The 547,633-nt window shown below is 38.5% G+C and overlaps 34 protein-coding genes, 1 long non-coding RNA gene and 1 other non-coding gene across 56 annotated transcripts; 13 read left to right on the forward strand and 23 right to left on the reverse strand.

Moving 5' to 3' along the window:
* Positions 1-36,812: 36,812 nt before the first annotated feature.
* Positions 36,813-68,589, reverse strand: LOC119546478 (protein numb). 3 transcript variants are annotated; one of them, XM_037852767.1, is made up of 4 exons: positions 68,168-68,589; positions 54,674-54,703; positions 39,500-39,748; positions 36,813-39,182 (listed from the first exon to the last, which is right to left on the reverse strand). In XM_037852767.1, exons 3-4 carry the CDS (start codon positions 39,704-39,706, stop codon positions 37,839-37,841), a joined length of 1,551 nt encoding a protein of 516 aa, XP_037708695.1. In that variant the 5' UTR covers positions 39,707-39,748; positions 54,674-54,703; positions 68,168-68,589; the 3' UTR covers positions 36,813-37,838. The 3 variants fall into 3 exon arrangements, with proteins under 3 accessions (XP_037708695.1, XP_037708692.1, XP_037708693.1); XM_037852764.1 differs by lacking the exons at positions 54,674-54,703; positions 68,168-68,589 and adding exons at positions 39,926-40,240; positions 50,354-50,897; XM_037852765.1 differs by lacking the exons at positions 54,674-54,703; positions 68,168-68,589 and adding exons at positions 39,926-40,240; positions 40,472-40,489.
* Positions 60,735-64,526, forward strand: LOC119546175. The gene is made up of 5 exons (XM_037852297.1): positions 60,735-60,908; positions 63,787-63,873; positions 63,926-64,081; positions 64,143-64,310; positions 64,371-64,526. Exons 1-5 carry the CDS (start codon positions 60,735-60,737, stop codon positions 64,524-64,526), a joined length of 741 nt encoding a protein of 246 aa, XP_037708225.1.
* Positions 68,590-68,951: 362 nt separating the features above from the next.
* LOC119548065 (40S ribosomal protein S28) lies at positions 68,952-69,423 on the reverse strand. The gene has a single exon (XM_037855151.1). The coding sequence runs from the start codon at positions 69,347-69,349 to the stop codon at positions 69,119-69,121; it is 231 nt and encodes a 76-aa protein (XP_037711079.1). The 5' UTR covers positions 69,350-69,423; the 3' UTR covers positions 68,952-69,118.
* A 147-nt stretch (positions 69,424-69,570) lies between these two features.
* On the reverse strand, positions 69,571-70,987 carry LOC119546176 (cytoplasmic dynein 2 light intermediate chain 1). The gene is made up of 2 exons (XM_037852298.1): positions 70,784-70,987; positions 69,571-70,467 (listed from the first exon to the last, which is right to left on the reverse strand). The coding sequence occupies exons 1-2, from the start codon at positions 70,985-70,987 to the stop codon at positions 69,571-69,573; spliced, it is 1,101 nt and encodes a 366-aa protein (XP_037708226.1).
* Positions 70,988-71,193: 206 nt separating this feature from the next.
* LOC119547437 (vacuolar protein sorting-associated protein 54) lies at positions 71,194-75,293 on the reverse strand. The gene is made up of 2 exons (XM_037854298.1): positions 74,835-75,293; positions 71,194-74,115 (listed from the first exon to the last, which is right to left on the reverse strand). The coding sequence occupies exons 1-2, from the start codon at positions 75,020-75,022 to the stop codon at positions 71,481-71,483; spliced, it is 2,823 nt and encodes a 940-aa protein (XP_037710226.1). The 5' UTR covers positions 75,023-75,293; the 3' UTR covers positions 71,194-71,480.
* Positions 75,294-76,098: 805 nt separating this feature from the next.
* Positions 76,099-78,784, forward strand: LOC119547523 (alpha-(1,3)-fucosyltransferase B). The gene is made up of 4 exons (XM_037854417.1): positions 76,099-76,434; positions 77,067-77,473; positions 77,964-78,141; positions 78,202-78,784. Exons 1-4 carry the CDS (start codon positions 76,213-76,215, stop codon positions 78,700-78,702), a joined length of 1,308 nt encoding a protein of 435 aa, XP_037710345.1. The 5' UTR covers positions 76,099-76,212; the 3' UTR covers positions 78,703-78,784.
* A 126-nt stretch (positions 78,785-78,910) lies between these two features.
* On the reverse strand, positions 78,911-79,974 carry LOC119547524. Its single transcript, XM_037854418.1, has 2 exons — positions 79,317-79,974; positions 78,911-79,261 (listed from the first exon to the last, which is right to left on the reverse strand). Exons 1-2 carry the CDS (start codon positions 79,817-79,819, stop codon positions 78,943-78,945), a joined length of 822 nt encoding a protein of 273 aa, XP_037710346.1. The 5' UTR covers positions 79,820-79,974; the 3' UTR covers positions 78,911-78,942.
* A 109-nt stretch (positions 79,975-80,083) lies between these two features.
* LOC119547526 (fat body protein 2) lies at positions 80,084-81,044 on the reverse strand. The gene is made up of 2 exons (XM_037854419.1): positions 80,649-81,044; positions 80,084-80,588 (listed from the first exon to the last, which is right to left on the reverse strand). Exons 1-2 carry the CDS (start codon positions 80,970-80,972, stop codon positions 80,142-80,144), a joined length of 771 nt encoding a protein of 256 aa, XP_037710347.1. The 5' UTR covers positions 80,973-81,044; the 3' UTR covers positions 80,084-80,141.
* Positions 81,045-81,539: 495 nt separating this feature from the next.
* On the reverse strand, positions 81,540-92,205 carry LOC119548753 (L-ascorbate oxidase). The gene is made up of 5 exons (XM_037856271.1): positions 92,085-92,205; positions 87,114-87,451; positions 84,395-84,576; positions 82,245-84,329; positions 81,540-82,178 (listed from the first exon to the last, which is right to left on the reverse strand). The coding sequence occupies exons 2-5, from the start codon at positions 87,274-87,276 to the stop codon at positions 81,780-81,782; spliced, it is 2,829 nt and encodes a 942-aa protein (XP_037712199.1). The 5' UTR covers positions 87,277-87,451; positions 92,085-92,205; the 3' UTR covers positions 81,540-81,779.
* Positions 92,206-93,832: 1,627 nt separating this feature from the next.
* On the forward strand, positions 93,833-142,563 carry LOC119548754 (potassium voltage-gated channel protein Shaw). Of its 4 annotated transcripts, XM_037856275.1 has the most exons (12): positions 93,833-94,223; positions 104,218-104,675; positions 126,757-126,906; positions 129,958-130,090; positions 130,150-130,329; positions 130,629-131,126; positions 131,343-131,639; positions 132,084-132,293; positions 132,360-132,615; positions 134,254-134,568; positions 137,973-138,077; positions 139,242-142,563. In XM_037856275.1, the coding sequence occupies exons 2-12, from the start codon at positions 104,632-104,634 to the stop codon at positions 139,865-139,867; spliced, it is 2,814 nt and encodes a 937-aa protein (XP_037712203.1). In that variant the 5' UTR covers positions 93,833-94,223; positions 104,218-104,631; the 3' UTR covers positions 139,868-142,563. The 4 variants fall into 4 exon arrangements, with proteins under 4 accessions (XP_037712203.1, XP_037712204.1, XP_037712205.1 ...); XM_037856276.1 differs by lacking the exon at positions 134,254-134,568; XM_037856277.1 differs by lacking the exons at positions 134,254-134,568; positions 137,973-138,077.
* On the reverse strand, positions 118,138-122,734 carry LOC119548755 (aldehyde dehydrogenase, mitochondrial). Its single transcript, XM_037856279.1, has 4 exons — positions 122,509-122,734; positions 120,225-120,373; positions 120,067-120,163; positions 118,138-119,573 (listed from the first exon to the last, which is right to left on the reverse strand). Exons 1-4 carry the CDS (start codon positions 122,629-122,631, stop codon positions 118,380-118,382), a joined length of 1,563 nt encoding a protein of 520 aa, XP_037712207.1. The 5' UTR covers positions 122,632-122,734; the 3' UTR covers positions 118,138-118,379.
* Positions 142,564-145,344: 2,781 nt separating the features above from the next.
* On the reverse strand, positions 145,345-146,083 carry LOC119547794. The gene has a single exon (XM_037854807.1). It carries the CDS (start codon positions 146,006-146,008, stop codon positions 145,397-145,399), a length of 612 nt encoding a protein of 203 aa, XP_037710735.1. The 5' UTR covers positions 146,009-146,083; the 3' UTR covers positions 145,345-145,396.
* Positions 146,084-165,584: 19,501 nt separating this feature from the next.
* On the forward strand, positions 165,585-166,709 carry LOC119547491. Its single transcript, XR_005219231.1, has 3 exons — positions 165,585-165,849; positions 165,909-166,439; positions 166,494-166,709. It is a non-coding gene; the product is annotated as an uncharacterized LOC119547491 (long non-coding RNA).
* Positions 166,710-167,875: 1,166 nt separating this feature from the next.
* On the forward strand, positions 167,876-168,735 carry LOC119548047 (PI-actitoxin-Aeq3c). 2 transcript variants are annotated; one of them, XM_037855128.1, is made up of 3 exons: positions 167,876-167,989; positions 168,047-168,380; positions 168,442-168,735. In XM_037855128.1, exons 2-3 carry the CDS (start codon positions 168,311-168,313, stop codon positions 168,609-168,611), a joined length of 240 nt encoding a protein of 79 aa, XP_037711056.1. In that variant the 5' UTR covers positions 167,876-167,989; positions 168,047-168,310; the 3' UTR covers positions 168,612-168,735. The 2 variants fall into 2 exon arrangements, with proteins under 2 accessions (XP_037711056.1, XP_037711055.1); XM_037855127.1 differs by lacking the exon at positions 168,442-168,735 and having other exon boundaries at positions 168,047-168,304.
* An 863-nt stretch (positions 168,736-169,598) lies between these two features.
* Positions 169,599-170,046, forward strand: LOC119548158 (kunitz-type protease inhibitor 2-like). Its single transcript, XM_037855261.1, has 2 exons — positions 169,599-169,749; positions 169,804-170,046. The coding sequence occupies exons 1-2, from the start codon at positions 169,665-169,667 to the stop codon at positions 169,983-169,985; spliced, it is 267 nt and encodes an 88-aa protein (XP_037711189.1). The 5' UTR covers positions 169,599-169,664; the 3' UTR covers positions 169,986-170,046.
* Positions 170,047-170,868: 822 nt separating this feature from the next.
* On the forward strand, positions 170,869-171,334 carry LOC119547536 (PI-actitoxin-Aeq3c-like). The gene is made up of 2 exons (XM_037854432.1): positions 170,869-171,019; positions 171,074-171,334. The coding sequence occupies exons 1-2, from the start codon at positions 170,935-170,937 to the stop codon at positions 171,247-171,249; spliced, it is 261 nt and encodes an 86-aa protein (XP_037710360.1). The 5' UTR covers positions 170,869-170,934; the 3' UTR covers positions 171,250-171,334.
* Positions 171,335-172,936: 1,602 nt separating this feature from the next.
* On the reverse strand, positions 172,937-173,522 carry LOC119547885. Its single transcript, XM_037854923.1, has one exon. It carries the CDS (start codon positions 173,414-173,416, stop codon positions 173,015-173,017), a length of 402 nt encoding a protein of 133 aa, XP_037710851.1. The 5' UTR covers positions 173,417-173,522; the 3' UTR covers positions 172,937-173,014.
* Positions 173,523-180,334: 6,812 nt separating this feature from the next.
* On the reverse strand, positions 180,335-182,130 carry LOC119547227. The gene has a single exon (XM_037853988.1). It carries the CDS (start codon positions 181,971-181,973, stop codon positions 180,555-180,557), a length of 1,419 nt encoding a protein of 472 aa, XP_037709916.1. The 5' UTR covers positions 181,974-182,130; the 3' UTR covers positions 180,335-180,554.
* Positions 182,131-183,683: 1,553 nt separating this feature from the next.
* LOC119547070 (excitatory amino acid transporter 1) lies at positions 183,684-192,203 on the reverse strand. The gene is made up of 11 exons (XM_037853755.1): positions 191,956-192,203; positions 187,282-187,604; positions 187,039-187,134; positions 186,805-186,972; positions 186,701-186,743; positions 185,906-185,948; positions 185,666-185,849; positions 185,481-185,611; positions 184,974-185,403; positions 184,821-184,917; positions 183,684-184,759 (listed from the first exon to the last, which is right to left on the reverse strand). The coding sequence occupies exons 2-11, from the start codon at positions 187,464-187,466 to the stop codon at positions 184,697-184,699; spliced, it is 1,440 nt and encodes a 479-aa protein (XP_037709683.1). The 5' UTR covers positions 187,467-187,604; positions 191,956-192,203; the 3' UTR covers positions 183,684-184,696.
* Positions 192,204-193,974: 1,771 nt separating this feature from the next.
* LOC119546640 (cyclin-dependent kinases regulatory subunit) lies at positions 193,975-195,127 on the reverse strand. Its single transcript, XM_037853084.1, has 2 exons — positions 194,793-195,127; positions 193,975-194,721 (listed from the first exon to the last, which is right to left on the reverse strand). The coding sequence occupies exons 1-2, from the start codon at positions 194,846-194,848 to the stop codon at positions 194,553-194,555; spliced, it is 225 nt and encodes a 74-aa protein (XP_037709012.1). The 5' UTR covers positions 194,849-195,127; the 3' UTR covers positions 193,975-194,552.
* A 2,059-nt stretch (positions 195,128-197,186) lies between these two features.
* LOC119546639 lies at positions 197,187-199,826 on the reverse strand. Its single transcript, XM_037853083.1, has 6 exons — positions 199,578-199,826; positions 199,174-199,515; positions 198,817-199,099; positions 198,516-198,754; positions 197,762-198,460; positions 197,187-197,367 (listed from the first exon to the last, which is right to left on the reverse strand). Exons 1-6 carry the CDS (start codon positions 199,736-199,738, stop codon positions 197,265-197,267), a joined length of 1,827 nt encoding a protein of 608 aa, XP_037709011.1. The 5' UTR covers positions 199,739-199,826; the 3' UTR covers positions 197,187-197,264.
* A 37,754-nt stretch (positions 199,827-237,580) lies between these two features.
* On the reverse strand, positions 237,581-241,772 carry LOC119546115. The gene has a single exon (XM_037852204.1). It carries the CDS (start codon positions 241,734-241,736, stop codon positions 241,482-241,484), a length of 255 nt encoding a protein of 84 aa, XP_037708132.1. The 5' UTR covers positions 241,737-241,772; the 3' UTR covers positions 237,581-241,481.
* Positions 241,773-241,936: 164 nt separating this feature from the next.
* Positions 241,937-284,011, reverse strand: LOC119546116 (guanine nucleotide-binding protein subunit gamma-e). Of its 2 annotated transcripts, none has more exons than XM_037852207.1 (3): positions 283,878-284,011; positions 263,955-264,096; positions 241,937-242,076 (listed from the first exon to the last, which is right to left on the reverse strand). In XM_037852207.1, exons 2-3 carry the CDS (start codon positions 264,065-264,067, stop codon positions 241,971-241,973), a joined length of 219 nt encoding a protein of 72 aa, XP_037708135.1. In that variant the 5' UTR covers positions 264,068-264,096; positions 283,878-284,011; the 3' UTR covers positions 241,937-241,970. The 2 variants fall into 2 exon arrangements, with proteins under 2 accessions (XP_037708135.1, XP_037708133.1); XM_037852205.1 differs by lacking the exon at positions 283,878-284,011 and adding an exon at positions 283,391-283,687.
* Positions 284,012-286,653: 2,642 nt separating this feature from the next.
* On the forward strand, positions 286,654-287,740 carry LOC119546177 (accessory gland protein Acp29AB). Its single transcript, XM_037852300.1, has 2 exons — positions 286,654-287,253; positions 287,723-287,740. Exons 1-2 carry the CDS (start codon positions 286,654-286,656, stop codon positions 287,738-287,740), a joined length of 618 nt encoding a protein of 205 aa, XP_037708228.1.
* Positions 287,741-289,646: 1,906 nt separating this feature from the next.
* Positions 289,647-291,793, forward strand: LOC119548442 (borealin). The gene is made up of 3 exons (XM_037855701.1): positions 289,647-290,151; positions 290,942-291,356; positions 291,418-291,793. Exons 1-3 carry the CDS (start codon positions 289,800-289,802, stop codon positions 291,614-291,616), a joined length of 966 nt encoding a protein of 321 aa, XP_037711629.1. The 5' UTR covers positions 289,647-289,799; the 3' UTR covers positions 291,617-291,793.
* A 146-nt stretch (positions 291,794-291,939) lies between these two features.
* LOC119548443 (borealin) lies at positions 291,940-294,678 on the forward strand. Of its 3 annotated transcripts, none has more exons than XM_037855703.1 (3): positions 291,940-292,077; positions 292,896-293,155; positions 294,105-294,678. In XM_037855703.1, the coding sequence occupies exons 2-3, from the start codon at positions 292,900-292,902 to the stop codon at positions 294,506-294,508; spliced, it is 660 nt and encodes a 219-aa protein (XP_037711631.1). In that variant the 5' UTR covers positions 291,940-292,077; positions 292,896-292,899; the 3' UTR covers positions 294,509-294,678. The 3 variants fall into 3 exon arrangements, with proteins under 3 accessions (XP_037711631.1, XP_037711633.1, XP_037711630.1); XM_037855705.1 differs by lacking the exon at positions 291,940-292,077 and adding an exon at positions 293,248-293,393 and having other exon boundaries at positions 292,686-293,155; positions 294,105-294,208; XM_037855702.1 differs by lacking the exon at positions 291,940-292,077 and having other exon boundaries at positions 292,733-293,155; positions 294,105-294,676.
* LOC119548440 (homeotic protein female sterile) lies at positions 294,540-389,800 on the reverse strand. Of its 3 annotated transcripts, none has more exons than XM_037855699.1 (14): positions 389,184-389,800; positions 359,359-359,547; positions 311,940-312,573; positions 311,124-311,285; positions 305,115-305,964; positions 303,610-305,057; positions 303,379-303,552; positions 301,962-303,324; positions 301,423-301,608; positions 301,040-301,365; positions 300,694-300,973; positions 300,052-300,372; positions 298,994-299,320; positions 294,540-298,923 (listed from the first exon to the last, which is right to left on the reverse strand). In XM_037855699.1, exons 2-14 carry the CDS (start codon positions 359,385-359,387, stop codon positions 298,892-298,894), a joined length of 6,132 nt encoding a protein of 2,043 aa, XP_037711627.1. In that variant the 5' UTR covers positions 359,388-359,547; positions 389,184-389,800; the 3' UTR covers positions 294,540-298,891. The 3 variants fall into 3 exon arrangements, with proteins under 3 accessions (XP_037711627.1, XP_037711626.1, XP_037711628.1); XM_037855698.1 differs by lacking the exon at positions 389,184-389,800 and adding an exon at positions 375,893-377,190; XM_037855700.1 differs by lacking the exons at positions 300,052-300,372; positions 389,184-389,800 and adding an exon at positions 375,893-377,190.
* Positions 309,445-309,518, forward strand: Trnat-agu. The gene has a single exon. It is a non-coding gene; the product is annotated as a tRNA-Thr (tRNA).
* A 310-nt stretch (positions 389,801-390,110) lies between the features above and the next one.
* LOC119548399 (coiled-coil domain-containing protein 43) lies at positions 390,111-391,815 on the forward strand. The gene is made up of 3 exons (XM_037855627.1): positions 390,111-390,389; positions 390,449-390,670; positions 391,424-391,815. The coding sequence occupies exons 1-3, from the start codon at positions 390,228-390,230 to the stop codon at positions 391,664-391,666; spliced, it is 627 nt and encodes a 208-aa protein (XP_037711555.1). The 5' UTR covers positions 390,111-390,227; the 3' UTR covers positions 391,667-391,815.
* A 14-nt stretch (positions 391,816-391,829) lies between these two features.
* On the reverse strand, positions 391,830-393,171 carry LOC119548398. The gene is made up of 2 exons (XM_037855626.1): positions 392,557-393,171; positions 391,830-392,255 (listed from the first exon to the last, which is right to left on the reverse strand). Exons 1-2 carry the CDS (start codon positions 393,058-393,060, stop codon positions 392,043-392,045), a joined length of 717 nt encoding a protein of 238 aa, XP_037711554.1. The 5' UTR covers positions 393,061-393,171; the 3' UTR covers positions 391,830-392,042.
* A 909-nt stretch (positions 393,172-394,080) lies between these two features.
* LOC119547215 lies at positions 394,081-438,462 on the reverse strand. 8 transcript variants are annotated; one of them, XM_037853965.1, is made up of 10 exons: positions 438,270-438,462; positions 436,567-437,172; positions 427,501-427,752; positions 413,046-413,090; positions 406,034-406,140; positions 403,561-403,657; positions 397,500-397,637; positions 395,925-396,552; positions 395,168-395,800; positions 394,081-394,478 (listed from the first exon to the last, which is right to left on the reverse strand). In XM_037853965.1, the coding sequence occupies exons 2-10, from the start codon at positions 437,014-437,016 to the stop codon at positions 394,324-394,326; spliced, it is 2,505 nt and encodes an 834-aa protein (XP_037709893.1). In that variant the 5' UTR covers positions 437,017-437,172; positions 438,270-438,462; the 3' UTR covers positions 394,081-394,323. The 8 variants fall into 8 exon arrangements, with proteins under 8 accessions (XP_037709893.1, XP_037709894.1, XP_037709899.1 ...); XM_037853969.1 differs by having other exon boundaries at positions 394,336-394,626; XM_037853968.1 differs by lacking the exon at positions 394,081-394,478 and adding an exon at positions 394,600-394,629.
* Positions 438,463-452,309: 13,847 nt separating this feature from the next.
* On the reverse strand, positions 452,310-453,824 carry LOC119547824 (odorant receptor 30a). Its single transcript, XM_037854846.1, has 7 exons — positions 453,513-453,824; positions 453,318-453,456; positions 452,995-453,265; positions 452,836-452,935; positions 452,676-452,777; positions 452,510-452,617; positions 452,310-452,447 (listed from the first exon to the last, which is right to left on the reverse strand). The coding sequence occupies exons 1-7, from the start codon at positions 453,822-453,824 to the stop codon at positions 452,346-452,348; spliced, it is 1,134 nt and encodes a 377-aa protein (XP_037710774.1). The 3' UTR covers positions 452,310-452,345.
* Positions 453,825-469,756: 15,932 nt separating this feature from the next.
* LOC119548242 (kunitz-type serine protease inhibitor textilinin-5) lies at positions 469,757-470,412 on the reverse strand. Its single transcript, XM_037855382.1, has 2 exons — positions 470,303-470,412; positions 469,757-470,245 (listed from the first exon to the last, which is right to left on the reverse strand). Exons 1-2 carry the CDS (start codon positions 470,385-470,387, stop codon positions 469,947-469,949), a joined length of 384 nt encoding a protein of 127 aa, XP_037711310.1. The 5' UTR covers positions 470,388-470,412; the 3' UTR covers positions 469,757-469,946.
* A 9,099-nt stretch (positions 470,413-479,511) lies between these two features.
* On the reverse strand, positions 479,512-486,826 carry LOC119546188. Its single transcript, XM_037852314.1, is given in 5 exon segments — positions 479,512-481,984; positions 482,051-482,750; positions 485,452-485,526; positions 486,711-486,733; positions 486,735-486,826. Coding segments are annotated over 5 exon segments (3,363 nt in total).
* Positions 486,827-494,404: 7,578 nt separating this feature from the next.
* Positions 494,405-495,340, reverse strand: LOC119547738. 2 transcript variants are annotated; one of them, XM_037854725.1, is made up of 2 exons: positions 495,278-495,340; positions 494,405-495,197 (listed from the first exon to the last, which is right to left on the reverse strand). In XM_037854725.1, the coding sequence occupies exons 1-2, from the start codon at positions 495,301-495,303 to the stop codon at positions 494,477-494,479; spliced, it is 747 nt and encodes a 248-aa protein (XP_037710653.1). In that variant the 5' UTR covers positions 495,304-495,340; the 3' UTR covers positions 494,405-494,476. The 2 variants fall into 2 exon arrangements, with proteins under 2 accessions (XP_037710653.1, XP_037710654.1); XM_037854726.1 differs by lacking the exon at positions 495,278-495,340 and adding an exon at positions 495,254-495,265.
* An 8,115-nt stretch (positions 495,341-503,455) lies between these two features.
* Positions 503,456-527,638, forward strand: LOC119546756 (lachesin). Of its 2 annotated transcripts, none has more exons than XM_037853287.1 (10): positions 503,456-503,678; positions 509,264-509,938; positions 514,427-514,533; positions 516,665-516,881; positions 517,758-517,916; positions 518,002-518,130; positions 523,503-523,653; positions 523,753-523,895; positions 525,616-525,747; positions 525,905-527,638. In XM_037853287.1, the coding sequence occupies exons 2-10, from the start codon at positions 509,608-509,610 to the stop codon at positions 526,141-526,143; spliced, it is 1,608 nt and encodes a 535-aa protein (XP_037709215.1). In that variant the 5' UTR covers positions 503,456-503,678; positions 509,264-509,607; the 3' UTR covers positions 526,144-527,638. The 2 variants fall into 2 exon arrangements, with proteins under 2 accessions (XP_037709215.1, XP_037709216.1); XM_037853288.1 differs by having other exon boundaries at positions 525,965-527,584.
* Positions 527,639-547,633: the final 19,995 nt, after the last annotated feature.

The following is a 547,633-nucleotide window of genomic DNA, read 5'->3' on the forward strand; positions in this document are numbered from 1 at the left end:
ATGCTTATAACTTACATTTGAAGAGAAATTCATGTTTAATTGTAACATAACAGTGAGGATAACAGGATAACGCTTACATTTTAAGAGAAATCAATGTAAAATAGTAACACGTGTTCCCGACAGTAAGGAAACCGACATTGAAAAAGACGACAGCTGACTGTTACAACTTAACATTGGCTAGATGCTCACTGCTAGTGCTAGCTTATCACTTTGGAGCTATCTGAAAGTTTCCTTTAATCGTAAAATGTGGGAGCATCTTGCGTGATTTTTATGGGCCAATTAGTGCACAAGTTTATTTATTACTGGATAATAATAGGCTACATAACCTGTGAACAAATTGCCCTATCAAGTGCATTTTGTCCCACATGTAAGCCAAGAATCACTGGCGCCTGATGTATGCAGCCATTTCGCCCTTAGCCATTTGTTAGCAATTAAATGTATTCACTTGACGAAGCAATTTTCCATTCACAGTTTCAAAAGCCGGTGCTTGCAAAGGTTTCCTTTAACAATAAAAAGACTTGGCCAAGTTTTTATATGACCAACAATGCCACCAACTAAAAGTCAGCGGCTTCAATGAGAAAGGCGCTTAAAATTCTAAAGAAAAGAAATTTATAGCCTTGGAATTTTAAAAGTTTTCAAAGAGTATAAAAATTACGCTCTTTTTTTGAATTTCTAAAATAATGTCAATTAATAGAATCGCTTGAAAAAATGTCTTTAAGTTATTAAATGAACTTGAATTTCTCGCTAACACTTTGGAGGTTCACGAAGGGCGTCTTCTTCGGCAGTTTATTTACGAAAGCACCCGAACTGTCATCCTCACTCTAATAATGTGGCTCCTGAACTCTCAGGAAAGAACTGTAGCTAATCGATATAGATACGGATTAACAGACAGGTAGGAAGCTGGTTATAGAAAGAAAGTCGCCTTTTAAAGCTAAGAAGTAGTAGGAATGGATTAAGAGGCAGATGATTATATATACCATTTTGCAAAGTCAGCTTGTTTTAAATGTTTCGTTATAAAGCTAACAAGTACTAGAAATTTACTAGATATTTAATATTTCAAGTAACCTGTTCAACCCTTTCATATCTGTTTGCAAATGTAAATAGGGATGAATCAAAGACCAAGGAGTCCTTTCCAAAGCTCATAATTGATTGGAACTGGCTAGAAATGTAATATCAAAGTAAATGTAATATCAAATGTTATATCAAAAATACTATGTCCGTATAAGCCAAAGACCTTAAAGACCTAAATCAAATTTAATATTGCAAAGGAAATCGTTCCTCGCTTGCTTTCCTTCATCCAACTGATTCCTGTGGCAACCGACACTTTATGAAGTATTTATCTTACTTTACCCAATGCCCAATGTGTTTGTTCTCATTCATGTTTCCCAGCTTGTTTACACTTTTCTCCCCGCTCAACTGTCACCCAAGCTGGAGCTGAAACTCAAACTCAAACATAAGCCAACACCTCACCACCTTGGACTCGACTTGCCATTTAAGTGCCATATAAATTCATTTTCCCCGCACACAGAGAGTCGTCGTGTCTTTGCACCTAGTTTTTATGCATTTTCCCTGGCATTTCCGCTGCGAATGCATTTTAAAGGACCTGCACGCATCCCCTCGTGGTCCTCGTTGGCCCCCATAAGTATGCAATAATTTCGACTTGGCTTAGGCAGGCGACTCCTGGCAATTGTTGCTCCTTTCTGGCCCTGAGTTATGTGGCCACGACGGACGGACTCTGCGACACTCTGTAAATTATCCTGAAGCTGGAGTCCTGGGAGCGGCGCAAGATGCAATGGCCGCTTAATTGCTGTCCCGATGCCATTAGACCGATAAGACACAAAAATGACCGGAAAAACGATGTCCGGAAGCGATCGATGCCAAGTAGGTTGGCTAAGAATGCGGCTCAAAGGAGGACACTGTTTTCAGTCAGCCACTTGAAATATAGATTGCTTGTCCGCCATTGGGAAAAAATAAGGTAATTTAGTCTGGCTATTAAAAGATTTTTAGGATTATTCCTGCAAACATCTTTTTTTATACAGCTTATTAAATTTTTTCTTGTTTATTAATGCCATAAGATCGTATTGTTAGATTGTAAATCTGCCAATCTAAAATCGATCCCATAAAGTAGCAGATTTTTGCCCCCTGCCGAGATATCCTTTTGTTTAGTGAGAGCTCTTCAATGGCCCCTGGCTTGCCTCCTTCCTGTTGCCAAACTGCAGCTGTGTTTACCTTGAAATTTTGGTTTTCAATAATATTTGGCTTCAGCTTTTGTGTGTGCGTGTGTGTGTGTGTGCTAGTCTACATGTCTTTTGCAAAAATAGCAAATGCATAAATGTGGTTACGCAGCGGAAAAGGGAAAAGCCAAGCAGGAGAAAGGAAAAGAAAAGCGAGGCCCTGCGGAAAATCGGGTGGGGGTGGGGCAGGTTCGGCGGTGTTAGCGTTATCTGTGCAGCGACAGCCATATTTACCTGCCAACCTAAAAAAAAATATATATATGTGGGCATGATAGCTACTTGAGTTCAACGGCAGAATTTCTTGCATTTATTTTGTCTGTGTTTGTCTGTGCTTAGGGAACTGGCTCGTGTGTGCGGGTTCCGCAACCAAATTCACCTTTATGCCACTTCAAAAATGCGGGGTAATCGAAAAAAGGGAAGCGAACGGAAAATGCTCTAATATAGTAGAAAATTGCAGGAACCACACGGGCCCGGCTTGAAAGCATATAAAGTTACCGCTTAAAAATAAACTAAAAATGTATCCAGTTATTAAATCCGCGCATTAAACTTCTATGATTTAACTCTACCGAAATTCTCATTTATTTCCCACCGCAACAAATGTTTTTGTAGCCTTTCATGCAGACCATAACAACCCCTATACCAACTGCCAAAACAATTTATTATATTTGCCTTTCCTCTTTTTTGGCAGGAAACTTAATGTTTAATGTGCCAAAGGACTTAAAGTAAGTGGAAGTAGAGAAAGTAAACAAAGTTATGCCTTTAAAGAGACACTTTAAACGCTCATGGAAACCGGACTTCTTCCAGAATCAGTTTACCAAGTTTAACTAACACCAATTTTGATCTCTCTTTTCCCGAGGTCCTTCTGTAAGCCAAATTGAATGGTCTTCCAATTATCGGCTTTTGCTTACAGATTGGAGCTGTTTACTTTCCCCACCCATATGCGACACCTTTTTCCCTTGGCCCCCCCGGTTCCCTTGGAGCTCCATTAGTTGAGCCTGTTGGCTGTTTTGGCTGCATTCGGCGCTTCCTGCCGAAATGCCACATTAGCTGATGTTGTTGCGATTCGTATCCTTGTCCCGGTTGGTCTACTCAACCCAATTCCACTCTATTTTGGGTACACTGTTGCAAAACGTTTTAGGATCTTAGGAATAAAGCATAAAATTATTTTATTGAAATATGATAAATATAAGTCAAATTTTTTGTGATAACGTTTTAATACCCATTACTTAAAAAGGGTATTTTCTATTTGTGGGAAGTATGTAAAAGGATGAATTAAGAATTTCCGACCCTATAAGGTATAGATATTCTTAAGCAGAATTACTTGTGCAGTCGATCTAGCCTTGTCAGTATGTCCGTCTGTCCGTATAAACGATGTTATCTCGGAAACTAAATTACACAGTTGGGATTATGCATGCAGATTCTAGAGATTCATCCGCAGCGCATTTAATTTCGGATGTCAATACGTACCGGATCGCCAAAAGTTGTTAAGATCGGATCATTAGTAAATAAGTTATGACCTTTTGTCCGTATCTAGCAAAAGCATGTTCAGTGACGCCACATCCAGTAGATGTCTTTTTTTAAGTCTGATTTCCAGCGATCCTCAATAACGATTTTATTATTTTTTTTTAAAACCTAAGTTTTATTTAGCCTAAGAAATAATATAGTTTAAAAAACAAATTGTGACTAATCAAATGTATTTTAAGTATACTATTTCACATAAAATTTTATAAGTAATGATAAAGATTTGCGGATTTATTTATAAACAAATAAGTCATTTATCTTGGCACCCCCATTTATGATTATTATAAGGGGAAAACAGCTCAAAGTATATAGCTTATCTGTTATTTTCACGGGTTCGCTTTGATGCTGGGAAACTTTTTGTGGTGTACTCTTCTCACTTTTGCCCCCGTCTTCACTTTTCTGGAGCATTTGGAGTTTTAAGCGTTTGTCTGCGTGTCTGTTTCAGCTATTTTTATACGATTTGCTATTTTTTCCGGACTTTTGTTTGCCATTGTTGCTGCCCCCCATCAAGATCTAACCCCATACCGACCTCTCCGTTCCGCCGAGAGCATCACCTTATTTTTTGCCCCTCACTTCGCATAAAACTGACGCCAAATTTCTTTGGCGTCAACCAATGCACAGGACTCTCCGCACACCCATAGTAGTGGGTGTAGTTGTAGTGGTGGTGGTAGTAACCAGGAATCAGAAAAATGCAAAAAAATAAAGAAAATTGTTGGTTTAGTTGGTGGCTCTGACTTTTCGCGTTGTGTCTCTAACATTTTTTTTTCCATAGTTCGATTTTTCAGGTTTCATGGTGTGTGTGTGTGTGTGTGTGAAGGGTAAAAAAAATATCCAAAAATAATAAATGCGTTTCCCCATATGTGTGTGCTGTGTGCAGTTTGTCAGTTTTACTGGAACTTCTTTGCCTTATAAATATACGTATGCATGTGCATTTGTCCCTTTTCCACCTGCGTGTGGTGGCAACAAAAGTTTTGCCTTGCATATTGGTAATTTATTAGCATAAAATGGCAGCAACGCGTAAATAATGCACAAACATTTTGTTGTTTTTCTAACATTTAGCTAGCATTTTGGTAACCTCGAGGTAGCTCCGGCCCTCAATAACATTTGATTGCATACGCAAAAACTATGTATGCACATACATATTTTTGTTTATAGATGGATTTTATTGGTTTTGCCGGCTCTGGCTCCCAACTGAGCATAAAATTCATTTCCGCCACATTTCCACGTCGCTCACTTGTCAACGGACCTGTACGAACCTGATTCTGGATGGTTATTCTTTTGGGTCTCCGATTTTTAACACAACTTCATTACAACCACAACGCCACGCCACGTCACGCCCACTCCGCCCGAGCATTGCCGCCCACATTGCCCATTGTGAAGTTCAATATTTCCGCTTAAAGTGTGACATTTTATTCGACTTTCGGGCTGAAGACTCTTTCCGGGTCGGGTTTTCGACACTGGGTTCGGTCGAGTGATTTCCCCTCGCCATTTCGCCATTGACATATGACAAGTTTGTTTTGCTCCAGCCAGTTGCACCATGGCTTAAAGTTAGTTATGACTTCCTGGGGCAGTAGGTAAATATTTGTATTTTCATAGGATTCGAATCAGATTCCTAAAATTACTCTGTCGAGAGACCAGTTTAAATCAGTGAGGATTTTTGTGTGTGTTCACATATACTGGTGCATATTTGTTCAGATGTGCAAAAAATACAGAGAACGCCTGGTTTTAATAAATATTAAATTTGTCACGAAGTGCCTAGTGGATGAATTAGGAATAAAAGGAAGCTCTGCCAAAAATATATAGTTTTACGACTCCAAAAAGTAAACAAGTTGTTTGCTTGCCTAATTTTATAAAACTAGAAATATGAAACGGAAAAATTATCCCAACAAACTGGACAAATCAGCAATTTACATGTTTATACTCATATAAATGGTTTAAAGGGTGGCTGGTAATGTGTATTATTGCTTTGTTGATTTCTAAATTTGTTTGTATGCTTTTTAGGTGGTTTTATTTAGCAAAGAAGATCGAATATCAATTATACGGAGCTGCTATGTTATTAAAATAATTTAACCTCAAAGCACACAAATTCCTGAATTTAATATTACATTTTTAAACAATCTTTACAAAGCAACCAAAGTAAGTTACCATCCCTGCGCTGCTGCAGGGTTTTCTTTGCTTTTTTTTGGCCAGAAGGTTCTCTTGTGACACCCCCACATCACAGGCATTATGCAATGAAAATATAAAATGCATAAATATCCTTGGGCGGCTAAAAAAAATCTTAAAAAATGTTTGCCATAAAGTGGGTCGCATGTCATTCACTTGCAGTTGGTGCCTTCTGGCCCAAAGACACTTTGACATGCATGATAAGGCCAATAGTGGTGGGAACTCCAGGCTCGTTGCAAGGAGAGACAATGATGCTAGTGCCTCTAGAATCCCAGAAATGAAATTCAACAAAATCAGCGAACCGAATCGAAAGCCGAATTTGTTGTTAATCAGACAAATGACTGGGAGACAAACGGCGGCTAGGAGCGACGACCTTAATTTGGTGGCTCTGCATACCTTTTGGCCATAAATAATTAGTCATTTGGGCTGCGGCACACTTAACAGGCCATTTGCATGCAGCGAAAAAAGGGGAAGCACACAAAGCACACACACACACACAGGCACACAGACTGGAGAGCATACACACTCCATACACACACAATGTCACTCAGGATATGGGAGCAAACATGTAGCCTACTTAATGGCGCCAAATGTTCGTTAAATGGTTCGCCGTTGCGGTAGGCGAATTGTTTTAATTGAAATGGAAAACGCGTAAATTTAAGTGAAATGCTTATGTGCCCATCCTCTGTTTGCAACAATGTTTGTTTTTCTATTTGCATTCAAATTCACTTTGCAACAAACACACCCAAACACAGACACTCCAAATTGCCATGGACACTAAAAATGGACAAAAGAGCTGGGTTCTGGGCTAAAAAAGGGGTGGCAAAGGGGGGCAAGTGTTTATTAACTTTGGCTGTTTGATCCACTTTGCTGCCTGGCAGTTGTTCTCTGTTGTCTGTTGTCTGTTCCCGGCTCCCAAGGATGATGCCCATGTGGCGGGACAGGATACTCGTGATGGTGTTGGCCATACACAAAAAGTGCTCCTCCATACAAACGGTCCTACAAACGCACCAAATGAACGAGCCAGCAGCGAGTAAATGAATGAATGCAGTGCAGGGGCGGCTAAAAAGGGGTTACCAAGGGGGTCACACAGAAAGCGGATAATTCAAATGTAATTTACAAAAGCACTCGTTTGATTTGTTACTTGTGCCCGTCCTCAACCGAACCCATCCTCATCACCCATCGCCTTTTCCAGCTGCATCTGCATCCGACTGGGCTTGGGTTTGGGATCCACATCCACTGACTACTGGCAAAAGGAGCAGTTGTTGCCTGGTGGTTCAGTAAATTAGTTGGTCCTGGCTTTTGGCTGTGGGGTGAAGCCAAAGAAATGAGGGAGAGATCTGGCTAACAAGCACAAAAACACCAAACCCGAATGCCCAAATAAAAACAAAAAGCACTAAAAACCAAAGGAAATACTGCCCTCTGGCTGGTTGAAACTTGGATACCCATGCCTTCAGCATTAAACGGGTAATTGTTAGCCAGTTTGGAAAGAAGTCGAGCTGCAAAACTGTTTATTCTATTTAAATGATTCGAATAGTTTTCAACTTCTTTTATTTGAAAACATACAAAAGTTGTAAAGTGATTGAAAGTGCAATGATACCCCAGTTGAGCTCTATCTTTTTGAAGGTAAAAAAGGCGCTTCATCACTCCCCTTTTATTTAATTTTAACCCCTCCGTTCGGTTGCAATGGATAAACAAATACTTGACCAGAGCATTCAATCTTTGTTTGGCATTCTATTATTTGAATTAAATTATCTAACTAATTGGATCCGGTCGTCCAACGGTGAAATTCAACTAATTAGCCGCACACGAATTATAACAACATTTATGCCAGATATATTCCCGCTGATATATCCACGGATCCCCAAAGTCAGAGCCATCGCAGAGCTGACACGCTCGCCTTTAATTGCTGTCAGATTAAATTAATGCAAAGACAAATGGAGATAGTATATCAATGGACGGTATAACTGGCTGTAGATGGAACTTTAGTTGGGTTCCCAGGCGGAGCCCCGCGACCTTTAGCTCCAGCATACCCCTAATATGCCCCCCAACGATTCGGGACCAAAGTTGGGTAAACCTTTTGGCCAAGTGACACGTACAACAAATTAACTAAGTTAATGCAATTTGTTATTCCCAATAGAAACGAAATGAAAGATAACTACATCCAGACTGAGATTAATGCGGCTGGGAATGAGCAGCTAGAGTGTTAAAGGATGATGTTGCATAAATACAAAATTAAATGGTTGTCATGTGAGCATTTAAAAAATATTCGTAAGCGAAAGTTTAATTTCGATCTATGTATAAGCGAATGGAAATTGTGATTAATGAAAGATAATCGCTAGGAAGAAATAGCAATTTAAGCTATTCATTTAATGTTTATTATTTTTTATAATTTCTTTGTTGGCAAACTTTTTGTTAAATGTTGGTTATGCATATATTTTATCTTTTTCACACTTGTAGAGTAAAGCTCTTTTGAACAGCTAAAAAGTTGGTATAAAGCATGCAGATTCTAGAGATTCTTGCGTAGCACATATTTGTTTCAGCAAAGTGTCACGCCACCTCTAAAGTTTATTAATACTTACCAACAAATTATACAAATTCATTAAGAAGCTATGACCAAATATTGTTATCGCCGCTAGGTGGCGCTCTTTACTTGAGTAACGGGTATCTGATAGTTGAGTCATTCTACTTTAGCGTTCTTCCTTGTTTAATAATAATAATATTTGATATATTTATTATTTAATAAGCCCAACCAACACATATAGTGCGAAATTAAATGAACACCCAATAAAGTTCAATGTTAATTGAGTCTCGGAATCTTTAAAATGCAGAATAGTCAAAATTTAAGAAATCCACTTCATTAAAGATAATGTTCATTTTATAATTTCTTCCCTTCCCAAAGTTTTAAAGATTCCTTTAACTCGGCAATTTAACTTTCTCTGCTTAGTATTTACCTGTGGACGAAGGGGTCCCTTTTGATTAGTATGCGTCAAACCACTTTTCCCATCGCCAAGTCTAGTGACTTTGAAATTAATTGAATATTTACTCACAAAATTGGTTTTGGCTCTCAGGGGGAACCATAAAGGTTTTTTATTTCAGCAAATACTCTGGCGCTGGCATCTTAAAACTTGGCCAAAACCTCAGCACGTAATTCAAGTTGAAATTTGATCCATGGCCGGATGCTGAAACTCGGCAAGGACTTAACCTGAATGAAATTTGATTTGTGCAAGATTCCCCAATTACACAACTCGCTGGGGAATTGTCTGAAACATTGTTAACCGGCAATTTGGGGGCCATAAATGTGACAAGTTGCTATATATTTGTAGACACAAAATCAAGTGCCAAATTGGGGAATTTGATTCATTTGTCATTTATTTAAATTCTCCACAATTTGCCAGCTAATTTTATTGTCACACACGAATGTGGGCCATTCCGGTTGCTATTGGCATTGGGTCGATTGTTATGTCTGACAGCGACAAATGTCAGAATGCCAAATCACGGAGCATATACCGAAAAATAAGGGAAAAAAATGCTGGAGGCAAACAATTTGTTTTATTTGCATTTCACACATTCCCATGCGATACCGGCCGAGAGTCTAAAAATATGCTTTCCCATAAACGCCTGTTGTGGCTGTTGGCCGACAAAAGGAAAAGTGCCGCGTACGCAAACACACATATGTTTGGAAAACAAAAGAGCAGAGGCAAAGGAAAATGTTGAAAAATACTTTTTTGCCTAGCCATTTTAATCCACTTTTCAAAATTTATTATGCAGAAACGTTCAAAAATTTCCCGCCAAACTTTTCCACTAAAAAAGGACCGAGAATCGTCTCTTTTGGGTTTTTCCGATTTCTTTTTTTTTATTTTTAGGGTGCAGCGGCGGCAGTCTAGAGAGCTGTCCACATGTTTTGGGGGTCATAAATCTGCAATTACCAGTCATGCCGGTCCAGCACCATTGTCCTGCAATGGCCAACGCATTTCGCTGGACGCCGCCAACTTGCCGGGCCGAAAAGTTGAAATATTCGCTTGATGAATCGCTTTTTGCCATCGGTATGATTTTCGAATTAAATCCGCAACTTAAAGCGGCACCGATGTGACATCTAAATTATGCTTAGAGTCTCTGTTTGCCTGCAATTTGATTGGAGGGTCCCGGTTCCCTCCGGGAAAGTTACCCAGTTAGTTTGCCGGCCGGGGCCGAAAAATAAATAAACAAAACAAAACAGTTGAAAAGAAGAAACTTGAAGTTGACTAGTTTCCCTGGCCTCTCGGGCACTTTTCCCCTGCTGCCCTCCTGTCTTTATTTCGTCATGGGTTTTCTTTCTCTCTCTCTCACGGTCTCCTTCTCTGTCTCTGTTTTTTTTATATTTTTTTAGCCGGTAATTTTTGCCATTTTCTTGGCCGAGTCCTGGCTGCTCGACTAACTTGTATGCGTTCATGCTTGGCAGCCAATTCAAGTCGTGTCATTTTGTTGAGTTTGTGTTGAGAGTTCGTTGAGATACCCATACCCCGTATATCTGGCATTTTCATACCCACCTCCTCATTTCCACAGCTTTCACCGCTTGTAATTCAAATGTCAGTCAGTCAGTCGGTTCTTCGTTGGCTCAGTCGGCACGTCAATGTGGGCCAAAGTTGCTGCCAACAGCTCCCCCAACCACTTGAGCCTTGGCAACACAGAGTCTCTGGTTGCCTTCCCCTTACCCTTTACCTTTTACCTTTGCCATCTTTACCATCTCCACATTCAGGATCTGGATCTCCCAGACAGGTGTTGTCTCATTTGTACCATTGCATGTGCGTGTGCGGTCTCCTAGTTTTTCCTCGACTTTTCCGTCTATCCAGTTTGCGGCTAGCAGGTTGAAACCGTATGCTGTTCGGAGCTCTCTTACGTTTGCCTTGCCTGGGAAAAATAAATTATTTATTGAACTCGGTTCGTCAGGCACACGAAAATACCAAACACAATAAACTACATACATGGATAAATTGATTCTTGTTTAGTTTCTGGGTAATCAACTGAAATCTTTTGCAGCCATCGATCAAAGAGCAGAAAGCACTTTGCAAAAGTTGCATTTAAGCTCTATGGAAAATACTTTTGGCCAGTTATTTAAATTATTTGTTTATCTAAAATACTATATATATTTTAAAGCATTATTGAAACGAAAGTGTCATTAAATGTTATTTTATATCGACTGAACAACAACTTAAAGATTTTCAAACTCATTTATTCTTTCTTTCTTCTTTTTGCAGGTGAAAAACTTTAGCAGACCACGAAAAAATCAGACAGCTAATAGTTTTATATCACGGTTTGTTTGAAAGAATCAGGGACCGTAAATAAAAGTTGTTTGTGGTTTTTATTTGGTATGACTGCGATTTCTATCTTTAAACGTCAGACATAACGCTCTATTTACTCTTGTCCACAGCGAATAAATAAATCAGCAAATTTGGAAAACAAATACACGTTTGATTACTCTTGTATACAAAAATTTGGTAATTGGTTAAAAAGACAAAAAAAATAATCCTACAGTCCTTTAAAAATAAAAACAAAAGATTTTACCGTCGTTTTAACGATTCGACTATACATTTAAAACAAAAACTATAACAACCAGAAATATTCACTATACCAGTTACTCGCAGACTAAAAGGGTATATTAGATTCTCGGAAAGTATGTAACAGGAAGAAGGAAACGGTTCTTACCCCATAAAATATATATGCTCCTGATCGGGATTACTAGACGAGTAGATCTAGCCATGTCTGTCTGAATGCTTAGATCTCGGAAATTAAAAGAGTTAGAATGTTGGGACTAAGCTTGCAGATTCTTGGGCTTCCTGCGCAGCGGAGGTTTTTATACCCGTTACTCGTAGAGTAAAAGGGTATACTAGATTCGTCGGAAAGTATGTAACAGGCAGAAGGAAGCGTTTCCGACCCCATAAAGTATATATATTCTTGATCAGGATCACTAGCCGAGTCGATCTAGCCATGTCCGTCTGTCCGGATGAACGCTGAGATCTTGGAACCTATGAGAGCTACGCTATTGAGATTTGGCGTGCAGATTCCTGAGCTTCTTACGCAGCGCAAGTTTGTTTCAGTAGAGTGCCACGCCCACTTTTACGCCCACAAACCGCCCAAAACTGTGGCTCCTACAGTTTTGATGCTAGAATAAAAATTTTAACTGAAATGTATTGTTCTCATCAATACCTATCAATTGACCCAAAAAAAAGTTTGCCACGCCCACTTTATCGCCCACAAACCGCCCCCAAACTTCAAAAAATCGTAAATATGAACGTGGATATCTCGGAAACTATAAAAGATAGAGAATCGGGATCTCAGACTTAGATTCCGTAGCTTTGTACGCAGCGCAATTTTGTCACGCGAATATGCCACGCCCACTATAACGCCTACAAACCGCCCAAGCCTGTGGCGCCCACAATTTTCATGCTAGATAAAAATTTTTAACTGAAATGAATTGGTCTCGTCAATACCTATCGATTGATACAAAAAAAATTTGCCACGCCTACCCTAACGCCCACAACGCTTAAATCTGTCTTCCGCCGGTAGGTGGCGCATTTAAATCTCGCTTTGCTGCTTGCATATCTCCATTTCCCTTTGGTCCCTTAAGCTGAGTAACGGGTATCTGATAGTCGAGGTACTCGACTATAGCGTTCTCCCTTGTTTTGTCATCGGAATGTCACGACGTCCATAACGCTAAATCCGTCTGTCTGGCGGGACACTTTTTAAAAGTGTAAATGGGATTTTGTTTCTTTTATCAATACTTACCTACTTGGTTTAAATTTGACGATTCATTAAAAAGTTATAACCAAGTAAAGGAACAGACGCTAGGTGGCGTGTTGGTGTGGTATGGTCTTGGAAACAGTCGATTTGCTGCATGCATATCTCCATCTTTTTCGCACTTCCTTTAGCTGAGTAACGGTTATCTCACAGCTCACTATACCGTTTTCTCTTGTTTATAGTTTGTGCTAATGTCCTTGTAAATATTATGTAAAATAAATGCCTGGCATACTGTTTAATTTATATTTTCTTATTTTCTTGGACTGTCATAGTGTTAAATATTTCAAAGGCTTTAAGGCATATTAATTTGGACAGCTTTAAGGCTGTAAACACAGCCGCATGGAAAATGAAAAATTCTCACTTTTATTTTGTGCTTTATGTTTTTCTAAATATGATTGTAGAAACGACTGGCTTAAACTTTATCGCCCATTTATGTATTTTTTGGCACAGGGTTAATTCAGGGTAAATATTTCAAAGGTTTTGGGGCATGTTAACTTAATAGAGCGGCTTTGAGGCTGCAAACTCAGCCGCATGAAAACACTCTTAAATATTTACCGCACTGCTTTTTGACTTTCCATCACGAGTGAATTCATGGCGTTGTCAACTGGCTAAAATATTCGCCGGCATTGTGGCGCCCTGCCATTGTTCGTCCGATTCGTCCTTGCGTATTTGCACGCCGCCGGCTGAAGTTCGCACTCCGCACGCAGGACTCTTGGACTAAAGGACTCCAGGACTTGGGGACTCCACAACTCACGGCTTATGAATTTCGGGCCTTAGGAGCATCAGCTTCTGTTCCAACTTGGCGCGAATAAATTTCATGAGCTGGCCAAAACAGACTGGAGAAGGGTGAGGGGTGGGAAGGTCGTGGTATCTCGGTGCCATAAAACGCTGGCTAAGTGTAGCTCAAAACGGGTTAAATTGCAATTACGTGCCGGCCACTTGCCCCAGAGCATTACTGGGCCGCAACATGTTGATTGTCTAGGCGCCGGAAGGGTTGAGCCGAGGTCGCCTGGTGGTTGACTGGGTGGTCCTGGTCCTGGCCTGGCTGCACCTAACTACGTGTTTTCTACCTTGGACTCTGACTGGGCATAAATTCAGCTGGAACCAGAGGAGCAGGATGGCCGGAGACGTGCCGGTTATCTACGACCCTGCTGCGTCTGCGGGTCTACAAAGTTTTTAATTAAAAAATGCAGCCAAGTATTTTTTGTAATTTTTTGTATTTCTGTTTTGCCTGCGACGGCAAATTGAAAGGAAGCGTAAATAGGCGTATATACATATTCGTAAAATCGATTCCTATTGCCAAATCAATCTGCATATTAACAAAAGTGCACATCCCATTCCTATTTTCCCGATCCTGATAAATATGTACATAACTTAGGAGGAGCCTGCCCAGCCTGTTCCTGTCGTTTCTCTGTGCGAAAGTTTTTGGTCACGGCTCTTGCACTTTGGCAGCTTTTTTAGGCAGCCTTCGACTTGCCGTCCCCCAAAGGGAAAATTGAAAAACTAATTTTCAACAACAAAATCAAAGCAAAAAGCATCTGTGAAAGGAAAAATTCGGTTTGCATAAAATTACCATAATACAATTTCGATAATTTCCACAAACTACGCAGTTGACAGGGAGAGGCGGATGCGGATGAAGCGGGGCAGAACTTGAGTCGAGTTGAGCTGCAACTTGACTCGACTTGACTACTGCCTGACATTTCCTCCGAGGAGTCATGAAGGTCCTGCTGCCGCCGGGAAAACAGTGTGAGTAGAGCAACAACGTGTTAACAAGTATTTGCCCTGGCTTGACAATTTTTGGCACCTAGTGGAAGTCAGTGTGACAGCGGCAGCAACGGTGACAGCGTGAGGGGCCATCAATCATGGTCCACCATCGTGGGGCCTGACATGCGGGTTAAGACCACGATAAACCGTAGTGGGTTCAAGGCTGACGACGTGACGTGAAGGTCAAACTGAGATTTATGAGGGGACTTACTGCAGCCAGGAATAAGTTTAAATTACCGTATTCATCTAAAGAGATTTATAGGTAATTTAAAAACAATATATTCTTTCAGTTATGTTAAAATATGTACAAGAATCCCACAGGCAAGAGGGGGAAGCGTCTCTGATATTACCCTACACTCAGAAAAATTGAGATCGGAAAAAGTCAAGATCAAACCTTCTCTGCAATTTGACTTCGAACTTTTTCGAGAAGAAGAGTTCTTGATATTAAGACGAGCATGGTTTCTGAGATGCAGCGATCTTTAAATAGAGATCGAGAGAACAGTTTTGAGATCGTTCTTTTTCTAAGTATAAATGAAGGGGTTTGGCATAGGTTCAACGTGTACACCGAAAATGTAATAAGCTTAAAGAAATAATTTCCTAAAATTATTATCTAGAAAAAATCAAATGTTTGAAAAATATTTAATCATAAAATATGTTTATAAAACTAGGCTAAATAAGAAGCACATAATAATTTATTAACGATATAATTTATCTTTCAAAATTAAAACACATCTACACACTGAGAATAAGAAGATAAATTAAAAACAAATAAAATAAACAGATTTCGAAAAAAAAAAATTCCTTTTTTTTCTCCAAACATGTTTTTACACAAAAAAATCATAGGAACTACACTTATGTTACATGAACTCTTAGCTATTGAAAATTAAATTTCCCCGAATAAGATGAGTATTCATTCAGAGATCTTAAAGTATGCCTAATCTTTTTCCTTGACTGTCAGTCTCAGCTCAAATCGGGGATACATTTTCAAGCTCAGTCTCTGGTTGCCCAAGGACACTTTTTGTTGTTTAACTAGTGTTGGGTGTTTATATCAGAATCGCATTAAAGTGTCCCAAAATAACAGTTTTGACCGGTGTCAAAACAGCTTACGAACAGTATGTGAGCAATGTTTTTTGGCTGGTACGAGTATATTTCTAGAAACTCTAATTTTGTTACATCGCTTTAAAATTTTAAAAATCTTAACGAAAAGTGTATATAATTACAATTAAAATTGTGTGGCCAAAAGAGCTGTGCAAGATCACTTTTAGGAAATACATTTTGCTTCGTGATACTATTTATGATTAACACTGTTTTTAGCTAAACATCCATTAGGAAGGGAATTATCCTCTTGTTATAAAGATTACTTTACACCAAAAAGTGTTCTCACAAACAAAGTCGTCCTCTAAAAAATCCGCGGTTGATTTAGTTGTGATCCTTCTGTCGAATTTGCCTAAATTGTCTTTTGAAAGTTAGGATATGACAACACGGCTTCTTGGTAAATGGGGAAAGTATAAATTTAAAATGTTAGTTAAAATTAATTTGAAACTATTTAAATTTGAGAATATTTATACCAGTACGAGTACAGTAAAAAGGTACATTGGATTCGTCGGAAAGTATGTAACAGCTAAAGGGAGTGTTTCCAATCCAAAAAAATAGATATATTCTGGATCAGGATCACTAGCCGAGTCAAAATAGCCATGTCCGTCTGTCCGTCCATCCGTCCGTATAAATGCAAAGACCGCGAAAACTTTTAAAGATAAAAGGTTGAGATTAGAAATGCAGATCCTGCCCAGAGAAAAAACGGAACTATACCATTTTAATATTGTCTCCTTAATTTTTACATATCACTTTTTATACTCGTTACTCGTAGAATAAAAGGGCAAACTAGATTCGTCGAAAAGTATGTAACAGGCAGAAGGAAGCGTTTCCGACACCATAAAGTGTGTAAATTCTTGATCAGGATCACTAGCCGAGTCAATCTAGCCATGCTCGTCTGTTACTCTGTCCGTCTGTCTGTTCCTATAAACGCTGAGATCTCGGAAACTATAAAAGCTAGGCTATTGGGATTTGGCATGCAGATTCATGAGCTTCTTGCGCTGCGCAGGTTTGTTTCAGCAATCTAACGCCCACTCTAACGCCCATAAGCCGCCCAAAACTCTGGCTCCTACAGTTTGTTCTTATCAATACCTATTGATTGACCCAAAAAAGTTTCCCACGCCCACTCTAACGCCCTTAACGCTTAAAAATGTCTACCACCCACATAACCATATATTGAGATCGCGGGTAGGTGGCGCATTTCAATCTCGCTTTGCTGCTTGAATATCTCCATTTCCCTTTGGTCCCTTAAGCTGAGTAACGGGTACCTGATAGTCGAGGTACTCGACAGTAGCGTTCTCCCTTGTCTCATGTTAAATTGATACGAATTTATATCAATGAATGAATCAGATCGAAACGTCTTTCAAGAAAAGTATAACTGTGAATTCTTTATACCCTTGCAGAGGGTATATTGATTTCAGTCAGAAGTTTGCAACGCAGTGAAGGAGACGTTTCCGACCCCATAAAGTATATATATTCTTGATCAGCATGACTAGACGAGTCGATCTAGCCATGTCCGTCAGTCCGTTTCTACGCAAACTAGTCTCTCAGTTTTAAAGCTATCGGGCTGAAACTTTCCCAAAAGTCTTATATCTTTTGCAGATAGTATATAAGCAGTGGCGGATCCAGAGACGATTCTTGGGGGGGGGGGAAATTGAACCTATTCTTCGATTTGGGGTTCAAACTTATTATTGCGAGAGAAATACAGTACAAATTATAAAACAAAAATTATCCATCCCAATTTTTAGGTAAACAAAGTGGTTATATTTGAAAAGTCAAAAGAATATTTTTCTAGCAAACAAGTAAAATTTTCAGGTTCTGTGGTTCCAAGGGGGGGGAAATTTCCCTAATATTCCCCCCCGTGGATCCGCCACTGATATAAGTCGGAATCAGCCGAATATAGTTATACCCGTTACTCGTAGAGTAAAAGGGTATACTAGATTCGTCGGAAAGTATGTAACAGGCAGAAGGAAGCGTTTCCGACCCCATAAAGTATATATATTCTTGATCAGGATCACTAGCCGAGTCGATCTAGCCATGTCCGTCTGTCCGTCTGTCCGTCTGTCCGTATGAACGCCGAGATCTCGGAAACTATAAGAGCTACAATACTGGGATTTGGCATGCAGATTCCTGAGATTCCTGCGCAGCGCAAGTTTATTCCAAAAGAGTGCCACGCCCACTCTAACGCCCACAAACCGCCCAAAACTGTGGATACTACAGTTTTGATGCTAGAATAAAAATTTTAACTGAAATGTATTGTTCTCATCAATACCTACCGATTGACCCAAAAGTTTGCCACGGCCACTATAACGCCCACAAACCGCCCACAAACTTCAAAAAATCGTAAATATGAACGCGGATATCTCGGAAAATATCAAAGATAGAGAAACGGGATTTCAGATTTAGATTCCGTAGGCTTGAGCGCAGCGCAAGTTTGTTACGCGAATATGCCACGCCCAATCTAACGCCCACAAACCGCCCAAATCTGTGGTGCCCACAATTTTTATGCTAGATAAAAAATGTTAACTGAAATGTATTGGTCTCGTCAATACTTATCGATTGATCTAAAAAAAGTTTGCCACGCCCACTCTAACGCCCACAAACCGCCCAAGCCTGTGGTTCCCACAATTTTCGTGCTAGATAAAAAATTTAAACTGAAATGTATTGGTCTCGTCAATACCTATCGATTGATTAAAAAAAATTTTGCCACGCCCACTCTAACACCCACAATATGAATGAATATCTTTATAGTGAACTCGAAATCTATTTACAACATGTAAATGCACTGCAGGTCAGAATGGACAAATTTTCTTCTTTGAAGGTTTGTGGGTGTTAGAGTGGGAGTGGAAAATTGATTTTTACGTCAATCTTTAGGTATTGACGAGACCAATACATTTTAGTTAAATTGGTTTTTCTAGCATCAAAACTGTGGGAGCCACAAATTTTCGCGGTTTGTGGGCGTTACAGTGGGCGGGGCACATTGCTGAAAGCTCTAGAATCTGAATGCCTAATATTAACGGTCTACATAATAGTAGTGCAAACGCCCTTCATATTTAAAAGATAGTTTTATTATATTTTCTCACGTTGATTATAATCATACTATTGGACGAATTTTATAAGATAAAGTACAACAAGCTACTTTTTAATATAATGGACCGACGCACTACTATTATTTCGACCGCAGCTTTATGTCTACGACTTCGTCTTCTATCTTTCTCCCTTAAAATGCTTGTCTGCAATTGCGGTCCAAAACCCGCAAAACAACATTTTTTCCCCCATTTGCTCATTCTCATTCTTGCGTAGGTACATTTTATGGCGAACACATTTCAAAATTGGGATTAATATTTTCTAGCAGCCATCGATATAATAAATGTCAAATTTTGTAACACAGTCTATCAGTTTAATATGAAACAAGAGAGAACGCTATAGTCGACGACTTCGGATATCAGAAATTAGTTACTCACCAAAGGGGAGTGCGGGGGAAATGGAGATATGCAATCAGTAAGCCGCAACAGCGCCACCTAGCGTAGAATTCTTTATATACTTATAACATTTTAATGGATGGTCTGATTTGGACAATTTTGGGCATGAAGATATTAATAACAAAACAAACAAGAAAGGAAGTTAACTTCGGCAAGCCGAAGTTTGTATACCCTTGCAGCTATAATTATTAAATTTAAAAATACAAAATATGATATTCCCAATAGTATAAGATAATATGTCAAAAAACACCGAAGCTTTAATTTGTTTCATATTATTTTCCCACCAACTTTCCGATCGTTCCTATGGCAGCTATATGATATAGTCGTCTGATTTTGATAAAATTAAATTCGAAATTCAGAACTAATTAAAAAATGTTATTTCCAAGCGTAGGATGTTATATGTTAAAAACAACGAAGCTATAATTTGTTTAATGTTATTTTCCCCCCAATTTCCGATCGTTCCTATGGCAGCTAGATAATATAGTCGTCCGATTTAGATAAAATTTAATTCGAAGTTCAAAACTAATTTAAAAATGTAATATCTAAGCTTAGAAGGTTATATGTTAAAAAACACCAAATATATATATTTTTTAAATTTTTTTTTACGATTATTCCTATGGGAGCTATAATAGTTGTCCGATCCAGCTGGTTCCGACTTATATACTACCTGCAAAAGATATATTTCAGCCCGATAGCTTTAAAACTGAGACACTAGTTTGCGTAGAAACGGACGGACAGACGGATATGGCTAGATCGACTCGTCTAGTCATGCTGATCAAGAATATATATACTTTAAGGGGTCGGAAAGGTCTCCTTCACTGCGTTGCAAACTTCTGACTGAAATCAATATACCCTCTGCAAGGGTATACAAATTTACACTTCTACAAAATCTTCAAAAATGTGAGAGATAGACACGTTTTTGCGTGGGCGTATATGCCTTTGTGGGCGTGGCACCCTGCTAAAAAAAATTTTCCGCTGTTCCAGCTCATGGATCTGCGTGCCAATTCCAACTTTCTAGCTTTTATAGTTTCCGAGATCTCAGCGTTTATACGGATGGACCGACAGGCGGGCTCAGCTTGTGATCCTGATAAAGAATATATATACTTTATTATAAAGTCTTTATAAAGTCGGAAACGCTTCCTTCTACCTGTTAAATACTTTACGACGAATCTAGAATACGTTTTTAACCCAATGAGCAACGGGTTTAAAAATACCATACTGATATTACAAATACCATACTTTTGGCGCAAAATATCAATCTGGAAAAAAAAAATCACAATTGATGTTTGAAAATATCAATTTGATACGTTCAATAATATCAACATAATATAGAATCGTAAAGGACCAAAATTGATATGAAAAACAAGGAAGAACGCTTTAGTCGAGTATCTCGACTATCAGATACCCGTTACTCAGCTAAAGGGACAAAAGGGAAATAGAGATACGCAAGCAGCAAAGCGAGACTGAAATGCGTCACCCCTGATCAAATATATGGTTATGTGGGCGGTAGACAGATTTCAGCGTTATGGGTGTGGCAAACTTTTTGGGTCAATCAATACGTATTGACGAGAACAATACCTTTCAGTTAAAATTTTTTATCTAGCATGGAAATTGTGCATGCCACAGGTTTGGGAGGTTTGTGGCGTTAGAGTGGGCGTGGCATATTCACTGCTTACAAGGCTACGGAATCTAAGTCTGAAGTCCCAATTCTCTATCTTTGATAGTTTACGAGATATCCGCGTTTACACTTACGATTTTTTGAAGCTTGTGCGCGGTGGGCATTTTGGGTCAATCGATAGGTATTGATGAGAACAATTCATTTCACTAAAAGTTTTTATTTTAGCATTAAAACTGTAGGGGCCACAGTTTTGGGCGGTTTGTGGGCGTTAGAGTGGGCATGGAAGCCTGCTGAAACCAACTTGCGCTGCGCAAGAAGCTCAGGAATCTACATACCAAATCCCACCTTTCTAGCTTTTGTAATGTTCGAGGTCGCAGCATTCATCCGGTCGGACAGACAGACGGTCATGGCTAGATCGACTCGGCTAGTAATCCTGTTCAAGAATATATATACTTTATGGGATCGGAAACGCTTCCTTCTACTTGTTACATACTTTCCGACGAATCCAGTATACCCATTTACTCTACGAGAAACGGGTATAACTAGATTCCTTTTTGAACTTTGGGCTATATAGACCCTGAGGTTCTTAAGCTTTTGATATATTATTCAAGAATATCTCTTTTGACTTTAAAAGATAGTGCCGATCGCACCTTAAGCGCACAAAAGTTTTAAAATCAACTTTTGTGACACAATAATAAATACAGTATCTTAAGTTTATTTATCCCTCTCGCTAAAAAAGAATACAAGAAGAAACGCTATAGTCGAGTGCCTCGACCATCACAACCCGTTACTCTGTTTAAAAAAAAATTATTATTATATATTTAACTTAGTTAGTCATAACTTTTAAAATAACAGTGAGATGTGTACGATTCTCAGCATTTAGATAGGTATGATCAATAAATCAATTTCAATTTGCACTGAAAGAACATCTACAAAATTTTGGGCGCCAAATATACCTTAGCTGCCTAATCCGTATGCTTAGTTCCAACATTCTTGATTTAATAGTCTCCGAGATCTTAGCGTTCATACGGACACATAGACAGAAAGTCAGACGGACCTAGATCAAAAATATATAAATACATTATAGGGTTGGAAACGCTTTCTTCTATCTGTTAAATACTTTCCGATGAATACAACATACCCATTTGACTCTACGAGTAACGGGTATATAAACGACGCATATTTGTTTTGCTCAGTTTAGATCATCCTTTAAAGTGTTTTTACAATGTGAAGCAAAGCTTGCGGAAAAAGATTTAGGAAAACTAAAAGAAAAACAAGAAAAATGAACTGTCGTGCAGGACAGGACACTAATCACAAACTTTTAGAAAATAAACATTGTTATTACACATCGTTCCTATATATTTTGTGGCAGCCATCCGCCCGTGCAGGGAGTCACAATCTAACGGATTTATTCGCTTTATCTCGGGTATCATCACACCTCACTGATATGTCATACCATATCACATTATATCGTGGGCGTATCTGCAGCCCAAGTGTTTATCCAAGATGTCGTTGTGTTTTTTGTGCGAAGAGCGACGCCGAAGACTGAAAACCACAGGGCTGACAAACTTTAGCTTATGCCACGCCCACTCTAACGCCCACAAACCGCCCAAGCCTGTGGTTCCCACAATTTTCGTGCTAGATAAAAAATTTAAACTGAAATGTATTGGTCTCGTCAATACCTATCGATTGATTAAAAAAAATTTTGCCACGCCCACTCTAACACCCACAATATGAATGAATATCTTTATAGTGAACTCGAAATCTATTTACAACATGTAAATGCACTGCAGGTCAGAATGGACAAATTTTCTTCTTTGAAGGTTTGTGGGTGTTAGAGTGGGAGTGGAAAATTGATTTTTACGTCAATCTTTAGGTATTGACGAGACCAATACATTTTAGTTAAATTGGTTTTTCTAGCATCAAAACTGTGGGAGCCACAAATTTTCGCGGTTTGTGGGCGTTACAGTGGGCGGGGCACATTGCTGAAAGCTCTAGAATCTGAATGCCTAATATTAACGGTCTACATAATAGTAGTGCAAACGCCCTTCATATTTAAAAGATAGTTTTATTATATTTTCTCACGTTGATTATAATCATACTATTGGACGAATTTTATAAGATAAAGTACAACAAGCTACTTTTTAATATAATGGACCGACGCACTACTATTATTTCGACCGCAGCTTTATGTCTACGACTTCGTCTTCTATCTTTCTCCCTTAAAATGCTTGTCTGCAATTGCGGTCCAAAACCCGCAAAACAACATTTTTTCCCCCATTTGCTCATTCTCATTCTTGCGTAGGTACATTTTATGGCGAACACATTTCAAAATTGGGATTAATATTTTCTAGCAGCCATCGATATAATAAATGTCAAATTTTGTAACACAGTCTATCAGTTTAATATGAAACAAGAGAGAACGCTATAGTCGACGACTTCGGATATCAGAAATTAGTTACTCACCAAAGGGGAGTGCGGGGGAAATGGAGATATGCAATCAGTAAGCCGCAACAGCGCCACCTAGCGTAGAATTCTTTATATACTTATAACATTTTAATGGATGGTCTGATTTGGACAATTTTGGGCATGAAGATATTAATAACAAAACAAACAAGAAAGGAAGTTAACTTCGGCAAGCCGAAGTTTGTATACCCTTGCAGCTATAATTATTAAATTTAAAAATACAAAATATGATATTCCCAATAGTATAAGATAATATGTCAAAAAACACCGAAGCTTTAATTTGTTTCATATTATTTTCCCACCAACTTTCCGATCGTTCCTATGGCAGCTATATGATATAGTCGTCTGATTTTGATAAAATTAAATTCGAAATTCAGAACTAATTAAAAAATGTTATTTCCAAGCGTAGGATGTTATATGTTAAAAACAACGAAGCTATAATTTGTTTAATGTTATTTTCCCCCCAATTTCCGATCGTTCCTATGGCAGCTAGATAATATAGTCGTCCGATTTAGATAAAATTTAATTCGAAGTTCAAAACTAATTTAAAAATGTAATATCTAAGCTTAGAAGGTTATATGTTAAAAAACACCAAATATATATATTTTTTAAATTTTTTTTTACGATTATTCCTATGGGAGCTATAATAGTTGTCCGATCCAGCTGGTTCCGACTTATATACTACCTGCAAAAGATATATTTCAGCCCGATAGCTTTAAAACTGAGACACTAGTTTGCGTAGAAACGGACGGACAGACGGATATGGCTAGATCGACTCGTCTAGTCATGCTGATCAAGAATATATATACTTTAAGGGGTCGGAAAGGTCTCCTTCACTGCGTTGCAAACTTCTGACTGAAATCAATATACCCTCTGCAAGGGTATACAAATTTACACTTCTACAAAATCTTCAAAAATGTGAGAGATAGACACGTTTTTGCGTGGGCGTATATGCCTTTGTGGGCGTGGCACCCTGCTAAAAAAAATTTTCCGCTGTTCCAGCTCATGGATCTGCGTGCCAATTCCAACTTTCTAGCTTTTATAGTTTCCGAGATCTCAGCGTTTATACGGATGGACCGACAGGCGGGCTCAGCTTGTGATCCTGATAAAGAATATATATACTTTATTATAAAGTCTTTATAAAGTCGGAAACGCTTCCTTCTACCTGTTAAATACTTTACGACGAATCTAGAATACGTTTTTAACCCAATGAGCAACGGGTTTAAAAATACCATACTGATATTACAAATACCATACTTTTGGCGCAAAATATCAATCTGGAAAAAAAAAATCACAATTGATGTTTGAAAATATCAATTTGATACGTTCAATAATATCAACATAATATAGAATCGTAAAGGACCAAAATTGATATGAAAAACAAGGAAGAACGCTTTAGTCGAGTATCTCGACTATCAGATACCCGTTACTCAGCTAAAGGGACAAAAGGGAAATAGAGATACGCAAGCAGCAAAGCGAGACTGAAATGCGTCACCCCTGATCAAATATATGGTTATGTGGGCGGTAGACAGATTTCAGCGTTATGGGTGTGGCAAACTTTTTGGGTCAATCAATACGTATTGACGAGAACAATACCTTTCAGTTAAAATTTTTTATCTAGCATGGAAATTGTGCATGCCACAGGTTTGGGAGGTTTGTGGCGTTAGAGTGGGCGTGGCATATTCACTGCTTACAAGGCTACGGAATCTAAGTCTGAAGTCCCAATTCTCTATCTTTGATAGTTTACGAGATATCCGCGTTTACACTTACGATTTTTTGAAGCTTGTGCGCGGTGGGCATTTTGGGTCAATCGATAGGTATTGATGAGAACAATTCATTTCACTAAAAGTTTTTATTTTAGCATTAAAACTGTAGGGGCCACAGTTTTGGGCGGTTTGTGGGCGTTAGAGTGGGCATGGAAGCCTGCTGAAACCAACTTGCGCTGCGCAAGAAGCTCAGGAATCTACATACCAAATCCCACCTTTCTAGCTTTTGTAATGTTCGAGGTCGCAGCATTCATCCGGTCGGACAGACAGACGGTCATGGCTAGATCGACTCGGCTAGTAATCCTGTTCAAGAATATATATACTTTATGGGATCGGAAACGCTTCCTTCTACTTGTTACATACTTTCCGACGAATCCAGTATACCCATTTACTCTACGAGAAACGGGTATAACTAGATTCCTTTTTGAACTTTGGGCTATATAGACCCTGAGGTTCTTAAGCTTTTGATATATTATTCAAGAATATCTCTTTTGACTTTAAAAGATAGTGCCGATCGCACCTTAAGCGCACAAAAGTTTTAAAATCAACTTTTGTGACACAATAATAAATACAGTATCTTAAGTTTATTTATCCCTCTCGCTAAAAAAGAATACAAGAAGAAACGCTATAGTCGAGTGCCTCGACCATCACAACCCGTTACTCTGTTTAAAAAAAAATTATTATTATATATTTAACTTAGTTAGTCATAACTTTTAAAATAACAGTGAGATGTGTACGATTCTCAGCATTTAGATAGGTATGATCAATAAATCAATTTCAATTTGCACTGAAAGAACATCTACAAAATTTTGGGCGCCAAATATACCTTAGCTGCCTAATCCGTATGCTTAGTTCCAACATTCTTGATTTAATAGTCTCCGAGATCTTAGCGTTCATACGGACACATAGACAGAAAGTCAGACGGACCTAGATCAAAAATATATAAATACATTATAGGGTTGGAAACGCTTTCTTCTATCTGTTAAATACTTTCCGATGAATACAACATACCCATTTGACTCTACGAGTAACGGGTATATAAACGACGCATATTTGTTTTGCTCAGTTTAGATCATCCTTTAAAGTGTTTTTACAATGTGAAGCAAAGCTTGCGGAAAAAGATTTAGGAAAACTAAAAGAAAAACAAGAAAAATGAACTGTCGTGCAGGACAGGACACTAATCACAAACTTTTAGAAAATAAACATTGTTATTACACATCGTTCCTATATATTTTGTGGCAGCCATCCGCCCGTGCAGGGAGTCACAATCTAACGGATTTATTCGCTTTATCTCGGGTATCATCACACCTCACTGATATGTCATACCATATCACATTATATCGTGGGCGTATCTGCAGCCCAAGTGTTTATCCAAGATGTCGTTGTGTTTTTTGTGCGAAGAGCGACGCCGAAGACTGAAAACCACAGGGCTGACAAACTTTAGCTTATGCACAATTCAGATTGCATTGTCAGCAATTTTTCCATTTTTGACTTTTTCCACATGCCAACTTTTCTACGAGCTATTGTTTTTCAACCATTCTTTCTGTTTTTTCTGCCTTACGCGTTTCTCCCGCACCACGCAGACATGACAAATGATGTCAGCGCTCGTGCATAGTTTTCCGGAAAGGAAAGCAGGAACTGGAGAAAGGGGTAGGGGGGGGGGGGATTTCGAGTACGGCGGAAAGGGGTCCTGACAGTGTTGAAAAATGTACGCTACAAAATCAACACAAACATTTGCAGCGGCACCAAGTTGGCCGCACTCGGGCGTGACATGTCTCGCTAAAAGTTTTTCCAATGCAAAGAATCCCAGTGGAAAAGTCCGGACTTAAGGGTGAAACTTTGGAATCCATATGAGAGGGCATTGATTATCATAATTGAAATAAGCTGAGCTCAGAAAGTCAAATACCAACTAATGTGGGAAGTCAAAGGCATCAGTATGAATGGGCAAACATTGGGGGAAACACTTAATCCTTAAAGGCTGTTGGGCGAAGAGCATTTTAATATTTTTTTGTGTTCTAACAAATATTTGGGCTTTAATAATAAAGAGTGCTTTGCTTAATTTTAAAGTGACGTTACAATTTGTGAAACTTATTTATCATGGGTGAAGGCTTTAAGGCCTATATTTTTTTCTAACTAAAAAAAGCCTAACCAAAACTAATGAATTTTATATATAAAATAATTTTTAGATTTCCATAACTTCTAAATTAAATCCTGCCAGTCAAAAATCAAGCAAGTGTCATGAGGCTATTAATACTGTTTTGACTTCTTATGAATCCTAGCATTTTATGGCAATGTAGGTTGAGGGGACCTCCGGCAAGGAACTCCTACCGAATTTTAATGAACTTTCGGTTGGAAGTCATTGCCGTTGCCATCAATTTCGGCAAATAACTTAAGATAAGTGGAAAGGTGCTTTTAGTTTAACCTGGCAAAATACACGAATTTTCATTTTATAAATATTTTTGTTCAAACACACAAGCCGAAACGAGCTTTCTAAGACAACACAAATGAATTCAAAATATCCCTGAGACATATCCATCGCCCAGGACTGCGAGAAATCTCGGTGGCTCAAGCAATCGTAGTTGCTCTTTGCCGTTGCGCATCTTAAATGTAATTTGCATTTGAGGCAGGGCAGGACTAGGGAAGGCAAGGCAAAGCGAGGACACCCGAACCCTTCGGATTAAGGACTCAAACTCAATGCTCTCCCCTGGCTAATTATATTTGTCTGTCTGCCGGGGACGTCGTCCAAAATCTGAGTGTTGTGGCCTGCTGCGCTTAATTTGAGTAGCCGCAAAACGATTTCGAAAGCGCTTAAATTGTAATTAAGTTTTGACATCATTGACCAGAACTCCGATTAACAACCATGACGGGTGCCGTGCAGCGGAGGACCTGTGAATGATTATCTGGTTTGGAAGTCTGGCTGCCGGTCTATAAGGAGATTTTAACAAGCATAAAGTTTCGCCGGGAAAAGCCTTTTCCCACACAGTTTGTCTTCACTTTGTTCAACTATTTACGCTCCGCGGCAGATGTGTGTCAATAAGCCGCGCTCAATGCTGGCCCAGGCGTTTTAAAACTTTCATCTCGAGTGGCACTCATCTCCATTTGAGCCATAAAGCTAAGTAACTTAGGCACAATGCAGTTGCAATGTGGCCCCGGTGCACGCGGGGAAAGTTGCGATAAAGGCAAGTCAGAGCGTCTGATGCGGGCAATTGGCCAAGTTATCATAGAAATGAGTTATTTGTTAGATCCATCATCCTGAATGCATAAAGGAGAAAACACAGACATACCATCCACTTCCACAAAGAAGCGACGACTGACCGCGTCCACATAATCAAAAAGCAAATTGCATGGCACGAAAAAATAAACATAAATTTCATCTGCAGACTATAAAGCAGCTAAAAAGCGAGGAGAACAAATACCGAGATGGTCCAGTTGAGAAGCGTTTGGGCGGAAACCAGAAAACTTGTTAACAAAATTGCTCCGAGTTCATTGACAGTTGATTGCGATGCAAGTGCAAGTTTCGGCATTCAGACTGCACTGTACAAATTGGGTTTACATTCTCAAAGACTAAGTAAAAAATCGAATAACTTAAATGGTTACTCGCGCTTCATATTCAGCTTTTGTGCTCTCGAGCATTTTTCTTTTATTTCTTTAGCGATGGTAAAACCTTTTAGCTCAACACATTGACTTTTCTTTATTTTCAAAGTTTTCGCCAGCTCTTTTCAATCGGCTTCTAAAATATTTATGGGAGCCTTTGACATTTTTTTGGTAATAGAGAAATGTCGAAAGTTGTGCGCCATTCTTTTTGTTACGTGTGCGAGTGTTTTTCTCGATCATATGGCTGGAAGCCACATAACATTTTCGTCCTGCCTTCCGGTTTGTTTAAAAACCGTAGTCTACTTAAAAGGGCACCGGTCGCGCCAGCCAAACGAAATTCATTATCAAAAATGGCTCGAGGCAGCTGGTCAACAAACGACGGGGTTTCTAGGGTCGAGGAGGGTCTACTGCCCACCTTTAAGTTGAGACCCTCGGCTAATGAATGTGTAAGGGGCGGTGCGGCGGAAGAAGTGACGCGGGTCGCCACCGAAATGTCAACTGGCGCATGCCTTTTGGCCAAGTAATTATGTTTGATGACCCGACGGTCGCTTGCCAGTCTCCATCTCCTGCTCTATCCATTCATCCCCCTCTAACTCACTTATCCCCACTTTTCTAGCCGGGCGATGGAGCATAAAGAAAGTCACCAGAAGCAGCAGCGGCAGCGGCAAGATTATAATGCAAATGTTGAATAGCTTGGCCATCTATTTTGGCCAAAGTAATAGGACGAACTTTGCAATCAGTTCATAGTTTGGATTGCTTAATTTGTTGGCTTATCGTTTTGCCATCGAAATAAAGTTAATGCTGAATCTTATTGTTTGTTTAATTTGGCATTTAATTACAACCATCTGTCATTTTCTGCACAGGTTTCGTAATTAGCTTTTTAGGGAAATTATTAAATAGTCTTGGAAAAGATAAAAAATTTGGGGATGTCACAGATATTATCGATGGGTTGGCTTGGCCAGCACAATTGATTGTTTTTGGCAGGGCCAAAAAATGTCTTTTTGCTTTTTTTTAGTATTCGTATTTAAGAAGCTCTTTACAGTTCAAATGGAATGTGACAGGAATGAAATTTTTTATAAAGAATTTCAGTTTGAGACCGAAAATTAATTTTTTTCTTTAGGCATTCTCTTTCTGTCACATTTAATGTGCACTGTATTTAGGCCTCTACTGTGCTTAGAGTTCTTAGAGTTGACTTGTTTGATAGAATATGAGAAATTAAAGAAGTAAGATTATAAAAAAAGTTAAAATAAAAGTAATAGCAAAATTGTTCATATTCATATATTCACATATGATTCCCCGCTTATAAATCAACAATTATAGTGAATATCAAAAAAGTGTCAGATGACGAGAACCAAGTAATTTTTCTTATCGCAAATAATATTTTACAAGTTGAGCTGATTTACATGGAACAGTTCGAGAATATCCATATGAATTTATCAAAATATTTAATCAGGCCAATGAAACCCCCAATGGAATGTAGCGTTTCTAAGCTGTAAATTTAAACTAACCTGACTGGGAATTATAATTATAAAAAGTTTATAGCTGGATCCATTAAACCTGTGAAAAGCCATTTAAGAGGCTGTTTCTGCAAATTGAGGTCGTGTGTCCGGATGTGCTGTCCCCGACAGAATATGTTGGCCAATAAAAGGTGTAATTATAATTTGATGAGGGGATTAGTCTAATCTAACCTTAACGGAAGCCAATATAAGGATTCTAACTAAGTCTTTAAAAAAAGATCAATACTGCATCTATCCCCAGTTTCATTCGGACTTCTTAAAGTCCATATGGGTTGTAGGCAAAAATGCGAGAGAAAGTAACGGCCAGCGAAATTCGAAAGTATAGTAAGTCCTTCTCTTCATTGATAACTTTCCTTTTCGTTTCTTTATCTTCACTCTCTGTTTTTATACTTCCAGTTTGGGTGATAACACTTACATATAATATAATTTCACAACTTCTGTGTGTCTGTTAAAAACTCAGCAATGTCATGGGCCAAGTCGTTATCTACTGTTTATTCAGTATTTTTGTTTATAAAGGTCTAGTTTAGTCAACACATAATAAAGAAATATATTTAAAAAATAAACTAAAAAAATATATAAGTTTAAAAAACCCTTTTTCGGCACAAAAGTAACCGGTTGCTTAGATTACATGTTAATGTTAACGTGGATACTGTTTGGTATATTTTAAAAAATCAAAATTAAAATAGAGGGAATTTTTCAGTGTTGGTGTGTTTTATAAATAAATGTATTAAACATAGAGACTTATAAAAATTCACAATAAATCCCAAAAACCATAGAGAAATCATAGAAAACTCAGCGACATAGAGGAAATCGTAGAGAGCTCTTCGGCATAGTAAAAACTCAAAAACGTAGAAAAATTCTACATAGAAATTTCATCGACTGGCAAACATCGCAGAAAATATAGACGCATTATCGAATCAGAAAATAAATAGAAATAATATTGATGTCAACGGAAAACATAGAGTGGGTAAGGTAAATTTACATTAGGGCGAATTCCGGTGTAAAAAAGAACGAGGCGAAGCGAATTCGAACGAGACGAGACTGAGTTCGGGGCGAATTGAAGGACGGCGGCCCTGGCTGCGAACTCAATATATGTTTATGTGGGGGGTAGACAGATTTAAGCGTTATGGGCGTTAGAGTGGGCATGGCATATTTTTTTTTGGGTCAATCGATAGGTACTGACGAGACTAATACATTTCAGCTAAAATTTTTTTCTAGCATGAAAATTGTAGGCGCCACAGGTTTGAGCGGTTTGTGGGCCTTTGTGGGCGTGGCATATTCGCGTAACAAACTTGCGCTGCGCTCAAGCCTACAGAATCTAAATGTGAAATCCCAATTCTCTATCTTTGATATTTTCCGAGATATCCGCGTTCATACTTACGATTTTTTGAAGTTTGTGGGAGGTTTGTGGGCGTGGGTTTCGGGTTAATCGATAGGTATTAATGAGAACAATACATTTAAGGTAAAATTTGTATTCTAGCATCAAAACTGCAGGAGCCTCAGTTTTGGGCGGTTTGTGGGCGTTAGAGTGGGCGAGGCACATTGCTGAAACAAACTTGCGATGCGTAAGAAGCTCAGAAATCTGCATGCCAAATCTCAATAGCCTAGCTCATAGTTTCCGAGATCTCAGCGTTCATCCGGACAGACGGACATGGCTAGATCGACTCGGCTACTGATCCTGATCAAGAATATATATACTTTATGGGGTCGGAAACGCTTCCTTCTGCCTGTTACATACTTTCCGACGAATCGAGCATACCCTTTTACTCTACGAGTAACGGGTATACAAATTACTTCCATATAAAATTTATTTTTTAGGGGCGGTTTTCCATCAGAGAAATTGTGAAAAACTAAGAAAATTTAACTTTGCCGTCAGATTTTAAAGACATGGTAAATGGTCCAAGATAGGGACTACTTTTTTGCAATGCCGTTATGTATTGATAAGATAAGATAAGTCGAATTATGTAGGCTACATATGTAATTCAATATGTCGGCAAACGTCGGTTTTTTGTGTTCTTAGCTATATTGCGGATCCGGTAGGTAATGGCACAAAATACCTTTACTCAGCAGAATCCAATTATCATGGAAAAGTAGGAATGGCTTCTGAAAATTTCACTAAGTGGTGGTGTGTTATTTGAGAATTCAACCACAAACTCAAACCACTTCCAAAACAGGTTCAAATAACTCAAGGTATAAAATTTAACCCTAGGTTAAAAAAAAGTTTTAATGTAGGTTTATAGAGAATTTTGATTACAAACTCATAGAGGTATCCCACGCTTAAATCAGGGTCCAATAACTCTAGTTATGGAATCTTGAATTCCAGTTTTGGGTTCTTATTCTAAAAGCCATTGGAATTACGGAGAAATCGATCATGGAAATGAGAGAATTCATGGAAATAAGTTTAAATTTGTCCCTTGTTTAAAAAAAAATTGAATGTACAATATTAGAGAATTCAACTACAAACTCATAGAAGTATTCCACTATCAAATAGGGATCCAATAACTGAAGTTATGAAATCGAGAAATCCTGTTTTGGCTTTGCATTCCCATTTGAGTTTCGGCAAAAATGAAAATGTGTAAAATTACGAAAAAAAAAAACGGAAATATATAACAAGACAGGAAGATTACTTAGGCTAGCCGAAGTTTCCATACCTTTGCAAGTCGTATTCATGTTATCCTTCTACAAACAGAGATTACGTGATATCGTAATATTCGTAATTCTGAAATATTAAAAAAATTTGTATACCAGAGTAGAGGAGAATATGATGAAAAATAAGAATAATAATTTAGTTTCTATAAATTTCATATTAATTATCCGATAGTTCCTATGGCAGCTACGTATATAATATAGTCGTCCGATTTGTTTTAATTTTTATTTGAAATTCGGAAATAATTAAAGAAGGATGTTTCCAAAAGAAGAAATTAACAAGTCAAGAAACACTCAAGTTATAATTCATTTACATTTTAATTAAATTTTTTTTTTAAATCAAACAAATTTGCCCCTTAACGGGGTAAAACAAGAAGAAACGCTTTAGTCGAATGCCGCGACTATCAGATACCCGTTACTCTGTTTCAAAAACACCGATGCCAGCGCACTAAGGGGACTAAAAACTAAAAAAAAATAACCTCTGTTTAAACGTTTATGTATGTCTTTAGCTGTAGCAATAGAATCGTTCTTTTTTATTTATTTATCTAAAGCCTCTTTTTTCAAAATAAAATATTTGAAAGACACTATTTTCTTAATTTCTTAAAAAAAACAAACGCTTTTTTATACGCGTTACACCAGTTTACAAAAAAAAATTGATGAAATACGCACTTCAGGAAACCTTTGTTTTCCGGTAAGATACATCTCCCTGATTAAGAAAAGGGCATTTAAAATTTTTTCTATGATACCAATTTTTTTTTTAAGTGTAAAAAACGTTTTTCGCACTTTTTTATTTTCTAACTCGAGTTGTGATAAACCGAATTCGGTCATTAAAGACTCATTTTACAGGTAATGGAATGCCCTTTAACTTTCTTATACACATCATTGAGTTCCATTCATTAGTTTAGAAGCTACACTTCGTCAAAGTTGAAAAAGTTGGAAAAAATGCAAAAACGCTGGCATAAATTGCTTCTTTAAAAATACACGCCTAAAAACCGAAATTAGTTTTATGTTGTTTTCTTAAAGGCTGAACTTTAACGGAGAATATAAGCCATTGATCACGACAATCCGTTGGTAAATCGATTTTTTACAGATTTTTAAACGTATATACCCAAGTTCAGTGCTCGGGAGCAGCGGCCGTTAAACATTATTTTAAATTTTCAGTGTTGAGGAACGTAAGATTTTGGTGAAAGTAGTTATGCATAACGTCAGTTTCTTTGCTATTAGTGCTTGGCAAGCTGAAAAGTATGCGATTGCAGTTACAAGGAAATCATTTTCATATATTTTTAGCAAGGAAATACCAAGGAAACTGACGTTATGCACTACAACTTGCACCAAATTCTTACGTTCCCCAACACTGAAAATTTAAAATAATGTTTAACGGCTGCTGCACCCGAATACTAAACTTGGGTATATACGCTTAAAAATCTGTAAAAAATCGATTTACCAACGGATTGTCGTGATCAATGGCTTATATTCTCCGTTAAAGTTTAGCCTTTAAGAAAACAACATAAAACTAATTTCGGTTTTTAGGCGTGTATTTTTAAAGATGCAATTTATGCCAGCGTTATTGCATTTTTTCCAACTTTTTCAACTTTGACGAAGTGTAGCTTCTAAACTATTGAATGGAACTCAATGATGTGTATAAGAAAGTTAAAGGGCATTCCATTACCTGTAAAATGAGTCTTTAATGACCGAATTCGGTTTATCACAACTCGAGTTAGAAAATAAAAAAGTGCGAAAAACGTTTTTTACACTTAAAAATAATATTAAATAAATAAATAAGTGTATAAGAAAGTTAAAGGGGATTCTATTACCTGTAAAATGAGTCTTTGATGACCGAATTCGGTTTATCACAACTCGAGTTAGAAAATAAAAAAGTGCGAAAAACGTTTTTTACACTTTAAAAAAAATTGGTACCATAGAAAAAATTTTAAATGCCCTTTTCTTAATCAGGGAGATGTATCTTACCGGAAAACAAAGGTTTCCTGAAGTGCGTATTTCATCAATTTTTTTTTGTAAACTGGTGTTACTTGTACAGTAAAGGGTATATTAGATTTGTCGGAAGCCTTTCCGATCCTATAAAGTATAAGTAAATTTAAGATAGTGCATTTAATTTGTAGAATGTAAATTATATATTTCGTTACAAAAGTTGATGTAAGAACTTTTGTATGTTTACGATAGCACCGTCACTATTTTTCAACTCCAAAAGGGGTGTCTTTGCTTAGTCTCAGAAGTTTTTAAAGAGACAAATGATTTCTTGACAAATTTCTTTTCTTTTGATCAGATTAGGATTGGTGCAATTCGTCACTACGTGGACTATTAAAATAAATTAATGGCATCGTCAACAGGGGCCGCTTTTGGTACTCGACATGTCGAGTGTAAGGAAGCGCCCTCTGTTGGCGATACATTGTCATTTCGCCCAAAATCCAAGCCTGGACACAAACCATATTTGCCACTGAAATGTTAAGATGTATCAAAATCTAACAGCACTGTTAAGATATATCAAAATCTAACAGAAAAGTTAGAAAAATCTTTACATTTCTGTTAGAAAACGTTGCATCTCAACATTTCATGGAAGAGGAAGAACACATGGCGCCTTGATTCAAAAATTTTGACTTGTTTTAGCTTTGTAAAAGTGACAGAACAGAGGACGAAAAGGGATAATAAATAATAGTAAAAAATAGTCATTTTTTTTAAGTATTGTACAGGTAGCCGATTGCATTTCTACATTTTTGGTATTATCTTGACACCCATTTCCCATTGCATCCAAATCTAAAGAAAAGGTTATAAATAGTTATAAATATTATTTTTAACCAGCAATATTAGAAATATCCCAAAACACAAATCAAGATTCCCAACCAAAAAGAAAACCAGATATCCAACTATGTAGGAGGTTTTCATATTGCTTGGTTTTCTTTGGATTTTCTAGGCTTAAATGTTTTTGGAATTATTTCTGTTGTTGCAGTTGTCGTCGTGATGTCGCTATCTTAATGTGTCACAATTAAATTTTTGTGAAATTAATGGAAGTCCTTCAAAATCTTCTGTAAATTCTATTTTTTTCTTAAGCAACTTTTTTGTTAGAAATTCCCACAAAAGACTATTGTTAAAAAAAGTTTAAAAAAGTCCTTTCGTGAATAAAACTGCTATAGTCAACACCATTGTGACTACTTGTGTTTATTTTCATAGCGTTTATTTAACTTTCAACTGAATGACCGATCAATACTTCACAATATTTTAATATCCATTTACGACCTTTTGATCGACATTTTTGTCTCATAAATAAACATAATATCTCAGATAATAGGTGGCATCTCTTAATATGTCATTCTAAATTTACTCCCAAATATATGCTAAAATAATAGGGTAGTTAAAAACAAAGCTACGGAGTTTTTTAATTGGAATATCAACGTCATATTAAATAAGTGCAAGCCTTTGCGAAACAATTTAAAAAGGTCATATTAATACAAAGAAATTTAGGTTAAATTAAGGGTTAAGCTGATACTAATGCATATATATTTGATACCTCCGTAGCTTTTATTTCTTACTATCTTATTATTAAAGGATTTTCTTTTCGGTGTAGGTATATGTGTGCATGTCAATTTTACTAAACGTCAAACGAAACGATATGCATTTACTATTTAACTATGATAATAAATATGTATATTCCGATTTTTCGATTTAGTGTATATGAGCTTAAGTAAATATATATATTTTGCCTTTATGGTTGCATACCGATTTTATTTTCAATTTAGGGACAAAATTTGTCACGAATCAATCAGATCCATATAAATTAATATTTTTTTTAGAGTAGTCCTTATGTTACTTTAGTGCCCTTGTAAATATATAGAAAAGTTCTGGGTTTTATCTTAAAAGCAGTAACATGTCAAAATGAAGCCAGGTGACATTTTGCAAGGCAAATTAATTCATAAATAATTCAACGACTTGTTTTTATATACACAAAACTGTGAAATAGGTCTGAGGGAGTATTTATACATGCGTGATGTAAATACTGAATTCCGTATGTGTCTTAGGAACAATGACTTTGTTTTCTTTTGTAGTTCATTCTATCTAGGGATTGATTAATGGGCTTATCAACATTAAGTAACATTGGTGCATTGGTAAGGTGGCCTTTTATTCATTTAAACATTCCGCAAAATAAAACAAATAAATCGTATAAGCACACAAATCGAATGTATTTCTCATCTTTGCCGAATTGGGCTGTGTCTTTTACAATATATGTATGTAATAGGTTTCAATATAACTTTATTTATTTCAGTATTTCTATATCGTCTTCATTAGTTGCATTGTATTTAGCTGCTTTATTTGTAGGTTTAAATAACTTGAAGTTTATTTATGTTTTTGTTTCATTTTCTTTTTGTTTATTTTTAAATTATATTTTTAATTTAAGTATAATACATTTTGTACACATTTAAAAATTAAATTAAATAATAAAAGATTTTATATAAAACGGTGTACCGCACACTGACACTGACAAAATAATAATTGGATCTAAGACATAGTGTTTCCTACATATCAACATTCATAAATCTGAATTTAATCATTATTCTTAGTGGGATCAATCAACAAGTAGTGGAAGGGGCATTACCAAAGTATAATACAGATGATGCATTTAAGATTAAAGGGTGCCATTTGCTTTTTGTTTAATGGTGGACTTTCGTGGGTAACTTGGTAGCTTGGTCAATTCTTGGGTGACTAAGGGATCTTAACCTGTATCAGTCTAGACACTAAAAACGGCCTTTAAATTTACGGAAAATGATTGAAATAGTATCAAGTCTTTTGAAAGTTACACGTCGTGGAATGTTAATTCCTTAATTTCAATTTTGACAAGACCCCCTCTAAGACTGATATTCGGTATAAGATCTCTTACGATCTAATGATATCTGTTACTCGAAGCAATTTAAGTTTTGGCCTAGTGCTAAGCGCCATTAATGGATTTCTTTACTGTACTTGATGCGTTTTGCGTGTAAGTAACTGTATTTCAGGTTTCCTATATGCATATTTCAACATTAGTTATGTTTGCGTTAAGTATCTCCGTCAACCTCCATCCCATCCAGCCATCCATCCATCTTAGTTCCAATTTCTGTGTTTGGCATGATCCTGCCCCTGAACTTTAAACTAAGTTACGTTTTTTTCAAGCGAACCACACTTTGTCCCCCTGGTGACCCCGGATTCGCTGCCTAGAGCTGCACCTGGAATGTCTGCGCCGGCGCCTTGGGCGGTGAGATGAACGGATTGGTGCTGTGTCTGGCAAGAGGCGATCGGGCGGTGCTTGAGACCGGCAAATCCGGCGACAATTGCTTGGCCGCCGCCACATTGGCCACCCACTCAGCGTCGAATGGATCGTCTGGGCCACCTCCTGCAGCCACGGCTCCGGCTCCACTGGCCATCGTCTGAGCTCGTCCAACATTGGCCAGATAAGTGGGCCGCTTGGGAGCAGCCGGTGAGGTACTGCGCACCACATGACCCAACCACTGCTCGGCATTTGGCAGCTCCGTTGAGGTTTCGATGCTCTGTTCCGATCGCGTGGGCGACTGCGAGTGGAGTGTCTGATAAGTGGGCGTGGTGCTGGCCACCCGCGGCGTCACCTGCGCCGTTGGCGTGGCGCTGTACGAGATTACATGCTGCACCTGCTTCTCGGCGGCAATGATGTTCTGATTAATGCTGCGATTGTTGTTGAAGTTCAGATCCTCGCCGGCTGCCAACAGGGCGTCCGTTTGGGTCAACAGAGAGAGACCCTGGCTGAGCTCCTGGCACAGTTGGCTCACGGAATCGGCGGCATTAGCGGCTGCCGACGACGGATCCGCTCCAGCTGACTTGGCCGGCGAGACCTCGGCAATGGGCGAAACACTTCGTAGAGGCGTCTGCAGCGGATTTCCAGCGGCGGCGGCCAGGAATGCCCTCTGTCGGTCGGCGTTGGACGGAAGATCGTTGACACGCAGTGACATCTGGCGCTTGAACGGCGACTGGCTGCCAATCGTGCTCAAGCGGAAGGAGCTCTGGCGCTCGAGCATGTTGGGCGTGGCATGGGGCCGTTCGATGGCGAAGGGATTGTAAGGCTTGACGGTGGCTGCCGGAGGACCCGGCATTGCTGATCCCGGCCCATCCACGCTCCGCTCATTTGTGCCCACCGTGGCCATGGCCAGACGCTCTGTCAGCGTCTGCTGGCGGAAGGATCCGGTCCTCGTAAACGTCGAGTTCTTCGTGTCGAAGGTCATCGTCACGCCGCACTCCTTGTCGCGTCGCTGCTTCCGCTCCAGACAAACGGCAAAGGCACAGCCCACGGCATGGGACAACCGCTCGCCGGAGTCCTTGCACGCCAGGAAGCCGTGGCACATCCAGCGCCGAGTGGTTCCATCGCGGCAAATGTAGCTGAAGCCACGCTCGTGGTTGCGATCCGGTGCACAGAAGCTGACCTTCTCGATGGTCTGGTCCACAATCAGGCCCTTGGTCTCGTCATCCACGACTCGCAGGCCGTCTCCACTGACATGGAGCAATCCGCGGACAGGACGACGACGGGATTGCTAAATATGAGAGTTAATTATTAGTAAATGATTTCATTTAAATGAGTATTTTAAAGGACTTGGAGACACAGAATGGCACGGATTATTTTTTTTTTCAAGGGTAAGGAATTAAAATTTCATATATCTAATATATAAAATATTATATGGAACTACTAAAGATCATCGTAAAATATTCTAAATTTTAAGTTTTAATTTGTACTATTGGTTTTTTGTAAAAATGGAATAGGTAAGGTTCTAGGACTTGAAGTTATAAATTTCTATTACCCTTCTGTATCTCCATGAACTCCTTTACTACATATATGATTTTGAATACTTACCCTCAGGACCTTTAGGGCCTCCTCGCAGACCTGCATGCCGCGCGACTCGAAGACCTCGACACATCCCAGATACTTAACGGAGAAGGAGCAGGTGGCCGATCTCACGGCCTCCTCATCCGCCTGCCACTGATGCGGCTTCGAAGACTCGGGAACGCGATCCTTGCGACGCCTGAAGGAATCGCGAAAAGATCGACGCAGACGGTCCATTTTCTTCGGCGATTTCTTGCTAAACCGGAAGGAAGCGGATTTCTATGGGAAACAGGATAGGTTAACATTATCAGAAATTAGTTATGTAAGCTATATTTAATAAAATTCAGAGAGATAGACAGAGAGAGAGATCGAAACAAGTGCGAGTTCTAGCAGTTCAACCCTCTGTGGATGTGGAACTGGGGATCGTATCGAACTGGAGTTTAGAAAGAAACCTACCCCATTTTTAACGTCACCGAATTTTCCGCGTGTGAAGCCGCGCTCGAGTGGTTCGTGCGTGTGTGACGAGGAGTTTCCCATGCCTGTTCGCTAGCCTCTCCTCTCGCTCGCACTCACTGTACTCCTTCCTTTCGGGGCGTGAGTAAATTGTCGTGAATAACCGTTACAAGCAGTCGCCTAAAAGCGTTGCCAGATGTCTGAGGGCTTTTCTAATTTCAATTTATTGATCCGTTTATTGGCTCGTTGGACTGCGCAAATTCATTTGTTCATTGAATTTGAGTTACTGATTTTGATTAAATTAAATTGATGGGCGATCTGGAAAATGTTTAGAGAGTGTTGGGGTTATAGTTTTGGGGGGGTACGGGGCGTTATCAGTGGCTGACGTCTCCAATATGCATGACTCACACACCCTCTTTATCTCTATCGACACATTAAAGCACTTTGGTTTATCGGCTTTTGAGTTTGATTCAACGCCCCCTTTCGTTTGTCATTGAGTGGAGATCAAATGTGTTTTTCGGATAGATGGTACATGATTTTTCCCCCTACCAGCTATGATCCGCTAAAAGCTTTTCTGTACGAGAGATACCGATACCAAACCTCCTCTGCTTGGCCCGAACTAGAACTGAAGTCAAGAGGAGCAATTAATGCCAACGGCCTCCAGTCGCTTATCGCCCTCGTGGGCGGTGGGTTTGTGGGCGTGGCGTCCAGTCGGGTGTCTCACGTAATTGTTTACACACATTTAATATTTCATTCTCATCTTTTTTTATTTTTTAGCATTTATTTGCTTTGACTTCACCCGAGGCTTTTGTTTTCCCAGCGCTGCGGCGACAAGGACTGACATTTTTGTGACTTTATCACATGCCTCGTATTGCGGTAAACTGTTGATAAACTAAGCGTCCGTAATTATCGCAAAATCATAACAAAACTTTGTATATTTTCTTTGGTTTTCACAAAAAAACAATGTGTCCGATTTGCGGTCATTTGACTCGCCCTGAGATCCACAAACATACATTGTACGGTGTTATTTTTGGGCCTCTAACAGTTTTATTTTATTTTTAATAAATATACTCAAGTGGGCACAAGATAAGCCCACTCATATATCAAAACCCAGCGTGTTTTTTTTTCAAATATTATCTAATATTTATGTGAATTAAATAATGGTAATCTGTTCGCTGTCCCCTGACTGTTTGCATGTCTAGGTCTCTGAGAACCTAAAAGCCAAAGTCGTCATATGAAAAGGCCTCCACCTCAGTCTTCCCACCACTGCATTTTCCCAAAGGTTTTCCACGATTCAACACAGATATCTCACGTTCTTCGACCATTAGCCTTTCCATGTTAATTGACCAGCCCCAGCTAATTGGGCTTATTTGTCCAACTCGTTTCGAGCAATAAATGTTGAACACAGAAATTTGAAGTTCCATTCTTAAATCCATTGCAACTTGGGGACGAGACTTTCTTTCTGGGCACTTAAGCCGTTAACTGTAAATGTTACGAAACCAGTTTTTAAACATTTGATTTACTCCCGAAGGCCAAAAGTTGGGTTCTTGGTTACTTTACTGACCAAAAAAGCAGGCAAGGGCGATCCCACAACTTGTAGCTTTGCTTTGACTTTGGTTTGAGATTTGCCTTTTGGTTTTCTGGCTTTATTAGAAGGCGTTTGAAGAAGGGCGTTGACTCTACTGGGATGCTGTTTGACTGCATTTTTCCCATCCCAGCTAATCGAATTGTTAGCAAGAAAAGCTTGGAAACAATTTTTAAAGTGGGTCAGGGGTTTATTAGAAAATCCAATGGTGGGGGGTGAAGAATGAGATACACAAGCTCTTGGCTTATGGTTTAAAAGTTTTCAAAGTGCGTGCACTTGCTAAGAGGGCAACCAATAATAATAAAATAGATAAATAAATTCAAAAACCAGAGGGCGACATCTTGGCGACTGGTCTGAAGGACATTTATTTAAATGGGCTCAAATTGGCAATGGATAATATTCTTTTAGTAAGTCCAAGTCAAAGAACACATTAGTTATAAGCAATGACTATTATAGTAAATATTAGCCCATAAATTCCACCATATGCCTCTTGAAAATATTTAACCAACCATTTTAAAGACGCCATAAAAAAGAACTTAGCTTTGGCGAAAGTTTTATATCTATGATTCATGACTTAAGCATGCCATAGACAGAAGGGCTGAAATAACCAAAATAAAAACCAAATCACGCACTAAAAGTAAACATGATTTCAGAAATGACAACAATCGGTTATAGCTGGTCATAGCATTATTGAAGAAGGGTTTCGAGATCGGGGTGTGGGGCCACCAACCGGAAGGGTTCATTCAACCAATATCGCAGACACGAAACAGGTTCCAGCCGTAAAATCTGTGTACGTGTGTTTGCCAGAGAATCAGATCCGACTGCAGTTTGCTTTGATAAAAATGAAAAAATAATATAAAATATGGGGAGCGAGAGATATTTCCTCTTTATCAATGTTTGCCTGATACGAACATATTTATTTTCTCTTTTGTGATATGGTAATTAATATGGGGCGCTAGATCGGGGTATTTTCCATGACTAAAGCAAACAAAAAATCACTGGCTGGTGGGTAAGTAATTTCAAACAAATCATATAGATGGAAGATTACTTCTTTGAAAAGTAACCGACTTGGCTGAGGGCCTAATACAAATAGTTGATGAATAATTACACCCGCCGCAAATTAAATTTCGTCTGCCACTTCGTTGACCCTTGACCATTCTTGTGGGTCTGGTTCAACATGATCCACCCTAATTAATTCATTAAACTCTTTCACAGCTGCCCAGTGGACCACAGACACCATTATAAATCATACGCCACATGGCCGTCGCTCCACTGGGTGACGAAATGCCGTGCTAGAACATGGCGATTTTTTCCAGTTCGTTTTTAATTTAGCATTAAACAATTAACCCTGGCATGACAAAACAAGCGCAGTCAATGACACTTTTATACATCGGATCGGTGTATATCTGTATGGGCCGAGAGCATATAGAAATTTGTATTGCATAACCACAATCAAGCCTCGATGTAGAGTGGGAGCACATTCAGTGTAATTAAATTTTTACAGTGCCCTCAAAAGGCCATCGACACTTGTTGCATTCTGTTCGAAATGCCGATGACTTCTCCAACAGTCTAGCCTTTCCGTGTGTATGACACCTCGGAAATCCCATTACGAAAGTTTCAGCCTTTCATCCAACAGAAAGAACACCCTCAATACCCCCAATCCCATTATTCACCATCGATAGTTCCATATTTCTATGCCAAAATGTAGGCTAGACTTGCATTGCCATCACTCTTATGGATTGTGCTTTCAGGATATGGATGGTGGCAGTCATTTGTGGGATATGGTTGATGGGGGAGTCGTTATGACGAGAGATTGCATCGAAATGACGGCGAGGGACGAGTTTGCCTTAAAATAATAATTGGATTTTTCATTCGTAGTTGGCTTTCCGGGGAAAAATTGCACACTGTGGGTAGACCTCGAAAAAATCCATTAAAATGTTGGCTTATTCCAACTTCCGTTGCAATTGGTTATGCTTTACTAGTAGAATTTAAATATATTTTTATTTTCACCTCCCACTGCAGTAAATTCTAAACTGTTTCTCATCAGTTAACCTCACTTTTAGGTATTCATTGAATGGTTTCCCTTAGTTGAGAACTCCAATGTGAAAACTAGCATTACAAAATGCATTTTATAAGAGTTCACACGCTGCAGTAATGGTCAGAAAAGGATACACGTTTTATGGCTTCCTTCTTTTTTTTTTGCTAGTACTTGATATAAAGTTATAATTATTCCCGCCATACGCTTCTGTCTGTCTGCTGTCCTTCTTTTTTTTTTTTGGCTGGGCTAGGGGTCTTATCAACCACCACACCACCGCCATCGAGTTCCTCTGCCCCTTGATCCTCTCCGCATCCTCGTCCTTCGAGGGTTGCCCTCCACTGCTGGAATTTATAATTTTTAATGCTCTTCCTTGTGTCGGTGGTCGTGGGAACTCTTCGCTTTTTGTAAAATAAATTTGAAATATATCAGCCAACGTTTTGTGTTAATATTTAGTGAAGCAATTAAACGTTGAGTGCCTGTGTTTGGGTATTTTACATTTTTTATGGCTAGTGGGAGCCCAACGATAATGACTCCAATTAGGCAGCATAATAAGGTGCAATGAAGCATGACTTTAAGGATTTTTTAACCGGAAATGAGGTATAATGTTTATCGAGAGAGATTTTTGAAGGATTTTGGTAATATGTATGAGTCTAATAGGTTGAAAAATATATGATTAAACTGGGAAAAAGTATAAAATATGTATATATTAATTTTAAACATTTATGGTACTTGTTTAGCTGAACTTGTTTTTCCAAAGAATGTTCATACTGAACTCTATTATTATTATTATTATTATTTTGGAAATATTTATTAGTCTATTGGGTTGTAAAATGTATGATTAACCTGGAATATATTTAAAAATATGAATATGTTAATTTTAAATATCTATATTACTAGTTTAGCTGAATTTGTATATTAATACTGATCTCTTTTCCTGGCAATAAAATTTGTCGCATCAAGGCCCATAAATAACAGGCTAACCTCTGTGGAGCCACCTAAGCTAATTCCACATGAGTTAATTCTAAATAGTATCCAAAGACCCCAGCTAACCAACGGAGGAGAAAAGTGCAGAGGTATTAAGTCAGGCCAACATCTGGGCAAACCAAAAAGTTCACTGGATAATAAATCTTCAGAGAAAACAGCTAACACCCGCTACGCTTTGCTTTTCCCTCTTTCAGTGTTGGTTACTTTAAAGGAAGTGCGCAAAGAATTCGCAACCAAAAAGCCAAAAAAAAAAAGATTTAACGTAAGTAATGAGACAGCAACAAAAGATCTCACAGCATCTGGCAAAGACTTGTGGAATTTTAAGGGAAGCATGCGATTTTTTTTCCGATGACGCAATTTAACTGTTCAAACACAGCTACTTCTACTTATAGAAAAATCCAAAACAATGACAATGGGAATAGAAGCCGAGAAAGGGTAGAAAATACTGGCTAAGAAAAAAGAGTTTCTTGAACTCCGTGGGATTTCGCATAAAGAATCCTTCAATCTTTAGAATCCTGAATCGCTCGCTTGGGTTACTTCATGCACGGATGCTTAGGAATTTCACACGCTGACCCAAATGCACCCCTAAAACGGCTAAATACCAGAATTGGGGGGAGGGAATACCTATGCACCCATGTCCTATGCAGGCTGGGTCCTAATTGCACAGGGGTGTCGGGCGCAGGGGTTTTGTCACTGAGGGAATGCATTATACGAGTGGGTATTGTTGAAACTGCGCATAATTATTAGCTGTCAATTGGGCGTTGATCTGACCATTATGTGCATGCCATGTATGGTATACCTGGTTCTATTTGGGAATACACGAGGAATGGACAGGGGGTGTGGGAAAAGCTATGTGTGAGAAGTAAAATAGATGACTAGGGATGCTGGGAAGATGGGAAAATAAGGAAAAGTGCAACATTCTGAAACCCATCTTATAAAAATACCTTAAGAAATATTTAGGGGTTAGAAAATATAAATCGAGAGAATTAGGAACGGATCGTCAATAAAGAAGAAAGTCCTTTTTCTTAAACTTATTCAATTATTAAAAAATTTCAATCGAGGTCCCAATGCTATACTAATAAACATTTTCACTACTTGAATAGTTTGAATAGTTTGTTTAAATGTTGTAATATTACCATGTTATTTGTTTTTATTTATGCAGATGTATCTTTAAGCCCAAGCCATCGTGTAATATATCCCCAGTATACATACAGATCCTAACTGTCCCACCACATCCTTTAACAAAACAAACTCCAATACGTGTATTTCCAGCAGAAAACACTTGAGAGAAACCTCAAAAACCCGACGAACGGAAGTAGAAATGCAGGCACAGAAAAATAAAAACAATAGGCACGCCTGCGAGCCATACACATGTGAATGTTGTGAGTGCGGAGGTATATGGATGGTACATATACCACATATACCTTATAAGAAGTGTTCTGTCCTGGCGAACACGAGACATGCAAACGGGGAAAACGTTTTCAGCGGGTCACAATACGAAAAACTTCGGAATTGTTTGCATCTGTCGTTTGAAACGAATGCAGCCGCTGCCAGCAGTTGTTGTTCGGCTTCCTGTCTCTTTTCCTCTTTCTTCCACCAGGATCCTGCCATATGTTCGGTGCACGTGGCTAAGGATTCTCGAAGGATTCTCCCGAGTCCTGCGCAGTTAAGTGGGGAATCGCTCTCACACATGCCGCCTTCTGTTCTCGACATAGTGACTTCGATTTGCCACGATTTTCAGGTAGACGGATTCTTTTGGTTCGTGTCTCAACAGGATGATCACAGAACCTTGTTATCCTTTGTTTGTTTGCCAGCTTTGCATCTGCCTGCTAATTACGTTCAATCTCGCTCATTTTCGTATCTGTAAGATATTTTTTCTGCGAACTTCACTTACGAGTCTTGTTTACACTCATTATGCAAATGAATATTGCGATGACTCAACTTGCTTTGGCATACTTAACACAAGTTTTACCGAATTTTTGGAGAACCTGTTTCTGAGCCGAGCAGCACGTTAATGCCATTAAAATATGCCATTGAATAGAGCCGGGAAAAACAAAAAGAAATGTTCAACAACCAATCATTTATCCAAAGCACATTTACTATTATGCATTCATAACTCATAAAGCGAGGGAAAACAAGAGAGGAAAAATCACTGGGGATTTCTAAGAACTACTTTGATATGCACAAGAATTTGTAATGCGTTGAAAACAAATTCCACAGGCAACTTCCACTTGAAATTTCATTTGAATTTATTCAATGCTCATACTGAATTTATAATGACCTTTGAAACTGGATACAAACGCTTAAATATGGAAGAAAAATATTAAGTTACGAAACAAGCGTCAGAGGCTTGTTTTTTGAGGCACCCATCCTACTGCTGATCTCCAGAAAACCTCGTGTAATCAAGGTACACAAGATGTAATATTTCTCCTGCTCAGACAGAAGCAAACGAAAGACTGGCTAAAGAGCTCTTTTATCTGACAGTTTTAATATGGGAAAGGGATTTTTCAAAATGTGACTTTGCGATAAGACAGAATTTGTTTGCTTATAAGTTTCGTGGAAAGCTACGTGACATCACCAGCAACTATGTTTAGATAACTGCCAGGTTTAGATGATTATCCAACCGATTTATGGCGCTAAAGGTCGTCGAAGAACGACTTTTTGGTATTAAAAAGTCAACCAAGCATGGCGATTTTCCAAACTACTATCTACTACTACTATTTTCCCATGTCATTCTCTGCTCTGATTGCGATTGTTGGTTGGTTGTTAGGAGGCAAATCAATTTTATGGCCCACAGTAGTGTGTAACCACGTTAGTTTTCCCTGTTCCATTTGTCAACGCTTTGCTGTTGATTCCCGGTAAATAGACATCATAACAGCTGTTGGCCAATTGCTTTAGCAATTTCCGGGTGCCAGCGCCCAAAAGTAGGCAGTGCAAACACCCAGTGAGAATAATCGATAAGAAACTAAACAAACAACCCACATACTCTCGCCAAAAGAAGCCATCCTAGTGTTGTGTGGGCGAAGTAACATCGGGGCAAATATTCCCCTATTTCCTCATTAAGCCAGCTGAACAGGTGTGCCAACTGTATTCGGGGACATCAAAGAATTTGGCGTAGGTAAATAAACATTCTATTTAGGTATTGCGATGACACGATAGAGGGGTATAAAAAGCTAAAGTAATTACATTTGCGAGAGCTAAACTGACCTAAAATAAGATGGCTTTTCCGGAAAATCAATAGACTATATTTGGACTATCTGAAAGTCAGTGATTTCTAATCACTTAAGAGTTATATTTATAAGTTCCCTAAAGCTTACCTACTTGTAAAAGTTTTGCAAATTAGTTATAACATCACTTACAGCTATTAATTAACTTTGATCAAGGGTTAACAAAATGTTTATTAATTTAATGGCATACTGAAACTGATAAATAAGTTTAATCCCCCGACAAAGCTTAGCCAACTGACAGAACGGAAATTGAACTTATTCCTCGGTGGCTATAAAAAAAAGGAGACAAGGAGTATGAAATCTCGTAATCATATTCAGCCATGCCCTTTGACATTCCAAAGGCCCTGCGGTTTTGGCCAACTAACCGAACCAAAAGCCAAGGCCAAGTTATTACCAACTTGGCGTGTCGATTTAGTCCGGACTCTCGAGAGGCGAGAAAACTTTTTGGCATTAATGCGAAATGTTTGCTGTTCAGGTTCACGGCTAGTTAGCTATTGGCAGGCCAAGAAAATGTCAAGAATGAATACTAAAAGTTGGCAAACTTCCAATACCCTTTGAAGTTCATAATCGCAATTTGTTGCCTACTTTCAGGGCAATTGCAAATGGTCCTCGAGAAAGAAAGATAGAATCCCCCCGTGTCTGCCGAAGCACATTAATTGCGAAATTTCGCTATAAAAATGTGCCTGGTAATCTCAGCCGCATTTAAGTATCAACTTAATGACAAAACGTTTACATGCATAATTATCCAATTTTTTGCATTTTTAATTTCCTGCCTTAGATGCAAAGTGCCTGGGCCCCCAATGGAGGATAGAAAGGAGGAGGGTCCCCCAGTCCCGGGCCAAGTTAATGGCCCAGAAGTTGCAACTAGCTGGCAACCATGACTTGGACTTGCTCTTGGACTTGTTCCCGTGTTCTTGACTTCTCTTTGTTGGCTAGCTGCCTGCCTGCCCGCTGCTGTTGTTAATCATCTGCGTGGCTGCATAAAAATAGAAAGGAAATTCCATGAAATTAAAGTTTTATGCAGCCGCAGCAGCAGATCAAGTTGAAGTTGAAGTTGAGGTCTCTCTTCGGAGCTGGGTCTTTGGGATGGAGCTTGGAACTTGGAGCTTGGAGAGCTGGCTGGGGTCTTAGCCAAACGTTTAGCGAAAGCCGCGTCTCGAAGAATGCAGTCCGCTTGGCATAATCGAAAGGCATGTGAGAAAAGTTGGACTCGGCTGGCAGCCAGCCACCAAACCGGTTCAGCTCGACTCCATCCCAAAGTTGGCTTAACTCAGGTCCAACTGCACCCAGGTAGCATTATGTTCTTACTTTTTGCCTTGGCTTGTTACCAGTTTTTTTTGTTGTGCTGGCTTTTCTTGGAATGTTTCTGAATGGTTTTTGCTGGAGCTTTTGCTCGAAGTTTTTATGAACTGCTGAGATTTATAATCTGCTCAGGCTGAGGCGGCTGAGGTAGCAAAAATGCAGCATAAATCAGGAAGCCCTTTTCGTAGTCGAAACCTCAAGATCTCGAAGAACATTCCATGTAAATCAACTCCCTCTGCATAATTATGCAAAGCAAAAGTATCTCATAGTTTGCGGCTGAAAAAAAAACTCTCTTCTGGCGAAAGCCGGGGCCAAGTTGGCATTTAATTACATTGTAATTATAATATATTTTCACCCACTCTCAGTTGGTTCCGTTCTCACCCGCCCCCAAAACCAATTCATTACTCATTTCAATGGAAAATTTTCCCCATTTTCCATTTTCCACTTTTCTTTTTTTTTTGTTATCATAGTAATTTATGCAGTTGACAGTCAAATAATTTGGCACACAGCATACATTAAAATAAATTACCTTTACAAAAGGGCTGTGGAAACGTTTGTGGTGACAATTTAACTTCGGAAAGTCATTGGTTTTTCAAAAGTATTTCAAACTTTGGGGTGTTATTCCAAATATATATTCCCAAAAAAATCGAAATGAGCAATAATTTAACACTATCAGTTTTAAATTTGTATTCACTTTTAGTCATGCCAAATGATTCATCGTCACAGACGTGAGAGACTGGAGACGAGTAGAATCCAGTCAATCGTAACTTTTTGTATGCAATATACTATATGCGTTCATGTGATGTAGCCAAAAGCAGCTAATTGCAAATTGTATCTATTTATTTCCTTTGTTAACCCTCTCAAGTGCAAAATGCAAAGATTTATTGACTTTTTAGCTGAGTAAATTATTCTAAATTGCTGGTAACTCCATGATTATTATCTCTAAATGCTGTGAGAGGTTTTTTAGTACATGTTTGCTCATTACAAAAAAAAAAACAAAATAACTTTTATGGAATTTGAGTTATCTATGTCGGTTTGAACAGCTGTAATCCATTTTCTGTACAATGGTGTTAAACTAATGCATATTGAGGACGTCAGAAACTGAAAGTTTTACAAAAAGTGTATTTAATGTTTTTACAAATGTCAAAGCAGCAACAACAACACAGCCATGAAAGAACTATATGCAAATCTGATTTTGCACAACAAAAAACTCGTTTTGACTTGGCCTAAGCTTCGAAGCTTAAGTCAAGCTCAACTTGGGCTGTTGTTACTGGTTTTTGTGTTTAAACATTTACCATTTATCGGGATCGGATTGTATTGAGTGGTTTTCGGGTATATCCCAAAGCGGAGATTTGTTGTCAGTCTGTTTTTGTTTTGGTCACATTTGTATGTATAATTAATAAATAAATCCGGTTCGGGCCTTATATAATTTTCTTGCTCATTCAGTGGATTTTTGCCAACGTTTCGGTTTTAACGATTTCTTGATTCCAAGAACACCGCACAAGAACAGCACACAGCACACACGGAATTTGGGGAAAATCGCGAAAAAACCGAAAAAAGTGACAGCGGCGGTATACCGATAAAAACGATCCCCCAAAAAGACCCCGGTAAATGGTGGATGGACGTATGGATAGTGGTTGGGATCGGTGCGGCCCAAAGAACTAATTAAGTTAACGTTACTACTATTGTAACCCCCCCGGTATTGGAAAAGGTTTCTCTGTCTTCACGCGGACATTGGGACAACCGACGACGACAGTGGCCAAAATCGAATGGAAGCGGAGGGAAAACGGAACGCGTTTGTCCGGCAAGCGGTAAGCGGTTAGCTCGATTCGACGACTCAAATTGCTCTACTGTACTGGGTTGACTGGCGGCTCACCCGCTCGGCGATGTTCGAGTGAGCAGAGTGAGCGTGCGAAGAGCGGAAGAGAGCGACAGCTGTTACAGGGGTGTTAGGCTGTGTGTGTGTGCACTGAGAAAAAATCTTCACAAAAGTAACAGTTGAATTGGTTGCCCTATAAACAGATGCGATGAGCTCCGATTCACAGCTCCCCGTTGGACCTACAGTGATCCTCGTATAATCCAATATTCCAATTATGATTATGTTAATCAGTGCATGAGGTCTTAAAATCCTTTCTTGGTTGTAACTATAGTTAGTTTTAGATATATCTAAAAGTAAAATCAATCTAACCTATACACAACAAAGTACCCTGATCTTAGCAACCCATGTATCAGAATCAAACAAGGATCATAAAAGTAACAGTGAACCGATATTTTCAGCTTGAACCACACAATTTAAAAAAAAAACATAACTTCAAAAACGGTTTTATTTTTGGGGTCACGATATTTTTATATTTTTAGGAAATATTCTGAAAATAACAAAATTTATTTATTTATTTGGGGGATACATTTTTCCACTAATGGGAAAAGTAATCGAAAATGAGGTATTCAAAAAGAATGCAACAAAAAATTTGTTTTGAAAATCCCCACAACTAAATCCTTTATCCGCCAAAGGCATCTATTTATCAAATTTTTACTTGGGAGTTGCATTGCCAAAAAAATACCTATTTTAAACTTTTGAAAAGGTTTTTTTTTCAAAAGATTTATATATCAACTAAGTTTCTACATTGAATTTATTTTGTTCTGAGTTCTGGAATCATCCATTTTAAAATAATTAATAATCAAAAATTTTTTTTTTTTAATATTTTTCATATATCAATAGAGTTAATATAATTAACTTAACATTCTACTTTGAAATTTTTTGTTCTAAGTCCTGAAATCATTCATTTTAAAATAATTAATTATCTATAAACTCTTAGATTTTTTTCCAGTGTAAGAGTACGTTTGTGGATTTGCTCAGTTCCATTGTGCTTATTTATTACCAACAACGACGTCGACCGTTCTGCTTCTTCCATCTCACCTCCGCTCTGCTGTATTTGTATTTGTTGTGATAATGATAAAACGTAGCTTGTAGGTTTTCTAGAGTGGGAGGGAGACAGCTAGAGTTGAAAGAGCGAGAGAGGGTTAAAATGTATCTAGGCTAGGTACAATCTCAGATGCGCTGCATTTTGAAGATCGCGATTTACTGGGCATGGCTTAAAAGATATGCGGTCAGGCTTAGTAATGGAAATAGTAATGGAAAGTTCTAGGAAACACGAGCCTACTTCCATTCATTAAGCCTGGGAATTCCCCGAACAGGAAAACGGTTTCGAATGGATTATTAATTATGTTCTAAAGGCTTAACCAAACGGATTTATCCCAAGAAGATGCCCAGATGTACCGCCTTCACAGTAATGCAACAAAAATCTCGGAAAACATTATTCAATTGCATAAATTGTGCAGGTTTCCAAAAATGTTTAGTGGAAAATATTCAATTTATTTTCAGATTTGCGAAGAAAATGGTATTTGAAAAAAATTATATATTAAAAGAACCAAATTATATATTGAAATGAATACATAAATACACTATTCATGACCATTTACAATTTTGTACAAAAATAGTTTCGAGATTTTTTTAGATTTTAGTTTTTTTTACAAGTAAGATTATTAAAATACTTTTATAATTGCCTCACAAATATTTGGGCCTTTATAATGTTTGATTCTCTAAAACAAAGTTTCAAATCAAACATATGGATTTAAAAACATATTTTTTGCAAAATCTAAACTTCAGATACCCCATTTAAAAGATAGAAGGGCACTCAAAACCAGTTGTTGGATTCGTTGGTTCTGCAGCTGCCAGTTTTTTCACATGGAGAATGGAGAGCGAGTGGCCGTTGAGAAGTGATTATGGCGCTCAAGAGAGTCATTAAAGAGAGTTACCACCAAATAACCGAAGTTGAACTCAACGCAAATGATGGCCAAGTGGTTATGAAATGCCAACGGACAAATAGAAAATAACTGAAAAGAATAAAAAACTGATTAACCGAACAGTAATCAAGGCTCGGTAATCAATGTATTGAACTTATCGATTTGAATTAGTTGCCCAACCTAAATTCCGTGACAACAATGGCAAAATGATCGATCGAAATGCGAGAGCGGCAACCGGAGAACTGAAGAGCAAGAGGCAAGGTCGTTGTTTGCTCACTAAGAGAAAAAATCCGGCCTAAGAGAAGTTTAGATAAATCCAAATGACAGATAAATTTTCATATGTGTGTGCGTGAGAGCGAAGTAAATAGAAAATAAGACAGTTTTCAGTACTGAAACGTGCGAAAAATGGCAATGCAGCAGCGGCTTTAATCCAGGTAGCACATAAAATCAGGTAGTAAAAAAAATGCTATCAAGACTATTGGGAGCAAACCATTGCTACCCACACATGCCACCCAATCACGCCAACATTATCGCTTAAATGCAGAAAAAAAAACAAATTGGTGCAATCGGTGCAAGTAACAGAAATACACTGGGGAAAAAGGGTTAAACATAGGTTGCATATTGAAATATTGTTATTATTATACCTAAAAAAAATGTCTATACAAAATCTGCTAACAAAAGTCCTATAGGTCCATTATAACGAACCATTTCTTATATGGAGATTTTTATTTTGAAGGCTTTCTGATTAATGAAATACACTGGGGAAAACGGGGTCAGTATAAATATAGAAATATTGTAACTATTTTACCTTAAAAAATATCTATAGAAAATCTGCTAACAAAAAACCTATTTGTCATTATAACGAACCATATCTTATATGTATATTTTTATTTCGAAGCCTTTCTAATTAATGTAAGTACTACAGTTAGGGCAGAGAAATATTTTATAAAAATAAGTATGTTTTTTGGAAAACTATTAAAAGTATTTAGTCAAAACAAATAGATGTTATTTAATATAATATAAATGTGTAGATTTTCCTTCGTGTAAAATGTGTTTGAGCCATTACTGCAAATGCTAGACACTTTTAGATAAAGCATAATAAAAACAGCTAGCCCTGAATGGTGTATACCCCGGATCCCAGACACGCCCACCCACCTTCCGCCGCCCACCGCTAACGAAGAACTCCAGACAAAAGATAATGCCAGACAATGGGTAAGGTGAAAACGGAAGAGGGAGCTACGGGATATAGTGAAATGGCCACAAGCTGAGAAATCAATGTCAGTCAATGGGGTTGAGGGGCAGACAAAAGCCACATGTGCAACCTAATCAAAATTTCAATCAAAATGCGCAAAATGCTGCATTGAAAGGCTCAGACAAATGGCAACAAATGCCGCTCAAACACACACTAAAAGGTTGGCATGAGTAATCCAAACCAATACAATCCAATTCATCCAAGTTAAATTGTAATTGCGATTAGGAAGCCAATTACCGATATAAATTGTTGGGTCAATTGTTTTGGATTTCCATTTCGAGACAAGAAGATTAACAAATCAATTGTTAGGCAATAATTGAAATAATTTGGCGACATTTCGATTAGGGTGATAAATAATGGAGTATTGAGCGAGGCTTGCGTTTCGATCATCATTGTTTTACAATTTCCCAACTCTAGTTTCTTTTTCAATTAGGGTGGTGTCTTTATAATTTAATTATTAAATTTTTTGCTGAAAAGGTTATTCTTGGGAAATTAGAAATGGCACTTGTTTCTTTTACTCTCTCTCTTAGTGAAAATATGATGTTAAGAAATCACTTACCCTTTAATTATAGAAATGAGGTTCCAAAAGCTGAAAAAAGAAAAAAAATCGAGTTAAAACCAAATCTTTCAACTGTATTCAACGGTTATAAATCTTAATATCATAAATATGTGAAATAACATGTGTATTAATCTGTAGTATGCTCTAATTTGTTCAATCTTATAATCATCCTCAAAGTTCAGTTACCGTTAAACATTTTTCAAAATTATTTTTAAGTTGGCAATGCTTGAACTGAAGCCTCTCTTAAAAGGAACTTAAGAGCTTGCTCAGAAGAACGCACATTCACATATGGGCACTCAGCTGACAATGTCAGTGACGTTTGCAAAAAGTTCCCACGGTCATTAGGGTCAAGATGTCTCTAACATGCTTGGTCTCGTGTTCACAATTTGTTTTTAATTTAAAACTGCATGTGCAGGAACGTACTCTTGTGTGTACATTGTAAGTTTGTATAAGGCCATCAGATTTACGAGTCGTTACATTTGGCCAAGTAAATGTTGGCATGTGTGTTTTAGCTCTGGCCTTATGAGAATTTCTTGAGTGGGTTCTTGAGACGTCGGCGAGCTCAGCCGCAAAGCTTGAGTGGCTCGAGGGCTTAAAAGCTTTGTCGGGCAGGTGAAAGAGCTTTCTAAGTATAAGCTTGGCTTGTGGTTGAATGAACTCAAGCTTAAAGTGGCTTAAAGTTAAGGTAAGAAAAGAAGAAGAAAATCAAGAACACGATTAGAACGTAAATTAAGAATAGTTTGCATTAAAATGTGCAGATACTATATTTGAAATATTTAAAATCCGTACTTTATAACGTTATCTTACGTTAAGATATTCAAGAAAATAAGGAACCTTAGATTCTGTCAATCTTATTCATGGTGATGTAGAGAGTCCCGAGTTACTGGGTCGCCTGCATTTTAATGTGCCAAATAGATTCACTAGAAACTATATTCCTTTAGTATTAAATCACTGTATCTCTAATTACGCAATGCATGAACCTTTTAGAGTACTTTGCAATGATTATAATAGACTATATCATCTAATATCTACTACTGACTCACTTCCTATCTTTAAATCAATAATACTATCCTCCCTAGTAACTAATTAGTTTTACTTGATGTATTTTGTCTATTCGTATATTGACCTGTATTTTTAATTGCCTATTGTTACATTGTCCTTTTCTTTGTCCGCGATTATGTTTACTCGCCCAAAACGGTGATGGGCTCCGCGCGTAACAAGCTTTGCTTGGTGTCGTAGGGCCACTTGTTTGTACTGACCATAGTGCATCAACGTCCAAGAAAAAAAGATCATCTCTAAAGATCTATATTTTGATAGGGTTATTAAGCCCAAACTGTAAGAGCAAGAGCATCCAAATTTTTACTCAACAATTCAAAGGGGTTGCCTAAGTGCCCACTAAGATTTAATAATAGTTTATGATATGAAGAAATCATTATCAAAAAAAATGTTTAAGCCCCCATAATTTAATTTTACTAAAAAAAAAAGGAAAAACGTTTTTCCAACCAAGATGATTTTTTGATCACGGCTATATGTATGGCCCTCATGCTGAAGTTTTTTTTTTCAAATCCTAACATTAAAGTATTTTAAAAGATGTGTTTAAATTTTTTGAGTTATTGCAATTAGAACAAAACATGATGGATTTGCCTTCGTCTTTCGCCGAAGTAATGACAGACAGGCAAAAAAAAAATGTAATATTTTGGACCCTTAATAGTTATAATTTTGAAGTACATTAAATTAAGTTAAAGTTTTAATGACCTGAAAATTTGGGTACAAGATATAAGTATTTTAAATTATTTCGACATTACTTCCTATCAAAACAAAAATCTAAATAAATTTCTAAAAACGCAAGTGATACAAGCCACTTATCTAGCTAAAAAAAATTCTGACTCAGATCATTACTTAAATGTATTATTTTAGGCTTATGCATTAATGGCTAGTTTATCTTATTAATAGGTTTCCCTTTCAATGTTAGCTTTACCAGATTTGTAACCAATGTTATTTTAATCCGATAAAAAGTGGTTTGCTTTGGCCGATTGCATCTCCATTCTTTACTAATTTCGTCTCCCACAGTGTTTCAATTGTAGGGGTCCTTTGCGTTAAGGGTTGACAACTTTTCCGAGTTCTAAAAAATAAAACGCACACATTTCACGCCCAACCAATTAGCCTGGGGTCGCTCACGCCTTTCCAACCCTCCTGCCACCCCCTTTGCAAGTATATTTTTTCAGCCTCCTAACTCACTCACTTCCCTTGCGATGCCAACAGAATTTTCAAGTGTCCCTGGTATAAGGTTGCAGATGCAATTAAAAAGCATTTAACGGATTAGAGGCAATAAAAAGAAGATTGCCGTAGAATATAAAATAAATACCAGCATTAGAGGACACCGAAACCTTGAAGGGGTGAGGTGAGTATCGTGTGAACCAAACACGATTTTATTGGAATTTAATTTAATAACGCTTGTGCAACTAGGGCAAAGTCAGTTGGGAATGCCAGTGAAAATATTTCAGGCTAAACTGGGGCTGAAATAAATTGCGAACAATTTTCCCGGATACTTCCATGGCCTGTAATTAAATTGCCTCAATAAATTGTTTAACCATCGAAGGTCTCAGTTTGCCCTATCAGGTGATTAAGACCTTATAATATTTTAGTTTCAAGTCCAGTGAACATTTTGGAGCTTAGCTTAATGCCTTTGAAAACTGACTAACTTTCGCCCATTACGTTGGTAGTGAAATTTCATCTTAGGGTTCCGCCAAGTCTCTATTGGCCATAACTATAAATATCTCAATTGTGGCCCGGCTCTCGCGTAACCATTACGCATCCAATTTGTTGGCGCATCATCAACTTCATGGCTTTGCCTCCAGGTTTTCCCACTTCCCCTCCAAAACACAAATGGCACCTAAAGTGTGTGTAATGCAATTCCATTTTACAGCGTTTCTTCATCAGATACTTTTCTCGTTTTTTTTCTTTATTTTCTACAATAGCCGGAGTCATGCGCCGGCAATTTGGAACGATTCCAGTGGACTCCGGGCTCCCATGTCTGGTGTCCATTTGTCCTCCTTTCCACTGCCATTCGAGGGGCCCTGAGCTCGCTGGATCCAGATGCAGATCCAGATGCAGACACAGAACGCTGACAACGACCGCGGACACCAATTGGAACGTGCCCGTTTAGTTTTTCCTCAGCACGGTTTCAGATGCTAAAATTGCATTAATGCAATTCGTTTTTCTGTCTAGCACTCCCCTTCATGACGACCATTTCCCTTTTGGAGGAAGGGAAAAAAGTGCAAAGTGAATGTCAAATTGTGTGCATTTTCAGACAGGAGACTTGAGTTCTAGGGAACTTTGCGCACTTATGCTTTAAGGGGAATTATATAAAATGTAAAATTGTTTTAAAGTCTTATGACACTTAATTGTTGTTAGAATAATTAAAGGCAACATAAAGACAAAATTATATCTATATAACATTTTTAAATAAATCAAATCAAGTTAGTCGATAGTGCCATATGGTCATAAAAATAAAATTCTGAGATACGCACTGCAAAACTTATTATAATTATATTAAAGTCACGAATCTATTACTGTGTTTATGCTATGCCTATTTCATGAAATCAATTCATGAGATGAGCAAATTCGTGTGTGCATAAACACCGTTTCATGAATTCGATAACACGAAAGTTGACTATGAATTCAGTCCCAATTTACGAAATGCTGAGGCACAGCCTACTTCACAACCTACGACTCTATAGAGCTCTATATAAAATTCAAAAAATTTCACAGCTTACTAATATCATTTCATGAATTTGTCTGTGTTGTATAAACAGGGGCTATTATAATTTCATGTATTGGATAATGCATGAAATTCATAGCACAAACATAGTATATGTAATTTATAGGCAATTCATGCTTTAAGTCAAAGTATTTTTGTTTTTATTTAGAACGATATGCGTATCTAAGGAAGATATTCACCGATCCTAGCGAAATATACCTAATTTATTTTGGCTTTTAATAAGCTAATACAAATTTGGTCCGGAGATTTTTAGACAATTTGAAAGGACTTAAAAATCGGGATCTTCCAAAAATGTCATGCAAGGTGGATCTATTGACCTTGCTCTACGTATTTATGTATTTAGAATCTTCGTATCTTCAATTTTAACCTTATTAAGGTTAACTAATTAGAATAAAAATTCGAAGAAAATCATCAGAAGGGTGAGAAAAGTATTTATGTGCTAAAATGTGCTATTTTATAGACTAGTTCGCGTAGAAACGGACAGAAGGCCTAACCATGGCCATCGAGTCGTCTAGTGATGCTGATCAAAATTATTTGTGTATACTTTGAAGCATGCGGGAATCCAAGCAGGGGGATAAATACCGCCCACTCGGATTAGAAAGTAAAGGGTATTAAAAAGCGTTTGCGAAGAGAAAAGAAAGATAGTTCTTAGCATATCTTAGGTTATTGGAATTGGAATTCTTCTTCTTTAGTTCTTCAGTTCCATTTCCTGTGCTGCACCTATTGCCGTTTAATTGCCGCTAAAATTAATCAGCTTATCACCTATCCCGATTAACGGCGGAAACATGTATCCGCTAAATTTACACTCGACAGTTGTACAATGGATGGTGGTAGATTTCGAGCCCCCGCAAGTGAATCAATAAAGAAAATGGTATCCAAGTGGGGCGCCTCAAGGCGTGGCTCTGTTGATTGGTGTTCTATGTTTTCGTGGGGCATGCCACAAGATTAATGATGGCCGTAAAGGCGCCTAAACTTGTTTAGACCACGCCAAAATCGACACCCCCGCAAAAGTGCCAGAGACACCAGCATAGTACCATAGTATACGCGTATAGTTGTGCAATTGCTAATCCTCCATCTAGTTGGAGACCATAAACCAAAGGCCGTCAGACACTTAATGAGGCAGAGTGCCCGACACACTCGCCTTCCCTCCATCCCTCCTTGAAGCCCCATCCCATTCTAAGAACCATATCTACTGTCTTCTGGATTTTCCTTCTCGACCACGCCAAAGACGACGACGTTTCCTTTGCCAACGCAAATATCAACATCGTACATTCGCAGTGGCTGTTGTTGGTTTTAATGCTTTTATTATTGTTGTTTCTTGTGGTTTTGGCTTTTTCAATTGCACTTGAGGTGCTTCTTCCTCTTCGTCATCAGCACACACCTTCAAGGTGGAAAACAATAATAATAAGACTAAGCATAATAAAAGCCGGATGTCCATTAAACTTCTTCTCTGCTGAAATTCTATATTTTTTTTCATATTGCCTGTGGGTTGATTGGGGCCGATGTGTATTTTGTTTTCATACATATGGTGTGTGGGTGTTGGCCTTTAAATTTGTGCTTCCTCTCATCTGTGGAATTGGTTTCTGTGGTATGAACAACTCAAGGTTCGGGTCAGGAGTTCAATTCCGCCCAAGGACTGAAGGTAAGGAATAAGATGAAATTGATTGCCCGGATAAAGTTGAGAAAAGTTTCGTTATTCAGGGGGCTAAACAAATCAAAAAGGAGGTATCTAGGAAGGGGATTTGTTTGATTTGCTAGATATTAAGGTGGTTTATGGTTGAATATTCGAAATTGATGTTTACTTAAAAACTCTGTAGCATTATGATTTTATTTAAATCAATTATTTTTGTTACTTAGTTACGAAACATGTATATAACCAATTGATTTTGTTTGTTTTTTTTAGTACTGATTAAAAATAGTCTTATTTATGGGTGTGTCAGGACTTGTTGCCAATCCCAGTTCTCTAACTCTTAATTCCAATTACAAGCTGTTGCAATGCACAAAGGCAAAATAGCTTCGGATTAAATCAACCCCATTAAACCCGGTTGACATTTACCAAAGGAGTCAGGCCACAGGAAATGAGTACAGAAATTTGTTCGCACGCCCACGATATGAGATTCTTGGGAATTCCCACGGGAACTGTGGGCGAACACGCGCCGCTTTCTTTACTCTTTCTACAGAGAAACGACAGTGGCGGAGAAAAAGCTGTTCTCAGCATTTTGCACTTGTAGCTTGGGACGGTATAAAGACAAGCGCCTGCCGCGGCGACGCTTAAGGATAATGTGCCACACGCTCGAGGCGGCCTACAAATGCCAGGGAGTGTCCTTGTTACCCCTGCCGCAGTCCAGTCAGTCAGGGAAAATCGGCGAGGGTGCGCCGGAAATCATGCAAAAACGTGCCGAACACGAGCCGTTGAGGCAGGAAAATGAAGGAAAACTTTCCAAGTTACTGGCAGTTCGTGCCTGCCGTTGACAGTTCCCCATCTAATTGCTCTGGTTTGCTTTCGTTTTCGGCTGGAATCGGCTTGGACCGAGGCAACAACCCCATCAATCTGTCCAAGCCACTAACTGACATATTAATTGCTCATAAAGCATAAGCAGTCACCACCAAAAATTTAATCCCCCTGATTGGGCGCCAGGGGTTGCTCGAAATTGTGCAAAACATGCAAATTTCCCAGGCTGGGGTAACATTTTCTCCGTCTCCGTATGGAGTGACTGGCTTTTGACCTAAGCACATCCCAGCTCAAGTGTCTGTGGCATTATCCTTGCCCGCCAGACAGTCTAGCTTAACGCTTCGCTGCCTTTTTGGGAGCGAAAGGATGGCGGTCGAGGATGTGAGAGCTCCTGCTAAATAGCTCATTAGCTGGATCATGAACTAGAGAGAAGTGGGAAAATAGGAAAGGAAGTTCAGTTCGAGTTCCCAGGACGTGAGAACCGAGGAAACAGTTTTGACTTCGAGGCTAAACTTCTCAGGTAGGTCAGTTCCATAAAAAGTTAGGCTAGGTTAATACACAGAGAAAATTCCGACGTTCTCATATGAGTTGAAAATGTTCTCAAAAATAGAACGGCATTTTTCATTTTACTCAAATTGAATTGGCGGTAATTACATTGTTTATCTCAATAAATAAACTATAAGTCCAGTCAATAGTGTATACTTATCCAAAGTTGTTAAATAAACACAATTTAACTTTTCTCTTATCACCATTTTGTTCTATTATTGAGAACATAGATTCCAAAATGTACCTTCACGGTTTTAAGAACGAATGTTCTCAATTCAAGAACAATGTACTTGAATATTTCTCTCAGTGTACATGAAAATTGTATTATTATTATACTTTATAAAAAGAAAACAGCTTTTTACTTGTATAAGTAACTGAACATAAACAATATTTAAAACAAAAGGCCTATAACAATAAAATACAATTCATAAACAAGAGGCCTTAGTAATATTTAACATTTAAAAAACAAACAAGACTCTTATAAGTTTAATTATGTTTATTACGATATTTTACATTTATAATGCATACGTCAAAAACATGAAATATCAAAAGGATTTAGTACCTTTATAAATGTTAGCAAAAGGAATAAGACCCCTCCCTATATAGTAATCTTCATTACTCAATCTCCCAATTTATCCTGAACATCTCCACCCACAACCGCAGATCTCTTCATGCCCATCATCATCACCAGGCACTACGCTTTGCAGCTTTAATTAGTAAATTGTTCAGCTGATATCACAATTTAATTATCACACATTAATTGGCCGGCGAACGAAACTGCACCCAGGCACTCCGTCACCGGCAGAAGAAGTAATGGACGAAGAGCCATCTGGGAACTGCCTACAATCGAATTAAAGTTAATTTTTCATGCTCTACTAAAAGTTATGCACACTTTGCGTTTGTCAACCGACGTTAAATATCGGCTCTGTATCCGTGGGTGATATTTAACGGGGGCAAGAAGTGCTGGGGATGCAGTTTACGGGTGGAGCACATCCCATCTCTAAGTGGGATGTCAGTCGATGCCGCGCTGCTGTCGTGCTTGGTCGCTCATTTATGACCATGGAGCTCTGGGGTCTGGCAGTATCTACCAGATACTACGGCACGCACACAGAATGCAATTGCGGGATGGCGTAGAATGGTGTTGTATGGTGTGGAGTGGATTCGGAAGTTGTTGATTCAAGGCTCCCGGGTAGCAGCTTTAAGTCACCTTCTGGTCGTTTGATGCTTCAGTGAGCTGCGACTGCAGTCGCTTCCCATTTCCTCCACTCGCGGCGATTGCAGTTCATTGTGCCCCATGCAACTGGGTTACCTTTTCACTGGGACAGAGGGCACTGATTTTATTTGGTTCTGTACCCTGAACATGGTTAAGGAAGGGTCAGTCCGGTCATGCTTGGGGAGCAGGTAATTAATGTAAAGCTAACTTTAAGTTTCCGCTTTATAAAGTTGATGCAATCGTACATTCGAAAACTTTTGCCCTAAGTGGAGGGTACTACTCCGTTGTTTTTATAGTTATAAAATGTTTCTAATTAGATTTATAACACTCAATATTCTTAAAAGTCCTATAAAAAAGTATAAATATAAATACAACTCAGAAAATTTTATGATTGACTTTATGGCATTCTGTTATCCCAAGCTCCCGCTGGTTAACGAGATAAAATATATGCATATGGATCAGCCGATTGTATAATGTAACATTATCCTTCGTTGACATTTGCCTCATGGCTTTTCTGCATTCCCAATGACAGATGACATTTGGATGGTGGCGCAAGAAGCATCTGTAATATTTATGCACATTATGCGCGCACTGCGAATGTATCTTTGTATCTCATAGATGCCATTAGATTTACGAGCGTGCCGCATGACAAAGAAGCTTGTTCCTGCCTGCCTTTCTATCTGTATACTATGTGTTTGCTTGTACTTCCGATGGCAGCCACGTCGTCGAAATCTTGATAAATTTCTAGACAAACAGTCGCAGCTTAGGAGCCAAGAGTGGGGGTTCGGTCAACCACTATATGATGTATTCTTTGGCGATAATAAATCAAAGACACATCCTCAACTTTTTCCTTAATTCTCTGAAGTGTTTTGGCTTCCCCTTCCTAGATGGGTAACAAATGCATTTCCATATTTCCTTGCTTAATACTTTTAAAACGAATTCCCAATCACAACAAAATTGTTACCATTGTGATATTTGATTGATTCTAATGTTAATATACACATCCATTTGTGACCCAGTGCACTTCGATCCGCCCCAAAACTGCAATTATTTATCAATTAAGCCCAAATTCAAAATTATATTAAATAATAAATGTGATTAAGCCCGTAAATGCAATTTAGTTTCCCGAAGACCATCAATACAAGGTGATGTACGTCAAGCCGACTTTTTTCTTTCGCTTACTAGTGCTATCTTTAATAATGGAAGAGGTTAGGGACTCAAAAATATCTAATCATATTTTAAAAACCAACGCTTTAATAGATCACTTCGCGAGTGGAGTTCACTAACCTCAAGTGTATGCCTGTGGATAAGGACATTGCCGAATTTGATTATTGCACTCTAAAGGCCATAAATCGTACCTACAAATACGTTTCGGGAAAGCTTAAGCTGTATAAAATTCCAATTACGAAAGTCAAGGTACATACGTATGTCCTTAACCCTAAAACTTCACATAATTCGGAAAAAATTGTAATTTCAGGTTAATTTTGGACTGTTCAAGCGGTTTAATGGTTACAAACCTTTCCTATACAATCAAACCATAGATGCTTGTTATTTCTTAAACCACCAAAAGTCCAATCCTGTCGCTAAGTATTTTTACGACATTATTAGGGGGATTACGAACGTAAATCATTCCTGTCCTTATAATGTATGTATAGAAATGGATTAAGTGGAAATATCTAGCATATTAATTGTTCTGCGCTTTTAGCACGATATTGTTGTGGATAGACTTTCCACCGAGATAGTTAACCATCATCTTACGAAAGTGCTTGCCTACCCGGATGGAGATTACATGTTGGAGTCACGATGGATACTCAATGACATACCATCCGCAGTTATCCAAGTCTATGTGTCTCTTTCCTAATAAGCTATCAAACGAAAGCCCTTCACGAGTTGAGAAAGCCGCGACGCATATAACATTTCTGATATCAAATTTTAATGCAACAAATTATAATACATTCGAAATTATCCAACAATTTCTCTTTTTCCCGCTGTAGAACCCCATTTTTTCTATTTAGAAAAAAAACATAGCTTTAATAATTCCAGTACTCTTAAACTAACTAATGACTAAAATAATTAATTTATTAAACATCTATATCAGAATTCTCTTAATACTTTTTTAATTGTCATGAACAAACAGTTTAAATAAACAATCAGTGGGTTTCAGCCAATAAAAATAGTTATAAAGTAGGCTAACTGGACTACTTTGTATAACATTTGGCATTTACTAAAAATGAGTCTCCAAATCTGTTAGATCAGATAGATAAGCAAATCACTTACAGGGCTGATAAACTGATAATCATCAAATGATATCAGACCTAATTTCATTAAATTTGATAAGGAAATTATGCGGAAATTAAATGTTATCAGTTAAACATATTGGCATTAAGATAATATATTTACTTATATACGATAGCTTTATTGTTTTTTGATTTTGACAAAAGTAAAAAAAATTGTTATGTTTGCTACGTTGTCAATGGGTATGATTATTACCAGTTAATCTTTATATACCCTGTTAAATTGTTTAATCTTTCCTGGGTCTCAATTGGAATCATGAGATAAACTGTTATGCAAATTGTATCTTTCACTTTGCAAGATCTTTTTCGCTTCCCACCCTACCCTACCCCAATCGCATCTCAGTTGCCAGGCAGGCAAAAAGGGAAGTAATTCGTTCCGCGACAAATTGCCATCTTAAATTATATTTGACATTTAATAATAAATGTTGATTGCGCTCTGAACTGATCGCACCCCCACTTGTTTTTTTCTTACTCCGACTGCTTCATAAAATTTGATTGCCTGATCTTCACTTCACACTTTTTTTGGGTGCCATATGTCATCCAGTGTTTATTATATTTTTTTGCTTGAAATTCCAGTTTTGCTGCTTTAATTAGCAGATTTCTTTTTATCGTCGATTTCGTGTGGATGTGCCAAGTTCTAATTTACACGCTCTTTCATGGTTCAATTAACATTTTCGAGTGCAAGTCATTGGCCATGCTTTATCTGTACTAATGAATATGTATATTTATATGAAGTAAGGTCGTTGTGTTTGCCGAAAGGCTTTTCGAAAGTAACCAATGCCAAAATGAACATAAGCCAAGTTACTGAAGGGAGCTTTACTGTTACCAACCGCCAGTGCCGACAGCGTGGTTTAAGGGGTCTTAATACAAATTATTATGATTAATCATCGCACACAAATACAGGCAGGCGACTAAGGTACATTTATAAATACATATATCTATAGAGATACGCTTTGGTTTCCACGCCCTGGGGTCAAAGGTATAAAAAATTGAACATTTTCAAGTATTTTATTTGCTTTGTTCTTTTCAGCCAAAAATATAACGCTTCGGGGCAATCCAATTGAGTATTCCCCTGATTCAAATTCTAAGCGTGGGCATAGCCAAATAAGGCAAATTAAGACGGGTTTCTGAAGTCATAACTTCAATAATTTATTAACGAACCAGGCTGATGTGTTGAAATGAATGTTCGTTATGGAGAATCCAACACATATTTTGTTGTTTGGGGATCAAAACAAGGCGAAATTGGATTGGGGTCAAAGGATGTAATAAAGAACGAAGAAACAGAAAAGCGTGCCAGTAATGAAAACACCAAACAAGGGAACAACAATAAACAGAGTGGCAGCAAAGAAATCCCAATAATGCAAGCGTCGCAAGTCCAACGTACATAAACATCAAGAAAGAAAATAAAACAGACTAAAAGAAACCACAAACATAAGAAGGCAACAAACAAATACCCTTTCGATTTGATTAAAACATCGATTCTGAAAAGATTCGTTTGGAAATTATTAATTTAATAATGATTGTTATATTTTGAAATCATACAAATTGCGGATAATGTTTTTAATCTAAAATGTTTTCAATTTACTATACGCCTCTGATTCTTGAGGATCTTGAAAGCCGAATTCTTTTGTACAGCATAGTAAGTAATATTTAAAAGTTGTATAAGAAAAATAAAAAGTTAACATTTCTAAGATAATACAAAACACGTAAAAAATCCAGATTCTAGAGGATCTGCCGAATTTGTTGTTATATTATTTACAACCTCGAATTGATTAGATGTTCCGTTTATTAAGAAAAATAATAATTGAATCTAGGAATAAGTAAAATAATTTTATTAGCTAAAATGTACTATAAAGCGATGATTGTACATCTTTGAGATCTCTTGAGATCGCCTGAGGAAGTAGTTAAAAACCCTTGATAAGGAGGTCGCCAAGTTTATGGAACTGTGGTATAAGCAAATCGGGATAGGGTTACGTAAGAGAATTATTATATTTAGAAAAAATTAAAGAAAGTTGATAACCTAAGATTTACTACAAAGATTTTTTAAAGAAAATAATTTTTGAATCTTGGAATAAATAACAGAATTCGAATATCTAAAATGTACTATAAAGAGATGATTGTAAATCTTTAGTGCCCCCAAACTGGCAAAAAGCTGACCCAACCAGGTTTTGATACTATTAATTACTTTCTTTATGCGATTTCTTGAGATCGCCTTAGGAAGTAGTAAAAAAAAGCCTTGACAAAAAGGTCGTCAAGTCCATGGGACTGTGGTAAAGCCTCTAGTAGAAACAAATGGGGATAGGGTTCCGTTGCGTAAGAAAGAAATTTACAATATTTTCAAGAAATTAAAAAAATTTGATTAGCTTAAATGTATTATAAAGAGATGACTGTAAATCTTTAGTGCCCCCAAACTGGCAAAAATATGACCCAACCAGATTTTAATACTGTTAATTGCTCTCGTTACACATTTAATTTCTTGAGATCGCCTGAGGAAGTAATAAAAAAACCCTCGATAAGAAGGTCGCCAAGTTTATGGGACTGTGGTAACGCCTCAAGTATAAGCAAATCGGGGTAGGGTTCCGTTGCTTAAGAAAGAAATTTACAATATTTTGAAAAAATTACAGAAATTTGATTAGCTAATATGTACTATAAATAGATGAGTGTAAATCTTCAGAGCCCCAAAACTGGCAAATAGCTAATCATTGCTGTCGTTGTACATTCGATCTCTTGCGATCGCCTGAGGAAGTAATAAAAACCCTCGATAAGGAAGTCGCCAAGCCCACGGGACTGTGGTGAAGCCCCGAGAATAGCAAATCGGGATAGGGTATCAGATCGCGACCATATGGCGCTTGGGTCGCGTTGCCTTGGCAATGTGACAAAATGCAAATGCGGCTGCTTTGCTCGGCTAACGGTAAGCTGCAGGAAAATAACAGTTTCTGTTCTTGATTAAATACACACACAACCGCACAAACACGCACACTCTCGTAAAGGAATAAAATCGCAGGAAAATATATGTACATATGTATATAAAAAAGAGCGCCAGAAATGGAGCTGTAAAAGAAAATCGATAATTTGGTGTTTTGGGGTTTGCTAGTTGATTTTTTTATACCGTGACCTACCAAAAAAAAAATGGAGCACAGCAGTTTTGCTCGGCTTTCGTTTGCGCGTGTGTGTGTGAGTGACTGTGAAATGTATTATTCCAACTCACCTGTGATGATTTATTTGTCAAGTTTTGAAGTTTCCCAGAGCTTTTGCCCCAAAATTCCGCAAGCTTAAAGCAATTTAAAAATGATATTTGTTGTTGCCGAAAATAAAGCCGAGAAAAACAAACAAAGCGAGAAACTCCGTTTCGGACTGATTACACAACGCAGCAACTTTACGGTGCGAAGTTGGGGGCTTTTTCCTTTCTGGCGGGGTTTTAATTACAGTGTTTCAGGGCCGCAGAGCTTCTCATGTTTCTTGGTTTGGCCACTATTCATAATTTTCCGTAGAACTCGCAGCGGAGTTTATATTTTGCCAAAAAACCCGAACCAAACAATTTCGCACACACACCCGCGCGTGCACGCACACACACGACAGCCGAGGAAAGAGCGCGGAGAGAGCTCCGCCACGCGAGAGCAGTTGACAGCGACTGAGCGACTGAGCTGGAAAGCCAACTGAAACCCCAAGCGAATCCAAACCGAAACGCCGGCGGCGCAGTCGGCGTCGCTGCCAGCGTCCGCTTGGAGCCCGAGCTCCCCAAAAGTGCGAGCGAGATGGAGAGAGAGCGGAGAGCGAGAGTGGTGCGCTCCTTTATAACGGTATTTCAAGCCGACACGTGATTGGCAAGTTCCCTTTTCGCATCCCTGGAATGGCGTTGCCATACTTATGAAATTATCCTATATATAACAAATTGTCTTCTCAATTCATAACTTTCACGTATTCTAGAAACACGAAAATTGTTTTTAATAATTAAATGAACTGGAAAATATTTTTGAATAAAACTTATTTAATTAGTTTTTTAAAACTGTTAGGAATGTCATTAACAATTTTATTAGTTTTGCAAGGGAACAAGTAAAAGATTTTGTGTAGTGGACCTTTAGGGTAATTTTAAGTTCATTTTAGTTGTAACTTTTTTGATTCTTTATTCCGTTGCACTACCAACGATCTTTTGATATGCCTAGCAAATATCACCGAAGTTGCTGTTGCTCCTGCTTGAAGCTTGCCAAGTTATTTCGGTGTCCTCAAAATCCACAATGTCTCCAAGACGCACAGGACCCTTAACAGTCCTCATAAATTGCATCCTGGGTTGATCAACCAACTGCACTCGGACTTCAGTTAGTATGCCACGGGCTCCAATGCGGTTGAGGATCTTAATGACACGAGCCTTCGACGCGACAGGTTGAGACATTTTTCAGATTTAAACAAATCAATCGAAGTTTAGATACTGTTTATAAATTCTTGATTTTGAACCCTCGAAGCGAAATCAACACTGACAATTTATGCTACGCTTCCTAAACAAATTCTTTGCTCATTTAAAAAATTAAGATATGTTCCTTATTACTATAGTTTTATTTTGATACTCTTTAATACTTTGAGGTACACATCATTGATTAATCCCAGTATTTTTTGCTAATTTTGAACACTCTCGAACTTTCCGCGGAGCAAGGCATCTCTCATTAAACCAGCGAGCTCCTCGTTCTTCTGCGATCGCATCTCATCGATGAGGGATTCTTTGAAACCAGGATCCTTGGCTGGATCTGGTGTTTCCTGTAGCTTCTGCTTTTCCAGCTGCAACTGCGGCACTTCCACACCGAACGTGGCTCCAATGCGCTCCACACTCTGGACACCAGTATCTCCAATTTTTGACCAACTGTCTGTTCCGAACCAAATGCAAAGTGGTTCATTGAAATCCTCAACATGGGAGCGGAATGGATGTGCAGGACTTCCGAATCCCATGTGGCTAATGGTGTCTCTCAGGACCTTGGCCAGTTTGGGCATCCGGTGGGAGTAGAATAGCAGTGCGCCTCCGATTAGATGAGCCATAGAACGCAGGCAGCGACAGGTGTGTTTTCTGATAACTGGGTCGAAACCAGAAAAAATATCATACTTTCCACCCACAATTACAACTGGAAAGGGAAGCGGCTCGAGGTTCTCCTTGCTCTGCTGACCCACTCGCTCTATTGTTCGTTGCTCAAGGATTTCCCTGAGATCTGGTGTCAGTTTCTGCATCATCTTCTGCGCCGTATCCCTCAATCCCTTGTAGGCACACTCCAAATCCGTCCAAAATCGTTGTGGTTGGGAGAGATCTAACATTATGAAGACGGCTAGTTGCTGCAGACCATGTGTTTTAATGGGAACCTCCAGCAGTTGTTCGGCATTGTCCAGGGATCCCAGTTCCCAAACATTCATCACTTGGGGTGCCTTTCCACTACCGATTCTGCGACCGAAGCTATATTCCAGTGCCAAAGTTGGACGCGTGGCGTGCTCCTCGCGATCGAAGAACTTATTTATAGCAGTCGTCTTTCCCTGGTGAAGTTATACAGATTCATTTAAATGTAATTGAGTATATTATTATAAAAGTTAATATATTATTTCAAATTAATATTTATCGTTTTTATCGATGTACAGTTCTTTTTTTTAAATTAAATGTTCCCTCTGATGGCATCATATGTGCACGCCTTAGAGCATTTAATTACGCGTTCCAAAATTATCATTAATCACTCGCATATATTTTTATCGACTTTTCTGATAGTTAAAATTATAAACAATAATTAAGAATCATTTTTAATGCGACTCGCATAAACACTCTAACATTTCTTTACAATAGCTTTTAATAGCTTACCACACACTTGCTACCCAGGACCAAAAGTGTCCGTTCCTTGGGCATTGTGGTGGCCTCCAGTTGGCGAAGACGCTGCTGCTCCTCCGCCAGTCGACCGGCGATATCCTGAATACTGGGCGTGGCACTCTCGCCGCCCTCGCTGTTCTTTTCAAACATTCTTTGGAGACGCTTGTGCAAAGTGTGAAAGATTTGCGGCAAGCGCATCGCATTGAAAGTGAAAATAAATTAAGTTGCTGCGTATTGTTTGTCATTTTTAACGGTTGCCACTGGCAACTGCGGCAGTCTGGCAACGATGGAAACAAAAAACCGTTACATTCACTGTGAATGCCAAATTTAAAAAGGAATTTGTTTAACAAACATGTTAAAACAATTTATTTATAGATTCAATAAAATACATCTCCCGCCATTGATTTATTCTCATTTATACGATTTTTATTATTTACTATTCTTTAATCATAAGCCTTTTCAGTGACTTTAAGCTTAAATGTTATAAAAAGTGCGCAACAAAAGAGATAAATTTCCTATTTCCTTTTGTTATAGGGCGGAACATAAAAGTACAAGCAATGTACAGGGGCAAACAAATTAGACGCGTCGATCGAAATGGAATAAATAAAACAAGGATAACAAACAATGAAGACGAACTCGGCTGGGCGGTCGGAGGATTTCCGCGTCAACCTTTTGGAATACTTCGAAATGCTCAGTAAAGCCAGATCTCCTCCAGAATACCGTTGTCCAGCTGATCGGCGGGCAGGGCTTTCAGTGTGCGCAGCGTCTCCATGTAGAAGGTCAACTCCGAAGTCACCACTCCATGCTGCGGACCCCCATTGTTGTTCACATTCAACTTGAGCAGTTGTTCCCGCATCTTGTCCTTGAAGTTTCGATGCACCACGCCGTAGATCTCGTGGATCTGTGCCTCCGGCAGCACTCCGGCGATGGCCTCGTGGAGTTTCACCAGATGACGGGAGATGTGACGGAAGGTCTGAGAAGGTATTGGTGGTCGGGCATCCCAGGCTTCCAGCTGAGCTGCTAACCTCTCGGATACTATCCCGTGTATCTTGTTTTCGATCTCTTTGATGTGACCATGGTAGTCCCGCTCGATGGCCTCGTATCCACTCATCGCCTGGAAGTGCTCCCTCAGCTTGGGCAGCAGCCAAAGAACTAGTTGGAGTGCTCGGGAAACGAGTGCCAGGTTGGTGCTAGTAATGGTCTTTAGGCCAGCCACCCGCATGGCGCCTGCTCCGATGATGAGTTGGCAGCTTCGTGAGTTGAAACACCGCAGTAGGTCCACCACATTCCGGGCATGATAGCTGGCTAGCAATGGCAACCTATGGGCACTACCTCCGTATTCATACAGCATTCGGATGAGCATCAGCGAAGCGCTGACCAAAGTGTACGGCTGTTTACCTTCCACCAGAAGCACGGGATTGCCTGCGCCATTGCTTATCAGATTACTCATCTCCGGTTTTGCATAATCCCCGGCGGCCATTCGTTCTATTATCCTCTGAAACTCTTGCGGAATATCCACCTGGCGCCAGCGCTCCTGATCCAGAAGTAAAGACAACTTCTGTTTCCGTTCTGAATGGAATCTTTGAGCGTATCGCGAGGCCTGGACTTTTAAGGCTAACTGAAGAGGCACACTGGCCACTCCACAAATGCTCCTCGTGGTCTCGCCAAACTGTTCCACAATCTCAGAGAGTTGGGAGAGCTCCTGCTCACTCGCCGAACTCTTTTCCAGGCTCTGAGGGGAAACAATATTGGCACAACGCTCATGGCAGTAATGGCAGACGGCCTGTTGGAGGTGCTGCAGCTGGGACTTTAATTGCTCGTGGTGTCCAGGACTCAGAAAGGCTTCCGAATCTATCAGATTCACCGCATCCTGGGCTCCCACAGCTGCGTCCGCTGTTTGCTGCATTATACCCACTACAGTTTTAATGCGTTCGAGAATAGAAACCAAGGCCTGACTGGAGCGTTGCAGGAGGGCAATCCACTCGGGCAGGGTGAGCTCCAAGGCCTGCTCCCCGTGACCCGTTAAGCTGATTTCTTGATCGCTGTCACTGCGCGCCAAAACCTCAATCAACAGTTGTTTTATGATGGCTCGAATGGTGGCAATGGCTTCTTGCTGGTAGGCCTGGACAAAGGAAAAGTTCTGCTTCCGCAGCAGACCCATCACGATGGCAACCAGTTTATCCTCCTCGGCGCAAACGCTGTCCGTCTCACGGAGGGCATCCGTCAGCGGTCGATTGAGATCCGCGGCAGCATAGCGTTCAAATTCCGTGGTTAGCATCTTGTCGATAAGCTTCTCCATCTCGCTTAGCTGCATGGGCAGGTGCTTGAAGCAGTGAATGCCAAGGAGTTCGGCGGAAAGGATCTCCTGAGTGGTTCCTATCAAATCCAGGGCAGCCACATAGTCCTGTGTGCCCAGGAGAAGCTGTAGCATCGGTTGGGTCTTGTGCACGGTGGCCATCAGTCGGAGCTTGTCTAGTGTAAGGTTGTAGTGCTGTCTTCGTTGGGCAAAACGCAGCACTTTGAAGCTGTCCACAACCGAGTGGCTGTGGAGTTGGGCCAGGGCTGCCCTTAACTGACGCACTTGATCCGCTGCCTGCTCCATCTCAGCCAAAATAGCATGCTGTGTGGTCATGGCGTGAAAGAATGCAGCTGATTTCTGCGAAACCTGCTGTGCAATTTTCACCTCCACCATGTCCAGGTACTGACTCAGCTGTTCCTGCAGCTGGCGCCCAGTTTGCTGGTGGGTTTCCGGACTGGAAGCAGAGGTTTGCATGTAATTGGGAAACACCTGCTTGAAGGTGGCCGGGTTATGTAGCTGAAGCTGTGATTTAAGAAAGATCTCGGGCACCGAACTGAAGTGCGTGGGTGTCTGACCACCACTTCCCGGTCCAGGTGTTCCTTGTGCTCCATTCTCCAGCGGTTTATCGCGCTCCAGTTGCTGCTGACGGCGCTCGTGCCAGCGATATCGCTTCCCGATGCTGCCCAGATATACGGAAAAGTCCGCATGGGTTATATCCGGCAAACGGGGCGATGGTGGGACATGACTGCGCTCCACAAAGTGCTCGCCCCACTTTTTGGTGAACAGGTTGCTCTGCTTGCCGCGCGAGGGATCATTGAGCACTGCTGGCAGGTTCTGGGCGGCCGAGTAGACTCCCCATTCGGGAGGCATCTCGCGGGTGTGCTGGTTGACATGGTACTTGGCCACATGGGCGTCGTAGTCGCGGTCCGAGACTCCGTCCAGTGGCAGGGAGGCGCATACTCCATTGAAGCCATAGCGACACACGAAGGAGCCGCCCTCGCGGGTGCAGTGACGATTGCGTAGGTGACTGAAATGGGCAATGGGAGAGTTTGTTTTAGATTTTATCTATTAAGCTTATAGTTCTAATGATTCATTATTTAATTAGTAATTACGAAGTACTTTAAAATGTGTCACTTTCTATTTTAAATATTTCTAAGTAAGATTCGAAGTGATTAAACTTTTTTTTCGAACTACAGTAAAAATGAAGTTCAACTTATCTAAATTCATTTATCATAAATGTATGATGTCTATTGTATGTTGACATAAAATATTTGGAATCAATATTTTTAAACCAGGTGGTTTGTAAAACAGTCGAGCCAGCAGGTTTTAAATAACTATCTAGACAGAACAAAAATCGAGGTATGAAGTTTCATAGTTTTATACTCTATTGCAATCCAAAAAACTGATATTCTGTTGGTTTTGCTGTGCTAAGGAATGAATTTGCCAGCAATGTTTATTATCTTTTCTCAAAAAATAAACCGAGGCTTGGCTTCCGCTTGATATGTGGACGAAATATATTTTTGGGATGGCTCTATAGACCTCGAGTAATGAGAGATCGACTGTAGTTACCCAAATAAAGTTGCTTTTACCTGCTGCCTGTTCAGTTTTAGCTGCTGTTTATCATTGAACTCATACAAGTGAATGTACTTTATCGTACAGTTAAGATAAAATCGGTTTAAGGTATATAAAATGAGTTATAAAATACGTGTACGGAGTGAAGGCAATGACTTCGCGGACGCCACTCACTTGACAAAGTCGCTGATGGTCTTGAAGTGCTCCCTGGTGCAGTAGTAGCAGCTTTGCCAGCTGGGCGCCGCTCCTCCGGCGATTCCACCGCCACTGGCCGTGGACAGCTTCCTGAAGCCGGCGCTCCCCGGTCCCGATCCGGACTCAACGGACGTGGCGGCATCTCCGGCGGACCTTGTCGTGGCCATAACACATGCTCTGCGATTAGAGTGCCGCGCCGTATGGTTTCCCCGGTGGTTCGACTGCTGCTCCCAACCGTTGACGTGTTATGTCAATGTTTGTTTTCTACCTTCGCTCGACGCTCTTTTCGGCCAGATGTTGCATGTTGCTTGCCCCGCGATGACTCCACTCTCGTTGGACGTTCACTAAAGGCGGAACGGGTGCATTTCGTCCGATTTATGGGTGTTTCTGTCGCTCTGCGGTCGCTTAATTGAGCAATTGTAAGTGGAACAATATTATGACGAACTGCAGTGTTGCAAAGCGACGACGCACTGAATGACAGCTGGCGACGGATGGAAACGGTCAAGCATGCATGACGAAATCTGCATGATGAAGGTACAACAAAAATAATAATAATAACTCTTTAAGTTATTTAAAATCTTCTTCAAGGATTTATGTGACTTGTTAAGATTTTTCATAAAAAGACATAATATAAAATAGTAAAATTATACAAATGTCGATTATAAGAATACATTTCGTAGGCATTGGTAGGTAGGTTGTTCAATTCAGCAAAATGAAAAAAATTCGTTAATTGTTTTGGTTGCTTTAAATTATTTTTTTTATTTTAAAGGGAGACTCTTTCGCAATAATAAAATATTTTTGAATGTTGTAATCCAGGGTTCTAAATGCTATGCTATAATTGTAGTTTCTACTATTTGCTATTTCTACGGTAGTAACTTTTTTGAAGCCTGGAATAACGCATTTTTAAATTACTACAAACAGAATGCTATAGGGAGCCGTAGCCATATTTAAAACTACAGTTTTTTAATGTACCAGAACATATTATAAAGTACAAGTTATTCCACAATGACTACGCATACTGGTCTCACCAGTGCTTTAGTAAATATGCTATAACTTAATAATATAATATAATCTTTTTATAGGTAAAAATACAACCCAAAGTAATTTTCGAAATTTACCAAAACCCATATAAATATTTTTGAACACATCATGCAATCCATTACAGGTCGTATCGTGCAGAGTGGGATTTAAACGGATAGGCGTTTCCCAACACTTTGTCTGGCAAAAATCAGCTGACGGCTGGCAGTCGAAATTCAGCCGCTTTAGCGAAACTGCGGCGCACCGGCTTTTTGAATCGAAACCAAAGGTGCACGGAATAACTCTTACCATCCTGTAAGGAAGGACTTTAAGGACAGCCATGCGGCTGGCACGACGCTACCTGGCAGTAGCGCTCGGCATTTGGCTGACCATTCTGTTCTTCTGCTACGACAAAATCAACCTCGACAATTCCAAGCACGACAGTCCTGTGGAGCTGGTTTGGTGGTCCAGGGACATGACCTGGAGCCACGACGAGGTGCGCCAGTGCGGCATCCACACTTGCCGCATCTCCAACAAGCGCAGCCGCCTTCCGATGTCCCGGGTTTGTGAACATTGCTAAGAGTCTTAAATTTCTACTCCACATCCGGCTCGCTCTTGATAAGAATAATACAAAAAGATTCTTTGAAACCCTGTTCCACACCATTAAGATATAGCTAGAATCTTAATGGTGTGGAACAGGGTTTCAAAGAATCTTTTTGTATAATAATAATAATGTATATATATATATTCTTTTCTAAAAATCCAGAAGAATTTAATTGAATATAGTTTTATATTTCTCCTCTAGGTTTTTAATATCTTCGATACATCAGCGATAGAAGTGTATTTTCTCAAAGATTTCAAAAAGTTTTTAAGAAATGGTGCTAGAAAGATCTGACCTTATAGATTAGTTAGGTATAGTTTTAACACATATCATATTTAGATATCATATATGATATTAAGATATCATATACCATCTTTAGATTATTTCTAATATATTTAGTATAACTAGCTAATACTATATTAGAAATTGATGTAAAAAGTACCTCATCGGAACATTCTTAAAGGAAACTTTAATTATTAATTATTGTCTTCCTTTATAGACAATGTAGAATCGCAGGATTTCTAAGCCTCAAGGATTGAAATAACTTTTAAAATATAAAACAAAACCATATTAATTTTATACTATCTTAACAGGGCGTTCTGTTCTACGGCTCCAATGTGAAGACGGGGGACTTCCCGCTTCCGCGTAACAAGCATCAAGTATGGGCCCTACTCCATGAAGAATCTCCTAGAAATGCTCCGTTTGTGTCCAATGTAGAGTTCCTGCGGCACTTTCACTTCACCTCCACCTTCAGCCGCTTCAGCAACTTTCCACTGACCACGCAGTACTTGCCCAGTGGCCAGGCACTCACCTCGAAGGACTACTATGTTCCGTTTGCTGGAAAGTCCAAATATGCCTATCGTCCGTCTCCATCGGTGGTGTTCCTCCAAAGCGACTGCGATACGATGTCTGGAAGGGAGGATTACGTGAAGGAGCTAATGAAGCACCTCTCGATTGATTCATACGGCAGCTGCCTGCGAAACAAAGATCTGCCTGAAAGGCGAGTAGGCTAATCTTTTTGTGACCCATTCAAACTCGTCTATATCTCACTCACCAATAATTGCCACACGGTCTACATCACATATATACAACAACTTAATATAGAAAACCCTAGACATAAACAATCATGACTTCGCCAGGATCGGCCGAGCTACCTAAGATCTGCTGCTCGGAGTGCTGGGTGCAGTTGTTCGGATCGTTGCCGTGTCACCATTGCCGTACTCAGATGGGCAACGTTTCGAAAACCTATTGCACTTGTCAACAGGACCCTCGTTTATTGCAGGATGGGGTCTTAAATGAGGCATCTATGTTGCCCGACAATAATGCGATCATGGAGCTAGAACAACAGAGAAACGAAGATAATGAGACGCCTTTCAATGGGCGAAATACTTCTGGAAGAGCAGCCAAAGAATAATTACAATTTTAGTTCACAGAAGAAAACGTTCTACAAAAATCAAAATCAATATAAGATGTTTGTTCGTTTGTTGCAGCCTGCAGAAGGACTACTTGAATAATCTTTATTCACCGGAGTTGCTGCGTTTCCTGTCCGAGTACAAGTTTATGATTGCCTTCGAAAATGCTGCCTGTCCAGACTACATTACCGAAAAGTTCTGGCGTCCTTTGATCATGGGAGTGATTCCCATTTACTTTGGCTCGCCCACAATTAAAGTAAGCGCATTTTTAAAACAAATTTCCACAGACTTTAATTATTTACCACAAATATTATAGGACTGGCAGCCGAATAAGAAGTCTGCTGTTTATGTAAACGACTTTCCCAACCCGCGGGAGTTGGCCAAGTTTTTGACTGAATTGGGGGAAAATCATATTAAGTACGATTCGTATCGCCAGCATAAACTGAATTGGCGCAACCCCATCTCCAACAAGAATCTGCTCCACAACCTTATCACGCGTCGTTACCACATTGGCGATTCGTCTCCGGGAGCATCACTCTTTGAAAAGTTTGAGTGTGCGGTCTGTTACCATGTGATCAACACCGCCAGGGACGTAATGGCCGACTCTCGTCACTACAACTGCCCCCTGGAACCGGAATATGCTCATCTGGAGGATGGAAAGATGCCACAGAATGTCGCCGACTGGCGATCCATGATGGAGGTGGGCCAGTGTCAAGCAAAGATACTCGACGAGTTGATCCGCCGAAACCACAGCTTCAATGAAGCTGACTTTGAGGCTGAACTTAACCGGAGGATGGAGAGTAATCAATGCAAATAATCTAAAATGTAAAAGCTTACATCAAGAACTCTCTGGCTGTAATTAGATTTTACCCTGTGATAATACATTTACATATTTAAAATAATCTTTCACTTTTGGAATTCAAAATCTGAATTAAAATAAATATACCTCGTTTAGGTATAAAGTATCCAAAGAACTGTTTATATTGGTATACATTTTATTTTATGAATAAGTGACTTAGATATGATAAGATTAATTATTTATTGATATAATCAATGCTTATGTAGAAATGTTATGTTGACTACTCATGGTAGATTTGAGTTCGCTGGAATTATTGTCTGATGCTGAATCTGGTTCTTCCAAAATATAGTGTGGTGCTGTCCAAGCCGACTCCTCGTCTAAATCCATCAAAGACGACTCAAATTCAGTATTTGCTGAGCCTAAGTTTTCCATTTGTTGCGGATAGTCTTGGTTATGCACCTGGACCTCGTGCTCGAAAGAAGGTGTCCTTGGCACCTCATTTGTGATTAATGATGATAATGATTCGAATTCTACGGCATTTTCAATTGCATTTTCCTGAGCTCCAAACAGCATTTCCCTAGAAGGATTTAATGTTGGTTAAGGGAAGATAGTTATTATTTTCTTTTACTTACATTAGATTCGCAGGATTCTCTGACAGATTCTCAGCTTTACACGATCTTTTTGGGGCGCATTTTCTACTAGACCGAGCGCTCTTTGCAGCCTTTCCAAATGTTGATTTTGGTTGTCTTCCAAGCCTGATCATCTCTCGCAAAATAACAGCTTTAAAAAGAGGCTCTGGGGAACAACTCTCCGATTCTTTGTTAAGCTTTCTTTTCTGCTGCAAGGCTTTTGTAACAGCCGGATTTGGTCGTTGTTTTTGACATTTCGCAGGCTTCTTAAAGGAAGAACATTTAAGAGTACTTTTGGACTTCTTCGATTGACGTGACCTTTGACTAGGACAAGCCCTTTTTGAGGAGGCGTTTTCAGTACCCGAATCTTCGGAACTGCAAGAGTTCGACCTGGCCAATGACTTGTCTACAGGAATTCTGGACCGATATCCCAGGAAAGAGCATACCGACACTTCATCGCTACAGTAAATGCAACTACTTTTGTATGGACTTATATAACTCGACATTGCCAAAACAGTTTTAAAACAAAACTTTGAAAATTTAAAAAAAAAAATGGTTGATGTAGACGACAATTTTGTAAAATTCTAGTTATTTTTTCTGGACTTTGTGTGTAGTCGTGTGTGTAGCTAAACGTACAAGACTGACTGATGAGAAATGTTTCTGAATGGTTGCTAAGTCCTATGTTTTGAAAGGTACGATCTCAAAATTGGGAAAAGGTTATGTGATTTAATGTTTCCAGCCAAGCCCCAATAATTTTTTTCGTAAGCACATATTTTATAATCTCTCAAACGTGGCACTCTTTTTGCCACTCTTTATTAGCTAAGCCATTTACATCTGCCAGTGCATCGTGGGCATGACCTCCTTGAGCTGACCCATGTTGACAAGCCACATGCTGCCGTTCTTCATCATCTCCATCGCGTGGATCATCTGCAGGGCAGCCTCTTCCGGCATTTGGCGCTTGGCGCTCTCAATGGCCTCCACCATGGACTCGGAATGGTGCCAGGTGACGTTGTCGCGCAGGTTCATCATCATCTCGCTGTTGGTGAGGCCCGGGCACATGGCCATGAACATGACACCGGTCTTCTGGTAGATCATCTTATCGCCCATGGAGCGGGTGAATCCCAGGATGCCGTGCATGGCGGCAGCATAAACGGCAAAGGCGGGAGAGGGTTCCAATCCATAAACGGAGGACATCATGACCACCATGCCGCCCATGCCCATCTGAGTCTTGTCCATGTAGGGCATCGCCATCATCGTCGAGTGGATCATGCCAGTCTGAGGGAGAAGAATGAAAATTCAATTGGAAATTCTTAAAGAAACCTAAGCACTCCTTACCAGGTTCATGCCCATCGTCGTTTCCACATCCTTGTCGAGCAGCACACTCTCGCCATTGATCATCACATCGATGTGGCCCATCAGCTGGCCCATTTTCTTCATCGCCTGATCGATCGACATCTTCTCCATGAGGTTCATTTGCATGAAGACCACCTTAACGGAGGGGTTCATGGCCTGCAGCTTCTTCATCATCTCGACGTTCTCCATGCGATGCATGATGCCCATCATCTTGATGTCCTTCTGCATCAGCTGCATCATCATCTGCCAGCCTATGCCGCTGAAGCTGCCAACGTAGACAACATTCTTACCGGTCCAGTCGAACATTTTTGCTTGAGGTTAGGTGCTTTTTGGGATTAACTAAAGCTGGATTGTGATGGGATGAGTGACTGACTCTGACTGATTTAGCCTGAGTAGGTGACTGCTCTTATATAAGACCCCAGATGCACCGAGACCAGATGTTCAGTCCAGCTTTTCTGATAACTTTGTTCCACAATGCAATAACATCGCCATAATTTCAGCTATCTTCGTGGGGTCAAGGGGTGGAAGATCAGGTCCCTGCCCATTGCTGATACTTTCGGCTGGAAAAGACGACAACAAGCCCGTCGCCAGCTGTTGCCAGTGGGGACCAGATAAGACCGCTATCGACATCGAGGGCGTTGGCTGGTCTTGCCGATCTCCCAACACCACCTGACAACATATCAATTCCTCATTATAAACTTTCAGAATTTGCTGAAGACAATGTTGCAATGATTATAAAAATTTGCGTCAGAAATTTTCTAAGAAATAAGGTATTCACTTGTATATATTATAAGATTAACCTTCTGATACAAGACAACATATCCGGAATTCTAATAATTATAATAAACTTGCTTCCCATTACAAACATTAAGATTTCTTATAAAAACATTAATTTATATTTATTACAATTTCTTAGACAATCACAGATGTTTAGGCTACAACGATGCGGGCTATGGAATATATACAAATGCTAGATAACAAATATTTTCTATATCATTCAAAATCAAAATCAACTTGATCTCCACGTACTTCCCTCGTCGTCAATAAATAATCTCTGAATTCCGCTTGGCAAGTTTGGGTTGTGCTCTCCTTCTCCAAAGCATTTTCTTATCGTTAGAGTTTCACCAGCATAAAGCTAATCATCAGAGTAATCAAAGTGGGTGCCAGGCCTGACACTCCGCCTCCAGCATTTGGGGGAGTTCCTGTTGTTGGCTTGCTAGTTCCCAAATCTTCTGTACTGTCTCCATCAGACCTTAAGTCGGGATTATAATCACCGCAGGTGGGGAAGTTCTCTGGCACTGGGACCATCTGATCGTCGTTACCCACTTTGAAGACCAGGGCCATGCCAATCTCCGCATGAAACTCGATGTGGCAGTGGAAGAGCCAATAGCCGGGATTGGAGGCCTCGAATCTTATGATGGTATAGCCACCATCTGGAACAGTGACTGTGTCCTTAACGGGTGGATTGTCCAGATTCCGTTTGAGTAAATTGAATTGATCCAGTTGTTTGATCTAAATGGGAAAGAATATATAAGAGGTTATCAAATATTAAATATCGAACCGTTTTGAACTACTCACCATTTCAATGGTAACATTCTCCCCCAATCGCTCCAATCCCATTACTCTGAAGGCGTTTCCGTGCAAATGGAAGGGATGGTTGGCGTAGTACTGGAATCCCTCATCCACGATTATCATCTCGACAACAGCGCCCAACGGAACCTGGAGAACATGGTGGCATTTGCAGAACTCCTTCCGACAATCGATACCTTGTTCCATCAAACTTGTTTCGTTACAAAAGTCCGAATCCTTGAGCTGACTCCTTGAGGGAAGAAGTGCCATCGAAGGAAAGTCCAGGGTGATGTGATTCAATTGGGGTGTGTAAAGTCGGTTCTGTTGGGTCATCTCCATTTCCATGGCATAGAGATCCTTGTCGTGGAAGTCGGGATTGTTCTTGGTATAAAAGTCATAGTAGATAAAGAACTTGTAGTCTGCCTCCGGTTTGAGGGTGTCGTGATCGATGCCCGACACATGATCATAGATGGGCAGAGCCCTCATTTCTGCCACAGTTTTGGTGTCCGGATATCCAGGACCGCGATTCATTACATTCAACTCGATACCCTCTGCTTTGTGGCCATAGCTCAACTCCGCAGTGGGCTCCTCATCCGGGGCTCCCTCATAGCGCAGGATGGCCACTTGAAAGGCGGAGGTAAAGACTTCACTGCAGTCCATCAGACCCTTTAGTCGAATCCAATAATTTCCCACCTCAAGATTGGCATTTAGCACAAAATCGAATCGTTCGCCGGAATAGGTAACAATTGAGCCCACATCCATTGCCTCGATATCGTATCCATCTGAGTTAATTGCTGTTAGGTTATGACCATCTACAGAAACCACAATGGGGCAGTTAAGGTACTCTGCATTTATAATCCTGAAGCGATAACGGAAGCCTCTTCTAACTGTGTAGACCTGATGGGGTACTAGTTCCAGGGGTATCTCATTGAGATTACCCCTCTTTTGCCTCGAATTTACCGGAAAGAGTTTTGTGGTATTGGCTTTGGCAAGGCGAGCTTGTCTTGGTAGAGTTTGAACAAAATCCACCTGCGATTTGGGCAGTGGCTCCAGGGGCTGCGTGGTCCTCTCCTCAGCTCTGCGATGAGTTTGCTTGGCTTCCGCCCAAATGCGGTTGTAATACCGACCTCTGCCATTTATAAGCAGATTGTGGGGTTTGTTATCACCCCTCGAGTGATGATGATAGGAAAAGATACTGGCACCCGTATCGTGTATCCAATCCTGGACCACCATCACGTGTTCGCTGAGGTCAAAGTCATAGAGTCCTCCATGGGGTTCGGCAGTCTTGGGTTTTCGGATTATCAGTGCCCCGAAAACACCATCTCCTCTCTGCATTCCAGTGTGCGAGTGCCAGAAATGAGTGCCCGATAGATCAGCGGGAAAGGAATATCTAAAGGTGGCATGGGGTGTGATCGGACACTGGGTGATGTGCGGAACACCATCCATATAGGGTGTCTTCTTCTGGTGCAGACCATGCCAGTGTATGGAGGTGCTCTCCCCCAGCAGGTGATTCTTCACATCCACCACAATCTGATCACCCTCGCAGACTTCAATCGATGGTCCAGGCATCATGCGATTGACCACAGTGATACTTCGTTCTAGACCATCACCCATGACGCAATGGGGTCGTGAGCAATCCGTAAGATTCCGTGGGCAATCGTAACAGGCCTTCGAAAAGGTCTGATACCATTCCACCACAAAGTTATAACGACATGTCATGGGCTCGGCTCCCACCTGACAATCCCGGTTGCAGGGATGATTTTGATACCATTCAGCGGTCCAAATATCATCTGTGGTCTCCTCTCCGATATCCTGGAGTTCCTCAATCCTGGCAGTTTTGAGAGGTCTGCAGTAGGGGCAACAGTTTCGCTCCTCTAATCTCGAAGGTGGACATTCTTCAGTTAGTTCTGGACAATTTCTTTGGTATGTATTCATGACAATCTGTCCATTATCGAGACGTCCGCATTCGATAAGAGTGCAATCGGCGTCATTATGCCAGGACTCACCCACTGCATATAGGGTGTGGTTGTGCTGACAGTGGGTCCTCACACACTCCCCACAACAGCTGCCCTCGACAATACGCAGCTCCGAGCCCTGTAATATAATAAAACATTGATTAGAAAGAAATATTTTGGAGATAGGGTTTATTGCCTACTAACCACTTCGCAGTAGAACTCATTGCAATCGACCTGAGTCGCGACAATATGAGCCTGAGGATCCTTGGCCACGCCAGCTGCACAGGAATAGACCACACAAGGATCATTGGAGGCAAACCACACAGCTCCGATCTCCTTGCGGTGAGTGGTATTGTGTTCTTGGTACAGACAGATGGTGTTATCAACTACAAAAAAATTAAATAAAATTTATAAAAATATTAGAAAACTATTTATTAAAAACCACGAAAGTTCCAGAGGGTAAAAACTCCACCTTAATAAATATAATCTACTTATTAATAATAACAAACACCTTAAGGAAAATTTTCTTCAAGCAATTACTGGCTTTGTTCTTATTTAGCCTTATAAACAATCGCTTAAAGACCCAAAACCTCTGGCAAATATGTATAACTCTCTGGGTCGTAAACAAAAAGACCGAAAAGAAAAGACAAATACAAACAATTTGAGACCAAAACACTCTTTGTTGTATTTTTGGCGGCATATCACGCGCCTGAGATTCGCAATTTATGGCTCATTTAATTGAATGCATGGCTTAGTTTCACACTTGGGAATTCTTATAAATTTCAGAGTGCTATTATTAGTTCATAAATGTTCCTTCCACGTGCTAATTGTTTGGTCCCAGGTGCCTTGAACTCTGAGTCACAGATTGATAGACATGTGTGAACTATTATGAAAGTGAGAATAACTAAGGGTACAATTACTTTGTTCTCACTATATAAATGAAAACCAGTTCTGCATATAATATTTGCGTTTAAAAAGGAATAATGTTCTTTGCGAGCTATAAAATTCTAAATTACAAATTTCAATCTATTAAATGGCAGTAATTGCATTTTGAAATCTGATCCAATCACCAATAAGTCTCTTTTTCAACAGTTTAGTATGAAATTGGATCCACATTCTTTGGTAATTTTATCTGGATAGGCGATTTGCTCACGTATAAGGCGACAAGTGTCGACACTCGTATGTTAATTACTGCCCACATTCAAAAAGGCGATAAAATGCAAATTAAAATCCCATCAAGATCCGGATCAACTGGGCTAACCCGAACCGCGAAACGTTCATATATCATTTAAACGGATAATTCAAGTTCAGTGTTTGCCCTTTGCCAATGTGGAATGAGTAAGCATGAGATTGCCTTCGGAAATTGCCGGCGGATCTATGGGAAAATTCAAGTGCTTTACTAATCTTCATAGACCCTACCATAAACCCGGCCTATAAACATTTGTGGTCATGAAAACAGCTTAGTAAAGCCAAACAGAAGTATTATATTTCGCAATTTTAATCAACACCACGTGAAAATAGAAACAATAACCACTGGCGTTCGGAAAATCACTGTTAAAAATACTCTCTCATTAAGAAACAATTAACTTTACGATAGAATGAAATTGTGAGTAAGAATTCGATAAGCTGTTAACAAGTTGTTGTTTAGCTTCCAAGAAAAAGATTAAAATTGGAAAAATCCACCATTCCTAAGCGTTATAAAATCCATACAAACAGTCCAATTATATTAAAAAAAAAATCCCAATATCTTGTTCCCAAAAAAATTTATTTTTTAATATATTACATTCTGAAGTACGGAAGCTATCAATGTAACGCAATAAATCATAGCCAAAATTGCATATTTGACTGCCCATTTTTAACAGTTTTGTTTAATGATTTACAGCTTTAGTTTAAAAGATATACATATAAGTCATTTTTGACACAGCTAAGCTAAGACCAGAAGTTTTTGGAATTTCTTTCAAGATCCTGAAGACAGACTTTAAAATCCTCTTCAATATCAAAACACATTATTCATGAATGAATCAACAGTTTTGTCGTGGAGTGAAATATAGGCTCGAGGCATATGGGACTCAACCTCATCCTGGTTGGGTTTTCTTTTATTCTTCCTTTTTTTAAGGGAGACTGGGCGATGTCAGCAGCTGTTTGGCATATAAATTATACTATATGCGAGTGCTGCACGTACATCGCTCATACATATAGCATACTCCGTTAGGCGGATATCTGTGAGTTGAGCGTTAAGGCCGCGTTTATTGACTGTTTTTCGGTGAGAGTGTGAGTGCGAGTGGGTCGGGGGCTTTCAGCGCTGGGCTGCATCGTTTATTGGCTCGTTATGGCCATTATTATGATTGCCTGTCCGCCGACTACCGACGTTTGTTTTAACCATCAAGCACTTGCTTGATTATTTGCCGGACTTACGCAAATTCACATGCCAGGTGGGCAGATACTTATTTTTTCGCATGTGAGTGCCAATCGCTGTTTACATTGTCCAAAGAAAATATATATGTAAGTGTTTTTTTTTTTACGCGATGCTAATGTTTATGCCGGCATTAATTTGGCCAAGGTCGCTGGGCGTTAATTGCCACGTGAAGCTTCTGACGGATTACACGGGTCTTGTGTTTAATGGCCACATCAAAATAGTATATGCACATGGGCATTTTAGTATTAAAGTCGTGAGAAACCATTACAACTTATTTAAAAAACATGTTAGTGTCACTTCTGTTTAAAATTTACACCAAGAATGGTTTCAAAAACATTGTTTTTGTTTCAAGTTTGCCTTACTTACTTGAGTTAAATAGGTTTTGAGTGTCTGGTCTGAAGAATTATTTTAATATTTAATTAAGTCTATTATGCTTAAGGAAAAAAAGTTTAATTTAAAATTTTACTGCTTTCTTATATTCCTATTAATTGTTTTCAATGCACTCACCTGCTGATTCGCTTACAGTTTGCAAGCCATTGGCGTGACTCACAAACTGCAGCAGAGCTGTTAGGACGACTGTTAGCCGAGATAATTCTGTTAATCTGCTGTTGTCAACCCTCATTTTGTTGTTGGTTTTGCTTGTTGTTGTTGTTATTGTGGGCCGGCTCATTTGGTCATAATTATGGCTTACGCTTATTCAATTTGAGGTTATTGTTTTGGTTTGTATCCCAATTGTTGCTGGGTGGCTGATTTTTTTTGGCAATGATTGTCTCTTTCTGAATAAATTTTGGGAGTTATTTTATATGGTTATGCGGAAGTTGCTGTTGATTTTAGCCACAAATTGCCTGCAAAGGGGATACATAAAATGAACATCGACTATTATTAATACAAGTTGGGGGTTCAATTACACTTAATATTGTTATAATATGTATTTATTCAACTGCTGATTGCAGCATTTAATTTCGAATTTTATTGGAATATTTTTCTTATTGCACCAATTATATTTGACTTGCTTGGCAGATGGTCTTGTTGATTGTTAATAAAACGAGTTGCTCGTGCCTTAATGAAGTTATATTATTTTTTATTGGAGACCATTTTGATGTATATCGCGATAGGAAAGTCGTTGCCCTAACTCACGGTCAGGTAAAATTCTAAGATTTCACAAATGTTGTAGATACAACTTTAAAATTGATTAAAGTATTTGTATATATATATACTTAGAAAGATTTATCAACAATGCTTTTTAAGCTATCTTTGAATGCATATGTACTTTTTGAATGGTTTGTGGTTTATGTGGTTATTTTGGTAAAAACGTGTTTTTCTCTTAGTAATCAATTTATGTATATTGTAGCGCTACTTCTGTTCAATCCCTTTTTATACTGTTCCCCACGCCAAACTCTTTTGCCTAATCGAGTTTCATCCAATAAACAATAACAATTACACAAATTGTTCTTCTCTCTTGTTATTAACAAGCTCAATCAATGGGAATATCCCCTAACCCTATAACCACATTATCCCAGCATTCCGTATTGACCTCGTAGGGAGCACGCACATGGCCGAAAAGGGCCAACATATGAGGGTATATATTGTATATTAAGTTAAGTATGATTTACGGCCCGGCTGTAAATATCACTCATACGCTCCGTGGTGTTGGGCTTCAGAGTGTTCGTGTGCGACTGTGTGCCTTTGCTTTTGGTCCTATCAGCACATGGCCAGCAAGTTGATTCGCCGGCTCAACTCAAGACAGCCGCACACCCATACACACACTCGCCCACTCACACTCACACAGAAGGCACGTACGAATTTAATTAATTAGCACGCTGTTCCTTAAACACACACGCACACACAGACACCAGCTCACGTCTACTGTCCATAAGCCAAAGTCCGATGGAGGTCCCCACATAAAGAAAACTGCGCATAAATTATGAAAAAAGCTGGGAGGAAAATACGAAAGAAATGGCCCAAGACATTTTTCATATACATCAAGTTGTGTTTATGCTCCCATTTTCTTGGCAGCCTGCTCAACGTTAAATTATCCTTCAAAATAGGGTTTATTACAACGGTCAACAGGTTTGACTTAAGCTAGGAATGATGGTCTTTTAAAAACTGTTTGATTCGCATTTAAAAGGCATAGAAAAATAGATCTTAAAATAGCATAAAAAATATATTCTTAAATTATTTAATATTTAATAAAAAATATTATTTATGTTGTAGAAAATTTTGCCATCGCTCAAGATATTTTATTCTAATTTAAAAGCTATAGAAAATATTTCTTATTTGTTTAAATATTTAATAACAAATATTATTTATGTTAAAGAGTATTTCGACATCGCCCATAATTTATTTGTAATTTTTAGCAGACAGCTTCCTTTGTCTATCCCCCTGATTTCGACTTTTATTTGGCATAAGTGTTGCATCTTAAAGATTTATGTACTGCAAGTACCTCAAGAACCACCCGGACCCGGAAAAATATTTTATTCTTATTTAAAATCTATAAAAAAAATAGATAATAAAAATAGATAAAATCTCATGAAACTAATTTTTAATTTGTTTAAATATTTAATAACAAGTAATTAATATTAAAGAGTATTCCGCCATCGCTCAAAATTTGTTTTTAATTTCTAGCAGACAGCTTCCTTTGTCTATTCCCCTGATTTCGACTTTCATTTGGCAACACTTAAAGCATCTTAAAGATTTATGTACTGCGAGTACCTCAAGGGTCAGCCGGACCTAACGCACTTCCGTTAATTAGAAACGAAGTACCCGGCTACGTGGCACTTCATTTGAGCACAAAAATACCCGAAATTGAAAACCTGTTAATAGGATCTAATCACTTAATGAGAAATATAATTTGTTTATACTCTGAGCTGCAAGCCGGAACTAAAAATGAGTTAATGATATAGCGTTGGCTCAGCCAAAATGATTAATCAATCAGAGTTCAAATATTTGTTCAATGATTGATGCTACCCTTAGGTGACTTTTAGCTCAATTAATTCTGTCCGTCTTTCACATAAGTCGTTCTGACCGGTATTTTTTGCCGGCATGAGTAAACGCTTTGGATACTTGTCTAACACTTTTTGACATACAATCACTTTAATTAACATGCCTCTTGGATTCTGAACTGCAAAAGTCACGTGGACTGACCGCTTACTCATTGCCTATATGGGCTAAGAGGTGAGATTTGATTGCAGCTGTCACTGGAATCCCACCAGGGAATTCCCTGAAAATTACCACCTAGAAACGTAGTTTTGTGATTTCCTTTTGCGGTGACCTAATGAATATGTATTTATACCTTCTTTAAATTTTATTTAAGCCTAGGTAAGGTTTCTGTTCCCCTTGAATGACTACAGTAGCTGGAGATACCTACTTAATTTACATACCAAATCTTGAGAATCTAGAACAATGGAAAAATTTGATGATCGAACTAAAACAAAGAATTCCCCTGAACTTTATAGTTAGGGTTTTTTTTTTAAATTTAATATCATACATATTTCTCTAAGGGCTAACTATTTCTTGATGTGTAATTTTAAGCCCGCTTGATACAATTTCGAGTTAAAAATCATACTCAAAAGTGGAATTCAAAGTGAGCACTTGACAAATTTCCACAGTTTGTACCAATAAACAATCGAGCACGATATTATTCAATCATGCTTTTTATTTTTAAAAGCATTCTGGAGAGCCCTTTTCACCTTTCATCGATGGAACTTAATCAGATTACATTTCATAGTTGATTCGTTTGTTGGCCAATTTCTTTCTGCCAGCACTAAATTTCTCTGACAAACAATCAGCTGTTATGCAAAGTTGGCTTTTATAATATTTTTTTTCTCGGAATTTTGTGTATTTTTTTTCGTATGTAGGTACTACCAAAACACACGTTCGTAAAAAGTTGCATAATGCCCAAAGTGTTTTCCGGTTCACGTTTTTACATATAATTATCGGGCTTGTTTGTTATAATTTGATTTATTTAAGACCTTTTTTATACGAGCATCTTCTTCGCCTGTCCACTTATTTTGACAACAATTAGCCGATGCTGTGGCTAATGCTTGACCGCATTTTTGATCTTTTTGATGGCTCGGCCATATAAACAGCATGTTGAGGTAGGCGGTGGAAGAGTGAAATGCGATACAAAAAACATGGCAAAAGCGGAGATGGAGTGGAAGGTTTTTAAGCGGCTTATCGCAGGTCCGGCGTTACGATGGCCAATTGGGGTTCCCGTTTTCTCCCTGGGAAATCCCTGCCACATCACGCATCCCGCACTTTGAGCCAGGTTCTGGCCAATACACCCATTCGATAGCCATGGTCAGCCGGTTTTCTCACCGAACCAGTCTTCGCAGAGTTATTTTTACAAGCCGCTACCAAAACAAAAAATCCAAAATCAAAACAAAGTTTGGGTCATGCTTGAATTGAGTTACGTGCCGAAGTGAAAAAACCAACAAATTGAAGAGAACAAAAACCCAAACATTTTCGCATTTGCTTAGGATTATTCAAAAAAATTCGACAGTAATTTATGAATTGTGAATCATGTATTTCAAAGATTAATCTTGAGGGCCTTTTCTTGTTGCAGATTAGAATCTCTGGGGGTAAATGAATGGAGCAATTATTTTTCGTGTCGCCGTGCTTGGCCAGTCAAGAAACAATTTATGGGATTTTTCTCAATGTCAAGGCCTTTTGTAAGTGGTCAAGAGGTGGGTCGAAGTGGAACTGCCGAAGCGTCGAGTGGAAGATTCCCATCATGGGTATTAATTTATTCACATTTGTGGCTAAAAATATATTTCATAATTTATTTATGAATATATTTGTCTCCATTTTTAATAATTCAAGGTCCAAAGGCAAATCCGATTACCACAAATTTTGGACTACGAAGTATTTGATATTTTACCAAAACTGTAAAAGACATTTACTTAAATGTAACATTTTACGATTTTTTAACTCAATGATTTATACTAAAACAAATTTCTAAGCAAAGCCTTAATGTTAACTATAAGGAGAAATATTTTCTGAAAATATTTTGAAGACATTGGAGTAAAATGCTATTATTTCTTATCATTAATATTATTTTGAAGGACTTGTTGTTTCTACAAATGTGTTCCTTAAAATGCAATTATTTAATATTCCAAAAGTCAGATTTCGCCACAATTATCATCGCAATGGCGGTAGTGTTATATCAAAGTTCCTGTTCATGAATGTTTATGGAACACAGCAGTTAAAGCATTTATGGCCTACGTGAATTGTGTGATTCGGTGTGCGAAGAAATTCGCGCTCTCCTGGCTTTTTATCCCAGCGAGTTAATTCACTTATCGCACGACTCTGGGCATTATGATATCACAAAATACTATTTGCTTAGCACAGACGCGACCGAATTTTATTGCCTTCAGATTAAGATGTGGTTTGAAATTCGTTCGGAACCCAATCACTTAAAGGGGAACCGGGTTCAAAGTCCTTAAAACTAAGGAATATCTTAATGGACCGTTTACTAACTATTATAATACTCGTATAGTATAGATGCGCACCGTTCGCCGCTTAAACCGCTACTAACTCGCGTCGAATGCAACTTAGGCGCTTTTGAAGATAGCCAACGGAACGGCTCGCCGAAGAAAACGCGCTAAAACTGAGTGTGATTTCAGCCCAGTTCATGAACGACCCTTTTGGCCCGCTCGTTTCGACTGCTTCGGCAGGTGATAACGGCCCGAAACGATCGGCTAAGAGAGAGGTGATCGCAAGAGAGAGAGAGAGAAAGAGTGCTCGTAATTAACCCGCACTTGTTGGCCATGTTAACATCGGTACACGGTTAACAGAGATCTCGTGCGGTTATCTCCGTTGATTGGTCGAATGTTAAGAGCTCCCCTCAGAAGCTGCCGACGTCTTGCTTCCGTCTTCTGATTAGAACTCCCCGTCTTTCTACAGCTGCTGTGTCACTCTGTGCTACTCCCCATCCATAATAATAATGCCGATCTCCCGATCTTTGCATTTATTAAAAGCTGTCCCAGCATATTTGCATTGATATTTTAATTTTAACCAAGGCGCGACTCGGCTGCTCTGTGCTTGTTCGTTTTGATTGGTTTTTTCTTATTTTTCAATAAGAGCCTCAACTATTATTGGAATGTAGTTGCCATGATGAGGAAACTGGATTTTTTTTCCAGATTGCTACTTGAATTCGACTTGATTGCTACTTGATATTGCCACCGCCGTTAAATAGAATATTAATTAATCGATTGGTGTCAACGATATTTTCAGCACTATTACGCACAGTTTAATGAACTAGGTATTTACATTTAAAAGCTAGTATGTATGGATTACAATTTACATACCTTATAAGATTTTAAAATGTATATTTTTTTGGTAAAAAAAAATTACTGTAAACGTCAGAGGGAACCCATAATAATAAACTTACAAATTAGAGCTCGTGACTATTAATTCTTTTTTACTTACTATATACTTACTTATATAGGTAATGAAAGCAAGAGTGATATTAAATATATATAATAGATTCTGAGCTTATAAATGGGACTTTCTAAACATTTCGTAGAATATAGATAATGCGAGAAAGAGTGACATACAATATAAATCAAAGAATCCGAGCTCCCAATTTTCTTTATAACATTTATTTTTTATAACCGGTTCTAGGGTTGTCTTGTTTTGAGTTCCAACATGAATTCTTAAAAATTGTGTTGTATAACATGATTTAGGGGTTGTTCCAGTAAAAGCAATAACCTAAATGTTTAATGTTAAAACATGTGATACTTCACAATTTTTTATAAGACATTTTGGAACTCAAAATCTTAAAATTATATTGCTTTAGATTAAAATTAATTTAGATTTCGGTGGTACATTAAAAAAATACGATATCAATATAATGCACTAAATAATGTTTTTAATATTTTCAAGATAGCTTTTTTAAAGGAGACAATTATATAAAAATTTCAATATATCAAAAATTTTATTGCAAACCAAGTATCGTTGATAAATTATGCTCAGTGTAGCACCAAACTTTATTCACCACGCATGGCCCACAGATTGAGAGGTAAAAGCTCCGCTCTCTGAGATTCGGCAACTTCATCCGGCAGCATCCTGTTAATGGTCCTCTTCGCGCGAAGGCTCCCCGAACTCGTAGAACCCGAGGGCCCGAAGGCAAGGAGCCCACGCGGCGTACTACGGATAGTAGTACGGCATGTCCTTTTGGCAGGCTGCGCGCTGCGTTCAATTTTCCGTATTGGTTTCGGTTTTAGTTCGCTTGTGGACGTGCGTGCGGCAAGAACCTGCTGGAAAAGCCTCGGATCGGACCTGGTTAATGGTTAATGGCCAATGGTCACTGGTTAGTGTGGCACCAATCGAACGGCTATCGCCCGGATGGGCAAACGGATAGACGGAAGGATCTGTGGAATGCTGAGAATGTGCCAATATGTTAGTGCCGCGTCTGTGGGTGTGGGAGTGTGAGTGAGTGGCTGTGAGACAGGGTCCTTGGAAGGACTAACAGGTTCCCCGTCTTGCCAAGTGTTAAAGTGCGGCCAAAAGTATTTCCGAAAGAATACGATAAAAAGTCACCAATCTGCTGTCGCCTCTGATTTAAGTCGAAAGTTTGCCTAAAGGATTAAAAAAACGGACACAGACTTGTTATAGGTAAGTTTTCAAGTTTGTTTTGGGTTTTTTACAGGGCTTCAAATCTTTTTTGTGTACTGTCGCCTTTGTTTTCCGGCTCCGACCTTTAATGTCATCCCTTGGAATTCTTTTAGTGGCTGCTGTTTGTGTTTTTCCCACTACCCTGGGAGCCATAAAATAAATCAGCCAAAATGTAGGTGGCCCTTTGTGCCGACTTCAATTTATTTTGGTCTCCGATGAGCCCAACTTTCCATGCGGAGATAATCTATAGTAATGGCATCTGTGGTGCGCTAGTTATGGCAGGTTGAAATTGGCACAACATTTATGAAACTACAACATGTTTGCTGGTACGAATTAAGAGATTAAATAAATTTATGGGTATTGATACAAAAATGGAAAGTGATTTACATATTTGGAATAAAAAAGCATAAGGAAGGGGTAATATGTTTGGAGATACATACAGCAAACAAATTTAATGATTTTATTTTACACATCGTTTGAAAAGAGCCTATTTTATTTGGCCCACCTAAATTTAAAATATTTTTTTTGGCTTTAGGTCTCTGTTGGGGAATTCGCCCTTTCTCTGTTCAGTTTTATTTTCACTTTTTATTGTAGTTTTTCGGTGTTGGCCAGCGGCAAAAAGGTTTAATTTATGGTCTTTTCAGATTGGCCCAATGCCCACGATACATTTGCGAGACACTTTTGCAGAGCCGAAAACTTTTTTGTTTACTGTCAACTTTGGTGACATTTTATGTGGCCCATGCCGGCAGACACCAAGACCAATAAACATAAACACAAAATAGTAGTAGCAAGTGTCGGCGAAGAAAGCTGTAAAAAGCCGCCAAGAATTGCCAGTTAACTTTCCTCACATTCATCAAGGTTTTCGTCTTTATGCGAGATGCGTGCGAGCAATGAAAATCCTTTATGCTTTGTAATTGAGTTATGAGGCGCTGCCAAGAACAGAGATGAAAAGCATTCACTACTTAACTACCAGTTTACCCACACTCGCAGATAAACAAACACGCATAGTATTGGTTGCAATTATACACGTTAAAAAACTAATGATATTTTAGGAAATATAAACTTTCTTGGTTGAAACGAATGTTTTTTATAAAGTTTGATGGAATAGTTATAAATCTGATTTCCAATAAATATGTGCTGTGCTTACAGATATGAAATTGATAAACTCTTATTTAATTAATACGATTTAAATATATTTATTTTTTATGGAAAACCTTATTAAATGTATTATTTTGAAAACGGCTAAGAATTTATAATACAAATCAAGCGTTGACCTGCTCAGAAAATAATATCTTATCCAAGGCTTGGTACAAAAATAATTTTAATTCCAAAAGACTGACGGATTTCACTTTCGAGTGTTTTACTTAAATTCATTTTGAACAAATGTTTATACCTAGTCGGCTTAAAAGTAATTTGTTTAGAGCTAAATATTTAAATAAATAAATTATATTTATAACAGTTCAGATAATATACCAAATTGCCTAAAAGTTGCAAAAAAAATTATATAAATTCAAGTCGAGTTGGACAATATTTCTCAAAAGTATAACTTTAAACTGGCCCAAATATTTTACTCTAATCTGAGATACCAAAACAATATTTAGATACAATTTTATAGAATAACCTACTTCTTGCTGTGTAAAACAGACGTCACTGGCATCCAAACGGGTAGAGTAAATTACTGAAAAAGGATATAAAACAAAGCAGGAGACAGCCACGAGAGAGTGGAGCAGACACGAGAAAAGTAATTAAGGCGACAGAGGGGGGTGGCGAAATGCGGGGACGAGCCGGATGGGATTTGGCCATAAAACATGTACGCAAACAAAAATTAAGGCATAAACTACAATTGTTCAGATTATAGCACGTCGTGAGCTTAATGCAGCGGACAATGGGGATTTGAGGACTCGTTTCGCCAACGACTGGGAATGCGATGTCCTTTAATGGCTTTTCGCCTGCTTTATAATTTCGCAATTGTCATTGTCGTCACTGGCGTGTAATTTTGCTTTATCGAACTGCCATTTGCCTTTTCTTTCGCCCTTTCTCTTTTTCGCCTCTGGTGTGCCAGCTGAAGTGTTGGTCTACGGCAAACGGGGCGTATACACAATATGAATTATTTATGTTTAAATTGGAAAATGACTCGCAAACAAATGAAATTCTAATTGCAGGGAAAGCTGAAAAGGGGTTGCATTGCTTTTGAGTTCATGCAAAGTGCTAACTGAGGTTTTTGACCCAAAAATAGATCTAGAAATCCAATATTTAATCGATAGTATATGAAATATTTTACTCTTTAATTTTTAAAATCCCCAACCTTTGGTGTTCCATTTTGATTTCCAATTTTTCAGATTTCACTGCGAATATTAATTTAATGATTATTGACAAACTCCATTAACTTTTCAACTCACGTCGTGCTCGATGTCACTCACTCTATCCATTAAGTTTTGCTCTTATTTTATTCACAGCATGAAATAATGGCAATGCAAACATTTGCTTTGATGGAAAAATGCAAAAATCATTCGCTACCTTAATTAAAACTGATAATATTATGCTTACCTCGATTATACTTTTTGCCTTTGCCAAACAGTCTGTAATTCTTAATTTTTATTAAAATATAAACTTTTAACCTTAGCTTTGTTTTTTTATATTCACTTTTTAATTTATTACCTAATTGGAAAGTAACTTTGGCTCAAAAAAGTAAGTTTTGCCAATTAATGTATGCCAAAATAAAATTTTGAAGTATGGTCCAAGCCGCAAAAACTTTCAATCCCTTTATTGATAAAAACGGGATAAAGTTGCCTAAATGAAAAAGTTCGGTGCGCCTTGATTTTAGCTGACGGCATAAACTCAAGATATTGGACAACAGGTTTTTGAAAAATGCCACTAAAGGTAAAGTTTTTCCATCGAAAGTGGTTGAGAAAATGCGCCCAAAAGCATTTGCAGTGAAATTCCGAGAAAATGCCTGGGAAGAGTGGCTAGAAAAATGTTTCCTTTGGCTGCCTGCGGGGACTGGCGGCCGTCAACTGGGGGACTCCCCTTTTCATGTGGGTGGGGAATGGGAATGGGAACTAGGACCTCGACCCCTCGGGCATCGAAAAAGGAGCTGGGGGCCTGTCATCGACAACAGCTGGTGCTTTCATGTCTGTGACCTACTGACTTGTGTAGCCTACTTTCCGGGGCTCAACCCACTCCTTTTCCCACGTTCCTGCGGAAGCTGCGCTTAATGACATCGCCGGCCTTGCTGCATTTTTCCCACTCACCCCTCCCTCGGATTCCCTGGCACTGACGTTGACACAATTAAGAGCATGAAAAATACTTTGAAAATTTAATTAAACAGCCCGCCATTGACGTCACCACATAACCGAGTTCTTCTTAAGTATGTGGACTCCTTGTCGCCCCGAGAGAAATGCGTTTTCACGCATCCAACTTCGACTCCATTTGTCATGTGCTCGTGATCTCATCGGTGTCTTTGGCGGTCTGATTGCCATTCCGCATGACTTAATGTCGTCTCGATAAGAATTCTTAGGTTTCGAATGCTATTTGCACGAGTAGTTATAGAAAATATGTCGGGAAATGATAGGGCTGATAGCAATTGACAAGCAGCAATCATTTCGCAGATCATTTCTGGGGGAGTTACGTAAAAATCGTAAAAATCGTTTCATGCAGGTGACTAAGAAATATGACTAATTAACTATTACTCTAAGCCATAACTTTTCTTGCACAATTAAACAGGAATTGAAATTGGCATAATTGTGCTCTGCTAATTGCTCTAACAATCAATTGAGCCTTGACATGGAATTACCCCAGTTTCAATCAAGCTCTGTGGTTTATTCCGAATTTCAATGTTTGTCTAAGCCATAAAACGTGTGTTTTACATGAAACACACTAGCAAAACAAGGCTTTTTGTGTAAACAATTTAACAAAATCCAATACATGAGTTTCGACAGAAAGCAAATAATTTAACCTGAAATCTGAACACGTGATGCAAACACACGTGGCTCCATCAGGTGGAGAAATGGTCTGGGAAAGTCCCTGCCAAAATGTAATTTAAGTCTGTAAAACATTTACTTTATGGCAAATAAAATGTACTGCCATGGGTGGGTGGGTGTGTTTGCCTTGGGTTTGCAGGCAAACATGTTTGCTTTTAATTAAAGGCCAGCAGGGACATTCGCCGCACCAGAAACAGAGGCGAAAACTAAGCAAAGCAAAGCTTTTGCCAGCCGAGCAAATTGCGATATCCGATGGGAATGTAATGAAATATTTTTCAATATTCCAGTGGCACATACTTGCCATACATAAACAGGGCGGTTGAAGTGGACGCGTATCTGTGCATATTGCAACATTCACATTATTTATGTGCAGGTCCGTGCTCTATTATATATCATAAGTGCTGTGCCGGCAACGGAGAATGAAAAGAAAATAGTCCCTCAGACAGCGCCCTTCCACTTTGGCTGGCTTAGTTCAAATATTTCTGCATGTCAAACATCAAAAAAGGGAAAATTTTCTAGTTCTACGTTTGCATTCAAACTAGGAATCACTGAGGAGAGGATTTTCCGGGAAAAGCGTGCACTAAAATAAGTTATTCGTGTATAGTATGTAGGTGCATGTTGAAGAACTCCCAGGCAGTTGAAGAGATATTCAAAAGTTGTGCAAAAATGAAAACAGTGCCAAGTGGAGACGGGGCATAACTGCCAATGAGAGTTGACTGATGCGATGGTTTTCCACAGAAAAATAGCAACGTAACGCTGGGCAACGGGAGGGAAATCAAAAGGAAAACATAAATCCCACTCTGTGCTGACAGCTGCTGCGGATGTCGATAATAAATCTTAATGCTATGATTTCGTTTTCCTAGTTTTTTTTCAAAGTATTTTTCGATGAGTGGCCTGGGCAAAAATGTTTTACAACTGAATTTTCATGAGAGAAATTGCTACGAAAAGTGTTCTTCAATTCAAACATTTGTCATTGTGAGTAGCTTAAAGAGGGTTTGTATATTTTTGATAAATGATTTTTGCATTTTTTGTTTAAATAAGTTATTAATTATGATTGTTGGTTCTCAAGAATCGTATTTATTGAAAAAATATTTTTTATTTTAGTATGTATTTTTTTTTTTATTTATTATTGCAAATATTTGCAAAAAATCTGCTTTATTTTTTGATTTGTTGAAGCAATCATTGGGATAATTTTGAAAAATGATGTATAGCTGTCCAACATAAAAAATGTCCATTGGTTATAGCTATTAAATATGAACAATCACCTCAAAAAATGTATTATTATTTCTTTTTATTCAATTTTAATGGACCTTTATGCACATATATATACATTTTCATAAAAACTTTGGTTATACAAATGTTTTTTGTTATATAAAAAGAATGGAATCTCTAAATATATCAGAAGACTTCTTTCATTGCTTTGCTGCTGTAATTATTTATGCATCTGTCAACCGTATTTCATATGCATAAGAAACGGCTTGCCTGGGGGCAAAAATAAATGGCATAAATTACAATTCAATTTCTTATGGTCTATTATTTAACGCCTGACAGGGGGAGGGGATTCCCAGGAAGTCGCCACGCCCACGCCCCTCTTCCCGTTCGGGGGCGTGGTCTTGGAGGAGCCATAAAGTGGGAGCTGCTGCCAAATAGTAATCATATTTTCGGGCTAAAAGCAAGCAGCACAACAAAACATACTAAGGATAATCCCATTCGGCACAGGCCAATGATTTCGAATGCGCTGCATGACGTTGCCACCCCCTTTTCGCCGCCCCTGTCTCGGCGTATTCATAATTCGATTTTTCACGATTTTCCCCGTACATCTACTTAGGCGCCCCATTTGCTGAGTTGCTTTTTGCCTCGGCCAATGATTTTGCGATTACGTTGGGTCCTTCCCTTTGTCCTTTCCAGGATGTTGTGGAGTTGGTCAGACAAACGAATTATGGATTCCTGGCTTTTATCATGGGCCAATGCTCTTTTTGCTCCCACATCGGATTACTGAGGCTGTCTTTTATTGTTCTCAGCCAGTCCTTGAACCGATTTTATGTACACAGAAAAATGCGACTATTTGGAAAGAAGTCTTATGTACAAATTTTCAGTAAGTTGTGTGATTTTCCTATCTATCGATTAAATACTGTATTTATTGGATACCTTTTTATTGAAAGATAGATTAAATAGTAAAGTGCATTTTTTGCCTTGAGCTCAATTGTCTTCTTTGATTTTCTTGCTTGTCTATTTTTGCTGGCAAACTTTTTCAAAATATTTTTACTTGAGGAACTTTTGTTTGAAACTGATAAATAATGCATTTCAAGGCAGACAGTCACAAACAATAAACTGAAGCTGGATGGTTTGTCATTTGGCAGAATTTTGCCTGTGAGCAAACAAGTCAGATAGAGTTTTTCCTCTCATTTACTACGAGTCGAGCAATAAGTTTGCATTGTATACACTGAAATGGGAATTTTTGTTAGAAACTAACTTAACTGTGTAATAAAATATTTATTTACATTGACTACAAGATATTGAAATTGTGACTTACATTACATTACTTGTTCCCTTGCAAGGGTATTTAAGTTCTTATCCCGATATAATACTGTGAAATGGGTCCCCTGTCCTTCGCAGAACTTTACACCCTTCAACTTCCCTTCAGATTTACCCCATTTTTGGCTCTTGGCTCTGCTTGTTTCCGCTCTGGACAATTGGACAATGGCCGGGCTGACCTTGTCCGCAGTGGTTTTCCCGCGACGCCCAAGGAGCCCGCTTCCTGGCCATTGATTTTCGCCATCATCGTCGGCCCCTTGCAGTCCTAATTTGCAAGGAAAACGCAACTCGATTTATGGGTCTGTGTGTTGCCATTTGCTCGACTCTTCATTTGCACATATTCCGCTGCAGCGAAAGGGAAACGTTTTGTTTGACCCGAAACTTTTTCTATTTAGTTTCGCCGTAGTTTTGTTTTCAGCCAAACTTTTTCCTTTTGCCTCGGTATGACTTTTCTGCTCTTTTTTTCGATAGCCCTGTGGGCTGCATTGTTTCGGATTTTCCTTTTTTTTGCCCCCGGTGGCACTAACCCACACCGGGAATCTGATTCGAATTTCAACTCGAAGTCAGCGTTATCTGTGTCCGTTTCCATTGCTCCATTTTAGTTGGTCTTTTATTGTTATTTTTTTTATTTTTCGATGGTTCTGCTTTAACCAGTGGGGTTAATGTGGCGTATGAGTGACGTGGCGTTTATGCAATTAAAATTGGTATTTCGTGTAATGCAGACTTTCAATTTATTCAGGCCATTTATTTATACTTGCGGGATAAACATTGATTGCAAGAGCCAAAATGCATTTTTCACAGATAATTAAAATTATTTAAGACTTTGGGGTATTGTTCGGATGTGTGCAATTTATTATATTTTTTTATAATGTAACAAAACACTCTAACAAAATAATGGTTATAGAGCCAATCTTTGGGTAAATATTTTTTCAAATATAATATTTTAAGAAGACGAGATAAGATAGCAGATTACTTAGTTGCCAAAATATTCGCATTCTAAGATGAGCTATGGTTCGTATTTAAACACTCCAAGCCAATAACAAACTATTTGGGGTATGCCCTAAACTGTAGAAATCCTGAATTGTTGAATTTGGACAGCTGTTTCTCAGCTGCTCCATACAAGCTTCATTTTCAGAGTTGTCTTCCACGCGGATCCACGGGGTATAGACCCTCCCCCACTCGGCTTAACAATTATATGTAATATGTTTTTCGTTCCAAATTTTTCGTTTCTACTTAACAAATCTTTTTTCTAACCCCTTCCCCCTACAACCGAATTCTGGCCATTATTCATTTTAAAATCAAAGTAGGAAGCATATTTTTAGTTCTTCTTAGTTTGTTAATAATTTTTGACTTGACCTTAAAGGTCAAGAACAAAATATTTTATGTTTTTACTTTCGAAAAATTTGACAACTGGTCAACAGTTTGGGAATACCCAAATTATATATTAAAGAAATGTAAATACTTTTGGAAAGGCATTTAAAGTTATTCTTTAAAATTAAAAGCTGATTATTTAACCAGGAAATCCTTTAGCTTTGTCGATTGTTTGCCAATACCCAGGCAGGCAAACAACATTTGACATCCCCGAAGGCAGTTGAACAAATCGCTTCCATCACAACACAAAATTGGCCAAAACTTATTATTCAGTTTAACACACATTGGCGCATGAGACTCCAAGGGAAACGAGCAAAGGACTTGATAGGAGCCATCCTCGAACATGCTGGGCCTCACTGAGCAAGTGATTGATTTCGGGGTAGTCGGCGGATCCTTGGTCCTTAGAGGCGGAGACTGGGGACTGAGAAGTGCCACTAACAGGCGGTGCAGTCGTGAAGTGGGGGGATTTAAGGATGGAAGGGTAGGGGTTTGGGGATGGCTGATGGAGCAGGAGGAGGCCAAAGCCCAAAGACAAAGCGCGAACTGAAAGCACTTAACGATGAGGACCTGCTCCTGTCAATCCTCGGCGGCGGCAGCCACTTAATGAATGGAAAGTCTCTCTAAACGCCGCCGAGATTGATGACGCACTTGATGCTGGCCCAGCTGCTCACTCGGAATTTCATTCCGACTGCAGGCGAAGGACTGTCGAGAGTCCTTTTTATATAGTCAGACAGTCAGTCAGTCAGTCAGCTGATCGGTGGAGTGGTCTTGTCGCTACCTCTTCTCAGTTTTCCCTTCCCATCTTTTCTGGCCTTACTTAACCAACATTTTGTCATTTTGACAGCGAACACATGGCCCCGCCTCACTCCCCCCGAGTCCTGGTCCTTTCCCAAATGCTGCTAAAGTGCGGCCAAGTAAAAAATTTGCATACTCAGCCAAAGCGACCGAAAAAAGGAAAACCTTATATATAATATATAGGAAATGCCAATGCAAGTCTCCTCCATATCTGGCCACATCATTGGGCCATAAAACTGCCGCAGTGATGAGGCACAGCGATTTTCTCTGCTTCCTTGAACGTTAACTTTCACTTTCACTTTTCTTTTTGTATTGTGTTTTCGCTTCATTCGTAATTTTGAAAATTTCCTGGGGCTTTTTCGTGGCGTATACGTTATTTATTTCGGGCTTTTTAGCTGCCTCAACTCGCAATTTGATTTGACAAAGTGAAACGATGAGTTGCTTCTTTCAATGTTATATGTATTTTATTCAAGGTCTTAAATTTAGAGATTTTGTTTTCGTATTTTCTTCACTGATTAATGGAAAGTAAAAATGTTTTGACTTAAACAAGTCCAAATTTTATTTTACGGTTTAAAGAAATCATGAAACCCAAGCATAAACATAGTAAAAAAGGGAGAAGATGAGCCTTGTCTTTTAATATAATATGTGTATTTGTTTATTATTTTTCCGTTCCAGATTTTAAATTTGGATTTTTTGTTATCGTATTTCTTTAAGGATAAATGTGAAGTTAAAAATGTTCTGATTTGAACATCGTAATAAGCCTAATTAAATTAATAATAGGTAAGCATTTTTATTTGAGCTTTTAACATTATACATACTTTTATCATTTAAATATTAAAAAAAAAATTTGTTGGAGAGTAATTGACTCAAGCTTGGACAGTTTTGCAATTTAATTATGTTAAACTTACTAACCGACAGGTTGATAAAAATTTTTAGTCAAGAGATTTGAAAATATCTTTCTAGCCAAAACTTTTTAAAATGACAAGAATGTCAACCACTTGCCAACTAAAATTCCAATTAAAGTTTAACTAAGATCTTGGCTTGGCGAAGTACTTGAGAAATTCCTTCCGCTAAAAATCTCTAATTAAATTTGCGTTTGTCAAAGGAAAATAGTTTCGACGCTGGCGCACTTTTGCGCAACTGGGATTATGCCCCAAGCATTTGCATACTCATATAATGTACTTTATATATAAGCATGAGCGTGTGTCTTCAGGGCACATAACGCATTACTGCACAGATATTAACCCAATCTCGGTGTGCATATAACTCTACTAAAATCCTTGGAATCCATTTTGTTTCCATTTTATTTTCAGTCAAAGGACAAACGAGACGCCGAGGGCCAAAAGTGAAAAAGAAGGATGGCAGGGGAAGAAATGCAGAGCTAAAACCATAAACCCAAAGCCACCAAATGCGTGTGCAGAGCCAACTCAGCTGCGAGTTCTAAGGAACCAAGGACCAAGAGCAGGAGGAAGTGCATCCTGCGCCCAAGTCTAATTAGAAAGAAAGATTGCTCATACGCCGCGTGGAACGCGAGTGCCAGAGTGTCCGTATATATGTGGATAGTATCTAGTAGAAACATATGTGTGCGGCAGCTTTTGGTCAAATTTAAAGGTTACAGCCCGTGAAAGCCAATCAAGGGGTGTCGAAGTTTATGTTCGATTTGCTGGCGGGCCATCAGAGAATTAGTTTGGCATGCGGCTGCTGTTGCCACAACTGTTGCATGCAACATGGATGGCGAAAATCGGATTATACTCAATGTGGGCGGAATAAGGTGAGTTTAATAACAAAACAATTGTTTAAACTTAAATCGAAATATATGTAGGTAATTAGAAAAGATTTGAGCTTCATTAATTTGTGTGTTAATTTAATTTTATCTATCTAAATATCATTTATAACAAATTAAAAACAAGTTTAAAAAGGAAGAAAAATCTGATCTTGGCTTAAAAATGAAAGGACTGGTTTTATTACCTTCCTTGAATAAAAAAATCATTAAAAATTTATTTCGTTTCATTTTATTGCTATCCCAATGATATTTATTTCAAGTTTTCATGTTTATGCGGCAATATATGGGCCCTTGTTTGTATTTATCTTCGGCACTGCCAAATCACGTAGCACATCCTGTTGATTTGATATGTTCGCCATATTTGTGTAGCCATAGAAACACTCACTTGGGCTATCGACACTGTGTTTTTGTTGGACAGGATATTGGCACAGGATAGTTCCCATGTATTTCCGCCATTATTTGGGCATTGTTGTGATTACGCCTGGCAAAACAATGGAAACGATACGGAGTCAGCTGTCCTTGCCAACAATATGAAAAGAAGCAAAAAATAAGAAAAACAAAATAGAACTAGTGAAATTGTTACAACAGGATGTGCTGACTGTATGTGAGATTCTGTATGTACTTTCATGTAAATAACTGTGCCCTGGCTTTGAGTTGTAAGCTCCATTATCAGCATCGTCATCGGGCCCATCATCATCATCAACATCATGGGTCGTATGTGGCTGTGCTTTTTTTTGGGGATATATGGTGATATATGTATAATATTCATTGTATGTACAGATGAAAGCCTCCCTCGACTTGGGGCCCTTGTCTGCTTGAGCGCACTTTTCTGGCTGAGAGCATTTATCCAGCTGCAGATTTTCGGGCCTAGTTAATAATTTATGATTCCGTTAATGGGCAATGTGAGAGGGTCGATTAAGAGAAAAGTCCCACGATATTTTTCGGTTGCCCTTCCCGGTACTTGTATTTTTTCAGCTCATTGTATACAAATTAACAGCGTAAGTCCCCCTCAATGTAGGGAATTTTTTCAGATTTTCAATTACATTTAAAATAAATTTTTAAACCACTTTTTGTCAGTCACCGAACACCAGTCTTCGGGTCCACTTTGACCCTTACAAAGCGGGTTAATTTTATTGCTGCCAACATATTTTGTCCGCTCGGTTAACCGCACTTTGCAAAATTAACAATGCAATTGCAATTGCATCATCATAGTACAAATGCTATTTTACTGTGTTTTTTATCTACCGCAGCAATGACCACAAAAAAGAGAATGAAATATCAACAAAATGTAGAAAACTGTGGTAAAATGCATTCTTGCGTGGGCCGACAACCACCCATTTTCAAATCCACCAAGCCCATAAAGCAAAGCCATTAAATTGACACATTTCTTTAAAATAAAAATAAAATATTGTGGCATTCAAAGAATCACTTGAATGTGGCGTCATCAGGCGGTTTTGAGGGTGGAACACTGAAATGCTGCAAATGGAAATAATATATGGAATATATAAAGATCTAGGGATAGAGGATGAGAAAGTGGACCATTTAATGGGAGAATATATATTCAGAATTGAAGCAAAGTTAATTTTAAATTAAAAGTGGAAATGCTTACCAACACAGAGAAAATTCTGAAGTTCTCATCTGAGTTGAAAATGTTCTTAAAAATATAAAAATATTTTTGATGTTGAAAATGTTTTCATTTTACTCGAATTAAGTTTAATTGGCGGTCCTTACATTGTATATCTCAACAAATAAACTATTTTTCCAGTCAGTAGTGGTTATTTATCAAAAAGTTGTGAAGTAAACTCAATTTAATTTTTCTGTTCTAACCATTTCTTCCTAATATTGAGAACATTGTTACCAAAATGTACTTACACGGCTTTTAAGAACCAATGTTCTCAATTCAAGAACAGTGTACTTGAATATATCTCTTTGTGAAGCTATTTTATTTTTTTTCCAGTGGGAAGCTACAAAAACCGCCCATTACTTTCCACAAAAATATATATATAAATCTCTCACCGACATTTGCCATCTAAATGGATGAAAGCTTCGGTTTCAGTTCCGCTTAAAGGTCTGTGGACTGCCATAGAGGGGAAATGGGTGGAGCAGGGGGCGTTGTAATATGTCGCACTACTCGAACGCTTGTTTAAGTCCTGTCTGTGCTGGGCTGCTAGTGTGTGTGCTCGCTGGCATATACTAAGGATATCCTTCCAGACTACACACACTTTTGTAGCATACTTATGCGGGCCATCGCTGGCTGACTGGCATCCCGCTGTCAGCCCGCCGACGTTTTTAGCACAAATAATACATGCACACAGTGTGAGCATTAAACAGAATACATTGCAGTGCGAGTATATTCTGCTGTTAGTTGTTTGCTATTTTCCCAAGCTCCCACACTCGAACCAAAAACCAAAAGTGTCGCCTTTAAGGGAACACCAAGAAAATGCGCTTAAAATACTTGCGGCCCAACGAAGCGGGTAAGCAGGTTAAGTTCTGTTGGGCTATACAAAACCAGTTGAGCTCGAAACATTGTTTAGAAACTTGCCAAGGGGTATGGCATATGCTCCCTATTATGCACTAGTTATCCACGGTCCATATTCGATGTTATGGGTGGGGAGTTCACATATGAGCGTGGAGGATTTCGAATCCAATTAGTGATTTCATTCAAATGAGCCTCCTCCTGTTTGATAACCAATGGATTAGCCAATATTATACATTCAGCATCACATGCTGCTCAATTGGATTCGGGCAGAGCAAAATGCACATGCTTTCATAAATTCAGTTATACTGCAACAGAAATTCAGTTTTAATCAGCATCCGAACTCGCCAAAGGCCATAGATTATGCCATTGATTGAAAAATAACAAAATAATAACATATGAAACTACTTTTGATTAAAATAATATAAAATGTTTTAGTTATAGTTAGGAACTTTCTCTACACCACATTTATCACATCTTTAGCTAAATAGATATATTTAACGAGGTGATGCGTAATTAATTTGCATCAGGGGGGGATTTATTTGAAATCTGCCTAAAATGAATTTCCTGAAACGGATGGCTAATTAGTTTTCCATTTTGACTGGGAATTTTCCTCAAAATTTGATTTTCACTGAATGTGTGCTTCTGACTTTGAGGCACATAAATGCAGAAATGCTGATATTTATTAAATGCTTTGCCTTTCTTCTGCTTTAAGTAAGACCTCAATCATGACGGGCATGAAAAGCTCTTTATTCAGCCCAATAATAATAGGAATTATATGTTTTTCGTCAAGTTTCTTTTGGTATTTGGGTGACGTGCGATGATTATCATTGTGATTACGGGGCATTTTTTGCCATAAAAAGAGCCAAGAGAAGAGCAGAGCAAATATTGTATGGGCAATGGCTTGGGAATTGGTCGGCTTGAGGATGGGCGACTCCCAGATCCTGCTGCTCATCAACGCAGACAATTGCGCACTGATTGTATCTTTGATTCACGCACACACGCACACTCTCACAGGCACTAATACCCATACGTCCACACACACACTGTGGCAATAAAGCTGCCACTGTGGTTGTCTTTCAGCACAAATACATTATACTTAGTGCCGCTGGTTGTTTGTTTGTGATGCTGCGTATTTCCGCTGCCATTTTCCCCTAGCCATTGTTGGTATTTTCCCCGCTTTCCCTATTTTCCCGCTTTCCTAGGGGCCACAGTGCCCCCTTCAATCTCACGCCATTGTGTGCGAATTAAACGAAATGGCTAATGAAAAGTTTAACAGTCAATAAATAAAGCGGGCTGCGACATCAACCATCAAAGGTTCTCCGCTCCTCCTCATAATAGAAGATGAATGCTAATTCCCCTTCATTCAATTTGATATCGAAAGCTTTAATTTGCTTATTGAGTTGATCTAAGTGGTTTGGCGTTGGTTTCTTTTATCACACTAATGGAAAATGTCGTAAACAAATCAGAAACGCTTAAATAAAATCTTAAATTTGATCTTAGGAAAATGCACATCTTTCTAAAATTATAATATCAAAAGAGTTTTTTTATTAAATATGTGACGAACTCTTATTTGGCACATTTATTTTCTGAAATATTTATTCATTTATCCATAGTTAAAAATTATATAAGAATAGCATTAGTCTTTTAAAAAATAATTATTTATATTATTTTGAAACTTACTCTTTGGAAAAGGTAATTTAAAGTAATACAAGTTTAGAAACATTGAAAATGGTAATTTAAACTGATTAAAAACAATACACCATGCGCAAAATCGTAATCAATTTATTATAAATAAACAAAATCATTTATGTTTTTAAGACAAGCGTTTAAACTTCAAAATGAGTTTCATCAAAATGATTTCAATGGACGTTATCAAATTAATTTCCCATAATTAACAAGTAAACTTGTTTATCGACTTGCTTGAACTGCTTTATAATTGCAATTCAACTTTGGGCCAGGACGCCAACCAAAATGGCTCATTGTCCTGCTGCTGCAAAGCGGAACGGAACAAATAAGTGGGAGGACTCCGTGGAGGATGACAAATTGCTGACAAGCATTCTGCGGCATTTGCTGCAGCACAAATAAAAAAGAAAGCCAACACCCGAACAAGAATAAAAAAAAAACACCGCGTTGAAAAGGAATAAGTGAAAGCAGAAGTAAAATGCAAATGCTCGTGCCGGTTTCACTGCTCAAGTAGCCGCTTAGAGGCAAGTGCCAAAGACAATGGCCCAAAGCGAGTCCTCCCGCCTCACACACACTCACTCATAGTCACACTCACACTCAGGAAAACAAAGGACTCTCCAACCGGCGGTGCGAGAAAAGCGGGAAAGCTGGGAAAGCTGACAAAACCACAGCCAACAAGGAGAACAACAATTTAAAATCAACAGCTGCGCGTGTCCTGACAGAAGGAGCACGAAAAAAGTTGAAGTAGCGACTTGAAACGCTTCTCGTTTTGTGGCCTGTGTTTCGCTTTTGTTTTTGTTTAAATAGCCAAGTTAGGGGACGTGGCTGGGCGGAAATAGCAAAGTAATAAATAAATTTCCTGCTCTTTTGCTGTTTTATGTTTGGACCGCTTTATTGCGGCTTCGTCTGCAGCGCCTAACGCTTCATTAACTTTTCGGCTTTTAATATACTCGGCCAGACCCGGAATTTTCACCCACCGCACCCTTAACCCCTATGCGGTCCCTTAACCCCCCCTTCGCTGTTGTTGTCATTCAGTCAGGCGTTCATCGAGGTCTCTCCTGTCTGCCAGAGCCACGAAATTGGAAAACATTTTCGGTTTCTTTTTTGCTTGTTTTAGGCATTTTCATTTTTTTTTTTTGAAACTTCAGCAGAAAAAAAGGGGCCATAAAATAAATAAACACTGAAAACGAAACGAAAACGAATACCGCCTATGGCTTAAAAAAAAAAGAAAAGAAAAACCTCCAAAAAAATTGGCCCGCTTTAACCCTTCTGGGTGTCGAGGTGTGAGATTTAGTGACACTTTAGCTGGCGGATATCTTTTGAGGCCCAGGCGCATTAGCAGAAGGCTAAAGGCATGCTGGGTCATAAAGCTTATATTTCCTGGTATTTTTTGCGGGCCGAAATGTTTGACATTGTTTCGATTTTGTTTTAGGCTTATGTTCAAAATGAGCTACTGGAAATTCCCTATAAAATCAAGTAAGAGCTTTTTTAAAGAACAAATAAGACAAAAGATAAATTTATTATAATATATTTAACGGGCATATTCCAATTGTAATACTTTTACTAATTACTTTCAATTTGCAGATAATAACAGCAACATTTATAACAGTTTTAATTCCCCAATAAAGGCATGCACTTTAACAAAGTTACAGTACACAATCCATTCAAATTTGAACCATCTGTTTCGTCAGTTTGTTATCTGAATAAAGATTTAAAACTCACTCCAACTACTCCCATTAATTTGCCTAACTTTCTGTGTGAGATTCAGCCGTCTCAAAGTTTTGAAAGTTGCGGATATGTATGTTTGTGCTGTAGTTAAGTAAACCCTATGAACTAACTGGATGGGACTGAATTCAGTGCCTCAATTCAAGAACTAACAAAGAGAAAAGAATCCAACTCAACTCATGGGTTAACTCCACTGCTCTAGAATTCGTATGCGTGTGGAGTGCGTTGAATAGTGTGTTTATATGCGGAGAACCATTTTTTTAAACCCAGAACAGAATACCAACAGCAACAAGCAAGACCAAGCTCAAAAAATGAACAGAACCACAAAATCATATTGTAAGCCTTGTCAGCTGGCACACACAGTCCTATACAGTGAACAAAATAAGACAAAATGAAATACAATTTAAACTTTTATTAATATTAGGTTTTTCTTTTTTTTTAATATCTGAAAATAGTAATAATAATAATAATAATAATAATAATAATAATAATAATAATAATAATAATAATAATAATAATAAAATTAATAATAATAACAATAATAATAATAATAATAATAATAATAATAATAATAATAATAATAATAATAATAATAATAATAATAATAATAATAATAATAATAATAATAATAATAATAATAATAATAATAATAATAATAATAATAATAATAATAATAATAATAATAATAATAATAATAATAATAATAATAATAATAATAATAATAATAATAATAATAATAATAATAATAATAATAATAATAGTAATAATAATAGTAATAATAATAATAATAATAATAATAATAATAACAACACAATTTTATATTTATTTTTATATAAATCTATAACATTCATTTTTCTAGTGTTAATTTGTTTAAGACAAGAAGACATTTAAAGGCGATTCAATATTTTTATATGTCACTTAGGAAATATTGGGAAATATTGCTTGATATGAAAATATTATCTTTGTTGGTTGTAATATTTTTTCTTCGTGTACACATGCGAGTATTTGTAGCTATTTCTATGCGTCCTTGTGCAGGGACTTCCGCTTCCTTTCCCCGCGTGTGCGTGTGTTATTTTAACAGCAATTTTAATGAAGCGCGAAACCGTTGAAATACAATTTGTAAAGCTGAGGGGCTGTGGATAAGGTTGAGGATGCGGGGTTCCGCCGGGGCGGCTCGGGAAAAACAAACTCAGAAATGTTTGGCAAAGTGAAGATCAGGGGAAGGGGCAGGGGCCCATGGAATATCTGTTCGAGCCAGGTCTTTTTCTGCCTCTGGTAACGCCAAATAAAAATGGCTTGCAAACGCGCTTTGGCTTGGGCGCTTGTGTTACTTTGTGACTCGCGAACGCGTTTTGTTCGCGAGTTTGTGCGAGTTAATTAAAAAGGGTTTTACAATCAGCGCACAAAGGTCTCCTCGGGGTAGGAGCCCCGTTGCCAAAGGAGAAAGTCTTCATATATTTCAATGTAATTTCGCCTAGGTCATGGGGCGCATTAGGAGTTATGGCTAAATTTGCTTTGTCGGGAGTCCCTCGTAAAGAACGCTTTAAGCTTTTTAAAAATATTTCTGTGTGTTTTATTAGGCAGAGGAAAATAAGACATTTTAATGCTATTTCGCTGTTGTGCTTAAACGAGCCTGGGCAATAGAATCCACATAAAATTGCCATATATTTATTTCCAGCAAGCTGGAGTTTAAATAGAACTAAATTCATCTTACTTCAAAACCCTTAGTAATTAAGTCATGTTGATTTTTTACTTCAAAACTTTTTTTAAAACCTACCAAAATTTAATTTAAAAATGGATTGTAATCAAGTCTTACTTAACATTTCTTTCTAGAATGTACCAATGAGTGTAAAAATGCAGGGAAGGGATTACTTTAAAGGGGATGAAATTGATTTAGAAGAACAAATAAAGATTTTACATTTTACAAACAAGTTCACCATAGTTTTTGCCCACAGTAGTATGTTCTAAATTCTATAATAAAGGATTCCCTAATTCCTAAGTTATATTTTGATGGCTAAATTATGAAACTAAACTGCAGAACTGTATAAAATAACATGCAAATTGTGCTCGGGTAATTTTAGTTAAACTTTAATGCTGGCCATAAACGCTTTTTCGGAATCTAAGTGGTTTCTGCTTGTATTCAGCAAACAAAAAAGTGTTGTCCTTTGAAGCTCAGCTGCTTGTTGTTGGGATACACCAGCTACAAAAGGACATTTTCCTACCACGTTATCGCTCATTTTGGCCTTCTTTTTAGAGACCCATAGTTGTTTGCTTTGTGTTGGCCATGTTTGCTGTTTTTAGCGTCTAGTGCATCGCGGCTGCCTGAGCAAATATTTGAGCAAGTTAATAGCCAAGAGCGATGGCGATGCAATGCCTGGCAACTCATCAACCTCGCCAGCGTCTGCGTCTGGCTTTTGTGGCGCCTCCGGCATGCCCAGAAGATTCCAAATGGAACTGGAATGGGGATGGCCCACATGGGCTACATTCACGTTCTAGGAGGCGGGATACCCATCCTCCCATCAATGGCTCTTCTCACGCCAATGCGCAATACACTTCCACTTTATGCACATTTCCGGACTAGCGCGGCAAACAAAAAATGGGTGACGGGGCCACAGGCAGAGCGAACCAGCCCCAAGGCATTAATCCAGTTCTCCGACACCCAGAGATACCTGGTATATATTTATGTCCCCTGATGTAATCTATATAAATACAAGAAATGTCTCAGAATTTATTGCGACCATTAAAGGAAAATTTCTTTAATCCATTAGCTTTAAATAGTATTAGCTTCATATGCCAGATACGTTCTAGATACATATATTTTCTCTAAGAACATATTGCCAATAACCTGAGATTATTTAAGAAAAATAATTAAGTTTAACATGCCAGATAAGCTTTTCCAAGAAAGCCGTTATTAAATGTACTTACACTGGTCGGCATATGTATTTTGACAAAATAAAAGTTAAGTATACTCATAACTTGAATTTACTTCTTGTAAACTATAGGCATCAATGGAAAGGTAATTTCAATGCCGTTTGAATGATACAATACATTTCTTTACCCATTCAGTACTTATTGAAAAGGACGAATTTGTGTAAATCAACTTTGAAATTTTTAAAAAAAACTTTTTTCCTCGTCTTGAAAACTTAAATTTTTTGATGCAAAAAGTTTCTTCAAACAAAAATAATAGTAACTGCAAAAAGAATTTTTCAAAAATCATTTTTCTTATATTTTTTATGAATTTTTGAAAATGCTTAAAAACAGGCATTTGAGCCATATTTTTGTCTTTTTCATACAAATTTTTTCCGACATTGTCACCTTCAAAAAATCATAAAAAATATAAGCAAAATGATATTTGAAAAATTCTTTTTGCAGTTACTATTATTTTTGTTTGAAGAAACTTTTTGCATCAAAAAATTTAAGTTTTCAAGACGAGGAAAAAAGTTTTTTTTAAAAATTTCAAAGTTGATTTACACAAATTCGTCCTTTTCAATAAGTACTGAATGGGTAAAGAAATGTATTGTATCATTCAAACGGCATTGAAATTACCTTTCCATTGATGCCTATAGTTTACAAGAAGTAAATTCAAGTTATGAGTATACTTAACTTTTATTTTGTCAAAATACATATGCCGACCACTGTATATTATCTTTCTAAGAATATTGCGATTAAGCTAGGCTCATTGAATACTCCAATTAAATGTATTGCCAAAAGCAAGCTTTAAGATAGGTAATAATGTTGAGATTATTTTTAAGTTTTCCACAGATTTTCCTAATATTTATAGAACTTGATGTATCTGGATTTATTTAAAAATTAAAAGAAATGTACATTGAATAATTAGAGGAGTCTTTACTATTTCAAAAATTACCTTGTTCAAGACCGCCATAGCTACCATGTCAATTTGCGATTACAGGGTACATTGATGTTGCCGCTTTCGTGTGCGACATGTGTAACTGGGGGCGTGGCCCAGGGGGACGGACTCGGAAATGCCATTGCATTCGGCAAACAACAAAAGGCCCGCAACAGTCGGCGGGTTCTTAGAGCCAGACGAGTTGTGGCATGATGTATGGGAACGTTTCCATTTGAAGTGGCACATCAAAACCATCATCGTTTTCACTATTGTTGCAGCAGAATGTTGCTGGTGTGGCAGGACTACAAAGTTCCACCTTATTGACTGCAACTGCATTTTTGCGCATTTTCACGCTGTTGACGTTGATGGCGTGAAAATCGATGGCATATGCGGTGACCAAATCCAGCGAATGCGGGTTATGTTGAAATTTTAATTACTGGCTTGATTTGGGCCAGTGGCTGCGGTCAATTAAGGAGCTTAAAATAAAATAATCCATCGATATTGAAGCAGGCGTGGCTTAGTTATTTTTTAATAGTTGTCACGCTTTGTTTCCCGGAATTCGAATTTGAAAGGTTAAAATTAGCATTTCATTTGTCTCGGTTATTCTATATATTTGTCAACAAAAACTTAATGGGTAAGGCAAATGTTTAAAGAGAAGTACAATAAAAAATCAAAATCCACAGGAATGGCATTTTATTTAAATTCAATGAAATAAATTTATATTTTTCAATAATACATTCCAAGTTTCTAAATGATATAGATTTTTATTGTAATTCTCAAATTCAGAATAAATATTATCACAAATTTATTGGGTTACATAAAAGTTCAGAGAACCGTACAGTATAAAAAAAAAATTAAAAGTCTATTGAATGAATTTTGTCTGTATCCCGGGAAATAAATAAATTGGCTTTTCAAACTGCATAATTTTTTCTATATGCCTTAAAGAATATAAATATCGCTAGCAGTTTGAATTCAATATTTGACTGGATAACCTATATTATGATCCCACGTATAAAACGTTCCTTCCATTTTTATCGGATTTTTCCTCTTGTTATCCCTTTGAACCCACTGTGCGTAAATCGCATTACGGCCATAAAACGACGATGTGTCTGTGTGAGAGCATTTAGCCTGCTTAACGGAGGTAATAGGCCAACAGCGAGGGGAAATCGAGGGACTTAACGAGGGGAGGACGAGGGGTAGGGCAATATGCTGACACATCTGGTCTGAAACTGGATCGTAGGCACTTTATTGGGTTAAGTGCGATGCAATTGCGTGGGTGAGTGTGTTGAACCCAATTTGATTTTTCACTTATGGGTACTTGCGTTTTCGCAGCGTTTCCCGCGCGGTTTTAAACGCGCCAAAAGACGCAATTATCGTTGCATAATTTTGGGCTGGGCGAAAATTTAAGTTGCTTCATCTGCCATTAGGAATTTTGTAATCTAGGTTACATTGCTAATCCTTGTTAAGCCTTTTGTTTACCCTCCTCTTGATTGTAGTCCCTCTTTTTTAGGGTAGCCCTGACTTGGGATTTTTTCTTTATTTGCCCCGTTGGCTTATCTGCGGCATGTCCATGGCCATTTTCCGGCTAATGATCAAAGTGCTGGGCATCCTGATGTCCCAATGGGAGTAGTTACTTTTCTTCAGGTCTTTTTTCATCCATTTTTGGCAGCCTTTGGTGGCTGAACATAACAATGTAATCGAGTGTAGACACTGCGATAAAGTTGAATTGCCGCTGTGGAAAAAAGAGTGACTGCAAATTGGCCAACGTTGCGGATACTTGCTTTTTTTGGTCCCGCTCTTTTGGACGCTTTTGCAGAGTGGAGTGGAAATGCTGAATTATAGTTTTGGTGTGGCAGGATAATTAAAGTATGGCCGGCAGTTAATAACATTTTCTGGCTGCACATTAAGTCCGGTGAAAAATGATTTTCAATTATGCCCCGCATTCGAGCCTGAACTAAGAACTACAACGCTCGAGCGCACCTGTGCACGCGCCTCAATGCGCACGGCTGCGCTTTTGGCAATCATCATTCCTTTCTCCATATCCCTCCAGTCCTCCATCCCTATGAATCCAACCCCCCCACCTCCTCCTAACTGAAGTCCTGTGCCCTGTTAGCCGCCTTTTTTCGAGTTGGCCACCTGCCATTTGGGGTATTAAAATTGCCCATGGATCATTTGCAATTTTAACAGTTTTTCCAGACTTTTGTTCGCATGCCATTTTCATTTTTCGCTGTATTCTTGAATATGTATGAATGGCTGCCATCAAGCGAAAATCAATTTAAAATAACTGGTCTCGAAAAAATAGAAATGGCTAAAATACTGAATACTGAATGGAAAATAAAATAATTGTGTGTACATCGCGGGGGGCTTAGTGAACTCTGCTTTTCCCTTTGTTCGAATGGAAAAGCTAGGAAAAATCGAATTAAGTGTATAGCGCGAAATTCATAAAAAATACCTTTTAGTTTCGGACAAGTGAGCACTGTGCGGGGTTTGATAAACTATTAATGGTCTTTTATACTCCTGCGGCGCATATTTCAAATTTAAGGTTAAAAGTTGACAAACAGCGTTAAAAAGATGGCCAAAAAATGTAGTTAATAATCTCTTAATTTAATTAACAGTAAAAAGCACGAAAAATAATATTAATATTTTAACAAGAGAGTTCTTTACGTTGACATACAAGTTGAAATATGTAAATTCATTAATTATATATTCATTTGAAATCTATTAAAAATATTCAGTGCAAAAATGTGTTTAGAATATTTAATTTCAGCACTTTTGCAGCAATGCATGTGACGTTTCCAATGCCAGGCAATAAATAAAACAAATAACCATTTGCACTTTGGCCTTCGGTCATCGTGAAAATTGAAATACAAATTTTAAATAAATTGCATACAAATGCGCTTATTCAATTTCGAAAACAACAAAGTGGAAAATAAGAGAAAAAGTTGTGCACTAACCGCAAAGCACTTGACACGCTCAGCTGCTGTCCAATCTAATGGACAACTTTCCTCTTTTTGCCATGATGTCGGATGAAAGACGACCTGCCGTGTCTGTGTGAGTGTCCTGTGCATGTCCTCGATATGTGTGTCTTAGTAGCCCAGATATGCACACACAGATACAAGCACACACACAGGCTAAAACAAAACGATGGAAAATGCCAATAAATGCAAATAAATGTAAGCTTATTTCTCCAAGATGGACGAGCAGCTAGTTCCCCGAGCTCCGTGCTGCTCACTTTTTCCGTTTGCTTTTGGCTCCATGCTAAGGCAATCAATGTTTCGTGCAGTGTAAGCTGCGGGGAAGTATCTGGGCGTCTGTTTGCTTTATCTCGGTGTTGTTGGATAAGTAAAATAATGACATTCAGTTCGGAGTGCGCCATAAACAAAGCCAGGAACCTATCGGCAAACACTGGGATCACACATAAAAACCTTGTAGTACAAGAGTGTATAAAGGGAATGAAGGAAAACCTGCATTCACTTGCCAAAGAAAATTCCTGAAATACTTTTTAGCTGACTTTTAATCAAAGATGGCCCTTCTGAGTATGCGTATCAGTATTTTCTTGAGAAAAACGTCCACATTTTTCTAGTCTAAATGTTAAATAAATAATGGTAAAGGTCTAAAAACGTATTTGCTTTTTATCCCTTATCCACATATTTTTACATTTAATTTGTAAACTGGTTTGTTATATAAACCATTTAATAAACATTTAAAGCCTTGCATTTAAAAACTACATATTTCTCAAAAACTTTATTTCAAAATGGACTTAAACAGAGTTAAACGAATGGAAAGAATACAGAAACTGGCCGTAGACAAGAACTATCCAACAGATGTATCTATACCTATGTGCATATAGAGATGTTGATCGCAGATCGTAAAGCAACAGTTTACCGCCGGAATTTAGTGAATCTAAATGGGGCGAACCACTTAAAGCTTCCCTCTTGGAGGAAATAGGGCCTCCTTCTTAGGAGTTCTTCTGGGGCACCTTGACGATGACGCTCTTGACCTCCGTGTAGTTGGACAGGGCGTACTCTCCATTCTCGCGTCCATGGCCGGACATCTTGTAGCCACCGAATGGAGCCTGGGCGGCGAGGGCATTGTAGGTGTTCACCCACACGGTTCCGGCGCGCAGACCACCAACAATGTAGTTGGCCTTGTCCAGATCCTTGGTGAAAACGGCGGCGGCCAGTCCGTAGTCCGAGTTGTTGGCCCGCTCGATGACCTCATCCAGCTTCTTGAAGCGGATCAGCTGCTGAACAGGTCCGAAGATCTCCTCCTTGGCAATGGTCATGTTGTCCTGGACATCGGCAAACACCGTTGGCTGGACAAAGTAGCCGGGCAGACCCTCTGGGCGACTGCCACCGGCGACCAGCTTGGCGCCCTGTTGCTTGCCCGTTTGGATCAGGCCGAGGATTTTCTCCATCTGCTCCTCGTTGACCTGGGGACCCTGCTCGGTGTTCAGATCGAAGGGATTGCCAATGGTGCGCTTCTTGGCCCGCTCCGCGCTGCGCTCCACGAACTCATCGTATATCTTGTCCTCCACAAAGGTACGGGATCCGGCACAGCAGCACTGACCCATGTTGAAGAACAGGCCAAAGTGAGCAGTCTCCACGGCATAATCCAGATCGGAATCGGCCAGGATAATGTTGGGCGACTTGCCACCCAACTCCAGGGTGACTCGCTTCAGGTTCGTGTTGCCCGAAGCCAGCTGGATGAGCTTGCCCACTTCGGTGGAGCCGGTGAAGGCCACCTTGTCCACATCACTGTGGTTGGCCAGTGCAGCGCCAGCTCCTCCGAATCCGGGCACCACGTTGACCACGCCCTCCGGGAAGCCAGCCTCCTTCACCAGCTGGGCAATGTACAGGGCAGTCAGACTGGTCTGCTCCGCGGGCTTCAGGACAATGGTGTTGCCGGTGGCCAGGGCGGGACCCAGTTTCCAGGCCATCATCAGGATGGGGAAGTTCCAGGGGATGATCTGGCCACACACGCCCACGGGCTCGTGACGGGTGTAGGTGAAGAAGTCGCCGTCCATGGGAATGGTCTTGCCGTGGTTCTTGTCCGCCCATCCGGCGAAGTAGCGCAGGTTCTTGATCGCGGTCGGGAGATCCACGTTGTAGGACATGCTGTAGGGCTTGCCATTGTCCAGGGTTTCCAAACTCTGTCGAAAATAGTTGAATTAATTCGGAACAAAAATAAATAAAATTTATATGCATCTAAGTACCAATGAGTTATTAGCAAAGTGTTTAAAAAGTATACAAGCTTTTAATAAATTCTTAACAATTTTTTAAAAGTGTCGACAAAAAAGCTTTTAAATCATTTTGACAATGATTTAATAGAAAAGTGCTCAAATACACAATCATTAAATAAATTTATAATAATACTTTATAATGCGCGTATAAAGTAATGCCCTTCTATAAAAGGTGATGGTTGAGTAATAATTATTAGATTAGATTACAATCTTGCATTTTAAATTTAGTTTAGCTTAGCAAATATGAATTAAAGTTGCGTTCCCTAGATCTTAAAATGGTATTTATAAATAAATTGGAAAAGAATGACTAAACAACAAAGCGTGTCAGCATGCAAAAGCTTTAAAAAAACTTCGCATATCTCTCTTCAAAATCTTAGTTACATATATAGCACTTAATACTTACGGCCAGGTAGACCTGATCGCGCTCCATGAGATCAGCCAGGCGGTAGAGCAGACGACCACGTTCGGAGGCATCCATACGGCGCCATGGGGATCCCAATCTAGCGGTTATGAAACGGTCATAAATAAACCACTCTATGGAAATCTGCGCTTCACACTCACTTGAATGCACTGCGGGCAGCTTGCACGGCAATATCGATATCTTCCTTATCGCCACCCTGGATTTCGGCGATGGTCTGCTCTGTGGTTGGGTTAATGGTGGCAAAGGTTTTCCCCGACTTGCTCTTGTGCCACTCGTTGTTGATAAACAGCTGCAATAAAGGGTTAATAGCTTCGTTTAGGACCATATCATTTCTATAATCCCACATATTGAGTTCCGTTTAATTTACAAAGTTTGGTTGGAGTGTCAAACAAGCCGCACCTGTATTTGATAAGCCGCTTGACTGCTGTTATCTGTTATTATTAGCTGCTGCTGCCTGAACGTGTTTTTTTCTATCGCGATCTCACTGGCTCATTTATCAGTTAGCATGTGTACCTGACAATCCCCCAACCCCTGTAATCTGAAACGTTTACCGGCTAACTGATTAGAATTGAAATGAAGTGAGCCCTCATCAACCCCTCACGTCATCCCAATTCAATTCTGTTTATATTCATGCTTTTGTACTTTTTTTATTTTTGCATACATCTACTTTTGAATTTCACAATGTGCTTGCGAATATAAAACTTTCCACCAGACACAGCCAAACATAAATACATACTATATAGCGAAGGAAGGCGCGTGTATAAAATTTCGGGGGTCTGGCCAGACGATTGAACTGGTTTGATGAAGGAGCTTGACTTTATAAAGTGTGCCATTCTATCTACCTAGCAGACCCCACAAAAATATTCAGGCTACTGGTGATAAGGAGTGGAAACTGCCAATAGCAACAAATACATTTTGATGAATGAAAAGATAAGACAGTTTATTAAAGTGTGAAATCATGGTTTGATATGCTGTGTTGGAAAAACTAATAATCGGATTCAAGATAGGGATATTGTACAACGTGTAATCCTTGAAAAAATGTAATTAATATTTTTTGTGTAAGATCATGGTTTGATATGCTGAGTTAGAAAAACTTATCGGATTCGTCAAGATAGGGAATATTTTACAACGTGTAATCTTTGAAAAAAAAAGTAATTGACATTTTTTTTTAGGTAAAAATGGTTAGTAAGTATGACATGCTTTTTAATGAATAGTCCGATTGGAATTTTTTATGGCGTATTGATGGGTAATGGTAATAAGGTAAAATCCCATTCAAATTTTTAAAAAATATTTTAGTGGGAACCCTGCTGAAATAATCTTGCGCTGCGCAAGAACCACAGGAATCTGCAAGCCAAAACCCAAATTTGTAGCTTTAATTGTTTCAGAGATCTTAGCGTTCACACGGACGGACAGACAGACGTCGTACACACGGACATGGCTAGTCCGCCTCGGCTTGTGATCCTGAACAAGGATATATATACTTTATAGGGTCGGAAACGCATCCTTCTACCTGTTACATACTTTCCGACGAACCTGGTGTTCCCTTTTCCCTGCTCTAGAAAGTATGAAGTATGTACATAGTATGTTTTCTGATGATATATATTATATATTATTCAATAGTTGATTCTCCCTAATATTTTTTCCAAAGTAAAAAAAGCTCCATCGCAAATGCTCAATTTTTTATGTGATCCCTTGGCACATCTGGCCACAAAAAACGCATTTCGCTAACCGCAAACCCCCTCAATTAAATCTAACGAATGCCAGTTCTAATTGGTGACACTAAAGATAACGAATAGAGATGGCAAGTTCGTCGAATTTATGCAAATTTCCCTGGGGTCAGAATGAAATCGCGAAGCGCAGAGAAGAACAGAGAAGAGAATTCGCAGCAAACAAATTTGTTTTTTCTCAAAATGCTCTGACGTAACATAGAAACCGGGAAAGACAAACAATGAAAATCAGAACCAAAAAATAACAACAAATATAGCCGGCGAACTTGTTTTTGTTTTTCTTTAGTTCTTTCGATATCGTTTTGTCTACTTTTTAGTCGCCGGTCTTTAGGTTCGCTTAGGCAGCCTAATCCCCTGCAATCCCCTACAGCTGCCGATAAATATTGGGTGTACGTGATCTGAATGTCGCGACGCTCGAATTTCGTTGTCTTGCCAATCTTTTTTCGTTAAAACCAAATGGGGGAACCTAAAACTAAACTGAAAGGACCTAAAAACTTGATTTCGCATATGTAGGGCATTTGAGGAGGGGCTCTGTGCGATAACAGCTGCAGTTGTATACCTCAAGGTCAGCTCAAAAACACGTTTAGTGCTTTCTTTCCTGTAGATTTTATTCTTTCGATTGCGATTGCGATAACTGCCACCAATTAATATTAATAGTTTTCACTTTTATTATGTCGAATTAAAGTTTTGAACTTACCCCGGTGTAGAGGACTTCGGGCGTGGTCTGGGGCTGTGGGAGGGCGGAATAGTTCGCAACGGCAGCTGCGAAATTCTTGGTCTGGGCCCGCAGCAGGGCGCCGGTCTTCAAAACGCGCAGCATTCTGATCAGATCTTACTTTCCGGGTAAAAATGAGGGGGAGAGTATCGAGTATCGCTGAACTAGAACTGCGTGTTAATTGCTCAGCGGTCGACGGGCAACTGAAACGCTGTCGTCGCGCTGCCGCTCGCGAAAACTACGGAGGAACTTTTCAAGAGTCTCGGGGGAACTCACGCCGCGCCACAAGTGCTGGCAGATGTGGGGCGCCAGCAACAGTCTAGCCAAAAGTAGCCGAAGATTACTCGTTGCTATCGGCCTTAAGATAAACAACTGGAATCAGGTACCCAAAATAATCATATTTCTGATTTTTATCTTTAACGGCCTACTACGAATTTATTGTATTTCCTGTTCCAATTATAAGAAGTAAAAAGTGTCGTTTTTTTGACGTATTATAATAGTAGTCTTCAAAAAAAAGTCTCCAAATTGAATATTTTCGGAATCTTAAAATTAATAATTTTAGTACTTGTACAATTTTGAATTTGTAAATGTAAAAGAGTATTCCCTTTGTTATATGCATATGTAATTTTATAAACCATTCTTTAAGCCACCCAAACAAAATAGGTGTGGTAATATCTGCTCAGATATGGGCCCATATTATGTGGTCTTATGATACTTGCCTAATATTCAATTGACTTACCGAATTTGTTTTAAAAAGTCAACATAGATAACCAACTTGTTGATAAAAAGTGGATGTTGGATAAAAAAATACCTTAGGTATGATTTATGCTCATGACTTAAAATAAACTTAATGACTTAAAAATAAAATAAAATAAATATTAATTAATAAAATTACAGAAATGTGACTTGTTTAAATAAATATTAATTAATATATATTTTCAAGCGCCGTAATTATGTTTTTAAAAAGCTAATTTGCCAACACCGAAAGCCGTTGATAATGTCTGAGCGAGACGGAACTACCGATAGCTGCTGAACAATCTCTTGATTAAGGAGAGTCAGAATGAGAAAGAAAACAAAAACAAAGAGTATAAAAACAAAAACTAAAAATACTTAAATGAAATTGCATTTGCGTGAAGCTTATTTTGTATGCGAAAGAGGGATTATTATAATATTGTTTATCAAACTGCCATGCTTCAAGTGAGCTATGGAGCTATAGATATGGATAGATTAACTTGGCAAGCCACCGCGGTATAAATTATCATGCGATTTCGCTTTAAAGAACAAACATTCTAGAATTTTATGCTTTTGGTCATAATGACTGGCTGTTTCTTAGTAGGTGTGTAGAATATGCTTAGAATTTCATGACAAAAGGAAATTAATTTAAAGCACAGTGAAATACGACTACATCTAAACGCTTATCAGCCTTCATCCACGCAAATCAATCAATCAATACATATATTTATGTACATTGTACACACAAGAATATATGTATGTAATAGATGTAAAAAGATTCTGAAGCTTGTTTACGGTAGGATTTTTATAAAAACAAAACAAACACCATTTACGATTTATTAGAACTAAATTACCTTTACAATGATGTATCATCAAATAATACAATTTGGAAAATATATTGCTATTATATTCCGAGAAGCAATAAATTTTCAGATATCTTATAATACGACTATTAACAATAGTGCTACAAACAAATCGCTCGATGCAGATACATTTATTTCTGCAACAGAACCTTTCAATTCGGTAAAATATTGAGTAGGAATTTAATTCCAAATGCTATTGAGTGAATCATAAAACATTAGTGAAATGCTCGATTTCAGCATGTGCGTTTTTATTGCTCATTACTTTGATGTTTATTTTGCTGTTCCACTTCATCAAACACTCTTCAAACATACAAGGGTGGTCAAAAGTATTTTCACAAAAAAAAAGTTAAATATATTCATAATTTGAACTTACATCTTGTTAACTTTGGCATCAATGGAAAGGTAATTTAAATGCCGTTTGAATGATACAATACATTTCTTAACACATTCAGTACTTATTGAAAAGGACGAATTTGTGTGAAAATGTCCTTTTTGAACTTTTTTCCTCGACTTGAAAACTTAAATTTTTTAATGCAAAAAGTTTCTTCAAACAAAAATAATAGTAACTGCAAAAAAAATTTTTCAAAAATCATTTTGATTATATTTTTTATGATTTTTTAAAGGTGACACTGTCGGAAAAAATTTGTATGAAAAAGAGAAAAATATGGCTAAAATGCATGTTTCTAAGCATTTTCAAAAAATCATAAAAAATATAAGCAAAATGATTTTTGAAAAACTCTTTTTGCAGTTACTATTATTTTTGTTTGAAGAAACTTTTTCCATCAAAAAATTTAAGTTTTCAAGTCGAGGAAAAAAGTTCAAAAAGGACATTTTCACACAAATTCGTCCTTTTCAATAAGTACTGAATGTGTTAAGAAATGTATTGTATCATTCAAACGGCATTTAAATTACCTTTCCATTGATGCAAAAGTTAACAAGATGTAAGTTCAAATTATGAATATATTTAACTTTTTTTTTGTGAAAATACTTTTGACCACCCTTGTATTTCATCCCTACTCTTACCACTCGTATTATACAAATTGTTTTAGCATACTTTTCGGCTGTCAGCCGGATTACGAAAACAAAATTGATGGGCGAAAAGAGGAAGAGATTTATTCCAACATAATTCATTAAATGCGATTTAGGCCAATTTGTCAAAATCTTTGGAAATTTATTCCAGTCGTAAATTGAAAGCTCAGCACAGCTGTCAAGTGAATCACGCATACGCATCGTTGGTCGAAATCAGGACGAAAAAACTAATTCAATTGCATGCAATTGAAACGGAGGCTGGGTATACATTTGTTCGACATCCATTTCCGTCCAATCCATGGGTCCACGTCCTCCGGCGGGGCCAATTACCATCGCCGAACCGCCCGAATAAACTTTAATGGCGATTGTTATGCGGCGGACCCTGTTATTGATGATTCGGCTGTCGACTGTCGGCTGTCGCTGCGGTTGCTGTCCTCAGCTGCATGAAATATTTAATATCCGAGAGCAAACAGTTTGGCGTAAAAAATAAATTGCATATGGACAGCTCAGCTCAGCTCCTCCATTTGGCCCCCCCCCTCCACCTCATTTTGGTCGCCAGGACACGCACTTAAATGCCATTGATTGCTGGGCCCGGGAATGTGCGGGTTATAAATGCGCAAAATGAAATTTACAACAATTTGCTGGAAATTACTTTCAATTGAATTTAATTACGCCTGGTGGGAGTCGTTGTCGCTCCATGTACTCGTATAATTTTATGGATGATTACGTAAATTAAGTTTGGTTTGCGTGTGGTGGTATGATACTCGTGTGTAGAGCAGTTCAGGTGAAGACAAGGTGGAAATATGATTAACAGGTGTAAACTTTGTGTTTCCTGCGAACTGAAATTGAATATCCCAATGGGAGAAGAATCAAGAGCTGTTTGGATTTATTTACTAACATTAATTGCTGCTTTGATTTTGTGTGATGACAAAGAAATATTTAAGGTATTTGCTAATAGCACAAGAAGAAGCCATTGAAATTCTATATTTAGAAGAAATCCTATACATTCCTCCACACTAACATATTAGCATATTAAAATCATTGGAATGTCACAGAACTCACTAAAATGACTTTTGTTTAGTCAGCAAATATCAACAAACGTCAAACAGGATAAATGGGAAATCCATCAATTTTGTGCGGCATTGATCTCTGTCAAAGGTCAAATCAAACAAAGGAAATTCTAGACCAAAATCTATGTGACCCACTTTGGACTTTGGCCAAAACCATAACCAAAAACCCTAATGCTTTATGCTTTTGGCACACAATAAAAAAAAGGGGGAATGGAGCGAAAAAAGGAAAAATCGCGTAGAGCTGTGGGAAAAAATACAGCGAAATATATGCAAATGGCTTATGGCTTGGTTTTGCTTACACTTGCTTGACCCGCCCTGTTATTTTTTCTCCACCTTTTTTTATTGCTCACTTTTTCAGGAACTCGGGTTTCATGGCTCGATATAATGGTATTTTGTCGCAAAAGGGTCAAGCGTTTGGGGGATAGTTATGGTAAAGGTAATTTGTTGGGTTACTAACCATTTCGGAAAGTAAAGTTGTCCTTGGATCGCATAGTGGCAACACTCAACTAACTAAGCCTCAATTATTACCATTGCAGATATGAAACCTACAAGGCCACGCTCAAGAAAATACCCGCAACACGTCTCTCCCGACTGACCGAAGCCCTGGCCAACTACGATCCGGTACTCAATGAATACTTTTTCGATCGCCATCCCGGGGTCTTCACCCAAATCCTCAACTATTACAGGTGAGTGTCCAAGTCCGCTGATGGGCTAATTAAGCTTCCGAAAGCTGTTTATACGTGCAATGACTGTGAATATTTGCTGAGAGCCTTGGGCTCGGTAATTACATCTTAGCTTAAGAAATGAAAATGGGTGGAAAAAGAGACAATTTTGTTGGAAAATTCCACTGGAGATGTTTTTCCTACTTTTGCCATTTCAATTTATCCTCTTTTCCGTAATGATTGCCCTGATTAATGGCGCCCAGGAAAACATATCAAGAGTCAGTTTTCGTTATAGATTGCTTGATGTATAAACAAACTAATATTTTAATTGCTGCCCCAGGAGCAGAACGAACTTGACTTGGCCATTAATCTAAAGTTTTTGAGCTGCGAAAGTTTATCCAGCGTTTTTCGGGGTCATTAGCGGGCTCATTTATCTTTGCCGTGAGCTGAGCTGCGCTGAGTTGAGGTGTTGTCTGCCCCGTTGCGATGACTTAACTTGTTTAAAATTAATGAAAGTTTGTATAGCTCATCACCCGTTTACTGTACCCACCTGAGGCAGCCACCCAAAGCTGCATCTGCAGATGGAGTTGTTTTCGGAGGAGGCAAGGCTGCCGGCATTTCACGCTCCTTCATCTTCATCGATTGGGCATGAGCATCCGTTACCGGATTGAACACCCACCCATGGCTCCAGGGACTTTGGCCAAACAGTTTTCCAACTCAATTAACCAGGCACCGATGGCCAGGAAAATGGTGTCAAAGAAGGGCAACAGCGGAAAAAATACTGCAACATCCCGCGTTGATTGGAAATGAAACGGAGACCCCTCGGGGGGTGTGGTTGAAACTAGGGGTCTGTCGGAAATCCTCCCTCCTCTGGGAATATTCATATAATCAAATTATGCACGCACCAAATGCCCCAGACAATTTGTGTGAAGAGATTTCATATAGATAAGCTGTAGGGGAAGCAAAAGTGCAGCAAAATAACAAAGAAAATGCGCGTTGGAATTGTTATTTATTGATTATTTACAGATTGGAATTTATGCAATTTCTATGGGAGATGCAATGTTTTTCTGAAAAAATAACCATGTATGGATTTACATATTTTTGTACATTTTATACATGTTTTGCCGAAGAAAGTTATTTAATTAAACTTTTATTGTGGCAAATACCTATACGTTTTAACGGAATGTAACTTTTATTCTTTTGTGATTTTCCCAAGAAAATAACTCATAAATATTCCATGGTTATTTTATAAGTAAAATTCATTAACGAAGACCGTTAAACCATAACGCCTTGAATCACATTTCCATATTAAATGTAAATACCTGAGGCCAAGTGTGTCAGAGCCAATCGATATAATTATTTATGCACATTTAAACGCAGAGACTCTTTATGCGCCTGATCGGCTCACGTGCTTGTTGAGGTCAGCTATAAATATTGATTGCATCGGTTGCACGCTGCGTATGAGTAATATTTGTTATGCACACTTTATGAAGGAAAAAGGCGAAGAAATGCAGGGGTTGAGGATTAAAAGAGAATCGAAGTGATTTCACCAAAATGTAATTTGGCGGACTCGGAAAATATTTAAATGTTGAGACAGGGGCACAAAAAGTTGGCCGAATTGCGGGTTTTATGGAGTAAACCAATTAACGATCCACGGGAATGTGTGCCGAGAGCAATATCGAAAAGCCATGACAATGACTGCAGAACGCTTAAAAGGATTAAAAATGGGGTGGATGTGACATAAAGTATATGATTGCAAAAGACGGATACCCTGGATTTCGATAAAAAAAAGTCATTGGAAAAAACAATTTTTTATTTTAAGAACATCAAACGGTCTTTTATTTCCATTAATAAACAACATTTTAATATTTTATATTTTTGAGATGTTTTGAACAACTTTAAAACTTTTCGCAATTTACATGGTATTTTAAAAAGAAAAACGATAAACTCTTAACAAATTTAAGACGGTCATGTTAATTGTGGAGATGAATCAGGATCGGAAAATGAAAGCGTCAATTTGCAAGTCCATAAAAAATTGTGAAGCACTGCGAAATTCACCTTTATTTTATTTAATTTCATAATATTTTTTCAAGAAATTTTTGGCATGAAATGATTTTTAAGCAGCACAAAAGTACGGTCAGCGCTATAGAGCGAAAAAGTTGCACCAAATATGTTGGGAACCGGCACAAAAAGGACATTCAGGATGTGCACACGTGTGTGTGGGGTGGAGTGGGGTGGGAATGGGTGGTAAGGGTGGTAAGTGAAGATATCATCCAAAAATAAAACCATGCAAGGCCTCACCCCTCCACTCGGCGACTGTCCGGCAGCTGATATGGCATTACAAGTTGGCCAACAACTGTGGACAAGGACGAGCCCACCCCTCCCCAATCCTTCATCCTTTTTTTGGAACTCCCCGCAGCCATTTACTGCAATTTGAGCTCACACACATATAGAGCAGTGAAAGCATCACAAATTGTTGTTGGCCAAGAGAATGGAACAATGGCCAAGGCAGCATTATGAATATGCCAAGTGTTGGAGAAGGGGGTCAAGAGGTGGGTGTGGAATGACCATGTCTGTTTTTTTTTTCGTTTTTTACCAGGTGCATGCAATGCATATATCCACATCCACACATTTGCCCACCATGCATATGCAAGTGATACCATCCCATCCTGCCAGACTTTCAGTTGCGCAATTTGCAGCCACAATTTCAGACGTGCCGTTTTGGCCATAACATTATTCGGTCTGATGTCTAAGCCCTCTGCATGCTTGGCCAAGTCCATGAATTTGTTTTGACCGGTTGAAAGGGTCGGAAAGGAGACTCGTTGATAGAGAGTGAGAGAGGGCATTTAGTCAAACCTTACTTATGCCATAATTGCTGGGTCTTAATGGGATGCTATGCATCTCCAGTTTGAATAATTTGGGAACAAAGACTTGTGGATCTTGGCTGAGCAGGGTGGTATTCAAATTTGTGAAGAAGTTTCTTAGAGAGGGCTAAGCAACTTATTCCACTTTGGTGGATAAAAGATATACCAAGGTGAAGCACCAGGTAATTTAGGAGCTTATTTTTATTTCCAGAACTGGAAAACTGCACTATCCAACCGACGTGTGTGGACCGCTCTTCGAGGAGGAGCTGGAATTCTGGGGACTGGACTCTAACCAGGTAGAACCTTGCTGTTGGTCAACCTATAGCATACATCGCGATACGCAAGTAAGTTATGCTTCCTTTTAGTCACATAACTTTTACATTAAATGTGGATCTTCCCATAGAACACCTTAGCCATATTAGATAAGCTAGATATTGAAAATGAGAAGCCCACGGAGGAGCAGATAGCTCGTCTATTTGGCTTTGAGGAGGCACTGAGCAACGGCGAGCTTAACTGCTGGCAACGTATAAAACCCAAGATCTGGGCCATGTTCGATGAGCCCTCCAGCTCTACGGGTGCCAAGGTGAGTAGTTAATTTTAAAAGATATCTTAAGATAACTTAAGTACAGATTTATTTGTACCTAGTTTGCCTTCTGTTGATATAAGCATACTTATTTTACCTTTTTTTAATCTGTTTATTTTATAATATTATTTTGGAGACCTTTGAATGATACAACTTGTATTTATTATGGTCTGTTAAATAGTCAAACTAATATTATTTTGGTAAATTTATATAGATTTCTTTTTTTTAAGTTTATTTTTTGGCTTATTACTAAAAAATAAAAATTGTACATTACAATACACAATATTTTTCTTCTGCAGATCGTTGCTGGCATGTCGGTTTTCTTTATATTTGTTTCTGTGATATCATTCTGCCTGAAGACCCACCCCGGCTTCCGCGTGGACCTGCCCTCTTCCCCCGACGATGGAACAGGGGCGGGCGGTCCTCCACACGGACACGATCCCTTGGGCGAACCGCCGCAGACCCATCAGTACCATCAGCACAGCATCACGCCGCCCAGCGGCAGCATCGGACCCACCTTTCGTGTCACGAACTACACGAGCTACAGCAGCGGCAACTTTACCGCTCCCGGCCAGGCCACGCCCATTGCCACCATCAAGGGCGGCCAGCGGCAGCGACTGAAACGGAATATCAACGGGAGCAGTCTGAACGAGTTCATCGAGCAGAAGATATTGGGCCAAAACGAGAGGAGAAAGCACGGATGGATCGAGACCTACGGCCAGCCCCACGAGGCCTTCTTCTACGTGGAGCTGGTGTGCAACGTCTGGTTCTTCATCGAAGTCCTCATCAGGCTGATAGTGAGTAATCGAACAATAAGACAAGCATTTACTCCAAGATAATCTTTATAGTTCATCCTATAGTACGATTTGATACAATTCCGTTTCGATTTTACATCATTTATCATTTCAAGTTGATTCTATAACTTTTTTTCTGCGCATAGGTTAATATTTTGAAAATTGGGATCTATTCATTGGAAACACTAAAACTGGGTTCTTAATTTATTTTTTTTCCAGGTCTCCCCCAATTTGTGGCAGTTCATCAAGTCACCGGTGAATATCATTGACTTTACGGCCACTTTGAGCTTCTATACGGACGTAATGCAGCGCATGGGGGAATATACGGGTCTCCTGGAGGCCTTCTCCATCGTGCGGATAATGCGGCTGTTTAAGCTGACACGCCATTCACCGGGCTTAAGGATCCTCATCCATACGTTCAAGGCCTCGGCCAAGGAGCTCACTCTGCTGGTATTCTTCCTTGTTCTGGGCATTGTCTTCTTCGCCAGTCTGGCTTATTATGCGGAGAAGTTGCAGGTGAGATTAAATCGAAAATTTAATTTTAATATTAAAATCTTCCTTAAAGAGTCTAACAATATAAAAGGATATTGGGTGCCAATTTAAATATCCTATTTTAAACTTATATATACGTATAAACCAATATTGAAAACGAACATTTTTACAATTATCTCTTGGAAAACAAAAAACATACCGAGATGACACGCATATCTCTATTGTTTGGAAATAAGTTTTAAGTGTAACTTTAGGTGTATATATATATACATATACATATATTTAAACTCAATAGTTCAATGAATTCGTTCGAATAGACGACTATCCTTTATTCCCTGCACACTTTAAGACACCTAAACGGATATTTAAAAATGATTTTAAAACCCTAGTGATTTGTGTAGCACCCATGGGGGGTTCATTTTAAATGGGAGTATTTGGGACTAAAAAGAGTTCTATTTTCCCCGGCAGGACAATCCGGACAACCAGTTCAAGAGCATCCCCCTGGGACTGTGGTGGGCGATTGTGACCATGACCACCGTGGGATACGGCGATGTGGCGCCCAAGACCTATCCGGGCATGTTCGTTGGTGCTCTGTGTGCTCTGGCCGGAGTGCTGACCATCGCACTGCCCGTTCCGGTCATCGTCAGTAACTTCTCCATGTTCTACTCCCATACTCAGGTTAGTTGGTGGTTCGGACGCTTTGTGTGTCCACGTTGTTTACCCGCTTTGCGTTTCCATTGCCAGGCTCGCTCCAAGCTGCCCAAGAAGCGACGACGTGTCCTGCCCGTGGAGCAGCCGCGTCGCAAGAGGGAGCCAACTGCTCCGCACCGCGGAAGGACGAATGCCATTAAACAGACGCCGCCCACTGGGCCGGGATTGGTGGCCGGGGGCGTGGGTCCAGCGGGAGCAGGGGGGCCAGGACTCGGTGGCCACGCAGTGGGTCACCCCGCCCATGCCGGGGCGCCCATGTTCAAGGATGCATTTGGCGGTGCCAAAATCGGTGAGTCTTGCAGCAGTCCTTTTGTGTACTCTGTACTCGGAAAAAACCTATCAGAAACAATTACAACTTATACCCAAAAATCTTTTTAAATAAATAGAGAACAAGTTTTTTAACAGACTTAGAAATTGTAAGTTAAATACAAAAAAATATTTTTTTTTATTTAGCAACTGTTTGTAGTACTATCTTTTCGAATTTTAAAATTGTCTGGTGTAGAAGCCAATAAAAGGACTTATATCAATCTAAAATGAGAAATCATTAATCCGTGGTTATAAAAAAATGTCTACACTTATTATTTGCGTATACACAATATTTTAAATATTATTAAGATCAAGGATACGAGTACAGGGTACCAAGAAAGTCGTGATTTTCGGCTTTACTTCACTTGTCTTTTTCCTTCTGTCACTTTGAAGTTGTATTGAATTTATTTTTCTTTTTTGTTGCTTTTTCGGCCTGCAGATATTTAGAGCAGACTCAGTGCTACAGACTAACACACTGACACATGCAGCATACATCACACACAGATACTCATACACACACACACACTGAGATACTCGCTCTTGCTTTTTCCTCGCTGTTGGGGCCTGAATTAATTTCATTCAATTTCTTGTTTAATTATTTTATTATTTATGCACCCTTCCCTGGGCAAGTCAGCTGTTATTTAGCATTTAGCATACCCTGGGGGGCTGCCGTCCCCCAGAGATTTGGCCCCTCCCACGCCACTGGGGGAGTTTCATGTGGTAAATTTCCATTTTACTGATTATTCAAAAGCATTGAAGGCAGGACTTTCACCACATGTGAGTGGCTTGGCTGCTGATGAGGCTGCAGACCCCGGGGGCCGAAGGACTTAAGTGGATATATGCACTCAACCGAGGACAGTATTGCCCACAATTCTCTGCCGCCCCCAGCAGCTGCAATTGCGGAGCGATTTCGCAATTTCACCAAGGGTTATAAATTTAGTGTCGTACGAGGATTTATAATCGCTTCGGTTTTGCTTAATGCTCCCAATTCCGGCTTGTGGACATCTTACCCATGCATTACTTGGCCGCACTGCCAAGTTCATTAATGTTGATTTGAGATAATCCCGATTATTTATGGTCTTAATAGGGAAAACACAAATAACAGTTAAGCATTTGACTAATGATGAAAGTATATTCTTTAGGACATTTTTAAGAAGAGATCACGAACATCTAAGAGAAATTCAATCGTTTCATTTAATTCAAACTATCAATGCTGCTTCTGAGTTTAAATGTTCTGCTGGCTTTATATTCTATTATTTTAGTTGACAAGTTGAAATTGATTTTACTGAAAATTATTACATTGTTCAATGAATATGTCTATATGTATTACCCCTTTACCGCTTACATTTTTTAGTGTTTTTGGGGTATTTTCAAAATTTTAAATGTAAAACATTTTCCCCTGCCTTTCACCCCTATAATCCGCTAAATTTGATGTTTCTGCATATTGTTCTTTAATTAAATTTATTTATATTTTTGTTCCTCAATGTTGGTCTATTGTATTTGTATTTGTACTTGTTACTTTTTGTGTGTGTTGGTGTAACGACATGTAAACGAATGCGTGTGTTGTATATGTGTATCCGAATGTAAACGCATCCGTCCGCCGCATCCGTCGGTAATCCAGGCACCGTGAACGTGAACGGCGTCAATGTCATTGGCCTGCATCCTGCGCAAAGGACGACGACGACCATGGCGAGTGCGGCTGATCCGACGCCGATGTCGGCAATGACCTACCAAGTGCCTATGCTCCAGCCACCGCCCGCCCACCACAGCCATGGCCACGCCCATGCCCATGCCCACGCCCACGCCCATGGCCTTGGCCCCGCGTCGTCGGCGGCGGCGGCGATGACGTCACCGGCATCGCTCACTGGCTCAGCCGCTTCGGCAGCCGTTGCCACAGCCGCCGCAGCCGCCCCCGCCGGTCCCTCCTTCATCAGTTGTAAGTGTTGTCTTGTCTTGTGCCTATCTGTGTTTCAGTCTCTCTTCATTCCTCTCTACTTTCTCCTTTCACCACCCCTTTTCTCTTCGCCCCTCCCCGTCTCTGTCTTGGCATGCTGCACGTGTACAAATGTTTATTAACCATTTACAGAAAAATTCCTTTTTATGCCTGGTAAAAGCACTGAGAAAAATAAGCACCGGTATATATATTTAAAATAAATATTTATGTTATAAGAAATAATATCAAATATCCAAGAAAAGAGCTGAGGGTTCATTACATCTTAGCTTGATAGGAATATTGGTTTATAATATAAACTTTATATATATATATGTCGCAAATAAGTTGAATTATGTTAAGTAAGTTAGGAAGGCTTGTTAAGACTTTGATGTTTTAGAATGTTGAATGGGTCAGGTTAGTAAATTATTCCGAGAGGTTTTGAATAACTGTCAGCTCTATGTTGAGTCCGAAAAAATTTTAATATCAGTTATTTTCTAAATTAAAACTGTTTGAATTTAGTGAAGAAAACGTGTAAAATAAATTCGTCCTAATTTGATAGGTACTTATAATAATTTAAATATTTAATATGGACGTATTTGTTAAATTTCTGTTAAAAAAAGCAAATTGGTGTGTGTAGATTACTGATTATAAAATAAGAATGATTTGTTTTATTTTTCAATGAAAAACCTTTTTGAATTAAATTGCTTTGTAAATCTTAATTAATTATAAATATGTCGATATCATCAATATTTGTTCACTATTTATATAACATTTAAATTAAAAATGATGCTTTTAAATTATATTTTCAAGCTTAGACCTAAGTGTACATTTTCTTTACTGCCATGGTAAAATCTTCTTAAGGGTTTCCGACAATTAGTCCTTTGGGTGGGGCAAGCCCCACTGTCATTGCCCCGAGCTTGTTAGGATTTATCGCATGCTATAAATTTCACCCGAATGCTATAACTTTGTCACTCAGTCAATAAAAGAGGTTGCAGCAAACACAAAGCGGCAAAAGGAAAACTTTTTATGTTTATTTGCATATTAAAAGCTTTTTGCAACTTCTTTTTTGTTTTCGGCATTTAACTTTAATTACAATTTTATTATGCTAGGTGAAAATCCTTTTTATGTCATATTTCAAAAAGGCCAAACCGGCGCAAACATTCTATATGCTGCCGCCCGCACTTAGCCACTCAAACATATATAAAAATAAAGTTCATTTATCGTCAAACAAATTGAAAAACTTTTTCCATTTGCCCGGCCGTCCAACAAAGCGCAGGAAAATAGCCCTGCTCAAAAAAAAAAATACAAAAAGTGTAAAAATATGGAGGAGGAAAACCTGTCGAAAAAAAATATATAATGCGAGGACCTGGTCAGGAAAATTTCTGCATGATGTGCATTTTAATTAAAGCCACAAAAGCTCAAGTGTGCAAGCTGAAATCTCTACGTTCCTTTTTTTTCTTTTGTCCAGGAAAAGTGAGGCGGTACTCAAATGGGGAAACGGAAGGCAGTTTGCGGCTCTCAAGGCGATTAATTTCTTGAGCCAGTTGTGAGCTGGTGAAAGGCAAAGAAAAAGGAAAGAAATTCAGTCAAAAGTTCAAAGTTGCTTAGCTGAACTTACTCGGATGTTGTATAGTGAGAAAGTGTTAAAAAGAAAAAAGACCATAAATGCTAATTCGAAAAGGCGATGAAAGTTTTGAGCTGTAGTTATACAAGGAAAGTGTCAGGGGTAAAAGTTTTATAAAAAACGATTTAATTGTAGGGCTTGTATAAAGTAACTACATGGAATATTAGTTGTGTTTGAGAAAAGAAAAAGTTTGGTTTTTTGATTTAATTGAATTTCAAGAAAATCTTTCAATAACTATAAATTTAGTTTTTTGTTCTAATGATCCTTATATATATTTATTAACTGAATCCTCCAGCCACCGTTTATAAATACCCTGAGAAATGTAATTACTAAATGTTTTCTTTTTGTCCGCATTGTTGTTATTTAAAGAACCGTTCACACGTAGCAAAAACTGTTTATAAGCTGCTTAGAAGACGCAGTTGGCCCCGTTTTCTGGCTAAAAAAGGGAACGAGAAAAGTGTTGCATACTTTGGCACGTTCTGAGCCGGGGCAAATGACATTTCTCTGTTCGCCGGAAATGCAGGAGCGGTGACATTTGGCACGGTTCCTGTTGGCCCCCCATCTTTTCCGTCTCTGAGCTGCTTTTGCATTATGGCAAAGTGTGGCAACTGGAGGGCAGAAGCTTTTGCTACCACTTTTGGATGCAAATTGCGGAGCACACAAAAATAGCAACTAAATCACTAGCAGGCCAAGTGGAGGAGCTACGGGTTTATTTGTGCGATCTTGTAGTGGTCATTTACCAAACGCACACCCATACATATACAGCGAGCAAGGGCCTGAACAATTTATGGCCACAGTGGGCCAAGAACGAATGCCAACGGCAGGCCGATGGTCAGGAATTTCAATTAAGGCAGATCCACCTAAGGGCATGTCTGTGAAAAAATCCCAACCCATTCTTCACCGTGTTTCACTTGCTGTTGATTTTTTCCCCTTTGCACCACCAAGGGTGCTGAGAATTCTCGGAAATTAATTTTAATATTTAAGTTGTTGCACTAGCGCAAATACAAACTGTAAAAGTAAACCAATTTTCACGGTAAAAACTTCTCAACAACTGTCAATTATAGTTAAAAGTTTGTCGGAAAAGAAGGTCCTCTGATGGATTGCCTTGTTAAGTAGAGGAACTACCATTGAGAACTTTCTAATGGTGAACTTAATGTTGACTTTGAATGAATATGTTTACTGAGAGCAGTGACAACTGTGATGGATTATAAACTATAGTTTGTAATATGTGTATGCCTATTTATTTACTTAATTATTCTGTCGAATGATTGTCTCTATTTGTATTATTTTTGTCTTTATGCATTTGCTTTCTAGTAAACTTTTCCAAATGCTACATCTTCAATTTATTCTGATACTTTATCCCATTTAAACTTTGAAAATTTAAATAGATTTTCCCCCACTTGCCATTATGGCAAGTTAAAAGTTTTTCACGTCTGCTCTTCAAGTTCCTGTTGATAAAGATGTATATTTTATGCGAGTGTATTAAGCTATATAAATATTAAAAATGATTTCGCAACTTTTCACTTTTTTTCCGTATGTCTTGCCGCCAACTTTTTATCAGAATGCTATGTAGAAGACATTTTTAGCTGCGTGCCTTTTTTAAAGTTTTGTAAACCATTCAACCACTCCCGCTTTTCTTTTTTCCCGCTTTCCGTGTTTGTTTTCTTTTTCGGTTGTTTTGGGGGAAACTTTTGCCTTGGCCCCGGCCACCGTTACATTGTTTGCTCCGACGCCACTAACGCATTTCCCTGGCTTTTCCGGGCCGCCTCCTCTGACTTTGCAGCGGACTACTTGAGCGTGCCGGCGGTGCAGAGCCTTCAGCCGCGGGCGGCGACGACTGGCCACGACTTCATGCTGCCGCTCCAGCCGAAACTTCTGGGCCCCCTGGGTGAGTTGATGATGGGCTTCCTCCTGCTGGTCCTCCTGGTCCTTCTACTCCTTTTCCTCCTCCTCTGCCAGCCAGGGATTTCCCCTTAAGTCCACGTTAGTTGAAAGTTTTGCGGACAGATAATTGTGTGGCGGGGGCGGGGGCGGCGGAAAAGGTGAGGCCACGCAGTTGAACCCACTTGTAACCACACACATAGTTTGAGAGCCATTGTACGGCCGGCACAATGGTTCTTGTCAGGTCGAGGGCACGGTGTCACCGGAAAGTTTTCACACCCCTGCAGAGCACTGCACTCCGAGAATATTCCCCAACCCATTGATTAATTTTAAGAAGCTTTAATTTTAGGCTTTATTTTCTAAGATTTCCCATACAATTTGCAAAAGAGACCACAATATTTTACGCTTTAAAGTCTGTGAGCCATTAGCAAAAAATAAATTTATTTTATACTTGGAAACGGAAAATGAATCAATTCCTTTTTATTTTGTTTGACTCTTTGTTGAAGGCCCAAGGCCATTAATGCAGAGCATTCTGATGAAATTCTTGAACCTATTAATTCATATTAGAAGAGAAAATTTTTTGTTAGCAAATAATTTACTTTCATTTTATTGAGGCCAGAAACTCAATCCTTTTCGATGAGTCTGTGAGCCATGAGCATAATATAAATTAAATTAATTTGAGAAAATTGAAACGAAAAAAATTCTTTCTATTTCTATTTCTTTTCGGAATAAGACTGTACTGATATACATTTTCTTAAGTTGATAGAATAACTTGCCTAAAAACCAATTAAATTAAAATTTATTAGAATGCACAAGCCGTAACCAAAAATTGTACCCATAAATACAGGGGATTTGCAGACCGACAAACATAACTTCAAGCCAAATTCCATCAGCTTTTATTTTAATTCAATTAATTTTGGGACAGGGTTCTGAGTGCTTCTACTCCCGCATATTTCTCACTCACAAAACACCGGAGCCGGAAGTGCTGGAGGACGCGAAGTGCTGGCCCATTCACTTGAGGCCCTCACAGATGCCTGCACAATGTGGTGGCGATAAACCAATCGCCGACATGTCCTCGAATGCACTTCCGCTTCCGCGTGCGCATCCTTCAGATACTTTGCAAGCCGAAGTGTTTATTGTTGCCATCTCTTCTGCTTTCTCCACTCGACAGAACGCAAGGATCAGCATCCGCTGCAGCTGACCGCCCACAATTTGGCCTCCGATACGCACCAGCTGATGTACTCGGGCCACGCCCATCCCCACGTCCACAAGGGGGCGGCGCCGGGGGGCGGTGGGCCGGCAGTGCTGAGCGTACCGCCCACATTGAGTATGTCGCACACCCAGATGCCACCCGGAATGGCCAGCATGGGTCAGCGAACCCCCAATCTGAGTTTCCGGGCCGCTCACGGAGTGGGTTCCTCCCAGGTGGCCACTATTCAGCAGCCCATCCCGCACGCCCACGCCTGCCACGCCTCCTCGAACTGCAACATCAAGATTTCGGTGGCCTCCGCCGGAGTCTCGGTGGGATGTCCGGATGAGTTTCGGGCTCCCAAGGTGACGCTGCTGGACGATCTCAGCGACGAGGTCAACTCCTCGACGGACGAGTGCGGGGACTGCTGTCTGGTGGAGGACAGCGATACCTACGAGGGGGCCAACGGAACGGATGCCATCGGAATGGATAATGGTCTTTTGGATAACGACGACGAGGAGGAGGATGAGGATGACGAGGACGGTGAGGGCAGTGGTGTGGGCGGGGACGATAGTCTCGGTGGGATCTACATAGGTCCCCGACATTGATTGCCAGACATAAACTGGGATTTTCCCTGCTAGAACGGACTTACCAACTTCTCAAAAGTACTGCCCAAAATTGCTCCAAACTGCAACTCGGTGAAAGTTTAAAAAGAGGTTACAATCTTTAAGAAACCAAGTGTATGTGTAATGTGAATAAGTCGTTGGTGTTATGTGCCACTTTATACGCGATGCTGAATGCAACTTTATCTGGTTAAGAAAGCGCACAAAGTCTTGGGAGTTGCCAAACCAAGGTCAATCATACTCAAACTTTTGCCCAGTTCAATTGCTATTGGCCAACTTTAGGTAGGTTCTAAGGTGAGTTTAAAATAGGGGAATGTCTTAATGATTTCTCAATGCTCAGCATATGCTTTAAATATAACTAAACTAACTAAAGTTTTAAATTTTACCAACTTTTAAAAATCTATTAAACATTTATGGTCTAGCAGAGACTTAGCTAAGTGTTCTTAAACTTCCACTAAATAGAAGCTGTAAAAACCGTCGTGTGCTCAATGGATAAACATAAACAGTGATTTTAATGTTTCCGAGATCGTTATGCTGCCTTGCCAGAGTGGTTATTTAATAGTTTCCGAAAAACTAACTAGATAGTGGTTAAAAAAATAGTAAGTCCCTGTATCACTGCCTCTCCATCTGTAAACTTTCCGAATTCAAGCTTAAAAGCATTGCGGTAGCTTTCCATTAATTTTAAGACGGGACATTTAACGTTTCCCAACCATTTATCAGCAGTTTTAATCAATCTTTGCACTCCACTCACGACCGGCGACAAACAGCATTTCTTGTCTGGCCAAGACAAACATCCGTAACATTTGTATCAGTGTCCTTATAACTGTCATGTTGACAACTGTCATTGGCAGCGTGCATGTGGGATTGTTTGCCTGTGTGGGTGGCCGAGCACGTCCTGGCCAAGTCCTGCAAACAAGGAGGGTCGGCGACGGCGGTCAAATAGGAAGCTGCCCGCATACAAGGCAAACATATCGTCCATATAAATGTGACCACTTGTGTGCAGCCAGCCAGCGATACGAGTATATGTATCCCCCACTTTCCGGCACGTCAAGGTGTTTATTGTGCAAATCTTCGGGACTAAAATTGCATGGCCAACTATAAATTCCCACACTTGACTCGCACGCTCCGTTTCCCGGATCACATACCCTGAATCATGGCCAAAAGTGTCACTGGGCTGGCTTGTTTATCTGACACATTGACTGCCACCATTTCAATGAACGGGCGAGCAAAAACTGTGTCGACAAGGGGCACACAAAGGGCCAAGACAGCCAAAAACTAAAACGGCGACGACATTCGTGTCCTTGGAGTCCTCGATTTCCCCTACCATCCCTCACATCCATTTCCACTCCCACAATTTTCCTTTTCGATGGCGGTTTGTGTGGTTGACCTTGTAAATAGTATCTCTTGGGGTCGCTGTGTTGGGTTTTCATTCTTCGACATTTATACCCATAAATGTTAATTGATTTATTCATAGAAGCTGGATGAAAGAGCAAAGCTAAACGCATGGAACTGTAAATATTTGAGTATGACGGTCAAGGACTAACCGAAAGAAAATGAAACTGAACATGAAAACAAAAAGAAGACAGTAGAAAACATATTTGACTTTACATAAGGTTCAATGGTAATTTTTGGTCCAATATTTATAGTTTTTGATGTGCTACAAAAGATTAACAAAAAGACGAACAATTTTGATTCCGAATCTTGTGTAAGGAAGAGTTTAAAAAGTCGACCGCTTTTTAAACCAAAGCTCGTTGTAAGTGTATGTGGAAATTAGTTGGACGTATAGATTTAAATTAGTCAGTATAATCAAATCCGTTGGTCTGAATGTGCGTCGTTCTAAATTTACTCTTTATTACTAATCTCTGATTAAAATGTTAAATATTTGCTAATTGTTGTGTAAGGATATTCCTCGTTTCGGCTTGCCGACTGCACTCCTTTTTTCTCGTTCAAATATAGATTCCTTACTTTAAAATGTACAAGGAAAATGTTGCTTTTAAAACTGTTCAATTTAAAACAAAAACACACACATGTTTTCCTATATTACCAAAAATTCAAAATTAGGAAAAATCTGAAAAGAACATAAATATTTATTGTTAATTCGTAAACAAACTTTTTAACTAAAGTTAAATTTAAATACTTTTACATAATACTAAAAGAAAACGGAAATGAGTCTTTTGATATAAGAGATGCTGCAGCGAACCAGTGCTAATTGAAATAAATATTGTTTCAATAGGAATATAGTTAGTTTAAAAAACACAAGTGAGATACTAAACTAATATTTAACTTTTGCCTAGCAAATAACTAAGTTTAGTCCGGTCGATGCAGAAAAGATCCATTGCATACAGAAATCAATTCAAAAATAAATCCTTTTGAAAGAAATCACCCACCACAGACAGGAAGCGAAAACCCGGCTGAACGTAAATTACGAGAATTTTGCAAGTATAATTCTGTGTGTACATAGATAATCTCAAGAACAACTGAAAATTCATTAGTTAAATGTCGAGAGTGGAAAAACATTTCTACAATATTTATTGTAAGTAAAGTGTCAAGAACAGGAGTACATAAAACCAAAACTGTTTACAAACAAAGCGAATTTTTAAATGTTGAAAAAAATGAGATCCGAAAAAGTAAATAATAAATAAAAAACAAAATGTGGTGTGCTAAAAAGACATTAAATTTTAACGGAAATAAAAATTCTTTGAAAAAGCATTCAATATTTCAATGATTTCTACACAAACCCATCATCACAACCTCACGTTTTTCAGCCAAACCAAGACACGTACCGCATTTTATGCTAATCAAAACGGGACGAGAGGAAATTCAATTTCAGGGCCGCCCAAACAGAAGCCACGGGCAGGATTTTTAATTTAAAAGGGCCAACACGAGGCACTTCCACACCTACGCGCGTTCAAAATGCGAATACGACTCCCACTCACATTTCATTTGGCCAGGCCATAAACAGAGGATCAGCTTCGAGGCCGCCCTCATAAGGCCATTTAGAGGGAAATTTATGCTTGCCACCTCTGCAGTAAAATGGACCAAAAAACAAGCCAAAAAAACACCATCGGGCCCTTGGAAATGGGAAACTGCAAGTGATGGCGTCTAATATAGACACTTAACCACTTACAACCAGGCCAGCACACACACACCGCCACATAGGCACTTCCCAGGACGATTTTGATACACGTACACGCAGTTGGCACATCAAAGCGCAAATCCATTAAGCATTAAGCGGAGTCAGGTGCGGAACTATGCGGGCTGACTCACAGATGCCGTGTTTATATAAGATATCTGGATACTCTGCTTTGTTTTTTGGATAAGAAATAAATATATGGATAGATTAGATGGATACATAGGTAGACAGAAAGATAGATAGATATATAGATAGATAGATAGATAGTTAGGTAGATAGATAGATACATAGATAGATAGATAGATAGATAGATAGATAGATAGATAGATAGATAGATAGATAGATAGATATATAGATAGATTGATAGATAGATAGATAGATAGATAGATAGATAGGTAGATAGGTAGATAGATAGATAGATAGATAAATAGATACATAGATACATAGATAGATAGATAGATAGACAGATAGATAAATAGATAGATAAATAGATGGATAGGGATAGGTATTTCTAGAAGCATCAGTTTTACTTTCATAGCTCCAAACACCATCTGCCAATCACCATTATTGAGTTACGAAGACTTCAATTAAAAGTAAATATTAATTTAAGAGTAACTTGAATGCTTTTATAGGTTTATAAATATTTTTGTTGTTTAAGCATAAAAATATTATAAAAATTTGACTTAAGGAAATTCCATTTAAAAAGAGAGTTGTATAAAATAGAGTTTTTTTGTGCTAAGAAAGTTCAAGCTATGGAAGTTTACCAGAATTTTAAACGTAACAAATTAATTAAAACCTTTTTATCAGGATTATTTTTAGACAGAGATTATCACTTAAAGTCACAAAACACTTCATCATCGCAGACAAAAATAAATAGAATACATCATTCTTTCAGAGCAGTAAGTTTTGTATATCTTAAGGTCGTGTCCATGAGCGTTATATTTCTTCCTTTGGTGTAGAATTGTTTTCCCCAGAAAGCCGCAGAACATTATTATAGTTTATTTCCTCCATCCAGAAAGGGTATCGTGGAAAATCCCCTGCCTGGCATTGAAGCGGGCAAAGGAAATCACAAAACCCGCTACGTGAGCCCGGCTGCAAAGGCGAGGAGCTTATCTGCGGCCCAGGATCCAGAATTCCAGGATCCCACGAGTGTGCTACAGAGGTACGGCAAGAAAAACGGACGGAGACAGGAGAGCCGCTCATAAGCGAGGTAAGATTAATGAGCACCACCTGCCTGCAGACAAATTAGATGGCATAATTCAGCGTGACCCGCACACGGAACATATTCCTCGCGCTTGTTCTTTGGCATGGGATAGGAATTCTCGTGCATGCATAGGTGTGGCGTAGATCCCCATCGTTAAGTGCTGGCAAATTTATGCAAAATAAATTATTTGCCAGCTTCAAACAGGCGGGAACAACGAAAGTAAGTGAAACCCGAGTTAAAGCGTGGGAATGGAACTCCCGCCATCCAACTCACCTCCCCGCAGGAATCCAGCATAAGCTGCTGATTTATGCCTGACTTGATAAAATGTCGCATATCCGGTTCCGTCTTTTTCAGGCCCAGGAAAATGAAATACAATTTCTTCGCCTTTCCCTGTCTGCTTCGCCTACATTTCTGGGAAATGGCAGGGAAGTTTGGGGATGGGTTGATGCGATAAAAGCCAGAAGAAGTAATCAAAGTTAGCATATGGCGGCTATGGCTGCCTAGAAATGCATGGCAATCTCAAAATGTGTTCTCTGATTGTCTGCAACTCGTCTGACACGCCCATTTTTATTCATTTTTAGCTGCCTTTTTCTGTGTGTACTTGAGCGTGTTTTTTCCTTCTGTGTGTGTTTGTTATGGCCACACTTCTAGAGGGTGTGGCTGACGGGGCGTATGAGTAATGCTCCTTTCGATGAATAATCGGGACATCTTATTCTGTTCTTTTTCGGGGGGTGTTCATGAACTTTTCATCAACACAATGTTCGTATTACAACTGTAATAACTTGAATTAAATGGATTCAATTTGTTATCACTTTGGAGGAAGATTTAAAACGACTTGTGACGTATTTATTTTAAAATATAAATGAATAAAGTGTCAGCATAATTACAATTTTATAAGCAAGTATTTGAATATAAGATTTCTTACTGGTTGTCGAAATCTTACATTTTCAGCTGGTCTTTATTACACTGCAGCCCTTAGAAATTGACAATCTGATGACCCACTTTTGGCTTCTTGAATGCCAACTGTGTGTGACTGTAAAAAAACCAAGGCACGGAACTTTCTTTTCCCTTTTGCATCCTTTCTCCCAAAAGAGTTATTGCTGTAGATTGCCAGATGAAAAATTATTTTTAAAGGGGAAACAGAACACATTTAATAGAAAAAATATATAGAAGCAGGTCAGTCACAGCTATCTCCTTCCGGTTGACAACATCTGCGAGTCGACGACCGGCGTTTGGTCATTTTTCTAGCCAATTGGCACACCTTCAGTGCCCGACGTCTATCCCGCATGCTCATATTGATATAGCAGCTCAGCATCCCCCAGATGTCCTTCGTGATGGTGCCCAACTCCCTGGCGAACTTCATTAGGTAGTACATCCCGTCGGTGGCTTCAAGGACGTACCACAACACCGCCGAAGCCACCAAGCTGGTAATTAGCCCCGACAGCCAATATGCATAGGGCGAGGACTGGCAGCCGTTGTGCGTCAAATTCAGGAGCAGATCCGTCAGGCTGTACAGGAACCTTTCCAGGCCGCACCAAATGATTATGGTGCCCACCTCGGCCAGGAAAATGCCAGCCACGATCTCGATTAGAACCCGCCAGAAGCGGGCCATGTGCATAAATCGACGGGGATAGATGGAGGTATCCCACAGGAAACACATGGTGGCCACCAGAAAGATCCAGCTGGCCAAGTCGGGAGCCTGCGAGCAGCGATCCTCGGGCTGGGCAAAGAAAAAGTAGCAGCCCATCAGTTGGAAAAAGGCCGCCAGGCCCACGGCCAGGTTTTCCATTTTAATAAAATACCCCCTTTTTCGATAATTTTAAAAATTTACCGAAAAGTGTACTTGTCAAATTTGAAAGATTTTATTGAAAACTAGATTTTATTTGCAGATAACTACTCAATTTCTTAAACATTATATAAAGAATTCGATTAAAACTTTGAAATACAGAACAAAGTCAGCATAACATATTATACATAGGTATGATTATTGAGTCCTACTTTATTATAATAATTTATTATTATAATTACCACATATTATGGAACACTTCACTTTACATAGAACCCAATAAAAAACCCTCAACTAATTAAAGCATCCTTTGAGCACACAAGGTATTCAATCACCTTTAAGTGCAGTTTCACCCACTTGCTTCGACGTGATTGACAGGCCCGGAATAATTAGCATGCTCCAATCAACAGCAGGAGCCGAAGCGTAGGAGGACACGCCCTTCAAAGTGGAGCTCATTGCAATTAATTAGTGTTTGTCAACCCATACAAATCGGCACACACGCACGAAGGAAGACTCAAACACAATGTGTGACAGGCTTTGGGAGTAAATTAGTTTACCGACCCGCCCACTAATAGTATCGCATTAGCCGCTTATCTAAAATCGGTCGACAGACAGCCGCCCAGGCAGCCATCCAAAAAAGTGGCAGCAAATTAACATAACATTTACCGCAATTAATCAAAATTAAATTGGGCCATCGCCCAGGTCCTTAGATGGTCATGTCAATGAACCGCATGAACAGCCCAGCTACACAGTTCCCCCCAAAAGTCAGCCAACAGCCTCTGTCGCCGTCTCCGACGTTTGTGGAGTGGTTCGGTGATGAGTGGGTGGCTGGGAGATGAATGGCTACCTGGTGGCCCACTGTGAACTTGAATCTATCAAAGCCATTGGCATCGGGCAAGTGAAAGTGCCTGGCTCTGACAGGGAGAAAGACCTTTTTGCCACGGGCTGGGGCACAGTGTTTCAACCAAAGTGGAAAACTTTTCCAGGAAATATTCTAGGGGTCCCATGATTGGCAACAAGCTGCGATTTTCTTTAAATCTTAAACTTTTTTTACGAATGTTTACTGTTTAACAGCAACGTTGAAAAATTAACTCATCAACTAATAAACATTAATTCTAAATAATATTCGAACTGTTTAAAAAATCCGACTTTCAAAAATAGTATTCGCCCTAAACTTAAGATATTTTCAGTCAATGTAAATTTGTTATTTAAATTATTGCTTAGAAAATGTTCTTCAAATAAAGTATACTACCGAATTTAAATATACAAAATTTAATACCAATTTCAAAAGTTTGGGGCGAATACTTTTTTATGTGTACAGGGTTTTTTTATGATAAGGCTCTAATTGAGATACAGGAATTTCATGCCCTGTTTAAAGTAAAAATCCTTTTTGTCTAAAATTTACTAAACTGTTTCCCACCACTGTTCAAAAACATTTTTACACACATTAGGCCTACTGATGAAGAGGGTTCATTGCTGTCAGGAGTTGGGTCCTGTATTTTTGTTTGTGCGTGTTCGGGTTCATCTTGTCTATTTAAAAATTGATTTGTTGTTATTTACATGCGACATTATTTATTTGGGATATCTTTTTAAGCGATTTTATGCCAGCACGCGATAATGGCGTGTCCTTCAGGCCTTGTTGCCGCTGTCGAAAATCCAATTTGTAAGTGTCACCGGCAGTTTTTGGCCATGGAAAGCGAGAGAAAGAGCGAGACAGAGGCCCTTCGAAATTTTTTTATTACTGATTTCTCCAGTGAAGCGGGAATCACAGTTGATTTCGGATGCAACAAGTTGGCGTGGGTCAGAATCGGGCATGACTGGAGGTGTCACAGCATGACTTTGGATATTGTATTCGGGGGTAGGACACAGAAGGATGTGTTCATTTGCAGGGATAGTGATGGAGATGGCAGTGGAGAAAGTCAGATAGGGGCCAGTAATTGAAAGCATTCGTGTAGAAAAATCAATCAAAATTGTGCGCTTGACATTTGAACGGGTTGGGTGTGGCGTCACTTTGGCGTTTGGGGAATTGTGCTTGAAAAAGTAAATATTTTTAATATCATCCATGCGAAGGGTGATTTGCATAAATATTTACACAGGTCATTAAAAATACAAAGCATTTCTCGCTGATGATTAAGACAAAATAATAATTACTTAATTTAAACTTCCGTTTACTGTGAAAGCACCTCCAAAAAAAAATGCACTCAACGGAAATACTTATTTTTCAGTTAAATAATAAATCACTTCAGGAAGAGGTAATGACTGCGATGGCGGCGGCAATTAAGCGTAAACAACTGCAAAATGTCTGGGGAAAATAATTTGCACTTCCACTTAGCCCTCGGGTTGTGGCAGGAAGCCAGGAGCAGTTGGGATCAGACACGCGGGCAAGTCATGCACTTAAAATTTTATATAATTTCGCACGTGCAACTTTAATGAACTTTTCACACTCGCTCACTCACACAACACGCACGCACGCAAATTAAGATAGGGGCAAACGAGAGGAATCGTGGGTCTGCCATCGAAAACCCCTCATATGTGGTACATATACATATGCTACTAGGGTACCTATTATCCTTAAATCCCACTACGGTTTCCCCAAAGTTTAACTAAAGCTTAAACTTTTTGATTTGCAGATTTGTCACGTTCCAAATCTCCATAAAGTTTAAATAAACCTGACAATAAAAGAGATTTGTTTGTTTTGGTGTTTTTCTAAAGATATTCAAAATTTAGTTTTATTTTTGTCATCTCAGTAGTTTAGTTGATTTATTATATTATATTTCTAAAAACTGATTGAACAGAGGATCCAAAATTGTTTACCATAAAACAAGGTCTAGGCTATCCCAATATAAAATTCGCAAATTAATCATTTTATCATATTTTACTTAATTCGAGCAATAGAAAAGTCATTCTACTGTCATATTAAATTTTCCTTTAGTACGTTATATACGTAATTAATTATAAATACATTTTTTAATAGATTATAATATAATTTCATTTCTTTAGTCTCTGGGCCACCGTGTAAACATTAAAAAGTGTTCAACATAAGGTGAATAGGAAGCTGGTGGAACCCCAAACTATTGGTTTTTGGGTCTGCCTTGGTAACCAAATGCACGGAGTAAAGTGTGTTAGGGGAAGTGGGTGCACCGGGGACCGGAAACATGTGGCAAGCAACTTCGGCTGAAGATGGTAGCAGCAACAACCAGCTTGACTTGTCAAATCGTGCGCGTAAAAGTTTTAGCCATGAAAAGTTTTTTGTTGCTACCTGAAAGGTTCCCTTTTTTGCAGATTATATGCTCTTTCCCCTTCCCTGATACTGACTCTGAAATTAAAATGTGAATAGTTGAGGACATAAAAAGTCTCTGTAAAGGGCTCAAGTACTGAGTAAAAAGGTTTTTCTTTTCCCAGAAAAATTAATACAGGACCCTGAATAAGGCAAATGTACTGAATGATATTATTATTTTGAAATGTAAAGTCTCTTTTTTATTGAGTATAACAATTACAGATTTTAAGTATTTTTCTTAAAGAGGGTAGACATTTTTCTAAAGCAATATAAAATGCTGTGCGGCTTTATAAATGTTCTTAATTTATTTTATTATTATGGGTCCAGTCCAATATCCCCCACACACCCTGCAAAAATGAGCTGTGCCAGCAACAAAGTTGTCTGTCATGAGCTGCATGTTGCACACGTGTCAGGCGGGAACAAGGAGCCCAGGACCAGTAAACGGAGCTGCATCCGGGGGCTTTTTACGTGACGCTGGTGGAGCGACTTGTCAAAGGCAGTTCCATCAGTTCCGCTCCACCTTCACCTCCTCCACGAACCCTGCCCTTCCCTGGAGACAAATTGAATTCGCTGGAATTGTTGCAACTCTGTGGCATTCGAAATACAGGCCGACATACGGACGGCACTGCGGCAGTTGGCGATTTGTTTGTGTGTCGTTTTGGTGCAGGCATCGCTTGATTTGCATTTCGCTCCGGACAGCTTTTCCCACTTTCACTCGCCCGGCTCCCTCAGCCGTTGAAAATCACGCTAATTGTCGCAGGGCCTGCACTCAGGGAAAAACAAACATATTTCCAGAAAAACCATGATTTGTAAACCAGAAGAATAAGGATATTGTGTTTAGGTTTTGCGAATATATTAATTGGATGTTACCTGGATTATTTTGTATTATGGCTAAAACTAAAGCTGTATAATTCCAAACTAGTAAGATAAAGCACAAAATAACTAAGGTAATGTAATACTATATTTCTTGTAAACAACATTTTAAAAACTAATATCAGATTGGTTTCTTAATCCTTAAAGTTCAACCCATGTTGCAAGATCTGAATCTTAAAGAAAGTTTGAGTAAAACTTAATAACCTTCAATCTTATAAATTTCAGGGACCGAATTAAACATTTTATTTAAGAATTTTTTGAGATTTCAGAAAATCTCTTATTTCAGAAAAATCGTTTCTTCCCGTGCACTTGGGCGCAATGCAGTTGTTCGTGCAAGGGGAGAACAATCTTTTAGATCGGTCTGCTCCGAATTTGCATTAATTGAAATGCAGAAAGTCAATGAGGCCTGAATGCAGAAGGAGTGCGCCAGCTGGGGTTTACCTAATTTGCAATATATTCTAAAATGGGACGTTTTAGCTTTAAGCAGTTTTAAGGCCAGCTGCCAAAAACCAGCCGCAGGATGCTTGCTTTGTGATGCAAATCTGACAACTCTTTGTCAGCTGCCCCGCCACCTCCACCTCCCCCTCATCTGAGTCCTGCCAAAGACGAGGCTTTGGTCCTGTTTGGTGACAAGCCACAAACACAAACAAAAGTCAATGCTCGCAGCTATTAGGAGAACAACAACACTGCCAGAATCAACACGGCCCCTCGTCACTTTCTCCCCTTTCTCCTGCTTTCCCCCACCAAGGGGAGTGCAGCAAGTCCTGCCAAATGAAGGATGAACACAATGACAATGTCTGCTGTCCGCCGTCCGATGTCCTCTGTCCGCCAGATGTCCTCCCACCCACAAACGAAAAACACCTTGCATAATTTATAAGCATTTTCATTTGCTGCAAGCTCTGGATTAGAGAAGGAAAAGCGGAAAAACTGAGCTGCCTCATGGCCTGCGACATTTGCATTCCACGCAGTTTCAACACGCTCATGAGCAGCAAATGACATTGCGCAAAAAAAAGGAAAAATCTGGAATCGAGAAAGGGAAAAGGACTTCATTTCCATCTGGCCTGCGGTCGAGCGACTCTTAATGAGCGCATTTTAAGCTGGTTAGTCGTGGTCTTTAGCCGAGTTAATTTAAAGCATCAGGAAAATTAATTCTCGCAACAGATGTGGGGTATATTATTATATGTTGATTAAGAAAGGGATGAGCAAGCCAGTTTGGATATTATTTAATCAAAAGAAGTGAATAAGGATAGGAAAATCAAGGGATTTCAAATGGTATCCACAATATATAATAAGTATAGTATTTTATTTTCATTTTCATATTTAAGCATAGAAAAAAGAAGGAATTTCAAATGGTATCCACAATATATAGTAAGTATAGTATTTTATTTTCATCGGATTGCTCTCCACAATAAAACATTGAACTGGCACTTTAAAACTTTCAAGAAAGAACTAACCTGTAACATTAATATAAGAAAATAAATTTATTTCTAATTTGGAAGCATCTTTTCTCTTGATTGCTTTGAACAACAAAAAATATAAATAGAACAGACACTTAAAAACTTTTACCTTTCTCTGACACTTGAAACAACAATCGCATAAATTAACTTATATTTTATTTTCATCTGATTGCTCTCCACCTTAAAAAAATTGAATGGGCACTTAAAAACTTTCAAGAAAGAACTAACCTGTGACATTAATATAAGAAAGATAATTTATTTCTAATTTAGAAGCATCATCTCCTGATTGCTTTGGACAACAAATAATATAAATAGAACAGTCACTTGAAAACTTTCACCTTTCTCCGGCACTTGAAACAACAATCGCACAATATGCCGCCTGAGCACTCTCGGCCTTCCTTAACGACAGGCAAAACTTTATTCTCTAGGACTCTCGAAGTATCCTGTCCTCATGTGTGTGTTACTTTGACCCGGGCAAACATTTCAATTAGTTCGGCATTGCCGAGGCAACAAATTTTAAATTGTTTTGTCAGCCGGATCCAAACTTGATAAATGCCAAAGTGTCGAAAGTGTTTTGCCATCGCATTGGCCTGACGTTGAAAGCATTTAAAACACGATTTTCACATTTACTTTCCAATTTTGCACTGCTATGGCCTCTGCTGCTCTCTACCAGTTGAGTTCGCCTCTCCCCTCCCCCAGTTTTTCTCCTCTTCCCTTGATTTTCCGACCTACTTGTCTGACAATGGCGACATATTGGGGAAAAGTGTCTAGGCAAGCCAAGAATTGAATCACACTCTACGGGGCCTCAGATTCGATTAAGTTAAATCGAATTTTTTGGTTTTGGTTTTGGTTTTGCCGATAAAAACATCAACTCAGTCAGGACCAAAAAAAAACAAGGAAGGAAAATAAAGGAGCGGGAGTGTCTGGCATCCTTGCCTCTGGCCAAGTTTCATTCTTATTCTTTCCGAGCATAAACAAGATTTATATCGGCAATAAAATATTTCACGCTCCAGTGAAACTCAACTAAGAGCACACCTCCATAAGTGGGCGTGGCAGTACCTGGCAGCCAGGACTCGCAGGACTTCAAGGATTCCGGAGGCAACTCCCCCGAACTTGTCTCGTATTTGAGGAATGTTTTCGGAGATGTGGCTTTATCAAAGGAGTGCAGATAATTTGTCATGCCAATACGAATTCCTGTGGCAGACACTTAAAGAGCCTTGCATAAGCTCAAAGAATGGCTAATGGGGTGACTATTAGTGTTACCTGGGGTGTGGCTAATTGGAGAAGTTGGTCTTTTGTTTGAGTTCAAAGGTGCTAAAGAGCAATAACAGCTTTTATGAGATTAGAACCCTTCATTAATTTTTAAAAATTTTTATAATTCAGACAACTATGTATAAAAATGAAATAATAAATTAAAGACAGAGTATTGAAATATTAATCTTCTGAAAGTAAAACCAGTTATAATTTAGTCACTGAAGTCTTATATTGAAGTCTAAATTTTAAGTATCTTCTGTTGTAGGCATTATTTAATCTGATATCTTTTGTTAAGTTTTGAGACCCAACTTTGGCAGCCTTTATTTGTTTTAATGGAATATTGATTTAAGCATACTCTCGAGAGTCAACTCCATAATCCCTTATGTACAAAAGCTACTTTAAAGCTCTGACAGAACTCCAGACCCAGTGTAGAGTTACCATCATTCATGGCACGGCACCTCCTCCTGAACTCACATGCCTTGTTAGAGCTTTTGTTATTGTTATCAAGCAAATAGGCTGACTTATAGCCCGCCTCCTGTTCCTTTTGTGTCGTGTTGTCTTGTCTGTTGCATGTACAAACAATTTAATGCCCGGGATAACAAGTCACCAGCACACGAGCGCACTTCGGCACGCAGCAGGTCACATAACTGGGGACACCTGGTGGCCAGGACGAGCAGGAAACAGGACATTGCCGGGCAGGATAAGCCCACGTGCGATTCACTGCCTGCAGCTCCGCGTGTGTAAATCCGCTTTGGCCCCTTAAAATGCCAGCTCCAATGCAATTTCTGTCATTTCTAATGGTTTTATTGGTTGTACAACTACTTGAGACACTCTTAGAAAAAATCGTATCTTAACAAGATGTAAGGAAATTGTGATTAAGTTGATAATATCATATTGTGATCCAGATTGTTTGTAGAGTAAATGGGGTACGTGGAAAATATATTGTTTATTTATTTCTCTCCACTTATTTCTCTAAGTGTTAATGGCTTTGGCTGGAACAGCACCTGCAGTCGGGGGAGCACTCCACATTGTTATCATTATGGCGACGCTTGTTGGTTATTTGCTCGACTTTGCCACCGTGACTGCTCCTTTTCCTGTTCCTCCTCCGGCTTTCTGCTCTTCTGCTTGGGCATTAGTCAGGCATTAAGTTTGTTTTCTCTTTTAATGACCGAACCGAACAAAACGGATCCGACTGCTCTGCTCTGGACCGGCCTGGACCGCACTGCATCCAGGGTCTGGAGCCGTTGCCCTAATGACAATTAGTGAATCATTTGTGCCACAGGTAACTGGGTTTACCCTGATTAGACTCTGTTAATTGCTGACATCACGGAGTGTTTGTGGCCACCAGGAGCAGCGGAGAGTGCATCGGGGACTACCTGACCGGCATTTAATGTGCCGGAATTGCCAAATTGATTGTCAGTCCGGCGGCACTTTCAGTTAGTTTTACCTTATTGCAGGTTCAAGTGGCCTAATAACCAATCAAGTGTTTGGAAAGTTCAAGTAATGACGGGTTAATTGATGGTCACAATTTTTTTTATGGTAGTTAGCAGGATAAAATAAGCCATTACCTAAAGGTTTGTAACCGGTTTACGATAATTTTATCTATTTAAATTGTACAGTAACATTTTTACTTCGAGAAACTATCTAACGAAGGTCTCGATTCCATCGTCAATCAATTTTGTTAATAAATAACGTTTAAGGAATGTGGTTGTTATAACAAAATTAAACTTTATTGAAATATTAAACTTTTTGTATGATATTATAGGCAGTAAGCAGGGTGAGAAAAGGTTAAGACTAATAAAGTTTTTAAAATTTGTATACACATAAATTATAATATAGATAGGAACATATTAAGCACTAACCTACATAGATATAATTCTGACGTTGTTATCTGAGTTAAAAAAGATTCTTAAAAACAAAACAACATTTTTGAAGTTGAAAATGTTTTCATCTTGCTCGTTTTTTTTTCTCTTCTCACTATTTTGTTTTAATATTGAGAACGAATATTCTCAATTCAAGAACAATGTACTTGAATATTTCTTTCTGTGTAGTCATAAAAACAAATTTAAATTTTAAACAAATTTAACATTTTTGGGTAGTGTAAACAGGAAATATAAACTGGAGTTAGTCCAACTCTGGAGGCTCTCAGCATCTCTTTCAATTTCATTTCCCATTCTGCACGGCGCATGCTCACCTCGGAAAATCACTTGTCTCTCAGAAGCTGCAGTCGGAAAAGCTTCCTCATTCTGGGCAGACCCAAGTGAACTAGGGTAAGGCAAACATGTGGGTCCCTCAGAAAAGAGCCTGCACCAACACCCAGAATGTTAAACCGACCCGGCTTTTAAACTATGCGGACTTATTAAATGCTATGCAAAAAGTTTAATTGAAAACGCTGCCGCTGAACCCCAGGGAATTTTTCGAGAAACAGTATTCTGGCTTTTAAAAGTAAATTGAATGTCCTTAAATGCGCGCAATTGAAGGCAATTTAGCGATTTTGGTCTGCGGCCAAATTTGCATAAATGTATTTAACATTTAAATTGTTTTCTTTCCTCGCCAGTTTGGCGTGTCACAAAGTTGTTATTACATATTTGACCTGCCGACCACAACAGACACTACTCTCGAGTAATTGGTATGCTTTTGACAATTTAATGATTTAAATGGAAACCTCACCCTTTTACTAATAACTTAAGGTCCATTGCATCTAAAATCTGGTGGTTAACACAAGCCTTGCCGCACACATTACGCATACGCAGTGGTGCCAAGATGTTAATGCCATTGCCAGATAAAATATAAGTAAACTATATATGCACATTTCACTACATTACCTGTGCCTGTACCTGTGCCCACCTGCCGCACCTGCCGACACTCGCAATCCAATCTCACTGCCTCTGCTGTTGACAACTTCGGTGACAGTTTGCCGAGTCGTTTGGCTCCCCAGCATTTCTTTTCCATCTGAAGCGACTTATGCCTTCTTCTTTTTTTTTCTGCCACTCGAATGCCCCGCGGCATTGCGCATATTTCCATCTTAAGTATTTTTATAGCTAATGGCCCTTTTAGCTTAATATCAACACACAAGTGATGCCGCCCCGAGCATTTTCCTGCGAAGAAAACATACACACAGGGCCGGAGAATTTTTAAATTTTTATGTGTTTTCATAACGATTTTTATGCCTGTCTCAGGTTGGGCCGTTGACTCTTTTCCTCTTTGCAAAGGGGGCCGTTTCCTGTGCCAACGCCACCTGTTATCAATTGATTTTTGTGTGCCTGCCAATTGCCAGAGATGCGTGACGCAGAGGAGAAATGAAACAACAAAATAATTCGGGGAGGGAAAAGTGAATGGAGAGTGCCCTGCCGGGTGATACAACTTTAAGGACATAACGCTCTTGCCTTTTGTATTTTTTCCCCTTTTTTTTGGAGGGACTGCAAACTCAATTTCCCATTGCCCGACTGGCCCACCTCACAGTTCAGGCAGTGCAAGAACAACAGACCGAACAAGTTGCACAGTTGTTGATTGACATGCCAGTGGTGCCGAGTGAGACTCCGTACCACACTGCGTATACATTATCTATGTCCTGGCATGCAGCATAAGCGCACAAAGTCCTGGGTTTCTGTGCGTTTGGCTGTGTGGGCCGAGAATGGTTATTGTTATATGGAGTCCCCCACACACACAGAGGATGTTTCCCCAGCTGCTGGTTGGTTTTGGCAGTGGGGGGAAAAAAGAGGTCGGTCCTTTGACAACGAACCAGAACGTAGGGCCCTGAATTCGGGGTTCGATTTTCACTTGACAGCTTGACCCTTGAGCCAGCCAAATTAGATGGCATTTTGCAAGCCACCCCGATGACCAATTAAGCCTTAAGTTGAACTAATTTTCCAGCTATTACTCATCCTACTGCCCCGATATCTAATGTCCTTTTTTGTCATTTACCCCAAGTTTTTCCCTAACTGCAATGCAGTTTTTTCTGCACACTATTTTGCATATTTTTACAATTTTCATGCTGATAAAAGTGCTTCGTTGGCCCAGTTCGCTGCCCTTTTCGCCCTGCTTTTCCGCCAACTGATTTAATGACTTAAACGGTTTTAGTTTAAATTATTTAATTGTTTCTGTTAAGCCCTGCTCCTGCCACTGGTGTTGCAGTTGTTTTTGCGCTGTTAATTGATTTAAATTATTTAGCGGTTGGCGGTTTTTTTCTGTGTGCTAGTGAAACAGACGAAGCACTCAACTATTTGCAATTGAAATCGGAAGCGATGGTTGCAGATAAATTGAAAATATTTCTGCGGAAGCAAAAAATTCAAGTAGCTTAATTAACAATTTAATATGCCATATTCCATTAAAAAAATATGGCACATACGCAGATGAAGTAATTAAAGGTTATGATAATATGCAATCAAAGCCTTATTGTATTGGCCCATTCATGACTGGTTACACTTCATTTAAAATATTTATTTGAACTTCAATTACTCTAATAAATACATGACACATTAACTAAGTTGCAATTCAATCAATTAGGCATGTGTGAGAAAAAAAGTTTGCAAATTGTCAAACTGTCAAAGTTCTAATGGGGCGTGTAAAGCTGTGGATGTGACAGTTTCCCGGAACCCATAGAATCCCCCTATATACTTTCCCATAATTATGGGGGGCCAGTGACGGGGAACAGATGCATTAAAGCTGCTTAGTCCGGGCCGTGACCCTACATCCCTAAATATGCTTTAAATTTCATTTTTATTATCATAAATGCTTTTTTGTGTCCCTTTCATGGCTGGGATCTGCTGGGGGAGTTAGGATTGGGGGCCCGGGGGTGGAGTTATCACAGATGCGCAGCCATTTGCAGGGGGCGACAAACTTTTACACACACATAGGGGCAGGAAAACAGACACACACCCAGACACACACACGTATCCTGCGTATGAGATTCGGGTTTTATGGCCTTTTGCTGTTAGCCGCGGCATGTTGCTGCAGCCTGTTTGTCTGTTTGCCGTCTCTTGTTGGTTAATTTACATTTTCTTGGTAATTAAAATGTGTCTTTACAGCACCCATACCCCCATTCGGAACCACCAATCGAGCGGAGCTGGGGTGGAAAACTCATTTACATAATTATGTGTGGCAATTTCCAAGATTTTCTGCCACAACCATTCAAGTTGGCGCAATAATTGCGTGTGCAAGAATGTGGCATACATAAATTTATCAGTATTGCTCTTTATTCACACATTGTAAATGTTGATTTTGTTGCTCCTTTTGTTCCTAATTGTTGGGAAGCAGCATTTGCATATTATTAGATAATTTTATTTCGCTTCTAATTAAGCGAGGACCTGGTTTTCTCGATTATTATTTCGTTTTATAAAAACAATTTATTCACCCACTGATCAGTACCTTAAATATTATTACCCTTTAATATTCATTGCCGTAAATTCACTTCGCATTAATTTAAATTAGCATAGATTGTCATCCGACGTGTTATTTATGAAATTTCCCTTTCGCTTCACGCTTTTACCTTGGCTGTCAATTGTTTGACTTTAATTTATGCGATTCACAGCGAAGAGATTTTTCAATAAATTATGCATCGAATGAAATTATTATTTATGATTGGGGGAAATGCAATTAATATGATAATGGGTCATATAATTAAAGGGAGTTCACTTCAACCAAACTAGTTTGGCATTAGTATTTCCTGCTTTAAAGAGTTCAATAGGAATGTATTGTAATTGGATGTCTGTAAAGTAATTATATATATAAACTAATTACATTTTCAGCTAATTAAAAAAGTTCCGTTGCAATCAAATAATGATGGCCCAAATAGTTAAGACCCACGAAAATAATTTGATTCAATAAATACTTTTTTTTTTACCAAAAACACAGTAATGCCTGTGTGATTTTCCACTAGGACCATGTGCGAAGTCAATGGGCAGCAACGTACATAAGTCAACTCGAAGGCCGGGGAAAATAATGAAAAGAAATGGCCAGCGCCTGCTAACTGGTCCCAAAAACAAAACAAAGGACCAACCTACACTCAAACCGGCCGGAAGTGAGCTCCTTTTTGCCCCATTCCTGGCAGTCGAGTGGCATTAGAGGCGCTTAGCAGCCACGTTCCGAGTAATCCGCGTGCCGGCCTGGAGACCGGAATCTATTTGGGAAAACCCAAGGAAACGGAGGAAATTCCCAGCTCTAATTATTGACAGCAACAGGAGGTGGCCAACTAGGGGGTCGAGCTGCTCAGAGGAACAATTAGGAAAGCCCTGTCAAGATTGTAAAGTTCTGGCCACAGTGAAGACAACTTGGAATGGCCCAAACTGACTATTTCTATTCCGTTTTCCGCTATTAACTGACACTTTGCAAACTGTGCTTCCATTTGTTTATCCTCTATCAATTCCTTGAAAAATGTTCCTAATTAAACGGTTAGAAATGTCGTTTGTTTGCAGCGACTTTCGATGTGAAGGCCTCCCAGCTGAGCAATTTTTAATTTGTTGCAAATCATTTTTTATGTAAATAACCAGCATCCTGGGGGACACCAGAGAATCCTTGGAGAGCAATTAGAAATTGTTTGGCTGTCTTGTGCTATTCGTTTTTTCTCTTTTGCCACATCGAAAAGTTTTGTCTTCAGGAAGCAGTCCCTAGGAAAAAATTAATGTTGGGCAATAATTTCAAAGTTGAGGCGGTCTCATGAATTTCATTTGGTTTTAATGATCACATCTCAAGTTTAGCAGATAGTCAGAGGGTATAAAACAAGGAAATGTATCCCTTTAATGTGAAACGCAATAAAGACCTTAAACAAGATTCTTGGGTCCACTTTAAAATGCCAAAGTCAAGGGTTCTGTAGGGCACATTTAAATTGTTTGTGAGTTATTATTCAAAATTCCAATGGCGAACTTTCCAGAGAATAGCAAGAGTATTGGGCCAATTAAACAGGAACTGCCTTGGGCAGCAATGAAAAAGTTGAGAGGATGGTAAAATTTTTTAGAGTTAGAGAAACGGAAATCTAATTATGAACAAAGGAGACGCAAATGGACAGCCAATTTGTGCACACATTCTCTTGGCCTTATTTAACCTGAAGGCGCCTCGAGTACAGCTTCGATATTCCTCTGTTGGCTCTTTGTCTTCTACCCTCTGTCAAGCTAATGCAAAATGAAATATTTTTATTTTTTATTGAAAGCCCGCGCACTTCAAACGCAAAAGAAACGACAGAACGAGATTGAGCCGAGCATTTCGCAGAGGAAAATTCGTTTGTCGATAAAGCTTGCTGGGGGAAAATGAATGGTAAGTCGGCATAATTTCGCATCCGAGCGAAACTAATTTCGAATTCAGCACACACGGCCAAACGCTTCTCAGAGATATATGGGCGATAGCCGGCTTTAAGATACCTCTTCTAAATAATTTATTTTCATCATGACATTGAACGGTTTCGGCTTTCCAGCCGTCAAAAACAATGTTCTTGATACACAATGTTTATTTATTGATGCTCTTATTTCTTTAGAACAAAAGTGAGGTATATATCTTTTCACAAAAACAACAAAATTAATTAAAATATTTTATAATGTTCGATGGGTCTATAAAAATATAATATTCCATATTAATATTAAATTCTTTAAGGTGTGTAATACAATTTAATATAATTTTTAAGCTTTGGTTATCTTATTTCTATATTTAGGGTCTTCAATAGTATGGTAAACGGCAAGCATTTAACCGGAAGCATTCCTCCGAAATGAGGTTCGGAAAAGCTGTTGCTCTCTCTTCCCAAGGCCATAACAACCGAGTCGATTCTCGACCTGGCTAAACAGTGCGTGTCTTTAAAGTTGGTCCCACAAACGACAGACTTTAGCCAGAGTTTTCGGGTATTAGCTGCCGTTGAGGTATGAAATATGCACAGACCACAAGCGCAACTTCCCTGGGCCGCCAAGTCAAGTTTCTCGAGAGAGTTTCGGTGTTGAGCCTTCGCTTAGGCTGCTTATTAAATGTCCCTGGCAGGAATAAGGTGGGCGGGTAGGTAAACACCTTGGCCACGCCCCACTTTACGGCCTCTACGTGGGCCGGGCATTGAGCAGGCTTTTATTGGGCAATGGGCGGAAGGGGAAAACATACGGAAAGTAAAAAGGATTCCCAAACGAAAGCAGCTTTATAAGAAGTTGATTTTGTCTGTTTCTGGCCCTTCGGAATGTCTATTTGTTTCACAGCCCCAAAAAGAAAGTGAAAGCAGAGTGGGCGCCTGAAAGGGGTTAAAAATGGCTGAATAAAACCAATTGAAAAATTTATTTGCTTTCATAAATGAAATTGAAAATTATTTTTCCGGACTGAGTGGGGTTCAGTTTTCCGTTTTCGCTTTCTCTTCCGCTTCACTTTCCTCGAAATTTGGCACTGCGGCAATCTAATTGCTGGCGAAAAGCAACGATATATGAAATATTTATGGTCGGTCCCGAGTGTTGGCTGTGGTTAATGCAAACTGAATGGGAATGGATATTTCCACGCTATACGTATTTTCATTACCACTTAGCGATTTCTCAGAAACAGTCCAATGTTTGGTATGCTCGTATTCCGCTTATTAGCTTTCACAAACGAATATGGTTTGACTTCTCGTTAAAACTGGAATGTTTCCCAAAACTATTTTGGCATCATTGATTTTTTCATTGGCGGTTCTCAGTAATTTCACGGTTATATCCATTTATTCTGTTCTGTTTGCTGTACAAAAAATTAGTGTATGAGTAAAATTTTTCCTTTCTTCGATAGTATACATTAAATAATATTTAGATATATCTAACAAAATATATTGTGTGATAACTTCTTTTTTTTATGGGAAAATTTCATTTAATACAAAATAATTTTAACTTTCTGCATATATTTAGGAGAACCTGTCGGCTAATGCGATAAATTGTGTATATTTCACGTTATCCATTTCCTTACCTACAAATTCCTGATACCTTTCATTCTCAGTAATTTCCAAGAAGCGGTAATGATATTATATAACAATGGAAACACCTGCGAAACTCACTTTCTATTCAGCCTGCCCCCGCCTGTCGCTTCGATTCTTATCCCATTTCCATTGTCAACTTGGGGGAAATTTTCCCTTTCGGTGGCTTTGACTTTAAAAACCGCAGTCAATGGCCTTCGCCTCGGCTGACAGCCTTCAACATCAATTCTCGAAAAGAAACATAAAACTTTCTCCTATGAATGAGGATGGTCGAAGCAGTGGATGGATGGCGGGAGGAATGGCCTTAACCAACAACCGATATCTGTATAATATAACAACATAACTTTCTGAACTTTATGAGCGCCGATTGCTGTTGTCATTTCACTTGGCTGCCGTTAATGTTGCTCCTTGTTGTGGTTGTTGCTGCTTTTCGTTCTGCGGCCAAAGTTGAAGAAGTTTCGAGCGCGGTTTTTGAAGAACTTTTGTCTTTTGATTTCGCCTGGCAAAACAGAAATGTCTACAAAGACTTGAAGAGTTTTCTTTTGACTGGAAACTTGATGTTGACTTGTTGTGGTTGTCCTGTCGCTGCTTGTTTACGTTGTGGCTTTGGGCTTTGGCTAATATATAGTATATCGATTTAGAGTGGCAATATCATATCGTATTCCTGGTTCACCTCAGGGCATACTCTCCTCACTGCCTGCACCTGTAATTAATCACATTTGCATGCGGATGGGATTTCACTCATTATGCACACACACATGCCAGTCACCGCATGGAACAATGGTCCTTTTTCGTGTGGATGTGGATTTTAGTCTGACAGTTTTGCTGAAATCCGATGCCGCACAGATGTGTGCCCCACACTTTTGTGGGTGACTGTGCTCCATATGGCTCATTGCCTGATTTGATTGATCCAACTGGTGACACCTCTCGGGGGGATTAGCTCGGGGTGAAATCGAATTCCGGCCTCTCCCCAGCTGTGTCGCGCATTTGTCTAAAATGTCAAATATAAATATTTGCTTGGTTCATGTTTGTATTTCGATTTCGGGGCTCTAATAAACATTGCGAGTAGAAATTGCCACGATAAATCGAGATGCTGGGGGCGTGTCACGTTTGTGGGTATTTGCATTGAGACAACAGGACCTTTGTGTTGCCTGCTTGTAGATGCTGATCCTGTTGCTGATGTTTGCACGTTGGCCCCGAATTGTTTTCAGTTTCCATTAATTACATTGTCAATAGATTTCAATTCAGGGTGGTCGTCCATGTATGTGTCCTTCTTTGTCTAGTTAATGAACTGAATGTACTTGTGGGGGATGGCCATTTATAGGGGTCTTGAGCTTGATAAGCCTATTCGTTTCACAAAGGACACACAACAATAGTCTTTTGGGGTCAAAGTTTACGCTCAATAGTTTCTGCTTCTTGTGTATTGGATTGGATTATGTTTGTTTAATTAATGAGTGACATGGGAATTGAAAGAGGTCTTTAAGTGCATAGTCACTATTGACCTCTTTAAACAAGCAGCTTATTATTGTAATCACAAAGGACCTGCTCAGTCGTGCAATATAATAAATATTTATTTTTGGGAATCCCATATTTGCTTATCCCCAAAGATTAACCTTTTTTTGGCCCAGCTAATTATTAATTTTCATAACAGGCTCATAAATAACTGTTTTTGACTTTGCTGCAGTCATAAAACGCGAAAAACCGCTTACAGCCAACCGTGCGTATGCGTAATACCCTCATAAATGCAATCCCGCTACTCCCGGCAGGAAATAAACATGGCACGGCGCTCACTCCTACAAATCCTTCAAAAGCCAACTTAAGCTGACACAAACACACTTGCACATGCACACGTAAGCACACACAGAGAACGGGAGTGGGTTCAGGACATACATTAACGTATCAATGGCTTATTGGAAGAACAGGCAACTCGAATACATATATCCCCATATAAATAACTCTCCGCACAAATGTCTCCCTCGCTTTTTTTGTGTTTGGGCTTGAGTACCTGTTCAAATTGAAATACAGCGCCTGCCTATTGGATGGCTTTTCGAATCTGTCTTTTCACTGTGCTTTGTATCTTGGTATTCCTTACGGATTTAATCTATAGAATTAATAGATAATATCACCGGAATAAAATATGGATTAAGGAGGTGCTTATAAGTTATCGATATTATAACATTTCCGTTTCTAAAATGTTTGATTTTTAAAAATTTTTAAATTTCAAGTAATTATTAATTTGTTTTTGTATTCTTCTTATATGAGGCGACTCCCATGAACTTCCGGTGTCGTATACTCTACTTAGTACTCCCGTCATCAGTGAACAACATATTTGCATATCTAAAAACCGCTTAAAGTATCCCAAATTTAGTATACTATTACTAGCCCAGTATGGTGCAACCCGACAAAAGTACATATCAACCCAAACTGACCACAGTAACCAGTGTAAATAGAGTCGCGCTTAACGTACAGGGACATACAAATTGCGAATATGCCCCACTGGCTGGCCCATTGAGGCCAACAAAATGGATTTAGGGGACATTAAAAATCTGTTTCGGCTGCCAAAATGTAAAAACATAATGGCGAATCAATAAAGTCCCAGCCATGTCGGTATGGGCCGGCCAGTTTATGGGTCAATGGGTCGGTGAATGTGGTCAGGCGCCGAGTGTTAGTGGTCATATGCCAACTGATTTTTCGCTTACAGGTATACGATACGGAGTACTGCTACTCTTGTAACTGCTGGTATTTTAAATAACGATCAATTCAATTTTATATCCATAAAAACGCTATAGCGATGGCTGATGATTGATGTTTTAGACCATACCAGTCCACATATTTCGTATATCATATCAAAATATATTTAGCTTGCAGTCAAGAACCACAACAATTTTTTTTTCAAGCCTGAAAAGGGTTTAGATTACTTATTACAATTAACCTACCTTCTAAAATGACATTATAATTTGATAGTTTACACTTATTTTAAATGGATGATTTTATTACTCGGCAGCTAAAGGCCAACAGCTTAAGACTGTATAAGTGGAATTTAAATTAATTATCTTTACCCTAGTTCTTGTGTCCTTTTGCTCTACAACTATTGCCTACGTCAAAGTTACGTTTCAATATCAATTAAAATATCTTTAAACAACTAATTTAAATATCTTTGGTCATATATTATATTTTTCGAAAGGTGCTAGGACGAGCACGCCATAGCTAGTGGGAACAAAAATTGCAATGCTTTGTGGAGTAGAAAATTATTTATTTAAAGTAATTAAAAATATAGTTTCTTTACAATGGCATTTAAAATTGAATTAGTTACACTTTAATTCTATTATTTTTTTACCGTAAATTTGGCATTTCTCAAGCTATAATATTGCAGTTATCTAGTAGCTCGCAACAATCAAAATACGACGTCACAAAATGGGCTCTATATTAATGATCATTGTCCTAGTTTGCGTGGCTTTTTTCACTCTAACCATTGCCTACAATAAAGGTACGAATTTAAAATCGACAACTTATTGCAATAACCTACAAAACTTATTTATTTTAAGAGCGATGCGATGCTAAACCCAGCGTTAAAGGGGACTGCAAGTCTCATCTTCACAGGTGGGTCTTCAAGGATAAAAAATGTCAGCGAATGACTTATGGTGGATGTGGAGCCACTCCAAACATATTTTTATTTAGATATAAATGCAAAAGAGATTGTTTAAGTAAAAAATCAAAGCATAAACATACAGAGCACAAACACAAAAACAAACATACTACAAGGAAAAACAAGCACACAACATCAACAGCATCCAGAACATCCAAAGCATCAACAACACCAAAAACTTAATTTTGATATTGTTTTTCATCAAACCCGCATTAACTGTTGAAAAAAAATTATTATAATTTCTACAATAGCAATCAGTTTAGTTACAGTTTAATTTAAATTTCGGGCTTAACTGTTAGACACGGGCTTCTTAATCCTCAAATACAGCGATTACTTAGTGACTGAAAGCCACTTGAAAAAAGTGCTACAAAATGAACTACAAAATAATAATCATTGTCCTAGATTTCGTAGGCTTTTGTTCTTTATCGCTTGCCTATAATAAAAGTGAGAAACTACAAACATTCAATAAGTCCTATATTCCAAGAATAATAATTTGATTTTAGACAAGTGTGATGCCCCCCCTAGCGAATCGGGATATTGCATGGCAGATCTTGCGAGGTGGGTTTTTAAGGACAAAAAGTGTCAGCGAATCTTATACGGTGGATGTGGAGGCACTCCGAATTTATTTTTGTTTAAGTACCACTGCGAAGTAGCTTGCGATGTTCCGAAATTACCAAATTATCCTTATGGGAAGCACTCATGTATAAAACGTGGATCATGCTAAGGTTGGACATGAAGTCAAACATGTTCTCCATAAACAAAAAAAAATGGAGTTTATTTTGTATGTCAAGTTTGGCATGGACCTAACTTACAACAATCCGAAAATATTGTATAACCTTTTATAATTGCTTAACACTTTAATTGAATTACTTGTTTTCGTGAAATGTAAGTAAGTCTTAACTTTAACCACAACAGCTCGATTATTTAGTAGCTCGCAGCGACTATAAAAAAACGGTACAAAATGAACTACAAAATTATTTTTACTGCCTTCTCACTTGTGACTCTTTTCACTTTTGCTCTGGCTCACAACAAAGGTACAAATCGCGGAACTTTAAATTAGCATTGCATATTTATTTTTACCTCTGTAGAAAAGTGTGACGCTCTTCCTTCTGACACCGGGTTGTGCAGGGCCGCTTTTTCCGCCGTGACCTTTAAGGACAAAAAATGTACTGACTTCATCTATGGAGGGTGTGGCGCAACTCCAAACTATTTTGATTCATTAAAGGAATGCGAAGCAGCTTGCCTAAAATAAAACATGTATTTAATATATTCAAATAAACAGAAAGTAATTAATTAAAAATTAAAAAAACCAAAGGAAACCTCCAGATTTACTTTCTTTACCATTGCTCAAGTGATATGTTGCTTTGATATCAGCGAAGAAGTTTTTTTTTTTCATAACAATAATTAATATGTTCGTATTCATAAAATTATATAATAATGTAATTCGATCAGTTTCAGCTTTTGGAGATATGAAAAAAAACAAGAAAGAACGCTATAGTCGAGTACCTCGACTATCAGATACCCGTTACTCAGCTAAAGGGACCAAAGGAAAATTGAGATATGCAAGCAGCAAATGCGCCACCTACCGGCGGTAGACAGATTTAAGCGTTGTGGGCGTTAGAGTGGGCGTGGCAAAGTTTTTTTTAAATCAATCGATAGGTATTGACGAGACCAAAACATTTCAGTTTAAATTTTTTATCTACCATGAAAATTGTGGGCGCCACAGACTTTGGCGGTTTGTGGGCGTTGGAGTGGGCGTGGCATATTCGCGTAATAAACTTGCGCTGCGCTCAAGCCTACGGAATCTAAATCTGAAATCCCGTTTCTCTATCTTTGATATTTTCCGAGATATCCGCGTTCATATTTACGATTTTTTGAAGTTTGTGGGCGTTAAAGTGGGCGTGGCAAACTTTTTTTTAGGTCAATCGGTAGGTATTGATGAGAACAATACATTTCAGTTAAAATTTTTGTTCTAGCGTCAAAACTGTAGGAGCCACAGTTTTGGGCGGTTTGTGGGCGTTAGAGTGGGCGTGGCACTCTTTTGAAATAAACTTGCGCTGCGCAGGAATCTCAGGAATCTGCGTGCCTAATCCCAGTATTGTAGCTCTTATAGTTTCCGAGATCTCAGCGTTCATACGGACAGACGGACAGACGGACAGACGGACAGACGGACAGACGGACAGACGGACAGACGGACATGGCTAGATCGACTCGGCTAGTGATCCTGATCAAGAATATATATACTTTATGGGGTCGGAAACGCTTCCTTCTGCCTGTTACATACTTTCCGACGAATCTAGTATACCCTTTTACTCTACGAGTAACGGGTATAAATATTTCTTATTTATACCCGCTACTTGTTTATAATATAAATAATAATAAAAACAAATCTCTTCCACTCGCGTTAAATTTGAAATGATTTGGTAATTTGATTCGCTTATCTAAGCGATGATAAACACCTTTATTCTCTTGAAATTTTGGCAAATCTTTTTCCCTCACCTATAGAGCATCATGGGTCAAAAAATACTTTGGCTTGCCATAGCGATCGCATTGCTGTCTCTTGGATTCTCGGACGGTCTGAAGGGTTAGAACCATTTGATTATACTTGGAATTCATTTAATATTCTCAAGCTTCCCCCAAGCAAAGTGTGACAAGAGGCCTACGCTGACGGGACCCTGTAAGCATTATAAAGCTAGGTGGTTCTACTCCAGCAGCCTCAAGGAGTGCATCATGTTCCACTGGGGTGGTTGCAACAGAACGGAGAATTTCTTCGATAATGGAGGCGACTGCGAAACACTGTGCATGGGTTTGGGCGAGGTTAAGTTCACTGAGTAACTCGGTCGTCCGACTTCTGCCCTGCCAAAGTAATCAAAAGTAATCAAGGCGAAATTTAAAAGAATCTACAATGAAATTTCTGTATGGATTGATCTTTGTTTCGTTTTTGTTTGTGGCTGGGATCTGGGCGTACAATGCGCGTAAGTTGAAATGTTTGATAATTGCGGGAACTGTTGGATGACTTCGTTCACAATTTCCAAGGGAATTGCGATGATGTGCCCAGTCAAACTGGACCCTGCAAGGCATCGTTTCAAATGTGGCACTTCATCAAGAAGCAGCTAAAATGCGAGTCCTTCACCTACGGAGGATGTTACAGCACGCAAAATATATTCGAACTGGAGTCGGAGTGCAAAGAGCAATGTTTGAGCTAAGGACAAATTTTATATGGAAAACCCTTTAATGCCCTCCAAGGACGGACGTCTGTTGTATTCCACAAAATAAAACTTTCGAGCTGCCGTTAAGTTTCTGACAATTTCCATTCTCGCCCAAAATATGATGAAACAAGATAGGAAGCTAACTTCGGAAAGCCGAAGTTTATATACCCTTGCAGGTCGTTCCTATGGGAGCATAATATATAAAGGGCTTACCGGTTTTTAAAAAATAAAATAATACTCACAAAAATATTATGATAATGTTATATTTCGATTTGCTATCGCATATATTTTGCCAAAAATTAAATATAACCATTTTTGTTTTATTTTGAAAAAAATGTTTCGATTCATCCTATAGCAGCTATCACTGTGGGTGCAGTCCACGAAGTGACAAAGTGTGTGTACGATATGGTAGTACTAGATTCGTCGGAAAGTATGTAACGGGCAGAAGGAAACGTTTCCGACCCCATAAAGTATATATATTCTTGATCAGGATCACTAGCCGAGTCGATCTAGCCATGTCCGTCTGTCCGTATGAACACTGAGATCTCGGAAACTATAAGAGCTAGGCTATTGGGATTTGAGCTCTTGCGCAGCGCAAGTTTGTTTCAACAAGGTGCCACGCCCACTCTAACGCCCACAAACCGCCTAAAACTGTAGCGAGCAAAATTTTCATGCTAGAAAAAAATTTTAACTGAAATGTATTAGTATCGTCTATACCTATCGATTGACCCAAAAAAAAGGTTTGCCACGCCCACTCTAACGGCCATAAGGCTTAAACCATATATTGAGCTCGCTGGTAGGTGGCGCATTTCAATCAAGTTTTTCTGCTTGCATATTTCTATTTCCCCTTTGTCCCTTTAGCTGAGTAACGGGTATCTGATAGTCGAGGCACTCGACAATCTGAAACTATTATATAACCTTTTCAAAGTGTTTCAAATTTAACACATCAATTGAATTACTTGTTCTCATGAATTGTAAGTTAGTTTTAACTTAAGCCACAGCAACTCGATTATTTAGTAGCTCGCAGCAAACAGAACAAAACGGTACAAAATGAACTTCAAAACTATTTTGACTGCCCTCGCACTTGTGACTCTTTCCACATTGACCCTTTCCCAACGTATTGGTCCCATCACAGGTACAAATTTTAAAGTCTTCTATTAGCATTGCGTCTCAATTTTTACCTTTGTAGAAAAGTGTGGCGCTCCTCCTTCTGTCACCGGGATATGCAAGGCCTCTATTCCTGCCTGGACCTTCAAGGGCGGACAATGTGTTAGCTTTACCTATGGAGGGTGTTATAAGACTCCAAACTATTTTAATTCACCTGAGGAATGCTATACATCTTGTATAAATTATACAATTTTGTATGGATAACTACTATGCCCTCTGTGGGCGGCCGTCTATTTTACTCCACAAAATAAAACTTTCGAGCTTTCCATTCCCTCCCAAAATATAATGAAACATTCCCTTGCAGGTCGTTCCTATGGGAGCTATGCATATAAAGGGCAGTCCTGTTTTTAGAAAATTAGATAATATCCAAAGAAATATTAAAATAATGTTACATTTTAATTTACTATCGTATATATTTTGCCGAAATCAAAATATTACGATTTTTGTATTATTTTGACAAACATTTTGAGATTCTTCCTATGGCAGCTATCACTGTCCACCAGGAGAGGGTGTATGATATAAAAGTCCGATTTTTATTGCATATGTTTCGTAACGAAGCTACAGTTATTTCTTGTTAATTATCCGATCGTTCCTATAACAGCTATATGTTTTTTTTTAATGTGATATTTCGAAATTCCTAAATATTTTAAGGTGATATTCTTAAGAGTAGAAGATAATGTCAAAAAACGCCGAAGCTAACATTTGTATCATTCGTAAGGCAGCTAAAGGATAAAGGACTTCCCAAAATGTAGCCATCCCTTAAGGTGAACGTAAAGGTACATTGAGTTTATTTTTGTTTAAGTATCATTGCGAAGTAGCTTCTTAAGTTACAAAATTACCAAAACATCCTTATCGGAGGCACTCATTACAAAACGTATTTGAAATATAAGTTAAACATGAAAGTCAAATACGTTCCCCAAAAGAAAAAAGGGTTAAAAATGTTTTTTGTATTTTAAATTTATATAATTGCCCAGTTCGTCATAGGTCTATGGCTAACAACAATCTGAAACTATTATACAACCTTTTCAAATTGCATTACTTATAACACTTTAATTTAATTACTTGCTCTCGTGAATTGTAAGTTAGTTTTAACTTAAGCCACAGCAACTCGATTATTTAGTAGCTCGCAGCAAACAGAAGTAAACGGTACAAAATGAACTTCAAAATTATTTTGACTGTCCTCGCACTTGTGACTCTTTCCACATTGACCCTTTCCGTTCGCATTGGTCCCCACAAAGGTACAAATCTTAAAGCCTTCTATTAGCATTGCGTCTCAATTTTTACCTTTGTAGAAAAGTGTGACGCTCCTCCTTCTGTCACCGGGATGTGCAGGGCCGCTTTTCCCGCCTGGACCTACAAGGGCGGACAATGTGTTAGCTTTACCTATGGAGGGTGCGATAAGACTCTAAACTATTTTAATTCACGTAGGGAATGCATAGTAGCTTGTATAAATTACATCCTTAATTAATGGTACTTTTAATAAGATGGTTATTTGGATAACCAACTGATGCCCTCTGTGGAAGGCCATCTATTGTACTCCACAAAATAAAAAAGAAAAAAGGGTTAAAAATGTTTTTTGTATGTTAAATTTATATAATTTGCCAAGTTCGTCATAGGTCTATGGCTAACAACAATCTGAAACTATTATACAACCTTTTCAAATTGCCTTACTTATAACACTTTAATTTAATTACTTGCTCTCGTGAATTGTAAGTTAGTTTTAACTTAAGCCACAGCAACTCGATTATTTAGTAAATCGCAGCAAACAGAAGTAAACGGTACAAAATGAACTTCAAAACTATTTTGACTGCCCTCGCACTTGTGACTCTTTCCACATTGACCCTTTCCGTTCGCATTGGTCCCCACAAAGGTACAAATCTTAAAGCCTTCTATTAGCATTGCGTCTCAATTTTCTGTCACCGGGATGTGCAGGGCCGCTTTTCCCGCCTGGACCTACAAGGGCGGAGATTGTGTTAGCTTTACCTATGGAGGGTGCGATAAGACTCTAAACTATTTTAATTCACGTAGGGAATGCCGAGAAGCTTGTATAAATTTCATCAATCATTAATGACACTTTTAATAAGATGGTTATTTGGATAACCAACTAATGCCCTCTGTGGACGGCCATCTATTGTACTCCACAAAATAAAACTTTCAAGCAGTAGTAAAGTTTCTGACGCTTTCCGTTCTCGCCGAAGATTTGATTTGTCTGCAAAGTTGAAATAGATTTTTAAACAAATTTTGGGGATATTTTCGTTCTGTTGTTCCCGGGGCTATGCAAATGAACTGCAGCCGTGTTTTGATTTATGCTTATGGAAATTGAGTTGCCAGAAACAATATTATACAGTTGACCTTGCCAATGATAATAGGCTTCAAATCCGGCACCCGCTAAAATGCATTTGGTGTATTTCTCACGGGCTCGCACACACGGCGGATGCTTAATCTGCCAGCGGGATGAGAGGGCAATGACTCCGTGTCGGATAAACTGGAACTGCCACGCCCCGTTCCGCCCCCTCAATTCAATCAGTCCTACGCTGGTATCCTTCGATACCACTGCGGCTGGCCACCACTTAGTATGCAGGTCCCGACGCAAATTAAAACCCGGCAATACACAGCGACTGCCACGGTAGCTGGAAAAGCGTGTTATTGTGTGTTTGCTCGCTGTCGGTTATTAGATTTTCCGACAACAGACAAAGTTCACTTGTCGCTTACATCACATGTTGGCAGTGCTGTCGCCATGTTTCCTTTTCCCGCCTTCCCCGGCTTTTCCTCTTCCATTTTCCGCTTTCCCCGCCATTGTATGCGAATGTGTGTGCAGGGGAATTAAATTCATTATCAATTTGCACGCCAGCAGGCGGGTGAAAAGTGCAACCGAACAGATGGAAACCAACAGATGCAGGTGGATATATGATATATAGTGACAGATTGACAGATTCAGACTGACAGACGGTCGAAACAAACAATAGGCGATTTCAAATGATTCAGGAGAAACGTGAGAAAAGCCTTGATAAGCAATCATATTTATAAAGTCATCCCTGTATTTTTAATAATTTTATCAATCTTAGTGCCAAGAAAAAGTTCATATAAATAAATCAATAATGAATGAATGAATGAATAATGAATAAAGCTGATTATCCAAAAATCAAACAAAGCTCTTCATTTTGCAGTGCTGGAAACTGTATTTAAACTGGTAATGAGGTAGCAACAATGGAAATCCGTACTATTTGACGATCCTATCGCTTGAAACTCAGGCTCTCGGCTCGGGAACAAAAGGCCTTTATGTGATCGCAGTCCCGTCTGCCAAGGGCCATATCGGAGTGGTACTCGATCGGATAGACGATGGGCTGGCGATCGATGCCCCACGAGGTCGGCATGGTAAGGAGCTCAACGTCGGGGTCCAACTTTACACCACACCTGCCTCCATACGAATTGAACCGCGGGGGCTTGTGGACCCGGCAGTACGGATCCTTAAAGTAATCCCTGTAGTTCTGGCAGTCCAAGTAGAACGAATCAACTCCTCGCACGGCCGCATAATCCAGCACTTTCAGTCCGGGCTTGTCGCAATTGAAGATTGAGAGTCGGTGTATCCGGCTGCTCTGGGACACTTTCCACATGTCCACCTCTGGGATGTGCATCTTGTGACCAGGATTGTTCGATCGTTTCTTGAAAAAAGGAAATTTTTGAAAGCAGTGTATTAGATGTTTATCGTGTTTGATCGAGTCGTTGAATGAGTTATGTGCTGGCAAAAGTTAAGGGGCCTAACTTCTCAAAGAGTCATTGCTTACTAGACCTGGAAATAATTAACTTTATATTATTCCTTCAGCACTTTACAATATCAACTACAACATATAGACTCTTAGCTATCGTTCTCGTTAAATCATTTCATTAAAAAGCAGTTGAAATTCCCAGTAAAGAAAATATCAACTGCTTTAACCGCAATCTGAGAAACCAATTGGTTTTCCACTGACCGAATTGACTTTATTACAACCTACTATAGGGGTACACGAGCATGAGCATGGCAGTGAACTAAACAGAACCATTGATCCATTCACTGAAGGCCTTCTCGCCACAAAAACAGAAACTCAATCAATCACGTCTTGGTTGCCCAGTCTTTGTTTGTCCACACATATACAAAGTGGGAAAAGTTAGAAAGGAAAACCAGGAAAATAGGCAATCAGATCAAAGGAAAATGTCGCCCACCATCAATTAGCCCAGCTGTGTTTACCCAAATGTCTGCCATAAACTGGAGTCGGCTTTCCAGAATTAATTAATGCTGTTATTACGCATACGACTCGTTATTCAGCTGGCCATAATTACGAACCATCAATTGGAGAAATATACCCTTTTACCTTGAAACTGTTTGACTACCTATACATGTAAGATTACTGGAAAAAAGAAGATAAAGTTCTGTATAAAGGGTAAATAAAAGATATTTTAAAATCAAGAAGGGCATCTAAAATAAAATCTATTAGCACATCTTTATGCGCTAACTTATTATAATTGTATTGAAAATCGAAGGTGTCCTCAAGTGATGACAAACAGCTGAAATTACATTTTATTCGAATGTATCTAAAGGCCATACTATGAGAAAAACAATAATTAGATTTGTTTTGATTTGCAGCCTTATTAAGCAGTTCGCGAGTAATTTATTAATCCAATTATCGCCAGAAGTGACACTTGATAGATTGGCCGTGGGAATATATTCACAACAAGCCATTAAGTCATTGATTGATTTAACCCTAGATCCGCGACAGACATTTTGGCCAGAGACCCAGTTCAAAGGGCGACTTAATGGGAGAACAGGTTCGAGATGGCGGACCCAACTTGCTGTCCAAGTTTATTTTCCCCAACTACGTAAGTGGCAGCTTTATATGTTCAAACATAAATCATGCATGAATGTGGCAGAAAACTGATTCAAGTGGTCTGGGAGCGAAGACAAACGCCAGCGAACAACAGGCGGTGGCAAATTGCCCAACAAATCAATCAAATACATCTGACAGATACTGGAGGAGTCGGGGAGAAGTTCGGATGCTCCACAGGACATGTAAATGAAAGCAAGATGAAAACGAAGGGCTCTGGGTGGCCATTAAAGTGGCTTGTTGAATGAAGCAGGCTACGCCGATGGCCGGACATGATGGCCAATGATGCGGTTCGATAATTTGGGCTCTGATCAAAGTTTAAAGTTCTTAGGATGACTAAGGAGAAGAAGGCCCAATAAAATATTCAGGCTCAGCCCGGAACCTTCAATCTTTCTTTGAACCCCAAATATTAAACGGCCCTAAGTGCTCTTAATTATTTTTCTTCTCCTTAAGGAGCTTTTAAATTCCATGTCAAGTATGCGCCATGTGTGCCGTGGCATGAATTCTAGCTGTTTGAATTTCATATTTAGTAGCAAACATAATAATGTTATCGTTAATTTTCTAGCTACTTTGCATTTTCCTAGGGCGTAAACATAAACATTAAAACAAATTATTCCAGCTCAAGGGAACTCAACTTCCAATCGACTTCATTATGCCACCTGCTCCCTCAGAATGGAGGTCTTAGATTCCGCCACCTGCTCATCTGGTTTTGGATCCGCCTCACAAGTCTCAACTTTAATTGCCAGGACTGCTCCCACATTTTTCCACCTTGCCCCTGTTGTTTACTTTGCTTTTTGTAATTTTCCTCCTCAACTTTTAGCCTGCACCTCTGTTTCTGGGCGTTTATTTATTTTTCTGCGAGACTGCGCATATTTCGCCTCCAAATTAATTGTTGATATTTGCATTAAAAAATAAGAAAAAGAAAACATTTGTTACTGCGGGCCTGTAGACGGGTTGAAGAATTCATTATATACCCTATTATATGATGGTCTAATTTTGGAGTTACAGAAAAATCAGGCGTAAAAGGTATAGAAAGCTTGGGGTTAACCGATAACTATGGTTACTATAGTACTATAGTACATTTGTAACTTAGCAGTTTAATCTCGCTCGGTTCTTTTGTGTTTTTAGGGTATTAAAAAAGTCGCTCTCTATTTGGCCTTTATTTAATAATTAGAAAAATGGTGTAAGAAATGTTATTTGTTTTGTTTGGTATCCAGTTGGTAAAAGTTTGTTCAACTTGATTGGCGGATGAAAGGATGTATAAATAATTGTGAACAGATTGAGCAACAAATTTAGCCCTCTTTATGCCGTCTTTGATACGACCAAAATCTGTTTGCTTTGTAGTCAACAAAGCTTACGTTTAAAAACTTTAAGAGACATAAATAAAGGGGAATATATTAGCATTTTTTATATCTGTTTCCTGTTATTATTTATATAAAATTCCATCAATATCAGATAAAGACGATACATTGTAAAAAATAAGAAATCAAAACCACAAGGAGTTACATATGTATCAGTTAAGATATTTCTGGCCACATGTCCAACGTACAGAGCGTGTCATAACCAAATAGCTGTAGTGAAAACCCAAACCGCAAAACATCCAAAAGATCTTGGCACTTATTTGAGTAAGAATTTAGAAAATGCGTTACACGGCTATGAACCGGACTGTTTGCCAACATACCTGCCCTTGTATGGTCGGCAAAGCCGCCACAAATGTCGATATGTAAACATTTTATAAGCAAAGTTTTCCACAACTTTCGGAAAACTGTGAGCATAAAAAATGAAGCTGCATAGAACGACTTCCTTCCCGGACATGGACCCACAAAAACCCGTCGCCCCCAGTCAGCAAACCCGTTCTGCAAACTCTCCTGCCCACCTCATCATTCACCAAATGCATTACACAAATTGTTCGTTTATGGCAGGGTAGAGGCAGGGATTCAAGCGAAAACCGCACATAAAAACTATTACATAGGTCGGCCTCCAGGTTCCCGGCGAAGCCAAACAGTTTGTCTCCGCAGCCCGCTTCCTGTCCAAAGGTGGAACATCTGTCAGCGGCACTCGGGCGCGAGACATGTGGGCGACAAACGGACATTTCGGCAACATTCTGTGGCACAACTGCAGGCTGAAAGGGAAATGCCGATTTCCTAATACCAACTGACAAGATACCTATCACTGTGCTTATTTAGCATGTGATAAAGAAATGGTGAGATGATGCAAAAAATTAGTTGAACATATATTAAAATATCTTAATGAAGTTAAGGTTAACATCTATAAGTTATGATTTAGTGTCCGTTACAAAATATTTGTTTCAATTCAGAAATCCAATTACAAATCTATTTAAAATTATTAAACAGTACCTGCTTTCATTTATCGGACAGATACAGTCTTTGTTAGTGAAATTGAATTTTCTTAAGCGTCTGTATAAGAGTTAGCTCCCGGTTAACCTAATTTCGAACTAAGTTATTGCTTTATGTTATTGTTTCTCTTTTAAATAAATTACCTACATTGAGAAAACGGATTTGATTTTAGTTAGTTTTTCAAACAGATAACTAACTCTAGAAACCGCCGCTAAACCCAAGAATAATCTTTAAGTGCTATATTTATAAATATTTTGTTTAATCTTTATTTTCTTGTTAATTTTTAATACGTGGAAAAAGTAAAATACCCCAAAATCCCATTACCAATAGGTAGAAAAAATCGCATCGAAAACTAGCTGACAAACATGTTCCACTCGAGCGGAGAGACAGGAGCAGAAACACGGACAGGGACATGTCTCACTCCCATAAACGGATTGACATTTCAATCTCTGTGGGAATGGGGTTGCCTGGGCGAGACTGGTGCATGCCCCACCTACTTGAGCGTCTTTATCGTCTTATTTCGTGCATATTTCACAAATTGCATCCGTTTGTCGCATTTGGCAGCCATATTGCATAGCTAAACAACTTCCGCACGACTGATTGTGAGTCAATTACAAAATTGCATTTTCGCCCCAAGGGGTTAGGAAAATCCCTAGTTTTCCCCACCCTACCAAGCCGTACAGCCAATGTTGGAAACAACATTTTCCTCTGGCAGTCGCGCAGTTTAGTTTTGCTTGTTTGGAGTTTCGTTCATTAGGCCAAAGATGCTGGCAACTTTTTCTGGTTAAAGTGGCTTTCAAAATGGCTGCGAATGTGTAGCAGCTTTTATCGTTCTCAGTTGCAAAAGTTTGCGGCGGAAAAATTGAGTTAACTTTGCATATGTTTTTAGCGTATTCGAAACAATAGGGGAACGCCTTTTGAATACTTTTTTAATTTTTTAAATATTCTTCGAGATCCTTCTGGCCATTACAGCAAAACTAAAATGTTTAACAAACTTTAGTTGTAAACAAATTGGATTCCACTAGATGGTTTTTAAGTTAGCTATGGGATATAATCTTTTGTTTCTATGGTAACATTACAATTTATCCACTAAAATACATCAATACAGGATTACCCATACGATACTTTATTTAAGGCAGTGATTTTTATCTGAATGGGGTTCGAACTCAAACTTCATCTTTGGGAGTTTGGCCAAAGCTCACTCAACGAACCATGAGTTGGACCCCCTTTTCCTTATGGAAACCATTAGCAACTTCCACTTGGAGTGACCCAAACTAGCCCAGATCTGCACACCAATGGGACGAAATTACTTGACCCTCTGGACGAAGCGAAGATTTGCGGCTGAGGCACGTAGGGCGAATAAATTTTGTATGACATGGCCGGGCATTCGGAAACCTTGAATCCTTGACTCCTCGGGAAAACGAGGTGGACGAGGAGGTGGCTGCCATCAAAGTAGCGCAAATTTGTAGCGGTAATTTAGCCCGGGCATCCACCGGACTTCAGTTTTTGGGGAGATGGAGATGAGACTGCTAAGTAGTCAGGTCCATATTTCACGCAACGACTGCAAAACAGACATGGCCACGCCCAGTTGGTAAGCCATGGCCCAGCACATCCCCCCGGGGAAAGCACCCACTTTCAGCCAACCGCCCCATCCATTAGATGCCAAATTGAATTAAATGTAAAAATCTTTTGCACGCAATTGAGAAATGGAAAAGTGCAAAATAAATTTATAGACATAAATATGAAAACGGGGGGGAGGAGAAATACTTTTCAGGACTTTTTACGACTTCCATAGAAATTAAAATGCCATTTAATGCTGCCAGCGTATAAATTAAATGGCCGCATTTCGCTGGCGTTTTATGTTTATTTCCTGGAGACCCCACCGAAATTTGGGGGGCTTTGCAGCGCAGCGATTTGCCGGTAAATTGAATTGGCATAAAGACAAACTGAGAGTTCTGCCCAATCCACCGAGTGTCTCAATTTGTATGGCCCAACCCGCCAATCGAGTCTTGTCTCGTTTTATAGCCGCAGATTTATACTCGATGCGAGTCTGCGATTTGGCCAAAGTCAAAAACCATGCGATCTGTATTATAGTTCACTTTGGAGAGGTTGGCAGGAGAGGTTACTTTGTTGCCAATTGTTTATGCCATTTAAATTTGTTATGCCCATTTTATGTCTCTTTGTGGTTTTATGGCCAAACTTTTATTTATAGCCTTCCCCGGCTTGGGTTTTCGGTCACGCCAATTGCATTTGATTACATTTGGTTTGCTTAGCTGGGCGCCGAAGAAGAGTTTCCCATCTGAGTGGGCAAACTTGAGTAATGCGGTTTATGTCCCTTATTAATGACAAATTTATTGCAAAAGTAAATCTACTTAAGGAACTTTAGTTCAATGAGCTTTTAATTGAGTGAAATTTTCTTCTGTGTAGACTTGCCATTTAGAGGGACAAACTGAGGGAATTGGTTGGGGGATTACCGTCCGCATTTACCTGTGTAAATTAGATATTGCAGTTGGTTCTGAGATTTGGCCTGCTGTGTTGATTTGCGACATTTAAGAAGATTTATGACCACTCTCCGCCAGCAAATGGCACCACGACCCAGGAGCTTGAAAGCAAACTGCAATGGCAACGGGGTCCAGCAAGAAGATTTGAGTCTGGCAAATGGCCGAAAGTCATTAAGTTTGCGCTCGGGTGGAAGGGCAATGAGATTTCCTCACTTGCAATTGGGCCAAACAAATTGGTTTACATTTTAGAAAATTACCATACCTTTGGTAGCCAAAAGTCAAGTAGTTTTTTATTCAAAAACAAATTAGAAATTACAAATAAATCAAAGTTTAAATACTGTCCTATTGTTTTGATATATATTTGAAATAACTTTTTCAGTTACTTGTTTTCCGTGTTTCCAGCTTAAACTATCGAAGTGCCACCCATTTAATAAACAAATGCATGTTTTTATAATTTGTAAACTTTAAGACCTCAGATTTATGCATGCAATTTTTAAAAGGACACCTCAAAGAAGCAACTGGGCGCTTAGCTCCTTCTGAGGGCGCCATAAATATAATTACAGTTTCATTTCCGTTTCAACTCGAAAATGGGATTTTGGCCAGCAAGCAACGACTTGGCTAGATGGAAACACGTGGCGCAAAAGGCCACGTAATTTCTCCTTCTTCAACGAGGAGCCATCTGCTTGCAAATTGAAGCCACTCTAGATGTAATATTATGTCATAAATGTCCTAGTTACTGGCGCAGTCAACTCAAAATGATGAAGAGGGAAATGATAAATATTAATACAAATGAATTCTTGGGATCTACGTAAAATACCAAGAAAATGCCAACTTTGTAAGAACTGAAAATATTTAGATATATGTACTTAATTATGTATTGAGAACATAGTGCGTATCTCGACGTAAGAAAACAAAGGCAGCTGCTTACGAAGACTGGAGGCACACTACTTCAAACTCAACTTGCATCTTTCTACCAACTGAGATATGCATTATTTTCAGAATACTGATGGACAAATACCAAACATTCGAGTCTGCAATGAGATGGTCACTGAATCACTATCGTAACATTTTAAAGGCCACGTAGACACCGAAGGCCATGCAGCAGCAGCAGAAGGTGCAGCGCAGCTTTTCCGCATCGAGTTTTCCATCATGATCGCAGCATAGCAGGCGGAAGATGTGGCGGAGGAATCCGGCGGAGGATCGGGCTCTCAGTGAACCTTGTTGGTCCTCCACCACTCCCTCCTCATCGCTGTCGTCGCGCAGCTCCACCCTGCCCATCAGCTCCAGCATTCCGTCATCCAGCCGCGCCGAAGCATCGCTCAGATAGTTGATGGTCTTCAGCTCGCGCTCCTGCAAGAGATCCTGCTCCGTGGTCCGCTCCGCCTCGGGAATCCGTTCGTCCCCCGCCGTCGCCCTGAGCGGCCACCACCAGCGGGAACGGGGCTTGGAATCCACAGCCGGTTCAGTCCTGGCCATCGGCACTTGGCTGGTGAACTCGTGATAAACACTTGACATGCTGATGAAACTCAGGTAATCGCATAGTTCGCTGTGAGATTCCGCATCCGCACCGTCGACCGGTCTCTGCAGTTCTCGGAAGTTGTAGGGACATGGAAGGACATAGGGGTCCTGGGTTGGTAGTTTCTTCTTCCCACTATCCCGCTGCTGGCCTTCGTCCTCTGAACTTTCGGAGAGCGTGTCCCGTTCAAGAACCTCCCGTGCTGCTATTGGCGCTTCTTCGCTATAATCTTCTTGGGACTGCTCTTCGTAATCATCCTGATATTCATCCTGAGAACTATCATGAAATAATATTTCATGCCCTTCTTGATACCGCTCAACTATCTTATTTTTCTCATGCTCTTTTTCAGCTGACTCTTGCTGAAACATATCCTCCTCGCCGCCACCCCGAAAACGCTTGATAGTGCTGCTCAATCTTGAACTGAAATCCAAGGCCGCCTCCAGCGAAAAGGGCATGTTGAAGCCTAGGATCTTGGTCTTGGTTTTAGTTCTGGTATGGTTGGGCCAGCTATTTTGCTGCCGCCAAGTGATGTACCGACGTGGCTCGAGAATGGGATCCGGACGGTTTCCCCGATTTTGGAAATTACTGCTGGACGGCACAGGTCCGTGCAAATTGAATAATCCAGGAGTTGGCCAGTAAGTCCGTGGTACATGGTTCAGCTGGGTGTTTTGGGGAAGTGCGTTCACTATACCGTAGTGCTCTTGGGGCGGCCGAACTTGCTGGTTGTTTCTAAAATTCTGCAAATTGCACTCCCGGGCGAACTGCTGATGGGCCCGGTACTTGGCCCGCTCCTCAATAATCGCTATATGGAGTTCGCGCTCCACGAATCGCCGATTTCGAAAGGTTATTGGACCTGTGAAGATGTCATGGCTCTTGCACATGAGGGACAGCTGGGCGTCTGTGAGGCACTGGATGTCCTTATAAATGGGACGTTCCTTATTGACAGCATTCTCAAGCATGGCTGACGATGGTCTAAAGTAGCTTAGCTTTGGGACATAGTTTTGGCAATAAACTAACGGAGAATTTAGGGGGCTTATCTTGCTAAATTCAAATATTCAAGCCTTTTTCCAAAATGTTTGTTTTTCCTATCGTTAGTGCTGTCAAAAAAGTGAAGTCGAGAATTTTGGTTGGTAAAGGCTCAAAAAGAATACTGAGCTAAACTTTCGTTTCTTGGAGAAAACTCAATTTCCCATATTTCATATGCAAAATACAATAAATCATATCTTTTTGCTGGAAGCTAGTGAAGCTGAGTAAAGAAAAAGTTGAAAAGTCATCGGAATATATTTTCCATTTGTTTCTTCTTTGTTTTATTTTATTATATTTGCTTGTTTTGACGACCTGCCTGCATTTCCTTGCTCTACTGGCATTCTGTCCCCTTTCGATGGTCCCCAATTTTATATTTGTTGAGCTTTGTGTTGGGTTGCTGCCTTTTTAGGGGCAGTTACTTTTTGGAGAAGGGTTTCAAAATGGCAGGGAAACAGAAGTACATGCAGATGGGGCCCTAAATAGATCAAAGGGGGAACAAATTTAAAGTACAACGGAAGTCCGCAAATTTTTAGTAATTTAAAATAATGCAAAGCGATTGCCAACCTACTTTTAAAATTAAACAATGTATAAACATTGTAAACAAGAAAATAAGTTAACTTCCTAGCTATATGATAAAAATTACATTTTATATTCGGAAATATTAAAAAAATGATATTTCCAAGAGCCGAAGATAATGTATCAAAAAACACCGGAGCTTTTTTTTAAATTTGGTTCATTATTTTTTATCATTCCTATGGGAGCTCTAGGAGTTATTTGTCCGATCCGTCTCGATCCGACTTATATGTATACTACCTGCAATGCAAAAAAGAATTTTGACTTTTGGCGTACAAACGGACAGACATGTTTGTTAGACCGACTCGTCTACTGATGCTGATCAAAAATATATGCAATATATTTTATGTATACTTTATGGGCTCGTATATTTAACTGCCTTCATTGATTGAAGGAGTAACCATATATTTATAAATATTCATTGATAACCTTGGACAACTATTATGTCATATTAAGACTTGTTTCTTACAAGTAATTTTTTTCCTAAAAATTAAAATGTGTTAAGATGAGATATAGTAAATTTTATTATAATGTTGATCTGAAGCTTGAACGCATATTAAAACGTGAAATAGGTCGTTAAGTCTTCAAGGTATTAAAAAATCGGCTTTCCAAAACTAGCTTTAATTCTCGTGTTTAAATGTATTTATATTTATTTAATTTCTTATTTCCCTAAGTTTTCATATTTTCTAGCACCCTTTAAATCCTTTATCATACTAAAAGCTCTATTTGAAATAATTGTAAGCTTCAAAAGCTTCAACTTATTTAAGAACCATCGATACAATGCATATCAAACCATGTTCACAGTTTTAAAGTCTTTCTTTGAGAATTGTCTGAGAATCATTACCTCTCAAAGAGAATAATACCCTTTAAATGGTATGAAAATAAAAAAAAATGAAATAAAAAATCCCATTCTCTAAGTGCCAACAAGCTTTCAATTAAAATACTTGACAAGTTTATTTAATATTCATAAAGTTTTATTAGTAAACATATATTTAGACTACGCACAACTACAAACATTTTAATGATTCGTAACCTAAAAAATTCTCCTTTTTGGCGGAAAGCATGGCAAATGTTTTTTAATCCATTTTATTGATTGTTTTGTGGATTTTTTGGAAAGGTGTGACCTAATTTATTTGTAATTAAATAGTATGTTATAAATAATTTGTTACTTGTATAAATTGACTGTATGTGTGATTGTAGCACTCTATTATTGTCATTCAAGAATTCGATTTCCACGCTTTAAATATAAATATTTTCATAAAGATTTATGTATGTATACTTAAGCTATTAAGTATTTACAAAGCTCAACTATGAACACGAACTTGTAACGACATTTGAAATTCTGATTCGATTTGAATTGGTCTTGGTTATTTATTGTTAGTGTGGTAATTAATCTTTTTTCTATTTTTAAATTGTCTTCTTAAATTATTTTGTTTTGCTTTGCTATGTCAAAAAGTTGTAGAATAATGTTTAACAAATACTAGATACGAATCTCAACAATTTGCGACCTAATCAAATGCAATTGCTCAAAGTTGGGATTGTTTTTTTTGGAAATGAACTAATTTTTACTCTTCGATTGTAATACTATCCATAAGGGAGAATGTAATGCAAATTTGAACTCAATTTAATATAATTATATTTAAAAATTATTTACACCTTGAAAGTATCCCTAATTTAGACGATAAATGTTGTTTTTTTTTTCATCTTAAATCTTATTTCTGTTCTCGCTTTTTGATCTTAAATTTTGGGAAAAACAAACTAGTTAACGAATGTGTCACTTAAATTCGTTGCTGGCTTAGTACTCGTACTCTGGCAGAACTCTAGCCTCTGCCGGAGGAGCTGCATCAAAATGATCAATCTGGAAATTGGAAGCGACTTGGTCACCCAAAATAATCCGCAAACAAACGTGATGACTCCGCCTCAGCATCGATGCGATAACACCCAGCGACGATCCTTAAAAGTCCTCATCGTCGTCGTAGTCGTCGCTATCGCTATCGTTGCTGGGGAGGATGTGGAAGCAGGCCCACAGCCGGGACATGTCCACTCATCGTTTGCGGTTATAGGCGCCAAGCGAAGACTGCCTTCATTCCTTCATCTCGTGGCCATTGGGTCCCAGCTCGAGGAGCTCATGGGGCTCGGCATTCAGCTGGAGGACAAATAAATTTATAAGAAATTGTGGGATTAAGTAAAGTTAAAAGACCACTCACCCTATCCACGCTGGCCAGATCGTTCTTCGACAGATGATTAACCAAAATAGTGCCCAGAGCATCACACATCACATTGATGGTGGTGCGGAAGCGATCCCTAGAAATAAGTATAATCTTTAATAATACCTCATGACTTGTTTGTCGCCGTCTTACAGTAGCCAATCGACGGCTATGATGAGGGACACATCCTTCGGTTCCAAGCCCACAGTGTCCAGCACCATGACCATGGTGACGAGTCCGGCCTGTGGGATTCCAGCAGCTCCGATCGAGGCTGCCGTAGCCGTTATGCTTACGGCCACAATGGTGCCGAAGGAGTAGCTCATCTCACGATATTGGGCGATGAACAGAGCGGCCACAGCCTCATAGAGGGCTGTTCCGTCCATGTTGATGGTGGCGCCCACGGGGATGACGAAGCGAGTGACTCGCGGATCGATGCCCATGTTGTCCAGACATTTGATAGTCAGTGGCATGGTGGCTGAGCTAGAACCCGTTCCAAAAGCAGTGGCTAGGACCTGACTTAGCTTTGCGATATACCGGTAGGGAAGACGTCGCGTGCCCAAGAAGAAGATCACAGCAATAGTACCTGAAGGAAAGAGTTAGGTTATAATAATGCCTAGAAACTTTATTAAGAATAATTTACTGACGGTAAGGTATACTTACCAAAACCATGCAGGAATAAACCTATCATAACTGTTATGAAATACCATCCCAACGATTGAATGGTCGCTGCTATCGACTCCATCTCAATGATCTTGGCGGCTATTAAGAAGGCCACTCCCAGCGGAGAAATCCTAAATAATTACACTATTAGATTCTGATCTTCATGTAAATTAATCTCCACTTACCAAATTACCCACGATGTGATGGTCATCATTGCCTCGCTCAGGGTGGTGAAGAAGTCCTGCAGCAATTGTCCCTTCTCACGCATTCTGCCAATGGTGGTACCCAGGATTACACTGAACATCACAAGGCCCAGAACATTGGAGCCCTCCCGCTGAGCAGACTTGAACTCCCAGTTTTCCATGGGTTCTGTATAGGAAACATAGAAATAAGTTTCGTAATGAGTTTACAATACAAGAACTTACGGGCTGGGCTAATGCTAGTGTTCTCATAGATCTCTGTGCGGTGCTAAAATAGAGTAGGTGTAAATAGATTAAGTATTGTTTTGAAATTACATTTAGAAATATTTAACTCATTCACGTCATATTTGATAATAATAAGAAAGTTAATGCTAACATACTTTGCAAGAACCCTATGTATATCAATATCTGATTATAATTCTTTTCAACTAGGGATATTCGGAATCATGTTTCTGCACATCCGTTGACACTTTGTTGTGTTTCTCCACGCTAGCATCATAAAAAGTGGAATCTGGATTACTGAAAATTTGTTTTGTCTGTTATTTTCCCTCATTGAGTCAACAATAATCTAATTGGGCGCATGAATATTCATTCGGCTGCCTACCTACATCAACATACACACGTACATACGTGCATATAATTATGAAGGTACAATGTCCACAGATCTGCCCGGGCTAAGTACTTTGATTCAATTTGCGTCTGGGGCCTCCTAAACCGTGTTGATAGGACCGTTTCCCTCTCACTCTCTGCGGATTCTCGCCGCACATGCGATAATTGAAATTTAAGCACTGACACTCACTCACACCGCGAACACTTGTGTGAAATCCCCCTACTTGAATCTGGATTGTAATTGAAATTGTGGTATCCCTATCATGTCAGTTTTGATTATGTGTCGCGCTTTATTTCAATCAAAATCCGGCCAAACCGCAAAGAATTGAATAATTGCTACCGTGGTTGGTCTTCCCTTAAATCGCTGTTCAACAGTGCGTATGACCGATGCGCCTTATGTGAGAGACTTACCTGGAACATGGTGGACTGAATGATGTTGTCCGTAAACATGTTTCTATTGGGAGAGATAAAATGAATCATATTGCGGTTTCGGCTATCGGCAGATTCCCACATACCGCACCAGATCCATCAGCGTGTCTGGGGTGAGCACCTTGGATGCCTTATCGATGCTCTCCGTCTGGGTCTCCACAATCTTGGCTCCCTGGCCGGGACGCAGTGTGGTCACCAGACAAATGCCCAGAATTACGGCCGATATGGTGGTCACAAAGTAGTATGTGATGGCTCTAATAAGTTCGGTAATGGGTATTACAGTTAGGTTTGCAGTGGTAGCTATGGTTTTGCGAACTCACCTGGTAGCAATCTTGCTGGACATGCTAAGATCGAGGCCACCAATGGCGCTGGTGATTGACGATACCAAAAGAGGGACAATCAAACATTTCAGCATTCTGAAAAGTATATTTTATCATAGAGGGTTAACGTTATAAGGCAGTTACAAAGAAATGTGTACAAGTTAAAATTAATCATTCGGATCTTCTTAATGGCTGACTATGACACCTTCTCTTCGCCAAATCACGCAGTTTTCTATCACTCACCGCAAGAAAATCTCTCCGGGAAAAGAAATGTACATGATCTCTCGCTTGGACCACTCGCCCGTGCTGTTTTTGATGATGAAGCCGATGAGTCCTCCCACGAACACACCGATGACGGTGGCCATGGTAAGGACATTCTCCTGCATGAACGACTTGAACTTGCCGCCATCCTGCTTGGGTCGCGTCATGGTGACGGTTAGGGTCTGGAGAACCCTGGATCCTGCCGGAAACCCTCCTCACGCACTTTCGCGTGCGATTACCAGTCGATGCTTCGCCCAAGCCGATCCTCTGCCTCCAAAATATCCGATCAGATAGTAAGGGGTGTCCTGAAGATAAAAATACATTTCCATAAATAACAATCCTTAATATATCATCCTTATTAATATCAGTACTGTGACTCGTAAGCTTTTATTATTTTGGGGTATATTTTGGTTTTCGAAAAGTTTCTTAGAAATTGTTACCTGAAAGAGTACCTGGACCAGCCGATTGTCCTAGCTCAACACCTAGCAGAAAGCTCAACGCTTATTATTTCAAGTTTTCTATATGAAACTAGTTTCAGCCTGAACAGAAGTCTACAAGGGGTTGAACAGTAGCGTTTCCTCTTCACCGGGCGACCAGCGATCGACGACTGATATTACAACCCCAAAACGAGAAGTCAGGCAGCTGGGCTTTTGTGATTTATGCTCACCCCCAACCTCTGACCTCCGTTCTCCGAGGGGTGTTACTTTTGACGCGAAGCCGGACGGATGTTGTTCAGTGTTGGACTTATTTCGGAATATTTTTCAGAACACTTTGCGAGAGTAAAGGGCGGAAGCGACAGCTTGATGCCAGTAGTTCTAACAAACGAAACTCAAACATTGCAGAGCAATTAAGAATTTTGCGCTGGCTATTAGCACTCATTTAGCATTGACACGTTTTCCCATTATGCACAAATGTGCTAAAAGCGACAAACAATAAGAGATAAACAGAAGCAGATTCCTAGAAGACTGCAGCTCAATTAATCGAAGCATTGTGGCTGGGAAACGTGTCAAACTAATAAATTTACATAAACGATCGAATAATGAAAACAAATTTAATGTCTTAACTGGGTGCAAGGGTAACAAGCGAGGAGACGGTGATCAATGATCAAGATTCTAGACAGATCAGATAGATTCCGATCCCTACTTTAAAAACTGTTCCAAGTTGACACCGCTTACATCATGGTCGTTAAAATATCCTCTCAATTGGAATTTGCCACTTGCGATTCGGGATTAATCAAGAAATCTTTGCACTTCGAAATTGTTTAGCCAATTGTATAACAATTGACGAGGAGACAGTGAGAGATTGAGATGGCAATAGACATGTAGTAGTAGTTTAGTAGAAATAAATTATAGAGGTGACTAAACAAGTGACTGTGATATTTAGTTATTTAAAATAGAATGAAGGTCTAGGGATTGGGTCAAAAGACAGAATAATTTCAACGAAATTCTCTAGTTAGTGTTAAGTGGTAACTTTTTTTATATTAATGCACTAGGTAGGTTTGAAATACCTTTGATACACAATCTCAAAAATAAGGGTAATCAAAATTAACTGTCTCAATAATATGTTTAAATTCAAATCGTTAGGAAGTTTAAATTATAATAATTTTATATCGTATTAAAAAGTCTAGTTTCAAAATCATAAAAAAGAGTAAGGGCCACAGATCTATTTTTGGCCATCTTTAGTACATCATAGACTCTCCTTACATTTCAAAAATGTATGTAGGGTATTTCCCATATCAACTGCCTTTCAGCTCTTGCAGCTTCACCCTCGGCAATGAGATCACCGATCACAATTGTCTGGGTGCTCCACACCCTTTGGCAGACCGACGCGATGATAATGCCATTATGTGTCCGACGTTCTCGGTTCGGTCGGTGGTCGGTATCTGTATCTGCGGTTCGCCTAATTGATGTAACTACAGAACAGAACAGAACAGTCCAGAAACTGAAACTGAAACCGATTCTGAATGGATGATTGGCATGTGCCCAGGTCGTATGTTGTGTGATATCGGGGGACAGGTGGTTGGGCTTTTCATTGATGGAAAAACATTTGGTTGTATTTAGTGGGTGCAGTGGGCCGTATCAAAGCATTTAAACTAAAAGGTGTTTATCTCAATCGTTTAATTTGCGGACCGTTTAATTTCGCCACTTGTAATTGAATCGGGTGAGAAGATGGCTGTACAGATAAGAATTCAATTTAATAGACATAGCGGAACTTGAGTGGAACACTACATTTCACTTGGAATGCAGTTGCACTTGTGCACTAATTTATTTACTAAGCCGCGTTTGACTTTAATTGAATTGTCTTTGTGCACATTTATGTATTGTTATTTATTCACATTTTTCTATTTTGAACTTGACCGTGAGTGAGTCTGTTTACATATAGCCGTAGGCAGAAATTGCGCCCCCTATGTAAATATATGTAACTTGTTAAAATGGTGTCGCAGTTGCTTTGCATTTTAATTGCAGCGGAAGTTTTATTGATCATTCAAGTTCATTGACAAAAGGATGGGTTTCACACCAAACGGAAACTAGACCGCCGATTGACAAACCATCATAATTAACTGGAAATTTGAAACCCACTTTAGCATTAACCCTAGCGTGCTCCTGGGTGAACTTGAACTTGTCTTTATTAGCGATGTTGCAAAGCGTGAAGCTCTAATTGACTGGACCTGTGATCGTTAACTATAACTATTACACAGAGATTTGAATAAATCATTTTATATTCTATTTCAGAATTTTTTCTTGGTATTTACGGAAACCATTTCTTTGCCATATTTGATTGGCAGAACGTTTATATGATCACAAATGCCGTACCTACAAGTTTGTTATTGTTGATAGTCAAACACAAATATATATCCAGAGATGAATACTAATTAACGCGCAAGACTATGACTTATATAACATAGGAGTACTTTTACTAGCCAGCTAATTAATGCAATGCAAACTTAATTCAGAGGGCAGCCAATTCATTGTATATGCAAATTGATTTGCATCTCGCGGGGGTTGGGTCAGACAAATACACCCACCCACTTGTCTTCGATGTGGGGAAATTTATTAAAAAGTGACTGAGCAAAACCAGTTTAAGCTGAACTTAACCCAACTAAAAATCATTAATATATTTGTGTTATAAAAGATATTATCATCATTTATTAGGTTGATGTTAAGACAACGCTTGTTTTTATGGATTTATGTGCATTTCCGTGGAAAAACTTAAATTTACTCCAACGAATTTATTACCAAACCAAAATGACATGAGAACAATTTTATGACTGTTAAATTTTGAACGTTGGGCAAGCAATAATCAGAAATAAACGTGGAAAGTTTTGATTTTGAACTAACAAATTCTAATGCGGTTTCTTAAAGAAGCCCAACTTAAAGAAAAATAATCTGAGGTGCGAAATCAAAATCTGTTACTTTATAAACAAATACCTTCAGCTGGTTTAAGATGATTAAAAATGTACTTCGACATATTTATATGTATTATATTATAAATAGTATAAGTATTATACCCTCATACATAAATATGCATTGGTACATGACGCTTTAATCTCCGCTCATCCGACTATCATTGTTGCCATAATCTATAGACTGAATGTCTGACTATCTCAAGCTGTAGGTCGGCATTTCCATCAATTTTTACCTTATCAAGATGACTATGGTTCCGCAAAACGAAGAGTTAAAAGCGCAAGCAGCACGTGGGTTATCATAAACTATAGTTAAGATCAAACTGATTCATTCTCGATTCGAACGGTCATTTATTGCCAATTTTTTGAATTGTTTTCCACGCGCCAGTTTATAACCGTGTTTTATTTAGGTGAGAAAATTGGCAAGGCGCGAAGAAAGATCATAAATGTTGGCCGCCTTATGGCTTAATAATAATGCATATCCTTAAACTTATGTGCTTACTAGTCGCAGTCTTTTCTCTTTATTATCGCGAGAGGACAGATAAAACTATTTTCGGTGCATCGAGCCAATATTCATTGTGCGCTAAAAATAAGAAAAAGAAAGCGAAAAATACAAAAACCGTCTGACACGCCTCCGCCAATGCAAATTGGGTGGGATGTCCACCAAGGTTGCGAGGTTGTTCAGAATCTTATCAGCATTATAAATCGGAAATTATTCACGCTTCTCTCTCGGCTCTTAAGAAGAGTTAATCGATACGATGGCATGTAAATAACATGGATGGATGAGCAGAAGGCATCTTATCCTTTGTGAGATATTGGAAACATGTCCATGTTTAAATTTAGAAATAAAATGGCCAAAATAATAATTAATTTTAACTGTTTTACACTTAAGTGCTTAAAGAAATCAATTGAATGTTGTAAATAGTTTTCTAACAAACATGATTAAACACAATAATATTGTTTTCAAAATTTGTAAACCATCAATTCGCTTGTTTACAGGGTAGTAAATCAGCTGCATCATTGTATGCGGTCAACAAATTGTTTCCTCTCGACACTCACTTAGAAGCAAATGCAAATATTGAAAAAAGAACCATAAATGTAAGACCATTGGTCCATTGAAAGATTTCACAATATAATATTTAAAGCACGGTCGTTTCTGTTTCAGATAAAATGTCTGTCATGTCTATTTTCTTTCCAATTGCGGATATATAGTTTAATTGTATTCATCTGCTAGTAATCATCCGAGCACTTACAATCAAAAGCATTCACATGAGACGCTGGCTGGGTAAAACTCCCGACGGATTGAAGAACCCTTCAGGCACGAGCCCGAGTCGAGTGGCGGAGGATCGGAGGAGCGCGTTGTCCCGAGCACGCGGCGATATAGACACTGACTACTGATCAGGCAGTGATCCCACACACCGATTCCGATTCTTATCCCGATCTGGTCTGGTCGGCTCTGCGGCAGTAGAACCTGACTCGTCGGTTTGTAAAACAGTACTAGAAACTAAATCGAAATCAAATTCGAAATATAGCCAGCTACCGCGCAAATTGCTCGGTGGCAGCGACGTCGGCGTTGGCATCAGTGTTGCGGGTGTGTGTGCCAGAGGGTTGACTTTCATTCATCAAAAGCTGCTGCTTCTGCCGACTGCGCTGCTTTCGGCTCATCGCATTCCACGTAACGCATACGCAGCGTTGGCCGCGTAATTTGTAGCGCCTTGTTTCGCTTTCCCTTCGCTGCAAGGAGTGCAGTGAAAGGAACTCATTACAGTAGCTCAGTATCTTGGCGTACCCACTTTCGATTACTTCCTTCCCATTAGTTGCAGCATTGTGCGGTAACTGCACTGATCATCCTCGCATTGTGTTGAATGGCAATCAGGGTATTTTCCGGCCGCTTCAAGGTCTTGCTCTGTGCTGGATAAAAGAAAGCAAGATTCTGTTTAGATCTGGTTTGTTATTATGTCACAACATGCTCGCCCTATAAGTGGGTCAAGTTTGTGCATTACCCAATCCCAGCTATGAATACACCTCATAAATACTGAAATGATCGTGACAAACCACCCCGAAAAAGCGGGAACAATGGCCATAACCATGGACTACTTGAACCTGATTGAGTGTGCCGGCAATACAATGGCCAGGAATCCAAGGGAACCAGCAAGAAAGTGGGTCCGGGTCCTAGGCTGACCGAAAGAATGTTAGTCGAGCGTTTCCGGTTTCATATTCGTACCACAATAAATATCAGCAGCAGAAATAAAGCAATAAAAATCAGCAGCAGCATCATCACAGCTGCAGCTGCCTTTGATCTGCTTCAATTCGATTTGCCTTGGGGGCCAGTTCCAGTTCCATGCTGGTGGGAAATGAGTGTGGTATGCTCTAACTGCGGAAGAGCAGGCCGGAGGATGGGATGCTGCTAAGTGGCTGGCCACAGTTGACAGCCGTAGTCCCTAAACGTGGTAGTCCCAGCCGGGGTTGTGGTCTCCCCGGCCCACTTTATCGGCCCCTTCGGATGGGTCACCGCTTTCTCATGTGGAGAGGTGAGGTGCTGCCCTGGGCACGACACACACATTCGGACCGGAACTGTCGATCTTCATTTTTGACACTAGAAATTTCAGAAATCACACACCAGCCCACAAAGTTGTGGTTGGAAATTGCACGCCAATCGTGTTGCTATGTTGTGGTATATAAATAACTAAATAATTAGATACTCGTCGGTGTGTGTGGACCCAAGTTAAGTCAGAAAGTATCTTGTAATGAGGATGAGCCTTTGCCAGGAGTCCTAAGAAACAATTGAAATATAGGTTTATAGTAGGAAGAAATGGAGTCATCTTCCATCTCGTGAATTAGAGTTATGGGACAACATTAACAACTTTTGGAACTAGCTTACTACTCTTAAGAATTATGGGATAGATTTAAACCAAACTTAGTTTAGAAGATTTGGGGAGACTAATTTCTAAGAAAAATAGAACTTCAGAGTAATACTTTTAACTTACCTGTTATTACATGTTATAACAAATTGTAGCCTGGTCAGAAATGGCCAACGACTTATCAGATCTTAAGGTTTAGACCGGATTCGTTGATTTCCTGAAATTAAATGAAGTATAAAGCTTACTGATGATTAAAACCATATAATCAACTTACTCGTATCCATTCATAGAATTTTCGACGGTGCATCTCAAGTTCGGTGACGATTTCGTTTTAACCATCTGCACCCAAAACTCAATAAGTGAAACATATAATTTTGATCGATTTGGGAAAACTTCAAGCAATCAACGCCTCAAGCTTCTCAATACATTAAACATATTTATTTTAAGTTCATTATATTATGTGTATATGTATTATTGATTAAGAATTTCAAGATCACAAATCAGATTTCATTAAAACTTATAAAAAGTGAGCAAAATTCTTATTTTCGCCTCCGTTTCGAAATGGCAACATAAAACATGGTAAAATGTGTGGGAGTTCAGGGAATGATTCAGGAATACCACCTCAGTGCTCTCTCCCAGGCCTGAGGTGTATGAAAATGGCAATCTTAGCTTTAGCTCTAGGTGCTATATCTATAGGTAGGAGGTAAGGATGTTGATAGCGGGGCAAACATGGTAAAATAAGAGTATTACAAAGCACACGGCATAAGAAGTACTAGTAGTTTCTAGAGGGATTCGTACGTAATGAGTACCTATGATGATAATGATGTTGTTGTTGTTGTTGTTGATGTTTGTGCAACAGTTGGTTGTTCCGCAGCAACCACCACCGCCGCCAATACAAAATACAAATTATCGGCAGCAGCTGCCGGATATATAGGTATGTGCTATGTGCTATGTGCTATAGAAGTGTGTATGCGTAGTATCTGCTACGGCTAATCCGTTTTGGGGCGCCGAAAGAGCAGGATGTGGGGCTCCGGTTTGTGGATCATGTAGTGGATCCACCCGCGCGACTGCTGGACGCCAATGGATCGCCACTCGGCCTCCGTCATCAGATGGGTCTTGGGCACCATTTTGACCAGTTCCTTGGGCAAAACCACATGTCTGCGGGGTGGGGAGGGAGGAGGGTAATTTACAGTTGCCTCGCTTGACCCAATTACCAGGGCACTACTAACCTGTACTCGAACTGCTCGTCGTAGTACTTGTCCGAGTAGTAAATATCCTTGCTCATCGTGCCGGCACCTGGTGTTTCCTGGAATTGCTCAGGAATGCGGTTGCGAATGCGGAGTGCGCGCTGCGGAATTCGGCGTCTCTTTTTTGGACCGGCGAAGGCGGCTTCCTCGAATCTCGAAACTTCCAACTGCCAACGGATGCTGCTCACTCGATTATCTCTGCAAATGCTTCTTTGGCCTGCGCTTCTTGGTTTTTATCACAATTGGGTTACGTTTGAATGCTCAAATTTACGTTTGGTTTGCAATTTTTAAAATAAAAAGTGACGCGGTTAGAGATGGACGGCGGAATTATCGATAAATTATGCCGTCCGGTTCTAAAAATATACTTCTCATACGAAACTGGTACTTTCAAATATACCAAAACTATTCGAGACGGTCACGCTAAGATGTAAGGTGGGTGTATCGGCTATTAGGGGCTGCCTCCGCTATGGCAATAAGGTGCCTGCGCTAACTGGCGAGTGTGTATCGGATAAATACCAATCAGAAAGCGGATAAAAGTGACCGGTACCTGAAAGTATGCAATGTTTTAAAAGAATATTTTAAAATTTCTCAAAATTAAAAGAATCAAGCGTTGCCAGACCGAAAAAATGCTGTCTCATCTTAAGGGGAAAGGAGTTGTTGCTATGCAGAATGGGGGTCAAAGAGAAAGCCGAGGTTGGTGTTACCAGCTCAGGAAACTTTTGATTCATGTTCATGAAGAGGAAGAACACTTGGCGCCTTGATTCAAAAATATTGCATTTTTTAGCTTGATAAAAGTGTAGGAACAGGAGAAGAACGAGAATGGATAATATAAAAAATAGGAGAAAAAAGGGGGAGAAGGTCGCAACATTTTTAAAAAGATAATTGGAAAATTTGACTTCATTTATTTATGTACATTGTAATAAAATATTTTATTTGTATATTTTTGTATAATAGCAAAAGATTTATCTTTGCTATTTTACGCTTTTGGTACATATAACCAGACTTTCTCTTAAATTAAACGAGTACTAACAATAAAACTGTGCTTTGCACTTAGAACATTTGGGGAAAGCTCTCTGACCTCCTCGATAAACTTCTCCCCCCAAGTTCCTCAGTCTGTAAAAGTTGCATATTATCAGGTTGTGTAAGGATAAGTATATATTAAATGGTCCGATTAGCATTTATATTTTCCGAGATCAACGAGTTCATACGGAGACGTATGAAACACTTTCTTTTAGCTGTTACATATTTTCTGACGAATCTTGTATACCCTTTAACTCTAAGAGCAATGAGAATGACGATATAAGTCTAGTGACGATCGCACCTTCAAAATACAAAAGTTCTGATATCAACTTTTGTGATGAAATATTATTATTCGATCTGATGAATAAATACACGTTTATTATTTTATTTAAGTGAGAAAGCAACTAGTCTAATGAACTTGTGCATTTATCCCTAACGGCCCCAACAGGTCAAATGTTCTAAATTTTCAATTTTACACTTTCACCGCTCTTTCTCCCAAAACAATTGATTTTTTTTGTCTTGGTATGCAATCCTTTTAGTTTTTGCGATTCCTTTCGATTGATTTATAACTCGTAACGATCGGTGACAGTAGGTTTTCATTTCTTTGTGTATATATATAGCTTGGCTTATTGCTAGGGTTTTTGCTAGGCTTGTTCTGGGCTTATTGGCAGGCTTATTACCAGACTTATTGCCAGGCGTATTACCGGGCTTATTATGAGGGTCTTTGCAAGGCTTATTGTTAGGCCTATTTCGATCCTTTTCCTAGGCTTACAGCGATGCTTTTAGCCAGACTAATTGGCAGGATAATTGAGATCCTTTAATCCTTATTGCGTTCACTTATGCCAGGCCTCTTGGCAGGCTCTTTGAGAGGCTCGTTGCGGGGCTAATTTCGGGGGTCATTGCTAGGCCTATTTCGAGGCTCATTGCGAGATTAAATGAGTCTTAGGTAATAAGTCCAAACTAAAATAGAATGGATTAATAGAATTAAGTTTAACCAACATTGATGAACCCTGTAAGTTGGGTATAAAATTTAAAGAACTAACCTAGAAATTAGAATCGATTCATACGAAAAGTAAGAGGATACATGCGAGCATTTGAAACTCCACAGGCAACCTTTTGACCACTTGGAAAACTACCCACCCAAACAAAAAGTATGGGCCGAAAACACATCCTCGCGTAAAATGCCCCCTGTCACGCCCTCTGTCTACGTGGAAAACCCTAAAAGGCTGCATGCGGACACATAAATTGGCCAGAATGTTCGTAACGGAAGGCAAAGGCGTTGGCTCTCAACTCATGCGAAATCTTACATAAATTGCGGTGCAGACAGCCCAAAATGGAATGCAACGCATTAACCGACCAGAAAAACCAAGGAAACGGGCATGGATTGCAGGCGAATCGGTACTGGGCAATGCATTTAGTTAACGGCGGGAGCACTTAATGGTTGCGTTCGTAGTACTGCGACGGGATGAAGACCCAATTCTTGGCCAAGTCGTTGATGGCCTCCTGCATCAGTCTGGACAATATCTCTATTATATGGCTGCAAAATAGGAAAGAAATTAATACGTTTTTAATGTGCTAGGTAACGTGTTGGATGAAATGTTGACTGATTAAATTTATTGTACACTGTTGCCAAAAGTTTAAAACTTAAGGTACAGGGAGGTATCGGCCATAGTTGCTATGACTTTCGGCCGGACTAAATTATTATTGCAGGTTTACTTAATTGACGGATTAAATATATGTATCTTAAGTTTATAAAATTACAAAAAGTTAAAAGTATAGGACATCGACTCAAAGTCAATGTATATTTAGGTACTTTCACCATAGATTACAATTAACTTATGTCATATTTAAAACTATTTATAAAATACTTTCAAATGATAAAAGTTATTATTCCGACTATTCGGTTATAAAAGGCTCAATCATTTACTTACTTTCTATCAATTTCCGTGGTAGTCTCCGGAGGAATAGTGTCATCGGGCGCTATTACTTGCTCGTAGGTCTTGACCAACTTCTGCCGCTTGCGTTCCGCGCTGATGCGCATGAACTTGGACTTGCTGAGATACTTCCAGAAGAGCTTCTCGAAAATGGTGATCCGCTGGTCGATGGCCATGCTCAGTTCGATGACCTCGTTGGAGTTGAGCTTGCTCTTGGCCACCAGTCGGGAGATCAGCTCTTTGCGCTCCGCCTCCTTTCGCTGCTCCTCGGTTTGCAGAGTTGGTGGCGCAGGACCGTCTCCCGATCCTATTCCCCCGCCAGCTCCAGCACCGAATTGTGAGCAGGGCTCAGGACCAGCCGTGGGATCAATTCTTTCTCCGGGCTCCAATTCCTCGGAGGTGTCCAGAGCGGGCTTCAGAGTGCTGCGGATGTTCAGGTGCAGAAAGACGTGCTCCACATAGCTGTCTTCCTTCCACTTCGGATCGTCGATGGATTCGACCTCCTCCAGTTCCTGCTTGGCGATCAGAGTGGCACGGTCGAGGATGCGGTGCACCTCCAACACGATGGGAATGCGCCTGAAGTGCACCAGCCGCTCGAACACGGACACCTTGATCTCGCACAGCTTGGAGTGGTGGCCCTTGAGCCGGAAAATGGGTGGATTGAACACTACCGAGAAGAACTCGTTGATGATGTAGCTGAAATGGGAATAAGTTAAACCCTAATAAAATGATGAATTCAAGGATGTCGTACCTTTGCCAGCGGAACTCCATGCACTTCTGCCCGTAGTTGTGGACATTGACCAGCTGCGTCCGATCTTCCCGCAGGCAGACCTCAAAGCTCAACCTATTGGGATAGATTATATTAAGGAAGTCGGCACATTCGCGCTCCTTCAAGGGCATATCCGTCTGCTCCTTTTCATCTGCCAGGACACCTCGAGCCTTGATCTTGTAGCGAGCCTTGATATTATCAAAGGACATGATAATTTCTGCCTGTTACAAATGCGAAAGATGTAATATATAATTTAATAAATATGATCTATTTAAGAGTATACCTCATTTTCGTAGTCCAGGGGTCGATAGTCCACCAGGAGGGGCCACACACTCTGTCTGGGAACGGTGAGATTCATATTGAGCAGCTTGAGGCCCCGATCCCTCGAAGCGAACGAGAAGGACAAGTGGGACATCGTGATATTTTGCACCCACAAAGGCTGCGTTGTATGGTAATAGTTTTTTATATTTACTGGCAGCAGCTCTTTGGAAAGAAGACACTTTTCGGGGTCGAAGGATGAGATCTCCAGGTGAAAGTGCCAAAGAAACTTGCGTTTGTCCTCGGTGCTGAAATAAATTAATAAATTAAGTTGTTTATGTTAGCTACCAGAAATATTATGTATCTATCTGCGATGACTTACTGAACTTCGTAGGTGAGCAGGTGTTCGCCGTAGAGGAAGAAAAAGGCGGTGACTGTAAGGGCCACCACCTCATCTGGTTTGATGGCCAGGATCTCCTGGTTGATGTTGAGCAGTCTACGGTGCGGGCAGTGGAATAGCTGGCGAAACTGATTAAATCCAACTTGGGTTTGGAGAGGCTGGCAGTGGCAGTTTTGGATTCGTTTAAGGGTCAATGTGGCATTCTTTGGGGAGAGGTTACGCAGCCAAAAGACCATTTTGAGGGGGTGACTGTGGATCTGGCGGATGGGGACCGAAAATGTGTGCTCGTGCTCTACGCGGTTAGAGCGCAGCTTTCTATTCAGGCTATATAGGGGAAAAACAAGTAGTAAGGATATAGCTAGGATTCTTCTTGATATCCTTCTCACCCAGCGATGTCGAAGCTCTCCCAGTAGTAGATCTTCAGGATGGGCGGTCGGATCATGGTCAGGTTCTCCACCATCAGCTTCTGGTAAATGGGCGGCGGTTGGATTCCGCCACATGGCTTCTTCTCCGGAACCGCAATGCTTACCACATGTTCCTCTTCCATTTTGAACTACAAAATATATACTATTGCCGCCAGACAGTTCTACACAAATAGTTACTTTTTCCTATAGGAAGTTTTGACCTGTCATAAAAAGTTTGACTTTATAGACAAACACAGGAACCACTCCATTAAGTTCTAAAAATACAAATCGACTGTAAATCAACAATAGCGGTGTAACTTTTGTTCTGAAAAACTATTATGGTGTTTTTTATAGCACCACAAAAATGATTTCTTTTATTTTCTCATAGCCATTCCTTGTTGGGCCTCCTGCTGTTTGATTAAGGAATAAAAGCCATGGGTAGCCATGAAATGCAAAGCGAAAGGTGAGTGGGACAGTGGGCACACCTGTGCGTATGTGTGTTCCTCGATAATCCTGTGTGCAATTCGTTTTTGTTTGCGCATTGACAAAGTGCCAAAGGCCAAGTGGGCGGTCGGCAAAAAAAAGAGCAAGAAAAAGACATTAGTGGCTAGGTGGAAAACAAACCTCCTGCTGAGAAACGAGGTCCCACACACGCACACCTCTTTGGGTGTGCTCGTATGTGTCCAGGTGAGTGTCCTTGCACCTGTGCGCGTGCACGTGTGCATGTGTGACTGCCTGCAGTTGAGCTTCATCGAGAAAACATCGTTTACAGTTAGTGCGCCGACAGTGGCAAAGGTGAAAGACCAACAGCAATTATGGTACAGTGGAGCCTTGGTAACTTAGTCGTGAAAAATGAACCATAGAACTTCTATGATAGAATTGAAGGAACTCATAAGTAAATACCAAAACAACTAATCATGTATGATTAAGTTATATTTTTTAAATGTCCATAGTTATATTTTAGAAAATATCATTACTTACCGTAGTAAATTTAACGTAAAACTAAAAATTTACAAACCATAAAAAATCATTTTACCTATAGAAATAAAAAATTTTTTAAAGAATCTATTTTTACTTGTTAGCAAGTGTAAGCTAACTGATAATGCAACATAACATATTAATTACTTATATATATTATTTAAGACAGCCTAAGGCATAAGTAGCAATGGCTGCCTATTCCTGTTGCTTTAGTTTTTAACTTTAAGCATACAATTTGTTGATATATAAAAAGTTACATTTATAAACCTGGAAATAAACCTTAAAAATAATACTTTTCCACTCGAGAACATATAAGTTAAATTATTTTGTATTAGATCACTCCATTCATGAACTCTATTCATTATTTTTTTGGTTTTTTCTAATGGAGAAAATGTGTTTAAGTTAAGGCATACACACATTGACTGATTTGCAGTTTATAAAATTGATATGTATGCAATAGCATGTTTCAAAAAATTCGAGAAAATGATTTGTTTTTACTATTAACCTGCTTGCATTGCTTTTTTTGTCTTCCAGGACACAGCTCAATTGCAGTTGATCGTTTTTCGCACTTAATGTCCACTGTCCTGACAGCAGCTACAACCTGTGTGCATCAATCACAACCTTTGACAGCGTCGCTGCCACGCTTATCAGTCATGTTCGCCCCACTCAGCCCACTTGTCACCCATCTGCACCCCCCACCCATCACCAGCAATCTGGCATAACAATGCTGGAAAATGGTCTATGACCAGAATACAGGAATCCAGGAATCCGAGAATACAAGGCAGCTGCAATTGTCGGCGCCTTTCCATCTTGTTGCTCCGCGGCGAGTCCTTTTTGCAGGGAGAAAGTCGGAGTGTTCCACTCGTTCCCATGTTGCCGTTCCCGTTGCTTTCCCACGCGTTTCAGCTCAATTCCTCGCCGGGGACCAACTTTATGTTTTAAGCAAATATTTTGTATCCTTTTTTTTTGGTGTTGATGTTGCATGAACTGTTGACCAGCGACAACTTGTTGGCCAATTGTTGTGGTTAGACTTTGCGATGCCTGAGGTTGGGGTTTTGTTGGTTGGGGGTTTTGGGGGGAGCACCAGTGGCACTGGGCCCCTTGATGGCTCAGTCAACTCCTTCAAAGTGTCGCTGGCTGTGCATAATTATGGCTTAATTTGCAGCTTGAAGCAGGCCCAACTAATTACTGCAACAAATTCCCCCTTTTGCTCGTTCTTTTTTTTTTGGCCAAGAGCACGTGGCAATTAAAAACTTTTTATGCAATACATTTTTTACATTCCCCTTCGCCAGGTAAAACTTTATCCCCATACCTTGAAAATTCAGCTGCTATTGTTGTCCCACCCACTGAACCCCGACTTCCACCTTCAACTGTCGCGCTTCATAATTGAAAATCACTTAGAGCGTGAAGTGGGGAAAAACATTTTCTCAGCCAGAGGTACAAAAGGGGTTAGGAACTGGAAAAACTTTTTGGGATGAGCAGCGATAAACTGCTTAACCAAGATTAAGTGACATTTTTAAGGAACCTAACATCCCTCTTAAAGCTACTAAATTATTGAGCTCAATGTGTTGCAAATTTTAAGCGAGTTGGAAATAGGTGGTATGTTTGGTATACAATATTTACTAGTAGCAAACTCGTATTTTATTTTGATTTTTGCAATTTAATTTGTGTGGCTTAAATCTTTTTTCCCAAAAAGACGTTCTATGCATAAGCTTGAACCATATTGTTTGTATCTGTAAAATATTAAATTAAATAGATACTTTCTCTCAGCTACTTAAATGTATTTGTTTTGTTTTGCACTTAATTGCTCATAGAGTTTTCTGTGCAATCGTATGAGTTGGACTGGATCCAAGTGGTTTTCCCAGCAACAAAAGGTTAGATAGCCCGTCTGGGGAGGCGCCATTGGAGGGGGCGTGGCAGTCACTGACACTCAACATCCGCTCTTGCCATTTCCATGTGAATGCCCGGGGAAAGTGGAAGGGGAGAGTGGAGAAATTGAGGAGGAGAAAGCGCCAGAAGAGCAAGAATTGCCAGGCCACAAAACAAAGCAATACAATGTGCAGGGCAAGGGGGATTTTTGGGGCGGGAAGAGGGGGCGTTTCTGTTGCTGTGGCTGCTGCAAACAATTATTGTTATTCCAATTGAAATGCAGCGTTCACCAAGCCCCTCAACTTTCCATCTGCCCCCCCAATCTACCATCTCCAGCCCCCCTCCAACCGCAGTCCTGTGGCCTTTGTAGAATTGCTATCAAAATTATACACCTTGCAGCAATGAACGACGGGCGGCGGGGCAAGGGGGGTCTGTTGAGTTCATTGTAATGCAAATTACGTATACGCCCTGGTGCAACTGCAAACTGGACGAACCTCCCGGCATCCCCGTAACCCCCGGTTATTTCTGTTTGTGCCCATGTGTGCGTGCATATTTTTGACCCTCTTTCATTGTCAGAGCTGGAAAAGTAATAATAATGAAAATATGAGTCTCTTTTGAGCTGGCTAGGTGGATATGGAGATGCCGGTTCAAGGATTCTTAGCAAAACGCAATTAAAACATTAAGCAGTGTGGAAGATAATTGCATATCCATGTGCGCTCATAGGACCTTCAGCTAAACCTGTTTGCTGCGAAGTCGATTCATTGGCTTTACGCCCTCAGCTGGCCCACTTAATCATGAAAATAAGTTTAGCCCCAAAACTTTGCCCAGTGTCCAGAGAAGCATAGGAAATGCAACATTTTGCAGCAGGAAATGCAGCCGAGTAACTTTTCCCTTTTGCAGCTGAGGGGGCTGTGCGGAACTGTTGGGCCAGTGTCAATTCAAGGGCCAGGAAGTTGTCCCATTTAAATGGGAAAACTTCAGCACACAAAATGGATACACAAATACCAGAAATGTACCCGAAATGTGTATGTTAACGCCTGATAAGGGCAAATGGACACAGCTTAGACTGGAGAAGTCCGCTTCTCCAGCCTTAGACCGCAAACCGGAAGCGGAAACCGCATCCGCCACGCCATCGCTGTCATCATCATCACCGCCATCATTGTCGCCATCGACATGGGATAGGCCCTTCCTCTGACAGCTGCTCGGAGTCCTTTTCCTATATGCAGATCCCGGACGCACACGGGCATACCTGTTCCTTTGACAGCTGGGCCTGCTTGCTTTTCCGCTTTTCCAACTCTTTTCACATGCACCGCAAGCAGCTTTGTTGGTCGCGTTTTCCCCTTTCCCAGTCGATTGGCCACAAAGCCCGCGAAAAGGATATTCATTTCAAGGCTTTTTAAGCTTTTGGGATTGAAAAATCGTTTACAAAGAAGTAATTGGTGCTGCACAAACAGGGCAACTTAAAGCATAATGCATGGTATTGCTTAGTTCAGATACGGCAGATACCAGTTATTCTGGTTGATAACCACTTGTAAAATTCGGAGTTTAAGTTTTAAAAGTACCTGAACTTTTGCCTGGTGAATAAATAATTGCACACCTTTTTGTAACCTATCCAAAATGCTGATGAAACGGCTGCATTGCTTCTGGTAAGAGCATATCCTACCCGACGTGTTTAAACAACATTCTGAAAGAAACTTTTTACTTCGGGCATTTTACATTCAACAAGATTGGTTCAATACGAATTCGTTGATACCTAAGAGGAGTTGAGTTACCAAAATATAAAGCTAATAAAAAAGGATAGATATATTTTAAAATATTTTTATGATGAAGTATAAAGTAGACCTTAAAGAATTTAGTTATATAGCAGGCATAACTCTAAAAAGCCATTACTGGAAATATTTAAATATCTTTTCTTGGCGGAATTTAATAGACAATCTAAAAACTAAGTTATACAGTAGGCATACCCAAAGAACTAGAATTTTTTTTAAATAAAAGAGAGTATCTATAGCTCCATTTGCTATTTTTATTTATCTTTGGTTAGTTGGTTGCGTGGTTGGTACTCAACTGAAATGCAACTGGCGAAAACCGACAAAAAATATTCGCTCTGAATATTTAATTGTGCGCGTTCCATGCATTTATCTCGCTTGCCACACGCACACACACATTCGCACATTTACCCACACACACACACAGTGGGCGTGGCTTTTGAGCTGGTTTGTTGCGGTTGCATATTTGTGGCTCTTTGGGGTCTTTTCGATTTTCGAAATGCGCTTTTAGTTTGCCAGTTTGTTGTTTGCATTTCTTTGGGCTCCTGGAACTTGTTGTCTTGTTGTTCTTTTTTCCCTACCATCTCCGCTGTTGTTTGTCTTTTTACACCCAAAACCTGGCAACTGTATAAATACAAATTCCTCAGTTATTTTCTCTTTTTTTGGCAGTGCCGACGTCTGTTTATCTTTTTTTTTGCTCTGTATGAGTTTGTGGGCTTTTTAGCTTAACTTATTTTTGGGATGGGCTTGCCATATTGGTATGCAAATTCTGTGGGTTCTGATTTTGTCATTGTGGTTTTTGCCTTCGTCGTTGATTCTATCCATGTTGCATGAATATAAAAAGGATTTTTCGATTTACTCCTAACACAAATTTTACCTGTCATGAAAGGGTTATAATAAAAAAGAGTTCCATTTGGGCACAAACTAATGTAAGTGTAAAGTAATATAATGTAAACTGTTGCTGAAATATTAATCCTTACATACAAGAAATAAACTTAGCTAGGTTTGTTTTCCATCTACATTGTTATGGCAGAGCAAAGTTTGTCGAGTTTTGCTTTGACTTGTGCAGCTTTTAATCCCCTGTTCAGGATCAATTTAATCCAACTAACTCATTTCCATATCCCGTCCCATTTGGCATGTTAATGAGTGAAAGCAACAACGTTATCAGGACATTGCATGCCACAACCGACACAAATCCCCATCAACTTTTCTGCCACCCACAAAACCGATGGCATAACATAACAACATAATTCGGTCGGTTTCCCGTGGTCAGAAGCTAATTTATTTCCTTGTTACGACTGTAATTATAGCATACCGGCATTTTGTGTATTTCGTAGTGGGGTTGTAAGTGTAGCGGAAATATTAATTAAAACTGTGGCGAAATTTCCCAAATTTCGGTGCATAATTGTCGGGGATTAGATTTTAGCAGAGCGTTTCCCTCGACGGTGAGGTGAGAATTGTCCTTAAGGCAATCATTTCGGTATTAATTAAGCGCAACTAATGCATTTTACACGCTTTGGGGCGCAGGGACGTGACTAAACTGGTTTCCTGTTTTGCAGCTTCATTAAAACGTGTATAAATCAATTAAATGGATTATGAGCTTAACTTTCATGTGCAACACACCATAGCCTATTGCCGCATTCCAGCCATAACCTGGCTTATGATTTTTATGGCCAAAAGGCATTAAGCTTAAGACTTACCTTGGCCACGTGTGTGGGTGTGACCGCAGGGCCGAAGGCATTCCCTGCCCCTAAAGTGATTAATTACGACCATTTCGACCTTTGGCCTGGCCAAACAATAATGCAATTTTCCCTGCCAGCAACGCCATCATCGTCGTTCTGAAAATTTACATTTGCTTGACTTGTGCTTCTTTCAGATAAAGCCAAAAATTTGTTCTCAAAATGCAAATTGAGTTTTAATGCCAGGAAGTGCAGCAGATTTAGGTGAATGGATTTTGTTGCACAATCTTGGCGCTGACAGAATAAAGGGTACATTTTCAATCCATTGAAATGTGGGTGTATGGCAGGGCGTTCAACATCTGAGATACTTTTAAAATTCGATATACAATTTTGAATATATTTTAAGCCGATTTAAAATGATGTACATATAATGCTTTTTGTGCAGGAAATATTGAAAAATAGTAACCTGTTTCAATTATTTGGCCAAGTTTCCTTAAGTTCTGTTACTATCTCCCACTTCATCATTAGGGATTAGCCGGCAATTAAATGTTTCGCATCTACAGCCGTTAATTAGACCGGACAAGTGTTTCCATTTGGTTACCTTCGTATCAAAACAATTTGCGTGACGGTCTAAAAAAATGGTACTAATGAGCAAACTCTTGGCCACCCTCCGCCCCTGCACAACTCAATTCACAAACGTTGTCATGCATACGAAAAACATTATTAAGAGTAGGGTCCCCCGAAAGCACTGAGCCACTGAAGCAGCGAACCACCGCCCCACTCGACCACAAGTGTCCCAACAGCTAGTCATGGGCGCTGGGAGAAGGAAACCAAACAATTTATCTCCAAGTAAATTTGGCGCAACATCTGTCGAGGCAAACGAAATGCCTGGAAGTTTCGTAATTGGAACGGGAGCAAGGTGCCGACCAGGCCATTGTTGTCGGCGGTGTAACCAAAATGTCAACAGGCATTAAATTAAAATACCGTAAAAATATAAACCAGAAGATGGCGCAATCAGCCACCCGAATGACTCCTCAGATTTGGTGGTTGGGTGGCAGCAACAGCTGTCAGCTGATGGGTTGAACTCCGCCCCCACGCCCACATGCGAATTCATATCACTCATACGCCCTGTTTCCCACCTTTTCCGCCCCTCTGCCACACGCATTAGCCACTTTCCTTGGCCTTGTCTGCCTGAGTTGGTGGCTCGTTTATGCTCGTTAGACATGCGAGATGAGTGGATAACTTTTCCCCGAGAACCGCTCGAGTGCGGAACGGGGGCTTGAAAAATTGGAATAATATTTATAATTATTATGTAGGAGGAAATTACATTTTGGGACCGGCGTTTTGAATATTTCCTCCCCTTGATGGTGGCTGCAAATTGTAGCTGCCTTGAAAAACGAGGTTGAGCGGTATTAATAATATGATATTATTTAAATGGGAAAAAAGGCATCCAAAACAGAACGGCATTAATAATATGATATTATTTAAATGGGGCAAAGGGCATCCAAAAAAGAACGAAATGCCGGTTATTCGGCATTTACTTTTTTCTACCTATAAATTACTTTAAACTATATTTTACACATAAAATTATTCATATTTTTAAAAAGTCCTGTGATATGTTCTGCATGTTATTTCTCTCATGCGAATTTTCAGTTATCACATGGTAAATGTCTTTGCTAATGTTAACTTACAGAAACCGTTGGACACTGTTAAGGTCCTTGAAAACCCTTATTTAACCCCAATCACTACTTTTTAACTCTAATTGAGTTTTGAAGATTAAAGTTGTTATAATTGGGTTTATTTTAACAAATATTTTATTTATTTATTTTTTAGTTTATCATACCAAGCTTAGGCCAAAAAATTACCGGGTAACAGAGCCAAATCAAAATATGAGAGAGCCTGCAAAGCGCGGCAAACAGAGCTCTCTCTGCCATAAAAATGTTAAGTCCGGGCACGTTTTTCATCTGCTTTTCCGGGCGACTTAGCGGCGGCTTTAAATGTTCTCTGTTTTCTGAATTCCACTCCCCGCTTTCCCTGCTTTCTCCCCGCAGCTTCTTTGTTGTCTAGCCTTCCATTCGCTCGTTTTTGTTAGCTTAGAAGCTACTTAAAGTAATAAGCGAGTTGGTCCCCTTTTTTTAGAGTCTGCCATAAAGTGTGCAATTCGAAACGAGGCAGTAAGACAAATACAGGAAGGGCGGTGCGAAAAATAAAAAGAACTCAAAATTACAGACATAAAAACGAGCTCCCGGATGGGAAGATAACGAGAATCGTAACCTGGAGGGAAGCCAACCGCCCGGAGCGACCTAACAAACTGTCAAATCTGCTTAGGAAGCTCTAAATTTCCACTCGACCCAATCAAAATGCAAACCGCTCGAGAGCTTCAGTAGGTGTTTCATGCCCCATGATTGTCAGTCAATTTGCGAATTACGTCTGCCCAAGGGCAACTCTTGACCAGCCCGTCCTGTTTCTGTCCATTTCCTGCCTATTTTCCATTCCCCACTAACCGTGTAAGAAGAGCTTTCTCCTGTTTGCGGAAAAGGTCAATGTGCCAGGGGGGAAACGAGCCTCAGGACCCGTGGGGCAGGCTTAAGACGGAATCTAAAAATAAATGTACATAATCGAAGTGGCCATACCTTTTTTTATTTTTCTTTAAACAGACATAAAGGGAAATTGCACAAGGTAGAGGCTTGGAATCCTTGGCATTATTCAATTAGATTGTTGGCCATTTTCATTTCTGTTATTCTTTGTTTTTAAGGCTAAATATATTGAACGATTACCGTTGCAAAGCATTTAATTGTATTTTTAAAACTCTTGATTGTGTTTATCTTTATTGCGAATAAACAAAACATGTAACTGAAAATCCAAAGAAATATTTAATGAAATTAAATCAATAAACAATAACAGGCACTGAATGTATTCAGCTTTCAAAAACTTACTGATTTTCTCTGAGTTTTTCTGAGTAAAATATACGTTGCTCCTACACATCTATATGAATACCAAAAATAGAGCCAAAAATAGTAAGGCACTGCCTCATTATAGCCATACTGGAAAAATCTACACTAATTTAATTGGTTCCATGAGAAAGGTAAATCATTTCCGGAAAGCAGACGGAAAATATTGCCACTGTAATGAAAATTCGGAAAATATTTTCGCAATGTCTCCCCGAGGTGCAATCTTGTAAAAAACTCTAGCCTGGCAGAACATTTAATTATTAAAAATGCTGGAGTTGCCTCCAAAGTCCACAACCAGTTAATTAATCTTGGTTTTCCAAGAACGAACTGGCACATCCATTTGCTAATTACATTTGGGTTTTGGCCTGGCTGCCGCAGCTCGGAGGGAAAGTGCAACAGATATGCAAAATAGCTTTAATGTAGGACTGTTCACCCCGACAGGCCACGCCCCCGCCCCGCCCAAACCGAGCAAACATTTGAGGCGCCAAAAAGTATGCAACACTACACAACATGAGCCCATGTTGACTGCCGTGGGTTCAGTTGACACACTTCCTCGACACTATCCTCGTCCCTTCGGCATTCTACTTTCTCCTTTCCCCCACTTTTCCCGGTACTTTTCCTCCCCTTCTCGCAGAATTGTGGGGCATGTGAAGTACTTGCGAGTGGCTGGCTCCTTGGGCAAACATTTTGCACTACACTGCTAGGGAGCGATGGGTACTGTTAATCTGGGGATGTTCCCAGAGATGACTTCTCTGATAAAGGAACAACTTTTCAGTTGCTGAACAGGAAACATATTAGGTTTCGCCAACTTCATATAACAACAAGATGTTTACATTGTACAGAGAGTTTTTGTAAGTTTTTGATGTAACCTACAAGACCTGATAGAAAATACAAAACCATCAAAGAGGGGAATTTGACGTAAGGCAACCCTAGTAGCTTTAACAGTAACAGCTAACTTTATCTACAGAATATAGACTTAAAGTTATTTTTAATTGCTCAACTAGAATGGATTTCTTACTCTAAAGAAGAAAAACCATTTAAGTTTACAATACTATTTTTCGAGGACATTTTGTAGTGTCGAGTTATTTTTAAGAAAACTTCAGATACATTAACAATACCGAAGTATCGAATATGCTGAAAAATGGTTTCGAAGAGAAGTCATGATATGAATGATAATCGTTCATTTAACTTTATTTAAACAACCTATTGCTATACCAAATAAATATAAACGTATAAGATGGAATGGACAATTACTTTCTTCTCAAGCCTTTCAAATATCTTGGCTTATGAACTTTAGAAAAATATCACTTTTGAGTTAAAATCAATGGGAATCGGAATTTGGGACCGTCCCTCTGAATCTGCAAGGCTTGAATCGCCCTAAAGGCCACTTGGAGACCCAACAAATTCAAGAGAAGGAAAATGATGGAAAAAGCACTAATCCCCACATACACGTGCACTGGCTTTTGAGACAATCGGGCAACAAGCGGCAAACTGGCAGCGCATGGAGCTCGTTTTTTATGGGCACTTAATTGGCGCCAACGAGACCAAGTCCCGCCCACTGGTTCGAATCAATGGCTATTGATTGATACCCGTTCCGCATTTGGTCCGAATCCTCGGAGGTCCCTCGGCCCCGCCCAGTTGATTGAAGTGAGATTTGTCAGCAAGGTCAGCCCTAGTTGCTGACTTGCCCCATACGCCACGGGTCAGGGTCTCTGCGCTGGCCAAGTTAATAAATATGAATGCGGCCCCCGCCATTAGGTGCAGAATTTTTGCCAGCACTTTTTCCGCCGACTTCATAGACAGTGCATCACTGTCAGCGCCAGCTGCCCGTGGCGTACTGCGGCCAAAAACATTATATCAACCACTTTGCTGAATTTTCCGAATTTTGCGCTTCCAAAATTTTACACAGATTTTTTGAAGAATGGTAGGGGGTCTGATTGGCTAACAAATTGTTTTGCCCCAACCTGATTGATGGAAAAATGAAAGGGTATGCGCTGGACTCGGCTCAGTAATGGTCTTTCGATGGGCGACTGTCAATGGGTTTCTGTACGGGGCTCCTAACAAAAGCCTTGAGTATAGTTTTCTAGTTTGTTTCTGCAACCTACACTGAAAATAGATTAGTTATGGAAAGGTTAGAATGTTAATCAATACAGCTCCAGGCTACAGAAATCAATTCCTATGTGGCAATGTGTACAGTTCAATAACTAAAATGTATTTTTCTTGATTACACTTGCAGTAAAAAACAGATTAGCGAGGCTAATGGTTATTGGAATTTGATTGGAAAAAAATGATTAAAACGTTTTTATTAGTTCTTTGTATCGATATTTAAAATTCGGCAATTTACACAGCCACACCGAAGTATATTTTGATGTATGTTATGTCTGCAAAGTGAATATTTTGATAATTTCATACTCTTCTTTTAGGAAGGTTTTTAAAAAACGAGGCTAAAAATTATATATTTTAACATCTATAAATATAACTCGCTTTATTAGTTTCAGCATTAACACAGTGCGAAAAAAAAGCTACTGCGACCACATTTGTTCTCAATACTCTAACTATATCTGTGTTTTTTTCTTACAACTGAATTCGTCGCTAATATGTAATAATTTTTAAACATCCTCCCTATTTATCCCGGTGCACTTTGGTATTTATTGTGTGGACTCAGCGACAATGCCGCGAGTGCTGGCCGTTCAGTGGCTTCTGGTTGATCCATTTTGCCGCTGGCTTTGTGTCGAAGTAATCGCCAGTTTGCTGTGTTGTGTTTAACTAGCGATTTAGTGGCAGCTATTAAACAAGCAAAGTCTTTGCTCAACCATCAAGTTGTGTGCCGGAGGATTTGAGCGGTAAACTTTCGACCAGAGGAAGGGGATTACATGTGGTCCACCTGACACTGATCACTAAAATAATGAATTATTAATGAAGAACATTGGAGTAACACCACGCAGAAGTTTTACTTGCTTTAGCTGTGATTGCATAACTTTCCCAAAAAGTAGGCCACCCAAATTCGCTCCAGTAATCAGCAGAAATCTTGTCTCGTTTGCATATTCAACTCGCCAGGCCAAAAAGTATAATCCGTCTGCGGAACACTTGCCTGCCATTAAACGCAGCCAGCGCTGGGAAAACTATGCGGGGAAAATGAAATTGTTACCAAGACGGGAAGGACAGGGACAGCAATGGCGGCATTTCGGAATTTCCTTGCTGACTTTTCCATTCACAGAGCCCGGCAGAAAGGAAACGGAAAGAAAGCTCCGGCAAGGCCAGGCCTCAAGCCGTCTCTCTCCGACACCGCTTCCCTCTCGCTTCCACTCGGTTATTGTAGTAGCAAGGCGCCAAAGCAAGATAAATGGCGCAGAAGTAAACACATTTGGTGTGAAGAGTTGCGGAAAGCGGGGAAATAGGGAAAGCGGGGAAAGCGGAGTCGCCAGGGAAAGCCAAGAAAAATCACGAGCAGCAGTCGAAACAAGCGAAACAATGGTCGCATTGACACTGAAGGAAAGTCCCCTTGAAGAAGAAACCCGGGAAGCAAAGATCTGTAATGTTTTTCAAAACTGTTAAGTACCCTGTGATTGTAGTTAAGAAATAAATTGTAAGGCAATCGAAACGTTCATATGCAGACAATTCATGAAAGCTTAGTTTTTAAGGATTGGTTATCGATCGAATAAGGAAGTTTTAAGAAAAATTTGGGCTTAATTTAAGAACATAGGGTTCTTAAAAACCAACATTTCTGAAATTGCTATTTTTTCATTCATTTTATACTTAAAATTCCAAGTCGATATAATAAGTTGTAGTACAGAATCATTTCAAAATAATGTTCCTGACTTATAGTTCCTTTAAAGGTACTCGAAATCCTTTGGTATATTAAGAACATATATTGTAAAAGTTGATGTTCGTTACTTAAAGTTCTTTAAACGTTATCGAAATCCATGTTGGTAGAGATTACATACAGCATACCTTCTAAAAAAAACAAGGAAATAGTACCAACGGATCCAAAAACAGAGAGGATGCGAGGACGGATGGAAGAAGAGCGGACAAACGAGGAGCAAGGACGACAATGCCCCGCCAGATGCTCCGGATGATGATGATGACGGCGCTCCAAATGAGCCAGACCGTACAAAAGGGGGTGGGAAAGTAGGGGCGTCGGAGGGCGGGGCACGCCCACTTGACAAGTGTTGTGCGGCAGATTAATTTATTTTATAGCAAGTTTGTGCCATTTTTTGTGTGCCAGCACCGCTCATCGCCCGAAATTCGCATCTTGCAGCGCCCCCTTAAAATTGCTCGCATCATAAATAACGCACACTGAGCGCATAAATTGTTAGTTCAGTTCGGTTTTTGGGCCTGGTCCTGAAAGTCCTCGTTCTCGTCCTCGTCCTCATCCACATCCTCAGCCACCTCTGCGTCCTGGGCCTCTTTAACGTCCTGGCTAGCATTTGAATGGCGTGTGCAAAACATTAAATATGTGGAATGCTCTTTGAATTTCAATTTCTACTTCGCTCTCTGATTTTGTGGGCGAGGAGCTGAGCTGCAGGAGTTTCAATGTGCGATTCAATGATTTATGTTTGACATTTCTACGGAAGCTAGCTGTTCCAGATTAGACCAGTTGACCCGGATTTTTTTTGCTGCTGTGGGACAATGTACGATCTCCCAAGCTTTCTCAGATATTTGGTTAAATTAAAGTGCTGATGAATCAAACGAAAAAACAAGGAAGAACGCTATAGTCGAGTACCTCGACTATTAGATACCCGTTACTCAGCTTAAGGGACCAAAGGGAAATGGAGATATGCAAGCAGCAAAGCGAGATTGAAATGCGCCACCTATCGGCGGTAGACAGATTTAAGCGTTATGGGCGTTAGAGTGGGCGTGGCAAATTTTTTTTTGGGTCAATCGATAGGTATTGACGAGACCAATACAGTTCAGTTAAAATTTTGTATCTAGCATAAAAATTGTGGGCGCCACAGGCTTGGGCGGTTTGTGGGCGTTAGAGTGGGCGTGGCATATTTTCGTAACAAACTTGCGCTGCGCACAAGGCTACGGAATCTAAATCTGAGATCCCAGTTCTCTATCCTTGATAGTTTCCGAGATATCCACGTTCATACTTACGATTTTTTGAAGTTTGTGGGCGGTTTGTGGGCATAAAAGTGGGCGTGGCAAACTTTTTTTTAAGTCAATCGATAGGTATTGATGAGAACAATACATTTCAGTTAAAATTTTTATTCTAGCATCAAAACTGTAGGAGCCACAGTTTCGGGCGGTTTGTGGGCGTTAGAGTGGGCGTGGCACTCTACTGAAACAAACTTGCGCTGCGTAAGAAGCTCAGGAATCTGCACGCCAAATCTCAATAGCCTAGCTCTCATAGTTTCCGAGATCTCAGCGTTCATCCGGACAGACAGACGGACAGACGGACAGACGGACATGGCTAGATCGACTCGGGTAGTGATCCTGATCAAGAATATATATACTTTATGGGGTCGGAAACGCTTCCTTCTGCCTGTTACATACTTTCCGACGAATCTAGTATACCCTTTTACTCTACGAGTAACGGGTATAATAAGTAAAACTTATGTTAAAGACTAGAGAGATTTATGGACCCTGATTAAAGAAAGGACTTGATTTGAATGTGGAAAATATTAAGTAGTAAAAGGAGTTACTAATTCAATTTAATCTGTGCAGTGAAGAGCATATAAATGCAATTTAAAATAAATTAAACTTAAAATAAAAATTAAAATATTATCTAAACTTGGTCTATGTAGTCTAATCACATTTTAAACAGTTTGAACTTGAAAAAAATTGTTCAGTGGGAATAAAATTGTTGAAATCATAAAAACGTCCCCAAAGGTTTAACTTTATTCAATTTTTTCTTTGACGACTGTGTTTTAAACTAGTCTGGAGTGCTGGAGTTGATAATTTCACTCTGAAGCGATTTCAATCTTTGAGCTCTTTCATCCGTCCAATTCCCCTTTCGGACTTATCTCTCTTCTGGCTGGGCGGAACTTTTCAGGCGAACTGCTCGTGCTGAACTGCCTCAACTGCTGCCACTTTATTACTGCGGAAGCCATTCAGGGCAGATTCGAGTCACACTGGGACCCACGCTCATAAGATGCTTATCCTTGGCTCTATCGCATGCCCCTGCAAACACTCACACAGACACACACAGAGGATTTCCCCTTACTTTTCGGGTTCCCCTCGCCTCGCCTCTTGCCAATCATCTTTTTTACCCCTTTCAACGCAAAGACCGGCAAGAAAATCCAAAATGAAATCCCGCTTTTAATTATATTTATACCCAAGTGGCCAATACCAAGTAAACACACACCCTGGCATACAAACACAATCAAGGAGGCACACACACTCACTCGGAATTGAAATCAGAACCGGACTTACTCACACACACGCATGTTCTTCACTCCGCCGCAGGGATTCCCCCTATCCATACAACTGAATAAAAAGACAAACACAAAAGCAAAACAATAACGAAAATTGCAAATTTTCACAAGCAGAAACTTTCCATTGTGCGTGATGGGAAAGTGTAAGATTAGAAAATCCTGAATGGAGTAAGGATTCCAGTAGATACTATCTATCATACAGGAATATTTTGCCAAGTTTGGCTAGTACGCTCTAAAATAGACTACCGAAATCCTTGCCTCTTTTATATGGGTTTCATAGTGAGAATAGATAGAAAAGTATCTTAGATTTGAAAACAGTTTCCAAAAATCGATATCCACATTTTTACAAATATTATTTAAACACCTCTGTGAAGATCGATTTGGTTTTCCCGAAACATCGTACACCAAGGTGTGCTGTCTGTTTCGTTAGCTATTTTAATCCAATTTCAGGCCGGACAATGATTTTCGGGCCACTCAGGTCCATTGTCAAAAGTTAATCAAATCAATGGAGGTATCTACCCTATATATATATTTTTGAAAATCCATGAATTTTGTCCTATATGATCCAAGTACATGACACTTTTTATATTACACTATTAAATGATATCATCAGAAATTGTTGCCATAAATCGATATCATGTGTGTTTAAATCAAAATCGATTAGGCCTCCCCCGAACATCATACGGCAAGATATACTACTTGATTCGTAAATCGATTAGGCCTCCCCTGAACATCATATAGCAAGATATGCAGCCTGATTCGTAACCTATTTTTATCCAATTTCAACCCGGACAATCCTTTTCGGGCCTCTCAGGTCCATTGTCAAAAGTTAATCAAATCAATGTTTGCTGCCCTGCCAGCTAGCTTAGCTTAGTTACGTGTCTATTTGTTATTTGTCAGTCACTAAGCTACTTTATGTGTGTCAATACGGTAGGGTGCGGGAAGGGGGATGCTGTTTGATGGGCCCCATACCCCACACCCCTAGCCGAACCCCAAACGCAACGATTGGGCCCCAGACCAGGTGCCAGAACCATTTTGGCCCTCTTTAAGCTCGGCCTGGGATATGCCCTCGAGTACTTTGTTCTTACACTTGACTGACTGCCATGTCCTTCTCGTTCGTCCTGTGTGTGTGTTTGTATTTGTGCCTACGGCGGCTTTCTGTCTCACTTGGCCATGTGTCTGTTGGCCCTCCTGTTCCCCCTGACCCCTCCTGGCCACCGTCTATGCTCCATCTAGTTCACATAACACCGTTTCCAATTTGAACACCAAATCGAACTGGGACAAAGGGCCAGGAACTAAAGTGAAGAGCAAGAGCAAGAGCAAGAGCAATTTTTTGCAGGTTTTGTTTCAAATTCAGCAATCCATTTTATGTCTCGCAAAAAAGCCATTGACATTAGAGGAGCTTTGTACAAAATGGGAAAAATTATAGCAATAAGGACGGTGGAAACAAGGACATTCACAGAATAGACAGAAAATGGCTTTAAAAATATCAGAAAATGAATTCAGAATTAAAATATAATACTTTCATTTGAGTTTGGATTTAAAAACTTACAGTTTTAATTTCTTATTTTTGAGGGCTTAATATCAAAAGTTGTCATTATTTTGAAACCACATTTGAAGAGCTTAAGTATTTGGGGTTTTGTGCCGAAACAAACAAAATGTTGGTGTCCGAAATTTCGTTTCAGTACAATTTAATTGGATTTACCCAAGGGAAAGATGTCCCTCCCACTCTCTCTGTCTGTACTCTCTACCAAAAACTCTCTTTCATGGTTTTCCCCTGGCTCACCTGTCCTTTACCTTCCTAAAATACCCCCAACCTCATTCAACAACCGCACACACTGATGCCGGGTGCACTTTGTTTGCCATTTTCAAATCGCACGTGGCTTACAATAAATTTTCAGTTACGATTCCGTGTTTTTGCCACTGCTATTTTTTTCTAGGCGTTATTTCTTTCCGCAGAAATACTCGCAAATAAACAAAAAAACTCTATTATAAAAAAGTTCATTTAAAAAAATTATGTTTTAAAGTGGTTACAATCTATTTTTGATTAAATATGTAGGATTTAATATAATACATCATATATACATGAATTTTAGTCTGTAAAAATAAATAAATAAATAAACAATATTATGATCGATAAAAAAGTATTGATACCTACTCTGAAATACTGAGCTTATAAATAAATAAATATGTTTTTCACAGTGTACGCACACTGTAGCCGGAAAACTCTGACGGAGATGGGGCGTGGAAAATGGGGGCGGTGGGGTATGGTACTTTCAAATTGGCTGCTTCGTAAGCAGTAAAGCAGTTTGCGATGACAAATGCAAAAACAACACACGCACACACACACACTCAGAGGGTGCATTGCACACTCAGACAGATAACAGATTTCACGGGAAATTCTTTAGATTCTTGGGAGACGGAACCGAAGGTTTCCTGCTAAATCTTCCTCTTCGGCAAGGAAATTCTGCCAAGGAGGTTAGCAAAAGGGATGAACTCTAACGAAAGACGGTGAAATTTTTCTTGATTTTTTGTACGTTTTCTTCTCGTTTGGGATTTACAAAATCCAGAAAAAGTTTCTGGTGCTGTTCCTTGTTTTTAATTTGCTCAGACAATACAACAAAGTTTAAAGATATTTATTTACAAGGGTTGTAAGAAATCTCAAAAAAAAACTGAAAGGTATAAACAATATAACTACTTTTTAACTAGAATTTGTAATTGTTGGTTGGATTGCATACATCGTTTTATGCAGCCATTAAAACTGAGAGATTTTAATGCCTGAATCGCTTTTATGGTCATAACGAATATGTGCCAAAAGCGCAGGCACTGACCGTAAGATGTGTGTTCTTTCGTGCCGAAGAAAACTTCTCAATACCATAAAAAAGTGCGAGTGAAATTGCAGCCTTCACCACCATCAGGAAAAACTTGAAAAACAGCACGCACTTGCAATTTGGGGCATTTTATTAGCCACTCAGCCGCTGGGAGGCAGCACATTGTCGTGCAATGCCGAAGCCACAAAATGTGAGGCAACTGCCGAGCTTTGCCAGTGCTTTCCCAGCTGCTGCATGCAGTCATGACAAAAGCGCAGCCAAAAAATAGAGGAATAGAAAAAAATGGCAGGAAAAAGTGAAAAACTTTTGGGACAGGAGTGGAGCGAGCTGCAAACAGCCTGCCACACACACACAGAAACAGTTGCTGCACAACTGGCAATGAAGCTAATTTTTCACGCAGTTTTGAGTACACATGCCACAAAAGATGCCTTCAAGCGCAGCTCCTCCGCTCGGCCTGCCCTCGCTGCCATCTTGGCTCCAGCCCCCAAAAAATAGAGAATACAGGGGGGTCGCGACCCAGGGGGCAGCACCTCACAGCATCTAGAGTCGCGTCGAGGTCAAGCGCATGCAATTTGCCAGCCAGCACTCCCCCGAAAAGCAGGGCTGCCCCTTGCCAAACGGCTTTGTTTTAAGCCCACTCTTTGCCGGGACTGTACTTTGCTCCCATTGTAGTTTTCTGGTCGGCACACCCTGCTGGAAAGCGAAGGTAACTTGCACTGTTTTGATAAACGGTGTGATATGAAATAAAAGTGAACACTAAAATATCGTTATTTTTCTAGAAACTTTAAAGTTAAAAAATCCTAAAACTATTTATTTTGCATTGTTTCAAGCCCACTTTTTGCCGGGACTGTACTTTCCTCCCATTGTAGTTTTCTGGTCGGCACACCCTGCTTTATAGCAAAGCTAACTTGCACTGCTTTGATAAACGGTGTGATATGAAATAAAAGTGAAAACAAAAAATATCTTTATTTCCTTGAAAACTTTAAGGTAAAAATATCCCTACATTATTAATTTAGCTTTGTTTTAAGTACTTTGTACTTTGCTCCCATTGTAGTTTTCTAGTTGGCACACCCTGCTTTATAGCAAAGCTAACTTGCACTGCTTTGATAAACGGTGTAATATGAAAAAAAAGAAAACACTAAAAACGTCGTTATTTTTCTAAAAACTTTAAAGTTTAAAAATCCCAAAATTATTTAGTTTGCTGAAATGGTAGTAGAATACCAATTTCCGAGTTTGAAAGGTAATCTTTTGGGAACTTTAATAAGAGTTCAACAAGGTAGGTCATAGTGTGACCATTAGTTCCGATTTTTTGCATTTAAAGCAAAGTAAGCAGTAAAAAAAAAAAACCAATAAAGGTAACTTTTTTTTATTTTATAAAGATTAAATAAAGAGAAAATTCAGGGTATGTGTCTGCTAATGATATATTATAGTAATGTGCTACTTCGAAAAGAGAGGATGGAAGCTTTTCCTCGAAAGAGTATTCTCTGCCCTCTGTCGCTGCTAGCATTTTGGCGTGACTGTACCTCGTTTGCATTTAGCTAGCAGCACAATTACCGTTCAACGTGCACTATAACCTGAGGCCTGAGTTTTGCATGTTTTTCGACATGTTCAGTGGCCCAAATTGAATTGCCGCCACGCGCAGCGGTATAAGCCACAATTTTCGCCCATAGCTCAACACCTGGACCTGGCTAATTAAGTGAGGCGACGGCGACGGCGACAGCGGTGTCGATGGCTAGTTCTAGTTCATTGGACTGAGTCGGCTAATTAAAAGGCGGTCGCGTCGACGTGGATGCAATGCCGAAAACGGAACCACAAACAGAAATTAGAAGCTTTGCTCCACAATCCCTTTGGCATGCAAAACACGTGCGTCCTGCAAAACAATTAAATGGAACGCCAAGGCCCCCACATCCGGATCCTTGATGTTGATGTTGATGTAGTTGTCCTCCCTGCCCCCATCTTGTTGCTGTTGTTGTCCTCGTCCTGGTCAATCCTCAATGTCGTCGCCAATTGGCAGTTTCATCGGTGGGCAAATGGGCGGTGGGTGTGTTGGCAAAGGGGCGGAGTCATTCAAATACACCCAACTGCGTAACCTTGATTGCCAGAGGTTGGGGACTCGGAGTGGGTCGAGGGACAATTAATGGCTTCACTTTCGCCGTGCAAATTGGCCACCGTTTGCCAGCACTCAAATGCGCCACTCAACGTCGTCCATGAAATTTTAAACTTTAACTCAATTCTCCTTCCGTTCGGGTTAACCAAGTTGTGCCGTAAACGGAACGAGAATTTTACGACCAAAACTTTGTGAAAGGCGTTGATTTCCTGATTTTTTGGTAAAAAATCATTCGAAATCAATTTAAAATCTCATATCTGATACTCAATTAATTTGTATTTGTATTAATGTAATAAACCTTTGGCCAAAGTAACAGCCATTTCAGATATTAAAGGCTTAACCAATTGTGCCTTTCTCCAGCTCGAGCTTAACGCATATGAACCATATTAAACTGTAATGGTGCCGTGGAATAGCTGGTGTCATTCAACTGTGAAATGAGTGGGCCCCAAATTGTATGGGTTGGTGGTGGAGGCATGCTCAAGCTGCCAATATTATGTCAGCATCAGATCGGAATATATCGCCTTTATTCGATATCCAACTGGATTTCTCCCCATGTAAAATTGATCCCCCATTCCATTTTCATAGCCTTCCATTTCACTTAACATAACACCCACGTGAAATGCATCTGCGATATGGATAGGTTCTTCTTTCGCTTCGCCTGCTTTACAGAGCTTTGTCATCATCGTCATCATGAGGCTGAACCTGAGTGTGTGAGCTGCATTACCATAGAGGGTACCAAAGGGTATTATGACCTTAATTGCATATATTAAAGATATCAAAAATAGAGAGATTATTTCAGTGCGACCCTATACAAATAGTAATTTAATTTATATAATTTAAAAGAATAGAAAATTTAACAGTAGTGATAATAAGGAGCAGTTGTCATTAAATATTTGCGTTTTAAATAAATGTGTATCGCAACTATAAAGGTATGTAAAAGTAAGCAATACAAATTTTATTGGTCAATTTAAAAATTATTCAATATTATAGCATACTTTTAGACACTTTCTTTGATGATTTTGAAACCCTATTATTTGTGGTGAACACCAGTAAATGATATCAGGGGTATTTACGCGTTCGACGACTGCTTTGTCCTCGGTCAGTCCATTATTCCCCGTTTTTGGTGTCAACTTCCCGCACCTGTGGCTCACAGAGAGCGCTGTAAGGTATGCAGCGTTTTTTGAGTGTCCCCGACACATTTGAATATGCCAAAAGCAGCTGCAAGACGTCAAACTGACAAGCAGTTGACGGCTTTTGCGGGGGGGTTAAGGCAGGTGGAACCCAGAAACAGGGCGTGGCAGTTGGAATCCGGATTCCCACGGTTCTGGGTGCGAATGCTTGGAATCGTTTTGCGTTCGAGGCTCGCTCTCCCAGAGCTGACACAGATTTCAGGGCGATTTATGCTCCCTTTCGTTTCCACATCCTTTGGCGCCTCTCCGTCACATCCTGATTTTGGCATATGTGTTCAATGGGTTACCTGCGAGTGTATGTGTGCTTGCCGGATTGCCAGCTTTCTTTTGTGCCCTCGATAAGAAATTGGTTGATGGGCGGCGATTTAAAGTTAATGCCAAGGTGAGGGAATCTTCGGAATAAAGCGAAAGTATGTGGGGCACTGAAAGAGATTACGCGGAGGTTAGACTATAGATGGGTTGGCAGACTATAGATGGGTTACTTGGGTATCGAAAAACTCCAAAACTTTTTAAAGGATTTTCTTTGCTAACTTTTATATTTAAATTTTAAAAAAATTAATAAGCAAATAAAATGTTGGAATTTGTATCCAAAAACTTCCTTTAAGCGTCTTTATGTATCTTTGATAACGTCTCTACTTATTCAACAATTTAAGACAGTTCCGATTAAAGGCGAACGAGAAAGTGAAAGGCAGGGCAATAGAGTTTGCGTATTCCATAGACTGCTTTTAAGTAAAGTGCCGGCAATTGTTACAATCTACTGACTTCCGCAGTCTGTTTTCCCTCGCCACACTATTGATTTAATAGTCGACTTTAATCCGGCTTTTTTCTTTCATTGTTAACTTTAACTTTCACTTTTCCGGCGATATTTAAGACTCGAACTGTGGCCATCTGAGGGTAATGCAATTTGCTTAGAGCGAAGATTGAGCCGCTGACGATTTTTTGAGTGCGGTAAAAGTTTGCTAAATCTTTGGCCAACTATGCCTCAGTTGTTGAGGCGAACCTGCTGCCGCACAAATAAATATTTAAGGCGAACACGTGTCGTCCGCCGCAGTCTTGCCCGCGGCAAGGCACGCGTCCTTGAATCCTCGAACTTGGAGCAGACAGGACAGCTCACATGCGCTGCGTGTCCCGCAAAATGTTGGGAAACGGGGCGTATACTTTATTTTCACGCACACATCATTCCGTATTCTCCTCAGCTTTCTGCGGCGTTTAGTTTGCCCTTTGCTGCGTCCCAGTCGCTCTCATCCAGCAAATGGCCGGCGACAGGCTCACACGTTGCGTATACGTAATCGCATTTGTGGCACAGTGTGGCCCACTTGTTACGGACACCAGCTCATGATAGGGATTTGGGGAGCGGGGGGCAGCGTGTCGTCCTTTATTCGGCCATAGCCGTTGACTTTTACATGACCATAACAAAAATGTGTCAAGAATTCTGTGCTCAATTGCTGGTGGCCAGCTGGATGGCAAGAGGGGCAAGGGACGGGGGCCAAACTAAGGACAGAACAAATAAACTAAACTAGCTTGTGGGCTATGAAGGTAGTGACTATGGGCTTGCATTGCGATTAAAAGTTTCAGAAACTGTATATATTTTAATTGAACCTTTATAGCACTTTGCCATTTAAAATTATTATTTTAAAATCAGAAAAACCGTAAAAAGTTAAAGAAAATAAATATGATATACACGAGATTTCAAAAAATTGAGTTTAATCCTTTTGTATTCGGTATGGCTTTAATATTAGATATTTATATATTAGCATTAAGCCATTAAAAAATTATTATTTTATCAGAAATCTACAAGAAAATAATTAATATCACTAAGTAAGATATATATGACTATTCAAAAAATCGGGTTTTATAAATATGCCATTAACAGAGCTCTAATATGGGTTATTTAAAATTGTTTTTATCCAGCTTTTTAAGTTGTCTATAATAAATATGGGCATCTATTGAATTATTAAATTTCTACCTTATGGTGGTACATCCCCTATTTACAGAACCTTCACTTTCTAAGTGTACACCTAATAATATTAATGTTTTGCCTTCTGGTCACGATTCTTTAAAGAACTTTCATAATTTTAGAGCTCTGCTTGGCTAACACGACGTGGCTCAAACGAAACTCAATCGCAACAATGACATGACCGACTTCAAAGCCAAACAAAGAAAATCAATTGCCCAGTTTTGGGCCACTTGAATGCGCTTAGTTAGCGCTTTCGATTCGAGGGAAAGTTTTGCGCATAATTGCGCCTGAAAGTGTGAACGGGCTGATTGGAAAACATGGCTACACACTGGGACTCTTTATGGGGCACACAGGACGACGACAATTTTCGATGGGTTAAAATTGAGCTTTCGTCCGCAGTGGACCCGATTGCACTTTGAGGAGAAGTTCAGCTCTGCCGAAAAGTATGCAAACAATGCAGTTGGTTTATGGCCTCCATGTGTCTCGTCCTTTCACAGGGACCGGCAGTTTGGCCACTTCGTTCTGCTGATTCCAGCTTGGTCCTCGCTTTTGCCCATTTCAGCCAATTCGGAAAATCCGTTTTCTGGGCGCGGCCGCTCTGGAAAAGCCCGGTCTCTGAACGCCAAACGCATTCACAACTAGTCGAAGCTGTGCAGCGGAATATTGCCAAAATGAAAAATCAGCAACTGGAATACGTGCAATAGCCAACTCCAGGGATTGACCAGAAAATGGAGACTAAATTTAAGCCAGGAAAGCAATGCAAATTCAGGGAAAGCTTAAAGAATTTTATATATCCCAAATTTAGGTTGATTTCGTTCTTAGAAAAACCGTTTTATAATTTAAGAAATGCAGAAAATTATTTTTATATTGTTGTAGATAAAAAACTTGTATGGCTGTACTAAGCTCTTTTGTTTGCTAACTATTTATTATAAATGAAATGCATATCGAAGAACAATTCAATAACATGTTTAATGATCTGCTACAATAGTGAAACGAAATTCAATAAGCTGACTGCATTACATACAATTTTATCCTTGTCGGTTGTGTTCAAAAAAAGTATACAGAGGGATTAGATTTCATTTGTAAATTCCACATAACATATGATATTTTGATTATATTTAAAGAAGGCCACAATGAACGCCATTAAAGAGATAATAACAGGAAGACAACCAATTCGTGATTAATAAAAGACTGGTTGTGTATAAATGAAAAAATTAATCCCATAGTGCATTAACTTGAAATCAGCACGCGTGTTCATTAGATTGACATTCGCATTCATCCGCAGTTCATCGTTTGATGCAGTCCGTAATCAGCAGAAATAGAAATGCAGCAACTACGCACCAGCTCAATGTCAATCCATATCCTTGCAGATCCCCATCCATTCCCGCCGCACCTTCAGCCACTGCATTATAGCATATGCAATCACAATTGTCAATTGTACAAATGACAGCGGGCACAAAGGACGACAGCAGGAGACGTCGCACTCGTAGTCAACAATTACGGTTAGTGCCACAGTTTGACTGCGGCGGATCCTGCCCACAGTCGTTGCAATCATGGTTAGTTGAGTCCTCTGCCGGGTCCACTTTACACGGAAAAATATACTGGATCTGTTATTATGCATACCATTCAAATTGCACAGCATAGGTATTTCAAATTTGAATATATTAAGATATCTCTCAAAACAGTAATATTCAATTACTTGACTTTTTGTAACATTAGATATCCTTAGGTTATACCCATAGGTACTGCTCAATATTGGACTCATTTAGTTTTTATCCAGCCGATATTTCATAAAAGTATCAATAACCATCTGTAAATATTTCATATATTTTACTACGTGTTATGACGTGTGGAGTTTTTTAGTTTTTCTTTTACATCTGATACCCTTAAAAAGTACCAATAATGTTTGAAAAATATTTAATATTTTCTCCTATCTGGTTGAATCTTGTAAATCTGTCTTTCAAAATCTTTATATGGTATTTATTATGATGTGTGTAATATTTTCGTTTTTTCCCCACATACTTCACCCTTAAATACTACCAATAACCTTTGAATATTATTTAATATTTTTTCTCCCGTGTGGTTGAATCTTAATGTGATTGTCAGGCGGGTGAATGGAAAAAAGAAAGCGTCGAGGGAAAATAAAGGAAAAGTGCAGAGCTGTCAGCCCGCCACTGCTCCTCCATTCGGAATGTGTGTATAATGGGCATGAATGAGCTGAGGCCGATGGCGATGGCGATGTCGAAGCCGATGGTGATGGCGATGGTGATGCCTCCGAGACATGTGGCAGGTGGAAAATGGGCGTGGCGGGCTGGAAAACCATGGCCTGCCGACAGGCGCTTGACAGCGTAACATTTGCCAGAAAAGCGGCAACAATGCAGCGCCCAGGAAAGCTCATTGTCATTGCAATTGAACGAGTCACTGAATGAGTGAATGAACGAATGACTTGCCTGTCCTGCCCGGCCATATGCAAAAGAAAACCCCCTCCTGACCGACCTCGGTCGAAAAAAGCTTTTAGAATAATGCCCAACGAAATGAAAATTGAGTAAGGCGTACACACGCCCGAAAGGCAAAGCCGGAAAAACATTTAACTAAATTGCAAATGGCAAACAAAAGGCGGAAAAGGAAACTCTTGTTACGCTCGATATCTTTGGCCCCGAGGCGGGGATTTTCCCCTTTGCTGGGGTTTTTCAGAAAAATTGCAAATTTAATTTGAAGTGGATGGAAAGTATGCCGCAATAAATTCTAATTAAAAGCAAGTGCCATCAATCAAGACTCAACAAGGCCAAGGCACATTTTTCACTTCAATTAATCAGCCAGCCTACAGAATGATGATGTTTCACTTCAGACCCGCTTTTTGTCTTTGGAAAAATCCCAACGTCAAAGGGCCTAGACAACTTTTGGGCTCTTTTATCGCATTACGCATTTATCACCAGAGGGCGATATGAGAGATATGCAAGGACTCGAGTGTGTGCGCTCTCTATAAGGATAAAAGGACAATGGGGCCTTCTCTATGTGCGATAATTATGTGGGCGTCTCTGAGTGTGCAACACCAGGGATATAAAAGACGCCAAGTGACCCACAAGCTAAGCTGGCCTGGTCGCAAAAAACCTAGAAGAAAGAGCCAACAAAATGCAACGCAAAGTGAAATGTAAGTAGACTTGAGACTTAAAGCGATGGGACTTATGCATATAGAATGAAGGCAGGACGAGAAGGATGCGGCCAGCAGTCCACCGAACTGACCCGGTTCTGAATTCTATGCTAATGAACTGCTCGGGATCGTTGTTTTCCGAGTCCTTTTTTCGGGGAGTGGAAAGGAGCATTTTGGACAGCCTAAAAGGGAGACTTGAAACAAGACAAAGGCCAAGAGTTTTTCGATCCATAAGCATAATGCAAATTAAGATAGATTTACAAGTCAAAAAATGCTACTTTTAAGATTACCTTTACAAGATACTTTAACATAATGGTTATTACCATTTTGCAAACATTTGTATTAGTTATGTAACTTTATATATTATATACTAGCTTAAATTTCTTTTATGATGTTCCTATTACGTATAGAATTTTTTAATTTTTTCTTTCATAAAAAAGATACTACTTTAAAGATAACATCTACAGGATACCTTGTCATAATGGTTATTACCATTTTGCAAACATTTGTTTTAGTTAAGTAACTTTAAAATGTAAAGCTTCCATTTCTTTTATGGTGTTCCTATGATGTATGGAATTAATTAATCTTTTTTTACCTCACAAGATATTACTTTTAAGCTAACCTCTACAAGATACTTTGTCATAATGGTTATTACCATTTTACAAACATTACTATTAGTTATGTAACTTTAAGTATTAACTACTACCTTCCAGTTCTTTTATGTGCGATGCAATGTTTTCTAATAAATTTCACTTTTCCTACCACCTAAACCAATTTGTGTAATCGCCATAAAACACACACAGCGTTGACCACTCCCGATTTCAGCTAGCTGTAAGACCATTTATCTGGCGTGTTCATCGCGCTGAACTTTCAATAAAATCCCCGACTGAAATGCCAAAATGAAATAGTCCGGAGAAAAGCTTTTCATTACACGCCAAACTTTTCACGAAATATATTAAAAAGCAAAAAATACGCGACCAGTTAAAACTATCCGCAGGAAAACAAAAAGTGAAGGAAAACCGAAATGCACACAAAACGGACGCCATTCGCTGTATTAGGAAAAAAATACACAAGTTTCGGACCTTCCTGAAAAAGTGCAATAAGTCCGCCAACGAGTAAAAGTTACAAAATTAAAACTCTTACTCATTCTCGCTTAACTTTCCTTCTCCTTTCCGCCTTGCCGAACTTTCCAACTAGCATACGTCATTTCAGCAAATTAACGCAACGGAAACGAAAATATAATAAGAATCCCACATTATGGCGCATAAATCAAATGGATCTCGTTGCGGTGGGGGAGAATAAAGAGCTTGCAGCTACCAAGGCGACTTCTTTAAATGTTTCCAACTCCTGATAAACACAAAAGGTAAATAAACAGGTATATTACCTAGATTAATTTAAGGAATAAATTATGTTTTTGATGAGCAAGAATAACTTCATTTTTTACTCAATAAAAATTAAAGTAGGTAATGTACTTTTTAAAATCCCTCGAGCTTTTGAAATATTATCCATAGTATACAATATATTTTCGAACCCTTTTATATTTAGGTATATTACATTTTTAATCTTTTTACAATTATTTTAAAACCCTTAAAAAATATACCTTCATCTTTTTTATTTAAGAGTATTCCTTCAGCTGCTTTAAATATATAATTCGCTCATGGTCTTTATATTAATTTATATATAAATACTTTTTGTGGTAACCACCGCCCCGCCCCTCTGCTAACAATTATTTTAAACGCAGCGCCTCTGGCCATGTACGTTAGCCATTCATTTTTATTTTTATTTCAACTTTTTTCTCCCCGACCTTCATTTTGTGTTGGCGTCGACATAAAAGAATGTTTCATTATTTATGCGGCTTTTTGTGGGCTTAGCATTATTCAGCTGCTGCTGATGATGATGATTACGATGACGATGTTGAGGTCGATTATGTTGATGATGCGCTTAATGGGAGATTATAAATTAATGCAAGAGTCTAGTGGTCATCCGGAGCTTTAGCTACTTCTTGACTGGAGCAACGATTTCGGGAGTTAACATAGATTTTACTAGAAATCAGCATTAAAGCCATGGCAGCAATCAATGTCGCCTAATTTTGCTCAGCAAAAACCGTTTTGATTATCCCCTGACTTCACAAATTGGTTCAATTAGGAAATCAATTTCAATAAAACAATCACCAAACAACCGTTCGTATAGGAACGCAATGGAGGATGGGCGATGCCAGGACGACTTGGGCTCAAATCAAACGATAAAGCTAAAGCCGAGAAAGCAAATTCAATGCCTGACCATTCCCGAACAACAAAACGATATAGTGAGGGAACAACAATGGATAGAATGGGTAAACGGGAGGCTAATGCGTCCTTTGTGCTCTGTGACACGTGGAGGAAGTCTGGGATTGACTCTTGGGCCATAGTTAATGTTTATTGATTCTGCATTGGAGCAAGAGATCCTACGACGCAGAGAATAATATTCAATTCATATAATAAATATATTTTTATAATTTATTCTACTGTACCATAAAATGATTTATTTTTATGCGATAATAGTCACACATCCTAGATCCTAGGATGCAGAGAATAAAATTCAATTTTTATAATAAATCTATTTTTTTAATTTATTCTACTGTACCATAAAACCAATTATTTTTATGGAATAATAGTCACGTATCCTAGATCCTAGGATGCAGAGAATAAAATTAAATTTTTATTATAAATCTATTTTCTTAATTTATTCTACTGTACCACAAAACCAATTATTTTAATGGGATAATAGTCCACTTCACCAATTATTTCTAGACATCTGCAAAATACAATTTATATTTTTCCTAAGGCACTAAATATTTATTCAAATTATCAGATTCGTTTATTTTCAATCGCTTGGTTTACCTTCGTGTCACGCTGCCACCTACAATTTTCCAAGTATTGTGTTTTATTGTATTTGCTTTTCCAGCTCACATCCGCACACAAATAAACGAGGAAAATATTTATCAATGGAGCGCGAGACACAAGGTAAATATAATGCCAGCACCAGTCCTTTTGTCAACTGTAAGTATACTACATAATGGAGGGGAAAGCGCCTCCAGCCATCCGCCCTGTTTGTTTAGGCCAACTCTGACTTAAGAGTCTTGCGTCAGCGAAGCTTTCAATTCCAATTTAAATATTTAGCGAGCCTCAGCATTTGGCGCCTCTTTGAACTCCGTTTCTATCAATCAGCGAAAGCAACAGGAGTCGAAATTGATGGGCCAGCCTCAAAGAAGGCGGTAAAATTTTTAATTGAAATTAGCATTCGAAATTTCCACCAGTCACCGCAAAATTGTGGCGGCTTCCTCTATCTATTGTACAATGGAATTTCATGCCGTGGGCTGCCAAATTATAATTACAATTGAAAGGGGCGTGGCAGTGGGCGGAAGTGGGCGTGTTGCTGGCCAAGCGCCAAATTGAACGGGCCTAATCAGAACCGGGGAGGCCATTTGGGTGACATTTCTTGTGAAACTATTTCCTGCCCCGTCTTGTCAAATCAAATCAACATAAACTGAAGTGTAGCGAAGGAGAACATTCAACAGTATATTTCTATTTATAAACAAATGAGCGCATTAAATTCCGTTCTGCGTGAAAAAATGAAATATATTTGTCTAATATCCATTACGAATAGCCATCTATTTTTGGTTTCACACCCAAACCCACATATCCTTGTCTCGTTCATGCTTCATTTGGTCCTCCCTCCCGCACTTATAACAAATTTATTATGGCCGCTTATCAATCAAAAGCTATTGTTATTCGAGTGGAATGCGTAAGTGACAGCGGGGCGAGCGAAGGATTCGGACTCCAAGTGGCAGTGCCAGTAAGAGGTCGTTAAAAGCCAAAACACTGTAGGGGGAGATTAGGACATGAAGGCGCCGAAGTGGGTTGTTGACCATCCCCAGGACGGAGAATTGAGAACAGCACTGGGCCACAAAATATAGGCATGATTTGGTCAAGGAAGTGAGAAAAGATATTCGAAAAGTATGGTAGTATACCATTCAAGTGGATTAGTATATAAGGCAAAACCCATCTAAGAATAAAATGTTTGTTTCACTTAATTTTAAAAGTCAGTTCTGTAAATTATATATTTATCTTTATATATATAATAATAACACATTAAAATATATTATATATAATATAATAATAAATATATATAATATTCAGTTCAAAGTCTTGACAGACTTATGAAGCAGGTTGTCTGTTCCATAAAATCTGATAATACTTTACCTTTAAATTTAGTTCTTCAAGGGTCCCTCATTAAAATGTAAAATCACCCCACCTTTTTTTAGTAATACCGTTTATCATTAGCTTCCCTATGCAGCTTAGTGTCAACCTTACTTTATCTAGCTCATTAGCAAATCGTAACCCTGGTTGACTTAACTAACACACTTCAGTGCAGTAACTAATATGGCCGTGGGCGATACTAACGACGGCAAACAAAGCCCCTGGCACAAAAACCCCCGAAACACACTCGTTCACTGATGTCCGGTAAGTGTAGCCTTTTGTAACCCGGAGATATGGAGAGAGATCGCATTAATTCCGGTCCAACACTTGAGCTGCTTATTAGCAGGCAGGCAAATGATGTGATGATGGTCATGTCTGGCACGGTACTCGCCCCTAATGGGCGTGGCCCGAACCATGATGCCGAACCATAACTTTTAGGCTTTTCCGTGTCAACAAACATAAACAGAGCGCAGAGACACGAGAGCAAACATTCAGGCAAGCAGGCCAAGGCCAAACAATGGGCGGAAATGTGTGTCATGTGGGGGGGAATGTACTATATAGGCCCCCTATAGTTCGAGGAGAGCTGGGAAACGTTATTTGTGCACTTCTGTTGCCCTTTTGTGGGCGTATTAACATATTCTTTGCTCTCCAGAACCAAAAGGTCAGCCCTCGAGCGCAATGATGTATGCAAAATCCAGAGGCCGATAAAGTTATCAGCCCTATTTTCCCCATCCTGTCTTCCATCCATCCATTCTTCCTTCCTGTTGGTGATTAGAGAGCGGTTCTGGCCGAAAGTTTTCACGGCAGGAATGGAAATTGAAGTGCAGCACAAATACGCGTGGAAAGTTCTGAGTTCTTCCGTTTTTCACTTTAAGCTTTGGCTATTATCCGAGCAAATAAATAAACAAATTACTTTTACTTTTGCCGCTCGAGCGAAGAGCCGAAAATAAGCCAAGGATTAAGTGTTGGGTAAATAAGCCGAAACGGCAACAACTTTCAATGGCAAGTCGGTTTAATATTATTAAAATATTTGCTGCTCTCAAAAAGCTTTCTATTTGCTTTTACTACGAGCGTTGTCCGTATTTTTCAGTCTGTGTGGACTGCGTGTGCAAAGTGCAAATTAACGAGCCGTGTTCACTGAAAAGGACGCACATATCAGCAGATTCTGATGGCTCTTCCTGCTCCATGAGGGCGAATACAACGCGTTCAGCCAGGCGATGGAAAAAATGAAAACTGTTTGGCGTTATTAATTAAAGGACTGCGAATGAAACGCTCGCCTGATTGCCATTTTATGCCGTTGAAGGGGATAAATTAACTTTAACAAGTAGATGGGATATGCATGGAGAGGCGGATGAATATACTACCCAATTAACGGGATCCGATCCTTTAAGCAGGGACTGAACTTAAAATCCGATTATTAAGAATATTTAATTCTAGGAAAGCATTTAAGAAGTGGAGGAATACAATGCTTAATAAATGTTCGGATAGAAATTATAATTTTCAATCCCTTACCTTCTATATTCAAATCGCCTCGAAACCCGTTTGGTTTCCATTTTATCAAACACAACTGTACCTTATAAGTTATAGAGCCGTTTCGAACAAGCATTTGAAAATATACATATACCACATTGATAATCCCTCGAGGAATATTTATAAGCTTATGAAAGTTATTTGTAAAACTTCTTTCCCATGGCTTCTCATTAGGCTCCCACTGAGAGTATTAGCCACTTCGCTGAAAACCAACTGACTTTCCACCCTGCTTCATTGCACACTTGCCCGGAAAATATTTTTATAAATCTGTATACGGGCACACACACACACTTACAATCGAAGAGGGAAGGAAAGAAAAGTTGGTTGGAAAAGAAAAACATATTTTTATAGGCTTTCTCTCCGGCTCTTGGAAATGCAAACACAGTTGGCAGAGGGTGGTTAAAAGGGGTGTTGGCAGGGTCGGCTGATTAAGGAAAAATGTTTTCCTGCGTTCCGTATTGTAGGTATACGTTTATATTTATGAAATTGGAACAGTTCTGGCTTTAATTAAGAGAAAGTTAAAAATGCTGGCGTGACTGGTAAATATTTCATTTAACTTTTGCAAAGCACTTTCGACTTTTTCCATGGCGCCCCTTGTCATCTGTTGCCTCATTTCGGCATTCTTTTCGCACTTTGCATTGCAGTTGGCCAACGAAATTCATTTAAATACCCAACAGCCCGCAAAGTATGCAACGATTTTTGTTCTCACTTTCCCTTTGCCTGTGCTAGTGTTAGTGTGCGTCTCTATTTCTGTCTCTGTGTGTGTGTGCTAAATGCACTTGTTCTAGATAATTAAAAATGTCATGCAGCTTTTTTTTGCCACCCCTGCAGCTCGAGTTTTGCATTTAATTTCGTTGCACGTTTTAGATTTTGTTTCTATATTTGGCTAAAATTTCGTTGCATACTCTGCGGCGCCCTAGTTACGTATTCATCGTCTATGCCCGCTCTTGATTTCCGCCTTTGTTATTTGCGGGAATTCTGGGCTTATGCGTGAATAGTTTTGGCTTACACGTCACTTTGAATTTATTCCCTTTTTTGCTGATTTTGTGTGGGCGAATTTTTCCTTCATTCATGCGTTTATTTTTACGGTGTGTAATCGGATTTTTTGCTGGGGCTTTTTACACTCGACTGGTCTGTGCGTGTGCGTGTGTGAAGGGAATATGGGATTAAAATATATACCAATATTATTTTAGGCCTTGATGGAAAATGGATCAAATTTTGTAACAATTTAGTTGCTTTGTAATCTCCGATTTGCCGCTTAGGTGGCTTTTGAAACTGATTAAGGTCTTATGACACTTGCTTTGTTTTTGACTAACAGCCTGGATTTGTTTAAAAGGATATGCCAATCTAAAGAAGAAAGGGTCTACACCTAAACAACATTTTATGATTTCATATATTAAATCATCTGTATGTTACCATTACTTTTTAAAACCAATTCAGTAAGTTAGGCAAATATTGAGTCAGTGTCATAAGGCCATAAGCATCAAAAATGGTATTAAAATCAGTGAAAAGCAATTTGAACTGGTAAGATAGTAAGTTCGAATTTTCGCAGTTCAAAAGAACGTTCCCAGACCCTTGAGGCATTTGCATAATTATTTCCACCAATGCCGCAACCGCAAAGAGAACTCCTGTGAATAGGACCGAACTATTGGCGAAACACTCAACAAATTGCAGGGAAAGTTGAACCGCAGAGTGTAAATAAACCCAACCACATATTAAGGCTGCCCCCCAAACTATTTTCCCTTTTCTTCTCAGCCTTTGTTGGCAGTTGGCAAATTAATTGATCTGAGGTGGGATGAGCGGGCCCCCACTTGGCACTCGAAATTAATTTGACTCCCGCCAATAGAACCGTTTGAAATTGTTGCTAAACAAATTTTCTTTATTCCCCAGTTTAGTTTAGCGTGGAAAACTTTTTGGCGCTCTTCTTGCCAACTTGCCAGCAATTGAGTGCGAAGTGTTTTTGCTTTTATTTGCGAATCGCTTGGTGGGAGAAGGATTCCAAACAGTTTTTTTGGGCAGCAGGTGATAATTTTTTTCCACCGTAATTGAGTGCAGAACCTTTCAACGCCTCGGCACACAAAAGGGGTTAATCGGCTTCGTTCCGCAAGTCATTTGCATAATTGTGCCAGAAGCACGGGCCAACTGAAGGGTCACAGGATATAAGGATATGACGTCCTCCCACCTGACTGCCCTCGACCCCAAGTCGCTCGCAATTAAATTTAATGAGAATTAATGCTTATAAGATTTGACTGGATGCCATATTTTTTTCCACTCGGTCGAGTCTCAAAAGCCCAATGCGGTAAATTACGGAAAAATATCAAAAGCCATTGAAATGGGTTGGAAAGACGAGTTCTGACTTATGCTTGTTTCAGGATAAATTAAAAAATATTATTAAGCGCTTATGGTGAGCTTAATTAAATGTAAACTGAATCCCAAATTAATCTTAAGAAATTTTTACTTTTATGTTTTTATGTTGAACCAAGTCTTAGCAGAAAAATTTTCGAAAGTTTTTACCCAGAGTTCGTGATTTTCCATAGCTGATTATTTTCGTGGGGCTGTGACCTTTCGTTGGTTGGGTCCTCAGCCAATTTACAGCTGCTTTCATTATTCATGTTTAAATTCAGCTTCCTGGCCGGCTGCCTTTTTGCCGTTTTTATCACCAGGCGGCTGCCCAAAGAAACTTTCGTCGGTCATGCAAAAAGCGCAAAGCGGCCGCAAGATAAACGTTAAACAAACTTTATGCAAGCCAAACCAACAGAAAACAGCCAGGACCACACAGAAAAAATGTGAGAGGCCAAAAGTGAAGCCTGATAATTTTGCTGTTGCTTTTTTAAATAAAATATAAATCAAGCCATGTGTCGGGGGGAGGGGGGGTTTGAGGTGTTCTGAGTGCTCTTTGGGTTACAGCTTGTCACCAGTCCGTCCGTCAGTTGGTCGGAAAGAGACAGACAGTCGGCCAGGTAACTAAGCCAGACTGTCAAACAGTTGGCTTTCCCCATGGTGAGATTTCCCAGCGCTTTTCTCCTACATTCTTTTTTTTCGAGCACTGATAAATCCCTGCGCTGACAGTTCGTTGACTGCTTTAGCGTCTCCTGTTCGCCCACCTGAGATCCCCCTGGGCTGGCAGAGAAAGGAGAAAGCTTTCGCCGGCACACGCTGCGTATGCTTGATAAGCAATCCCCAGCTGACACGTTAATTAGGATAGGAGAGCAGGCCTTGACGTGATTCTGGCCATGTTGCGGGGTACTCATTAAAAACCAGCAAACCGAAACCCCATCCCATTTTCATAATCAAACAGAAACGAAAGTCAACCGAAACCCAAGGCCACAGCAGAACAGCAGTCATGTCAATTGCATTAGAAATTGCATTTAATGAGCACTGCAAGGGGGTGCACAAAAGGGTGGACAGGCCAAGAGTTACGGGGGATGCAAAGGCAAATGGCGTGGAAAATGGCGACACTGAGGCGCCAAAATGGCAAATAGTGTACAGAAATGACTACCAGCTGTCTTTAAATGTATGGCATTTGTGCACTTTAATCACTCAATTTTGCACATGCATTTATTAATCACATTTACTTCACTGTCAGCCAGCGTAAAATATCGAACTGAACTGATTTGCATGCACAAAAGCCAATTTATAATCGCTGCCAGGGGACTGGCATTTTCGTGATCATTTATTGTCCGGCCTTTGTGTTACAACCATTGTCACTGCATAGTCTGGGCAATTGAAATGCAAATTTGATTGTGCCCCCAAATATGTGAAATAATTTGACAAATTCTCTGAACGGTGGCGCCCCTGGGGATACTTTTAAATGCGTTAAGCCAGCCTTCGATTCTATTTAAGCCCTTTCATTTAAAGGCAGCCATACTTGTGTGTATCCAGCTGGGAAGGGTTTGCCAATCTGATTTGAAAAGACCACATACCGGTCTCCTCAACGGAGTGAGAAATGAATACTTGATAAACCAACGATGGGCAATAAATAGCCATGTAGCGATGGAGAGTGAACGATATTTCCCCATCGTACCTTCCTGACCCCCTTTTTTTTATGAAGCTCCATGGTAATTTAAACACTTCCAAGCTGAACATTCTGCTCCTGAGTGAGTTCCCCTGGTTTTGTTTTCCATTTTACTCCTGGGTGGCATTAATTTCGCACTCCAGCAATTGGCATATAAATATTCCGCAAGGCTGCCATTTTTTCGTGTTTGCGGTCCGCTCCGTAGCCAACTCAATTTGCATATGGAATGTGTCTAAATATGGAGATATTTGCCAGCCACTTGTGCGCAATATCGGGCAGCCACTTAAGTTTATTGGGCAAAATCCGAAGAATTTAAGGAAAAGAGGTTCACTAAAAATAAACTCGTTGGTGCTTGGTGTTTAATTAAAATCTTTATTTGTTCTAGCAGCAGCATCTGAAACAATACACATTTTTAAAACCCATTGAGGCAGAAATCTGATAATCAGGCGCATGACTCATTGTTTTCTGGCAGACAAAGGCGGGCAGCAATTGCCAATCCATTTTCTAATCGGATTTAACTGACTGGCAATGCCAGTCATTGGCACAGTTCAATGCCTCTGGATTGTTGAATTTGCTGAACCAAAATGTTATTTAAAAGCCATAGGGCTTTACCACAGCTCAAATTGAATTTGTATTGAACGAGGGGCAACAGATTTTTATGTTGGCCCTAATAAACTCAGCTAAATGGATACCTCATCACGCATACGCACCGTTTGCTAATTACTCAAAACATGTTAAGCAACAATTGAACAAGTTGATGAAATTCAAAGGGAAACTTGGCCCGGCTAAAAGTTTGCTGCTTATCCAGCAAGCTGGCAAACTGGCAAGCTGGCAAACTAACAAGAAAGCAAGAAGCAAAAGTTGGCAACAACAGATGCAGTTTAAGAAACTGTCGCCGGCTGCTCTTTATACTGCCTGATATCCCTCCATACTTACGCCAAGTGCAATTGTCAAGGCCAGGATGCTGAAATGAGATTTAACCCAAAGTTGTTGGCGGTCGGCAGAGCGAAGACGAGGTTAATCTGGAGAAATACATTTAAATTTGCTCAAAAACGAAGCACAAGCGCAATTATGTACAGGCCAAAAAGCATATATACGAAATAATACCAACTGAATACGGTAAGTATGGAACTTAGGCAAAGCGAGGCAAAGGAATAGGGGAAGCACAAGGCAGCATCATCATCAAAGCACAATAATCATCATCAACATCAATAAATCGGGTTAGGATCGTAGCACGGTGGTCGGGAAAGCTTCATCGGTTGACGGGAAATTGGGGGAAATAAAACACAATCGACATTTTTGTTAGTTTTTTGTTTTTTTTTATAGAGAGGGTAGTTTTTCTCCGCTAAGGATTTTCAAAGTTTACTTTTATTTAGAGAAGTTCCTTTAATGATAATCATACTTATGCTTTGTTATTCAAATAGCTCTTTTGCCTTTTGCTTACTGTTGATTTCTTTTTTAGTAGATGTTGTTAACAGCTAAATACATGTTCGTTATATCATACTATTTGAGTTTCGTGTTTGCTTTCTTCAGGTGTACTTCTTCCTCTCACCTATTCGTGTGGTTTGTTTTTGCTTTTGCTGCGTTAAAATTCTCTTACTAACTAGATTTTTAGCTTTGGTTTTTTTTTCTAAATTATAATTGTTTTGTTTGGTTTGATTTGGTTTCTGGTTTCGCCTAAGGTGTAATTCGGCACCGTGACTTTGTTTGTCTGAGTTCGCAATTCGACAAGTTTAAGAATCAATCATATCATATAAGTTTCAGAATCTTAATCTATATGTCCATATATCTTAGTAATTACGTGACTTAATACCCTAAATTGTAACAATAAATTTTTTTCCACTGGTAAATAGTACACACATTTAATGAATACACATAGTAATATTTGCCATAAAGCGTATCTTTAATATTGAGTTTATCTTTAATCTGTAATATACTGGTTTGTCCATATATAATTTAAACGCTTTTAATGAACTGTAACACCAACTTACCGCCTAGACAATCGTGTTCTTTGTATTTACCTAGTTCGACTTTGGCCTGACATCGCTAATGCTCTGCTCAAGGCAGCTCGCGGTTATCGCAGCTTTTGGCACATACTGTACTTCTGCTTCTGTGCAATCGTCAACTGTCTTCACTTATCTGCTAGATTCTTTAATTGAGTTCGCGTCGATTCGTGTAACTTTCAATAACTTTTGGTGTAATATTTCTCTGGTATATATATGTAGATATTAATAGTTATTTTTTAATTTAACATTTATATAGTTGCATATGATAATGCTTTAACTTGCTGGAAAAATGACTAACTTTACCTTTACTTAACTTTCCCATCATTCCGTCTATCCTTTCACAAATGACCCTCAACATTAATTTTACTATGGTTTGCCTTGTTGTGACTAATTGTAATACGATTAATTAACGATTTTCGATTAAATACTGACAAAGTGTGAGTACACCTATCGAACGAGCTTTGCCTGTGCCCCATACCCAGTCAAAACTGTCGGAAACAATCGTATGTTATCAAATCGAAGGAAACTTCTCAAGAACTTATCCTTTTCTGGTCGGCGACACTTGTTCAATTTTGGTGGCACCCTCACACCCATTTTGCCGGGACTCCATGCCCGGCTACTCCGCGTGCTTAGTGCTCTCTTGAACGCATGTACGATTCCGCGCGGGAACTAATTGGAACTAGCTAAATTATGCCAGTCTGGACTGAGCTTGAGGCACAAAACTTAATTGCTCTTCCGTATTACTATACATTTATATATATTAATTTTAGCTTGAACTTTATGCTTTGATTTCAACTTCCGAGCAGACGTTTACACATTCAGGATATGAAGCATGCAAGCGAGGTCTGGCCACACTGATTGTTCCACATCCCAAGGCGTTCCACCTGTCTGTGAAGCCTGGCATGCCCTTAGGACATGACCAGTCTTCAGCCTTTTGATTATACTTCACTGAATCGTTCTATTCGTTTCCCTATATATGCCAATTCGTCGTATGAGTATATAATATTCGATTTATATTATTTTTGTAACCACCAATACCTTATATTAATTTTGTGTGTTTGTTCTGCTCAATTTTGAGATGCAGCTTCTGTCTTCTCGGGTTGGAGACACTCGGTGTAGCCTTCGGGTTATCTGATGTTCGATCTTGACGTAGCGCCTTGCTACTTTGTGCTTCTCGTAACCATGATGTTCCATTTTCACGTTTTCTTTGGGGCCCAAACAGTCTCCGTAGCTTTGGGCTCCTTGACTTGATTTCCCTAGATCCTTTGGGGTTTCCTTATGATTTACCTCTAGTTCGTTAGCTATTGTGTTCTGATTCATCTTATTCTCAGGGGCCTTTCACTTCTCCTTTTTCCCATTCGTTTTCTCGGAATTTGCGTCTGCTTCGTTTGCTTCTTATTTGTAAGTTTAATTTTCTGCTTGTTGTATTTCGAGTTGCTGTAGAGTTTTGCGCGACTTACTTATAATTAAATTTACGCTCTCTGCTCAATTTGCTACTTTGTTCCTCAACTTAATATTATCATTAAATGTGTTCATTTTAGTCGCTACATAATTGAAGTGTTTTTCATTTAGGGTCTGTTTTATATTTTATTTGTAACCTCAGTTTGTCGTTTCACTAATTTCAAGTATGTGTCGTGTGTAATGTGTTGTGTTTGTGTTTTGGTTGTTGTCTTTTTCTTCTCATCTTCTTGTTCATCCTAATGCTGAAAGTATATTCTAACTTGTTAATGGAAATCATTGCGATAAGCTGAACTTAGCATTTTATTAACGTAAACACATAAAATCGTCTTTGCTAGATATTTTTATGACCTTCTTTCAAACAGCTGAACAGCGCCTTGTTTATTTTTGGGAACGGCCACTGGGGCTCGCCCATTCAATATCGTATATAATAGTTAATAATATAATATAGTTTACTCTTGTTCGTTTTTGGTTTGTCAAGTCCATTCTGCAGTTACGCATATAACATATAAAGTTTCAGCTGACTTTTGTGGATCTCTCTAAAGTATTTCACTAAGCTGGTTCAACTATGATCCATACGAATATTGTGGGGTCTTCTTCAATAGTTAGTTGTTCTCGTATGGTTTTTCAGTGTTCGTGTATGTGGTCTGCGTATATAATAATATTCCGCTAGTTAATCGTAAACATATTTGTTATAACTAAATATAATATTATCATCCTCGAGTGACTACAGCGTCTGCCTTTAAATAGCTCGTTTGCCTAGCATATAACTCTATAAGTATGTATGTTGTATATAAAATTATAGTATCCATATATCGTATATACTATATGTTGAATTAAGTAAACACAATTGAATTTCTGCTCGGTTAGCGTTTGCCTGGCTACCAAATTAAAAAGCGCTACTCAGTATACGAAACTACTTAAATATTTAGCCCTTGATCTTAATCGCATTCCTGTGAATCATGAAAAAGTTTTCTCTTAACAAAGGTTTTTCTATTCCTATTGGTTTTCCATTCTGGGGGATAGTTTCTTGGACAAGCTTTGCAGGAGAAACCTTTTATAAAAGTTTGTAGATTTATTGGTTTCGCATGGGATTTCTGGGTGCTTCTAAGGCTTCTTGTTGACTCTACTGATGATGGGTGGGTTACATTAATCGAGGCATTAACATTTAGTTGCGCTTGCCCATTTTCTTGTTCATGACTGATATGATTGAGTTAGCGTTGTCGACTACTGTGTTTTGGTTTTGGTTTCGGTTCGGGTGGGATTAGATGATGGAATGTTATGTCTATGATGATGATGTGCAAAGAAATACATAGCGATATAGAAACGAGACTTCTAAGGATGTATGGCATGCAATAACGACTAGGAACGATAGCTAGAAAGAACGAAGAGGGATGAACGAGCGAGTAGAGTTGTAGAGAAGTAAGAGAGAGACGAGCTTAAAACGACGAGAGAGGAACGACGAAAGATCGACAACGATGAGGAGCGCACGTGATGATGGATCGAGTTCGTGATAAAGTAACGAGTAGCGAGTAACAAGTAACGAGTATCGAGCTACGAGTAGCTGGTGTCCGCACTCGCTTTTCTGGGTGTTCAGGATGTTTTCTGGCTGTTCTCTCCTCACACAGAAGGCTGTGGGCTGTGGTTCACTGCTTCCACTACGCAGCGCATTTTGATTATTTTTATTGAGATGAGATTGTAAGACTGTGGGCATAATTTTCACAACTTAAGCCTAGATCGAACTCATACCAAGCAACACCCGATGTCCTTCGGCCCCTTCAATTTAATGCCACCTCCTGCGGCGGTAGGTGACCTGTTCGTTGACCAGCTGCCAGAACTTGGCGTTCAGCCAAAGGACGAACAGGAGCAGCTGCATGAGCAGCGGCCATTGCTGCAGCTCGTACCGCGTCCTTCGCACCAGCTGCTGCAGGCGTCGTCCGCCCCGCTTCCCCCCGCCGCCCATTGACCGATCCTCCGGCGGCTCATAGCTCAAGTTGTAGTTGTAGTAGTAGTAGTAGTTGTTGTTGTAGTGCTGCATCTCCACCGGCACCAGATCTAGGGATTCATCCCGTCCCGAAACTTGGCTGCTACATCGGTTCTGGGTCTCTAATTGCTGATGATCTTGAGGCTGGTCCTCAAAGGTATATTGATTGGTTGCTGTATCTGTTGGTGTTGTTGTTGTTGTTGTGGTATGAGTCGTGGAATGGGTTGCATTATTGTTGTTTGGCTGGTTATCATAGTTATGGCGGTATTTCTGTGGTTTACGATAATATTACATGATAACGCATTTGCCCTTTTCAGCCCACGGATTGTTCTTCTTATCCGGCGCGTTGATCAACGGATCGTTCTTCTCGTTCTCCTCGATGAACGAGCGCATTCTGCAAAGAAATATGAACATTATGAATAGATTTTGAATTTTTCACTTTGAAGGGCTTAGAATAATAACACTAGAATTCAAAATTAAGTCGATATTGTTCCCTGAACTTTATAATAAAGAAAGTCAACAACATTCAGTTAAAGAGGATTTATTTTATAAGTAATGGAACCTTAAAAAACTCGCGGTTTATGTGTTCTATTTATTATTATTTATTTATTTTGTAAGCTTTTGTAAAGGTGTAAATCAGGTGTAAACTACCGACGTCCCACGACTCACTAGAGAGATTATTTAATACTCCCAAAGGCAGCTTATAAATATGATACCATTTCGTTTACCTTTAACGTAAAACTTAACTGAGCTCCAACAATATAATTTGGTAATCTCGTTCTTTAAAGCTCATAAAAAGTCTAAGCTCTCGGTCTTCCTGGCCTCTGTTGCAAATCAAGACATTTTAAAGGAATAAATACAAAAAAAGGGGGCATCCGTCGGCACTTAAAGCTAAGCGGACATAAACTTGAAAATACATCACTTTATGCGGGGGAAAAGGGTTTTTCGGGGAAATACTGGCTTAAATTTGGGGTCTGAAAGGCAAGGGACAACAGATTTTATGTTAATCCACACGCAGATGGACATTAAAAATGTTTGAACAGTTTGCACGCGCCAAGGAAACTAACATTTCAAAACCTCCCTTGGAACCCTCTTCCCCGTCGAAAAATATATAAATTTTGTATATTGTTGCCCCGCTGCCATTGTTGTTTTTTGTTGTAATACGCTTATCCTTCGGGCCATAAAAATGGTGGCCCTGCCGTTCGCATTCTTCCCTTACTTTATTCCCCCGACTGTCTGCCAGTCCCTTCTCCTCCATCTGTTTATCTATTCTTATTCCGCATTCGCTACTTTTCCTCAAGACAAAACATTTCGTACTTTTCCCTTCTAAACTTTTATATATTTTTTGCAAAATTTGCAGGAATTTATTTATTTAAAGGGAGTGTTGGCGAGGAGAAGAAAGCAGCTTGAAGGCACATCTTCTGGCAGCTGAGGAATAGACAGTTTGAGAGACAGTCGCCTGCGAATGAGTTTTGCATTTCAATTTGTTAGTTCGGTAGTTTCCTGTCTTTCGCCCTAAACTTTACCCTTGAGTACTCGAATACAAAACCTTCTTCATTGCTTTCTTGTTAATAAGACTCTGTGAAAGTTGTTAAATTGAAAGAGCAGAAGTAATATTCATGTTCTTTTTGAAAGCTTTCGTATAGTATGTCTGTGAGAAATAAGTGGCATTTGCATTTTGTTGCAAAATATTTAATTTGTAAAATTCGCATATGTGTTAGTGCAGGCTTAAAATTCATTCAACTCCATATATATCTAAAATATATATGTATGTTAATAGTTTTCTTTATAACTGGACTAATGCTGCCAAAAGATTTTGTTTTGATAAAGCAACACAATTTTGAAATGAAATACCCAAATATATATAGAAATGTTTATTGTTTCTTTATAAATTGAATGTAAATATCACATTTTAAATTGGACTAATTCTGTCGAAAGACTTTATTTAGATAATGCAACACAATTTTGAAAAGAAATATTTATTTATCAGAAAAGTAGATGTGAAGTATTTGTATACATCAATATAATTTTGATCGAAAGTTAGACTGAAAAATTTGTCTTTTGTGCTGGTTAAATCTAACAAACTTATTGCAGAGAAAGAGAAAAGCTGGAGGCACTTTTCCCTCCCAAAGCCCAGTAAATAAATACTTCGATTGCCCATTTGCCTCGGTTGCTTTCTGCACTTTCCGGCAAGCAAATTGCATATTCCAAAAGCAGCAGCATTTTGTGGCTTTATTTATTGGACAAATGTTTTCTCTTGGCTTCTTGACCAAATGTTACAGCTGTTCCTTGGCCTGAGATTTCCCCATCCACTTGGCAGGATTATAATATATTTTATTTGGGTGTTGTGTGTACACTTTCATTTGGCCGCAAAATTGCTTTAAGCAATGTGCGGTTACTTTGATGTTCGGCTTGTTCGATTAATTTAATGATTTGCATTCCGTGTGGCGACGTGTTTAGGAGCTTGTCATCAATAGTTTTGATTGTTCGCCCAGCAAACCCTTCTCACCCCTGCCTGGGTCTCAATTATCGAATGCCGAGGTGTGCTCAGGTGGGGTCCGCCCTCCGTGTAATAATGGGCGTGGCATGCATGCATAATTTAACTTAACAAGACCATGTCGTCGGCAGCGATGTCCTTGTTACCTCGGTGTCGTTATCCTCATGCCTGTGCGTGTGTTTGCGCTGCGTTTGTGTGTGTGCTGGATTTTCTCTATTTCCTTGCTCATTTTCCGCATCAACAGAGCAAAAGGCAATGTCATGCCAGCGGTTGGGGAAATATCCCTCGAAGGACTGCCTAAAACAATGCCCCCTGCATCCCCGTCCTAACCACTTTTTGGTCTCTATTCGGCCTGGCTAATGGGCTTATGACTTTGCGGTTTCAGCCCGTGCAACCGGGAAAACTCACACACACAGAGGAATGTAAAAATGAAAATCCACTGAGCTTAGGAAATATTCTTTTTGCCTTTCTACTGTTTTCTCTGGTCTCTGTGTTTTTTTAAGGGTAAACAAAGGCCAAGGGTTTTTAGGGGTTCGAGATTCGGCTCGGCAGTCAAGGCCAGGTCGAAGCGCAGTAAACAAAGTTGTTATGATGACGTTGGATCTTTGGCAAGCGAAAGGTAAATTTGGAAAATATCCAGGGCTGACCTCAAGGTTAGGGAGTCCAGCCTAAACCCTTTTAGAAAGCGTGTTGCTGAACATGCATTTTTAATGAGAGCAACAAAGCGGATTGAAAAGGGCACCCAGACCCCCGGGATATCTGGTTATAAAAGTTCGAACAAATAATGACCCCGAATAAAGAAATGGCAATTAAAATGTATTGCCATCAAAGTTTAGCAGACTTTGGAAAGCCATGAAATAATCTAGAATTTCGCTCATGAGTTTCTCATTTGCCTTCGAGCTTCTTAGGCGCACAAGTGCATGACATCATTAGCATCTGTGATGAGTTTCCCTTGTTTTGGACAACTTTTCTCATAACACAAGTAGGTAATGGGAATATAAGTAGAAGTAGGCGAAATGCCACAGGGACATAAAAAACTTTTATTCGTCATCTGCATTTAATTTGAGTGCCTTTGCCGAGCAGCAAGGAAAAGCGCCATGGAAAACAGGTTGAGTGCCTCTCAAACTGCCATTCAGCGGCGAACACATTGAAAACTAATTCAGCAGCCGTTAATTTAATATGTAGACCACAAGTCTGCAGTCGTTTCCCTTCAAGTCTGAATCCCCTTAGCTAACCACAAGCCCACATGGCCATGTCGACCATGCTGGGCTTTTATGTGCTAATTGAAAGACCTCCCATTCCTGTTCCCATTTCCCATTCTGCTTTCAGATGTACATATATACACACATACTCCCCGGGTGGAAATGGTACTCTGAGCTGAATAATCGTGAGAGCCTTAAATGAAAAGTCATTTGGACGCACTTCCGAGGAACAGAGGTCCTGACAACATTTTGCTCTTAGGGTTAGGCGAATTAATGTTCTGTGGCGAGTAACGATGAAATCAGCATAAAGGGTAACAGGAAGTTCAACCTCAAACATCGAAAGATGGTGAAATTAAACAATAATGTAATTCAGCGGATGTACGCATTAGCAGGAATTAATAATTCAGAAAAGACAATTTAAAATAATTTAAACGGGGCTTCACCCAAATGATAATTTAATTCCCATTTCTTTTCGACACAAATTGTTGAATTATTGCCTAATAATTATCATTATTGTACGGTTGTAAAATTGAAAACGATATGGACATCAAATGGAAATAAGTCCTAATTGACAGGAAAACAGCAACCGTTTTGCGGTTGGCACTAAATCGAAATGAAATCAGCGTTAAATTCATGCTGATGATTTCTATTAATGAAGTAATTTGTAATTTGTTGCCTGTATCTCTCTAAATGAAATGCCATTCAAGGGTCTAGCTCACCCACATCAATCTAGGCTCAACGGAACGAGCGACACACGCACAATCTATAATTAAATGCGAAACCGACATTTGGAATTCCTCCCCTTTTCCGCCCCAAAACCATTCAAGCGACCATTTACCTTTGAAAGTTTTCCTTCTACCTTTTCCGGTCTGTCAGCTGCACAAAAAACATAAACACGATGTAAATGTTGATTTATGACAACCACAAACACACGCAAGTGCCCATGGTGCGTATACGTAATCGCACGCAATCTTAAGCGCCTGAAAGCATGCTACAAAAAGCATTATTTATCGATGGCAACCGCAGTGGCAGAAGGCGTTCGCATTCGAAAGCAGCTGGCTTAGATCCAGCAGCTCCGAAATTAGAATTGCCTGCTTTTTCGAAAAGCCCAGAGAGCTCAACCCGGAAAACCCCAACCGCTGTCTCGGCTCCCACAAACATTTCATATTCAGCTTGGGTAAACAAATGCGTCAGCCACATGTCAATTTGCATCTGCGTGTGTTTTTCAGTGTGCGTTCGTCTTTATCTCGGCCCCAAACCCCTCGGTTCAACCCCTCCACAAACAATGTTTATCTCTGCCACGCATGTGACAGAAATGAAAAGCTTAAAATTTCATTTCAAGCCTATTATAATTGTTTACACACAACGGACGGTTCGGGGAAATCCGAAGAAATTCCTTCCTCTTCATTTCTATCAGGTAGCCAAATATATAAAAGCAATTTAAGTGGGGGGCTTTGAACCAATTTTACCTACTTATGCAGCAATAAATATTTAATTGAAGCAATAATGTTCTTCCAATATGAAATACTTAAATATTTAATTGAAACATGTGGTTGAAAAAGGAATAGCTAAGAAGAATGTACTTAAGATATACTATTAAATAAAGAGTAAATAAGAAAAACGGCTGGCAGAGCATTTTGAAGTCTCGTTATCAAATTAAATTATCCATGCTTTTCGCTAGTTTTTCTACACTGTACCCATAAATAGGGAGTGTTTTTTCGCACGACCTTCGTCATAAACTAATTTCTAGCTCATTTCACCCTCCCACACACACACATGTACTGGCTCTCATCTGGATAAGGGTGTGTGTGTGTATGTGTCGCGGCCTTCTGCTAAATTTAGCACACTTTTAGGCGCCACAGCAAGAAAAACAGAAAACCTGTGCCGAAGAAACGCAAATGGCACTTAAAACTCAGCAGACAAAACTTTGAGGGTCTTCCATACCATACCCATAATTTGCATATGTGGTCGTGTGCACCCATGAGTGCCTGTTTTGGTATTTGTAAGCCAGGGTCTTGTGTTCTTCCAGCTAATTGCATTTTAATGCGCATTATTTAGCTGCCCATTGCATATTTCTCAGGTGCTTGCAACACAGAAATATGCATAAAATTCCGCTGTCGCTGTTTGTTTTCCTCTTTAGCATAAATAAATTTCATGTGGGATATGCAAATTCGCTGTTGTTACACGCTAAATGGATGTGGGTGCATTTTATTAGGTAAGCTGTGGGCGAGATTTGCATACCTAAGGAGGAAAGGAATAAGCGTGATGGTTTATGATCCTTTCAATTGTGTAACAATCACGGAAATTGTGCTATAATAATAACCCTAACGCAAAGAGCACTTTTCAAGTACATTGTTCTTGAATTGAGAACATTCGTTCCTAAGAACCGTTTAAGTACCTTTTGGTATCAATGTTCTCAATATTAGCAATAAATTGTTTTACAATTTTTTGATAATTATACAATACCGACTGGACTAATAGTTTGGTTGTTGAGATAAACAATGTAGATACCGATAATTCAACTTGACTCAAGCACAATGAAAACATTAACATCTTTTTAAGAACAATTCAAACTCAGATGGGAACGTCGGAATTCTCTCTGTGAATATATACTTGCTGTCCTGATTCAATTGGCTGTAGTGTTTCTACTTTTCAACATAAATATTTATCTTCTGGTAGTGAATTTTCACAAAATGCAATTGGCACGTTAAGCAAACTGCAACTCAAAGCTGATTTCTAGAGTTGAAAAAAGGAATCCGAACCAGAATCAGAGAACCCGAATTGTGCAATGAATTGCTAAATGCCAAGTCAAGAATGAACAACTGTTGGCTGATGTTCGACCGACTTGGTCATTGTTTGCCTTCACAATTGGTAAGAAAGTGAGTAGGGCACTCCGTGAATTTGGAATAAGCGAATCTGTCCGTGTGATATGGTCCGAAATGCACAAAGCGCTAATCGTTGCCACGAAAATGGCCCAAAAGAGTGCCCTCTACCTGTTCTACTTGATCCACTCCACTAAGGGTATCAGTTTTCCTTGCTTTTGGCCCACTAACAAACAGCTTTATTATGCATTAGCCGACAACCGAACACCTCCCCCCCCCTCTTCTTTTTTGGCCTACCACAAAAGTGTACTCGGCATTTTCTTAACCATTTCCTTGGCTCGCCGGCATTCTTTTGGCCCCGAGCCTGCCCCAGCCACTAGTGCCTTTTCATGAATAACAAATCAGGCTAAAAGACAAAATCTTTTCCACACCCAGGCCCACATTCTGCCGCCGGATCTCTAGGATTCCGGAGGTCGGGGTCTATAGCCTGAACGGGCAAAAGCCGCAAGTTCTATGCATACAAAACTACGCCGAGCACGATGACGAGGATGAAAGCCTTAAAAACAAAAAGCAGCACAGAGAAAGGAAGATGTTTAGCATGGGTTAAGGTGTGGGAGGTGCAGATGGGTGGACATGGACATGGCTGGATGGCTGGAAAGGACCCGGCCTCCTTTGGCCGGTCCACTTTTGTTGAATTGAAAAGAAATTGTGCAAAAAACACTTGAGCCGGGCTCTTCTCAGTTCTCGATTCAGAGTTCTCAACGTTGTCGTCAAGTGTTTGTCAAAGTTTGCCCCAGGTTAGGCCATGGAATTGTTGCCCGTTTTTGTTCATTTCAAAAGTAGCAAATCAAATGACGTGTGACAAGTGCGGTTCGCAAGGATATTTATGCGAAAAGCAGCTCTGAAAAGGCTCCGACAAATAACGAGCTCAGCTGGCAAGGCCACCTTGGGAAATATACATAAATAAAAGGATAATAAGTCAACAACATCAATAGAAAGAGCAAATGGTGTGGTGAACTAAGATGGGGTCACTATAAAAAGAAATGTTGCTATTTTTGTATTATTAATATAAAAACAGGACAAGTTTTAATGTCAAATCTCATAACATTTACTAACGTACCTATTTATTTAAAATTATAACCAATATTTTAAAAACCTCCACAACGCATGCATTATTTATTTCTCTGACTCAAGTATTTAAGACAGTTTTCTTGTGAAATAATATAAAAATTTTAATGAACAATAATTGGAATTCGAGCTTCATTAAATCTATTTTTCTCAAATATCACTCTGCCCTGTTGAACTGAAATTTGACAGGCAATTTCATTTAAATTGTTCCCATTTCCCAATGTAATTTGCCAGGTAAAATTCGATTCAAAGCAAAACGAAACAGAAATCAATGCAAAATGGAAATGGGCTAAGCTCAACTCGCACGTATTTTATGTGCCGACTGGAAAAGACAGACCTAAGGTGAACGAGGAATAAAGCAATATTTTTCAGCCCCCAAACGCCCCGACCACAATTGCTTTTAACTGTAACTGTGCAGAAATCGAAGATACAAAAACAGAAATGCTAAGCACATGTGTACTATATATATCCGAGAGCTGTTTGCGTATTTACAATTCCCAGCACGCACATCCTAGGGAAATGCGAAATGCGGGGGGGGGTGGTCGATTTGAAGGGGGCTTAAGCACATAATACCTGAGCTCACTTCGATAATTACAGATCGGATGGCTTTTAGATACGCACACATGGCCCGGAGAAGCCGGTTAATGCGAATGCATAATGCTCCTACTCTCGATGAAGTGAATGTTGAGGCGGAAATTTAATGCCAGAAATTGCAAATTTCCTGCTATCAAAAACTTGTCGAGTGTTGTGGAAAGAAGCTTTTCGCCTTCATCTGCCTTTCCTATACGCCATGCCCCACAAAATCCCACCGTACATGATGCAAAAACGGTGAGCAAAGTGTTCTTGTTGTCCCCGTTCTGGCTGTTATGTCTATTTGCATATTTGATTTGCAGCCGGCCAGGTTATGCTGCTGCAGCCGGATTCCATCTCTCATTTCTACTCACTCTGTGTGCTCCACACACATGTCATACACATTTGGGTGCAGTTGTTTGCAGTCCAAAATGAATCTCATTAGAATACCCCTGACTGTGCTGTATGGAAGTCTGGAAGACCAAACCATATCATTATTTCAGAAAATCAAAATCAGATTCATATTTGTCGAAACATTTCTCTTGACGGAACGGTATGCATTAACTTATATGGCCAAATTGTTGTAGCTGATAGATTCAGCATAAAATTTAACTATCAAAACATTTATTTTCTTGAGAAGTGAAGTTAAGAAAAACCATTAAGGCAAGAGGTGGTTATAAATAAACTTCTAAGATTAATGTACTTTAGATATATCTTGTTTATCCATTTTCAGGTTCGAATTCCTATTTCTCTTAATATCACATAATTAAAGCCCAATTTAAATTTACAATATATGTAACTTACTTATTTTAATAATAATCCGTACTTGTTCAAAGTAGAAATATCACTAGATTTAAGAACAATTCATACTTAATTTTAGATTCTGAAAACGTTTTGATATTGAGAACTTTCTGTCTTGAAATAACGTACTTGAAGGCTGTATTTTGTTCTAGAGATCGGGATTTTCAATGCTTGGCGAGGCTCTGACACTGAAAATACTTTTTTCAATCACGTAATACTTTATTTTTTTTGAGTGTAGAAATGGCTTTGTACCTAAATAAACATGTTTTTTTTTCAGTAATTGAACTCTATAAACATTAAATATAAAGTTGGTCCTTCTAAAATTCAACATTAAACAAAACTGTTACGATAAATTCAAAATGTATAACTTAAATTAAGCTTTAATATCTTTTTTAACCATTAAATAATGACAAATGGCCAAAGATGTTATAGACTATAGCCCAAAATCAACTTGATTTGTGGCTTAATGTAGTTTGAGGACAAAGCCTGTCGCTGACTGATTAATTGATGCGGAAAAAAAGCGATGGCCAAGTCAGCCAAACAGCCATGATTGATAGTTTAAGTTGAGTTTAATGAGGCCTGCAGGCCCCACAAAAACGAGTTTATTTTTCGTGGCGCTAAGCACCATAACTTCCGCGTAATATCCGTACCCAGACACTTCCCTTAACTAATTCCACTTCGTGAGTCACGCACATTGAATATTAATATTTATGCATATTTAATCGGTACGCAAAACTTAATTAAACTTTGTTACATCGCTTTTTCGCGCCTGCTAAAACATCCTTTCCACCAAAAAAATAAATAAGGATGAGCATTGCATGACTACCCTGACAAATTGCCTGCGAGGATGGCAATGGATGGCAATGGCTGGTGGGTTGTGGGTGGACATCTCGTCCAGAGCCGAAAAGCAATTTGCAAGTTAAATGATGATGGTTCTCCGCACTTTGTTATGCAATTTTTAGCAGGACAGCTCTGCTAGTGTTTGAAATGCAAATTCCTCGCCAGCAACAATTAATTCTGTCTCTGCGCGTGTGTGTGTGCCAACCCAATATCCGCCGAAAACTAGGCTACAATTTGTTTGGCCAAAACCGAAAGTTGTTACATTTTGATGGGACATCATCAATTAACCGCGCACACAACTGTACTTGCTACAATTTGGTGGGGTTTCCAAATGGGTTGGCCATCATTTCTGGCATCCTGCGGTTTTCACCCACTGGTCAATTGCAAACGAGAAATACTAAGTTGTTGCTCGGCTCCGCTTGAAAAGTTTGCCGTATCCTTTTAGCGTTAACTGTACTTTTTTGTTAGTTAGTTGTCGCTGCTCTCGACTCGCTTTCACCCAGTTGCAGCAGTTGTTGTTGCTGTTGTTGCGCTCTAATTCGCCGTTAAGTGGCTTTTGGACATTTGTTGCAAAACTTTTCTCCTTTCTCCCCCCATGATCATCACCATCATCATCATCATCTTCTGCGGCTAGTGTTATTCCGATGTCGATACTTTCAGCTGCGGTTTTTCCCCGCAGACAGTGTTGGTAAGCGACAGCAGGTTAAGTCCTGTTGCGGTAGTTGCCTAATGAGTGCCAGTTGGACAGACAGGACGAAAGGTTTGGGAGACACACGGCAACACAGTGCTTAAAGTGCCGTCGAGCTGAGGACAACCGAAAGAAAAGCGTGGACAAAGGAGCACTCGCAAATTGCTTTTTCAATTGTCAAAAGTCTAACTGAAGGGCATAGAAACGGGAATTCGTTTTTGGTCTTTGGGTTAAGTAACTTCTGGGATAACAATGGACTCTAAACTTTTCCCAAGTTACCTTTGCACACGATTGCCAAAAGCTAGAAACACAATACAACCGGAGAAGAAACATTAAAAATAATATTTCAATTAAATAAATACCAAGGAAAAAACCTGCTTTAAACTGAGTCAATAAACTCTTAAGGTAGAAAAAAACCAAAAACCAATGGACATCTAAATTTTGATGAAATGGAATTCATATTTTCCTATTTATATTTACTTAACTGGTATGCCAAAATAATGAATACGTTTTTGCGAATCGATTGCTCTATCAAATAACGCAAATATTTAAAAATATTTTAAGCAAACATATATAAGCAAACAAGTGGAATTTTAATATTTATCTACGTTTATTTGAGTGGAACAAAAATATGGTCAAAAATACCGAAAAAAAGTACTTTGAAGGAAAATAAATATGAAATTCGCTGACTGAATCCTATTTTCCTGTCCTCTTTAAGGTTTTCCCATCCTCTACGTGCGTCGTCATTTTTATGGCTCCTCCATAGAAAGCCATTCCCTCGCCTTATCTGCAATCACAATCTCGATTTGATGACCATTTCGCTGCATAAATAAACCAATAATTTAATTTTAAGCCCACATTGGCGTAGCGGCACCTGAGAACAGCGGAAACAAAGCGATTTCAGCCATGGGTCATGAAGCTGAAATGGCCATCATGGTCGACACACATGCGCTCGTATCTTTTGTGTATCTGTGTGTGTAAATACACTGAGCAAAGAAAAAATATAATTGAAAATTAATTGAAAAGTAAAGGAAAATTCGAAATCGTTTTTTTATCAATACCATAGATCTATATATATTTTAATAATAATATTAACTTCCTTATAAAAATAATAATTTCTATCTACCTATAAAATCAGTTACCATTTCCCACAATTTTTTTTACGAATGGCATCATCTAAAATTGAGGAATTGATACCTTAAAAATCTATATCACCTTATATTCTTTGAAAAAGTATAAAAAATGGACCCAAACCAATATAATGCCTCAGATCTAGTTTTGGGTAATTTTTTCTAAAATGTGTTGGATGTTTGCTTGGACGTATTTAGACTAGGTATTTTTTCTCAGTGTGGTCGTTATACTAGCGTGTGGTCGGTGGCCGTTGTACGGTGTTTGGAGAACGATGCTGTCTCATTGTTATGGACAATGATGCAGGCAGACAACCAGAGATTTTATGGCGCACATTTCATGAGCAAAAAAGGAGCTGAAGATGCTGCCTTCGCCGGCTAAAAGTTGTTTTAATTACAGGCACATGGTACACTCTATGGTATATGGCGCATGGTACATGGCACAAGGAACTCAGGCGAAGGCGGAACGTCTTGCCATTTCAGCTGCTTCTAATAACCGGCTGACACTCTTACAAGCCCGAATGCAAGAATCTGAATAGGTATGTATGTGTGAGAGTTTTGGAAGGGGAATCAGAAGGATGTGTCCGGTACAGTTACCGACAAAAGGCTCTCGACGTGACCGTCTACCATTACGTATGCAAAATTTAATTTCGCAAATGAAAACGGGGACGAAAGGGTAAGAAAAGGCGTGGAAAAGTGGCACATTGAGGCTGGCCGACAGTCACAGTCACATTTGCAGTCACAGTGACTGGCAAAAGTCATGCCTTGCACTTAAAATTAAAATCACCACCCTCTTGTTCTCTCTGCCATTGTCTGCCTGCAAATTTTTCCTCTGCTCTTTTTCTCCCAGCCAGACACAATTTAACAAATTATAAAATGAAAGACCTAAAGGATTGAGGGCTGGCGTGAGGAAAGGCAGGATGTTGGGAAACAGGAAGGGACAGCGCAGTAAAATGACCGTGACCAAGAGATTTGCCAGTCGAGGCGAGAAATATGCAAAAGGCTTTGGGGAATTGCCCATAAAAAGCTCATCTAAGTTTTGCTGCGACTGCGAGAAGGGAAATAGAAGAGGGTATGGGTATCCTATGATATCGTTAGATAGTGAGTTAAAGTTTAAAGTTTGATTAAGGGCAAACTTTCACAAGTTGAGGTTACTTTCGCTGCAGATTTTAATGGTTATAAATGAATTCTCAGTTAAAATTATATCCTCAAAACTTTTTCTTTTTTTATGATTACATCACTTACTCAGCGAAAATGGAGGATATTTTAATCCAAAAAGGAAGAAAACACTTACCTGAAAATATAAATAATAATTTATTAGAATTTTAAATAGAGACATGCTGGTAAGAAATATTTTGTTATTATATTTTTTTTAAGATACACTATTTAATATGTTCAAGATATCATAATAATTCATAATAAATTGTTCCTAACTAAGTTTGGAATCAAATGTTAGGAGCACTATTAAATGCAAAACCCAAAATCCAGTTGTGAACATGAAACAAACCTAAGTTTGTACGTAACGTACCTTTCCAAAACTAATCCTCCAACTTTATATTCCATGGAATTTTAGTCTCGCAAAAGGGTCCAGACCGCTAATAATGTATTCTGGTATTTTTCCGCCAAAAGCTGTCGGAACCGGGCCAAGAGTATTCCCCAGACAGTTAGAGAAAACATTTCGACCTTTCCGCTCTATATATAGAATGTTAGCATAGATGGCCAAGGGATTTGCAGGGACATGCATGATTTATCGGATCGGGGACACGGGGCCCCATGCTTTAATACGGTATTAAGTCATTTCATTTATTATTTAAGCCGCGAAATGTGGGCTGTCAAAAATGCAATCGCCATAGAGCAGGACTGGAAAAAGGGCGGCAAAAATGTGGACGTTGCCGAGGCAGCTTGCAGCGAAATTCAATTACGGCCGTGATGGCAGCCAACAGCCGGGAGTAACGAGACGTAACCGTTGTTTGCCCATAAATTGTTTGTAGTTATGTCAATAATGTGTGCTGCCATCGCTGATGCGGATGTGGGTGCGGATGCTGATGCCGATGCTGAAACACACGGCAGCCGTCGACTTTCTTTCTATGTTTTTGTCCCTGCCTGCCATGTGTCAATGGGGAAAATACGCGCAATAAAAAAATGAAAACGCCAAAGCATCGCCATTTTCCAGGACAATTCAGGGACCATCCCCCTCTCACGTTGCCCCCTCGCCACCCCTCGTTACATGTGTTCATAATTTCTGTTTTTATTAACAGCAGCAAAAAACTGACAGGCGCAGCAAGAACAAGGGCAACAGAAGCAGAAACAGCAAAGAAAGCAATAATATTGTACAAATAATGCCATAAATATTTGAAATACCAGGGAGGTATAGCGAGGGTGGTTACAAATGTTTCCGAATAAATATAACACCAGAGGAATTTAAGATTAATAAATTTTCAGGGCTTAGCGCCGATTTCTCAATGTCCAGTTAACTTTTGCTATTGAGTTAAAGTGCTGTTTCGAAAAAAAAGTAGCTTATCAATATTATACATCGAAATCGCGTATTAACAGACTCTGTAAAGATTATTTGGTCGGTAAATTAACTTGACTTTAAGAAAACTAACCTGTCTTTTCGAATAATTTAACTTTAAGTTAACTTCCTCTGACAGATAACAAACATAAACCTTAACATAACATTGAAAAAACCACTTATAGATGGTTACGAGGAAAGTTCGTAGATAATAAAAATCCACTAAAACCATTACCCACTCTAGCAGAAATATTCTATTTTTCTAATTTTCCTATTGGTTATTTTTAACCTTTAAGTATTAACCAACTTTCGAGGACAGATTATCTGAACACCCCACTTGTTAGTGATTAACTAATTGGCTGTCATGTTCATTGCACATTGGCAGTAAAGTACTCTGCAATTGCACAGCTAATTGGATCACTTGAGCGTGCTGGCTTTTTCGAATATCAAATTAAATAAATCGATAAAGATAGTTGGTAGACAGGCAGCATATTACTTTTGATGCATAAAGAAGCAAATGACAATGCATATAGAGTGCTTTTGTTGCTCCGCGTTGTCATCTTCATGGCCATCATTATTATGGCCCTCCTGAGCGTTGTCCCTCGGGCCAATTGTTCAATCATTGGGCTAATCAACGGTAGCTAATGGCGAGGGGAATGCGAAAGGACCGAGGAGTGGGCGTAAAAAGGGGGACTGCGGTAATTGCAACTTGTAGTCGATAGGGCGTGGCCTTCGTTCCCAGGGTTTTCTCATTAGACAACTGCTTAATTGGCTTTCGCCGCTCCTGCTTAAATGCAGTGGGGGAGGGGGAGAACTGGGAGTCCTGGAAATTCCTTGGGGGCGATAATTGGATGTTTTTGGCTGATCGCTGTGGGTTATTTGATGCCGTTGCGGTGGCCATGAAATTCCACTTGAAATTGACTTTTTGTGGCAAGTGAAACGCATGCCGCAGCTAATGCAGTTGCCATCGTAAATGCCACTCGAAGGAATGTGCGAATTTCCTTTGAAGCTCAGACCACCTGAGCTGCAAATAAGCGGGGCATTGTCCTGACGCTCTGAAGACTGGCACCAGGGGAATTTCAAGAGTGTATCCTGTATCCTTAAAGTAAACAATATGGGATGTAAACCATTTGTTTTCTTGGGACATTTACGTCATCTGGTATTATCATCACAAATTATATGGATTGGTTTTAAAACTTGATATATAAAAACACAGTATAAATAACTAACTTATCAGATATTTGGTAATATGGTTTTGGGAGAGCTATAATATATTACAAATTGAATTGAATCATTAAATTGGTGTCTTGTACATTCTCTAATATTTCAGATATAATATTTTATGAACTAATCAGTAGCTTTTTAGGGTGTTATTATATAATTCAATTGAGGCCAATAAAATGCTAGGCAATGGACTTCGCCCCAAGGTTATTTTTGTTATCCTTGGAGTATCATTTCTAGAATGGTGATAAAAGCAATCATACATTTAGAGCCAATAATCATAACTCATGGTAGATTAATGGGTTCCCTGGCGCAACTATATACAACTCAGTGTGGACTGGAGACTCCTCCGATTCGGAACTGTATTCCCCCCACCAATTTCATGGAATTGCCACATTACAATTCATTTATATGTGGCATGCTTTATGGCATTCTGTTGCAGCGTTCGCAGCCATTAATCAGCATTAAAAGTGTCAACAACAACAGAAAAGAGGCAACAGGAGTGCCTGTATGCAAAACAAAAAAAGAAAATAAGAAAGGAGAGCGAAAAGCTCTCATAAATAGCTGCCAAGACGCTGGAGAAAGCAAGAGAAAGATTTCGCCTCGCCAGGTGAGTGGAAAACGGCGTAGTCATAAAGCAATCAGCAGGTGTTTGTCATATTCCAGGGCTCGGCCCGCTACCCTGTGTAATTTATTCCCCAACGCAAGTTGATAAGACTTTTCCCTCAGCCCCTTATTGTTGTCTTTATGGGTCGGGGAGTTTACCTGGGGAAAGGGCAATTGCTTTTCGAGGTGCTGTCTGGAGTGGAAGCTTGAAAAATGTGTGGAAGTTATCCTTTCGGAAAACTTAGCAGCCGGAAATTACTTCCCTTTCGTCAAACATCAAGTTGAGCCGGAACGCTATCAAATAAAATTAATATTTGTCTGGCATACACAAAGTTATTTGATAAATTGGCAAGCCATTAGGAATGTCATCTATGTGTATATATTCTCAATATGTACATTACATTTCATTAATATTTTTTAAGGTCTACTTGGATATATATAAACAATTTTCTCATTCTATTTCATATACTTCAAATATATCTTAATGTTAAACTAAATTTTTTATTCGATAAACAAACAATTAGTTTTAATTTTGTGTGTTTTGTGAAACTCAATTTACTTTCATCCATGTTAAAATCAACATGCTATAAAATAAATATTGGGCAAAGGTTAAATCTTTTTATATATTTTTTTTAAATACATTGAAATAAAAATCATTTTGTTATAAGATCTACGATGGAGTTTGTTTAAAATGTTCTCTTTTGGAGTCCCACATTTAAAACATATTTTGCGCAACACATTTATGTAAAGCGATATTAAAATGAAGATTGAATTTAAATTAAATGTATATCACTACACAAAATAAATTGAAAGAAAGTAAAAATCATTTTAAAATTATTAAACTTTTGCGTTCAAAGTTGGTTTTGCTGACCGAAAACCTTTTGTTCGAAATGTTTTGCATTTAAATGAAATTGAATGAGCCGCTAATCCAATTCACTGGTCCACCGTTGGCGAGGGGGCGGAGTGGGCGTGGCCTTGCTGGGTGGCACAAACAAACAAAGGTTAGGCCAAAAGCCAGAGGTGGCCGAAACCACAACCAAAAGCAGCCGTTGCCACTTCCACTTCCACTTCCCGCTGTTTTCATTGTGTGTGCGGCATGTACTGGCAATTAATTTGCATGCGAAGCCATTTTGAAGTTTAAACGCAGAGAAAGCAATTCCAGCATTTCCCTGGCCAGTTGAAAAGCTCGCTGCCACTCCTTAACCGCCTTCCGCTCAATGAAAGCACGAACGTTTTTCCGGCTGTCATTTTGGAAATCGCATCTAATGCGTGCATGTGTGTTTAATGCGGCGCAATGGGGCATTGGGGGAAAATGCCAGAGAGGATTTTCCATTTATCCCTGCACCATCACTTTCCACCGAATTTCATTTGGCCAAGTTAATCAAAGTTTGTGTTGCTTTTGTCGCAGCTTCCTTTCTTGGCCGACATTTGGCACGGAAGTCAGTCGGCGGTGGGCAGTCAGCCAAAAAGCCGAAAAGTTGTGCGCCATCAATGGAGGAGAATTAACGAGAGCTGGAAGAAAACAGATCGCTACGAGCTGGAAAAGCCAATGATTTGGCAAACTTTTCGTTACTTTACAAGCGATGAGAAGGCATTATTTGAGGCATCAATGGAACGCTTAAGGAAATGCAAGTTAAGGGGTATTATTTGTTGAAAAAGCACAAGGAATTGGAAAATTTAAATTCAAGGAAATACTTTTGGAGAATAATTATTATATATATTATAATAAATATCCGAAATACTGTTTTATAAAATGTGGCCCTAGAAATCCGATAAAATTTACTTTTATTCCTATCTTGGTACATCAAAAGCCTCAATTTGCTGACAGCAATCCATTTATAATGCCTGGTATCGAAAATAACAATGAAAAAGCCACTAAAAAGTGTTCAAGAAGAATGAAAATGTCGGCTGATTTATGAGCACTTTCAAAATTGATTGCCCACATATGTATGTACGCCCAGTAAATAAAAGGATATAAATCTGCTGATTTAATTGAGAATAAAGAATGGCGGGTATGGAATAATCGTGTTTTATGTTTGCAAAGTACCCGCAACACGAAAAACCCGAATGCAACAAAGATTAGAGAAAGCAGAATGCATCCGCAGCCCCTGGGGAAAATTTACCGCGCATCATAAACCGCTGGCGAAAAAGGGGGCGTGGCGGGGCGGGCGGGCCGTAAACTGCCGGCGAGTGGCAGTAAAATATGAAATGCCATAAAGATATATGCAGAACAAGGAGCCCTAAACCCAAACAGCCACAAAAGTAACATAATTTTCCGCATGAAATGCGCTACAAAGTGTTTCCCATATTTTGCAGCCCAGTGTCTCATTCTGCATTATTTATGCAGCACACATTCCAGGGAGTAAAAAAAAAGGAAGAAGAGGGCCCACAAATAAATTGAGAAGCGCCAAGATTAATATGAAGCAGCGAAAGAAGTTACCGAGTGGAGCGAACTGAAATTCATTTTATGCGATGTAAAGTAAAACTTTCTCCTCTGGACACCTGAGCTGCATGCATACGCCTGGCAAAGTTTTGTTGAAAGGAACCCCGGGCCGCCCCCCAGGATGCCCACATACAGAGTGTCCTGACCAAACATTAAGGTGAAATGTATGCGCCTGGAGGTATGCAACATTTTGTCTACGACACCCGAACGGCCGACAGGACGAAACAGAACGGAACGAAGGGAAATTGCGGGCAGGATCCTGTCACGCACGGTGGTTCCTGTGGTTCCCAGCCAGCACATCCCATCCTCGTCCATCAATCATGGGTTGCAGGGACTCTCTTCTGTGTGTGTGTGTGTTTGGGGGGCAGGTTTCGGGTTCCATTTCGCCCATGCAACAAATCGGCGTAATGTGCGGTGTTTGCTGCACTTAACGAGTACATTCTTCGCCCACCCTACCAATCACCAGACCCTACCCACCCGAAACCCATAACCCACTCACCCACCATCCTTTGGCTCCCATTTTGTGGTCAGTCTTGTGCAATTGCGACCATCAATCAGAATCGCTTCGATACCGCTCTCAAAACTTAATTGACTTTGATTTTGCAAAGTTTGACATATGTCAATGACTGATGACCGTCTAATTTGGCCCGCTTTGTGTGCTGATTAAGTGACAAATGTTTGATGTTTTGTGAAATGGATCACGATGAAGAAAAGGAATGAAAAACCAACTGGAAAAATTCCAAATTTATTCCTTTGACTTTGTCCCTCAATTATTTTGCTTTTGCCACATTTTTGTCATATTTTTTTCGAACCCATAAACAAAATTTCATTTCAAAAATTAATAGACTTTGCGGTTAGACATTTTATAATTGGAAATATTTTTAAATTGGCCGTTTCCCTTTGTGATTATTCAATCACTTGTGGTTGGAAAATGAAATTAAATAGTGAAAATTTAATTTCGTATTTTACTTCCGTGTCTTTATTATATCATTGAACAAATTTTCAGTACGAAGCAAATATTAAATATTGCTTACAAAAATCAAATAAATATATTTAAGTAAATATTTTTCTGTACTTAAAAAAACTTGAATTTTAACCAACTAATTTGACTAACAACAAAATAAACCAAATAATCATTTATGAAGTAACCGAGTGTTTACCACATATGGGAACACATTTAATAGCATTACTCTTCTGGCAACTTCTGAGTTTGTTATCATATACGTTTTAGTAATTAACACCTCAAAATGTAGAACCAACGTGACTCAGTAACAAACTGAAAACTGAGACTGGATTCCGCCAAAAAGAGAGAATTATAAAGAAAAATAAACAGAGAGAAGTCTAATTGAAAAGAGCCCCCTCTCGACGTGTTGCAAATTAGTAAACAGAGTCCCAACTGCAGATTGTCAAATCTGAGGGATGGGCGTGGCATCTGGAGGGTGTCCGAGTAAGGGAACTCTAAAGTCGGGTGTTAAATAATTTATGAAAGCCGCTGGCGACTGCCAACAACGCACACATTTGAAGCCAGTTTGGGCCACATTAAGTCACAGCTGAGCCACCAAGCTGGATGAGTAAGTGCGATGGGGAGATGGGGAGATGAGGAGCGAGAGCAGCGCAGATTCACTGTGTGCCAATTAATTATTCATAATTAGCTGCCGACTAAATGTTTAACTAAATCAGAGGACGTCTGCTCCGTCCTCGGTTGGGTGTTTATTTAAAAGATGACATTAGAAACGCAATCCGCGGGGCTAAGCGTGGGATGGATGTTTGCCTCCGGGCTCAGAGCTAAATTAAAAGCTGGCCATTAGAAAGCAGCAGCGTTAATTGTGATTTACGATGCAGGTTGTGTTCCTGCCAGGATAAGTTTTAAATAATCTATGAGACCCCGCACAGATAGCAGAAAAATGTAGACCACAAATAAACAAAAATATGCAAATGATGGAAAAAATGTATTCGTACCTATTATATTCATTTCTTTGAAACCGATATGAATGAATGCAAAATGAAAGCCATATTATTTTGCTTTGTTCAAATGAATTTGTTAATTAAAACTCTTGGTTTTAAAAAATGGAAATGTGGGGGAAATCCAATCAGCTATCTGGCATACATATTTAAACAACTAATTGGGAATTATCTAACTACCACATTTTGTTTAAGGCTTTTAATTTATTAAGTCTTGAGAACAAACTAAACAAACCAGTTCTATTCAAATTTAATTATATAACCTTTTTTTGGGAATTTCCTTAAGTATTATGATTTCTATTCGCAAGATAAGAATCCGACAAAAAATATTTTTTAAATACCATGCGAGCTGTTTATTCAAAACTTTTTGAGTCTTTGAAGCGTTGAATCATCAAATACTGTGAGTCACGGAAACATATGAAGAAAAGTAACTAGTCTTACTATCAAGCTTCCAAAAAGAAGTGGACAAAATGTTAAATATTTTGTATAAATAATTCCAGAGGCAATGTTTCGGGTGTAATTTTAAATATTTAATTATATGAATTACTCATTTCTTGAGTTTCGCAGAGTTATAGTTCTGATAAAGTAAATCGGAAATTCAAAGAAGAAATTCAAATTCTGCTGATTTGAGCTATTTAACCAACAGGAAAAGTCCAGGGAAACATAATAAGGAAGAGTTCTTTTGTAATTTTAATAATATTTTAATTTTAAATATTTAATTATGTTAATTACTCATTTCTTGAGTTTCGCAGAGTTATAGTTCTGATAAAGTAAATAGGAAATTCAAAGAATTTAAGCTATTTAACCAACAGGAAAAGTCCATGGAAACATAATAGGGAAGAGTTCTTTTGTAATTTAATAGTATTTTAATTTTAATATTTAATTATGTTAATTACTCATTTCTTGAGTTTCGCAGAGTTATAGTTCTGATAAAGTAAATAGGAAATTCAAAGAAGAAATTCAAATAGAATTCTACTGATTTGAGCTATTTAACCAACAGGAAAAGTCCAGGGAAACATAATAAGGAAGAGTTCTTTTTTTGGAATTCAAAGAAAAACACCTTGAATTCTTGCAGCTCTCCATTACGACCCTTGTTCGCCTCATTGAATTGCTAATTAAAATAAAAGCAATGGCAGGACAACCTACAGAAGTAATTGCCCGGAGTGGAATTTGTCATTCAGTAAAACCAATTTACCGACGGTGGCCATTCGTCTCCTTCGCACCTTTTCCAGACCGTTCAAATCCGTTTCCTGGGAAATTTCTTGTAGCGAAGTGAGGATTTCACTTGACGTTTTTACCCCCAAAAGGGGGTAGGGCAGGGGGACTGGCTCCGCTCATGTCTAGCCGCTGTCTACACAAGGGCATACACACACACTCACACACATGGACAAACCGCACACACACACTGGCAAACTGGCTGAAAGGATGGGAAGTCCTTCCTGAGGCGACGCAGTGTTGTTGTCATTCGAAAGAAGCGAGCCAACTACAACACGACAGCTTTATATTTGTGTAAATATTTAGCAAGCAAGCGGCAAAAATTCTTGGCCAACTCAGGTGTTGACTCTTAGCACACGTGTGCGAATATTTTGCGGGCAGTCACTTAGGAAATCTGAAAAAAATACTCAGCTTCACTCTGGTTTCCAGTCTAGACGAGATGCAAATGCTTAATGGGGTCGTGGGTCAAATCAAACGCAGAGCACAGCACACACAGTCACATGGGCACAGAAAATAGCACAGTTGCCTATTATTTGTCTATTGCAAAATTCCACATTTCTATATTTCCATCACATTTATCAATATTATCACTGGGTATCTAAATATTTTAGTAATATTCTTTCATTATTTTTACTCACTCTGCTATGGATTTAGATAACGGCCAGCGCTCCATGGAGGCCTGATATTTCATATTCTCGATTTGCTTCTTTAATGCGTCCCGATCCATGTTTTGTAGAGCACTGGGATCCATGGCGGCTAAAATTTATCCACATACCACCCCTGCAAAGACCAAAGCGAACGAGAGAGCGTTAGAGAGCGTGACTTGGGGGGTTTTTGTGAGAGCATAGACCTGCTATAAAGTCTGCAAAGGCAATATCTCTCGTTTTTGGGGGTCTGTTGTGTGCCAATTTGATGAGATGAGCGGTGACAGGGTGACTTTTGGGCCAACTGAGCCGGAATTGGGCACCCTATATGGCCAAAAACATTTCCCGGTCCCAGTTTGCAGGCCATTTTGAGCGGCGATTGCGCAGAGCATGCATAACAAATCAATAGAGAGAAAAGTCGGGGAGCGAGCACTCCAAGTTAACAGTGCCGCCTAAAAGGCTGCCATAAACTCTGTTGACTTTTCCGCCGCCTCTTGTCAGGGTGGAAAACATTTGTTTACAACCGAGAAAAGCATGGGGGAGAATCGGGAAAATCCAGAACGGCACAGAAAAGGGCGCGTCCCTTGGCCAAAACTCCGAAATGCAAAAGAAAAACGAACAGCTGAGACTGCAATGCCTCACATTTCGGCCAGTTTTTAGCCGGCGTATATGTGTTGTAATTTATGAAACTTTCCTTCTATCGTGTTTACACAGTTAAAGTCGTTTTGGCTCCTTTGGCACCCATAAATAACCCCTACAAAAGGGCATGCGATGAAAATTTTATGGAGAGCGGGAAAAGCGGTCGGAAAACCAAGAAGCATTTTGCGTGCCCTTAGACAATTAGTTTCTGCTGTTTACACTTTGGGCCGGCATTAAAGAGAGCCTTCTGGGGGGTGGTTTCGGACAGTGATGGAGATAATGGGCGAGATAAAAGGCAAAGTTTAGATACTTTGGGGTAGATTGATAGATTGAAGGGATGCGGAAAAGGTTAACCAGAGAAGCCATTCCAGGAACAAAAAGCATTTAAGTTTGTTTAATCAAACAAATGTGGGTGAAGAACTTATTTGGGTATCGATTAACTGGCCATTTTTTTACGATTTCAGAGGGAACTTTCCGTTTTTTTTTTAAATTGTTTTCGACTTTCTCTCCCTTATCCACTCCTATATTTTATATTATCCAGTCTCGTTCTTTTCTGTTGCTACACTTTTATAAAGCTAAAAAAATTGAATATTTTTAAATCAAGGCGCCATGTGTTCTTCCTCTTCCATGAATATGAATCATACTTTTTCCGATCTGGTAACACCAACCACTTTTTTACCTTTCACCCCCCCATTCTTCATATCAAGAAACCCTTCACCTCTCTTCCCTAATCATGCTTTCCCTTTTACCTGCCTCTGCACTGCTCATCCCCTCAATTTAAGATGATAGATAACATTTCCATAAAGTATCTAGCTAGCACACGAACCCTTACTAACATAGTAGAACTAACAGTGGTAAAATATCGCATGCTAGAAGTAGGATAACAGAATGACATCTTAACAGAATGTTAAGCTTGTAACCATCTGAATTTTAGTAAAAATAACTTCTTAAGGCCCCTTAATGTGAAGGAGAAAAACCCCGATCCCAAAACTCATCGGTAGACAATCAAGAACTAATACCGAACTCAAATAAGAGGCCACAGAAAGCAACAAAAACATGTCGATTTTTTGGATATGGGCCACCACAAAGAAAAATAATACGCAGGAGGAGGAGGAGGAGGACCTTTCCTGAATCCAGTGAAGCGACTGAGGACGCAACATGACAGCCCAAGGATGAGGATGACACCGGAGCACAGCTGACGCTATTGTAGGTGTAACTTTAAATACAAAAAAGGACGAGCTGGCCAGCGCCACGCCCCCCTCTCAGCTGCCTTTTTCCTGTCCAGTTTGATACATCATTTTTTGTCGCTTCGCTGGGTAACTTTGACACAGGTCCTGTGTCCTCGGTCCATTGTCTCTGGACCTCTGTCCACGGCTTGTTTGCATCTCCAGCTCACCACCTCCCCTCACCGAAGGACCTCCACAGCTGCCAGGCTGCTAAAGGATTTTAGGCTTTAACCCAATCTGCTACTGTCGCTTAAACGGAAAAGTTGCTCCTCTCGACAACCTGCGGGTTGTTAGCAATTTTTGTTTTTCCCGGAAAGCTTTAAGCATGGCGCCCACTCTGGTGACACTCTTGGCCAAATGTGTTAATGGCAAAATTGTTGTAAAACAGCTCAGATTTAATATAGCCGAAGAGCAGGTCATGGGGATTATGGGGGTGAAGTTGGACCAACGAAGTTTATATGGAACATGTATATGTCCCTTGCTATCCACTATGTCCAATGTGTCCTGGCACATGTTGACAGCACTGGCCAGCAGGAACACTAAAAGCTTTAAAGTTGGTTTAATTAAAACTTTTCAAAGTTGTCCCACCAAAGGGATTCGATAATGAAAAGAGTTTGGGATAGCAAGGGCAAATGTTCCTAACTGGTTGGAAACTCTAAGAGTTAGACCTGTGAAATGTTTCGGGTTAATTAATGAGTGACTTTTATACGTTTCACAAATCAAAGATCTCAAAAAACTGGGTTGTCGTTTAGAGATTTTCTCCATTTCTTAAGACCTAAACTCTTCTTAGAAGGCAAACCAATACTAATTGTTCATTTAATAAAGTAATACCACTAAAATTTCGTTTTAATTTAAAGAGGCTTTCGAAGGGATTTATCTTTGTTTTTTATTGGCTATAATAGCATTAAGTGTTCATAAATAAGCTGAGATTTCACAAGCACTAGCCAACTATGAATTTTCATAATCGGGGATGCACCCAACTCTATAACTTTTCCCTGCAAATAACAAAATTGTATAAAGCAGGTACAAAACTTGTAATACAAAATGTTTGTGCTTTAGCAAAACTTCTCTTAATTTAGTTAATGAGTGAAATTAAGTGCATTTTTCCCTTTGGTGGTTCTGCTCACAAATGCACTTGGCTCCGCTGGAATTTCCCCCAGCAAATTCCAATCTACTCCCTTAACCCCTGGCTGCTTAACCCACCAACTAATCCCTGACATCATCGTTTCCACTTAAAGTGCAACACCATTCCACGGCAAAAAGAGGGAAGTTCGGAGGGAAGCTGCCACCGAAGAGCCCCATTTAACCTCGATGGCAAATCTTGAACGTAAAACTAAACTAATTGCTTCGAGCTATTGCCGCCATCGACTATCCGTCCCTAAGCCCCCGTTTTGCGGCTGTCCTGAAACCCAATATGATGGCGATGCGCCATTAAGCACCGATGCACCACAAGCAACTGAACTCGACTGAAAAAGTAGCAGAAATTTGTCTGCGGGCGTAGGATGCATGGGCGGCCATTGTGGCGTGGGGAGGGGGTGAGAAAGTCAGCATGCAACGGACATAAATCGTTAGCAAAATGTTTTTGGCGGCTACAAGCGGCAGCCACAAGCCAAAGTATTTTCCCCCCGTCTTCCCTTGCCGCTCAAGTGTTTCGCGTGTGTGTCAACAGGCGTTCAAGTTTTTTGACACCCCCCCATACCAACAATTTACCCACCCATTCCCATAAAGCAGGGTCTTTGGGTCTCTGGAAGCGACAAGGACAACTGCGACGAGTCAAGTGATTCCTTTTTTCCCCAGGATTTCCCTTGGAAGGAAAAACAAATTGTGAGGCCTGCCCAAGAAGTTACTCAATCTGTACAGCAGTAATACATATTACCCATTTGCTTCGTTAATAGATACGCCCCGAAAATGGTCACTTGCCATTTTTCCGCCAATTTGGGCATTTCCTTGGGCCCACTTGTGTCCCTTTTATATTGTTACCATAATTGGCATTAGCCCCAATATCCTTTGGACTGACGGAGGCTGTCTTTGGGGTGCGGCAAACGATTTCAGCTTGTTAGCTTAATTTTAAATGCGGAAACTTTTCGCTCGACACAAAATTCTTTGGGGCATATTTTCATTGTTGGCCCAAGAAAATGTAAGGTGAGGGAAATTCCAAAGAATTTCGTTGAGGAAAAGTGTGTAAAGAGGAATTAACATATATAAAGGGAAGCAGGCTGCTCTAATTGGATGGCAAGAAATTGCATAGACTAAAAAGAGGATATATAATGGTCATGTTAAATTATGTAAGAGCCTTGTATCTGAATAATATTTATTTTTCATTTCTGCATTTCTTGATACCTTCCAACGTTTATTTTATTAATTCAATTATAGTAAAGTTGTGCGAAAAATAAAATTAAGAATTAGACCAAGAACAAGGTTTTCCAAAACCACTTATGCAACTTTTTTACTTCTCTTGGCGGTTATCAAATCACAATCATCTAAACCCATTTTCATTTAATTATAACTTGAAAGTTGCCAAAACTTTTCGTTATGTTGCCCAAATCGCGTCTGTCACTTTTTAAAGAAGCAATCCAAACATGGCAGGACAAATATTTATCCAGTCATTAGCGACGTTTCATTCGGTTACCTTTTTGCGGCTGCAGTCACTTCAGCAAACTAACACTAAACGTGAAACAAAAACTGAAGCTGCACTAGGAAAAACCAAGCTTTATTTAGTGAATGAAATTTTAAAAATCTTTCTGGACAAAATTCTAAGATTGGGGTCATTTCAAAAACAGAATATAAGATCTAAAAAGTTATTTTTTAACAATGGTTTTAAAATTAAAAATAAAATAATATTAGATACTAGTTCCTTTTCTCACAGTTCAGCACCAACGGCTATAGCGATGGGAACAACAATTTGTCCCAAAGAACTTTCAACTGGCAAACTTTTTGGCGGGGCTTAAAGTGGGGACTTTGGGAGAGTGTCGACAACAACTAACAAGAACCGCAAACAAGCAGACCGACTATGAGTTGTTAGAGCCGCGATGAAGTGCGAGGAGCCACCATCACCAACGAGCTAAGCAAACCAGCCCGCACATTTTGCTAAATCAATTTGCAGAGCTAAATAATTAAAACACAGTATGATGACGTTCGGTTTTGGGGTCTTGCAATCTGTTGCCTGGTTATTTTGTGTGGGTGGGTCGGGCGAAGCGTGGGTTAACCTGGCTTATTAGCAGGCTTAGAATGCTTTGAATTATGGCCAGCAATTTCAAATTTACACATGATCCAGTTTACAGTCGGCAATTGTGGGAAAATTAGGAGATGAGCAGAATTCCCATAAGTGCTTTACGCTGCATAGTTTAAATGTAGTATTAAACAGCCAGTAGTTGTGTAAGTTTTTAAGACACTATTCAATAATGTATAAAAAGCATATTGAATAATGTTTTTAGCAGGGACCGAAAATAATTATGTCAAAAATGGCACTATTTTTACTATGAGGGCTGTGTAAATGACCAAATTTGACGAGATACTAACAATCTATTTACTTTTGCCCGCAATGTATCTAAAAATCAGTCAAATCGGAAAAAGAAATACGAAAATAACTTAGTAGGTCCTTTAAAATAAAAACCACATCCGATTTGAGACTTTATGTTTTGAATTTTTTGTTAGTAATATTCAACGACAAACAGTTTAGAAAACAACAATAGATATAACTACATTGTACAATATACATACATATTAAAGTATTATAGTTTTAAGATTTAAATTGATTTTTGCTGTAATGCCTATTACATTTTATAAATATAATATATTTCGTTGTATAGCTCTGTTATTAATATAGGATTAATTTTTAAAGTAAAAATTCTCTTTGTAAAGTGAGCTAGTTAGTAAGCTAGAAATTGTACAAGGTGGCAACCCTGAAACACATTCCCTGACACGCGCAACGCGGCGTATGCGTGATTTACGCAACGCCTCCCCCAAGTTCGCCCGTCCAATGACCACGTGCGACGGTCCTAATGAGGATTTGATAGCAGGCGGAGGGAAAGAAGCACCTTAAAGCTACCAAGGCAACTCGAGAACTTTAGGCCAGTATTTCTTTCTTAAAATCATATAAATCAAACGATCCGAATGTCGGACCCAGAGGCTATTAAATTTACGACCCCGACCTAGGCAAACATCGTTGGGGGAGTGGTATCATTTTTTAGCCGTATCATTGAGGGCTCTGTTTGTTTATCTCTCGTTTGCCAGCCTGTTTGTTTATTGTTGTTTGCCTGCCGTTGATGCCAAGTGCAGAAAGAAAAGCCAAACAGAAAAAAGCGGCTACAAAAATGCAATTAAAATCGTTTCATGTGACAATTCAGTTACTATCTGCGCCCCTCGACTCCCACTTCTTGTTTGTTAGTTTGCCTTTGGATTTGGATTTGGCCTGGCCTGTTAATGGTCGGATGGCTTTCCCTTTTTCCAGTGGTCCTTGCAGGTGAACCCAATGGCAATAGCCCGTCGCTCTGTCAGACACAATGATGTATAGTTAGGCGGAAGATGGAGATGCACGATGGACAAGCGATAACTGTTAACTGCTTCACTGAGTGCAAAGTAAGGTAAGACAAAAGGTCAGATCAAAGGGGCGGAGAGATGTGCAGGACTAATGAGACTTCTTCATCGGGCAAAGGGGAAACTGTCCAACATGAGTGATGTTCAAGGGAAGAGCTGTAGAAAGTCGATGCTACATGGCTTCACTATCCTATAAACCCAATAACTATACGGTAAATAAGCCGAATTATTTGTATTTGTTCAGGATAGGGAATATTTAAGACCTTATTGTCCTGTATATTGAAAACTCAGAACTTATGACCTTACCTTGCCATAGAGCAACTGTAATGATATGCCCAATTAAAATATTTTAAGCTTACAACTTGTACATACATATGTAGGACTTGGTACATTTTGGAGCCCTTGAGACAGTTATTTTCTGGATACTTGCTTTATTTCTTCTTGTTATATTGAAATAAATTTAATTTTTAAAGCTTGAATAAGTACACATACTTTTTATTAAATTTAGGAAAGATGAAATAAATCTAGTTTTTTTTATATATTGCATTATTTTGCAATGTCTAGGTCATGTAAATATTTTGGGGTTTTTGGGCGGTCACTATCATCATTTTTTTCATTATTACATTTAAATTAATTCAATTTAAAAAGCTTAAGGCAGTACACAGAAGAAATTAAGCTAGTATATACTAAATACATGCTTTTGAAATGCACAAGCCAGTATAGGGGGAGTTTTTTAAATTTAACAAACAAGAAATGAATCTCTAAACTTTTTAAGTCATATAACTGAAATAGATAATGTGTGGGTTTTAAAAGTTGGTCACTAGAACTTCGGGTAAGCTTAAAAACTTGACCAACAATTTTTTCTAGATACGAACAATTCCCGCAGTGAATATAAACATAGCTCGCATGGACTCCTGAAGCAATTATCCTGCAAATTTCCTGCTCAAGATGCAAGCAAACTACCGACACGCAAAAACTACATGCATATCCCTCAACACTCCGGCCGGATTGTGAGCTGGAAGGAGCCCCGGGGGAGCCATTGCCATCGCCATCGCCATAGCCATCGCATGGCAGATCCATAGAGCGGAAACAAAGCAACTAAAAGTATAACTTGAGACAAAATTAAATGGGATGCTGGGCAGAAAACAAAAACCTCCATTAAATTTGCATTAAAATATTCAATTTAGAGCTCTAGCATCCCTCGGAGGAGAAACCGAGGGCAGAACCAGGACAAGCTCATTTGCACATTCAACAAGGAGTTGCTTCTGCGGCTGCCGCCCCCTTACCTGCCACGCCCCCTTCTGCTCCTTGAGCTTCAAAGGATGTGGCGCCCAACGGATGACACGGAGGCAACTTTCATGAGATGACACATGCTGCTCAGCTGGCTGCCTGCCTCCCTTTCGTCCTTTCCCCGATCCCAGATCCTTGCTCCTGTCTGCAGCGCCTTCTTTTATGCTTTAATTATTTGCAGCATGCAAAGTTAAGCCCTCGCACACACACACACACGCTCACAAGTAGAGCAGCACACCCGCACACACGGGCAAACATTGGGCAAGGTATTAAGTTGTAAATATGTAAAAGTGTTCGCAGCTGCCGAGAGTTCCTCATTCATTCTGCACTCTTCCCTTTGATACCCACTGCTTGAGGAGAATTCGGGTATATTGTTACCTTGGTTGTTGAAATTGCCCTTAGATAAACTAAAAAGTAACTCATTTCAGTTAACTTCACATAAAAATGCCATGTTTATTTTTAAAGGATAGTTTGGTGTTAGGAAACAAGCCATAGCTATACAAATAAAGTCAAATAAAAAACAAATTATTAGAGTTTTGGAAACACTGTTAAATGTCATTTTAGGATACTTAAAGTATGCAGTGAAAAATAAATTGTAGCGATTTTGAATGAATGCTCTGTACTTCTGAGCTTAATATATGTTGATGCATACTTGTAGACACCTAAATTAAATATATAATTTTCTTAGTCTCCCTTCGATTATATTGACCAAATATTCTTAAGTCAACCGAATTATATCACAAAATCTAAGATTGCTATGTACATTTGACATAAAAAGGACAAATGTGCATAGCAAATATATTAGCCACCATCAATATTAGATTAAGATACGGCATAAAATATAATCATTTCATAACCATTGAAAGCCAACAATAGCCGAAGGCCCTGCAGTCAGTGTTATTTAAGTTAGTTTAGTTTTATAACTTACTCTATCTATAATAATAAAATAAATAATAATAATATTAAGCAAACATGTTCAATGAACATTGTTCATAGACCATTTGAAATTAAATGGAATTTCCATAACTCAAACCACTATCAGGCAATGTAAGCATTGGAGTTACTGACCCTTTTTCTTATAATTGTTATTGAAAACTGTTAAGCTGTAGAGAAATTTGATTAATTGAGATTCACTAAAAAAAGACAAGACTGTATGAAACATAGTCACCAAACGGAGTTCTAAATTTGGCTGAAGCTGTAGCTAAATGAAACCCGAGTGATTTTAATGCCTAAATGATCAAAAAGAACAGGATATTGTTGGATCGAGTAGCGAATGCCATATTACAGGTTATACCGTAGTCACAGATTCTATATTAAGAGTAAAACGCTTTTCCATTCCGTTCCCCTTCTTCTCCTCCCCCTACCTTCTGCACGTTGCGTATGTCAAAAATGAATTACATTGCAGACTGCAGCTTGGTTTCTGCGTCTGTGTGCGTGTCAGACTGTGCCAGCTTGTGATTGTGTGTGTGTCTGCATATTTAAGTGCGCCACAAAGTATGCAGCAAAGTACAACAAACAGCTGCGCGGTCGCCGGATTTGGTTGTGTTTTTCTTCACAACACAGACTCAAAAACCTGCACTGCAACAAATTTAATTTATTTGTGCATGGTACATCCTTAAAAAAACACAAGAGGCATAGCTGAGTTACAATGGCAATTACTTATAAGATGTTAACCAAAATAATCATAACATTTCCTAGAGCCTTGAAAGAATATAATATTTTTCAGTGTCTGTACTCAAATACTAAAACACAAAAACCCGTCCAGGTAGAGAGCCATTTAGTTAGTGGTCTGTCGGCTTCTGTCGAGTGCTTAGATTTAAGTCCGATACAATTTACTTAAAGCTCAGCCATAAATTTAGCAAATCTCCCACACACAAAACCATATATAACCGAAGAGTAAAACAGATGGATGCAAAAAGAGGGGGAAAGATACAAGATGGGAGTGAACAGTCTTTTGATTCTAGTTTAGGAGTCATAGGATGCCTGAAAAATCATTTTGTAGATTTTTAATTGAGTGCGCCTGGGTTATGTATGCAGTTTGTGTGGGCTTTAACTTCTATTTTTGTGCGAATCCATTTATTTAAAATTTAATTAATAGAGCTTTGTTGAAAACAGAAGGGAAAGAGCACAAGCTTTAAACACAATGCTAAAAGCCTGAGTTGCACCTCAATCAATTACTTATGAATTTGTAATATAACAATTTTAAGCTTCAGTATTTCAATTACTTAGATAATATCTTAGCTCACTGTTACATACAGAGGTATATTTCAATTGCAGGTATTTTAGGAAGCTCAGAATGTAATGAGTTCATATGTCTATTACAGGAATGAATTAGATGTTGTGATTACGCCTTACTTGCTGTTAATTATAAATGGTTATTGAGAAATTGTTTGAATTATCCAGAAGATACTTTCATTTGCAGGTCCATTTTCGAGTTTTGACTGCATGTTGTAATTAAATAGTAAGAAAATGCACTAATCGGGTTTATAATACTCATGTTTATTCATGAATATCTTAATTTTACGATCTATTTAAAAATCTACTCGATTTGCAAATGTTAAATGTAAAAAACCCTCCACCATCAGCTTCATTAAATCAGTCAATCACGCACAATGCAATTGAAGCGTTGGCAAAAAATCGGAGCCACGCCCCACAATCACTTCACGCCCCTTTTTGGGAAGGTGGGAAAATAGAACACACTTGTTGCCCGGCAACATTTAATCAAATCAATTTTTCCCTTTTCACATGTTACAAATGTTACTAGCCAATCTCCCAAATTCCTTCTCGACCATTCGACTATGCAAATCCATTGTGACAGATCCAAGAGGAAGGGAGATAGATGAGCCAGAGAGCGAGAGAGAGATAGACAGAGAGTGAAAAAACCTAATTGAATTTAGTTTACGGCAGTTTTTCTCAGCCCCCTGGCCAAGAATTCCCCAAACAGCTTTTCCCGCTTTCCAAAATGCCGAGCTGAAAATTGGAACAACCGAAAAGCGCAACGCACAGAGGGGGCGTGGCCAGGGGGCGGTTGGGCGGTTGGGCGGTGGGTGGCGCTTCCTAAGGGCGGGGGGTTGATGTGGATTTGATATAGTGCCAAGCAATGCCACGGCAACGATGTCGAGGCACCCATAGAAATGCCAAGTTGCATTATCCGGATGGTTTGGTGGGGCCGGGATTGGCGCCTTTGTCTGGCATTTTTGTTAACAGAAGAGTGGGCTGAAGGCCGTCCTATTGGCCCACCCCCCTTCCCCACCGCCCCTGACCACGGCTGAATGACGACGCAAATAATTGAATGGGCGATCAATAGGTGAACAAGTCCGGAGCAAGCCCAGCCTGAGTTCAAAACGCGCCTCAGAGGAGGTGGAAAAAAATTCACCGCGTTTAATTGAATTAGCCAAGCAGCACTGGGCCTGAAAATAGTGGCTCAAAGTGGACTCCCGGCAGGGATTTGCTAATGAATGGAGTTCGCTGCTCTACTTTTGTGCAATTCCTGTATTTTTTTCGGTTGGAAGTGGTTAAGTGAAGTAGTTAAAAGTTAGTGAAGTGTGAATTACTTTAAGGGCTCTCGTTTAAATAGTTCAAACGGCTGCGAAAATGCCCGCCTGTCATTGGTAATCGTTTAATCCGGCCATTACCTTGTCAAAAATGTCTCAATAATTCCGCATATCAGTTTCCCATTCACACACACACAAGAAACACAATTTGCAAGCACATTTTCTCAGCACTTTATCGTACAAATCTGGTCAACATGAAGCCACTCAAACGAGTTAGAACTTGAATTAATCACCTGTGAACAACCTGAGGCCCAAGACTCCTTGGGGGAAGTGTTTAAATAAATCCGTAGAGCAATTACCGCCAAGCTGGGAAAATCCGAGCAACTTCAATGTCAGCCAGCAACTATTAACCCCTGATTGCAGCACCCAATCCCCAATCGCAGCCCATCACCAAACCCCCCGGCAAAAGCAATTCAATATACTTCGATAGCATTTCAAATCCAATCAAATCGAAACTGGCATCAATTTTTCATGGCACGGAAGGGTAAGCCGGAGGGAAACTCCGACAGCAATGAAAAATTATGAGCCATGCGGCAGTAACAGATACAACAGCAAGAAAAATAACAGAAAATGCAGCTTAAAGTGAGGAAAACCCAGCGAAAACCAAGGGACCCTCTCTGGTTTTTCCCCTCGAAACCAACAAAAGGAGCTTCTGAATCCGTTCAAAGTCGATTCCACAGCTGAAGCCAATAGCCAAGTGGCCATTGATGCGTTAAATAAAAGTTCAACTAAATATTTTTCAAAGCAAAAACAAAGCAGCTACGTGCTGCAGAGGGTCGCCTTTTCGGGAATTGTTGGATGGATATCGGGAGTTGGTTTACAGAAGGGGTGAGAAACGGTGAAAGTAATGCAAAGTTTGCACGCGAGCCATGGAGAAACCCAAGGAGCCGAGGCAGAGCAAAGAACTTGAGCAAATAAGCAATAAGACAACAACTAACAAGTGAAAACTCTCGCCGAAGCCAACGAAATCAGCCTGGGAATTCCTACCCTGGATATACCCTACGGGCATCATCATAGCCCAAGACTTGCTTACATGAAACTTTTAACTTAATCTGAATTATAATAGGTTCTAATCAATTGATTTTATGAAAGCAATTTGTGTTTTCGATTATTTAATAGCTTATGCAAACTAACTTAATTTTACTATAAGCCAAACACTAATTTTATGGGCATTTACAAATGACTTTGCTTAAAATCATTACAGGGAAATACGTTTTATACATTTTATAACTCAAAATGAATAAAAAATTGGGAACTTTCTTTAGTTTAAAAACACCATAAATCATATTAGCTTACTTATTTAATGGCTTTTAAATGGTAAATCACTAAAAGGTTTATCATTCTTCAGTGTTCCTTTATTATGTCCATGAAATACTCCAAACTTTTTTGGTATTGGTATATTTTCTTATATTGTTTGAACCATAATATAGTACTAAGATGTAAAACCTTCGTTTGATAATAAATACCATTGTCAAACACATTCTAAAATATATATGTTAGTGTTTTTTTGGCATAGATTGCCAGCTCTCACATGTTTTTCATAATTTAATGTTGGTTTATTTTGACCGTGAGGTTCATCCAACTTGTTTAAAATCTTATAAATGGAATATTTTACCATAAAAATGACTAGAAATTAGAAAAAAAAAAAAAAAAAATATTTACCTTGTTATTTTGGGCATTTAAATTGTAAGTCTTGGTATTGGTATATTGACCTAATGAAATTCTGCCAAATTAATTTCGATTTGAAAGCCTCTAAATTTTTAATCAGAAGTTGTACGACAATATTTTTAGGGTATCTCCCAAGGGTAGCATTTTACCGGGTAAACGATGGCAAAATAACAACTCGAGAGTAACAGTGGCCCTGCCACCCGCCAAAAGTCCCTCCTTGGCTTCCCCCAACGGAGGTGACTCTATGGCAGCCTCCGACGATCCGGTCCGGAAAACTCCCCCAAAACCCATCCCCATCGCCGGGACACCGCTTGTCAGCTTCTATCCTTCGGCCAGGACACGTACACAAACATTTCATGGTTCAATAAATTTGCTGCCGAGCGTACCGGAAACTTTGCGAAAAATACATTGGGAAAATGCTCGTCGCTGCAATGTGGAAAGGCAAAGAAATTATCTGTAGACCAGGACCCGACTCCCACATACACACGCACACACACACCTACACATAGCTGCCACCTGCACACAAATACACACACACATGCAAAGGAATAAAATTGCAGCTGTGTGCGAACGCCGCCTCGTATAATTTTGCAGCCGATTTTTTTCACTTCCTTCCTATTCCCAGTTACAATCATTTCTTCTCCGCCATTTTTGCAATTTTTATTCGGTGCAATTTCTGGGTTTTTCCGCTTGCCATGTTCAGCCACGCCCCCTGATTATGTATTTTGGCCTACTTTGAAAGGCGTTGATGCTAAATTATGCCGTTACACATTTTTTCGTATTTTTCTATTGCCAGTTTGCACCTCCAGTCCGTGTGGAAAACACTTTGCTTGTGTGAGTTACTCGGTAGCTAGTGTTGGCGGATCCTTCTAATGTGTTGCACAAATAGCAATTAAAAATCCAGTTAAGCGGAAAACAGGCAAATTGAACGTATTTTAGCCAGGCGCAATTAATGGTTTTAATTCGACCAAACTAAAACGGAAGCGATAATCCTATTTTTCTTTTTCAAAGGTTTAATTTGTTCATTTAAATGGGAAGACAAATGAATATAATTAATCGACTGGGCATTATATTTATTTATTGAAATTAAATTATATGGAAAAACGAACTGAGCTTGAAATTGCAGTTCATTATAATATTATATTACCCTTTTAGTCTATACATTTATCTAATTTCTTAATAAATTTACGGTACTTAAGCACCTTAATTATATATTATTAAAGTTTAATGACACATACTAGCCAATACATTTTCATTAAAGAAAGAAAGTTCTTTGATATTTCTTTAAAAAAATAAAGGAAAGTATAACCTTTCCATTGGTCATTCAACATTTATCTAGAACCGCTCACGATTGTTTGCTCTGCCCGAAAGAGGTGGTCATTAAATATTTTATTATTACATTTTCTAATAGTTGGTTAGGGAAGAAAAGAAAATACGCCACGAAATGTCGCAATTCGAGTAGAGGGTTGTAAAATTTAATTTATCAAACTTCTGCTACGGTGCACCCGGACTAGAAAGAGACGGAGGAGGAGGAAAAGAAAGAGACACCGCACGGAAACCGGAAGGCGGATGGTCGGGAGCAAATTTTGTGCCTGCACTTCCGCTTATAGTCGCATTTGTGGATTGTGCGGTGGACGGGTAAGTGGTTCGGGGAGTTGGTGGCTGGAAATCCAGACCCATGTCGCGTGGGTTATTTATAATGCGACGGGGCCAACTGAACAACACGAGTTTATTAGCCAACGCAATTTACGAGCTGACACAATTTTAGGGCCTATGTATCTCAGTTCAGTTTTATGTGCACCACCGCCCTGTGATGGAGCTGCCAGGGAAAAATGTGTGCAGTCAGCCAGATGGAAGAGCCTATTTATGGGATTCCATTTGGACAAGAGTGGTAATGCTAGTCTAGGCAAATGGAAATCTGAAAATCTATAGATAAGTGCAGTTAATTCTGATTAATTGGTTTCTGTTCGAATCGAATAGGTATAGCATTTTTCAAGTAAGAATTTAGTTGACATTTCTAATCTAATCAATAGACCAAATACCAGTGTATTTAATAAGACGATACCAATTCTGCGCTTATTTAAAAGTTGATTTAATTTTGCTAATTAAAATAGAAAATATCTTCATATAAGTTTATAATTAAAGCCACGGAAAAGGTATTCAAATTAAAATTGAATAGATATCGTTCTGAACTTCCCTCAAAACCTCCAAAACCACCCCTTCATCATCTCCCCGCAGAAGCTCTTGGAAAAGTCTGAAACTAATGCACGCCAATTTCCAATACAGAAAATCGAACTTTGAAGTGGATTCCTCTCTGCCACGCCCCATGTTGCGTTACTTTCGCCGAGGGGCGTTTTTCAAGAGGCGGCGATGGGGGGGGTGGGTTATAATTGGGGGACTGGGGGATCTGCAGACGGCACTCGGCGTGCATTTCTATTTTGCTTGGCCGAAAAACTCTTGAAACTATTATCGATGAGGCGCCCGCTCGGTGGGGAGGTTATTCCTAAGTGGACGAGGGCGTCACTGACACCGTCAACACGACTGACGAAGAGGAAATGCACTCGAAAAGATACTAATTTGAATTTACTTATATTTCATATTTAATTAAAAAATAAAAGAAAACAAATTTATCAAAATTAAATCATTTTCATAAGAAGTTACATTATTACTATGAAAATTTTGTATAGCCCAATAAGTTTTATTTAGGTGTCTAAAAGTGTGCAACAATATATTGTAAAATATGAAGTACAATGAAGTCTTTCAGAAAGATGACTATCCCTTATACACTGCATACTTTTAGGCACCTTATATTAAATTTCAAAGAGATTTCAAATAGTTCCATTATTATTTATTTTTGTCCGCATATTTTGCCAATTTATTTTGTGCTTTTAATGTTCTTAAAGGTTTTAAAATTATATCAAGAATCAAATATTCGTCTGACTGTAGAGGTCATTGAGGGCTCTACGATGGCGATGCCAACGAACGCGTTTTGTGCGTGTTGAAGCACACAGGGAATATAAAAAGGGAAAATATGAAAATATCCCAGCCCGCTAACGATGGGGAAAGCGAAGGGCTGCCTGCCCAGCACTTTACCACTTTTTATGCCTGGCGATAAATTAAAATTTTTATTAACATACTTTCTCCGGCGAGAAAATAGTGGGAGAAAGGAGTGGAAAGCACCGGAGTCGCGGACCAAAAACGTCAACTTGTCCAGGCTCTTGTCGGCGATTCCCTCCAAAAGATGGGTGGTGAGAGTGGAGGACTCTTTACGACTTTTGCCAACGCACGCTGAAACTGACCGGTACCGCCCCCCTTTTCTCATCCGTATTCAAACTACCAACCAAGCTGGAGGAGCCCCTGCAATTATAATTTGTTGATGCAGTAGGAGAACCGGAACCCCAGAAAATGCAGTTTTTCATCTGGTTCACTCTGTGCAATAATGGTGGGGAGGAGGTGGAAAATCGGGAAGGTTAGATGGAAACGGATTCTGCAGTCTGCCGCATTATCTATGCATTATCGTGGCTCGGCCATTGGCCATCTGCCGCCTGCCGTCTCAGCAGAAAATAATATTCTATTAAATTATGTATACGTTTTTGTCGGAGGATTTTGTAAAGTGAATTTTCCACTTGTCGTGCTCAGAAGAAGCAATATGCACGAACTGCATAAAAGGAAATGCAATTTTAAATGGGGATGAGATTGGATGTAGGTAAATTTATATTTATGATTTTTTCAGAAGGAAGAAAATAATAAGGAATTGAAAATATTTTATTATTTATGTTGGCAATTAATTAAAAATCAAAACGCATTAAGTATTTAAAGATTTTTTTAGTTTTATATAAGCAATGTCCCCAAGGAATTTTTAAACCAGTTGGATTTCAAATGCCATGGTGTCACGCAGAACCGACAAAAATGAAATAAATACGTTGCATCGTGTTTAATTTTTCCCCTTTTAATTAATTATTAAACGGAGCATACATAATTCCGATCTCGTGCTTAAACGGACAATGGACACAAATGCGAAATGCAAAGCCCACGTTGAGGCCCCTACCTAAAGGACCTCGTTGGAATATCCTTCGAATGGCACGTAGGCAAATATCCCTTCATGATTTTCCCTTTCCCCGCCCCTGCCCAATGCGTTGGAATGCAAATATTTTCCACTATAATTGAAGCGCGACAAATGCGAGTTGTGAGCGAATGTGATTGCGTTGTTCGGGCAATTTCGATGGGTTGTTGGGGGGAGTTCTTTCCAAAGCGGTGAAACAACACGTATTTAATGCACATGCAATTCAATCATCCAATTTAGCATGCAAACAGAAATGATTTGTTCAATTTAACCGGCCAGCAACGCGGAAAGGCAAGTAATGACATTACATTTTACGAAACAGTTTTTAAATTGATGCAAAAAATCCTCATAATTGCAGTTGTGCTAAAAAAAATAATAATGCATGCAAGTAAAATAATTACAACGCGGTAAATTGCAATTGCGGACACGGGCAGGAAAATCGAACAATTGTCGCACATTAACCACAGATGCTTTCGGCTGGTCAAGGATGGGCAGAAACATTAAGAGGGGTGGATGGGTGGTGCCCGGATTTTGCATGGGATCATCGATCCCCGGATGAATGACAATTTCGGTTCACTTGTTTCACAACGAGTCACGGCGATGTTAAGCGAGACAAAGGAAGCCTACGGGTTAATACTTCCCCCGATGTCATTGTTTTTATACCCATTAATCCTTGAGCAAAAGGGTATATCGATTTCGTGCAATGTAGGATATGCATTTGTCTCTTAGAAACTAATAATATTCATAAAGTTTTACCCCACTTATTAAGTTGTATAGCACCCATTTAAAAATTAGAGACCGATTATTAAATAAAGTCATTAGCTTCCAACCCCTGCAAAAAAACATACTAATTTGTATACCCTTGCAGAGGGTATATTGATTTCAGTCAGAAGTTTGAAACGCAGTGAAGGATACGTTTCCGACCCCATAAAGTATATATATTCTTGATCAGCATGACTTGACGAGTCGATCTAGCCATGTCCGTCTGTCCGTCTGTCCGTCTGTCCGTCTGCCCGTCCGTTTTTACGCAAACTAGTCTCTCAGTTTTGAAGCCATCGGGCTGAAACTTTCTCAAAAGTCGTATATCTTTTGCAGGTAGTATATAAGTCGGAACCAGCCGGATCGAACAACTATGTATATCTTACAGCTCCCATAGGAATAATCGGTAAAAAATTTCTTAAAAATTATAACTTTGGTGTTTTTTAACATATAACCTCATAAGCTTGGAAATAACATTTTTTAATTAGTTTTGAATTTCGAATTAAATTTTATCGAAATTGGACGACTATATCATATAGCTGCCATAGGAACGATCGGAAAATTGTTGGAAAAATAATAGGAAACAAATTTAATTAAATTAAATTTAATTAGTTTTGAATTTCGAATTTAATTTTACCAAAATCGGACGACTATATCATATAGCTGCCATAGGAACGATCGGAAAATTGGTGGGAAAATAATATGAAACAAATTATAGCTTAGATGTTTTTGACATATTATCTATTGGGACTATTGGGAATATCATTTTTGTATTTTAAAAATTTAATAATTATAACTGCAAGGGTATACAAACATCGGCTTCCGAAGTTAACTTCCTTTCTTGTTAAAAGTCCATTATTCATTTCTAGAAATTATATTGTCGTTTATATGTCCAGCAGAGAGGTTTTTATTATTATGGCTCTCGGTGACCAAATTTTAGGTATTCACGGCAGCAACAAATTCGATTCCATCGAGATGAAAGTGAATTTTTATGATCGATACTCAAAGCCGCTCAACTGGAAAGCAGCCACGAAAAATACCTTGCTATAGTTGATATTGAAATGCTTATAGCAAAGTTCGATGAGGAGAAGAATAGCTTCTGTTATGTGAATTCATTAAAGTTATTAATACTACAGGCTTAGGGTAATAGATAAAAGTAAGTTAGAGAGTAACGTGACATGTTTTATTAACTATTTTGAAACCATCGAATTAGAAATGAAAATTTATATAACCTCTTTTTGAAGAATACCCTGAGGAACACAAAGTACACATGCCAAACCAATAGTAATATAGATATAGATAAAGAAAATCTATAATTTATGATAAAAAAAAACTATTCAAGATATAATTTTACTATATTACATAAATGTAGAGAAGAATGTACTCATTGAATCTCAAAAAAAATTATAAATATCTTTCGATTTCTACTGATCACTTATAAACCCAATGCTAATATCCCCATTTAAAGCTCTTTAAAACAGAATATTTAAACTATTCTCAGAAGTGATCTTCCTCAAATGAGTTTTTCTTGCTGTGTTCACATCTAAGACCTTTAGTGACCAGAAGCTTGAACTTCATGATGTTAGTTGTCATTTTCACACCGAATATTTCCAAAACCCTGAGCTGCCCCAAGCACTTTTCTTGGAAATTCGCCTTTTATTGCCAGCATTGCTATTGTCTTTTATGTCAACTCACCAGACACAAGAGTTGATGAATGTTGTCGCTTCGCAGGATGGGCGACTGGAGAAAGCACTCACACACACACTCGCAGCAACCGAGCCTGATTGTGTGTTAGTGTAGTGTAGTGTATTGGTGTGGGTACTGGTGTGTTTATTTCGGAGCGCGCCAAAAAGTATGCAATGCGAACTGTGAGTCTTGCGATTCGGTTTCCGACTGACGATGGCTTGGTGGCTGATGGCTGTTGGCTGATGGCTGTTGGCTGATGGCTGGTAATGTGATTAGTTGGCCCGTCTATCGATGCTAGTGTGCTACTGTGTGCGAGTAAATTTTAATTTAATTATGTCGCTCTCGTTTCAATTACGAGAACCGCTCGCAGCGCAGACAAGCACTAATAAACAAAGGCCAACAATAACAGAACGGAAAAATAAGCGACGGCTAGCGGTGTCGCTGCCGAAGGAAGGAAAACTGAAGGAAAATGTGTCGAATGAAGACCCAGACCAACCAGCGAAATGTGCTCTGCGTCTCCCTCTCCGCTCGCTCTCGTTCTCTCGGCTCCGCTTTTCCGCTGCTCTCTGGCTTTTCCGCTTGCTTCCGTTGAAAATGCTGGCAATCGAATGCAACTGCCTCCCACAAGCGACTGAAATGCGTTGCATACGCCAAGGCGCACGGTGAGTCCCCGAGGAACGAGTGGAAGTGGAACGTGGGCTGCCTCGAGTGAATTCTTGAGTGAGTGCAAAGTGCACTTTTGGAGTGCACGGGGAACGAGTGGAATTCGTTAACACCTGTGCCAAAGGGGTTGAACGGGCGGAAAATGCCCATTCTTTTTCTATTCTTTCTTTATCGCCACCGAAACGGCCAGTCGAAATTTTAATTGGTTTGCCCAACTTACAGCACACAATTCAATTGAACCACTCGCCCTCTTGGCGCTCATTAACCTGGAGGGTTTTATGGAAAGGCCATAAACTCCAACTTCCTTAGTTCACTTCCGGGATTGTGGGTCTTTCAACTACTATAAATTCGATCATAAGTAAGCTAATTTCTTCTTTTACAGTCAAACTTTCCTAGCTTAAGCTTCTCCAAATTAAGGTTCTTTAGTATTTGAATCACGAAAAATAATTTCCGCGCCAATAAATCTATTTATTTTTTATTATTATTATCCTGGCCAGACAATATTTAAAAGTATTGCATACTTTTAGACACCTAAATATAAAAATAATTTTTTAATTTCAAATTAAATAAATATATTGAGTTTTTAGCTTTCGAAAATTTGTATGCACTTAGTATTTAATATTAATAATATTTAGGTGTCTAAAAGTATGCAGTAAATACAGAGATAAGATAGTTATTTTCTGAATGAATTCAGCGTACTTCTGAGCTCAAAATATATTGTTGCATACTTTAGGTGTGTTAATTTAAAAGTGATCTACCAACACTGGTAATTCGTGTGTCACCCACGCATTTTTGAAAAAATATGTTTTAGGTAATTGATAAGATCCTATCATTAATTTTTTGGTACGACTGCAGTGCATTCGGTCCCCATCAACAGCTGACACAGAAACACTTTTACCAGCAGCACTTTGTGGAATGGAAATCTATCTCTCGCCAGCATTACCTGAAAACGCTCGCAAACGATGTCATCCCTGGTACATCCTTCTGCCATCCGACAAGGAGATAGTGACGCAGCTTAAGGGCGATTCAGGAATACCCCCGCCATCCCTCCAGATTTCACCCACAATGGCACTCGTTCATGGACTCCGGCGCTGACTTCTCCGCCGCGAGCAGGTGTTTCCATTAACATCGGGACAATAAAGGCAACGCACGCACTGCAATATGCAACAGTTGCAGACACGCAGGAAAAGCGTTGAAAATGGGAAATACGGGGGCGGGTCAGTGGGCAGTGGGCGGTGCAACGCACATTTGTAAGAAACTGTGTAATCTATCCATGAACGCTGCTTCCGTTTTGCATTTTATATGCTTAACGCATCGTTTGGTCGGATGAAATTGCGTTTCGTTGTCGTTGCTGCTGAATTTATCTGCTCTGGATATATACCCACACATATCCTTTTTCAGTGCGATATTGAGTCTGCCATCGATTGGGAATGCCGTTTGACAGCAGCCTCCCCTTCTCCACCGCTCATCCATTTTGCGGCTTTAAGCGAGCACGACCAACGAGCCAATTAAAACTTTTAGCCAATCGACTTAATTAACGGAATGCTCAAATTATACGATTGTCATGAGCCCGTAGAAAGTGATAAGTATGCAGAGACGAAAAATCTTTATGAATATAATTCGTTTTCGAGGAATCTTTAAATGTACCTCTTTCGATATGTCACAAGCAATATTAAATATTTATAACAATATTTTGGGTAGTTTTTACATACAAATTAAAATAAAAAATTATGTAAGAAGTATGGTACTCTTATCGAGTCAAAACAATATGGGTTAGGATGAGTGGCGTATCCAGAATTTAGATGTAGGGGGGTCATAAAATTCAAAAAATTTGGAATATATACATGTTACATATACTTTTTAGGCCGAGTGGGGGGATCTATCCTCCATTTCCCCTCGTGGATCCGCGCATGGTTAGGATAATATTAAATATACAACATGTTAAAAAATTAGTCACAATATGCAGTTTATAATAATATATTCACAGCTTTCGATATGGTTTTTTCACTATTAGAAAGTGCGACAAAAAGTACTTTTACCTAGAAGCAGTTGTCAGACAAGCGTTACCCTCCTGACATGCTGAAGTATTTTTTATACGCCATCCTTGCTTGGGATCTTTTGGATCCGCATGCTCAAGGACAGGCCTTTTCGCACGGCCAAGGTCCAGTGGCCTATCAGCAACCAACGCTAGCTGAACTGATTGCAGCACACCAGCAGCAATGGTTCACATACAATTCCCAAAAAGAAACTGAAACTCAGCAAAAAATCGACAAGTTGGAGAGTGTCATAGAAAGCCAAGTGCAGGCGATACAAATCAAGATGGGTAACGAAATTCAGGCGCTACGGAAACTTATTGAAATCACGTCAGAAGAAGAATCTTAAGGGCAGACTGGTTCTTCCTTCAAATTAAAACAATCTGGGTTAAGATATTATAAAACATTTAACCTGTTAAAACATTCGTCACAATATGCCCTTTCTATTAAAATATTTAATGCTTGAAAACGCTTTCGAGACGGTTTGTTACCTTGTTAGGAGGGGCGAAAAAAACTACTGAAACCTAGAATCAGTTGGCCAGAAAGATTGGGTCTGACAAGTTAAAACCTCCAGATATGCTGAAGTATTTCTTATACGCCATCATTGCTTTGGATCTTTGGGAGTCCCATGCTCAGGGACAGCACTTTTCGCAACTCCAAAGTCCAGTGGCCCTTCCGCAACCAACGCTAATTGATCAGATTGCTGCACACCAGCAGCAATGGTTCACATACACTTCCATAAAAGAAGCTGAAACTCAGAAGAAAATCGACAAGTTGGAGAATCTGATAGAACACCAATTGCGGGCGGTACAAATCAAGATGGGTATCGCGCTGCAGGCGCTACGAAATCTTATGGAGCACACGTCGGAAGAATATCAGGAGAAAAGTAAGGCTTTCCAGAGGATCGACAAGTCACGCTTCGAACAGATTGGATCTCGATTATTTTACATTGAGAGAAAAACCCCACTAAATTGGTTTGATGCATACGACAAATGTCGTCAAATGGGCGGTCATCTGGCGACTTTTTATAATGCCAGTGAGTTCAGTGGGGTCGTTACAAGATTTGGAGCTAGCAAGTTCTGGATTGATATCTACAACATGGCAAGTTACCACGAGTTCGTATCGTCGCTAACCGGCAGGGTGGCGCCATATTCTAATTTCAAAACTGATTCACAAGTCAGTAGATGTATTTATGTACAAACCGGAATAATGCGCCCTGAATATTGTTGGAACGCGAACTACTTCATATGCCAAACCGACCAATGGGAATTATAAACTACAAATTGATTGTATTTAAAAATATAAGAAAATAATAAAAATAAAATATATAATGTACTGGTACATTGTACATTTCCAATCGTTTTCTTTTATAAATAAGCAAATAAAACATTCAAACTCCTTTCGGGTCAAACGACTTAATAATATAATCTAAGCTTATTTGAAAACAATAACTCTTCCGCATTTTACTTCCCCCTATTTCCCTTAGATCCCATAGAAACCCAAACTTTACTTGGTAGTTGAAAATGCCACTAGCGGTCGAAATTTGCAAAATAAATTCGATTTTAAATCCAATTTCACACCCACACATCCAATTTCACAAGATTTTAAACAAGTTATACCATTAAAATTGCCTCAATTCTTACAGTATCATGACATTAAGTAGAATAAATTACTCAAATTTTAAAACAAACTCCAAATATTGATTTTTTTTCTTAGTTCGTTTAACAAGGTATTTTTTGTATCCCCCTAATTAAAAAATAATTTCCGAATTTTTCGCTTGCTTTAAAAACAGAAGCATCCAGATATTGGAATAAGGTTTCGGCCTTACCTTTTTTCGGGGTGTGTAGAGTGTAGGGTAGGCAAACCATCAAGTGCAGAGCCGGCGGTGCGTATTATTTTCAAATGCCTCACACAGGATGTGTCCACGTTCCGTGCAGAAGTGAGGGCGGCCCAGCCACGCCCCCTCAATCACCCCCACACCCAGGGAAGCCGCCCAAATGCTGACAAAAATGCTTTTGATTTGTGGGCCATTCGCACACCCAGTGGCACCCACGCTTATTAGAATCTTGCCATTGTGTGCGACCCAAAGTGCAACTAGCAGAGACAGATAGCAACCAGCAAACAGAGCGCAATTTATGGCCAGGGAACGGGATTTTCGAAACGGGCTAATAGGATTGCGGCTGTAATTTTTGGGGCTCTTCATCCGCCATCTCCATTTTTACCAGAAAACTACTCCACCAGATGACTCACATTCTAAACAATTCCAATTGAAATTCAAGTAAGCTCAACTCTATTGAATGGTTTTAATTGTTAAAACATCATCAGACTCAGGAATCGGAACACTTGGTCACAAATAAAATATACTCTTTAATTCCAGAGTAGTGATGAGAACTAAAGCTTTTGGGACAAATTCAATTTGTTAGCTGGATGTAAGGAAAAGTCTGTGGCTTAGGGCATTTTAAAAAATCGTTATAAAGGACTTCTGTAACTTGTTGTTTGTTCTTAATTTTAATTTGACAAAATTAGAATACAATCTAAAATGCTGCATTGTATTCATTATTATTCATCTTATTAAGGTCATAAAAATCAATTATTTCAGATAATTTTAATTTAACATTAAAAATCTTTTAAACTTTAAATTTAAATAAACTATAATTGTTACATTAAATATTTTCATATTTAAAGTAAATAAAAGCCGGATTGGATAAAAGAATTGGAAAAAATATTTAAAGTGATCAAGAAATTGTATACGTTTTTATTTCAGTGTATGTATTTCTTATTTATTTGTTTATATTAAATACTGAATAATGAAGTTTGCTTGGGCGGTAGCAGAACTGGAATTTCTAAGGTCTCGACAAGATAGATTTCTTAAAATATCTTCTCTCTTGTTAATGAACTTATCGAATTATATTTAAAATAAACATTGTAGATTTTAAAAAAGAAAACTTTGAAATGACCGCGCTAATATTTGAGCCTAGTTGGCCTCAGAAATAATTGAAAGGAGAGTGCACTCGCTAAAAAAGGAGGTTGCCCTCGCTAACTGCCACTGTTAATTTTTAGTGTGACCGCAAGGGTAATGATATACACTCAGCGAATAAACAAAAACGACATTTTCTACTGTGAATTGTGTTTTTGATGTATTTTATTTTTCGAAATAAAGTAAGATAATAATTTTAAAGTCTTTTATCAAGTAATTTTATTTATTTTTGAGGTAGAAGTGAGTATGTTGTTGAAATAACTGTAATTAATGCTTGTAATTTAATATTTTAATTATTTATTTGTAACATACCTTAAAGTTAAAAACTAAAGCAAAAGGAATAGGCCATAGCCAAAGCTATTTAGGCTTTAGGCTGGCTTAAAGTCAACAATTTCAGTTTTCTATTTTGTTCATAATTTAATATTTTAATAAATTGAAAATGCACTACTAGTGCTAATCCATGTTAATATTCTGTTTTGCGCATACCATTTGGTATTTTTCGCTCCTGTTATGGCGCTCTGTGAACAACTCATGTTATCGTTCTGTTATTCTGACCCTGTACTTTGTAAGAAATACCGTTTCACCATCTGGGCACACTATTCCATGACGCTTGAATTTTAGCGGACAAACTCGAAAAAGAAACGCAAAAGGGACAACGCTAGGCAGAAGAATACAAATTCCACCGAATATCGGGCAGTTTTAACTTTTATAAGCCAACCACGCAGAAGCAGAGTCCGCCGCCAAGATGCCGCGCACCAAGATACCAAAGAACTCGAAGCGCAACCGTGATGTGGCCAACCGCGAGGAGAAGGTGCGCCTGTACGAGCTGAAAATGGATTCCCGCCTGATCAGCATCGACTCGCTGGAGTCCAAGTTCCTGGCCGCCGTCGACCACCAGGTGAAGACGCTGCTCGGCCAGGTGCAGAAGGAGCTGGCCAACCTCAAGATGCCCGAGGTGCTGCGCCTCTTCGAGGAGCTCGACCGCTTCAGCGACTTCAAGGCCAGCGACCAGACGCAGCTGCTCGCCTCGATGTCCATGAGCGGCAGCGCCCTCGACGGCCACGCCCCCTCGACCACCGGGAGTCGCAATGACGAAGGTTCGTTAGCCCTTCGAGGCGTAAGTATGTATGCGTAGTAATAGCACTCCTTTGCAGTGGGTTCACCTTTCAAAATTGATCAAAGTAATGGCAATCCTGGAAAATGTATCTTTATCCGCCAATTTATAGCGAATAATTCCCATTTTCCATTTCATTATAAGTCCTTTGAGTGGTACTAATACGTAGCATTGGATATATAAGCCAATCTTATTCCAGGAATATGAGTTTTATAACTGTCTAGCCAAGTAATTCCGGCTTTGAGCCGGAATGATTTTGGAAACATTTGCAGAGGGGTTAAAATATATTTGCGAAAATAGAGAATTGTTGCACATTTTCGTTGTGACATTCAATTTTTAAAGGGTAATTATTATCCACTTCATAAGTGTAGTTTTTGCATTGTTTTTCTTAGATTATATAGATTTAATCCACTTTGTCGACTATGCCTATAACTAGCCTCGTCGAGGTTTATGGTCATTTAATAAAATTTTGGGAAAGATATTTTTAACTAGGACAAAATGGAGACTGCTTCATAGAAACGATTTTTAATTATTATTTTTGGTAATATTTTTATGATATTACATATATATTATATCCTTTGCAACAGTGCTTTAACCTTCGGTCTCCGAAGCCAGCCACCCCTCCTTGTTCTTATTTTGCTCCTTTTATTTTACTCTAACTGGTGTCCGGCTTTGTGACTAACTAAACTTTTGCTTTTTAACTCCGCACCGCACACTCTAATCCTCTAATCGCACACCCATCATCCACATCCTGTGCCGGTCACTGTATCTAGGCTACCTTACAGAGGACAGCAGCATCGGGGCCAGCGGCGGCAGCATCCTGGCCGCCCACACAGGCTCCCTGTTGCGGTCCACGAAGGCCATGCGGACTCCCGGACCGCTGAATTCGGCCAGAGCTCGTCGAGCACGCCGCAGTCGATCCGCTTGCGGGGATCTGAATGTCCTGCACTCGGCCAAACCGCCGTCCGTTTTGAGCAGTGCCGTAGCAAACAGTGGTCGTCATTCGCGCAGCAAGATGCGCACACCGATGGCCTCTCGCCAAAAGGCCTTCAGTGCCGATCGCACACCTCGGGCGCAGAAGCAGATGCGCTCGGGATCGCCAACCACTCCGCCGATGGCCTTCCTCCGCTATCCCAAGCCCGGCGAGGTGGCCCTGTCCAAGTTCGGAAGCCCCATGGTGTCCCAAGTGTAAGTCCTCCATAAATACCCATCGCAAGTTAATCATTAACGATGTTTTTGTGTCCATTAGAATGCCTGACAAGTTCGCCAACGTGAACATACCCATTCGAAACGGAGTTCTTAGCTTGCGGCCCAAGAAACTGGATGCTGGCGAGGTCGAGTCAAATCTCCTGGAGAACCTGGACGAGGACACCCTCAACCAGATCAAAACACTGCACGAGAACTTGCAGATGATCGTGAATAAGGCCAGCCAGGCGGGATTCAAGTAGTTGCCAATTTAAATGCTTATCTAGATATAATTCTATATCATATATTTTAGTACGTTTCGTTAAGTTCAGTTTTCATCGCACCCCAAGTAGTTCAAGTATTTTGTCTTCATTTATAAAAATCTGTATCGTATTTACATAAGTCTCAATACAAGTACATTTTCCATGTTTATCAAAGTTTCCAGGGACTTATATGTAATTTGTGAAATATACGGTTAAAAAAAAATGGTTGTTACACGTCTTCAAGCAAAGCGGCGAAAGACTGAAAGAGATGAGAAGGTGCGCGTCCTATTTGATTCTACTGTGCAAAAGGTCGATGAGATGGTCGAAAAATGTAAGCAAGGTGTGGACTACCAATTGAATTTGATTCGAGCCAGAACTGATGGGCAGATGCTGCAGATGAAACTTTCGAATTTTATGTATCTGAAGGAAAAACATCCCAGCAACTAACGGCGCTCTATAATGTGAGTCCCAATCGAATATAGTACCAAAAATAGTAATCCTCTAGAAGAAGGGACTCACCCCCAAAATTCGCCAAAAAATTGGACTGTGTAACATCAAAAATTTATCTCGTTGACTGCTTGAAAATCGTATTCGCATTGAAACAACATTTTGAACTGTGCTTACGAAAAAGTTCCCCTACGAAAGGATTTTGAGAAAATAGAGCTTAAAGTTGGAAAAATGCTGTTTTGTGCTGTATTTGAACCGCAATTACAAACGAATCGGATTCTTGGTTTGTTAGTTTAGAAAAGTGCCACCCTTTATCCTTCGAACCCCGTACTCAAAATAATTTGTTAAGGGAGTTATAAACGAAATAAGACATAGTTATAGCATGGCGCACTAAATAGCCGTCATAATTTACATTCTTTTGTAGTGCCACATACGTTCAATTTTTTTAGTGTTGGGTTTTTAACTGGGTCAATAAAATTAGTTGAATGGATGACCTCGAGGTGCTGGAATTGTTCTGCATGTAAATTCTTCAAAAATAAATCCATGCAGCGTAATTTTTTCGCGAGTTTCGGGGATGAGTCCCTTCTAGAATATTACCCCAAAAAATGCATTTCTTCATGAGCAACCAGCGAAACCTTGGATGACTGGATTCAAAAATGTACCAATTTAAATTATGGTTTGCAATTTTGTTTATTGTTTTGTTCTTTATTGATATTTAAATATTTTTGTTTTACTTAAAATATATCATCACATTATCAAAGATCCCGGTGACTTATATTTGGATCAGTAGTTGACAGATTAACGAATATATAGTACGTGAACAAATCTATAGAAAAATGCCTCGCACCAAGATATCAGCACGTCGTCAGGAGCAGCGCCAGAAGGCTGAACGTGAAGAGAAGGTGCGCCTGGCCCAAATTAGGATGGATTCCGCTCTGGAGCAGATCGATGAGTTGGCCAAGCGCTACAAGCAAGAGGTGGACAACCAAATTAAGCTGATACGCGGTAGGACTGACAAGCAGCTGCTCCAGATGAAATGGTCGGATTTCGCGACATTGAAGATTAAGACCTTCGCTGAGCATCAGTGGGCAGGTGAGATTTTTTAAATAATTGCATAAAATAATCATTGATCAATAAATCGTTCGTTCTTTTTATAACAAAATTTATTTCCTTGCCGCTACCAGTCTATCGAGGGTGTCAAAAAAATCGCGAAGCGTTGATTGAGGTTGGGTTTCTCATAAGCTGCAATACACATTTGAGGCAACTTCAGTGTTGCGCGATTACTAAGACACCCCGTTATATTTTTATAAAATAATTATTAATCAACTGGGTTAGTATTGTTGAGTGTTCAAACATATTTGTATACTAGAGGTGCAGAAACATCGATGTTTTTCGATGTTACATCGATGTTTTCCTGTTAAAGCATCGGCAAAGCGATGTTTTTTGCACCTCTATTGTATACCTTTGCAGAGGGTACAATGATTTCGGTCAGAAATTTATAAATCAGCATCACTAGACGAGTCGATCTAGGCATATCCGTCTGTCCGTTTCTACGCGAACTAGTCTCTCATTTTTAAAGGTATGGTATAGCAGGTAGTATATACATATATAAGTCGGAAAGAGCCGGATCGGATAACTATATCTTATAGCTCTCATAAAAATATTTATAAAAAGTTATAACTTTGGTGGTTTTTGAAATATTAACTTCTAGTCTTGGAAATATCATTGTTTTAATATTTCATAATTTCAAATAAAATGTAAAAAAAATCGCACGACTTTATCATATACATAGCTTCCACAGAAATGATCGGTCAAAAGAATACAAAGGTCGTTTTATTATTTTTTTTTGGTAAACATATAAGGTAGTAAATTAAAATGGAACATTGTCTTAATATTTCTGTAACTAGTTTTTAGTTTTCTAAAAATCGGACAGCTCTGTACATACAATGGTACCACGGGAAGGACCTGCAAGGGTATAGATATTTTGGCTTGCCGAAGCTAACTTACTTTCTTGTTTACTTAAACCACCTATCTTTTCCAGTTCCCAAGCCACCCACAACTCGTAGCCTATCCATCTGTCGCGCTCGTACCCGGACTCCACAGAATTCGCAGTTCTCACAGTTTTCGCGACTCCAGACGCAGTCGGCCGACAGGGCACTTAGAGGCGATACCATGAGCTTTGTGCGATGGCCCCGGGCCGGGGAGCAGGTCCTCTCGAAGGCCGGAAGTCCCCTGGCCGTCCAGACGCAGCCGGATCGCTGTGCCGACGTGCACATTCCAACCAAAAATGGTGTGATCACCGTCAAACCTCACAAGATTAATTCCGTGAAGCGGGAAGTGCTGATGCAGCTGGATGAAAACACCCTCAACCAAGTGAAGACGCTGAACGCCAATCTCGGACTGATCGTGGATATGGCCACAAAGATGGCTAAACTCAAACCCTAAACACTTCCCATAGAAACAACGTGACCAAGAATGTTACGCTTATTTCATTAATATTTTATTTAGTCTTTTTCATTTTCTCATTTTCAATGTTTTTGTTCAGTTGTTAAACATTAAGTGAACGTGTCTGTTGTTCTTGTTGCTGTTGCTGCAGTTAGCTTGCTTCTTGTTGTATAATTAATTAATAAATTTAATTACCTTTATGTATATATATATATATCGATTTGTAAGTACAAACATAGCGTACAGAATTTCCTCTCCACTGACTTCAAATTTAATTGTTTAAACATTTTTCTATTGTGTGGCATGTATGTGTTCTGTGTGTCTGTGAACATTTTCAAATATGCTTGTACATAAGTACTTAGTTAAACTAAAGTATATTGTGTTTTCTTTCGAATGTTATTTCCCCTTTCACTTTCCATTATGTGAATCCTTAGACAAAAGTTACATTTACACATATACAGATTTAATTTAAAAATTATTATTAATTTTTAGTGTATATAGTGTTAAATTTAGCATTTGTTTTCTTGGTTTCCCGTGTATGTAAGTGTGAAATATGAAGTGTGGATGGGAGTGTTATATGCATTTCTATAGTGACAAATACATAAAAATACAGTACATAGCAAAAGGTACATATATAGATACTTAAAATACGCTTGTTTTTACTGAATTATTTAATACGATTTTTAGAGACAAAGACAACATATGAGGACAATCAATCGATACATTTAAACAGTGACAGTGAACGAACAGTGACAGATGACAACAACATAACACTCAGATTTGTAACATTCATTATGTTTGTGTGGATAGGGTTTGATAGTGTTTGTAAAACGAGCCATAAACGAGTATAATCTAATAAAAATGCTCATGATAATTTTAAAACAATCTGCCGTTTACTTCAGTACAGTCTTCCCTCGAAATCACGATATTATAACATAGGCGAAGTATGGATATTTTGTTTTTCGAAGCCTAAAATAAAATATGTGACAATTTGAACTTAAGTTGCCTGCTCTTAAAGATCTGATCCCCTTCCTTAAATTCAGCATAAATATAAATCCAAACTCCTACGTGGCAAAACCAGCCTACAAGCGTTCCCCAAACGCATCTAACTACGCTAACCTCGACCAACTATCTCAAACTCGACTGCTACTTTAGAAAATGTTTCACTTCCCAGTTTCGCATATTTTGTAGGCCTATTTCGTCGTACGTTCCTCGGTCTTTCAAACTTTTGTTTTCTTTTTTTAACACAGCCAATCAACGATGCCTCCTCCATCAAACCGACCTTTTCGCTCCACTACTTTTCTGCATAGACTAAAGAGAAAATAATTCCAATATTGAGTAGTTGTGTTTCATATTCTGCGTGAGATTTGTATTTTATATTGCTCTCGGTTCTGGTAATTTTCGTGGATCTATTTTGCGTTCGTACAAATTTCTACTCGCTTTTATACAAAATTGTGCTATTTTTGCTATTTTGTTTAAAACTATATTTTGAGGCTGTTGTTTTAGAATTCGTTATAACTTTAAATGCTAGTTTATATATTACTTTTGTATTCCGTTTATCGTATGTTTGGGCACTACTCATTGCGGTTCAGGGCATCTTTTGTATTTAGTAAATAGTATTTTATTTGTAATATCAAGTTTAACAAATCTTTGTAGGCTTTATGCACGGGTACAGGGCGTTGCATTATTTGTTTTGTTTATCTCTTTCGTTCCTCGGCTAATATCTTAAATCGTCAGTGTGTGATTTGGTACAAATTTTATGGTACTAGGTTGCATACAAATTAAATAAATTCATTCGTTAAATGAAGTCTGTACAGTATAATCAAATAGGTTAGAGACGCCCGCCATTCAGATCCGGAATATAAAATTAATTTTTAGATCAGATGTGCCTAACGAAACCAATCTGACCACCGATGATCGAAATGTATATCTTCAAAAAGCTTACATGTGTCGAGAGCTGGTATGAAACTGGTTTAAATTTATTGATAAATTCTAAGATGCTTTGTATGTACAACTGGATCGATAACCGTGCACGATAACAGAATAACTTACCAAATCAAATATGCACTTAAGTAGGTATTCTTATCAAAATTAAGTCTGCTTTGCATTCGCGTAAATATTATTTGCATTGGGGTTAGTTAGATTTAAGTGTACTGGGTTATTTTCTTATATTCTCTATGAAGTTTATACCATTTGTAAATATTTATTTATTTTAAATATATTCGAAATAGTCCCCTATATTTCGTTATGCTTATAAATTAATTAATTTCATTAAATGCTTAAATTCATTAATGCACTTTATATGTACTTTTTGTGTTGCTGTGTGTGAAATTTGCTATATCCTTACACCGTATAAATATATATTTATGAATTGGTATATATGAATAACTGGCATTAAAACTATTTTTATAGGTGTATATATAATGCTAAATGCAGTATACTTGTGTATATTCTTTTGTCATACTTATACTTTCCTGGTTTGAGGTTTTGTCAGTATAAAAAACTAGGGGAGAGCTGGGCGCCGAAAACTGGCCGACATCTTTTCCATTTCATGCTTTTTAATTTTTAATTTAATTGCATTAAATGTAGCCTCTTAAAGAAAAAACTCATCTTAAGCTATTTATTTGAGTGTGACAATTGTAATTTAGCTAGCAGCGTCTAAAAATTATTTTCTGTAATAGATGTTGAAGTAATTTTATCTGAACCATTTGCAATCTATTTACACTTTCTTTAGTCATCTCAATATATTTCAATGATTATTCGGTTATGTTCAATATTTTCATAAATTTGTATTTTATCATACGTTTTTGAACTTAACGAGAGGTATTTCTATTTTCCCAAGTGTTAATATCGCCGCATTCTTGAATCATGTATTCCATTTATTCGTGTTGTTTGTCGTTGTTTTGGGGCCTTGTTCAGTATCATAATTTGTTAAAGAAATCAGAAAATTATAAATAAAGAAAACGGGTAATGTTTAATATATTGTATATAAATTTTTATTTAGGGCTTTGCAGTTTAAACAGTATTTTAATAAAATTATAAACTAAATTTATATCAATAATATTTGTATAGCATTTGTATCGTTTCTTCTTTAAAATAATATTTATAACGATTGAACCCAACTTAATAGACTTACGGATTTAAACAAAATCAAAAATCAATAAAAAATTACATAATAGAAAACGTGAAACGTTTTTGCTCCGCTAAAGCTTGCAAAGTGTTCATTGAAAGTGTTTCGAATCATACAAGCCAATGTATTATATTTAATGTTTAATAGTTAATATAAAAATGGTTAAAATTACATATTAGTTTAAACAAAACCTGTAAAATAGCCTTCACATGAAATTGCAACGCCAACTTTGCTTTGCGCGCTTTGCTTTCTCGCTTTGATATAAAAGTATCTAAAAATAGTTATAATAAATTTAAACGAGCATTAACTAAATTACAAATTAAAATTTAAGGCGGCTCAACTTAGAAAAATTGTAAAGTGAAAATATGTACAGTTACAGGGACAGTTTTACTAATCGTAGAAGAGAAAAATATTTGGGATACGATTGGTGAATTGGTAGTTCAAAGAGAAGTAATGTTCGAAGATGCTTGAAAATGTTTAGAAGGTAGAGCAAAGCCATTGGACGTGGAGGTCCTCGTGCCTTTGCAGCAACAAATTAGCAACATTTAGTATATAAAATTTAACAAATTATCACACTGAAAAATTCAACACTACTTTTAAATATACAGCAAGTTTGTGTTTTGTGTGTTACATGTTACATGTTTTCCCTTCAAATTCTATACATCATATTATCGCTTGTCGTTATATCTAGAGCTTAGCCAACTGCTGCGGCTGCCAACGCCTCTCCAAATGTCATACAATATTAATGTTATTTCCTTTTAAATATACATATATCAATTTAACAACACCTCGAAACGGTCAGCACTTAACGCGTTACTACTTATGTTTTTGCTTTGTTTCTGTTTTCCTTCTTTTGTATATATAGCTCTTAAAACTAGGCTTTATCTTTAAACGTAATAAATATGCATTTCTTTAATCATTTTACCATCGTTTCTTGAAGTTGTTTTGCGGTTTTGAAAATATTTAACTATAGCTTGTGTCTGGTAACTATGATTTCGCGAATTCTTTAGACGAGGTTCCCATTTTGCTTTACAATTAATATTTGCTAGTATTATAAAATAAATATATTTAGGTATATATTTTTTAAATAGTGCTGCGCTAATATTTTTAATTAGATTTACATGCCTCCCCTCTTCCATCCTTTGATTTCCTATTGTTTTTTTTTTTGTTTTTGTTAAATAGAGCCATAAATGCGTGCGCAAGAGAAGTATTGGTTGTATGTGATCCTTGGGTTTGAATTAGTCACCTTAGGGTCACCTCGTAGCGCTGCTGGTGAAGAAGTCCGCTGTTTAAAGAGAGAGGATATTGGTTTGGAGTTGGGGCTTAAAGGAAATATATATCCTAATTATACTCACGCGTCTCAAAACTAAAGCCCAGCGTTGGATCTGGCGGCGTGTTGAGCATGGAGTTGACATTGCCGCTGCCCGTGGGCGTGACGTTGCCCATCGTGTTTGTACTGTTGGCCCCGCCCACGATGCCGCCAACGCCCCCGATCACAGCGCCCTGCTGCAGCGGACTCTGCGGCGTCTGCCCCCGCTGGGCCACGCCTCCTCCGCCGCCGCCGCCTCCGCCCGTGGCCGCCGCAGCCGCCTGCTGGGCCCGCACACTGACCACCGCTCGCAGCTCCTGCTTAACAAACTCGGAATTGGCATTGCCACCGGCTACGCCGCCGCCACCGCCAGCTGAAAGATTCAAAGGGAACGTATGAGTGATCTGGGGATCTTCGATCCAAAACAGTATATATATACGGTTTAGTCACATTTGGTTGGCTCAATTCTAGACACAAAACATAAAATAAATACAAAACATACACAACAAAATACAACATGGAACACAAAGGTTGAGGCACACTGAAAATTGGGATCGGGATATAATTTGGCTAGGTGGGCGGTATCAATAAACATAAAATCCTATAGCAGCGATCAATTTTTCATCGAAATTAGCTAGCTCTTCATTTTCTAGTTTTTTAAGGTTCTTTGGGTTTTTCTTTGGGGTTTTTTCTTATCGCTAAACATTGTACAGGAATTTTTAGGTACACCGAATGTTCTTTGTGGGGGTGCAGCGCCTGTATGCTAGATATTATGAACAGCTCCACCAACTTGTCTTATAAGGAATAGGTTAATTACAATGATCGTACAGTTATAGAAGATATATATGTGTGTGTGTGGATGGGTTAGGGGTGTTGATACGTGTGGTTTCCAGCTTACAAGTAGATTTTTCTTTTAAATGTATATACAGAATGCGCCCAAAATTTGGATTTGCTTTACAATGCGTGGCAATGGATTATACAGCCAGATATATATACTATATACACAGAATTCAAGGCGGGGTGATTTATACAGCGAACGCGTGAGATATTTAGATGATGGTTTGAGTTTGTATTTCAGAGATAGAGAAGAGCACACAGGCTTACCGGTCTGCGCGCGACCATAGAAATCATTCGCCTGCTGCGGTTGCCCGTAGCCGCCAAGGGTGGCCCCATAGCTGCCGCCCCCGCCGCCCAGGCCAATGATGCCGTTGCCACCGCCACTGCCCATGCCGCCCACGCCCATCATCGCCGGATGCGGATGTGGCGACATGCTCAGCCCGTTCATCAGCTGCTGCTGTTGCTGATGCTGCTGCTGATGTTGCTGCTGCTGCTGCTGCTGCTGTTGCTGCTGCTGCTGGTTGCCGGCGGCAGCTGAGCTATCAGTGGTGTTGCTGCTGCCCGGTGAGGAGCCAAAGCGAGGCGAGCCTGTTTTGGTTAAGCGGTTTTGGTTGGTTTCGTTTGGCTTTGATTAAAACTAGTTCAGATTATCAAGTGTGTGTGTGTGTGTGTGTGTTGTATGTGTTATGTGAGAGAGTGTGTGTGTAAAGCTGTCTAAGTATGTATTTTAATGTTTAGTATGTGGATTAAGGGGTGCTTAAATCACAAGAGATACGTCTCGCTATGCTAGCTGTAGTTCTCCCCCCTTAATTGCTCCTAAAACATTTTGTTTACTCGTAATAAATAAACCAAACGCCTAGTTCTCAGTTCAATAGTTCATCCAGTACGCATCCCCGGTGCCCTTCTTACCTGGCAGATGTTGGGTGGCCTGCGGAACGCTGCCCTGCCGCTGCAGTCGCTGCAACTGTTGCTGCTGGAAAACGTTGACATTGCCGCCGTAGGGCGATTGTGGGCCACCGAAACCGTCGGGCGTCGTGGCCCCGCCACCGCCCTGTCCCTGGAACGAGTTCTGCCGCTGCAGAGCCGCAGCCTGGGCTGCCGGATTGCCGCCGGGTCCGACGGCTCCCGGGGAGTTGAGGCCGCGTCTCTGGTTCTGTTGGTATTGACGCGCGTTATACGGACTCACGCCCTGCAGCGCGGCCATGGAAAGGTGTTAATAGGTCTGCTTTGGCTGGCTCAAATCTCAGACACTCACCTGCAGCTGAGCGATGAGCATCGGGTTGTGCTGCTGCAGCGTTCTTCCGGCGTTGCCAGCTGGCAGCGGACCGCCTGGTCCACCGCCTCCTCCTCCGCCAGCTCCCCACTGCTGTGGACTATTCTGCATGCCCGGCGACTGCATTCCCGAGTTGGAGCCAAACGGAGTGTTGGAACGTCCGCCATCGCCGACCTGTTGCTGCTGCTGCTGCTGCTGCTGGTAGGCCAACTGTTGCTGCTGGACACTGTTCTGCTGCTGCTGGCTGAGCTGCTGCTGCTGCTGCGGGGAGAGACGTTGGCCGGGCTGCGGGAACTGGGGGGCATAGCCTGGAAAAAAAAGAACCTTAAGTACTTGACTTCCTAGGAATTTTGAACTTAGCTCACCCTGATTGGGCTGCGGACTGTAGGGCGCGCTGCGACCCGGACTGAGCTGCTGCTGCATCAGGGTCTGCGCAAAGTTCGGACTGAGCTGGGCGTCTGAGGGCAGGTTCGTGCGGGATAGGGACACATTTGGAGCCACAGTCGTGTTCAGCAGCGAGCCAATGTTGTTCAAGCCCGCATTCATGCCAGCTGAAAATGAAGATAAAAATAGGATAAAGAATCATATTAAAATAAGCCTTAAATTCGAAAGACATGAGGCTGATCTTAACTATCGTTTAAAAAATATCTTAAGAATAATCAAATATTAAACACATTAAGATAAAGTCCATGGTTAAAAAAATTAGCTAAGGTAATTTACAAATTGATACATTTACAATAGGCTGGCACTAGCTCTCACTTAAATAACTTTTTGAAAAAAGGAACGATTATTATATAGGTGATACACAATCTACACAATTTGTTTAGCACCTGATAGATTTCTTTCTTAAAAATGGAATCTTTTTTGTTATCCTAAATAAAAGTCAACATTCCCTACTACTCACTGGCATTCTCGGGCACAAGTAACTGCTGCTTCTGCTGTTGTTGCAGCAATCGCTCCTTCTGCTGCGCGGCGGCCAACTGTTGCTGTTGTCGCATGTTGCGCAGTTGCTGCTGGGCAGGCAAGACCACGCCCCCCGGCGTGGCAACCGCGTTCATGGGACCGCGTCCTCGGGCAGGGTACATGGGCGGTGGTCGCTGGAAACCTTGGTTGCCCTGATTGCGCATGGCTTCCAGACGCTGCATGATGTGCTGGTTTTGCTGTTGCTGCTGCTGGTTGTTCAGCTGCTGCTGCATGTTCAGCATTCCCGGATAGGCGGGCGGCTGCTGCAGATGTTGCTGTCGCTGTTGCTGCTGCTGCTGCTGCTGGGCTAGCTGCAACGCCAGAAGCTGTTGCTGCTGCTGTTGTTGCTGGTGCTGTTGCTGCTGGCTCATCATAAGCTGCTGGGTTAGGTCGTTGCCAAAGGCCGTCGACTCCACGTCCTGCATCAGCGACTTTTGGATATCGTTGATGGCCGACGCCTCTGAGGGGGCATTCGTCACGATGGGAGTATCATCCGGATAGTACTCCATTACGCTGTCCAGCAGCTTGGACAGCTCCGAGTCGCCATCGCCCAGAATGGCCGCCGCTGCCGCAGCTGCAGCCGCCGCAGCCGAAGTGGAGGCCGCTGTGGTAATTGAGGTAGTTGCTGTGGTCGCCAGTTGCTGTTGCTGGTGCTGGAAGGCCAGCTGCGGCGGCTGCAGTTGCTGTTGCTGCTGCTGGCTGAGGTAGACATCGTTTGGCTGCTGTTGTTGCTGCTGGGAAGGAATGCCGGCGGCCTGTTGTTGTTGCTGCTGCTGTTGTTGCTGCTGCTGCTGCTGCAGCTGCTGTTGCTGCTGCTGCTGCTTTCGGTTGCGGTTGGCGGCCGCTTTGGGTCCCGTGCTGCCAGCGCTAATGAGGTTGCCCGGCGCGGCCAGCGTACTGCTCACCGTGGAGCTGGTTATGTCCGGCAGCGTCTTCACTTGCAGTGGCTGCTCGGGATTGGGGGCTTTGGGTATCTTTGGCGGATTCTGCAGTAGCTTGGCCAACATCTTGTTCTGCGTGCACAGTTTGCTGGGCTTGTCCTCCGACCGCTTGGCGGAGGGGTCGTCGTCGGGCTCGTTGAGCGATCGCTTGCGGCTCAGCGACGGATCGCTCTGGATCTTGAGCATGGCCTTCAGATCCTCGGTGCTCATGTTGCCGCTGGCACTGCCACGGTGCATGCCATGGCCACCTCCATCCGGATTTTTCAGCTGGCGCATCAGCTCGCTCTGTCGGGAGTTGTTCATGGAACCAGGTCCACCACCCGATCCGTTGCCATCATCCTCCTCGGTCTTTTCGTTGAGTAGCTGCAATTAAGGGAATTCATTAAGGGTTTTCTCCTGGTCATAGCAATCACTTACCTTGAGCAGCATGGGGTTCTGCGAATTGCCTGCCTTGTGCAGCATACTGGAGTTGCCCACACCTCGTCCCATCGATCCCATGGGTCCGAACATGCCCAGACCTCCCGGCTGGCCGCCCATCTTGAAGCTGCCGCCGGCGAGCTTCTCCTCATCGGTGCCCTCCGGCTTGAAGTACTGTAAAATGGTCCAGTTCATATTGAAACTTTCACTCCAATGGGCCTGTGCACTCACCTTCTCATCATCACCCAATCCTCCCAGACCGCCGGCCATGCTCTGCGACTTGGTCAGCAGGTGGCGCAATCGCTCCGAGGACTCCTGTTGCTGCTGCTGCTGTTGCTGCGGCGGTGTTTGCTGCTGTTGTTGCTGCTGCTGCTGCTGCTGGGAGAGCAACAAGCCGCCAACTCCATTGGGTAATCCGCCGCCCATTAGAGGATTACTGCTGCTGCTGTTGTTGTTAACCTGCTGCTGGCTTTGCTGGACATCCTTCTCGGGCTTGACATCGCCCGTCTCGAAGGAGTGGAAGTTGAAACCATAGTTGCCTCCGCCGGCGCTGGCATTCGACTGCGGCGATGGCAGGCTGGCGGCGGAGTGCGAGGAGAGCTGATAGGGTGTGGCCGGGGAGGCGCAAACAGCCGGACTGAATCCGTGTCCCGACGGAGGACGCGGCGTGCTGACTGGCGTCGCCACCGAGGCTCTCGAATTGGGACGCGAATCGGTCCAGGGTCCCACGCCGCTGGGATCCAATTCGAATGAGGAATGTGCTGCAATGTCGAATTCGAAGGTATCGCTTCCATAGAAGCTGGGATCCGCCTGTGCCGGCGAGGCGGTGAACGCGTTTACCAGCGCATTCGCTGACGAGCTGGCCGAGGAGCTGGCGCTGGATCGTTGCTGCTGCTGCTGTTGCTGCTGCAGACCGCTGCCGTTGATAATGGCGCTGCTCATCAGTGGTCCGCCCACGCTCGTTGTCTGTGTGCTGTTGCCACCGCCGCCCTGCTGGCCACCGCCCACAAGTCCGCCCAGCAGATGGGTGGGCAGCAGGCCAGAGGCCGCCGGCGAGGAGGAGGGACCCGAACCCGGACCGGTTCCTCCATGCATGCCGTCCATGGAAAGGCTGCTGAGCAGGGAGCTGGCCAGCGAGGGACTCGGCGCCATGGCGCACAACTGGCCCAGACCCAATCCTCCACTGCTCGCTCCCGTGTTGCTGCTGTTCATGTCGTTCTCCGAGTTGAGCAGCGTCTGCACGGACATGATGAAGTCGCCCTCGCCGGGGGTTTGGTTCAGGAACAGTCTCGAGTTGGCCTTCACATGGACATAGATATCCGGGGCGCCCAATCGCAAACGAAACGGGCGCGACACCACACTGGTGCCCGGTCCAGCACCCGGCGAATTGGCGCTGACCGAATCCTGGATGTCGCGCAGGTGCGACTTGAGCGTGGAGAGGTCGTGCGGATGACACAGGTCCTGCCACAGGCGGCCCACCCACGTCTGCAGGTGCTGCTTGAACGGCTCCCGCAGGGCCGTGGCATCGAGGTTGAGTATTTTGCCATGGATGTCCACCTTGAAGGTCATCTGCTCGATCGGCTGCTGCTGCACATGCTGCTGGATGTTGATCTCCAGCGGAGACTCGTCCTCCGGCCGGGTGATCAGGCACAGCACCGAGCTGCTGGCATCGGCATCATCTGGAAATATTAGGGTTTAAGGATTTGGTAAGGATTTGAGTGTATTTCCGTACTCACCCTTGACTGGAGCCGCTATAAGGACCACCTCCTCGTACTTGTCCTGATGGCCCGACTGCCTCAGTGGCTTCTCCTCGCAATTTGATGACGTCTGGGTGGCAGTGCGTGTGTCCTTGACTAGCATGCGCACCTTGGTGGAGATGCTGCGCTTCGACTTGCCCACCGCAGTTCCTCCTCCCGCTGCTCCTCCTCCTACGCCTCCTCCTTGACCTCCCGCTCCGCCGGAACTGGAATTGGACCCTGCGGACTGCTGGGAGGCATTGCCGTTGTTCAGCTCCTCGAGATCGCCCCAAACGCCCGCGGAGGAGCCACCAGCGCTGCCACCTGGCCCAGGATTACTGGCGGAACTGCTACCGCCGCCATTCGGATTGTACATGTTGTTGATGATCGGCTCTAGCTTGGTGTGATCCCCCGAATAGAGGTACCTGTAGAGCGGCTGGTGGTACAGCTCCTGTTTCTCATAGCCGATCAGGTCGCGGATGTTCTGCGTGCAGGACTCAATGATGCCGTTGGCGTTCACCTGGAGCAGGACCCAGCCGACGCCGCTGATGTAGTGCTCGAGGGCCTCGAAGTACGCCGATATCTCGGGCACCTGGCCGAGGAGCAGCGAGGGTTCCGGGAGCGGGGGTTCCGTCGACGAGACCTCGCCCTGTTGCACCGGATGGATGGAGCAGTTGTCCGTGGCACAGCGGCTGCAGCGGGTTGAGGTTGCTTGCGGTTTGCTGGTGTTGTTGTTGTTGTTGCTGCTGCTGCTGTTCGTGTTGTTGTTGGTCGTTGTCGCGGAGTTGTTGTTGTTCGTCGACGTTGAGGATATATCACGGTTTTGGCCCTTGTCACAAATCTCACGGTACTGAAAATAAAGTATCAAAAGAGGGTGTTACTAGAGATTTTAGATTATGATTTTTCGAAGGGATCAAAATGTTGCGATAGTTGTTTTAATTAATTTACATAATATCTAAAATATGCTAGATTGAAAATAAAGTAAAAACTCTCCCAACAACAAATTACTCACAACTTTCCATTTAAGGTAAGTTATACTATTAATTAGTAACCAAAGCAACATTAAAACACGCTTCACTATTTTTAAATGTTGTTAAACATTTTGTACAGTTACTTAACTATCAGTTGAGTTATTTGACCCATTTATAACTTTTTTCTAATTTTTGATCGAAGGTTATAATATATAAAAGTCCCGAACCTTTAATAAAAAAGAGTTTTTTTCATTTATTTTAAGATACTGAGAACGTTCAATGGAATATTAATTTTTTAAATTAGTTAGACAATATTAATAACTCACTGGAATTCTACTACTTTATAAAAAAAAGATATTTTGAGGAACTACTACGAAGGATAAAATATATAAAAGTGCCGAACCATTAATCAAAAAGAGTTATTTTATTTGTTTTAAGATATTGAAAACGGTTCAATGGAATAATAATTTTTTTAAATTTCGTTAGACAATATAAAAACCTCACTGGAATTCTACCACTTTATAGAGGAACTACTACTGCATACGGATTTCCTTGGCACACTGAAAATCCCTAATCTTACAACTGAAATATTTCACTCTACTTGTGATTATTAATCCTGTATTCTACTTTGTGACAGGCCTTATAAAGACTCATCATTGCCGTCTCGGATGGCTCGCATCTGTGAGATACATATTCCGAATATAAAAAACTTCATTCATATCGCGCCCACTTTATCGACGACATTTAAGCTGCGATGATGCGGAAGCATCCCGTGCAAAAAGCGCATGCATATTATGACACACAGGCAGTAATAATAATAATTATAGCACGAAGATCGGCACACTTTGTGTGTGGCGGAGTGAGTGCGGCAGAAAGAGAGGGGAGAACACACTGGACACTGTATTTTTAAATGGGCAAATCATTGTATTGACACAATGGAAGTGCAATAAACCGCATTTTATCATACGAGGGTTCTATGTTTGTGTTATTTTTACGCGCGCGTTTGAAAAGCAGAGTCATTGACATTTGCGAAAAACACGCGAAAAGCCCTGGTCATATTCAAATATTATTGTTATGGTAAGGATTTCGTTTTCCTTGGGATATCCACGCACACCTCCCACCAGCACCCGCCCACCCACTCTCTCTCCCCCTCTCTCTTTTCGAGCTGTTTCTCTCGCACACATGGCAATTCAAGGTCAATCAACTTCAACTTCGCGTGGACAAATGTCAATGGCATTTCACTTTTGTTTTGGTTTGTCGTGGCTCCTGGTTCTTGTTTTTTTTTCAATATTTATTGAGGCTTATTGGGGAGTCGTCTAGGTGACTCAATTCGGGCCAAAAGGCGTAAATAACTTACTGAAAATCACAGAAACACAGAAAAACAGAACACAGAACGTTCGCACAGTCACAAAGTTGCCGAAATAATAAGCACACATTTTTCGAATGCAATTGTGTTAAAAAACGCACAGCAACAACAACGAAGAACAACAATGAAGCTTCTTTGCTCTCTTTGCCAAAAAGTAAGCTTTCCTCGCGCTCTCTCGCGGCACTCTCTTTTCAGTTTTGTTTACCGGCTATATGCGTTATCACATTGTGCACCTGTTTGTGTGGGTGTGTGTGTGGGTGGAAGAGCGGGGGAGAGGCAGGAGCAACAACAATTAAGAACAATATAGAACGAAGCGCAATCGCAACTATGTGAAATTGCAAATAGCTGCTACGTCATCGGTGCAAAAGCATTTCAAAGCAGTTCGTTGATCTCCCAAAAACACACACACAGAGAGAGGATGAGAGAGAGCGAGCGAGCTTTTGTTGTTTGGAATTGGAAGGAAGCTTGACCAGGAAAAGTTGCTCCCGAACACGAATTTCGGGGTGAAGGCACTCCGAAAAATATCAGTCAAATGATTAAGTAAACAACAAGAGCAACGGTAGCCGTTGCAAAAACAACAAAGGCGCTCAGCGCGTGCAGCCGCGAAAATGTCCAAAACGTGTCTGGGCTTTATCTCTCCTCTGCCCCTCCCCCTTCGCCACCCCGTCTTGAACTCCGTTTTTGGCGCGCTGTGACCCATAGACTCTTCCGAAATGATCAGATCAGGTAAATCGCAGGGAAAGATACATAGATACAAGCCAGCAGCTGTGCAACGAAAAAGGGGTTTGTCAACACCCGTATCTCACTGGGATCGGGTATAAAAAGCTTCGATTTAAATATGTTTTTGGGTTTCCAGGCCTTAGGGGTTATGTGAATAAATAAAATAACTTAATTAAGCTACCTGAAACCTGGCGATTTTTGATTATTTAATAAACAAATATTTTATAGCATACTCATATGAGGAGAGGAGTTATTGTAAAGTCCCAAAATCCGCCCTTAAAAGTTAAATTATTTATTATATTGAAATTATAATTGTATATCTCCCTTACATTGATTTTATTATTCTTCATAAAAATTTATACCATTACAAAACTAAATGGTACTTTATAACTATCCTTAACGAGAAGTTATAGTATTCAAAAATCAAAAGGGTTAGAAAAAATTTTTTTTTTCAAAACTAAGAATCTGAAATTAATTTTATTCAACTTACTTCTGTACTGTATTTTCTACAAACAAAAAATGTATGGCTTAACTTGAAAAAGTTTACCAACTATTAAATATTGTAACCATCGAAAAACTACCAAAAAATGGTAAGAAGTTTGTGTTTTGTTGTTGGGAGAGTAACTATTTTGTTGGTCAAATTGACAATCCGATAGGTTGGGACCATTTAATTTTTATATTGGTAAATTGTACCTATTTGTCTTTCCGACGAATTAAAAAAATTACCACATCTGGAATCCTATAAATTCTGGAACCCTAGAAAAAATTTGCTAGGCCTCTCAAAAATAACCAATAATAAAACCATTAGGGGTTCCGAAATAACCCATCAAGCTAACAAATTGTCCCTTAGTATCTTTATGTTGTAGACTTTCTTCCATTTTATGCAACACATTTCTCAACAAGTTTCGTTTTTAGGCTATTTCCAACGAATTTAAAAAATTCTGAGCGATCTCTACCCATTTTGGAACCCAAAAATATTTCCTAGGTCCCTGTAAAATAACCAATATTAAAACCATTTGGAGGCCAAAATAACTCATCGTACTAACTAATTTTCTCTTAATATAATTATGTTGTAGACTTTCTTCCATTTCTTGCTACCACATTTCTCAACAGTTTTTGTTTTTTGGCTCTGGTTCTGGTTATTTCCGACCGACGGGTCTAAAAATAAAACCGCACACCTCGTCGAACCCAATCACTCAATCGGCGATAACAAGAAGGTGGCGAGACGAGTCGAGTGGAGGAAATAGAACAAATGGAACTGGCGATACCAAGTGGCGCCGTGGCTTAGTTGGTTAAAGCGCCTGTCTAGTAAACAGGAGATCGTGAGTTCGAATCTCGCCGGGGCCTTTCCAGTTGGGATGTATTTTTTTAATATTCTACTTTTTTTAATATTAATTTTTTTTCGTGTCCACCAGCTAATCGAGTTGTGTTTTGCCAACGGAATAATAATATTTCATGGTGTCCATCAATTGGATTAGCGCTCCAAATGAGCTGCGTTCGATCCCTCCGGTGGCTTTTCTCATTAGGGAAAAGCCAACATGACACGAAAGCATTTAATTCAATTTATTTATTATGTACGTAACTCGTGTGCGAGCTTCTTGTACACTTTAATTGCATTTCATTGGCCCGATGACTTGTTTCGCATCCCACCGCCTGGATTACAAAATGAAATTATGTATTTTGTATTTTGGCGTTGGCTGTGCGCCGCATTTCATTTAAAAAGCCATTTGTTGGTTTTTGTCTTTTTCCGCTTTTTTTTTCTGGTTGGTATGTATTTTCGGTCTGTTCGGCTAAGCGTGGCGCTTGGCTCGAAAATAATTTGCATAATAAAGTGCTTAGGCTACCTGAAACCAATAAAAGAAATACGGCAAAAACAATAATAACGCCGCCTAAAACAACATAAAGCCGCTGGCCGGGTCGGGCTATTGAAACATAAATAAATTTATGTAAATTAAATAAAAATATTAATTAAATTGTGTTGCGGCGGGGGCCAAATTACGTCAGACAACTCTTCTTCGCCGCTTCTGCACCGCTCCTGGGCCCCTTCGCGAATTCTTTTAAGCTCTTTTCGGCTGAGCTTTTAATTGCTTTTTAATTGGAACGCGTTTTTGGTTACACAGAGAAAAAAGACTTAAGTTTGTTTAAAACAGCGGTCGGCACACCAAACAGAGTGTGAGTAATTTGCATAGTGCAGTTCTTAGATGTGTTTGGGCTGACTGCTCTTGTACATTGTACGTGTGGCGGCAGAGAAGGAGCAGAGATTTTTTCTGTGCCCTTTTAATGGAAGGCTGTTAACCGCTGGTTTTCAGATAAATAAACACGATTGAGGAATAATATTTTTTAAAAATCTTAAAGTAGGTTCTTATTAGGAACCTTCTGATCTCCATGTATCCATAAGATTTAAAATTTAAACGTAATTTTAATCACAGTTCCTGTGTGGTCTATTAACTTAAAACATGATTATACAAAACTCATATTATTTACAATTAAGTAATAAGTTATTGATGCAAATCAAAAATGAACGAAAATTAAATTACTAAAGTAACTAAGAACCCGCTTTAAATATATTTTATTAACACTTAAAATAAAAATAGGGAAAGTAGTGCTATTTTTCTCTGTGTACAAAAAATATCAAAAAGAAGGAGACTGAGCCAAAGTGGCGGGGAAACTGCATGGAAATTACATTGGGGAATTTCGCTCGCTTGTGTTTTTGTGGTGTAATTGATCATTTGGTATTCCGCACAGGCCAGTGGAATCGACTGGCCAAGTCCACCAAGTCAGTCGTTCCCAGGGTGTTATAACAAGTTGTATTGCTTTTTTTACAGTATCTGGTCGCGATTCGGGCTTATTAGATTCGTTTGATGAGCTTGTGCATTGGGGTCTTGACGGTAATTAACTTGTATGCGTGGGGGAGTGGCTGGGACGACCATATCCATATCAATAGATTCTTACCGTTCGAACCACTTGGTTTAGTATAGCCGCCTTGTCCGGTTTCGTTGAGGTCATATCTCCACGCTTGTTCAGCGTCAATATCTCCGACAGCTGCTCGATATAACCGTTCTCCGCCTCGCGACGTCGCTTCTCATTGTTGCACTTGTTGATTTGTGATTGGGGCTGCAAGGGACACAATATTAGTATTTAATATTTAATCTTAATATATATTAATATATTTGAGGTGGGTAAAATATAAGCTCTTAATTCAGATAGGGTTAATGTTGCATATTGTATTCTTTTATCTTGATAAAAAAAATTAATCTGCATACCTACTAGTTGGCTAAAACTTTTTTTGACATTTTTAATGCTTTCGAAAATTTAAAAAAATTTAAATAGTTAATTAAGTAGATTGATAAAAAAATGTGATCTATTCGTTACAATACTTAGGTAATATTAAATTTGTTAATGGCTTTTCTTAATTATTTTTTCAGATCTATTGTATTCCCTTTTTCAATGTATCCACATGTCAAGCTCTATAAAGATTCTCTGTAGTTCGAATTGTACTACCTACTTTTACTTTACTTCAAAAATTAAATTATATCAAGCATAAACAATTCATGAACCCTGGTATTTGGTATTAACATTAAAATGACAACGTTGCGTATACGCAATTTTGAGTATGACTTTCTCGTTTTTTGAGAAATTTAATAGCTCGATTTAAAGGGCACATATTAAGTTTCGCCTTATAGACTAGATTTATTTTACAAAGTCATCGTTAGTCAAAATTTAATCAGGTCCTCTACCACAAGAGGGACTTCCCCTGGCGAAACCTACCAGATTGACCTTTGCATCCGTCTTGCGTCGTATCTTCCGGCCGGAGTTGGCAGAGTTGGCTGAGATCGGCGATGCCACCGCGTTCATAATGGCAGTGGATCGCTGCAGGGCAGCTGCAAGATTTGCCGTTTGTGCGGCAGCGTTGGCCGCCACCTTATTTTGTATAGAACGCTGCGAGATGATTTGCTGCTGCAGTTGCTGCTGGTAGGCCAGTTGCTGCTGGTGTTGCTGCTGCTGCTGCTGATGTTGCTGCTGGTGTTGCTGCTGCTGTTGGAGTGTTAGTGCCGCTGCTGTCGAGGCGCCTGCCACGCCCCCACCAGCACCAGCCCCGCCTCCGCCGGCTGCCGTCGCGCGCTGCAGCGGATGCGTTCCGGGCGCCAGTCCGTGATGCAGGCCGCTCAACAAGTTGCTGCCAATCCCGCCGCCGGCCGATGATAGAGTAACGGCTGCTGTGGCAGCGGCCGGCGATGAGCGCGGCAGGTTGCAGACCGATATGTTGCCGCTGTTGTACTTGTTGCCGCTGTTGCTGCCGCTGGCACTGATGCTGCTGCTGCCGCTGCTGCTGCTGCTGGTTGAGGTCGCTGGATTTGATGTACCTGAGGCCCAATGATCTGGTAAGTCACTTGGGCTAAGCCTGCAACGGGAAAGGTCAAAGTCGAAATTAGCGAAGAGTTTGTCGTTGTAGATCAATTTACAATATATTTTAAAAGATAAAATGTCCAAAATTTCAATGTTAATATTGGAAAAAAGCTTGTAGTTTAATTTTCATAACACAGGTACACAGCCAAACTTTTCCACAAACCATTTTAATTTTTCCAAGATAATTAGATCCTCCTGAGCCAAAGTCCCATACAAAGTTGTACAGTTTTTATAAGACTTTTACCCAGGAGCACCCAAATATCTTGGAAAACTAGAAATGGCTCGTGGAAATTTTACGAAGTTCTATTTTGTGTTCCTATGTTATTTTATAGAAAATAATATATTATTTTTAGAGAACAAGCCTACTCTTTGAAAACATAGTGACCTAATCTTAAGGATTTATTACCTTAAAGGTGTCTGCCCTTAAGTTTAAGAAAAATATGAACCTAAAACTCACCCAGATAATAAGCTGAGTAATATGTAAGGGTTATTTTGCCTAAAATTTAAGGGCATTGCATTAGATTTAAGTAATAACTTCTTGTTATATTCACTCTAAACCTTTACTGAGCATTTTAAAACCTTTATTGCTTAAAGCTTATTTGTACACCTTAATAGATTGTAATTCAAGTTGCATAATAATATGTAAATATTTTTAATAAAGCAATTTATTGCCTTTGTATGATTTTAAATTAAATAAGTGTAGCTCAAGTTGTAAAGTAATTACTATTAATTAGTTCATTATAATGAGATAGTATGTACATTGTTCAAACAAACTACTGGCGGGAAGCCTTGACTTTGGGCTTAGACCGGCTTGTGCGGTTTGGCCTTGTATTGTTATCAGAATGTAAAATTCCCTATGCCTTTTTTCCTTCCTTCTTTATATTTCACTCGTTTTATTTTGGTTAATGTGCTGCTTCAATTACGCTTTATTGCCTAATTAATTTGCATTTGAGGAGCGCAAGAAACACCGACAACAATTAGCTGTTTGTGTGGTTAGTCTTTGAAATTGGAAGGCAGCTTTTGTGGTTAGCGACTTGAATAGCTGATTTATTTATTGTGATATAATACTAGTATTACAGTACATGGGCACCTTAAGAAAAATTATTATCACCATTGTTCAAACCAAAGGAGACCATTTGGATTATAAAATTAATTTTACTTATTCATACTGTCATAATACATGATAGAAATCTGTAGTATTTCTTTATATTTGTAATCCAAGCCTTTTAAAAGTTTAACATTTTCAGATGTTTTTAAAGTATTTAGATCGAAAGGGTTAAATTCTCAACATTTTGGCCCTATTAGCCTTGAGGTTTCACTTGCCAATCTCGACTATTTCCCCGAGCAGGATTCCATCCTCTTTTCCCGAAAAACGTACATTTTTCCTGTGGAATGTGACATCTTCATTTTGTACAGTGGTAGCCACTTCAAAGGATGTTGAGATATGTTCCTTGTTTGCCGCACAAACTTAATCATTTGTTAGCCGGGATTTTAGCAAGTATTTTGGGTTGGTGGTGACCCCGACTTTTGCCTTTGGGTTGCCGCCGCAACGTGAGGCAAATTAATGTTGTCAGCTTTGTACTGGCTTTTTGGATCCCGAAGCTGGTTTAGAACCCGGCCTTGAAGTGGTCATAATGGCCATTATTCATGTTGTTGCTCTGGTGTTTGGTACCCTCCCTTTCCAACATTTTTATTTGGGCTCTTTCATGTCAGTTTTCATTTGGTTAGGTGATTAATTGCTCATTTTAGTTGCTTAAAGTCCGGAATAAATTACTTTATTTTGCATTCTGTGCGACACTTGACGAAATGTTTTTCCAGGAAACAAGAAATTAATTGACGGAAATTTGTTTAATCCAAGAACACAAGAGAGTTCATCAATCCAATTGCAGTAAACTATACTTTTGCTTCCCCTTTTTTGCGAACCGCATTCACCTCGGAGACTCACTCAACCAGTTGAGCGTGAAACCTTCAGTCCAAATTGAGGACCACCCGGTGCAGTAACTGCTTCTTATTTTTGTTCTTCCACTTTTTTAATTACATTATATGCATAATGAAGAGAACCCCAGAGATTGGGGAGCGGGTAGCAACCGAGAGCTGCAACAAAATAATTACAGACAACTGGACATGATGGGGAGATGTAATCAGCGCAGAGGAGGGAAAATGCGAAAAACTAGAATTCTGAGGCAGTTTCGGTGGGTAATGGTCAAAATACACGTGCAAAAATATTTTTCCTATGTCCGATATTGATATTAAAATTTTAGTTTAACAAAATTTATTATAGTTCTACAATAAAATCAAAAAAGATGGTACATTTTTGTAGAAAAACCTAAATGCTAGCAGAAAAGAAAAGTTGGAAAAGGCATCGCTATCTAGATCTTTCGAATACCCTAAGCCACTTATATTACTTATCTACGAATTTAAAATATTTTTTAAAAGAATTATAAAACCGAGTTGTAAGAAATGAGGACTCGAATTCGATAAACTATTGTATTATTGTATAATGTTAGTATTTAAAATATTTATAAAGGTTTTTCTATACGCTCCAATATGATACCAACCTTGAAACTTAAAAGTTCCTTAGGTAAATATTATTTTTATAGGCCACTGTAATTTCCTCCTAATGTTCGGAAAATGCAAATGATCTTTTGATCGAACAAGGATTCGAATTCGAGTAACTTTGAAATTGTCGTATATATAGTACGTACAATTTTTAAAAATGTTTTATCTATTAGCTCCACAATGATGCCATCCTTGAACCTTAAAAGTTCCTTATGGTAACACAGTTTAGAAGCGTATTTAGTCTTGAGCTAAATATTATTTTTATAGGGCTCGTAATTTCATCCTAATGTTCAGAAAATGCAAATGATATTTTTGAGGGTGTACGAAAAGTGGGGGAGCTGCGATGACCGGACCGTTGGGCGCCAAAATGAGTGACGTATATACCTCGGAATCTTTCTCCCCCCTGACAAGCGCAATAATTGTGCGAATTCTTTGCACTGCTGCTTCTGTTTGTGGCTGGCTATTTTGACAGGGCGACACTTAAATGTGGCAGCCCGCTATGATCATAATCATCCACATCGGCCACATGCCCATCCCATGCTCTATCACTCAGCCACACAGGGCGTATGATTGACGCGCTTAATTAAGGCGGCCAGAAAAGAGCGAAACACAGGCGAATGGCGTAAATTAATGAAATTACAATTAATGCAGTGGGTTTTATTTGCGCTATTTGTGCCTTCTTTGCTTTGTTGGGCTTATCAATTCGCACTTTCCTGTTTGGGCTCTCAATCTGCCTCTCGGTTTTGCTATTTTCGCCAGTTTATCGTCACGAGCCAAGGGGAAACACATCGTATTTATAGGCAAACAACCAAATAAATGCAAAGTGTAGAGAAAGAGCGAGAAAAGGCAGGCTAAAATAGACTTAACTTTCGCCCCAAAGCAAAACAAACATTTTGCCCCGAAGTGACAATGGAAATCGTTTGTTTGATCATCGGGAAATTGGCTGTTGGGAAAACACCGATCTTAATGGGTCGTACGACTGAAAAGTGAATCTGCGCCAATTTATCAAGGACAGATGATGCATTTCACTTTCTAGAAAAACGCTAAAAATTCAATGTCGAGGGATAGTAACAAATTACATTTATTTTCTTAAATGTATACTTTATAATTTAGCATTATAATTAGGGAAGGATTAAAAAAAATATTACAAATAATTGCAATATACTAATAATAGCTTGATTTGTTGAAGAAACACATTAACTATTATTTAGGGAAACATTAAATAACTTAACTTGATATATTGAAATAAAACAAGTAACTGATTTAATAAATTACGTAATTGTGAAATAAACGCTGTTGCCCTGTTTTATCACCGCTGTCAATAAAATTCCGCTGATTTCATATAACAACCTGTCATCAGCAGCGATTCCCCGAATGTTCTGGCAATGATTTCACCCTACCTCTCCTTTCAAACTCTTTGATGATGAATTTGCATACCAATGGAGACTTAACCCACCGGCAAGGTCGTTCCATTTCACATGAATCACAGCCAACAACAAAATGCGAACGGAATTAAAATATAGAGAAAACAAATTACTCATTATATTTAATGTTGATTGTTATGTCAAGCCGAGTTTGAAATTTTGGCTCTGGTTTTTTGGAGCTTTTATTTACACCTATACGAGAGCTTAGACAAATTGAGTCACGACTCACGTGATGATGATGATGATTATTATGGAGTGTATGCTGTGCAATTCAAAATCGCATCACTCATACGCACAATGTGCCCAGAAGCCCGGGAAGTGAAAAAAATTGCAAACAAACCTTGGGGGCAAAGCTCAAAAATTTTTTTTTGATTTTTTTGGGTTTTGGAAGGTCTACGTGATATTTGGCATGTCGGCTATAGCTTGGAATTTGGAATTCAAAGTAGATTATGCTAAAAATGTAAATAAAATAAAAGCAGTTGATTTATTTTTTGGTGAGTTGGGACTTTAAAGATAAATAAGTTATATAGTATCCTCAATGTACATTTATTAATGTTAAGAAACAACAAGAAAGAAATTACTGTGCACCTTTCCTACATTTTATTAACTTTCTTTTGTCACAGATAAGAACTTGACTATTGTGCAAATGTGAATTAATTTCGGGCTATGTTGAAATTAACAACGACAACTGTTTATCAGCCAAAAAATGCAAGTTAGATTATAAAATTGTTGAAATTACTTATATTTTTTTTCTTTGTTTTATAGCAGTTTTTTTTTTTTTTAAATGATCGTCATTTTACTAAAATAAAATACCAATTTATTGGAAACTTAATCATTTGGAAACTGATTCAATGTTATTTATACTGACTCACATTTCGACTCATTTCCGCATATTTGACAGTATCCTTGACACCAATTGCGAATTGATATCACCCTCAAAAACAAATACATTTTGTAAATATTTTTGTCTGTTTATTTGTGCCTGCGGAATGGAGTTTCTATGGAATTTGAATGGCGGCTTGCTCAAAAAATGCTGATTCATTCTGACTAACCCAAATGTGCGGGTTAGCTTGTGAAGTAAGGTCACCTTACTTTGGGGATTCCCAAGGGTGTACAAAACGACAGAAATATATCTGAAGTTTTCGATGCATTTTAAGTGTTGGGAAAAGCTGGTGTAGCCAGTTATGGTAAAATACATCTCACGTATAATCTATATATATATATTAAGTCAAGAAATTATATTTCTTGGAAATTAAAAATAAACAGAAAATAACACAGGAAATTTCCACAAAATTGGTACTGCGAATTTTCAATTATTATTATTATTCTTAGTTTTCAAATGGAATTTGCCACTTCCTTCTGAAATCATTTGAGCCAAACTTAACCCCTGTTTAATCCCCAAGTAGTATCTAATTCTATCGTGAGAGCTTTTGTTGACTTGTCTCAGCCTGTGTCTAATTTGCCAATTGCCATAACCAGAGAACTGTGCACTTGTTTAAGCCAAGTTAACTATGTCTAGTCTCGACTACACTCCTCTCACCCCTCATAAACCCCATTTGCTCAGCTGCTTTTGTGTTTTCTGAATTTTTGTGTGTGGGTAAGCCTGCATTTTTAGCAAACTAATTGTGTGAATAAAACATATGTTCGATTCGGGCCTCTCCGATCCGAGAGATACAATAATGCTCTCAGTCTCAGTCCCTCTGTTTCGGTTTTTGTGGGTCGCTCTCGGCTACAGTCATTGCTACAAATAATAAAGTGGGTCATGGATGAAAGAAAAAGCGTTTTATAAAGTGGGTCATGAATTTTGTTTCACTCACGTTCAAGTGTATTTCGATTGCCGCTCGCCGTTGTTGTTTTTATTTTTATTGTTGTTATTGCGGCTGGTTGCTGATTTTTTATATATTTCTCTTTATATACTTTGTTGCAAAAAAAGCATATTCAAGTTGATATTTGATAAATTGTATGATTCAGGTTTTGTCTGGCCCGTAACCGCGGTCTATTTCGGTTTGGGGAAGCATTCATTTATTTCAAACATATTTTTGATCTTGAAAATAAAGCTCATAACACACATAAATTAAATGCCCAATTAGGACATCAAAATGCCTCAAGAATACTAAATTATTTCGTTACTAGTTTTGTTTAAATACATTTTTTTTCGAAATTTCTTTTTTTATTAGTTTTCAGTTGAATAATTATTTTCGACATCATGAATCAGTTTCAATCGGGCGAGACAATTAATTGGCATTGATTTATGTGACACATACTCAAATTATTTTTATTTATTTTTTATTATGTCTTTCGCATTTTGTGCGTTTAGCCACTTTAATTGCCCCATCAAAGAGCTCTGTGGAAAAGGGGGGGACGAAAGACTCGTGCCATCTGCTACACTTTCACTGACTAATTGCCAACTCAGGCATTGACAGTTTTCACTTTCCATCCAACGCCATCAAAATAACACTGCTAAACAACTTTGTGAAAGGCGAACCAATTTGTGTAATAAAAATAGTTGTCGAATTAAACGTTTTGAGAAATTATGGTGTACAAGAATATTTACATATGTGTTTAATCGCTTGTAAATACTCGATTATCATGGCCATGGGAGTTTAAATGGGGTTTGCCTGGTAAAATATGGCATATCTTTATTTATATCATACTTTAATAAATATTTATATTATAAATTAAATTCCCAGTTCAACATTTTGCACTTATAACACAGATTTTAAAATAATTGTTCAATACTCCATTATCATAGCCATGGGTGATTATATATTAAATTCCCATTTACGCTCATTAAAACAGAGATATTCCAAATCAAATTATAATAAAGATAAAACATAATTATAAACTTTATTAATACTACGGTATTCCAAGAATACCAATCATACAGTAGCTGAAATTATTAAAATTAAGTCCATTCCGAAACCCATTTCACCAAGTGTGCAATCACAGCTTGATTGGTTCCCCATTTCACTTCCCAGGCAATTTATTTGATCTGACCGGACCAGAGCCGGGGTCTATTATATCAGAACTGTAACTGAATGATTCAATAGACAGTAACTACGGCAATCTATGGATGATAACATCTAATGAGCGGACGAGCGACTATGCAATAGGCGGCCTTCCCCCACCATATTTTTCCGTAGCGCCCCCTCCGAACCGACCTTATAGACCAGAAGTCTCTCTTTCCGGCACATTTCGTAATTCCCCTCTCTCTGTCCCGGCTTTCGAGTGTTTCACCTGTCGACTGAATGCACTCTGCTTTAGCTGCATTTGTTGTTGCTGTGCCGTCTATGTCGGCGAAATAATGTCAGTGGGTCAGAGTCGATTTAGCATTTTGCAGTTGTTGTTCTCCCCACGCTGCACTTGTTTACGTTTTGTGGGTAAGGTTAGCTCATAAGCAGCTGAAACAGCTGTTTAAGCCCCAACTACCTTACGATCCTACTTAGCTGAGAAGCTATAGCACTCGCCACCTGAATGTTCCGTGATATCTGGGCTAAGGCTGGGGAGTACGATTCCACAGAACTTAATACGGGTTTCGGTAGTTTTTTGCGTTCTATGGTAAAAAAAAAACGTCCAAGTGCATTGCTGCACGTGCTGACATATCGGGCATACATATGCATATAGACGATGCCATTGGTATAATCAGCGCATTTGTATGCAATCGTTTGCATCGCTGAAGTAAACAATTTTTGGGAGTATCCCCAAGATTTATGGCTGTAAAAGTTGTTGTGGTAACATTACAGAGAATGAGTATTTTGAGAGGGAATGCTTTAAAGAATTTTAAATATTTAAATTAAATTACTTTACAATAAAATGAAATGGAAAACTTTTAAAATACATTGGTATTTGAATAAGAGAAGCATATATGTGTATACCACAGCTTAATATTTAGAATGAAATATTGTATTATCTACTAAACATCTATCTTCTACATAAAAAAGATTTTTTTCATAATTCTGTCGTTAAATATATCAAATAAATAACTCCAATCTGAACTTGTGATATTCAGAATCACGTCATGTTTCTGAAAACCCCACACGGATCGACTTATGATGTGTCAAATAATTTAATTAAAACCTTCGGCTGTCCCATAACTGCGAACGCACTTTACAATCAAATATGTGCAAGTGTGTTTAATCTTTGAGCAATCTCTCAAGTTGATTTCCTCTACCTTGTTGGGGCTGTCTTGGCTGCGTTTCAATGAAATCTCTGCCAGACTGCAAAAATTTAATTTATGAGTAAATAAAATTTATAAAGCTAACCTTCACAATGCTGTTGCTGGGGTTGTTTTTTCGACTTTTGTTGCTGCCTTTGCGCACTTTGCATTTTGTTTACATGTCGCAGGCAAGAGTTTTAACGACGTAGACTAAGGTGAACCGTAACCGCGTTGATTTCTGGATACCTACTGCCCAGCAGTAGTATTTTTTTACCTACAGTATTTCTTTAATGGCGTGCGCTTTCGATTCGCGTGCATTACTCACCTGTAATCAGAAAGAGAGAAATACGATTAGCACATGTGGAAAAGGGTTGATAAAGCTGCGAGATAAGCTAGATTTAAGGCTGTAATCTTATTAATATTTATAAGGTTAAGGACTAAGACATAAACCTATTCGCAGGGTTACAAGGATTATAATGTATATACTTATATACTTGGGCTCAATTATATATATGTATTTAAAGACAAGTATTAAAAGTTCCAAAAAGATAGAGGTATGCAGCATTTAAAAGATGGAATATGAAAACGTACTGGTAAAAAAAAATGTAAAAAAGATTTTGGTCATTTGTTTCAATATATCTATTCAATAATATTTTTATAAAAAATGCTACCTTTTTTGTAAATTGAGCACTTACTCTAAGGTTATATCGTTCAATTAAAATTCCAATATCGTATTACTCTGTTTGCCAAGTTTACCCCAACCATTAGGGCTTCTTTGATTGTCTGGTTGGCTCGAATTCCAGTACATTCCCGCCCCTTTTATAGGCCTAGTCCTAGTTCAGGACCTAAATCTGGATCTGGGTATGGGATTTGCCCCCGTGTGTTTTTGTCCTTTGGCTCTGGATGGGGTGCTTGTGATTTTTCTACCGGATTACAATTGTTTACACACACGACTGAACATTGTCACAGTTTCCACGACGGCGACGGCTGCAATTGTTCCACGAGCCGGCCCCCCTTTTTCCCCCCAACTCACCCGCCCATGGTAGCCATGGCATATCCTTTTAAGCCCCCTCGTGTAATTGTGCGTCTTCATGTGACAAACTCTGGCAACTCTGACGTTGCCTTCGTTTGTTGTTTGCACAAAAGTATAAGTTTACAGCGGCAAAAAGTGATTTGCATACGAGTCGGTGTGTGTGTGCTGCCACTTTGTCTAACATTTCACTCTATATGCCACTGCCACACCCCCTATATGTATGTCCTCCGCCCACCGCAATTGCCCGGCGTTTTGTATGCTTTTCACTTTACATTGCTGCCAGTCGACAAGCATTTTATTCCATTTTTCCCCATTTTCCACGTTTTTCCACACTTTTTTTTTGCGCCTGTCCCATGCTCAGTATTTTTCCAGAGTTTTTCCAATTTTCCGCTCATGCGGCTTCCTGCTGTGTCTGTTTGTCTTGCTGACCGATAATGGCAGGCGAAAACTTTGAGATGAGCAGGATGGTATGCTATGGTATGGTATGGATGGTATGGTTTGGGGGCTGGGTGGGTACACTCCCATTATCAGTTGAGCTCTGGTTTTATCCACAAAAACATACTAGCACACGTACAAAATCTCGTATTGGTTTCACAGTTTCTGACAGTTGTTTGACTTGATGGCTGTGGCAGGTGCAATAAGTCCAGTTATTGAAGAGCCATCATATTGTGGCAGGTCTTCTATTTGCTCGGTAGGAGTTTTGATGGGGCTGGCTTGTGGTATTTGAAATTGAATTCGATCGGACAACACAAGTTGAGGTTTGTAAACAATTACATGTGGGGGGGTGAAAGAGTCAAGAGTTACAAATTAGGATGTTGGCAATCGAAACTTTTGATGTCAAGGGGCAGGCTATCAAGCTTAATTTATTTTGAGCTTCCTAGATCTACATCTATGCCCATAGTTACTATAAATATTGAAGAATCATTTAGTTTTAATACACCTAAAAAAATGAAAGTTAAGACTTAAAACCGGATGAATTTAATGTATACAAGTGGCAGTATTGACATTAAAGTATAGATTTAATACTAAATACTACAAAGTCTGTATTTTACAGTTCGATTTCCTTATTAGAGAGTCTAGAATTTGGATTTGTGGTATTATTTTTAAACCAAACTATTTCAATATAATACTTTGAAAATATGCCAATTCGATACTCAATATTGTAGAATTAATGTAATAATATAAGCTTTTCTGTGGCTATTTTTATTTCGGTGTAGTTGACACCTTTTTTTTAGACGAAAAGTTTATGTGGTCTAAAAAAAAATTTGAACTGTAGATGTTAAAAAAATTTTAATTAAAATTAAAAACATTTGGCATGTGTACATTTGATTTTTGACTGATATTTTAAGGTTTTACTTGTTGGCTTTAATATTTAAATACGACCATATTATACTGTAAGAAAAAAAAAAAGTTTTTCAAACGAAGAAATTAAAAAAAATTTATAATGTTATTTATGGTATGTTTAATGTTTAATTTCGATTTGTCGAACTCTCCAGACATCGGCAATAAGAATCACTTCATTTCGTACTGCAACTTGCCGGCCATCATTACCATATTCTCTTTCTGGGCGCGAATCCTTAACCCTTTTCCGCCGCTCAGTCGCCTGTCACAGTTTGACAGGAACTGGCATTGACGCCGTCGCTCAGATTGCATTCGCAGGTTTGCCGCTCCGTTGTTTGTATTTGTGTTTGTGTTGCGTTGTTGTGCCCATGCAAATTTAATTAAATGGATTTCTTCTCCGGTTCAGTCCTCGAACCCCTCCCCATCCGCATCGCCACGACTCACTCTTTAATTCATTCCATTTCTGTTTTGTTTGTAAGCTGAGCAGCGTCGAGCGAGCAGCCAGCAAAGTAATTAAGTTGGACAGAGCTCGAATCCTAGGGCTGTCCCACAAACGCCCCACATTCCCAGCTTTTTTTATACACTATCCACCAACCGAAGCTCTGACAAAGTTTTAAATCTTTTTGGTACTTATTTTTAAGGTGCAGTTTTTTGTTGATGTTAAAATTTAATTATGATCTGTTTACCAGCTTCGGGAGAGAGCTGCCCACGCTGACAGCTTGGGTTAAGCTACAGCCCACCTGACAGAGCGAGATATACAGAGGGAAAAAAATTAGTTGTTTAAGAAAATAAAATATCATTTGTAATTTTTATTTGACTACTTCTACTTTGACTTAAAATTTTTAAGGAGCTTTACTTTTTCCAGAGGAAACCATACTCGATTTTACGCCATACATCCTTTACTTTTTCCGATATCAAAGGAGTGTTTTAAGACAATTTTTTACAGCCCTTGGTATTTTGTTTTAGATACTTTCTTTAATACATGTTCTATTAAAACCCAGAGGTAACCATCCTAGTCTTCAGCTTTATGTACATCCTAAACTTTTTCCAAAATCAATATTTGATATATTTATAAGAACATTTCTTACAGTCTTTGGAAATTTTCAAATACTTTCTTTAATAAATTTTCCATTAAAATGAAAAAATGTAAATTTTTTAATAAAATATAGGATATTAATAACATATTTTGTATTTTTTTGTAAAATACCTTTTTTTTTATACTTTTTCTGTCAGCACTGAGAGAAAATCACCTATCTAGATGAACACCCTGTTTGGGTTGGCCTGTCTGTCGACGTTGTCCGTCAATGGTAATTCGATATTGCGCCGGTTTTTTAAAAATTCTCTTTCTGTGCGATGCGATGTGTGTGTGAATGTGTGTGTAGCTGCCAAATTAATTACAGAGCGCTGCACCAACGCACAGAGCACTGAGAGAAAAAAAGGGGGAGGAGCAGGCCCAAAAGGGGAATAAGGTGGGCGGGCTGAGGACAAACAAACAGAGCCGGCTGAGATTTTTGTACTACCTTTTTTGTGTTTTTTTTTCATTTGTGTGCAGAGAGTGCCCCCCCTCTTAACCCTTTACACCCCCCGTTAACCCTTTGCCGCCCCGTCTGAGAGGCAGCTTTAAACTGGCTGTTGGCTGCGGCTTTTTGTTTCCAAACTGGATTTACCTGAGGTAAGAAGAGGCGAGTGGCTGCCTCGTTTGCTTTACTCTTTAGCTGTAGGTTTGTAGGTCTATTACGGTGCTCTCCCCGTACTTTTTTTAGCAGCTACCTCCGCTTTTTAGCCCGACGTCCTTTGTTTCGCAGTGAGCCCTTTTGTCTACCGGTTCCAAAGGCCATCGTCGCTGTCGATCAGAAGCCCAGCGATTACAATGGCATAGTGGGGATCGTAGGGGGTATCACAATCTTAACTTAGTTCCGGGTAAACTTGATGTTCGATAACTGTGCCATCGGGGGTTTTAGGGCCAAAAATCATTCATCGTTACAAAGATTAGGGGTAAATAATTTATTATATATAAGAAACATAAACAGAAATAAATATTCCTAAGAATAATTTATCCAAATCTATCTAAACAGTTTGAAAGTTTAAAGGAAAACAGTTTATTCTATGACTATTTTTATTCAATTTGTTTACACCAAAATTATTTATCTTATTTTAAAAAGATAAAACATTGTTTAAGATCGGAAATTTCTGCGAATAATTTATCCAAAACTTATTCATTATCAAAACAATTCAAAAGTTTAAAGATTATTCTTTAAGTATTTTTATTAAATTTGTTTATTTTACAATTATTTGACTAATTTTAAAGAGATAAACATTTTTTTAAGATTGGCTTATGACATGAAATAAGAAGCCAACTATATCTCGGTATTTATTAAAGTTTATCGTATTTTGACAGTCTAATTATATAGTTATTAGGAAAATAATTAAGTAAAGGTATAATCGAAAGGTATAATCCATCTTGATAAAGTTAAACACTCATACGTACTGTTGGTCAAAGAATTCTACATTATATATACCAATTCATCGTAATTTGTTTCGACAATTGTCGATGGCATATTTTTTTGGCCCTAAAACTCGGTTCCGTTCGGTTTGGACCCTCTACCAACCAATGCGTAATTTGCTGTAATGGGTTTGGCTATTTTTCTAATGGGGTAGCACACCCACGAGCACCCCTCTATCACCATCATCATCATCATTTCCAATTACAAATGTCTGAGCAACGACGCCATCATAATTTCAAGCTCAAGCTTCAAGCGAACCGAAAGCTTAGCTTCAGATTCCGATTCCGATTTAGAATTCTGAATCGGCCATTTTTACCTTGATTCTCTCGGTTTTCTGTTCCGTTCTGTTCTTTTCTGCTCTGTTTTTCTGTTTTCTGGTCTCGTATCGTTTCATTCTTTTGCAGAGCGCAACACGAAATTAAATGCGCAGTAAATTACGCAATTTTATGCTTCGTTAGGTTCGCTTTTTTCGATTCACCACGGCAAAATGGGTGGAGAATCGGTGGAAAGCACGAAGAAAGTACATATATAGTCAGAAAGAAGGCAAACGGGCGACAGCAACAAGTTTTGACAGATTCTGAGCGGTGTAACTTTCCTGCTTGGCAAATTCATTACTCGCACTTGAGGGTTGAAAAGTTCTTTGCCGCATATATTACATACACACATTATATAGATGGGGTCCTACCCCAATGCAATGCAACATGATGCATTCAGCCTGCGGCAGCTGCAGCGGCAAAGACTTGCATAACAAATTCTCAATTGTGCAACAGACCCTCTCTTTCATTTCTTCTTTAATGAAAAGTTGTCCGGTTGGTGCTTTGTGCTTGGCCTGCGGTGATATTGCGGAAATATGTCACCGCTTTTACACTAGCAAAAATTTTCACCGAGCATTACATTTATTTAAGTGTTTCAGAAATGGTTGGTAGGTTTTTGTATAACTTTTGTGTGGTAATTCCATCCCGCATAAGTTTTTTTTTTAAAATCACATAAAAATAAGTTTTAGTTCAACTCAAGAATTCGCGTTTTCGTGATTTTCGACAATAGTTGTTAATTACATTGTCATTACATCAATTTAAATGTTTCAGAAATGGTAGCATGAAACATTTAATACTCTCTTAAGATATTGTATACCTTTTGTGTGGTAATTCCATCCCGCAGAAGTTTTTTTTTGTTTTGAAGTATTAGTTCAACTGAAGAATTCGCGTTTTCGTGATTTTCGACAAGAGCAGTTAATATCCTTGCATTTTTATTGCAGTCCTTTCTCTATCGGACAAATATACACGAGTATTTCAGATTCAGTTTACCAAATTGTTCTTGGTCTTCGTTTTTAAAGCCATCTCAAATTTTTAAAAATAAAAAATAAAATCAAAAACTTACAATACATATAATAAAAATGTACTTGATTTGGGACAGTCCCATTAAATTTATTTTGTAGTGTACTGCTTTGGTTTTTGCATGCAATGCTGCTCCTGTTTTGAAGTTGAAGTTTGCATCTTCATCGCTGCATTTGCGTTAGCCGAGGTTATGTTCACACACAGAACCATACTCGCATTCAGGCACACACTTTTTCAGCCACATAAAAGCTTGTCACGCATAGTGTAATTCCATGTGACGTAAATGCAAAAATATGTTAAAACTTCACCCAGATGAAAGCGAGAGAAGAAGAGGATGCCGAGCAGATTGATGGGCAGTATATATGTTTGGAAGGACCCTTGATGTGGTATTGAGCCAGAAGCCAGAGCTCAAAAGGGGTTGCAGGCGAAACTTCATCATGGAAAATGTCAAGGAACTGTCAAGCGCCTCACAACTCAGGAGAATTCGAATTTGAATTACTTGATATCCTTCGAATGTGATGCACAAAATGGATTGAAAGCTTTCTAAAGCAGATAAAATATGGATTATTTTATAGCGACTGCAAATTATAGTGGAAATAATAAGACAGTCGTTTTATTGCCAATACCATCTTTATGAAACAAATAAAATTCGCTTAACACTTTTGATCCACAAAATTCAGAAAGAAACGAGCTAATAATCAAATTTTATGCATCAAAAGTGCTAAGAAATTTTAATTTGTTTCAAAAAGATGGTATTGTCTACCAAATATTTTTTTATAGATTTCCATTGAAATCAAACCTAAAACCTGAATGCTTAACCACAAGAGGCTCGAAATGTAAAAGTGCTAAAATCACTTCCCATAAAAATAGATGAAAAACCCTTAGGACCAAATTTGTGTGATTCTTCATCAGATCACAAAGGCAAAAGTAGCAAACGCCTCCCAAAATCCGTCCCACCTTCTAGCCATTATGCAAATTGGCCACGAAACGACTTCAACTACATGTAAAAAGTTATCGCTGCCATCGGGCCAACATTTAGCTAAATAATAAACTGTAGTAGCAGTTGTGGCGAGGGGCGAAATGAGCGTGAGAGGCATTAAAAGCGATGGGAACTGTGACCCAAACAGCAATGCAACTGTAAATCCCATTTAGCCATAAGGTCGGTTGGCAGAAGAGATTTCCACGAACAATGCGATTTTGCAAAACGCAACTCGCATGCAAATCTGTCAACCTCTGTAATTTCCCCCTCTAACATTGCAAACAGTTATCATTATGATGGAAAAACCAGAAATGAAAATTTAACGGCAGTTTTCTGAATTATATTGCAAATTGTTGGGTCGCCAGCAGTAAAAACAAGTGGAAAATTAAGCCGCAAATAAAAAGCTGATTGCCACGGAAATTGTATGTGTTCAAGACTAAAAAAATTCGTGTATAAGAAAACAAATCCAGAGTTTCTTGAACATTTGCATTATTTGTGTTATTATATTCTTTAAATTAATAAACAGAGAAAATTTAAACTGTACTCACTGTATATATTTTATTTTTAGTGACAATTATTACATTACGTAACTGTTGTTCTCTTAAATTTAATAAAAAATGTGACAACATGGAAGTTTTTATTTTTATTAAGGAAATTTGGAAATTTATAATAATTATATAAACATTACACCTAAAGTTTCAGTAAAATTATGGCAAGAAATAATACTTTTAAAATAGTTTATAAATACTAAACTCTACATCCTTATTATGAATAAAGCATTAGAACCTCTAATACTGGGCATTTTCATTAAAGTAATTAACTTAATTAAAAGCAATTTTATAGTTCATTAAATCACCATGAGATTTATGAAATATCAAATTATGAATATTTCGCAATCTCGGGCGTATCGTTTTAGCGAAATGCATTCCTTTCCAGCTATTTGCGACCCCTGCTTCACCGCAAACCTGCACAAACATTTCACTAATTACAAACACGCTCCTCAAATTATTTTCCTTTTCGCTCTCCACGACGTCGAACTCGACCACTCTCGATTATATTCATGAAATCAGCTCACTATATAGAGAATTGTTTGCTCTCCGATTCGCAATAGAGGACCCAAGGGGGTCTCGAAGGGAACCGGGGGTTATCGCACAGGCCAACACGAGTCGAAGTCAAGCAAAGGTCTTCGCTATTTTTAAATCAAATGTTCCTCTTTAATACAACAAAAATCAAAAAGTCGAGCAATAGCAAATTTCGAGTGCCAAATTTGATGTTTCCCATTTGATGTGGAGCAAACTAATATTTGAATAACGGACTTTACAACTTTTAAATGTCATAAATATATAAATATCCGTGCAGTGGGGCAACGAACTTTTGGATGATATGTAGGTAAAGCCAAGTGAACTGCCTCATTGGCAAATATTTGCATTTGAGTCGCACGTTCTGAAATAAAACCACTTAAGTGCAAAGAAATAAAAGCACAAAAAATAACCAGAATGAACCGAAAAATAAAAGATATTTTGAGTAAATATGCAATAAGGAAATGCGCCATTTTTTGGCCTGTCAAGTCACGCACCAAACAAATCTTAACCGAATGTTTATGTGATCCCTTATGACTGTGTGCTAAATAAGATGAGTATTATTGTATATACAGCTGTATCTTCAAGATTTAAATGTCCAACCCGTGGCTGATAAATATTGTATCTAGAACTGACTTGGTCAAGCCGTTGGGGTAATTAAAATTGTTGTATGTGGGTCGTAAAACTAGTGTTGTGGGTTTACAAGGAATGGTCGTAAGACCGACCGCAAGTATTATATCTTTTTTTTACCCAGAAGCCGTTTTCCCACCTCTTCATTCGGCTTCGACGAAGTGCATTCTCTGGAAATTGTCCATAAAAATGAAATGGTTAGAATTGTGTGAGTGAAAATAGCCCAATAAAAGTGACTGGAAATAAAACGGAGGCAGCGAAAGTGGGTTTAGAATTGAAATTCCTCAAATAAAAGTAGCCACAAGTGTTTGGTTAGGAACAAATGTGCAGTAAATAAGGTTAGGAGGTATGTACACAGAGGTAGGGAGTGTTTTAAAAGATCTTTAAGAACACAGAGTTAGCAAATTTAGAAAAATAGAGGTAGCATCTATTTTAATATCAACTTTGCACATTAATTACAATTTTTCCTTTGACAATCCATCTTTGACAGCTCGCCCACAAATATTCCCCTGACTAAACCTAGACCCTTTCCATCAAAGTGCTGCCTACACAATATCTAGCAGCATTTACATCGCCCATTACACACGGAATAAAAGCAAAATAATTAATCTGCTGAGTAAATATGCCACACGTATTTCGCCCACACAAAAACGAACCATGGAGCTACGAAGAAAAAACATTACTTTGGGGACAAACAATTTTCTTAATGCCCGAAAAAAAGAAAAAGCAGCCAAATCAAAGCCAAAAGAAGACCAAAAGAAGCTGCGATATAATGCCTTTGCTATGACCGCAATTAATTTTCATTACAAGGCAATAAGCTAAATTAAACACGAATCAAGCAGCACGAATGGCGAATGAACAATTCTCCAGAAAGAAGGGACAAAATCTCTTGGGGTTAGACGTGTTGACATAAACCATTTATAAGAGATTTGATTTATTTGAAACATAATTTGAAAAGGGGTGACAGAAACATCTAGAGAGTTTAATTAGATTTTATCATAATTTCCCATTAATTAGAGGGAAAAAACCCAAGAAATTATTTATCATCATTAGAAAAACATGGGTTAAACACTTTGTTCAATAAATATCATCTAAGAACCTTAATTAATTAAAAACTTACGGGAACCAAGAGAGTTAGGGATAAAAAAGATTGCTTACCTGCAAATAGAAGAAAATAAATTTGGTTAGTTTAATCATTGCTAAAGTCTTAAGTACCTAGTCAACTTATTTTTAATGGCAAAATTGTCTAATTTAAGGTGACAGTTTGTGATTCACGCACTTGACTCAACAAATACAAAAATTTGCCTCTTAAGTAGATGGCAGATATGCTCAAGTTTATTTAAAATGATTTATCATCACTTGGCCATCAGCAAATTAGCTTTTTTTTGCTTGGGACTAACTTTTTCGTATAAAAGCGAGGGCCTCAGCAGGCAATTGAATATAAATAAGACATGCTCAACTTTCAAGCCGAAAAATAAATAAATACTTTTTCGTTTTCTGAATCTGTGTTGTTGCATTTGCTTTTTTTTCTTATGTCGTTTATGACAAAAATAGATTTAAGCACTTTGTACCGCTTGATTTTTCAGGGCTAAATAAGCCAATCGAGCGTGAAAAAATAGGTAAAATAAAAAATATAAAAATCTATAAAAACTTTAAAGTAAATAGTTTCTGGGTTAACGATTAGATTTGCAAGGTAGAAAATAAATCCAACCTTATTTGTCGTCATAATTCGATTTCCGTTTTAGGAATTGCATCAAATTCTGATGTTGAGAGATGTTTTCTCCTCGATAGCCAATTTCCACAATTAATCCCCAATAAATTGGCATCCAATGAAATATTCTTTAACGGTTTCGAACTGGTTCGGGTTCGTTTGATAATCTGAAAAGTGGTCGTGTCATGCAATCAAATCGAATGACAGTTTATTCTGTTAAAATGTGTGATAGACCCTCAGATATAAGGGGGAGGAACCCGCCATGGAGAAATGCGGAAGAAAGGTGTCAATGCCAATGAACCGCAGCAAATGAGTGAAGATATCGCGGAGTTCAATCGAGTTACTTTTTTTGGCGGAGCAGGGCACGTGTTGAATGGGAGTTATCAATTGATTAGATAAGACCCATATACACCAAAAACACCTTCCATTCCGGGGTGTCGAACAACCAGTTGTTAGAGGGCTAATCAATTAGAATAAAAGTCGTGAAAGGATTTCAGTTAATGTCCTGCTAACGAACTTCGGGTTCACTGAACTACACCTAATGAAGTGTGTGTGCGTGTAGTGGGTTCAACAAATTTCTCTGTTTCAGCCAGAGGCCACGAGTAAATGTCCCAAACATGCCCACATTTTATTCGATATGCGTGGCTCCTACACGTTGCTGGTTATAAAAATAGTTCAATTTATGCGCTGACGTCATTCGGGGAGCCTAGGAAGTGTCCACTCAACAAAAAAAGCATTGTAAATGGAGCAGGAAGCGAAAGGGGGAACGGAGGGGGCACTCGAACTTGTTCTTGGACTGGTTTTAGTCGATTCGACGGTTTCTTGGACTCCTGTTCAATACGATAAAATAATTATAGCCGCGTGTGGTTGTCCACGATGTTATTCAAAGGGAGTACTCGAAAAATCGATGACCAATTGGATTTTGCTTTTCATTTGGAAGAGGTTTGCAAAGAAAAATATGAGTAGTTATATAACATACAAAATATTTAAAGATTTAGATTGGAAAATATATTGGAAAGTCTTTAAATACACATAGAGAATATTGACGTTCTCATCTGAGTTGAAAATGTTCTTAAAAATAGAACTACATGTTTGTGCTTGAATCAAGATGACTTGGTTCTTAAAATTTAGTTAATTCAACATTGTTCTCAAAACAAGAACGAAATGTTATACATTTAGCACGTGGTTCTTAAGTCGAATTCGATTTGTTCTCAAAATCCAAATATGCTCAAAATGTTCTTAAATTTAGAACGGAAAAGACTAGAAAAGAAATGTGAGTTGCACTTCGACTTGAAATGTTTTTTTTTTTGAATTTTTGAGAACGCGTTAGAATCTTTTCGTTTACATCCTATAGTATGATGATTTTCCCGTTTTATCCGGAATTGGATAAAATATGTTGGTTTCTATATGCACGTAGGTCCCAGACAATCTATCAACTTCATTCCCGCTGCTTCTCTGAGGATCCTGCTCTCGTCTTCAGAGGTTTTCCCTCTCTCAGCCTTCATTTTTCCGGGCACTTGGCTCGAACAAAAAATCAGTGGTAGGCACACATGTACTCTCACTTTTCCGCTGGGATCCAGCTTAACATACATGGCTCCATCCGTCTCCATCACCATTTCCATTGGTGTCGCCATCTATCCATCTAATTCATTCTGTTCTGGCCCCATTTGCTTTGATTTCTATTTGGCTACGTGGTGATTTAATAAATTGTTCATTTATCACTGACATGTGAGCAACGTTTCATCATCCCCTCTGCCTTCCTATTGCTTCGGCTGTCCTTCGTCAAATTTGGTAGATTGTTTGTATTTGATTTGGTTTATGTCTCGTTTGTTGTGTAATGGTGTAATTATGATTGCGCGTGTCCTCATCCTCGGCAGGACATCGCTTGCTTGCCGCTTTTTCATCCTGCCTCGTGACAGAAAATTGAGTTAAGGGTAGAAAACGATTAGATGGAATCAAGGGTTATAACGAAAAACTCTGGGATTGCAAAAATTTCATGCTAAAAAACATACCTCAATTCTATAATATTTAAAATAAAAGTATATTTTAAATGAAAAAAATAAAAAATATACTAGAAAGTTTAATTCTATTACAATTTTCATTATATCTATAAAATCTATTTATTATTATAATCTAAGATCCGACAAAAAAATTTAGTTTCGTTTTAACGTATTAATCAAAAGAACATTAAAAGGAATATTTAAACGAAGGGACTACTTCTTATATTTCACTTAGCCCCAAGATCCAGCAAGTTCAAAGCCTCTTCCAGAGCCATGACATTTTACTAATCCAGAGAAAAGTTTATTGCCTGCTTTTAGGCGCTGTGGCTGTGCCTTAAGCCTTTTGGTAGCATATTTCCCCGGGCAGTCAGGGAAACCCCCTTCAATATTTGCATAATTCCTTTTCAAACGTCTGACTGAGAGGAATCCAATGGTATTGTATCTGTTTTTAGGATTTAGGCATATTTATGCCATTTATTCATGATGGACTGACCAAAACAGCGGGTTTATTTTCATTGGCTGCGGTCGATGATCTCCTGTCCTTCGCTATCTTCCCTTTCAGAGTGTTTTTCTTAGGTTCGATTTGACAATTGTTCTTTGGGAATTTGTGTTTTTTTTGTATTTTGCTCGGTGGGGTTTTCTTAAGGTTTGTTTTTGTTGTTTTAATATTAACCCACTTCAAAAGTCTCGCACACGCATTTTATTTGCATACATTTACGCCCACACAAGCACACACGAACACAGCTCACACTTCTGGCATCTCTTTCTAACCCCTTATTTCTTTCTCGCTCTGACACAAAGTGCGTTAAAAGCTTTTGTTCGGTTTGGGTTTTTATTTTGTATTTTTGCTTTTTTATGCCATTTGTTCTTACTTATTTTGCTGTAGTACACTGAAATATTATTTTTGGTATCCTGGATTTATATTTGATTTTAAAACATCCGAGCATATATTTTATAAAAAAAGAGGACCTGAGTTCGAGTACCATCTGATGATTCCTTTTTAACCGTCTCTAAAGTATTTATTCAGATGTATTTGTATTTATAAGTTAAGTATAAGTAATTTGTAATTTATTACCTATGACTCAACGTATATTTATAAGGAGCTAGATATAAAAAATCTAAAAATTTTTTTTTAAAAAAGTACACTAGTTTAATTTGTTCCTAGTTTTTTGGTATTTATTAATACTAACTATTCTAGGTGCCGGAATATGTTTTTGTTAAATTATGGAAAATTAAATTCTAAATCACGGCAAATTATGCTTGACTTAAGATCCTGGATTCGGAATTTTGTATCTTTTTTGATACATTTTTCTTATCATTAAGTACAATATTTTCTTCGTGTGCTTTTGTTTTTGTGCGTTCCTTTTAGTATATATGTGTATTTTTTTGCATTTTACTTCTTTTGCCTTTGCGCTGCGTCTTACGACTGCGCTGCCGGCGTCGCAGTTGCCGTTTTGTATCTTGATTTTGGTTTCAACGGTGAATGAACTCAGGACCTGCGGACGTTCAACTGCGTCCCAAAAGCGCTTCGATTTGCTGCGTAACACATTTTGTTATTATTATTGTTGCCGATGTTGTAGTGTTGATGTTCACACCACATTTTTAACTGTTCTTTTCGGTCGCCTGGTTTGAAAATTGCAAATTTTTGGTAGATTTTGTGTTGGCGACTTGCGGCGCCCGGCTGTCAAACAATAATTGGACATCTTGTATTTTACACAGGGTAATTCTTGGGAAATTTGTGGGTTGAGTTTTCAGCAGCCGTCAAATTAAATGAACATTTGTGGTCGACTTTGAGGCGTCTTGGCCAAAAAGGACTCTTCGACCGAGTTAATTGACTGTGGACACTTTTACTACGCAAAAATGAAAGGGTTGTAACGACATTAAAATTATCAAAGGATGTTTTATACTTTGGTTAGAAAAGAGCGGTGGTTTGTAATGAAATTAAACATTTAACGAATATTTCAAGGAATAAAAAATACAAAGATAAAGTTCTGACGTTCTCTTTAAGCTCAATTTAACTTTTCTTTTACCATTTTGTTCTGATATTGAGAACATTTAAGGCAAAATGTACTTACACGGTTTTTAAGAACGAATGTTCTCAATTCAAGAACAATTCTGTGTACCCAATGTACTCAATGTAATGATTGCTTTTTTGGGAAAGCACTATATAAATTCTAATGTTATAAAGAAAATGTAACAAACTGATTTTTTTATTTAAAAACTAAGCACATGTAATGCCTTAAAAGGCTAAAAACAAATTGGGTTGAATAGTTAGGTTGTAAAATTGATTAGATACGTTATTGACTATTGACATAGCCTAAAATAATCCCTAATTTCCTGAAATTAACCCAAGATTGTATCAGTTTGCCAACCAATATCGTAAAGGTCAATCAAATCCCTAGCAAAACACCCACATAATTGATTGTTTCATAGAAAACTCGAGCATTCCGAGGGCTTAAAGCAAACATTTGACCAGCAAAAAGGCTACAAACATTTGTTTGCCTGTTTTCATATTTTTGGAAACTGTCGAGCAGCTGCCACCACCGCCCACCGAGTGGGTGGGCCTGTAAGAACCTTTTGCGAGCAGTAAAAATTCAAGTTCAACGAATCCTACGTTTTGGGTAAATAACCTCGAATCGGGCGCGTTGAGTTGTCGCTGAATGTTGTTGCTTTTGCTCTGCTTTTTCGGGGTGTTGTCGCCCAAAAAGCAAAGCAAAAGCAAAACAGCGCAGCAGCCGAGAAACTAAAAAGCCTGGCCCAAAAAGCACATGACATCCTCGCAGCAAAAATTCACGCCCAAAAACTCGAGGAAAGCAAAACGAACGTGCGAGAGAAAATGGCCAAATGAGAGCGGCCTCGAATAACCTTGAACTTGAGACGCGTTGCAAAAGTCTGCCGAAAAGCACAACAAGAGGAAAACGTCAAGAGAAAATGGTGCAGAAAAGAAAATTTACACAGTGCTCGTCGCAACAAAGTGATTTTCCTTCGCCCACCAACATACCCCATTTTTGTATCCTTTTTATGCTAATTTTTTTCTTGTCCACGTCTGGCAACTAGGAAGGTTCAAAGGTAATCTATTTTTTAAAAAATAACACACGTACTTGAATCGTTTAGTTTATTTGATAATGGAATATTTAGGATTAATCAGTGTGTAGGGAAAAGGAAAAGCAAAAAGCAACAGCTGAGCAGAAAATTGAGTAGTCAAAGCACAACTGTACTTGAGACTTTTCTAATGATTTATTCATCAAATGGATATGAGTCTAGCATTTTGAGGCTCTGTATTAGAAAATTTTAATAAGATTGCAAAATTCACATAAGAAATAAATGTAAATAACATTTTACTATGTCTGGTCCTTAAACTTTAATATTTAAATAAAGGTTTTTTAAGGTAAGGAATACTTTACTGTATCGAAAATATACTTTAAGTAACTCAATTTTAATATTCTCTTAAATTACCAACATGCTTTTTTCTCAAGTATTCTTAAAAAGTCGATTACCCCCATTCCCCAAAGTTTCTTGCAAAATTAATAACTTTTGGGTTAATCTTCGGGGTGCAAATTAGGTAAATTAGGGAGAAAGGGGGAAAGTGAAGTGAGTTCCTCGCCCCCCGCAAATCTCAGAGGATGTTAATAATTTGGTCGTGCACCGTGAACATGGCACACATTCCGTACAACATTAATTAGTTTTGTCTAATTACAGCCAACCGAAGATACAGCTAGAAACCAACAGATACAAAGATACATTGGCCTATAAGCTTCCCAGTTATGTTTTATGCTATTTTGTCGCCAAAGAACAAGTTAATGACTTCGATGGAATGACATGGGATGTTGCGGCGGATTACTGTTACAAATCTATGCACATGTGTATCTGCTGGATAGATAGATGTGTGGATATACAAATGTATCTGGGCGCAAAAACTCGTTCGCTAATGGCCTGCCAGGCCGTGTGGAAGAGTTGTCACAGCTCGGTTCTATGCGCCTTGGGAGACAATCCCCAATCAAGTTGCAAAAATCTAAATGAGTTGGATTAAGTTGGATTTTTAAGGCTTAATGGCAGTTTGATTCAGGTTAATTTATTGAAAAACTGTTCTGGTCTTTAAAGCGTTGCAATTAAAATATTTACTAATTAATTAAGATACAATTAGTCGAAGAGTTGGGAAGCAATTAATAGAAGACTTTAGCTCAAATAAAAATCATTTATTGTAGTTAATTATTATTACTTGGGGCTGTTTATTGAGTTTTTCAATGCTAACTTCTCATAAATATTTAATAATTCCCTAAAATAACATTGACTATTAGATAATGTATCCGTTCATTGTACAACAAGCTAGCCCCATGTAACACTTTTGGCTTCTAAAAATGACTGGCAAGAAGAAATTTTCCACCATTTCGGGAAAATGTCAAACTGTCACTGCCATTCATCGGCGAAAAGTGGCAACAACAAACCTTTCCAGCCAAACCATGCAAATATCCAACAGCGATAAAAAACATATGTCTAAAAATAACAAAAAGCCATGTTGTTAATTTAATTTTATGACATGACAGCAACAGCAACTGAAACTAAAACTATGTATGTATATGCAGTCTGTCAAATGCAAGAAAACCTGGTCGATAAGGCGGCCCTAACAACAACAACAGCAACTAAAGAGCCATCTTTGCAAAGTCAAACGAGAAACTTTAGCGGCTTCTAACGGTAAATATAAATATGAGAAGAGTGAGAAAGAGGCGGAAAATGAATACCTAACAACAAACAGAAATACAAACGAATAAAAAACACCATCATACATACACACAGGCTGATTTTTTTTTTGTTTAGAGGCAAGTGCAGTCGCAAAGTAGGCGCGTCGCGTTGTTTTTAGCCTTGTTCAACAAGGCAGCAACAACAACCAGTTACAACCAACTGGCAACACGGACAACAGCAACAACAACAACAGCGACAACAACCGTTTGCATTCCTGACCTACTCTGCAACTTTACATTGACTTCAAACGGCCAAAACCCGCCCCCTTTTCCACCTGCCGCCCACCTGAGAGCCAGACACTCGCTTGCCGCATAGAAAATAGGCGGGAAATACAAAGGAAAAGCGGGTGCGTCATTGGCTGAAAGGATGCGAAACAGGCAACAACTTTAACAACAACTTGGGCAACAACAACAACCGGGATGGCCATAAAAAGTTTTTGCTTTTTTTCTGGCTTTTTTCGCTTGCCTTCCAAAAGCAGTTAAACTTCAAAAGCCGTCGTTCAAGAAGAAGACGCAAAAGCAGTCAAAAAGCGCTGGAAAAATAAAACTTAAAAAAGCTGTGTATAAAACGAGTTTTCACTACTTTTGCCTATTTTACAACGGCAACAACAAGGCCTAAATCGCGATGGAGTGATGTAGACGATGCCACCAGGCATGCAACTGCAACAACACCAAAAAACACCCGAACCGCTGAATGCCAATTGCAACAACAACGAGGCATTGCAAGCCGATGACGTCGTGCACAGTGGTTAGATGCATGTTAAATTACATAACCAATCTGATAAATGTATATAATGATTTTTAATAAAAAATATAATAATAAAAATTTTTCAGAAGGGAATATGGGAAATAAAAATATATAAACAAATTATTAGTTTACTATCGATCTAGGCGTTTAGTTTACAACGATTTAAAATTTTTTTATATTTTTAATAAGTAGTTTTTAAATTTTAAAGCAATTTAAGAAATATGTAGATAATGCTTTAAAATCCATATATCCTTTAAATTTTATAAACATTTATTTTTTCCATAGTATTTATTTACAGGAAGAAAATGTAATCTCAAAGGCTTAAAAAAAAATCATCATTTTTAATGTTAAAGGCTATAGTTCCAAAACTATTATAAGTTTTAGTTTATAATAAATTAACCTTGAAATCCGATTTTTTTTGTGGCCATACTTTTTTATTTTCTGAAAATAATATTAAAAAAAAATGATGCTTGCATTTTGGATATATATTAAAAATATATATTATTTTATTAATGCTATTATTATTTTTAGCATTTACTAGTTATTACCTATATATTGCCTATGTAATTATAGTTTAGAAGTAACTACATAGTTGTTTACCTACAAACTATAGTTATTGATTAAAATTGATTGTTGATTCTCTATATTTATTTCATGGCTTTGTGTCTAGTTTGATTGCAAAGTTTTGATATTTTTTTTATATCTTTTTTATTCTTCTATTTTGGATGATTGGTTTCGGGGCTGTTGTCGAGCGAGGCAGGCCTCTAATCCAGTTTCTGTGTTACCAAATTCGCCTGCCCACCAGAGCTGAATGCGCCTCATTGGCATGCAACGCGAACAAGTTTACAGCTACAACAAAGACAACAACACAGAAACAAAAAAGGCCGGGCTAACGAAAAAACGAGACTCCAACAACATGTTACAAGTGCAAAGGCAATGCGCGATGGTCACGTTGCAATGTTAGACATCCACCACCCCCTCTCGCCACCCGCTTTTGGCCAACTAGCAGCAGCCAAGCAACTTCACGCCCATAGACCATAATTTGCTTCACACAGTTATTTTCTCTAAGCTACACAGTAAACAAAAATTATTTATTTCCAATTTTTCTAACGACATTACTGAAGGAATTGTATTTATAAGGATCAAATAAAGTTATAATATACATAGTTTACTAAAGAACCTTAAGGAAGACAATATGAGGGGTTTTTTAATGCATTTAATTGCAGCAAGTTAAAAAAAAATTGTGTGACTTTTTTGCATTATAATAATGGAAGATCTTCGTTAGTGAGACCTTAAGCCGTAAAAGAATATTATGTATTATTATATTATATAATATATTATATAAATTATAATTTTTTATATACATAGTTACCTTAAAATAAAACAAAAAACTGGTTTAATTCAATGGGTACGTGACGAGATATAAGAAAAAATTAAAAAAAAAAAGATATTTAACATTTTATATTTTGAAAAACGTTAAAAAAAAACTGCGTAATCCAAAAAAATAGTAGGGGAATTTTCGTTATCAAGGGATCTAACACTAACTGAATTTGCCAACAATTGCAGGGGAGCGTTTTGGCTGTAAACTAGTGAAATTAAGAAATTCTACATTTGATTTAAAACTTGTTTTAAGTTTTATATAAAATAAAAATCTTGAAGGTTTGAAATATTTTTAAAATGCATTGAGAAGCTGTAAAAATGTTTTCGTTTTGTATTTATCTTCCTCCCTAACAATATTCCTGAATTAATTTGTATAATAGGATTTTATTTATTGTAATAGGAATTTTAAGGTTCCTCAAAGTAGGTACCAATTTATGCGAAGTGTAGCTATTTCTGTTTCCCTCTCTCCCTCGCTGTCCATCTCTTTCTGTGCCTGTTTTTTAGGAAGGTGCCGACCTGCCCCTGGCAACAATGCAGACGGCCTATTACCACACAAACCAGCCCCAAGTCAAGTTGAAGTTGGCCATGTTGTTGTTGTTGCTGCTATCGCTTTTTAGCCATTGTTGTTGCCGCCTTGTCCCACTGCAATTGCCGTTAGTCGTGCTTTTGTGTGAGTGTGTGTGTGTGTTTGCCAATGTCGTTTATAATGAAGTTTCCTGTCGATAAAGTTAAACTTCAAAGCTTTGGCCAAGTTTGGGGGCCCCGCAGCACTGCTTCTTCTTCTTCCGCCCCTTTTGTTGATTTTTACTTTTTGGGTTGCATGTGAAAAAGCTGAAGGTGACTCTAATGCGTTTTATACCATTTGATGGTAATTAAAGTGCTGTTTAAAGCGCCTGAATCAATTATTGAAAGTAATGTATTAAATTATGAGTTTGATAATTGTTTGCTATAATGTATTTCATGCATCAGTGGGCTTTTAATTTTATAAAAAATGGATTTAAAAATTCATACTTAAATAATGGGCATGTGACGACAAACCACAAAAAATGTTTCATTTGTATGTATATCATTTTGATTGTTTTTTTAGTTCCTAACCACACACCAAAATTTTGAGAATTTTAAGGAAATGAAATAGTCAAAAAAAAGTTTTAGAGATCCTCCAATTTTCAGAAAGTGTGGAATTATTATAAATTATTTCTAGATTCTTAACTATGTATTTTCATTTATTCAATTTTTTTTAAGTCTCACAGATATTTCTCATTAAAAACATAATCATTTTATAAAATTAATTTCTAAAAATTATCTATATTTGGATTAGCTTTTAATATATTTTTTAACACCTTTAACTGACTGTTTAAATTTAAATCTGTTTTTTCTTGCAGATTTAAATTTATACAGTCAGTTAAAGGTGTTAAAAAATATATTAAAAGCTAATCCAAATATAGATCATTCTCGAGAAAATGCATCTTTAAAATTCGAAACAAACAATCAGCAATGTTTGGATTATCTTGTAAATGTTTGATACATATATCTTTAAACACCTTTAACTGTTTAACTGTTTAAACTAAAACTCTACAAGGTTCTGAGAAATACGAAAAAACTACACTCGAGAAAATGCATCTCTAAGATTCGAAGCAAACAATCACATCAATGCCCAGTACTCACACACACACACAGAAGCAACACCCACGTGACGTAATAGGCATCAAAACAAGACGGCAAAAAAAAGAAAGAAAAGAGAGAGTGAGAGCGGCTAAAATCGCAGACAAACAAATTATTTTCAAATTGTAGGCGAGATCGATGCAGTGATAAGAACGCAAAGAGAGCGGTGGCGAAAGAGAGTGCAGCTGGCGGCCAAACTATGCGAAAAGAAAGCAAAAAGAGAGGGGTCATGTAAGGGACGAAAGAGTAGCACAAAATCCTGGCGCATTACAGTTACAGTTGTGTAAGGACCAACATTAAAAACAAGAAACATAAAAGAAAACAGTGGAGACAACCTCCAATCCGCCTCCCTCTCCCTCGCACCTTCACAATGCCCCAGCAACGACCTACCTAACAACAACAAGAATGGGGGGAAAAAAAATGAAGAGAAGCTCCACACAGAAACTACGTCAACAAAGTGGGAACGGAATGGAAGCGGAACATTGGAACATTCCCATTGCCATTTTGTTTGTGTTTGTTTTGCTCCAATTAGCAACTCGCCCGCTTGCTCTCTCTCTCTCTCTCACCCCCTCTCTTTCGCTCTTGTGGCTTTGTCGCTTGCGTCATTTTGTCTTTGCAAAGACAGCATTTTCTTTGCACGGTGAAAGCTTTTCTTTGGGAATCCAAACAGCTGCTGCGTCTTTGTCGCCCTGTCGCCATGCAGCTTTCACAGTGTGTTTCATTGTCATCTCGCCTCATTCATGATGACGCCAAAAGAAAGCAGCAACAAAAACAATGGGCAAAAGCAGAAAAAACAGAAAAGGAAAAAAAAAACGCCGGTTGGGATAGGGTTCAATTCCATGTGGGATGCCCTATCTCTCCCTCCCTTTTTTTTTATCTCCATCGCCCTCTTAATTCCTTTTAATTAGCTCTGATTTTTTCACCACTATCTTACTATACCAACCCATAATGGTTCTATGTCCCAATTGGAATGACCTGTTTACTTCTTTCTATCCTATCATATCATTACTCTTTTAATGTTATTACTTTCTTTTTCCAACATAACACTTCTGTCAAAATATTTCCATGTTCTAATAACTTAATTATTGGTTAACTATGGTTAGGAAAACTTTGACTTAAGAGTTACGATTTCAAGGAAGCGGGAAACGACCTAGTAAATATTTTAACAGGAAGTGGAAATAATACCACACGCTAAATTACCCACTATAGGAAAGTCTTAAATGGAATTCTAAAGAGGAAAAAAGGATTGGGATAGTACAAATTATAGGCGTTTTTACTATGCTTATAAGGAAATTGGGGAAATGACTTTTAATTACCAGGTGAAGTTCTTTTGGGAGGTCTGGGAATATGAAATTCAGGCTTTATTCAAGGAACCACCGAATTAGTTTCCTTAACGAAAAACTTTTGCGATCACTGTTGCAATACGGATACTTGTAACCACATCCCTATCAGCTGTATTTGTGGCCTCCCCTTGATGCGCTTATCAATAGAGACTTAAAAAAAAAATCGTAATCATTGCCCACCATGGGAATTTAAGTACACTCAAAATAAGGTTACCGCATCATTATGAACTGAATCGAGCTGGGAACTAATTAAATGTTGTACAAACACAATTTCGTACCCATTCATAAATCTCTCAATGGGCCAATCAAATCAAGTAAAAGACTTTTTAATGAAAGGCCCCAAATTTATGAACAGCCGAGATCCCATTTTTAATTAACACACAAAAGTGCCGAGTGTAGAACGGAATGAGAGCTTTCAGCAATTGAGCAAAAATAGTTTGCTGAATTTTTTTGGGATGCGAAAATCGGGAGGGATGGGTATTATTTATTCACACATCTACATTAGGGAATTGTTGTTTATTTGGTTTGCCATAAAGACGAAACACGAAAGCCAATCAATTAAAATGAATTTGTTGTGGGCGAAGAAAAATAAATATGACACAGATGTGTGTGGTAGAGGTAAAACATACTATACCGTTTCATATAAGTTAAAAATTATACAAATTTTGAAGATCATATGAAATGTGTTATTGAAATATCAAGGATTTAGAAATGTTGTATAACACCTGATAAAAAACAAACTGCAATATTTCATATTTTTGACGATAAGCCAAGAACTAAAAAGTAAACTGAAGATCATAGAAAATTTGTTATTGAAATATCACGATTTAAGAAAATTTTTATACTTTCCTGATAAAGTAATATGTACATATGTACATAAATTAATATAAATATAAATTAGACGTTAAGTTAAATAACAAGTCAACTGAAGATCATAGAAAATTTCTTATAAAATATTATGGTTTAAGAAATTTTGTATACTTTCCTTGTAAAGTAATATGTATAATATACATACATAATATACATACATTGTACATACATACATAAAAAAGAATAGTAAAGAGGCAAAAAACATACCATAAAATTATTTACTTTTAATGGTAAATTAAGAAATAAATAAAAAAAACTAACGATAATATAAAATTTTAGTATTGAAATATCTTTATAAATGTTTTATAATTTCCTGTTTAAGTAACTTCAAGAAAAGTTAAAAATTCTGTTATTGTTCCCAAAAAACTATTTCAAGTAATGTCAATTTCAATGATATATTTAATAAAATTGAAATACTATTAATAATTTGAGAGCAGCTAAATCGTATAAAGCCAATTTTGGATTCCAATTTGTTTTGCTGCTGAAAACCATCTGGAATTCCCACAAATCTTGGGATCTGCACAGGAATTCCCGAATACCTTTAAATTCGCACTAAAGATCGGGGGAGTGAGCATTTAATAACCGCGGATTAGTTTTAACAGCTTCCCCACCCAAACTCGCCGACCACAAAATGCTCCATAAAACCGTAGAGATTTCTCAAAAGTGAGAACATGAAACCCGCGCATTATCACAACTTTAATGAGTTGTTCTATGGCAGAAAAGGAGAAATATATGGGAAATAAAGAAAATAAAAACTGGCAGAGTGCAACGTGTTCTGGCCAATCTCAACTGTTCCCCTCTCCCACCGGTTCTGTTCGGTTCGCTCTCTCTCTTTCTTTCTCTCTCGCCAAGAAACGAACGAAAAGCGCTAACGAAACGAAAATGCAAAATGTCAATGTCCTCACTGTACAGTTCAGCGTCAGAATTGCGTCGCAGTTTTTGTGTTTTGCCCACAGCAGAACGCAGAAATGTTCTCGCGGCCAGCGGAACGCCGGAATGGAACACGATGCAAGCCAACAGAACGGAAAAAAAAGAAGAACGTAAGCGTAGCGTGGACTTCTGGAATGGAGCTACTGTGTGTGTGTGAGTGTGGAATGAAGTAGTGGGGAAGTGGGGATTACGAGGGACTCGCATGTGTGCGTATTACTCTCTGGGGCTTCTCTTTTCCAAGGGGTATATCATCATCACACGTCAATATCCAATAATAAACCTTATTTCCATGTCAGTGAAACATAATCCCATTTGAACTAAAATCAGATAGTTTTAAAAACGGAAACTTTAAAAATATATTTTTTAAATGTAAATGTATCTTATTGTTAATGATATTTGGGATCCCAAAATCGAAATTGGAAAACACTTAACACCATTTACATAAAAAAATATGTAACACAAGGTTTAAGTTTTAAAAATTGAATTTAAATCTTTCATTAAAATTGAATTCAATGGAATTCAAAAACTTTTACTTAACAAAAATATTTTATTTTAAGCCTCTAAATATATCATATATTTTAAATACCCATATAAGCATAGGTGGTGTCCACTATACATAAAATATCATAATATTGTCTTTACTCTAATTTTTTTGTAAATAGTATAATTTATTTTAAATACCCATATAAGTATAAGTGGTTTCCGCTATACATAAAGTATCTTATTATTCCCGCTACATTATTTTCTGTAAAGTTTCTTGCAGAGTTTCGCGAGCGTCATAAATCCAAAGGAAATACAAACAACGTCATTTGTCCGAGTCCCTTCCAATCCATCTTTGTGGTTCGGTCCTCTCAAATTGCATTGGTTGGAGCAACTTTTTTAATAAGCGCCAAGAACGGGGGCGAATCGAATAAATGAGTTCTTGTAGCCAATACTTAATGAAAAACGGAAATGCCATTTTAGATTTATAGTTGTGATAAACAGCAAACGGCTAACCGGCAAAGAGCAATTGGCCAGTTGAAAGTTGGTAACAACTTTTGGCCGGCTTTGCCAACAGATGTTGGCGGAACTTGTTCTTCGCCAGCGGCCGAAAAGTTATCCAAAGAAATGTTGCACAAACTTGGAAATAAGATTTAAGGTTTCCTTTCTGTAGCTTAGGAAACAAGTGGTTTTTCAAAACCAATGGTAGATGAATATCGGGAAATCTATAGCCATTTTGAGAACTATCAAAAAATATTCTAAAATATAATAATATAAATATTAAAAGCTCAAGTTTTCTGTTTTATTTATTTTTTTTTAAACGTTATGAGTACGTTTTTGTTTTTTTTTTAAATATATATATGTCAAGGAATTAAATTTTCCATATACATAGATAGATCTTTTTTGGGAGATATAATAAATGGTTCAACTTTTTCTTTAAATTCAATCCAACTTACGCTAGTGAACTTGTTATTTTATAGTTCCATTTGGTACATACCTGAAATGAGAAGAAAAGAAAATAAAATTAGCAAAGCGTTGGGTAAAAGAAATTCCAGAGAAATGGAATCCCCGCATAGACCCCGAACAATGGGAAACCCACAAGTAGCAATAGACCAAAAGACCGTCTCTTGCGTTGTCGTCACTGGCTGATTTTATTATTGTTGTTCGCACCTGCACGTGTAATCAAATACAATAAGCCATAAAAAATTATCATAAACAAGACGGTACACCAATGCGGCCAAATGAAAAATAAAGTTGACAATGAGACTGGCATAAATGGTGGATGGGTGTGGGTGGGCCATTGTTATTGGGTCGAAGGTGAGCCCTCAAAAATCCTTTGGCACACACAGACAAGGGCACGATGGCCAGGCCAACACAACTGTCAATGGCATAAATTAAGGCCCAACATGTTCGGGGGCAACAACAAGGCTTCGGCTCCACAAGTGTTGACAATATTGGCAATGGAGAAAAGCTCCGAGGCTGTGTCAATTCGATGGTGTCCTTGCTAAGCCCCGATTTTCCCCGACACTCGGTCCCTATTTTCCCCACACTCCCGCTTTCTCCGCTTCAAATATGCTTAGAATATTTTGCAGTTCGTGCCGTTTTGAGTGGAACATGATGTTTGGCTAATTCAAAAGATTTACACTGAATTTCGCAATTCAATTTTCCATGATTGAACAGTTGCCATGCCGTACAAATTTTCCTTTGACCCGTTGTTGTATCTATTTTTTCTTAAATCGCAAAACTGAATAACAGCTGTAGCTAAAACTTGATGGAAATACTTTAAGCTTTGACTCAACACTTTTGAGATATTTAAGAAATATTTAGAACATTTCTTATAAAAAGGATTTAAATATGATGATACAATATTTTTAATAAAATTAACTTAAACTTGCATCTTCAATAACGTAATTTCAACCTTTTTGGTGAAACAAAAACTCAGCAAATGAATGTGGCGCCCATGACGTCATCTCGGGAATACAAAAAATATATGACATACGAAAAAAAAACGCATCAACCCCTGACGAAAAAGTTCATTGTCTTAGCCTCACAGTTTATTGCACTTAATTAACAACAACAAAAAAGGTGTGGTGAGAGGGGGGCAACCTTCTGGATGGCAACACCTACCAGCTGCAGATACATTCATATATAGATACAAAAAAAAGAGCGCCAGCGATAATGAATTATTAGCGAAAGGCAGCCAGGCAAAAGCCAGAGTATCTCTATCCCGAATCGCGGGCTGTATCTGTATTATCTGCCGGATATTAGAGCGCTGCCAACAAAGCGACAACATGTGTCGCCCCTTTTCAGCAACAACATGCAACGTGCAACAGAAGGCGAAGGCGTTGCGAGTTCTTAGTAACTCGGAATCACAGTCTTCTCATACCCCCTCCCCTGGAAGTTGAGAAGTTCTTTTAATGTTGCATGGCAAATTTAATTTCTAAATTGCAGCTGTCGTCGCTCTGCCGAACATTTGTCATGCGAGCTCTGTGTGTCCATAATCTTGCCAATAGCATCGTCATAAATCAAGCCAGCCGAACCACGCAGACATTTCATCAAAATCCGCATGGAGTTCTCTTTCCACTTGCCACTCGGCGCGTTGCGTATACGCCGCGTGTGCGGTGGGGAAATGAAGCGTGGTGTCCCAGACCCAGACGATCGAAGGAGCTGTCAGGCAATCCCTGCATTCGAAGACATTGAACTACCAGTAAAGGAATTTGCAGAACGCCATTTACTCCTCATAATAAAATTGTCAATGGAATTAATCCAGTGCCATTAATATTAATAATATATATTTCAAAATAAAACACTGAAAAAACTGTGAAACATGAAAATAAATATCTGTATGTTCATAGGATTCAAAGTTGCAAATTACATTAAATTAAATTAAACACTTGAATCAAGGTAGAAAATATAGGATATGTTGTAATTCATATTTTCTTTAAATACTTTGTCATATTTAAAAATATTTTATTATAATATTTTAATATTTTCAATTAAAGTTAACAAACACCTACATGGCTTAAAGACAAAGCGAAAGATATTTTATTTTCCATGGTTATTTTAATTGTCTACATCTAAGTAACGGCTAAAATATTTTCTAGTCTACCATACTTGTCAGCGAATTAGCTTAAAAATGGTTTGATCCCAGTAATGTTTTTATGAATTTAATATATATGTTCTACTTGTGTCATTGCATTACATATAGTAATCAAAAATGTTGCAATGTTGTGAGTAGTCTATGTTCATTCTATACAAGAACATTGTAATGAGTAATTACATTTTGCATACTTTCCATTGAAGTGCATTCATTCATTAGCCGAAGAGTTAGTTTATCAGCTCATTTCACCGCACAATGAAAGTAAAAACTCTGACTCACTCGAAATAAATTCCACGCATTCATGTGGATTCAGATACATGTGCATCACAATGGGCAGACTGCACCTATGTATGTTTTATGGTCTGGCCCCAAATTGCATGTTTAATTGCAATAAAGAAACAACGCCCGCACATACCAAAAAATAACAAAAAAAGAGCAAAACAAACAATGCCATGGTGGAGAGAAAATACAGAAGCAATTTTCATGAAATTTCGCGCACAGCTGAAAGACACAAAACAGCTGCAGCGAAGTGCAGCAGGGAAATGGAAAATGGGGAAAATTTCAATGCACAGCCGAATGGGGAGGGTGAAAAACAAAAAGAAAATGCACCTCCTGCTGTTTAATCAGAGGGAATGAAAGAAACCGCGCCCAAAAATGCTCTGAGTAAGACTGAAAACTCCTTTCAAAAGCCACAAAAGACAAAAGTATCCTTATATCCTCACATGCTAAAATCCAATTAATAATTTAATGCGCTTTATATGCCATTTTCATTAAAGTTTTTCTTTGGTTTCTTTTTCCCATTGAAATTAAACAAGGAAAACTTTGAACAAAGGCCAACAACAATGCCAATGAGCCGAACTTGAAAGTTCTGTGAAACGGAAATTGCAGCAATTAACATGAATGTTCAAATAAATGTGGCAAAAAATAACCAAGAAACTATAACTATGAAATAAAAAAAATTTACCATAAAACACTCATAATTGGCAATAGTAATTATTCTTAGTCAATGCTTCGGTTCTAAAAAAACACTAATTAATACAGCTAATATTGAGAACACCGACTGGTTTGTTCCAGCCTTCAATTTGAACCTAGATAAATGGTTTATTTGTTATGGTTTTAGCCCTAACAAAAGTCTATAGATTACCAGGCATAATTATTCGCACAATTAATAGCTAAATCATTAACTTTTTGATTAGCAATTATTTCAATTTGTTTTAGTTTTTGCACACCAACTTAAAATTACAATGGGAAAGGCCAATGAATTATGCTCCCGAAATAAAAATAATAATTGTTGAATCATCGAAAGTTTTTCAATTAACAGTTGATCATTTTAATTGAAATATTTCTGTGATTAGTTTTTCTTTGCTGAATTGCGAATTTACATATACTCTCCAATATTTACTTATATCTTTTGTAACGATGTCAAACACTTATTTAATAATACTTTATGCAGCAGTAAAAACTCATTGTTATTGCCATTAAATTAATTGATTGCCGAGAGGCCGAGGAAAACCATTTGCATAATTAAGGCAAACATTTTAATAGAGATTAAAGTCTAACGTGGCAAAGAAATGGCTAATTGTCCAACATCGAATATTGAATTGAAATATGTAAACGTTCGAAAGTTCATATCACAATAAAAAGTAAATGCCTGGGGATCATTGTCGTAAAAGTTTTTGTCGGTTTATGGATGGGGGGTTAAAAGGAACCGAATGGAATGGATTTTTATTATAAACGAAAACGAAATGTGCAGCAATGGAAGAAGGGTATTTGGGGTTTTTCGGGGGATACGAGGGATACGAGGGCCAAGGGACTTGGGGCTTTCAATGGCCCCAAGATGCTGATGCATACCGAAAAGTCTTCAGAGCGTTGATGAGACATGAAACGAAGCGACAGACAAACAGACAGACCCAGATACATTCGCAGATTTGGATACAGATACAGATTCGGATACAGACACTCAGATGCCCAGAATGCAGTGTGTCTGTGTGGAGAGGAGATTCAGAGATGCCTTTTAGCTTTTATTGCATATGGTTGGTAGTGTGGATGCAGCAGGCGGCGATGGAGATGATGATGGGGCAGATGGGGACCGAGACGAGACCGAGACATGACCTACCCCAAGGCAAAAATTATTATTATTTTCTTCTTCTTCGTTTCCATATATTATTTTTTTGTTCGTCCATTCCCTCGTTTTCATTTATATGATTTTCTTTATTATTGCCCGAGCTCTGGGCTTCTCCGGACTTTTCTGGGTTGGTTTCTCTGGCTGGGTTTCCCGAAATGAAGCCGTAAAATTGTATATGTACGCATGCCAAGGCATTCCGTTCCCCAATATCAGTCCTGCTCCCCAATATTCCCCGAATTCTCCGACTCCCCGACTTCATTGTTTCAAACTGCAGTGAGCAATAAATGAGTAATACGGTAATAAAAACAAACTTTGCACAGCACACGACTGAGGAGCAACTTTTGTCCCTCGAAATGAATTGCCCCAGAGTGTGCTGGCCATGTAATGTGTTTATCTTGGTTAGTTCCTAAGATAATATCGCCTGGTCATAACACATCCTGTGAACCATAATGAGATAGGGTGAGTAACAAGTGAAAAATGGTTAAGGGACCCCTCACGGCTAAATATTTTACATAGTTCAGTAAGAGGAATTTAAAATTTTAAGCAACATTTTTAAATGTATTATAAATTTTATTGTATTTTAAGAAACGACATAAATGATGATAGCAAAACATATGATGCACTTAAAGCTGACTTAATGATATGATAATGATATTTCATTGTTTCTATAATTTTATATATATGTTTTGGATTTAAGGGCTCTTCCGCGTACAGATTTAGCCAGAATTCCATCAATAATCGACTGTCACCCATTGTTATTTTCCCCTTGTAAACGCAGTAGTGCACTGCATGACAGTTTAAACATAATTTGCCATTATTTTAAAGCCATCGCTTACATATCTATGAATTTATCAAGTAATCAGACCGTGTCTAATGCCGGCAATGATACCGAAAACGAACCATCTGTGTATCTCGGTATATCTACACCAAAGTCGCTATAGAGCAAGAGCACATCCATATCAAAAGCCAACATGGCAGCAAGATCGCACTCACGGATACGAAAGCCAGCCCATAAAGACAAAGGCATTAAATTACAACTGGCAAACGAGGCAGCACAGAAGTGTAGCTAATGTTTTGCTACCTGCCACCCCACCAAAAATAAGGAAAAAAACACAAAAACCCCAACCGAAACCATAATTTAATAGCAGCTACTACAGCAACGGTCGCTCGCTGTGTTTGTCTAAACTTGATTTCAAAGTTAAACCAACCTTAACCAACATTTATAGACATCAAAACTTTTGCGGCCCAAAGAAACGACAGCGAAAAATCCAAGCAAAAAACAGATTTTTCAGTTTTGGGCTTAAACTTGATTTGCAGAAAAAAAAGAGACATATAAGCAAACTCTTTAGCTTTGAAGGTGAAGTGTCTTGATTGAGGTACGAGTACGAAGAGAAGTAAATCTGACGGCTTCGATGGTTAATTAACCAGGCTCTTGAGTCGCACAACCTTGGGCTTGAGTTTGAGCCGAGCCTTCTAGGTTGCCAAAGGAAAGGTAAATATTTCCATACACTATGCAAACTACCAGAAAATACATTTATCGCGGGGATAAGATCATTTCGAGACCCAATGGGAACTTAGGCTTTAACTTAAGCAGGTCATTAAGACCAAGATTACGGCCTCTTTCGTTCCATTTAAGGTTTATGGCTATGAGTAAGAACACCAACTTTAAGTGTCTTCATAGCAAATAGCTGTGACATGGCAGTTAATTTAAATATTCATGATGCTCTGCGGCACATTTCTGATCCGTTTAACTGAAAACTTTGCCCTAAACAGCTATATTTACCCGCTTAACTATTCAAACCTGAATAAATATTTTATTCGTTGAATTGGCAAAGTAAGCAATCGATGAAAACAACACGAAAATGCAGTAACTCAAGTGAAAATATTTAATAATTCATAAGCGAACAGCCAAAGTGTAAGGTGTTGAGGATCCAAATTGGGCCACTGACTAATATTTAATACTTTTTGCGCTTTGGATTAGGCTTAATAAATGTGTGAGCTTAGACAAATGGCTATTGGCAATACAATTCATAAGGTACCAGGATGAATATATTGAACTCCTTTAGCTTGGGTAATTAGCTCGGCCCACCTGAAGGATTCTGGGTTGTCTACCGACTGTCTGCAAACAAATAATCTCGCATTACAATTTTTCTGCTTGTCAGTAGCAAGAAATTTCTAGCAGCATGTAATTAATATTTTGACGTGAATCCCAAGGCAGTTCACCACCTCTCAAGTGGGAGGCAATGTTAGATTCGATTTCATTAGAAGTGGTTGTATAGGTTTTCACTGGCCAACAAACCCGAAAATAATAATAAGCTAATGACATAGACGGATTGTATATCAAATATTGTTTGTAATAAACAGCCTCCGGTTATTTGTTTGCTAGGATAGCTTTTTATACCCGTTACTCGTAGAGTAAAAGGGTATACTAGATTCGTCGGAAAGTATGTAACAGGCAGAAGGAAGCGTTTCCGACCCCATAAAGTATATATATTCTTGATCAGGATCACTAGCCGAGTCGATCTAGCCATGTCCGTCTGTCCGTCTGTCCGTCTGTCCGTCTGTCCGTCTGTCCGTCTGTCCGTCTGTCCGTCTGTCCGTATGAACGCTGAGATCTCGGAAACTATAAGAGCTACAATACTGGGATTAGGCATGCAGATTCCTGAGATTCCTGCGCAGCGCAAGTTTGTTTCAAAAGAGTGCCACGCCCACTCTAACGCCCACAAACCGCCCAAAACTGTGGCTCCTACAGTTTTGATGCTAGAACAAAAATTTTAACTGAAATGTATTGTTCTCATCAATACCTACCGACTGACCTAAAAAAAGTTTGCCACGCCCACTTTAACGCCCACAAACCGCCCACAAACTTCAAAAAATCGTAAATATGAACGCGGATATCTCGGAAAATATCAAAGATAGAGAAACGAGATTTCAGATTTAGATTCCGTAGGCTTGAGCGCAGCGCAAGTTTATTACGCGAATATGCCACGCCCACTCCAACGCCCACAAACCGCCCAAGTCTGTGGCGCCCACAATTTTCATGGTAGATAAAAAATTTAAACTGAAATGTATTGGTCTCGTCAATACGTATCGATTGATTTAAAAAAAAACTTTGCCACGCCCACTCTAACGCCCACAACGCTTAAATCTGTCTACCGCCGGTAGGTGGCGCATTTGCTGCTTGCATATCTCCATTTTCCTTTGGTCCCTTTAGCTGAGTAACGGGTATCTGATAGTCGAGGTACTCGACTATAGCGTTCTTCCTTGTTCTATTTCTGATGTTACCTCTCAATCAACTGGATCCCATATGCTTGACAACATGAATGATGGGTCTGATGAAAGTTCATTGAATACCAGTTGCAGTTCGGAAGTCATTCATCTTTAATTCTTTAAAAGGTAGTATTTTTAAACCTAAACTACCCTTACAAAGATTTCAATTCTACAAATCTAAAGTTATGGATTCATTGTAAGTATTTTCATATGAACCAACCCAACGTCAGATTCAACAAATATAAGAAAATAGCTTTTACTGCACTCAAAGAACTGAGTATTCTTCACTATGCAGCAAGTAGGCACAGTGAAAGAAAATAAAATAAAATAATGGGATCCATAAACTTTACAATATTGTACATCAAAATGATTCATTTACTAAAAGATCCTCCTTTAAACACTGCCAACTATTTCTAATATTTTTTTTTGTTTAATTTTTTGAAGTGTAACTCTTTACATTCACATAAATATCTTTTTCCTCCACTTTGACCATACGCAACCAAGAAAAACTATAGAAAATTGAAAGCAATTTGCCAAGAAGAAAGGCAAGCACAAAGAACAGAACTATGTACGTAATAACAGAAGCGAAAATTATTTTTCTAACTAGCAGGGGAAATACCCGATGAAGGGAAAGGAACGCAAACTGCAATATTGCGCTGTCTGCATATAAATTTCGGTTAGGCGACACACAAAAAGAGTGAGCCAGAGGGAAAATGCGTCTGATAAGGATGAAAATAAAATGTGATAATTTTTTCTCTTTGCGCAAAATGCTTTTCATGGAGCGGACAGTTTGTGGATGTTTTTGGGGAAATGGGGGGGCGATGGGGCCAAAGAATTCCAGCTAGCGAATGACAAAGTATCGGGCCAACAACAAAGCTTAAGTCATAAAAAAAAGTTTCCTATGGGGCGTCAACGAGACGAGCTCTCTCCCATTTTCCTGGCATTTCTGCGTTTTTTGTTTGGAATTTTCCTCAAGCCAGTTGCCTGATTGCATCCACCTAAGGAAAATTTAACAACACAACCAAGAGTCTTTATATACCTCCATGTACCCCCAACCCGTGGCAACGAAATCTGTTTACAAATTTGATTTGCCTGCCACGCCCAGCGCAATTAGGGCGAGCAAAAAACCATCGCAACATTCTCACACTTAACTGGAGGAGGCCTACGAAACAGGGGCGTAGTGTTATATATAGGGGCTCTCAAGGGGGGTAAAATTCATTTTAAGGTCGCTGCAGAATGAATCCACATATCCTATCGATATATCCTAACATCCTTGCTTATAATATCCTAACATATTTTGATTGTAACTCTACAAAAAGAACACAAGGCTAAAAAAGTTGTGGAAGTACGAAATATTTTTTAATTAGTTGGTGTGACGTCCTAAAGTTTTAAGGTTCTAATTAAATTTTTTTTTTCAAAAATTATCAATTTTTTCTATTATCAAAATTGTTTTATTTAAAGATTTGGAGAATTATAAGTTTAATAATGATATAAGCACATATAAATAAATATGAACTTTAATTTTTATTAATAATATTATATAAATAAAAAATTTAACTGCGACAAAAAAAAGTAAAGCAATTTAAACCTTTGATACAAGCCTAGGATAATATTTCATTGAAGATTTGCATATATTTTTAAGGGGGCATTAGACGATCTTATACCCTTTCAAAGGGCGCCTCTGTCCATGAGGCACAGCAGATATGGTAAAACGGGCCCGTAGTCTTAGTCACATTGATTGTTATGTAAGCGGCTTATAATTTCTTCTCGCCGAGAGAGCGCTTAAATGTGATGATGGGGGAATCGAATTCAATTTTTGTTGTCGGGCGTAGCCAAGTGTCGATTGCCGTTCCCCTTGGCAGTGTGTGTGGGCGGCTATCGGTATCGTTATCGTTGCTGTTGTTGTTGTTGGTGTTGCCATGAAAATTGCTGTTGCCAAATGGAAAATGTATGTTTTCAGGCGCTTAAAAAGTAAATTATAGATGGTTTGTCCAGTTCCCACGCCCCCTTTGCCTTTTGTTTGGCCCAAGCCCTCTTCAATTTATTTTCCTGTCGTACATAGTTAGTCCTATTTTGTGGCCACTGGATAAAGTAACAAATTCACTTTGTGGGCTCACTGGTCTGTGAAAAAAGTTGTGATCTTTTTGGGGGCTGGATTAAGCGGGAATAGAGAACAGGCTTAATGGGCGTTCGTGGGAGAACTACGGGGGTCAATTAGCCAATTACTGATGGTCAAGAGACAGTAATTTTGGTGAGAGAGAACTTTATTAAAGTGCTCTTTAGGTTCTGTTTTGTAGTTGGTTTAAAGTAAAGAAGATCTTCTTTGTTTTGATTCTTTACACAACGTTTTTGTTTTCAACGCCAATCAATCCTTTGCAATCCAATTTAAACTAGTCTTGTCATTTAATGTCTTTATTTTTTTTAATGATTATTACCAATGTGATAAAGTAGAATAACAAACTTTATAGTCCACATACAACATATCCTTTGTATATCCAGCATAAAACGGGGAATTACTGAACGATTCAAGAGCAATTATAATAAAATCATACAGTATTTATTATAATGTTGTGTCTATAAATAAGCTAACAGACTTTTTTCTTACTTTTTTTTATTTATTAATTTCGTTAACATTCATTTTCATTAAAATAAATAAATCTTATTCTATCCTGATTTTTTGTAAACTAAATCATTTATAATACATTTTGAAGATTCTCTATTTCGATCTGTATGTCCGCTTAACATTAATTCCCCTCAAAATGAATACCCACACCATACCGATTTCATAACCAGCCAGCTCTTAAGACCCAAACTAGCTTTCCCGCTGCGGCGCAGAAAGAAACGATTTTCACTGAATTATTTTCACTTTTCTTCAAAGGCCGGCTTGATGAAAACGAAAGTGAAGCAAAGTCAAATCCCCAAGAGACCATCGAAGCCACCGTTACCGGAGTGGATTGGAGTGATGTGGATATGGACGTGGATGTGGATGTGGATGTGCCTGTGGAGTGGAGTGATTGCATTGTTTTCAGCGCCATGTACATGGAGATATTAGATAGGCCTACAGACACAGAGACCCGATGAGCTCAAGTCGGAGTCAAAGTCGGGGAATCGAGCATGCTGATGAGTTTGGCCTACTTTCACTTTCATTTTCTAGTTTCGGCTTGCAAGCGTAATCATTTTTGTTTTTCTCTTTTTTTTTTTTATATATTTTCAGCCGTTTTTGAGCCGGTTTTCCAGAGAGCCATGAAGTGAGAGACCCACTGACAATGAAATAAAGTTGTTTCACATTTCATGGCTGCTGCACTGGCAGTCGAATAAAAAATTAATATATTTCATAGGCCTGCGAAGCATGGCAAAGAAAAACTAACATTAGGCAAAAAAGTTAATTTCAACCTAGGCTGGCTTGGAAAAATGTTCGGGAATTACTCATCACAACGGAGGGGTATTGATGGATTTCCCATTTTTCGTATTAAACGTTTTTGCTCTCTCAAATGGTGCGTCTACACTGGACTACACAGCAACGTGCCAACACTCTTATTGCTCACTTTCACTTTTTTTCAATGACAATTAGTGGCAACAAAGTATCCACATCAAGTTCCACAACGATTCACGTTTCTCGTTTTAATTGCAAACAAAAGCTTTGAATAATATCGTTTATTACCAGCTGTTTGGTGTTATAATTTTGGTAACCGAAAACTAAAGGGTAACTGTACTTGGATTTAAAAAACTTTTAATTATTTGGTGGTCTCTAATGCTTTGCATATAATATGATTTGCATGAGTGCCTGTTGATTTGTGTTTAATTGAGGGAAAAGTTGGCTAACAACGGGTGAAAAGTGGGGAAAATTCCTGGAAAAGCAGTGGCCAGCAAAAGATTTTCAAACCAAAACGGCTCTAATCAAAGTTCGATCAAGCAACGGCATTAGATAAGCCAGCTATTAAGCCATGGTTGCCAGGCGCCCTTTTTATAGCACCGCGAACTGCTTTCTAAGTCCCAAATGGCACTTGCCATAGAGCCCGGTTCGGATATACAAAAAAAAAACCTTACAAGTTCGTTCGACAGTAAAACTCGAGCCGAGGGCGAAAATAAAAACATAAAATTCGCCACATAATTCCCACTCACACACAATTCAAGTTAAACTAATAAAAAGAGTAATAAAATCAATTTCAATCAAAATACCAAAGTAAAATAAATACCACCGAAAAAACCCGAGAAATTATGAGAAAAAGCAGGCATGAAACGATAGCGGAGACTTCCGAAAAAAGTCCCAAGACGAAGGCAGCAGCAAATTGAGAGGCAATAAATCAAATGCCGAAATATGCGACAAATATTATAGGAAATACGGGGAATACCAGGGGAAATGGGGGCCAGTTAGCGATAGAATGCAGTCTCCAGAGAGAGCAAGCGAATTTTTACGTGGACGCCGCCTCAAGATATATTTGTTTCTGTATCTGTATCTGAGAGATTCTCGGACTAGAGCGTGCAATTAATGATTTCGTCGGGGCGCAGCCGAAAAAAAATACACAACGGGCGTGATGTCGCAATATTCAATGAGCTTCTAATGACTGGCACATGAGCGTTAGGACCACAGTTATAACAGTTCAGATTAAATGTCTAGCCCAGACAGACGAGGGGGAAGTGGAAAGGAGCTATCAACTCAGTGATAAATGAAGGTTTTTTCCATTTCAAGTACAAAAACTTGGCCCGGCAGATGCCTTGTCTGCAAATTATTAACCATTTGAGGGGATTTTATTAAATATTTGACTTTGGAAAGTTTCAAAACGTTCACATAATTAAAATAAAGGATAAGAAATGTATCAATAAGAATAAAAAAGATTTCATTTTTATTGACATTTTATTATCTTGGAAGAAAAAAATATACTTATATATATTTAAAATCTAAAAGATCTTTTACCATTTCTATTTTCGAGGTTTTCATTGCATTATGTCGGTTTGGGAGAATTATTCTGAGATATTAACTAATTGTTGCATTTATTAAAAGGTTAAGACAAAATAACAATTTGACTAAGCAGTTTTAAAGTCAAATGAAAAATATTTTTCTAAAATACAAAAATAAGAACAATCCTGAAAGTACAAATTGGAAATAGAAAACGATGGATTAAACAATTATTAATATTATTTTAAATGATTTTATCTCTAAAATAAAAACGTAAGATTTCTTAAGGCCCTAATTTTGGAACTATGGGAATAGTATCTCTCATTATTTTTGACTTAAGCTAGTCACGCTTGCTATTTGAATCTTTTTCATTTGGCCAGCCCCAACTGCTTCCACCAATTTATCTCATTAGCCATAAGGCTCCAAGCCGAACCTTTTGGGATTGGGATTCCCAACCGAAATCCCCTGCTTTCCATCCAAACTTACCCTGCATTTTCGGCTGCAGCAATTGACATCTGTTGTTGGGGCTCATCTGTTAGCCGCAGCGTTAGATGTGCCCTTCGTTGTTGTAGCTCTTGTTGTTGCTGGTGCTGCTTATGCTTTTGAAGATACTTTTTTGTTGGCGTTTATTTGATGTCTACACATAAAAATCGCGTACGAAACGTAAATGAAACACTGCAAAAGAGAGAAGGGGAAATAAAAGAAAATTTTATTAACATCTTTTTTTTTGTACATATCTTTTGTTCAGACATTTTCACAGTATTATTTTTAACAAAACGCTAGGCTTGACATAAGTTGGCGCACTTGAAGGAAACACACAGAGAAAAGAGACCCCGAGAAAACAAGAAAAACTGGCAAAAGCAAATGCCAGCTGGCCACTTGAAGACTCAAGTTACAAGAAACACTTAGGGCCAAGCCGAGCCCCCTTTCTCCATCATCATCATCCTCATCACCATTCGCCAGATGATGAAAACCCCAAAAAAAAAGTAGAAAACCCTAGCAAAACCCAAGACGAAATGAGTTAAAGGAGGCGCCAAGTGTGTGTCTGTGCAAGGTGAAGGGAAAATGGGGCTAAAAAAGGGGGAGGTACTCGGGCCTCTTTTGTGTTGCCGAGGGCAAAGTGTAAGTTCTCCTATCTCCCTTTTTCCCCCAGGCTTTTTTCGGCATGCAGGGGTTAAGCCTAAATGTATCTCAAAAATGATTCAAAGTGAGAGCCGCGAGGGCTTAGACCATCAAGGGTTTCTGCCAGCCAACTGCATTGCCTGTAATTTGTATAACCATTAAAAGGTTTTACATGGAAATCAATTTAAAAATATTTCTTTTACTTTTAATTTGACTGCATATTAAATCTGAAATAATTTCGTAATCATTCTATTTTATGCCATCTTTGACTGGTTAAATGTTTTTGCTATAAACCATAAATTTATTATGATTTTGCAAACCAATTTCAACGTCCAATCAAGGGATATAATATTTCATGATCAAAAAAATTAAAAAGCTTTCACAGAGAGACATATTCAAATACCTTGTTCTTGAATTAAGAACATTCGTTCTTAAAAACAGTCTAAGTACATTTTGGGTTCAATGTTCTCAATATCAAAACAAAATTATGAGCAGAGAAAAGTTAAATTGAGTATACTTTGGATATGTGTACACTATTGACTGGACGAACAGTCTAGATGTTGAGATAAACGATGTATATACCGCCAATTCAATTTTATTCAAGCACGCTTAAAATATTTTTAACTTAAATAATGTCTTTCTATTTTTAAGAACATTTTCATCCCATATGAGAATGCAGAATTCTTTCAGTGTACGTTTGGTTTTTTTTAATTCCTAGCAATTATCTTTTACCAAGTTTTATGCATATATTACAAAACACTTTACCTTCTTATAGCTATATTTTCTAGATGCGAATCCTTTGATTAAATCAGTTTTACCTCTGGCGAACTCTATTCGTAAGCTTCTTCTAAACAAACAGCATTATCTGGCGTAAGCTCATGAGCTGTATAATCTCCAGATTCTGCGCAAATTAAAGTTTCATTCCTCATTTTTTGCCCCTCCACTCGCTTATTTGTTATTGTGTTCATTTTCTTCACTTGGCCAACGTGTCGTATACTCAACTCGTCAGCCACCACCCAAAAGAGTTTTCCACACGTATACGCATGTATGTACGTAGCATTCTCGGCCGGGAAATACTTATGAATGTATGCATGTATGCAAGTGTGTTCGTGGCATGAGGAGAATGCTTTATTGTATTTGCTTTTTAAACATCAACAACATTTTCTGTTGCCATACGAAGTACATACACACACCAGTACTAAAACTGAAGCAACGGCGACTGCATTGCGTTTTTCTCATTGTTTTTCCCCCGTGCCCCGTGCCCCGTACCCCTCCCCACCCCTCTGGAGTCCAGAGACTTGTTTATATAATTTCCTGTACGCGTGGCACAAAAGCCAGCACCAGAAGCATAATCTCCCCGTCTTATTCTCTCCCTATGAACGAGCACATATATCTCCATCAAATCCCTATACCGCTCTCTATCCCCCATTCTTTTGTCGTGTATTTTTGCTGATAATAATAATGCATTTCATTGTTGTTGCTGCTGCTTTTGCTTTTGCTGCTTTTGCTGCTCTTGTCATTGTTTATAATTGTTGCTTTGTGCGAGCTTAGCAGATGCATAGATACACATGTATCTAGTAGATACATCAAGTGACGACTGCAAGCGCAAACACACTCTACAACGTTTCTGATATCACTTCTTCCAGTCTGTTTGCCGTTTGATTGATTAAAACAAGGAAGCGGGATCCTTGAATTGGTTATTGTTAAGAAGTATGGGACTGAAAAAAATGTATCTGGTTGTTGAGAATAAAATTATTTATTTAATTTAAAGACAACAAGAATATATTCCATATATTGGGTATTTTGAAAAAAGTGCATTTTAGATATAAAATATATATTACTGGATCTTAGTACGTGCAATGACAAAATTCTGGAACTCCAGTTCAATATTATTTTGTTTTTTATTTTTAAGATTTCAAACATATAAGATGTAATATTAAATATAACTTGGTTTTGCTTTAAAGTTTTAATGACGTTCCTAATTACTTTATACTTCTTTATTTAAGATTGTTGTTCGGTTTAAGTTATAAAATTCCAAAAATATGTTTTTGAGTATTTCAATAAAAGGAACATTTCTAGTGTTGCTTTTAAATTATAAGACTTATAATATATATTCTTTTCAATATTTTAATAAAAAGTCAATTTTTAATATTGGTTTTAAATTATAAGATTCCAAAAATATGCTTTTGAGTATTTAAAAAAAAAGGATAAATTATAAACCTCCAATAATATGTTTTTTAATATTTTAATAAAAAGTACATTTTTAATGTTGGTTTTAAATTAGAGGATTCCAAAAATATGTTCCTTAGTATTTTAAAAAAAAGCACATTTCTTCGGTTACTTTTAAAATATAAAATTCCAAAAATATGTTTTTCAGTATTTTAATAAAAAGAACATTTATAATATTGGTTTTAAATTATAAGATTTTATTTATAAAATTATAATTATAAATTATAAAATTTCAGAATATGTTTTTCAGTATTTTAATAAAAAGTACATTTCTAATATTGGTTTTAAAATGTATTACTCCAAAAATATGCTTTTTAGTACATTAATAAAAAGTACATTTCTCCGATAGAAAAGATCTATATTTGACTCGTAAATATCCTAGATCTTTTCAGTCACTAAAACGCCATTGATGGGTACGCTTGGCCCGGGAAGTTGGGAAGTAACAGCCTTCGGACATGCCACTTCATTAAAGAAGAGATTCAATAAATTTTCACAAAAGCATGTTAATTGAGCACCACAGTTGTTGGCAGCACGGGATGCGATGTTATTGATGAGCTGGGGCTTAAGTTTCTTTCTGCGCTTGAAATAGTTTCAACAAGTCGCCAACGCGACGAGAGGAAGGAAAATGTGACGAGGGAAAACAATTTCATTTTGTTTACTTTATTGCCGTCGCGACGGATTGAAATGATTTCTGTTTGTGGACTGGACTTTATTTTTATCAGCGCAGACAAGGACAAAAAGAGGAATGTAAACAAGAAAAAATGCATTTGTGATAATGGTAAAGGTTCCTTTTCTTGGCTCGTTTCCACTTATCTTCCTTTTCCTCCCTGGGTTTCCACTTTTTTTTTCCTCCGTACATTTATTTATAGTTTGTAAATTTTGTGAGTAAACATTATATTTATTTGTATTTCCGCAATTGTCAACGGAAATAAGTGATTGAGTGTGGAGAGATACAAAAAAGAACAGGCAAATTAGCCACTTTGGCTTACAAAACCCGCTTAGAACCGGGCTAAGGCAGCCCAACAATGCGACAACAGAAGCCCAGAGAGGAGATAACTTGGCCAAGACGACGGCGATGACAACGAGGCAACTTAATACGCGGGTTATGCAACACCGACACACTCGAAAGAAGCGAATCAGTTGCACAAAGCAAACGACGACAAAGGCCCAAAGGCCCAGAGGCCCCCTACCTGAAAACCTGTTCTTGGCCCAATCGCAGAAGAAAAGAAACTCCATTTCGCATGGCCAGGAGATTCTGCACATTTTACCGTTAACATAATGGCTAAATCACCGTTTAGAAAACCGCGAAGATGACGATGTAGCCGCGTGGGGCGGGGGGTGTTTTGTGGGCGGTGGGGAAGAAAGACTCCGACTCGTGGCAACTTCTCAACAAAAAAAAGAGATTTCAAAAGAATTCTCCTCGCCTCTTCGTTCTTGCCAATTTTTCTGCTTCTCTCCGTATTTTGCAAAAACGTAATTACAGTTGTTGGGTATATTTTTTTCCCAGACGTGCTTAGAATTAAATTAAATTAAAATTACAGAGAGTGCCGAAAGTCAAGAGGTATAAGATAATGCCGCAAATGCGCAATTTTCTAAAGGGAATTATGGAAGCTAAGGAATGTATTCAAACAAGTTATAAAATCTCTAATAAAAACACTTTTTTAATATTTTATATTCCTTATATGTCATTATAACTCAATAATCCCCTACAATTATGAGTTTAATTTATTATAATTACTCCCCCATCCAAGTAACCATAAACATAAAAATACCCTTTTCATCTGCAACTCATTTCACAAATATTACGTGACATTTTTTTCAACCGTTTCCGATGCAAGAACAAATAAATAACCGAAAATAAGAATTATTTATATAACTACAAGCGGAAAAGACTTGTACCGTAAATTGTGTATAAGTTATGAACTGTGCAGAAAAAAGATATGTACAACAACTTGATTAATTGAGCCTTAAGATTAAAAAACGACGCACTGACAAAGGGTTGAAGAAGTAAAACATCGATATAAGAATGTTTTTTTAACGAATGGGAATCGAAGTTATCGAAATAAAGGGCCTCGGTTGTCGAGATAAGCTGCATTCTCTTCTCTTTATCAGCCAGTTTACTTACAGCGATTGGTTTGATTGTTTTGTTAGCTTATCGCCTTGAATACCTATTAATATTACTGTACTCCATGTATCGTGTGTCAGACTTTCTGGTTTGGGCCAGCAAGAAACTTCTTCAAAAATTCCATTTGTTAACAACTTGTTCCTTCCACGCTCTGTGTGTGCAAAAACAATTTTTCTTCATAATGAGGTCAGTTTAAAATACATAAACTCATTATTCGTTTTATTTTTTTGCCCGCCTGTGTGCGCTCGTGGCTGTGCACACAAGCCGTAAAAAAAACATTCGGCGTAAAAATTGTTTTATTGTCGCGTACGCAAGAAAACGTACAAAAATGTGTGGCCCAAATAAGGAATACAAGTACAGCAAAAAAAGTTAAACAAAAACCACAATGACACATTAATAATGTTAAGTAAATAGAGAAATTCACAAAAATAAAATCAAGAAACAATGGGGCATACAGTAAGGGCAGCAAAAATGCTCAAGATCAAGTTAAGATCAATTCCGATCAAAATATAATAAATAATATGTTTTCAGATCTTAACTTTTGCTGGGAATCATGAAGAGTTGTGTGCTCACTAGAGAACATAAAATCCTCATTAACAAGAAAGCTTAGCTATAGAACTTTACGATACCCTTTTATTATCCCATTGTCAGCTATTCGAACACTGGGCGCATAACAATGGCCCCAAAGCAAACTTCAAACAGTTTTGGGCGTTCTGAAGTTTATCAACTTCGGAAAGTGCTTCCGCATGGAGAGAAAATGCAGGAGGAGCCACATACTTAGATACTAACATGTAATGCGACGCTATCAAATGCTATGGGCCGTGAAGTACCGAGAGGTCTACCATAGGGGCTCCAACCACATAAAACCGAACCGAAACTATCTGGAATCGAAGGCACATGCTTTGCATATCGGAGGGAGAGTACTGTTAAACCCTCCCGCGGAGTCTCTACCACTGATAGATAGCAACAAGTGGCCAAAAATCCGTATGGTCGGGTTTACGTGCCTAGAAATTGGAATGTGCGAACCACGGAATAAACCATTTGAAATTCGTTTTTAACTGTTTTCCCTTCGAGCTCCGCAGCTGTTTAAATGCCAGTGATAAGCCAAAAACTTGGGTTTCTGCTTTGTTGACGATCGACAACTGCAGAGCTCGAGATTATCCTCAGCACTTGGCCAAATGTTCGTTCAAGTTGGACAAACACAAATGTGGGAATTACCCACCAGCAGCGAACTGATCAATTTAGGTTAGCCCATCCACAGTTTGCAGAGTGTGAACAGCAACAATGCTGGCATAAATCAATACGATTCGAGCCTCGAAATTCCCATCGACAGGGTTTGGGACATTAGGCCGTATATTAGGCAAAACCAGAACATTAATTTTCATATATTTCGTTCGGGCCTAAACTGCTTATTAGCATGCAAACCGAATAGCTCTCGGAATCATTAACCATCCAACGGACAGGAAGGAAAATAAGGGAACGATGGGTATCCAAGAATAAGAAGTTAGGAATGCTCTTTATAGAAGAATGGAACTCAAGAAATTAAAAAATGAAATATATAATTTTTTAATTTGTAGCTTAAAAAGATAGATAGATAGATACGCTTATATAATTTTAAATTTATAAAATTAAGAGAACTAATAAAAATCTAAATGTTACTTTCAATAAAAAATAGTTACGCTAATATAAAGTAATTAATTTGTTGGCTTCAGTTAGCTAATAATATTGAATCCAAAGTTTTTATCACTGAAATATAGTTATGCCTAATTATAATTAGATAAATCAGTTATCGTTATTTTTATAGCATATAAAGTATAATCATTTAAAGCCCAGTTAAATATTAATAAATACGTTTTATTACTCATCATTAAAGTGACTTTAAGAGATCAATTTACCAAATAGATCCCAGTTCCTCAACTCCTTTTGCCATTAGAGCGCCTAAGAAAAAATCGGGAAAACGAGGACATGAAGGAAACTCTCATAAAAACTCCCCAAGAATAAATGCCCGGAAGCGTTTTAGTTCGTTGGTGGTCAGTGTGGTTCGGCCCAAGAGATAAAATATAAAAACAAGAAACAAGATATTCTACTGCTGTGCGTTTTGTTTTCCATCAATTCATTAATCACTTCAACCAGAGAATCTGGACAAGGGATTTTTGTTCTCGGCGAGGGCTGCTGTTTATATCGCTGCCTTCTGCTTCATTTGCGCCCCGAAATGTGTTAATGTCAAATTTATGTAATTAATCAAATTAAACGAGAGCGAGTGAGAGGATGCGATTTACCTAGGAGCTGCTGTCAGCCAATTTTCCATTATTCATTTTCCTTTTGGCCATTTCGCTTCCTGTTTCGCTATATCGCTGGCTTGCCAATTGAAATGTTTTCTTTTGTGGAATTGGCTAGTTGCTTTCACTGACAAAATGTCAACGATTGACATTAGCTGCTGGTGTGAAAATTAGTCTCGGTCGTTTAAAATTGAAAATGGAACGATAACCAAAAGCTGATACTTATACATGTACACGTTTTTTTTTCTTTCTGTATAGGCCATTTTTCCCTTCGACTTCTTATCTCTAGGTGTCACGCATTTTTCTTGTCCTGAATATGGTGGAAATTTTTCATTTGTCTGCCACATTTTTATGACTTTTCCACCAGTACTTATATACATCGCAAGAAATTTTTATTAGTTCGCCATTAAAGCATGTAAGTGTGTCTGTAAATTGTCATAAACATAAACAACAATGCCGTAAAGGATCAGGAAATGCTGTTGAAGCCAGCTAACTTGTAGTCATAAAACTTAATTAGTTTGGGAAACATTCAGAAGGTAATTCAAGCGAACATTTTACAGGAAATGCCCCAGAAGTTTTGGAGTTGCTAGGAAATATAGATAATCATAAGGTACATGCGAGCAGTAAAAGCCGATGAAGTTAAAATGTATTTCAATGTTTCTGAAATTTAAGCATTACTTAAGCCTTGCTAAGGATATCACAAAAGTTTATTTGCATTTATTCCCACTTCAATTGGTAGCGTATTCACCATAAATTATTAAGCTCTGACATCATTTAACCACTTTCGAAAACATAAATAACTCACTTTACAAATTTGTAACCCACAAAAACAGCAGGCCCTCGATATAAGAGTCATCTCCAACTGCTGAATGTCAAGATTGGACACCAAAGAAAATATAAATTTATGAAGTCAGCAAGCTAGGAAAAAAAACAAAGAAAATAAAACCCAAGCAATCGAATTATATTTACATAAAAGCAAAATAAATAACACACAGGCCTACCACAAAGAGCAGATAAGTAGGTATTTGTTTATAGACTGCAGATGTCTCTATTACAGATACAATCGATTTCACAACTAAACATTGATAAAAATGCTGTGCAGAAAGCAATTTCATTTTGATTTCATAATATGATACTAATCAGGCAATCGAATATTGGTTTATATATCTCTGCTCTTCCTCAGATTGTTTACACTTGGATGCAAATTAGTTTTGTGCCCGAAATGGCGCAGAGAATTCCATTCCCAAAACTGTTTTCGATTCCAGCCAGTTTCTTTCTGCATAATGCGGATGCTTTATATGTACATACTATGTACATAGCCAAGATATATATGCACACACAAACTGACGGATTCGAATCCATTTGCCATAGCTGCATAAGTGCGGATTTATTTTATGGAGCACTCGACTTAAACTGAAACACGTTGCCTTTGGATGGTCATCAAAATAAAAAGTAACAAATTCTTTTCCTACTTCAGCTGGATGATGATGACGCAGAGAAATATTTATATCTAGATACTTCTCTGTTGGTTCTGCTCTATATTTTTGGTGGGGGAGGTATAGTTGTATGCAAATTAATATGTAAATTAAATGGGAAAATACCCTATTTGCCAAGAGCTGTAAGGGTATATCGTTTACAATTAATTTGGGTTTTGTAACCCAGCCTCACCTGAATATTTAACATAGAACTCATGTATTGATTTTATCTGCGCGGTATTAAACATTCGAATAGTGTTTTTTCAGGGCTTATTGCGCATTATAAATTTTTAATTGAATATCACTTTGGCATGCGGAATTTCAGACCAAAATTTAATTGAAATCGGGGGCTAGAACAGAAAATAATTGAATTGGCTGGGAGGAGACCTCAGCTACCACTCAATCAAACAGGTGTTACAGGCCCCTGATTTTATTGTTATATTTTTGGACACCGCTGAAATTAATAACATATCTCAGTCTCAGCTTTCAAAGCGGCCGAATAACACGGGAACAATGTCCCTTATTCCGATTAAATCGAAATGAAATGGCATGTAATAGAATAAAATACGCACCATTAATTGCATACTTTGGGGCGTCGTAACATGGACACTCGTAAAAATCAATAAGCTGCCGTCATTCCATTCTCCTATTGAAATTGAAGTCAAGTCATGCGAAAATCTGATTTGTCTGCAGCATATATGCGTATATAACTTTTAACTCTGTGTGTGCATTTGAAATTTTTGTGACAAATTTAAAAGGGAATTCACTGTCCCGTGGGATCCTTGACATTTCACACTGGACTGGGATTTATGATTAATTTTCCTAGTATAAATTGTGAATTAGCAAATAGCAATTCCATTATTAGAAACTTTGGATATATAAACACATTAAAAAAATGATTATCTCAGGGAATTTGCGCCGTCTTACAGGATAATAATAACTGATCGCCGAAAAGGCGATCCAGCTCTTCAGGTTCCTTCGCACACAACCGAAAATAATTCGATGCCAAGGAGAGGAAAATACAAACCGGCTCACTTCCAACAGCTGCAAACCCATCGTACAATCAAAAAATCATTCCAAAAAAGTGTGTTTTTATTTTCGCATATGCCAAAAAAGCAAAAACAAGATGAGAAAACAGCAAACGAGTCGTCTAATAATTTGTAAAGAGGCTGGAGATCTGGAGAACCGACCCCGGCTTTCATTGTCTTGGGATTCGAATTATTGTGTGTGTGATGGGGCTTCCTCGGTATTATTTTCTTCTTTTTTTTTTTGGACTGTCAGATTTGAATACACACAGCGGTGGAAGGCAGACATAAATCTTGTTTTGATTTATTTATCTGTATTATTTGGTGAGATGTGTCGCCCGAGGAGACAAACCATATACATTTGGTGCATAGTTCTCAATTAAATGCCTTCTAGCGATGTGCGAAAGAGCAAAAGGATCATGATTCTTCGTTCTACTGGAAGAATCTCCCGCGTTTTTTCAATGGTGCTGCCTTATTTTGGGTACTCTTCGTTGTTTTTTCGTTGATGACCTTGAAAAGCTTTATCTAAAAATCGAGTGCAATCAACTTTATAAACACTCACGCACACAGGCTCACTGGCGTTTCCCCTACATTTCACAAACACACACATACGGGGCTTTGAGAATCTTTCAGAGCGTTATAACGCGTTAGGCAAAGTCTTGGAGCTCGCTCTTTCTCTCTCTGGAGACCCCCGAGTGCTCGCCAAGCAACCCAACCGCACATAATAATTATTCTAGATCCCCAAGTTCTCAAAGTATCTGCGAGTGTGCGAGTATCCCGCAAAAGGTGGTCGCTCTGGTCAATCGCCGCTCTTGTTTTCACGTTTTATGGCATCTTTTTGGTTTTGGTTTCAGTTTCGGTTTCTTTTTGTGTTGGTAATAATAGAGTTTTGGTTCAAAGCCTTTGGTGTATGTATTTCGGTTTGGGGGTTAGGCAACAGGTAGTGGATAGGTGTGAAGTAAAGTGTACTTATTTTTGGGGGGCTTTCTAACTTAGCGATATCAATGCAGTTAAAACCGGAACTTGACATTTTTCGGAATAGACCAGGGGGAAGAAAGATTCGGACTGATAAGTGAACAAAAATTACTATTAAAACTTACTTACTAAGGTGATTTGTTTGGTTTCTTATGTAAAATAAAAGAACTTTAACAAATGGGTTCTTTGTAAATAACAATAATTATGATTATTGTTTCGATGAAGATATAAAAATGTACAAAAAAGCAGGTAATATGGTATGGTATTGTTAAGGGTACAAAATGTTAAAAACAATTAGGCAAGGGCATGGTAAAAGGATTACAATATATATATATAGTATCTAGTTATAAATGTACCTCATAGTGATTGTATTTAACTAGTTTTTCCATTAAATATTACACCAAAACTAATAAATAAAAAAACTTTTTATTTTATCGATTTAAGCTTTCTAAGCAGTTTACTAATCTTCAAGCTATTACGCAGTTATCTTGGGTTACATGGGGTAAGGTTATGGTATCTGCTTTCAGATGCATGACGCATACCTCCTAATCAGTCAAAACTATTGCTTATAGTCACTGCTGTGGGACTTCCCACTCCCCTCCTTCCTACCGGCCCATTCAATCACTTCGAAATCAACTAATACTCATAAAACAAACCAGAAAAATACTTTGACAAAGCAAATATTTGGCATATATAATGGGCATTCCTAAGTCGTTTTCAAATGTTGTTTTCTTTTTTTTTTTTTTGCCTTTCGGATGCTTGCATTAGCCAGCCGCACACACAAACAACACACACAGCTTCGGACTGAATGCCTACCAACGATTTTTTTACGCCCAGCCAACGAACCTATGACATCAACATTATTTCGGCCCAAAAAAAGCCAGCTGAAAATTATTTATTTCGTATATTTAAATTTCAACAGAGCAATGTGCAAGTAATGAGTGGTAAGAGGGGATTTCCGAGGGGTCCACCGAGCCGGCTCCTCCACTAAAAGCCGAGATTGTCTCGAGCTTTTCCCTGCCATTTAGATTGCTCAATTCGCCAGAAAACCAGATGAGCTAATCGCCGGTTGGGCTGCTCCGACTTTAGACTACTGGGCCAACTTTGACTTTAGATTTTTAATTAAGATAATTATAGTTGGTCGGTTATAGTAGTACGATAGCGAGTTGGCTGGGAAAAGAGTGCAGACATCCATGGATGGTTCGCCAAATGAGTCGAAACATTTGTTTCGCTTCCTGCGCCCAGCGTTTTGGTTTCGATTTTTGGTGTCCCAAATGTCAGTCCGTCAAATATTTGTGGGTCGAGCGAGTATTCCGTTTTTTTTGCTTATAGATAAACACAGACGTCAATTAGTTAATATGCTTTTAAAAAGGGACCGCCGCACAGTATTTTCAGTATTTCGACTGTGACTAAAACCAGGCACATGACAAAAAAAGAAATCACAGATAGAAAGAACCATATAATAATCACGTTTTTTTCGGTCAAGTACAGTACGGTTCGAGAATTTCCGCAAGCGCTTGCAATTTTGTGGGTTTTTTTTGTTGGTCGGTTAACCTATTATACAACAAATACCAGCGGTGCACAGAAAAATGAGTATCAAATCAAATTCGTTTGAAGAAGCACTCACAAACACACTGATATGCCACACCAACACCCTGAAGCGGGGGAACAATATATGGCATACATAATATTAAAGAAATCGCACCCAAAAACCAAATTGGCATAAACTACGCCGAAAATAAATTGAAATCTAAAAATGAAATTCAAATGCGGCAAACGCCCCAAGAGGAGCAGTCCGCGAAGCAACACAACAAACAAATCAAAATCAAAATAAAGCACACAAAAAGCGCAAGCGAAACCACATAAAAAACGCAACAATGTGGATAAGTGGATGTGTGGAGGAAATAGGGAACCAAATATCAAAATATCCAGCTATGTCAATCGCACTTCCATGTTTAGAAGAATTGGGCGAGTTCCAGGAAACGAGTTAGTCATAGAATGCAAAGATACTTTAGATGATCGAGAAATGCTGAGAAAGGAAAAAACTAAAACCTTAAATTTAACCTTCAGTTAAAAATACCAGTAACATTTTTCCATATGAAAGAGATCTTGGGAATTCCCAGAATCGAATTATAAGTAGAATTCAAAGATACTTCAGTTGATTAAGAAATGCGAAGCAAGGAAAAATACTTTAAATCTAAAACTTTAAATTTAACCCTCGGTTAAAATTACAATTAAAATTTATTCATATAAAAGAGATTTTGGGAATTGGGACAAAACGAAATATAAATAGAACTCAAAGATTTAGAAATGCTGAACAGGAAAGAAGAGCTAATACTTAAAATTTAACCGGTAGTTACAATTTTAACAAAATTTATATAAAGAAGGTTGTGGGGAACTGAACAAAAAAAATGTATATATAATTAAAAGATTCCATAGTTAGTTGATCAAGAAATTCGGAATAAGAAAAAAAACTAAATCATAAAATATAACCTACAGTTAAAATAACAATATATTTATATTACATTTTTATTCGTAACTAAACAAAAAATACATCATTAAGATCAATTAAACCCATTAAACATTTTTTGGATCTCCAAAGAAACTTTTGTGAATCGAGATATTCTGAATAAAAAAAGAGCTGAAGCGCATAATTTAATCCTTAGTTAAAATTACAATATATTTTTATTAATTTTTTATATATTTTGCAAAAAGAAAAACTATTTTATGAAGATCAATAAAACCCTTTAAAAAATGTTTTGGCTTCCAACCTTATAAACCATGCGTAGCCAACTGTAATGAGTTTGATTCCCAAGAATTTCAAGATGGCAACAATTTTTTAACTACTATTTAAATAGCAGTTAAGAGACCTTCAACACATTTTCGCAAGACTTCAAAAAGAAATTAAAATTATAGCAAAACTCGTGCAGCAGTACGTACAGACACAAAAAATACAGAAAAAACTACGATAAAAGACAAAATGAGGCGTACAGAAACCAGTTTACCTGGAAAGCAACAAAAATTGGTCTGATATTGTACGTAAGCAGTAATTGAAGTTAACGTAATTATAAACGTAGTCCCGGCCAACAAGAATCATGTGCAACACATACAAAACAAAACACAAAAAAACGGAGGGACAACAGCGACTCCAAGTGGAATAAAAAATGTCTTATATACACGACGACGATTTCAAGTGAAGAGAACGAATGCATCCAAATGCGAGCTCTGGTCAAGCTTAATTTCCCAATTAACATGGAAAACTTCAAAGGGACAAATTCATTTACGCTTCACAGCAACTTGGGCGCGAGAAAAACGTAAGTCCAAAAACGTGCGACTCGGAGTTTTCCCCCAGAGAATGGGAGAATCGGATCCGGAATCGGAGAAGTGGAGAATTGGAGACAACCCTCAAGGTTTCGAGGACATTGACGCTAAGGTTAGTGATATATCAACAGTAGCACATATGCAATCATCATATCCGTGTTTTATAAGAATACAAACTGATAAGAAACACTATTCGAAATAGTAAGGAGGTTTTTCCAGAACTAATGTAAACTATATCATGTTTAGATCCAATGAAATTTTTTTTTATTGTTGAACTTTTTAAAAATGTAATAATAATAATAAAAATAATTTTTTTTAGCTTACCCAAACTTAGTTTTCTGTTAAAATGACAACTATTAAAGATCTCAGTCACTCTATACTTAACCTTATCCTTTAATCATTATAACACGACCGAATCTACCTTAGCGTATCATTATTTTCCAGGTCCCAATTTATAATATTACAATCAATTTCAAAGCTATTAGGAATACATTTGCCATGCCCTGTTCCGCTAAAGGTCTAGTTCTCTGCCTAATCTACTAAAATTTATTTTAATTTCTGTATGTATTTCGCTCTATACGCGTTCTTCTCCATTTCTCTCCCGGTTTCTCAGATACTCTCTCTGTCTCTGTGGGCCCAGGGCTGTCTTATCAGCCGTTTTCAGTTTTCAAAACAAAGTCCATTTCCATTGTTGGTTGGTCACTGCTCATGTGTGTTTCGGTTTCGCGACTCTACTGTACAGTAGAGACATCATTTAAAATGCCATTATCTAATCGCCGCTTTACGACCAGCGTGTGTGTGTGGTTCTCCAATGGTTTTGGTTTTGGTTTTTGTGAGCGGTTGGGGCATCGGCGATAAGCCTAAGCGCAGCATTTTGTTAGTTATTCTTCCTCATACTTTATTAAATTATGAGCGGTAAAGATTAGCTTGAAAGGCCCCCGAAAAAAAAGCATATACAATCCGAAAATGAAAGAACGCACGAAGCAAAAACTATGAGATAATGTGGCATGTTTGAGGTGTTCGCTGTTTATTTTTTGTAATTTTTGTGTAGAACCGCCAAACAGGCAAACTGGTTTAACCTGTCCCAAAAACACAGAAAAAAAAACCAATTTGCCGACAGCCAGTTAATAGCTAAACACAAAAAACACCAAGTCTAGCAACAATAAACTAATTAAATCAAACCGAAATACGTCGCAAAATGTTCTAAGAGCTCGCTCTTCTCGCTTGTAAGAGAGTGATTAGTAAAAATAGCTGAGATTTTTCATTGACGGTATAAATAAAATGTTCTCAAAATAAATATTTCAATATCATATGCAAAACTCGGGCACTTTTGGCGCTGATAAAAAACCCCCAACACAAATGTATCTGTGAGATACGTACATATGTAGCGCTAAAGAGCGAGCAAGAGTTAAGAACCACGAACGATAAAAAGAGTAGGAGCAAAAAATAAACCTTTTCGATTCGTGTGAGCCGATTTTCAGTCGGTTTTCTCAGCTCCCCGGTGATATGATATGGTATTTCTTATGGGATTCGGTTTTCGGTTTGGGGTACAGAGTTTTTGGGGTTTGTTTGCCGCCGAGAGATCGCACCGACCGAGAATGAATGACAAACACCGAGGCAGTTTACAATGTTTGCTCGGGTATTAGCAAAAGAATTCTAACTGAACCGAGCAGCGCGACTCGACTCACGATTTCTTATGTAATAGGTAGGCCTCCCTCGACCGACGGACTGTGTTTGCCCGCACCTCCATACTTCTGGGCTCTTAGATTACTGCTTCTATCAGCCATCAACTGTTCGAACCGGAGTTCTGATAAGTTCCCTTGCAAAAGGCGATCATGACGAAATGTTGGGAAACTCGAATGGACAATGGATGGGACATCCAAGGAAATAATCGCAATGAGTCAGCAAAGAAACAAGAAATACGTTGAGTAATGTTATTTCAACAGATTTTTAGATTGATTTATTCAATTTTTAATAAGCAGAGTTTGACTACTTTGAGAACTTTATCGTCTAGGATTTGGTTCCACTCTTTTGAGTATCTCTTAATATTTGTGTTCCAATTTTAAAAATTATTGAACAAAAAATCTTTAAAATTTAGTAGATTGATTAAAAAATAGTTGACATTCCTTTAAACTACAAATCGAGTTTTTCAATTTTTTCTAAGCAGAGTTTGACTACTTTGAGAACTTTATCGTCTAGCATTTGGTTTAATTCTTTTGAGTATCTTTTAATATTTGTGTTCCAGTTTTGGAACCTATAAATCAAATACTTTTGAGATTTAGTAGTTTGATTAAAAAACATATTGCTACAACTCAATTTTTTACAAATATCTTCAAAATATAAATCTAAAAATAGCTCTTTACTTTGTATTTTCTCTGTTTGTTTTATGTGCGTTTTATTTTTAAAGCCCTCTGAGTTACTAAATTTCTTAAAATAAATCTTAAGTATTAGATCAAATATCAATAGTACCTTTTAGTTACTGATTTACGTTGCAAACTGTTGATCAAACCTTTTTCGTCGACTTCAATCCCATAGATAACAATCTACAATAAATGCGTTAATCCATGTTTGCTTAGTTTGTTAGGCGGCATTATGTGTGATAATTATTAAATACATAATTTGATTTTGCACATTGATTTGCACTTTTTTCTCGTGTATTATTTACTTTGAAGACCGTGAGGCAGCGTGTGGCCAAACAATTGAATAATTTGCGTGGTTAACTGTAAATCGCTTTCTTGTTTTCTTTTTATATTACTTTTTTTTACTTTGTATACAACTTTGCAAAGTGAAACCGTTGTGTGTATATAAATATATCTTTAAATCGATTTGGTTTTTATCTTCTCTTTTTTTATGTATTTTTTAAAAATATTTTTCAATGATTTTGCCAAGGCTAGCTTGATTTTATTTATGGTTTTTTATTTGTATTTGTATTTATTTTGCACAAAATATATACACCAAGATCTTGGGGAAATCATATAGTATTTTGTCGGAGAAACTGTTTTTTTTTTTTTTGGGCGAGAGGAGAGGATGTAAAACTATTAATATTGCGTGTGGTGGTGGAGATCTTTGTATTTTCAATTTTCCAAAAAGTGGGCAATTAAAATTCACACTGAGCGAAACGCAATGGAAACGGAACAAAAATATAAATAAAGATACGCAAGCGAAAAGCGACAAAATTATGAAACCCGAAAGCGGCAAGGCGACACGAGAGCGAAAAAAAAAACGAAAAGAGAGAGCCAGCGAGCGCGAAAGAGAGTGGGGAACGTTTCGGCAGTGGAACGCCACACAAAAATTCCGCAACGAAACGAGGAAAATTTTACCAAACCCCTAATTGTTAACAACAAAAAAAGAACGGGAAAACCTAAGCTGATTATGAGATTTATGTAGTTTTTTCTTCTTCGATAATTGTCGTGTATCTGAAAGATACTTTTTAATTTTTTGCAAAGGGAGCGACGAAAGACACGCACTCACACACACGCACGCACACGTAAACACACACGCGCACTTTGCTTTGCTTCTTTTGATTCTTTCTTTTTGGGCTGCGCCAACTTTTCCTCTTCGTTTTCTGCGTTTTCTACGTTTTCAACGCACTTTTGTACGACTATAACTTTCAGTTGATCTTTATTCTGTGTGAAACGTGAGTTAAAAGGTAAATAAAGTCGGGGCAGACACGCACGGCGAAGAGAGACACGGGCAGGAGAGAGCGAGAGAGAGAGACACGTCGACAGTGGACAAAAACGAACGGCAGCGAACAGTGTGAACCTCACCAAACGAAATACAAACTCGAACTGAAATGCATCTCACGGATACGCATATCCATATCCACCAGCTGTGTGACGTGCTCGCGCTCTCTTTGGGCCACTCTCTTAGCTCTCTCTTCGCCCTGTGTCAAGTGTCAAGATGGGAGACGTTCGCCTCGCTCTATTGCTGGCCTCTTCGCACCGCCGAACGGGGGCGGCCCCATTAGAACGGGACGGCTGGCTGGGCCCCGTGCCCGCTGGCCACTCTCTTTGGCGCTCTCGCCGCTCTCCCAAGTGCCGGCATTTTCGCTTGGCTCCCCACCACACACAAAACACAAACAAACACAACGGCAAAGCCAAAAGCGACTTTGTTTTTTAATGGCGGCTTGGCGAAAATAAAAGCACAGAACGAACCCAGTTTTCGAATATTTGAAAACAAGGTTTGAAATTATCAGATACTTTTGTAGTGCAGTTTTTTTTTAGTGCTGTTCTACTATTTTAAAATATTTGATAAGCAAAACATGTCGCAAAAAAGGGTTTTCGACTGAATTCCAATAACATTTCCTATGGGAAGGGAAAACCCCTTTTACGTTTTCAAATTAAAATCCTCTTAATTTGAAATTTTGATTTGTATAAAATTTTATTTATTTATTTACTAAATTATTATATATAATAAAAGTAAAAATGTAAAACTGAAAGCTTTATCAAAAACAATACTATTTTTTGATTTTATGTTTTTTATTGTAAATTTGGCTTAACAAGAATTTGATTATTATTTGCGGTTATTAGATAACTAAAACACATTTGTCGGTGGCTATTCTGCTTGGAAAACAGGAATGAATCGATTTGGTTTGAAAAAAAGGGGGTTTTCTTTAAATCTTTCTGAGACTATTGAAAAGAATTCCAGAATTTTTACTTTAAATACAGTAACATAACAATATATCTTGGAGATGTATAGATTAAGATTTTATTTTATTCGTTTATTACTCCTTTTTTTAAACACATAAAAATAAAGGTTAAAGGTTAATAAAGACAGTTGCAATAGGTACATAGGTCATACAATGATAGCATATTAGTGCATATTTGAGGTGTAAATATTATAAAAATACATTTTTATATTGAGAAGTACTTGTGGGATGGTTTTGGCGGCATGGTAATTTTTTTCAATTGTAGGTAATTCCTATTTTAGCGGTTTCGATATCATCAATTTGAAGTTTTTTGAAAGTTCATATTTATAATTGGATGATTCCCAGCAGGAAATCAAAAAATGAAATTGATTTTCAAGTTGATACCTTGCATTTAGAGGGCTAGAAAAGTCTTATATGTGTGCGTACTGCACTAACATATTAAATTCTAATAAAAATTTGTATTTTTTTTTGTAAAAATTCATTTAAGCAACACAAGAAACACAACATTTTGATGACGAAACACATGTTGTGTTTGGGGGCTCAGCAGAAAGAAGAGACCCAGAGCTGCGGAAAAGAGCCATTTGTGCCCGCTCAGTTGTAGCTTTGTAGCCGGGGCAAAACGCAAAATAAAATTAAGCACAAAAATAAACAGAAAAAGATGGAAAAGCTCTCTGCGGAACCTCGTCTACGACGCTTGTCGCCTTCAATTTCAATATCAGCCACTGCTAGAGAGCTGTTCCTACACAAATACCTATATAGATAGCTCTGGGACTGCCGACTACGTATATCTGCACGAACGACGTATATATATTGCAGCTACTTAGCTACTTTTTATGGCAATTTTTGTTGATTCTGGTGACTTAGTTTTATTTTATAAAATTTACTTTTACCGCCCAAGTAGGCTTGATCAAATAAGAGATTAGTACAGTATGAATCCCGCTGGACATATATAACTTTAATGTTTTAATTTTCTAGTCAATTAAGAATTTAGATATATTTTAGTTCATTTCGCTTGACATATGTATCTTTAATAATATAATTTTTTAGTCAATTAAGGAATCATATTAATGGAATTTAGATATTTATTTATTTATTTAGATATATTTTAATTCATTTCCGAATACTTTATCACACTCAACATTTTTTAAACCATCACAAAGATGTTGCTTTCTGTATAAATATTATATTTTTAATAAGATTCTCTCTGTTAGTTCAATAAATATTTATCTTGGTTATATAAAAAATTCTTAAAATTCGATTAACAAATTGGCTTTTAGAATATAATATAGTCAAAGCTCGAAAAAAATAGTGATAACAGGAACAGAAACTTTCTTATTATTTATTTATTATTATTTATTTATAAAAGTCATACAGCAATGATCATTTTAGATAAGTTAACATAGATATTTTGACTCAACTTGATAAGGATTAAAGTAAAGTAATTCAAGTATTTGTTATCTTAATTTTAAGTAAGCAGTTATTTTCTTATTACCTTTAAGATACTGCTTTATCACATACACCTACTTGTATTTCTAATTTCTTAATGAACAAAATGCTGCCAGAACTGAAAACTGGAGTTAACTGCCCTTGCCAATGACATCATTATAAGATTTTTTGTCCATTCCCTAGCTCCAACGTTCTAGAAATAAAGCCAAGTATGTACGTAGATTCCCGCCAAGAACTTGCCAAGCCAATTTAAGATTCTTCCCTGAATGTGCCCCCTCGAAAAAACCCTTCTGAGCTTCTGCCGTTAACTCTTTTTTTGTCAACACTTGAGGTTTTCTTTGGATTTTTCCGAGCCGTAATTATGCATGACAATTGTACATTTTGTGTTTGGCGGGCCCTCCTAATGTTGTTGATAATTTTATGCACATAATGGCCAACAACACCAGCAGTTGCCAAACTGCCAGCTACATGAAGAAGTACTTTAACTGCTGACTGTTTAAAAACCTTAAGTTTGCCTCTTCTTTATGTCTACGTTGGCTTTTTTTTTCGTTAATGTGGCCAACAATTAGATACAAAATGACTCAAAATAATAATGATAGAGGAAAAACATTTGACACTTGATGACCACCCAGCTACTTGAACTGATCCTCTGACGAATTTTCTTTATAACTTTGCTGAATCTTACCCACAGTTTGGCTCTAAATTTGAGCTCACTTTTACCTGAGCCAAATGGCTAGGAAAAAATGTAAGCAGCCCAAAAAGTGAATTTGAAAAAGCAATTATAAAGCCGGCGATGAAGCCGCGAATTGTTAGAGCGCGGCATAAGGCAAACTCTAAAAATAAAAATCAAAACCAGTAGTTGCCAACGTGACGCCATAAATTTCAGTGTGCAGACGATCCCCCTCAGCCGCCTACTGTTTTGGGTTTTTCTGACCCCCCAAAATCCCCCCGACCCCTCTTCATTTTGCCACGCTAGACCAACAGAAATTAAAATCAAAGCCGGGTACCCAAAAACGAAGGCGTTTGGCCAAACTTCGTGCGAAAATGATTGTGTTTCTATTTTTTGATTGTTTGTTTGCCAGGGCCTTTGCCTTGGATTTGTTTGCGGAAAACATTGAATGGACTTTTTCATGGTGTTTATACCCCATTTGGACTGTGAAGGAAATGTCTAAAAATGAATTGTTATTTAAAAAAATATAAATAAATGTATAAAATATTAAAACGAGCTGTGTATATTTAAAAAAGGGTTAAAAAATATATAAAAAAAGTAATGATAGTTATTAAAAGGATAACAACAGATTAATATTTAAAATTTGAGTTTATTTTAGTTTGGTTTACAATTTTTTCTACATATTCTGTAAGATTAAAACTATAAAGAAAAATGTATAATAATTGATAAGCTTTGGATAACAACTTATCAAAAAGTTTTAAATGCAAAAATAGAGTAGAATATTTAAAAGTTTATTATCATAATTCTATAAAAAATTATATCATATAATAGGCTAAAGTAATAGTGCTAGGACATGGGCGTAAATAAATAAATTTATGTACTCTACTCTACTCAACACATCTTTTTATGTCCCCTCAATTCTGAATCCGCCACTGTGATAGGATGTCATATAAATAAGTATAAATAGTTATCTGCAAAATGTTGTTTATTATTATAAATCTTTGTTATTTATTTTTTCGATTGTTTTTAACAAGCGTTTCAAATTTGTTCTGACAGAACATTAAATTTTGTATTGAGTAAATATTTAATCGGTTTCTATTTGCATAAATTCCTATTTGTCTAAGTTTTAGTTTAGTTTTAGTTTCCTTTTTTTGTTGTTCTGACCCATCTTCCAGAAATATATTTTGTTAATATTTTGTTCGTGCTGTTTGTTTAATATTGTGCATTGTGCATTTCTTCTACCTCGTATTTGCGGTGTTTGCTTTTTTCTGTGAGTGCTCTCTTTATATTTAACATATCTATATATATGTTCCCTCCGACTCTGTTTTATTTTGATTCTATTTTATGCTGATGCCCACAATTCGACAGGTGTTGCAACCGTGAAAGATAGAAAAGACACGATTTTATTGTGCACTTTTTCTTGTTTTCTCTATTTTTAGCTTTACAAGTATTTCGCCCGGAGTTCGTATATAGTATCAAATTAAAAGTTTCTATATGGCTGTTACTCATTTTAGATGGTGTTGCAGGTTCAAGGAGGTCTCCTGAAGAGCTCTTTAATTAGAGTTGAGGAAGAAATTCCCATTGCCAGCAGCAACCTACAACCTGCAACCTGCAACCTGCAGCGGCAAGTGCAACAGCAACATCTGAGCACGGGCGGCGACACGTGCTCTACATGTAAAATTGACAAGGTGAGTTGAAAGGTGGGTGGCAAGGAGGAGGGTTGAGTGTGAAATTCGCACCTGAAGAGGTGAGGTGGCTACTCTACGTGCTGGTGTTGTTGCTGTGTCTGCATTTATGGCATTTTTTATGAATGATGCAGCAGCAGCAACAACAGCAGCAACAGCAACATTTGGCGTTGATGAAGTGCTGAAAGGCAGCTGCAATGTCGAGTCCTTCCTCTTCGGCTCCCAGTTGTGTACGCTCTCTGCGCATTTGTTTATGAATTAATAAAATTTTAATTATGTTGCACAAATAATTGCTCACTTGTGCAGAAAAGCATGGAAAGCTGGCAAATAAGCGTCGAAATGGAAACCGAAAACAACACGATAAGTGTAAATAGGAAATGCCCATAAAAACCGAGTCCAAAGTGCATTTTAATGAATAATTGATCGAATGCGGCATGAAACCCCTATGGAAATTGGCATCTTTTTTCGTATTTATGAAATTAAATTACCCATTCAAAATGGGCTAAAATGGCAAAGTAAAAGCATAAAAAAGTAAATATTTAAGTCGGATTGAAAAAATGTGTTCATTTACTATGACATTTATTTTTGTAACTTCTTTAGCTAATGAATCAATCACAAATAAAGTATATTTGTTTACCCTTCAATGCAACCTAAAATTTACCAAATGTGAAACCCCTTTATAAACCCATATTAGTACCAACAAAATTCTCCGAAGTGGGGGCATCAAGTGACTGACTCTTGTATACAAAACGAAAACAATATACATTAACGTTCGCATAAATATTCAAACCAATCTTCTAAAATTTTCTCACACATAGCCATTGGAAAAAAGACGACAGAAATTATGTACAATGTCTTCAAATTACACGAGTCTTATCATTTATTAAAATTCACAGAATTTATTAAGAGAACCCCCGGGCGAGGAGCGCCAACAGCAGCAGAAAAGACCCCATAAAATAATATACATATTTAAATATATCGAATTTCCTTAAGTAAATACCAGCGAAGGCAAAGCAAAGACCTTAGCGAAAGCCAGAGGAAGATCCCAAATATCAAACTATTTTGTACCTAATGTCCGAGAGGTTAAAGACACAACAAACACGACACACAAAAAAGCCAAAACAAAAAAAAAAAGAAAAGATTCCTGGTAAAGCTCAAATCCTGTTTACTTCCTTTTGAGCTACCTAAGCAACGAAAGCCAGAAGACGCAGCCACTAAATCTTCTATGGGTAGGTTTTAGGAGATTCTTTTCAGCATCTCAATCCCTATAAGCATGTGTGTGAATCTCTGCATTATGTACACTTCTTTCATTTTCATATATATCGTCTCGGCGCTGATTTATTATTTACTTTATACGAAATGTTCCTCCTGCGAAATCAAGTTTGCCTCTCGACTGCTTTTTTTGATAGGGGAGCTTCGTATATATGAGGATCTGGAGGGGGTGTATAAAGTTTTGCTTAATTTGTGGCCGGGGATGAGCAGCTTCTCCTATCCATTAGATGGCAAGAAGCAGCCGCCGCTTCACTGAAATCTTGTTAAATTTCGCTTGATTGAATTTGCCTGCATTTTATTATCTTTATTTATACTTATCAGCTCATTTGGGTATGTACCCATGTATTTAGTTTGACCACACGCAGCAAGTTCTTAAAAAAATATCCTGCTTAGATGAATATTTGTCGTGCCCGCCGTAAATTGCTATCCAAGCACATATATCAACATTATAAAAACATAGTGCTCACTACCACTCTGCTGCTCTCAATTTCCCTCCATTCTTGGCTCTTTAACCGCAGAATTTATGGCAAGGAAATGAAACATAAACAAGAAAAGGAAGTGGGCTAAGACAATGCGAATTCGGAATTCACTCATAGGGATTGCCAAAATAATACTTGCCATACAACCTTTAAATCAGGAAAAATGGATAAACAATTTTTAGAAAAATTAATTAATTTAAAATTATGGTTTACAATAACTCATCATGATTTAATATGTAAGTTGGACAAGTATTTCCTATGATCGAAATATACTTTGAGCATGAATACTTAACTTTATCTTTTGGTGATTCAATGTTTTTTTCTTTTATTTTTTAATGATACTTTCCCTCATAATTAAAATACCCATTCATTGCCTTAATTTAATTGCTATCACCCTTTGTTTCAAATTGGCAAACAATGTTTAACCAGAGCCTTTGGCCAAGCGCTTCGCAATATATAATTAATTTATGTGAATTCACACCATAACCCCTTAATTAACTGTATGATTCATGGGTTACCTACTCCCAGCTCGGATGAAACCGACTAACCCGCTTGTGCGAAGAGCATTAGCCATCAGCTAGAAGCAAAAGCGTGTTAGCCACGCTGGAGGAAAAGCTTGTGAAGATTGCAATGAAGTCGCTACCTGGGTGGAGTTTTATTGCAACGCCGCCCACCGCCCACCGCCCATGGAAAATCCCCTCCTCCGCCCCCTGGTAATGGCATGAAAAACCGCAGAAAATTGCTGTACATCGGGAGAAAATCCAAGTTAAGCTTAGCTTGTGTAGATGAAACTGGCTTTTTGCACAATGAGATTTATTTATCGTGATTGTGCGCTTAATTGAAAATTGTTTGCGAGCAGCTTTGTACATATGTTGTGTTGCAGACTCGGAAGGAGAGAATATCCCAGTTGTTGGGGGGGACCACCGCCTGAGATTGTTGGGCGCAACAGGAGTCGCTTCTTGGGACCCTATATATCACCATGACCCAACTGCCTAACGGTATTTTTAACACACATTTATTGACACACATTTTAGGGCAGGATCCCAGGTCCTCCAACCCCTATCCCCCCATCAGACCATCTCAAACCCGTACTCCTCTTCCGTTCGTCTAAACAATTTGTCAACGACATGGCAATGATACAGCACAAGAAAAGCGACAGCAGGAAAAACTGTAGCCAACTGTAGCAAAATGAAAATGTCAGCGGCAGCAAAAACAACACTCCCCAATCCATCGAAATAGTTAAGTGGATACGAGGCCCTCTGAATGGAATCCATCAACCGCCCATGGTGCCGCCTGGTCTCCAACTGGCAGCCAACCGAAGAAGCCTTTTCAATCACATTACTGAGTGCCGGGCGATGTTGTCCTCCAGGGCAAATGGCTTGAGTTCGGGAATCCAGGGAGCTACTTCGCATCCCCAGTGAAATTGCAGAACCCTTGCCCTGGCACAGTAAAATTGAATATTTCGAGGGAGTTTCAAGAAAATAACAGAAGGCCTTCATCACCCCATTACAATTAACTATTCTACAAACAATAGGTAATAATAAAATAATTACTGCCTTGAACGTAGGTTTTATATTTATAATATATTTATGATCTCTATTATAATTATTATGACAACAGCTAAATTTTTTTTGCTAAGAACAATTTTAGGGCAATATTGATTTGAGATTATATATACATATGACTTTCTTCATATTAAATCACTTATGATGATTTTAACCCAAGAATTAACTTAGAATTTTTACTCGCATTAAATAGGTGTGAGTTAGAATATTTACAAACTGCAACGTGCATACCCAAAAACTTTAAAATCTTTATTTTTTAGTTAATATTAGCAATGTAAGAGATATAAAGATTTTTACAATGCACTTATCATAAGCAATTTATTTCCAATTTCAGAATATATAAATAATATCATATAAGAGAGAAGAAAATAAATGTATATCATTATACCCGTTACTCGTAGAGTAAAAGGGTATACTAGATTCGTCGGAAAGTATGTAACAGGCAGAAGGAAGCGTTTCCGACCCCATAAAGTATATATATTCTTGATCAGGATCACTAGCCGAGTCGATCTAGCCATGTCCGTCTGTCCGTCTGTCCCTCTGTCCGTCTGTCCGTCTGTCTGTCCGGATGAACGCTGAGATCTTGGAAACTATGAGAGCTAGGCTATTGAGATTTGGCGTGCAGATTCCTGAGCTTCTTACGCAGCGCAAGTTTGTTTCAGTAGAGTGCCACGCCCACTTTTACGCCCACAAACCGCCCAAAACTGTGGCTCCTAGAGTTTTGATGCTAGAATAAAAATTTTAACTGAAATGTATTGTTCTCATCAATACCTATCGATTGACTTAAAAAAAAGTTTGCCACGCCCACTTTATCGCCCACAAACCGCCCCCAAACTTCAAAAAATCGTAAATATGAACGTGGATATCTCGGAAACTATCAAAGATATAGAATTACGGTTTCAGATTTAGATTCCGTAGCTTTGTACGCAGCGCAATTTTGATACGCGAATATGCCACGCCCACTCTAACGCCCACAAACCGCCCAAGCCTGTGGCGCCCACAATTTTCATGCTAGATACAAAATTTTAACTGAACTGTATCGGTCTCGTCAATACCTATCGATTGACTAAAAAAAAAATTTGCCACGCCCACCATAACGCCCATAACGCTTAAATCTGTCTACCGCCGGTAGGTGGCGCATTTCAGTCTTGCTTTGCTGCTTGCTTATTTCCATTTCCCTTTGGTCCCTTTAGCTGAGTAACGGGTATCTGATAGTCGAGGCACTCGACTATAGCGTTCTTTCTTGTTTTTTTTACATTTTTGTTATCTTTTGATCATTTTAAGCTCTGCTTGGGCTCTGCCGGCACACTTGCAGCATAGAACAGTGCTCAAACAAATAAAAGACATAATGTCATTGTAATCTGATCCGACCTCTGTATAAGATGCTTTGGTTCTATTATTGTTTCATATGATCTCTCAATATAATCTAAAGATAATATATGAAATTCCGTTTGGAAAAGCAAGAAGTGAGCATATGTTTTAAATCCACTCAGCATGAAATCAGAGGCAACTAAATATTCAGTGGTATTATAGAGACCTCAGTCGTATTCCCCACAAAGCGCCCATCACCACCCCATCTAGAATTAGCTCTCGCTTTCGCTGTCGGTGGTCCAGGAAAATTCCACCAGCAACAAGAATGGAAAGTACTTTACAGGATAAGCTCCCCGTGGCATCCTCGAAAAGCCCACCCACCCGTTGTTGAATTGATTTTGTTATGTGAAGTGCAGTCCCCCTTATAGCGATACACACATAACACCACTCCCCTACATCCAAATTGTTTTATTTCTGCTTTTGACTTGTTGCGTTTTCCATTTGATTGCTCGGCCGCAAGCTTGAGTTTATGGTATGGAAATCAATTTGCTGCTTTCCCACAATTTGAGCTAAGATTTTGGCCGGAATCAGCGGCAACCATCAAGCGAATTCCACCATAAAAGGCCAGGAAAACCAGCGAATAAGAAAATCTTTATGGGCGAGGGCGTGCCCACTACCAAATGGCAGTTAAGAGGAGCCTTTAAAACTCGAGGCACTAATATGATGGAATACGCACAGTGGGGTGAGGAAATTTAAAAGAAGAAAAGATTTTTTATAAAAATTGTTAAAACACAATAATTTTTGAATTTTTAAAAGACCATACTAAACTTAGCACCCAAAATATTTTTTAAAGAAATTTTAACCTTCATTTATTTACCTTGATAGCTTCTAGACTTTTTGGTAAACACTGTTTAAAATGGGAATTCAAAGCGGATAAGTTTTTCTAGCAGAGATCAAGGTAAATTTTTGATTTTACATACTGTTATCTTTAAAAAGATTTACAAGAATAATAATGTCGGTTGTAATCATATGAAATTAAAAATTTTTCTGTTATGTTTAATTAAAAGGAATTTTTATATGTAACTTACATATATAATGGAAAAATAATGGCGGGGAATTTAAAAAGTAAGCGATGGCAAAATTGAAATAAAATTAGTGAACCCCTAAAAAACAATAAGAAAAGATAAAAAAAAATATTTTTGATTTCCGTAAGGACATAAAAACATAATTCCCAAAAAATGATCAAAAGAAAAATTATGTTTCTGAAGATTATTACAAGATATTGCGATAGTGACATTAATATAGATGTAAATAAAAACTATTTTTAACAGTATGTTGGTTTAGTTAGGAGGTACATTTATTTAGGTTCATACAATTAGAAAGTCTAGGAAACCGTATAAAAATATGTTTCAAAGGCAAAATTGTTACCCTATCCCACAGTGCTTGGCTGCAAAGCGTAAGCAATGAAACGTGTGAATTTTATGAGCTCGCTGAAATTTAAATGGGTCTCCAATTTAATGACGAATTCTGCAGTGAGACAAAAAGAGAGAACCGTAGAAAGGTAGCAAAGAGAGGAAATAAAACTTTATACAAATTTAAGGAAGGAACATTCTTCGTTCTTTCGTGTTTTTCATTTTCCGGTTTTTACCTTTCCGTTGCCGCTGAATCAGTTAACACCGCCTCCCCCTTTTCGACCCCCCTACCGGTTGTCGTCTGCTCGCTGCTTGCGTCAATTACTTAATTTTAATGGCCTTTATTAAGCATACACAAGCAAACAGACACACGGGCGGTCGCAGAGGAGCTCATATGAATATGCACACAGATTGGAAAGTGTAAAACACTCGCATTTACAAGCTGATGAACAATCCCTGCAACGTTGTGGCCCGTTAAATTAAAAAACAGTCAACACAACACGGGTTCGGGCCACATTTCTATAAACGAAGGATTTAAGTGCTATAAGGTGTGGTAAGGTTGTCGGTGGGGTATCAGTATGCTGCGATTATCCCAGGCCAAATTGACAGTGTCTTCCATAAATGCTCCAAGCATATTCAATCATTGGATGAACAAATTATATTTTAAAAAAATTTGTATTTTTTATGATAACAGAGAATGGCTTTTTCTTATGGCTTGCTTAAAATGTCTTTTTCTTGTTTTTCAATTTTATAAAACATACACCTTTCAAAATTTTGTTATAATAATTAATTTGTTGAAAAAAACATTGTTATTCTTAAAAAAATTGTAAAATGATAAAACTGATTTTAAAAAAATAACTAATTTTTTGCTAGCAACACATATATTATAATTAAAAAAATATAATTATAAAATCTTTTTGTTATGTTTATAATTTTTTCACGTCAAAAAAATTAAAATACATTTACAATACAATACGACACAAAAATATAATACAATAGTTATAAACTATTAAAAGTATAAACACATCTTTATTTCGCAATAAAATAGATTTACCCACTAGTCACAGTTGGTATAATAAAAAACACAATCATGATAAGTATTTTTTATAAATAATAAATACAAGCAAAGATAATATAGACTTTTTTATGATCTTTGATACAACTAAACCTAGTTTATGTTCTCCAATTAAAATCAGTCTTGTTTGACAATCCTTGAAATGTACAACAGCAGACCTGGAAAATATATTTTTCATAACGAAATGCAATTCTCACCTCAAACTTTAATCTTTAACGAAATGGAAACTGCATTTTCGCCTTCAAGAGTTTCTAATTTTTTAAGGGATTTCTTCGACGTTGTAATCACACACAAACATAGAGGTGTATGAAATTTGTTTGTATATATTCCACTTGTTGCCAACGGCACTTGCGTGTGTGTGTGTGTGTATCTATGTGCTTTCCTTCGTTTGGTATTTTCTTTTTTGTTTATAACGCGTCTGCCGACGAGACGCAACAACAAATAAACAAAAGCCGAAGGCGACGACAGAAACAACAACTTTGGCGACAGCGACGCAGGTGTCACAGACGCGTGACGGTGTTGTTGTTGTTGTAATTATGCTGCGAAGTGAGTTATCAGAAAACGAAGACACCAACACAGAGGCACAAAAAAGTAACTTTGAGTACGCACAAAACCGTAAAAATACAAGATACTTCGGTCACAAGAAACAAACAATTTGTTTATAATATTAAATACACCATTTTGGTTTGGTCGTTTGGTACTGAAACTTTATTATTATAACACGTTTATAACTGGCAGGCCAACGAAGAAAGTTATTAGGACTGACAAACAAGCAAACAATTTGTTTATAAAGATTTAAGCAGCGTAAAGATTTTTTAAGGTCGGCAAACAACTAAAAGGTGCACGGGATTTATCAACACTAGGCAATCAGCTGTTTAGTCATATGTACCAGTTGCCTAACACTTTTAAACAGCCAGAGTGTTGCCAGCAGCGAATTTTCTTGAAAGTTGTTAATAAATAAAAGTGAAAAACCCATAAAGCACGGATAAATAAAATGAAACTTTAAAAAAAAAGATTTCTTAGTTTTTAAAAAAGCTAAATAATATGTTAAACATTCTTTTTCTAATCAGTTGGCAGCTCTAGGTCCACAGCTGTTTTTCCACCGCCACTTACCAACACTGCGCCACATGCTCTACCATTTTTGTTGCCTTTTGCGGCTGATTTGTCACTGCCCGTTTATAACGCAAGTTAAACCCTCCATATATGATATATAAACTTAAAACCTGAAGTCTGAAGAAGCCATGAGTGCCAGCGAGGAGTTCCAGAGCTGGCTAAATGAGCAGCTGCGAAAACTGAACACCGACGAGAACGTTTTCGGCTCGTATATTGTTGGCATTCTGGAGGGCGATGAAACCACAGAGGAGAAAACCGAGGCTCTCGAGGGAATTCTCAGCGAAACAGGGGTAAGTATTGGGCTAGAAATAGAGCCACTTGTAAAATTAAACTTATCTCCACCTTGCAGTCCGCCAACATCGACGAACTGGTGGCCACCATTCTCCAAAAATGGCTCCAAAGTCATCCCAGCGCCGATGATCCACCGAAAAAGGGCCTCGACATCGACGTAAATGCCCAGTTGGCCAAGTTGCTGGAGCAACAGAAGCTGCTACCCACCGTTAACAAAGAGCGTGAATACACGGAGGAGGAGCGCCGCATCAAGCAGCAGATCCTCGCCCAATACTCCCAGGTTACTATCCCAAAAAATCCCAAACTATCCGGTTTTCACAGCATTTTAATCATAAATATACTATTTATTTAATTGCTAGTTTACTGTGGTTATAATCATCCACGGACATAGAAAACCAGATCCTCGTACAGTATTCTCTGGTTACTCTACCATAAATCCCATTCTGTCCGGTTTTAATCAAGCAGCTCAGCTCACTTCTTTCTTCCAAAAACTCTTTCCTAAATCGACACCACTTTATATGCAACCACGGAAGAGTAGATCCTTATCCTTACCGAGTATTCTTTGGTTACTAACCATAAATCCCAACCTATCCGGTTTGGACAGTAAGCTGCACAACTAATTCGCATAGCTCTATTTTACTATCCCGAAGATCCCAAAATTTCCGGTTTTGACAGCATTTTGTTGATTTCAATGCCAGTTTTTCAATCAGTGTCTTATTTATTGTCACTTTAGCATAATAGATTCAATTACTTCTGGTTTCTTTTTTGAGTAATTGTTACATTCTACTCAAGTCATTTAGTTTTCTTAGCTCGATTGAATAATTACTATCAGTTTGGCTAATTTAAATGAATCCATATCAAGATACCTGCTAACAAGATGTAACATACTTTGTGAGTTTTTGATATTACCCAAGACATTTAGTTGTATTAGTTCGATTGATTAATTTCTATCAATTTGGCTAATTTAAACTAATCCAATAAATATATCCAGAAACCTGTTAATAACAATATATAACATCCTATCAACCCACAGACTGCTGTTGTGAACCAGGACGAAGACGACTCCGAGGATGAAAGCGATGATGAAAGCGGGATCCTTTCGAAAAACACCAACAAATCCGATGTCCAGGCCTTGGCCAAGGAAAAGCGAGAGCAGGCCCGAATGGACAGTGCGGCCAAGAAGCAAAAGGACAAGGATGATCGCGAAAAGCAAAAGCAGTTGCGAGAGGAAAAGAAGGAGAAGCGCAAAACCGTCAAAGGCGAGAGGCGTCGATAGCTGTGCCCAAGTTCAAAATTATTAGTTTCTGTCTAAAAAACCGATTTATAAAAGTTTGTAAAGCACATTTCGCTTGTATGCGAATATATACAATATGCGAATATATACAATATTTGCATTGAAGCGAAATAAAATTGAAAAACTGTCAACAATGTTTTGCGTATTACAATTGAAACACCAAGCTTTAAAATGTATATTTTTCAAATGTTTTGACTTTTGATTTTCTGGTTGTCTCAGGCTCCTTTAATTTACTAAATTAAATTTAAAGTGTCTTCACATGCTGTTGTTATAAGGAAATTGTTTGTTTAACGCTAACTTGGCCAACTAGTTTTAATTGCTAAAGAAAATGTTAGTTTCGTGTATATTTAATAGTGATTTAAGAATCAGCATCGTCTGGCTTCTCTTCTTCCGCTTCTGAAGCGTCTTCTTTGTCCGATATTGGGGTTTTTTCCCTCTCTGATTGTAGTTCCTCGGAGATTTTCTTAAGCCCCTCGAGATCGTGTAGTTTAATCCGTCTGTTGTTGGGATCCAAACAGTTGACTTTGACCTCTATGAAGTCGTTTGTCTGCTGGTCGTCCCAACTGGAGTACTAGAAGAACAAACATATTAGTTTCTCATTATAATTTTGAAACATTTAAGGATGTCACAGAAAATATTTAAAAATTGTAAACAGAATTTTAAATTGTAATGGTTTTATAACCTTATAATATAATATTGGATTATATTTAATGTATTATATTAATTGTTAACACGCCAGAAGCAATTCTTTAAAAAATATGTAGAATAAGCTTATAGAATTTTGCATAATCAATATTATTGTTATTGTTAGCATACGTTGCATCAAAAATTTCGTTATGTGACAGCCATTGTTATAGGAATCTCTGACTTACCACCGAACTGGAGGTGAAGAGCAGTTCCTCCTCTTCGGCAGGCGACTTCACCCGCAGATACTTCTGGAGCAGATTCGTTTGCTCATCCTTACGCCACAGACACAAGCGATTGTTCTTCAGCCAGTCGTTTTCCAAGAGATCTGACTTCTTAACCAGCAAATCCAGTTGATTTAACTTAACAAATTGCTTCTTGGGCGGCAGACTCTGGGGCCTCTTTGATGTGCTGGCCGAGGGAAAGTCGAAGTCGTCGTCGCTGGGATCCGTTTCTAGGTCATCCTCCTCGTCGGACTCCTCGTCGCTCACCTTGGCCATGCGGCGCTTGGCCTTCGAGGCGGTGGCGGCCGCCGATTTCCGCTTCCTGCCGCCATCGGAGCCAGATGGCTTGGACGGACGCTTCTTGGTGGGCCGCCAGTCCTCCTCGGAGTCGGAATCATCGTCCGGACTGAAGTCGTCCTCGTCGCTCTCCTCGAAAGTGGTGGTCACCAGTTCCGTGCGACTCCGCATCCTGTTGGGAAAATTCTCTATCCCTGATGTTCCTGGTTGGACCGACCGCTGAAAACCTGCAGCAGTTGCTGCTGCTGCTGCTGTGGCTGCTGCGTCTCAAAGCTGACTGAAAATTTTATTGTTGACTCCGAAAAGCCCATTCCATAACCCGCACAAGGGGGTCTCCCTGATTTATCCTGCGAGGGTTGCAGCTCGTCCTCTCTCTGGCTGTCGAAGCTTTCGCGCTGCAGAGCTTTACAGTGTTGCATCTTTTATAAGGCGATTCGGGCAAGTTTTGCGAAAATAAGCTTATAAAGCACATACTGGATAGGAATCCTGCAACACATCCTCGAAGCTTTGGCGCCTATGAGCTTGATCTCTACCTTTTCGGACCTGGTCAAAACTAGGTCAAAGCTCAAATTCGTTATGCATTTTTTTCCGAAATTGAGCAGTTTATTTATGTCTAATCAACAGTTGTTACTTCAGGGTTGAGAGTCCGAATAAATTGTGTAGGTATCTAAACATTCCAATTGGTTTTTCTTCCTTAACTATAGAAAATGAAGTTACTTTGGAGTTAAGAGGACATAAACCACAATTTATTTAATTTAAGTTAACTTCTGCAATCAGTTGGACATTATTAAACTCTTTTATGCCCCTAAGAACATTGTTTTTTAATGCTCTTAAAAGGGTTTTGATTTTTAAAATCATTTTTCTTATTCAAATTTTCTTATTATTCAAAAAATAAATTTAAATACCTATTTATTATGCATATCCGAAAAAATAGTGCTAATGCTTTCTTTTATTTCTGTGCTGACCACATAGTTTTAATTGTTATAATCTTGCAGATAGATAGAAATCTTATATTTCAAAAATAAAAGATTTGAACCTCATTAATTTTAATGGTATACTTACCACCATTACTAATTTAATCCGAAATATTAAAACCATATATATTTATTTTCCATATACTTGAAATATGCATTTATTTCCCACTTAAATTCAAAATCGTTTAAGTGTATTTTAATCAAATACCAATTAAAATTGTTTTCTAATGTATATTTTATTTAAACATTTACATAAAGCTGGACATTGGAGCACACACACTAAGAGTACTACTACATAATTATGATTTAATTATTATTTTCTACCTTCGTTGAAGTATTTTCTATGCAAATAATTTCCAAACTTTCCATCAAGTTGACTAATTTACGGCTTATATCATTTTAAACTAGTGGGGAGTATTCAATGCTCCATCGATTTGGATTATTCTTAGACCTTTAGGCGCTATACACGCGTGGGCGTGCCATAGATAGCCCCCGAACCGACTCCTGATCCGAGTCCAACATTATTCCGGCGCTGGGCGAGGGGCGAGGCTGGTTGGGGGGTCGGTCCATTGTTGTTGTTGAGGCGACGCTGCTGACTGTCCGAATAGGCGCGTTCTACAAGTTGGGGAAAGGGTCTCTTTATCAACATCTTTTGGCCGACATAATTTCCGATCTGGTCATGCACTATGGAGCCTGTCTGCCCGAGTCTTTGTGTAACATGCACAATTTGGTTTTTGGGAGTTTTACCACATATTTTCAGATTCTTCTTTAAATTGATAACATGCAAAAGTAAAATAGTAAAAATGTATATTATAACATGGGTTATAAAAAATGATTTTAATGAAAGATGAGTGATAAGATGGGACGATGATTTATTTAAAAAATAATACAATTTTAAGTTTTTAAACAAATATTCAGATGTTGTCTAAAAGAACAAGTAAAAATACTTCCATTTACTAAATATGTACCCTTATTTAAAATGTATTTAATATATTTTTAACATCCATAAAATGATTAATGAATTTCTTAAAATAAAGTTAAAGTAAAAAAATGTTTCTGGATAAAAAAGAATTATGTAATCGGACAAATCAAATAATAAAATTTTGAATCATATAATCAAAACTTAAATAATTATAATAAAAACTTAAAAAAAAAATTATACTAAAAATGTGTGTCGTACTTTATAGACTTAAGCATTCCAAAACCAAAATTTCCGAAACCCAAATGATCTTAAAGCCATCCCATAACCATGCCAGATGAACGATGAGTAATGCAAGCAAAACCGTATGGATCCTCAAACCTACCTCGGAACTTAAGACCCTGAGCTTCGTTGATAATGGCTGCCAAGGCAGGATGTTGGTATCGCTCTCGGAATATGGCCGATCCGTTCATCCGATCCGATCCATTGGTGTTGCCATTCAGGGTTCCCATGTTGCCATTGCCATTGCCGTGGTGCATCATCATCAGCTTGTGCTGCGGCGTATGCTGTGGCGTCAGTGAAGTGGGTGGCGTGGCATTTCCGTTCTTATAGTACCGATTCTGGTTGGGATCGTAGTTGGCCTGCTCTTGATTCTGATTGAGGCGATTGGCCATTTTGATCGAGGCACAGCGATCCTCCTCGTTGTTGCGCATCTTCAGGATGCGCTGATCCTGCACCGAATATCTCGAACCATGTAGGGAATTCAACTGATTGAGATTTGTGACCTGGCTGCTCAACTTCTTGGCCCGAAAACTTCCACCTGGCGAGGAGTTGTTCAGTAGAGTTCCCCTCGAGGAACTACCATTTGTCTCGGTGCTGTCCCTGCTCGCCTCCCGATAACTCGAGGGGCGGTGCGTGGAGGGGGGCGTGTCTAGGCCACTATCATGGGCCGAACAGTCCAGCTCGGTTTTGGCCAGGCCGACATTGCTGCCTCCACCAGTGGGTAACATGGGTTGGACTGGAAAAAGGGAATCAATAATAAATTAAAATATTTAAAGTATATCTGGCTATAAACGATGTAGCCTTCGTTTCTGTATTACTGCATCGTCTACCACCTGTTCTATTTATATAAGATAACCCACCTGAGTGCCTCATATCAGTGGGCGCCCTTGGCTTCCTATACAGCCAATCCCGGTCCAGTTCGTTGCCATTATCCGGAGTAGCGCTTACTCCACGGAAAAGTCTAGGTCTTCTCAGCTGCACTTCCGCCTCCTCGGTCTCCTCATCTACCACCTGGTTGGAGCCAAAGCTGCTATTGATAAAGATCCTCCTAGGCGATCCATAGAGAGCCCCAGCCTGGGTGAAACTATTCTGGGCCGAGACATAGCCATTGGAATAACGACTGAGATTCGCATTGCTGTGGTGCGGGATCTTCTGCGGCGTCGAGTGGTTCGTGCTGATGCCGCTCAAGTGGTGATTGTGGTTCTCGTTGTTCAGAGCACTCAGATCCGGTACCGAATCGGAGAAGAGGAAGGGATTGGCTCCGGCATAGCCGTTGAGGCTGCCAGCTCCAATTTTGTGACGGCCCAGACCACCAGTTCCATTGGTCATCAGCCAATCATCCAGGGCACTCGAGTAAGTGCCTCCCAGTCCAAAGTGCTGGAACTGCAGCGAGGCGTGCGACACAGGGGCAGCCAATGAGGCTCGGGATCTGGGTCCTTGGGCTATCTTCAGGGCTCGTCGTCGCTCCTTGGAAGTCATTGTGCATTCCTAAGTTTGAGTTATAGAAAAAATAAGTATTAAATAAAATATATAAATTTTTAAAAATCACACATCAAATGTTTGATACCAAAACAGCCTAAGATTTCTTGGGGATCTTAAGTCCTACTATAAAGTAGCAAACACTTGGTTTCCAAGATAAGTGAAGTCTTCGGAAACAACTAATAAGTTTTTCAGTTAAAGATAATTCTGGGCGAGTTTGAAGCTAGGTATGCATGTTCTACTAATTACACATCAAATGTTTGATAATAATAACATATTTAAAATTTTTTGGAGATCTTAAGTTTTAACATGAAGTAGAAAACATTTGGTCCCTAGGATAAGGGAACTCTTTGGAACCAACTAATAGTTTTTCAGTTAATGAAAATTCTTGGCTAGTATTCAGTTAGGGATGCGAATTCTACTAATTACACATCAAATGCTTAATAAGAGTATCATATAATAGATTTCATGGAGATCCTAAGTTTTGTTATGAAGAAGCAAACATTTATTTTCCAGAATAAGTGAACTCTTCGGAACCTACAATTAGTTAATGAACATTCTTGGCTAATTTTAAGTTAGGGATGCTAATTCTACTAACTACACTAAAAATGCTTGATAAGAGTATCATATTTTAGATATCTTGGAGATCTTAACTTCTATTAAGAAGTACCAAACATTTTGTTCCTAAGCCAACTAATAGTATCTCAGTAAATGAAAATTCTTGGCTTATTTTGAGTTAGAAATGGAAGTTCCTCTAATTACACATCAAATACTTAATAGAAATATAATATATTAGATTTCTTGAAGATCTTGAGTTCTATTATGAAAAAGCACATAACATTTGGTTCCCAGGAGATCACGTAATGAACGATTAGTTTTTCAGTTAATGGTAGTTCTTGACTAATTTTAGGCTAGGTATGCATGTTCTACTAATTATCCATTTCATGGCCACTCACCTCCAGCAGCTCGAACCAGTCCTCGAGGCCATCATCGCAGCGTAGGAGAACGCGACCCTCGCGACCCAGTAGCAGTCCAATGGCGCTGTAGGAGCGCCGATTCAGCCACTCCACCTTCTCCACGTCCACAAGTTTGACCTGGAGCGAAACCGCAGAAGACAATGCAAATCGTTAGACAATCAAGTTAAAGGTTATGTAAACGTTTTTCCGCTGATGTAAAACAAAAAGATTTACCCGGGTCACACTCAGTGGGGCGCTGAGAGAATGGTTTACAATTGTGTGAGGTCGAGAGGAGATTGTTTTGTTGGGTGGGAAAGGGGTCTACGGTTTAGATGGATTGATATATGGCTTATGACTGTGGTAAGCTAAAACAATTAATTTAAGATAGGACAGATAGGTATATAATATTATGTGATTTGTTTTGATGCTTTTTAGGGTAAATCTTTGGTATAAATCCATTTGAAATACATATAAAATATACATTTTAAAGGTTCTTTACTAAGTTAAATAAATTACTAAGAGAATGTTCAGCACCAACTTCCTTTCTAACAACTTTTGCTGAATAATGCACCAATTAAGTGTCAGCCCTTTACTTTGGTCTATTACATGGCCTTCTTCCTTTTGCATTTTGCAACTCGGTTAAAAGTCATTAGGCCAGAAGGTCTCATCTCCGCTCCCCCAACTCTATTCTCTACTCTACTTTCCCCATAGGAACCGCAAACTTTTTAGCAAGCTGAACTTTTTATTGAACCAATTTTTTTCTGCTTGTAGCCCTTGTTTATGAGCTAAACTTTAACTTTGCCACCGATTCATCGTTTTTGTCGCTCGCTTATGGCCAAGAACTATGCGAGGCCATTAGGCAAATATGTCAGCAGTCCCAGAAGCAGGAAAAAATCAAGAAGCTGAGGCCGAGGCACTGGTAGCAACCGCGTGTGGCAATTAGCCAAGTTATGCGGCCCCTGTAAGTTTGCCCCTTTCTTTCCTTATTTATTTCATCCATTGGTTCCATCTCTCCTCTTCTAATGGCAAACATAATTAAGTTCTTAAAGTTCTAGGGGGCAGTGTTTTTCAGATCGTTTTTTATGATAAATCGTAGCGGCAGCAGATGGAACATGGAATATTACAAGAAGCAAACCGATTCTTCATCGTTTGATGAATGATTTAGGGGATTTGTTTGTGCCACGATCAAAGATCAAAAATCGAAACTCTCTTGGGTGTCCTACAAACATAAGTGCTGTGTGGGTGGTGACAAGCAAGAAATACATCATATTAAAATATTTATGGTATTCTGGGTTGAATCCCAGAAATTATGTCAAATTTCTTGTGTAGATCGCTTAGTAAAGTCTTTAAATACAACTTTTTTATAAATAAAACTGGGCGTTTGAAAATGAGTTTGGTGTTGCCTAATATACCTAACATTTTAATCTTTATCCCCATGTATTATTTTGGGTTTAATTGAACAACCTTTTCCATTTATTTTAAAAACCTAGTAGATTATGGATTTAAATATTTTGCCCACTCTTTTTGACCTTTACTTTCCTGCCCAAACTCTGACCTCACTCTTTCATCATACATATGTGCCAGCCCACATTTGATGGCTAAATATTTTCCCAATTTCCGTTTTACGTTTTGTGAGCAAATAATGTGCTCAAGGTCGATATTAATCGGCTTGTTGGCTTGCCTGTTATTATTTATTATTGTTATTTATGAGTTTTATGAACAAATTCCATTGTTGCTACTGTCGTTTTATATTTTGACATGTTTAATAGCATGAGCTGTCAAAACTAACACAAAAGCTTAACTGGTCATTGGTTCTGATTTTTGGCATTGCGAATTGGGAAAGTAAAATTGAATTTGTGCGCGTGCGAGTTTAAAATGTCAAACAAGTATTTACCGATATATGCTTAGTTCTTCTTTAAGTCCTAAAGTATTTGATTTAACTTTCTCTCCTTTAATACGAATATATATTTTCTTTCATTATTTTCTTTTCTATCAACTTTTAATTATGCGTGCGAACATTTTGCACATAATTAAATACTTCGGCATCGATATCAGACTCTCTTCAGTGCAACCCAATTAATAATGCTCATTAACGTTGAACAGATGGAAATTGCATTTCCCCACAGGGATACCTAGCTCCCGCCTCCTTTTCACATTATCCACTTGCCGCCCATCCAAGGACAAAAATCAATATTGCTTTCAATCACTGTCAAAGTGCAAAACTGCAAAATTCTGAGGCGGAAAACTTTGCCTCACCCGCAGGCAGGTGAACCAAAGCATCAACATCGAAACCATCCCATCCAATTTACCATCCCCTCCAACTTTCATCACCAGTAATTATGCCCGATTGATTTCCCTCAGGTAGATGCCAGACAATCAGACCCCTTCTGTTTCAGCACTCTTACTACATTTACACGTCCTCGATTTGCCAAATGGAATTTCTTATTGATTATATGAAATTTAGAACGCAGAATTGGGTTCCAAGTGAAAACATTTCTAATAAAATATATCCATCCATATATATAAAACTATCCTTAAAATTAAAGGATTCAAATCAGATCCCAAAAAAGTGAAGTTAAAGCATTAAAGATTTGAACAAAATATTTTTACAGTAGTTTAGATCTGTGCCAAGAAGAATTCTTAACCTAAGTGGACCAAATCTTCTTTAAAATGATTTTAAATAATACTAGAACAAATTTGAGAAAACTTCCATAAAATAAAATGAATAATACTATTTTTGTATTTAGGAATGGCTTTCTTTAAGCTAACCATAATACATTTTTTTATAAAATACTTTAACAAGATGTACCTTTAACTGTAGCATCTGTTTAAGCAAAATTATCGAAAAGTTGTGCGAAAATCGAATTATATAATTAGACTGAAGTCTAATTGATTAAATTGATTACATTAACGAGGCAATATAAAACATCAATGAATAAGCGAAATCACAAAGAAGTGATAAAATGAGATGACGCCTTTTTGGCTCATTAAGGAGTCAATCATTTTCAGATATTCTCCTTCTCTTTCACACCCGCTCAGTGCCTCTCTTTCACACTTTTTTGTTCAATGACTTCTTCATGGCTGACTTCCCCGGGTTTGCGTCTTGGGTACTCGAGTGTGGGTGGCTGTCTTTGATGTGTTTTCTCGACCATTTTTGGTTGAATTTATTTGGTCTACAATTTGAAGGTCAGTTGGGTGTTTAGATGCCTTTAATTTTCGGGGAAATAGCCAAAAACCTTCTATAGTTCTGGACTGTGATTTTCAATCGAACGGCTCAATTTTCTGAAACGAATTACCTAATATTTTCCTTGCCAAACGAATTCTTCTCGTAATTTCTTTATAAATGTTTTCCCTCACATTAAATAAGTTAATCTCCCGCACGGTGCGGGATTTTTCACCATTTAGTTCCACCTATGTCATTATTTTCCCCCGTGTCTGCTTTTCCCATTTCCCTCGCCACTCTTGCTTATTTACTTTGGAAAATTGCCCGCACAACACCAGAGCGTTTTTCACTTTGTTTTATTTGCCAGAAAAAAAATGTATTTTAATTTTAAATTAAACTGTAAACAACAACAACCTGCTGCTGGCGGTGTGTATTGACATTGCTTTTAAGAGAGAGATTTTAGCTGAAAAGTGCCAACAAAAAGGAAAACGACACAAATTTAAAACAAAATAAAATTAAATTCAACGGGGCGAAAAAAAACTTTAAAGTAATTTTCCCATGATCTCTTTGCAGTGGCGTGGCATTTGTTGTTTTCGCTGTTGTTGTTGCTACTGCTGTTTTATGTGCATTTTCCTTATTTGTTTAAGCAGCAACAACAATAATGTCATCAGCAACAACAACACTCAGCATCTGAGCTAATGAACAATTTCACGGCAATCATGTTTATACTCTTACAAAACATTTACTAGATTTTAGATATTAGGTTTTAAAATATCTACACAAAAAAATAAATTTGAATAATATTTGTTGTATATTAAATCATTATTGAAAATATTTAAATCAAAAAATTTATATATATGAAAAAGTGTTAAGTCATCTATATAATTATACCCGTTACTCGTAGAGTAAAAGGGTATACTAGATTCGTCGGAAAGTATGTAACAGGCAGAAGGAAGCGTTTCCGACCCCATAAAGTATATATATTCTTGATCAGGATCACTAGCCGAGTCGATCTAGCCATGTCCGTCTGTCCGTCTGTCCGTCTGTCCGGATGAGCGCTGAGATCTTGGAAACTATGAGAGCTAGGCTATTGAGATTTGGCGAGCCGATTCCTGAGCTTCTTACGCAGCGCAAGTTTGTTTCAGTAGAGTGCCACGCCCACTCTAACGCCCACAAACCGCCCAAAACTGTGGCTTCTACAGTTTTGATGCTAGAGTAAAAATTTAAACTGAAATGTATTGTTCTCATCAATACCTATCGATTGGCCCAAAAAAAAGTTTGCCACGCCCACTTTTACGCCCACAAACCGCCCACAAACTTCAAAAAATCGTAAATATGAACGCGGATATCTCGGAAACTATCAAAGATAGAGTATTGGGATTTCAGATTTAGATTCCGTAGCCTTGTACGCAGCGCATGTTTGTTATGCGAATATGCCACGCCCACTCTAACGCCCACAAGCCGCCCAAGCCTGTGGCGCCCACAATTTTTATGCTAGATTAAAAATTTTAACTGAAATGTATTGGTCTCGTCAATGCCTATCGATTGATCCAAAAAAAAATTTGCCACGCCTACCCTAACGCCCACAATGCTTAAATCTGTCTTCCGCCGGTAGGTGGCGCATTTAAATCTCGCTTTGCTGCTTGCATATCTCCATTTCTCTTTGGTCCCTTTAGCTGAGTAACGGGTATCTGATAGTCGAGGTACTCGACTATAGCGTTCTTCCTTGTTTTCATTTTTAGTGTTCTTATAATCTTTTAAAAAGACCCTAAGTTTTAGACCGACTAACTAATTTTATACTGTTTCTATTATTAACATCATTATTAAAAATATTTAAATCAAATAATGTATTTCGAAAAGAGTTAAAGCCTTAATAAAATTCTCATTTAAAATGTTCTTATAATCTAGAAAGCCAGAGCCCAAGTTTTAGTCCCACTAACAAATTTTATACTGCTTTCAAAGTGCGAACAAATTGTTTTCTAGAAGTGCGAATTGATATAAAAAATCTATAAATTGATTTTCCCTCAAAATATTTTAATAGATTTTACAAAACATTTCGAGTAAACCTCAAAAATCCTTAGTTATTCCGTATCAATTCTTTCAAAGAGTGTGTATATCTCGACTTTTCGCGAAAACCATTTTCCTGTTTTTGTTTTTCACAGTTTTTGTTGCTATTGCAGTGGTTCCTGTTTGTGTTTTTGTGCTGCCAGTGTGCATTATTTGCCCGTTTGCCTTTAGTATTTCTCGTATTTGCTTTGTTTTCATCGCAAAAGTTGTGCGAAGTGAGTTAAGGAGAGGCACTCTGAATGGGGGAACCCCAAGATGCGGGAGGGGCGAATAGTTAGGCAAATTAACATGCAGCAGATGCAAGTTTTAGCCAATTAGCTGAGCTTAGTTGAAGTTTTTCCATCCATTCTTATTCCCTCTTCGATCAGGATTTGTTTGGTTGTACGGATTTCAACGGAAGATTGCCTATCAATTGGGTCCCCTACATGGACGGATATCTCTCATCTATCTGACTGAAAAGTCAATTGCAAAACGTGACTGGATGTGTCTGGCATTGTCAACCGAAAAAGACTTCATTTATAAACCATATTTTTTTTTATTTTGCACTAAAGGTGTGTCCTAGCCCCCACTATAAACCACCTTCACCGCAAACAGGTTAGATTCATGGGTTGCTCATAATGCTGGGCATAAATCTCTCGCTGCCTGCAATAGAATTTAACACAATGCGCAGTAAATATAAAAGTTTGCCTGACACTTTTGTGAAGGAGAGGCGTTCATAAAGGTGATATAAGGGTTGAATGAATATGGACTCAAAAACTTTTTCAAGAAACTTGGGTCTGTAAATCTTGTACTATTTTTTTGTAGATTTTCTTTAAGTTTGCAGCCACTTACCTTGAAGATAAACTGTCCCATATCCGAGGCGCGTTCATTGGCCGATCCAGAGGCTCTCTTGAAGCAGTGCAAGTAGTCACGAGTGAGCACAAAGTATCTGCAAGAAGAGATTGGCTTCAGTCAGTACAAATCCATTCACGACTGGAGTGACCTTTAAATGTGTATCTGCCGGCAGTCTTCAGTTAAAGGTCAGACACTCCAAATCAAAATCCGGCATCATCAAGCTGAGCTTTTAATTTATTGCCAAAAAATACTGGAGCCCTTCCCAAAACATGACATTTGAATATACGCTATTAATAAATAATATATAAATATGTCATGCGCAAAAAAAAAAATACCAAGTGCTCCAATTTTACGACTTCCTCAAGACGATAATAATATTATTATTTTTTATTTTATTGTTTTGCAGCAATGAAAATCGGCTTTATTAATATGCCAAGCGTTTTTCTGATTCACATAAATTTCACATTTGCTTATTATGTATTTATGAAGCGTATATTGAAGCCAAAAAAGTTCTCAAGCTTAACGAAAATTTAAAATGGTTTTGGTTGGATTGCGGATCATCTAATGGCTCACTTCCTTGGTGGAAGTTCTCATTTTGTATCGCTTATTAACGTGGTCAAGTAAATTGAGCTAAGAAAATTGTTGTTCGACTGTGAGGAAAAGGTAAATGGTTTGCTGGTTTCATGGTTTTCTTCGGTGGGTGGTTTTATAAATGGTGGGGATTTCCCTTGGAAAACTATCTGTTGCGGATAATAATCGGTTCAGTTATTAGTTAAGCTTGGTAAACGTTGATGGCATGCAATTTAATTATTGGCGCTGAGATCTAAGATAAAGATGAGCGAATCAAATAGGAGGAGACTCGTTATGTTCTGAGAATGATTAGCAAAATAATTTATTCAAAGAAAATAGTAAATACAATAGGAAAACGAAATCAAGTCAACAAAATTTATTTCATCCGCTTATTATATTTTCATTAAATTGGTCAAATAAATAGTTTCCGATTTTATATCTATTTATTTGTTATGCCAATCGCTTATCAAAATTAATGAATTATGTTGAACATGTTTCCGAAAATCAAATAGGTGAAAACTCGTTATCTTCTGAGAATGATTAGCAAAATAAATTATTAAAGAAAATAGTTTATACAAAGGGAAATCGAAATCAAATCAACTTAAGCGGCTTAACAAAATTTATTTCATCCGCCTATTATATTTTCATTAAATTGGTAAAAAATAGTTTCTGAATTTATATCAATTTATTTGTTATGCCAATCACTTATCGAAATTAATTAATTATGTTGAACATGTTTGCGAAAATCTCAGAGATTTATAAAATTAAACAAGCTTAGCTTATTGCAAAAATGCAAATCAAATATTGATCATCGGGCTTAGTTGCTTATTAAGTGTCAATTTAAAATGCGCCGATAAATGATACGCGATAAACGTAATTATCGGTTCAAACGGCAAAAGCCGAAAGTCAAACAAAAACACCGAATTGCATTGCAACATAATTAAATTTCAATTAAATGCAGCAGGGGAAAAACGAAAACAAAAGAGCTGTCAGTCGGATGGCCCCCGGATTTCAGAGCCCCCTTTCCGCGATCCCTACTATTAGCATTATCTGGAAAACGGACGCCAGCAGGCAGCCCCTGTCAATTATGCCCTTTTTCGCAATTAACAACCCTTGGAGGTTGTGAAATATTTTTGCATATTTTCCGGTGCAGTGGGGGGCGTTCATGTCTGGTCTTTCAGCCAATGCAGATTGCGGTGGAGGTAAATTTAAAAGCGCTTAACATTTATACATCCCCACTCGACCACACCGAAGAAACGAGGCATTACATTAATCTGATTTATTTAAAAAAATATAAAGGGTCCCCAAGATTAAATTCTATTTTGAATATTAATATTGTAAAGACTATGGTTTTTTCTAATAATTAAAACATTTCTAATATATAAATTGTATGATAATAAATATCTGTAAGATAATTTAATCTTTGTTTCGAAAGAAATATTTTTGGAACTTCATCTAATAATATTATATTTGTATATTAAATATGTGATTTTCAATTACTGATTTTTTAGTAATTATACGAAAGTCTACCCATTTTATTATATATTTCTACATTTACATTTAAAAATATCTTACATCCCCAATCGACCACACCGAAGAAACAGGACATTATATTTCTCCGATTTAAAAGGCAAAAATTTTATGAATATTAATATTGTTTAGATAATGATTATCCTAATATGATCCTAATAATTAATAAGTTTCTATAAAATAAATTGTAAGATGATATATATTTATGGTTCAATCTTTGTACCGTGGGAAATATTTTTGTAACTTCATCTATGATAATTCGATTTGTATATTAAATGCGTAATTTTGCAATTCTTATTTTTCAGTAATTAACTCGATAATCTGACAATTTATAGTTTATAATTTTATATTTTTCTTTCAGTGTACTCACCGTTCCTTCCAGCGTGAGAAGAGCCGATCCCTCTGCTGCCAGAGTAGTCCTCGTTTAATGGGTCCTGTCATGGAGGCCACCGGAATGCGTCCTGCCAGCAAGGATTGCTGCAAAATGGGGAGAGGGTGAAATGCGGGAAATTGTTGCTGATTGTGCATTCTTCAAATTTAATTATGGGAATATTTGTGTGTGCATGTAGTTAACGCACTTCTATGCCTCAGCTGTTTTGCTCGTAAATTCTTTTATAAATTATTAAAAAGCCCGGCATGAAAAAGCCAATTTCCCACACACTAGACAGGAGCGGAGAAAGCGGTAGGGAGAAAGCGAGGCACTCTCGTGAGCTCATGATTAATGTTGCTTTAAAAACGCTGCCACTTGCGCCACTTTTCAACCCCAAACGCCCTCTGGCCCCTCTGCAACCGCCACGCCCACCGCCTCCGCCTCCATCCCATATATATGTATCCCCATTCTCGACTTGTACCATTACTCTGCCATAAATTCTGTTTGTTGCCGTGCGGTTTGTTGTTTTGGCTTTATGAGCATTAAGGCAATTTATTATCAACCATAGTGTTACAATATTTTACATTAACAAATGTTGCTCTGCGTGTTCTGGTTTATTCGGCGTAATTATCTTGTCTCTGTATCTGAATGTGTTTTTGCGGGTGCAGATTAAATTAGATCGTTATGGATCGAATTATTGATTTGGATAAGACGAATTGCCATTGACAGATAAATATATTATAATAAATGCCCTTTAAAATTAAGTATTTTAAATCAAATTTATCAACGGTCTTATGATCTCTTTAGCTTCAAAGACTCAACTGATTTACCCAATTCGATTTAATAACTCAATTTGAACTTTATTCAGAGACCCCTTTGGCAAATTAGTAGCTTTGTCTGCCATGAAAAATGTCAAACATTTTTGGAATCATAAAATCAAGCAATCCAAACCCGAAACGAATCGATTCGAAATGAGATGCTTTAAATGCCAAAGGCAAAAGCCACTGTCGAAACAAAACAATAAACGAGAAAATCTATCAAAATGCTAACGGATCGTTTTATTTGCGAATTGACAAAAGCGTGAAACCAAAATCGAATTATAATTGAGATGGAGAGAGACTGAATTTGGGAAGCTACAAAAGCTACCAAGTAGCAGAAACAATTTCAGCCGAAATCTGGCCAAATACCCGAAACGAGGCTATAAATCTTTTGGCCGCTGAAATTGAAGATACTTTTCTTGTTTTATCTGCGCTGAACCATCTATCCTATAAATGGAATGAAGTTCTTAGCCAGTTCTGTTCTGGTCAAATTAATGTTAGTCACGAGCTACGAGCAGACAAAAAGCCAACTTCATGCTCAATATGGTCGAAAGGGAAGCAGGCTGAAATGGTGGAAAAACGAAGCAAAAGTAAGGAGTTTGTGCGGATAATTCCCTGCAAAAGGGAGGAGGGAAATGTCTAAAAAACTTAGCTGAAACTTAATTTGGCGCATTAAAAACTATTGTGCACTCTGGATTGCCAAAGAAAGAGAGCGAACGATGCTGCGGGAAAGAGAAAGGACGAAACGTGCTTCAGCCATTGCAGTTAATGAGCAAAATGAGTTTGCTTTTGCCTTTTCGCAATTGGGGCCCCAATTTTCCACGTTTTTTCTGGTAGTGCTGTGGGCGAAAATTGGTAGATATATATATACACCTCTTTTTTCTATCTTTTTGACCAAAATAAATAGAATTGTGTGTCAAATCAATGGTGGCAAAAAAGATAGACAGCAACTGTACTATGGGGATGCTAGACTAAATGAAGTTATAAATTAGCAAAAGTTGGCCGTATTTAAGTGTACTTTTCTAGATATAAAAAACTAGATACAACTGGACATTTTTATTGTCTCTGAGGCCTTCCTCTATTTATTTATCTTTCATTCATCCATTATCTTCTTGCTAAGCTACCTATTTGCTTTTTGACTATTCAAGATAAATTATCATATCTTATCGGTTTTTAAACGCTTATTTAAATAAATGTATTTTTAATTAGCAAACAAAGGCAGTTGTTGTACATAGAAAGAACACAAAGAAATCCTCTTGAGCTGAGAACAAAAGTTTAAGAGTCAAAAGAAGGCGTTTCTTAACTTTGTGACCCTTTTTTAAGACTTCCTATGGAAAAAGATGTATTTTTTGTGCAACTTCCAAGTGATTATATAACCCACATGACTTCAATGTCTTAATGCCCTCATTTTCATTGCATTTCATGTCATTTTTTCGTGTGTGAAAACTTTAGCAATTGCAGAAATTCCTTTTTTCCCCCACCTCAGTTGATTATTTATGCTGCAAGTTTCACTGTTTGTTGCCGCCAAAGCTGGCAGACAGTGGTAAAAATATATATTTCTGGTATTTCTTTTTGATTGCACTCAACTGGGCTTATATAATTACCTGGCCAGGCTGGGTCTGCCTGGCGCCCCTTTTATGGTGGCTTTTAATTGAGGTTGCACTGGTTGAGGATTGAAAATCTTCGCCACACAACGTCATTTTGATGGATCCACACCCAGTTTTTTATATATGTTTTTATTTACACCAAAACGCCAACACAGTACCTACAGCCTCTTCAGACAATTATGAATGCTTAAATGTTCACTTTGATTTCCGGTCACCCAACCCAAGTGTGTCATCGCCAACATCATATGTTTTATTCCTAATATATTTGGGATCTATTAAAGATTTCAAACTGGAGTGATTCATAACAGTTTCCCTTTCAGTAATCAGCCAATTTGCATGCAGAACCTAAAGATCTAATTTCGTTATATGATTTGTAAGATTCTTAGAAAAGTTCAGCGGTTCTTTGATTTATACGAGCGTATTCCATAATTATATGCCTTATTTCCGTTGGCCCCAAAACCTGCCAATGGGGCCAGATAAAAAATGTTGAATGAACACAGATACTTTTTGGGAATACAATTTACATATTGAAAACGTGACATAAATAATAATTAAATTCTACAACTTGTTTTAAAGTATGTTTAATTTCGGTAGGGCTTTTTAATCGATGTTGTCATCATTTTTTTTGTGAAAGAAGACTTTAAACAAAAAACTTATATGAAAAGCTGTTACTTATGATGAGCATATAAAACGGCAATCAGAGTTTATAAACAATAGGATTAAACATTGTTTATAGAAAAAATCCCTTAAAGCTTAAAAACTCTTTAAAATGTATAGCCCCTTATTGGTGCAATTTATATTTTTCAGTCGGATTACCAGAGTAATCTATACTTATTTAATGAATAACAAGCAAATCATCAAAATGGGTTGTCAAAGCTTATAATATTTAATCTCTTCTGCCTTCACAGGTATTTTTTTTAAATATGCCATTAATTTCATTAATATCCATAGCGGCTCTTAAAAAATAACAGCTTAAAAGGCGGCCGTTGAGTCAATGACTTTAATACCAAAAAACTTTTTTAATTTAATTATGCACACGCATCCACAGACACAAACTACTTTCAGCGTTGGCGGGTTCAGTGAAAAGAACACACAAAGTGAAAATTTGTGCAACAGCTGGAAATGTGGGGGAAGTTGGGCTCGACCCGGGAAAGAAAAAGAAAAATCAAATGGCATATGAAAAGGTGGGCCAGGAGTTGGTTTTTTATTTAATAAATATTTTTCTTTTTTGCCAGTTGAGAGCACAGCAAGTATTTATGACTCTGGTTGGATGAGTTAACATCAAAAGGCGAACAAAATACAAGCTAAAGAAAAACAATGGTCCGTTTTTTGTAGTGAATGTTAAGCAAAAGTCAAATATAATCCGCAAATGAAAATGAAATTCAATTTGCCAACAAGTCATGTTGAAACAATTGGAAAAGGCAACGAAAAAAAAAATGGAAAATATACGACGTTCAAATGTTTGCTCTGTTTTAATTGAAAGTCAACTAAAGTTGAAAGTTGCCGTTCAATCTGTTTGCTTACCCAATGCAAATCCGTAGAGAAAATCATATTGCACTCGGTTAAATTGAAATTTGAATGAATTCGTTAGCCCGTTGGTTTAAAATTTTCACAACAAAATCTTTTCAAGAGTTTAGGCACTCGTAATTGGTTAATATTCATTCGAGTTTCGCTGGAGTTTCACTGTTTCACTGATCAGCCCGAACCGCACCAACATCCATAGACGACTATTCAAAATTCTGTTGAGCAAAGATTTTCATAACAGAGTCCGCCTAAACATATATTTTATTTGATTTTTTCCCCATCACATATGGCGAAAACAAGCCCAGTTCAAGGGGTCTGGCTGTGTGTGTTCTACACATGCTCGTGAGCACATGCAAAAAGTATCTGAGCGGTGTCTCTGTTCGAATGCCCGGGTATCTGAGTATCTGAGTGTGAGTATCTTTGTATCTGTTGCGGCGCATTGTCGTCTGCCGTGACGTGACACACATGTGGGCAATTCTAAGCAGGCAGGCAAGCCATGAAGATTTCGTTGCTGTTTTTGCCGTTCTTGTTTTGGCCAAACATGTGCCTACGGTTTTTGGCTTTTATGGTTTATGTGTTAATAAGGCGACCTTCAAGACCACAGAGCTGAGATTTTTCTATGCTTCTTGTCGGCATTTTTGGGTGGGCAAACAAGCAAACGCAACTCACTGCCGATGAGGCAATGGGCGTGGTAAATGAATAAAAAATGAGAAATTTGTTTTTATCTGCCTTGCCACATCAAAAATATTTATGGTCAAGTTTCCCAAGAAATCTTGTTGGCAGCATATGACGTTAGAGGAATTTAGAGGAATAAAATGGTAAAATTTGTTCTACTGAAAATCAAGTTGTTCCTAAGCTACAAATTTTTGTTTACCTTGTAAAATAAATGTAGCAATGTTCGTGGTAAATTAATAAAAACAAAAAGAATCAAGAACGAATGCAAAAAGTTCGACAGATACATATTTTAATTTTTCTATGAAAATGAATTTAGTATTTTTAGTGTTCTTTTATCAATTTTGAATTGATTTACAATCATCATTATACTACATAATTTTTTATGATAATTGTACATTTTTCTGATCCCACTTTTTAAACCACTTTTTGTTGACTTTTGTTTGACTACCCCTTGTGGACTTTCCACTGAGCTCTCAGCAGCCATAACTCACAATCTCCTCAAGCAATTCACCCCATCGACCTTTGACCGACTCCCTCCAGTCTAGCCAAATACATTCTATCATTTTTCGGTGCCTGTCTGCCAGTCACTCAGAATGGCAAGCTGCGTTTCAATTCCAATTGCTCTTTGGTGCCTAGGTCTTGTCTTTTCAAATGCATTTGGCAACGGGAAATGGGAAATAGCGCCTGCCACTGTCTCAGTGGGGAGGCTGCCCAAAACCCATTTCATGCCCAAGAGGAACCTCAAAACGAGCCATGTTCACACGGCAAGATATCAAAAAAGAAAACAAAAACCAAAAAATAAAACGAGATCCTACCGAGCCAAATGAATAAAAGAGCAGAAACCAGAACGAGAATTTCAGTTGTTCCCGTGGCTTCTCAGAAATTCATCATCACCATCATCTTCAGGCATCGTGTTAGATATGGCCCTGGACCAGGCGTCCATGCGTCTGCCAAAAAAATGAAATGAAATAAATGCCAACGAAAAAGTGTTGAGAATTTGGCGTGCCATGTGTGCGAACAGGAAACCGAAGGAGAACCAAGAGCAGCCCTTGAACTTGGCCCAGGAAGTGTTGGCCCATTGGCAGCCAGCCTAAATGATATTTTTTCTTTGATCGCCGAAGGCAGGGGAATATTATGGGCGCGTCAACTTTGCAACACATGTGCTATTTGTTCTTCAAAGATATAACCCATCAGAGCCACAGAAGTTGTCAAAAGTTATGCACTGATATTTCTATAACTTTAAAGAAAATTTAATGTGTTTACTTTTATATTTTGTATTTAAGTAAGTCTATCTTAAGAATGCCAAATAAAATATCAATAATCCAATTTTGAAGTGAAATAATTCTAACACATTGAAAAAGAAAAAGTAATTTTTTTAAGTTTCGAAAAATATATTTAAACATATTATATGTAAGACTGTAAAATTTGTATTGTCTCTATTTTATTAGAAAATTATTCACTCTTTCTTTTTGTTTTATTTTTATTTATTTTCTTCCTGCTGTAAGAACTACTAAGATCATAGAATAAATATTTAATATTTCTTTGCAATACTTTTTTTATTTGATCGTGATATTTTTAAGACCATGTAAATTCCCACTATCTTATTTCAACTCGCAGCCAGAACTAAAGGGTATCCCAACTTTGCCATGTTTTGCAGAGCAAAATTCATACTCTGTTTTATTTTTAAAAATTCTATGCATATTTTTGCAGGTTCTCCATCTTTCTTGCGGTATCCCCGTCTCCCTCTTGGGACTATGGCGTCATGCGGGCTCGATAAAAATCATGAGGTTTTTTTGACTTAGACAGCTTCAGGAGCGCTGTTCATAAGGTGATGTGCGAGATGATGGCAGACTGCAATTGATGGCAAGTTCTTCCCGAAGGAACTGGCTTCACATGTTTCTGTATCTTATGTGTATCTATTAGCCGCAACTATGTAAGGTCACGCCTAGCATGGAACCGCCCCCTAAAAAAACCATCTCACATGCTGTTCCAAGTCAACTTTGTATCTAGAATCTAGATAAACTCGGTGTGAGAGTGCGAGCCGTAGTTGTTTGCCGTGCCTGATTATGACATTTAACATGAACACGTAGCGAGTGCAACACATGCGAGCGACAGCTCTGGTATTTTTCGCAGTCTTTTGGTATTTCTTTCTCTGCTCGCAGCATGACACGCCTGACAGAAACCCAGAAAACTGCAATCCAGCGATTTTTCTTTTCTTTTATTTTCTTTTCCCTCGCCCAACATTGTAGTGTTCTTTTGGCCCTGGCCATAAGCTGCCATTATGTGAGAAGTTTGAGGTACCTATTCATTGCTGAAATTGGTAGTTTAAAAGAAATCAAGATAGGGGCTACAGGGAAATTGGCAGGAAAATTTAGTGATATGGCTTACGTCTTGCTGCAAATTTAGCCAATTGGTATGTCTGTTGGAACTCACCTGAAAAGGGATAGATAAAAGGAAAACCACATTAATTACATAAAAATATTTTTATTTTGTATAGAATTTAGAAAGTGTGTTTTAATAGATTACAAAAATCTTCATAAAATCCAAATCTCTCACACAGATTAGACCTCTTAAGAGTAGCTTACTTCTATAAACTTTTAGATCTCTGACTCATAATCGTTGGTAAGCTGCTTAAAATGTAAACTTTCAGGAAAGCTTTTTCATATCCGAGCAGGAGAATTTCTAAATGGATTGTGGGAATATTTTGATAAGAGTTCTATAAAAAAAACCCAGAGTGCGTTTGCTGATTATGTTAAATACCTTTACAAAAAAATTCCAAGAGCTGGAAAAAATCAGTATTCATAACTTGGGTCAGCTTATCCGACGACAAGAACAACAAAAACGAGTTCTATTAAACAAAATCGAGTTGGGCCGCCAGCCAGTCAAGTGTGCCAGCGACTTATTTGTCACTGGAGCTGTTTTTTATTTTTATTATTTTTGCAATCGAGTGTGGGCGATTGAACACCCGTTCTGACAGACTGACACCCGGTCTGCCTAAGGTCAGGCGTTCACCAGTGCGTATGAGTAATAATTTCTTAATTGTCGCATTAAACAATTAACGATCGGCGCGCTCTATAAATACACTATTATCCAGCATAGTCTCGCTTTGTGCGGTTTTCAAGTGCAACAATCTTTTTTGTTTGCACAAAATTTTCTCTTGTTATTTCGGGGCTTATTTTCGCTCGCTTCGCTGCCTTTAATTGTTTATGTAAATTAGAATTTTGTATTTATTTATATTTTTTTGTTCACTGCCTGTTACTGATGAGCAATTTAAATACACACGACGAGGAAGTGAACGTGAGCACCGGCATCGGCAGAAAAAAAAGTGGAAAGCTGAGTGTATCTTTTGGCTACTTTTGGCGCGACTCTCAACTGATTCACAGGGCAAACAAAGGTGTGAAGTACATTTTAGCTAGTCAATATTAACAAGATGTTCGCTGAGGGGCTTGGTCTGAAAACCGCAAACTAAATTCCGTAACTCTCCTAGGCTCTCCAGCCAAATTGGCTGCCAGTTGTCAGTTAAATTGTTGGATCGGCAGGTGGGCAAAGTTGGCCCACCAGTTCATTCATCTTCATATGTGTCCAGATATCCAGGTATCTAGCTACCAGGCTTTCCACTTCCGTTTCCTGCCCTCCTCAGTCAAATTAGCTTTGCCTGCCTGCCTGCCGTTAGTTAGCCAACTTTCAGTACTCGCTTTTGTCGCACTCGTCTAGACTTTTGTTTGATTGAGCGATGCGATGACAAGAGACATCTCTGTCACGGCTGTTGCCAGGTCAGCCAACTAACAACCATCACTGGACCAACCATATCTGCCTTCTGCCACCGACCGCCACTTGGCCATCATGTTTTGGCCAGCTCTCGGCTCCCAGGTTCAATGCTTCAATTAAATTTGCTGTCAATCACATTTTGAGCTTCACACTTTTGTTTAAAAAAAATCGTGAACCATTTTATGACTTGTTTTGATTAGGAGAAAATGACTGAAAGGTGTCTGCCAGCTAAATGGGATATTTTGATTTCAATCTTTGAAGAAGGGGATGCAATTTGTGGAAAGATTTATAGTTAAAGCATAAACTTAAAACATTTTCGGGGAAGTATAAAAATTTCATGATGAGAGAAAATTGTAGAGGATTTGGGATCTATATGCTATAATTCTTAATTGACTTATACAAAATCTCTTAAAGTTTAAGACCGAACATAGCAGAAATGCAACGTTTTCTAAGATATTCATGCGAAGAATTATAAACAATTCCTTCGTTAAGGGAAAAAAAGTTAAGAGTTAGAATCTATATAATTTAAGACTTTAACCATATGGGCTTAACTTGTTTACCAACTGAATATTTCCAACTTTCTTAACTAAATACGCTGTCATATTATTTTATACAAGTTCTAACTTGAACCAGAACACCGTTAAATATTTTAATGTGTTCTTAAGTTGTTTGCTTATTCATTTTTTCTTTTATCATTAAGCTCAAAGTTATGGAAAGCGAACTCATTCCCATTTCATCTCTTTCAGATTCTATTTTCTGATCTGAGTCTTAACTTCCTCTTATTTGAAATAGATCGCCTTGAGATTATTGATCTTGAATATTTTGCTTTCCATTTATCATCGATTTACACCTTTGTCGTTGGTCTTGTCGCCCCTTTCTTCGTCTTCCGCCCACTTTGCGATCCCAATCTTTCCGCCAGACAAAAGACGAACGCAAGTCGGCGCACTTTGTCGGCCTGCCCACAAGCCCAGCGATTTGCCCCGGGCCGTGAGAACTGTGCCAGGTGAATATGCCTCTACCTCTCGACCATTGTCAACAGCCAGTGGCAAGGGAAACTTTGCACTATTTTACCTATTTTCTTGTGCAATTATTTATAATAGCGCCCGGTTCCAGACATTAATGCCCGGGAAGCAGCCTCGATGCAGGTAGAACTCCTCCTCCAGACATTGTCTCGGGGTCCTCAGTTCATTAAGGGTAATGCATGCCAAAAAAGGAGGAAGGCGAAACAAAAAGATTGAAGAGGGAGACACACTGTCTGATAAACATACACTGCCACCGATCCAGACTGGCGCACACCCACATGTATCCGAGTATCTGGGTATCTATGGGATGCCAGGATACGTTCTTAATGAACGCCTGTCGCCTAGCACCTGCTGCAGTTCTTAAGAAAATGTTCCCTCATTTGTCGGAGACCATATCCTGCAGGTAGGGAAGTGAGTTCCACACAGCCCCGTCTCTTAACTGTTTATAAATAATTAAATTGCAACCAGTTCTGGACAGCAGTTTGCTATTGATTTTTTAAAGGAAATTGCTGTGAGACTTTCTGGGATAGGCTAGTACTAATCCATTTAAAATGTATTTAAAAAACATTAAAATTTTTTGTAAGCGTTTCTCGTAATATGTTTGGGTTAGTGGAATATTTTCAATTGACAAATCTATATTTATAATTTTAGTTATGGAAAAAAAGAATGCGTTGATTAAATTATGTCAAGAACTTTACTAATTACCAAATATGATACATTTTCACTTTTCACATCAATACTTTAATCGCGTTGAACATCAACATTTCCTGCTGATTTAAGTATCTATGTCAAAAAGAAGTTCGTAAAATAATCATATGGAAATATTTCTTTGCTTCTTCTTCAATGGAATTTTCCATTTTTGCCGTCAAGCGGTTTGGCATATTAAATATTTCTGAGGGTGGTCTGAAGACCAAGTCAAGAACCTCCTTGGGGTTTCCCTTTTAACGGTCAACTTCCGTCAATCAAAGCCATACTACTTACGCTTCAGGAAGATACTATACAGTATGTCCCCCCTCCCATTTTCGTATGCCAAACAGAAGTCTTACATGTGTTCGGGTGCTTTTGTTTTTACCGCCTGTCACATATGTCATAAGCAAAGTAAAGAAGTCTCGTATTTCCCATCGTTTGCTTATTAGCGTAGGTACTTGAAGGACCCTTGGCATCCGAGGGGCAAGGTTGTGTGTGGGAAATAGCTATGTATCTCTGGTTCTGTGTTCTTCCCGCCCACTTTATGACGTGCTAATGGGCGGTAAATATTTTGTAAGCTTCATTGATTTTCATGTGCAGTGTGGGGAAATATTTCAAGTGGGTCATGCTAAGCGAAGAAGCCAAAGGAAATGCAAGCCGAATGATAAATGGATCGATTTATTTTAACTATAAAAAATATACATTATTAGGGCAATTAACACTTATATGCGTACATCACTTCCTGTATTAAATGTTGGTAATCAACACCTTAAAAAAAACCTGCTCCTAATTTAACCACCTCACATGGCCACAAATTAATAGTTAATAAACAAATATTTTGTTTCTTTTGCGGCTTGAAAACTCGTTGCTTTTCCGCCAAATGAAAATGAAAAACTGGTCAAGTGTTCGTGAATGACATTTTCAAATGTGGCGAAAACAGCCATGACAGCTCTCAACCGCTTTTCAGAGAGTGAAATCTTGGCTAGGAAAAGGAAATCAAGTGGCTGGAACATGTGGCTCAAGAGATTTATCAGTTGGTCTCCTGCCGGGCGGCATCATCATCATTAACCGACGGCAGTCCTTTGTCATATTTATCGCACAAAAGTAGAAGATCCAAGGAGTGGGCCATGGAAGTTTATGATGAATGAAATTTTTGCACCAAGCGGTTTGCTCAAACTTTTGTTGTTGTCCGTTGAAAGGAAAAAGGAGACGGGTGGGGGAAAATGGACGACCTCTATCATTATTGTAATTCTCGAACAAAGCACGCACGACTTCGGTTTCAGCCAGAAATGGTATTTGGCCAGCAATGGTATTTGGCCAGCTGACCAACAGACACCATGTGTGATTGATTGTAATTGAGGTTGGTTTGGAAAAGTTGACGGTGTCAATGTCAAGAGTGAAATGGAATTGGTCCGTGTGACACTTTTGTGTTAAGCACAAAGAAAACCGAAATAAAGCATTCTTCAAAGTTTTCCAAAGAATTCGTCAGCAAATCTATAAAATACAATGACAATTTGCTATTATATCTATTGGAAAATGGTAAAAAATGGTCTTGGGTCTGGGGATTTTTGGATTTTGTGCAAGCTAACCCAATTATGTTTTTAGTCCTCTAGTCTCTCACCTAGAACTTTGTAAAGTTTTGTAATTACCCCAGCTTAGTTGCCTCTTTGACCCTCTTCACAGCAGTTAAGCCGAAATGTGGACTCATCTAATTAACACAGAAACCCAAGTAAACCCCGGCAAAACTAAATAAACAAAAAAATAATTTATACCGACCATTAGAGCCCGAAAAAAACTGTATATAAACTAAACACAGAGTGTTCAACTCGGTTTTCTTTTCGTTGGCTCTGCCAACAATTTCACTTGCGAAAGCGGGCAGAGAAAAGCTAGAGAGCTGAATTTGTGTCTCGGAATTGAAGTTGAATTCGGAGTTGTATATGTACCATTTCGTAATGGTCGGCGGGCGAGAAGCTCAAATGCACATTAACACGTTTCAAAATGGGTTCAAAGACATTGCCAAATTATGGAATATACCTAAAGTGAAACAACAGTCTTGGGAAAGTTTTTCGAGGGCTATCTGGAAATGTGTCAGAGTCAGAAAATATGAATGAAATCACGAAAGCACAATGGCAATGGAACAGAAACAAAACCAACATTAGAGTTGGTTTTTATCACAATGGGTATCTTTAACTACTTGGGCAACGATTACCAAAGAAAAAGTTTGAAGAGGGTGTAAAGGGTGCGGTATATTCGCGCTCAAGTTGGAGTTTTACGCAATTGTCATTTGTCTTATAATTATGACACGGACAAAAAATGATTATGTTTTTAAATTGCTTGTCTTGAAGGTGGTTACAGCATTTTAAATGTAGACAAGAATACGAAGAATATTAGTTAAATATATATTCTATTTGTTTCTTAATAAGATATTGCCTTGATATAAAATCATAACTATTGTAAAGATAAGTTAAAGTATAATAAAATAAATATATTTGAATAAAATAAATAATATTCCTTCCTCAATTTAATTGTAATTATTTTCTGTGTACAGCTGATGATTGTCGCCAGGAGCGACTTTTTGGTCTCTTAAAGATGCGTTGAAGTTGAAAATTTCTCTGGTTGGCGCGAAACGGAGCCACAACATACAGTTGTATTCATCAGTAATTAAAATGTGCCATAAGCGTGAATTTTAATTAATTTAATTGTTTAACAAAAAAAGATATAATAAAAAACGAAACGCAGGCAGAAAAATGCAAGTCGAATTCCGCGAAGGCCGAACTCTGCACTGGACTAAGACATTCCCCCAGCGAGTTAAGCCCGGTCATTCCCGTATCTATCAGTTGTGAAATGTATCTGAAACAATTACCGGGCACATGGCTGGCCTACCCACTCACTGACTAATTGACTTGGCTTCTCTCAACAATTAGATATAGTCCCACCACAAAATAGCATTCCCCACTTAAGCGAAAGTATCTCGTTTTTCTCGCTGCCGTTTTTTTAGTGTTTTTATTTGCCATAAATTTCCATAAAACAGGCTAAGCGGGCTTACTCATTCACAGTTGTCTGCCGGTCAGATCGAGCGACAAGTGAATCACCTGATGATCTTTCCCAAATACGCAAAACTACGTATGTATATTTAGTATCTACGTATTTGCAGTTTACCGCCAGCAAAAAAAAAACAACTGACGCAAGTTCATTCAAGAAATTTTTGCTTATTACGAATCAAAAATACATTTTCGCTTCTGCTTTTGCCAAATGGTTTCAGAAACGTGATTTGTATGCAAATTGCAAGTTTGAAATTTATTTTTGCTCTTTTTTTGCTTTTTTTTTTTTAATAAGCGGCAACCAAAATAAACTGTATCTGATGGATGCAAATTACTGTAGCGCTGATGCTGGGTGACATTGCGAAGCGTTTTTCATGTTAAAACATAAAAATTAAAATGCCTGCGGTTTGTATTTATGGTGTCCCCTCTCTACACTTTTCCTCTTGGCCATTCGCTGTGGTCTTCCGGAGTGAATAAATTTCATTAATGTGGCCAATTGTAAAGTGGACAAATAGTCGAGTTGTTGCGGCTGATAGGTCAGTTTATCGTAAAATTCATGTTTTGATGCCGTTGCCATTGTTTATTGTGTCGTTTTTCTTTTATATGCATTTTCATTCATTTTTAACGGTTCTTACTAAGACATGATTTGGGCCTTCACAAACGAATCGATTACGTTAGGCAATTTTGATTAAAATAGAGCTGAGTGCAGAAACTAATAAAATCTGGTTGTGGCTTTTAGATTGATTTGTTAAGATACATTTATAATAAACAGATCGTTTCAGAAGACTTCAAGATTTTATTTTGAATAATCAATAAAGAAAGTAAAAAAACCTTAAGAAAAATATATATTTACAAACACAAACATTACTACATAGCTTTTAAAAAATTTAATAAAATGGCAAAATGAAATATTTTTAAAGTTATTTTAAACTTACAAAATCTGATGTGAAAGGGGAATTGCCTGAAACAAATTACCATATACTCTTTTGCACCCCTTGGAGACTACATTTTCCCGGGGAAACTGTCAAAAAGTATCGTTCCTCACTCGACTTTCACATTTCAACGCCATCAAGCAACTGTCAACACTTGTCTCACTTCCTCTGATCCCCATTTTCCTACCGAAATCTCACCCAAATTGTATTTATCTTTTTTTTGTAACCAGGGAAGGGGGCACTAAAAGTGTCATTCTTCATTTACAGAGCTAATTTTCAATGGGTTTTGCAAAATCATCCGCCGGGAGTGGCTTTATTTAGAACAAAAAAGTTTCGGTTCTTGTGAAATATAACAAACTGACATTTGACATTAAAGTTAAGTGGTGTGCCACTGAAAACTGTTGCAATCGCTCAAAAAGTGAACCATTTAAAAGTTTTGTCATTGATGTTGGATGAAAACAAGTGCTTAAGATTTGATGGAATGCCGAAAGTCGGGCAGCTCAGAATTTTCCAGTTAATTTAAAGATAGAAAGAGAAGAGCAGTTTGCCTCGAGAGCAATTTAGAGCCATTGTTCTTTTGGCCCGTTGACGTTTTTCCTACCGCTTTTCCCCTAGCTTTTCCAGCACTTTACTGCCCTTTCTCATCTTCAACAAGCCGCACTAATGAGCGTCATGGCATGCATAATGCAAAAGCCCACCACCCACCACAAGTAACATAATCGCCGCTGTCAAGTGCAGCGCTTCGCATGGGGGGAAAAGGAAAAGCTGGTAAAAAAAAAGACACAAAGATACATAGATACTTCCTTGTCCAAGTGGGTAAGGCAAAACCTCGAGAGCCGAGAGTTCCACAGTCGAGTGCGCACACACCAAACTAATGACAATATCAAATTACATGCGGAGCAGCTGGAAAATTTGCATGACACACTTAGGCCCAGTCGAGATACTCAGATACTCTGCCACCAAGAGATACTAAGATACTCAGACTGGAGCAGTCTGGGAGTGTTGGCTGGGTGGCTTTAATCCTCAGTTTGTCCACAGCTTCGGCTTTGGCTGGCAGTTTGTCAATGACTTGTTAGCCAAGGCATTTTCTCCCAGCCATGGCAATTTCTAAAAGACGAACGAGCCAGCAACTTTGTGCAGAAAATGAAAGTAATTTGCAAAAGCCACGAATCGTCTTCTTCAATCAACACAAAAAGATCGTGTGCTTGGACAGTCAATGGAAGAGTTGCTCCACGACGCACCGTAAAAAATGTAAATATTTGTTTTGGTTACCAATGCAATGAGTTCAATTAAATGGGCAGCTGTGAGCAAGATATTTCAATCAAAATTTAACGATGACTTTAGTAAATGGCCATTAAAACTGATCGTTAACTTAAACAACCTCTTTAGTGATGGGTACATTGTTCGGCAAGGAGCTCTCATTGGTTATTGCAATAATTATAGTTTAACTGACCATTAAGTGTTGTAAACTATTAATAATTTCCATTTCTGGGTACCAACAAAACGTTAGCCATAAACAAGAAATACCCATTTCAAAAAGCAATTACGCTCGTTCCAATGCAATCCCAAAAAACCATCTATATTTTTCACTGTGCAGATACTCGTATGTGAAAGTCGTCGAGGGTCGCATCGGATCGAATCGAATCGGAACGGATCGAAGTTGTGGAGGCCAGGTCTCAACGAAAGTGTGTCCAAAGACCAGACTAGTTGGCTAATGAAATTAACTCCGACTTGGCTCGGTTGGTTTCCTTGCAAAGCCGGTAAATTGGGACGTCTGTTGGCGCTTAATTGAAATGCTGAGGAGTGCGCAGTGACAGAGAGATAAGAACTTGACAAATAAGGAAGCCACTTATAGAGCCAGTTTAACGATTTCCCGATTAAGTCTGCCAAATGGTCAAATTAATCCGAGATAGTATCTTTAACTAGTTGAACGTGGAAGAGAAACCGAACAAATTTGTAATTTTTTTTGCTTTATTTCTCAAATGTCAAATTAAACATTATTAAATTTAAGAAGGGAGGCATTATCAAATGTATTGTTTGTTGTCTTTTCTTTTTTAATCTGTTTTTAGGGAAATAAAAAATTCATAACGATGGGGATGCCAAGAAACTTTATAAAACCGGAAACGGTAAAATCCTAAGTGATTTCTTAAACCTTAAAAAAGAGTCTTTCCCATTAAATCTAGTTCTCTTCTAAATTACGAGCAGGAAATAATTGCCCATCAGTTCTCATCAGCACTGTCCAATTTCCTCATTTCTCACGATGGCTGGAACTTCTGCATTCGAGTGCATCATTCACATGTGGAGCACCTTTTTTCCTTGCATGCTTGCCGAGCCAACAAATTAACTTCCTGCATACTTATCTCGGCCCACCCAATTAATCAAAAATCAAAGCTGGAAAAACATCAACAACTAGAGGGTGGAGAGAAACATTCACGCGATACATCTCAGACCTTTGGTCGTAATGGATTCCCATTGATAGCAGCTGAAGTGCTTCCTTACTGATCACTTGGAATTTTAAAGGTGCATTACTCACGTCGATAAGGTAATCGAAGAACAACAGACGAAACTTAAGGTGAATATAAAGGGGGGTTCTATAAAAAGCTTTCCACTTACTGACGTCACCGGAAGATCAATGTCAATCGAGAACTTACCTAGAAATAGAAGAAATCGGTAAAAAGAATGTCAATAATTTGTTGGAAAATGAGTCAAGTGCGAGGAAAGCGATCAAAAAATGGAAAAAGCAGCCAGATCACCAAGCGGAACCAGAATATATATATATTTGTGCGACAGTGTGGGACATTTAATTGAGTGCGAAATTATTTATATTTTTTTTTACTGAGGGTTGGCGAACTCTTTCTTAATTACCCGGCAAATGGTGGCTAGAGATGGAACCCCATAGAGATCGTTGCACTCGTCTTTCAAAAGATGTATTTAGCATTAAAATAAAATGATTCAGGGCCTGAAGATGCTTTCTTTTGTGCGTGAGACGGGGAAAATGCTTTGACTTGTCAGCTTCGATTTCAGATGTCTGCCGAGGATGGATAAACATGGATGGCGTCAGCACACAGACCATATAACATGCAACACATTGACCCTGAGTGGTAACAAAGCGTTGCATTGTTCGCACTCGATGAGAGAGTGGTGTCTGTAATTGGTCGGGGGCTTCGATCCGATGGCGCATTTTTCTCAATTAATAGATGAGTTTTGAAAGGCGGAAGTGGAAGACTCCCAACCAGAAGACGAAGTAGAAAATACTCCATTCTACCTGCTGGCCAACGCTTCTTCTTCTCTGAAGTCATCTTTTCAGTTCACAAGGCCCAAATCATCGCCATAAATAACTCCAAAATAATTCCAGCTGACAGTCGAACATTTTAAATGTCGCCTCTAAAATCAGCCCACGACCAAATAAAATTCAATAAGCAAATAAAAAAATAACCAAACTTGAAATATTTGTCGAGTAATTTTTCCATATTTGGTTGCTCCCCCAAAAAGGTTAAACTATTTTTTCTCTGCGTGTTCAGTGCTTGCGCGCGTGGCCAAATAAAAACTCAGAGATCTACTTAAACGAAAATTTGTATAAGCTTTTGGTTTTATTTATTTTGTTTCACTTGCCGCCGACTTTGGGAATGGCATTCGAACGAAAACTTATCGTTAGAGTTTTATCTTATCTGGGGTGACTGCAACTTTTTGTGATTTAAACTCACCCGATGCAATTTCCAAAGATACAAAAATTCTGTGATAATTGCGTCATTGAGAGGGGAAATGGAACTCGTGGCTGTATATGCAATATATTTCAGTGGGGAACTGGTGGCTTTTGTGTAAACTCTTAAGTGATTAAGGTCAGGCCGCTAATTAGCGAGAAGACCAATAAACGAAAGTGGGTGAGTTGGGGTGGCTCGAGAGGTGCCGCTTTGAAGTGCAATTGCAGTAGCGCCGCAAATTAAATTTAACCAAATAGTAAAGGGTCTGGAGTTTACTAGAATTTCGTCATCATACCGTATTCAGCAGTTGTGTTACCCCACTACTTTGTACTCTGGCGCCCCCATATCGATTTCAATTAAATATTTACAAGCTGGAAACATGTGGCTGGCCACAGTTTCAATGCAGTTTTTTTCCTTCCCTCCAACTGAACTCATCAAGGTAAACAGAATTAATATCAGTGGAGTTGTGGCTGAATCAACTTCTCTTCTACTGTCCCTCATTCGAACGTCACATGTCGCCGGGAAAAAGGAAAACATTCCCCTGTCATGGCCCAAAATGCAACAAAAGCCAATGGAGTTTCTCTGTGGCCTCAGTTCGATTCCCGGGACAATTGCACTCGGGTCAACAGAGGTGCAGCAAAGAGGAAAAAAAGTACAAAATTGCAGAAGGAATCAAGTGGAAATACCCAGTACCAATATCAATAGCCATGTCCAATCCATTGTTCTCTATCCAAAGGCAGCTGTCAGATTGCCGAGTTGGATTTCGGGTTTCCATTCCCGTATTTTCCTCGGCCAATGTGTTTTCAAAAATTTTACTTCCGCTCTACGGGGCTGGATTTTAGTGCTGATTTATATGTGCCATATCTGTAAAGTGAATCGCCAACGGCCATGTATAGTATATATAGAATATCAAATATGATTTTCAAGCTGCCACAGAGAAAAATGGCTTTGAATTGAATTTGATTTTATGTCGCAGTTCTGGGTTCCTCGCTGTTTTACTGCACTCCTTTGCCACTCCAATATAAATTGCCTCTATATAGATTTTGCTGATGCCGCGACTGCATTATGGGGATATTATTACACTCAGTCTCCCTTTTTTTTCTTTGTCTGCCATTTATTTTCCTGCGGCAAACCTGTTTGCCTCGGAGGCTTTTTGCTTTCCTTCTTTTGGTCCATAAATCGAATCATGTAATTGCATAAAAAGACGAAGGGAATTTGATTGATATCGTTTAGCCATTTTATGTAAGTCAAAAGCTCAAACCGCAAGGTTTCATTAACTTTCAGCAGCTGCCCGCATATCAAACAGCAGATGCCATAATTAATAGCCAAGTTACTTTTCTTCTTTTTGATGGCGAATATAAATAATAGACAGCCGTTGGCAAAATTATAATTACAAGACTTGCGTGACTGAATTCTTAATCGAGGATCTGCGATGAGTTGCTGTCTGTCTTGGGTCTTAAAAAAGCTTTTAATATTTTAGTTGATATATTTTCTATATTATTTCATCTCCACAAAAGACACTAGTTGTGCTGACATCACACCCATTTGAATGACCCACTTGCACCGCCTAGTTAAGATATCGATTGCCATTCGCGGGCCTACATTCACTTATCAATCATAATTTCCCCCTATTCACTACTCACTCTACTTAGATAAACAGCAGCTCTCTAACCACTCGATAACTCGAGCGTTTTCCACCACTTCTTATTTTCTGATGTGATTCCATATGATGTGTGTGTTTTTCCGCAGTTCTGGGCTTTTGACTCTCCATTAAGTTGGCTCACAGGCTGACAGCAAGATGTTATTCTTGATTTAGCTGGCGGCCAAAAAGCAAACGTCAAGCGGAGATCTCGAAATGAAATTGAAAATTACAGTGTGGACCGGGGCAGACAGAATTGGAGATGAGAGCTCCAAGTTGGGGATGGTCGATGGTGGATCGTTGGGTTGTAACTGGCCACTGAAAACCGGTTCGGCGTCGCGCATGCGCCGGAAAACCTGTCCAACGATTCGCTCTGCCCCAAGCCATGAAGACAATATAGTGGCTCGAAGAGTCGCAGCCGCAGAGTCGTCCAATGGCGCATCAATTATGTTAATGAAGCTTCCAATGTGTCTTGATATTGAAAAAAACACCGAGTTGTTCAGGTTTTTTCTTCGAAAATATAGCGGCCGGCTGGGTTTTAGCTTTAGCCGGTTTTCCTTTGTTTACCGCCTGGCTGCCTGTCCACCTAAATGTCAGCTGCTAAACAATGAACCACAATCGACTAGAACCACTGAGATCCCAAAATGCAATTTGCATATGTCGACCTTTGCCTACACCTTCACGCTTTTCATGTGGCCGGCCCCTCCCCCAGAAAAACCCGGAGTTTCTCGGCATCTCAACTCGTTTAGAGCGTTGTTTACGCTACCACCGGCTAAAGATACTTTTGACCCTGAGCTGATTTATCTTAAAACCTTATGACAGCCGCACGTAGCTGACATTAAATAGCTGTCCGCTGTAAAAGCTTGTAAATATTTTCTGCAAGCCATTTCCTAAAGTTTCACAAAATGCCATGCAAAATGTCAAACTAAATTTGTTGTGGTGTTGCTGGCACAGCATGAAAATATTTTTATATTGTATAGTAAAATAGGAGTATAGTAAAACAAGAACAGTGCGTATAAAAACAGGGGGTTGAACTATGGGGTTGAAAATGTTTTGGAGCTTTTTATGTGTAGTTGGAGTGGGAGAAGTTGTGGTGATGTGGTGCACAGTATAAACTATATGACATTTTTATTAACTGACGGCATACCAAAGAATAAAGAATAAATTTTGCCAGTTTTCAATATTTTTTATGTATAATAATTTTAAGTATTTTAGTTTTGTGTGTTTTATCTATACATAATGCTTTAACTCTTTTAAATTTAAACTCGTGTTTACTGTTATACAGATATGAAGACTTTTGTTTGATTTTTTTAAGATATAAGAACGATACGTTAGTCTATATATTGATAGTATTTGCTTTATAAGGTTTTTATTTAAATTTGCTTTGGTTTTTTCTCCATTATACTACCATTTTGATGCAATATAAGCTTTTATATTGATAATTTGTGATATTTTGTTCTTTATTTTTGAAGTTTACTTTAGCTCCCTTGCATATTACCGCATCTACATGGCCAACCCCCATAATGCTCAACTTGGCATGCACCATAAAGTTATGCTTACTGATTTTGTGGTGCACTTGTCCCTTTTAGCAGTTTTGCAGTTTGCGGGGTTGCCTTGGCAAAGTCAATTGCTGGCATTTTGCTATGTCGTTGGCTTATGAAGATTACTATTATGATTATTGCACTCATACATATTTTTCACTGCGCTCTATGCAACGCTGAGCATTAACGACTTTTTGATTCATTAAAAATTCTCCATGGGTTGAATATTTTGCTAGAGAAACGAAACGCTTAAGCTATTGTGTAACGAAACCAAAGTCAAATTTCCATAAACCATTAGCAAAAATTTAAATGGTCGTAAATTAGGGCTTAAAATAGATGGGGGAAGATTGGTGGAAAGTGCCATAAAACAAAGGTAAATATAAAATAAATTTTCTAAGCGACTTTTCAGCAATGTCTACATTATTCGAAAGAGAGCCAAGAACCAAAACCAAGTCAATCCAAAACCATGCCAATAAACTGTATTTTATCTAGGAATTAGCTAAAGTTCGTACCATATCGGGCCTGAAGTACACCTGTTGCGTATACATAGAGCTTTTCAGCGAGGACGTCTTATCCGGGAATAAAATGCATTTCCCGGGCGTGGAGGTCGTGGTTGCTGTTGTTGCATTTGGTGTCATGTTTGGATGATGGCCCACGCCCACATCGGTTTTCTGGGCGGTCAGGCTGCTCGTAGAATTGACTTTGGAGGCGTGCGAGAGGCGTTTCATGTGCGTCCACATCTGATGCCAGGGCGCCGTTTCTTTCTAAATTGTTTTTTTGCCCGATTGTTGTTCATGGGTTTTCATTTATTGTTGTTGTTGTTGTGTTGGTTGTTGTTTTTGTGTGGGGAAAAGGTAGAAACGCGGTTCGGGTTTGAGTATTTTTTTTATATATTTTTGTTTGCGGTTATGTAAGAGAGAGGTTTGGTTTTGTTTTGGGTTTTTGTGTGGGAACGAAAAAACAGAAATAAATGGGAATTTTATTGTCAATTAAATTGTTTGCCAATTTTCGAATAGAGAAAAACTAAAATATATAGTTTTCATATAGTTTATGTAATCAATAAAACTTGTAATTGGTATTTTTCAAATTATATCAAGAAATGGTATATATTGTAATCATATTTATGAAGATATACTAATTCGTTTATAAATTGGATAAAATATTCCTTAAAGCTACATGACTTTCATATTTTTTTCCTAATAATCCCTTACAGTTTTTCCCAAAAGCTAGATGGATTGCAACTTTATTATGACATGAGTACATGTTTTTTTACATTGAGGATAAGTTATGTAAGAGCCACACGCACTTGACACCCACTTAGCAGTCAGCACCCTCTTTCCACTCCACAGTTATTGCCACCCCCACACACTCCGCCCAACTATGATGTCATACGAAGCCAAACGCGCTACCAATTTTAATTCTATTTGCCTTGGTTGTGTTTTTTTATATTTACTTTCCAGCGGGTGTAAGTACGAGGGTATGATGTCAACTTCTGGCCATTGGCGTCCCATTGCCGCCGGCGCTGTGTTTTAAAGAATCTAGAATTCCCCGATAAGGTCCAAAGACGACATCGATTGATAAGCTTTTTGAAATTAATACAGCTATTTTCTCTGATAGCGTTGACTAATTTGCTCCAAGAGAGCCAAGAAAGAAATAAAATTCCTTAGAAAATTTATGAGCGCAGTTGTTGAGGTAGGATAACTATTAATAGGATTGATCTAATCGATCCATTTAAATGAGTCAATTGAGTAGGAATGAATAACAATAAAACAGGGAGTTTATTTGAAAACTTTAAAGTATGCATTTGGGGAATGAGGTAAAATTCTCCAAGAAGTTTATATATTGAAATATCCAACAAATAAATCAAGATTTATCTATCATATAAGATTTCACCATAAAAATGAAATGTAGGTAACTGAGTGTAAGTACTATGATGAAGTGTAAGTACTATATTATCCACAAACAGCCATAAAATACCGCCCCACACAACTTGTCTTAATGATGTGTGAGTGCAGCACTCCTTGGTCCTATTATACCATTAAAAGCTCGTAAAAAACAAAGTCTAGGCTGGACAACACACCTTCATCCCCATCATCATCATGGTCATTATCTTGATCAGCGCAATTTACGTTGGAAACCCCAATGCGGTCGGCAAATGCATTAAGAGTTCGTGCCCTTGTAGCGAAATGCGGTTATGGTTAGGGGGTCGCTCCCTGGGTATCCAACATATAGGGAGGGTATAGGGCATGTTTCACAAAAAAACCCCCCCTGTGTTACGTACACACACACACAAACCTTCCACGCAACTCGCACTAATCAAATGAAAACAATTTCCGTTTGTCATGCAAACAGTTGCTGCAACCTACCCCCAAAAAAAGAGTAAAGTGCAACGGCAACCAAAACAAGTGGAGAACGGAAGCAATGAAAATGGTCAGTCCCCGAATGCCCCTCCTTTGAATTTGTAAATACACTGAAGAAAATATCGTTAATTTACTAAAAGAGTGACACATCCTAAGGAAAAACCACTTTAAGATAAACGCCTGTAAAGTTTTCAAGTGACATATGTATGTCTTTTATATTTATATTTTTATATATATTTATATTTATCAAGCTCTGTGTATTAAAAACAGAATATTTAAATGTTTATACAAAATAGATTATAACACAAAGAAATGAAAAATTCGGTTTTTCCACTTATATCACTCCTCTGGTAAATGAGAAAATATGGAAAAAACCTTATATGGTTATCATATACCATATATGCTAGTTTTATATCATTCTTAACAAAAAATGTATTTTTAAATTATTTTTTGAAGGAATATTTTTCGATTTTGAAACCTAGAAACTTTCTTTTAAATATTTATTAACTAGATTTAAAATAGTTATGATTAATATTTTGTTTTATTAAATGTTAAAAAAGTTATACCATTCTTTTAATAGAAGTCATATTTTTAAAAGGTCACACCATATGTTTTCTTGTCATATATTTAATTTTGTATAGTTTTTTTTTCTGGTGTACCATGCGTGTGCTCGTATCTGTGAGTGGGTTTGGGTCTCTGTTTTAGGTTGCCCCATTCGGGGGCACATGACTATGACTGTTTGTGCTTGCATTGTTGCTGTTGCCATGACCCCTGTCTTTATTGCAGTTCTCTCTGTATATCTCTCTTTATAGTATAAACAATTCATTAAAACGGGAAATGGCAATTATAAAGAAATTATACACAAAGAGCAATGAATAATTTTTTGTTCCGATGGGCGGGAGAGGGGCGTGGCGCCCGGAGGCCTAAGTAGATATTGCTTATATTTCTGCACTGTTTTGTGAATATTTAATGCGAAGACAGGCTTTAAGTGAGGCAAGTGCATGTGGCAGAGCCCCCCACATAGTTGGTTGCGAAAAACTTGGGAAACAAATGCTCGCCCGACTCACGCATTCGACTTGCCACAGAAATTGCAGCGAAAACAAAAGCAAAACCTCTATTGCAATGCGGCTGTGTGTCTTCCACATCAACATTATCATCTTTGGATGCATCTCGTTGCCACGCCTCGTTTAACTTCGAGGGGGCGTGGCAAAGACGGGGGGGAGTGCAGGGCGCTTAACTCAATTGCATATGCAACATTTCGCTGCTACAAACTGCAATCTTGACTGTGCCGGCATGCAACATGTTGATGTAATATGCAAATTGTATGCAGTCGCCATTGTCTCGGCAGATTTCCTAAGAAACATTTCTCCCCCTGCCAGATTGCTGTCGTCGTCGTCGCGAAAAATGAGGAAGCTGGAAAAGCGGAATCTCAGAAGCTTTCGACCATGGAAGTAACTGTCAGACCGAGGTGGATGATCTGGGAAAATCTGAGGAAAATGCAGTTCTAACCCATCGTAATTGATGAAAAACAACGAAATTAAGGTGTTCTACAAATTGTTGACAACAGTGCCAGAAAAATCAGAACAAATAACACATTTTTTTTCCAAGTTCTTTAATAAGTTCCTGTTTTGTAACTAATTTAATTTAAAAGAAGAATGAATTGTATTTTTTATATTTTGTATTATAAAAAACATATTTTTCTCTTTAATTTTCTTCAATTAATAAACACCCATTTAAGCATTTCTCTTTAATTTATTTACTCAAAAATTTACAAAAACTCATATAATTTTTCAACTAATAAATTATATAAAAATGAACTGAATTTTAAATAAATTGTTCTTTGAAAAACATATTTCTCATAGCTTTTCTTAACTTTGTTTACTCAAAAATGTATAAAAAAGCAACTGCATGCAATACAGACAGATTGAAAGTTTACCATATGGTATATAATGCTTTTCCCGTATGTGGTATAAAATGTTTAAATGTTTGCCATAAACAAATTGTGCCATTCGCTGCTTAACAATTTTTTCTGGTCTTCGCTCGAGGTCAGCCCTTTCACACTAACTTTTCTCTCCCACCCACTTTACCCCTTTACGTCCCCGAATACAATCAATTTAAAAGTTGCTCTACATTATGCCATCTCCACGCACTTAATGCAATCTATCAAAATGCATTAAGAAAATGGAGAAAAAATATTACAGCTGTTGTGCACTGGAAAGTAAAGTTTTTTCTTGGAATTATTTAATCTAAAACTACTAAAAAATGTACAAAAACAAAAAGAAGGAAACATATTTTTTAATGTTTTTAAAACTTTCCTAATATTGATAACCATTAATTTTGACCTAAAAACCTATTAACATAATAACCACAAATGCAACTTATTTTCCAGTGTGGTTTTTGATGTTGCTGTTGAATTTAGTGGGTCACTGTGGAGCAGCTTAATTGTGATATATCACTTTACACGCCGCGGCGAGGGAAACCAAATTGAGATATGTAAAACAAAAAACAAGAACGGAACTTCAAAACGATCCGACAGACCCAATAAAGCCAGAAGCCACAAAATATTAAATGCAATTGTTCCGACCGAAAAATGTAGCCCAAAAAATTAGCTTTAAGACGGGAAGGGCCATGCCCACACACTCCGACAATCCGCAGAAGGAAAACATTTTTCCATTGGCATTTCCTTTTTGCATTTGTGATTTGCTCCCCTTTTACCCCAATTCGCCGACGAAAATTGCACTTCTGTGTGCCATTTGGTCTTTCTGCCTTGACTGGAAAATTCCCTCGCGTAGCTGACAGCAGCTGCCACCCACTACCACCCCCTAACACCCACTGCCACCCCCTACCACCCATTCCGAAGAGCCTATCAAAGCTATACAGCCTCCCAGCCAGCCCATCCCCCTTTTATTTGCATTAAGCCCGGCCATTTATTTGTATATTTTATTGTGGAGCATATTTTCCGCTAAAGTTTTCCTCTCTTTTTCGCCTTTATGAATGAAAACATCGAGGGGTTGTCGGTGGGGTGGGCGTTTTTCCGAGGGAGGTGGGGTCGAATGAAATGATTTTCTCTGTATTATATGTTTTTCGTCTCATTTTTATTTTTACGCATTTCTTGCGTGTCGTCTTTGCAACGCTTTTGTCTTTCCCTCAGCTCTTTTCTCTGCCTTTTGGTCGCCCCCAAAAATAAATGTTGTTGTTTAGTTTACTTTTAGTTTATCCAAGGGGTTTTTTCGGAGGGGTTTGCTCTATTTTCTTCACCGATAAGAGTAATATATGTGTGTGCGTCGCTCACTTGTCTCTCGATTTATTCAACGATTTTCGGGAGCCTTGCGTGTGCGAAGGCAATTCCAACGAGCAAATGGCCAAACGACTCAAATTACCCGGCTGCAGTTTGGCTTAACCCCACGGAAACGCTGTATTCTATTTATTTACCTTTCGGCGGTTACTAGGTCTACTGTTATTGTTGTTCTTCACCAACAATCTCCCCTTTCTCGAAACGGGTTTGTGTGTTCTTTCTATTTTTGGACAACTTTATGACTGGCTAATTGGAGTAAAGGGTTATGATCTGGTTATAAATGGAGGTTGGAACGGATTACGCGGGCCTGGCGTTACTGAAGGGTGTTTAAAAGCTTTAGAACCAAAAATGGAAAACAACTTTCTTTTCGGCTTCTTAAAAACTTAAGGTTTTTTAAGATCAATGATGGATCATATTTTTTTCCATTAAAGTCAACGATGCTCTCATCAAACATCTTCACATTGATCATTTAGAAATTTGAATTTTGTGATGTGAGATCTTTTGGTATACATATGAGTTGAAAGTGCTAACGTTTACTGAATCAGCTAATGATTATTAAATCGGTTATATCATTTCGGGTTAAGTGCAATAAAATGAGTCACATTTTTGTTTTTCAGAAAGGGGGAACTCACCATTTGACCGATCCCATAAAATGTAGCCACCTGATCTGCCTCTTTTTCTCTCCCTGTATGCCGAGTGCCCCCAAAACCTGACTCATCCATTGCCCAAGGCCCAAAATGCCCCACTCAACTGAATCCCAACACTCGACCATTCAACACTCGCATTTACTGACCAATTCTAAGGCCTCTCTGCGCATTCGGGCATGTAAAATACAAAAACATGTATTTTTCATTTATCATTCTATTTTTTCGCTAGATCTTTTTTAATTTGTTTGCAAAAACACACTGCACCACGAGCAGAGCATTTTCACATATTCGTGGGGAATTTGTGCCGTTAAATTGAATTGCGCCCCAAAAGAGCAGAAAATAAATTGACATTGAATGTAAAATTTATTGAAATTGTTTACGAGGCACACTGGGTCCTAACGTTGTCGAGTGTCGTTATGAAAAACAAAGTACATTTGCAGTGGATAGAAAAGAAAGAAAGAGATTTCTCCGGGAGGTTTCTCCTCTCGAGCTCTTTTCACTGGAACCACCTTTCTGCTCCAGATGCGCCCTCAACGGGGCCCTTCTGCAACTGCAACCGAGTGCAACGAGCCGGTGCAAGATGGACATGGTCTTTTCTACAACTGTGGGTCAAACATACATACCCACGTATATCTCAAAGTCCGGCACGAAGCAAAGCTCGGCATTTTCTGGCTTTTCACTCGCAACTCCCTGCTTTTTGGTCTCCGGTTACCGGGGAGGGGGTTTTGTCTTCGCACTGCGGTGTCTGCCTCACTTTTGCTCATATTTCGCATGGCCAACTAACGGGCCGCGTTGTCTTTGGGCCAATGCCTTTTTAAGTGTGACTAATTATGACTCGGTTGAGGTGTTATTTTCTTGCCGCGAGTTCAACGATCTGGCACTTGGAACTCCAGGTCTCCAGGTCTTATAGCCCCGCTGCAAAAAATAAGGGCTGACCCCAAATCGTTTTTCAGGCCTCTTGCGCAATTTGTATCGATTTCGTGTGGCAAGAAATCCTGCAAGATTTAGGAGACCAAGGGGCGCCAGCTATTGACAGAGAATACTCGCAAAAAGGAACAGTTCAACCAAGTAAGCTGGGCAAATATTTTGGCTGCAGTTTCCCAAGAGTTTGAGCTGCAGAGAAGGGGAGGCGCTGCTGCTGAAATTATGCAGGCAATTTGGTCGGAAAACTCTTACGTACAATTTGTTACGAGTTGACAAGAGGAAGGCAAAAGCCCGATCTGCCTGTATCAGGTAATCAGTCTTGACTTGGCTTTGACGGGGCTGCTGGCTAAGAGCCAAACAGAATTGATGATGTGACATAAGAACCAAGAGCTGAACTTTGCCAGCTCTTAGGGGAAGTTACTCAAGATAATCAAAGCATTAAATGTGGTAAGAAAAATAGAGAAGTTTTCACAGATATTATCTTTTCAATCATTTCCATTCATTCTTGGGTTAAGGCTTCCCCTCCTCAAAGCAGATAAGGGTTCAGCAAATCCTATCTACATTTCATGTTAGCTCGTTGCTATCTACTACACTGTTATTGTCTGCCTAATAGACATATACATTTCGCAATTCATTATCTCAGTTTATGTTTTCAACCATGAGCTGAGGCCAGCTACCTGAGAACCTGGTTCTAAGCTACCTGACTAGACGGCCAACCCAACCCCGGCCATTTCCATATATGCAAAGATATTAGGGAACTCGGGTAGGGTCCTCCTCGGTAAGCTTTAAAGCAGTAAAAATGAGCAGAGCCTAAAGAGGCTTTTGCCAGATGATGAGACCCCAGCCTAGTCAAGATAAAAAAACCGCCAGCGATAAGAGCGTTAACAAAATAATAACAAAATAAAAAGCATTTACATATAGCCAGAAGGTCGTGTTCGGACAGCGAGAAGTAGCTGTTTCCCTGGATGGTAAGTCAGTCACCTATAAAAAGGGGGGTGGGGACTTGGGCCATTAGTGAAATGGCCCTGTCAAGAACTGCGGCCTGGCCAGCAAAAAAATGTGTGTATGGCTTATTTGGTTTAGACCTTCATTCACTTCATCCTCCTAACGTCTGTTCTATTTGCCTTTGCCTCTTTCGACTTGCTTCATTTGGTTTTAGTAGAAGGTAGCCACTAATTTGCAGCATCATCAAGGCATTTCTGTTGGTTATGGACAAAATCTAATAAGAGCTTTATGAAGATGGAAGAGATCGGATATCTAATAGAACATTAAGGGGAGTATTCGGACTTAGCTACTTAAGCAGCCAAAAACACTAAAAAGTATGGTATTAGCTTTAAAGATAATGTTTTACTTTATCTAATTTAAAAAATAAAAAATATAATTAAACAAGCTGGATTTTTATTTTATTTAAATAACAAAGTTTAAATTAATAAATAAATTTGGTCAAAAAAAATTATGGGATCTTTTTAAAAGCCGAATCATTGATAAAATCCAAAATATTTTCTTTTTCCTACTGCATGCTAAAACTGTTTGTTTTGTTCTAGAAAAATCTAATGATCACATTTTGGGGATTTCACTCTGTCTGATGTAAGCTCTAGAATAGTGGCATTTAAAGAATTTCTTTAGCTGGAACAAAATGTCTCCGCAACCATTTTAAAGATTTAAATTTTGTATGATGTAAGGTCTAAATAGGCGGTTCTCTGAAAATTTACAAAATGCCTATGGCCCGAATGAAGACCCTCCCCATACATTTATCACGATCTCAAGGTAGCTGAGAATTATTTGACGAAAAATCTCAATAAATTAAGAGATAAAAATATATGCCTTGACCAGATTGCTGAGATGCTTTCAGATGAGTCGTTGCGATATTACACTGTGGTACTTGGGCCTTCATTATCACGTAGGCTCTCCTCGATCCCCACCTTTTAATTGTAATTTATATCCTCCGAGTATGTGGAATAGCACACTGAGGAAAAAGGCTATCTTAACTGTTTGGATCTAAATTGGTCTTAAGAAAACTCTCTAAAGATAATATATATCTTTTCTGGAGCTGTTAAGAATGTAAGAATGCTTAGTAAGAATGTTAGATAAGATAATATGATGTTTTTCTTGAAGTATCATTACTTATGATGAAATAAAAAAAATATAAAACAAAATATTTTTAATGCTCTTAAATGAACAAGTATTTTTGATATAAAATTGTGAATTAAAATTGTAGATTGAAAAAAATTGAGATCTTAAATTTGGTAGGTGCAATGTTGATACAAGACATCTCTTAACAGTGTCTTGGTTTCAATAGTGTCTTGATTTATATAGTTTTTTTTTTCAGTGCAGACTTTGCTGCAAGCTCACCTTGGGATCCAAAATGCTGCGCTCTAGGCTATCCTCACGATTCATGGTTGTTGCGGTGCTGCCGGTGCCAGTGCTGCTGCCACCTCCGCCCCCGCCTCCGCCGCCACCGCCCATGCTGCCGCCCCCCTCCCGCTGGCTGCTCCGTTCCCGTTCCCGCTCCCGCTCCTGCTGCTCCAGCCGCAGACGAGCCCGCTCCACCCTGGCCAGGGTCGGACTGTCCAGGATGGAGGGCGCCCGCGAGGGGGGCCGCGAATTGTTGGCCGCATTCGTGTGCAACTGCTGCAGTTGTTGCTGCAGCTGCTGCTGCTGCTGCTGTTGTTGCTGGTGGAGCGTCTCGAGCGTGGCACTGTTGTTGGAGGAGGTCGACCCGGGAGTGGGCGTGGCCGAGGACGAGGAGTTGGTCATGGTGGCCGTCGACGTTGTGGAAATGGATGTGGTGTGCATGAGCATTTTCCGTACTGTTGCTGTTTCTGCTTCTTAGCCTACGTTGAAGGTTTTTCCTTTTTGTTTTCTTTTTCTCGATAGTTGGATAGTTGAATTTAGCGGTAACTTAACTGCAACGCTTGCTTATTATTTATGAGGGAAATGTTGCACTTTTCGACTTGACTGTGGGTGGAGAATCGAAGGGAGAAACCCATTAGGCTTTTGACTGGCAGCAGTGTGTTTTTAAAAAGTAAATAAAAAGTTTATTGCGTTTTATTAAACGTCCTTTGTATGTTTAAGAATTAAGTAGGATTGTGGTTTTTATTTATTTTGTATGCATCATTGTGTTGACTTGGATCGCAAGCTACTCTGATATATTTCTTTGTTTTAATATTTTAAATTTTTTTACAATGACTAGTTTAGTGTATTGCCTTACTTTAATTGCATTTTATTAAATATAATAAATTTAGAAGGCAAACTGGAGTTTATTTAATTTTTTTTTAATATTTGGTAGGCCAATGGAATATTTTCTCTATATTTTCTGGAGGATCGGAGTTCTAAAATAATCCTGAATCTACCTCTCAATCCAGCAAACACATGTTTACACCTCAGTTTTGACTCTAGAAACCCTTGACACCTTGTGTAATTTATGTCTCCCTCAATTGCATTTCTTATCACAGCTATCCATTCCGCTCACTTAATTTATGACTCCTCTATCTGTCCGCTGGCAGCCGCCAATTTCGGCTTGTTATTATTGCCATTTTCCTTTCAGCAATCCACAAAGGAGTGCAACCAAGAAATAGCAAAATACAAAAAAAAGAAGCATACCGAGATATAAAAACTAAACTAAAACCAACACAAGAGCGCAGTCAATAATTTTCACAAAACTGGTTTTTCTTTTTCGGGTTTTTCGGTCTGGGCAGGTCTCTAAAGTCTGTTGCAGGTAGTTTTTACTTTCGCACAATAAACACTGCGTATCTTTTTTTTTGAAGGGGAAGGGGTAGGGTAGGGGAGGGGGAAACTGCAAAGTGCATTGCGAAAGATACAAATGTATCTTTTGGCATTCGCACCGATTCTTGGGCACTTTTCAAGCTGTTTATTGGCCCGATCGGCTCAGTTTGTTTGCTGACGTCGGTTGGGCATATTATTTATATTTTCTTGGCGCGTTGCTTTCGCATATGGGATGCCAAACACGTTTGTTTTGATATTTCCGCTGACATATTAATTCTTGAATTTGGTTTCGTTGGTAATTGGTTTGTTGGTTGGTTTGTTGCACATACTTCTTTAGGTTGAAATTGAATTTGTTGGCAGCGCGTCGCGTCGCATTTCTTTGCGGTTTCTCGGTGTGTGTTTGTGTCTTGGCAAATTGAAAAAACCAATTTTGTTATTGGCCAAAATTTTATTTTCAAATTGAGTTGGTCGCGCAAAGCAAACGAGCGACCGAAGCGAAGGCGAACTGTCCACGCGAGCTGCCCGTCGATGACTGTCGCAATGAAAACTGGTTTTCCTCAGAGTCCGTGCATCGGCATGCGGGTGTCGCGTCGAACATGTTCGAGAGGCGCACAGTGGGTCGACCAGACCGGGAAATATTGGTTTTCAATTGACTTGAGGAACAAGTAGGGCAATAATCAAATAAATTTCGAGCACTCGTCGTAATAAGTCATTATAAAATGGTACATTGCTTTGTTCTTTTGTATCATATCTGGCTATCCGCACCTACGTTTAAAAGAGTTTTCTACATTTTAAATGAAATAAACCTGTTCATGTTAATATTCATGTTAAAATGCTTTATAGCGAATGCATCTTAATGAAGCTTATAATTATAATTGAAACAGCATTTTATTTGACCAATTTCTTTTAAAAATATTAAATCTGTTTTAAGTTTTCCGTTAGCACCAATATTTAAATATATAAAAAAACACCCAATCACAAAGCAGAACCATGGTCTTACTAATTTAAGGTTTTGCTAACGCGTTTTTTAATAATCTATGCTTGGGGCATTACTTCGACATTATTATTTTTCTCTTTTACGTTATTTTAATAAAAAGATGTATAAAAAAAAGTTTTTAACATTTTCCCCATCTTTTTATTTATGTTTCTAACTTAAAAAGAGCTGTCACACTGTACCGCGTTGGAGTTGCGATAATAATTTCCCAGTATTTTGATTTGTTCGTTTAGTCAGCAAGGCATCACACAAAATTATAAAAAATAATCTTTTATTTTCTTGGAAATGTATGAAACATCTTTACCAGCGACATTTTCGTGAGTTGTTATTTTTTCAATGAGCTATCTTTCAGTTCTTAAAGTAATTTCATCTGTATCTTTTTTAGAAAATGCCAATCAACTATTACATATTCTTTTTGGTTTTATTAAAATGTCTAAATACGAAACAAAAACAAAAACCTTTTTTAAACTTAGTTTTGAAAACAACTCATTTGCTATTGTTTACATTTAAAGATTCCGAATGAGTTTTTCATAGCATTTTTTTTAGGTAATATAATTTCCCATAACAAACCGACTTGCAACCTCACTCATATCGAACTCGAACGCACAGTCAAGAAATTCCTTCACATAAGAAGAATAAAATATTATTAATGTGATGAATGCGAATATGGGAGATAAAAGCCAAAGGCTTAAGCCACTATATGATGATCAGAATGGAACGTATACATTTTCTAAATTTCTTCCATAGAATATTATTATAAAATATTTTTATCGTTGCTTTCTTAGTTCAAATGTTTTTTTCTTTGGAAGTAGACAGATTTTCTTCTTTTCTCCCTTCAGATTCCCTTGCGTTGGTGGTTCGAAAACAGGTTGTTCCCTTGGCTTTGACCTGGGGATTTAAGAGGTTTACGGGTCTCTCGGCAAACGAACCACAAATTGTTGCACGCTGGACCAGTTCAATGTCCCAAAATCGGTTTGGGTGTCGTTTCAATTGCGTTAATTCTTTTTTTCCCGAATGAAATAATCGAACACTCGACAATGGAAGGGAAAGCGAACAGCACTTGACTCATTGTATCATTGAAGACCAAATTACCATAAGATGGGGATAGCTGTGGACTCATCGGGTCTAAGAGTTGTCTGGGATTCCATCTTGCCTTGATAAAGATGATTCACAGTGAATTTCACATACTGGCACACATGTAAATTTTGCGGTATTCGAATCACGCAATTATGCAAATCACCGGCAAATCGCTAAATCGCTATCTGCCTTTACTTTGCGCCAAACTCCAAGACGGAACGTGCCATCTTGGACGATCTATGCGAGTCTCTATAAGATTTTGGCTACTCCTCGACTTTAGTTTCCAATTACCAAATTGACACGCCATTCATGAGTCTCTAAATCTTATTTTGGGCTGGGTTCTCTTTGGTCTGGCGCCAGGCATAATTTTTTAATTTCGGATATAAATGCTTTGAAAATTTGTCGTGTCCCGCGCATCGCTTCCTATGGTTTTATGTTGGGTGTTTTTTGGGGATTCTTAGAAATTGAGTTGTTCGGGCATATAATTCGAATGGATTTTATTTTTTGATTTTGTGTCTGGCGACCGTCACAAGTGGTTTGATAACTTTATTGGCTGTGTTCTCAATGTTCCCCTGTCTGGCCTGTGTTCGTGTAATTTGTTGTGATTATCGGATCATGATTGGGGTTTTAGAAACGTGATCGTGGTGTGGGAGACAAAAGTGGTTCTAAGACACACATTTGAAGCTAACATATCAAAATTATGATTGAGGGACAATGGTGTCAGCCCCTATCTTATCATTGAAGGATTACAGTAACAGCGGTGTATAGAGGGGACTGTAAGAGTTATAACTTGTTGGTATAATCTTGGTTGTTCAAAGAAAACATGCAATTAGTAGCTGGTATTTCTATAACTTTATAATTTGAGTAAGTATCTGAGATGTGTTTGTCCTATCTTACATAGCCTTTCATTGTGCTCTATGTCTAATTTAAAACTTCTTGTCTCATGGATTCTTAACTAATTGAATCAAACGAAAAGTACTTAAAATATTTATTTAGCAATCTAATGCTTATCTAATCGGAATATATATATACATTTAATAGGCCCCTAAGTGTGCCATTTGTGGTGTCTTTTCATAATCATTCAAATGTTTCTATGGCTTTCTATAGCTTCCATAGATGGCGGCGTTTTGTCTTGGGTTGCTGCTTTTCTGGTTCTGTGCCGCATTTCCGTTCCGTATTGGAAAAAGCTTCGTTTTAATGATTTTTTTTTTGTTCTAACATTTTCAATGGTTTATCAAAATGCCGGCGACGCCGTTTCGTCTGGTCGCCTTTTAAGAATAAAGTTTCTTCTGTTCTTCCCTGGCTTTGTTTGGTTCTCTCTCTGTCTATATGTTTTTCCGTCCCTCTTTCTCCTTGCATATCGACTTGGCCATATCTTTAGTATGCATTCGACGCATTCGAGAAGTTTTTTCCATTTTTATCGCAAACTTTGGCAGGGCAGGAAAAGGCGCGTTCGGACTTTGTGTTGCGCTCTTTTCCTCTTTTTTCCCCTTTTTTCCCATATTTTATTTAATTGTATGTGTGTATGGATGAAGATTTGTCATATGTTTTGTATGCACTGCATAAAACAATGCCAAAGTGACATTTCCTCAACTCGCCTTTCACTCTTATCAGCTGGCGAAGAAAAAGCAGCTGGCTTCAGGCTCAACATGCTGGTTGTCGGATGCCGATTGCTGATTCCACTCCCAATCTAACCCGTCCCGCCCATCTACACTTCGGCATTCTGAATCGGTCTTTAATACTCCTACAATCGTCTGACTGGACTCCCGATAAGCCGCACTACCAAAGTGATAATAAGGCAAAAGAACTGCCGAGTCAAAAGAGCAAACTGCGCTCTGATTGCCAACTGACGATTGCCGATTGTCGATGTGCTGCAATTGATGATTGTAAAAGCTTCCTATAGTAACAGAAATGCTCTGTTTTTAGCTATTAGTTCTTGGATTGTAATGATTGTAATAGAATACATACTCTTAGTATTCCAAACATATCCTGGTAAAAACGTATTACCGAGATTGATATAAAAATAGTTCTTTTTTAATAAATTGTATTACCTTATCAAGGTATTTCTTATCACCCATATGATAAAGTGTCTTCCTTTTAATAATATAAGTAAATTTCTTGATCATTGCCAAGAATTTCTTCCTCACTTTTATTCTGCTGCATTGATTAACTTGCAGTTTGCATTTTTTCCCGATTGCAATTTCATCTTGCTGCGCTGATGGCTTGTTTTCAAAACACCCATCCATAAATCACTGATAAATTGTCGAAGTATGCATAAAGTACTATTCCATTTATATCAATTTATATGGCTTTTGTTGCAGCAACTGATTGTGCATTTTTCTCTGAATCAGTTTCCGTGGGTTGTTCGTGGTCAGGCACTGACCATGGGCAATTAGTCAACGTGCGGCGCTTGCAATAGAAACTAATAGCCACTCCTATTCCAATTCCGAATTCCCATTCCCCACAAAGGCATTCCAAAAACACGCATTCTTTTCTAGCGAGTTCAAAGAGACCGTTCTATCAGGGGATCGGGGCACTTTTAATTAGCTGTGTAAATTGGTCGACGAAAATTAAATTAATTAGTCTAAGCGATGTTAATAACTTTATCGGCGTTGACAACTTTACTGCCCATCAAACGGGGGCTCGACTTTGATTGTAAGTTGTGACGAGAACAGATTTAATAGTGATGGGGGAACATTTGAATAAGAGGAAAATTTATACGGGGCAACACAATTTTGATATATCTTAAGTTTATTATTTATTACTTTCGAGCAAGACTAACTAAATAATAATGCTGAATAAGTAGCATCGAATAAAAATATTGTATACCTACTTATAATTTGGATCGAATAAAAATATCTTATACATACGGATATATACAGGTTCTCTTCGATGTATTGGACTTTTAATTTTCATACGCTATATTTATAAAAGTTTTTTCAAAGTCTATGGGTCAGCCTTGACTTTATCTTCTGCTGTACACCATTTTCACTCTTCGTACTATAATAAACCTACACTATTCTAACCTTATTATTATCTATTAATATCAAATATAATCAATTCTTTCTTCATAGTTCTCCGAGCTTTAATCAAACTGGTTCCAATTATAGTTCCAGCCTTGACTTTATATTCTGCCTTACTCTTTTTCCACTCTTCATATCATCTAGTTCTCATACCGATTCACATTCCTTGGCCGACTACCTGGCTTCCGTGGCTCACAGGTAGTCGAAATCCACTCATTGAAAACGCTCATAATCTTATTAGAATTCGATTGAGGTGCCAGAGTCGTTTGAATTCGAGCTGAAAAAAAGGTTTCCCACTCCCACCAGCTCATTTCATTAAAACGGTTTCGATGTTCGCCGGTATTTCTTTTGTCCCTCTGATATTGACGCCCGCCTGTCTATCGCATCTTTTCAATAATAATTCGGGTCTTATTTAGCCGCCAACGAAATACAAAAAAAATCGCCTGGCCAATGAGTTTTTGGGTGAGATGGGGGAAGAGGCTGAGTCACGATGTCAGTTTCGTGGAAGAGACACCGATGAAGATGGGGATCTGCGATGATGATGCACAGCAACCAGGACAAATTGATGGAGCCTTATAAATGTCTGATTAATCGCTCGCATAAAAGCCACAAAATTTTATTTTTTAAGCTACAAATTCGTAATTCATCGCCGTTTTCGATTGCCACTTTTGAGCAGAGGAACTATAAATTCCCAAATTTTCATTGCATACTTTTAAGTGGCCATAAATATTCGATGACAAACAGTCGCAGAGATGCACTTTTAGGCATCCCCCGCAAATATTCCACTGAGAGATATCAGCTAAAATGAAGACTTTAGAACGTGATAGTTGCGCCGGCATTTTGGGGGCGTGGCAGGTGCTAGAGGCGCGTGCCTAAGTGCCGCTTGTCTAGACTGCTCAACTAGCAAATGTCAAATGAAATAAATTTCTATTCGGTCCCCACAACGAGCAAGGTAAATATTAGTGAGTAATTGAAAAGGCTGGCTCAGGAGTGCTCAGAGGAAAAGCGAGTGGTACACTGCTAAACGTCAGTCATTGTTGTTTGTTGTTGTCGCTGACTTTTGGTGGGAAAAGCGGAAAACCTGAAGGACGATAGAGAGAAGCCTTTGAGAAAGTCTACGATGCCAGACCTGACTGCTTTGGGATTTAACGAAGCGAATCAAAAGAAGTAAACAAATGGATTGAAATAATAAATGTAATTGAACATTAAACACCCTTTCCGTAAGTGAAAAGTAGGTGTCATAGAAAATAGTGTGTGACACAACCAATTTTTTATTAAATAAATAGATTACTACGACTAAGTAATATATGGACAGACCCTTAAGATTTCTATATAAATAAAAATCTATTAATTATTTTAAGCATCAAGGCAGACCGCAAACTACTAAGCTAATAGTATAGTATAGTAATAGTATTAGTATAGTTTTATATGCCAATAGTATTTTATAAAAAAATAAAATGTTTAATTATTGATTTGGGAATTTTTGTTTACAGATTTTTAAACGATAAAAGGTATATAAATAGTTTACAACGTCTTTGCACATTTTCTTGTCTTCAAAAAGAGTGTTTTAAAAGTGGAGAGGATAACGTGCCATCTTAAGAAAATCCTTTTCAGTTTATTTTTTTTCTTCATTCCCTTTTCATAAGCAAGCCTCAAGCCATCATTCAAAGGCCTCAGCCCCATTTGGCGTTAATTAGTTTGGCAAGGCTGCGGGCGTGTGACTTTCACCAATCATTTACAACAGCAGCACCCCGTTTTCTTTCCTTCCCTCTGCTCTTTGCAAATCCTACGATTTTTTCCCTGCAGCCAAAACAATTTTCATTAACAGTCAGTCGCCGTCATCGACAGTTGCTGACATGCCTTTCCCCCAATCCACTTCTGACCTTATTTCTCCCCTACCCAAAACTGATCCCCTTTTCGTGTCGCTCCTCTGATTACACATTTTAACGCCATTTTTGGCGCAACTTTTTCTCTTCTGACTTGGCCGTTAAACCCTTTAGGCCACAGAAGGGCAAAAAAAAGTTTTCTCCTCGGTTGGGCGAACAGAAAATGAAAAGAATCTCAATGAAGGGTTAACAAGGAAAATTTGATTTATTTGATGAGTTTCTCTGTTTGCCAGAGAAGACGCGTTTAATGAGCATGAAAATGAACTTGCCAAAGGTTGCGGAGCCTGTTGGAAATGGCCAAAACAGAAACTAGAAAAAGCTGGCTGGAAAACTTCGAAACTGTAATTAATCAGGAAAGTAGAAATTAAATGAGTAGTGCAAAGTAATTGGAAATTGTTAAACATTCGATTGAAGCAAAGGGGGAAAATAAATTATGAAGTACTTTGTTATCTTAAGAAATTCAATGAAAGTAAGGCTGTTTGAGATAAGAATTTTATATTCCTTTTGTTAGTATAGTGGATTATTCTTTCCCATTTTTCATTGCTTTCAATTCATTTGTTTTATTTTATTTGTCGATTGACAATAGAAAACTTTCTTTATTTCCGCTTTATCGTTGGATCACTGGCATTGCTTATGTATGTCACATTACTGCCTTATCCAGTCCATGCCAGCCTAGACAAAGGACATTTCAGTGCCGGCAATGGAATTTCAATGCACTCCCTGTTATCCGCCCATCCTTCAGGGCCAGTCTCTAATAAACAAGCGAAACATTTTCCTCCCACTTTTTCTCTAAATTCAATAAAATGCCAAGAAAGCAAAGGGAAACTTTTCAGTGTCGCAACAAAGACGCTGATTATCCAAGTAGCTTCTGGGATATCCTCCAGGCACCTCCGTCTCCTTTTTCGCAGGATAGGGGCGTGTCAAGTAAGCAAGTGACATGAATAATTCCCAAGTCGCTTGGGCAAACATATCCATAGCGAAACCCTTATTGTAATCACATTTGGACAAACTCAAATGGAAGTTGTAAATTCAATTAGATTTAATTTACGCAACTTTTCTGCGAACCCAAAGCGAAAGGGAGTGAAATAAAGCCAAGGGGAAGAAATGCGAAGAACTTCGGGGCCAAACTTATACTGACTCAGGTTGGCGGGCATAATTAACTAAGAATGCGCAGTCTTAAAGTTTTCGTTAACTTTAACAAGTCCGTTGCAGCGTCAAATGTCAAGTAAGTACCTGACATTAAATGTGCAAAAATTGCAAAACTTTTCTCATATAAAAAGCATATTAAATCATTTTTATGGCAACATTTCTTGGTTTTTAGTTTAGAAGGGGGGAGTTACCTACTTTTTCCACCTGTTTACATTGTTCTCGCGTCAGTTCCCCTTGTTCGTTTTTTATGCCCAGCTCATTCCCGTTTTATGCGCCATTCGGCCAGGCTCGTTTAGTGTTTTCGCCTCGTCTAGGCCTTACTTGGCTCACAGTGCGTATGAGTGATATTTTTATGATCCCCGAATCTAGAGTTATAGTTAATTTAGAGAATTATGAGTGAAGATGTTTATGAGTACTTCTGCCGCATATTTGCAGTTAAATTACTGTCATCTAAAATGTATAAACTAATGCAAATGTAGATTATCAGTGTTTATTCTCTCACAAAGCTAGCTTTTACCTTCAGAATAATTCAAGAGTTTATTGGATGTAAATAGTGTCATATTTCTTCGTTTAAGGTAAATTCTTAAGTCCTACGTATATCTTTGAAGTATATATGTATTTTATTTTAGAATACTCCTAACAAAAAAAGCGAATATCTACAAAACATTTTGTCGCCCTCAGCTCAGCTGCCTGTAGAATACCTGTTACCTGTAGAATAATTTAACAGTTTAATAGATCTAAATAGTATTATATTTCTTCGTTTAAGGTAAATTCTTATATGTGTATATATTCGAAGTATAAATGTATTTTATTTTAGAATATTCTTAACAAGAAGCGAATATCTACAAAACCAGTTGTCGCCCTCAGGTCAGCTGCCTCCACACAGAAACAGCCAACTCGAATGGCAGGGGTTTTGCAGTATTTCTCCTTTGGCCATTGTAAATCAAGTCATCTTTGTGTATATATACAGAGTTTATATAGACACCGTATACATGGCAACTGAATTATCATAAGCAGTCACGTCAAGTGTTTGGCAACTGGTGCAGTGAAATTTCCACGGAGAGTGCAAAGTAATCGGAATGCAAAATAGTTCGCCAACAGCAGCTGCGACCAAAAAGTGAACTTGACATTTGACATGTGACAGCGACTGTGACAGCCAGACAAATAAAATGTAAGCAAAACAAAAGCCAAAGCCAAAGTACTGAGATCGAAACAAAAGCAAGAAAAAGCAGCCACCAGCAGTTGACAGCATCATAATTTGGCGAAAGTTTCGCCCAACTATTCCAATCAGGCATGCAAATAAGAATGGGAAAATGTTAATTAACAGCCAGCTAACATGGTGAATAGGGACTGTACCTGGGCTGGTCGCCGTCAAGGTTAAATTAGCTAATTGGTTGAATGTGGCGTGACTAAATGAGCTAGCAAATGTCAGCATGCCAAAGTTGTTAAAAATATTTATGACACATCAGATAAGAGCGGGCATTAACTGGGCGCCACTTAAATTCTTAAGCACTAAGACTTAAAGTTTTGTTTAAGAAAATGTGTGAACATAACTACTGGTCCTACCGTTTCTCCAAATATAATATTTAAATTAGAATTGATATGTTAAAAGGCACAGAGGCGGGCAAGTGGCAGCAGGCTTATTTGCCGTGACGGTGATAATCTACCCCGGAGACTAAACAGGCCCAAATGGAGTAGACTCTAAAAAAAGGGAATGGAAAAAGACAGGCAAAATGCAAAACGACAGGCCACAACAAAATGTCAAAGCCGCCAGACAAGCAGCTCAAGAAAAAAACAACCAACATTTAGTTAGGAAGCCATGCCGGCGGTTGAAAAAAATGAATAAAAAATAAGTGGCGTGTTAAAAAAAATAAAAAAAAAGGAGTGCAAAATGTGACCGCGCTGTAATCAAATTGGAATAACTCAAAGTAATCGAAAGGAAATGCAATAAAATTGGAGAATGCAAGAAAAGCAAGTACAGAAATGTAAAGTAAAAGCAGACACAAAGATAGTTGACAAAGAAATTTTTCTCAAGGCATGATTAGCTGGGAATTGGCTTGTATTGAGTGATAACAATACGGGAAAGTTAAGAATAAAAGTAAAATAAAGTACTTAACAGTTTCGATGTCAATTGATAATAGGTAGTAGTTTATGTTAGAATTGGGGTAGATTTGCAAACAGAAATAAGAGCTCTTCCTTAAGCTTAAATAAAACCCCCGACAACAACAGAAAATCCGATTAAAATGTGTAAGCACAGTAGAATTTCACACATCAGACAACTATTATCACCCTGAAATGTTTCTAACTTAGTTTAAGGACCAGAAATGCATCTCTTTTGCTACCAGTTTATCTTTTCACAATTTTAGGTGACACAATCCGGAAACTGTGAGACTCCCACTTTGTTTTTGCCTGAATTTGAAAGGCTTTCAGGCTGCAATTGGCCGGCAGCCAAAACGACACTGGTCAAACAAGGAAACATTAAGTGGGAGGCTTCTGCCCATAAAGTCCTGGCCAAAAAGGAGGCATTCCTGCAATGGCACTGGTCACGCACTCTCGTTTGGCATTCATAAATCGCTTACCAAACTGAAATCTTAATCAGATTTGTGCAGCAATTTTGATGGCATTCGGCAGATCCTGCCAACCTGTCCGGACCGTAAATAGCAATTCGCCAGGCAGGCAAACGAGCAAAGAGCAATCTGTGCTCTTGGCCAGAATTAAGCGCGTTTTATCGGAGAATTGGCAACTTTGATTCAGATTGACGGTTTATTTCGGTCTGGTCTTCAAAGCCAATGGCATAAATGCCTGCAATTTGTATGGCCAAACTAATTCAATTAGCCAGGCAAATACGCATAAGGCAAACGCCACCGCGTAACCGACGTCCAGCTGTTTAGTCAGTTAATTAAATTTGATTTGGCCACACACAAAAGCCACTTGGCCCTCAATTATGCAAGAGGTACTATATTGCAGGTTGCGCTTTTAGTTTCAATTAGCCTTGCAATGCAACGGAAATTGCGCTTAATTATTCAGAGCATGCACTAATGGAAAACTTCAGTCATCAGACAATGCACTGGCATAGATATCACTTCTTCCCGGGTCAAGGCAACTAATTGGGGGGAGAAAGCTTTTCTGTTAGCCAAGGATTGACATAAATAGTGGTTGATATTGTATAAAGTTAAAAATATCAAGAATACCCCGAATTTCAATGTATTCTAATCGCATTTGGTTTGACACTTAATATAGTGAGCTTTTAAATGAGTAAGATGCACTTAATATTTAAAGGCAGCCGCATATAAAAAACATTCTAACATCTTGAAAGCACTTAAAAAATTTTAAGAACAGTTTTCATTATTCCAAATCGTAATGTAATCTTTATTTTTAGCTTATACCATTTTTACTGATTTTTTTTTAAAACTATGCAAGCGAAAAATAAAGTATTTTGTAACATTTTAAAAAGGAGCACTTATTAATTGCCGATCGGTCTTTGTTTTTGAAATTTTCAAAAGGTTTTTTTCTTAGTGTAGGTACTGTAATATTTCCGTCCCTTTAAAATTAAGTTTTCGTTAGCACAACTTCCCACTTAACCCAAGTCTTTGCTGCACAGACTTCGTTAGTCCCCAAAAATCGCCCTTACCATTAAACTTTTTGTCACTGCAGGCAAACATCATAAAACCCTTGAAAGGTTTTTATTTACCACCCCCAGAAAAAAAAGAAACATAAAACACTTGACCGCTTGACCTAAATTTCCCAGCCAGAGCAGGATCAACGACACTCGTCGACTGTCCTTTTGGCCCGGTCAAAACTCAAGTGTCAACAAAATAAGCGGGGGCGAACACGAGAAATGTTTTAAAAATTCCAACACGTAGGCAATTTCTGGATGATGCGCATAAAATAAGCCTTGAATTTGAGGGGCGAGAACTATGAAAGAAAATTCACGAACGGGGGTGGCGGAATTCAATGGAGAAGGGTTATATCTGAGTCGCCTCATTAGGCACTGGAAGCAGTCATGATTTCCACTCAAGCAATCTTCTCACATAACTTGGCCCGAGGCGAGAATTGACGTAAATTGATTTGAGCCCTGATAAATTTCGAATGCCTGGAGGGCTGTTTCAACTGCCACCTGCCTGGAAATTAAAGATTGCCAGGAACTGTCTTATAGTAATGCCGAGTTGGCTTTTTTTGGTCAATGTTTGATAAGATCCTAAACAAGATCCGGAATTTAATAATACACTACGGCATGACACTTTGTTGAAATTATTAAATACTTTAAAAGGTCTCTAAAAGACTGCTGCCAAATATATCCTGTCAGCATTTTTCCATACTGATTATTCTTTCAAATATAACGTAGCACACTTTTGCACTTTTCTTAAAAGTTTTTAAGCCAATAGAGATTTCGACTTTCAGTTTTTTCAATAATTTTCAATAATTTACGCAGTTTTTTTTGTGTTTTTTTTTGGTAATCTAGCTTTTTTTCTTACTTTTTTTGTAATCTATAGCTGTCACCACTGTTGGTCTTCCGCTTTTTGCTGTTAGTGTTGATAAGCTCCATGCTCGCACGTACAACATTTTAGCACACTATTTGAGATGCGGGATGCCGGGAATATCCGCCCTAGAAATGTGTCAATTTGGCGTCAAAGACATTGACGGAGCAACAACATGTTTACATTAGCAATAAAACAGGCGCAGTACCATCCGAAATTCAAGATGAGCCAGTTGCCATTGGTATAAAGGCAGGGAAGGGAGGTATTTAGGTGTTCGCCAGCCTCACGTACTCATGGCTGGTAGAACTAGGGGAAGTCTTGGCGGATCTTCTGTTCCTCCCCAGACCAGCCAGACAATAACTATAATTGTCGCATCAGCATTTTTTCCGGCCTCCGCCTCAGTCTCAGAGCCAAAAAGTATGCAGTAAAACGCGGCAGTCATGATTCCGGAGTCCGGGAAGGAGGTAAATTCCATTAAACCAACCGACTCAGACACAGACGCAGACAATGCCTGAAGGCTCGTCAAGTGATTCCATTTGTAGGTCTGCCGCCGACTTCTGCTTCCTGACTTCGGTTGGCCCTGGATCTGTGAGGGGGATATAAAAAATTCCTAAATTAAAGTCAATTCGAAGACGAGTCTGCGTCGAAATCAGATGTTGATGATGGCTGGTTTTGGAAAGGGGACAAACTCTTGGGGCTAAAGGGAACGTTAATGCTGATTAGGAAAATTGAAGTGATAATGTGAGTAACGTATGCGGCTTTTAATTTCAAGTCATTGCAATAAAGGGGAAAAAAAGAAGTCGAAATAAAGATGAAAGAACAAATAACTTTAATTATGAGGAGGAATATGTCTTACGATTATTGTTAGTTATGCTCCAATATAGTAGGTATCACTTTGTTTTGAAAATCACTTTTAAATTCTTTTTGAGGTGTCTAAGAGTATGCTGAATTTTAAACTCGGAGGTTCAATGAATTCTTTAAAAATGATGACTATAATTTATTTACTGCTCACCCCAATATGTGAACTATCAATAGAGGACAATGAATAAAATTAAAATACCTTTGAAATCAAAGGACTTCCTTATTTAGCAGCACATATTTAAACCTGAGATTTCCAATTTATTTTTCTAGCAAATTGAATCAATAACTTTGAAATACCTTACTTTGAGAAACCCAATTCTCCTTCAGAAAATGAAGCAATAAAAGCATTTTCCCCAACTCTCCTATACAATGACCTCTTTGGGGATAAACAACCGAGTTTCCAATTTCCAGCATTAATTAACAATTTGGCTCACTTGGCACTCGTAGCGGGAATTTGTAAGCAATTTCGTAGACAATAGAGGTGGCTTCTTTCCTTGGTTCTGGAATCCCTGTATCAGCTGGCGGCAGACTGGACAACGTTTATTTTACGAGAACATTTTAATCTAATTTAGCACACTTTAGATTTATATTTGCTTAAATAGAAGTTATCTGAATGGCACGTGCCGGGCATAACAAAGAGCCAACAGCCCTGGTGGTCAACTGCCATTCGAAGATGTGGCCGAAAGGGCAACAAAGGAGCCACAGAAGCAATTTTATTATAGTTTATTTCGTTGGTCCGCTCCTTTGGAATATTTCGGAGACGTGTTGCACTTGCCTCGAATGCATTTGCAACAATCCAATTGCACCGCATTTCCCCCCACCGCACACAATATCCTTAGTGGAGGACATTTGCTGTTTAAATGCAATCAATTGTGGCAATTGTTCGTCCCTTCAAGGCTGCCAAAGGATGTGGGATAACCTTGTAAGCGCATGTTCCTTAGCCGTAAAAGCGGCGCAAAAGGGTGAAGAACGAGTAAATGGCATTCAGCAGGGACTGCAACATTTTCAGGTTCATGGGATAGGTGCCACCCACCAGGATCTGAAGAGAAAATAATGCTTAACGACGAAGACATGAACGAGTAACTGTCTATAGGACCTCACCGCCAAAGGCTTTTGTGAACGCATTATGAGAAACTTCAAAGTCTTTTGTGTGTCCACATCAAAGTCCATCCAATTGCTCTCATAGGCAGCGATGGCAATATCGAAGCTCTGCAGGGCAGTTAAGTTCACAAGCAATATAAAAAGATTATAAAGCGAAAATTCTTACTTGAAAGTATAGTTCATTGGCCACGTAGTAGAGGACCACGCTGTTGGCAAATATCATAACCATATACGCGATAACTATGACCGTTTGGGCAATGGTTTGAGCCTGTGTTGAAGGGTTAGAAAACAATAATAATAATTATTAATAAATATAGACCACTTACAATCAGCAGCGAGAATAGAAGAACACACAGCATGGCCCCAAAGCAGAGGAACTCCACCAAATGCAGATGGGTATTCAAGGCATTCATGGAGTCCACTAGTCTGTATTTTAAGTATAAAAAAGATTTCAAAGAGTAATTCAAAAGATTTTAAAGACTTACCCTGCCAATTTCAATTGGTATTTTACACACCATATAATTTCCCCGCGAACTTGACAATCTTTCAGTTTTTCTAGGCTTCTTAACTTATGTTGCAGAACCTTACACATAAGTATGGCAAAAAGGGTAAAGGTCACTACCATATTTGTATAAGGAATGTACATGCAACATCCCATAGGGGCCATAATGCCTTGGATAACAAAGAAAATTTCATAGTAGGGTGAAATGTATTTGTACTCATCAATAGTGGGCAAATACATGCCATATGGTAAAACTGTAATTAGGGAAAATGAGATTGGATCATTGTAGGAAATCTCTCTACTCACCTCTTTCTGAACCAAAAAGGGGATACGTAACAAAGCCAATGCAAGTGCAACAGCCCATAAGCAAGTTAACCCTTCCTATAAAAACTGATTGACGTGTGGTCTTCTCCACCGTAAGAGTTATAATGGGATCATCTGATTCCTACAAAAACCTGTTCTATGTAAAATCGCATTTATAAAATATTTTTGAATACTTACCAACAACTCGATATAGCAGTTTTTCACCATATTTATAAACCGTTCATAACTAAATCTTTGCACGCACAACAACACACCTCTAACCACTGTGTTGGTAAACAGAACAGCCAAATATACATTCCGGATAATGAAATCCAAGGATTCGGTGCTTAGATATATATCCACATACTGAGTACAGTTAATAATGATATAAGGAGTCATGGCGACATATCGACGCCAATTGTGAACGAAGAGATATGACCAGAACTTCATTAGCTTGAGAGTGTTCCCGAAAATGGGCATTTCCACGGTATCCATCGATTTCAATTTCATCCTGCCGCTGACAATATCCACAGAGGTGTGAATTATGCAGCCAATGTCGTCTTCGTTTTATAGGTATCCCAGAGATTAGGGGTGGGATTGGTTTGACTTGTCGTGATGTCATCATAATTAACACTTAATTAATGGGTTGACGTTGTGATTGTGGGTGGGCAAATGTGTTAATTATCCCGCTAAAGGCTGTTATTAGAGGTGTAAAGGATACAATTGGATTTTAAGGGTGAAATCTTAAAGGAGATTTTAAATTTTCCGACACTACAGGTCCTTTAATTTGGTGAGACTTAAAGAAGGGCTAACTTTAAGAGGTTTACTTTATTTATGGCTCCTTCGACTACTTAACTTCATTTAACCAGAGAAGCAACCTCAACATCTTCATTTTTCATGGCCGACCCTCAGCCGTCCGATAAAAAATCTTAATCGCTGGCAATTTGTCTAGTTCCCAGCTAAAGGAACCCACAAAAGACCCGAAAAACCTCAAGCAAACAAAAGGCGTTCAAAGAAACCTTTTTCATTAGAACCCAAGGAGGGTTGACTAAACCCACTACACATGTTCGACAATCCCAATCTGTGTGCCAATTACAAGTTGTAGACCCTCGACTTCTTTGAACTTTGAACTCCCCCTAATATTTATGACCATATAAACATCGAGAGAACTGAATCATTTGTCATTAAATTGCGATTGGAGTAAAGGAATTTCTTTTATTTCCAAGATAGAGAATCTTAATTAAGTTGCAATTGGAAATATGTTTGTGTGGACAAAGAAAATATGTTATCAATCAAACAAGTTATTAAAGAAAAGAAAGAAAGCTGGACCTTAATTACGTTCTTGGTTGAGAGAGATAAATTGCGTATACGCCCTGTTTATCCTCCAGTTTTGCCGTCACTTTGGCTTTATATCAAGGTGTTACTTACGCTTGATTTGCTTTATGATGCATGTGACCACCTCTCCCCTCGTTTTTCAGTCTGGCAGCTGTCTTAATATGAAACTTAGTTAGTCGGGCCTTTGAAAGCTGCACTGCGAAAAGTTTCCGGGGCTTAAAGAGAGATTTTTCTTTCGATGGCGCAAAGTATTTGGCAGTTAGCTTTTACGTCGGCCAATTAAAATTATAATTGGCTGAACGTGGCCATTAACAGAGGCAACTGTAAAAGGCATAAAGACAATGTCTGAAAATTCCTTTTACTGGCTCGGGAAAATATCTTAATATTATCCGATATGCTTTAAGTGTTTCCTGAAAACGGGAAAAAGAGTGGAATTCGAGGAAAACAAGCTGCAGGGCGCACCTTTTTGCGAAAGCGGAAACTAACAAGCAAAAAGGACGAAACAGTTGAACTTGCAGCTCCTGTATCTTGTATCTTGTATCTACGTCGGGGAAGCACTTAACACGCGTTATGAGGAGCTGCCGTCGGGGCTTGGGAAAATGCAACGAGCTTGCAACTTTTCCTAGCTGCTAAGTAGGAAAATCGCTTCCAGACAGGGCCCAAAAAAGGAAAGCAGGGGAAACTACGTGTCATATGACAAGTGAAATGTGCGCAAAATTACTTGTTTAGTTGCGGTTAAGACGCCTCAGACTTCCTTGGGTCTTCTGTGTGTATGTTTGCCAGACCAACTACAGATATTTGCATTTCTTGGGGTTTGCTTTATGAATTGCGCCAAGATAAACATTTGCCTCGGTTGCCACGCAAAAACCTGCAAAAGTTTTTGGACAAGACTAAATTAGACGCGACGACGAACCGGAGAATTTAATAAATGGAAATGCGCTTTTATTAAATTCTGTTCAAGCCATTTTTATGCCTTTCACGTGGCCGTGGTGGAAAAGCAACCCTCAAGGCAGGGCAAGAGGAAAGTTTGTGCCACTTTTCTTTTTCTTGGCATTGTTTGTAGCCACTTTTTCCCCCATATATACCTCAGGGGATGTCATTTGGAGGCGGCAAGTGTAAAAATTAAGCAGCCAGGAGACGAGAAATTGAGTGAGATAAAATACACTGAAAACGAGGGGGGATGGGTAGCTGAAAGTAATTGTCAAGTATGCTAAGAGGCGTGGCTTGGCAGCCTCAAGAGATGCGTTTCCTTTTTGTTCTGTCGTCACAAGATACAAAGGAAGCGGCAGTGAGCGGAAAATGTGGAACAAGGTTGATACAGTTTTCCATGTGGGTAATTAGTCTAAGTTCTCCTCTCAAAAGTGGCTTAAACAGCATCCAAGTCCTATCTATGCTCTTAGTCACTTGGCTTTCCGCACAGAATTTTCATTGAATTTCCTCTGCTTTTTTGAAATATCTTGCTGCTGACGAAACTTTTTCAATCTAAAATTATCAAAGCAAACATCAAAGTTGATACAGCAGCAAGAAGTGTCAACAAATTAGCAAAATTGAGGGAAAACAGAAATGGATAACGGGAAAAAACAGTCAACATGAAAGGGAGACCAGAAAAACTTTTACAAGCCATAGTACAACAAACATCACACCTCATGAGTGGAATTTAAATTTCTACCGCGCAGAACTTTCATGTCGTCGGGCGACAGTGTGTGTTTGTTTGTTACTCATACGCCCCGTGTGTCTGTAAAATTTCATATCAATTTCGTTGGGATTAAGTTATATTTTAGTGCTCGGCAAAGGTGTTTATAGCAAGTTGGGTGTGTGCTTTTCCTGAGATTTTGAGCACGTGCTAGTCCTCAAGGCTTTCGCACTTTGTGTGTTTTCGCTTTTTTAAGCCGAGTGGAGATTTTCATTCAAACCAAAATATTGATAGAGCCTCAAGTGTTTGCGAGAGAGACAAGGAAAACACATTTGGTTCATGGTTTGCTGTGTGTGAAAATAGAGGAAAAATCGTGGGAATGAAAACGGGAAGGCTAAAGGGATTTTTTTTTAATTTTTGGGAAATGTATTTACTTAAATATTTAAATAGTTAGGAATTTAACTTTAAGTTATTCAAATTTATGTTATTTTATGAAAGGCCAACATCATTCTTTTATTCCATTTCTTCTGATTTGTAGATTTACCAACCTCTACATTCTACCCTTCATTTGCCGCATTGTCATTTTATCATTATGCTTAATTGAATGAGTTTTGTGACTGAAAATACACACATGTGAGTACGCACTTACCGAAAGCTCCATGGACCCATGGACTTACAAATCATAAAAGTCATGACCCGGACAGTTCATAAAAAATTCGGCCCCGGGCAGCAATTGCCATACAAACAGGCGCATTACGGTGTAATACTGGGGTTCTGGGGCCAAGGCCCCCCAATTCCGAACCCAAATCCCGATTCACAGCATGACCGGCATATAATTCAAACACGTACCAATACAGTGCCGTAGAACTCTGTGCCGGGCAAAACGATTTGGCCAACGGTAATCAGGCAATTTCATATGAATAAGTAAGCAGGCAATGCCGCCTGAGTGTATGCAATAAATTTCGTTGTATTACGAATGCGACGCCGGCGCTCCTTATGAAAATTTTAAAAGCCGCCAAACTATGCACCCGGCTGTGATTGCTTCCATCCTGCCTGCCCGATTTACCATCTCTCCCCCCTTTTTTACCACCCGCAGCCACTACAAGCCGGAGCAACAACAGGAAAATAGAAATTTATTACTCCGAGACGTGCAGGAGGAGGCCCAGTCAAGGTGTTTATTACTTATTTAGAGCGGCTGTGCCTCCAAAACTCCCAGGGAGCCGAACAAGGCCACTGCTTCCGAGATAAGAGAAATACCTGAAAATAACACAATATATTGGGAGAAACAATACCCTAAAATCAGGGTAGAGTTACTCCGATTTTATTTGATTTTTTATATATATTATATTAGAATAATGTTGTTTCTAAAGATTTTTATTTAAGTTGACTTACCTTTAAGATAGCCATCGTGAAATGTAAATATATACAAATTTATAAAAAGCATTTACAAATTATAAATATCTTTGTCATATACTTAAAAGTGTGCATATAAATTTATTATTATATTGGTCAACGGTTTTTTGTATGAAATTAAGTTGTATAGGTGTTCAATCTTCATTAAAATATAACATATGTTTATAACTTTTTCGTTGTACTTATATATACTTTTTAAAATTTAGTTTTTATTTTTTTTTTTTTTTGACAAGGTGAGTTGGAATAAATTGGCTTCCTTGACCATTTTAATATTATTAATAAGAAGTTTGTCTGTAGAGTATTATTCAGCATCAGTCCCAAAAAATGTTGATTTAACTGTAGGCAATCCTAAATATAAACCTTTTCTGTATTTATATAACATTTTTAAATTAAGTTTTTAGTTTTTCACTTAAACAACTTGCTTGACCAATTTAATATTGTTAATTGGCTTCCCTTACCATTTAAATATTGTTAATAAAGTGTTGTCTATAGGGGGTTGTCAAATGTTATGGCGCAGCAGAAATACCCTGGTAGCCCAGGTAACTCCAGTTCCCTCCCCTCACAGCGGGCGGGACTTGAGCTACTTGGCGGGGAACCCCAAGTGGAGAACGTGCCTGAGGCTTTGGGGCCATCAAGTGGCAATCGAGGACCTCTTCGCAGACTTGAATATTGGAACGAATGAAGGGACGATCGTGAGGCGGCGACCTGCTGCCACTAAACATTTTAATTAGAAAATTTTGCACAGCCAGTTGAGCCGACCACAAATCCAATTACCAAGTAATTATGCATTTAATTTGGCACGGCGGTGAGATGGCGGAGCAGACTCTTCATGGGCAGTCATTAATGCAGATGGCTAGCCATCAAATCAGCTCAACTCGACACCCAAAAACAACGCCCACATGTGTGTGTACTATATGCAAAATAACAAAAACTTTTTGCCGCATAACTTTGGGCTTCAAGGCTTGAAAATTTCAATTTTGTGTGTGTCTAGCCTGTTCTGCAACTCCATCCTGATCCCCCCTCTTGAGGGCTTACTGTACTATCTGCCATGCAATTAAAAGTTGTTTCCATGTTTTGTCTGCTCCCAGTCGCTTATTACAAATGTCGAGACCAGCCGACCACAATCAAAGAGGTCAAGTGCAGTCGGGAAATGTTTTTCCGAGTGCGTAATTTATGGCCGCTTGTCTTGTAATTGGCCCAGGTCGTGGTTCAGGCTTTGAATAACTTTTCTCCGCCATCCGAATAATATATCCCTTTTTTTTGGTTGATTTTTTGGCCTGCTATAAAACTGTCAACACGCAAGCCACTAGGCAAATATTTACCACTTGAATGCCAAAGGGGCAGCATTTTTTTCCCAGTTCCTCTTTTCATTTTCGACTTCTTTTTGGCACAGTGGCAAAAAATGAGCTAAAATTTATGTGGTGACCTGGTTTTATGTCGGCAAACTGCAGCTGTTGAGGAAATTAAAAATTAAAGTGCTGAATATTAAAGAAAAATCCAATAGAGTTTTTCCTTTCAAGGTATTTTGATTAAGTTTCCTAGAGGGATTACCCATGTCTGCATAATTTAGGCAAGACCAAATATCCTTTTTACCTTCGCTGGCCAACAATCGATAGACAGCTTTCCTTGATTGGCGAGGCCTGAAAAAGTGTTTATTTTCAGCTTAGTTTTGTCCAAATGTCCCTCGCCTTGACACACTTTTCCAAGGCATTAGCCGGAAAATTTGCCTAAAAAGGCAAAGAAGAGTGGAAACTTTTCCAGGACCCAGCCAAAACCGCCTTAAATTTCCTGTCGATTTTCTACGCATGTCAGGCCAAGGCTGAGATTGATGAGGGCAACCTTTTCCCCCTCCAAAGTGGGATATTTCCAACTTACCACAAATGTGGAGCCATAGACTTGAATTTATGCATAAATAAATCTTTTTTTTCTATCATCAAACTGATTCAAAATTAATTTTAATCGAGTTTGTGGACTAATTGTTTGTTTTGTGCGCGCAGTTGATGCAGCAATAAAGCAATTTACAACATTTACATTTTACGAACAAAACTCGATAAAATTTCAAAAATTGCCCATGATTGATAAATATTTAATGCGCATAATTTAATTAAAAATGTTTTACAAATAATAAGAGCAGCATAAAATCCGCAGACACATTTCTACATGGGAGGGTGGGAATGTTTGCTCGTTTTTCCATGCATTTAAATTAGTTGCATGCATTTTTTATTACCATACGTCAGGTAAAAAATTTCATGCTGACATTGCACATATTTGTCATACATATTTGGGATCAAACGCTAATAGGGATTGATGGATGCAAATAAGCGCCTATATAATAAAAAATTGTAAAACAATAAATAGAAAAAACATATGAATTAAATAAAATTTTTGTCCAATATATGTTTGCCTTTAAAAGCCCACATATGTACTATATCTTTAAGTCGGGATCCCAGAAATCAATCAATCAATATCAAGCCAGAGGCGTTCGCATCCATCCAATGTGTCAAGTACTTGTTTGCCCTTAGATAACTTTTGTCCCACTTCCAGAACACATTTGGGGCGCCACTATTTAGTCAACCTAAATCCACAAACAAAATATACACACGAAAGGAAGAAAAAACGAAGGGAAGAAAAATCCGGCAGACTCATCAATAAGCCAGTCCAATAAACAGGATGTATGCTCCGAGGCGCCGGTGGCCAGGATTTGGCATCCCCTCGAGCAGATTCACTCCTCAATCAGCGCGGCCAAGTGGAAAATGCCTTGGCGTAGCGCCCTCTGACACCTTGTTAGGGGAAGATAGACAACCGGGCCAGGAGACTTATTAACATTTAGATGAAATGCCACAGGAATCGGTAAGAACAAAGGACGGAGATGTACAGGCTTGCTTACTTTTTAGCATTTGAATGCCACAAACCGACAACGAACTCGCCGATTTGCCTTTATTTTTGTGATTTAATTTCTGGGCTTAATGGAAGGTAGCTCCGACTTTTGTTTGATTGCCAAATAATTTGCATTGACTAATGAAAGCGTAAACTCAGAGCAGAACAAAGCAAAACTTTCTATGGCAACTTTAAAGTTCTCCTTGAAACTTATTTCCCCCAGCTGACAGCTTCAACACTTCAGACAAAAAGTTGACAAAATCTACAAATTACTTGCCCCGAGGCAAAGACAATTGTCGAGCCAGACAATTGAGCCAATTGTCTCAATTTCTGGTCCTCCATTGTTTGCCATTTTCTTGGCTTTGTTTGGTTTTCGCTTTGATTTTGTTTAACCAGGAAATGCTAATTTTCCACCAAATCCACTGGATTAGTTGAAGAGTACAGTCCCGCACAAAGTTGGTCAACTGGCCCTCATTAGCCATGCACTCAACGTGCTAATGAGCTCGCTTAGGCTTTGGGGAGAGGCCAATAAAAGTGTAACAAGAATTGCATGATTAGTGTAAATGCCCTCGCCATAAAACAGCCAAACTAAACCACAGCAAACACATGTGTTGGCCTGGTCAGGGATTATTTGACTAGGCCCGAAAATAAACGAATTCCCCGAAATGAGTAGGAGCCAATGTGAGCTATAGATATAAAGAGGAAAAATGTACAAAGAAAATCGCTTAGGACAGCAAAAGTAAAGGAATTTGGTCGAGTAGACCCAACAATGGCCTGCAATAATAACACAATATAATATTTTTTCCCACATTAAAGCTTATGGAGACAAACTGATTCCCTATTTACTTTTGTTTGCTGACCCAAACCAAATATTTATAAGTATTTTCCAGTCCTAAAATCACATTTGCTGCCGGGCAGGGTATCAAAAAACCAGCTTAACCACAAATCTGTGGTTAAATAATGAACTCAAGATATAGAGTGATCTCCCATTCCCCAGCAGTTGTAACTAAATCTAGATATGGCCGAGAATAAAACGAAATGTGTGAGCACAATAATCGTAAATATGCAAGTGAAGCACAAGTAAACGTTTGCTGGGTAAACCCAGAGACAAACTGCGAATAAACCAAGTAGATACCTTCGAGAATACTTTATATCAATGATTGGTTTATTTTTTCTGGGAATCTTTTTTTGGTGCCTGGCCATCTTGGTTTTTGTCTAGTCGCGATAACTTCCTGGACTCTTAATAAAACAATAAATCCCACTTCCCAAACCGAGATACTCTCTTTGTTGTTTGTATTAAAATAAGGAAATTACGCTCAAGCCATGCGTGTGCCACATAAACATGTGGCGCAATCTGTGCGTGTGTGTATTTGCTTACTGTGTGGTTTCCGGTTTGCATCTGTGTGCGAGCGTCTCGTGTCTGCCGGGCTTCCTTTTCCTTTCCCTGCAAGTAAAGCCTCCCCAATCAATCTTTATCAAGTGCGCTAATTACACGCATTAATAATGACAGCTAGCAGAGCGTAAGATTGAGTAAGAGTCGGGAAAAAAGGTTCAGCGAGGGGGAAACAGCAACACGTACACGCGTCGTATACTTGATGTCTTAAAGCAGCGCCTTAAAGTCGGCAATAAGTTATTGGTTTTGTCACAAATGGCTGGGATATCCTTTTCTTAAAACTATAGGTTAGCCATTTTTGGAAGCTTTATATTTAATTAAATTATAAGTTGATTCTATTAAATAATTAAGATATTATTTTAATCAGTCTTCTATTAATAAATAATAATAAAATTATCCAATACTTAATAAAACTTATACAATTAAAACAAAAATTTTAAGTAAATGCATTATATTTTCTAGTCAAAGTATTAATTTTCAAACGAGGGTAAATTAAATTAAAAAAAAAACAGACGTGGCTTAATTTTGAATCTTAAACTATAGTCGTGTTTATCTTACTTACATTTTAATATAGACACAACATATATTCACAATGCTTTATTTACCAGAAGACCAAGTGTTACACACCCTAGATGCTTTTTAATACTCCCGATCAAAGAGTTTATTAATAATGTATTTAGCCTGGACTGCTAAGTCTTCTAAGTGTGTGTTGTTTAAATAAAGTTCAAACAAGCTTTAAAAATTCAAGGAGATTTATTTCTAAGCAAATAAGGAATATTTAAGTAATACAAAATTAAAGCATGGTAAATATAATATATTCGCTGGGTTAAATTTCTACTTAAAGGCGAAGTGGTTATTTTTCTACTTACCTACTTTTTAATTTTTTCAAAAAATGTAGATTTAAAGCACTAAGTCTTAAGTACCAGGAAGCCAAGTATGGTACACCTAGGAGGATGCTTTACATCGCTAACCAAAGAATTTATAAATAATGCCCAACTGATTTTTAATTTTCTTCTTTTGTAAGTGTCGACAGCAGCGACGACAGCAAATTATTCGTACGGCAGCGGAAAAATGGAAGCAGAAACCACTGCAGACCCGGTCAGAAGTAAAATATTGTAAACTGTTCCACAAGCATGCAAGGACAGGAGTCGGGGAAAATAACTTGCAATTAGTTGCTGTCAGTGGCTGTGGCAAGCTGTGGAGATATTTTGCTGAATATTTTAAAGTCGCAACCGAAACACTTTATATGAGGAGCAAATGACATCAGGTATGCAAGCAGAAGCTTTACGTATGTCTGTGATTTTTCACTTTCCCCTTGAACTTGAGCTTGGGCTAGCTTAACCCTGGCATTGGCAAAATGTCGGGTTTTGGACTTGAAATTGAATCGAGAGAGGAAACGGAAATTCTGTTTGACTAATGAAAATCAATGAAGAAATGTTATTTCTTTCGTTTTCTCTCTATCGGGCAGATGAAATGTGTCTGGATCTAAATTGAGTCGTCAAGCTTTTAGATAAAACGTGCAAAGCACCAGAGAAAAATAAATAAATAAAATATGCTGCAGTGTTTTCTTCTTTAAAATAAACTTTAGTCAATCCCTTGCTAAAGCTCGTTTATTTCCCATGTAAGCTGTCTTGAGTACATCTAATCTATGCATAATTATTATGAAAATAACCCAGCTGAAAACACCTGCGGTTGGGCAAAAAGGCTTAGGGCCAAAAAGAGAAAATCTCAGCACATTTCCACCTCAGACCCAAGCTCATTATTATGCACAAGCTGTGCCCAAGCCGAAAATTACATTTTGATGTCCTACATCGTTGAGTTTTGTTGATATTTTAATGGATTTGCTATCGAGGAAATTTCCGTGGCCTGGGGGCTGTCACATTGAATTTGGGTTCTTTGAATTTTGAATGAAGTTAACAGCAGGTGAGTTCTATCACCATGTGAAAGTTTTGAATGGATAGAAAAACTCGCTGGAAAAAAGAAAAAACGATAAAATATAAATGTTTTTGTTGCGGATTAATGGGACCTCAGCGTGTTTCAGTTTCGCAAAAAAGGGGCTACCACTAATCCTCTCTAATTGTTCATTAAATCTCCTCTGACGCCCCATCGACATTCATCTTCTCCGGGGGCTCCAACATATCTACCCCTCGGAATTTTTCACACGCTTCCAAGCCATAAATTCCAATTAATTTGTCGCATTTTATCTTACCAGACCTTCGCTTTTTATTATCTTTCTTTTTTTCTGGGGGGTCCAGGGGCACCCTCTTTGGGAAATACGCAAATCATTGTTTTATAGCAATTTAATTTTGTTTTCTGCTGCAATAAATAAGTAAAAAGGGAGTTGAAAAACAAGGAAAGCATAAGAAATCCAAATCAACTGAGAGCTTTGTTATTTATTTATAACAAATTGCCCGATTAGGTTGCTGCTGTCTCGAATTGCTTATCAATATTTAAGGCCAGGACATTTGAGGGACACGACTCTTTTGGGCCCTGGCAAAATTCCATTAGAAATGTGTCAAAAAAATGCCATAAAAAATGCAATAATGGTCAGATCCGAAGCAGCCATTGCACATGCAGCCCGGCCTGGAATCGAGTCAAGGGCTGGTTGGGTTTCGGAACCCCCATACCACTCGACATTTGCCAGCTGCAGTTGCCGGCTTAAATGTACGCCATAAAATGCCAAACAGACAATAGACCCTGAGGGGTGTGAGACAATGAGTACTGGTGATGGCGAGGAGTTTCAGAACTCCTTGCGGCTTTATTGCATGCAAATATACGGCACAACACCCAGACAGACAGCCAGTTGGCCGAGACACGTGAAATGATGTGCAAATCTTATTAACAATTGCTGCCAGGAGCAGGCCACAGAAGCAGATCCAGCCCAATGGATAGGATACCACTTTGGCTGGTTTGCCTTCGGTCTGGCCGAGTCCTTTGGCTCCTTTTCCTCCTGCTCCTGCCCTCCAGTTGCATTCGTGTTGAGTGCAGCTTTGTTGCTGGGAGACTCTTTTGGGGGTTTTTCCGGTTAGCAAGACCTGGGAAGCATTGTGGTCTGTAGGATATAGGAATTGGGTGGGGACTCGTTTAAGGTATTGTTAAAGCTGTCCAGGGGGCTTGCGAATCGCAGGTTAGCATAGGCAATCAGGACAAACTATGGGTGTGGTGTGAAGGTGTTTTGAGGTATGTGAACGTTTGATTTCGAGGAGAATAAAAAGAAGATATTTTCATAATTTTATTTTTGATTTAAAAAATAATTTAATATGTCTTTCTTGTGATGCCGCACTACAAATAAAAGGGAAACGAAGAAAATATCATTTTCAAGTTCTTTAACTTTTTTCAGCTGTCATCATTATGCCTTATCTTTTGACAAGCGGACTGAAATTATTTGTATTTTTTATGACAACTTAGAAGTAAAGGTTTGAATGAGCTTAACAAATTTTAAGAACTTATATATATATATTATATTATATATTATATAATTATATTATACATATTATTGATTATATATTTAAACGTTAATTTTGTCATGAATTCTTAAAATACTTTTAGTGAGTCAAGAATTAAGCAATTGTCATAAGGCCTTTAATCCTTTGTAAGGGGAACTTAAATAATACTCAAAATCTTTTTAACAAGATTCTAAATCTAAGGAAAATTTCTTAATATTTAATTAGCTCCCAAAAATCACTTTAATATTCTTTCCTTGGTAAAGACTCTCTCTTTAATTTATTCAGCATCTACAAATATTTGCCCTAAGCTCGCTTAAATTTGCATGACATCATCCCTCCTCCCCAGAAATCCCTAGTTTTATGTCTTGGCATAAGTCTCCGCCCGCAACAATTATGTATGCCAAGTGTTCGCCGGGGTTTTTCCATTAAAATCAACTAATAAATATCCAGAGCGGACCGACAACCTAAAGCCGAGGAGAGTGGACCCACAGAAGTCTCCGGCGGATATTAAACACTTAAATGCTGGCATAATTTTTACGCCAAGCGGTGCCGAGAAGCGGCTAAGTATTTAATTTAATGCGGCGTACCTTTCTGTTCACCCCGGGCCAAGCTGAAGCTAAAACAAATAAATTGAGCCCGGGTTTTTTTCGGAGGGGGAGGACCGACAGTTGGATAGACAGACAGTCAGGAGGGGGGGGGATTCCCCTTCTCACATAGTGGCGGAAAATTAAAGATTAAACGCTGGCAAAAATATTCTCGGGGTCAGTCTGGTGGGATCCGAAAACAATGTCTGACTAGACAGGCAGACAGATGGTGGCTGGAATGGGGGTCCAAGTCAAACAAAAGCCAAATGAAACGCTGGCATGCTCCCCACTCGATTCCCGATTCCGTATCTCAGGAATGAAGCAGTCAAAAGGTCCAAATACAACTACCAATTTATGCGCATTATTAAAGTAAACGCATGATATGCCCGGAATGCTAGCTCCCCAGAAAAAGGAGACTCCGCATGGACAGCTTCCCCAAACAATCCCCTTCTTCCCCTTCCTTTAGTGATTCCTGGAATTGCTACTGGGCACGTTTGTAGGTGTCCAAAATGGACATTTATTTATTTAGATTTTAGTTGAAGACAACATGGGAGGAATTACGTTGGGGTCTGGCTATTTGGCTTTGGCATCTTATTGGTGTTATTAAATCAAGTGGGTTGGGATGGAGTATAAAGGTGTAGGGGTGATGGGATTGGCAGAATGGGGATTTGCTAGCTTGGAAATTTATTATGGTAAATGTTGAAAAACATGAAACGTAATATAAAGATTTTTATAATCCTCTAAATATATTTAAAGAAAATTCCTTTTATTTTTTAGGAATATAAAGTTTAGTTCTTAAAGCAGTTATGGATTAAAATATGAAAAAAGGGGATTGATTTTCCTTTTTTTTTCAGGAAAATATAGGTAGAAGTTTAAGATTTTCTGATGATTTTTATACATTACAAATTTAAACTATAAAAGCCTAGGGTTACTCAAATTTAAAATTTTCCAGGCCCATCGATTTTGGATTTTATTATGCGCAAGGTTTCTTTGCCCACCGAATTGAATCGTTAACCAGGAAGCCATTTGACCGCCGCTGCTTCATTAATTCCAACATTTTGTGGCAATAAAAGGGATTTATGTACACCACCAATAGCAGGAATTATAAGTTTTTAATACGCCCCCGACCACGCAAAGCCTCTGTAATGAGTCCTTGGTGCAGTGCGTCGCATTATGAACGCGCCATTTGAAAGAGACCAGGAATGGCCAACTTGGGGCAAGATGGCCAACACAATAGGCATAAAAATCAATTATGAACCATTAGCCGGGCCGAGAAGAAGAAGAGGCTGTTTGGTAAGAGAGGGGCGAACAAAAGGCCAGACCAAAAGCAAAGGTCATAAATCATCTGGGCAGGCTGTTGCTCCGTGGGTTCCTCGGGGAGGTTCCGCCTTCTCTCTCCAGTTGTTCACGCATTAAATATTTATTTAGAAAGATTTTAATGGAGCCAAATAAGTTAAGTGTACGTAACAGTCCATGGTCGAGACAGAAGGTGGCCCAAACACGTGTTCTCTAGAGCTCTAGAGGAGGCGGCATTGTGGCCCAGGAAATGGTAAGGACATCGCAGGAGGGGCAGGACCTTCGGAGTGAGTCAGTCAGGCAGGCACACTTTACGCTTGTGCTTTATGTATTTGACAGCTGGAGGCACTGGGACCGGGAAAACACGAGAGCGAGACAAAGTCCTTACAGAGCCCCAGACAAATTCATTTCATTCGTGCGGAAATTAAATGCATATTTGACCTATTTAAATTTTGAGACCGAGTGTCGAGCCGGAAACAAGTCTGACTGAAATTTAATTTATTGTGAACGATTTTTCAAATCGTTGAACTGGCAGTACAGTCAACCGATGTTGGACAGCAGCAACAGATGATGTCAGAGTTGAGATGACAGGATGGAAGCTGTTCATTTGCATATCAAATGATAAATGTTAAATAAACTGAAAGCCATTGATACTCGGGCTGTGTGTGCTACATTGAACTTGTCTTTTTCGAGTCAAATTTAAGAAGAACCTTAAATAAATGCTTACAAATTATGAATATTGTAAGATACTTATTTTGGTTGGAAGGCTCTTTGTGCAAAGAAGACCTTTTTATAAAGCCTGTTTCTCGACTTTAAGCCTACTTTAAGATTATGATATCTTCTTAATATGAAATACATACAGTAAATCTTTTATCTCTACCCTTTTTGCTTCCATTACTTCCACCTCTGCCATTCATTTTAATTTATATGTCCTCATCCTGGTAATATTACCCATTTAATTGACCAGTCCCCGACCAACAATACCGGACATTGTCTGCACACCTGATCCCTGTCATCACCGAGCCCCCAAATTACCACAAGTTGCTCATTAACCATAAAAGTAGTCACATCCAGAACCAAGTGGCAATTAAATGGCCGAAACACAACATAATCAGTCATAAAAGTCTTGGGGGACGAAAAGCAACGTGAGCAGAAAGTAAAATACACTGGTCGGCATATGTATTTTGACAAAACAAAAGTTAAGTATTCTTATAACTTGAATTTACTTCTTGTAAACTATAGGCATCAATGGAAAGGTAATTTAAATGCCGTTTGAATAATACAATACATTTCTTAACCCATTCAGTATTTATTGAAAAGGACAAATTTGTGTAAATCAACTTAAAAATTTTTTTTTTTAATTTTTTCCTCGACTTGAAAACTTAAATTTTTTGATGCAAAAAGTTTCTTCAAACAAAAATAATAGTAACTGCAAAAAGAATTCTTCAAAAATCATTTTTCTTATATTTTTTATGATTTTTTGAAAATGCTGAAAAACAGGCATTTGAGCCATATTTTTCTCTTTTTCATACAAATTTTTTCCGACATTGTCACCTTCAAAAAATCATAAAAAATATAAGCAAAATGATTTTTGAAAAATTCTTTTTGCAGTTACTATTATTTTTGTTTGAAGAAACTTTTTGCATCAAAAAATTTAAGTTTTCAAGTCCAGGAAAAAAGTTTAAAAGTAGATGTTTACACAAATTCGTCCTTTTCAATAAGTACTGAATGGGTTAAGAAATGTATTGTATCATTCAAACGGCATTGAAATTACCTTTCCATTGATGCCAAAGTTTACAAGAAGTAAGTTCTAATTATGAGTATATTTAACTTTTGTTTTGTCAAAATACTTATGCCGACCACTGTAGGTGGCATGGAGACACCTCCAATGCCCGATTCAGGTTCGTATCCTGCTGCCCCACACCACAGGACACGAAAGTGTCACATGACCAAATAAGAATGTTCGACATTTAACCGGGAACAACTTTTATGATGGCTAATTAAGCCTAACGAGCCGAGATCCATGCAAAGAGCCCAGAATAGGAAACAAAATTCCCTCCAATTAGCAGGGCATTTTCTTTTGTTACTGCTTTCCGTTGGAACATAAATTTAAGTTGGAAATTAGGAAGTTTTTCCCATCAGACAGTTGCGCATTTTCCCGGCGACTTTTTGTGCAAAGCCTCAACAATGATGAGCCTCATCTGCATTCGCTGCCAAAAACTTATTGCAGCCGGCAGGCAAATGCCAAAATCCATACCGAAAATATGGTTGCAGCAGAAAAAATGCAATTTGCATGTCAAGAATTGTCAGAGTCGCAACTCTATCCACATAAAATTGTTGATAAATAACCAACGGATTCGAGAACTATGTGATGCCAAGTCTGTGTAGCTTTCAAATTGCTTCAAACTGTTTGACTTAATGGCCGTCTCTCAGATTGGCAGCAAACAGACGTCTAGAGAGATATTCATATAATAGTAGCAGAGGGAAAGAGAAATGTAGTAGAAGGCTAAAAGAAAACGCATTACAAGCAACTCCACGGGAAGTTCTTTCTTTCAAACTGAAATTATGCGTTTGCACAACGAATCAAAAGTTAACGTTAGTCGGCAATTGGTTATCGGGAAGGCCGACTTTTGAATACCCTATTTATGGGTTAGTTTAAAACTCCGAATGGGCATCGTCCCATTTGTCCCAATTGTCAATATCCTCCTCAAATTCCTCTTCTTCCTGTTCTTCCTCCTCTTCCTCCTCGTCGACAGCATACTCTCTTTTCTTCCGGTTTGGGGGTCTGTGTACCCGACAAGTACTCAGACACTCGTCTTTTGTATAAAACCGATTCGGATTACCACCACAGCCCCCATAATAGAAGAAAATACAGCGATTGGTTAGGTAATCGTAGCCCCAGACTTTGATCCAGTTATCACAGGGTCCTGGATTTGCGACATACCAGCATTTGGCTTTAGACAATATTTATAAGAATTTCAATATGTATTTTAAATACTCTTGAAACTTACGTTCCTTAACTGTGACTCCATGAGGAATAACCGCCAATAGGGGTTGCATAAACATCAGCAAGGAAAAGGGATAAATAAGATACATTACTAAAAAATTATAGAAATACACTTTTTTGACTTAAAATACTTTTTGCTTGATTAAAAGTTCAATGCTTAAATAACAATCGAATAATACAGACCTCATTTTTAAATTTTATAATATTACACTTTTTTAGAAAATAAACTTCTGTTAAGACTTAAAAATGTATAATTAAAGAGATAAAATTGTTTGATAAATAATATTCTTTCTTTAAACTCCAAAGTGCCACAAAATATTCAAGGAATCAAACATTTTGGGAATTTCAATATACCCTTTTTGTTCATTGTTGAGTTTGTCTGAAAACCAAAGGATATGCCAGGAATGCAAGATTTTTCAACTTCTTCGCCTTTCTTTTTCCAGCCCACTCCCACTCGCACTCTGAAAGTACTTCATCATTTTTATTGCCACGAGAGACTTGAGAGAAGAGCAAAGAACTTAAACATTTTTCCCTTTTTCTCGTATTTGACTAACGATTTGATGACGTTGATGGGTCTTTGAGATGCAATGTCGTGACTATGCAGACACCAATAGAAAACTGCAGATGCAGATGCACATTTCCGAGCTTAAAGCTCCAGCTCCAGCGCCAGAACGGAAACGGAAATGAAAAACCATAATGTGTATTTACAAGCTTTGCAACTCTTGGCAGAACGACTTGCATTGCGCCCCTTTTTATCGCCTCGAAGAAATCGATTTAATTTAATTTGCAAAGCGATTTTCACTTAAAATGTGATTACGCAAATTTTCAATTTGAAAACGATAACGTAAATTGGCAGACACAATGTGGGGGAAATGTTTTCAGAAAGAGGGGAGTAGCCCCAAATTTCGTTGCCAGCCGAAAGGAAGCGATTTGAGAAGTGGTGGGGGAGATAAGCTGGCCGCGTTTTGTCTCGCGGGTATTAACTGTCTCTACATAATTCTTTATTACACGATGAAGGTAATATTTTGCAAGGGCTGGGAAAACATGAAGATCCTATCGATGTGCATTGAAATTTTAATTCCATATTTACAGGTTTTGGTATGAATCGCTTGAGATGTAGATAAAGCCATAGACATTATTTTTAGGCACATCGTGTGGCAACCATAATCTTTTTGGCCTGCTAATAAAATATTGAACATCTTCGAATGTTATATTGTATAAAAAATTATTCTGTGAATTTATAGTACTGTCTGTTATATGGTTTTTCCTCTCATTGTATCCCATAATAAATAAACATTTTAAATTTCAGTCCCAAAAATCAGCTTAGTCCACGTTTGTTACAGAAAAACCTAAACAGTTAACATTTGCCAGCGACCGCTGTACATTCATTTTCCATTCCAGCCCCAGGAGCCAGCTGAATTTTGCTCCGTTCCCGGCACTTAATTAAGTTTCAATATAGCTCGATACCGTGTGCTATTCTCAAAATCATCGAACAGCAACCACAGCAAAGCTCAGTGCGAACCACCAAAGTGGTTTTGTTGGTCCACTACCCACACTTTGGCGATTCGATGTAAAATTCCGTCAGCAGTTGATTTCAGTTCGCTGATTATTGTCGCATTGACACCCCAAATTACACAATCCAATATACATACCCAACCAGAAAAACAACAACTATTGCGAATTGTAACCAATTTTCGGAAAGTGTTCACAGCATTTCTAAATTTAAATAGTTGCGAAGGGAGAGGAATTCCACGGAGGCGTAGGCAGTGGGAAAAACCCTCATCAACTTCCATTAGAATGTCAAAGTTCAGCGAATGTCGGAGGCTTTCGGTAAAACCGTGCGCAAAAGTGTCAAAATGTTTAACATATGCCCACATGAGACACTGCAGGACCAACGGAAGGCCGAGTGTCCTGGCCCAGTTGCTCTGGTTTTGCTATTTCGGTGTCGCCATTTGCAGTGACAGCGTTGATAACAATGACAAGAACAAGCGTCCTGAGCCCAGGGACTTGTTGGCGTTGTGATTAGGAGGAGGGGCCTGCGAATCGGAAAGGTTATCCTCCCAGAGCTGTGTTTTGTGAGTAATCACACGAAATGGGCTGTTGACCCGTTAGTGGCTGCACTGATGTGGGCTTGGGACTGCATATGGGACAATGGGGGCGTTTGGATTTGATGGATGTCAAGGGGAAATCCGAGACGAGCAACTTGAACGATTATAATCTGGGTATATGTTTAAATACGCAAACACTCAGAATATTTGTCTTGTGTTTCGATCTCAGCCGTGGTAAAGGTTGATGTAGTTTAAATCATGGAAAGGAAGACCAGAATTTGTTTGCTCCCCATGAGCTTTGCATTGAAGACCAGATTAAAAAAGAAATTATCTTTTTTTTTATTTTACTAAAATCAGCATGGAACGCAAAACAAGATTTTTATTGCTTCCTAATAGCTTTGAAAATAGATAATAGCTTAGAAAATACATTTTTCATATTTATTTAACATTACTGAGTTTATTTTTGAGCACTTTGCACAGCACCAACAGCAAATATAATTGTTGAAAAATGGGTTTTTAAACAAGTAGTAATCTAAAAATGTGGTAAGTTCAATCATTGTTCTGTTGTAACACGTGTGTTTGATACTATAATTTCAATTTATCAATGTTTTACATCTACTATAAATATGGACTGCAAATCTGAATACTGATAATCTAAAAATACCCAAGAAACATAAAAATAATCTATATACCACCACCGTTTTCCCATTTTGAAATTCCCATAGCCATAAGAAATTACTAGAACTCATTTATTCAAGGCCAGTCAAACCCAGTTGAACACTCTGCTAAATGCAGAACCCCCGAGAACTTGCTCCGCCCTTTCCGGCAAATATTTTCATTAGCTGTCGGCCGCAACGTCGGGAAATTCTTAAAATTACATAAAATTTGAGCTTCACTTGGGCCTTAATGTTCGACTTAATTTAAACGAACGAGTTAACAAGCAAGCACAAAAAATTTGATTTATCGCTGGCAAAACTTTTTGGGCTTGATGAGCTTCGGCAAAAGTTTTTGGGGAATGGGTGGGTGTTTTCCAAACGTCTGCTGCACTTTGCTGCCGCCTTAGTTAGTTTCCTTTTTGCCGGCTTTTGGGGCTTTTCTTCTTGGCGCGTTTTTCGTTGGCTCAGAAGAGGGCTATGCAAAATCGCCCACTAAACTTTAATGGCCTGACATTGAGGCGCCGCCGTCGTCATGTCCGCCATTTGGGCGCCAGTTAGGAACCAGAAGTTTGCCACATGCAACCCGGAGTTGGAGTTTTGGATGGGCCGCTTTAATTGCTTGGCGTGCCATGTGAAAATGTTTGCAGGCCCGCACCTTTTTCTATGTATTTTTCCCCTTTTTGATTTTATGTGCACTTTTATGGGACACGAGCTAACAATTTGCAACAAAATTTCAAAAGCTCCATTTATATGGCCATCGGCTTGGGGTTGGTCAGTTTTCTGAAATGTTTGCGTTTGTTTTAATTTGTTTTCGGCTGTTACCTGACGAGAGCGAAAACTTTCGTCTAGACACGGCACTTGAACACGCGCTCTAAAAATACTTGAAGTGTGTAGCAATTAACAATGGAGTTTAGGGACAATAATAACTCATATTGCAAATAGAAATAGGTCTTTATTTGGCACCGAAAATGTATGAAAGGTGGGTGAATTTCGCATGAGCTATATCAATATGCAAAAGAGGTTCAACACAGCCTTGCACTAAGTGAATGTGAAGGCACGAGCTCGAAACGAGAGCCATAGAAGGGGAAAACCTGGGAAAAGCTGGAACTCGGGCTCAGGACACAAGTGGCTAGACGTGACTAGCTTACATTATATCTGGTCTGGCCGCAATAAATGCAAAATATATGTATGCATCAAGTGCAAAACACGCCGTCGGGGGAAAATACAAGTGCGGGTGACAGCTTAAAATGGAAAACGAACAAAATATTCAATCAGACAGAGAATTTGCGGGGAAAAGGAGATGCGTGAAAATGCGTGAGAAAAATCGCGAAATATTTTCAGGGGTAAGTGAACCAAATATAGACATGAAACCTCAACGGAAAGAATAATAAATAACTTTTAAGAATTGCAAATAAAATTTATTTTATCAATATCCTGTAATTCAATATTTATTTTTGAGTACGTTGTTAGACATTCCACATATAATGAAATGTAGAATGAACTTTAAAATTCTGTTTTTTTGTAGTGAAAGAATACTAGCTGATAAAAAACTCCTCAAAACCTTAAGTTTGAGTTGTACTAATAATTTTTCTCACATACATTGAGGGATGAAAAAGGGACTTAAAAACTTGGCAGACATTTTGAACTCTTGGTACTCACACATAACTTTTTATATTCCTTTTGTCAGCAAGAATATAAAAAGTCCGCTCAATTTTAATGCATAATATTAATCTTATGCTTATTTCATTTGAATGCAGCCGAGAGGTAAAATGGTAAAGAAAAACGCTTGAGAAAAATCCATTTGTTGTGAGAAATTCAATTTATATTCGATTACGCGACGATGTCTAAGTAGAAAAATAGAGAATGGCTCAAGTGCTTGTGAGCGATTTTTTTCCTATTTTTGGCTTGGAGCGCATTGAGAATGCCCCGTCATGCGTTAAAATTGCAATTTCTTTGCCAGGCAAAGCAGGAAATGTTGAGAAAATTGATAAATGAAAAATATAAAGCCATACTACAGAAAATCAATCTCGAGCCCCAAAATCCCGGTGGCCTTTCGTCAGATCCCCTCTAATTGTAAAACACAGGGCACCAACAAACATAACAATCATAGTCGATTGTTGGCAGTTAAATATTCATGAGCCGAGTGAGAAATAAAACTGAAAATAGATATCCCAAACACAGTCCTGGGAATGGAGCTAAAAACCAGAAGAAGTATCCCATGGACATGAGCGCTGATTGCCCACATGACGTGCATAGAAAATGCCCAAAACTGCTAAGGGGTAAGCTCTATACACTGAATTCAATACTGTGTATTGGAAAACGATTTCCATTCAATGGCAGGCGGGCAGACAAAACAAAGACAGGCCCAGCACTTGCGAAAATTTCATTGCAAATGAAACGAAAAGCGTTTTATTTTGATTTTCTGCACACGCTCGATTCCAGGGGAATGGGAAGGCCAATTCGAGTGGAGTCGGCGGAATCCTCTTCAAAGGCAAATGTTTTGGCACTTTTTCTATTTTCATTTGCCAATTGCTGGGGAGCATCCTGTTTTCCTGCTTTTTACGTGGGTAATTTGAGCGAGTTCGGGAGGGGGAGCTTTGGTTAGCCGAGAACGAGGGTTAACGCCACATGTTGACAGCCGCATGTCATTAGGTATCGGGGCTCCTTACTTTAATACTTAAAAATTTAATCAACTAAATAAAGGGATCGATATTTAGCTTTCCTTTTGAAGCATTTGGCTAAGTTTTTGAGAAATTGACTGAATATAAAAAGTGTAATAGAAACAATTAACATTTGCATATTCAACTCTGAGTTTCGTATAGCAGAACCGTGATTTTCAATACTAAAATTCTCACATTACATAAATTAATTCAAAATTATTGGAATTAGGATAGAACATTTTTGAAACGACGTGCATAAGGAATAGAAGGTCATGTTGAAATCAAAGTTTAAAATCTGTAAATTAATTATTGTGTGTATTATTATTATTACTGTTAATGTTATTATTTCTATACTTAAAATTGATAAAAACCGCAATGGATGAAAAAAATGATTGCTATCTACTTTTGGATTCAAAAATGTTATTTTTTAATCAGTTTTATTATTCAAAGATATGTTTTAAGATTGTTAGACAATATCCTAATTTTTTAATTTATTGGCATTTATTGCACATAAGGAGACTGAAAATAAAATTCAATTTTCTTTTTCAGTTTTCACTTTCCTTTAAATCATTGACTTATTGCCCTCCCATTTCAATTCGACTCTAAGCCGTGTACTTTCTCTCCCCTAACAGGAATTAATAAACCACTCAGCAGAGGACTCCAAAGACAATTGTCATTACCTCCCCGAAGAAATGATATCTGGCAAAACAGTCAACGAAGTGGAAGAAAAGTGGTAGACTGAATGCAAGTCTGATTCCGTTGCAGCTAAAATGCTTTCCATGTTGTAAATCTATCCTCACATCCACATCCCTTTCCATTTCGCCGAAGGACTTTACTCAGGCGGACAAATAAGTGAGCACAAAAGACACCAAGGAATCGAAGTCTAGATGGTGGGATGTCAAAGTGAAACAACTCGAAAAATATCAACTTATGTAAATTGTTGCAGACGAGGAGTGAGCGGGAACACAGTTGAAACACTATTTGTATTGACAGGACTCGGGTCTGTCTGCCAGTTGTCCCTCAAGGAATTGTGGGCATATTTGGTTCTGCTGAAATGAGCAAAAATAATTGCAAATCGTAAAAGGGAAAAGAGCTAGAGAAAGATAGGGAATTTTTCCAGGCGGCTGTCGTCGCTTTTCCATATGTGCAAGGATTCGGGATTCAGGACACAGAGGAGCTGGCTTGAGGGGGAGGAAACCAGTCCGGACTGAAGGAAACGGAAATATGCAATGAAGCAGAAGTTGGCAGGAAATTGTTAAGACGCCGCGCCTCCTTCGCCCCGTCTCACTTAAACTCTAGCTCCTTCTCTTTCACTCGCTCTGTTTTCGGTTTTCCGTTCTTGTTTTACAACTCTTCTTTATTTTCCATCATCGAAAGGGTTCCCTGAAGGTTCCCCTGGCTTGCGTTTTATGTTCTTGGAGGAATTGAAAAGCCGCATGCAAATAAAATTTGCCTTCTTTTTAGTGTTATATGTCCTATGACCCGACTGCCCCCCTCGGCTTTTCTCTTTCTCTTTTCCGTTTCCGTTTTTTATTTGTTGGGTTCTTGTGGTTTTTATATTTCAATCGAGTCCTTTGTATGCCTTAAAGTGTTTTCCGTTTTCTCCCTTTGTGTCTTGCCAAAATTTATAGAGCATTTATAAGACATGCAAATTATGATCTATTGCAGGAGTGGCTCCCCGGGGATCTATACCCCTGATTATGTAATGGATTCCCCGCTCTGTAGAAAAACAAGAGGTCTAGGTCGAAGTCTTGTGGAAACTCATTTTATGGGGTTGAGAAAAATGGACGTAGCTAAATTTTAAGACAAGAAAGTATTTTAAAATATGGTTCTTAAAAAAGGATATTTTAAGAAAATATATGCGTTCCTTTTATCATAATTAAATACTCACAATGAGTAGCTTAACCCAGTTAAGAACAGAAACAGCGAACGAATAATGTACCAAAACAAATGTTTGCATAATTTTAACAACTGTCAGCATAAATTTCAAACAGCGACAGCAATATATGAACTGCAAACTGAATCGCTGGCCAAATGGGAAAAGTTGGCCTTACCGAGGGCCAAAAAAAAATACAGCAAAGCAGAGTGAAACGAAAACTTTGGCTGACAACTTTTGAAATAAAGTAAACAATAAAATGTGCCAATTGTGATTATGTGCCAAGAGAATATAATTAGGGAAAGCTTATAAGCTTACCTCCCCCTTTAAGGCCATAAAATGCTAAATTTATGATACAAATTTTCGCTAATTTGGGATTATGGTAAGGGTTACACTGAGTCCTGAGCAGACTACCTCAATTAAATGTACTCTTAATAGAGCATTTAATTCTACCTACAATTGGTAATCAATGTACATAAAATATATTTGTGTATAACACAGATTGCCTCACTGATTGAATAATAATACATCATTGTGCGGGAGGCGGAATTGCGCAGAAAATTATAAAAAATAATATGCATTTTAAAATCCACTCCTGAAGGGGTGGCACGAAGAATGATACGGCCAATGCCAGTGGTGAAGCACACGTGCCATGGTTTAGTCTGCACGCGATTCCCCCAGCCACAATTGTAGTCCATCCGCTTCGTCTGCCGCCTGTCGCCAAAAAAGTGGCTAAAAACGTGATGTGCATTTCAAATCGGGGTTCCCATCAACGCCTCTATCCTCTGAATGGGGGCTGCATCCCCACCAAATCACCATTCCATCCCAACTCAACCCATATGCACCTGCGCAACTCCCCCGATGAATCGCTTGCACTTTTGTTTATGTCCTTTTGAAAGGCGCGAGAAATTGAAAAAACGAAGGGTAGCTCAAAGTGCATGATTAAGGGTGTAAAGGGGGCTTCCTCTACCAGAGGCTAAAGCCAAGTGGCAGCCTGTCTCGGCTGAGAATTTCACACATCATTAGCCTCCGGAAAGTGTCGTTACTGCGGAAGAGACAGGAACGAATCAGAGAAGAGCTTTGCTTATTACAAAAAATAATTGTATATTATTTTCGTTGTATTATTATTGTATTACTTAATAGCAGGTCTATTTAAAATCTAAGCATTTGGGTAAAAACATTCTTACAATCTATACTTATATATATAAATACTTGTATACTTTTATAAAATGACTTTTTTATATAATCCTATTTAAGCGACCAATGAGCAAGTATTCAGCATATATTAATGTGTATGTATTATATATTTTTTAATGTTCTTAAAATATTAATATTTTTTTGACTCAACAAGTTTAAAAGAAGTTTAATATTTTACTTTACATCATACATGCCTTATATCCTTTTTCTACATTACATTGCAATTTACAGGATACACAAAGCTTTTAGGTGCGTTATTTGCTAAGCAGTTTCCTTAGTCAAGATAAGGACATTTTAGGTTTTCGAGAAGCTTTGCGGTAGACTTGCTAATGAAATTATCATTTAAGTGTGTATTTTTTTTATGTGTAGAAAAGGTAATTTTACATTTTAACTCCTTTTGCAAGGAAATTTATCCAGTCATAGTACCTCTGTGGTGAAATCAAATAAATAGATAAAACACACATTTCTCTTGGGCGCCAGAATAGTGATGCGAGTTTCAAAATCGTTCAGGGATGAATATGGAGTCCTAGAATCTATAAGACTCAGCTTTTAATAGCATGCGAACTGCGCGTGAATAAAATTTCAGTTGGTGATTCTTTTAAATAAAAAGCAAGTACAAGCTGTTTGGGAAACATGTGATATATAATGTGATAAATAACAAAAGATATAATTATTGGTGTTGCTTATGCTAAAATCAAATTAAACCGAAACAAGGAGGATACAAATTGGATTATATTGGGAAGTATTATCTATAGTTGATACATTTTCCAATTATCTTATACCCTTGTCTCAAGATCAGATGTATTTCTGAGCAGCTGTTGTCGCAACATAACATGTGGCATCGAGTAGATCAGCTTGTTCCAGAAGTTGGGATTGTCTCTCTTCAGATAAGTATTCAGTACCATGTAGGCCCTTAGCTCACTGTCAAGTTCATCGAAATTCTCCACATCCGGATAGAGGACCACGATCAGGCGCTTGCACCGATCCTTCGAGGTGGCATGGAGAGCCAGCCGGAACTCGAGTCGTCCCCAGGTGGATTTCAGGAAGTTCTTAGTCATCAGGATGATAATGCGTCTGGAGTCCTTGACAGATTGGTTGATGCAATCGGGAATGGACTCGCCCACCAACCAATCTCTGAGATAGAAGCAGAGTCTGAACTTGTGCTTGCCGTTCTCCAGTCGATCTACGAATTCTGTAATGAGCTCTTCGTCCTGGTGAGTGAATGACAGGAATGCATCGAATTTTTTATTCTGATCCAGTTCTCTACGGGCGGCCAGACCTAGGCATATTTCGTGTTCGTAGAACCAGATCAATATGGATTGCCTAAAGCATATAAAGGCGTTAATTGATATAGCTATTATTAACAAAGAGACGGCGAAGGATGTATAGTAGATTAGGACCGAAGGACATATATCTATCTCTTCAACTTCGATCATAGATTTTCCTGAATCGCCACATTGAACAGCTGATGCGTTTATAATATTTTTTGCTCGCTCCTTAACGAATTCCAGAAAATCTCTCTCCTCGCAGCTGCAAGTCCACGGATTTCCGGAAAGAACTAGCTTCATCTGGGAAGAAATAATTCTGTTTTCAAGGAAGCCCCGTACTCGATCGCTGAGAACCGAGATATTATTGTAACTTATGTCCAGATGGTCCACGTTGCTTGGTAGTTGATCGATATAGGACAGTTGGTTGTGGGCCAAATAAAATTGTGCCACACTTGAGTATCCTGGCAGCGAGCTGGAGGGCCATTTCCTGAGAATATTTCTTTCAAATATTAGAGTTGTTTGTCCAATTCTAGGCGTTGGTAATGGTGGTATCTGTCGTAGACCTTTGCCGCTGCAGTCGACAGTTAGTGACACCGGTTCGGAATTGGCGGTGTCGATACAGCAAATGCATTCTTCGGGACACTTATCCTGAGTTATATTTACTCGTCGCATTACTGATTCGTATTCCATTGGCTCACGTTCCCTTAGAAAGGATAGAAACGACTTTGCATTGCAGTAAAATTCCCAGGGGTTACCAGATAGTTTTATTTCAGTGATATTTTCACGATATGTCAGGAATTCTACCACCTCATCATCAAGGGTCATCAAAAAATTATTTCTCAGGTCTAAATAAGTTATGTTCTCCGGAAGCAAGTGATGTGGGAGTTCGGTTAACATGTTATTAGACATATGCAGTTTTTGTATCGAGGCAAGACCCGTAATGATAAGGTTTTCGGGGCTGGTAAGTCTTTTAATGTCATTTCCATCTAAATATAGAGTCGTGTTGTAGGCAATCAAATATGGTAGTCTGGGATAATATTCAAGATTTGCATTCATACAGTTTATTATGAATTGACCAGTTTGCCGTTCAATGCAACAAGTGCATCTGTATGGGCACGTCGCGTTTAAATGGTAAAGAATAAATTCATCGTACTCGCCCTCAAAAAGCCAAATGGCGTTTTTTAACTCTTCCACCCACTTTAACGTATAGTATAGTTCTGATTCTCCAAACGTATTTAATATATGATCTTCACTTGTTTCCCAGTAAAAATCGGAATAATTGGGAACGAAAAAAGCGCGTAAGTAGGATGCTTTTGCTGTTATGTTCATGAACTCCATTACTAGGTTAAATTTTGTATCTTTTATCCTTATCCATTGTGCGTTTTTCCAAAAATAATCTATTAAATAGTGTTCATCGCAGTATATAATCCATTTGTTGCCAAACTGTTTAAAAGAACTTAAACTCCCGACATATGCAACAACATCTTGGCTTAAGGTGGTAACTTGATTAAAACTTATGTCCAGAGTTTCAAGAGTTTTAGGAAGTCGGCTAGTGCTGAGACTAGTTAGTTGATTTTGTGAGACGTCCAGACCTTTTAGGTTATCATAGCCTTTCAATGAGTTATCAGGTAGTTGAAATAGTTGGTTCAGCTGAAGGAATAAGACTGCCTTTCCTATTATAGGAACAGGTAGCGGAGGAATTAGTGAATAATCTTGCTGCGAACAATTAATTTCAAATATCCCATCGTGTTGATTATATATGCAGCTACATTTGAAGGGGCACGATATGCCATTTATACCCAATGCAAAGTGGCATTCGTTTCGACCTGGGTGGCATACAAAAGTGGTCACATTTTTATATGCTTTATATGCGTACAGTTGAATGATTTCGAGTGCGTGGAAATTCTCAAAGGTTTTCATATCCATCTTATTATTAACGTGAATAATTAAGTTTTTTAATGTTGCTTGAAGGGTAGAAGATCTGGAATTGAGATATAAATTATTGTAAGACTTGTATTCATATTTTTTAGTGACTTTTTTTACTAACCCAAGAAATTCAAAGTGTTTTAAAACCACGTTGTCAAACACCAGTCTAACCAAGCTGGTCAAGTGATCAAATGATTCAGTTGTCAGGCCTTCCACATTTAGGCCACTAAACACTAACATTTGTAACTGGTTTTTTCCTAGGAACATATGTGTCTCAATCAAAAGTGTTGGTTTTTCCGATGTATAGGCATAGATTTTAATTTGCTTCGTGTTGTTCATACTCTCTCGTATGTAGGTATTGATAACAACAGAATTAACAGTACTTTCACTTAAATATTTAATATCTAGTATTTCGGGTCCGCTATCAAAATGTATTTCCTTCTCTGTTATTGTTAGGGAAGGAGCATACATTTCGAATTCAACAATTTCTTGTATGCCAAGTAGCCGAAGATATTGTACTGCAGGACGAAGTCTAGTATCGTCAGCCCGCGGTATTCCAGCCACAGTAATCTTAAGTATTGAGCAATCAGTCTCATTGGCAATTTTGTAAATATTCCATTGCTGAAAATCGCGATTTGTCCAAGTGAAAAGTAATTTCGAAACTGACAACTTCATTTTATAATCTTCAGTGGTTAAAATTCTGTTATCTATCGAGCATTTTCTGTTATTGCAAGATCCACCGCAGTACAGTTCACAGTAATCCGCTCTGATCCTGTCCAATCCTTTGATACAGGAAATTGTACAATATTTAATGAAAAGGAGTAATATAACTAGCAGTATTTTCGCGGACATTTTACGATGCACGCTATGCCGAACGTCAAACTGAAATAAACGTTGTGGCCACCAAAGAAAGATTGGAAAAAACTATAGGGAACGATTAAAAGCTTACAATTGACTGATTGCGAAACGATGTTTGAATGCAACGATTTGATTCGAAAGGGCTATTTATAAAATACATTGTATATACTATTATTCGGTCTCCCAGCGCCTCGACTATTAGATACCCTTTACTCAGCTAAGGAAAGTGCGAGGAAGACGGAGATATGCAAGCAGGAAAGCGATTGTTACCAAAAAATTTATCTAGCTCAATTTAGGTTAAAAGACCTAAGATTTCTGGGAATTTGTTGACCTTTTTGGGCAACATTTTTTCCGGCTTTCATTTTTTTGTAGTATTCTTTTTTTGACATCAGTTAACAGGTCAGGTATCTATTAGGTGCCAAAAGAGTTGCTTTTTTGTAATTTCACTAAATTCACCATGGGGTGTAAAACTAAAAGCTCAGGGATGAAGACGGACTCTTCGACTGGAACATTCTTAGTGGTTCACATTCGCTTCAGGGGTTGCGAGGTATTTTAAGTTTTGTAACTCTCAGCTTTTATCAGCTCGCAAAGAGCGGGTAAATTAAATTGCATTAAAGAGAGAATTTCTACCTTTTTGGGAAAGGGTGTAAAACAATTATTAGTTTATAGTCGTCGTCGTGGTCAAAGTACCAACTTTTGGATTTAAGGAAATCATTCGTAGCCCAGATCTATAGTAAAGCTACAATGGCACATTGAACCTTTAAATTCAAACATGAACAACCATTCTGTGGGACCTTTACTAACTAAATTAATTTTAGTCAATATTTTCGTAAAAATAAAAGAAGTGTCAAAATTAAGTTGGTAAAATGCATCTAAGCTTACTGAACAGTAGTATTTGTATCTGGTTTTTGCCTTTGAACATATTTATCGCAATTGTAAGTGTTGATTTTACCCATGTATAAGCACTCAAGAAAAAAAACTAAAGATATTAAGAACATTTTTCTCAATTTGTTCGCTATTTTGCGTTCATAAAAATCGAACACCGCGGGGTCAAGTCATGAACAATTTAGGTAAAATCATCAACGTGTCACTGAAAAATGCCTTGACAGTAATGGGTAGAAAACCGTTCTTAAATTATGAACACCGGTCATGAAAACATTTAAGTAGGTCTAGTATCCCGATCGTCCGCTCTCGAAAAAATGTGTTGGTGGTCCAGCTGCTATACCTTCCGCCCTATGCACATGGTACCACAGGTTCCAGTCCGCGAGAAGTCGGTAGTGAATTGTAAGGTTATATTAATACACCATTTTTTATGGTTACATGTACTTCAAATAATAAATAAACTCTTTGTCATTAGCAATAGCCAAAATTGTCCTGCCACAGATATGTGTGATATTTTTCAATCCTATGATATAAGTCATTTGATAATGTTGATATAAGACGAGAAATAAAATTAATAGTATTTTAGCCGACAGTTTACGATGTTCGGTATTCCGAACCTTAAATAAAACTAAATTGCATTGAAATACGTTTTGACCACCAAAGGAACAATATAAAAATCCATAGGGGACGACTAAAAAACCAAAAACCAAACCACAATTAAAAGCTTACAATAAACTGATTAAAAAATATTTTTGAAATCGACTACTTGTTTCAAAGCGGCTATACATATGTATATAGCGGAATACATATTTGAATTTTTTTATATGACCATATCATATTATCCGAGCTATGTCTGGATTATAAATAAATGTTTGTTTAATATTTTTAAAATATCAATAAAAATTAATTACCTACAATTGTTATTCAAATTAAAGATGCGTAAATGCATAAATAAATGTGAGATATTTATAAACTTCGTTTATCCACAGCTAACGATTTAATAACTTGGTTTAATTGTCCAACGTAAAATAAAAGAGAAAAAATCGATAGGCGTTTTACTATATATTTATTAATTTAATTATAAGCTTTTTAAAATCGTTATCATGTTTTGCGCGGCATCATTTTCCCAAGAGGTGGGGATTTGGATAATTCTTGTTTATAAAAAACCGCTTTGAATTTCCCATTCCATTGCATATATTAATTGTGAAATTGTTCTGCCTTCATTTTTTCTTTCGTTTAAATTGATTTCATATTAAATAATATGGACTACATTATTCCCCAGACCTTTTTCCTCCATTTAAATATTTTCATTTTATACCATTTCAATGGGAAAGTACCACTACAACTACTGCAAACAGTCTTTAAATTTAAGCAATGCCTTTGTTTCAAAGCTTTAAGAAGATGTGCTTAATACGTATCATGCAATCTATTGAATATATTCCTGTCAAATACGTTGAGACCCACCTTTATTTGCAGTCACACTTACCCAGGACTTTACCTAAGTCCGGCTGAGTTTTTTTATTGCAATTTGGCTCACATCCGCGCCAGGGATCCCCGTCCTTTTGCCGTACCCCCAAGATCCTTGTGCCTTGACTGTCAGACCTTCGTTGGTCACATGCCGTGGCAATTGATGTCAAATTTATAACGACAAATACTCGAAAAGTTTGCCACGTAGCCCAAACACACACTCATGCATTTATAGTGGCCCAGACATGCCCACTTTTCACACCTCCCCCTTCGACCCGCAGCGCCCCGTCCCATTCCGTCCCATCCCGTCCGTATTTCCCGTCCAAGTCCGGACCCGGCTGTTCAGATTTCGAGCATCATTATTGCTTTTTGATTTTTGGTGTGAATTTGCTGAGCAACAGAGGTCCGGCGATAGTTGTGAGTATGTGTTTTTGTTGCCTCCCAGTTGAATTATGGCCAGCAGATCCGGGAAAGGCACGGAAAGCTCTCCTGTTTGCTGGAAACTTGCCCAGGACACGGACACAGGCTGCACTTTGGGATCGTTTTCGGTGGAGAGAACATATTAATGCAATTTTATTTAAATTACGCAACATTTATGCTCCTTGCTCGCTTTGATATATTTGTTTTTTATTCGCCGCCATCTCTTTCACACCGACCGCATCGTTCTCGCTCTATTTCTGCGGCGAAGGGAAAACAGCAATCGGAACTGGGCTCCTTATTGTCCTTTTGTGCATTTCATATTGCCCTGTCTGCAAAGTTTTCTGGCCCCGTTCGCCGGCACAAATATTTATGGACATCAAACAATTTATGTCAACTGATAATTTTAAATGTTAATTAGGCTTGTTGGCTTGGCCCAGAGAGCGGCCAATTATTAAAGATTTAATAAATGACAAATACAATTCTGTTTCACAGGAAGGATGAATTAAACACAAATTGATATATTAATGTATATAATTAAATTGTAGTAATGCGTAATCAATTGTCAGCGAGTTGTTATTATGCAAAGCGGGTGGTCTGACCGAAAGTTATGGAAATTATGTGACTTTAATTCTTAAAGAGGTTAAATATTTGCCCGTTTTAAATGAAGCTGTGCATTTTAGAGTTAAGCTTCTTAATAAATCAATCATTAAATATTCACTGGAGCTGTTCACATTAGTCCTTCAAGTTTTAGTCAATTTCTGGGCATTGCGAAATCATTAAGTGAACTCTGTGAAGCGGAAAAAGACCTTAGGTAAATTGAAATTGCTTAATTTTATTCACATACACATTGAAAATCACTCGCAATTGTTTGCGGACAGCCTTTGGGACAAGCTGTGGCCTCTGAGGAGCCGCAGGAACGGGAACTTTGCAATTATGGCCAAGGAATAGAAATTCCCGTCGAGCCGTCAAAACCGGAAATGGCAAAGTGGCAAAGCGCAAAGCGGAAATGGCAGGCACAACACAACGCAACGCAACAGAAAAATGCAAATTTCAACGAAAAGGAAATTATAAAAATATTTGTTGGCGTCGCACCTGTTCCGCCCCTCCCCTCTACCCGCCCCCCTTTGAAAAATAGCTAGAGATTTTTTTTGCACGTGGATCGTCCTTGTTATTGCACTGACTTTTGTTGTTGCTGTTGGCCGACTGAAGTCCACTTGAAGCGACGTTCCCGCACTTTGGGACGAAGGTCCCACAACTTGGAGTGCTCCATCGTCTGGCGTAAAGGATTTTTTTTCATTTTATTTTATTTTATACCACACTTTTTGTTGCTTGCCACTATATAACAAATAACAAGTAGCCCCACCGTATATATCGTAGCCCAGATATAAATGGCTGGGCGAGTGAGTAAATTTATGCACTGGCAAGTGAAAGGTGGAGTTCATATTTTAGCCAGCAAGCGAGAGATTTCAACTTTAATTATTTTTACAGGTGCAATTTATTTACATGAATTTCAATCTCCGCACCGGGGTATAAATTACCATAAACATCTCCTATATGGATATATGTGGATATACGTATTGGGCTCTCCCATTTTTTTTCTTCTTACCCACTTGCCGATGCTTTTTCCATGATGAATATTTAATGCATGGGAATGGGGCGGGGGAAACCACTCGAAATGTCAGAAACAGCGAGACAGCAAAACGAGCATTACAAACAAAGGCTGTTCCAGACTTACTTTTCCGAGGCCTTTTTCCGAAATCATAAATGCACATGCACAAACACACGTCCGATGCACAGGTGAAAAGCCAGGCAAAGTCAAATTAATTCCACTTAATTTGTTTTAACCACAAAAGCCGAAGTATCGAATACCACATGGATGTCACTATTGCTATCCCATTATAATGTGGCAAGTTATCTGGGATTTCTCGAGTTTATTATATTACTACTATTAATATGAAAGTAAGCACTTTTCCTTAAGTTTTTATTAATTTTTTTTATTAATTATTATATTATTAAATTTTAATTAAAAAACTAGCCTTTAATTAACAAGGGAATTTTTCTTCAAAATAAGTAAGTTTTTCATAGTTTGTATCAAGATTTCGGCAAAATGTTAAATCGTCCTTTTTACTCCATTTTAAGTAACATTTCTGTAAACATCTCAGAAGTAGAATTTTTGTAAATGTTATACCTAATGTTACTTACATTTCCTCTTTTAAGTTCTCTTTAGATGTTAATATTCCAACAGCCTATCTAATTTTCTCTTTAACTGTAAGGACACACTGTTATCAAAAATGGCCCATTTGATGATCTCCACCTTTTTTTACATTTACCCAAAATAACGGTAAATTTCCCCTTTTAAGGAGCCATAAAAAAGATTACAACCAAGCAAGCTTTCAAGTTTTTGGGCGAATAGCTTTCATTTTTAACAGTAGCTTTTAAAACACCCAAAACCCACCCTCTAAATTTGGGTTTCACGAACCCTATATATATATATAAATCGGCTCCTATTGGGCTGGCCTGGGTTATAAAAGACAAGGCGGTGCCCAATTGAAGTTTAGTTAAGTTCTGGACCTGCTCAACGACTGCTGCTCGAGGATGTGACGGACTCTAGGATCTCTCATCTTTTTGGAAGCAAGGATAACCAAACTTAAAATGTTGAGCCTAACAAAAATATTTGCAATAAATAAAGATTTCTTGTTTAACGTGTTTTACTAATAGTGAGGTATTTAGTTTGGCTTAAAAAATAACATATTCATTATTATTTTTTAAAAACATAAGTTTTTCGTTAAATATATTTTGTTGTACCACCTGGTTTTAATCACAAAGGCTTTGATTTACAATTTGAGATAGTTAGCAGATACAAATAAACATCGGCATCTTTGGGTGACTGGTAGCAAACGGTGTGCAAACATTCCAGCAACACAATGTTTTAAAGATAGTCATCGTAGAGAAAACGAAGGGGCTAGTACCCTGAACAATTATAATTTTTAGGTTGAAGGTTGCTATAATAGTTTATGCTTTTATCGGAATGTATATTTATATTTTCAAAGTTCAATTGAAACGGAAGAGGAATTTAACTGTTCATGCAAAGAATTCCATGCGCCCCCAAAATAAATTTTTTTTAATATAAATTGTTTTTTCTGTCACATTCCATCGGAATTGTAAACAAGCCGTAAGCGAAGAAATTTCTTATTTATTTTAGCGCTAACGAAAAATAGTTTTTGAAGTTTCTGCATAACCAATCAATGAATTTGATTAAATCTATTTAAAATATCTTTGCTATTTTTACTGATTTACCTATTACAAATGTTCCCAAAATTGTTTAAAATAGCGTATGTTATATTGAGCGTTTTTATCATTTATTACTTAAATATGCTACATCCATGTAAAATGTATAAAATAAATGTCAATATACAAACATTTTACATGTAACCATATTGGATTATCTACACGTGTATGTAAATGAAAAAAAGATGTATAAACAAATCTGAAAAGTACGTAGATCTCCTCAAATCTTTTAGAAGAAATTTGCGGTTCGAAAAGGGATAAACTCAAAGATAAGTTGGCTTCATTAATTAAAATGATTTAGAGACCAACTAATACTATTGTCGTTACAGTATTTCAGCCCGTATTTGGAATTGATGCTGATCAATTGGATCAAAACCTGCTGAACTGGACCTCTGGACCGATTGGCACTTCAACTCTGTAACCCCAATTTTTTTTTCCACTCTTTCATTTAAAAAACTAAGAATCCCACAGTCTTTAATTTAAGTACTCTTTTAAATATTGTAAAATATTATATATGTTTTATGAATAGTAAACAAAGTAAAATACAATTTATTACTTGGGGCATAAGTTTGTCTGTCTTTTAATCCAGTTTTCTGTATATGTTTTTCATTTTGGGGCTTTCTGAATTCCAATAATAAATGTGGCAACACAAAAATGCTGAACCTGGTAAAATGTATCTGATAAGAATGAAAATAAATTTAATTTGACTCAACTGCAGCTTGCTCATCTGAAATAGTGCGTATATGTATTTGCTTCCGCTCATTCAACTGTGGATCCCTTAAGTTTAAAATGTTGATAAAATTATTAGCTATATATAAAGAACGTTTAAAATAGTTGTAACCCAGTTTTGAAACCATTAACAGTCCTTCCACGAACACAAGTTGCTGCCATTATTTATTTCACCCCTTTGCTTCACATAAGTAATGTCTTTGCGGGAAGTCACCCTCGACTGACTTTCGACCGCTTTTAACCTTACTCAAAAACTCCAATTACGACCTAATTAACAGCGCCTAATTACATCCTGCCACGCCCATTTTGCGCCCCAAGGAACGCCACCTATAACCTTAAACGCATTTCTCTTGTGCAGTTCACCAGAGTCATTGGAAAATTAAATGTAACGCGGATTCTTCGCTCCTTTATTTTTTATTTTCGCCAATTTGGCAAAGTCGATTGGAGGAAGCGGAACTACTCGAGGCTGGAAACAATTTATTGGAAATGCAATTGAAAATGCAGCAAGCGTGTCGAGGTCGATTCAGAAAAATGCCAGCCATCGAAACGTTTTGAACTTGCGGCAATAAATTCTTCGCTTTTTGGCAAGCTATAAAATATCCAAAAACGAATAAAAATCCTAATGAAGAGCCAGGGCGCAGACAGTCCAGAGCCTACAAATTGTATTATAAAGTTGTACGTTCCTATTTTTTCTGCCCAGCACTCAAGGACTGTTTTCGTTTTGTGGCTTCATATTCATTGGAAAATTAGTCACGTATTTTTTGGGGGAGAAGTCTCAGAGCAAATGGGTATGGGCATAGTTGAGCCAAAGAGCCGGAAAAGTCGACTACTTTTGATCTTTAACTTCATTTGATACGCCCAAAAGTCCAGGGAGAACATTAAACTATCCCACAACTAAACGGACTAATTCCTGTTTTCAACTTATTTACTCTTTTCCATGTCCATCTCGGGCGGACAAACAAGTTGTTCTAGCCAAACCACCGGACTATCCATGACTGACTGGCTAACAAGTCGTTTAACGCCCACTCAGCTCCTGTTCCTGGTCCCTCCGATCCCGATCCCGAACCCGATCCCAATCCCGAGCCCCTAAACATATGCCACAAATAATTTGTTATTCAATACGAAACACGAAAAAGTACACAAAGCGGCAAACGAGCTTCAACAATTCAACACACACTGGACATTTAGTAAATTGGCTAACAACTTTTTGTTCGGCTTCGCTGTTGCCACTGTTGTCGTTGTTATTGTTGTTACGTGATTGTCCGGTGAGAGTGTATGAGTGTGTATCTGTGTGGGCACGGAACCCAGCATGTTGTTCTGTGTTGTGTGCCATATGCTTGACCACAAGCAAACCAAACCAGACGAATGCCGACTGGGAGAGGCGAAGGGTGGCACAACATCAAGCCGTCCAAAAAGGAAAAAGATTTCATGGGACAGATGACACGGCGCACTTTCGGGACAGGATGACTATCCGAATTGAGGCGGGGGATTAGGGTGCCGAAAGGGTTTGTCGCGGCCAATTAATCGTTACGACTTTCAGGTCCATTTCAGATTTTACGCCCAGAACTGTGAATGGGCACTTACAGCCCAAAACCTCTGGGGTTGGGTAAAGCTGCGTTATATTTAATGTCCAAAGAGCTTAGTAAATTAGTAAGTAACAATATGAACATCGCTTAAGCTTAAATAACCATTAAATATTTTAATGCCTTGCCCACTTTTTGTAAAAGTAAGGTATTTAAGAGTGTCTATATGTGATTAATAATATTAATATTTAATATTTACCAAGATAAGCTTCTTAATTGTAGTGCTTGTGTTACCTCATATGAGTTTAAAAAATTTGTCTAAGAGACCTTAAAAACTAAAAGTAAACTAAATAATAATATAAAATTGCACACATCTTGAAAAAAATTTATACACTTACTTAATTCAATTTAATAATAAATGGAATACTAGATTCCTAGGAAAGTATGTAACAGGGACAAGGAAGCGTTTCCGACCCCATAAAGTATATATTTTCTTGATCTGGATCACTTGCCGAGTCGATCTAGCCATGTCCGTCTGTCCGTATGAACGCACAGATCTCAGAAACTATGAGCTAGAATTTTGGGATTTGGCATGTAGATTTTTGGGCTTCCTGTGCAGCGCAAGTTGGTTTTAGCAGAGAGCCACGCCCACAATCGCCCATAACGATAAAACAAATAACCGCCCCCATTTTTTAATATTTTATAAAAATATAAATGAGATTTTGTTCATATTATTAATACATATTTACCTGCAAAAAATTAATATAATCGGACCATTCATTAAAAAGTTATATCCAAACAATAACTAATAATTAGCAAACTGGATGGAGGCTTCAAGCTATCTCTTATGAAGCCGCTAGAACTGAACTATAGGTGGCGTATTCTTTTTTATAAGCTGAGTAACGGGTACCTGAAAGTCGAGGCCGTCGAATATAGCGTTTTCTTTTGTTTTAAGTTTAACGGTCAAATATGCAAATTCAAATTCAATATTCAAATTAGCTAACCCAGAACAGTTTAAAATGCTATGGAAAACAAAAGTATCTTGTGCTCAAAGTTTCAATGTTGAGGTACATTTTAAAATGTTTTACTGCATTTAAACTTAGTGTCAATCAACGGACCCTTACCCAGACAATACGAACACCATTTTTTACCAGCAGGTACTTAGGGTTATTTTATGTACGTCTGCACTCCCCACCACCCTCGCCTAGATTGTTTTCCTTAGTTTCACCCCTCCACTTCCTTTGTTGTTTACGCTATGGCCACTTGAGCTGCTTTTATTTTATTGAAGATTTGTATCAAAATGTCAACAGGAGCACAAGTCAACAACAACTAGAGGCACAGAACTGGGGGAAAAAATGCAGAAGTTGCTCTTTTGATGTGGGTTGTGTGTCTCAAGTTCCATTCTCACTCCATCTGCCACTGCGATGTTTTTGTGTTTTCGTAGCATTTGAGCAAATAAAATGTTTGCTTAAAAAATTGCAGACATGCATTGCCAGTTGCCTTGTCTCGTGTTTTCCTTTTAGGTTTTCTTTTTTTAGTTGTTCGCAGCTTAAGTTGAAAATGTTGAAATGCTCATTTCTATCAAGTTTGCCATTCCCCGTTTTCCGGAAATTTTTGGGTAGTCAAGAATTTACTGCAGTCACGACTTCGGCCTGACACAAATACATTTAAAAATGTGCTAACATATGTATGCTGCCCGCCAGAAGCTCACATATTTCTTCTTCATCCGATGCGTTGACAGAGCCCCCTAAAACCCCCACTGAACACCCAAAACACGCATCCTATTCCCAATCCTGAAGCAGTGAGCAACTAACGACAGTTGGCATTTAAGTTCGGATAATGCGAACTGGGGGCGGATTTTGTGGGACCTTGCCCAGCTTATCAGAGTGTGTGAAGATAATCTGCTAAGCTATATACAACTCTGATTTGAGCTTAAAGTGTCTTAGGGGTAAAAATAAGTTCAGTGATATGGTGGTTAGAAAAATACATTTAAGTATTCTTAATTACATGAGTCTATCTAAGGGGACATTACAGGTATCACTGATTTTTTAGGGTACTTATATCCTAAAACAGTTGTTTTGGTTTTTCAGAACTCTTTTTAGTGCTTTGTCTAAGGTAACGTATAAAAAGCGAGAGCATTCAGGTGCAATTTATCACTTTTTGCAACGAAATGATAGAATTCTTGAGTCAAATAACACTCAACCGGAGGAACCTGACTTCCTACTGATCCGATCCCCGGACAAGTAGAATGTGAAATATTTAATATACTTTCCCCTTGTTCTCCTATTCCAAGCCCATTCAGCTTCATCCCCATCAACATCGAATCAACACAAGAACAAATTCAATTACTCAACACTGGAGCAACATGGGTGGGGTTGCGAATGGATCGGAGGGGGTGGAGTGTGGCGTGTGAGTGACATTAATGCGATTCCAGCAACAGTCAATCATATTAGTATTTCCAAAGCAATTGCCAAAAATAATGTTCGACTCTTGTTTTTCTGGCACTTTATTTTTATTCGCCCGCTCTTTGATGAGCAACTCAATGCCGAATTTGCAATTTAATCGATTGCATCTAAAAATCTACAAATAAATTGGTGTAAATATTTGTGTTAGCTGTGAAGTTCCGGAATATATATTCTTCACAATTTCGAAAGGTTTTGATAGACAGTTTTAGTAAAAAGTAGGGACAGACTTTGGTAATTATAAAAATGTATTATTATTATAGTCTATAATTTATAGATGCCATTTTCTAAAATTGACAAGTTTTTATTATTTAAAAATGGTTTAAACATAAATTTTTAAAGGGGAATATAGGAAAGACAATTAAGGCTATTTGACGTTTGAGAAATGTCAAGAATAAACTGAAAAAATGTATAAGACAGTCCGAGATATTTTCAAATGTCCACATTTTTGGAAGCAGCGTTTTCCGAACTGCACCTCGCTGTCAATTACCTAACGAATAAATAACACCCGTGACACACTCATTAACACCCTATTCCCTATTCCCTGGACCCATTCGTCCTCGATGCCGCAGAGCTGAAAGAAACACAAACAGAATCGCTTTCAACATATTTCGAAACGAAATCGAATGTCGAACGTTTGTCGGACAGATTAAAAATACAATTTACGGCAAATCAATTGCGGCTAACATGGCAACGACGGCGGCGGGGCAAGGAAAAAAGGCGAAAATTAAAATGGCCACCGCAAGGAAAACAGTTGGAGCAAAAAATGAAAAGCAAACAATGGGTGGACCGAATTCCGGAAAATCGGAAAATGAAAGGCATCCCACCCAGGAAAAAAGAAGAAGGTAAAAGGACGACAACAATAAGGCCGGCGATAGCAACAGCTGTTGGCATAAATTTGTATAAATAATAAACAATTCACGGGGACATCTCCTGGACGATCTCCGGTTCCGGTGGCTTTTGATTCTCATCTTCCGGTTCTTCCCCGTCCACTTGATTTTCCTGCTGGCCAGGAGATTCATCCGGCACCTCCATCTGCGAAGCCCTGAAACGCAGCACTTGCATCTCAAAAGCGCGAACAGATAGCAAACGCTCCTCGCGAGTCAGCTGCGAAAAGTAGATGAAGCCCATCACGTAGGTGCGCATATCTTGAATGTAATCGAACACGGGTCCGGTTCCCTGAGGAATGGGCAGTCGGGAAAGGACCTTAGCCACCGAAACCTTCATCTGGGCAGGACACACAACCTCAATCACAATGCCCAGCGATGCAATGGCGCCCAAAATAGTGGTAAAAGTCATCAATCCGTAAGGGCACCACATCCTTCCGTGGCACACAATCATCACTGTCCTATGGGTAATCCTTTCGAATCCACACCATCCAATCAGTAGAATAATTTCGGTGAAGAAGATCGTTAATATAAGATCGCCGCAAGCCAAAATCCTTGGTGAATATTTCTTTAATTTGCTGGGAATCATGTCCGAGTCCCAAAACAGAATGAGGATGGCTATCAGAAATATACAGCTTCCAATTGGGGGAGCCGGCGAGCACTGATCCTTTGGCTGGTCCACGAAAAAGGATATGCCCAGCACTTGAAGCAGGCCAGTAAACACAATCGTTTTCAGGCTCACCATCTTGGTTCTAAGGAAAAAAGAGTTTATTTAGTTGCTTGAAAATTTTCGTTTATGCTTATCGACTTCTAAATCTTTTGAACAGCTTACTTGGAATTTCTCCAACTGATAAACATATCAATTGGGTGTCAGTCTGCCGAACTGCTAAGTCAAATAAAAGCCAACTAAAGCCAGCTGCTGGCCGTCCTGGTTTTTTTTTTCCATCCCCTCTTCAGGATTTTCACTAAAATATTTTTACAGTTTCTGTAGATGCTGGCGAATTCGAGCTCCCTTGGCTTTTAAACACGTCATAAGCTTTTGGGCTGGCATCCCGGCTCAGCTTGGCCTTAACATTTATTGCATACTTTTGAGGGCCATGCCTTATAAACCACATTCTGAAGTGGCGTAGGTGCATGATACCCTTCCAGATTTGGGCCACTTCTTTCCAGAAGTCTTTCTGTGGCAGCTAAAGAGTTATAATAATAATAAATAAATAATAATAAATTAAAATAATAATAATAAATTAAAATAATAATAATAAATTATACATAATACAATTTGTAATGTACAAATTTATAATATTAAAATCGCTGAGAAGCACATACAACTGGAATGAATGACATTTTTTTAAATTAAATTAATAAATTAAAAAATTAATTTACAAGCTGATATGATTTATTTTTTATATTAAAAAAACAGGCATTAAGTTCAAATTTGAGTGTGAATACTTTTTAGTGTATGGAGTACACAATATATTGAAATATTGGATTCCATATTTAAGCTCTTGAGCTTATATATTGGCTACTTTCTTATGTTTTTATATATAAGCTCTTGAGTTTATAAATTAAATACTTTCCTAACACTTGTTAAGAAATATTGGCATTATATATAGCACAGAGTATTTGAAAGGGAGTAGATAAATTGTAAAAATAGTCGCATTTCACTTCTGCTTGTATTTGCTCGTTGGCCTCTTAGGAATTTTTATTGGGCACTTTTCTGACATCTTTCTGGTTTCGGTTTGTGTGATTTTAACTGGCCCCATAAATAATTTGTAGCCAAAAAAAAAAAACAAGTTTTAGTGCACACTTTGTGGCAAGCCAACAAACAAACAGACACTTAATATGCTATCAAACAATTTCATGGGCAGTATAAGGTCTCCCCAGCTTTGACATTTAAGCGTGACAAATTTGTGCTAAAGTCGAACACTTTAAATTATAATAACCCCAGGCCTAACCAGAGGTTTGCCAGCAGGAGGCGCCTTGAACAAACATTGGAGAAAGTCAATGACAAAACTTTTCGGTGCAGCAATAAAAATCAACATTATTATGCTAATTGGCTTGAGTTCGGTGGAGCAGAAGCAGGAGGACAAGCCCTCTGGCGTTTCGCGGATGGGTCAAGATTTTAATCTCTAAATTAGTTTACAAAATACGCAAGTATTTTCGCGGAATTTTTTAACCGAGTGCCTTAGGTCAGGTACGAACAATCAGGTTGGGAAAAAACGCCTAAAAGCATATTGCCCCTATTTGTCTTATAGAAAGAAGAGGGCAAAAGGTACACAGTGGGTTCTTTTGTTAACTGCGTAAAGTTTTCACTTTTTTGTTTTACCTTCATTCTTTTTTTTTTTTGGCCAAAAAATAATAAGTAAACATTATTTATTTTAAAGGAAGCCGGTAGAGCCGTTGCATATCCCCGGGCGTTTCAAAGTGGAAACAATACCGGAACGAAGGAAGTTGGCTTGTCATGGTCGCGGGCAGGACGTCAAAGTAATTAAACAAAAGTAATTAAGATTAGCGGACTTGGAGTAGCTCCGAGTCATCAGCCAGGCTCTCACCTCGCAACCCGGCGCCATTATGCTCATTATCATTATCATAGTGAGCAGGGCAGAGCAGGCCGGGCACAAAAAGGTAAGGTTAATGCTAAAACGCAACAATATGAAAAACTCCCTGACAACTTTGACGTCATTATAGCTGGCCATCTCTCACGGGCTCTTTGTACATATATATTAACGTGGGGACGCCTTACCCTTTGGCCTCTTGTTCGGTGAGCTACCAAGGACTCTTCCTCAGGGGCATTTGGCAAAATTATTATTGTTATGAAAAGTTTAGCCGAACAAAGCTAATGATCTTTAAAGATTAGTTTCGAGCAGAAACAGAACACTTGAAACTGGACTCGGGCAATCAACAAGGGGTCACGACCCTTCTAGGAACAATCATCATCAGGCACTAAACTTAATCGACAGCTGACTTGCCATATTTCTCCCTCGACCTCTGAACCCTCACTCGGCTCGCTTCATTAACTCCCACACACACTCGCCGCCCTCCCATATCAATCCAATCCTTCATTGGCTTAACTCCTGGCTATCATCAACTAAAAAGAAAATCCCTTCGACTCTGATTCTTTCGACTCGGACCGCTCGCAAAACTTTTGGCCAACAACTTTCGCAGATATTTGGCTGCTTAAATTATATTTCCCGCTGCCAAAGGTCGGGTTTAAGCGTTGATGGGCATCCCAGCCACGCACCGAACGAGATTTATTAGCATTCAAAGAGGCATTTTAGCCTGCCGCTTACCTCTTGTGTATGGGGTAATTTTTCACCAGACCAACTTTTGTTTTGATTAAATGAAGCTTAACGAGCGACCGCACAAGCAGCAAACAAGTGCACTGCAAAAAAAAAGAACGCTAAGAGAAACTTAACATAAAGTTTAATTGGTCCAAAAGAAAAATCCTCTTTTTCAATGTGATGTTAACAGAGTCCGTAATCACACAGTTCAGCAACAAAAAAGTACTTAAAAAATGGAGTAAGAGGAAATATTTTTGGAAGTTTCTTTTTGGCGAGCGATAAAAATTTAACTGGAGCATTGGCTCTTGCAATTTTCAGTCAGATAAAAGCTAACATTATACTGGTAACTACATTTTTCCAGAAAACATCAAAAAATATCAATGAAAAAAGTTATGAATGCATTGAGAAATCGGACCTTAATGTAATAAAGCTGGGAATTGAATACAAAAAGGATAAATTATATAATTTGAATCTTGAATATGTAAAAGAATATTTTTTATAGAGGACTTTTATTTTCTCACTGTAGCAGCGGCTACGTGTTACTCATAGACTGGTCTTAGCCGAGCTCGAGGTGCTGCCAACTAACTAACTAATGAGCTGATTTACAGCCCAACACGTCCAGGACAAAGGCCAAGGACTGCAGTTTGCCAAAAGGTGAATGGCTGGGGAGTGAGAACCGAGAACCGGGAATCGGGAATCCAGGGATCGGGAATCGGGATTCGAGGTGGAGCGAGGTCGTATGACAAATGCGCTTTTGTGTTATTTATGGTGACCGCAGGACAAGATGTTCTACGTGCGGTCATTAAGCCTGTAGGCGTTACTGCCTCGCGCTACAAAGGCAATTTATACTGGTTATCGATGTCCTACAACCCACTTTGAAATGCTGCGTGAAATAAAAGTTTTTAAAATTGTAATACTGGTCTTAAAAACATTCGTTATCTTTCAGAACTTTAGAAGACTACTTTTCAGATTCAAATGCCAAACGTACAATGTTCTTGTTAGAAAATTTTTTTTGTAATATTTTAAAATGATAGGTGTATTGTCATTTTCACCCACACTTATTAAATTAACGCTCAATGATTTTTTTTTGGTGCCCTATTGATTAGGTGAATAATACGTATAAAGAGCAGTTAAGAAATAAATCCTTAAACTTTTATCTAGAAGTTATGCCAACTTACATTTTTGTATAAAATATTTTAAATCGCTTATTATCCTATTTGCATTTGCCTTTTCTGCGATTATCCCTAATTAGACTGTGATATATACATACCTTTTCCAGCCAATCAGGCGAAGGACAAACGGAATCCTGGCGGGCTAAGCCCAACTGACAAATTGTAATTGTGTGACAAACAAGCGGAAATCGGCTTAAACTTGCCTTGCCACAAAGGAAATCCGCAGAAGGTGCCAACGGATGGTTTGGGGCATGACTTCCTTTATTGAGTTATTAGCCGCACATCGTGGCAACTCGCTTTTAGGCCATGTAGCAAGTCAATTTGTCAGCGGGTAAAAGTTTCATCAGTCGCGCTTAGTCATGATGGCTAATAAAGTGCAGACGGATTTTTTTTTGCGAGAAAGGAGGCAAGCATCAGTCTATTGACAACCGATGGAAATGCTAATTTTCATTTGGTAGCGATGACAGAACAAAATTTTGTCCAGTTTTTTGTGAGATGTTTGAGTCCCGTTTACGTAAAATTCCAATTTTTACTCGCTTGAGTTAAATTCACTTTTTACAGATTTTGTTACCAAAGAGTAACCTTTATAGTGTTTTTTTCACCTATCCTGGTAACAATGGGGTTTATGGCCATAGAAATTTGCTGAAAGATACCGAACATCCTCAAACATATCAGTGCTCCGTTTGGATAGAAAACACAAATGTTTCCCCGCATAATAAGCCCTCATCGAGTGCCGGAAAAAGTGAAATAAAAAATGTTCTACTTGCTAGGTGCTAAAGGGCACTTATGCGTAACATTGCGTAAGTGCAGCTGTCAGATAAAACGAGGGGGTGCATCGGGTTCGGGGGGAAAATGCAGCAAAGTGCATGCCAGCTTGAGTGTGAAAATTGCTGGAAAAATGAATGCATGCTAACGGGGAGTCAGTTTTGATTCCATTCCATTTTCGCCTTGACTGGGAAAATGGAAATGCGACGTCAGCCAGCGGTTTGTTCAACCCTCACAATACGTGATGTTATTACGATTGTTGCCTTGCCCCACGAAAAAGGGTCTACAAATCTGCGTCCATTAAACTTTCGATTCTCATCTTTAATCTTGTTTTATTACCCGAACGAATTTTTTATCACATGCATTGTTTTCTTTCGTAAACTTTAATATCCCAAGTATAAATCTCCACAGACGGGCCATAGAGAAACTTTCTCGATAGTATTCCCCAAACTAGTTTACCTCATTTGGGCAGTCCCTAGCACGGAGACTAGACTGCAAGGCATACTTAAGCAAAGTCGTAGACAAACTGCAGAAAGAATTGTGAATATATCTACACAGGAAAGCAGGGACCGAACTTTCCATTTTCAATTTGCTGCAGACTTTGGCTAAGTACCAGGGAAGCAGGTCCAACATTTCCGCCCGATTCTTTACCTTTTTTTATTTTGTGCAGCTCTGTCTACTTTAACTCGCATTGAACTGGAAGAATAACATTGAACAGCAAACAATCAGCAGTCAAAAATTTCATTGTTAAGGCAGCAGCGGGAAAAAATAGGAAAACAAGTATAGAAAAAAACAGGAAAGTTTCGGACAAGGCGTGAAAAATACAAAAAGACTGGGGAAGGGAAAAAAAACTTTTGCCATGGTGAGAAAAACTTTACAAAGCAGCCAACAAAGTGCTGTAATGGCTGGCATCTAAGGGGATCCCCCGTCCAACGCTTGACTTTTGACCCAACGAAGCGAATGTGTTGCAACGACCTTTGTGGCCTTTCCACCGCCTCCTCCTCCCCCACCTCCCCCTCCTCCGACCCACTCCACCCAATCGCTTCTTCCTGTTTTGGTCACATGCTGGCGCAACAGTCGGCCACGCCCACTCCAAGCCCAGCACCTCTGGGAATCCCGCCCCCAATGAACTTGCCACAGGACGAGGTGCACGTTTTTCCTCGGGTGTGAGCAGGGGAATCCCAGAGAGAGGGTCAGAGGGCAGTCATCTTGTCTACTGTCTAGCCTTGTCCGTTTTAATGTTTTTGGCATTGAGCGATGTCCGTGATTTGAAAGAGTTCATTAAGCTGGTTCTGTAAGGCCAACAGGGAGAACTCATCACTCTCAACTCACATAAATGTATATCCTTCTGTATATTGACTGCACATGTTCCTCTTATTACCCTACTGCAGAAAAATTATAAACCAGCTTGGTGTTGACCAGTGTGTCTTTCACTTCTGTGCAAAATTAGCTTAGAGTGTTCCTTTATCTGAAAAAGTTGAAATAATGGAAAGAAATGTTATGTCTTAAGAGGTAGAAAAAAGTACTTCCCAAAATAAAATTCATTATTAAGATATATATAAACATTGTTAGAATAGAACTGATTCCGCCTTGAATGTCATATTATTATTAGTCACTAACAAATAATAGAACGACTATTAGATACAAGATACTCAGCTAAATGTAGTGCGAGGGAGATGGAGATATGGATGCGGCAAATTAGATGTTTCCGAAATGGAACACTTTGTTTGCTAATAACTCTTTAACGAATGGTCAGATTTAAATTAAACATTTTTGAAATGTAGATGGGTATTAATAATTAGAACAACATCTCAATTGCACTTTTACAAAGTATTTAAAAATGTGGGTGCTAGACAGGTTTTTGAGGTTGTGGGCGTTAGAGTGGTCTTGACATTCTGCTTAAATGAACTTACGCTGCACAAGAACCTCAAGAATCTGCATGCCAAATTCCAACCTTTAAGCTTTTGTAGTTTCCGAGATGTTAGCGGACAGGCAGACGGACATGGCTAGTTCGATCAAGAATATATATGTTCTGTATAGGGTCGGAAACGCTTCCTTCTACCTGTTCCATACTTTCCGACGAATATAATATACCCTTTTACTCTACAAGTAACGGGTATAATAAGCAAAACAAGGGAGAACGCTATAGTCGAGTACCTCGACTATCAGATACCCGTTACTCAGCTAAAGGGACCAAAGGGAAATGGAGATATGCAAGCAGCAAAGCGGGATTTAAATACGCCACCTACCGGCGGTAGACAGATTTAAGCCTTATTGGCGTTAGAGTGGGCGTGGCAAATTTTTTTTTGGATCAATCGATAGGTATTGACGAGATCAATACATTTCAGTTAAAGTTTTTTATCTAGCATGAACATTGTGGGCGCCACAGGCCTGGGCGGTTTGTGGGCGTTATAGTGGGCGTGGCATATTCGCGTGACAAAATTGCTCTGCGTACAAAGCTACGGAATCTAAATCTGAGATCCCGATTCTCTATCTTTGATAATTTCCGAGATATCCACGTTCATACTTACGATTTTTTGAAGTTTGTGGGCGGTTTTTGGGCGTTAAAGTGGGCGTGGCAAACTTTTTTTTGAGTCAATCGATAGGTATTGATGAGAACAATACATTTCAGTTAAAATTTTTAATCTAGCATCAAAACTGTAGGAGCCACAGTTTTGGGCGGTTTGTGGGCGTGGCAATCTACTGAAACAAACTTGCGCTGCGTAAGAAGCTCAGGAATCTGCACGCCAAATCTCAATAGTCTAGCTCTCATAGTTTCCGAGATCTCAGCGTTCATCCGGACCGACAGACGGACAGACGGACAGACGGACATGGCTAGATCGACTCGGCTTGTGATCCTGATCAAGAATATATATACTTTATGGGGTCGGAAACGCTTCCTTCTGCCTGTTACATACTTTCCGACGAATCTAGTATACCCTTTTACTCTACGAGTAACGGGTATAAAAATAAGTCTCGCACATGAAATCGTTGCATTCCGAGTCCATAAACGTGAACTTTTTAATAAACTTTCTACCAATTAAAAAGCGTTGCTAACTCATTCAGCCATAAAACACAATTATCACCCTCAATTAGAGGGTCCTGCATCAGCGAAAACCGAATAAGCAAAGCTTGCAAATTGAATATCTCAAATTAATTGCACTTTTTCGTCCAAACTACGCACAAGGACTTTAAATCAAATGCAAATAAATTTAATTAACTTGTCTAATTAAATGTTTGCCTTCAAATAGCAATATGCAGCAAGCCAACAACCTCATGTGTTGTGGGTAACGAAAAATGTGTGTTTGATTTTGTTTTCATTTTGGCGTAATTCGATTATTATTAATAAAAGGGTTCACCCCGCAGCCGAAACGAGCCAAAAGGTTCGACAGCGAAATTGGCTTCCAACTCGAACCTCAATGGGGGATTTTGGGGCAGGGGGACCATTGGGCATGGGTGGACTCTGTTAACATTTTTGTCGCGTGTTTTGCGGTCTGTTGTTGTGGTTGCGGTTGCACGCAAACTGCAAGCCCCCGAACACAACCAGGATACCGCCAGCCAGCAGCAACAACAACCAATGGCCAGCATCCCGTGTCCTTTGGTTGGCTTAAACCGAACCGCCACTTCGGCTCGCTCTCGGCTCGTCCTGGCCTGTTATCACTCGTCCCACGCGGCGTATACGTAACAGCGCTTTTCATTCGTTGGATTTTCATTGCTTGTTGTTGGTGGAAACCCAGAGACCGGCTCTGTGCTAGCCCTGAGTGTCGTCGGCAAATCAGTTTCGCAACGGATTCTGCACGAAGCGGACGCGTTTTGTCACAGTGTCCCTGAAAAACGTTAGTGAAGGATCACGGCCCAAAGAAAGTCGTTCTCGAGTGCCATGTGATCAATGATAAAGTGTGGGCATCTGACTTAATGTGATCGTGCATTTTACATTTACAGTGTGGTGAAAGATGGCACAAACTGCTTACCAATAACTTGTTGATAACAATTAAGAAATATATTTGTGAAGCTTGTAAGCACTATATTCTAATCTGAAGAAACTGTCAACAATTGAATATATTTTTGAGTTTCTTGGAAAAAACAAAAGAAGTAGCCTGAAAATCACGTATTAAAATAAAAGAAAATCATATTCCAGTACCTTTTCTGCATGATAAACAAAGTCTTGATAAGGGAAACAAGTTGATCATCAGATGTTCTTATTGCACTGTTCATTACATGTTACACTCAGTTTCAATTAAGTCCATTTAAAATTACTCAAAGAACAGTTTACACATCTTTAAAATTGTAAATGGAAAAAAAAATAGGAAAAATATCATAATAATTCATTAAGTTAACATTGAATATTAGAATTATTTTTTCTATCACTACTTGTAACACTTTCAACCCTTTTTGAAAAATAAGAAGGATATGTGTTTTTTAAACTGACCAGTTAGTAAATTAATTAAACTTAAATACATTTTAATTAGATCTTTTTATTATGGCCCACATCAGGCTTAATTTAAGAGAGATATACAAAACTGTACCCTTCAGGAAAAGTTTTAATTTGACATGGGACATGGGGATGAGAAACAATTTGGGGGCTGTAGATTCCTTAAAGTTAATTAAAGTCTCCGATTCATCATAGTGTCTGTTACTCAAACAAACTCTCAAATAACCGAGCACCATTTTAACGTTAACCACAACTACAATCCGGACCACACTCACATGTCACTTGTCAGACACTCGAAATGGGTAAACAATTAACAGTTAACTCTGCTAATGCACATTTCATGCCAACAAAAAGTAAACAAACAGCGAGACTAACTCCAGGACCCTCGAAGTCCTGAAATCCCAAAACCGGCAAACACGCACACAACGGCACTCGTGAATCTCTGAAAAATTCCCTAGTAAACTTATAAGCGAATAAATGAATCCACTAGAGTTCACTTTGGGACAACTCGCAAAAAGAAGCTGAGGGGAATTTTGTTGCGATTGATAAAGGATTGCAGTTGTTGCCACTGCAACGCAGCGCACAACACACAAACACAAACGAAAACAGCAAGGCAAATATAAACAAAGAATTTAGCTTAAAAATACATTAACCCACTGCTTCCATGGAGAGCCGGATACGCAGGAAAAGGGCCAGGACCCGCCTGCCAACAGCTGGAAACTTGCATACTTAATAGGGTAGAGAGAGTCACAGTGTGCGGGTACAGTGAAGCTTAAATAGTGCTGACCACTGCTGGATATATATTTTTTTCGCTGAAAAATATATGTACATGTTAAGAAATAAACTTAAACGAACACTTAGGATGGGTCATTATTATTTTAATTATGATGTATAAAAATCCTATACCATTTTTTTGCGAAAGTATGTGTTTTAGTTTTTTTTATATTTGTCCGTATAAATTGATATTAATCGAAAAGAATAAAATATAATATTATACATTAAAGTTGAAACTTCCTATTTGGACCATGGCCATTTTTGTTCTTGTCAACCGATAATTCGAAAGGTTTTGATCGAAGTCAGTTATTAAAATCAGTGTCATCCATTTATTAGGGAAAAACTACTTTTGTTTATTTTTTGATAATTTTTTTTGTTTTTAAATTATTTATTTTTATGGAATAAAATGAATACCAAAAAAAAACAAGAGAGAACGCTGAAGTCGACGGCATTAACTATCAGACACGCGTTTCTCAGCTAAGGGAAGTACAAGGCAGGTGGAGATAAGCAAACAGCAAAGCAACTGTTCCCAAGATTGCACATCAAGCTACTGCGCCACCTAGCGTCAATTCCTTTATTTGCTTATAACTTTTTAATGGTTGATCCGATTTGAACAATAGTTGGCATATAAATGTATACTTATAATCACAGCAAAGTCCCATTTAGTCTTTTACAAAATCTTTAAAAATGTAGGAGCTAGATAGATCTTACTCTAATGCGCTGCCCAAGAACTACGCAAGAACCTCTAAAATCTTAATTCCAACTTTCTAGCATTTTAAGTTTTCGATAACTCAGCGTTCATACGGACGGACAGACTGACATGGCTATTTCTACTCGGCTTTCCTGTTACATACTTTCTGCCGAGTCTAATATACCCTTTTAGTAACTTTTTGCATAAAAAAATAAAAATAAGACAACTTTTAAGGATAACCGAACCACTTAAAAATCAGTTCATTATATTTATTCGAAAAAGTTTAGGGTGAGGTAATGAGCGTAGACTCCCCCAAAACATAACGATAGTTACGATCGATTCGTAGTGAAACCAACATACTATTTTATTTAAAATAATCTTAATTTTGTAGCCTTTGTGTTTTATGTAAAGTAATTACTCAGCCTTGAGAAAGAACTTTCAATTTAAATAAAAGACGAACAAAGCAATTGTGCGTAGTCTGTATTGTGTCGCATTTAGTCTCCACTGTAGACGGGTTGTTTTGCATTCAAGCATCATGGCAGATCAATGGCAATATATAGCTCATGCTGTGGGGCAGACGAGTAAACTACACACAGAGCAGTAGAGGGATAGAAGACTCCAGGATGTCAGCTGTTGCAGAACTATTTGCCAGCAGTCAGTGCAAGGCTTATTGCCTCTTTATTTATTTCCATCTTTTTTCGAACTCTTTTCTGAGTTCAGCTTTGTTTCGTTTTGTTTGCTTGAATTTGGTTTGTCGTTTGCTGCTGCTAACTTTACAAATTGTGCAGATGTAAGCAAACAAAACTGCAAACAGGGATACTGTTGATGATGATGACAAAAATATGGATATTTTGTGTGATAGAGCTTTAATCGAAAGCAAGAATTTATTGATGCGTTTATTTCGTAAATATATATTTTTTAATATTGCCAAGATTAAACCAATTTTTGTGCAAATTCAACACCGTAAAATAGCTAGAGAAATTCGTTGAACCCAATAAAATGTTTATTATACACATTTAATATAGTCTGGCGAATTACCAATATGTTTTTCTCTCGAACATTTAACAAGTGTAGAGTCACTTAATATATGATAAGGGACTCGTAAAGTAACTCTATCTTATTATAGTTGAAGTTTAATTTATACAATGTTTACGTATAAGCATTTTAACAGAAATTCACGTCCATGTAACAATATTTCTTCCTTGTAGTACTTTGTAAAATAAATACTTTTGGCCACAGGTATACTTAACTTCTTTTTGCCGCCAACCTTCTTCAAACTTACTTTACGCCCCCCATTACCATGGAAGTTAAAAGCTGTCAAGCATTAAGCAAAGCTTAGGAGAAATCGCCAGAGGGCAAGGACCACATTTTGCTTAGGCTGCTGATTTACACAAAAGGACACGGCGAGGCTGTCAAGGCTTATTATTGTTTACACAATACCTTTTAAGTAATACAAAAAAATTTCAGTGAAGCTTAGAAGTACCACTCTAAAATCCATATAATTGGTACAATCCTTATTGCAATACAGAAAATATAGCAAGTTAATTTTAAATTCATTAGCTTTCATCTAAACACTGCATAATTTTAATTTACATCCGTTTTGCTAAGCTTTCCAAAAACCCACAACAGTTATAAGCCAATTCGTTTTACCAAAAGTTATCATTCAAAAACAAAACAAGCCCAAGCCAAACAAACACTAAATAGCCTCATTAAAATTTAATTTCCTAGCATAAAAACAAAGGAAAAACACAAACACATTAGGAACAAGTTCGCCCCCAACAATTTATTAATTTAATTACAAACACTTTGCCAAACTCATAAAAAAGTGCATAAAATTTGTTGGACTTCTTTTTCTTGTTTTTGATGGTAAATCTGTTTTGGTACGGTCCAAAAAAGCTTCATCATGTGTGTAAGTGGTGATGTAGGAGGGGAAAGGGGCAAAAATTGCTTAATTTCATAAGCGAGTCATAAGGGAAAAAGTTTTGTCTCTCCGAGTCTGTGTAAGTGTTTGCCAAGCTGCGTGTGGACCCTACAAAAAGCTGAAGGCGACACGCTTAAAAGCCATAAAAAATACATTTTTTCAACAGAAAGTTTTGGATGAGATGGCCAAGAAACAACGAAACATAGTAAACGACCGTGCGTGACAGAACTATAATGCATAAGATTTAGATATTGATATTGATTTTATCGTGCTTTGTTAAATATATACCCATAGTTCTTCTATTTTGAAATTCACATAAAAGAACTATAAAGAAAAAAAAGTTTTATTCAAACTAGCTGAGTATCATAGTCGATGCATTCGACTTTTAATATTCTCATTTCCTTTCGGATTATTCCTATGGCAGCTATAGGATATAGTTGCCCGATCCGGATCGTTCCGACTTATATACTACCTGCTATAGAAAAAAGACTTCTGGGAAAGTTTCAATCCGATAGCTTCAAAATTGGTAGACTAGTTTGCGTACAGGTGGACGAAATGCTGATGAAGAATATATATACTTTATAGGGTCAAACACGTATCCTACACTGTGTTGCAAACATCTCACTGGAATCATAATACCCTCAGCAAGGGTATACAAATTTTCATTTATGTTCCTATGAGAAAATAATATTTTTAGCAAGATGAAAACAAAATATTATTTTTCACATTTGCTGGCAAAAGTTTAGAGCGGAACGGACTGTATTTCAAACATAGTAACTACTATATATTCACATTTCTGTTAGCGAAACTTAAGATATGCATTATGAAATTGACAAAAATAAAGTTGTAAAAGTCTAAAAGAAAGTCAGAGAAGGATGGAGCAAACGAAGAAGCCGAAACTTAAGATAAACAACAAATGAAAAGAGCATTTAAATTAATTGGCATAAACTTGGCTCTCTGCACATGTGGTATAGAAACTTTTATTTCTCCGACATTTCCGAAAGTTTGCAGACTCTAGTACCTTTGCTATCGAAGATAAAAAATGTATGTTTTTATGAATTCCGGTTAGGCCTTTCCCGACTTTTAATTTTGTCCGCAGATAAACTATATCAAATAGGAACATTTATCAACAGGCCGCCAGAGGGCGCTCAAGTTCCTGCTGCAGAGGCAAATCTTTATGACTTTTTGGTTATTCCGTTGGCTCTTTTTCTCCATTTGGTGGCTTAAACTTTGCTGCAACACGTGCGAAGCGCCTACGCCAAGGGGCGTGGCAGGCAGCTGGCATGCGGCTCCATGGCATAATATTTTGCCAAACTTTATTGAATTCCCCAGCAAATCTGCATGGCATCTGTGTGCATGCGTTGAAAGTTACTAGACAGCAAACAATTGGGCAGGGAACAGGAAAGTGGGAATCCAGTGCATTGAAAGCAAATTTATGGGTTCTAAAGTCAAATGGAAAACTCGAGAATTAAGGCAGTTTTTTTACATTCCCTTTTGCGTAGGCAAATGGAAATATGTATCACTAGAATAGAGTCAGAATTGAAAGTTGGAAACGAATACTAAAATTTGTCAAAGTTTTAAAGAAATTGAAGGTCTTCTACATATATTGTATACACGCCAATTCTTAATTTTATGGTTTAGAAACAAAACAAATTTCAGTTGTGATTTTTAATTTATTACATAGTTAATATACGAAATACAATTTATTTTCTCTAAATTTAAGAGTTATTTTATACAAACATTACCTTAAAAAGATTACTTTCTACTTTAATATTATTTTAGGTGTGGAAAAATAAACGTTCAAAATTCTAAAAGTTATAAGCAAACAAAATGGTTTTACAAGATTGGTTTTGCGTGAACGCAGTAAATGCTTAACAAAAATAGTCCAGAGCAAAAAATCTAAAATTTTGTAATTGCCACGAGCCAAAAACTGCGATAACACAACCGTGTGAAAAACTGCGAACAAAAGCGGAAACACAAACAAGCCCCGCGGCGTTTGGAAAACCAGAGCGGCTGAGAGGTGGTAAAAACTGAGCCAGTAGATCCGAGAGGATGCACTTTGGCCAGGAGACGAGGCCATCATTGGGGCTCCTGGCTGTGGCAGAGTCGACCGCAACGGCAAGTTGATGTTGCCCCCGTCCTGGCATCTAATTGGGGCCCTCCTCGTGCTCGCGGCAACAGCGGGGGACTCCAACAACAAGATCATCTTGCCGCAGATTCTAAACGGTGGCAGCGGCGGCGGCGGCGGGGGCGTCGGAATTGCCCAGGGCAAACATCCGTCCGGCACCAAGACAGTGGTGGCTGGAGCGGTTCCAAATTTCGGAGGAGCAGCAGTCGGTGGAGCCGGAGGAGGGGGAGGACCTGTGGCTGGCAGCGGAACCGGAAGCACGGTGGTCGGGAGCAATGGCGTGATTGTGGCCGGAGGCGGGGCCAATGTGCCCACTTCGAATTTAAACAGTGAGTATCTGCCATAACACATCTAAATGAATATTAAGCTCATGTGATATTATTACACTGGTGCACAGAGCTTTTGAAACCATTTAAAATACTTTACATTTTAAATACTTCCTTTATAAGGTAAAAACTTACCAAAAGAATAATCGTTGAGAAGCAAACTTAATTTTTATAACATATTCCATATAAAATATACTACGGATGACCGCAACGTTGTTTCTTTATGAAAATTCCCAAGAATTCGCGTCCCATCTATTATATTTTATCGTGAAATTCAAGGGTATAACCCTATTAAGTTTTTTTGTTCGGTAACTACAATTAACTTACCCAAATATTATCTTATTACATTTATCTTTTTTAAATTATAGATCCTTTTGGATTAGTCTGATCCTTTTGGGTCATCATTTTGAATTAAAGTTATTTTTTGGCCTATATTTTAGGAAACATTTCACAGCAAAAAATATGTATTTATTAGCTTTCATTGGCCGAAATATATGGAATTCTGATGTTTACCAACGTACACCACCTACCCATGTTTTTTCCCCTGGCTGACAATTTTGTAGGGCAGTGTAAATACTGCAATCGCACTTTATCCTTATCCGCGATTGCCTTTTGGCTGCTTTTCGACTCCCGCTGCCTGATGCCATCAATAACACTCTGATACCACGTAGGCAACCAAGGCCCCCGCAGCCAATCATATTTGTACAGACAAATATGGGAAAGGGGGCCGATACCCACAGATTCCAGGGAGAGGGAGCCCCAGGGCAAAGGTGATACAGGGCTTTATGCCAAAAATTGAAAGCCACCAGCACAGAAGAGCCAGCTTATATAGGTAGCAGTACACAGATTTCCCTATGCACACAAACAATTTCAGTGATATGAGGGTATCATAAATGTAAAGTAAAATTTTTGTTTATAAACAATATTTTTAGAAAAAAGTCTCAGTCAGGTATTACATTAAATTTTAAATTTCAAATACAAAATTTATTTTCTGATAACTTTAAGCGTAAGCAATTTTTTTTTATTATAGCTTACAATTTTATTACATTTAGTCACAAATTTTTATTTCAAATTTCATTTCTTCTCAATTTGAAACATTTTTATCAGAGCAACTTTAAGGAGATTGGCCTTTGAAATAATTTTTCCTGAAAACATTTCACCAGCACAAATTAAATTTATTTTAAAATGTAAATCTATTTTGTTCTTTGCATATATTGAAAAATAATTTATTCATTGTAATCCGCTCACAGCCAATTTTATTGAGACTAAAAATGTTCATGCTGTAAGAAAATAGTTCCAAGTGTGCTTATGTGAGCCGAGTGACGGTGAAAAATAAAATCAGGAATGGCAAAAGAGCCGCGGGGTTAACACGCCTCCAACACCGATTTGCCACTCAACTCCTGTGAATGCCGGCTGTCATTGTTCTCAGGTGCAGTGGCAACAAAAACAGGAGAAACAGGACCAACAACAGCAATAATGCCGTTTAACTGCGCGCAAAATTCATTCAGGCAGCGCAATTTATGTCGCAACAGGCGACATCCACCGCATCATCCCCGTTCCCAACCCCATCCTCATCCGCATTCACATCCTTATTCCCATCCTGTGGGACATTCCCCCACCGATTCCCACGCCCTGCTCCATCGTCTCAACTGCCGATGGCCAATATCATAGCCAGCGTGCTTATGCATTGCAAGCTGCGAATTTATTCATGAGTCGAGCACCTTAACTATGCAGGCAAAAATGCAATATCAACTTCAATTAAGTGTTGAATATTTAGTTGAAGTTGAAGTTGAAGGCATTCATGACATGAACAGTGATATTGATATGCATGCTTGCATTGTTGCACAAAGAAAACGTGGAGCTATTTATAAATATTTCTGAGCCTTGGCTCTTAAGACATTTTAAAATTATTATACTCAATAAGATACAGTACATGCGATAAAGGAAAGTTGTTGTGATACTAAACCAAAAAAATTGAAAAGGTTTTAAACTAACAAAAAACAATCTTAACCGTTAACGATTATTAAAATTATAATGATAATATATAATAAACATTAATTTTTATTTAAATAACTCTTAGGCTGATTAATAATATTCGTGAAATATTTCTTTCAGGTTTTTAAACTAACTACAAATAAAAAATGGCCTTACTTGATTTTTAAAATACTCTTTAATATTAGATCTTATCACTTTTCCTGGATATTGGTAAAGGATAAAACACCTTTCCCTTTTAAATTCAAGTTTATTGCTTTCCCTTAAACTGTCAACTCTATCAGAATTCTCATCCGTGTTTTATGAAACTTAGAAATTTGTATCAATGTGGTCATAAACGTTAACCATTACTAAAATTATAATGATAATTTTAATAAGTTAAGTAAAAAACTCTTTAGCCTAATAAACATAAATAATAGTTCTGAGATATTTCTTTAAAGTTTTTAAACTAGATAAAAATAATATTATGACCTTTCTTGATCCTTAAAATATTTTTTAAAACTAGAAAAATCATTTTTCCTGGATGTTAGTATAGGAATTAATACCTTTCTCTTTTAAAGACAAGCTTGTTGCTTTCCCTTAAACTGTCATCTCTATCAGACTTCTCATTTGATTGTTTGTTGTCTCTGTTTTAGGGCGTGGTCGGGTGGGCGTTAGGGGCATCGTAGCGGAAGGCTGAGACCTCAACAAAATTTATATGCAGACACGCGCTCTGGCGCGAAAATTGCAGCTGGATGAAATCCCATGATTATGCAGACCGTTTTCCCCTGCTGCCAGTGCCATTGCGTAAATGTTGCACACCAGACTTGAAACAAGAGGTCACCGTTTTTTCCCTTGGCTTCTATTTTTTGTCACTTTTAGTCACTCAGAGAAAAGCCAGATATGTAGTTTTCATCCTGGTATTAAAAGCTTAGAGCTACATATTGTAAAAATAATATTTCAAAATAAAGTTACTAATACTTTTTTATTTTATAGAGTTTAATAAGTCAATTTAAATGAGGAATGTAGGCTTGAAACATTTTTTCTAAAGCCTATTTTGAGCCTGTCATACAATCATGTCAATAACTTTTTCTGCGTAACATAAAAAAGTATCACTTTTAGCCATTTTGTGCAACTCTTGTGCTATTGTTTCATAATTAGTTGGGCTTTACTGCAGGGTGTGGTCAAAAAGGCGGAGTGGTTAGCACATTGTTTGCATATCGCCCATGGCTTCGTGGAGTCAACCCAATTCTATTGACTTGTGCACATTTCAATTGGGCAAATGAGTAACTCTATATGTGTGCGAGAATTCAGATGTTTGAGTTTCAGTTTATATTGAACATATATACATATGACTGGCAGGCACACCGGTCATCATAAATAGCTAATTAAGCTAAAGCAATAGTTCGGAAGCGATTCTGGGCTGTGAAATTTAGTTGCAAGTATAAAGTGTGCATTCGTGATTTCTAATTAAAATTCACAATTTTCCTATTTTCTTTTGATAATTTGAATTTACAAAGACAAAATATAAACCGAAACATGTGAGTGTTTTATTTTATATTCACTGAATATTATCAAAACTATTTTTCATTTGATTATAATACAATATTTAAGCCGTGCTTAAGTTTTATGGCAAATAATCAGTATTACAAATTGAAAAACTACTAAATTCACTTCCATTGCGTATTCAAAAGTCTTTGACTATCCCTCTGAGCCGCATTTTGGCTTCATTGAAAATGTGTGATTTGTTATGCATAATTGTTGCCTTTTCAGGAATGCGATTAAATAATTGCAACGCAAACAGTTTAATTGAATTGCCAAAGCTATTTCGTTAGGCTATCATGCTCAAAGCAAACAAAAATTGAATTTCTATATTACATATTTGCTTAGCTCAACTAAATTAGCAGCTAAATGAATGAAGCCAAGACTCCGCCTCTTATGTCCCCCCGCCGCCTGTGGAGTATCAATATTTGTCTGAATAATAAAGGAAATGCTGTTAGAAATGTTCACAGTCTCTTCCATAGCGCCATTTAAATGCATTTCGACAGAATTGTGCGGTCATTAAAAGTTTAATGAACGCAGCTGGACCAGCGAGTCAAACTTTCCGCATCGAGTGTTGCAAAAAAGAGTTTAACTTGTTGATGTTTGAAGCAAATATATAAATGAAATTCACTGTACACGAACACGTGTTTAATTATACTCGATGTTGTTCGATTGTTCCTGCAGGCGAATTCCCGCACAGCAGCAGAAATAATGAGTCAACGCAAAAATCAATGAAATAATTATTCTGCACCCCCGAAAGCCATTTTTCCACACCCACGTGCGAATCCAGAAACATTTTTACAATTAATTTTGCGCGCATAATTGATTTTTATGGTTTATTTGATTATGCAAATTCATGAGCAGCATATTGACATAGAACTTAGTCAAATAGGAATTCAATTGAATGAATATTTCATGTACTAAATTAAAATAAATTCATTTTTAAACGTTTTTCTCTCAATATATTGTGTTTTACAGTTGTCGTCGAAGAACCCGAATTTACTGAATACATCGAAAATGTAACTGTACCTGCTGGACGTAATGTTAAACTCGGTTGCTCCGTTAAAAATCTGGGTTCATATAAGGTGAGAACGAAATGCTTTATTACTATTATAAAATTTTCGATATGTTAATTAAAAAGAAGTCTGGACAGAACAAAAAATACAAAACCTGTGCCATAGCAAATGCAATTTTTATCGACATGTAAACAATTGTAAAAAACACCTTTAAAATAAAATTGATAGTTTACAAAATTTTATATTTACCTATCCATTTTATTGAACCCATTTAGGTAGCATTGAAAAACCTCTTTATAACTCTTACGTGCATTGGTTCAAGTAGGAGTTACCCCTAACTCATCTTGTAAATGGTAATAAAATAACGTCCCATACTGTTTTTAAGCCCTTATAACTTTGTGGTCTTAAATGACGACAATGGTATCATACCATTGGCAACTTAAAACCGCAGTAAAACTTGGCAGAAAAGTGCTGACGTCGAATCGCTTAGTTTTTATGCATCATTAGCCGCTTCCTTTTGGCGGCGAAAAGAAATCCAAACAGAGCAAGAAAAGCAAAGGGGCCACGATAAATGGTGTTGTACGAGGGACGTGAAATGATTTATTAATTAAGCAGCTTGTAATGAGTGCTAATGATTTGATTACTTGGCATAAAAACCATGTCTTAAAAGATTAGACCGGGAGTGCATAGCAAATGAGCTGGCAGCGCGATGAGGGATGAGCCCGTTAATTAATTTTCATTGAATGCAGCCTGCACAATCTCGTCAAATCAGCCATTCAGTCTATTGAAGCCACCCGAATGCCACTGCTTTTGACGGGGCTTAAGCTGATCATTACCGCGAATGGCAGAAGCGGCTTACTCGCACCGACTTTGGGCATCATTAGGGGACACTCAAAGTGCTAGATTCCGCTCTCAAGTTGCCATCATCATGGCTGGCCTTGTTAGCGAGTTGGCTCCTAAAAACCCATCCAATAGTCTGTCGGAACGCAGGAAATAGAATCAAATTGAGGTGTAAATGAGAGCAACAAGAAAGGTGTGCAGCAAAAAGAAAAACGTGCAGTGCATGCAAGAAAATGGGGAAAGCCCTCGGAAAAACCTCCTGGCCAAGATGGAGAAACCGGAGAGACCCGGTTTAGCTTTAGTCGAATGGCATGTTTAAGTAGCTGGGCGTCTGTAAGTAAGGCTCCTTCCAACTCCCTACATATATTGACTGCATGTAATTCATGGCTATCACCACACACATGTACATTGTGCACAGGACTCCGGGCTTTTCCCCCTCCCAACATCCTGGAACTTGTAACCGGTTGCGTTTATTTTTATATGCGACACTATGATGCAATTTTCTCGCTTCCGCTCTCAGCCACCTATTTCCAACTATTTTTTCCCTTCCCATCCATTTTCACTGCTGATGCTGAGCTGTGAAATTGCTGGGTGTTCCATATAGAACGTGTGCAGTGACAGACCGAAAAAAATAAATGGACGTTGGGATGTTATTAAAAAGTTCCCGTTTTTGTAAGTGCCGGCAGTGGTTAAAAGGTTGCTAAATAGACAAATTAGATTAAAAGTAAATGCATTTAGCACTTTTTTACCTTCTTGTGATGCAACGTGAATTTTTTGTAACTCTGGTTAAAGCACCACATATGCCAGGCTTATTTACATATACCAAACGAAAAATGATTTTGTAAAGTTGAAAGTTGTGACTTTTACTTTAAATACATATAAATTTCTTCTATTAAGATCCCTTGCTATGCACAACAAACAACTATGCTTAAATATTTTAAATATAATTTTTAATAGCTTCGAACGTAACTAAAATCTACATTTTTATTTTGAACTAAAAGAAATATTTTGAAATTACACCAAATCTAGGAAACAATAATATTAATATAAATATATTTTAAATTACTCGATATAAGTTATTAAGTACTTTCAAAGTACTACTTTGATCAGGGCTGCGAACCACTCCGGAACTGAACCACTTAAAACCTTATCAATCGTTTAGGTACGAACCCCGAACCGAACCAAAGTCAAAATGATTGATATAAGATTTTGAGAGACCAAAAAAAATGTTTAAGTCTAAAATGTGTAACGAAAACACGACTCTCGAGTCTCTTTTCGTTTATGAAATCGATTTTTCCAATGCTGAAGATGTTCTCATAAGGGAAAGTGCAATTAAATAATTTCTCCATCTCCCTTTCAGGTCGCCTGGATGCACTTCGAGCAGTCCGCCATCCTGACCGTGCACAATCACGTGATCACGCGCAACCCGCGAATCAGCGTCACGCACGACAAGCACGACCGCCATCGCACGTGGTATTTGCATATTAACAACGTGCACGAGGAGGACCGGGGTCGCTATATGTGCCAGATCAATACGGTGACGGCCAAAACGCAGTTTGGCTACCTGAACGTCGTCGGTAAGTTATGGGGAATCTAATCAGGTGCTTTGGGGATTTTTCGGGGCGGTGGCGAGCCCACGAAAATCCTGTGCAAATACGCGGCGAATTAAAAAATAATTTATATGCCTTAAAGCCCAGTGCAAACATGGCCGGAACGAAAACAAAAACGGGAAAGCGGGAGAAAGCCAGCAGCAAAGTGGAGTCCAGAGTCGAATCCTGGATACAGGACGAGGGCCACTACCCGGAACGGAGCACAGTTCAGTGAATCCTTTGCACAGGCGAAATTATTTTCCCTGCCTGGGCAAACAACAAACAAATTATTAAAAATGCATGCGATATTTGTGGAAAAGGGAGCGAAAGCGCGTGCTTTTAATTAAAAAATGTGAGAAAAAGAAACGAAATTATATGCGGACAATGAAAGTTATCAAGCGAAACTTTAAAATCAAGCATTAAAAAAATAGCCAGGAAAAAGAGCCAAAGTTACATCAAATGTTTTTCTAATGAAATTTATTATTAAAAGCCCCCTGAATGGCAAAAATAACCAGATAATTGTGTTAGCTCAAAAGTAAACACCTGGGTTTTTTTTGACATATATTGAGCATCCAAATAAATGGGAATTTAAAAAGGGGGGAAGTGAAACATTTTAGTAACAAATGCATTTCGATTTAAGCGAATAATGAGAAATTGGAAAATAATTGCTGTGCGAGAGCCAGGGTTCATATTAAAAGCAATTTCCTGATGCCAAACTAGTTGGCAAATATTTATCATGCATAAATACGAGGGCAGAGTTCAATTTTAAATGGGCGCTGACTGCATCTATTTAAGAGGATTACCGGTGTGCAACAGTTTAGCGGATATTGCAGATTATTCCCTTTTTCCCCTGATTTTTCGCAGTTCCCCCAAACATCGACGACTCTCTGAGCTCCAGCGATGTGATTGTGAGGGAGGGGGCCAACATTTCGCTGAGGTGTCGGGCGAGCGGGAGTCCCAGACCCATTATCAAATGGAAGCGCGACGATAACTCCCGCATAGCCATCAATAAGAATCACATAGGTAAGTGCGGATGCACTGCATCCATCATTTAGCGCTGTCCCCTGTCATTTCCCATTAATTTTCCCCCGTTTTCCCCCTTTTCCAGTGAACGAGTGGGAGGGCGACACCCTCGAGATAACTCGCATCTCCCGACTGGACATGGGCGCCTATCTGTGCATCGCCTCCAATGGGGTTCCTCCCACGGTTTCCAAGCGCATCAAAGTCAGCGTGGACTGTAAGTACCTTTGATCAGATTGGCACTCTTTCAAAAAATTATCTAGTGACCCTTCGGACCCCTTAAGTCGGAACATTTTAACCACTCCGACTATACAGCCACGTTAACAGATTTGTTTTCTATTCTATAACGTGTTTACGAAAGTTGACTAAAATCTAAATACAATCGCTGTTGTTTCTAGTCATATTCTGTATTTTTCCATTCTGGTTTTCAATTTATTTTTGTAACGTACGTACTGGGAATTTTATTTTGCTATCGGGTTTATTTTTTGTATACTTCGTGATTCGTTGCCGCTCATATTTTTATTTGTCGGCAGCGGATTAAAGTCGAGAATCCAGCCATACAGGAAAAATCCGCGGAGACCGATTGAAACTACTATGGAACTAAATTTACCACTACTATTTATTGTTAATATTTATTTCTTAAGCCAATATTTATATTTCCTTTATATTATTTAGCAACTGGTTAGTTTAGATTTCGGCATTGAAAAATTACAACATTGTTAGATTATCTTTCAAATTCTACGAGTATTTTCTTAAACAAATGTTTTTGATTAAATTTTTTGGGTAAATATATGTAAGTGAGTGGCTAGTGTGAGCCTAGTGAGCCTAGATTAAAAAACATGTTCTTAAAAATGATTTCAATATAGTAATTTTATTTTATTTTAAAAAGAACCTAAATAAACTATGTAATTGGTTTTTAATAATGTTAAGGAAGGGTTTCTTAGACTACATTAAAATATACAAGATATTAAATAATTTTGTAAGTAGATGAGGTTAATACAAGATATTAAATAATTTTGTAAGTAGATGAGGTTCCGAAGTAATACTATCTATTGTATTAAAATATTATTAGTTTACAACTTCCTTGGCATAAAGGGCACTTTATCACAGCCCACACATGCCTTAAAGCTGCTTTTCATGTCTCAGTATAAAGTCCCCTCAAAAGTCCCACAAAGAGGCCCATGGTAACGCCTTTTTTCAATCGGAAACACACTTGTAGCTGCTGCAGCTTGTGGCTTAAACTACAGCAGCTGCACAAAAAAAGAATAGACGGAATCAAATCACTGCGTTTGCCGTTGTGCACTTTTTTAAGATTTATTACAGGCGACAGACACATCACATGTGCTGTCAAGTCCTGTCATGCCCTGGGTTGTGGGCGGCCTTTGGGGGGCGTGGTCGTGGTCGTCACAGAAATTTGCTCGTTTGCTGTCACTTAAAAATGCCGCAAGCATAAATCTATTTTTGTTTTGTACACGACATTCGCTGCTGTAACCAAACAAACCTCCGCCGAACAGTGGTTCCAATTCCCTCCTCGCAATAGTAAGCCAAACTGGGCTGAAACCAGTTCCAGTTTCCGTTAACGGTCGGCAGTGGCTAACCTCTGGCCAGCAAAAAGTGCAATACAAATTACACTTGTGTAAGGGGAGTCGCAAAAAAATTGGACAAATACAAACAGAGGAGTCGAAAATACCTTGATTGCTGCAGATGGCCTCCATGAAAAAATAGGGAATTGTTCAATGTGTGTGCCGATCCCCTAGATAGAATTGGTGTATCTAAAAAAATGGACTAGTGGCAAAATTTAGGATAAGCCCAATATTTTGTTATGTGAAATAAAATGTTGTGGGTGTTATTCAATGAACATTGGGGTGGTTTCCATTTTCATTAAAATTTTAAAGGTCCTTATTACCAACTTTTCCAAAAAGTACGACTTGAGTCATATAGCGCATATCGAAAGAAAAAACGCACTAACTCAAAAGTGTATTACTCATACGCACTGTTGCATTTTAGAAAATATATTATTGTTATATAGTTCGCCTCGACTTATTGTTTTTATTATTATATTCATATTTTAACTGTTATTAACCGATATCAGAAAGTTGCTGACACATACATTGTATAAGTTATTTTAAAACAAGGAAGAACGCTATAGTCGAGTACCTCGACTATCAGATACCCGTTACTCAGCTAAAGGGACCAAAGGAAAATGGAGATATGCAAGCGGCAAAGCGAGATTGAAATGCGCCACCTACCGGCGGTAGACAGATTAAAGCGATGTGGGCGTTAGCGTGGGCGTGGCAAAGTTTTTTTTGGATCAATCGATAGGTATTGACGAGACCAATACATTTCAGTTAAAATTTTTTATCTAGAATGAAAATTGTGGGCGCCACAGGCTTGGGCGGTTTGTGGGCGTTAGAGTGGGCGTGGCATATTCGCGTAAGAAACATGCGCTGCGCTCAAGCCTACTGAATCTAAATCTGGAATCCCATTTCTCTATCTTTGATATATTTCCGAGATATCCGCGTTCATATTAACGATTTTTTGAAGTAAGGGGGCGGTTTGTGGGCGTTAAAGTGGGCGTGGCAAACTTTTTTTTGGTTCAATCGATAGGTATTGATGAGAACAATACATTTCAGTTAAAATTGTTATTCTACCATAAAAACTGTAGGAGACACAGTTTTGGGCGGTTTGAAGGCGTTAGAGTGGGCGTGGCACTCTACTGAAACAAACTTGCGCTGCGTAAGAAGCTCAGTAATCTGCACGCCAAATCTCAATAGCCTAGCTCTTATAGTTTCCGAGATCTCAGCGTTCATCCGGACAGACGGACAGACGGACAGACGGTCAGACGGACAGACGGACAGACGGACATGGCTAGATCGACTCGGCTAGTGATCCTGATCAAGAATATATATACTTTATGGGGTCGGAAACGCTTCCTTCTGCCTGTTACATACTTTCCGACGAATCTAGTATACCCTTTTACTCTACGAGTAACGGGTATAAAAAGCTTAGTACTTTAATACATATTTTCCACATCCTTATCTGTTTTGAAAACGCCTAAAAATATGGAATCAATATTTTTATAACGAAAACTTTAATCGATATCCTCTCGCTTTTCTATTTTGTCTAAAAACATTTAAATCTTTTACAGCTTTTAGAAACGTTATTATTACTGTTTTTCCATTTACATACTTATCCCTACTCAATGCACTGATATTCTTTTGCAATCGATGATTGCCCATCGAGGATAAACGGTTCCAGACGCAACTTTTAGTGCGACAATCAAGTCAATGCCATGATTCCCATTTCGACCCACACTAATTCCACAAATATTGTCCCAGGATTTTTTCAGTATTTTCCCCTTGGCAGTGCAATCAATGGTCCACAACTGTTCGACAATGCTGCCACTTGAACAGTAATCCTCTTGGCCATCTTCCAACCCCTTAACGAGGCTTCATTAACGGCTAATTTTCAAGTTGTTTACACTCGCAGTCAGCTCACCTTTTTTTCCTGCCACTTTCTATGGAGCCGGGGCGGAAAGAAAGAAAGAATGTCACTCAATGTCCAGGCCACCTTCCCCAGGACCGGGCTAAATTATTGTTGACTCAACGCGAGTCCTTGTGGCACTTAACAGCTGCTTGACTCGCCTTCCTGCTTTCCCGGCTCTCCATTCCATTCCTTTCGCCAATATTGTCGCCACTCAATTGTAATTTAAATCAGTGCCCGAAAGGAGTGGAAGAAGCTGTTATCCCGGACAAATGTTTGTCCTTTCATTGCTTTCCCGGCTCTCTAGGAGTCCAGGACACCAGGACTCGAGTCTGCTTTTTGTGTGGGCAATTAAAATGAATGGAAATAAAGAAAACGACAACTTCAAGGTGATTTCTGCTTGACTTTCGCTTAAGTCCCGCTCGAAAGTTGTCTGGGGAAAAATGAACAGAAATTATATCAATATAGAATATCTGTACTGCATACGAAATTAGTGGGGAAAATGTTTCGCTTTGGGTTTTTGCCTTGGACGGTTTCCTTGGGATTGGCACAGGTTAAGGGTCGTTTGCAGCATATGTTGCCCTTTTGCCGGCGAAGTTTTCTGTTCCGTTTCTGTTTCGGTTGCACAAAGGCAACAAATCAGTATGCAGTCAGAAATATGTACATATAGGAGCCGTCGCTCTCTCTTTTCCTCCTCGGAACCGGAAACAGAAACTGAATTTGTTGCTTCCTGCTTGCTAAGCAACGCACGCCACAAAAATAAACGTATGCGTGTGTGCCTCGTCGTAAATGTATGTGTATCCTGGCCAAAGGACATATGCAAGCTGTCACAGTTGTTTTAACAAATTGTTCCGGCTGCCTCTGTATATGTGCTTGCCCATAAGTTTGAAAAATCAAAGAAAAATGTTCGTGTTTATATTAAAGAAACTGCCAATCAAAATATTATTGGTAGATTGGAAAATCGGAAAGGAAAAGATGAGAAATGGCATTTTGTATCTCCTCGGGCAGATCTTTTTAAGTACCCACTAACCCACTTGACCCAACTCACTCACAGGCTAATTAAGCTGCTCACTTCGTCACACTTAAGCTGATTTTTATTAAAAGGATTATACCCAACCCGAAGGGCTCTGAGCACCTCATTAAAAATACACAAGATCCACAAGATACTTTTCATAAGCATACAGAAAAGCCAGCTAATTTGTGTCCAAGCTGATTAAAAATTCAATTGGACCAAAAGGGGGAAATCCTTTTCCATGCCATTTTCGTTAGCCTTCAGCTTAATTGCCAACTCTTGGTGGACATAAATCAACAAAAGGTAAAACAGGCAGACAAATGACAAGGCAGAAAAACTCCCGAAGAAGAATATCCATTGTGCCCCTTAATGATGATGAGGGAAATGCTGATGACGCTCGGATGCTGACAATAACTATGGGAAAAACGTAGTGCTCGAGTGTTCATTAGTCTCACTCTCTGCGACGTTTCCCCATTTAATATCTTAATTAAAAATGTGCGCCAAATGCGCCTGAAGTGCGGGAATTTTTATGTTTCGTTTTTTGAGGTGGCAAAGGTTGGATTTCCATAGATGTCCTCGCACATAATTACAAAGGTGCAGGCGGTGCAAGCTGGCTGCCGACTCAAGATTGAAAAAATCCCGAATAATGCTATTCATAAGATTTCGTTGAAAGGAAAATAGTTTTCTTTTTTCGCTTTAGCGAGGCTCAAGAACTTTCTCCTGGTGACTCGACTTGACTTGCAATTTAAATGAAAATCAGTCTGAGGAGAAAATGCCTGCTTAAATCAAAACTAAAATAGAGCATTTGCATAAACCTAAAAACAGCAGGCACAAATCTATATGAAATATATGCATATATACTTTGTGGTCGTGAAACTTTGTTGTTTGTCAATATAAAAATGCGAAAAAATAACTTTGAAAGTTGTCAAATGAATTATAGAGAACTTGACCACAAGTTTTTCACCGAGCTGAGTTTATGAATTTGCTGAGTTTAACTTTTTTGATTACAGAAATGGTTGAAGAGCAGTTTTTATTACAATTTAATGGTATTTTTAGGAGGGTTTTTGAACTTGTTTGGTTTGTGATAATTTCAGTTCCTCCTATGCTGCTTATACCTCATCAACTGGTTGGGGCTCCAGAAGGTTTCAACGTAACCATAGAATGCTTCACCGAGGCACATCCCACATCTCTGAACTATTGGACACGTGGCGAGGGACCAATCATCCACGATTCGCACAAGTACAAGTGAGTAACTAAACTATATAGATATTAAGTAATAATATCCAATAAATAAATATATTCATCCTTTTAAATGTTTTTTCTCTTAATATCTTTTCCTTACAGAGTTGAAGCTACAATTGGATTGCCAGCTTATAAAACCCATATGAAGTTGACCATCATAAATGTAAGCAGTGGTGATGATGGTATATACAAATGCGTGGCCAAGAATCCCAGAGGCGAAACGGATGGCATTATAAGATTATACGGTAAGTCGAGAACAAGAAAATATTATAAGTGCAATAAGTAAATTAAGAAGTCGGAATATACAAAAAGAATGCACTTCTTTCTTAAAGTTCTACAATTGCCAGTTCAATCCCAACTAATTAAGTCCTCCATGTCCAGCGGGTCTAATAAGAGACTCGAGGCATTGAAAAACTACCGCATTGGCCTTAACACAAATTGACAAATCTAAGCCATTTAGATGTTTGTCCGTGCCAGGGACAAAGCCAAATCAAAGGGGAGTATGAAAAAAAACCTCAGCCACATCCGTGGCCTGACTTAATTGCCTGTCTACGAGTAGGCAGCCGGGCAGGACCCACTCTCCTTTGTACTCTGTAGAACTTGGCCCGAATGAACCGAAATGGTCCCCCAAAAAAATGGGGTAGGACGAGCTGGTTGAGCGGCCATAATCAAGCCAGTGAAAAATCAAGTCACGTCCCTCTACCAAGGTGTGGAATTTTTGGCCAGGCTCCTCTGGCTTATCCTGGCACAAGGAGCCAGAGAAGTTTCCTTCGGCTCCTTCAGTCTCATATGAGCCAACGGCGAAACTTGGCTTTAAAGTTGATATGCGTGTGTGTGCCACAAGATTGGTAGCAATAGCAAGTTAATATCACGTATTCAGTTTAATTACGTGATGGATTCGATAGTAGGGAACGGTTTTAAGTTATCGATTGGGAAATCGTTATTGCTATTTCTAGACATTAGGTTCAAAGTCGTACTGAGATTGAAGTTCACAGATGAAATATAGCATTGGAACCATTAATTTAAGAGAGTTGCAAACCATATTTTGCATTCCATGAGTACATGTTCGCCATTCAAATTATACCAAATAGGAAATGTCAATTGATATATTAATGAATTTTAAATTTTCGGAAATGGGCATCACAATGGCATCGCGCCCAAAGGTACATTGCATATTAAAATATTTGCAGAATACAGCATTGATTTTCCAAAATGACCGGGCGTAAATTTCAACGTTCGAATTATAATTTCAACAAATTGAAATGGGAAGCGAGCGAGCCAAGGGGCTTTAATTATGGACAGTTTCCAGGGAGGTTCCGCAGCGAACAAAAATACATGTGCATATTGACACATTATTATGAAAATACAAAATAATTAGCATTTTGCATAAGCCACTGAGGTGTATAAAATACGCAACGAGAGACAACTGCAAAAATTATTCAGAATGAGACAGAAAAAATCAGTAAAGTGAGACTGCATCAAAATTTAAATAAGTACAAAATAGCAGAAGGCATAAAAAACAAATGATACGAAACGTGCTGTAAATGCCAAATTGAAAAATGTAAATTTTATGAAAACAGAACATTTTTCTACAAATAGAACATTTATTGTTGCTATTGTGCGGTGTGGTGTGTCAAATAAATGCAAAGTAAATGAAAACACAATGCAATCCAATGGCATAATAAAATAAAATTGTCCTTTATACAGGACTCAACTGTGAACATATTTATTTAAGTTCAGTTCATCATTATTATTTCTTAGTAGGTGTATTTAAATTGGTTTAAGTGTTGGCTTAAAGTTTGGATAATTGAGATTAACAAATACTAATTCAAATTTTTAACGAAGAAGAACATTTATACATTTATATAAAATTACATTTATTTATCAAAACCATATTTATATTATTATAATATTATATTTATAAGAAATAACAATAAACAAAAGTATTTAATATATTTTTTTTAGTATCCTATCCTCCAACTACTGCCTCATCGGGTCTGTACTCCACCGATTCGCATTGGGGAGAGAACGGGATCAACAACAATTACGCATATGGGGGTTCCGACTCCACACGATCGATTTATGCGCAGGATAAAAGTGAGTGGATGATAAATACATCTCTACATTATATTTACTACCCCGAAGCACCCTGATTGTATCACTGAATCACTATTTCCCTACTCACACGATTTCTTCGGCTTCTATTTGTACTCTATTTCATTCCATGCCCACCATTTCATGGCCATCCATTCAGATACGCGATATCAATCGAATTTGAACGAAATCGGTTTATCTGAACAAAAATCCTTCCTAGATAAGACGCAGAATCCGCTGTTGGCCAATGGCAATGCCAACGAGGCGGATGCGGAATCCAACGGATGCGGAATCCACACCCCTTCGATGGCCATTGCGTGGCCCTTCGTCGTCATCTCGACACTATTGTTAACAATCCGATCTGCGGTTGGTTCTAGCCCTAGCGTAAGTCTATGTTAGTTAATGCAAATCTAGCTTAGAGTTACCTATTTCAAATATGTATGGGATTAGCTGTAAGGCTTCACGTAACATTAGCGAATAAAGTATACAAAAGTATGTGCGTGTAATCGACTAGTCCCTAGTGAAACAGACCCTAATTACGATCCGCCCTTCCCCCATATATATTCCAACGTATGTATGTGTGAGACACCAGGCCCGAATGAGCTTGGTAAGCATATGTATAGCCATCAATCACAAACCCTAGCCGGGAGTCTATATACACACTCGTATTCGCATCTATGTCTAGGAGGTAAGATGAACCAACCAAAGGGTAAATGCAATTTCATTTTGCTTTCAATGCTGTGCTTCAAACTGAGAAAGTTTCATAGTTATCACATAATATACCATGGTCTATATAAATATGCATAAACTTCTATATATTCGTGCGTTAAACGCTGCTGACTCACACTTGCATATAAGATTACAGACACCTAATTATATTATTATGCATATGCCTTAAGGATTGCAAGCTGAAATGCAAATTGAACTTAGAAAAATAAGGCACCACACATATCGATCATGGAAATTGTTTATGGAAGCCAAAAGTACCGAGACACGTATACATTTTTGTAGATATAGGGACACATTATGCAATCTTTTGGTTAATTTTTAAGTTCCTTTTTCAGTCGATTAAGACAACATTTAATATAAGAAGTACTTAATATTTAAAAGCCAAAATGTCGAGTTAATGCTCTGTCTACCATTCAATTATATAATTTAAATAATCCCCGTTTAATTTCGTTCATAAAATATTTCTACCGCAGCTCATCAGATTAAATCTTTTTCGGACATCACAAGCCAACAATTTAATTACAATGTAACTAATGGATTAATATTATTGTAAAGATAAAACGAAATGTTAAACATTTAAGCTAAAATAATATAAAATTAAAATTGTGTTGCTTTAAATACGAATTAACATAGAAGCAGGAAAGCATGTTGAATGATGAGAAATATATTTGAATTGACGCAGAGCTATGGACACAATTGAAAAAGATATATACATATATATAGCATTATATACAATTATAGACCTACGTATATACAAAGAAACACACGCATACACGGACTACACTTATATAACATGTATTTAAGCATATAAAATGAGTTGTAACTGAGGCATTAAATTAAATAAAAATCCCAAAAAGACAAATAAAGCAACTGAATGGCATTAAGGGGAGAGTCACGGAAAGCAATGAAAGTGAGCAAATTGAAATAAAAATGCATCAGCCAGGCACAAGAATGATGTGTTAAATGCTTAATTAGCAACCAAATTAAACATCGCCCACGCAAACAACACCAAACATTAATATTAACAAAAACAAACAACAACAATAAAAAAAACTCTGCAAAACATTAATAAACAATTAACCTGGTTGCATTTTTTTATGGTCCAATCTAGCAAGTTGCTGGAACAGGCCACGATGACCAATTCACTCTGACCGCATTTTATTCGTTATGCAATTTTATTGTATCCATTTTTAATACCCGTTCCAACAAAAGGTAGTTACCATAACAACGGTGATATAAATAAAGAGTTCGGGGAAGCACAACTTGTGTACCCTTGAAATGACTATAAATATTCCTTTTCCTCGTAAGACCTCGAAAAAAACAAGGTCCTTATTTACTTTTCTCTCCAAGTCCTTCTAAGCCAACTCTTAATTTAAGCTTAAAATATATTTAGTGGGAAAATAAAAACTTGATCTTGAATTCTATATTAAAATTTTTTTTTTATCCATACAAATTCTTAGTACTAACCATGGGTTTATAAGCTTTTCTTTTAAAAACTGTGCGTCCAACTTCTTGCCATAACCATAATACCCCCTGCAAAGGTAGAAAATCATGTAAAATTGCGTAAAATTGCCATATTCAATTTAATTATTATGCGGACGTGTGATGTCTGAGGGTTGAACAGCAGGGATTGCGGGATGGGAATGGCGGTGTGTCACTTGAATTTCAATGACACAAACGCACCAGACTCTAGCATGCATTTTTCATTACGGTTTTTAATCATTTGAAAGTGCAACCTGGACTGCCATGGTTAATGAGGCATCCCTGCGGATGCGGACGATCATGATAATGGTTTACCGAAGCTTACAAATTATTGTCGCCTCCGGATATCGATTATAAAGTTATAGTACAAATAAGAAACAACAAATGTTAATTAAATAATCTGTATAATTGTTCAAAGAATTATTATTTTTTTACATTAAAATATGTTAAGTATCCTTGTTCAAAGAAGACCTAACTATTGGAACAAGTATGTTAGCACTTTAACTTGTGTTTTCTATAGAACCAGAGGAAAAGGAAGCTTGGTAAATGCGGAAATTGAATTGAGGAACACTATGAAAGAAGTAAAGCAAAAGGATATTAACCTTAAATGGAAAAGATAGTGGTTGTGGAGGGTCCCAAATGCTTGATGAGGAAATTCGAAAAGCTAAGAGGACATAACAGAGCGGAACAAAAACGAAATCAGCTTGGAATCGCGACACAAGATGTCAATTTCATTACGAAAAGGGACACTGCGAACAGGACTCATCTGCATAAAAGGGAAATTATTTTTCCTATTTTTTTCTGGTTGTTTTCCTTCTCCTTTTCGCAATTGCAATCTGCTTGGAAAAAGTTTTCGCCAAGAATGATGGCAAAAACGATGTATAAATAATTTCCAGCAAAAACTGCTGAAATGAAGTATTCAAAACAATTTCCGCAATGCACTGCAAGAGGCACTGAATTAATGTAAAGTTAATAAACTCAATCAAACAAAATAACGAACAGATGAACTAAATTAAGTTCAAAGTAAATGGAAAAGATGCCCGTGAGCCAAAAAAATACACGAAATGCTTAAAGAAAATGGCATAACCATTCCATTATTAACCCATTGCATTGACTGCGGGCTCTTTTTATTCGCAGTCCATTGTTGGAAACTTTGAAAAACCCACGGAATCCGGTATAAAATGAATGCAGCTGCGACTGCATATTTTTAAGGCTGCCTCAAAAAAGAGAAAAGAAATTCGAGCAGGGGACCAAATACTTTTTGTGCATGCCTAGCGAGCCTAACAACAGAGACATTTCCTTACATACAACATATTATATGGGGAGGATGGGGCCAACATATGCCAGCGGAAAAAGTTTTTTGCGGAACATGCTTGCCATACTTTTGGTTTTCTTTGAAAGCAGGGAGAGTGCTTTATCAAGCAGGAGGTACAAAGTAAGTCCAAATATGTGGAACCAAAAGGAATTCTTATAAATGGAAGAGTGTTCAAACACAAAGAAAATAACCCTATTAAATGGAGAAGATAAATACTTTCCATGTTGGTCAACCCGCAAACTTTGGGCAAGATAACACTCGACTTAAATTTGAATAAGCCAGCTTCGCCTCCAACTTTGCTTCTTCATCCCTTGTAATTGGCGCAAATGAGCCATATCAAATTTGATTTGATTTCAGCAACTGAGCCAAAGTGAGGATAACAATCGAAGGACAACACTTAGAGCAAGTGCAAGTGGAGGAATGATAAAAATATCAACAAGCAATAAAACATTCAGGCGCTGGAGTGGGGCTAAGAACTCTGAGCTAAGGCAGCCAAGTGAGCACTGGAGGAGTATTGTCCAAATGACATCAATAAAATATTTAAGGCCAACAAGAAGGCACGGCTAAAAAGGGAAAATCGCAGACTCGAATGTCCTTGTGCCACGCCCCCTGGTAAGTGGTGCAAGAAAAAACCCCCATTGAGGAAGGCTAGGAGGTGGAAAACTGCTCTTCAGTGGCGCCGTGGCAAACGAGCTTAACAGGATAACCAGGACCAAGGATGTGCAGGAAAACTCACTTGAAGCTGGAACTCAATCCTCGCCGGAGTTTCTCGTCTCGTCTCGGTTTCATCTTGACTTTGAAGTGGCATAAAGGAATTTGAATTCAATTGCAATCGCTAACCAATCCTTCTTTTATATTTCCCCTTTATAACCGCGCCATAACCGAGTTTTTATTGCAGCTTCACCCTTTTTGGTTTTTCCTGAATCATTTGTCGGCAGCCAAGGACTTATCCTTGTTGGTTGAATAGAGAAGAGAAGAGGATTCTGAGGGAGGGGCGCAGTTTGTTTTGCCATTGCGTTGATCCGCTCAAAAAACCGCGAATGCCAATCAAAGCAGAAGGAGTCGAAAGGACTCGTAGATGGGTTCTGGATGATAGGATACCAATTGAGATGGCAGATAGCAAATGGACAACCCAAATGGGTGGGTCCTTAAAGGATGCTGCTGCCTTGGTTTTCATTGCTCGTCTCCTGATTTCTCATAATTTGTGCACTGCTCTATCGGAATTTGTGTTACGTTTCTGTAATCATTCCCCTTTGAAACGCTCCAAATCTTGTGCTCGATTTTTGCTGCCAGAAATTTACATATTTTAATCAGAAATTGTCGATTTCCCAACGGCAATCAATTTGCCGGCAAACGTTGCTGCCTCAGAGCAAGTCTCATTTTTAGTTCAGTGGAGATTTCAGCTTTGATTTGGCCTGATCTCATTTTGTTGGGCAGTTGCAAATTGGTTTTTGAGAATTTCAACTTTGGGCTGCGAGGCTTTAAAACGGAATTAGTCCAAAGTCCACGGGGAAGGATGTCAAGCAGTCCACGGAATGATAAATGACTTGGGCGGGCGACTTCATATTAAAGTGGATTCCTATTAAAATCCCTCACCCACAGAGTTCACAGTCAATAAAGTATCAAATTACCTTTTAATACGCCACATGGCTTAATGAGCTGCCCTCCCTGCCCCGTTGGCCACCATCAAGTTAAGTGTTTTACAGCTTTTTCTCGTGTACTTATGTTAATTTTTCATTGGGTCCAGAATCTGTTTGTGGGCTGTTAATGCGTTCAGGAAATTTTACAATTTTAATGCAAATTTAATACAATTAGGCGGGCACACGGAAGCGTCGAGTTTAAAACGGAAATGGGCAGAATGGCAGGAGGCAGAAGGTTGAACTCGGGGAAAACCAATAATCAGCCTGAGCAAACTTTCTTTGTGGATTGAGATAGAGAACGATAACGAGGCAGGGGCTGGGAGAGAAGGGGAAAGCCCGAAAATGCAATTGGGACATAAATTTCCATTTTCGGTTTTATGCCCCCGAGAGTTCGCAGTAATTTAACGCTAAGTTTTCCGCTTCGGCCGCCTCTTTGCCTTCGGGGCCAGGCCACAATAAAATAGTAAACATGAATAAGAAAATAAGTCGCGCAAAAAATGAGAGAAAGAAAAGGGAATTTTTGCTAAGTGTCTTGGCTGTCTTGGCTATCCTGTCTGGGTCTCCAGTTGACCGCCATCGCATCCTGGGCCTGGGAAAAAGTTTTCCCCTCGCAGGGCAGCCAGGGGGATCCTCAATTTACGCAGCTGTGAGTGGTTTTTGTTTTCCTATTTATCTTGGCCTGGTTACTAGAGCTCTACTCCTAGCCCTTTTTTCTATTTTGTTTTTTTTTTTTTTTTGGTTGTGGCGGCAGTTTAATGTCATCATAAATACAAATTCAACTTGCTGAAAGCTTCTGCTCTTTCTCCCATTCCTGTTCTTCAACTTGAACTTCACGGTTTGCCACTCTGTTTTTCTCCATTTTTCGGACCACATTTAGTTACTTTCGGCGGCTTTAAGCCCTTGTCCTGCCGCAATTCTATTAAGCGAATTCAGCCGCAAGTTGCCTGAACCTCTGGATTGCCTATAAATCTCCACTGTTATCAAGCTAACCCGTCCACTTATTCATGCCCCTAGTACAGCATGCAGCTGGACGGAAAACCGGAGCTCCATAGCTCTACCAGTTTCAGACTACATTATTTAGCATTTTTCCTCGGCAGAACATAAAACTATCAGGGTGTAAAAAGGGCCGAAGCAACATGGGAATGCTCTATGTGGTGAATTAAATATTTAGCAAATCAAAATTGAATCAAACTTGTTGGCTTTATAATATTTGTTGGAATTTTGTTAAAAAATACAAGCTAAAGCATTTGTAAAGGTTAAATTAATGTTTTATAGAATTTTTATTAATTTTTTTCCGAACTTTGAAAACAAGTTTATTGGAGCATATTTCCAATTGCTAAACTGGCTATGTTTAATTGCAATTAGATTTTCGTAAAATGTTGAAAAGTGACCACCAATTATTGTTCTTCTCATTAATAAATAGGTTATAAAAATGTATAAAAATAGGCTGTTAGTATTACCAATTATTGTTGTTCTTCCTAATAAAATATTTGAAATAGTGTTTTAGTTATGCAACTTTTTAATAAAGTTTTCTATATATAACCCTTTAAATTTCTTAGAATTTTTGAAGGTTGGAGGCAATCTGTAAGTGTCCCAATACCAGGTTATAAATAAATTAAACAAAAAATTCTTAGAATTTTTATCAAATATGAAGCTTTGTAACGCATTTCGAGACCAATGAAACAGGGAAAAAACAAATGTCTAGGTCAAATTTTTTTCACTGAGTAGCTTTAAGTTTTAAAAGAAATTATCTTATCTTGCTTACATAAAATTCACCCAAGGAAGGGCATTCGAGAGCCACAAGTCCCTGGAGGGCAACCCTCATAACGGAAGAGGAGAAACAGACGCACTTGTTCCCGGGCCATGTCCTTGCACTTGAGCAGCACTAACAAATGCAATCAACGGAAAAACTCTGCAACGGCAAAAGGCAAACCACCAGGGCACATATACCTACCTATACCTGCGTTCTGCCACCGGAAGAGGGGAATCCCCATTCCCCATTCCCGACATCCAAAGCGCTACAAGTGCCGCCTTTCGGCTTTGCCTCGCGTTTTGTTTTACCGCTGAGTGCAAATTATTTATGCCACATGGGGGAATAACACACCTCAGACCCTTTTGCACCTGGCAATGCAATCAAAGCGAGCGGCGAGAGGCAAATAACAAAAGCCACAATGCCACATTGCCACATTGCCACTTTCCACTTGCCACTTTCCACTTTCACTCGAGTGCAATTCGGCTATGGCGCCATTTCGCCACTCGCTCCTCTCCCTCAGACCGGAAGTTGAAGTCTTTTGTTTTCATTTCCGTTATTTAATGCGAGTGCCAGCCAAGGCTGTTTGTTGCTATTGTTGGCGGTCCTGTTTTTAGGTGCCAGCTGCCTGGCTGCCTCGACTAACATAATATATGAGGGGGAAAACCCGAAGCCTTAGCCCCCGCGGCTCCCCATGATGAAAGTTGCCCCCTTTCAACAACTTTTAACGCAAACTTGTTGGCACCTAGTTCCCTTCGCCACTTGAAAAGAATTTGCATTTTAGTCTTCGCCAGTGTTTGTTTGTTGGCTTTTTGACTGCATTTTGAAAAATGTTTGCATTTTACCTGGCGAACTTTTCTTCGGCGTGCTCTCATCCTTCCATTTATGCTTTTTCGCGGTTCTTTTCTAAACGAAGTTAACCAGATTTTCATGTGCAGATAATGATTTTCGCTTTATTTGCATGCGATTTTTTTCAGCTTCCTCTTTTTTGTGGCTTAGTCCTTTTTTAAAGGATTTCTCCTTTTCACTTGGTTTAGTGGCTGTGTGGAATTTATTGCATACTTTTGTGCGCGCAGAAAATGAACTTGGTCTGAAACTCTGGACTGCATTTATAAGGTAAAATCTAGATTGGGGAGTCGATAGCGAAAAGAGTTTCCATTGAGACAAAATTTATAATCCTCTTTTGAATATAAGCTTCTGCAATCAATGACTGGACTCTGAACAATATTGATTTTGAGTTTACAGGGATTAAATGGGATTCTGATTTATTTCGTAATTAATTGGGAATAACTATTGGTCATCTGTTGAATAGAAACATAGTTAACTGAACGGTGAAATCTTTGTAAGCCTTTAAGACTACACTTACCTTCTCTCTTGGCAATTGATTGGCTCAATTTTGCTGAGCTTGAGCTGCTTACTTAACCCATTGATGCCCATATTCGTGCTAACAAGTTTGCTACTGCAACTTTTTCGCCCAGCTGCTCGCTCAATCTGCTGCCACACACATTCCCAAACTGGAGACGGCCACAAATTGCTTTTTAATAACTCAACTAAGCCAACTTAAAACAAGCAAAACAACCGCAGTGTGGCAGCACCCAAAACAACGCCCAACAACCTTCAACGGGAAGTTAAATGAAGGCAGGAACTGTAACATCAAAAGCAACTCCAGGCCACACTGCCAAAAAGGAATATTACAAAATTAGAATATCTTAAATTAACCAAACGAGCATTGTGTCTAAAAGTAGACCAAAGTGTCTATAAGTAGGCAACTATAAATATATAGATCTTTTCACTGCATACTTTTAGGCACTTTTAAAAGACAATTCAAGCCGCTGGTGTTTTTTTTAATTTCTTTTTTTTTATGCATTTTTGTTGGACAGTTGAAACCGTGAACGTTTTTGTACAACTATATTATATATTACAATAATTACTATATTATTATATTACAAAAATTTTTAATGAACGACATTTGTAATTACAATCAAGTGTTTATGAACTATACATTAGAAAGTTACATGATAAATAACTAACATGCTTAAAAGTGTCTAAAAGTAGGCAATAATATATAGGTTTTTTACTGCGCTATTTTAGGCACTTTCAAAGGACAATTTAAGACCATGCTATTTTGTATGGAGCCCTTATATATTAAAAAATAATATAAAATATTTCAATAAACAAAAGACATTTCTAATTACCATCAAGTTTTTAAGGAATATACATTCGAAATTTGGTAATGTAAGATATTTAACCAACTTATTCTCAGTGTAGGCAAATCTGCATTCCCATCCAGGATCTCTCCCTACTCCTTCTGTGGCTGCTGCAAATCTCTGTTTCTGAATAGTTTCCCGGCCTGCCCACACACACACACACTCTCTTGATCCTGGATGAAGTCCACCCTGTTTGCTCCGTTTCCGTCCTGTCGAAACTTTAAAACTTGAGCAATTTGAGAATTTAGTGGCAAAGTTTTGCATCAATTTTGTGGTTGCCACTTTTTCATTATCGTTCGTTGTTCGTGTTGTTGTCGTCATTTTCAATCCTCATTCCAATTGTTGTTTTTCGGCAAATTGCGTCTGCAGAGATTCCTCGCCGGACAACCGGAAAATGATAAACTGCTTAGACAAATATTGCAATCATTTCGGTTCACAGTCCCAGTTTGTTGTTCTTGTGCGGAGGTATAGTTTGCCTCTGGCAGTTTCCAATTGAGCCGGCTGAAAGGATAATCAGGATGATCGTGCTAAAGAGTTGTGGTGAGTTTGATTGGAATAATACGAATTAACTAACGGATGGGAGAAGGCATTTTGATGAGCTTAAGTTACAAAATATGAGTTATAAGTAATAAGTTATAACCAGTGGCGGATCCAGAATTTGGTTGTGGGGGGGATAAAAAAAAAATTTGTTAAGTAGAAATTAAAAAATGGGAATAAAAGATAATAAGTAAAAATAAAATAAAAAATAAAACACATATTACATATAATTTTTAGCCCGAGTGGTGGTATCTATCCCCCACGTAGATACGCACATGGCTGGTTATTACCCTAAAAAGGTTCCTTAACGTTTTTCTTCATCTAAGACTAAGACTGCTTAAAATTGGGACTTTATCTTCAAATCCGAAACTATTATTTATAGTGACCTTATTGTTAAAAAGGTATGTTAATATCAATAAGCCTAACGGATAACTAGGGGTGTCCTTGAAGAAATACTCCCCTTCCCTTCTCATAATTTCCCCAATAAAAGTGTAAACATGTCCACAACACACTTCGCGACATAAAACAACATTTAAATAGTTATGAGTGCCAAGGATATGCCTCCAAGACCGAGACAACCTAGAAGTATGCAACATAAAATGCAAAATCGCAACAGACTGGGAAAAAAGAGACAGGAAGAGTATGTCAAAGAGAGACAGAGAACAGCAGACAGCCCTGAAAAGTTTCACATGCAACAACAAACAATCATCTTCGTTTTTTCCGTGTTGTGGTAATAAAAACTAATTAAATCTGCACGAAAAAAACATGGAAAATCCGGGAAGCAAAAGAGCACAGTATCGTGCCGTCTCTTACTAACTAGCCATATCCCTCTCTTTCTCTTTCCCTTTAGTAGTAGCTGGCTGTGTAACATGTTTTAACACTTTGCGTCTAGCCGGAAAACAACAGGCCAACTTGTGGGTGGTGGTGGAAAAAGCAAAGGGATCTGACTGCTGTAGAGCAATTCAAATTCCCATTGAAAATTTAATAACCGAAAATGTTCGGAGCACAAGTGGATTTTCCTTCCCTTTTTGTACTTTTTTTTGTATTTTTAACTCCTCTGGATTTTCCCTGCAGCTGCCAAATTGCAAAAGCGAGTGGAGTCTATCAGCCTGTCTCTGTCTGCTCTTAGCTGCTAATTGTTGTTGTTATTCATTTATGTTTTATGCGGCATTTCCCGGCTGTCGTTGCCTACTTTTTATATTTTTTTTGGAATTTTCCTCCTCGTGGCACTGGCTGACAAAAAAGTTTTCCCAAGTGTGGTTGTTGTTGCTGCTGTTGCAATTATTATTGTTGGCACTTTCTGCTAAGTAATAAGCAACCGCAACAACCACTAGCAACAACTAGCAAAATCAGTGCAGAAGTGTCGACAAACGAAAATGTAATAAAATTGTTGGCAAACTTCCGAGGCGAGACGAGTGCCAAAAGGGGGTCTTGGGGAAAGTGGGTGGGAGGGTGTTGAGGTTGTGTTCCCCCAAAAACACATATCCAAACACCTCCGTCGCAAGCAGGTGTAATTGAATGGCCTAGACTTCCGCCTTTACCGCTTTTCCCCCGGGAAACTCTTCCGCTTTTGGCACGAGACTTCAAGTGAGCAGCACAAACGTAGTCCGTCTCTTTCTAGACACCGTACTCTGTCTCCCTCTAGCCGTCTGCCTGGTCGGATTTTCCCCAGGAAATTTTCATATGCATTGTGCACGGGCATTAAATGTGATAATTGTATTAATTGCGCGGCGGTTTCCCACAAAAGCCGAGGAAAACAATGTGCCTGGGACGGATGGAAGCGATTGGAGGAAAATTTAACTAGCGAAAGGATATGCTGGCAGTGAGATTTCCTCATGAAGAAGGATTAGCAAGGAAAATACTTTTTAAATTGTGGAGTCTTTAGGCTTTTAAGAGATGACCGATGTAACATTAAGAAATATTTTTTTGAATTGTGAGAGAATGCCTATGTAATAGGTCTGAGTCCAAGAATTGTTTTGAATTACCTGCTTAAAATTTGTTAAGAGAAGTAAAAGGGGTAGAATATCAACTAATTTAATATAATATTTTAAATAATTTATGTTTCTGTTCGATCATGAAGACTTAACGATTTAAAAGCAATTACCTAAAATTATTATTAAGTTCTTTATTGGTATCAAACTTATATGGATTCATCTCATAAATTTTATTTTAAGGTTGCTTTTTTATTGTATACTTAAAAATATTGCCAAAGCACATACCAAATCTTTTGTAATCAATTCCGCTTCTGTAAATTTTCAATATTCTAGGCTCCGTTAACGGGTCCGCATTGAAAATAAATTACCAAAAATTAATTCCCCATTGAAATTGAATGCCTGAAACTAATTATCATTTAACGGCGTCCATCAAATGATATTCTAACTAGTTTATGACTTACCCCGAGCTGAGAAGTCATGCCTGCGGGCATTGCGAACCAGTTCAAAGGCTTTCGAAGGCCTATGGGCTTAAATGCTAATTTGATATTTTATTGACTTGGCCTAGCCAACTCCACCTGCCTTTGGTTCCCCTGGCAAATAACCGCGGATGCTTTAAAATTAAATGCAAATTTAGCAGAGAAGCAACAGACACAGAAACTTAGAGGAGTCGTTTATCATTCTGCGAGGACTTCTGTAAGCTTTGGTCGCGACGTCGGCGGACAGTTGACAGGCCGAAAATCCTTCGAGGATAAGCACAAGGCGTCGACACGGGATTAGATCCATTTTAAAGTGTCCTGCAGGATACTTCGGAGTCTAGAATTTTCCAGTACAACTTGCCACTGGCCATGTGGGAAGCTAAATCAAGGATGAAATCTGCAATCGACTTAAAAAGGAAAGTGAAACAAAAGCGATGCTAAATTGCCTTTGGGAAATCGGCAATTCCTGATTAAAATATGCAAATTTTTGCCAACAAAAATGACGAAAGGAATCGATCTTTTCAACGGCAAGTGATTAAAGAACCCCAAAAATTTTCCAGTGAACAAATTATGCATTTGGAGCAACTTAACTGTACACCCAGCCGTTTGCCCATTTGCTATCTGCCATCTCAATTGGTTTGCTATCATCGAGAACCCATCTATAAGCCACCCCCTGCCTCCTCCTGATTGGCCTCCGCGATTTCTTGAGCGGATCAACGCAATGGCAAAACAAACTTAAGTCTCGCATCCGGCAGAACCCCCTCCCCTCCTCTATTCAAACGCCTAAGACCCGTAAACAGCTGAAAGACCTTGCTAACAAGTCTAAGCCCCTTGCAGAGGGCTTCTATCCCCACAAATGATTCAAGCCACAAGGAAGCCGCAATAAAATCTCTGTTATTGCTGGTTAAAAGGGGTGGACCAAAAGAGGGGGGAAAATAAAAAGGAAGGATTGGTTAGCGATTGCAATTGAATTCAAATTCCTACATCCCCCTTCAAAGTCAAGATGAAACCGAGACGAGAAGTTCCTCGAGCTTCATCTCCAGTTCTGATTCCGAGTGTGTTCTTATGCACATCCTTATTCCTGTTTATCCTGTTAAGCTCGTTTGCCACGGCGAAACTCAAGTGGAGTTTTCCTTCCCCTGCACACCCTTCTCGGGTTTTTCTCAGCACAAGGACATCCGCCTCCTTTGCTGGGTTTAAATGTTTTATTGATGTCATTTGGACAATACTCCTCCAGTGCTCACTTGGCTGCCTCGGTTCAGATCTCTTATCCCCACTTCACCGCCTGAATGTTTTATTGCTGGCTTGTTGATATTTTTACCATTCCTCCTGCGACGACTTCTCCTCATCCACCGCTTATTGTCCTTTTAGTGTTGTCCTTCGATTGTTATCCTCATTGCTGTTTTCATTTCCGTTTCTGTTATGGCTTAAATGCTCAAATCAAATTTTATTTGGCTCATTTGTGGCAATTACAAGGGATGCAAAGTGCTGAGAGCGGGGGAAAAACCACAAGATGGCTTATTCAAATTTCAGTTTACTCTTAGCCATCCCAGGGTTTGTGGGGTTAACCGCGTTGACCAGCATCGAAAATATTTATCTTTTCAATTTCATAAAGTTATTCCTTTAGCCACGTTCTGAGTCTCAATTCTTTGTGTTTATCTCGATAAATTGAACAATTTCCCATTTATGAGAAATTCACTTACAACTTTTTCACCCAAACTACTTTTTACCCCCACATATTTGGGGTTCTTTTGTGCTTCCTCCTTAATAAACTCGGTTCCTCTCCTTCGAGCAGATAAAGAGTATGGCAAGCATGTTCCACAAAAAAACTTCTCCCCATATGTTCACCGCCCCCTCTATTTTATGTTTGCCACGCCCATGTAGTCCCCCTAACCCCTAACCAAAAGGCCAAAACTCTGTCCTGTTGTTAGGCAGGAATGCATAAAGAATGTTCAACGCTTTTCCGTAATTTTTCGTTGGTTTTTTCTTGGTTAGTGGCTGAAAGTATGCAACTATTTTGCGGAATTGGCTGGCAAAATTGGCACAGCCATGCTTAAGAATACTTGAAATGGTAGTGCTAGGAATGCAGCTTAATTCCTTTTCAAACATAGATTTGTTTGCATTACTGTTTTAAAAGTATTTCTTAAGAAACTCACATATTAGTTTAATTATGAAGAACAAATTCCGATCTTTCTACCAAAGGAATACAGAGAAAAATATTCAAGTACAATGTTCTTAAATTAAGAACATTCGTTCTTAAAAGCCGTGAAAGTACATGTTGGTGTCAATGTTCTTAATATTAGAACGAAATGGTGAGACGAGAAAAGTTAAATTGAGTTTACTTAACAACTTTTTGATAAGTATACAAGTCTGACTGGACTAATAGTTTATTTGTTAAGATATACACCCAGAAAAAAAAGAACGAAAAAAATCAAGAACATTTTTCATGAAATGCGAACAATCCGTTCTCCATTTTTAGTTCTCACATTTCGAACGTTTGTTCACGAAAATCGAACGGTGTTGGTAACAATTTCTACCGACGAACAACTTGGTTCCAAATTGCGAAAAATGTTCTCAGATATCGAACGCCGTTCATGATAAAGCTGCGATAGACGCGTTAAAGTCTATCGAAATCGATAAATTATCAACATCGTTCATAAAAACATGTAGGTAGGTCTAGTGTCCCGATTGTCCGCACTCGAAAAATTGGCTTGGTGGTCCAGCTGCTAGAGCGTTCGCCTCCGACACATGGTAGCACAGGTTCGAGTCCGCGAGAAGACGGTTGTGAATTGTAAGTTTTATAAAAATATTATTTCTAACGTTTATATGTACTTCTATTAATAAATAAATTCTTTGTCTTCAGCAAAATATCCAAAATACATTGAATTCTAGCAATAACAAAACATAAGGTGGGAAATTAAATAAATCTCTACCAGGCGTCCAGAAAGTCTAGCGTGTACACAAACCTCGTTTTTTTTTAGATTTTTATGTTCTCAGGTTAAGCCCGAAATGTTCTTAAACTGACACCATTCGTTCGGATCCCGACCCTAAAGTTTCGGTCACATTTTACGAACGACCGTTCATGAACTGTCAACAAACGGGCTCACGCACTTTTTGACAACGTTTGGTCTTGATTTTTGAACGTTTCGAACGGATTTTTTTCTGGGTGTACAAAGTAAGTAACGCCAATTCACTTTGATTCGAGCAAAATGAAAACGTTTTCAACTTCAAAAATTTTGTTCTATTTTTAAGAACATTTTCAACTCAGATGAGAACGTGAGAATTTTCTCTGTGTACTCTATTGTTACCCCTTAAAGGCGTTAAAGAGCTGCTTTTTGAGGAACCTTTCCCACCCGGGCTCTCCTGTTTTTCCAAATTCTTCCCCCCGATAATCGAAAGCTATTATGCCCACATTAGTCTGACTCGCAGATTTTCCGCTGCTCTTGTTGTTGCTGTTGTCTGTGGGCTGAATGGTGTCGCCTCTTTGCAAATATTTACATATGCTCAACGACGACATTGGCGACTGTGGCACACTTCTCTCGTGTCCTTGTCACTCGGGGGGATTTTCCCCATCCCCAACCCCATCTCCACCCAAAAACCGCCCCCTACGACATTTATTTTTCGATTGTTTGCAGAGGCTGGCAGCTTTTCTCCTTCCAGGCCCCTAAAAATATTCCTGTCTCGCTTGTCTCGTATTTTATTGTTATTTTTCCTATTAAATTGCGTCGGCTTATCGCACGTTTAAAATAGCAGCAACAACAATATCAACGGCATGCTGCAGCCCCGCGGAAATCGTTTGAATTGTAACTTTTAACTCCATTTATTGTAAATTGTAGTCTGTGGGACACACCCCTCACGCCCAGCGGGCATGCTGCGTGTAGGCGTGGCATCTATCATTACAGATAAGAAAGAAAATAAAATGGAGCGTGTGCTTTACCGGTTTTCTTGGGGGGATGTGTAGGCTGTAAGGGGGGAGTATTGGAAATGGAAAAGCTGACATCGATTTCGATTTTCCATAAGAATCATATTTTTTTCTGTTGAAGGAAAAGCTGGCTTAATTGGGGTTTTTGCGGATTGCAATAAACTTTTAAGTATTTCTAAAAATGTAATATATATTATTTAATAATACCTATATTCTAATTTGTAGTACACTTATTTCTTTTAATTTTATATGCATTTATATTATTGTAAAGTAAATAATAAATAATAAATTATATATATTATATAAATAATAATAATATACAATTTTTACAAAAACTATAGTTAGGATTGATTTTGATTTTCCAAAAGATTCTTTTTTTCTTTTGAAGGAAAGACTGACTTTATTTCTAAAATATTTCGAATATATTTCTAAAAATATAATATTTATTAATTAATAATACCTATATTCTAATTTGTAGTACACTTATTTCTTTTAATTGTATACGCATTTATATTATTGTATACATTTTTGTTCACTTAAAGTAAATAATAAAAAGTAATTATATATTATATAAATAATAATAATATACAATTTTTACAAAAACTATATTTAGGATTGATTTTGATTTTCCAAAAGATTCATTTTTGCTTTTAAAGGAAAGACTGACTTATTGGGACTTTCTCCGAATTTTTATTTTACCATAATAACAATTCTTTCTTTATGCAATACATTTTTAAGTACATTTTAAAATACATATAAGAAATATATTTATTTTATATGATTTTAGTATTCATTTTGTATTCATCTTTAATTGTATACGATTTAAAAAACATACAATTTATTTTTAATTACAGGAAATAAATAAAAAATATCAAGTAATTTCTACATTCCCTTATAAAGCACACAAATATTATTCCCGAGTAAAAAGTCACTTTCTTTTCAACCTAATTCTTAGGTCAAGAGCGTAATTATTTTGCATATTTCATTCAGCTGCTGAAAGGATGGGCAGATTGAGTAGTTGGGTGAATGGCAAACAAGCTGAATAGCTGTCGACTTGTGGCTGACTCCCTAATACCCTCTTGAAGGAATGAGACCCACTCAAGTTCACAACTTGTCTATCCTTTCAGCTGCCCGCCCAGGCATTCGACTCCTTTCAAATTGAATCAACACAATTTTCTGAGCCAGAATTATCATCATTATCATCAACATCGTCGTCGATGTCGTTTTGTGCTCTTTCTTGTTTTTCTCAGCATATATAAGTGACCAAAGGACTTGGGGCCCCCGTTCAGGGAGCCCAAGTTTTTGAGACTTGTGACAAGCCACTTAATTACAAAATAATAAAGATTTTGGATGCAGACGGTGGCGCTTTCATTAACACAATTCCGGCGTGTCTCCGCCCACAAAGTTTTATTCTAATTTCAGACTCGTCGCCATCCATAATGACCTGGTTACCACACTGATAAAAAAAACGTAGTAAATCCAAATATTTCATATTCAACCCAAATATTTTTCGCTTTGATTTTCATCCATTGCGGTTTTTATTAAATTTAAATATGCGCATATTAACCTTTTTTTCCATATTAAATTTAAATATTTTCGGAATAGATTTTAATATTTTAAATATTTAAGTTAAATATAAGCCATATTTAAAATAAATACAATGCATATTTATATTTAATACAATGACTATTTGATTTTAAATTTTAAAAATTTGAATTAAATAGTACACGTGTTTAATATAAACTGAAACCATATTAAATTTGAACATTTTAATAGTTAAATGAATAACCGAAATGTTAGATTTCAATATAAGTCATATTAAGATTCAATACTAGACATATTTATTCAAAATATGCCAATAGTAATATTAAATATGATAGGTATTCAAATATTTTTGGTACACTAAAAAAAATTAGTACACAAATTTTATTTTTCTTTTTTTTTCGATTTTATTTAAACATATATTTTTCATAACGGCTTGCTGGAGGGTACAAATAATACAGTTACACTTATAATTATTTTACAGAGATCTGTATATTACCAATAGATACAATAGTAGAGTATTATCAATCTTAATAGCTAAACAATAATTAGTTTTGTAAGTTATCTGTGAAATAAATAGTAAGATAAAAAAGAAAATTATAGATTTCATTTTAAAGAGATTAAACAAAATATTAAATTACCAATAGTCTTTGCTTTGGTAAAAGATTTAAATCTGAAAAAAACAACAAAAGAGAACAAAAAAATAAATTAAAAGTCAAAATCTAAATGTAGTCTGACTAAAATTATAAATTACCAATTCCGGCGCCCGGCATACTTTCAAAAACTCAGCTCCATCGAGAGTTTTCACATCCTTACGCCGAGTAAGATGGGTTTTATTTAATTTTTCGATAACGAGATTCCAGTCTGAAATCTCCCTCATTAATTCCGTTTTGTCAGCCAAGTTTCGTCAAAATCTAGCAGTTTCCACTTTTTGTTTGGATTTCAACAGGAACCTCCAAGATGTAATCCAGTTTTATACGCTTCGTTCTGGAATTTGTATATTTGCGAGGAATGAAAGATAAAAAAGTTATTATAAAACCTACTTTGCCGTATTCTTACTTTTAAAAATGTATTGATTTCTACGTTTTTTTTACTTACCTATGACTTTGCCAGGAACGGTAAACGCTGTGTGTGTGTAGATGTGTTGCAGCAAATGTACATGTGTGTGTTCGCTAGGGCACGCTCAACTTTGTTGGCGACCAAGCAACGGTAAACGCACGCTATGGTATATGTATGTATGTGTGTGTAGCTGTACATACGTTTCTAAGAACCAAAAATATTAATCCACTTAATAATTAATATAAACTTCACTTTAGTTCGATTTCTGTTTGTCCATTACGTGCATATGTATGTATGTATATGTATGCGTGTAACGGCGCGCGCTTATTTGTTGTATTCTACCAAAACGTAGTACGGGTAAAATATTTTTGATAATTTTAATTTAACTTTTATACATATGCACATATTCATTTTTAGGCTATTTTTACTTTAACAAAGCTCCGACACGTCCTACTTCTTTGGCTGCAATTATGAAATGGCAAGCGTCGTGCCGTGTTGAAGAAGCGGAATTAATTGTACATACATATATACATATGTACATACATACATATTTATGGCCGAATACAGTTCAAAGAAAACACATGCCGCGAAAAATGTCCTTTTTGGCTTTAAATGTTGCTGCCAAAATACACACTTATTTATTTAAAGAAACTTCACATGATTTTTTGATAGCGCGATCAATTTGAATTTTATATTTGTATGCCAATTTCACTTTTATAAAGGCCCGACACGTCCAACTTCTTCGGCTGCAACTTTTCAATGACACGCGTCGATTAGTTATCAAGAAAAAGAGTCATTGATCAAAGCAAACGCGAAAGAATGTGTGTAGCATAGAACAAAAAAAAACCGCCAAAAATTATCTTAGCGCCTTCGTTTGTTTTCTGCCCATTTACATATGTACAATGTGCATACATATGTAAATTTTTCTGTCATGTATATCAATTTGTTTTTAAAAATGTATAATGTTCGGTCTGAACAGATGAGTATACAGTTTATGAAATAAATCTTTTTCTAAAAGAAGTCAGCTTAAAATCAAAATATTTAATTTAAATATTACCGTACTTAAAAACGGACAGGGCAGAAACTTATATTTAAATATGAAACATATTTAAATGTGATAATACAAATAAAAAACATTTTAATGAACTAATTTGACCGTAAATGTAAAAGATATCTTCTTGAGGTGATTTTATTTGATATAAACATTGAAGAACCCTTTCAAATTGACACTTTCAATATTATTATTACAAACATTTTTATTTTAAATATTAAAAACTTTAAAATAAAATAATTTGAATACTTAAAATTAATATGAAACATTTTTAATTTAAATACGAATTTTTTTAATTCTGAAAATATTAACGATAAATATAATATTTTTTAAAATAAATATACCCAAATTTAAATTAAATATGCTCTTCTTTGATTTAAATATTTTTATATTAAACTAGGCAATTTAATATGTTTCGTATTTAATATAATGTTTTTTGTATTCAATTTAAATATGAAATATGAAATTTTGGATTCAATAGGCGCATATTTAAATTTACTATTCCATTTTTTTATCAGTGCAGGATCTCCCATTCCCCCTGCACCCGGCTTCTTGTTAATTTCAATTTAAAGAGTCCTCGGACTCACTTGTGGGACTCACGTGGCGCTTGGGTCGAGACTCGTCCGTGGCCCGTTTGTCTGATTTGATTATTAATTGAAATTATGTTTGCCGCGGCAACGCGCATTGAATTTCTGACAGTTTTGTGGCAGCTCCGTGGCAGGGATTTCCATTTTCCATTTGGCTCCCAAAAGTCCCTTTGGGCCGGCAGTGGCAGAAAATCCATTCTGATTATCGAGCCAATGATAGAAGATTGTTACGGTAATTTAAGGTAAACTTGCAGTGTTCATTAGAAGATCGAACTACTACTCGGGAATGTAAATAAAGGGGTCGTAAATCGGAATGAACAGTGAAAATAGGGAAAAATGGTTGAAGTTATAGCCACAAAACGTTATTTAATTGTTACCAGGTTTAACAAATTACCATGCTTACATGTTTACAAAAATGCTCTTATTAATAAAATACAAAACTATAATTATTTAAAACCGATAATACCAAATAAATCCTTAATTCACATTAAACCAGAATAATATCCAAAATGCAAGTATATTTGTTTCGCATTACAATTTAAAATGTGCGAAATTTGGCAATCACATTTTTAATTCTGGTATAAAAGCAAAAATATTTGTATTCTATTAGCCAAAAGTATTAACAATAACTAAACCATATATTTTTGTTAAGATTATACCTCATAGTGTTGAAAATATGCCTGTAACTCTTTGAATATTTTAGGTATTTGCGAGCACATCCATCGTCGGGGGTATTGCATTTTATTGGATGGCCTATTCCCAAAAATGCCTTTGGCAGATCTCACTTTGATATGCAGGAACATGTCGGTGTAGGTTTCATCTGGCGGAACCCCGGAGTTTCCCCAACCCGCCTGACATTTATGATGACAGGCGGTCATGTTGGCCGTGTACTGTGTGTGTGAGCGTCATTCGTTACCATTCCAACTGATGTTGACACGTGCTACATCATCATAGATGGCGATTCTTCCCCAGTTTTCCCCTGCTTTTCCCCCTGCTTTTCCCGCCACCTCGGCGTGTCTCCTCTGACGCTTTCCTCGGAGGCACGTACAAAACATAAAAGTAACTGCACTGCGCTTTGTTGAAATAGTTGCAAAAGGAAACGGGTAGCAAAGCACCAGAGGGCCGGCACAGGGCAGACCGAAAAAAGCTGCAAAAATTAGAAAAAGAAGGGAAAAACGCAGGCCAACACACAGAACGTCCAAATTCGACTGGACTTCAAAGTGTTCAAATTGCAGCGTCACGGAAAGTGCGAGAGAGATTTCCGTTGAGTGCAATGTACCCAGAAAAAATGTAAAAAAGCAGAAAAATTAAAAAAGAATAGCTGGCATCGAGACAGACAGCGATAAGCCTGAAAAAACTGCACAGCCTAATGACCAACAGGATGTTGAGGAGAAGATATTCGCAAAGGTTCACACAAAAGATTCAGGATGTGTTGGAAGTGAGAGCCTATATTCCTGCAGGCTAAATTGTGGGAATTCCGGTGGCAAAACAGGAAACCCAATTGAAACTATACTTTTTTAAAACCAATATTCCTAATTTAAGACGATACGTGAATAAAACCACCTAATGAATGTTTTAAAAATCAATTAGTCCTAGTATAAGTATTAAAAGTTACAATATTTTAAAGGCTTTTCTGTTATTTTAAGTTATGAAAATAC

Source organism: Drosophila subpulchrella, chromosome 2L (genome assembly GCF_014743375.2).
Source record: "Drosophila subpulchrella strain 33 F10 #4 breed RU33 chromosome 2L, RU_Dsub_v1.1 Primary Assembly, whole genome shotgun sequence".
Classification (NCBI taxonomy): domain Eukaryota; kingdom Metazoa; phylum Arthropoda; class Insecta; order Diptera; family Drosophilidae; genus Drosophila; species Drosophila subpulchrella.

What these genes read in the sequence shown, in the direction of transcription:
- LOC119548242 (XM_037855382.1), bottom strand. Translation starts at nt 470,387, where the DNA reads ATGTATCTTATTTATCCCTTTTCCTTGCTGATGTTTATGCAACCCCTA. An exon ending in TGGAGTCACAGTTAAGGAAC is followed by an intron (nt 470,246 to 470,302) that starts GTAAGTTTCAAG and finishes TATTGTCTAAAG; the next exon opens with CCAAATGCTGGTATGTCGCA.
- LOC119547524 (XM_037854418.1), bottom strand. Translation starts at nt 79,819, where the DNA reads ATGTCGAGTTATATAAGTCCATACAAAAGTAGTTGCATTTACTGTAGC. An exon ending in GAGAATCCTGCGAATCTAAT is followed by an intron (nt 79,262 to 79,316) that starts GTAAGTAAAAGA and finishes AAATCCTTCTAG; the next exon opens with GGAAATGCTGTTTGGAGCTC.
- LOC119548443 (XM_037855703.1), top strand. Translation starts at nt 292,900, where the DNA reads ATGCCTCGCACCAAGATATCAGCACGTCGTCAGGAGCAGCGCCAGAAG. An exon ending in CGCTGAGCATCAGTGGGCAG is followed by an intron (nt 293,156 to 294,104) that starts GTGAGATTTTTT and finishes TATCTTTTCCAG; the next exon opens with TTCCCAAGCCACCCACAACT.
- LOC119547738 (XM_037854725.1), bottom strand. Translation starts at nt 495,303, where the DNA reads ATGTTTATCAGTTGGAGAAATTCCAA. An exon ending in ATCAGTTGGAGAAATTCCAA is followed by an intron (nt 495,198 to 495,277) that starts GTAAGCTGTTCA and finishes TTTTTTCCTTAG; the next exon opens with AACCAAGATGGTGAGCCTGA.
- LOC119548753 (XM_037856271.1), bottom strand. Translation starts at nt 87,276, where the DNA reads ATGAGCCGGCCCACAATAACAACAACAACAAGCAAAACCAACAACAAA. An exon ending in AACTGTAAGCGAATCAGCAG is followed by an intron (nt 84,577 to 87,113) that starts GTGAGTGCATTG and finishes ATTTTTTTGTAG; the next exon opens with TTGATAACACCATCTGTCTG. An exon ending in ATGAGTTCTACTGCGAAGTG is followed by an intron (nt 84,330 to 84,394) that starts GTTAGTAGGCAA and finishes ATTATATTACAG; the next exon opens with GGCTCGGAGCTGCGTATTGT.
- LOC119548399 (XM_037855627.1), top strand. Translation starts at nt 390,228, where the DNA reads ATGAGTGCCAGCGAGGAGTTCCAGAGCTGGCTAAATGAGCAGCTGCGA. An exon ending in GAATTCTCAGCGAAACAGGG is followed by an intron (nt 390,390 to 390,448) that starts GTAAGTATTGGG and finishes TCCACCTTGCAG; the next exon opens with TCCGCCAACATCGACGAACT. An exon ending in TCCTCGCCCAATACTCCCAG is followed by an intron (nt 390,671 to 391,423) that starts GTTACTATCCCA and finishes ATCAACCCACAG; the next exon opens with ACTGCTGTTGTGAACCAGGA.
- LOC119547437 (XM_037854298.1), bottom strand. Translation starts at nt 75,022, where the DNA reads ATGGCCACGACAAGGTCCGCCGGAGATGCCGCCACGTCCGTTGAGTCC. An exon ending in ACCATCAGCGACTTTGTCAA is followed by an intron (nt 74,116 to 74,834) that starts GTGAGTGGCGTC and finishes TGCCCATTTCAG; the next exon opens with TCACCTACGCAATCGTCACT.
- LOC119548065 (XM_037855151.1), bottom strand. Translation starts at nt 69,349, where the DNA reads ATGTCTCAACCTGTCGCGTCGAAGGCTCGTGTCATTAAGATCCTCAAC.
- LOC119546640 (XM_037853084.1), bottom strand. Translation starts at nt 194,848, where the DNA reads ATGAGCAAGGATATTTACTACTCGGACAAGTACTACGACGAGCAGTTC. An exon ending in GACGAGCAGTTCGAGTACAG is followed by an intron (nt 194,722 to 194,792) that starts GTTAGTAGTGCC and finishes CCCACCCCGCAG; the next exon opens with ACATGTGGTTTTGCCCAAGG.
- LOC119547215 (XM_037853965.1), bottom strand. Translation starts at nt 437,016, where the DNA reads ATGCTCATGCACACCACATCCATTTCCACAACGTCGACGGCCACCATG. An exon ending in GCAGCATTTTGGATCCCAAG is followed by an intron (nt 427,753 to 436,566) that starts GTGAGCTTGCAG and finishes AAAACAATTTAG; the next exon opens with AAAGAAACGGCGCCCTGGCA. An exon ending in TTCTCACGCTGGAAGGAACG is followed by an intron (nt 403,658 to 406,033) that starts GTGAGTACACTG and finishes CTCTTCTTGCAG; the next exon opens with ATACTTTGTGCTCACTCGTG.
- LOC119548754 (XM_037856275.1), top strand. Translation starts at nt 104,632, where the DNA reads ATGGATGGCGAAAATCGGATTATACTCAATGTGGGCGGAATAAG. An exon ending in CTCAATGTGGGCGGAATAAG is followed by an intron (nt 104,676 to 126,756) that starts GTGAGTTTAATA and finishes TTACCATTGCAG; the next exon opens with ATATGAAACCTACAAGGCCA. An exon ending in GCATACATCGCGATACGCAA is followed by an intron (nt 130,091 to 130,149) that starts GTAAGTTATGCT and finishes ATCTTCCCATAG; the next exon opens with AACACCTTAGCCATATTAGA.
- LOC119548398 (XM_037855626.1), bottom strand. Translation starts at nt 393,060, where the DNA reads ATGCGGAGTCGCACGGAACTGGTGACCACCACTTTCGAGGAGAGCGAC. An exon ending in TCTTCACCTCCAGTTCGGTG is followed by an intron (nt 392,256 to 392,556) that starts GTAAGTCAGAGA and finishes TTGTTCTTCTAG; the next exon opens with TACTCCAGTTGGGACGACCA.
- LOC119547885 (XM_037854923.1), bottom strand. Translation starts at nt 173,416, where the DNA reads ATGCACATCCCAGAGGTGGACATGTGGAAAGTGTCCCAGAGCAGCCGG.
- LOC119546115 (XM_037852204.1), bottom strand. Translation starts at nt 241,736, where the DNA reads ATGCAGCACTACAACAACAACTACTACTACTACTACAACTACAACTTG.
- LOC119547070 (XM_037853755.1), bottom strand. Translation starts at nt 187,466, where the DNA reads ATGACGCGACCCAAGCAGGATGGCGGCAAGTTCAAGTCGTTCATGCAG. An exon ending in ACGCTGATGGATCTGGTGCG is followed by an intron (nt 186,744 to 186,804) that starts GTATGTGGGAAT and finishes CTCTCCCAATAG; the next exon opens with AAACATGTTTACGGACAACA. An exon ending in ATCTGGCCAGCGTGGATAGG is followed by an intron (nt 184,760 to 184,820) that starts GTGAGTGGTCTT and finishes TTTGTCCTCCAG; the next exon opens with CTGAATGCCGAGCCCCATGA.
- LOC119546175 (XM_037852297.1), top strand. Translation starts at nt 60,735, where the DNA reads ATGTGCCACACGCTCGAGGCGGCCTACAAATGCCAGGGAGTGTCCTTG. An exon ending in AACTTTCCAAGTTACTGGCA is followed by an intron (nt 60,909 to 63,786) that starts GTTCGTGCCTGC and finishes AATGCAATTTAG; the next exon opens with TTTCCCGAAGACCATCAATA. An exon ending in TTCCAATTACGAAAGTCAAG is followed by an intron (nt 64,082 to 64,142) that starts GTACATACGTAT and finishes TTGTAATTTCAG; the next exon opens with GTTAATTTTGGACTGTTCAA.
- LOC119547227 (XM_037853988.1), bottom strand. Translation starts at nt 181,973, where the DNA reads ATGCTTGAGAATGCTGTCAATAAGGAACGTCCCATTTATAAGGACATC.
- LOC119546176 (XM_037852298.1), bottom strand. Translation starts at nt 70,987, where the DNA reads ATGCGCTTGCCGCAAATCTTTCACACTTTGCACAAGCGTCTCCAAAGA. An exon ending in TCCTGGGTAGCAAGTGTGTG is followed by an intron (nt 70,468 to 70,783) that starts GTAAGCTATTAA and finishes TAACTTCACCAG; the next exon opens with GGAAAGACGACTGCTATAAA.
- LOC119546756 (XM_037853287.1), top strand. Translation starts at nt 509,608, where the DNA reads ATGTTGCCCCCGTCCTGGCATCTAATTGGGGCCCTCCTCGTGCTCGCG. An exon ending in CATCAATAAGAATCACATAG is followed by an intron (nt 517,917 to 518,001) that starts GTAAGTGCGGAT and finishes CCCCTTTTCCAG; the next exon opens with TGAACGAGTGGGAGGGCGAC. An exon ending in CACGATTCGCACAAGTACAA is followed by an intron (nt 523,654 to 523,752) that starts GTGAGTAACTAA and finishes TTTTCCTTACAG; the next exon opens with AGTTGAAGCTACAATTGGAT.
- LOC119547794 (XM_037854807.1), bottom strand. Translation starts at nt 146,008, where the DNA reads ATGGAAAACCTGGCCGTGGGCCTGGCGGCCTTTTTCCAACTGATGGGC.
- LOC119548442 (XM_037855701.1), top strand. Translation starts at nt 289,800, where the DNA reads ATGCCGCGCACCAAGATACCAAAGAACTCGAAGCGCAACCGTGATGTG. An exon ending in CGGGAGTCGCAATGACGAAG is followed by an intron (nt 290,152 to 290,941) that starts GTTCGTTAGCCC and finishes CACTGTATCTAG; the next exon opens with GCTACCTTACAGAGGACAGC. An exon ending in AGCCCCATGGTGTCCCAAGT is followed by an intron (nt 291,357 to 291,417) that starts GTAAGTCCTCCA and finishes TGTGTCCATTAG; the next exon opens with AATGCCTGACAAGTTCGCCA.
- LOC119548440 (XM_037855699.1), bottom strand. Translation starts at nt 359,387, where the DNA reads ATGTCAATTGCTGCAGCCGAAAATGCAGG. An exon ending in GATTGGGTGATGATGAGAAG is followed by an intron (nt 303,553 to 303,609) that starts GTGAGTGCACAG and finishes ACCATTTTACAG; the next exon opens with TACTTCAAGCCGGAGGGCAC. An exon ending in AGAACCCCATGCTGCTCAAG is followed by an intron (nt 303,325 to 303,378) that starts GTAAGTGATTGC and finishes CCTTAATTGCAG; the next exon opens with CTACTCAACGAAAAGACCGA.
- LOC119546177 (XM_037852300.1), top strand. Translation starts at nt 286,654, where the DNA reads ATGCTGAAGTATTTCTTATACGCCATCATTGCTTTGGATCTTTGGGAG.
- LOC119546478 (XM_037852764.1), bottom strand. Translation starts at nt 40,006, where the DNA reads ATGGGAAACTCCTCGTCACACACGCACGAACCACTCGAGCGCGGCTTC. An exon ending in TCGGTGACGTTAAAAATGGG is followed by an intron (nt 39,749 to 39,925) that starts GTAGGTTTCTTT and finishes TGTTTCCCATAG; the next exon opens with AAATCCGCTTCCTTCCGGTT. An exon ending in AGGCCCTAAAGGTCCTGAGG is followed by an intron (nt 39,183 to 39,499) that starts GTAAGTATTCAA and finishes TCTCATATTTAG; the next exon opens with CAATCCCGTCGTCGTCCTGT.
- LOC119547824 (XM_037854846.1), bottom strand. Translation starts at nt 453,824, where the DNA reads ATGAAATTGAAATCGATGGATACCGTGGAAATGCCCATTTTCGGGAAC. An exon ending in TACCAATTGAAATTGGCAGG is followed by an intron (nt 452,936 to 452,994) that starts GTAAGTCTTTAA and finishes CTTAAAATACAG; the next exon opens with ACTAGTGGACTCCATGAATG. An exon ending in CCAATGAACTATACTTTCAA is followed by an intron (nt 452,618 to 452,675) that starts GTAAGAATTTTC and finishes ACTGCCCTGCAG; the next exon opens with AGCTTCGATATTGCCATCGC.
- LOC119548158 (XM_037855261.1), top strand. Translation starts at nt 169,665, where the DNA reads ATGAACTTCAAAACTATTTTGACTGCCCTCGCACTTGTGACTCTTTCC. An exon ending in ACGTATTGGTCCCATCACAG is followed by an intron (nt 169,750 to 169,803) that starts GTACAAATTTTA and finishes TTACCTTTGTAG; the next exon opens with AAAAGTGTGGCGCTCCTCCT.
- LOC119546116 (XM_037852207.1), bottom strand. Translation starts at nt 264,067, where the DNA reads ATGGATCCCAGTGCTCTACAAAACATGGATCGGGACGCATTAAAGAAG. An exon ending in TTATCTAAATCCATAGCAGA is followed by an intron (nt 242,077 to 263,954) that starts GTGAGTAAAAAT and finishes ATTTCTTTGCAG; the next exon opens with AATGCGCTCGTTCATCGAGG.
- LOC119547536 (XM_037854432.1), top strand. Translation starts at nt 170,935, where the DNA reads ATGAACTTCAAAATTATTTTGACTGTCCTCGCACTTGTGACTCTTTCC. An exon ending in TCGCATTGGTCCCCACAAAG is followed by an intron (nt 171,020 to 171,073) that starts GTACAAATCTTA and finishes TTACCTTTGTAG; the next exon opens with AAAAGTGTGACGCTCCTCCT.
- LOC119547526 (XM_037854419.1), bottom strand. Translation starts at nt 80,972, where the DNA reads ATGTTCGACTGGACCGGTAAGAATGTTGTCTACGTTGGCAGCTTCAGC. An exon ending in CGACGATGGGCATGAACCTG is followed by an intron (nt 80,589 to 80,648) that starts GTAAGGAGTGCT and finishes CTTCTCCCTCAG; the next exon opens with ACTGGCATGATCCACTCGAC.
- LOC119548755 (XM_037856279.1), bottom strand. Translation starts at nt 122,631, where the DNA reads ATGCTGCGCGTTTTGAAGACCGGCGCCCTGCTGCGGGCCCAGACCAAG. An exon ending in CCGAAGTCCTCTACACCGGG is followed by an intron (nt 120,374 to 122,508) that starts GTAAGTTCAAAA and finishes CCTTTATTGCAG; the next exon opens with CTGTTTATCAACAACGAGTG. An exon ending in GCTGCCCGCAGTGCATTCAA is followed by an intron (nt 120,164 to 120,224) that starts GTGAGTGTGAAG and finishes CATAACCGCTAG; the next exon opens with ATTGGGATCCCCATGGCGCC.
- LOC119546639 (XM_037853083.1), bottom strand. Translation starts at nt 199,738, where the DNA reads ATGGAAGAGGAACATGTGGTAAGCATTGCGGTTCCGGAGAAGAAGCCA. An exon ending in ATGGAGTTCCGCTGGCAAAG is followed by an intron (nt 198,461 to 198,515) that starts GTACGACATCCT and finishes TTCCCATTTCAG; the next exon opens with CTACATCATCAACGAGTTCT. An exon ending in ACCACGGAAATTGATAGAAA is followed by an intron (nt 197,368 to 197,761) that starts GTAAGTAAATGA and finishes CCTATTTTGCAG; the next exon opens with CCATATAATAGAGATATTGT.
- LOC119548047 (XM_037855127.1), top strand. Translation starts at nt 167,917, where the DNA reads ATGGGTCAAAAAATACTTTGGCTTGCCATAGCGATCGCATTGCTGTCT. An exon ending in ATTCTCGGACGGTCTGAAGG is followed by an intron (nt 167,990 to 168,046) that starts GTTAGAACCATT and finishes GCTTCCCCCAAG; the next exon opens with CAAAGTGTGACAAGAGGCCT.
- LOC119547523 (XM_037854417.1), top strand. Translation starts at nt 76,213, where the DNA reads ATGCGGCTGGCACGACGCTACCTGGCAGTAGCGCTCGGCATTTGGCTG. An exon ending in GCCGCCTTCCGATGTCCCGG is followed by an intron (nt 76,435 to 77,066) that starts GTTTGTGAACAT and finishes CTATCTTAACAG; the next exon opens with GGCGTTCTGTTCTACGGCTC. An exon ending in TTGGCTCGCCCACAATTAAA is followed by an intron (nt 78,142 to 78,201) that starts GTAAGCGCATTT and finishes CAAATATTATAG; the next exon opens with GACTGGCAGCCGAATAAGAA.